Source organism: Schistocerca piceifrons, chromosome 2 (genome assembly GCF_021461385.2).
Source record: "Schistocerca piceifrons isolate TAMUIC-IGC-003096 chromosome 2, iqSchPice1.1, whole genome shotgun sequence".
Taxonomy (NCBI): domain Eukaryota; kingdom Metazoa; phylum Arthropoda; class Insecta; order Orthoptera; family Acrididae; genus Schistocerca; species Schistocerca piceifrons.
The window spans coordinates 550,624,545-551,112,131 of NC_060139.1; the positions used below are offsets into that span (position 1 = coordinate 550,624,545).

Below are 487,587 nucleotides of genomic sequence, written 5' to 3' on the forward strand. Positions count from 1 at the left end.
TACTGTATATTGCTATTTGCCAGTTCGAAATGCATTAACTGGTTTCGCAAGCAAGCGTTCGTACGTCCTCTTCTCATGACGGCTGGACAGTGGTGCGCGGCTGAGTTACCTCTTTAGTATTTGATAAAGTTCCACACATGTTATGTCGTTGATGCCCACCTCGGAGGCTCTTTCAAGCGCCACAGAAAAAATTATAAGGGTCCAGTAAATAACAGAGGTTATAAATCGGCAACTATAAACGAAACTTACCCATAAGTTAGCTTTTCACTGCACTGCTTTGCAGATGAGTTTCAACTCACTTTTCATCATTATCCCTGAAGTTTTTAACATTGTAGAATACCTTTCTGATGGGCAGTGATGCTTCGTGTAAATATTTGAAGTGAATCTGCTATTAGAATGCTGTAATAGCTCATGACGCAACAATGTTTGTTGCTCTGCGTAGCATTGTCAGTCTGACACACGTTGCTCTGTTTTTTGTGATTGTTGGTCGTTGTACGAAATAACACGAGGTCATAAAACTTTTGTAGTACTTATATATCCTTTTAAGTGTATACTGTTCAGTTCGTATCCCTGCTAATAAATACTTCAGTACTGCATCAATCAATTTTGTTTGCATATGTGCCTTACTGCGTCGTAATGCTCCTACCCACACTCGAACGTTAACAAATGAGTATTTCCTTTGTTGTGTTTTCTTCTAGTTTCTCGTGCCTGTTCGAGTGTTTTTATGGATTCATTCTCGCATTTTGAAAATGGACGACATAAAGTAATGGCTTATAAAGAATTTATGACCCTAAAATACTTGTCTGACAGCGAAGATGGCTAGATTTTGACGATTCCGATGAAGATCCTTACTATAACTGTAAATGATCTGTAATCTGCAGATGATGATAGCGAGCCTCAGGTCATTAGAGGGACCACACATAAATCAAATAATTTCTTGGAGGATGATAATGGTGAACTTGTTGCTGAAGTTCCAGTACTACTAGCTTCTGAAAAACCCACAAACATACAGGAAAAAAACGAACAATTTCGAAAAGACAAAGTTTATCATCTGTAAATGACGTTATTAGATTCAAAAGAAATACCGCACTGCCCCAAATTATGCTACACCTGTCTACGCCGTATCAGTTTGTTAAATTTTTTATTGACAAATTAAAGGCATAAACAGTAGACGAAACTAATCTTTACAGACCTCAGGAAAATCTAAACAAACCATTTAATTGCAATATTCAAGACACGCATAAATTTATAGCCATATGCGTTATTTGCTCTCTGGCTCTTCCTACTGCAATTCGGGATCTCTGTAATGATGATACTGGTGATGAACAAGTAAAACAGACGAAATAGACAATTTCTCAGAGATACTTTGAGGGTCTGATCGGCAGTTTGAATTTCAATGACAGTATGAAGCGACCAGATCATGAAAGTCAAGATTATGACAAATTGTACAGAATTAGGCCTGCAATCGATTACTTGAATAAAAAATGTCGTTTAGTTGCAGTGAGTGAGCGTTTGTCTATTGATCAACAAATTTTTGCATCCAAAACGGGGCACCACATAAAGATTTATATGAAAGACAAACCACATAAAATGTTGGGGTATATGTTTTTCGTTTTGGTGGAGAAATGGTATTTGCACACAACATTGAAATCTACAGCGGGCTAGATAATAATCCAAAATTCAGATTAGATAATGAAACAGATATTGGAGCATCTGGAAACGTTGTGACTCGCCTCGTAAGGGCAATTCCAAGGGACCAGAACTGCAAGATCTATTTTCACAGATATTATACCTCAGTAGATCTAATTGGTACCTATTCTACCTAATGATTTATTGTGTAGAAACGATGTAAAGGAATAGAATCCAAAACGGTAAATTTCAATTTGAAAAGGAGCTGAAAAAAGTTCGTGGGTTTCCAGAAGAATACATTACTACCGTTAATAAAGTGGTCCTTTCCTCCATTTTGTACAAAAACAATAGTTTTGGCTGTTTACTGTCTACCCCTGTCGGCGAGCTGCCAAAATCTGAACAGAAAAGATTTGCCAGAACGAAGAGAGAACATTGAACGGTACCATGTTCTGCTCTTGTTTCTGTTTACAACTCGCAATTGGGAAATGCAGATTTGTTAGCTAGCAAATCTGACACATGGCATGTCAAGATTAGACCCAAACGATGGTAAGTACGTTTGTTTTTCCATCTAGCTGATATAATTGTAATGAATTCGTGGATTCTCTGCTAAAGGGCACTCGCCGAAGAAAGATCAGTTTAGAATTCAGCTTGCTCAAACTGTCTGCCAGATTGGTCCTGGCGCATGCCACCTAGCACAGATCCAACACAGATCAAGAGGCTTAAATAAAGGGATCATCTTTATCTTCAAAGTATATAACATTAGATCCCTTTAATCATTAGCCCGTGTGGAATGAGAACAAGGTGCAAACGCCGTAACTGCACCATCTACACCTTTGTCATATTTGAGAAGTGCAAAGTAAACTTATGTTAAATAAAGAATAAAACTACTTTCTAGAATTCATTAGTATCTAAAGATACGTGCGAGCCATCCATTTTCGAAAGCACCATTAAATCTATCGTAACCTGTTAATTTGTTTTTATAACTATGTTTCTATACTTAACAAATGATGTAAATTTCACGCGATTTTCATCATGTATGAGTGGATATGATAACCTTCACGCAGTTATGCATAAACGTGAGGTGAAAACAAATATATCCTTTCCAGAAGTAAGAATGTATTTCGTTTTTCCCTGGCATGCTTGAACGTTTTAAAATACAAAAAAAAGTTGGTGTTCTGAAAAAGTTGGGAATGAAGGGCTAGGGGATTCGTCACATTGTCCGCTATAGCTTAGCGTAAACCGCACCACCTTATATTTACTCATTGTAAACATATTTATAGTGGCCTGTCCCAGCTGTCTCATCTTGCACACATACTTGTAGACTGACATACGGCTGCACTGCATCTCCACAGCTTCTCCCTTAATCTTTACCCGATTTCCTTGAACTAAGGTTTTTGTAACACCACAGTGTTTTTATACAGAAGGTAATTCGCTCGATACCGTAGTTCTCCATTACTACCTTCTATAGCTTCTATTAATTTAATAATGCGGAGAAAGATACAAAGACTGTTTGAAGTCAGCTGATTTTTAATTCCTTCTTTCAATACTAGATGTAATTAGAATTGTTTCTCGTATTACGAATTCGTATTTGAAGATAAGTTACTCTTGTTCTAGTATCTCTTCAATTCTTGTTTTGTGTACTGTTTAAATCAACGATTTCAGCAGTGTAGGGATAACGCATTTTTTCACTGCAACTTGCGAATGAGTTTCTCTGTAGATATAGAACAAGAGAATCAGATGATACTGTTGGTGATGTTTTATGAAGAGAAAAAATTTCATAACAGTGTTTCTTACTCGCTGAAAGAGAGACTGTTAATTAATTCTCATTATTGCAAAGTGGCGTTTCAGACTATTTCCGGAGCTTCACGGTAGTAGTAGTCGTAGCAGTATTGCCAGTCAGCAAGTGGGAGGAACGTCCAACACGCTAGGCGAGCCCAAAGCGGCTGCTGAGGAACGCAGGGAAGCTTGCTTTACTGTCTGCTGTGCCCATCGTACTCTGACACTGCGTATTAAATTTACTGGCGTAATGTGTATTCAGCCAGTACTGCGTCCACAGTATTGAGTTACTGGCTGCTGACGAGGCAAAGTTGTAGGCAAGCTCCGCACAGTCTGTAATCAAATATTGTTTTGAACTTAGCTTGTTCTGCTTTCTCAGTTGACAATAATACTACACTTGTAAGTTCAGAGTATCTATGTGTGCAAATGAATAAATATAGATTACACGTGACGTGTTCTCTCTCTCTCTCTCTCTCTCTCTCTCTCTCACTCTCACACACACACACACACACACACACACACACACACACACACACACAACAATCATATATCTATAGAAAAATTTTGCTAGATGTCTTTCGCTCGCGCGCACGCTCTTACATACAGGGTGATTCAAAAAGAATACCACAACTTTAGGAATTTAAAACTCTGCAACGACAAAAGGCAGAGCTAAGCACTATCTGTCGGCGAATTAAGGGAGCTATAAAGTTTCATTTAGTTGTACATTTGTTCGCTTGAGGCGTCGTTGACTAGGCGTCAACGTCAGTTGATGCTAAGATGGCGACCGCTCAACAGAAAGCTTTTTGTGTTATTTAATACGGCAGAAGTGAATCGACGACAGTTGTTCAGCGTGCATTTCGAACGAAGTATGGTGTTAAACCTCCTGATAGGTGGTGTATTAAACGTTGGTATAAACAGTTTACAGAGAATGGGTGTTTGTGCAAAGGGAAAAGTTCTGGACGGCCGAGAACGAGTGATGAAAATGTAGCACGCATCCAGCAAGCATTTGTTCGCAGCCCAGGAAAATCGATTCGCAGAGCTAGCAGAGAGCTGCAAATTCCACAATCAACTGTATGGAGAGTCCTACGAAAAAGGTTAGTTATGAAACCTGAACGTCAAACGTCAACTACCCGAGGCAATGGATCGGCCGCCAGGCAGCCCGTGACAGAGCACTTCACCACTGTCCTCCAAGAAGCCCTGATCTTACCCCCTGCGATTTTTTCTTATGGGGGTATGTTAAGGATATGGTGTTTCGGCCACCTCTCCCAGCCACCATTGATGATTTGAAACGAGAAATAACAGCAGCTATCCAAACTGTTACGCCTGATATGCTACAGAGAGTGTGGAACGAGTTGGAGTATCGGATTGATATTGCTCGAGTGTCTGGAGGGGGCCATATTGAACATCTCTGAACTTGTTTTTGAGTGAAAAAAAACCCTTTTTAAATACTCTTTGTAATGATGTATAACAGAAGGTTATATTATGTTTCTTTCATTAAATACACATTTTTAAAGTTGTGGTATTCTTTTTGAATCACCCTGTATCTAGAACTAGCAAAATTTTTCTCGATGGCGGAAATTGTGAGGGGCTTCTACAATGATGGCGTCCTATGATAAGCAAATCCTGACTAGGAAAACCTCTCTTATATGCACAGTTTCCTGCACAGTGAGTTTGGTCTACTTGCAAAATTTGCGACTTCATCGATTCACCATTAAATATGTCGAGTCATCTTGTTATCAATTGCTTTGTTGGATATCGCAATGCGATAATCTCTTCTACACAATCGTATACGATATGACGCAGAGGACAATGATAATACAGTTGTGCAGAAATATTTTCCTAATAGGGTATCTTCATTCTACTTTCTTACAGCTTGTGTTACGTGTGCTATGTATCATTGGGAACTTCGTCGTATAAAAAACGGTTAACGATTGACTGTTGCTTCCAGATAAGGCTGTTTATTCAGTTTTGAGAATATACACAGTTGAACCCGGATAAGGTCCCTCCTCAAAGTAAGTGGCTCCAGCACAATGTATATGATTATAGATTCTGAAAGAAACGAAGATTACCATCTATCGTATATATGACCAACTGACTACCGGGAGCTAATCCTACATTCTAGGATATAATCATTTTAGTTTGGTCAACGATAAACAAAGTTTCTGCCGTTTCTGTTACTCACTGCTTATTACCCAAGACGTAGATGCTTACAAAAATGAATTTTTAGAATGATTGCTTAAGCTCTTGAATATACACAAGCAGTTGCAGCGTGCTGAGAACTTCATCTCCAAACGTCACACAACACGTTCCTAAATTAAATTCTAAAAACCTGTCGCACTCTACGGCCAAAGAGCACAATGTAAGAACGCGACTTAACATTCTGTTTACTGCGACGCCGTAAGAGACGGAACGAAACGTCAAAGTGGACAAGAATGGAAAATTTTAAAAGCAGTCCTTTTCTTTTTTTTCAATGTATCTAATGTGACGTTTACTTAAGCAATCTAAATCACAGTAAATTTTCTGTGAACCGGAAGAAGTCAGTCTCCGTAAGGAGACAGTGTCTTTGTAACGAGATTCAGTCCAAATGTGCCTCAAGACAGGAATCAACTGACATCTTTCTAAGTTTTCCTATCCATACGTTTGATCGATTTGCTTGTTACCGTCCTGTACCTTTCCTTTAGTTGTGTGCATTCATTCTATAGCCTTAATGTCTACAATTTGTCCTGTCCACAACTCCTTCGAATACCAAGGTTACGCAATTCCCATTAATTTGTCACTTTTCTCCTCACCTACTTATTTAAATACTTATTGATTTCACACTTTATTTGTTTAATTTTTCGTTTTTACCTAGTTAAGTTTTAGTGTCAGCTGCGTTAGGGAAATAGCGTTCAGGGGCTGAAAGAAGGCCAGTGTGCACTCGGTATGTCTGCCGGGGGCAAGCCTCATCCGAAATGTGGAGGGGACCTTGCCTGCAGTTATCAAGCGTGCAGCGTGCACTTTTCTGTAACTTGCGGCCCACGTCGGTACCAATGACGTCTGTCGCTTGGGATCTCAGTTCACATGGGTCGATGGCGAACATAATGAAGACTGCTGGTCTCGCACATGGGGTGGAGAGTGGAGAGTCACAGCCAAAGGCTTCATCGACTGTGTGACAGTCTTCGCTGCGGATTTCTAGGCCTGTTTTATCGGATGGGAAATTGTAGGACTGCCCCTGATAAGTCATGGGTTCGCTACACAAAGGAAGCAGCTACTTGGGTAGTAGAGTACTTATGGAGTGCACATGGAGGTTTTTTCGGCTACGCGCTGGTTTGAGGTACTCTGAAGAACACTCGCCAGCTGACACGCAGATAGCGTAATCAGAACGCCTTTAAGGGTGAAGACATTTAGACTGTCAAAACTTTATCCGCAAACTGTTGAAGTATTCGTTACAAAGTTCAGGAATTCACTGCCCTCCAGAAAATCTGTCGCCGTCAAATTATTCTCGGGACCACTGGAACCCGAAGTAAAAAAATAGCTCAAATGGCTCTGAGCACTATGGGTCTTAACACCTGCGGTCATCAGTCCCCTAGAACTTGGAACTATCTAAACCTAACTAATCTAAGGACATCACACACATCCATGCCCGAGGCAGGATTCGAATCTGCGATCTTAGCGGTCGCGCGGTTCCAGACTGAAGCGACTAGAACCGCTCGGCTACACCGGCCGGCAAACCGAAGTAGAAAGCTCCGAAATATTTATCGAGTCATGGAATGTGTACCGGAAAGACAAACTAGGCGCTATAGGAGAGCGACTGTTCATTGCAACTGGCAAAAGCGTGCTCTCTATCGAGGTCGAACCTGAGTGGGATGTGAATTCTCTGGATACGTATAACAGGTGTAGGTGAAATCATGGTTAATTGTTCGATGTTTTTACCGGCCACCCGATACTGTCGTGACAATTTTGAGTCATTCGAAGAAAGTCACCGCTCAATAGTGCGGAAGTACCCAGCTCATGCAATACTGAATGGAGAAGAAAAAAATGGTTCAAATGGCTCTGAGCACTATGGGACTTAACAGCTGAGGTCATCAGTCCCCTAGAACTTAGAACTACTTAAACCTAACTAATCTAAGGACATCACACACATCCATGCCCGAGGCAGGATTTGAACCTGCGACCGTAGCTGTCGCGCGGTTCCAGACTGACGCGCCTAGAACCGCTCGGCCACTTCGGCCGGCGAATGGAGATTTTAATCTAGAAATTGTAGATTGGGACACCTACAATTTCACTGCAGATGGTACTGACGTGCAGTCTTGTGAAGTACTTTGAACACGATTTCCCAAAACTGTCTTGAGCTGCTAGTTCGGAAGCTCACACGCAATGGAAATGGTTCAAATGGCTCTAAGCACTATGGGACTTAACATCTGAGGTCATCAGTCCCCTAGACTTAGAGCTACTTAAATCTAACTGACCTAAGGACATAACGCACATCCATGGCCGAGGCGGGATTCGAACCTGCGACCGCAGCAGCACCGCGGTTCCGGACTAAAGCGCCTAAAACCGCTCGGTTACAGCGGCCGGCGCAATGGAAATATTTGGAAATATTTTAGACCTTGTAGCTTCAAATTAGCCTGACATTATCACCTATGTGACTATAGAGACTGGATATAGTGATCATAACATCATCGTAAAATTAATAAATCCAGCAACAAGACTGGGAATGGATTTTTGCTAGAACAGCAGAGAAACCGTCGTAATCATCCGACTTAGACAATGAATAGACATCATTACATCATTTGATAACAACATTCGGAAAATGCTGAGGAAACAAACACTGTTACACTTTCAGTTCTAAAGAGAGCGCGCAAATGACGATAGACAAAAGTTCGTAGAGATTCGAGCGTCTGTTAAAAGATCGGTGCGCAAAGAATACAACAGCTACCACCGTCATAACCTAGCCAAGAAACCGAGAAAATTCCGGTACTGTGTAAAATCACTAAGCGGGTCGACGGCTCCTATCCAGTCACGCTGACCGGTCTGGTGTGGCAATAGGTCATAGCAAAATCAAAGCTGAAGTTTTAATTTCGCTATTAAAAAGTCGTTCATGCAGGAGGACATTACAGACGTACGGTCGTTTGACCACCATTAAGACTCCTATATTGAGGACATAGTAATAGGCATCCCTGACGAAGAGAAGCAAGTGAGAGAGTTTAAAAGTAATAGTTCGCCAGGTAAATTTTGTGTAAGTTGATGCAGATCACGCTATTTCATTTTATTCATTCCTATTTTATGTATTTCTATTTTATTTAGATCACTTTATTAATTATAGCTTGTACTTGCATCTTGAGCTCTCTCTCAAATGGCTCTGAGCACTATGGGACTTAACAGCTATGGTCATCAGTCCCCTAGAACTTAGAACTACTTAAACCTAACTAACCTAAGGACAGCACACAACACCCAGCCATCACGAGGCAGAGAAAATCCCTGACCCCGCCGGGAATCGAACCCGGGAACCCGGGCGTGGGAAGCGAGAACGCTACCGCACGACCACGAGATGCGGGCATCTTGAGCTATTCAAGCGTCTATACAGTTAGATAAAACTATCAGAAGTGCTTATTCGAGCGTAGAACATAAGATAATCGAATTTACTTTTCATGCCCCTGGCATGAAGGTGTATTGCATAATAAAATACGGAGACTGGCCTTTTATCAGTGACTTTGCTGGCGTTCGAGTGCGGTACTTATATTACACACACACCACCTACTACTTTCTCTCTATATATACTGTATCTCCTTCCCCTATCTGTCTGTCCGTCTCTTCCTATCCCATAGCTCTGTCCATCACGGGATCGTTTAGTCAGCGCGAGGACGTTACAGTGGTGCTCAGCAAAATCCATTGCCAAACAAGACAAGCGTTGTGAATCACGGAGAGGTTTAGCATTGGAATTCCGAGAGATCACTTTCTGGGAAGAACTGGACAAGATATTACTTCCTCCTGCATAAATCTCGCTAAATGAGCACGCCGAGAAAACTGGAGAAATTAGAGCTAATACGGAGACTTACCAACAATCATTCTTCCCACCCTGCATATACAAGTGGAGCAGGGACAGAAGTACCCTCTGCCACTGCTTGCGGAGCATGATGTAAATGTAGATCTCCTCTTGCCCCCCTCTTTCTCTCTGTCCATCACCCGATTTCCCCTTACTATATCCGTCGCCTCCTCTCATCTCTTTCTCTTCATCTCCTTCTCTCCCCTCTCTTTATGCATCTCCTCCTCCCCATGTGTCTGCCTATGTCCTCCTCCTCCCTCTCTCTCCATCTAATAGTTCCCCCTCTGTCCATCTCCTCCTCGCCCCTCTTCCTTTTCTACCCGCCCATTACCTCTCTCAGACTTCCACCTGCCATCCACGACTACTGCTCTTCCTTCCTCTCTGTCCATATCCTCCCCTTCTCTCTCTGACAGTCTCCTCCGCGTCATTGTGACCATCACCTACTCCCCTTTCTCTGTACATCTTTTCCTCCCCTCTCTGTCCATTCCCTCCTCCCTCCATCCCTCAGATCTTCTTCTGCTCTACCTTCCTCTCTCTTTGACCATCTCCTCCTCCCCCTCCCTATGTCCATCTGCTCCTACCCCCTCTCTTTGTCTCTCTCTTCTTTCCAGTCTCATTCCATCTCATACTCTTCCTATCTGTTTCTCTATCTCCTGCTCCCACTCCCTACCTGCCCATCTCATTCTTCCACCTCTCTCATCTCCTCCTCCCACACTCTGTGTCCCTCTTCTCTTCCTGTTGTCCACCCATTTCCTACTCTCATCTCTATCTCTCCACCTCCTCCTCTCCCCTTTCTCTACCTTGTCCTGCATCCTCACTCTATCCAACTCTTCCTTCCCCTCTCTCTGTTCTGCCATGCTCATTCTCACATACCCATGGAATGCATTCTGATACCACCCTACAACGTGCCAGTCATGCAGAGCAGCCTACGTGTGAGGCATTATCAAACTTACTTTCACCTGCACCACCATTCATCTGGGAAGTATGTGGTACTTACCCTACAGTACTTCTTCGCAGACAGTAAGTAGTTCGTTTACCAAATTTGTCTGAAATCGATCCATAATTTTAGGAGGAAATGTGGAATATGCTTACACACATACATACATCCATTTTTAAACATATAGATTGATCTAATCGATCTTAGCAAGTCTAACGGACTATTTTACGATGATACTACGTCAGCTGAGTTACGTCCCTGCGAGGATGTGGCTATAACGCAGTTATTTCGTATATTAATTTCTGCTGCATCTCTTGTAATATATCTGAGGCATCAGAAAGAGAAGGAGACGCGGCCAAATGCGCCTCACGCGACGCCGGCCCGACCGCCCTGAGGTCAAGTCAAGTGCGGGCAGATTAAAAATTACCGGCGCGGCCGGCGTCAGTTATTAACGGCAGCAGCAGCAGAGCAGGCGGGCAGTGTCCGCGCCAGCCCTGCCGTGGCGGCTAATAAATTACACGGGGGCTCTCCGCTCGATGCGCGCCGCTCGCTCATCAATTTCTCTGGGAGGGCAGCCGCGCCGCCCAGCCCAGCCGTGTATCGTCCGCAGACACTTAGCGGCCGGCCGCCGCGCGCTCGCGAGGGCAACCCTCTCACCGGCGGGGTCACCGGGCGGTGCAGTGCAGTGCAGTCGTCGGCATCGGGCGTCAAATGCTCGACCACGCAGCCACTTTCGGGTTTCCTGTCGATTTTGTAAACCACTTTAGCCGAATGTCGGAATTGTTGTGGTGCAAAGCCCATCGCCAGTCCCCTGGTACATGCTAGGCCACACCGATACTGCGCTTTGTCTTTAATGATCTCCTCGCCTGCGGTTCGATAACCTTTCTTGATTCTTCGCGAGAGAAACAATCTCTTTCAGAGCAGATACTAATCTCCTCGGAGAACCACCCCCTTGAAAGGGCAAACTCGTCGTTTTGGAGTGCTGCTGATGGTGTGGAACTGATATCAGGCAGACATATGATGAATCTCTTATTTTACCCAGTTGGAGCAATAAATGTGTTACACTAATACACGTTCTGATGAAAGATTTCATAATCTAAAGGTGTTCTGCATTGCGAGAGCAAATGACTTACGTTTACTTGTGACAGAGTGGTACTGAGCTTGGTTGGAGAAGATTTCTTGACAATGTTTTTTGGCCGGCCGGTGTGGCCGAGCGGTTCTAGGCGCTTCAGTATGAAACCGTGCGACCGCTACCGTCGCAGGTTCGAATCCTGCCTCGGGCATGGATATGTGTGATGTCCTTAGGTTTAAGTAGTTCTAAGTCTATGGGATTGATGACCTCATATGTTGAGTCCCATAGTGCTCAGAGCCATTTGAACCATTTGCCAATGTTTTTTATTCCATTGCAAGGTGCGCAACATCGTCCGTTGGACTTACTCTACGAATTTAAATAAGAAATGTTACCTTTCATTGTAGTGAAGAGAAAACAGTAACTTTTCGCGTCACAGCTCCAACAAAAAGTAAACAGTTTTATGGCAGGCGTTTTATAGCCTGGGCATTGGGGTTCGTAGCTATTACGTTGATCACAGAGTTACTGTCTCAGCGGTAAGCTGACGCGGCTCATGACAGTGAAGTAAGTGGTCTGTGTATGTGTGTGTGTGTGTGTGTGTGTGTGTGTGTGTGCCATAGGTTGCATAGAATAGGCGCAGTAAGATGGGATGGCTTGCGGACGTGTCAGAATGGCAGAAAGGAGCTATCGTATTCGGACGTGCCTTTTACCATTATGTGAATGAAGTTGCCTAATTTTTTGGGTGTTATAGAGTACACTCTAAAGTGTATAGAAGAAATGATGTTCCATACGCAGCCATGTAACAAGGCGAAAGAACAGCGCTCGTGAAAAACGTCCCAACTGACTGTGAACGGAGACGATTGTGAACGTCTTACGGTTATTTTAAAACTATGCAAGGCGTTGATTGGAACGGCGGCCTAATCAAATGTTTAAACTACAGTGTGTGAAGAGTGCTGTTCAGAAGGGAGATGGTTCTGTAATGTTTTTCTGAATGCTTCCCGATCTATTGTTTCCGTGAACATAAACCGGGGTGTTTATTTCCGTATTCTCAGTCACCAGCTGTTGCCATTTCTTATACATTTTCATGAGGAATATGCTACCAAGACTCCCGTCGTTCAAGGTGACAACAGCACAGAGGTGCAGGCAAACGTCCTCGTTTCACGTATACTCCGGCTCACTATCACACCCCAACTGGCCCGGTAGATCACCCGATCTTAATCCTATAGAAAATATCTGAGTACTTTGGAAATAGCAGGTGCAATGCTGCTAACAGCTCCCTGCTAGTTTGGTAACTTTGTTCTGACCATAAATACATTGCTTCAGGTGGTTATGAGGAAACTTGTGGGCTCTCTTCCTCACCGAACTGAGGCCGTTATCAAGGCCGGAGATGGTGATATATAGTATTTGGTTTATGTTTCGTGAGGTGATCAGTTCGTTGTCCAGTGCGATTATTTAGGGGCTAGCACACGCGAAAGAAAACTGAGGCCCGTACAGGACACATGATGAAATTGAACATAAGTAAAAACTAAATGTATCAGCCAAAGGAAGGACGTTTCGTAAGAGGCAGGCGTTTCTCAATGCTCTACATCGCGGTGGACAACTGGCGGCACGCAAGCCGGATCCCGGTCGCGACTGGTTTCAATCCGGGGCGCGGAAGAAATTCGTTGGAGAGCGATCTAGTTAAGGACACCTCAGACTTGCAATACTATTAGCCATACGTCAACATTATGACCATCTGAGAGCTGGTATTGCCATATTGTCAGTACTAGAAATACTGACCAACAGTATTGATAGCGACTTAAATGTTCTCAGTATTATGAATACACATTCAGCGTGTGAGGGCAAGTATTATCGGACTGAAGATTCTTCATTCTGTTGTTCGCATTTTTTCAGGTTTTGCTTCTGTACAATACAGCCGATATAAGTCAAGTTTAAGCGACAGAGACTTTTAAACTTTTCAAAGAAAGACATGATGGCTTAATTTATTTTACGTTATAGAAACAACGCATGCCTATGCTATCAGTCTTCAAAAATATTTTTGGGCAAATATTTAAAAATGCTTTCTAATAGTGTTTGCGGATATTAACACGCTAGTGTGACCTGCCAGCGGCCAAAAATCGACATTGCTTGTCGACTGGGCCTGCCGCCTATCTCATTGCCGTATTTTGTTTTTATATTATTTTTCGCCTTAACATTAAATAAATAGTTCTTGAATGTTGTGGATGTATTAGAAGACTGAAGCTATTAAAATTGACGATATTTGATAATGAATTAGCAACAGCCAGTTTCTTTTAAAGGCGTTTATTTTTCCGTGATGACATGTCAAGATGCCTGGCATCTCTTTTTCAGCTGTTTATATTTATTTTGCGAAGCGTGAACATTGTTCCTTTACTAACGACACTGCATAATTTTACAACGGAAGTTTCTGAAACATCTGTTGCAATATATCTTAAGTAAAGGAACAAAGTTTACTACGCGAAAATAATTGGAAACATCTGAAGATGGGGTGAGCATAAAATGAATGCACTTTCAAAGACGAGTGTTTTGAGATACAGTTTGTTGGGTTAACTTATCGGAAATGGGATCCATTGATATCGTTACAGTTTTACGCGCTAGGGGCGCCGCCGTCGTGGACGAGGCGGCCCGCGAGCTTATGTACGTGAATCAGGCCCAAAGGTCGCCAAAGTTACCCATCCCTGCTCTACGCGGTCTGCTAAGATGGTCATCGGTCTCATCGGATTAGGGAAGGATGGGGAAGGAAGTCGGCCGTGCCCTTTCAAAGGAATCATCCCGGCATTTGCCTCGAGCGATTTAGGGAAATCACGGAAACCTAAATCAGAATGGCCGGACGCGTGATTTAACCGTCGTTCTCCCGAATGCGAGTTCAGTGTGCTAGCCACTGCGGTCTGCTAGGAAACTGATCCTGAATGCCAATTACGTCATCCCAGTAACACTAAGCGGCACGCAGAATGGTTGGAAGAATGGAAGACGATGGATAGCTGTCCATAATGTGAAAGAGGCTGTGTCGATGTGAGGAGAAGTAAAATGAAAATATTTTTTTGTTCCATTTACAGATTAGATTCATTTGAGATCATATGGACTCAGAACAGAATATTGTAGGATTATTGACAGTGGATCGGAGGGTTTAATGTGGAGCTGATGTCTAAACTAAAAGGCGGAAGTGCTATGAAACATGTGAACAACGTCATGAAATTTAGCAGTCATCGGCCTATATTTAGAAAAACAAATTCGAAAGAATCACTTAAATCGCTGAGATAGTCGAGCTCTACAACAACTCTGTAATGAGTGCGAGTAATAGCTTTCGCAGCTTATGCTCAAGCTGTAAAACATCTGTTTACTTTTTGTTGGCTTTGTCCCGCGTGAAGTCTTCACTGCCATGAAAGGTAACGGTTCCTGTCTTATATAAGTTTGATAAATACAACCGACGATGTTGAACGCCTTCAGCCCGTGAATTACACATCTGAAATTCTTTTTGCAATTTAGAGACCTCGGTAATCAGAATTCAGTGATGGATTTACTCTTAATAAACACCATTAGAAAATCTTCAAACGAGCTCATTAGCACTGTCTCACAAGTAAATGTAAATAATTTTCTCTCGTATTGCACGATTTCTTCTGGTTAACAAATTTTTCATGAGAGTGGCTATTAGTATAATTATTCATTGCTCCGACTGGGTAAAATAAGAGATTACACTTTTGCTTTCATAATTTTATGACGATTACATTACCAGAGTTGACTTTCTTAGAAGAATTGGCGGTAGAGGATGTCTTGTTCGTGCTTTATCACTGAAGGGTTTGACTGGAGAGTATTTCTTACTCACAAATTAACAGTCCCTCCCAAAGTGGCAATACTGTAAAGGGACTAGTCGAAAACAGTTGTAGTGCTGTAAGCTTTGTAATAGTAGGACAAGGCTTCGAGATGTGTCACTAACGGTATTGAGGAAGTAGAGAGTTTATCATCGCCAATTGCCATGGGCATAACTAAAAGTTCACCGGCACCGTCTGGCCTCCGTCAGGTTTTCTCTTTGCTGTTCACTTCGACATTCTGCAAACTGAAAAACCTCGCTCATACAAATTAAACACTTCTTTTCCTTTGTTCAAGTTTGACAGCAAACAAGGCATTGCTCCAAAACTTCCTTTGAAAGCGCAGTAAATTACTAGCGAACCAAGTAATGCATCTGAGAGAAGTGAACATCAAAGGTTGCTGCAGAACGGAGTTACACAACTTGAAAGGATTCCCAGAGGCACTCACATTCTTCACACGTGAAATTGGGACCAGCGAATTAAACTCCAAGCGAAATCGACTGTACCTCATTGCGCAAACACTAAACTTCAGATTGGATGTGTTTGACGGAATGACTCCGCTAAAATGAACCCCATGCAAAAACAGTGCAGAATTTTGTGAGCGCATGTCCTCCACAAACAGTAGAATACAGTCGCAGTAATTTTACTTCATAAAAGCATATTTTACGTTTTAAGAAAAGGAAGAAATACAGGGACGTTAATACGTTTATGTCTCTAATTGAATGCCTCGTCGATGAATGCACAGACAGGTGTCTACGTCTTTTGCGCGACACTCAGTGCTGACGCAAAGCGTCGGTTAGTTTCCCAATTTTTTAAGCGGAATTTTACGTGCCCTGTCGATAGAGGAGTCTCAAATAAATCTGTTGCTATATCTGTTTTATCGATAAATGTTAATAGGAACGGTGAAAGACGAATAATTCCCAGTAGTCCAGCAGCTTCAGCACTGCCCCGGGCTCGCGCTGACTGATACCGCCATGCAGAAGAGCTACTCAGTCGCTGCCAGGGTACTGGCTATTCTTCGTGTTCTACTGTCTTTGTTAATATAGGGTATTTCAAAAAGAATGACCTGCTTTGAAAACGTCATACATATTCATGATAACGTATTACAAACATGAGATTAATTACAAAGTACTCACAATGTCTTAAAGTTTTAGCTGTTCCATTACAAATGCTCTATGTGTCCACCAGTACCAGGACGAACACCGTCTAGACGGTAGCTAAATTCTTCGTAAACTTTACACAATGTATCTACTTCTACAGGAGTTGGGCGGCTGTTATTATCTCTTCACTTCTTCTGTGTCACAAAAAAATTGGTCAAATGGCACTGAGCACTATGGGACTTAACATTTGAGGTCATCAGTCCCCTAGAACTTAGAACTACTTAAACCTAACTAACCTAAGGACATCACACACATCCATGTCCGAGGCAGGATTCGAATCTGCGACCGTAGCGGTCGCGCGGTTCCAGACTGTAGCGCCTAGGACCTCACGTCACCCCGGCCGGCCCCAGTGTTGTCATTCAAAAGATTTAGTTTAGTTTTAGTTTTAGTTATGTCATGTTCCGTAGATCATTTTCCCGATTATTTTATCGATATGATGTGGAACAAGTCAAATTACAAGATATATATATATACACACACACACATGAATAGTGCTAATATTAATATTACTGAAATTTTCAGGTCTACACATGCAACTACATTTAGAAGTAAAATATATATTTTTTGCCATTACTGAAAGAGAAATTCGTCCATGGAGTAGAAGGAGTTGCCCAAAAGAAATGATTTTAAGCTAGATTTAAAACTTGATCTGCTACCTGCCAGACACTTTATGTTGTTGGGCAAATGATCAAAGATTTTTGTTGCTGAATAATGTACTCCTTTTTGAACAACTGACAGCTTCAATAACGGATAGAAAAGGTCATTCTCCCTCTAGTGTTGTACGTATGAACAATGGTTGGAGTTTGATATGTGGCACAGAGACAGATACACAGGCGACACGGCAAAGTGTTTTCCGCCACTCTCCCTCTCTCTCTCTCTCTCTCTCTCTCTCTCTCTCTCTCAACAGATTGCAGAATGAAGCCTTCTTATTTGCGCACTATTATAACGACGTTACCAAGTTGGTCCGAAATGCAGACACTTGTAGACAACCTGCTGAAAGAAAAACACTGTGTCAACAAAGGTGTTTGGTCACCAATCATTGGACATTAATGTGGGATGTGCCCACTCCTCGCCTTTATGACGGCTTGTACTCTGCTGGGAACACTTTCAGTTAGGTTTCTGAGGAGCCGAAAACAGAGAAGGTAGTGATACTGCACGCTAGGGTTTGGAACGATGTTTTATGAGTAGGGGAAGGGAGTCATGACTCCCATCATAGCCGTCCTCCCCCTCCCCCTATCTCCTTGATCCACACTTGAAGTATGTCGAACGTCGTTAGCCACTGTATTGTTCATTATAGGTGCCATAAAGTAGACACTGCAAGTATCACATTAAGAAGTGACAGTGACAGTGACAGTATTCCGAGCACATACATACGGGAGAGCCAGAAACAGAAACAGTGTCCCAATGCGGCGCTCACCCCAGTGTTGTCAAAATGGCTCTGAGCACTATGGGACTTAACTTCTGAGGTCATCAGCCCCCTAGAACTTAGAACTACTTAAACCTAACTAACCTAAGGACATCACTCACATCCATGCCCGAGACAGGATTCGAACCTGCGACCGTAGCGATCGCGCGGTTCCAGACTGAAGCGCCTAGAACCGCTCGGCCACACCGGCCGGCTGTATCACAAGGTCAAGGGGAGATGAACAATATTTCCTTCATATATCCTCTAAAGAAAATATCGCACAGGGTCATAACTGGCGATCTTGGACGCCAAGAAAACAGGCCATTGTCTAGGGGTCCCGCGCGCCCTGTCCAGCGTTGAGGTACCGTAGTGTGTCATTGAGAAACTGACGTACATTATTACGTCAGTGTGGAGCTCCACCGTGTTGGCAAATGAAGTCATAGGAGTCCTCCTGAAGTTATGGAGAAAGCCAGTTGTGGAGATTTTGAAGAGAGCTCATTCCAGTCACTGGGTTTTTTCAAAAAAGAAGGGACCGTACACTTTTTCATGAGAAATGACACAAAAAACGTTCACTTTAGGTATCTTTCGTGGTCAGTAAAGTCATGAGGGTTATGGAGTCCCCACATACGCACGTTATGTCACCACCATAATTTGTGTAGAAGCAGATACAGATACAGAAGTTCATGACGAATTTAGCTATCGTCTAGAAGTTATTCGTGCTGCTGCTGGTGAACATAGAGCATTTGTAACAGCATAGCTAAAACTATAAGGTTTTGTGAATATTTTTCAAACTTTCCCCCGTTTATAGTATGTTTTTATCAATAACTATGGAGTTTTGAAATCATTCCATTCTTTTTGAAACATCTTGCACATACTGATAAAACAAACAAATTGAGTAATTTGGAACCGCTCTATCGACAGAGCACGTAAAATTCTGCTTTAAAAATTCCGTTGTTCGTAACGGAAAACAAACCGACACTTTCCGTTGACAATTGGTATCGCATGAAAGGCTTTAGGAGCAATATTCTTTTGGGCCGGCTTCACCAACAAACTGCAGAAACAACACTGAAAATACCTGCTGAAACACCAGAGGAACAGTGCCTAACGACTCTTGGGAGAGACAGCCTGCACAAGTAACAGGATGGAGGAAGACATGCCTTCCAAATCAGTCAAGAAGCTTAACTGAAAGTGGAGAATAAAAATGAAACGTCTGTCTTCAAGAGATGTAAGCTGAAAGCTCATGTGATGTGAGTTGAGGGTGACATAGGCGATATTCAAAAAACTAAAATACCGCATACAATGGTCATGTTACGCGTACCTGAGCAAATAAATAAGCACCGATTTGACTGCATCTACAATGAACATTTAATAAATTGTGATAATCGCCTTGATGTCCTACGCGCGATGGGTGGTGCGTACACAAATTCTTGCATAACAGAAAAAATCTTTCAGAGGTCCTAAACACCTTACAACAAACTATGATGCTCCATCTCTAATTGTTTGCAGGTTGTGATTTTTTAATGATATCGGGATTTTATGGACACCCTTTATCACAGATCGGAAGCCTTTAACTCTCCACAGGCTGCACTGTCAAAACTGAAGTATCTAGTGTGTCGCACATGTTTCCAACATACAAATGCTGAATTGAGAGTAAGCTAAAATTCAACTACTTCTTGTTGCTAGCGACATAGTTCGTAAATAACATATGAAATTTACTGAAAGAGATTAAAGTGAAAAAAGGTAAGGCAACACAAAGTGGTGGAGACAAGATTCCATAGTAGGAGGATTTGTCATGGCATAATTCTGAAAATGTTTCTCCTATATGGTATTATCTAACCACTATGTAGCCAAGAATCTGAGTGAAAACACAGAAGGAAATCACTACAAATCCAAAACTGTTTGAAAATATGTGAACACCGTTCCATCTGACAAAAGCGAGTTGTGAGGTATTTAACATAACGCTCTGTCATTACATGAGACACAAAATTCGTTGCAAATTGAATGTATGCAAATGTCAACACCACCATCCATAAAATATAGGCTTTTAATGGGTCCTACGCGTGGAACAGGGTGTGCGCCGAACATAGGGCCGGGTTAGCTTTTGTAGTTGTGTCGCCGTGCAGGCCACGAGCGAAACTGATGTTCTGTGATCCACATGATTGCCTCTTTAACGTCAGTGATGTCGTAGGAACCATCAACTCCTCTCTCTGACTAGTTCTTTAAAAGAAATATTATTTGATCGAAAATAGCCTAAAATCGGTAACACTTTTGTTCCGGGTATCGCGACGAAAACGATAATTAAGCAAGATTCACACCGGCCGTGGGCCGTGGTTTGCCTACCATTGTGGTATATTTTTGCCATTAGAGGAACATCCACTTATTTACAAATCGTCATGAGATATCGTCTGCCTTACGTTGTAAAGCGGTTTGGCGAACATGTTCGTGGGAGTATAGTAGAGCTTTGTTCTCAGATGACTCTTCGCGTTGGCTTGACGCCTTATACCGGTCTGCTCTGCCACCCGCCAAACAATACAGTCTTGCGTATTGCATCTTTGCTATGTGTAAGGGGACGAATAGGATCCAGCCTAGCTGTAGCGTTTGCCCAGCGGCTGTTTTCATAGTTAGTTGTTTGCTTCACTTGCGGTGGTAGGTGTGGGATCCTGTCCACTCGTCTAGTACAGAGTGCCTAGGAAGCTGTTTTCTGGGATAGCTAGACAACATTCAAACAAATCTTATTAATGGAGTTTATTACCGTAAATTAAATTGACAATACTTAAGTTTGCCTTTATGCAAAGAGGTATCGCAAGCAATTGGCGTCATGCAAATAATCAATGTTTTTCGATGTATACAATTTCCATGCAAGCAGTTAATACAGATCACAAGTCACTGCTAAATCGTTTGGATAGCGGCTTGTTGTAGTGCTCGTCTTCTAGTGCAGCTCTTGCAGTGCGGCAAGGCTAGCTGGAGCGGCGCTTTTATTCTCTTCGTATAGATGCCGCTCCTGTCGTGGTGTCGTCCTAGTCAGCGTTCTATTGGCTGACGTCGTCTCACAGCCTTCTTTACTGTATCGTTCCAGGCCGACGTGCCGGCGCTTGATGTTACGCCGTAACAGTGGGACTCGGGAACTGTGCTCTCTTCAACATCTGACGTCAGTGACAGAGATTTGTTGGCAACACAGATGTAGTTATTGGCAAGGAGAAAGAAGGAGAGGTATGGAGTGCACCTTCAAAAACAGAGCGTCCACACTAGAGATGCTTTCACCTTTTCTATTAACAGTAAAAAAGTATCCAGATCACTTTTTCAGGTAGTTGCGAATGTCACAACCAACTACCAGTATTTTAAGTATGGTTGAATTAGAAACAGTATACAGACGTAGTTTCGTTACAACATTGTTAGTGCAATTTGTGTGGAAGCTCAATTCGTGCCCCCTTTGCGGTATCATTTCTTCAGTTCCCATCTACTTAATGCACTACAACTGTCACATGTAGATTTTCGTCCTCACATTTTAGCGAATAAAAATGATAACTTAGGTGAAGCCAAGTTACTAATTTAAAAAAAAATCGCACCTAATATTATTCAGTGTGAAGCAATTTTGACGGTCTATATGCTTTCCGTGCAAAAACGACCGAAATAATTTGCTGCTCTCATTCCTGAATTTATTTCGGACGCTAAGAAGAGACACTAACGTCTACGTGTAGTGATAGAGAAACCAAGTAACGGGAAGCAACCCACTCAACAGCGGCAGGGATAGTGAGACCCTGGAGTAGTAAATCACAGCTCAAGTTTCGGGACGCCCCGCAATGTTCGCTGCTCCAAACAGAAACCACCTTGATATCCTCGCCTGGCGCGGATCGCTACGAGCGGCGACGCTGTAAGCTTAATGCACTGGTAAGATACAGAGTGCTTGTTTCATCTCGCTGGGCCAGTGTGGAGATTACGGATAGTGAGCCTAAATATATCCTAAGGTGGTATCATAGCTTTTCTGCGATCCATACACCGTCATCTGAACAATAAAAAAAGTATGAGGTCGTCCATAGATGTATAAAAAGCCATTAAATTTCGATTACACGATAAAACACACAGATTTAAAGGATGCCAATACAGCTAAATACCTAAGGATAACAATTACGAACAACTGGTGTTAGAACTATCACACAGAAAACGTTGTGCAGAAGACGAACTGAAGACTGGCTACGTTTGTCCGTCCTCTTATGGAGCGTTGCTGCGCGTTATGGAATATTTACCGTGTAGGATTTACAGAGAACATCAAATAATTCATAGAAGGGCAGCTAGTTTTGTATTATCGCGGAAAATGGGCCAGAGTGTCACGGATATGAGAATTTGGGTGGCAATTTCTACAACAAACAAATTTTTCGAAGTGACGAGATCTTTTCACGAAATGTCGATCACCATCTGCTTCCGCTGAATGCAAAAATATTTTATTGAGTTCTAGTTACATAGGGAAAAATGCCCATCGCAGAAAAAAGACAAATCAGAGCTCCCACGAAAAGGTTTAAATATTCATTTTGCCCACGTATTATTCGAGAGTGGAAAGGTAGAGAAATAGTTTGAAAGGGGTTGTATAATCCGTCTGCGAAGTACTTACGTGTGAATTGCAGATTAGAGGCGTAGATACCGTGTTGCTGTATATACATTACATCGGGTGTGACACATGCGAGTCGCCACAAGATGGAAGACTAGTCATACTCCGGCGGCCATCTCCCACTGCCACTGCCACTAACTGAAATGTAAACAGTCGAAAGAGTAGTTGAAGAAATGCTGAATACTCAGCAGCTTCTTCCCTCAAAGGAGGTACTGTTGCTCGATAGATCAGAAACTTGGATATGAATTAATTGACGTTGCCTTAAGTTGGCTGCAGACACATCTACTTATTTATTTACGTTGACACTTCATACCTTGTAGATTGGCACTAAAGAATTCACCCACAGTGAAATAAAAACTCTTATTTTTTCGCATCTGTCCCCTTTAGATCATTCACACTTCTACGTTTACTGCGCAAAAGGCACCTCATCATTCGGACTGATGCACACCTGTGAGAAAGAAACCTTAAGCGAAAGCGCTCAGTTTTCAACTGTTATTTAAAACTGCTGGTCGTCTCAAATTTTTATTTTTATTTCGTGAACGTTATTACTATTGAAAACCTGTGACATCCGTACCGAAAGTTAATGACAGCCAGAATTAATTATGGCCCATACTGAAATGGCCAATTAAAAAAAATCTCATCCGACGCGCTCCCAATTTTTGTACGGTGGAAGCAGAACAGGTCTCTTGACATGATAACGAACTCTTTCTGTTGAAGCGCAAAAACCGATGAATGGTTTTAATTTAGAAAAAGCTTCACTGTAATGTCTGTAAAGAACTGTATTAGATGTTACTCTATCGTGAGGTAGGTTCGTTTCACACTTGCGCCTCCAGCCTGCTCCGACGGCATTCGATCAACTGCTGATTCCTGTGAATGAAATAGATTTAAAATTTTAGAAAATGTAATTTTCTTACTAGAGAAGTGTTATTTGCGCACGTCGCGATAAATACATATATAGACAATTATTTTCTGCAATTTAAATTCCCATCTTCAGATCATCTACATACATCAACGACTGTGCCACTCAATGTAATGCACTGTCATCTAAACATATACAGAATTCGGAGCAACTCGTTGAAGAAGACACACCATTGTAACGTCATACATCATATAGTAAAACTAAACTTTTAATGTACACTCACAGATGTTTCTGATAAAATACATTTCTGTCACAGGGTATTGATTGCTTGGTCGATATGTGTTGACAGCTGACGGTACACTGCCAAGCAATAGCTAGAGACTGTTTGACCATAGCCTGGCAGTAACGATACATGTATTTATTACGGTCTGGGCAAATACACTACTGGTCATTAAAATTGCTACACCATCAAGATATGAAGATGATAAATGGGTATTCATTGGACAAATATATTATACCAGTATCGACATGTGATTACATTTTCACGCAATTTGGGTGCGTAGATCCTGAGAAATCAGTACCCAGAACAACCACCTCTGGTCGTAATAACGGCCTTGATACGCCTGGGCATTGAGTCAAACAGACCTTGGATGGCGTGCACAGGAACAGCTGCCCATGCAGCTTCAACACGATACCACAGTTCATCAAGAGTAGTGACTGGCGTATTGTGACGAGCCAGTTGCTCGGACACCATTGACCAGACGTTTTCAATTGGTGAGAGATCTGGAGAATGTGCTGGCCAGGGGAGCAGTCGAACATTTTATGTATCCAGAAAGGCCCGCACAGGACCTGCAACATGCGGTCGTGCATTATCCTGCTGAAATGTAGGTTTTCACAGGAACAGAATGAAGGGTAGAGCCATGGGTCGTAACACATGTGATATGTAACGTCCAATGTTCAAAGTGCCGTCAATGCGAACAAGAGATGACCGAGACGTGTAACCAATGGCACCCCATACCATCACGCCTGGTGATACGCCAGTATGGCGATGACGAATACACGCTTCCAATGTACGTTCACCGCGATGTCGCCAAACACGGATGCGACCATCATGATGCTGTAAACAGAACCTGGATTCGTCCGAAAAAATTACGTTTTGCCATTCGTGCACCCAGGTTCGTCGTTGAGTACACCATCGCAGGTGCTCCTGTCTGTGATGCAGCGTCAAAGGTAACCGCAGCCATGGTCTCCGAGCTGATAGTCCATGCTGCTGCAAACGTCGTCGAACTGTTCGTGCAGATGGTTGTTGTCTTGCAAACATCCCCATCTGTTGACTCAGGGATCGAGACGTGGCTGCACGATCCGTTACAGCCAAGCGGATAAGATGCCTGTCATCTCGACTGCTAGTGATACGAGGTCGTTGGGATCCAGCACGGCATTTCGTATTACCCTCCTGAACCCACCGATTCCATATTCTGCTAACAGTCACTGGATCTCGACCAATGCGAGAAGCAATGTCGCGATACGATAAACCGCAATCGCGATAGGCTACAATCCGACCTTTATCAAAGTCGGAAACGTGATGGTACGCAGTCCTCCTCCTTACACGAGGCATCACAACAACGTTTCACCAGGCAACGCCGGTCAACTGCTGTTTGTGTATGAGAAATCGGTTGGAAACTTTCCTCATGTCAGCACGTTGTAGGTGTCGCCACCGGTGCCAACCTTGTGTGAATGCCCTGGAAAGCTAATCATTTACATATCACAGCATCTTCTTCCTGTCGGTTAAATTTCGCGCCTGTAGCACGTCATCTTCGTGGTGTAGCAATTTTAATGGCCAGTAGTGTAAAACTTCTCTAGTAAGGACGTTATATTTCTGAAATTCAGAGGTCACTTTTCTGCTGGCAATGTCAGGTAACCTTAAGACCTGACATTCTATACACACTGTCCTTCATATGCTTGCGACGTTATAAGCTAAACGAAAAAGGAAGTGAAATGAGTTTGAATGCGAATCTCCTCCAGACTAATCTTATTATCTGTCGTTTGTGTTAATCATGACATTCGAGCACAATTTCTCATCCTCAGATTGCTGTAATCATGTTTCTGTGTGTCGTCAGCGATATATTGGAAGCCTCTATCAAACAGTCTGATTGTCTTCTTGTAATCACTGTAATGTATAGCGAAACATCAGTCTCTTGTATCCAGAGATTCGGCTGTCGACATGTGCGATCGGTTTGCAGTGGTTCCAGCACCAGCGGCGAGCAAATCACCGCGACGCTACAAGTAACGAACGCGCGCTCCAGCGCCGCGTATAATAACGTGGTGCCAGGCAGCTTTTTCCGACTTAGAATAAAGTCGCCAGCACGCCTAGCGGCGGACCGCTTGTGTGTTATTCTAGTTCAATGCACAAACCCTACGATCTGGATTTTACTTCGACGACGATCACCTGATGTACTAACATTGCGTGGTTTACTGTGTCGGCAGGATTCTTTCTTACAGTTCATAATCGACTATACCTACACTTAATTTTGAGTATTGTACTTACATTTTGTGTAACCAGTGTGCTGTACTTAATAAACGATAATATACTACTACTAAACACCAACTGGTAATTTGTTCAAACATTCAAGATTTGTAGTTATCGCAAGCAGTAAGACACATGTTAACCTTGATATTAATTCTTAAGATCCCATCAGACTAAATACACTGGCAAAGAGCTTTTCTGAACAGAGATGTTTTCATAATTTTGATTACTGTAATCTTCAGCATGCTGATACCATACAATCTTTTTGATACTCCATTTTAGGGGAAAATGTATTGCTGGAAGAGATCATCCCTCATTGGACTAAAGTGGTTTAGGAAGAATATGAATCAGTCTACTGACTAATACAAGGTTAACAATATAGCATCTGCGCTATATCTGGCGTTTCTCTGGCTTTTCAGCACACCAGGTGGTGGTCGACTGTTTCTAGACCGTAATAACCTCGATCATGAGATCGCACATGTCATGTCTGTACTCCAGTTTTCACTAGGCAGGTACAGTAGAAAACTTGCCAAATTTACCCAGCTTTCTGTTGCAGACTCTGCGATTACCTGCGTGTGTGGGCCTCTGGTGACACCCACTGTGAGAACAATCCTTGGCAAATATTAAATATTGGAAATATTGTTTTAAAAAACGTCGCCAGTCGTTGTATGCAAGATGTAACAAGATTGTTGTTACACGTTTGCGTCGCATTAATATGCTCTGTAAGAACAAAAAGCCTTAGCTTTTCATGATTGTGACTTTGTCACAGGCTCACTGAATACAGTGGAAGTGCGACAAACAGACGTTATACTGAGCAGTCCCAACACTAATGGCAACCACATAACAGCAATTTTGTGACTCTTCATCAGTCAAAAATTTCGTACTGTAGTATGTCATTGTCAATGTACAACTAAAATTACTGGAGAACAAACGCGGCAGAGAACGGAGCAGTAGTAAGGGCTTGTTTGAGTGCGAAAAGTAAAGTGGACATTACTGTTGCCAACGGCAAGCACAGTGAATGAATGGAACGTGCTTGTTTCTGCATACGACATAGAGTTTTGGATGACCCTCTGCAATCCGATAGATAGAGTGCAACCATTCCTTCCAGAAACTCAATATGTTTTTGTACTTCAGAGTTCGATCATTGATAATGATACCGAACTTACGTGCCAAATTTGAACAGTTTTGTTTGGTTCTTTCGCGTGATTTTATTTTTATGACGTTCCCATTTGTATCTGTAGATTACTTGTCTCAGCGTCATCTAAGCCGCTTCGCGGATTTTTAAACGTTAATAATAATCACCCTATATATATGTGATAGAAGTACCCAGAAAGGCTGTAATGCCGAAGATTTACGGGACAGAATGCTCCATAACATACTAGGGACTGTCGATGTTCTTATGATCACACTGTAAACTCAGTTGGCTATTAAATGCTCACAACTAACGCCATCCACTCCCAGTTTTGGCTATGTCCGTGGCGGGTAGGTAGCGCACAGCTGAGAACGGGTGGCGCAGCTTCCCAGCTGGAGGGCAGCCGCTGCGCGAGGCGTCTGCTTTAAAGCAGAGTCCATCAGGCATCAGGCAGGAGGCAGGAGGATGCGGCGCGGGCGCCGTCATTAGTGGCTCACTAATGGTCTCGTCGCTGCCGAACTTCTCGCGCCGCCATTTTTGCACGAAGAATGGCCGCAGATGCACGAGGACCGCGAAAATAACTCCGGCAAGCCAACAAGATGGCTGCTTTTCTGCGCGCATAAAATTCCCCCCGCAACCTGAATAGCCCGCCAGCGTCTTCTAAACGAATTAGAAACTCGTATTTATTCAAATGACGTATCTTTGCGTGAAATCTCCACCGCTTCGAGCCGCTACATGCCTGAAGATTTTCCTCAGTATAGCATCTCTGAGGGAATAAAGTCGAGCTCATGCATTCCTTTCACGTACTGGAAAATGGAAAGTTGAACTCGGATGTGCTGATTGATTTGTCTGTTTGCATGCAATTACCGAAGAACAGAAAAGACACTTCAGCTGATCAACAGTCTCACTTTCCTGGAAGTCCTCGCCAATCAGCAACGCTATTTTCCGTATCCGTTTTTTAATTTTTAATTATGATTTCCAAAAACTTAGTTTCCGTAATAGCTACGGTTTTTTTTTCTTTTCTTTTTTGGCCCTACCCGTTTCTCGGCCCGTCCCTACACGCTGAAGTACCCGCAGCCCAATAATAAGGGCAGCATCGTGCGGTAAATACACTGTCGGAAATAATTAATAGACCATTTGAGATGTTTCCAGTTCACTGAAGATGCGTTGTTGCAACAGTGCATATGGAGTAAATGAAATGATTTCATTTACAAATCAACAGTGCAAATGGTTCCTTGGTACCAGGTATCGACACATGATGGAAAACCATTTTAAGACATGGTCTAACCTCCACGGGCAGAATTGCAGGCGAAGACTCTGGCACGCAGTTGACCATATAGATGATGAATAATGTCCTTGAATACGTTGTGGCATGCCCACTCGACCTGTTCGCGTAGCTCTGCAACAGTTGTTGGCTGACAAGTCGCACGAATCACTTCTTGACCCGTCATACCCCACACATGCTCGATTGGGCCATGGAAGTTGTTGCACGTTTTTCAGGTCACGTTGAGTTTCACAGGCGGGTATTATCCTTACTGTTGCAAGAAAGGTAAAAGAACGGGTCTAACAACATTCTCCAGGTACCGAGCGCTGGTTAGCTTACCCTCCAGTGAGAGTCGTAGCTTAGACCCGAGACCATAATGCATGGGATGGGGCCAATGTGACTTGGACGAATGCACTTTACGAGACAACGCTCACCAAAGCTACGTCGTACGCGCAAACGTCCATCACTTGCTTCCAGGCAGAATTCTCCTTCATCGCTGAAGACCACGGTGCGCCATCATATACAACCGTTCGCTCGACGAAAGACCCGTACCCAAAGACTGGAAAGTTGCACAGGTCACACCAACATTCAAGAAAGGTAGTAGGAGTAATCCACTAAATTACAGGCCCATATCGTTAACGTCGATATGCAGCAGGATTTTGGAACGTATATTGTGTTCGAACATCACGAATTACCTCGAAGAAAACGGTCTACTGCACACAGCCAACATGGGTTTAGAAAACATTTTTCCTGTCAAACACAACTAGCTCTTTATTCACATGAAGTGTTGAGTGCTATTGACAAGGGATTTCAGATCGATTCCGAATTTCTGGATTTCCGGAAGGCTTTTGACACTGTACCACACAAGCGGCTCGCAGTGAAATTGCGTGCTTATGGAATATCGTCTCAGTTATGTCACAGGATTTTCGATTTCCTGCCAGAGAGGTCACAGTTCGTAGTAACTGACGGAAAGTCATCGAGTAAAACAGAGCCGGCCGAAGTGGCCGTGCGGTTAAAGGCGCTGCAGCCTGGAACCGCAAGACCGCTACGGTCGCAGGTTCGAATCCTGCCTCGGGCATGGATGTTTGTGATGTCCTTAGGTTAGTTAGGTTTAACTAGTTCTAGGTTCTAGGGGACTAATGACCTCAGCAGTTGAGTCCCATAGTGCTCAGAGCCATTTTTGAGTGAAACAGAAGTGATTTCTGGCGTTCCCCAAGGTAGTGCTATAGGCACTTTGCCGTTCCTTATCTATATAAACGATTTGGGAGACAATATGAGCAGCCGTCTTCGGTTGTTTGCAGATGACGCTGTCGTTTATCGACTAATAAAGTCTTCAGAGAATCAAAAGAAACTGCAAAACGATTTAGAAAAGATATCTGAATGGTGCGAAAAGTGGCAGTTGACCCTAAATAACGAAAAGTGTGAGGTGATCCACATGCGTGTTAAAAGGAACTCGTTAAACTTCGGTTACACGATTAATCAGTCTTATCTAAACGCCTTAAATTCAACTAAATACCTAGGTATTACAATTACGAACAACTTAAATTGAGAGGAACACACAGAAAATGTTGTGGGGAAGGCTAACCAAAGACTGTGATTTAATGGCAGGAAACTTAGAAAATGTAACAGACCTACTAAGGAGACTGCCTACACTATGCTTGTCCGTCCTCTTTTAGAATACTGCTGCGTGATGTGGGATCCTTATCAGATAGGACTGACGAGGTACATTGAAAAAGTTTAGCAGCACGTTTTGTATTACCGCGAAATATGGGAGAGAGATACAGGATTTGGGCTAGACATCATTAAAAGAAAGGCGTTTTTCGTTGCGACGGAATCTTCTTACGAAATTCCAATCACTAACTTTCTCCTCCGAATGGAAAATATATTGTTGACACCGACATACATAGGGAGGAACGATCACCACGATAAAATAAGGGAAATCAGAGCTCGTACGGAAAGATATAGGTGTTCATTCTTTCCGCGCGGTATACGAGATTGGAATAGTAGAGAATTGTGAAGGTGGTTCGATGAACCGTCTGCCAGGCACTTAAATGTGATTTGCAGAGTATCCATGCAGATGTAGATTTTCCTACTGATTCTCTGACGGCACCAGTCGACTCTTGCACGTCGATGCCGTGGAGTGAATGCTAATAGCCGGTTCGCAACAGTTTTTGTTGACAAGTCTCGGCTCACAAGTCCTCTTAACTGTGCTTTGGTAGCTGTACAATCTGCCACTGCTGCTCTTAATATTACGATCCTGGCGGGCGCCTGCGCTGTGTGGACGTCAAGAACCGCGTCTATGGGCGCGAGAATATTCACGTGACCACTGATGCCAACATCGTTGTACAACTGACACAGCGCGTCCAACGTGTGTGGCAGTTCTCCGAAAGGACCATTCGGCCACTCGAATAGCCACAATTTGACCCTTGTCAAACTCCATCACTTGGTTGTAGGACGCACGAGTGCGTCTCCGTGGCGTGGTTTCCTGCTTGCGTTACACGTTTGCTGCATACTAAGCCTTCTGGCTGTGAGCGTTCCACGTTAAATGGTAGACACATATGGAGGCCTGGTAGCTATGCCACTACGCTATCTGTTGGCGGACGACATTGAAATCATTGTCAATACATCTACTATCCTCCAGGTGGCGTATTCAGTTATGGTTCATAATCGACGTTGTCTTTCCGGCGTACTAATTTGCACTAATTTTTTCCGGCAGTGTAGTTTCCTGCATTTGAAGAGGAACAACTGTGCAACAATTCATGCTGAACTGGCGGAAGTCTACGGCAACAACGCACAAGCTTATGAAACGGCGATTAGGCACCACAGAAACTTCCATTCCGGTGAAAGACGTCTCATTGACGAGGCACTAAGTGATATACCGTCCGCCTGTGAAGTACCGGCTGTCGCTAGAGAAGCAGGCGCCCTGGTTCTTGAAGACCGCCGTATCAAAATAGAGACGATGCTGTAAAAAATGAAAACTCAGTCATGGACCGATTTTCAACATCTTGCACGCCATTCTGAACATGACAAAGAGATCGCCCGATGGAGTCTACGACTGCTCACTCCCACTCGCAAACCCCGTCTAACTGTGTCAACAGCAGGAATGTGTCAGTTCTGTCAGGGCGATCGAAATTTTGTAACCATCTAATCACCATAGACGAGTTCTGGGTGAATCGTAATGACCACGAGATAAAGGAGCAAGGCAATCTGTGAAACTACATTGATTCGTAACAGTCAGAAAGCAGAAAACGAACAATTATCGAAGATGGTGATCCTGAGTGTTTTTAGGAATGATCATGCAGTGAGGTACGGCACACTGTTAGAGAGAAGGATTATTATTCAAGAAGTTCGCCCCCGGTAGCTGAGTGGTCAGTGTGACAGGATGTCAATCCTAAGCGCCCGGGTTCGATTCCCGGCTGGATCGTAGATTTTCTCCGCTCGGGGACTGGGTGTTGTGTTGTCTTAATCATCATCATTTCATCCCCATCGACGCGTAGGTCGCCGAAGTGGCGTCAACTCGAAAGACCTGCACCAGGCGAACGGTCTACCCGACGGGAGGCCCTAGCAACACGACATTTCATTTATTCAAGAAACACATAGTACAATGAAAATTACTTATCTTCAGTAGTTTGTAGGACTGCAGCTGCGGCTATGAACTAAATCTCGAAACATGGAATACCATGAACTGGTACAACATATTCTCAGGGACTAAGCCTGATGGGCCCTCCTCAGAGAATCAATGCAAACATAACTGGCTGAGGGCCGATTATGAAAGTGCGTCTGCCTAGGTTGAAATCTAGCTAAGAAGTGAACGAGGCACACTCCAGTTCCGTCGAGCTGCACAGCCCGCTAGAGCGCACTGTGCTCGGCAGACGACGGGCTGCCAACCTTGTGTTGGCACGGCGTTGTAGTAGTATCTGTGGCAATGATTCTACAGTATGCTCTGTTGGACAGATGGCCTTTTGGTCTGTATAGCCTGCAACAATCGCCCGAAGGGTCCAGGTCGGAGGAGGAAGCTCTATGGTCTGTGAAATGATATCGTGGCATTCCCTGAGTGATATCGTCATTCTGTATGTCACAATGGATCAACACAAGTATGCACCTATCCTTATGCATGTCCATCCCTATGTGTAGCTTGCTTTTTCTCCGCACGATGACATCTAATAGCTGGACAGTGCAAAGTATCACAAAGCTCGTATTGTACGTGCGTGTTACGACGAGCACCAGGATGAGTTCGCCGTGCTCCCACATTTCGCCAAGCCCAGCGTATTTAAACTCATGCAAGAATCAATGGGATCACCTCGGTCGAGGTCTTCGCGCCGTAGAACCTCAAACGTGAAACCTAGCACAGCTAGCCACTGATTCGAAGTCACTTTCCACAACCTCACTGACTCTCTTTATACAGGTTCGCGATATAAAAGGCTTTTGACAGGCGGTCACATAAATGTCACTAGACAGACCGTGTAGGTTATGGGTATTGTCCCATCTAGCATGAGAAGGTGACAAAAGAGTTTTTGAGTCCTATACGTAAAAAAACCAGAAAGAAGAGGAATTATGTTTGAGACTGCAGGTGACTCATTAGCCATAAATAACCAAAATTTTGGTAAGACTTAAAACACAACAGCAAACTTTTTTTAAGAAAAGATATTGCCTAAAACAGGCAACGAAAACCTAAATTCGTAATGGAAGTGTACAGACGATGACGATTGTTACCTCCGGTGAAAGCATACAGAAATGCTAAGACAGTGCCACAATTGTAATCTTGAAACATATATATACCGACTCAAATCGTGGTACTCCTGAACATGCGCACGCTACATAAGACTGGCAGGCAGAAAGCTGTCGACGCAGCGAATGGAAGTTCACATGTTTGGAAGTGCAATAAATAAGAATAAAGTAAAACATATAGTAGTAAGTAAAGGCATTGAAAATGAAAAATAGTTCTAAAATGGGTGATGGAAATGCGACAGATACATTTTAGGTATTTTATTCCTTCCTTGATTGATCTCTCTTACTTCCATCTATTTTACTTCCGACACCTATTTTGGATCTATTTTCATTTTCACTGCCTTTATTTACAACTGTATGTTTTTCTATATTCTTCTGTATTGTTATTCCAAACACGTAAATGCCGCCTAACGGTACTTCTGTCTGCTGCTTTCTGCTTGCCAGTCTTACGCATATGTTGTTATGTACTTACGACTACTACGATTTGTGCTGAAATATGCATGTTCCGAAATTATAATTTGCTTCATAGCTCCGCCAAAGGCAAGAATCGACGTCGTCTTTGCGTATCCGCTACAAATTTGGCTTTTCTTGCCAGTTCTGTGCAACATTCTTTTTAATTTTAAATTTTTTTTTACTTTTTCATTCTAGGTGCATACCAAAACTTTGGCTATTTATGGCTAAAGCGCTAACCGCAGTTCCCAAACTAATATCTCCCTTCTTTCTGGTTTTTTTATATAGTCTCTAAAAATATCACCTTCTCATCATAGCCAGTACCATGACCCTTACCTATTTCTACTTATTTTTTCCCATGTAGAAATTCTAAATATGCCTCAAAACAGAGAAACGCGTGAATAGAACTACTGCTGCCTTTTGCAACCTAGACTGCTTTTATCACGGAAAATATATCACTAAGGTTGCTGCACCATAGCCATGAAGTGGTAGGATTTATAGGTATAATTTTGCTGTCCGACAACAACTCAAATTATCCTCGACACACCCGCATCAAATACTTCACATGGCGCCGAGTGGTCGCATCCGCTGCTTAGCATGCATTTCCGGACTGACGACGAGATGATTTTTCGAGCTGAAATATTTCCTGAATAGCCTAAAAGCATCATTGTACGACCGAAGTGTCCGCCAAGTCATCCGTCATTACTACCCTTCGTACGCATAAAATTCAGGAGGTGGCATCTCATGGAATACATTTCTAGTTTTACCATTGATCTTTTGGATGATGTCCGAAAGAACAGCCACCAAACATTCATATAATTGGCAATGGATCCACCACATTCAGTGCGCATGTGCAATTACGTCCGACCTCCTGCGGGAACCTCTAAGTAGAGAGCATGGAAGACATGCATAGGGACCGCGGATAGGTGGCGTTCGGTGGAAATGTGGGTCGGACGCGAGGCGTGCCGAGGTAGTCCACGCAGTTAAACGCTATGTCCTGGGTGGCGTAGTGGCTGACGCAGCTGCCTAGTAAGCAAGAGACCCCGGGTTCGAATCCTGGTCCTGCACACATTTTCACTCCTCACCTCTGATCTCACACAATGTCGTGATGCAGGTGATATCATTAATCTCTTCCTTTTCCTTTCCTTTTTCCCCTCTCCTCCTTCAATTTATATATGTTTCACATTCCGGGTGGTGTCTGTTCTTTCGGATTCATATACTAAACCTATTACCGAAAACTAGACCTAAATCCCTACTAGTGCCTGAGAGTTTTGGCCGATGGTGGATGCACTGTGAGTTAGTAGTGGTGAAAAAATATTTCTGTGTGATATAATTAGAATTTAAATGCTTCCGAATTTTTGCTCGTAAAAGCTGGAAGAATCAGCACTGATCAACGGCATGAGGATAAGAAGACAATGGAAACTACTGCATTAAAGACACTCGATGTGTATCCACCGAACATGTTGCCAGTAAGTGAGGAAGTTTGACGGTGATCTCTCAATTGGCAAAAAATTCCGGACTGGTCCCCCATGTGGATCTCCGGAACGGTATAGCCAAGGACGAGGTAAACATGAAAAAAAAGTTGAGTGACCGCCGAAAGGTTAACATTCTACGAGACAAAGTGCAAAATGTCTCTAGTCTGAATGTGGGAAGAAAGCTATAAAATCTGAAAAGGGAAATGCAAAGGCTTTATCCGGACATAGTGGAGATCAGTGAAATAATATGGAATGAAATAAGGATTCCTGGTCAGACGAATATACGGTAATATCAACATTAACACAAAATGATATAACAGAAGTAGTACTCGTTATGAATAGGAAGAGAGGTCACAGAGTGAACTACATTGGTGAATTCAGTGACATCATTATTCTCGTCAGAATCGACAGTGATCCAACGCAGACAACTATGCTTCAAGCTTACATGCCGGCGTCACAAGTAGAGGATGACGGGAGGATATGAAAACACTCAGTATTCGAAGGGAGATGATAATCCAATAATCATGGGGAAGTCACTTCGGTATGAAATTCATAGGAAGATTAGGGAAGTTAATCCGAAATGGCTGCGGAAAAATGTGAGAATTTTGCAAGAACATATAGTCGTCGTAAGGATAGATTCAGCATAAAGAAAAGTCAGGACAGCCTTCGGAGACGTTAAGATCACTTAAACATTAAAAGTGCAGAAGTAATTCCGCTGTTAATCGTAGAGGAGAGAGTCGGTAGGTGGATAGAATACATTGAAGGGGTCTACGAGGGGGAGAAAGCATCTTCCGTCATGATAGAAGAAGAAATGGAAGTCAATTTGAAAAACTGAGGGGATCCAGTATTAAACCAGAGTTTGACAAAGCTTTGAAAGACACATTATTAAATAATATAGAAATCACATATAACATCCTTCAGAATTTCTAAAATCTTTGGGGGAAACGGCAACCAAACGACTATCTGTTGGAGTGTAGAATCGGTGAAACTGGAGGCACACCACGGGACCTTTGGAAAAAATATCAACCACACCACTTAGAAGGTAGCAATGGCCGATATGGGTGAGAATTATTGCGTAATCAGCTCAACACACCATGCATTCGAGTTGCTGGCAAAAATATTATACTGAAGAATGGATGAAAAATTGAGGATCTGTTACATGACGATTAGTTCGGTTTCGGGAAAGGTCACAGCACCAGAGAGGCTGTTCTGGCATTGTGCTTCATAATGGAAGCAAAGGAAAAATAAAGGCACGTTCATAGGATTTATCAATCTAGAAAAAGCCGTCGACAATACAAAATGTACAAAATGTTTGAAATTTTCAAAAAAGTAAGTGTGAGCTGTTGGAAAATACAAGTCAGGTTCAGGAGTGGAACTAAAATCCATGGTGCAGGAATATCAACAATAAGACTATATCATTATATCTTCGATGAAGGCGAAGAAGAATTACAAGAACGAAATGGAAGATCTACTGAGCATATAACATGCCTTGAGAGTGAACCAAAGAAAGACGAGAGTAATGTGGAGTAGCAGAAATGAGATTAATGATTAACTTCTCCAAATTTGGGCGGAAGTTCTTGAAACGAAGGAATTCTTCCACCGTGAAAACAAAATCGTATGACAGAAGGAAGGAGGTCATAAAAAGCACACTAGCTCTTGTGAAAAAAGCATTGCTGATCAATAGAAATCTACTGGTATCAAATTTTGCTTTTAACTTGAGGAAGACATTTTCGAGAATCTGTGTCTGGAGCTTTGTATGGAAGAGAATCGTGTGGGAAAACCGTAAAAGAAGCGAATCAAAGGGTTTGATATGTTGTGGGATAGAAGGATGTTCAAAAATTGGGTGGTCTGATAAGACAAGAAATGAAAACGTGCTCCGCAGAGATGGCGATAAGAGGAACATCTTGAAAACAATGACAAGGAGTAGGGACGAGATGACAGGACATGTGTTAAGACATCGAGAAATAATAGAAAGAGCTGTACAGGGTAAAAACTTAAAGGAAAGACAGAGATTGGAATATTTCCAACAAAAACTTGAGAATGATGAGTGTGAGTGCTGTTCTGAGATGGAAGATGGCACAGGAGAAATCGTGTTGGTCCGGATCAAACCAGTCAGAGGGTTCATGGCCCATAAAAATGCGAGAATCGTCGTTTGGCTACATCCGTAACACTGCCAGTTTTGCTCCATTTCGTCGCACAAGTAACGAGTTCATTGTAGTGCAGTTCAAAAAGTGAAACGTGTAATTAACATCGTTCGAGTCAGAGCTGTCCCTTCACTGTTCCTTCTGCCCCAAAGACATGTATTTGACCTTTCTGCATTCGCTTTAGAGTTTTGTCAATCAAACAACTCATTCCCTTCCAGATTTGTTTTCAGAAGAGTACCCCGACTTCAAAATTCGATAATTGCAAACCAATCTCCACCTACTGTTTGTTCACAGAAATAAAGTACTAGGAAATGAAACGTTAGAGTTTTTTTGCAGGTCATACCAGCGTATAAAGAACTGTGAGTACGTGCCGCAGCTAACAAACCTTTCTAAATCCGTCGCCAGTACAAGCGACTCGGGGAATGAAGGGCGGAAACGAATTTGTGCAGAACGTTTGGCGCAATTAATGGTATTTACCTGACAGGCGCCGGCAATTCATTTATAGGATCAAAGCCTGGCCCCGCCCAGCACTGCGTAGGATTAATCTCCCTTTCGGAAGTAATACATCTGCATCACAACTACAGGCACTGCCGGGTTTTAAAACCCCCTTTCCCGCGTCTATACTACAGGGCACGGCAGTTTATATGGCTGGGGAGGCTTTCCATTCTGCAAGTGCTACGTAACGTTCTTCCCATGTCGTACGCCGGTAGCTCGAAAGAACTACTAGTTCACATAGACTCGCAAAAGTATCATATTCTGCATATTTTGAGGCACTGTCTGTAAGTGATTACGGCTGAAGGCGGTTATAGAAAGTGAGAACTGATGCTCGTGCTTCATAGTAAAAGGAGGTTCAGTTGATGATTACTTATATGACTCTAACGTCACGTATTTCACTATGAGGTTATCAGTCGCAATGTAGAAGTTACACAACAATCGTGATTGTGAATGAATGAATTTAAAAAAGTGGTATAGTAGTTCGCGTCTCTACCCCTGCATCGCGGGGTCATGGGTTCGATTCCCAGTTGGGTCGAAGATTTCTTTGCTCAGGGACGAGGTGTCTGTGTTATCCTAATTACTTCATCTCATCTTCAACAACGCGCGTCATATAAAAAATCTTGCACAAGGCGGCCCAACAATCGTGTCCTCCAGACCAATAGTGCTATACGATAATCTAATTTCAGTGAAACACCGTATTTGCTTTCTGGTAAAGTATGTTTCCTTTCTGGATCTGCTTACAAGTACTTTTTATACTTCTGTACTGTCTCAGTACTGTACAGCAATGTCGTCTCGCACAGAAATATTAAAAGTTTTAAAAGTTATGTTGTTTCACACTATCAAAGCAGATTTCTTACTTTTAAGGTTCCATATCTCAGTGGTTAAAACGGAGCCACTTGTAAGACCACTTTGTTGTCCTCCCGCCTGTCTGTCGACTGTTAAAAAATCCCTTTTCTTAGGAACATAGGCGTAACAATCTGAAATTTGTCACATGCTAAGGTCTATAGTCCCTTGGCTACGTAATATAAAGGGCGTTCGAAAAGAAACGAGACAGAGGCATATTTACAGTAACCAGTACCTGTATGTTAAAAGTACTGACCCTGGCTGCTGAGACACTTGTCCCACTGTGATACATGGCGGTGAATGGCTGTCTCATAAAATTCCCCGGGCTGTGATGTTAACCAGTTCCGCACGTACAGCTGGTCGTCGTCGTCCACTCGAGTGCAGGAAAGGTTATGCTGACGTTCTTCTTTGACCAAGATGGCCCCTTCTGATTCACTTCCTGCACCACGGGACAACAGTGAATGCCCAGCGTTACTCGTAAGCCTTGATCACCCTTCGCCAAGCGATCAAATCAAAACGACCAGGCAATCTCACTCTCTGCTCCACGACAATGCAAAGCCCCATACGGCCAACACAGTCGCGGCACTCCTGCAGAAATTCAAATGCGAGGTTCTCGGCCACCCTACATACAGTCCGGAACTCTCTCTCCCTAATTACGCCATTTTCGGTCCCCTGAAAAGGGTCTGAGGGGCAAACGATTCATCTCGGACGACGACGTCCAGCTGTACGTGCGGAACTGGTTCTCATCGCAGCCCTGGAAATTTTATGAGACAGCCATTCACCGCCTAGTCTCACAGTGGGACAAGTATCTCAACAGCCAGGGTCAATACTTCTAGCATACAGGTACTGGTTTCCGTAATTATGCCTCCGGATCGTTTCTTTTTGAACGCCACTTGTAAATGTAAGATTCCAAGTCAGTGTAGTCAAAAGATGCGGCCATTTAAGTCATATTTTGAAACTCATAAAAACAGAGGGTTGACCTATAATCATGAAATCTGGCAAGAAACAAGATTTAAGAGTACACTTAAAGGAAAAAATCCGATAATTGTTAATTTGTAATTATATCACAACGAAAAAAAATTGTGACATTTGTTATTTGTCTGTCTGTCCGTCCGTCCTTCCGTCTGTTAAGAGCTTTTTTTCTCCTTACTTTTTAAGGTAGGATATGAGGAGTTAATAGAAAAGTTTTTATTTCATATACATTTCTACTAACTAGGATAATATTTCATACTGATATCAGTGGCAGATCGCAACAACACATTCGCAATTATCTGGTAAACGGATTGTTTTCTTTTATCTCTGCTGTCTATACATTCGCCCCCTACGGTTTTCGCTGCTAACTATCTGCATCTGCATCTACACTCCGGAAGCTACTTTTTCGTGTATGGCGAAGAGTACTTCGTGTACCACGGTTACTTCTCCAGTTCTTGTTCAAGTCGCGAATGGTTCACAGGGAGAACGAGTGTTGGTAAGCCGATATGTAACCCCAAATCTCTCTAAGTTTACCTTCTTGGTCTGATCGCGACATGTGCGTAGGGTTATTAAACTAAGCTGCGAGGAAATGCGTTGCTCTTCTTTGGATCTTCTTTATTTCCTCTAGTTGTCATTTTTGGTATGGGCCCCAGACTGACAAGCAATATTCAGTACACCCTGTGTATCCACACAGCTTCCTATCTCTACGTTATCAAACAGAGCGTGAACAATGACATGGAAACACTAAAAACACAATACAATACCATGCCTAGTAAGTCATAGCAATCCCGTTGGCATTAAAAATAGCTTCCAGTAATCTCGGAATGGATAAATACAGCTGTTGTATGGTTTTGAAGAATATCCTATACCATTCTTCTTCCAAAATAGCGGCAAGTTCAAGTAACGAGGATAGAGGTGGATAGCGATCACCCACCTTTCTCTCTATATTAGACCACAAACACTCAATATGGTTGAGAACCGGTGTGGCCGGGGAAGATGCGAAAATTCATCCTCGTGTTCACAAAGCCAGTCCTGGACGATGCGAGCTATGTGAACGGCTGCCTTGTCGTCTCGTAACACAGAATCACCATTGGCGAACAAACACTAACCCATGTGATGGACACGATCCGCGAAAATGGTCACATTACGTTTGTCAGTAATGCGACCTTGCAGAGAACCACGGAAAACATGATATGCCAGGATATGGCTGTCCACATTATCACAGAACCCCCGCCAAGTTTCGCTGTTGGTAGTAAACGGTCTGCATTGTACGCTTGAGACATCGCACGCCACAGATACTTGGCCAAAAGTTGGAAACAGTGTGAAACAAGAATCATTCGACCAAATGACATTCTTCCATTTCTCCATAATCCAGATTTTACGGCTTTAGGACCACGTTTTCTTGTTTTGGGATTGCTTCATTGATAGGTGGCTTTGGAATTGCCCCTCGCTCTGTGGTCCCCTGCTCATGGAGGTTCTTTTGTGTAGTTGTGGCGCTAAGAAGGTTCACGAGTGCAACATTCAGTTCTGCAGTGACTTTTGTAGCTGTTGTCCTTTCTTTTTCGTCTCAATTCTCTCCTTCGACAGTACGTCACGATGATGCAGTTCATATTTACGTCTTCATTGTGACTTTGCGAGTGGTATTTCCTCGCTTTCCCTGAGAGCGATGTAATTCTTCGATACGGTGCCTCTTGAATCACCAAATACTTCAGCTACCTTGGTTAAGTAAGCTCCCACCGTAGAGCACCAACGATTTGCGCACGTTAGACTTCACTTAGCTCCGACATAATGCACTCACAACTACACACAACACAGTTCTGAGCACGACTGGCACTTGCAACGTATTGAGTAAATTGTGCAAATGCCGTTCGTGGTCAGATACAACAGCGGAATCTGTAGGCGTGGCTAGCATCTGCATTATATTCAAGCATTCATTTCTCACGGTGTTTCCATATTTTTGTCCAACCCTTGTACATATTCTGCAGGGTACCATACGGTGAATGGTGGAGGGCACCTTGTACCACTACTAAACATTTCTTTTCCTGTTACACCCGCAAATGCAGCGAGGGAAAAATGACTATGTATACATGTCCGCACAAGCCCTAATTTTTCGTATCTCGTCTTCACGGTCCTTATACGAAGTGTACATTGACGGCACTGAAATCGTTCTGCAGTCAGCCCCAAGTGCAAGTTCTCTAACTTTTCTCAGCAATGTTTCGCGAAAATGTTTCCCTCCAGCTATATACATTTCGGTTCATGAAGCATCTGCATAATACTCGCAAATTGATCGAGCCGACCGGCAACAAATTTAACAGCATCTCTGAATTGTTTCGCTGTTTTCCTTTAATCCGACCTAGCGGAGATTTTTAACAAATAAAAATATATAAAAATAGTAATAATAATAATAATAATTGTTGTTTGGATAAGTAATTGAGACATTAAAGTTTGTTTCGCCTTTAAGATTGGAATTGAATTTCTTAATGTTTCATAAAATCTTATGTAGCGTTGTTCATTGAGGTCACACAATAAAGTAAAAGCAATTTACGCCGTGAATTTATCGAGCTTCGCTCGTCCGAAGATGAACGGAACGTAGCCAGGGCTCATTATATATTTTCTGTAGACGAAGTCTGATATCTGACCTCAGGTTCAATGATGACCGGCCGGTTCTAGGCGCTACAGTCCGGAACCGCGTGGCTGCTACGGTCGCAGGTTCGAATCCTGCCTCGGGCATGGATGTGTGTGATGTCCTTAGGTTAGTTAGGTTTAAGTAGTTCTAAGTTCTAGGGGACTGATGACTACAGCAGTTAAGTCCCATAGTGCTCAGAGCCATTTGAACCATTTTTTTTTTTTATGAGCGAACCACAGTCGTCCCTCGCACAAAGGCACCTGCGGGAAGAAAATGCGAGCGGGCCCTGCGGCGCCAGTACCGGAGGCCGTCTGGTCGGACGTGTGGGCTGGGCTGGCGGTCGCAGGGCCTGTTGCGGGGGCGGCGCGACTCAGCAGGTGCTCGCTGGTGCTTGTTGCGTGGCGGCCCTCTGGGGAAATGTGCGCCTGCGCGGCGCCAGATGGACGTCCTGCCTGCCGGCCGGCCAGAGGCCGCTCAAAGTTTCAGCACCGCCACACCTGCTCGGCTGCTCGCTTACTCGCGCTTATGTCTCCCGCAAAGGCTGCAAAATACGGTCGCACGCTTCCGAATAGACAACGAATTTAGATGACAGTCCAGACGCATTGCTGGGCGAAAATTTTGCAACACTGGCACTGGGGCGTAAAACGTACGCCACACACCGCAAATTGTTATGCAAATAAATATACAGTGTTTCTGGCCAGTAGAAACATGTTGCTCGCAAGAGAACATGTTCTTCGTAACTACCCTTGTTAGCTACTCTCATATTGTATGTGTCATGCATCACTGTAGAATTGGATGCCCACGTCGTCGCTACTGGTTTGATCAGAATGCCATTTTACGAAATTTTTTATTGTTGTGATCACCAGTCCGAAGACTGGCTTGATGTAGGTCTCCAAGGTACTCTATTCTGTGAGACTCTCCTCATTTCTCCATAACTACTGCAAGTGACTTCGTTTTGATTCTGCTTACTGTAGTCAAGCCTTGATCTCCCACTACAATTTTTAATCCCTCCCCCTCTTCTCTCAATTACCAGACTAATTATTCCTTTACGCCTCGTGACGTGTCCTATCAACCGACCCTTTTCTTTACTCAAATTTCTCCATAAATTCCCCCCTCCCCCCCACCCTCCCCTGCTCTAGTCACCATCTTATTACTTATCCGCTCCACCTACATTCAGCGTTCTCTTAAGCACATTTCAAAATCCGCTATCCTTATTGTGTGAACTATTTATGATCCACGTTACACTTCCGTCAAGGCTACACTACAGACAGACACTTTCAGAAAACACTTCGCTTACATTTCAATTTATACTCGATGTTAGGGCCATAAATCGGGCAGGTGGGTTTAAAAGTTAAAAAGGAAAATGGATATGCTGGAGGCAGAGATAGAGGGAATTAATGAAGCGGTGTGGCAGAAAGAACAAGCTTTCTGCTCAAGTCAGCATAGCGTTATCAGAATAAACTCGAATGGGGCTAATGAAAGAGTAGCCTAATAATGACTAAGAAAACAGCAGTATGAGTAAGCTGCCGTGAACAACTTAGTGAAAGGATTAGAGTAGCCAAGACAGGCTTTGAGCCAATACTAACCACAGCAGTACAAGTTTATACGCCAGCTAACTCTGATGACATTGAAAGGATGTATGATGAGGTAAAGAAAATTATTCAGATAGATAAGGGAGACGAAAATTTAATTGCGATCAGTAACTGGAATTTGGCAGTACGAAGAGGAAGAGAAAGCAAAATAGTAGAAGGAAATGGGTTGGGAGGAAAGGAATGAAAAACGAAGCGGTTTGATGGAATTCTGCACAGGGCAAAGTTTAATCATCGATAACATTTGGTTTAAGAAACATAAAAGAAGGTTCCATAAGTCATGAAAGAAAGTTTCATAAGTCTTGGGTAAATTGGAAGGTTTAGGATTGATTATACGATAGTAAGACAGAAATTTTCTAAACCAGATATTAAACTTGAAGACATTTCAGGGTAGATATAGATGTAGATATTGATTGGTTATGAAATCCAGATCAAAACTGAAGAAAATGTAAAATGGTCGTCAATTTAGGAGACAAGATCTGGAGAAATTGAAAGAACAAGAGGTTATTGAGAGCTTCAGAGGCAGCTTTAGGCAACGATTAACTGAAACAGGGGAAAGGATTACACTAAAAGTCAAATCAGTGAATCTGAGAGATGAATTTGGGAAAGCAGCAGATGGTCTCATAGTTAAGAAGATAATGCCTAGTAGGAAACCCTGGATTTCACGGGAGATATTGCATTTAATTGACGAAAGGAAAAAATGTAAAAATACCGAAAATGAAGAAAGCGAAAGGCAATGTAGATGTCTAAAAATGAGAGTTACTCATAGTACGAAATAGCGAAGTAGGAATATGTAGAAGACAAAAGCAAGAATATAAAAGCATGTAAAACTAGGGGAAATATAGACACCGCCTGTAGAAAAATTGGAGAAAGGAGAGGCATCTCTATGAATATCAAGAGCTAAGATGACAGGCCAGTATTAAGTTAGGAAGCGAAGGCTGAAAGATGGAAAGAGTGTCTATAAAAAGGAAGCAAACTGGAGGACAATGATATAGAAAGAGGAAGTAAGTGAATATGAGATGGGAGATACAATGCTGCGAGAGGAATGTCTCAGAGCACTGAAACTCATAAGTGGAAACAAGGCCTTTGCAATAGATGACATTCCCTCAGAATTACGGAGATCCTTGGGGAAGCGAACCAGAACAAAATAACCCCACCTTATGTGAAAGATATACGAAGGTGAAGTACTCTCAGACTTAATTAAGAATGCAATAATTTCGAGAAAGGCAGATGCTGATAGGTGGGAATACTATATAACCATCAGCTTAATAAGTCATGTTTGAAAAATATTGACACGAATCATTTACAGAAGAATGAAAAAACCAGTAGAAACAGCTCGCGGGGAAGATCAGTTTGGAGTCCAGAGAAATAGAGATACACGCAAGGCAACATTGATCCTATGTCTTATCCTAGAGGACAGGCTGAAGAAAGGCATATCAGCATTTGTACACTTTTAGGTTTGGATAAAGCTTATGACAGTGATGATTGGACTACAGTTTTTGAAATTTTAAATGTAATTTAAAATTTGGACGGAAAGAAGACTGCAGTTATGAGAGTCTAAGGACGTAAAGGGAAGGCCCCAGTTGATAAAGTATTGAGACAGAGATATAGCGTATCCCTGACGTTGTTCAGTCTGTATGAGCTATGAAGAAAACCAAGGAGAAACATGGAAAGGGGATTATAGTTCGGCAAGGATAAATAAAAACATCGAGGATCTCCGATAACATTGGAATCCTGTCAGAGACAGCAAACGACTTGGAAGAGCAGTTGAGCGGAATGAATGAGATCACAAGATGAACGTCAACAGAAGTGAAAAAAAGGCTGATGGATTATACCCGAATGAAATCAGGCGATATTGATGGAAATAGATTAGGAGATGCGACGCTAAAAGCAGTAAATGAGTTCTGCTACTTGAGCAGCCAAATAGCTGACGATGGCCGAAGGCGAGAAGATATAAAATGCAAACCGGCACTGATAAGAAAAGCACTTCTGGAAAAGAGGGGTTTTTAACATCTAATATACAAGTAAATTTAAATGTTAGAAAGTCTGTTCTGAATTATTTCTCTGGAGTGTAGCCTTTATGGCAGTGCAACGTGGACGATACGTAATTCAGTCTAAAACAGAATAGATGCTTTTGGAATGTGATGCTACAGAACAGCAGCCGTCAAACTTTTTTGCTCAGGAGACAATACTGACATTTTGGGAGTGCCCCTCGGAGCACATATGTACCAAACTTTTATTAATTGGTAACTTAAATAAATTAGTATGTTATGAGCTGCCAATAGATTATCTATACTATGGACGCGATTAGTACTGAAGTCGTTGTCATTGGGTGCACTTCGTGTCAACTGTTCTTTGTTTCAGATTTATGCCAAACTCAAATAGTTAACATCTGTGACACAATAATTTTGTGGTGAAGTGTTGTTAGTTGTATCATGTGTGCGAATGAATTTGATTAGTAGTAGTATTTGTGCTAAGGATTAGACAAAAATATGGAATCATCAAAAACAGAGCACATTGTCATGCTTTTAATACGGTTTTCACGGGAATCGTATAACATTCTTACTGCAAAATAGTGGCAAAGTCAGGTAACGACGATGGAGGTGAGTAGCGATCGTGCATCCTTCTCTGCAAAGTGAACCACAAAGGCTCAATAATACAACTATCTGGCCACTGTGGTGGCCAGCGGAGAAGCGACAATTCATCCTCGAGCTTGCAAAAAAAGTCCTGGGCGATTCGAGCTGCGTGAGTAGGGATTCTCGCGTCTTGGAACACAGCATCGCCATTAGGGAATAAATATTGTGCCATGGGGTGAAGCTAATCAGCCAAAATGGTCACATAATCCCTGACAGTAATGCGACGTTCCAGTGTAACAATGAGGCCCACGGACTACGACAATCTCGCAGCCCAAGCTATCACCGAATCCCCGCCATGATTCATTCTTCGGACGTAAATTTGACTATATTTTGAAAACAGTGTGAACCAAGAATCATCCGATCAAATTACATTCTCCCAATGCTCCATAGTCCAGGTTTTATGGCTTTAGCACAACCTTTTCTTCATACGGTCGTTTGCATCACTGATGACTGGTCTTGAAATTTCAGCTCGCCTGTTCTTACCGAGCGCCCTTCGTGTTTTTTTGGTGCTGACAAGGTTCGCGAGAACGACATTCAGTTTTCCAGTGACATTTGTAGTTTTCGGCTCTACATTTTTCGTCGCAATCCTCCTCTATAACGGTCACTCAACATATACTTTCGCCCGCGTTGTTATTTAGCGGATGATGTTTTTCTGCTTTCTACACAAAATTTATAGTGAAGTGCATGGCAGAAGGCGCTTCCCATTGTATCACTAATTATAGAACGGAAACTCTGAGCATATGGAGACCAGAACAAGATTACTTAAATGCCTCTTTGCCCGGTGTAATAAATCTAATCTTTTCTCTGCGGACCGTATGTGATACTTCTACATCTACATATATACTCTGCTAGCCACCAAGGGGTGTGTGGCGGAGGGCACTATTCGCGCCAAAGTCATATTCCCCACCCCTGTTCCAATCGCTGATCGCGCGGGGGAAAAACGACTGTCTGAACGCCTCAGTACGAGCTCCAATTTTCCTTATCTTTGAATGGTGACCATTGAGCGATTTGAAAGTTGGTGGTAATAATATATGCTCTACATCCTCGGCGAATATTGGATTTTGGAATTTAGTGAGCAGCCCCTTCCCTTTAGCGCGTCGTCTATGTGCAAGTGTGTCCCACTTCAAACTTTCTATGAGATTTGTAACGCTCTCGCGATAGCTAAATGTACGGGTCACAAATCTTGCGGCTCTTCTTTGGACCTTCTCAATCTCTTAAATCAGACCAAACTGGTACAGGTCCCATACAGACGAACAATACAGTACGAACTAAAGTATTGTAAGCAATTTCCTTTGTCGAAGGACTGCTTCGCTTCAGGATTCTACCAATAAACCACAACCTCGAGTTCGCCTTACCCGTTACTTCTGCAGTCTGATCGTTCCATTTGAGATCATTTCGAATAGTCACACCCATACACTTGACGGATGTTACCACTTTCAAAAACAGGGAATGTATTTTGCACTCGCACATTAACGGGGATTTTCACTTTGTTATACGCTGTAGGTAATACGTATTAATATTGAGAGATAACTGCCAGTCATTACACCATGCATATATTTTCTGCAAATACTCATTGATTTGTTCACAACTTTCATATGATACTACTTTCCTGTAGACTACAGCATCATCGGCAAACAGTCTAATGCCGCTGTCAATACCATCAACCAGATCGTTTATGTAAATCGTAAAATGCAGCGGACCTATTACGCTGCCCTGAGGATCACCTGATGTGACTCTTGTTTCTGTTGAAGTCTCCCCTTTCAGGACGACATACTGCTCCCTGTTTGTAACAAAACTTTGTATGCAACCGCATATATCATCGCATAGACCGTAAGCGCGCACTTTTTAAAGCAAGCGACAGTGCGGAACTGAGTCGAACGCCTTTCGAAAGTCGAGGAACATGGCATCAACCTGGGAGCAGCTATCTAGAGCCTGTTGTATATCATGCACAAAGAGGACCAGCTGTGTCTCGCATGATCGCTGTTTCCTAAAACAGTGCTGGTTTACCGGCCGCCGTGGCCGAGCTGTTCTAGGCTCTTCAGTTTGGAACCGCGCGACCGCTACGGTCGCATGTTCAAATCCTGCCTCGGGCATGGATGTGTGTGATGTCCTTAGGTTAGTTAGGTTTAAGTAGTTCTAAGTTCTAGGGGTCTGATGACCTCAGATGTTAAGTCCCATAGTGCTCAGAGCCATTTGAACCATTTGAAACGTGCTGGTTTCTACAGATGAGCTTCTCAGGGTCTAGAAAGGTCATTATGCCTGGACAAAAAATATGTGCCATGATTCTACAACAAACCTATGTCAGTGAAATTGGCCAGTAATTATGTGCACCCGATTTTCTACCCATTTTATAGATTGCTATGACCTGGGCCTCCTTCCAGTCCCGTGGAACTTTCCGCTGTTCCAGTGATCTCTGATAGATGATGGATAAGAATGGTGCTGTATTTGTAGCATAGTCAACATAAAATCTTACGGAGACACCGTCTGGGCCAGATGCCTTCCTGGCGTCTAAGGATCTTGCCGGCCGAAGTGGCCGTGCGGTTAAAGGCACTGCAGTCTGGAACCGCAAGACCGCTACGGTCGCAGGTTCGAATCCTGCCTCGGGCATGGATGTTTGTGATGTCCTTAGGTTAGTTAGGTTTAACTAGTTCTAAGTTCTAGGGGACTAATGACCTCAGCAGTTGAGTCCCATAGTGCTCAGAGCCATTTTTTTTGTCTAAGGATCTTAGCTGTTTTACAATCCCAGATACACGAAACACTATGTCAGCCATCCTTGCGTTTGTTCGATAACTGAAAGGGGGAATGGTGCTGTAGTCCTCTACCGTAAACGAGTTTTTGAAAGCTAGGTTTAGAATTTCGGCCTTCTGTTTATCATCATCCGTTACATTACCCGTACTGTCAGCAAGAGAAGGTATTGAATTATTAGTGGCGTTCATAGATTTTACGTGCGACCAAAAATTTTTGAGCTTATTTTTAGAATCTGCAGATAAAATATTGCTTTCAAATTCGTTAAAGAATCCCTCATTGTGCTTTTTACGGCTGCTTTCATTTCGCTATTTATGGGTTTGTAGTATATTTCTTGATTCCTCATTTAATATTGCTTCATGAGAATTTAGAAGTGACCTTACCATACATATGGCGTGGCCTTATCGACGTTTAAATCCAGAATTATCATACTAAAATTTTAGTGGTGAAGGCATGTGGTATATCATTACAAAGCGGATGTCAAACCAAGCGTCAGCGGAAGGGCAGTATTACCTCCAAGTCGTGTGACGCTTAAAATGTGTCTACGACAACTACAGATTTCTCCAGGAAGCAGCGTAATGAATTATTATGTCAGGTATCACGACGACAAGCAAAGTAACAAATAATAATGTTTATAAAATCAGCAGAAAGGAACATTTGCAGGATATCGTATTGTTCTCATGTACACATAAAAACACCCACACATTATATGGTGTGTATCGGAATTAACGGCTTAAACGTATATAGTTGAAAATACATGACACTAGAAACAGAAAAGTCCCAGTAAATACGAGCTCTAAACTGCATAGCTTAAGAGTTTCGAGCACTTCATCTTCGACACTTGCGAAGCAAATCGCTTCTACTGAAAGCTGTCTGCTTCCCATATTGTGAGAGGTTGTAATATGGACAAGAACAAGAAAAAATGTTCAGTAAAGGCGGACTCCAAAGGGCATACCTTAAGAGCTGTGAACACTTCTTCATCTTCGCTACTGTGAAACGGATTTCTTCTAGTGGACAAGTGCTCATAGCTGTGAAAGTATGCACTTAACCTAGATTGGCTGTAACATGTGCTACGCAACGACATCACCCCTTTTTTATTCCTCCAGTTGTGTGTGCAGTTCTAAAATGTAGTAAGTCATCAAATCATTGTAACCTAGATTGGGAGATTTCGAACAATACAACCTCCAGCTTATTATAGCGGCGTTAACGTGGAAACAGTATGTGAAGAAAATTCAGAAGCTACAACAAGCAAGCCGTTTGCAATGTTACAATTGACGAGCAACAATTAGAATAATAATTAGTCGCCATTTTGTCATCGACCACCACGACTGTTAGGAAGCGGAGACATCGCCTGTACGGTAGCTGCTTCTTCAGGAAAATTGTAGGGGCCACGCTCAGACGAGTCTTCCAGCAGCACTAGGTTTATATAGGATTATGTGTAACCATACTGAACGTCCTTCATTGGCGATCCTGTTTTCTACTCTTCTGTCACATGTTGCGATACCCTTATCGTCTCCATATTGCGTACCTGGAAATCAGACAAACGCTTTCTCTGACATTTAACGTAATTGTGGTTAAAATGCCTTGCACAAAACTCCGAAAATCGTCTTTCCATATCCATCGTCAAAAAGTTCGCTTCTTTTTGTGTAAGTACACCAAGCTGTCGCTACCTTTTCGATGTTAAAGTCCGAATTATAGCTATGACGGCAGAGTGAGTGGTAACGTTGAGTTCGAGAGGTGTGCGTACAACGTTCCGCAAGTGACCAATTTTTGTTAAACAACACAAAAACTCATGCATTAAGCTGAATATCTAATCATGAGGTGAGTCACAAAATTAAAATTGTACAGTGAGTGTATACAACAAGACCCAAAATGTACAATCATTTAAAACTATTCAAAATAGCCTCCTTTAGGAATTTCATAATAAACATATATAACGACCCCCAAAATGTACAATTATTTAAACAAGACAATTAGCATTACGTAGGAAGTTGCACAACCCTTTTGTAATTTACTAAATAATCTCTAGGCAAGAACCAAACAAGACGAAATAATGTGACGTTCATACTCCTTTGAACTAGTAACAGAACGCAACACTCTTACACAGTTTAAATATCTGGTTAATAGTTCACAGACAATGTCAGATGGCAACAAGTTAGCACTCCCTCTTCAGGCCAAAAGTAACCCATCTGGACCATCCGACCGCCGTGTCATCCTCAGCTGAGGATGCGGGTAGGAGGGGCGTGTGGTCAGCACGCCGCTCTCCCGGTCGTTATGATGGTTTTCTTTGACCGGAGCCGCTACTATTAGGTCGAGTGGCTCCTCAATTAGCATCACGAGGCCTAGTGCACCCCGAAAAATGGTAACAGTGCATGGCGGCTCGGATGGTCACCCATCCAAGTGCCGGCCACGCCCGCTTAACTTCGGTGATCTGACGGGAACCGGTGTAGCCACTGCGGCAAGGATAGGGTGACTTATTATTGAACTATATGAAATGAAATTGTCAAAACTTCTGAACGGTTTGCTTTAGGACGTTCAAACTGCACGGATGGCCACGGGGCATGATGGGAATTACTACATTCTTGCATGGTTTGGATTAGCGTCAATAAGCAAAATTTACACATTTGGGGGACCGAGAACGCTCATTTCGCGATTGAAAACTCTCTTCATCCTCAATGGCTGAATATGTGTTGTGCAATGTCCTGTTACGGAATGATCGGTTCGATATTCCTTGATGGCACAGTGACTGCCGAACGGTACGTGAAGGTTTTGGAAGATTATTTCGCCCCCATTATCCAAAGTTACCCTGATTTCGACAATATGTGGTTCATGCAAGACGGAGCGCGACCCGATCGAACCAGAAGAGTGTTTGATGTCCTCGAAGAGCACTTTGGGGACCGAATCCTCGCTCTGGGGTACATATAGATCGCCGGCCTCCGAATCTGACTTCTTTTTGCGGGGCTATATTAAAGACGGGTGTACACAAAACCCACAAAACCATTGCTGAGCTGAAAACAGCACTTCAGGAGGTCATTGACGGCATCGATGTTCCGACGCTTCAGCAAGTCATACAGAATTTCGCTATTCGTCTGCGCCACATCATCGTCAATGATGGCAGGCATATCGAACACGTCATAACCTAAATCCGGATATCTGAAGTGACATTTACACGTTGAATAAACTGTGCATACGCCGTAGTTTGTAACTAATTTAGTTTTTTTTTCATATAGTTCAATAATTGTCACCCTTTAGATGTGACAGAACCTCAGTTTAAATAAAGGAGCAAGCAAAATCTAGAGAAATCGAAATGAATCTTAGAAGTAACTGATAGTGTTGAATGTTCTTGAATCAATGCACAGTGACGGCCATCCAACAGGCCGCACAAGATAACATGAATCTCCTTAATGACAACTAAAGATAAATAGCCACAGTGTGTGGTGTAGACCTTCAACTTTTATAATTAGCCGCGCGGTTTAAGGCGCCATGCACGGACTGCGCGGCCCCTCCCGCCGGAGGTTCGTGTCCTCCCTCGGGCATGGGTGTGTGTTTGTTCTCCTTACCATGAGTTAGTTTAAGTAGTATGCAAGTCTAGGGACCGATGACCTTATCAGTTTGGTCCCTTAGGAATTCACACACACATTGTGCAATTAAAAAGTAGTGTCAGCAAACCAGCGCAGATCACCCTGCACTACCTTCCAGCAAGCTAAATATTGCATATAGATAAGAGAGTCCGTTAACGATTCCCACCTTGCGTCAGGTCGGCATATCCCGGGGCCAGCGATATATACGGGTCCTGCAACGAACGAGGCCCACGAGAAAGACAGGCCGCAGCGCGTACGTCACGAAGGTAGTCCTGAACTCGCTCGCTCGTTCAGCTCAGCAGACAAAATGCGGTTGGGCGTGTACTTAGTAAAAAGAATTGCATTTTCCACTGGAATCTGCTGTTATGAAGTCTTGCTGATTAACAGTACTACAGCAAAATTTAATTTAACATCAATACTCGATATAAATGGTATAACTGCTTGTTTATAGCATTTAGTCTCTTCTGCTTAACAGTACTCATTACATGCAGGAAGTGGTGCCGTATGCAACTGATAATCATTTCAGCATGATTTTATTTTATTGTACGCTAGTACAGCCGTAACAAATTATAAGTAGGCCCATGGATGTCCCATCATTATAGGACTAATAACAGTAAGATTCCATAATAGCGGATTCCAATAGAAGATCCAGTTTTCTTTTGTACGGACACGCCTAGTTACGAGTTAACAAATGCAGAAACGTAGTTTGTCTGCTGATTTGAACGAGCGAGCGAGCGGGTGCAGAACTACCTTAGTGACGTTCGCGCCGCGGCCTGTCTTTCTCGTAGGCCTGGGGCAGTGACGTCATACCAGTCGGCCTGTCCTCCACACTTCGTGAACGCACGGCCCCGTGCAGGACCCACGGGAAATCAATACCTAATTGAAAAGGTACCCACTAAAAGTCTTAAATTTCTCGTGTGCTGTCGAGGGTTTACATACATTTAAACAATCAGTCAAGAATTATGAAACTCGTCTGTAACAGTTAAACGCTCCCCACCGGAGACGGCTACTGGGACTCTTAAGGCCTGCAGTGTTACGTGCTGTGAGGTACACACCAAGGCCTGTCTTCCTCGTGGGCCTCGGGCACACCCAGCACCATGTGCCCATGCAGTAAAAGCTGTCTCTGTTGTGTTCGCTTGTTGGCAGCCACACGGGAACTAAAGCCTCACCGGAAGGCAGCAGCGCCGAAGCGGCCTAGGAGCGCCCTCAAGTGGTCATGTCCTCTGGCAGCACGTACTGACCGCAACAGGGCGGTTGGGCGGACGTTAAATCGTGGCAATAACCTCGGAAAAATTAAACTTTGATCATGAAACTTGGTGATTGCGTTCGTCCCCCTCTTCATATTAATTCTTCATTGGGACACATTTTTCCCGACGGCGGTGACTTTGCTTTTAGAAGTCTTCATATTAGCTGTTCAGGAAACGTAACATATGAAAAATCACCTCATTGCCACTGTGGAAGTACCTCCCACGCAATTCGAGAGAAGACACAGGTACCACTGTTGCCGTATTAGGAGGTTACGGTGGGAAGGGCAAAATTTGATTGGTCAAGGAAACAGTATGTGTATAGTTACACATGTAGATTGAGATGGCCGGCCGAAGTGGCCGTGCGGTTAAAGGCGCTGCAGTCTGGAACCGCAAGACCGCTACGGTCGCAGGTTCGAATCCTGCCTCGGGCATGGATGTTTGTGATGTCCTTAGGTTAGTTAGGTTTAACTAGTTCTAAGTTCTAGGGGACTAATGACCTCAGCAGTTGAGTCCCATAGTGCTCAGAGCCATTTGAACCAGATTGAGATGGGAGCAAAAACAGTCACTCATAATATGCTTCTGATTGGATTTGCTACATACAAATGTACTTTTTTAGCGCCACGCACTATTGCCCCCCCTCCCCCCCAAAAAAAATCCACCACCCAGCATCTCCTGGTCTGATGATGGTCGGGCCGTCGAATTTTCCGTCAGTGCTGAATCCTCATGCTTCCACAGCTTGCTTTTCTTCTTTGTCTCGGGGTGGTACTGATACTCCTAGCACTCGTCCATCGTGATTAGGGGGCTAAAGAAGACAGCTGGATTGGCCTGAGACAGCTGCAACACTTCCGCTGCTGCCTCAGTTGGGCAGACATTTTTAGAATTTGTGAGCAGTCGCTGAACGCAGCTGGAGGTGACCTTCGACATGACGGATTTTCACTTTTTCCACTATCATCTACACTGTGATTCGCTGGTCTGCGAGCACCAGAGCCTCGACTTCTCGTGTGATTTCCGGTTCTTCACAAAGGGATTGTCTGCTACTTCGTTGTTCGTTTGACCACAGTGGAAGCGTTGCACCACCTAATCAGTATTGCACCCTCTCGCTTGCGTTTTTCAGTATGGCGCAGACGTAAAAATTGCGCTTTGGTACCGGTCAGTTTGTTACCACAACCAGATTTTCTGCCTTCACGTTCGTTAGCTTCGTCAATTCACAACCACATATGACACACGGTGTCATATCAAGGTGTTTTTTTTATGCACTCATCCACCAGTTCAGCACTGATCGTTGTTCCGTTGTTCCCCTCCGTAGTAAACGAATTGCTGTTCTATGTAATGCGGCTACGTGGCTCAGTGGTAAAGTGCCATACTAAAAATCCAAAGGTCTCGGGTTTGAACAGCTGTTAATTTTAGGATTTTCATCTGTCATGTATCACTTCTTTCACCTCTGGCAATGTTTGTAGATGTGAAAAATGCCAGCTACGTCGTGATATGAATCCACATTAGACGGTAGTTTCCCGTATAACTGGTTGTGTGAGTCAGTTGAAAGGTCGGAGCAAACAACGACATACCAACACCAAAAGGATTGTGCCTAGTAAAGCACTATGGCGTTCAAAGCAATTTTCGGATTTATGGTTATCTGACATGATGGGTAGGTGCAGGAGGCGAATCATAAATTTGTTCTGTGGTCTTGTTATAAAAATATTTTATTTATTTGCCAAGATCGCTATTTTAATCCATCAGGTGATTACTAGTTTCAGCAATATAAATTGCCGAATACAGATCAACAAAAAAAGGAAAATATGCCAAGGTTACAGGCTTAACGGAATACAAAAGCACAATAGAGCATTCATAAAAACTGAATGACAATTTACATGCCTGTAAAACCTAGCCGGCCGCTATGGCCGAGCGGTTCTAGGCGCTTCAGTCCGTAACCGTGCAACCGCTACGGTCGCAGGTTCGAATCCTGCCTCGGGCATCGATGTGTGTGATGTTAGGTTAGTTAGGTTTAAGTAGTTCTAACTCTAGGGGACTAATGACCTCAGATGTTAAGTCCCATAGTGCTTAGAGCCATTTGAACCATTTGTAAAACTTAACTTAGAAAGTTGCATCAGACAATGATTTACACCACTGTGTCACAAGAAGAAATTACAGTATGCTGTAAGATAACAACTCTCATCAAATATTTTTCATATCGGCGGATATAATCCAAGACTATAATAATGAACACAGCTTCTAAAATTAAATAAAAATGTACCACGAGAAATTAGAGGCATTACAATAACACTTCAGATGTGCAACGATACTGTATGTACAACTTGGAATTTGTGTGACATAAACACAACAGATACAAGCCGCATAATGTCGTTCATGGTTTAATGCGAAGGTGGCTTCGACGGAGTAACTGACTAGTTCTGGAGTACAACGGAAATACGAAATACTGAGAGGTCCCACCAAATGACGGTCTGCAATGCATGACGTCGATTAGAAATAACTTAATAGGATCCCACATTTGTATAACATTAAAATTAACGAAGATCATTTAACAAAATATAAATCTTCGTATTGATGGCTGCTTTGCTTTACATCACTTTATGCAAGGGCAACGCCATTTTGTTTGGTTCCCCTAGAGGCATCCAACAGTATTATGTACCAGCACTGCAGACATGTAGCTGCAAAGAAACAAACACATTGAGATGACAAGCATTGCCAGTACGGAGGGCTCGAATTACAGATGACGATTTATCGCTTCGAAAAAATAAGAATGTGTAGTTAATTTTTTCATACTACGCTATTGTTAAGAGGCAGTTATCGATATTGTAAGCACCACTTATAATAGTAATAATGTAGTAGGAACAATATACAGCATAACTTTATTAAATCTCTACCCACGTAAAAAGGCTCCCTTGTAATGTCTCAGTAGCTCGTGAATTTGCTATTTCTTTCTTTGACGACCCTGCACACAAGTGGTGCTTAGAAGCTCCTGGTACCTGCTGTGCATTCTGGGTTATCATTCCAATGAGAATCGCAATAAAACGAAGAAGAAGAAGAAGGAGGAGGAGGAGGAGGAAATTTTAGAAATGTGGGTAGCTGGAGAAAGGCTTTATAAAAATAACTAGGGAGCATTTCCTTTGACTGGAGGGTGGCGCAGCTCCGTCGCGTTCCTTAATTAAAAGGCACCTGCATTCCCCTGCAGCCGCAGTCTTCTTTGCAGCCCCGCCGGTTTACGGCTGCTGACCCACTTTGTGCGAACGCAGCTCTGCCGTTGCCTCAATGAGGACACACGGGCTCCACAGCACTTATTAAAAGAAGTCGAGAACGTAACGCTTTCGATTAAATCCCCAGCAGCTCATATTCTGTCTTGAGAGCTTAAACCGACCTTACTCTCAATCCCTCATGTCCCCAAAGTCTCGATTGCCCATGAAAGGAGCGCATGTTGGAGTTTAATAACCCGTCTACGATGAGATCTTTAGAAATAGCAGACGCTCAGATTGGACAATAGTGCGAAAGGAACGATACCACCAATTAGCTTAACGATTTTATGGAAGCTGCAGAAAACTTTCATCTTAGTGACCGTAGTGGATGAACCACCGCTCTTGTGTCACTGAACCATTTCGCTTGGAATACACGCATAGTCTTTTAAACCTACTAGTCACAGTCATGAGGTACACAATATGAAATCGGAAGCCTGTTTACATAATGCGGTGGTTAACTTAGGTGGACCTTAATCGGAATGTGACTCGGAAGCAATCATTCATTGGTTAAAGGCCATTTGGGGGGGGGGGGGGACTACTACGGGGGTAGTCGCAATTCAGCCGCACGGAGAACGACGTTTGCATGACTAATATTTTCTGGTGAAAGAGGTATGTGTTGTGCATCGACCTTGGTGAAACTGAATATAAGTTTAGCCTATGTGTATTGTGTATTGAACCGGGGACGTAGAAACGACGGAGAGGCTTCGTTCCGCCGTAGCCCTCAGTGGCTCACAACCCTACAACAGGCCACAGCAGTCCACCCACCCCACCGCCGCCCCACACCGAACGCAGGGTTATTGTGCGCTTCGGCCCCCAGTGGCCCTCCCCCTGGAACGTCCCATACCAGACGAGTCTAATCCCAAATGTTTGCGTGGTAGATTAATTACGATGTACGCGTACGTGGGGACACTGTTTGCGCAGCGATCGCCGACATAGTGTAACTGAGGGGGAATAAGGGGAACCAGCCCGCGTTCGCCGAGGCAGATGGAAAACCGCCTTAAAAACCATCCACAGGCTGGCCGGCCCACCGGACCTCGACACTAATCCGGCAGGCGGATTCGAGCCGGGGACAGGCACGCCTTTCCGCTCAAGAAGCAGCGCATTAGACCGCGCGGCTAGCCGGGTGGGCTTAGCCTACGTATTCAAGTAGAAGAAACTAGGAAATGCCAGAAACAAGAGAACCTGTCCACGCATATGTCTGAAACGAAGCCTACACGATACCATAGTAGTTATGGAAGCGGCTCCGAAGTCTGCAGTTCAGAACCTACATCCATCTGGCGTTCAAATGTAGCTTCGTAAAGTAATGCTCACCTTTTTTTGATAGCAATATTTGTAGTTTTCGCGACGTCAGCTGTATAGTAAATTCACCTGCTTCAAAAGCTAAACCTAATAGAGAAATAAGTGTAAAATTGACAAACTGCCTATTGGCTTCTGTCTCGGGTTCTTCGGCCGACGTTCATCTAATGATTTTTCTGACGTTTCGCCAGCACGAGTGGCTGGCATTGTCAAAGCTTCACCCTCCATTGCCGGTGGTGAACTGGAGCCGAGCTCGCGGCCGCAGACTATATGTACCTGGCGCGCCAACGTCCGAGGGCTTCTCCGCGGTCATTTCCGGTGCGGTTCTCCTCTTCCTACCTGCGACGGTCGTTCGCTGCAGTACGGGAAGCCAGGATCCGTTTACCTTAAGGCTTTCCTCTTTCTTGTTGAAACTGTTCGCGTGTTTTTGTATTTCTGCAGCTTCTCTAAACAAGCGCGTGTGATAGTGCTTCTCTACAGCCAGAACTTCCGTGTCGGCGAATTTTATTACGTGGTCGGTCTCATTCAGTGCGTGCTCTGCCAAGGCCGATTTCTCCACCTGCCCCAACCTGCAATGTCGCTTATGCTCTTTGATCCTGGTGTTAATTGATCGTCCAGTCATTCCGACATAAACTTTTCGGCATGTGCATGGTATACGGTATATTCCCGACATTGCAAGTGGGTCTCTTTTCTCCTTCGCTGATCTAAGACACTCTTTGATCTTCCTTGTCGGTTTGAAAATCGTCTTTACGCCATGTTTGCGCAAAATACGGCCGATTCTGTCCGTCACTCTGGGAATGTATGGCAGAAAGGCCGTACCCGACATTTCTTTTTCTGGCTCCTTACTTCGCCGAGTGTTTGGCTCTGTTACACTTGTAATGTAATTTGTGGAGTACCCATTGCTCCTCAGAACAGTTTCCAGGTGTTGCATTTCTCGTTTGAGGTGTTGCGGCTCACAGATTCGTCCTGCTCTCGTTACGAGCGTACTAATCATGCCTCTTTTCTGGCTCGGTTGGTGGTCTGACAGTTTGTGCGGGTATCGGTCCGTGTGTGTCGGCTTTCGATACACGCTGTGTCCCAGGTTTTCGCCGTCCCTTGTGACCAGCACATCTAGAAATGGCAGTTTCTTGTCTTTTCCTACTTCCATGGTAAATGTTATGTTGGCATGGAGGCTGTTCAAGTGCCTTAGTAAGTCTCCGAGCTGTTCTTCACCATGGCTCCACACCACGGAAGTATCATCGACGTACCTGTACCACACCTTAGGTTTGCAAGTCGCCGAGTCCAGTGCCTGTGCTTCGAATTGTTCCATGAAGAAGTTGGCCACCACTGGACTGAGAGGACTACCCATGGCGACGCCTTCCAGCTGTTCGTAGAAATCACCATTCTACGTGAAATAGCTCGTGGTGAGACATGCATGGAAGAGCGTTTTGATGTCTTGCGGGAACATGGAACCGATGTGCTCCGGAGCGTCACTGAGTGGCACTTTCGTAAATAACGAAACAACATCAAAGCTGACCAGTATGTCGTTTGGTGCAAGTTTCAGTTCCTTCAGCTTCTGAGTCCTTAATGTATGTGGCGGTCTTCCCCACGTGTGGCTGGAGCAGAGAGGCCAAGTGTTTTGCCAGTTTATACGTTGGTGAGCCAGGAGCGCTAACGATCGGTCTCAGTGGAACGTTGTTCTTATGGATCTTGGGTAATCCATACAGCCGAGGTAGTAGGGATTCTGTGTTGCGCAGGTTTCTCTGTATGTCCCCCGGCAGAGAAGACGCCTTGATTAATCGATTCGTATTCCGAGTGATACGCTGCGTCGGATCTGCACTTAGTTTTCGGTACGTCGTCGGATCTAATAGGTCTCGGATCTCTTGCTCATAATCTTCGGTCTTCATTACGACGGTCGCATTCCCCTTATCGGCAGGCAGTACCAATATACTCTTGTCGGCTTTGAGATTCTTAATGGCTTGTACCTCTTCTTTCTTCAGGTTGCAAGCTGGTGGTTTTGCTCGGCGCAGTATCCTGGCTGTTTCAGTGCGTATTTCCTCTGCCCTTTCACAAGGAAGGGTCCGAATGGCTGCTTCGGTGTTGGCAATGATGTCCTCCATAGGTATAGTTCTCGGGACGATAGCGAAATTCCCTCCTTTATGAAGAACAGACACTTCCTCTTCGGTCAATTGTCGTTCAGTGAGGTTGACCACTGCGTGGGACATGTCAGGAATCGCCTTGTCGGTCTGCTTCCGGCATCTTTCAAACTTTTTCTTCCGCCCCTCGGTGCAGCGCTCGAGTTCGTTCTGCATGCTCCTGTGAGTGATGCTGTCGATCTTGTCCCAGTCGTCTCGATGCATTCTGCTACTTAGTTGATAGAAAATGTCCAGAAGTTCCTCATCCGTTCTTGCCAAGTCTCTCAGTGTTATATGTATTCGCTCATGAAGAAAAGCTCGTTCCATTCTGTCGTAGATACGATGTGCTTGGGCGGTGGTGAATAGGCGCTTACATCTCAAGATCTTCGGTGTAGCACATTCATCTCGGCATCGTCACAGAAAGGCGAGAGAGGACATCAGTCGCGCTTTCTTCTTCCGTCGTTGGTCAAGGCGTCGGTACAATCTGCAAATCTCCTCCCCGTAGAGGCGTAATACAAAATTGTTAAGGCTTTCGTGGCCACTTGTTGACAAACTGCCTATTGGCTTCTGTCTCGGGTTCTTCGGCCGACGTTCATCTAATGATTTTTCTGACGTTTCGCCAGCACGAGTGGCTGGCATTGTCAAAGCTTCACCCTCCATTGCCGGTGGTGAACTGGAGCCGAGCTAAAGGAGATGGGGCCCCTCCACGCCCGCACCAACGTGGTGACCAAACCAAAAGTTCTACTGTCACCTCCGTAAACATGTTAGTTGTCTAGTAAGTGGATCACAGGATGCTGGGCTGTGATGTTGTCCGTGCGTCTGGGTAAGGCTACGCATTAACACGGTCCATCAGGTGATAGATAGTGGACGAAACGCGAGTGAGGGTAGCGATTTGAAGAGCAGAGGAAAAAAAGTGCCATGGCTCGTGCCGTGGGAAAAAAAGCTCTGCGACAGTGGGATGGGTAGTAAGAGCAGTAGTGGCTTACTAGCTGCGATAGTTCATGCAAGGTTGGATTTGTTAGTATAGTTATCATGCATCATTACCATGACAAGCGATGGCGATGTGTTCCAGTTGTTGCTGCTGCTGCATTCCTGGAACAATCAAGATCGTTATACAGTAGTGGGAGATCGGCCATAGATCATCTCACTGTGTGGGGGATGTGTGGAGCTTGTTTACATGCAGTGTACGGTACGGCTTCCCTGTGTGGTGCCAGTTATTCGGCAGTGTATTCCAGCTGGATATCCAGTAATGGGTCTGATTAACGGGCTCGCCTGTGCCGTTATGTTTGCGTATGCTTGGCCATAGATGTTATATCCCTACAAGTATGTCTTTTGGTCTTTTATGTTTCCATCTATGGTTGTGGTCGTAGTTCCCCAGATTCAGAATAAACGGGTTCTGCGAATGTCTGGAGTTTCTATATAGTCTTGTGGTGAGTTTGTGGATTACCTCCGTGAGAGTCTCAAGTCGGTATTCCCGGTGAAGGTCCGCGATGCGTGTGTATCGTGGAGCATTGCTTATGATTTTGAGTACTTTGTTTTGTATGAGCTGCAGATGGCGCAGACGTGTAGGCGCAGCGTATCCCCAGACAGCAGCTGCGTACGTCATCAGGGGTCGGATAAGTGTCATGTACATGGACCTCGACACCCTTCTGTTCAGTGTGCTACGCCTGTTGAGCATAGGATAGAGCTGTTTGAGCCTCGCGCTAGCTCGGTTGGTCATGTGTTGTATGTGGTCCCCCCAGAGTAATTTCCGGTCCAGCCAGACACCGAGGTATTTGACTTTCTCACGGAAACGTATTGGGCGTGCATGTAGAGTTATTGGTCTGCAGTAGCGGTGTTTGCGCAGTTGCTTCGGTCTTCTAGTGAACAGAACGGCTTCGCACTTGTCGACGTTTACTCTAACACGCCATTTCTCCAACCAAGGCTCGGCCACTCTGAGTGCAGTCTGTAGGCGTGACGTAATGTTTGATGGTTTCCAATCTTGCGCAAGGATGGCTGTGTCATCCGCGTAGATTGCCATCATTGTGTTGTGTGTGGTTGGGAGATCGTTTATGTAGAGGTTAAACAGTAGGGGCCCTAGGATGCTTCCCTGGGGTACTCCCGCGTGTATACCGTGTTGTGTTGATTGTTTTCCCTGCACGTCAGTGTTGAAACTCCTGTCTGTGAGGTATGAGTGTCGCTGAGTTTGCGGATGAGGCCGTTGTGCCATAGACTGTCGAAAGCCTTTTCGATGTCCAGGAACACTGCCCCTGTAGCTTTGTTTATGTTGAAGCCATGTGTTATATGTTCAACGACCCGCAGGAGTTGTTGTGTTGTGGAGTGGTGATTCCTGAAGCCGAATTGCTCCGGTCTCAGGATGTCATTTGTTATGCAGTGCCTAGTGATGCGTTTGAGAATCACCTTCTCAACAATCTTACTGAGCGAACTCAGAAGGCTGATGGGTCGGTAATTTTGTGGGAGGCTGTGGTCTTTCCCCGGCTTCCTGAACATCAGGACCTTGGCCGTCTTCCAAAAGGCGGGGAAGTGTTGGTGTTTTAGTATGGCATTCGTTATGTGTGTTAGGTACTCAGTTGCTTTATCCGTGAACTCCTGGGGGACACGGTTTTGAATGCCATCATGACCAGGGGCTTTCCTAGCAGCGGAGTGCATTATAGCCCAGGAGACTTCGGCTGTGCTAGCATGTCGAATGTCGTCGTGCGATGGTTGGGCTAGAATGCGTGTAACCTCTTGGTCAGTAGCAAGTGTGAACACTGGATCTGATGGTACCAGGTTCGGTGTGAATGACGCTGCGAGTGTTCGAGCCATTAGTTCTGCTTTCTCTTCCGCTGAGTATGCAGGTCCGTCAGGCCCTTGAAGCGTTGGGGTGTATATTTCCTCCCTGGTGAAGTGTCGGGCTAGCTGCCACACGCCAGGTCGTGCGGTGTCCAGCCCTTCGAGTTTTTGATTCCACTGTTGTGTTCTATGTGTTTGTATTTTATCGTGTATGATGCCCTGTAGTCTGTGCGCTGCCATTGTCTCCTGAGGCGAATCCTCATTGAGATTAGGCCCAGGATTTCCTGGGGCAGGGCCGCACTGCGTTGTTGTGAGGTGCGATCAGGTATGGTGCCTGCCATTGCGTCCCGGACGGCGTTAGTGAGGGTTTCCACTGCCTCGTCAATTTGTCCTGTTTCGTTAATTTCGTGTATAGGTGGGATGTGGTTATCGAGCGTTTGCTTGAACAATGTCCAATTCGCACGCCCGTAGTCCAACATCTTGCGTTGTTCCGTGTGCTGCAGTGTTTCCTCAATGTATAGTATTACAGGTTAGTGGTTCGAGGGCAGATCGTTTTCAACGGCAACATTGAGTGTCGCTGTAATGCCCTTGATGAGGGCCATGTCTATCACGTCTGGCCTGTGTCCCCTCTGATAGGGAATGTGCTTCGGTTCAGTCTGCGCTAGTATAATGTAGTTTCTACCTAGCGAATGTTCGTACAGTTTTTTGCCGTTGGGATTTCGTGTGCGTGAATTCCATTCTGGGTGTTTTGCGTTCAGATCTCCAGCGACTATTACTCGCGGTGAAATGTTGAGTAATGTGCTGATATCGCGTGTTGAGATGCCTACAGGGCTGTTGTATACCGATATCAGTGTGGTGTAGGCTCCGTTGAACTTGACTCTGACGGCCGTAGCCTCAATTTTTTCCAGTTCAGGGAGCTCTATGTTTGTGTGCTCAATGTCTTTGTGTATGACGATTGCAGTTCCACCTGCCACGGCGTCGCCCGGTCGGTCGGTACGATAGACACAATAGCCAGGAAAGTTTAATTGTTTGTGCGGTTTAAGTTTAGTCTCGCTCAGTAGCGCGACAAGGATTCCCTTGCGCTCCATGAACGCGGCAAATTCTGCCCTTTTGTTGTGGATCGAGTCTGCATTCCAGAACAGGATCCGTGATAGTGTATGCGGGTCTGCGTTATGGGCCGGGTGTGGTGTATTATTCATGTAAGAGTGTGAAAGAGTGTTGTGATGGCAGTGGGTATGACAGCCCAGTATTGCCCGGGTTCGGCGCTCATGAGCTGGGTGATGAGTGTAGTGACGGCCGTCAGCACCTTGGTAAGGATTTGAACGGTCGTGTGTCGGGGGAATAGTGTTTCCAGTATTCCCCCAGGTGGTGTGCTGGTGTTGGGTGTGGCAGCCTGAGGTGCTGTTGTGGAGTTAGCGGCCGCTTGTGCGGATATTGGTGTGTTGTTAGGAGTGGCATTTGTGCTTTGTGGCAGAGGTTGTGGCGCCTGTGTTACTTCTGTGGTTAGGAGGATGGTAGTGTGAGTTACAGTCTCGGTGTCTTGTTGACTGTTTTCCTGTGTGTTGCTGTTCCGTTGTTGCCGTGTGGCCTGTTGTGGTGATTTCGTGTTCCCCGCCCTGTGTTTGCGTGTACGTCTATTCCTCCTCTGGGCTTGGGGTTCGGGGGGTTCTTGTGTGGGTGTGTTTTCCTGTATATGGTGCGTTTCTTCGCAGCACGTGATTTCCGGGAGTGGAGTCGTGTTGTTTGGGAGCATAGGTGTTGGTACCGATGCTTGCTGGGTTTCAGGTGTTGCCTGTGGTTGTTGTGTGGCTGTTGCAGCGGTTCTTTCATGTGTGTGTGTAGGGCGCTGAGGTTCCGCAGCCTGTGCCGTCCCACCAGGGCGTGCAACCGTGGCAAACGTTACACCGTTCCTTACTGGGTTCGGCGCTGGCCTTGGACGTGGTATGTCGTACAGTACCCTACTTTTGTCTTGTTTTCGCTTCAGCGCCCGTTTATATGAGTTGCACTGTCTGAAGTTTGCCGCATGGGGCCCACCGCAGTTGGCACAGCGTCGCTGGTTTGGTTGTATTTGTGTGCATGTGTTGGATCTGTGATTGCCAGCGCATCCGCGGCAGCGAGTTGCCAGGCCGCAGCGGAGGGCCGAGTGGCCGAACCGCTGGCAGTTGTTGCATTGTTGGGGGACGTTGGGTGGTTCATAGAGTTCTACACGTACGTCCATCCGCAGAAAGCTCTTTATCTGCAGGATGACGCGGGAATCAGCCGTGTCGGCTAACTCAACCATGTAGTGTGGTAACGGTGCGTGTGTACGGAACCCTGTCATCCGGGAGGCACTTTTACAGTCGGATCCCAGATAACAAAGGGCCGCATGTACTGTCTCGTTAAGGGTGCTGGGGTCCACTCCCTTGATCACGTACTGCTGGGTTCTCTCGTCCAGCGTTCTGTACGTGTAATGTTCGATCTTCCGATCTTTGAGGAAGGTCAGAAGATCTTTATATTCGTTGTCTGTGGCAACGTACAGTGAGGCCCTATCCCCCGAGTACTTTGCATGTAATGTGCTGTTTATGTGCCTCTCCGCGAATGACTATGGAGCCGAGCTCGCGGCCGCAGACTATATGTACCTGGCGCGCCAACGTCCGAGGGCTTCTCCGCGGTCATTTCCGGTTCGGCTCTCTTCTTGCTACCTGCGACGGTCGTTCGCTGCTGTACGGGAAGCCAGGATCCATTTATCTTAAGGCTTTCCTCTTTCTTGTTGAAACTGTTCGCGTGTATTTGTATTTTTACAGCTTCTCTAAACAAGCGCGTGTGATAGTGCTTCTCTACAGCCAGAACTTCTGTGTCGGCGAATTTTATTACGTGGTCGGTCTCATTCAGTGCGTGCTCTGCCACGGCCGATTTCTCCGCCTGCCCCAACCTGCAATGTCGCTTATGCTCTTTGATCCTGGTGTTAATTGATCGTCCAGTCATTCCGACATAAACTTTTCCGCATGTGCATGGTATACGGTACATTCCCGACGTTGCAAGTGGGTCTCTTTTCTCCTTCGCTGATCTAAGACACTCTTTGATCTTCCTTGTCGGTTTGAAAATCGTCTTTACGCCATGTTTGCGCAATATACGGCCGATTCTGTCCGTCACTCTGGGAAAGTATGGCAGAAAGGCCGTACCCGACATTTCTTTTTCTGGCTCCTTACTTCGCCGAGAGTTTGGCTCTGTTACACTTGTAATGTAATTTGTGGAGTACCCATTGCTCCTCAGAACAGTTTCCAGGTGTTGCATTTCTCGTTTGAGGTGTTGCGGCTCACAGATTCGTCCTGCTCTCGTTACGAGCGTACTAATCATGCCTCTTTTCTGGCTCGGGTGGTGGTTTGACAGTTTGTGTAGGTATCGGTCCGTGTGTGTCGGTTTTCGATACACGCTGTGTCCCAGGTTTTCGCCGTCCCTTCGCCGTCGCCTTCTTCATGGAACAATTCGAAGCACAGGCACTGGACTCGGCGACTTGCAAACCTAAGGTGTGGTACAGGTACGTCGATGATACTTTCGTGGTGTGGAGCCATGGTGAAGAACAGCTCGGTGACTTACTAAGGCACTTGAACAGCCTCCATGCCAACATAACATTTACCATGGAAGTAGAAAAAGACAAGAAACTGCCATTTCTAGATGTGCTGGTCACAAGGGACGGCGAAAACCTGGGACATGAAAGTTGAGTTTTGACTTAATCTACCAGCAAGTCACGATTTTTCACATTGGTTCTTTTGGAGTTCGTTGTCGGCTGTTGGGATATTTCCGCAAGCAATAACTTGTGTTTTCAAGTTGGCAAATTTTAGCCACCCACCGGTGGAGTTTAACAGTACTTGATTATTTTAATTGAAGTGACCAGCGGAATCTTCTACCTTGTAGCCATTAACATTCTGGTTACCTGCCCTGGCCGTTCACATAAATTCAGGCAGTGTATTTTCCTCATCGTGTTGTCGCTGTCCAGCACGGTGTGTAGTTTGACAGCTCAATGTACAATTGGTTGTGGACGCTAATACCTTCTACGTTGTTCCACTGGATTCCCTGTTGTGGGCTGGTCAGGTGAATCGGAGGTTAGCTTGTCGGTGGGTCTGTTGACTGTCTGTTGGTTGGGTTGTCGTCGGATCGACAATGGTTGGGCCGACTGCCTGTCTAACCTAAGCAGGCGTCAGTGTTTGAATTCCAGGCCGACCCTCGGAATTTCTGAGCACCCTTGGGTGTACTGCCTTTTCTTGTTTGTTCTTGTTGTTTGTACTTGTATGGCTTATAGCCGATTTTTAGATTTGGGTTGTTTTGTCCTTATGGCGTCAGATGATTGGGGCTTTCAGCCTGATCTAAGAACTGTTTTATGTAAAGCCTTTAGCATTTTTAAAATTAATATTATTGAGTTAAGTGTTGGGCCTTCAGCCGATTTTGAATTTAATCAGCCTAATTTAAGAACTGTTTTACATAAAGCCTTTGGTACTTTTAAAATTAATGTTATTGAGTTAAGTGTTGGGCGTTCAGTCGATTTTGAATTTAAGTTATTTGCTCTTAAAGTGTCAAATTCTTTCGGCCTTCAGCCTCATTAAGAAACTGTTTTAAGATAAGACTTTGACTTTTAAATTGCTGATTTTGGTTGAGCTTTAAGTTAATGGCTTTCAGCCGTTTTCTAAATTAAAATTGTCTTGCCCTTAGGGCATGAGATTGTACGGTGCATTAAGCCGCTAATTAAGTTCCAAAACTAAAGCCGTGTTTCTGTTTAAAAAAAAATTCTTGGCTCTTGTAATGTCTGATCAGATAAAAGGTTGTATGTTCGAGTGGTAAATGACAGCCTCTTATTTTGACCCCTTTCCACAACTTAAACTACCTGTTCTGCCCTGCGCGTTTAGCAGGGCGACTCAATACATTTTTTTAAAATATTAAAATACAAGAAAGCAAGTTCTAACACTGCTCAATTAAAGATTTGGGCCATCACACACTCTGCGTCTACATTCCATTGTTAGTTTCGATTTCAGATAGAGAGTAGACATCTTCCTCGGTCCAGTCTTGTGGATATCACTATTCACAAGATTATGCTCCCTCGTCGGTAGCCGAATTCTGTCCTCCCAGTGCGGCCGATGGGCAACGGACGCGAATAAACCGTAGTCGCTGAATGCGTTGGCGCCGTGCGCCGTGCGCCTTCAGCGAGTGAAACTGCGAGGTCGCAGGCGCACTAATTAATTTTGTAATACGCTCGCTTACGAATTGTGGCCAGTGCGAGGACTTGCTGAGCCGGAAGCCATTATCCCGGGTGATTAGTCTGTGTGCCCTGATCGTTTTATGATGGAATCCCACAAACTGGAGAACAGACCTACGGCTTAAACTTGCTAGTCAGAGTTGACACGAACGATGGAAGTTGGTTAGTCGGGGGCAATACAAAATGTAGACCTCACAACGTTTCCTACGACTCGTGACAACTTAAAAAGCTATGCTGCAGGTTAGATAACTCATACGTCGTAGGGAATATTGTGAGCTGTCACGTCTTATACATTTCAATGCAATACGACAATTTTTGTTCTTGCTCCCTGTTTACAGCTTAGATCGCAACTGAATCCGTGACTCTATACTGCCAGTGACACGCAACTATCTACTACATAATTTTATCAAAAGAATCTAACATAAATTTTTGCTTTTCTTGCTATGTTTACTGATATTGATGGAAACAGAAATCTGATTTTAACTACTCGAATTTAAAATTGTAAAAAAAAAAAATCTTCGATTGATACTAATATCCGTTACCCCTAGATCATAATTTATTCACGTTCTACAAATTCTGATTAGAGAACGATGTGAAATAAGCTAAATAAATGTATATTATGGAATCTACTGTCAATTCATAAGTGAGGTGAAACAAAATAGAAAATTATTGTTCAGGAGCACATCATATCAGTGCCTTTCTGTGTTCATTAACACCGTGAATATATATTTATATACCTGCAGAAACAAGTCTTTTTGTGTTCGAAAGATATTATAACCAAAAATGAATTCCCAAACATAAATTTAAAAAAAGGTTCTCACTCTATTTCCGTATACGTATCTCTTACAAACACAGAAACTTGTGTGATAGTGTGTCCCTTCAGTACTCTGAACCAAACATAAGACCTGCCTTGAAATGATGTCTGTCACTTTTATAGGAAATAAAATTTGTTAGACGCTTAAAGACTAGCGTATGTCAAAAAGTATCTGTTCGTTTTTCTAATTTATTACAACAAAAGTACAACATATACAACGCCATCATTTTTCAACATAATCACTCTGCTATTCAGTGCACCGTTACCTATTTTTATTTACTTATTTTTGTAATTTATTTTCTTATGCTGTTCCGCACCTCATTAGGTAATGGAAATGTCGTGTGGCTGGGGCCTCCCGTCGGGTAGACCGTTCGCCTGGTGCCAAGTCTTTCGATTTGACGCCACTTCGGCGACCTGCGCGTCGATGGGGATGAAATGACGATGATTAGGACAACACAACACCCAGTCCCTGAGCGGAGAAAATTTCCGACCCAGCCGGGAATCGAACCCGGGCCCTTAGGATTGACAGTCTGTCACGCTGACCACTCAGCTACCGGGGCGGACTACCTCATTAGGTAAAAACGGATATCTTACAAAATCGCTTTCAGGACCGAGTGGACGTATAAAGTTGAAACTCTTATCACATATTAAGGTCGATGGTCCCATGGCGGTGCAAAAATTGAACCTCGTAAGTCAAAGCAATATAAAGATACGGCCATTCCCGATTCCCGGGATGGATGACCTATCTATACTGAAGAGCCAAAGAAACTGGTACGCCTGACTACGCTTAGGGCCTCCGCGAACACCCAAAAGTGCCGCAACACGACGTGGCATGGACTCGACTAATGTCGGAAGTAGTGCTGGAAACAACTGACATCCTGAATCCATAACAGCACGAGGGGGTGGAGATCTCTTCTGAACAGCATGTTGCAATGCATTCCAGATATGCTCAGTAATGTTCGTGTCTGGGAAGTTTGGTGGCCAGCGGAAGCATTAAAACTCAGAAGAGTGTTCCTGCAGCCACTCTGTAGCAATCTGGAAGTGTGGGGTGTCGCATTGTCCTGTTGGAATTGCCCAAGTTCGTCGGTATGCAGGTAATCAGACAGAATGCTTAAGTACGTGTCACGTGTCAGAGTGCTATCTAGGCGTATGAGGGGTCCCATATTACTCCAACTGCACACGCGCCCCACACCATTACAGAGCCTCCACTAGCTTGAGCAGTCCCCTGCTAACATGCAGGGTCCATGGATTCGTGAGGTTGTCTCCATTCCATTACACGTCCATCCGCTCGATATAATTTGAAACGAAACTGTTCCGAGCAGGCAACATGTTTCCAATCATCAACAGTCCAATATCGGTGTTGGCGGGCCCATGCTCCGAAAGCCCCTATCGATGATGTTTCGTTGATTTTTTCGCACGCTGACACTTGTTGATGGCCCAGCACTGAATCTGCAGCAATTTGCGGAATGGTTTCACTTCTGTCACGTCTAACGATTCTCTTCAGTCGTAACTGATCCTGTTCTTGCAGGATGTTTTTCCGACCTCAGCGATTCCTGATACTCACGGTAGACTCGTGAAATGGTCGTACGGGAAAATCCTCATTTCGTCGCTATCTCGGAGAGGCCGCGTCCCATCGCTCTTGCACCGACTATAACACCACGTTCAAACTCACTTAAATCTTGATAACCTGCCATTGTAACAGCAGTAACCGATCTAACAACTGCACCAGACACTTGTTGTCTTATCCAGGATGAGTCAGGAGGGAAGGTACGTGTTTTGACGGATGATAGCATTACTGATTCTGAACAAAAAATTTGATGTGGACACGTGCCCTATTCCGTATGGTTTCCGAGATAGAGCTCTTTTAACGTAAATCTCTATTTCTTTTCTGTATTATTCATTGTCAGTGTTTAGAACATAACACATTAATATAGAGGAAGTTGAGACGTTCATTTTGATACAGGACGCTTGGGATCCATCAAGTCGTAAAATTACCTCAAACTGGCCTACAAGAAGTACTTTAGCTACAGCGCACGTGCGTCGCGCAAGAATTTCAATATTCCCGCGATCTCTCCGCGCAAATTGTTAGTACTAGTCAAAAAATAAATAGGACTTTTTTTGTAGCAAATTTAATTTAGTTTAATGGTGCACTGAGACACGTTTTCGTTGGAGTGTGCGGTTTTCGAGTTAGTATAGAAAAACGTACAAAAGTGATATTAAACGTGTTCAGTCTCGGAAACCATTCGCAATAGGGTATACGTCCATGTGAAGGTTTTTGTTCAGAATCACTAATACTGTCGCGTCTCAAAGCATGCACCTTTCCTCCTGATTCACCCTGTATAGGCGTTTACGTATCTCTGTATTTGAATATCCATGCCTATGCCAGTTTCTTTGACGCTTCAGTGTATGTACATAATTAAGTTTGTACTGAATCCTCGGTGCCCGAATCCTACTCGCAATTATCGGGACTTTGTGTTGAGCAGCAGCGCTTCTTTCAGCTCTTCATTGAAAGTGAACCGACGACCTGGTAAACCATCTCTGAGTGGACCAAACAATGGAATTCCGCAGGAGCACTATCAGGGCTGTACGAAGGATGCTCCGGAAGCATGAACACACATTCTGAAGAGCTAGAACACTGTGGGTGGCAATACGTGAAAGTGCACTATCAGGCAGAAAGGGAACGCGGTTTGGCAATAGATCTCGGCGTTTGTTTACAGTTGACTGATAACCATTCCTAGGTAATGTTCCAGAATTGGCCTTACTGTGTCTCTAGAAACTGTGAGTATTACTTTTCCTGCATAGCAAACTCTTGAGTTTCTTTTTACCTCAAGACCCGCGGTGTCTCCACGCCAACGCTCTGGCGTTAGTTGCCTTGTCCAAACTGACGAACCCATGTTTCGTCTCCAGAGACGATTTGTTTCAAGAACTCTTCATCTTCATTAGCATGACAGACGAGTAACTACTGACAGACCCTCACACGATTGGACTCATACTCTTCACTTATTTGTCTTATAGTACATACTTCATGAAAAATAAGTCCATTAAGGGTGACGTCATATATAGAACTACGATTACTGTGCATTTGGTTTTGTCATTTCAACAACACTCACGTGTGGGCTATTCAAAATCAAAGCACAGACTTGTTCAGTATAGCTGACCGATTCCTGATTGACGAGTAATGTCAACAAGAAATAAAATAGAAACAAAAAATATCACTGTTTCAGAATTTTCATGGTCCAAAACTGTAATCAACATTTTTTCATCTCTTTTACACACCTGTAAAGTGCACATCATCTGGCGTAATTCTCGGGACATGCGCTTGTATGCGGAACAACACAGGAGAGGGTGTAACGGCTTTTCTACGTAATTTCCTACAATAGCTCTTTATTAGATTACTAGCTGTCAAACGCTTCACAGTATGAACGCTGCGTACATTTTATTTTTACGCTCTCCTAATTATAGTATAAGTACGTACATGTAGCGTATATTGTCTATACCGTTTTAACATGTACCGCAGCTAGTGATTATGAATTGACAACAGTTTAGGCACATGAAATCTGACACAGCGTTTATTAGATGAGTATAATATACCACTTTACGTGTTGTTTCTCCGGACGTGAAATTAACGCGCTACGTTACTTTCGGTAACGTTTAAGTCCCCGTAGAATTAATAAAGCACAAATTTACATGGTTACATTAATGTATTCACTTTACACAACTTGAATATTACTGCATTTGTGTGTGAGATAACTGTGGCCTATAAATTCTACTTCACTCAAAAAGAAAGGCTGTCGCAACGCGAATATTTTGAACACACTGCCGTTTAACGCAGACTTCACTGGTTTCGTAACTGCTTAAATGCAATGAATTTTCCACTGCACTTTACTCGGTTTATTTACAGTCCGACGCAGACATTCTGGGGCACACCCTAGAACACTTACCTTTACGCATTCCACTTGAAAACTGAAAATTTAAAATCTACACTGCCCTTAAAAAAGTACTTCGTGTTGTCTGAAACGCCCGTGTTATTTATATTAGAGCAAGCAATAAGATCATCACACATGTACTACGATATGAGTACAGCTATTCATTACACAGAACGAAATACTTTTTCTCTTAAGCGTTTGCAAGTATATGGAACAAAATACAAGAGAAAGCTTTGTAGAAAGTCTTAATGAAGTTATACTGATTCGGTTATGGTTGCATTAGCTAGTTACATACTGCTAATTAAATTGTACACCTGTGAAGCAGCAAATACTGACTCTGGCTGCAACTGTCATGACAAATAAACGAAACATCTCAACCGATTTCACATCAGTTAAGTAAAACATTAATAACATGGAACTGAGACGGGACTGAATACAAGGAAGATGAGTTAGCAGTTAAAGTTTCAATACACACATAAATCTAATCGCCACCCTCGTACAATCTTTATCAAAACTACGAAAACTTCCTTGGCCTTAAATGATGTTGAATGATAAGTACAGATTCGGTTCGAATGTATTCAGACATATTGTGCACCACTGGACGATTCAGGCCTCGCTCTACACGTTTTCCTTGCATTTTACATCCGATACACGGAACGAGCATTCTAGTAAGTTGCCCATCTCAATATTCGTATAACAGAGACCATTTGATGTTCGTTCGTGCGGAATTTCTTGCATCTGCAACTGCTCTTCTGTTGCCTCTCCGGGAATCAGCCTCCCTTATGCCGTAGCTATTTCTGCACCCTTTGACTGTTTGTTCCACAATGTTCTCTGAACGTGCGTGCGGCAACTTCAGAGTGCCTTCATAACAACGGGGTTCCTAACATATGACACAACACTACGTTCAGTAACTTACAAAGTAATATCCTATGTACTGCGGGATCACAAACCTACAGTTCTTACAGTATCTTTTACGCACGTAACGCTATTATCCATGATACTAGAAGATTGAAAATGAATCTGTGTTCTTAACTTTTTTGTTGATTTCAGAAATGTTCTTTGTTCTCTACTTTCTCGTACAGTTTTTTCATATTCACTCATTCAACTTGATGAATAAATTCCCCAACTGCTGAGGCACCCTTTACTTCAAGACCCGATTTGGTATTTATAATTTATATCGAATATATTTTGTACTGAAAGCTCCGTGCCACGATTTGCTTTCTGTGCCAGCGCCAGTGTAGCAGTTGCAACTTACGTCCTCAATTATTTGCTGGCTGTATTCCAATCTTTGTCTTTCTTTACGTTTTTAATCTCTACAGCTCCCTCTAGTACCATGGAATTTATTCCCTGATGTCTTAAAAGATGTCCTTAACAGATGTCCCTTTTTCTTGTCAGTTTTTCCACATTTGCCTTTCCTCTCAGATTCTACGGAGAAACTCTTCATTACTTAGGATACCAGTCCAAAAATTTTCAAAATTCGTCTCTAGCACCACATCTCAAATTCTTCGACTATCTTCTGTTCCTGTTTTCCCACAGTACATGTTTCACTCCCATACAATGCTGTGCTCCAAACGCACATTATCACAAATTCTTTCCTCAAATTAAGGCCTATGTTTGATACTAGTAGACTTCATTCGGCCAGGAATGCCCTTTTTGGCAGTGCTAGTCTACTTGCTCCGTCCGTAATCGGTTCTTTTACTGCCTAAGTAGCAGAATTCCATAACTTCATCTACTTCGTGATCGTCAATCCTATGTTAAGTTTCTCGCTTTTCTCGTTCCTGGTACTTGTCATTAGTTTCGTCTTTCTTCGATTCACTGTCAGTCCATATTCTATACTCAGTAGACTGTTCATTCCATTCATCATATCTTGTAATTCTTGTTCACGTCCACTGAAGACAGCAATGTCATGAGCAAATCTTATCATTTTACAATGAATTTTAATTCCTTTCTTGAACCTTTATTTTATTTCCATTATTCCTTCTTCGACGTATAGACTGAAAGCGCAAGACTACACCCATGTCCTACACCCTTTTTAATCCGAGCGCTTCGATCTTGATCTTCCACTCTTATTATTCTCTCTCTCTCTCTCTCTCTCTCTCTCTCTCTCTCTCTCTCTAGCTTGCCCCTATTTTCCCCAGAATTTCGAACATCTTGCACTATTTTTCATTGTCGAACGCTTCTTCCAGATCGACAAATACTATGAACGTCTCTTTATTTTTCTTTAACCGTACTTCAGTTATCAACCGTAACGTCAGAAATGCCTCTCTGGTGCCTTTACCTTTCTAAAGCCAAATTTATTATGTAACAGATCCCCAATTTTCTTTTCCGTTCATCTGTATATTATTCTTGTCAGTAACTTGGATGGATGACCTGATAAGCTGATTGTGCGATAATTCTCGCACTTGTCGGCTCTTGCAGTCTTTAGGTTGACATTTTTTCAAAAGTGGGATGGTATTCCGCCAGACTCATACATTCGGCATAAAAGCCGAAATGGGACGAGGAGAAACACACAAAACTTTTTAGCAATGGGAGCGGTTATTCGTCATTTCAATACACAGATGTGGAGCAGCACGTTTGGAACTTAGAGAAAGCGATAACTCATTGGAGTGGTGGTCTTGCTTTGCAGGCGCGCCGTGGTGCCGGCGGGCAGCCTGCAGGGGTCGCCGCAGCCGCCGCCGCCGCAGCAGCAGCAGCCGCAGCCCTCGGGGGCGGCCCAGCCGCCGCCCCCAGCTGCTGCCGCCGCCGCTGCCGCCTCCGCCGCCCCCAACACGCCGCTCGCCGCCGCGCCCGTCGCCTCCTCCATCAGTACGCCGCAGCCTCCGGGTGAGTACTGCTTGCCGCAATGAGTTCCACCTCGTTATACGGCCACAGACGCGCCCCGGCTCCAGATGCGGCCGACGTCTCGACCAGCGCGCGCTTCCACTGATTGCTCGCGCCCCCCGATCTTATTACGCCCCTGAAAACGACCATCCTATGGCCTTTCCGGATCCGAGTTCCGCAACTGGGCTTACATCTACTTCTACACAGAGTGAGACGTTTAAAAATGTTTTTGGAAACATACGGAAAACTACAATCGTCTCGTACGGGAATATCCAATGCCACCAAACTCGAAGCCCCTATCTCACCCCCAGAGGGCAGGACAGAGTGAACTTTGAAATCATTAAAAGGAACACCCAATTTTTTTAATTGTGGATTCCGATCCTCTGAGAAAAATACGTAACTTCCGTATTTAAGAAATTCTTCTAATCCATATGTATGTGGCATACAGCAAACCAGTGCTTAACAGCATTAGTTAAAAACGGTGTTGGTTGCAATTTTATTTTTTTATTTTTCAACGACGCGTTTCGCCTTATTTGTGCATCTTCAGATTATCTTTTCTAGATGGACGCGACAGGTACCAAGATCTGCATAACGCGTACCCGTTCCCGTTTACAGGAGCGAGTAACAGAGTACGCTCTGGTGCATTATGCTTACTACCTAAGCCCCCATCTTACTCTGTTACTCGCTCCTGTGAACGGGAACGCGTTATGCAGATCTTGGTGCCCCTCGCGTCCATCTAGAAAAGATAATCTGAAGATGCCTAAATAAGGCGAAACGCGTCGTTGAAAAATAAAAAAATGAAATAGCAACCAATACTGTTTTTAACTAATTCCGTATTTAATATTGCTCTCGTTGCCTGGTAGATGGCTCTGTAATCGACAAAAATAAAAATGGGTTAAAATCGTTGAAAAATGATAATATCTCAAGAAATACACACCATTTTAGGACCCAGGAGCTGAGAAATACAGTTATTCTAAAATCATGAATGACAAAACCGTTTTTATAGGAAAAAAAACCTTTATTTTCTAGAAGATAATACGTTACCCTGTCCACATTGTTAGAATAATTTCTTCCACAGATGTCGCTGAAATGGAATGCTGTTGGAACAGTTTCTTGGCTTTTTATTAATTAACTAAAAATTACTTTTAGCTTTATGGCCACAGTCGCGCTCCACCAGTGGAACTACTTTCTTGAAGCTGTAAATGTTACTCCTATAGCGAGAGTCTGGCGACGGACTGCAACGCATGATCGCAGTCCATGCTTCATAGACGGTAATTTGGAATTGTAAAAAGACGTATAGTAGAAAATAGTAACCATCTCGAACATTTGTTTATCTTTTTGAGTGGTTTTTAACCCCTTTTGATCTTTGTCGATTACAGTGTCATCTGTCACGCAACGAAAACAATGTTAAACACAAAAATTTCGTAGGAGTCTATTTTTTCCCGGAGAATCAGAATCCGCAATAAACAATGGAGGGGTTGGGGGGGTGGTGCCTCCGCGGATGAGGTCGCTATTGCACTCTTGTGCGGTGACGCTTGACCCGGTGGTAAGCCTGGTGATGGAAAAAACTTTCACTACCAGTAAGAATTTGGCTGGCAAGGGAAGGAGAGGTGGCAGCGGTAAGTTCCCGATCACTTCGCGCCAATGTCGTAGTTTGAATAACAAACCTCTCCGCAGTGTCTCATGACGTGAAGGCTTGCGTCACTGTTGATGGAGATCCATCCGTCGAATGGGAACATAAAGCTTGGCGACCCTCTTGTTCCTATTCGCAGGGAGTACGCTATGTGCCGGCACTAGATTTCATCCTCCGCCTTCTCTTATCGCCACCACCTTACAACAAAAACATTGCACTACACTCCACCCTCATCCCCCCCCCCACACACACACACTCATATACATACAATACATACATGTAGTATTACAAATAGTGTAATGGAGCATATTGTAAATAAATGAACAAAAAAACAACAGTGGAGGTTCCTACTAATATTTCAAAGTTGACCGCCCTCCCTCATCCTGGAGGAGAAGCAGGGCGATCGAGTTTGGTGTCACTGGACGTCCCCCTTCGAGACAATTTTTATTAAAAAACATTTTTGAAATCAGATTTATAGTTTTCCAGATACTTTCAAAAACAGTTTTAAATGTCTCACCTAGTACACATGTCTACTTTGCATTTCACACGTAAGTGCTTGACAAAGGGTTCATATAACCACTGCACCATCTTTACTCGACCGTTCTACCCTCAAACAGCGCGTGGGAAATAACAAAATATTTTAGCATTCGAAGGACAAAGTTGATTATAGAAAAAGACAGTGAAAAAATCTCGCCGTAACGAAAAATGCTTTTATTTTAATGACTGACAGCCTAACTCCTGTATCATATTCATGACACTTATTTCGCGATAATAGAAAACGAGCTGGCCTTATTTTAAATTTTTTCGGTGTCCTCATTCAATACTATGTGGTAAGGATTCCATATCGCGTAGCAGTACTCCGCTAGAGGACGAACAAGCGTAGTGTAGCCACTCTCTTCAGTATATTTTTTGAAGCTTCTAAGTACTCTGATAAAAAAGGGAAGTATTTCGTTCGCCTTTCGGGCAACGTTTTCTTGATGATAGTTCCAATTTAAGACGTTCATAATTTTAATCCCTAGGTATTCTGTTGAATCAATAGCCTCTGAACTCTTATAACCAAAACGAAGTGGATTTTTAGTGTTGTCTGGACTATCCGTTGAATATTAAGTTATCTGACGACATCCTAGGAAGCTCAAGGTCGGTTCATGACAAACTATTAAATAAATATTATTGTGGAACGTTAATAATGTGTATTAAAGTTTTTATTAAGTCTTTGTTCCTCCAAGCACCGACGGAATATTCCATAAATATTATGAAATGGATTTTATTACTAACCACGTGAAGGATCTCATATTTTCAATTGTTTATGGTCAACTGCAACTTTTCGCACCATACAGACATCTTCTCTCCATTATTTTGAAATTGTTTTGATCTTCTCATGACATTATTGGACGGTAAATGACAGCACCACGTGCAACTAATCTGCGAGGTTTGCTCAGTTAGTCTTCTAATCGTTTATGCAGATAACGAAAAGCGTAAGGCGTATAAAAATTCCTCGAGGAACCCAGGGTATTACTTCTGTTTCTCTAGATGGCTTTCAGTCAGTTGTAATGAACTATGGCCTTTTGACAGGAAATCACCAATTCAGTCGCACAACTGAGACGGTCCTCTATAAGCACACAATTGGACTATCAGCTGCGTGGGAGCAACGGTGTCAAAGGTCTTCTGGAAATTTAGAAACAGGAAATCAGTTTGAGTTCCCCTATCGACAGTACTCATTACTTCATATGAGTAAAGAGCGAGTTAAAATCGCTGTCAATGTAATGGGCCTATGGTCCAAATGGCTCTGAGTACTACGGGACTTAAAATCTGAGGTCATCAGTCCCCTAGACTTAGAACTACTTAAACCTAACTAACCTAAGGACATCACACACATCCATGTCCAAGGCAGGATTCGAACCTGCGACCGTAGCAACAGCGCGATTCCGGATTGAAGCGCCTTGAACTACTCGGCCACAGAGCCCTGCTTATGGGCCTATACTTCATCGTATAACTTCTATTTCTTTCCTGTGTAATGGTGTAACCGGTGCAATTTTCAAGTTTTAAATGGCGGACCTCTTATCGAGGGAGCCGTTGTATATAGTTGTTAAAAATAGAGCTTTTCCATTGGTGTACTACGAAACTATTTTGTTATACAAATGAAAGGCTGTTTTACACTTAGCTATGTTTATTGTTTTGATTAATATGCTGTCAGTTTCGAAGTAAATCTGGCTTCATAGTCGGACACATTAGAAATCTGATGAGGTGATATACCACGCTGAAGTCCCTGAAGACGAAACCATAATTGATCAGAGATCGACAGAAAATGAATTAAAATAGATGAGTGGAAGCTAGATTTGTTAACTTTTAGTAGTTCTGACTATGAGAACACTTCCAAACTGGATAAAAGGTAAGAAAGTTACAGTGAAGGATATTTCGAGATAGAATAGCGTGACGCGAGTCCAGCAAAGATGTTTATGGAGGCCGTTCAACAGCGGTTTCTTTCGGAGCAAGAGTAAGATGCGCGCAGCTGAATTTTATATTCTAATACATATAAGTTCGCGTGAATATATTGGCATATAAACGTGGTTGCAGTGAAACATTATATCTTTGCAATTACCACCCCCTAATAACTGTTCTAGTCCGTCACCGTAGCTGAGTGGTCAGAAAGGCTGGTTGGCATGCGGGGAACACGGGTTCGATTCCAGCTACTCCTAGGTAATTTCCCATGGGGGGAGGATTGGTACAGGGCACACTCACCCCCGAGAGAAAAACTAAGGAGCAACTCGACCTATTAGAAGCACTTCTAAGGTGAAGAAATCCGATAGCGGCCGGGAGAGCGTTGTGCTCGCCACATGTCCCTCCATAACACTTCCGATGATGCCATTGGCCGAGGATGACACGACAGTCGGTCGGGCCCAACTGGCACATCAAGGGCCAGAACTCGGAACTTCACTTTTGTTAATAATCACTCTGTATGTCGTCAACTTACATACGAGTATATTCGTAGAATGTTCTGAAAATACATTCTTGTTCCTAATAAATATTAAAAGATAGTCGTAGGTTACGGAATGTTATTTATTGGTTTCTTGTTTCTGTTCGTCAGATAATGTACTGGTATGATCTTTCAAAGACTTCCAGACGGGTGTCTAATGATATTTCAGACTCCCGTGAAATGGTGACGAGTTTCCATATGTGAAACATCCATTGCACAGACTAATTATACGAGGGCTATCCACAAAGTACATTACGTTTTGGAATTAATAATAAATAAAGTATTGGAATTTTTTTTATTATATACAGATGAAAGCCACACTTAAATACTACTTTTCTACATAGTTGCCATTGAAATTAAGGCACTTATCGTAGCGATGGACGAGCTTGGAAATTCCTTCGTCGTAAAATTCGGCCGCCTGCGCCTTCAACCACGTGGTTACCTCTTTTGGGACTGAAAATGTGTGATTTTTGTGGATTTCCTGGAAAGAGGCACTACAATAAACTCTCAAAGATATTGCCAAACTCTGCACAACCTCAGAAGAGCAATACGAAACAAGCGCAGAAGAAAGTTGGGCTCAAAGGTCTTGCTGATTCACGACAACGCCCGGGTCCACACGGCAAATGCCACTCGTGAAGTTCTCGAATCTTTTAAGTGGGAGTTGTTTCCTCATCCGCCGTACACTCACGACCTGGCACCGAGCGACTTCCACTTATTCACAGCAATGAAGAAGTGGTTGGCTATGCAGCGTTGTGATGACGACGCACAGCTTCGAGAAGAGGTAACCACGTGGTTGAAGGCGCAGGCGGCCGAATTTTACGACGAAGGAATTTCCAAGCTGGTCCATCGCTACGGTAAGTGCCTTAATTTAAATGGCAACTATGTAGAAAAGTAGTATTTAAGTGTGGCTTTCATCTGTATATAATAAAAAAAATTTCCAATACTTGATTTATTTTTAATTTCAAAATGTAATGTACTTTGTGGATAGCCCTCGTATTAGGTTGACAAAAAAAAAGGCTAGCTTTAGAAAAATCGACCATTCGGGTGTACTAAAGATGTTGACGGTTATTCAAATACTTGTTTTGAAAACAGTTTATTCTCCACCACTGTCACACAATTTTGAAGCCAAATTACGGATTTCGGCAGTCACCATATGACTGGAGCAGGAGTTCGCTCTAGCCGTTTGATGTTGACAGTGGGGTTCTCTCAATGGTTTGACTTAAGTACTGGGTCCGTCTCAAGATCTGAAGAGGCCGGTGACGAGTGAGTCTGGTAATTTGTTATTCAAATTGTGTGACTGTGGCGAAAAAAAAAAAAAGAAGCGCCTGGGGTCAAGCTACACGTACGGGTCACGGATTTGTTACTCCATGGGCAAACTACGAGGATAAGTCAATTATTATCCGCAATTTAGTTATATTTTTGTTTATTTTGGTAGTACTGTCGTTTAACGTTGACGACGCATGATTTGTTTATTTGTTGTTATATCTTTGCAATTTTCAAGCTGCTAAGTTAGTTTCGTTATCGCTGCGGCGCTGTTAATCATGGCTGCTCCACGGTCTATTTGCACCAAAGAAGAGCAACGTTCAATGATCCGTTTTTTGTGGTCGGAAGGCGTATTAGGGGTCGAAATTCATCGAAGACTTTCGCTACAGTACGGGAACAGTGTTTTGTCACAACAGAATGTCTACGAATGGATTGAAAAATTCCGAAATGGTCGCACAAGTGTTACGCACGATGAAGGAGCCGGACGACCGTTTACCGCCACAAATGAGGAAACCATTGAGCGTTCACGTGAAATGATTCGCTTGGACAGAATATTAACTATTGACGAAGTGGCACATCGTCTGCAAATTATTCGCGGTTCTGCCTACGAAATCATTCACAACAGACTTGGGTTTCATAAGGTTTGTGCAAGATGGGTCCCAAAACAACTCACACAGTTGCATAAACAAACGCGCTTGGACATTTGCAAAAAACATTTGGATCGCTATGGTAACAAAGGGGACAACGTCTTAGACAGGATCATTACTGGTGACGAAAGATGGATCCATCATTACGAACCGGAGAGTAAACGGTAGAGTATGGAATGGAAACATCCAAATTCGCCGTGCAAGAAAATGTTAAAGACCCAACAGTCGGCAGGAAAACTGATGCTTACTGTTTTTTTGGGACGCACATGGTCCAGTACTGGAACATTATGGGGAAAGAGGCACAAAAATAAACAGTGTACGTTTCAGTGAGGTGCTTACTGCCAGGCTAAAGCCTGCAATTCGAAGCAAACGCCGAGGATTTCTGTCAGAAGGTGTTGTGTTGTTGCACTACAGTGCCCGTCCGCAAACCGCTGCCCACACTGCTGAAACGTTCCAGAAACTCAAATATAAAGTACTGGATCATCCTCCATAATAGTCCCGATCTTCCCCCTTCTGACTATCACTTGTTTGGTCCACTCAAACAGGCAATAAGGGGCCGTCGATTTGCTCCGGACGAAGCAGTGCAAGAAGCGGTGCATTCCTGGCTCGCAGCTCAACCGAGAACCTTCTTTTACGAGGGCATCAGGAAGCTTGTACAACGATGGACCAAGTGCTTTGAAACGCAAGGAGACTATGTCGAAAAACGATGTTCTTGTAAGTTTCCTATTTGATTACAATAAAATTTTATAACTACTTTGCGGATAATAATTGGCTTACCCTGGTACATGTTTTTTTCTTATTGCCTGGGACACATTCTGAACAAAGATTTTGAGCCCAGTAAATTCCTTGTACATGTTACTTGTCAAACGTGCTAGCAGAACCTGCCAATAACTGACTTTTGCTAAATATTTTGTGTGTCGTGTGCTACGGTATAAAATTTCTCAGCCTTATATTTCGGGGTAAAAGTTTGGTAAAAAGCGTTTTTGAAGGCAAAACTATGGGTAATGCGTGCTCCTCTATCCATGTTAGTTTTGAAAGAATGCTGTCCTCAGTTCGTGCGTGGGAGGGGAGTGAATCAACTGTTATGTTCCACATGGACATGAAGCGAGGGGTAAATGATAGCCTGCACCATTTTGCAGGCGCCCTAATTTCTCTTTTCCTGATGAGAACTATGCGAAATGTACGATGGAGGCTGTAAAACTGTTTCATAGTATGCATCAAGTACCGGTTTTCTAAATTTACGCAAAAGGGTTTCACAATAACAATTTTTCTTCCAAACATTTTCTTTTCAGTTCTCTGAACATAAGTGTTTCGCTTTCCTATGTGCTGCATCGATCCTAGTAGCTCGCTTTGCATGTTGTCAGTCCAGTTCGGTACGTACTTCAAACACTGAAATAATACCCAAGAACTCATCGCCCAAGAATTCTGTACGCTTGGCCTATGGGAAACAGCTGCCCATTCTCGGTATCTCCTCACGAATTCTGCTTCTATCAGACTTCCCATGCTGCATTCTCATGTTTAGCTTTGAAGTGTTACCCCTAGAACTTTAAGCCCTCAAGTGTCAAAATGGTCTAGCCAACATAACAGTGAAATACCTATCAATATGCACTCTTTGAGAAAAGTAAAAAATAAAACTGTCCAACATGTTACTTATTTCCAAGTCCATAATGACTTATGAGACGGTAAATATTCGTACTAATGAATCAGGAGTATAAAACCATACATGAAAGTTTCACTGACAGGTCTGAAAAATCTGCAGAAAATTGTAAGTATCAATTTATAATAGTAAACATATGTCCTCAGGAGCAAGACATATCCCAAAGAACTGTGCTTCATAATCAGTTTTAGACCTTGTATGTAATTTCACGTTTGCAGCAACTTCAGCACCAGAAAGTAGAGAGAATGTCTGTCTGAACTTACTTCATTTGCAGAGTAATAATTACAGCTATTACGAGTGTTTTAAGTTGGTTAGTACCTTCAAGTTCATTAAATGCTTCTTCAAGCACTGCCAAACACTCTACGCTAGATGACGAACCTATGCCAGACGTTTCACATACAGGGCCACTCGACACTGTATTACACAGAGTGCCATCAGTCGCTATAGTAGTGTTTCAAATGGTAGAAATAGTAGCTACATCATCTGCATCAGAGTGTCTTCCAAACTCTGAATATTCCGCGTGCTTTTCTGTAGCCTCCACTCAACAGTCCATTAGAAAATCAACCAGAACTACTACTGCCACAGACCTATGCTACCTCCCTCACGTCATTTTTATACATCTAAAAGAAATATTCGCGAATGTTAGTTCATCCCTCTAACCGTAAAAACCAATCAATAATTAGTACATAACATGACTGTTATATTTGCGTATGTGCATAAACTGTTTTTGTCATGTTGTATATTTTCAATAATCGTCCTACGTTTGCACTGTCAGTGGAAATCTCATCGGCGACTATTTTCGAGCTAATTTGTGAAACAATGTTATCTGCAATGTTCATTCCTCATTTGAAGCAGTATCTCACGCCATAAAATCACTAAAATTGGATGTAAGAAGGAACTGAATTCACGACAATCTATTTGCTTCTGTGTACGGTGCTGAAGATAACTGGCTGTAAACAGGCTTACACACGACTCGCGAATGGATTTTATATTTTATAACGAGGGAAATATTACTGTGAATTACAAATACCGTCGTTTATATTACAAGATGTCAGGAGAGTACACCACTATGCAACAGGTGCTAACTAAACAAGAAACTAGCTCTGAAAACGAGTGCGTCAAATACAATTGACAAATAGTCGCTGAAACCTCAATCCTATCAACTTCGAAACATACACTGGTATCAAAAATTAAAGCAACAAACCTCTATTTCCCCATCCTGTGTCTAATTCACGATATGCTCATACAGACTGTCAACTGATGTCCATAAGATCGCGTTCTGCACGGGAGATGGCATTCCGGTCAACGGACAACCACGCCAACAATGACATGAGGGTACCTATCAAACAGGGTAGTGTTTGCAGGAAGTCCCAACGACCACAATCTCTGTGTGCACAGTCACAGACGGTGCAGTATGGCGCAGAGAAGATGCCTGCTAGACACTCTGCAGTGGAAGGCAATAGGAAGAATGTAAGTAGAACAATCGCAAACTGATGTAACCCGATGGCTTAATGTGCATCGTTCTGTTGTTTCTCGGATGCTGCGACAGTTTATAGAAACCGAAACTGTATCTTGAAGACCAGGGCAGGGCCGAAAAACTGTGACATCAGAAAGAGAGGACTGTTATTTGCCTTGAAGGGCACGATGGTATCGCCTAATTACTGCACGGCAACTGGCATCTGACCTCGAAGCATCCCCTGGATATGTTGTATCGAGGCAAAAGGTGTACGAAAGGCTTCAGCAGAGGGCCTTTACTGTCTCACACCTGCTTTATGTCTTCACAGACGGGAACGTCTAGAGTGGAATCGTCAACATGCCACCTCGACAGTCGAACAGAGGGCCAATGTTCTTTACACAGATGAGTCACTATTTGGCCTGAAAAGTGATTCTCGAAGGATTCTCATCTGGAGAGCACGTGGAACACGATTTCGGGGCCCAAACATTGTGGAAGGAGGCCGATGTAGAGAAGGATCCCTAATGGTGTGGGCAGGAATTTTGTTGACCACTCTAACACCACTTTATGAAATTGTACGGGTCAATCGGCGAAGCTTAACTGCTGTCAGGTATCGTGATGAGATGTTTGGACCTCTTGACGGTAGTTGCGAGGTGTCGTGGGCTCAGACTTCGTCGATCTCATAGAGCAATGGTAGTTGATGTTTTCTGGGAAACGGAAGATATTGGACGCCGGACGTGGCCTGGTCGCCCTGCCGATTTGAATCCCGTAGAGCATGTCTGGGATCACTAGGGAGGGGCTGCATCACGTCAGCATCCACCAACCACTCTGCAAGAGTTGCGAGTAGCTCAGCTGGGCCCTATTGCCTCAACATGAGATTGACGACATCATTCACAGCCTGCCACGTCTTTGTCAGGCCTATATTGCTGCCAGACATGGTCACACACCATACTAAGCACATTAACCAATTATCGAAATGTGTGTATGTAAACCCGTTAAGTTGGAAAAAACGAAGAATATTTTTGTCTACCTTCATGCTTGTTGCAGTTGTTTACGTTCTGTATTCTTTACATTATTCCTACTTTACTATCACCTGTTTATAGTATTTTGTGGCAAAATAAATGCAATCTTGAAAACTTCCGTTTGTTGCTTCAATTTTTCATATCAGTGTACAAACGGCATTCATACTTATGAGAGAAACTATAGTGAATATATTAACACCAGTAAAATCGATTGTTTATAGTAAATAAAATAATAAACAACATTTAAGACCAGTGATGTATGTAGAAGCCAGCGGCCTTACTGCAGTGGTAACACCGGTTCCCTTCAGATCACCGAAGTTACACGCTGTCGGGCTGGGATAGCACTTGGATGGGTGACCATCCGGTCTGCCGAGCGCTGTTGGCAAACGGGGTGCTACTTGATTGAGAAGTAGCGGCTCCAGTCTCGTAAACTGACATATGGCCGGGAGTGCGGTTTGCTGACCACATGCCCCTCCATATCCACATCCAGTGACGCCTGTGGCCTAAGGATGTCACGGTGTGCGGTCGGTACCGTTCGGCCTTCCGAGGCCTGTTCGGACAGAGTTTAGTTTAGTTTAGTTTAGATGTATGTACAAGGTCTAACGAATCCAAGTGCAGATTTTTAAGTGGTACCTAAATATGTCTTTCCTGTGTCGAACAGTCTTCGGACAAACATGCCACGTCATTTACTACCTGATTTTTTCTGCGTGGTCGTGACTGCGCCGTCAAGTGGATTATGCCTGTCAGTAAAGATTATCCGTTATTCGCCCACGCATCCACATTTCAATACCTCATCTGCTGCCTAGAGGAAACTAAGAGTGAATGGCTTGCTCTTGGCACATGTACTTGGAGGTACTAACCAACGTAAAGCACTCTTAATAGCTATAATTATTACTCTGCAAATGAAGTAAGTTCAGACAGACATTCTCTGCACTTTTATCAAATCCAGTAATCAGAATCGAGTATGGTAATCAGAGTTAAATAAAGTGATGAGAAACATGTGTCCCACATATCGCGAGTCATGACTAGGATCAGATAGTGTTGGCTTATTAAAGGCAGAAGGCAAGCTAGACGACTTGCAACATTCCACAGTGGGAGCCAACGTGTAACATCTACATGAAGCCAGCACCAGGGAAGCTATGGGCAGAGCAGCAGGAGAGACTTTTTGTGGGACGCTGGGCCACGCATGCCACGCCAGTTGGTCTTGGTTATGTGCCTGGATGACGAGCTAAGTGAGTCGCCAGCGACAGCGGACCGATGTAGCAGGAGGATTGGGTGACGCCTGTCGTCGACTGTGGGAGCTGCAGCAGAGAAGAGTATCAAGATGGTCAGCTAGAAGGCAGCGCAGCTAGCAGTTCGCGAACAGAGCAGATGGCTGGACATGGTGATGCAGGAAGTCTTGGAGCAAGGCAGCGGGGTAGCAGGGTGGACGTGCAGTCGGGACTGGCGGTGGCTCGCCATCAACATGAGGTGTCGTTCCGCTCTGGAGCCGCGGACGGTGCTTCATTTCGTGGATCCAAGAAACGCGTCATGGTCAGGAGTTTAGTGTTGTTAGCAGCAGTATGTTTCTGGCTAGAACAGTTAAAATAAATTGTGCTCGTTGTTATTAGTGTAGTCTTTTAGATCAGACGAGTGTGTCTGGGTTGGCCAAATGAAGTTACCAAATTCTGGTACCGCACGCCGCGGAATTTGAATCCCCGCCAGACGTCATGGACTCGAAGACTCCTAGAGGTCTCTGCACCATCGCGCCATAAGCTGTGGCAGCGCGCGCCTCCTGGCCCTCATTTAGTGTGAGGGCGCCACAGTGAAACACGTGGTTCCAGCGGCCAATAGCGGCGCCCCCGATAGCGTACTTAAGCGCCTGCCTCTCGCTCGGCCAGTTCCCCCCTACCCTCCATCTCTACACCCTTCATCTCCATTCCCAAGGTGGCCTCCATCAACTCCCCCTCCCAGATAATGCTCTCTCTCCCTCCATTTATCCCTCCTAACAACTCTGATCCTCACCCCCCCCCCTCCTTACCTCCATCCTTTCCATGGGCTCCCTCTTCCCCCCCCCCTTCCATCCTGTGTTTCTCCCTGCCTAACCTCTCCGTACCTCCCTTCTCCCCCCCCCCGAGTCCTTTTGTATTCCCCTCCTCTGCCTTCCCCACTCCCTGTCGCGTCTGCCCAGCACCCCCCCCCCCCCCCCTCTTATGGGTCCTCATCCTCCATTGGCTCCTTTCCCCCTCCCCCCTTTCGCTTTTCCTCACCTTCCCCCCTTTTTTTATTTTCCTCCCACGTGCTCTCAGCTGTGGTATATCATATTTTAGCGCAGTGTTGTTTCATCTTTTCCCGTACTGCGAACAGAAACCAGTTGTCGCTGGATGTGAATTTTATTTCCTTTGCGAACAGAAACCAGACTGTCGCCGTGTTTTTTTAATCGTCTATTATTTTACCTGTCTGCTTCGTATGTATTTTTATTAGCATCATCATCCCTTTGTTCTATGTTTTAAGTTCCACGATTTTTTCGCCATGTTACCCTTTAAGTCTTCGATTTTATCGCCTGTTATTTTATTATATATTATCTTCACCTTTTTAAAACAAAGTCTGTAGGCTGAAGAGCGGCGTACTAAGCTGCTGCTGCCAGCCCGCCCCCTTGGGGGGGAATCGAAATTCAATAAAGAAAAAAAAGCTCGGCCAGTCAGTCTAATCTCGCGTACGTCTGTGGCACATTGCCTTGCGTTAGATAGCTTACTTACTTTCTCGTTCTGTGTACGAGTGGACGTGGTTTTTAGGTTTCCTTGTGACTCCGTTGTTCGATCGTGTTGTTGTTCGTTCTGTCCTTCGCTGGTCGTGTCCATCCTCTCCCGTTGTGTTGTTGCTCGCGGGCTTCTCCACGGGTCCCGCCGCGCTTTCCGTCATTTCAACCCCGCGACCGTCCCGGTCGCAGTTACAACACAAATAACAACAGTTTTCCACTACGACGAGGCCGCTGTAGGATCTAGTGTAGCGATGTTAGAAAATTTTGTTTTATTGTTGTTGTGTTCAGTATAATTTTAATCTCTCCTTGTTGCTGACCTTGTTCTCACTTATTGTGCCCAGTAGAGGGTAACTTCGGCCGGTTTATTCTATTGCTGATTTTCGCTCATTTATTAATTATTTGTTTAGTGTTAGGTAGGGTGACAGCTTTTGATAGGATATATTTTAGGCGTTCTTATTCTGGGATAAGACATTATTTTGTGTCTTCTTGTTCTCCCATTACTCTTGCTTTATTACTTTTGGTAATACTGGTGAAATCAAAAAGGGAAAGTTACTGTATCATGCGTTCTATCATGTTGGAAAGTAAGGTGTGCTTTTTGGTAAACTAGTCGCTGAATACTCTACTTTTGTTACCTTGCGTCTGCACTCGGAGCTGTTGAAATTCAGTAATCAATAAACAATCCTGGTGGCAGAACATCCGAAACTGAGCATTATAGCAGATGTTGAAAATACCGCTTCAGTTGAAAATTATTTTCACACGACCTGTTTCGGACTGTTATAAGCCCATCCTCAGATGTCATACTGGAAATAGCAAAAGACGGGAGATAATTTTCACACGCCGCAACACACATACCAAAAACAATTTTTTTAAAAACTTTTAAAAAACATTTCGAAAGCACCGGTTGGGGTAGGTGTTACGAAACCTATGTCAATGCGCAAGTAGCACCAGACAGTACTACGAACGACTGCCTGGGAAGGGAATATATTTTGCTATTTCCAGTACGACACCTGAGGATGGGCTTATAACAGTCCGAAACCGGTCGTGTGAAAATAAAGTAATTTACAAATGAAGCGGTATTTTCAACCTCTGAGTAATCAATACATTGTAATGTTGTTAAGAATTTACACAGAAACAACCCCTCCCCACACCACATTCCTCTCCCACCATTTCCTGCGCAACAACAGAATGCACGATGCTCGCGGGATCTAACCTTTATGCTCGGCCAGTTGCTAGTTTTAACGAATTGTGAGCTTTCTTTTGGCAGTTATCCTCAAAGATGCAGACATTTGTAATATTTTTCGATGATGTGTAAAGGCAAGCGGGAGTTTGATGTCGGTTATTGAAGCCTTCTTGCTTGAAAATTTCATCAACAAATGAAGTTGCAGTATTAGTTTACAAAGTAGCTGGGGGTTCTTTAGCCACCACTACGGTTTTACCAGCCTCAGGGACTGCGCTTTACGTCGAGCGCTATCCTAGAGCGGTAGCAGAGAGCTCTGTTACGCCGCACTTCCAGCTGATGTTCCCTGTACCGAGCCAGAGCAGGCAGCTCTGCGCTGTTGTGAGCCGGGCCCGGCAGCAATTAGGATCAAGTTGCCGTTCGTTGCATGCAGCCGCTGTGTCTGAGGCAACTAATGAGACGGCGCGCTCGCTATGCTTTACTCAAACTGTGTTCCTACTTGGACAGTTGCGTGCAGTACAGCAACAGCAATACGCCATGTATCGAATCGATGTAATAATTTCAACTGCACTTTCGTTGTCTCTTGGTTCTTACTTACAAAAACATTTCCGTTCATAAATGAAGGAAAACAAAATACGCTTTTGAATACGAGGATTTATCAGGCACAGAACTTCAGATAATGATGATGCAATCCAAATACGAAAGAGCCGATCAGTAAAAATAACGAAGAACAGCAATTTTATGAACATGAAGAACTCTCAAGAAAACGTGTAAGACTGGAAGAAAACAAGTCGACTACTTAACCCTAGAACACTAAAGGGGGAAGGGGGGAGGGAATTTTACATTGTTAGTAAACCATCGTAGAGTTTACTACTCCGCAAGTCATAATTTATAAATTATGCATCAGTTAATTGCCATTATTAGATCTCCAAGGGTATATTACATACCAAATTAAACACCAAATGGCCTGTTTTACACCCCAATGTAATGGCAAATTTTTCGGGAGTTTAGTAATCTAGGGTTAAGATGGCCGAAGTAAGAAAAACTTCGGAGTCTAATTGGCGCACAATTGAAGGAAAACTAGAAGCTGGAGAAGATGGAAGCGTCTAAGATGTAGTGCTTCAATGAATGCTAAAAAATTACGCTTACAAAAATGTAAAGAATGAAGGTATGTTGCAAAGAACATGCGAGGAAAGAAGTCACTGAAAAAATCTTAGGAATATACGTGACACTCTAGTTAACTTCGCGCCTGAACGAGCAACAGAAATGATTTCCATTAACTGATGATGATCGAAGTAGAGAAGATATAAAATGTAGACTGGCAATGGCAAGGAAAGCGTTTCTGAAGAAGACATATTTGTTAACATCGAGTATAGATTTAAGTGTCAGGAAGTCGTTTCTGTGAGTATTTGTATGGAGTGTGGCCATGTATGGAAGTGAAATGTGGAAGATAAATAGTTTGGACAAGAAGAGAATAGAAGCTGAAGATTAGATGGGTAGATCACATAACTAATGAGTAGGTACTGAATAGAATTAGGGAGAAGAGAAATTTGTGGCAAAACTTGACTAGAAGTAGGGATCGGTTGGTAGGACATTTTCTGAGGCATCAAGGGATCACCAATTTAGTACTGGAGGGCAACGTGGAGGGTAAAATTCGTAGACAGAGACCAAGAGATGAATACACTAAGCAGATTCAGAAGGATGTTGGTTGCAGTAGGTACTGGGAGATGAAGAAGCTTGCACAGGATAGAGTAGCATGGAGAGCTGCATCAAACCAGTCTCTGGACTGAAGACCACCACCACGACAACAACAAGACAAGGAATAGCAAAAGTATAATTTGTTACAGAGGATCTTGGAGGTAGTGAACAAAAAGATCTGAAAAGATTACCACAAAATAAGAATGGCTGTAGGACAGTATCAAGCAGTTGGAAGACCGTTGATTCAAAAACAATCATCATTTGATCTAGTCGTTTCCTCGTATATAGCTCTTCCGGGCAAATACAGCAGTTAGGGTAATAATGAACGTTACCTATGGCTTTTGCCAGTTCTTAACAATTGGAACATATTCTTCACTTAGTGCCTTATATAAAATTACTGCGTTTACAAAACAATCCACGGGTGAACTGTCGGCTGCTTTTGTCTAAAAGGTACAATATTTCAGCCATTGCTCCTGTCGATATCATCAGGATCGATCGCCGTAATGTAGTGCACTTTAGACAATAACAACAATCAGTCTTCTCGTCGATTATTTTACTATAAAATACGGCGGGAAAAATTGCAGAATCACTATGTTAGCCTCTCAAATATGTCGGTCTCCACTTTTCAACTTTGCCTTCACTCATTTGGTTCCATTCCAGTAAGTCACTGCATATACGCTCGTATGCTACATTTTGAAACCAGACGAATTGTAGCAAGAGAGCTGTCATAGCTTCCCCTGCCTCTTGTTCTTGCAATTACAAAGTCGCTTATTCATATACCAGTTGGTTATACAGATAATTAAACTGACGGTACTGTAAGTCCTGCAGTGCAGGCTTTATACACCGCAGGGCGTTGAAACATCGTAGGTATGTTGATTAATCGGCGCACTCGAGAAGTATGCTGAAAAAAAATATAGTTAAAGTGACGTACGCTTCCAGTCGACGAATTATTGTTGCGTCATCGGTATGATTAAAGTGTACATGGAAAATTATTAACTTCATTTCACAATGATTCTTCAGTTTCGTATGTTTATTCAATTTGATTTTGAGTAGTATATATTGTTACAATAATACTGAACGTATTTGTGCTTGACGCTGCCATGGTATGTACTCATGTTACTTATTATTTTTTGCGCAGAATAACGTGCGAACAAGATTTCAAAACACATTGGGCAGACGTGTCCCCTTCCCCCTTTCTCTTCCCACACCTTCAACATCCCGCTAACAAGAGGACTCTTGGATGTCACTCTAATGTACAGTACTGGGCGCTCGGAAATTATGCGGCTGCAGTGGGGCAGAACGAGTGACGAACAACTAGTGCGCGCGAAAGTTTAACAGTTGTACTTTAAAAAGGTCATAACTGCGTACTTTCAGAATTATGTCCCAAATTTTCGCACAGTTCGTTTCCTGGGGCTTGATATCTCGCAAGAGTGCTTTTTCCTCCTTGAGATATGAGGTCAAGTTGGTGATGTTTCCTTGTCAGTGGTACACGTGCGAGGCCTGGACGGGTCGCTAGTTACTGTACTGTAGTATCGACCACCTTATGCGAATTTATTTTTAATATCTTTTCTCTCTTTCTGCCTTTCGCAATCCCTCTGCAAATCCTACGATGGATATTAATTTTATTTACGACATTGTTCTGACCTTAAGTCCAACCTTAGGTACCGTAAAATAGTACTTGCTGCATTGTTGTTAGTGACTTATATGACTTATAATTGGTCGTACTGAATTATTTCCTAAAAAATAAAAAAATGATAATTTCGTGTGGCTGAATGACCGGGTGCAAATCTTTCTATTGGACCCACTTCGGTGACTTGCTTGTCGCTAACCTACCCCAGTTATCCAACCGGGAAAAGGGGACCTGCAGTTTAACGTGGAATCCGAACAACATTTCGTTTGTGGCGACTTATCGCTTCGTTGAGAAGTGAAGGCCAGGTTAAAATGCAGACTGAAAAATCCAAGGTCCCACAGGGGTTCAAGCCCGCGACCTCTTGGTTTCCAGTCAAGTGCAATTCTTTTTATGCGCATGTACTGACAATCAATAATATTGAAATGAAAAAAATTCTTCCTACATCAGGAAGTAATTAAATTAGTTTTATAAAGATAAATGGTGAATCAAATTTACTCTTGGCTTAATAAAATGTATATCTTCACACTTGACAAGAAAAGAAACTTTCGTTGTGGACATTATGGAGGAAAGAATTAACTATACCTACAGGAAAAAAGAAATTTTTCTTGTAATTAAATAAAACCAATCTTCTGTTGCTGAAAATTCATCCTCCAAATGATTGAAAGACAATCTCTCTTTTCTTTTTGAGGAAATTTGTATTTATCCATGTACTTATTTTTCCTTTGTTGCCGATTTCTATTGCAATTCATACACCAGTAACACTTACATGAAACAGCTATAACAGCGTAAGAGACTCTTCTCTAGTTTCTGCTTTCACATAGCGTCGATTTTCTATTAACTGGCGTAGCGGAGAGAACTTGCAAGGATTTCCTGATTGTGATATGAAGCATATTGTCAAATGTTTTCGAATGATTGTCATCCCGCGCAATCCAAAAATATTCCCCCTCTTCAATGTGAGACGAATATTCGGAGAATGTATAACCTCGTACCTCAGTAATGGAGGTGGCTGTATGTTTCATCATCCATAGTGTTGCAATTTGTTTAGTAATGTTTGCACGCGGTCAGGCCTCATTACTTTACGAACGTTCAGATAGCATGCGTTCGTCCTACCAGTGATTGCTAGTTTGTTGCTTAGAAAATTCTATACGTTCTGCACTGCTCCGCAAACAAACTTGTGTGCGAGCGAGTCAACGTTTCCGCATTTGTGGCAGGCAGAATTCTCCCACCAACTCCTCCCACTTCAGAACCGCCTTCTGCATCTGCTCGTCGGTTGAAAATTTAATTCCTCTCGTGTGCCTTCATGGAGATGATAATCTGAAGTTTTACGTCAGGGGCATACGGGGGTAGCTCAAAACATCCCAAATAAGTGAATCAAAGGGCAACGGGGGTTAAGGCTGTGTGAAGAGGGGCATTGTCGTGCAAGAAGCACACCCCTCTTCTCGGCATTCTCCTCATTTTGTTTTGAATGCTCTTTTTGAGTTTTTTTTAGGGTTTCTGAATATGGTTTTATTGTGGATGGTCTCCTCCTGAGGCGAAAATTCGACCAAAATACTGAGGCCACAATTTTTTTGCCCGAAATTGTTGTTTCTAATTTTTTTGTAGATGGAGAATTGGTGTGACGGCACTGTAACGATTGTCTTTTTGTCTCAGACACGTGATGGGCTGCCTACGTTACATCTCCAGTCACAACAGCGCCCAGAAAATCCTCATCTTCCAATTCAAGTCGCTCAAGAAACTCGTGAGTGATATTGATCCGATTTTTCTTGTGCTGCTAAGTCATCTGGTTTGGGCCCATCTTGTGCACCGTTTCCGTGAGTGTTTCGTATAAGAGAGCTCCGGAGAGTTGTGGAAACATCGTAGAAATTCCATCCACTGTCAATCGGCGGTCTTCACCAAAAGTTTCCTCGATTTCTTGAACTAGCTCATCAGTCATAATGAAAGACCATCCACTCCTCTATTCGTCATGAACATTTGCTGCGCCTCCACTTAACTCCCTACTCCACATAAACACACTCGTTCTGTTCGTTACACCTTCGCCGTAAACCGTTTTGATTCGCGAAAAAACTTCGGCAAGTGTTATTCCTTCCGCGAGTAGGAAGCTGATCACAGCACATGGCGTGCCCCTGCCGGGCTTTCACACCGACATCTTTCACGCAACAGAACACTACAGAGCGTGTTTACGTACTACCGTGTTCCTGCAAATGCTCGCCGTCGTTAGGGAGATCCCATTGTACCACTGAGTGTCGCCAAAACTCAACTGAAAGAAAGAACACATCCCGTTATGGTCACAGTACTCTTACTTTCTGAGAACATGCCTCGTATTCACAAAATTACCCCAGTGTGTAGCAGACTGCTATCAAAAGGCTCAAAAAAACCTCCGTAAACAGCTTTGGCAAAAACGTTCTCAAGCTATTGTGTCTTGGCGTCTTCTCGGATTTTTCAGAACAGTGAGTGTGCAACTGTTCCAAATTGAACTTTCAGCACGTCTCACAGAATTTCTTTACATATGCACGCCATAAATGACTTTTGTTAAACGAGGATCTGTGACAACGATGAATTGATGAGAAGGACGAGTGAGGGATAAGTATGACAATTTACGAAATTTAGTAGCCACAAATTTCACACAAATGTCGACGAATTTTGTCTTGCTGTCACAAATAAGCCACGTATCGAGATTCAGAGCGAAATGACGGACGCTCTAACGGTGACATTGAAATTGATTACAACCTGTGGTTTACCGCTAAACAGTCGGGGAGTATTAGCCGTTAGCCAGTGCCACGACATTTCCGGCCGTGACACCGCCGGGTATGGGGGATTTTCTGTCAGCGCGATATGCCTGTCAGAGCCATGGCTCATTACTCACTTGTGAACCGTGACATCAAATTTACGTTCGTGCTTCAGTAGGGCAAAGTGCTTATCTTCGCATCACAAACATTCTCATGGCGCCTCTCATAAAATCATGTTTACGATTTACGCGTCAGAAAATCTTACAGAATTTTCATTTTCTCCTGTTATCAACGGCCGGCCGCGGTGGCAGTGCAGTTCTAGGCACTTCAGTCCGGAACCGCAAAACTGTTACGGTCGCAGGTTCGAATCCTGCCTCGGGCATGGATGTATGTGATGTCCTTAGGTTAGTTCGGTTTAAGTAGTTCTAAGTTCTAGGGGACTGATGACCTAAGATGTTAAGTCCCATAGTGCTCAGAGCCATTTGAACCTTTTTTTTTTTTTTTTTTTTGTTATCAACGTTTTCCACAAACACAGTGAGGATGTTTTATGTACCTACAATCTATTTTAGTTCGTGTTTACGGCCGTCGCATATTCTAACTAAAGAAAGAGTGTGAAACATCCGTTGCGTTTGAATGGAGCCTGGAATTCTTTATTCGGGCAGAGTTACAGTCGCTCCGGAGCTTCACTCACGCGAGTAACTGCAAGGATATTTTTCCAGACACAGCAGGTCGATAGGACAGGGTCAATCACATCTTGCTATCCTCTCTATTTCCGTGATGCAGCAGCTCTAATGTTAGCTTGAGATTCAGACATCGCAATAACAAGGCTTCAACATTAGTCCTCTCTCTCTCAGAGTTCTCTCTCTCTATCTCTCTCTCTCTCTCTCTCTCTCTCTCTCTCTCTCTTTCTTGGCATTATATATACACAGTCCCTTTTCACACTAAGGAAAATTATGAAGATAATGGATTATTCTTTAAATAATATTTTACTGATTTTTTTTTTTTTTGTATCAAACATGCCAGGGCTAAGACAAACACAAGTGTCAGAATAAAACTAATTACGCAACGAAAGGATTTACCCCACCTTTATGGTCAGTTAAATATGCCCTTTGAATCAAATTTATTTTATTTGTGACTTGGCCTTTAACTTCTTCTGTTTTATCAATTTCCAAAAGTTACCTTTCGAATTCAGACCAGGAGAACTGCCTGATCAGTCCACTAGAAGTTCGTTTTTACTCTTCAGCATTTTTTTACAGACTTTGCTGTGTGGCAATGTGCACTATCTTCCATGAATATTGGTTTTTCTTGTTTGTCAACCAATCTCGCAGTTATAATTCCGGTGTATTGCTACTATCTCACTGTTCGTTGAATGACGTAAGAGTTTTTCCAATTCTTTACCACTAAGTACGGACCATGTCATGACTGAGGTTGGATGCCAGGTAGTCTTTATGACCAGTCATCACTGTACTTTTTTGAAGGCTTTCTTCTAGTTGACTGTGTATTGTTCACCAAAATCTGAATAGTTCTTTCGTCACTGAAGCACACCCGTACAACAAATTTTTATCATGTAAAATGAAAATGGAATACTTTTTATAAGACGATGAGGAAATATTAAACAAGAAACACTCTGATTTCCAGTCCTCCACTGCGAAGTGCCTGTACTTCGTAGCCCAGTTCAATAGTTGTTTCACCAAGATGGTGTTCAGTCTGGGATTACGAACAGATCTGCCACTTTCGTAGCCCAAGTCAGTCAGTCTTCTACGAACTGTTCTGATAGGTATGGAAGCCCCTCCAGCTCCAAGATTCTTTCTGACTGTGATATTTGTTGCCGCCCTGTCTTCCAATTCTATGCGGAACAGCCAGTTGAAAACGAGGCAGATGGAAAAAAAGTAAGTAAACTGTTTGTTTTTACGAAAGTAATCGCCATAACTGATTATACGTTTATCTCACTGTGAGACAAAACGGTCGATGCCTTCGAAGAAAAATGTTTGCGTTTGCCTGAGGAATCATGACTGTACCCAGGCGTGCAACTCATCTTCTGAAGCAAATCGACGAACACCAATGTCTTTCTTCAAGGCTCTAAAAATGCGGAAGTTGCATGAGAAGAGATCAAGACTGTATGAAGGATTTGTAATGGGTTCCCGACAATCTTGGCAACATGTGGGCGGGCGTTGGGCATTTTGTTGCCATGTTTTTTCGACTACGCTGCAGAAGTTTCATTGGCAAGCCCGTACGCATCCTCCAACAGTCCCGATCTCAAGCGATTTCCATATTTTTGGAGCCCTGAAGGAAGACATTCGTGCTCGTCGATCTGCTTCGGACGATGAGGTGCACTCCTGAGTACAATCACCGTTTCCTAGGCAACAGCAAACATTTTTCTGTGGAGATATCGACCGTCTTGTCTTACAGGGGATAAATGTATCAACTGTTTAGGCGACTACTTTGAAATAAGAAACAGTTTCCTTACTTTTTTCCCATCTGTCTCGTTTTCATATGATAGCCACTTACATCTCTTTCAAATAGCGCATCGCGCGAGGAGATAGCTGCTTCTTCTATTACACGCACCCTTTCGCTTAGTTATCAAGGATTCACTGCTACGCAACTTATTATTAATATTAGCCACTGAAATTTCAAAATTCCACTTTTTTTTGCTATTTCTCATCGTGAGAGATTGGTTTCAGTCATGAGGACTTTAATAAGTCCCTTTTTTTCTCTTGGTGGAAAGTCTTTAGTTGATCGCATGTCTGAAAATATTCCGAAATTAGGTTAGGTTTCCTAAATTATTAATTTGCCAAGAATGTCAGTAGTCCTTCTCAAAACAATTATTTAGAACCAATTTACTATTTAACTTTCAAACAGTGTAGGCGAAAATAGGAAACTGGCCTTACGCCTTTTCATCTAGAAACATGAATGACATGAAAATTTCAACAATTGCAAAAACAACCAATTGCTTTAATGAAACTTCCCTCTCTAAGAATAAAGTTGTATTGTATTGTATGTTAATCGGGGACCTAGAAACGACGGAGAGGCTATTGTGCGGTTTGGCCCCCGGTTGACCCCCCACCCCTAGGGAGCTTCTCACACCAGACGAGTGTAACTCCTCTGTTTGCGTGGTAGAGTAATCGTGTTCGCTTACGTGGAGAACTTGTTTAGGGCAGCAATCGTCGACATAGTGTAACTAAGGCGGAATAAGGGGAACAAGCCCACATTCGCCGAGACAGATGGAAGACCGCCTAAAAACCATCCACAGACTGGCCTGCTCACTGGACCTCGACACAAGTCCGCCGGCCGGATTCGTGCCGGGGACCAGGCGCTCCTTTCCACTCCGGATAGCCGTGCGTTAGACCGATCGGCTAACCGGGCTGGCAAGAATGAAGTTAGAATGAGATTTTCACTCTGCAGCGGAGTGTGCGCTGATATGAAACTTCCTGGCAGATTAAAAGCGTGTGCCGGGCCGAGACTCGAACTCGCGACCTTGCCTTTCACGGCCAAGTGCTCTACCAACTGAGCTACCCGAGCACGACTCACGACCCGTCTTCACAGCTTCAATTCTGCCAGTACCTCGTCTCCAACCTTCCAAAGGTAGGTCCCGAGTTCGAGTCTCGGTCCGGCACACAGTTTTAATCCACCAGGAAGTTTCAAGAATGAAGTTAGTCAAAAAAATCCTACTCTCTCCCTAAAAAACTTTTTCCTATTGAACTTGCGTAATTTTATATCATTTTATAACTTTTTTAAATGTACAAATTAATTTGGTCAGGTATTATGTATACGCCGTGTATCCCTTCTAAGAGTATTCAGACCGTCTTTTCTCTGATGTTCCGGCAGATATTTGCAATTTCGTTTTTGCGATGTGTAGCTGGAGTCACCCCAAACAAATAGGGCTCATCACTTCTATCACGCGACACCCAGTGTCGATGGAAAGCGTCGGTTTGTTCCCCGTTATGAATAAAATTACTTTTAAGCGGAATTGTACGTGTCCGTTCGTTAGAGTGGTCCCAAAATAGTCTGACATTCGTTGTATCGGTATCTATGAACAGAGACAGTAAATCATGAAGAATTCTCAGTACTCCAACGGCGATAGCATTGTCCTGGTCCGTTTTGACTGCTACCACAGCAGCGCTGCTCGATCGCTGCTGGAGTACCTGTTATATTTCGTGTTTTACTGTCCCTTTTGATACATATCGATAAAACGAATATCGCGCTATACTAATTTGAGACCGCTCTATCGAATGGGTGCATAAATTTCTGCTTTAAAGCTCATTTTGTTCACAAGTGGAAACAACCGACGCTTTCCCTCGACATTGGGCGTCACTTGAAAGACGTGATGAGCAGTACGTGTTCCGTCTGGCATCAGCAGCACCTCGCAAGAACTAAACTGCAAGTATCTGCCGAAAGATCAGTAAAACTGCGACCTGAAGACTCTTAGGAGGGACAACTTTGATGTACATTGTTTATTAGGTGCGAGTTCACGCAAAGCTATTAGATTTCAGTCTTTGGACTTAGCAGGCAGCTCTTATATTTTTCTCATAGGATTATTTTTTTTCTTCAGTGCTCTTTGTCCCTGATCTGATGGTGACTTTATTCTTCGACAGTACTTCCCATTTGCTAATTTTTTATCTGTATTAGTTCCTATTAAAAATGTGTTATAGAATTATATGGGCCTTTCTTGGTCCTTTTTGAGTTTTTCTACTTAGTACGTCGCAGTTTTGTGAGTGAGGTTTGTTGTTGGGAGTCTGTGCATGTGTCCACAAAATTTCTGTCGTCCAGGAGAACACCGATTCCGATCAGAAATTGTTCTGACACCCCACCTGTGAATTTTTCTCTGCAGGGTGTGTTGGCAACTGTTTGGTTGACGCAGTTAAGGATTTTCGGGTCAAGTCCCTGTTTTTCGAGGATGATAAAAAAAGGACTGGTGATCAACAGAATCATAGGCCTCCTTGAAGTCCACGAAGGAACGAGCGGGCTTTTCCTGAGCGTTTTGTGTTTTAATATTATTTTTAATTTGAATATTTGTGCTGTACAACTTCGATCAGTGTGGAAACTGGCTTAGTATTCGGCAATTTCGTGATCAGGTTGCTTTGGAGGAGGTGTGCTGACAGAATTTTGTATGTAACTTGCAGAAAGGAGATTCCTCGATTGTTATTTAAATCCGTTTTTACGTCATTTTTGTGCAGTGAGTGAATTAAGGCATATTTCCAATACTCTGCAAGTTTTTCTATCTGCCAATTTTCCATTATGATTTTTGTAAATTCTTTGAGAGAATTCGGTCCAAGATTCTGCCGTAGTTGTGTGATGGTACAATGTTCTCTTGAAGCTATGCTATTTTTGAGTTTGAAAATATGCCCGTGTATCTCTTCTGGTGGTGACTGTAGGGATTCGGTGCTGGTGCAAGTCACGATTTGCTTAGGGTATGTTGATGGGTGCCAAAGGCCTTGCTGCAGTGGTAACACCGGTTCCCGTCAGATCACCGAAGTTAAGCGCTGTCTGGCTGGGCTAGTACTTGGATGGGTGAGGCAAACTGAGGAGCTACTTGATTGAGAAGTAGCGGCTCCGGTCTCGGAAACTGACATACAGCTGGGAGAGCGGTGTGCTGCCCACATGTCCCTCCGTATTCGCATCCTGTGACGCCTGTAGGCTGAGGATGACACGGCGGCCGGTCGGTACCGTTTGCCCTTCATGGCCTGTTCTGGAGGAGTTTAGTTTTAGTTTTTAGTTTTGAGGAGTTGATAAAAATATCTTACCAGTTCCCGACAGTCTTTCTGATTGGCCCAAGGCGAGTTTTTCGTCTGATTTTCTGAGACATCAGTGTTAAGGGGTATAGCCGTGGAATATTTGTGCAAAAATCGTATAGAAATTTCGCGTGTCACAGATGCGCGAATTTTTCTTCGGTGGAGTCCAGTCGTTCACCCATACATTTCCTCTTGGTTTGCCTAATGTTTTTTGTCACTTGTTTTCTGATTTCAGAGAAGTTCTGTTTATTTTCTCGTGTTTTCTTACCGTTATACTTACAGAAATCTTCGTTACGTCTTTCTAGAGCTTTTCTACATTACTTCTGAACCCCATCACAGGCGTCTGGAGTTCATTTTCATTCTTCGGCCTTTTTTGTGATACTTGTAAATGCAATGCACTGTTATGTGCATTTCTGTCAGTACTTCGTACCTATTTTAAAGGTTTTCTGTTATGTTTCATTAGCGTGTTGTGGATTTCCATTTTAGTGCCCAAGGAATCAGTCGTTACATGTTCATTACTTTTGAATACATTATGGGAAAGGCAGTGATCAATGTCTTACAAATATTTACTATTAAAAACAGTCTTGATCACGATATATTTATCAAGGTGACCGGTTTCGACCACTACTGTGGTCATCTTCAGACCATTGAATGGGAACCTCTTTCTGTTGGAGAATCACTGTTACATGTTCAGTTGGCTCATACCGACCTCTCACGAAACTAATAGCATATCCCTAGATTCGTTTCATTTCTGTTGTTACACCTATTTGATACGAACTCCAAATGCTGGAACTACTGGTCGCTCCAGCATTTTCTATGACAGTTTTTTATAGACGCACTATACTTTCCCAGAATCTTTTCAACAGTACAAAGTCTTCATTTACATTGCTTGATACTGATATTACCTGTTCACAAAGTTTCATATCATGTCTTAGAATCACATGATTAATGAGCAAAACAAATCTCAGACGCAATTAGGCATTGAATTAAATTCATTTGCCTCAAGTGAAAATTGTACTGGACTGGGAGTCGAACCCAGATTTCCCGCTCTACTCGAGTGGTCGCTTAATCACTTCACCTATCCGGACACGTTTCCCTCGCAACCCAAATTCTCACATTGTCGCACACTGCACATGCAGTGTTCTGTCCAACGTGCCTTGACGGTAATGATAAATGGATCCACACTATGTTCAAAATCTTGCGGAATCAGGAAGTTGCGAGCGATCAGGGTAATGGCCGGTGGACGCTACATGTTTAGTGCGCGACAAGCAGAGAATTAAGGTTGGAAGGGAAGTGTGTCCAGATAGCCGAAGTGATTAAGGTGATCACTCACGTAAAGCGGGAAATCCGGTTTCGAGTCCCGGTCCGCCACAAATTTTGACATTTCGCCACCTAATTTATTTCACTGCCCAATTGAGGTCCGTACTTCTCCAAAACTCACATACAAATACATGGCCACTGTATCAAAAAATGGTGTCCGTTCTGTCGAACATGTCCGACAGAACGGACACTACAGATATAATAATTCTTAATATTACTTATTAAACAATGTGATGTGATCAAGGTGATCACACCAACCATCAAATTATGAACTGTCAACGAACTATCATCGCTTTTGGAGCCTTTATTGCATTTTTATGACAAATTTCAGGAGAAATGTATCAGTCTGAACGTAATATAGCTGAAAAGCTTTACAAAACTGGAAACTTACAGATCATGAATATTTTTATAAATATGTTATGAAAACACATCATGTTTGTGGCCTATGGTACAGGAAAATTTCCTAAGAAAAGACATGTGAGTCAACATTGTTTCCCTTAAAACATGATAACGGACCATTTCAATTATACAAGGGCTATTCGGAAAGTAAGGTCCAATCGGGCGCGAAATGGAAAACACTATGAAAATCAAATGAAGCTTTGCACAGACGTTTTGGGCTGTGTCTCTGGTATGCCTGTCGATCGCATCAAGAGGCTCTTTTCAATTGTGAACGCATTGTGAGCGAGTAAAGATGCCTAGAAAAATGGTTCAAATGGCTCTGAGCACTATGGGACTCAACATCTTAGGTCATAAGTCCCCTAGAACTTAGAACTACTTAAACCGAACTAACCTAAGGACATCACACACACCCATGCCCGAGGCAGGATTCGAACCTGCGACCGTAGCAGTCCCGCGGTTCCGGACTGCAGCGCCAGAACCGCTAGACCACCGCGGCCGGCTAGATGCCTAGAAGAACAGTGTCTCCCGCCAAGTATGAGGGCCCGCTGAGAGGTTTCGCCTCAAGGTGAGCAGCCCACATAACACAACTGCCACGCACTTCTTCGTGGAAATTCTCAGCCACACTGTGCAGGGGTAATGAAGACGCTCCTGCAGTCTTTTCGATGGGAAGTTTTCGATCACACACAAAACAGCCCTAATTCTAAGGTGCTATCATCTCTGTTCACACGAAACGCTGGACATGAAGACAACACTCGGGAACAGACAACGCGCTATAGACCAGTGTAGAGAATTATCGGAAAGCACAGGTGGATGCCTTCTATGCCGAGGGAGTCGAGAAGTTTGTATAACGCTGCGACAAATGTCTAAGTCGGAGCGGCGACTATGTAGAGAAATAGCTGTAAACTGTAGCTAATTCTGGCAACTAAAACATTTTTTTTTATTTTTATACCGGTTTCTGTATCGTCAGTGATCGGACCTTACTTTCCGAACAGCCCGCGTATGTTGCTATCTAAAACGTAAACTGCACTGTTCTATAAGCTTGTAACAGGAAACGAAGAGCACCCTGCATGCTGTCCAACAGGCGCTGATAAAAAAATATTCTACCGCGTTTTTAGTTACCAACGCCGTGTCATGAATAGACCATTATGGGCCCCAAGAGAATACATCAACTTAATGTACACAACACAGTGGGAATCAGTATCATGGGCGAATGCGGGATAAAAAGAAAAACTGCATTTGCAGCAGTAACGTGTAAAACTTCCTGGCAGATTAAAACTGTGTGCCGGACCGAGACTCGAACTCAGGACCTTTGCCTTTCTCGGGCAAGTGCTCTATCAACTGAGCTGCCCAAGCACGACTCACGCCCCGTCCTCACAGTGGCAGAGCACTTGCCCGCGAAAGGCAAAGGTCCCGAGTTCGAGTCTCGGTCCGGCACACAGTTTTAATCTGCCAGGAAGTTTCATATCAGCGCACACTCTGCTGCATAGTGAAAATCTCATTCTAGTAACGTGTAAAGGTGGGAGCTGTCATTGCTCCTTACATGCCAAGAGATCAGGGAGGGCTATGCCAGTGCAGAGAGCAATCCGCTATCTACATCTGCCTGAGACACTCTCCATCACACTATTCATATATTCCGAGTGGAAATGATTTCAGTCCACCCATAGTGCAGTATTTACGTACAGATATGGCGGTAAAGTCCATCTCTCGAGAGAGTGGAATGGGACTGAGTTCCGGTAGATTTGTAGGCCGCTCCGTCCGCACGTTATCCTCACTCCTCAATGTCTTTGCGAAGTGAAGGCTGTTATCGTCCACTAAAACTCATTTAGGTCGGATACAGTACATTCCTCTGTGAGAGACATTGCCACGTAGTTATTATATTCTTGCAGGCTTATAGTACCAGCCACAAGTCAACATCCACCATAACAGAAGTACACATGTGTGTCATGTGTTGTATGATGTTCTCCTTACTCCTTGCATCAGCTGGGTACCAGTGACTAACAGAGCCAATCACTAATAGAGCGCGGAATGTACAGTATGAGAATCAGCGGTACACACTGTAGCGCCGCGCTCGATTAGCCGAGCGGTCTAAGGCGCTGCAGTCATGGACTGTGCGGCTGGTCCCAGCGAAGGTTCTTAGGATAATTTAGGTTAAGTAGTGTGTAAGCTTAGGGACTGATGTCCTTAGCAGTTAAATCCCATAAGATTTCACATACATTTGAACATTTTTGAACACTGTAGCGCCTTCCGAGCATACCGCCCGCCACTCTGGCGGGTTCTGCGGAAAATCTGGATGCCCAAAACGCTGACAAGGAATGAGACAATTCGTTTAGAAGTAGCTGACATGTTCCTTTTTACCAGTTTCTTTACTGGTCTTATATCCTGTGGTACAGATTCCACAGCCTTCATCATATGCAATCAGTTTTTCCTCCGGTAAAAACGAAAAGTCGTATGATGTTCCATACTGATTTTTTACGCTGGTATGAGACTACCTGGTACATCAAAACTTTGAGCCGGACCGGAAATCGAGTCTAGAACCTTTTATCTTTCGCTGGCAAGTACATCGATAGCTTAGCTAATAGAGTACTTGTCAATGAAGGCAAAAGGTCACAGGTTCAAGTCCCGGTCCGGTTCACAGTTTTTTAATCGCATGATACTGTTAGATAATAGGAATAGCTTTCCTTTCTTGCGAACAATGAAACCTTTCCTTCATAAGTTGTTAATATTGCAGATGTGTATGTACGGCCTAAGTGACTGTGATGAGAACACACGGAGTTTTGGCTCATGTTCGTGCTCTCATGACAGTGAGACGGGGTAAACCCCCGGCTGCTGCCAATCGCGCCGCTGAACTTAACGTAGCTATTCGACAAACGGATTCCCATCAATAGTCTCACGTGCTCCCGCTACATGAAACGTTCCGGGGAAGTTTGAAAGTTAAGGGAGGACAGTAGCTCAAAGTTTGGTGACCTGCAACTGTGCACCAGCACCACCTAATTGAGCGCCATCGCGCCGCACTATGCAGGCATTCCTCGTGTAAATGCTACTTTTTCCCACCATGAATTTACATCTCATGTCACTAACGTGATGACGACATTTTTACCCGCAAGAAGAAGAGAAGGGGAAGCATTCAAATAAGCGGTTGGTTATGCCCTAGTTTCCCTAAACAACATAATGGGAATATCAAGGAGTTTCCTTTCCAAAGGACATAGCCAATTTCCTTACCCATTCTTCTCCAATAAAGGCACCTACTTCGTCCATAATGGCCTCGTCGACGACGGGACGTTAATTCTTATCTTCCTTCCTTCTAGGAGAACAAATCACCTTCCATTATGATTCCTACCAATTCCTCGGCAGGCCTCTTCTTTACAGCCAAGAGAACCGAACTACATAAATTTCTTCGACAGCCTACTGATGTCGCAGCCTTTAGGCCGTCTGAATCATTTTTCCGCTGTCATAACTTTTATTGTTTACCGTTAGGGAAGCCATCTGTCGGTGGCCTCTGCCATCGTGCTCGCAACATCACGAGGCGATTTGCACAGAGAGAGCGAGGGGAGAAAGGGGTCTGCAACTGCAAAGAGAGAGGGGACTTATTCCACTTCCAAGTTACCAAGTCTTAGCACAGTGCTGTTGTGCGTCACAATACGTGCGTTCTGTCACCATTATCACTGCCCATCATTACACAAGAAAAGCCACCCGCAAGATCACTAAAACTTAACGGCTGCCAGCGATTGGAGGACGTGCATTCGCAGAACAGTTCAAAACGTAACACGGAGAATAACAACACTATACAGAATAATGTAGGGATGCCATTTGTCTCATCGGACAAAATACGTATCAGACACCACCATAAAAATGCTCACTGCTCTCTTAGGAGCGCTGTAGACAGTGAAATGTGTGTGAAATCTTATGGGACTTAACTGCTAAGGTCATCAGTTCCTAAGCTTACACACTACTCAACCTAAATTATCATAAGGACAAATACACACACCCATGCCCGAGGGAGGACTCGAACCTCTGCCGGGACCAGCCGCACAGTCCATGACTGCAGTGCCTTAGACCGCTCGGCTAATCCCGCGCGGCTGTAGACAGTGAAAGGCTGGTACTTTCTTTCGTGTTAGAATTAACTGAATTTAGCCCTTTTTGTGATGGTCGAAACAAAACAGATGGGTTTACATCTAGGGAATATAGCTGGCCAAACCCTAACCACAACGCACTCTAAAATGACGGTACCTGTACTAGAAAACGGGAGGCTAATAGTGATGCATGGCTAAGTTGCATTACAGACTTATCTGTTGGTGCTGCATCTTCGGAGTCCATCAGCACATCCTCGACCTGTTAAACGTAACTACCCTTATCTGGAGTGCAGCTTCCAGTACGCTGTACTCCAACATATGAACTCTGATGATTAATTACTCTAAGGCGACTATACTCTGGGAGAGATCTGCACACCTCTTCAAAATGGTTCAAATGGCTCTGAGCACTATGGGACTAAACATCTTAGGTCATAAGTCCCCTAGAACTTAGAACTACTTAAGCCTAACTAACCTAAGGACATCACACACACACATGCCCGTGGCAGGATTCGAACCTGCGACCGTAGCAGTCGCGCGGTTCCGGACTGCGCGCCTAGAACCGCGAGACCACCGCGGCCGGCTGCACACCTGTAAATCAATAGTAAACTCTGGTAAAATCTTAATATATCGTTGGGACCCAGTGTCCTCCAGGTGTCCATTCGTTCCATGAATCGCACAAAGTTACAAGTGCGTTTATCAGAATTCACGGAGCTCTAGTGACAGTAGCTACTTCCGATTAACACGCAACACGGCACTACCGCTCCTAAGGAACAATGACTTACATACCAGTTTTGCAAGTCTAAGCTGCCACAACTCTGCACGGCATATGATTTATGATCTTTCCACGCGGGAGTTAAAACCACAGAACCAGGATGGTTTAGGATCTGCTGGCAATCAGTGACCCGTTATTCTCCAAAACACGAAAAATATCTAAAGCTGATGCTGCGGCCAAGAAGTCATCAGTGACAATATAGCCACGATACTGAAGCAGTACAGTCTGGAACCGCGCCACCGCTACGGTCGCAGGTTCGAATCCTGCCTCCGGCAGGGATGTGTGTCATGTCCTTAAGTTAGTCAGGTTTAAGTAGCTCTAAGTTCTAAGGGACTGACGACCTCAGAGGTTAAGTCCCATAGTGCTCAGAGCCATTTGAACCAAACTGAAGCAGTAGACAACAAGAGAGGACAGAGCATCCCGCCTATTGACATGAGCTGGATGGCGTATCGCACGGTATATGATTTTCCCATCATCGACCATCGTCTAGGTGTATGTATATTCTCACAAATCAAAATATACTTTGCCAACAACAGTCAGATTCACTACCTACACAAATGTGCTTGATTATTCGTTGTCAACTCAACATGAGCAAAAGAAAGCTTGCCACTCCAAAGAGGTACAGCTGACGCTCATCACGCATCCGACCTCTGGCAACACCAGCCGCGTTGTCTACCTCACTGCTAATGTTCGTGCGCTGCAGTGACGTCAGACAGTCCGCCTTAGAAATGTTAATATATCCCATATTATAATGGTTGACTCCGATGGTGCCAGAGTAGATACAAGACGCAATTTCTCGTACCTCCAAACTCGGACAATCCATAATCTTATGATAGATTATTTTTCCTTTCTCCTTCTGGGCTACCTTGGAACTGCTCCCCTAGGTCGTAGCTGAGAGGTGACCGTCCCCTCAAATTACGCCGTGTTTTTACGTTTGTCGCCGTTAATGTTGTCTTCCAGGTGCAAGAGTCTGAACTCACGCCAAGCTGACTTGAGATTTTTGTGTGCACCTACGCTCTCTTGCTCGACAATGACTTCTTGCGGCCTCCACCTTCTACCTTGAATTCATATTACCATGCTTAATCAAAATTAAAATATTTCGTGATCCATAGCTCGGAACACGCTGTAGTTTCCGCCAATACCACTTTAATAAAAGTTTACATCCATCTGTTTCCACCCGATTTCTTCTTTCGACCATTATTTTAATCTTCCAGTTTATCAACTCTGAGATAAGTGTGCGCTGTGAGATGGCACACCAATGCCACCTCTCAATGTGATCCCTCACGCCTGATGTAAGTCTTGGCAGTGAAGTGCTCTGTATCTGCCTGTTGGCTGTATGGAACCGGCGCCATAATACAGGTCAACTTCGAGACGTGACAGAATGGCGGAAAGAAGTTATCATGTTGGACCTGCCAGTAACCGCAGCCTGGATAAAGTTGTCCCTTTCGTTGGTGTATTAACGTGGACTGCCCAACGTTTCTACATGGAATTGTGTGCCATTCACAGCTATGTAGCACAGTGGAAGAATAGCCCTCGTTGGAAGTATGCAACCCGACAGAGACCAGAGAAGTGAGTCGTATTACTAGTGACAAGCAGTTTCAGACGCGACAGGAATCTCTGCTGTCAGTGAATGCACATTCATCTCAGCCGGTTTACAAGCGAATATTGCGATGGTAACTGCATGCGATGGTCTTTTGGAGTCGAGTATCTTGCAGAAGGTCATTACTCACGAGCGCACATTAATCTAAAGATCTTCAATAGTCCAAACAACAAAACAAACTGAATTCGCTTGTTATGGTATGTCGAGTGGCGATTTTCGCCTCTTTTTTTAGGTGAAGGAAGGCTTCGTGTGTACCAGGAGCCCAATGAGGCATTTAACCCGCTTTGTTGGGCTGGTGTATTTGGGGCAAGAGGTGGTTCTGTGATGTTTTTTGGTGCATTTCGTGTCTTGTTTTGGGTCCGTTCATTCAGATTACCACGAACTTCAACATGGCTGTTTATTTCAACATCCCTGATGGCAAAGTGTAGCTTTTTCTTTCATATCTTCATGATGAGTATGCCGAGTATGCTGTGGAGACCCCCATCTTCCAAGACGCCAATAGCCACTTTCACAGTGCTACACGCCAACATTCTTAATTTGACTAAAACTCGTGCACCCTATAACACCTCGACTGTGGCTCTTCGGAACAGAAGGTGAAATATAGCAATCAACATTCTGGATACTTGGTAGCTCTACGGGATCTGATCATCACTCGGTGGTTTCGGCTGTATACACTGAGGTAACAGAAGTCATGGAATACTTCCTGATATCCTGTCAGAGGCGGCCATTGTGGCCGAGCGGTTCTAGGCGCTTCAGTCCGGAAACGCGTTGCCGCTACGGTCGCAGGTTCGAATCCTGCATGGGCATGGATGTGTGTGATGTCCTTAGATCAGTTAGGTTTAAGTAGTTCTAAGTCTAGGACACTGATGACCTCAGATGTTAAGTCCCACAGTGCTCAGAGCCATTTGAACCCTTTTGAACCATATCCTGTGAGACCTCGTTTGCCCAGAATACTGCAGCAACTCGACTTGGCGTGGACTCAAGTCGTTGGAAGTGCACTGCAGAAATATTAAGCCATGCTGCCTCCATAGCCGCCCATAATTGCGAAAGAGTTGCCGGTGCAGGACTTTGTGCACGAACTGACCTCTCGATTATGTCCCACAAATGTTCGATGAGATTCATGTTGGGCGATATGGGTGGCCGAATCATTCGCTCGAACTGTCCAAAATGTTCTTTATACAAGTTGCAAAAAATTGCGGCCTGGCGACTTGGCATCGTTGTTTGGGATCATGACGTCCACGAATGGCTGCAAATGGTTTCCAAGTAGCCAAACATAAGTATTTCCGGTCAATGATCGTTTCAGTGGGAGCAGAGGACCAAGTCCATGTCATTTGAACACAGTCCACACCATTATGTAGCCACCACCAGGTTGCGCAGTGGCTTGTTGACAGCTTGGGTCCATGGCTTCGTGGGAACAGCGCCACAGTCGAACCCTGCCATCTGCTCTTACCAACTGAAATCAGGTTTCATCTGACTAGACTACGGTTTTCCAGTCGGCTAGGGTCCAATCGATATGGTCACGGGCCCAATAGAGGCGCCGAAGGTGTTGCTGTGCTGTTACTAAATGTACTCGCGTCGGTAGTCTGCTGTCATAGACCATTAACGACAGATTTCGTCGCACATTCTACTGGATATGTTCGCTGTACATTTACTTCACGTAATGTTGTTTGTCTGTTAGCTCTGAAAACCCTACGCAAATGCAGCTGCTCTAGGTCCTTAAGTGAAGGCCGTCGGTCACTGCATTGCCCATAGTGAGAAGTAATGTCTGAAATTTAATATTCTCGGCACACTCTTGACATTGAGGATCTCAAAATATAGAATTCCCTAACGATCTATCACATGGAATATCCTAAGCGTCTACCTCCAACTACCATTTTCGCGTTCAAAGCCAGTTAATTCCCATCGTGCCGCCATGAACACGTCGGAAATCTTTTGACATAGGGAACATCAAATTAAACACCTTTCAGCCGTATAATTTCGAAACTTACTACGCCATCTTCAGGCCCCCTGACCGACGTATAGGAAGATTCCAGACTCAGTTCAGGTCAAAACAGGGGCCACATTCAAAGACTGGTATCTGTAGATTTCTGCTTGATAAAGCGATCACTTCAACCATCATCTACCGACTATTTTCACATGAGTCATCTGACGAGGGGACTCTCCGTACTGTAAATCACGGATTTTGATGCGCTTCAAATATGTTGTAGAGGCACTTGCGCTGAGTACCTGGCTATCCTGTTTTTTAGCGTCGGGCCTTGGTTTTTGAGAAAATCGATTTTGAAGTTCTTTGCGCGCTTTCTATATTCGTAACATTACATATATTCCGAGCAAATCAGCATAGTGCTCCGCAAAAGTTGACGGTTACCGCGCTGGAGATACCGTGTTCGAATCTTGCTCGCGTTGTATTTTCTTTTCAATATCGACCGAATTTTTCAATTTTATTTCAAAGAATATCATCAAACAGTCTAAGGTGTGCGAAATTATAAAGATATATTAAGTTATTAATTTTTTCAAATATTCATTCCGTTTGTGGTTCGCATCATATTCTCCCAATTCATCTTCTTCGTTGAAATCTATCAATTCATCATCAATAATGGTCTGTCTTTCGGCCAAGAAATCCTGTATTGCGTTACATATCCATCGGCAATTGCAACGGAATTGGCAGAGATCACTCTAGGCGGTGTATTCGTTACGAGATTCAAATCGCGGAGTAGATTTTCGGCGTATTTAATGGCATTTGTGATTTAGCCTTTTGATTCTTGGTTCAACTCCTCTACTTGTGGATCTTCTTCTGGCTGCACTACTGCGGAAACACTTGGTTCTTCCATTTCACAGAATTTTCTAACACACGGAACTAGAGACGCTTTGCGAGCAGCTGACGCTGTAGTTAGGTGAGAAAGTAAAGGAATGCAACTCGCATCCTCATTGGCTGCAACTACGAGCTGGGGTTCCCGTCACAGCTAAGGCCCGTCTCACACGAAGCAAGATTCGCTGTAAGTTTCCTTGCTGGCTCGCGCGACGGCTACCTTGCGGGCTCCGTCGTCTGCTAGCGGGCTACCTTGCTGCGAACCTTGTAAGATTTCAAGGGTAGGTCAGGTGCTATTTTTCTTGTAAGGTTCCCTGCGTGCTACCTGCGTTGGCCAATCATGAGACGTTTCGTTTGTGACGTCAAACGCGGAAAGCTTGGGCGGGATGCCTTTGTTGATAGTCGCTTTTCTGCTGTTGTGAGGTGCGGTAGCAAGTTCTTATAATTATTAAATAATGGCACCGCAGTGGTCCAAGGAAGTTATTGATGCATTGATATGTACTTATAGGGAAGAACAGTGTCTGTACGTCGTGAAAAGCGCAAACTATTATAATAAACACTTGCGTGCAGAAGCACTCGAAGGAGTTGCAAGTGCCGTGTGTCTTGTTCGACCATATACGACGAGCAAGGAGTGATATAGCAAAATGCACAATTTACGTACTTAATTCTTCTGAATCAGAGGCGAAACTATACAAAGCAGTTCTTCAAATACCAATACATCCATTCGCATAAAATTTTCAAAGGATGTACGATACTCTATCCTACAAAATAAAGTCGTATATAACAGTCATTATTGGTATATTTATAGAGTGGAACAGTAATGAAATGGCGATACTTTTCAAACAAAAGTAGGTGTTATGCGAACGGAGAGCTTAGGCATGGAAGATTGCCGGCTCCTTTCCCAGCAAGCCGGCCGGTATGCACTCCATCTCGCAAACTTGCGGCGAACCTTGCTGCGTGTGAGACGGGCTTATCGGTATTCACGGGAGAGGGGATGATAACGGGCGGAGATCGATTTCAGGTAATACAAGAAGCGACCTTTGTACGAACATTTGGAACTCCAACTGCGAACCACAAACGGAATGAATAAATGGCTCTGAGCACTATGGGACTTAACTTCTGAGGTCATCAGTCCCCTAGAACTTAGAACTACTTAAACCTAACTAACCTAAGGACATCACACACATCCATGCCCGAAGCAGGATTTGAACCAGCGACCGTAGCGGTCGCGCGGTTCCAGACTGTAGCGCCTAGAACCGCTCGGCCACTCCGGCCGGCACGGAATGAATATTTGAACAAATTAATAACTGAATATATCTTTATAATTTCGCACATCTTACATTGTTTGTTGATATTCTTTGAAATAAAATTGAAAAATTCTGTCGATTTAAAAAAAAAGTATACGAGCAGGATTCGAACAAGGTACCTCTAGCGCGGAAGCCGTAAAGCTTTACCGCTGCGCTACGCATACTTGCTCGTTGTGCGTGTAATGTTACAGTTATACAAAGCGCGCAATGAACTTCAAAATCAATTTTCTCAAAAACTAAGGCCCGTCGCTAAAAAAAAAAAAAAACCGGATAGCCAGGTAAGTGCCTCTACAACATATTTGACTCGTATCAAAATCCGTGATTTACAGTATGGAGGTTCCCCTTGTGAGTACAAATGACAGCTCCATCAATGCACTGCGCTTTTGTACCTTGTGTACGCGATACAAACGCCAACTGTATATGTGGATATCGCTATATGAACAAACTTGTGGACTCTCGTCATCTACGCATTGAGGGCACTGCGAGAACTTGAGGCGATATTACATTGTAGTGATGTGTGCCGGGATGACAATTTTTTACTTCGTATGCTTACCATCCTGTCACTTATTATGTCGATGTATATCGACACAAACTGGAATCTTTGAAGTATCGCGTTCTCTGCGCTAAGCGGGCACGAGACACGGGGGCGACAGAAGTTCGCGCTTCGCGACGCCGTGGGTGGAGGGGCGACCGCGACGGCGTGCCTGCTGCAAATGGGGCCACTAGGCGGCAGTTAGCGGCCGGCCGACCTGGTCACGCGCCGCCACAACTTCGCCCACTACTGCAGCTTGGCGACACCGAGCGTGAGGGAGGCCGCGCCGCCAACTCAGCTGTCCCACGTCTGCATTGCTAAGCGACTGTTCCGGAACCAGGTACCGGTTAAAGGTTGCCTACCTAACGGCTACCAGAGGCAACAAAAGTTTCATTTTCAATACTTCGCGTATAGTCCGAATTTCAAAATTTAAATTGCTGCCATAGTCTTCTCATTGAAAGGTATAATCTTACGTTAAAACTGATGACACAATAAGACAAGTATCACAGGTAGAAACTGTGTGTTCGTCTCGAGGTAGCGTAACAGACTTCCTACAAATACGCGGACTTCATTCATATACTATTTAAAAATGAGAACACTTAGTAGCCACCCCCGTTAGCTGAGTGCTCAGCGCGGTGGAATGCCACGCCAAGGGCCCGGATTCCATTCCCGGCTGGGGCAGAAGATTCTCTCCGCTCAAGGAGTGGGTGTTGTGTTGTCCTCATCATCATTTCATCGCCATCTCCGACGCACAAGTCGCTCAATGTGGCGTCGAATGCAATAAGTACACTACTGGCCATTAAAATTGCTACACCAAGAAGAAATGCAGATGATAAACGGGTATTCATTGCACAAATATATTATACTAGAACTGACATGTGATTACATTTTCACGCAATTTGGCTGCATAGATCCTGAGAAATCATAACCCAGAACAACCTACTCTGGCCGTAATAACGGCTTGGATGGCGAGTACAGGTACAGCTGCCCATGCAGCTTCAACACGATACCACAGTTCATCAAGAGTAGTGACTGGCGTATTGTGACGAGCCAGTTGCTCGTCCATTGACCAGAAGTTTTCAGTTGGTGAGAGATCTGGAGAATGTACTGGCCAGGGCAGCAGTGGAACATTTTCTGTATCCAGAAAGGCCCGTACAGGACCTGCAACATGCGGTCGTGCATTATCCTGCTGAAATGTAGGGTTTGTATTTTAACTACATAAAATATTTTTTCTTCCAAAATTTGAGTGATTATCTGCATTTTTGTAACGATATTCTGTATATCAAGACTGTTTCATATTAGCCTCCAAATGAAACTTCTTTAAATTTACGAGAAAAAGTAGCACCACAGCTGTGTCTTGAGAATCGCTTTTTTGTCTCACACGACTAGTTTCAGTGTCATGTTATCGCCATCCTCAGGCTCCACCATGCCAAAACAGTATTAGATTTCCTTGCCGCATTTATTTCGGAGTGCTTGTTACTATTGTTACTAGTACATGTGGGGTAGCTATTCTCAGGAAGTGAAATGGCTCTGAACATTATGGGACTTAACATCTGAGGTCATCAGTCCCCTAGAACTTAGAACTACTTAAACCTAACTAACCTAAGGACATCGCACACATCCATGCCCGAGGCAGGATTCGAACCTGCGACCGTAGCGACAGCGCAGTTCCGGACTGTAGCGCTTAGAACTGCTCGGCCACAGTGGTCGGCCCTGAGGAAGTCCCTCGTCCATACAATAGGATGAACATCCATAAATTATTTTTAATTTTTTTTTGTGGTAAGTTTCTTAAATTTTATGAAAAGCAATACAAACACGTATTGTCAGATAGTTGGATTTTATGAGAAAGTGCGTTTTAGAGCTACAAATAAGTTTGAAAAAATGTGCGTGAAATCTTATGGGACTTAACTGCTAAGGTCATCAGCCCCTAAGCTTACTCACTCCTAAACCTAAATTATCCTAAGGACAAACACACACACTCATGCCCGAGGGAGGTCTCGAACCTCCGCCAGGACCAGCCGCACAGTCCATGACTGCAGCGCCTTAGACCGCTCGGCTAATCCCGCGCGGCTAAATAAGTTTAGATTGGAGATAAAAACTAAAAGGTAAATGGTATTCCATTGTAGTGCAACTTCGTCTATATGTAGATGTAGAAAGTAGGTGCTTTTCCGGATAAAGTTACCATCCGTTGGAAAACCCCGAGCACACACGAATTCCCTTCGAATTGTCTGTTGACCGGTCCGCTACTTGACTGCTGTGAGTCGATGAATCCCCGGGGACTGCACGTCAAGTGAACTTGGCCCCGAAGGAAAGGGCGAGTAACCGTGAGAGTTTGCAGCCTCGCCGGCGTCGCACGGCACGCGCATTATTTACGCGCTGTTTGCCGAGTCGATACGCCGTCTTTCAAAGGGCATCCTTAAACTTGCCGGCGCGCGCCCTTTGTTCTATTTTTATTGTGTGTAAACCGTGTTTAACGTCTGCTGCGCCCGCCGCTACACAGCGCGACTCCGCGTTCTGCGCGGAAATTAATGTCCCGGGACACAACTCTCAGACTCCGACGGCTTTATGGCGCTTACAAAAATTTTAGGGCCGAACTCGTAATTCGTAACACTGCAATGTTAATTTTCGCGTAATGCTGTGCAAAACGGCGCTACAGATCCACTGAAGAAGGTTGTATAAATGGATTCCAAGAACATACTTGCGGGCGCCCGTTTGAGAAGTCACACTCGGGACTGTGCCTCGTAATATTCGCAGAACCTATTGTCTCTCGGAAAATCTAGTATTCATCGTACATAATATATACAGTTACGGAGAATTTAACAGAGTGGTGATGTATTTTATGCTACAACGCAAAACGTGGTCGCTACATTTAGTATTTTAAAAAGTCGTACTCGATTCAGTATCATTGCAAGCTGCTGTACGTAAATCCTCACTAGGGGCAAATTGTTGTGTATGGGACAGTCGCTAGAGGCAGAAGACATACGGAAGGGGGGGGGGGCTCTTCAGACGTCCTTGCTTTGTAACTTTTAGTAATGCAATAGGATGCGACGCCCTAATGTGAGGTGCTACTAACAATTCCCTTTGGTGGGAAGTCGGAGCCCTGAAACGGACTCTGAAATGAAATATAATGATCGTGGGCCATTGATGGTCGAGAATCCCCACCTGGGAAGTCCTGCTGCCGAGTTTTAATTCTTTTCAGTTAAGGCCACACAATGCGTCGTACGTGTCGATGGCGATGAAATGATGATGAGGACAACACAACACCCAGCTAAAAAAATCTCCGACCCGGTCGGAAATCGAACCTGCTGCACTGCAGTCAGACCCGTTGATCGCTCAGCTAAGGATTAGGACTGAAACGACTGTGATATTTGGTTTAAGGGAACACGCAATTACACATTCTTTTTATTATCAAAATTCGATTTCGCATTGGTGCAAAATAAAAAAAGACCTACTCTAATACATACTCCGCACCAAGTTTCATACGTTTGGGAATCGTCTGTTTTTATAGAGGATATTTAAAAAATTGTGCCGCGCGGAATTAGACGAGCGGTCTCAGGCGCTGCAGTCATGGATTGTGCGGCTGGTCCCGGCGGAGGTTCGAGTCCTCCCTCGGGCATGGGTATGTGTGTTTGTCCTTAGGATAATTTAGGTTAAGTAGTGTGTAAGCTTAGGGACTGATGACCTTAGCAGTTAAGTCCCATAAATTTTCACATACATTTGAACATTTTCTTTTGCTTTGTCGTAGCTTTTCTGGAGGTGGTTCGGGTCCAAACGAGAAAAAAAGCATTCAAACATATCATAAGACAAGTGCTTTGCCTGCAAAGAATTTAAAGTACCCAGAATCGGAGAAGGGTCAAAACTAAACTTCACTAGTTGAGGGGGTGTGTGATATTCTTTCAGTAATAATAAAATCAAGTCGGCCTTATAAATATTACGTTGCACCCCGTCGGCCTCGATACAAGCCCTGATTCGATTGGGAACGGTGTCATAAAGTCGTTGTATCCTCTCCTGAGGCAACCTGGCCCACAACCCTTCGAAATGATCCTTGACATCCAGGACAAGGCACTGCAGTGGAATTGCCATGATCTGGTCCACACATGCTTCTATCGGTGACACTATGGAGATCCAGCTGAACATGGGAGGATCATAACATAACGCAAACAGTTCATAGAGACCAGTGACATGTGTAGACGAGCATTGTCCTCTTGGAATATGGCACCTCGATACTGTCAACATTAGATGTAATTACAATGGCGTTGATATAAGTCAACGGGGACAGTTGAAAATGTGTGCTCCGACCGGGACTCGAATCCGGGATCTCCTGCTTACATGGCAGACGCTCTATCCATCTGAGCCACCGAGGACGCAGAGGATAGTGCGACTGCAGGGACTTATCTCTGGTACGTCTCCCGTGAGACCCACATTCGCAACTTATCGTCCCACACTATATTCATAGTGCCCCTGCCCATAATATTACTTGCGGCTTTATCGCAGATTCCCGTAAGAGTTCGGGCACTGTTTGTGCATCCTCACAGAAGAAGATATATAACATTAGATGTGACTCATGAAGTCATATTCGATGGCTCCCCACACCATGAACCATGAAGACAGCAGTAACACCGCTGTGCCTCTCCAGTACACTGAAAGAATGGAACCTCGGACGCATGTGATCACAAGCAAGATTAGCAAAGCGAACTGCGTCCCTATCGGGTTAGAACCACATCTAAAAACAAATCAAGCGGGGAGTATTCCAACTTTACAGAGAGTTCGTACCTCGGAAACACTGGGTTCAGCGCTGTGGCTCCGAAGAAGATACGGACCTGTCGACAAATCATTGACTGTTCTCGCCCACAGATTCACCGGAAATCTGTGGTGATGGTTCTTCAAAACTGTAACATGCGGATTATTCTGCAACGTGTTTACCTTCGCAACTATCGACGCAGTTGTTTCCGGGGCAGGACTATTATCTCAAAGCGAAACATTTGCCATTCTCATTTCTATTACCCACACGTGAACTCTATGTACACAGACTTATCTGTATCGATTTACGTAGTCTGCATAAACTGCTACCTGTCTCGTTTGCAACTGATGTACAGGGTGCTCATTTTAGCTAAAGACATTGAAATATCTTGAAAACTACATATCAGATCAAAGAAAAGTTATAATTTAAATTTGTTTGTTTCGGAGGCGGACGTACAATGATACCACGCTCGACCCCCCACCCCACCATATGCGTGGGTGGCGGGGGCAACTTTGAAATCTTCAATAGGAACCCCCGTTTTTAATTGCAGATTACGATTCTACCGCAAAATCTACGTAAGTTTTGTCTGAAGCATTTTCTTCGTTTCGTCGCATACGACGCTGTGATCGGAAGAATATAAATGGGCACATAATCTTAATGCTGCTCAATGGCCCTTGAATATCCAATGGCGCATGGGACCCGACCGCTATGCTGCGAGAATAGGATAACCGAACGCTACTCTACGTTTCTAATTATCGTAAGTATTCAAACAGAGTACCGCCAACTCCAATACATTTAGCAATCCACTTTTCAAATGACCGTACACAGGACAGAAGTATATCTGCGGGGATGTCAGCATAGGCGTTTCTGATGCGGTGGACCATGTCTTCACGGCCTGTTGGCACTTGCTGGTAGCCTTATCTTATAGATATCCCCACAGAAAGAAACCCAGCGACGTGAAATCCGGTGACATAGCGGGCCAGTTAATAGAGCCACTTCTGCCAATCCACCAACGGTTTTAAACACCGTCTAATGCCTCCCGTGCTTCAGTTGTGTAACTCGCTGGGAAACCGTCATTCCAACCACATACGTTGTCAAACATCCAGGGCAACATACTGCAACAATATCGGTAGTTCCTGTTCCAAAAAAGTTTGATATTTTCGTCCCTTCAACGTGCCGACGATTAAATACAGACGAATCAGTTTGTTCCCCATGATGCTACCTCATACGGCCAAGGACGTCGATGGTCAACTTGCCGTAATCAGTGGAGATTGTCTACACCACAGTAATGCATGTTATGCCGGTTAACGCTACCACTGTTCGTGAATGTCGACTCATCGGAAAAGAGCACCTCTACAGAGAACTTTGCATTTGTTGACATGCCCATTCACAAACACTACCCGATTATGGAAATCGGCGCCGTGAAGTTCTTGATGCAGTGAAATGTGATATGGATAACATTTATGACGATGCAGTATTGTGACAATACTGCTTGTGGACATACTGGAATCGGGGTGTAATTGTCGGACACTTACCTGTGAGTTGCGGTGCACTGCCGCAAGTACAGGTACTTTATTAGCTTCTCCTGTAACACGTTTGCTTCGTTTCCGTGTTCCGATCTGTACGCTGCCATCAGACACAAAGGCTTTCACAACCTTGTAAAAGAACGAACGAGAGTGAGACTTTTCTGGAAAACGCTCGGCATACAAGGCAACAACCACCTCTACATTCCTCCTACATTCTCCGTAAATCAGAATCATTTCAATTGTTTTCTTCTGCGGTTGCAACATTCATCGTCCACTTGCACTTCTGTCCTCCAAATAATAGGTAGGTGCGCAGGCAATAAACACTGCGGAAGTATTGTAATCTTTAGAGCCGCTATCTGTTCTACGTCTGCATGATACGTGAGCTGCGGTCGCAGTGTAATGGCTGTTATGACACGTCGTAGTTCGCTGTACGGCCACGGTGGCGCATCAAGTAGTCCCTTTTTCGAAATGTCGGAGGACTTCAACGTTGCGAATTCGGTTTCCAGTTGGTAGTTATGAACTATTGGCATGACATACCCTCGCTGCATAGAGGTGGCGTCCCACTTGCCAATGGATATTCGAGGGCCATTGAGCAGCATGACGTAAATTACGATTGTGTATCCATTTCTGTTCTCCAGATTACAGCATCATCTGTGGCGAAACGAAGAAAATGCTTCAGACAAAACGTACGTAGATTTTGCCGTAGAATCGTAATCTGCAATAAAAAAAAGGGGGCTTACTTTGAAGATTTCAAAGCAGCGCTCCGCCAATCGCGCAAAGGATGGGGTGGGGGAAGGGTGGGGGGCGGGGTTCTCATGGACAAGCAGACTGGAATTACAACTTTTTTGGTCCGACGTGTCGTTGTTGTTGTTGTTGTTGTTGTTGTTGTCTTCAGTTCTCAGACTGGTTTGATGCAGCTCTCCATGCTACCCTATCCTGTGCAAGCTTCTTCATCTCCCAGTACCTACTGCAACCCACATCCTTCTGAATCTGCTTAGTGTATTCGTCTCTTGATCTCCCTCTACGATTTTTACCCTCCACGCTGCCCTCCAATGCTAAATTTGTGATCCCCTCATGCCTCAGAACATTTCCTACCAACCGGTCCCTTCTTCTTGTCAAGATGTGCCTCAAACCCCTCTTCTCCCCAATTCTATTCAATACCTCCTCATTAGTTATGTGCTCTACCCATCTAATCTTCAGCATTCTTCTGTAGCACCACATTTCGAATGCTTCTATTCTCTTCTTGTCCAAACTATTTATCGCCCATGTTTCACTTCCATGCATGGCTACACTCCATACAAATACTTTCAGAAACGACTTCCTGACACTTAAATCTGTACTCGATGTTAAAAAATTTCTCTTCTTCAGAAAGGATTTCCTTGCCATTGCCAGTCTACATTTTATATCCTCTCTACTTCGACCGTCATCAGTTAGTTTGCTCCAAAAATAGCAAGACTCCTTTACTACTTTAAGTGTCTCATTTCCTAATCTAATTCCCTCAGCATCACCCGACTTAATTCGACTCCATTCCATTATCCTCGTTTTGCTTTTGTTGATGTTCATCTTATATCCTCCTTTCAAGACACTGTCCATTCCGTTCAACTGCTCTTCCAAGTCCTTTGTTGTCCCTCACAGAATTACAATGTCATCGGCGAACATCAACATTTTTATTTCTTCTCCATAGATTTTAATCCGACGTGTAGCTTTCAAGAAATTTCAATGTCTTCAGGTAAAATAAACAGCCTGTATAATATTTTCAAAAGTAACTAGTGGCTGCGCTTTAAAAACACGTAATTAAGGCTAAAATCATAACGCAGATTATGTAATATTTTTTAAATGTTGGATCCATTACTTTAAAAATCAGTATTTTGGATCCAGAATGTGTGAACCTCCTTTCCTTTATATTGTAATGGAGCTTCGTACTCAATACATCTGCGTTAACTGCGGTCAAATATCCATCCCGTCTCGCCTGCTGCCTGGCGTTGCTGACTACTGTACGTCACATGGTTATGCAGAAATTGTGTGTGTTACATCTGCAGTTCCGTGCCTGTTAGTCTGGTTTCAGCGTTCTAGTACAACAGTATGGTGCATTTTCCGATAAAACATCATTATTTCCAACATTTACATATTTGTGGTTTTTCGTTGCAAATTGGATACGTAATTAAAGCGAGCATGCCTCGGCCGTAACTCAAAAAGTATGAGCTGCAATATTCATGCGCACCGTCGAAAGTTAAATAAATACCTGTGGCTTAACTATCTCTCTTAATTTTATGCAGATCATATGCATAGCCCTAACGACACTACGGGGGAATGCTTTCCGTCGGGTAGATCATATCAGCAACCTGCTGGAATTGAAATTTCTCACTGTAAGTTAAGCTTTACTTTTAGTCACTCAGATTATGCAATTAATAAATTCACTTTAATGTGTTTCGTACATGAAGTTTACGTCTAGGTGAAAATTACACCCACTGCAACAGCAAGCACTCCAACAGACACATGTTTTTAAAGCAACCAACACTGCGGAAAGTAGTCAAAGACGAATTTTCATTTCTTCATATTCAGAAACCTTTACCCACAAGCTAAATGGAACATGACTAATTTTGAAAGACTGACAGGACGAACTATGTGTCGTTTCCTTACTGCTGCTTTATTTTTGCGAGTACTCCTTATTTATGTGGAATTCTTTACGTAATTACTTGATAATGTTGAAGAAGTATCGACTTGAGATTTTATTGGGCTGTCAGATGCAGAGAAAACATCTTCTTGGTTCCATAGCAAAGCAAGTAGCAACAGCAAAGCGTTAAGCTCGTATATCCTAGCATCATTACAAGAAGGGTCAATAGATTCTCTCAGCTCTTCCTCCTTCCCTTGCCCACTTCCTTCAGTTCTGTTAGAATTTAAGCTGTAACGCGCTTTTCCTCATCTTGATCAGTTCGCTGTAATTATTGCCAGTACATAGACGGTGTTTTCAGAGAATTCAGTTTACTTGCCCAGTAGAATTATAAGCTTTTTATCCTAATACAAAGAGTGACTTGGTTGTTATGACATATAGTAGACTTTTAACACACAGTATGAAAAGCACACTTGAGTCGTTTTCAGGGAAAGAGCGTTCATGTTCGCAAGGAGTATTCAGAATACCTAGTAATCTCAAATACTTCTTATCTAATTTAATGGGCTGAAAGTGGTTCTCTGCCAATAATTTGGTAGATGTGATGAAATACATTCTTAGGCAGGAAATATGAAGAGACCCTTGTCACGCCAATACGATGTTCATTACTTTTCACTTACGAAACAAACGCCGAGATGATGCCATCAGTATCCATATCTATTGTGAACTGGTCATTTGGCTATAGACAGATACATGGTTTCGAACTGCAAACTTCGCTTTAATTGTAAAAGCAGAATCAATTTACAAAATGGCTCTGAGCACTATGCGACTTAACTTCTGAGGTCATCATTCGCATAGAACTTAGAACTAATTGAACCTAACTAACCTAAGAACATCACACACATCCATGCCCGAGGCAGGATTCGAACCTGCGACCATAGCGGTCGCTCGGCACCAGATTGTAGCGTCTAGAACCGCACGGCCACTCCGGCCGGCAATCAATTTACAGACATCTTTATTTATATGTTTCTCCTTTCGATGTAATCCTCGCAGTCATTCTCACTTACACACACGAATGTATAGATAGTCACAAAATTGTAACATATTCAGAAGGCAACCAAAGTGCAGTTACTGAAACCACAACATCATTCTAAAAGTTATTACTCATCTCCCAATTCATTCTGAAGTCAAATACAGGGATGGTGCAAGGAAACATTTTTTGAAAATAACTAAGTCTGTGAAACGATGGGCGGTTGATATAAGTGAATTTAATCGAAGTACACCGCTGGTGACGGATGGAAATTCTTAAAAAAGACTCAGTATCATTGGACAATACATCTGACGCTGAGTATAGCATTCCTTGTTGAGTTCCATCATTCATAAGTTGTAAGGGGCAAAACATTACACCACTTGACAAAAGACAGTTTATTGCAATCAACGAGAAAAGCATCGACCCATGCACAAATTAGTAAGGATTTCTAGTGATACTAGAGACCTACCCCGGCTTTGCACGAGTAGCAGTAAGAATGTATGGCCGGACATCTTGTCCCGTATAGAGGTTATTTTGTTTACGGATCACTGAGTTGAGCTATGATTAAAATTCAGAGAAAAACTTTATGTAACTGAATATTATCGTTTTCATATAACGTAAAACAGCTTAAGCAGCACACGGCACAGGAGTTCTGAGGATGCCTGAATGATACGTGTTGCATGTTTACCTGGTGTCTGGAGTGACATCCGCTGGCAGTGGAGGGGAGTTGCCCAATTGCAGCACCAGTTTGGCGTTAGCTGTGGCCAGTTGCCGACTACCTCATTCCAGCGCCAGTCAGAAAGTGGCTACGTTCTCTCTGTGACGTTTTCCCACATTTCCCAATGTAACAGCAGTACGAAGCAATCCCTGCCCACATAATTCGCACGCCACACAACACTGATACAGAGCAGTCTCTACTACGAAACATCGCTACAAAGAACCCCCTGCCATATAAAATTTGTAAGAAGCACCGTCCACCATGTAGCATTGGCATAAAGCACCCTTCAGCACGCAACACTGGTACGACGCATCGTTTCTTATACAACTTCCGTAGGCTGCAAAGCAAGAATAGTATGAAGCATGTCTCTGCCACGCAAGACAAGTAAGATGCAATGTCTCCCACACAACATCAGTACAAAGCACTTTCTACCACTCAACATTGGTATGGAGCACCCTCTGCCATGTAACTTTGACACGAAACACCCTCTGTCAAGTATCATTGGTATTGGTACAGAGCACCCTCTGCCACGTAACAGTGGTACGCAGCACCCTCTGCCATGTAACTTCGGTACAGAGAACCATCTGCTCGTAACATTGGTATCAACCAACCACTGCCATATAACTTCAGTACAGACCAGTCTGTGTTGTGCAACATTGGTATGGATTAGTCACTGCCCAGTAACATTGGTATGGAGCACCCTCTGCCCTGTAACATCGATATAAAGCACCCTCTACTACACAACATCGTTACAAAGCACCCTCTGGCACATTAAAACGGCACAAAGCACCCTCTACCGTGAAATATCGGCAAAATGCACCCCCTACCACACAACATTGGTAAGGAGCATTCTCTGCCATGTAATATTGGTACAGAGCTCCTCCTGCTACGTAACATTGGTATGAAGCAAACCTCTGCCACGTAACATTAGTACAGAGCACCCTCTGCCACACAACTTTGCTACACGGCACCCCTCTGCCACACAACATAGGAAGGAAGTACACTCTGCAACGCAGTATCTGTATGGAGCATCCTCTGCCGTGTAACATCGCTACCCGAGCACCGTCTGCCATGTAACATTGGTACCGAACACCTAGTACAGAGCACCGTTTGACACGTAAAGCTGGTACGGCGCACCATCAGTCATATGACAGAGGTACTGAGCGCCCTCTGCCACGCAGTAGTGCGCTGCCTTTCGTGAACGGAAGAATGCCGACACAGGAGGCTGGGAAGGCCGCGCGAGCCACTGCTATTCCGAGGAGTTGTGCCGTTCACCGCTAGATGGCAATAGCACCGTTTTCACAGTGGCGGGCGACTGTATTATTAGTTCAGCCATTTGCACGAAATACTTATCTTCTTTGTAAGGTAGTCTAGCTACTGGTGAAAACCCTATCAAAGTCCCTTGAGTCCGAATACATATACAGAAATCACAATGGGCAACTTTAATTTGCAGTATGTATGGATAGATATTTAGATATATATACAAGAAAATATAGGCAAATACCTAAATATCTCTAAGAATGATACTAGAAACCACATGAAAAACACATATAAACGCTACACAGCGTGATACTGATCAATCTTAAGCCTATGGTATAAGCCCTATATTATGACAGAAAATGCGAGTTGAATCAGTGCAATGCCGTTGCTTGCCATCACTTTTTTGTAGTACTGTATCGGTATGAGAATGTAAAATTGTTCCAATGACTTAAATATTCTTAATTTGCAAAGTGGGTCACGTAAATATCTCGGAATTAATTAGTTGCAAAAGAAAGGTAGTGTATTTCAGTACTGCTACCGTTATTTTCATTATAATATATTGTTCTTTTTAACAGAACGAATAATTCGTCAAAGCTTCAAGAGATATAACAACTAAAAGTTTTGGATACACTCTGGTAAAAGCGTCCGAGTTCCTGCAGCGCAATACTCTACAGAGCACCCTTTAACTTCCTAATAAATATATTCCGTTTAATGTATTGCCAGCTTTTGTAGAAAATGCAAGACTTATATTAAACATTCCTCGCAAGAAACGACTGGAGTTATGGTAAAACAAATTTTATCTGTTTTGTAAAATATTTGTTTCCTTGGTTGCGTTAGAAAATAAATACAGGATGGGTATTAAATTATCGTTCGTCTGTTTACATTTCCTCGTAATCACTCTATTATATCTTCTTAACTGCAAAATTAAATACATTTGAAGCAGTCGCCAGAATCCTGATTTGAGATCTGGATGTTCCGTTCTTTGAAATGATTTCATCTCGTTTTTTAGTGTAATGCAACAGTGTGGGCAAGGTAACAGTTCACTTATTTCTAGTTTGACTATAGAATACTATCAGATGTAGGATTTTACATACTCTTGTGATAAATTTAGCTAATATATTTTTGGACTTATCTGTTATTTACATGAGGACCCTCGGTTCTGAGGCAGCCAATTGGATGCCAGTTGGTGGAAGAAACTCTTATTACCAATATTTGGCCAATAAGCGGAGGTGAGGTAATGGCGAGTAGTTCCCTATTACCAGGCGGTTATCAGTTGTCTTGATCTAATTCCAACTCTCCGTAGCGTCTCGTCCAGTGAAGGCATTCAGCACTGTTGATGATGGCGATTTGTCCTTCGGATAGTGACATTGAAGGTCAGAGGCTCATTTCACGACATTCAAGAGGAAGTGATCATAACTGCATTTAGCTTTCTCTCTTCTCTTTTTGTCGTCAACAGCAGCATCACGTCACTACACGCGCTAATTACACTCATTTTCACCAAAATAGTTACCTGGAAGACGCATGACAGGTAAGTTACCAAAACGTCCAGTATGCGAGCCTATAGTTCAAAAAGGGATCGGTTGGTAGGACATGTTTTGAGGCATCAAGGGATCACAAATTTAGCATTGGAGGGCACCGTGGAGGGTAAAAATCGTAGAGGGAGACCAAGAGATGAATACACTAAGCAGATTCAGAAGGATGTAGGTTGCGGTAGGTACTGGGAGATGAAGAAGCTTGCACAGGATAGAGTAGCATGGAGAGCTGCATCAAACCAGTCTCAGGGCTGAAGACCACAACAACAACAACAACAACAACAGTTCAACGTGAGTGATACTAAATAATAAGTTTCAGCAATTGTGACTATAGAAAGTCTTTTTCAGTGATATATCCACTTTTGGCCGGGAAACTGGAATTGAGAATATTTCCTTGCGGTGTGTTTTATGATTTCAGAATAGTTTTACTTGACGATCTATAACCTGAGCATTCGCAATTGGCTATAGTCTGCAATTCGCCTTTTGTTGATCAATGAAACTCGCTTTTATCGTGGAGATGTTAATTCCTCTGGGTGCTCACAAAGACCCGCTAAAAAACAAAACTTACGCTGCCACTATTGTGATAGGTGTGGCTGTCTAAGTGTACGTAACATCTTCATGGCAGGAATGTTTGTAGTTAATAGATATCATATCATCTAACCATGAAAATAGGAATCCATATTCTTTAGAGTTCTCTTGGCAAAAATTGTTAATGTCTGTGATCCGAAACGTCAAAACAGCTAACTTTGTAATTAGTGTGGAAATTTCGGTGTCTCAGTTTGACCCAAGGGCTAAGCAGCAATCAAGGTCCTATACTTTCCAAAACAGTGCCAGTTCACCGGCGGCAATGAAACTCAGGCTTCTGAATAAAATAAGTGGACTATATTTAACGCGAACGAACACATCTGCGCAATCCTAACTGAAAACTTTATTCGATGACAGCAACATGCATGCTCGTAACATAAGACATGAAATTTGTTAATTAACTGCTTCCTAGGAAATTTGATATCAAAAATCAATGGTTCAGCATTGACGATGTGGGTGGGATCTTAAGATGTAACGAGTTCAGTTCCAATAATCAGTATTGGCACCATAAAACTTTCTCAAAAAATATTTCGTACACCAAAGATAGGCAACCCACTTTGTGTAGTCTACCCTGGGTGCAGGTGATTAAGATGGGTGACGTGTCTTCAGATGCATGAAATATTTTCTGAAACATCTTTGTAGATGACCCAAATCTCCATAGAATCCGTGCGTAGGGTTTATGTCACGTGGTCTGGTACACCGACCTGCCTGACCTATGTTTTTAACACTTTTCCAATTGGTGTTTGCAAATTCGGGTCTAGTTCCCCGATCCCTCCGCCTCCCCAAAAAACAAAAACAAAAAAAGCAACTCACTACGAGATAAAATATAAATTCACGCAGAATCATAGAAATTTCCAAATAATTTTCAATCTGTTTAGCACTGTCATAGGAGACAGAGATTGCAGAACCGAGTTACCTGATACATTTCTATATGGGTTTACACTATCACCTTGCACACTATTACATTCGATATATCTAAAACGCCTCTGGTCTTCGATACAACTGACCATATAACGCGCTACAGCGGTCTCACTGGAAGTCATTCTGCTTCACCTTTGTATAGCCAACTACACGGTAGTACGTCGCATTGTATGCTGCATTATTAGCTACTGTCACAATCCCAAATGATCATTGTTAGCAAGTCGGAAACATTCTGTATTTTGTAACATAGCTGTTTCCATTTTTTTTTTTAACTACGTGCATTTAGTAGCCAGCAATAGTGCATAGTAATTCCTTTAACTGTCAATGAGAGTTTAAACAGTCGAAACGATGTATGGTTCCATACCCAATATAGACATTCCTAATAAAATGAAAACAGCTCGATTTATCGTAGCAAGGTTCTGATACATCGATTTCCATTCTTCTACTTACACGCTGTGATGATCATACGGTACAAGTTAAAACTACGTCTCAAGTCGGCCCTGAACTCTAGATACCAGCAGTTCGCAAACAGTGCGCTACTGGCAATGGTTGCACTCAAAGGGGCATTCTGTTGGGACATCGACAGTCGCATCTTCTTGTCCTTGATAATGCAGCAACTGTTGTTTTTCTAATTTCGGACGATGTACGGAACTTTGTTTAACGACATACGAGGGCTACTTAAATGTGTTTACAATGAAATAAACACCCTTAGCTGCTTACAGGCATTGACATACGTCAACGGGGACACAGAGCCACCGAGGACACAGAGGATAGCGCGACTGCAGGGATTTATCACTGGCACGCCTCCCGCGAAATTCACATTCTCAACGTATTGTCCCGCACTACATTCGTAGTGCCCCCGCCCGTTATACTCATTAGTAGCCCGTAAGAGTTCGGGCACTGTTTGTGCATTCGCACAGAAGAAGATGGTCAAGTGGCCGGTGAGCCTCAACTATATACACTCCTGGAAATTGAAATAAGAACACCGTGAATTCATTGTCCCAGGAAGGGGAAACTTTATTGACACATTCCTGGGGTCAGATACATCACATGATCACACTGACAGAACCACAGGCACATAGACACAGGCAACAGAGCATGCACAATGTCGGCACTAGTACAGTGTATATCCACCTTTCGCAGCAATGCAGGCTGCTATTCTCCCATGGAGACGATCGTAGAGATGCTGGATGTAGTCCTGTGGAACGGCTTGCCATGCCATTTCCACCTGGCGCCTCAGTTGGACCAGCGTTCGTGCTGGACGTGCAGACCGCGTGAGACGACGCTTCATCCAGTCCCAAACATGCTCAATGGGGGACAGATCCGGAGATCTTGCTGGCCAGGGTAGTTGACTTACACCTTCTAGAGCACGTTGGGTGGCACGGGATACATGTGGACGTGCATTGTCCTGTTGGAACAGCAAGTTCCCTTGCCGGTCTAGGAATGGTAGAACGATGGGTTCGATGACGGTTTGGATGTACCGTGCACTATTCAGTGTCCCCTCGACGATCACCAGTGGTGTACGGCCAGTGTAGGAGATCGCTCCCCACACCATGATGCCGGGTGTTGGCCCTGTGTGCCTCGGTCGTATGCAGTCCTGATTGTGGCGCTCACCTGCACGGCGCCAAACACGCATACGACCATCATTGGCACCAAGGCAGAAGCGACTCTCATCGCTGAAGACGACACGTCTCCATTCGTCCCTCCATTCACGCCTGTCGCGACACCACTGGAGGCGGGCTGCACGATTTTGGGGCGTGAGCGGAAGACGGCCTAACGGTGTGCGGGACCGTAGCGCAGCTTCATGGAGACGGTTGCGAATGGTCTTCGCCGATACCCCAGGAGCAACAGTGTCCCTAATTTGCTGGGAAGTGGCGGTGCGGTCCCCTACGGCACTGCGTAGGATCCTACGGTCTTGGCGTGCATCCGTGCGTCGCTGCGGTCCGGTCCCAGGTCGACGGGCACGTGCACCTTCCGCCGACCACTGGCGACAACATCGATGTACTGTGGAGACCTCACACCCCACGTGTTGAGCAATTCGGCGGTACGTCCACCCGGCCTCCCGCATGCCCACTATACGCCCTCGCTCAAAGTCCGTCAACTGCACATACGGTTCACGTCCACGCTGTCGCGGCATGCTACCAGTGTTAAAGACTGCGATGGAGCTCCGTATGCCACGGCAAACTGGCTGACACTGACGGCGGCGGTGCACAAATGCTGCGCAGCTAGCGCCATTCGACGGCCAACACCGCGGTTCCTGGTGTGTCCGCTGTGCCGTGCGTGTGATCATTGCTTGTACAGCCCTCTCGCAGTGTCCGGAGCAAGTGTGGTGGGTCTGACACACCGGTGTCAATGTGTTCTTTTTTCCATTTCCAGGAGTGTATATACACTAAGATGGTATCTGTTCTTTCGGACATGTCCGAAAAGAACAGATACCATCTTAGTATATATATTACATGTGTTTGTTACGAGTTGTACTAAAATTTCTAGATCTACAGCTACATCTATACTTAGCGAACCACTGGAAGTGCAGGGCAGTGGGTACGTCCCACTTACTAGATATTAGGTCTTTTTTTCCGTTTCATTCGCGCATGGAACGCTGGAAAATGATTGTGTAAACGCTTCTGTGCGGGCTGTAATTAATCTAACCTTCAGAATGAAATTTTCACTCTGCAGCAGAGTGTGCGCTGATATGAGACTTCCTGGCAGATTAAAACTGTGTGCCAGACCGAGACTCGAACTCGGGACCTTCGCCTTTTGCGGGCAAGTGCTCTACGGACTGAGTTCCTCATGCACGAGTCAGGACCGGTCCTCACACCTTTAATTCCACCAGTACCTCGTCTCTTGCTAAAGCTGTGGGTTCGGGTGGTGAGTCGTGCCTGGGTAGCTCAGTCGGTAAAGCACTTGCCCGCGAAAGGCAAAGGTCCCGAGTTCGAGTCTCGGTTCGGCAAACAGTTTTAATCTGCCAGGAAGTAATCTAATCTTATCCTCACGATCCCTGTAGGAGCGATATGTAGGGGATTGTAGTATATTCCTAGAGTCATCATTTAAGGCCGTTTCCTGAAACTTTCTCAGTAGAGTTTCCGTCTATCTTCAAAAGTCTGCCAGTGCAGTTTTTTCAACATCTCTGTCATAGTCTCCCTCGGGTCAAACGAGCCTGTGATCATCCGTGCCGCCTTTCCCTGTGTGCGTTCTAAATCCCCTGCTAGTCCTATTTGGTATGGGTCCCACACACTTGAGCAGTATTCTAGGACAGGTCGCACGAGCGATTTGTAAGCAATCTCCTTTGTAGGCTGACTGCATTTCCCTAGTATTCTACCAATAAATCGAAGTGTTCTAGATGCTTTACTCACGACTGAGCCTTTGTGATCTTCCGACTTCACGCCCCTACTAAGTGTTACACCCAAGTATTCATACGAGTTTACAGATTCCAGCTCTGACTCACTAATATTATATTCATAGGATACAATTTTTTCGTTTTTTGAAATGCACACTTTTATATTTTTGAACATTTAAAAGCAACCTGCCACTCGTTCTACCACTTCGAAATCTTATCACGGTCTAACTGAATATCTGTTCAACTTCGTTCAGAATGTACTTCGTTGCAGATATTGCACCATCTGCGAAAAGTCTCACGTTACCATTAAGGTAGTGCGCAAGATCATAAATATGCAACATGAATAGCAAGGGACCCAACATACTTCCCTGCTGTGTACCCGAAGTTATTTCTACATCTGTCGATGACACTCTATCGAAGATAAGACGCTGCGTCTTCCCTACCAAGGACTCCGCAGTCTAGTCATACATTTCGTCTGACACCTCATATGATCGCACTTTTGATAATAGGCGTAGGTGTGGTATTGTGTCAAATGCTTTTCAGAAATAGAGAAATACTGCTTCTGCCTGACTGCCATTATCAGTGGCTTTCAGAATGTTATAAGAGAAAATCGCGAGCTGGGTTTCACTGATCTTTATTTTCGAAATCCGTGCTGCTTGGTGTGGAGGTGGTCCTTCTCTTCGAGATACCTCATTATGATTGAGCTGAGAATCTATTATAAGATTCGACAACAAATGCATGTCAAGAACACTGGGCGGTAGTTTTGTGGATTACTTCTGCTACCCTTCCTCTAAGCAAATGTGACCTGTGCTTTGTTCCAAATACTGGGCACAGGTTTTTTGTTCGAAGGATCTGCAACAGATTATAGTTAACACAGGCTAACTCAGCTGTGAACTGAGTATAGGAATGGACAGCTATTCCATGGGTCCCTGCGGCTTTGTTCAAATTAAAATATTTCGGTTGTTAAGCATTTCTGCTTTTGCTTTGCTGCTCTCAACTTCAGTTGTAGTCGCGTCCGTGAGTGACTGGACTCTAACATTGGTGCCACTAACAGCCTTTACATATAATCAGAATTATTTGGATTCTGTGAAACACCATTTGACAATACTCTGCTATGGTACTCATTGAAGGGAAGGCTTCAGATATTGCTCTCCTGACTGCCAAACGCATTTAATTCTACAGTCCTATGCCTTGTTTTACACCTATTATGCAACAGTCTGTTTCTTTAAAATATTGTGAAAGTACGCGAAGTAAACAACACTTCGCGTCTCAACGTCAGAGGCGCTGGTGATAATTGTTATAGTCAAGATAGCAGCAATCAGCTTCTGCGAATCTTGAACATGATACTTCCAATAAAGTCTTCCGCCCAATGTCAGTCCAAAGATTTTGAAGTGGTCGACTTCACTAACTTTTTGACCACCTTGGTACCGCAAAATTTCATTTTTACGAGAAGGTGTGTACATTGCGTATTGTTCCAATTTATTGTTCCAGTTAAGTGTTAATCTCTTCTCTGAAAGCCACATACTGGTGGTTGTGTTGGCAGAAGAGCCAACACCGTGTTACTAGTTGAGGCCGAAATGCACGCGTTTTAGCTCACGCAGGCTGGCGTGAGGAGGGAAGAACTATACTGACGTGAGATCTGGAATATGACAAGGAGTTAGAATTCAGAAAGCGGACATAATTAGTTTGATACTTAACTTTAATCCACCAATGATGAACGTCGCTCTTGACAGTACATGATTCACAATATTATCTCTTCAGAATTATAGTAACTGAATATGGCGCCTTGCTAGGTCGTAGCAAATGACGTAGCTGAAGGCTACGCTAAACTGTCGTTTCTGCAAAAGAGAGCGTCGGCTGTACAACTGGGGCGAGTGCTAAGGAGTCTCTCTAGACTAGACCCGCCGTGTGGCGGCGCTCGGTCTGCTATCACTGTTAGTGGCGACACGCGGGTCCGACGTATACTAACGGACCGCGGCCGATTTAAAGGCTACCACCTAGCAAGTGTGGTGTCTGGCGGTGACACCACACTGGTCTTACTAACTACCCTGTCAGCTACATCATTTACATTCCACGTCTTACATAATAATACAGTGAAGTGACAAAAGGCATGAGATAGTGATAAACACATATGCAGGTGGTACTAGTACTGCCTACACAAAGTACAACAGGGCAGTGCAGTGGCGGAGCTGTCATTTGTACTCAGGCGATTCATGTGAAAAGGTTTCCGACGCGATTATGGCCGCACGACGGGAATTAACTGACTCCGAGCGCAGAATGGTACTTGGAGCTAGACGCATAGGACATTCCATTTCGTAAATCGTTAGGGAATTCAATACTCCGCGATCCAGTGTCAAGAATGTGCCGAGAATACCAAATTTCAGGCATTTCCTTTCACCACAGACATCGCAGTGGCCGACGGCCTTTACTTAACGTCCGAGAACAAAGGCGTTTGTGTAGAGTTGTCATTGCTAACAGACAAGGACCACTGAGTGAAATAACCGCATAAATCAATGTGGCACATACGGTGAACATATCCGTTAGGACAGTGCGGGGGCCGGCCGCGGTGGTCTAGCGGTTCTAGGCGCTCAGTCCGGAACCGCGCGACTGCTACGGTCGCAGGTTCGAATCCTGCCTCGGGCATGGATGTGTGTGATGTCCTTAGGTTAGTTAGGTTTAAGTAGTTCTAAGTTCTAGGGGACTGATGACAACAGCTGTTAAGTCCCATCGTGCTCAGAGCCATTTGAACCATTTGACAGTGCGGGGAAATTTGGCGTTAATGTGAATGGCAGCAGACGCGAGTGCCTTTGCTAACAGCACAACATCGCCTTCAACTCCTCTCCTGGGCTCGTGCTCAACTCGAATGGACCCTAGACGACTAGAAAACCGTGACCTGGTCGGATGAGTCCTAATTTCAGTTGGTAAGAGCTGATGCTTGGGTTCGAGTGTGGCGGAGACCCCACGAAGCCATGGACCCAAGTTGTCAACAAGGCACTGTGCAAGCTGTCGATGGCTCCATTATGGTGTGACTGTGTCCTCTAGTTAAATTGACCGATCGTTGATTGAAAATGGTTATGTTGTGCTACTTTGAGACCATCTGCAGCCACTGATGGATTTCATACTACCAACAACGACTGAATTTTTTATGGATGACAATGCGCCGCATCAGGGATTGCGACTGGTTTGAAGAACATTCTGGACAATTCGAGCGAATGATCTGGCCATCTATATCGCCCGACGTGAATCCCATCGAAAGTTTATGGTACATAATCGAGAGGTCAGTTCCTGCACAAACACTTTCGCATTTATGAAAGACTATAGAGGCAGCATGGCTCAGTATTTATGTAGGGTAAGGAGTATTCCAACTGCTTTTTGAGTTCATGACACGTCACTGTGCCGGGTAAAAGGAGGTCCGACACGTTATTAGGTGGTATACCATGACTTTTCTCACCTGACTGTACCAACAGAAAAATGTTTGAGTCATCTGCATTATTCGTTAACTTTCTCTCTCCTTCAGTTAAATTTAACATTTCACTATAGACAGTAAAATGGCGTCAGTGTACTACTGGTATACACAGAAATTAGAAAACGTTCTATTGATACACATTCAACATGGGTTTATAAAACATCGTTCCTGTGAAACACAACTAGCTCTTTACTCACATGAAGTGTTGAGTGCTATTGACAACGGATTTCAGATCGATTCCGTATTTCTGGATTTCCGGAAGGCTTTTGACACTGTACCACACAAGCGGCTCGTAGTGAAATTGCTTGCTTATGGAGATTCGTCTCAGTTATGCGACTGGATTTGTGATTTCCTGTCAGAGAGGTCACAGTTCGTAGAAATTGACGGAAAGTCATCGAGTAAAACTGAAGTGATTTCTGGCGTTCCCCAAGGTAGTGTTATCGGCCCTTTCCTGTTCTTTATCTATATAAACGATCTGGAAGACAATCTGAGCAGCCGTCTTCGGTTGTTTGGAGATGACTCTATCGTTTATCGACTAATGAAGTCATCGGAAGATCAAAACAAACTGCAAAACGATATTGAAGAAATATCGGAATGGTGCGAAAAGCGGCAGTTGACCCTAAATAACGAAAAGTGTGAGGTCATCCACACGAGTCCTGAAAGGAACTCGTTAAACTTCGGTTACACGATAAATCAGTCTAATCTAAAAGCCGTAAATTCAAATAAATATCTAGTTACTACAATTACGAACAACTTAAATTGGAAGGAACACATAGAAAATGTTGTGGGGAAGGCTAGCCAAAGACTGCGTTTTATTCAAAAAATGGTTCAAATGGCTCTGAGCACTATTGGACTCAACTTCTGAGGTCATCAGAACTACTTAAACCTCACTAACCTAAGGACATCACACACATCCATGCCCGAGGCAGGATTCGAACCTGCGACCGTAGCGGTCGCGCGGTTCCAGACTGTAGCGCCTAGAACCGCTCGGCCACCGCGTCCGGCTGCGTTTTATTGGCAGGACACTTAGAAAATGAAACAGACCTACTAAGGAGACTGCCGACACCACGCTCGCCCATCCTCTTTTAGAATAGTGCTGCGCGGTGTGAGATCCTTAACAGATAGGACTGACGAGGTACATTGAAAAAGTTCAAAGAACGGCAGCACGTTTTGTATTATCGCGAAATATGAGAGAGAGTGTCACGGAAATGGTACAGGATTTGGGCTGGACATCATTAATAGAAAGGCGTTTTTCGTTGCGACGGAATCTTCTTACGAAATTCCAATTACCAACTTTCTCCTCCGAATGCGAAAATATTTTGTTGACACCGACCTACATAGGGAGGAACGATCACCACGATAAAATAAGGGGAATCAGAGCTCGCACGGAAAGCTATGGGTGTTTATTCTTTCCGTGCGTCAACGAGATTGGAATAATAGCGTATTGTGAAGGTGGTTCAATGAACCCTCTGCCAGGCACTTAAATGTGATTTGCAGAGCATCCATGTAGATGTAGATGTAGATGACTCGCTACGGAAGTAACTTTTTCAATATCTTTTACACAATGAATAAAGAATCACTTTGAGTTCATTACATCGCTGCCGTTCCACTGTATTGCAATTCAGCAGCTGCTTTACCGGCAATGCGTGGGTGGCGCGGCACGCACCTACGGTGGTTACGTTGGTCAGGCCTGCGCCATTTGGCGGGAGCGGAACAGTCGGAGTTCCGTGTGAGCGATCGGGTAAACACGACACATGTCACGCGGACCGCTGTGCATTCACTCGCCGCAGCGAATCGAAACAGCGCTTTGTACACGTTACGGCTAACTAAGCATTTATGCTAATCATCGCGCACAATGAGCTGAGGTGACATTTGATCGATACATTTAGGACGCATTCAGAAACGCTCCCACATATATTGTTGACACTAAATCGACGCGTGACAGCTTTCCTCCCCCCCCCCCTTCCTCTCCGCTGCCGTAAATCATTTTTGTGACTTTATCGTCCTGCGTCGCTATCTCCAATCTGTCAAGCGCGAAATGACATTCGTGCTTCACCTGCCGGACTGAACGTGCCAAAAACGAAAGAAAAAAAATTGCTACGATTGCAAGCTACCTGCAGTAGAGCCTTGATTTTTTTCTCTTCATTTACAAAAGCATAAAACACTCTTCAAATACCCGCAACAAATGTATCATGCGAAAATATTCATTTATATAGCTTTCCATGGAACATCAACAGATTGTTTCTGGGTGACATATCGTTTCTGGAACTCACGCCATGAGATTAACGCATTTTTCTCCGAACAGTTCGTATTAGTATGCATAAGACTGTGGTCTACGTCTTTTTTTTTTTGTAGACTAAATGTGGCCGAGTAAGTAAATATTATCTCTCTCTCTCTTTGTCTCCCTTCCCCCCCCCCCCCTCTCTCTCTCTCTCTCCCTCTCTCTCTCTCTCTCTCTCTCTCTGATCTGCCAAGCCAATATCTGATGCCCTCTGTAATTACCAAGCCAGCTGCCTTTCTCTCTTTTCCAAGTTTGTGAAATGCTGAAGTTGCACAATAATGCGTTTAACACGCTGGTGACATTTGTCTGTTCACTACATGCGTGTACACTAATGGGTAGAAAAATCGTAGCAGCGCGGAGAAATCACCGAAAAGTCGTCCTTGTATTGTTTTGCAGATGACTTTTTTTTCTTTTAGTGGCAGGGAATCGACTTGAAAATGAATCAGTAGTCATGAAATTCAGGTGGATCAAGGTGAAATAAGACGTTAGTTCTTCTTTCCACTAATCAGGCAGCAGCAACGAGCTGTTGGAATCTTGTTATTATTGTCACATCTGTGTACAGCACGTGTTCCGTGTTATATAATACACACGTGTTTATATAGAGGATAATTCAGCTGCCCCTACCGAAGTTGTTTTATGGAACCTGCAACGTTACATCTGGCCTTCGAACACCACACGCGAGGTTTTCATATTCTCTCACAAACTGTTAGTCTTTAGAAAAAAAAAAAATTAATGCGTTTAAATTTTGCACTGGGATACGTTTTCGTAGTTCCAGAGTTATTCAAAAGAAGAAAAAACGTGACCTTGAAGCGCACCTCCACTCCAACATTCAGCCCCCCCCTCCCCCCGGACCCCCAACCGGTCATGACTTCTATTATGTTGTTCATGGCACGTCCTTCTTCCATGGTACAAAAATTTGCGACTGCACGTATTATTATTTCCCACATTCGACCTTTCTTGGTCTTCATTGACTCACCTTGTTAAGCCACCGGCTTAGTCAAGCACTTAAAAATTGTAAAATCTACGTTTTTGTACACTTACCTAACAATTTTGTGAATTTCGACAGCATGACGTAAACAATTACATCATTATATTCGTCAGGCCTCCTGAATACGAAACTACTGTGTTTGTTGGGGTTAAAACTGGATCGAATTTTCAACGTAATTAGTTTTAGCGTAACGTTTAGCAAAGACGTTTTTCTTTCATTAGCCTCACTGGAACGTTTAAATTAATAATGTTAACGGAATAGTTGACTATGCTGCTGGCGTAATAGCACAATCAACAGAGTCCAGAAAAGGTGGAATTCCTGGAATAGTTCCTGCAAAAAATGGTTCAAATGGCTCTGAGCACTATGGGACTTAACTGCTGTGGTCATCAGTCCCCTAGAACTTAGAACTACTTAAACCTAACTAACCTAAGGACATCACACACATCCATGCCCGAGGCAGGATTCGAACCTGCGACCGAAGCGGTCACCCGATTCCAGACTGAAGCGCCTAGAAACGCACGGCCACTCCGACCGGCAATAGTTCCTGCAGTCGGAAACTTTTGCAGAATGGTAGAAGGGAGTGCCATGAACAGCATACTAGAAATCCTGACCGGTGAGGAATAAGTGTAGGGGCCTAGGTGCGTTTGAAGATCACCTTTGCACGTTTTTCTTGGATAATTCGAGAACTATTGCCTCTGACGGAAAATTATACGAGTTCAGAATTTAACAACATTAAATTTCCTACAAAAAAAAATCATGTTTATTTTTTACGTAAGACTAATAGTTTGCAAGCAGCAAGCGAGAGAATATGAAAATCTCGCCCGTGTTTTTTAAGCCCGGATATAACATTGCGGGTTGCATAAAAGAATATCAGTAGGAGCATCTGAGTCACCCTGTATACACAAATTAGGATATGCAGGCTTTTAACAAAGTGTCACGTATTGGTGAAAGCTAGAAGAAACGTTGCTATAATGATATTTCCAGAAACCAACACATATTGAGGTATGGGCCAGGCTGCCCTTTCACTGCCATCTGTCTGTTAGGCTCAAAACGCGGAACTACTCGTACATGTTGCTCCAACGCATCCTGACATATCCTTCAGACCTTCTTCGCAGTAAATCACCCACTCTTTCAAATACACCTGTCCGCATTTGGATAGCGTCGCATACCTTGGTCACATGCTCCTGTAATGTCTGCTCATTGTCGACGTATTGGCCGCATACCACTGCCTTTAGATGTCCCCATAACCAGAAATCCAAAGATTTCAGCTTCAGTAAACGAGGAGGCCATGGCACCGGACCTCCTAGACCAATCCAACGCCTATGAAACGTTGCGCACAATCCGTACAAAATGACAACATGGGATGGCGCCCCAGCGTTCATAAATCACAGTCGTTGTCTTTTTGCAAGAGTAGCTGTCTCCTATAGCGCTGGTAACTCATCGCGCGGAAATCAGTGATACACAGCATCTGTTAACCTGCTTGGTGAGTTGTGTGATCTTGTGAGTCTGTGCATGTGCAGCACAAAGTCAGCTGAGTGACGTAGGAGATGTCTGTACTGCTATGACTGGTGTCACCGCCACCGCCCGTATCTTGCAAATTACCATTCAGACATGCGCAGTGAACAATAAGACGACCTCTACTGCGAATACTACAAATCATTAGTCACGTCTAAAACAGCTCATGTCTCAAGAGGTGCTGGTTTCCGGACATACAGTTACAGCAACTTTCTCTCTAGTTTTGACCAATACTACTTTCAGCAGGAGTATGTGATACTCTTTTGAAACACCTTGTATGTAAAAATTAGTAATTTCGTTTTCGTCCACAACCAAGGCGTTAGTTGGCGTTGATGAAGATGTTTGGTTTCCAGGGCGCTCAACTGCGCGGTCATTAGTGCCCGTACAAAGTCCCAATTTTTTCACAGTCCTATTTTTATACAACCCAATCTAGCCACTGTCACGAATGATGATGATGATGATGATGATGATGATGATGATGATGACAACGAGAACACCCAGTCCCCGGGCTTAGTTGCCGATTTCGACACTGCCCCCAAGCTTGTTCTCACTGTTCTGTATTATAGCTTGCCCAATATGTTAATACTCATTTTTGGAGTATTCCCAAAACATATGCAGTTGTAGTCAAGCAGAGAAAGCATTAACAACTTGTACAGGAGCAGACATCTATGGTTCAACTCCTCACCATGTGATGGATAAAAATGGTTCAAATGGCTTTGAGCACTATGGGACTTAACTGCTGTGGTCATCAGTCCCCTAGAACTTAGAACTACTTAAACCTAACTAACCTAAGGACATCACAAACATCCATGCCCGAGGCAGGATTCGAACCTGCGACCGTAGCGGTCACGCGGTTCCAGACCGTAGCGCCTAGAACCGAACGGCCACTCCGGCCGGCTGTGATGAATCGAGGGATATTTAGCGCTCGGTTACTTTTTAATGTGACACGTTCGATACCAATTCAGTCGGATGTCAATATTGTTGATGGCAGTAATTGGAAGGTTTATTAGCAAATGCGGGCTCGCTAATTCGTATAGTATTTGTTGTAAAATTCTTCGGTTGCACCACACTTCAAATGATGCTTCCCGGGATTTCCAATGGCCCACGTTTCACTTTCGTATAATGCTGCGCTTAAGACGTAAACTTCTCCAAATTTTCCTCATTTTAATATCAAGATCTGATACCAACAGAGTTCTTTTATTGAAGAAAGATTTCTTCGTTTGTGCAGTCGACTTCTGTTTTCTTCATTACTTCGGCCTTCCTCTGTAATTTTACTTCCTAGATAGGTGAACTCTGTGACTGTAACCCTTACTGTATCATTTATAGTATCGATGGTAAGCTAGCCGGTATTCTCCTCTCTACTACGCTTCATATTTTAAGTATGCTATCTATTCCTATCAATAAGTCATCCTTAGATCCAGTCGTCGACTGCGAAGCTTAGCACTGGAATCTGATACCTTGAAAATATGTTCCTCTGCCGCAATATTCTGTCACTTCCTTCATTGCTTCTTCGATGTAAAATTGAGTAGCTACAGTGGTAAGCTGCAACAATACCTTACACTCTTATTAAAATGTCTTCATAATTCGTCATAGCGGATGGTAGAAAGCAGCCGCGTATAGTATTAACAAAAAATAACGTAGTCTCAGGGTGCAGTTATGGTGTTACAAGTTTTATTGCATAACCGGTTTAGAGACTTCAGGTGTCATCTTCGGATGTACCTTTGTACACATCTAATAACATCTTCTTAACATGGTCTTTTTTGATTCGCCACTCTCCCTGTCCTCAAGTTCTCTTATAGAAGAAGTAAATTATTAGCTTATCTGTCGTCTCCCTGAAACACTCTGCTTGCATGAAATCAAAACTTTTGTCAGAATAACTGCGTCAGTAAAAGAACCCTGTACTGTCAGATTGTTTTTGCGTCGTATAGTTAAGTACACGATTTATAGCAAACCTGAATTAACTTTCAGACATACAGAGTAAGTCATTTCATTCGACAACACGTCAGCTGAGCTGAAAGGCGTGATCTATAAATGGATTGAGGAAATCACACTTTTATTGAGGTTGATGTGCTATGTACTACAGTACCGCTGAAAATCCTTTTCCTAATATAAAATAAAGCGCTACAGTTTTTCATTAAGGCTACTGTTATCCCTGTTAAATTTCTCTCTCTCTCTCTCTCTCTCTCTCTCTCTCTCTCTCTCTCTCTGTCTCTCTGTCTCGGTAGAACAGGAAATGAGATTAGTGAGTTCAGTCCGGATACTGGAAAGCTCTCCATGCACTAAAAGCAGAATGGCGCCCAGGGAGAGCAATTTTAATTCGGATCCGCCTGCGTTTCGCAGTCGTCACAGAGAGAGTAGCATCGCAACGCGTCTGCTTTCGGTAGTCAGCAGATTCATTCGCTCATTAGCTGCTTGCAACAAGTTTAGGGAGTGATTTTTCGGTGGGAACACCTGGAATTCCAACTTCCCTCCCGCGAGAATGCTCCATAACCCTAAAAGTTTTGTCAGTGGTCCTCTTACTTCATGGAGTCTCTTATTTGTGACGAACTTTTTATGAAGCATTTCATTAAGCGCCATAAACTAGAGTCGTTATTTTTAGGTTTGTTGCTCAATGATGGTGTCTGCCATTTGCAGTTCCTCAGATAATCATGTTCTCCGTTATTCCTGTGTGTACCGGAATCAGTCAACCCACTCCACTCGCAGACTTTACGCTGGAGAAATGATTATCGGTATTCCTCCGTTTACACTTTCCTTTCGCTACGTTTCCTGCTGTGTCCATTAAGCAATATGTTCATAGTGAGTCACGGAAATATGGACAAATTTAAATTTTCCTCCATATTATTCTATCGCCAGAGATCATTTTTGGCGCTCTGCAGTGCCAACCGTTTTTAGTATACTGCTGTAATATCAACATGGCCAAGATGTTCAAACAATGTGCACAATATGATAAGAGGGCATTTACGAAGGGCTCTCAGCAACAGATATAATTCGCTTCTTTAAATGAAGCATTTGCTTGGGAAAGGTATTAAGTCAGAACAAATCGTTTTTGAGATTTTTTTATCGAAAAGGTAGTAAGGCATGTCGCCAGTGGCGTAGCAGAATGTTAGAGATGTGAACGGTTGCATTCTTACAAACTACGCAAGATGGCACTTGTAGTAATGTCACGTGAGCTGGCATGGATATGGGAGTAAGTCAACAAAGCACCGACTTACCTGCTTTTACTCTGTGACCATTGCTGTGTTGCTGATTCGGTAGTAACGGTGCTAGGAGCTGTTAGTACGACATTACATCTCCTAAACCTGTTCCATACAATTTGATAAGTTTTATTTTCCGTCTGCAATGAAATTTGCTTGATCACATTGAGTGGTAACACCTAGTTTTGTGTGTTGTTATAACCTAACCGATTTGTAAACTTCCTCTGTGGAGGCTACTTATAAATACGAATATAACTGCCGTAGTTTCTAAGAGAATAACGTACAGAAGCTGCACTAAGAGCATTCGTACATACCTTGTGACCGAGATTTTGGTCATAATAGAAGAGAAAGACGGTTTCACAACCAATGACTCCTGACGGAATAGCTGATATGATTAAAGGAGTAAAGAAATTGCAACTGTTCCATGTGGTAAAGGTGATGGAGGAAAATTTCTGTGAGTGTGCCTTGATATTTGATACATCATTGTACACAGCACCAGTGAGTATCAATTCTGCTTCTTGTATTACAGCTGTGAGGGATAAGCTGCCATCATAGAGAAAAAATGGGTTCAATGAAATGGAACAGTGGAGGGAGCACAAAATTTTTCAACCGGGTAAATCTGTCAAGAACATCGCTGCAGTTCGTTCTCTACCACCCGTTGGACGAAGGCCCATCAGAAGTAATGCTAAAAAACAAAGACCTCCTGGCGATGTTATACTACATTGACATCAAATATCATGCATTTTACCGCAGTCTTTGTACACCATAATTATATTTCTTATAGAGATATGACAGCTTGCTGCAAATATAATTGTAAAGCTAATTTAGAGTTCCTTTAACCATTTTGTAAATATAACTACGCATTTCGTGGTCTCAAAATCATTTTTGCTTCTCCAGTCAAATTTTCTTTTCATATCACTCCCTTCACCATGTCAATGCCTCAAATAAACGAGATCCACAGCTTACCATGTTGCGAAGTAATATTCGGCTTCAGAATCGTCAGACGAGGATTTCAGTATACCGACGATAAAGTATCACTCGAAAGCCCGCATCGTGACGGCATCTGAATTCGTCGAACGAGCTCAGGCAGTAATTTCGTAGAATCCTAAGCAGTCATTCAGATAATTGGCGAAGATTATCTGCGTAAGCGAACCAACAACGAATGAGTAGAATTACCGAGGAGGATTTTCCTTACGAACCCGATACATTGAAAGTAATACTAGTAGGATTAAGGAAGTTGGTCGCTGAAGTTTGCTGCTATGTCCATTAAAAAGCGATGGCACTAGGTGAACCAAATACCTTTCTGGCGAAGATTTCTACAGTAGTCGCCAAAACAAATTCATAACTGCTGTCTCCAATACGACCCAAACGACTTCCCCCTTGTTGCAGGAATGAAATTTCCCGCCAATCTGCAGGTGCAGGTGTATAGTGTTATATCCAGCAAGGATCATACCATGCCCCCAGGTAAAAAAAGGGTCTCAAATTCGCGTATTTCGAGTGTTGTGAAGCTTTGGATTGAAACAGTTGCTCAGGGAACTCCATATGGTTTTCAGCAAGACGATGCACCGACTTACGTGGGACATTTGGCACAAATCTGGGTGTCAGGCAATTTTGATATGTTTTGGTCCACCGAATCTTAATCCTCCAACAGTCCTGATGTAAATCCTATGGATTACAACGTATGGGGCATAGCTGCCAGGCTCTCCAACAAATCTCGACATCCCGATGTGACATTATTAAGGACCATCATTGAGACAGCTTTCTCCGACATTACATGGTGTATGCGTGCATTCCAGACCGAGATTGGAGACCATTATTCAAATTAAAGGGGGACACAACGTTTGATTTTGGTCCACGGAGGTCGCCCATGTACCATCTAAAAGGTTTTTTTTTTTTGTAATATTCGGGGAAAAAAAATTATATTCAAAAAGTATTAAGTTTGTCAGAATTTTGATAATGCACCATGTATGATAGGCAAATTAAACGTTTCTTGATTCGTAGTAGAACGAGGGCTCTCCGCGATGTGCAACGCCTCTGTTGTAGTGTAACTTACGGGAGTTTGCTTAGCATTTCTGCATGTCTCGATTGTCCACAAACCGAGCTCCGGATAATCGCACAGCTCTTCCTTAAATATTTTCCGTATTTTCCTTTAACTTCTTTATAACCTATCAGGCTCAAGAACAATAATAAATAATTAGTTGGACAGACTAATTGGAGGGGTAGATTTCCTGAAGAGCGTTCTGTTAAACTGCAGCAATACACCTAAACTTCCTCGTGACAGGTTTTACATGGCCATTCCATATTTAGTTGGCAGACATTTCTAGATAGTTGATAACTGTGGTAAATACTGATGATTGATCACTGGTCAAGTGATACTGAGTCTTTTCGTCATTATATTAAATTTATTAATGGTGACTGTCAATTACCGATCTAAAAAAGTAGTCATCGTTTGCAAATGTACCTCTGTATCATGGTAATTCTCTGCCTTTCCCTCCCCCCTCGGACCCTCCCCTTGCATACAACTTATAACTACGTCATTTCCGGACAGCTGCAGAGAGAGAAAAACTTTATCTTCCTGTTCTTTCATATTTATCTCGTACAGTGTCTTTCCAGTCTTCCTGGAGGTACGCTGGGCGCTAAGACCTACGTATTGCGTCTACTCAGCTAGGAAGCCTGTCACTCGGATACCGGATCCAACATTCTGTAACTACATTCGGAACTGTGTCGATAGCTTTTAAGAAGTCGAAAAACATACCATCAAGTTGGGCTCAGTTGTGTGCAGCCTTCTCGATCTCGAGAACGAGCAGGGCAAACTCAGTTTCACGCGATTGGTGCTTATGGAATTCTTGTTCATGCTTATAGGTTCGTAGTAATAAACTGAACATCACACTAAAAACAGCTGAAGTCAGCCTGCGTTCGCAGCCACGGACTCTCAAACACGTGAGCAGCAGGAGACCGAGGAGTAATAACCAAGAAGTCCATATGCCAGATGATCTACAGCAATCAGGTTAACCTAAGTGTAGCTCAGACAACATAGCGGTGCATACACATGAAGAGACGCTTTTCACAGCTATGCAGAGTCTTTGGACGTGACGTCTTCCTTTGTAGCACTGGCCATAACGATGTGCAGAGTATATTTATTTAATTTATTTATTAGGTTCTGTCGGATCATGGAAGCCAAGCTATTTGGTCATGGAACGAATCATAACGAAGTTTACACAATGCTGATTAAAAATTTTGCAAACGAAAGAAGTTAAAGAATTTTAAAAAAACGCCAATAATTGTAAGAGAGTACATGAATGAACAACAGATAACCGAGAAAAGTTCCCAACCACTGCAAAGAACTCCTGTACAGAATAGAAGCAGTATACCTCATGGCAACTTAGATTTGAAGACTTAGGGATAACCACTCATTTCTTTAAGCTCTGCTTGAAGCCTGTGGGAAATGCAACCCTCTGAACAGCTCCCATTTTTCCGTACAATTCCTAAAGAAAAATGAGCAAACAATTTTCCATCTAGATATAGTGATGGCGTCGTCATTTCATCGGAACTCATCATTGTCTCAATTACACTTATATGTCAAGGAGACAATACGGTGATTTAACTTTACTTTGTATTTGCTATGTATCCAGAGAAACAAGAACTACTACGATCAATAAGCACAGGGGTCTCTAACAAGGAAGTTTGGTATCACGTTGAGGCAAGGAAAGAAAGGAAAGGTTACCTCACTTAAAAAAACGTGTTAGAAAGAGATGAAGTAACTTTTGGAATGACAATCGGAAGTACACAATACCACATAAGAAGTGTGACAGAGAAGAGAAAGAGGCAAATGATTCAGTGCCTCGTATATGTGCAGGTCTGACCAAACATTTGATAACTAGAGGCACAAACAGACATACAGCAGATTAGGAAAGTCAGAGTGAGTATCGGCTTGCTGACATTGACATCTACAAACATCGCTGTTACTTAGTTTTCTCGCATACTGTTTTATTTTAAAAACGGGGAAAACTGCTGTAATAATAGTTGACGGTGCTCTGAAATAGCGTTTCATACGAGTCAGAGAATTGATAATGTTTTTTTATATCGTAGGCTATATAATGCCCTCTCCTCATGACAAATGGTTATTGGTTACGCACTAAGAAATCATCGGAAAAGAAGGAATCATTGGACCTCAACACCAGGTATACTACACACCTCGTAACACTTGGATTGTCCTCTAAATATCTACACTATGCCGAGCGAGGTGGCGCGCTAGTTAGTACACTGGACTCGCATTCGGTGGGACAACGATTCAAATCCCCCCCCCCCCCAGGCAAACCAGATTTAGGTTTTCCGCGTTTTCCCTAAATCGCTACAGGTAAATGCCAGGGCGGTTGTGCTGAAAAGCACACAGCCGATTTCTTTCACATTTCTTTCCTAATTCGAGCTTATGCTCCAACTCTAATGGCCGCCCTTTCGGCGGAACGTTAGTCCCTGATCGTCCTTCTTCCTTCCTTTTTTTAAATAATGTTGAACTAAATACTTTGAGGCTAGGCTGTGAAGAATCCATTTTATACACGATGAACCCAACCTGCAGCGACAAAATTCCGCAGGTTGTTCAGGGATGTTTACTGAGTAATTTGGTATAAGCGACCCATGGCCGCCGGTTGACTGCCATCGCGTGAAATGTTATTACGATTCATTGTTTTTTATCCCAACTGCCTTTTGTTTCTGCGAGAATACCTTCACAACAGTAAAACGAGCCTGTAATAAGCGATCTTTTTAAAAAGGAAGGATACGGTTTCGCGTAGGCGCTCTTGTACGCTGAAGTACTGTCTTGTGATTGTTATCACTGCGGGAAGAAGTCATAAAGTAGAATTGTGCCGCTCTTCCATTGGATTCAATGATTCAAATACGAAGTTCATATCGGCCAACTCTTCATCAGGAAATCCATTCATAATGCTTTGCACCTGTTAACGTAAAACTAACACACCCAGAGAAATAAACCCGAGAAAGGAGCCTGCAGTGCTGAATGCAGTCTCGAGGAGTTAGATCAAGTGGAGTAAGATAGTTTCCAAACTACACACTTAGAGCGTACCGTCGACATTTGTACCATTGTGCAGAAATTTTAAATACGACACGGATACAAAAATAAACTGGGGAAAGAAATCAAAAGAAATGCAATATTCTGAAACGAACCACCGGGGACCGCGGATTCCTTATAGCAACATATTTAGATAATATCCCTTAACTGTCTCCGAAGTTTTGTGGGTCAAGTTCGACTTTATTGCATACACACTTGCGGATCAGAATTTACCATACTATAGTTACTCAGTCTTGCAATCTGTCTTCCTCTACTTTTTTTAGCCTCTGTAGTTCCCTCTAGTACCGTGGAAGTAATTCCTTTATGTCTTAACATATGTTCTTCTATCTTGTTCCTTCTTCTTGTCAGTGTTTTCCACATACTCCTTTCCCTCTGATTCTCCGGAGACTCTCCATATTCCCTACCTTATCAGTCCACCTAATTTTCAACATTCTTCCATAGCACCACATCTCAAACGCTTCGATTCTCTTCTTTTCCGGTTTTCCCACAGTCCATGTTATAGACCGAACAGATCATTTACATACATTTTTTATGGATTATGTTCTTGAGGAAAATTATGAACTGAGCGATAGACAACTTCCTGGCAATTTAAACCTGTGTGGCGGACCGAGATTCATTCGAGACCTTAGAGGTCGAGTTCGGGTCTCGATCCGATACATAGTTTTAGCCTGCCAGGAAGTTTCATGTCAGCGTACACTCCGCTGCAGAGTAAAAATTTCATTCCGACGATGTATAACTTTGTAAATGTCCTTCAGATCTTCGTGTGAAAATCACCCTTTATGTTAGGAGGAAAATTATCAGTTAAAAGGATTTCTCTTAACTGCTAATTCTCCTGCTTCCTTCAAAATTTACAAGGGACCACTAGCTGAAACAGTAAGAAACGCTTATAATGAATCAGTGTGTGGTTTGTACGTGGTTTCTACTCCGTTCACAGTACGGCGCTTTCAGGCACTGTCCCATTCCTGTACGTCATTACATTCAGCGCCATACAGACAAAACATCGCTAACAATCTCGGAAATTTTGTCTCTAGAGGCTTGGTTCACCTTGCATATCCGAGACTACGCCATCTGTCAGTAATTCGTCTTACGCCCACGCCCAGGATTGTGTGTCTCAAATCCAGCAGATAATTACACATGTTTCAAATTGCGCAATAGTCGTTGTATCAGTCGGTAATTCGTTGGTTAGATTTGGTTTCGTAACCGTCTCTGAATTTTCATGGTGTCTCGCAGACTGCTCCTACGAGTATGTACTTGATGTGAAACAAGCTGGCGTAAAAATTCCGATGGAAGTGCGTCTTACTGCCAGTTATAATGCGCTAATACATCGCATACGTATGTTTTCCAAACGAGAGCAAGGCGCATTTTACGAAAGGCACCCGAAAACCGCAGAACAAATGCATCTTTTCTACTGGAAAGTAAGCGGAAAGAAGAAACACGTCTGGGACGGCGCGGGCATGCGCGTTCGTCATTCCTTCGCTGCCTGCGATTTTCCTTGACGCTTCCGTAAATTTACGCTCGCTGCGATATACGAACAGGCCATACGCGGAGTTATTGACGCGTCATGAATTATAGCGCCAAACAGGCCATAATTCTTTTACTGGTTAAAATGGGGGATAGAAACATAAACACAAGAGGGTTTTGTATGCGACGCGAAAGGGCAGCGGGGTCGTAAATTCGGCGTCTATCTGACGCCGGCGCCGCTTTTACTTTTAGCCATTCTAAACGCGTTAAAATAAAGTGATATACTGCCTAGTTCTGTCGGCGACTCCCCAGAACTGCAGTAGATCTGCGCGACCGATGGCCAACTTTTTCATTTTGCTTCTATCACAAATTTAAAAGGCAGTTTCAATGAAATAGCATGACTCTATCGTTAACTTTTATCCCCCTCGAATAAAATTCCTCGGTGGGAACAGTGTGTGTTATACGTATTCTTCCGTGCCACACTTCGCGTCGTTTAGAAGTGCTGTATAAGAGACAACTCAAGACTGTTGATACAACATTACCTCAGCACACCTGAAGCACTACAGACAATGTGGTCAAGTGGTGTGGCCTTCAGTCGGAAGACTGGTTTGATGCTGCTGTCTATGGTAGTCTATCCTGTGCAAGCCTCTTCATTTGCTAGTAGCTACTGCAGCCCACATCCATTGGAAGTTGCCTACTATATGCAAGCCTTGGTCGCCTTCTACGATTCTTATCCTCCACATTGGCTCCCACGACCAACCTAACAGTTCTTTGATGCCCCGAGATGTTTTCTATCTACCGATGCTTACTTTTACTCAATTTGTGCCACAAATTTATTTTTCCCCCTTTCGCTTCAGCACGTCCTGGCTAATTATTCGAAGTACCCACCCCTCTTAAGCATTCTTCTGTTGCACCGCATTTCAAAAGCTTTTCTTTTCTTGTCTGGATTGTCTATCGTCCACGTTCCACTTCCGTACAAACCTGACTCCACACAAATATGTTCACAAATGTCTTCCTAACACTTAGATTCACATTCTGCCTTAAGAAATTTCTCTTTTAAGAAGTGCTTTTCTTGCTTTTTGTCGTTTTACATTTTATGTCTCCTCTACTTCGGCCATCTTCAGTTACTTTACGGCGCAAATACCAATACACATCTACTATTTTTAGTATTTCATTTCCAAAATTAATTTCCTTAACATCGCCTGATTTTATTTGACTGCATTCCGTTTTCCTTATTATACTTGTATTAATATTCATGTTACAATCTCTTTTCAAGACGTTTGCCATTCCGTTCATGTGCTCTTCTAAGTCCGTCGCCGTCTCTGATACAATAACAATGCAACCGGCAACTTCAAACATTTTGAAAGTGACACTTTGTATGTAGATCATCCACAGTCGAAATATCCCGTCTTGAATGTAAAGGGCCTCTGCGATTGTTAACAATCTTTATTCAAAAACACGACCAGTTTCGCGAACTATATTTGCATCATCATCTGTTTATCTGTATACAAATGTATACCACAAATTATCAGAATTTTGGCAATCGCAGGTAATGTAAAATAAAAGTGCTTAGGTTTTGTCTACTTACGGTTAATCCATAGAAGCGAACTGTTTAAAAGCCGGAGAAAGCGCATTCCCCAACATTCTCATCAAGGTATTTAAAATTTCTAACTCGCAAATGTGTGAATGTCCATAAACAGAAAAAGGGGGCTAAGGCCATCCTAAAACCTAAAAAAATGGCTCGTTAAAAACTTGAAAAGCGGGAGCGTAGTGGATATTAAATTCATAATTTATAAAGATGTTCTGCAAAAGAACCGCGTTTGAAACGATGAAGGAGAAACAACTGTTAGAATAATGTCACATTTTACCACCAATATAGATAGACTAGGGATTATTAATTTGAAATCCACTACGTTCCTACTTTTCAAATTTTTATCAGGTCCATTTTTAGGTTTAGGGATGGCCTTAGTTCCCTTTTTTCTGTTTATGGACGATCGCATATTTGCGTATAGTTTGCGAAACCAGTCGTGTTTGAATAAAGATTTTTGACACTCCCAGCGGTCCTTCATATTCAACAATCAAAGATTATATTTGTTTTCTTCTAACTTTAATCCCTTTCCAAATGTCTCCACGGTTTCCCCCATTGTCTGCTCAATATACAGACTGAAAAACATCGAGAAGAGGGTACAATCCTGTCTCGCACCATTCTCAACAACGTCATCCTTTTCATATACTTAGACTTTTATCATTACTGTTTGATTTCTGTACTATTTTTAGATTTTGCCCCTGTATTTTATCCCTACAACATTCAGAATTTGAAAGAGTGCAATCGAATCAACTTTACCAAAAGCTTGGCGACAAGTGACGCACATTTAAATTGAGAACACTCGCACGTTTGTCAGTTGGTACTTGATTATTTACAAACTACTTCATCATTTATACATTTATTTTGCAGTATTAGCAATTTTGCAAAACCAGTATCTTGAAAATCAGCTATTTGGCATTCGCAGTTGTAGAAAGATCTGCTCTACACGTCTCCAAGCGTTACAGTTTTACCTCATTGCACCTGGATGAATTATAAAGCCATGTACGTACCCCGTCACCCATTTTGTCATCGACTATCTTTTCTTATCTTTTGGAAACAAGCGAAGAATCTCATTGTTACATCTGCCACCCATTTTTTAATACATGTTCCGCCAACCTTTATTTCAGTTTTAATATCTAGAGTGTGCAAAAACGTCGGGGACGGCAAATTGGTCACTTTTCAAAATGGTATCCCTACCTGACATTACGATATCCAGCGTCGAAGTTCGATAACGGTAGTGTTAATATGTCTTTGGTAGCCTGATTAGATATTCAACCTGCAACCATCACCATATCCGAATCATTCTCTAACTTTGACACCACACAGCGCCCAATTGTCTCCGGACGTAAGATCTTTGTTGAAAAATTATGACTTTGTCGTTATGTTCAATATTCTAAGTGTTGCACGTGGGCAGACCGTGCGTCCACTTTACTCCAATGGCTGAGGGATTGCATGACGGACTAGGGTACCAAACGCAGGTGAAGTGATCTCTAAGAAGGGCTCCGTATGCAGACCATTCAGAGAGATTTCAACACGGTTTAAGGGTCTTAGAGAATACTATGAAACCAGACAGATCTGTTATCGCTGCCTTGTATCTCTCAGCAATGATCACAGTATTGGTTCTCCGACGTTTCGCTCCTTTTCATGAGGGTTACCTTTCGTTAGGAGCACAATCAAGTACTTTTCGTGGACGCTCCGCAGTTCATTTAAGCGCAGATACCATCATTCCACTTTGGAACTCCATACTGTTATGGTAGGCATGAGTCTGGTCGCCTGATGGTGCGATGTTCCTGTACAGCATGCCATTTAGCTTTCATGGAACGTCAGTAGCAAACGTTCACGATACATTTACAACACAGACATTTGTAGATCAGTAACATTATTGTTTTATGAATGTTACCACCTGTTGGCGCGAAAGCCGATATCATTCCATTTTGCAACTCATATAAATTACTTTCTGTAGGTATGGCTGCAGTGAGCACCATTCCCATACACAGGTGGTCAGATTTCTTGCATGCTTATCTCTCCAAAGCACATCACACGATGTGATGGTCCCAACACTGACGCGTTTCGTAGGATATACTACAGTAGCAATTGCTAGCGGATGTGTGTTCCTTCGTTGCACAGCTTTCACTAGGTTACAGTCAGGCCGTAGCGAAATGTTGTGGCTAATTGTGTATCACTGTATGAAAAAATATGAGGAGAAACTTCACAGTTCTCAAGAGTTTTTAGACTACCTCGATTCAGTTACACTTTAGATAAAGCAAAACTGTAAACAAAATCAGTTACTGCATTTAAAGAGGATTAGTTCCACCCAGAGTGATTTTCATTGTTAATCGTAAACTTTATGTAGAGATAAAGGAGACAGTTGTGAATCAAGAACAAAAGCGAGACATCAACAGCACGAAGAGAAGGAACAGAATTTATACTGTCCTAAATCTCAGACACGGCAACAAGAAACGACTTCTCCAGTCACCACTGTGAGGAAAACACACGCATATCTACAAATATGTAGCGAGTGAAAGAAAGAGAACAGAAAATCAAAAACTGAAGGAATCAACTGCTGCTGTACGCGCTGTACTCTTCGAACCTTGAATTTCTGTCGATTTCTTCTCTATCTGTTTGGACTTTTGTCAAGGAATAAATTTGATACCTTTCATGTTTGCTGTACAAGAGTCGAGCCACACGACCTAGGAGTGAAGAAAATTCTCTCAAGTTTACAACTGCGTCCAGCAGTTTAAAGTCCACGAGAAGATATACGGCCTGACACCAGGCGAGAAAAACTCGACTGAAAGTTCGTAGAGCTTAAACCACCTGACGCAGCTGGAAGAAAGTTTCGTTTTCCCATTACTCTCTGACCTGACTCGCATTCACTACACCGTCTTCTCGTTTGGAGCTTTTACCGGAGGCATATTTGTGACCGGTGTGCACGATACGAGATATAAATAAAAAGGTGAGATCTAAAGGAAAAATCGAAAAAAATGAAGGAAGTTGCATAGCCATACATGACTAGGCAAAATATATTTAATGTCAAAGGAACATGAATTACCTATTTCAGAATATGTGCTTTGAACTAGACTATCTTATATCTAGGAATTTACAGGATAATTGATACGAAAATGGTATGTTAATATGACAGTTTGAACTAAACGATATCAGTGTGTCATCCTTCTGGTCCTCGGTACATCTTGTAGGGTGTAGTCACCACTTGCTTCCATTACTTGCCATCCACCCCATTCAGGCAGCCTAGAAGTCACGTTATGTCTCCAGTTTTTCAGGTTGTTCTTCGGTTTTCCAACACGTGAATGTACTCTTTTAGACTTCTTCCATGTCGCCTGTGGCTTCGACGATACAGGTATCTGTACCATACATGTCCCCACATGGAGGAGTTGTCCGTGGTGAGAGCAGACTAACGCACGGTTCCAGAAGAGTTTAGCCAACATGGCCTCCGTATTCTTTTACGGTGAACGGCTAAAAACAAGGGAAACTATAGCCGTTATATTTCTAGAGCACAAGCAGCTCAACTGAATGCTTGAATGATGATGATAGGCTCGTGGATATAATGTTTCAGAAGTAAAATAATCCCCAACTCCAATCTCTGGGGGGAGACTAGACAGGAGGATCTTGTCATCAGAAAAAACAGATCTGGCTATCTACGGGTCGGCGCTTTAAATGTTAGATCCATTAATCACTTAGGTAGATTAGAGAAATGCTTAGACTGACTTAGATAAAGTGGGAAATTAATAAAATTCGGTGGCGGGAAGACGAGGATTTTTGTTCAGACGACTAAAAAGTTGTCAACACTAAATTACATAGCGGTAGTAGAAGGTGTAATAACGTACTGGAAAATTGGAATGCGAGTAAACTACTATGAAAAGCATAGTGAGTGGATCATACAAAGCCACAAACCATCAGAGTGGTGCAAATAAAGATATCGAATACCCTGTCGTCGTCGTCGTCGTCGTTGTGTTTGTAGTTTTTGTGGTCTTTAGTCCGAAGGCTAGTTTGATGCAACTCTCTGAGTTTGTCGAAGAGGTGCACTACTTTTCATTCTGTTCGTCTACTGCAATCTACATCCACCTGAACTTGGTTCTGTAGTGAAGCCTTAGTCTCCACCTACAACCCCCTAGTTTCCGTCATTACTTAACTGACGATGCCTTTATGCCTCAGTATGTTTCTTGTCAACGGATCTCTTCGTTTAATCAGGTTCTTCCATAAATTTATTTTCTCCCCTATTATATTCAGTACCTCCTCATGAGTTAACGATAGGATCGGTATTGCCTCTCATGATCCTTCATTTCTCCGAATCCCAAACTGATCTTTCCGGAGATCGGATCTATTAGTCTTCCCTTTGTTTTTTAAATTATCTGAGTCAGTATTTTGCATTCATGACTCACTAAATTGATGGTTCTGCAGTATTCTCACCGGTCAGCAGCTACTTCTTTGGAATTGAAATTATTAAAGTCTGAGAATATTTATCCTTTCTTGCACACGAGACATAACAACTTTGTCGTTGCATGTCCTCCAAAAGATCTCAATAACTCTGATGTCGTTTACTCCGGCTCCCTTGTTTCGACGTAGGTCTTTCAGGGCTCTGTCAAATTTTTCTCGCAGTATCATATCTCCCGTTTCACGTTCATTTACTTCCTCTTTCCTCTCCATAATATCGTTAGGCTCTTCTTATATATTTCTTCCAGTTTTTTAGCCTTCGCCGGCCTCGGTGGCCAAGCGGTTCTAGGCGCTTCAGTCCGGAACCGCGCGACTGCTACGGTCACAGGTTCGAATCCTGCCTCGGGCATGGATGTGTATGATGTCCTTAGGTTAGTTAGGTTTAAGTAGTTCTAAGTTCTGGGGGACTGATGACCTCAGATGTTAAGTCCCATAGTGCTCAGAGCCAGTTGAACCATTTTAGCCTTCCCTTCTTCCCTTACAAGGAGTCACTGTCCCGCATACCTGGTGCATTCAAATTTTTTGAACAAATGTGCATGTTCTAAGAGTATTTCCACGAAGTGTAAAATACACGAAGACAAAAAAAATCGCTAGTGCTTGAGGCTGGTAAAAGATGGATCGAATCTCTTTTAGGTCATTATTTTTTTAGTCCCTTTCCCATTCAATTCTAATACATGTTCCATTAAAATATAAAATCCATCAATGTACGACAATTAAAGCATATCTAATTGTAATTTTTACGAGAGATGCACGTCTTCTTATTTCTGATAACATATAAGTTCTTAATTACTGATCTGTTATAAACAATAATCAACCAAGGATTTTTAATTTAAAAGCCGTACAAATTTATTTTTTCGCCAATATATATTTTACACTTTACAGAAATGATCGTAAAAAAGGCACGCTTCTTTAAGACTTTGAATCTGTCGGGAATCGAACCCAGGGCTCCTCAAAGACTAGACGAGCACTCTATCACAGAACCTCGCTGTTTATCGAATAAACGAGCTAACTTTAGCTTATCGAAGATGGTATGAAAACTTCAAAGTCGATTTTCTCTGTAATTTATGAGAGCTGGGTCGAACTGCTTTGTTGAGTTATGAACTTTACGTAGCATAATATAAAAATACAGAAATCCTATTGCTATGGGGTCTCCATGTTAGTACTGGCTTGTCCTCTGAGTACTTAGTATTCAAACAGGTGATTTTCTGTTCTTTAATTCCCTTGTAGATTCTCTCATAGGATTGGTCGATTTAGAAAAGTGTTTGACGGCATCAAATGGTGCAAGATGTTTGACAGTCTCCGGAAAACTGGTATAAATAGTAGTGGTAGTACAGTGTGTCGCGCCCCACGTAGTACTGCAAATCAACATGACATTAGACAAAACAAATCATTTCCGAACTGTGGATTACCTCGAAAAACATTCTCCCGAAAACTAGTACTACAGTGTGTCATGCCTCACAACAAAAAATGTGTAGTACTGCAAATCAGCATGACATTAGGCAAAGCATATCATTTCCGAACTGTGGGTTACCTCGAAAATGTCCAAGTGAAAGACACTTCCTGATGTGAACACAAATGAACATAAAATACCAGCACTGACGATTCTTTTACACCAATAAAACGAAACACTTAAGGTGATATAAATACGCATTTCCTAGAGGTGGACAGACAGGTTTCAATAGTCCAATAACACTTCAGATTGGCTCCACGCCATCTATATAACTGAAAGAAACGTGAAACGCCATGGTGTTCAGTCAGAGAAAAGGTAACACAGATCGAATCGTAGAAATACGAAAAATTAAGCAGAACAGTAATTTTATATATTTTGCATAATAATTCTAAGTGAATACTACTTCATACTGGCGTAGAAAGTGAGTTCTGACACAAGCTCATAAATACAGGAATCAGTTATGTTAGGAAAATTGCAAAGCTGAATCAGTCTGTACTGGTATTACAGTACATAACTGCTGTACCATTCATTATTATTACTTTGCAAAGTGATATTTAAACACAACCTATCAGATATTTTTGCAGACTGAATTAGATAAAACGTGGTAAAATGTCGCTTGCATTGCATACTCATTAACTGTGCCACCAGGACGACTTTCAATAACGCAGATTTGCAGTTAGAATCAAAAGACCCCTAGGAATAAGCAGACACCTTTAGACAAGGCACTTTGTAGAAATTCACCTTTTCTGTTAATATCGTTGAACGACGCCATGTAACCCCAAAACATATTACCACTTGTAAATTCTGATACCAGGAATACCTAAGTCACTAACCAGTTGAAGGTTAGTTGTAAAACAATAGTGCTTTCCTAGCCGTGGGCGAATAGTAAGTGCGCCCTTCCCTGTCTCGCTACGCGAAGCGGACTAACCTATGTACTCATGGAGGAACCTATAGCTCAACCTGAAACGCGAACAGCAGTATGACACGACGTATATTTAAAAATGCGGAAATTTTCGCAGGGGTCAAATGATGTATGAAATCCTCACGCAAATCTGGAATCAAAACCGAATCCTTTGGATGCTTAGTCTGACAACTACACAGCCACAAAGCTGTAGTTATCACAAGTACGTATTTATTACAGTCTTATAACTTTCGTGCATGATTGCTGAAGTTGATGTCTTAATGAATTTTACTGAACCTCGACAAAAATCCCAATTCAAATAAAATTCTAAACTTTTACATACGAATGATGCGGATGCAAGGATCGGTTATATAACGATTTGTGGATAGTCGAGAGCTCACATGATACGAGCTGTAGCTGTCACATGTGCTGTCAGGGAGGAACATAACTATCGGGACAGTTAATTTCTTCGTTGCTGAACATCGCCGATGTCTTCCCGTACATTTCTGTGAGACCCACATGCGGCTTCTGCGATACACATCAAATTACTGATTTTCCTCTTTTCATAATATTTTGGGACTAACCAGTTCTTCTGAAAATTGTCGTGGAATTACTGAATCTACATCTTACACATCTGTACTGGCCTTTCTTTACATCGTTGTTCCGTCTTTACATTGCGCGTGTTAATTTTTTCCATCAACTCCGAGGGCGCCTATCAAAATCAGTTATTGTTTCTCATAACGTTAGCATATAAAGAACAGTTAGAAATTAATTGTGTTGGGTTCTGCAGATTTTGAAGTTTTGCTCTGAAAATCTAAATTGTTCTCATTTATGTCTCATTATTTAAAACAACTGTTTTCTAATTGTTGACAACTTTTGCGTGAATATCCCGACTTATTGTTTATTTCAGCCGTTCCCATTCACGTTTCAATCTCTAGTATGTAACTAATTAGTGAAATTTTACGGTTTCAGGAAAGTCTTTAAAGTTCAGCAGCGAACTTTTTCATATGCTGAATAGTGTTTGTTATTTATTTATAAACTTGTTCAAAACGTCTGATGCTTGCGTTTAAGATCTGTTTCAGTCCATTTTTTAAAAATCAGAAAAAAGAATTAGAATCAACTTATATAAAACTTTGTGTGTCGTTTGCTGTGATCACTGCAGGGGGAATCAACATGGATCTTTTGAAGGTCAGTTGGCTCTGTTCGTCCTTAAGACCCAGGACGCAGCCACTGAACTCCGGATCGATCGATCGGAGTTTACTAGATAATTCCTAGTAGCTCTTTCTTACAGGGCACATGAGGTCAGAAATCACAGAAGGGAAGGCGTGCCGGTATGCACATTGTGACGAAGTTTTACAACCTACATAGCTGCATGAAAACAAAGATGGAGCGTACTCCTGCAATTCATATAACATGGTACACACACAAAATCCTAACAATATGGTTCCTTATAAACAAACGTAACAGCGTAAAGATTATCATTATTCAGCAAGAACTTGGTTATCTAACGAACACAACATGGACGGGTAACGCCTCACGCACGAAGATAATGTTTATTTACGTAATGTTGATATTTGCTTATAAATTTGTTCCAAGCGTCTGAGACTTGTGGTTAAGATACCTAAAATTATCACCTGTTTCATTCGTAGAGTCCCCGAAAGCAAAGTTGACCATTTTTCAGTAATGACTGAATCGTCAAACCCGACTTGTGCGTCGCACCAAAGAGAATCATGGAAGTTAACTAGGCACACAGTGAGTGAAGTGAATCATGGCTGATCAAAGAAGTTGTTCGGTTCCACCTGAATCTAAATAAAACGATAGCAGAAATATCACTCGTGAGAATCTCGCACTGCTCGTAGCGAATGAGGTCGATCGTTCTAGAGAACTCAAAAGTGAACTAACTCCCATCCAAAATCACAACTCAAGTATTTACAGAAACAGCACGTCACACTTAACGTGGCCATGGAATGCCGACCGCTCTGCTGCCCCGTCTCGTCTACACACCGGTAACCTCTGTCTCAAGTCTGTATTGCTTCCCGTCTACGTACAGAGATAGAACAAACTCGGAGGGGGCGGACTGACTGATCACCAAGATGAATTTGGCAGTGCTAGCAGGCGACTCCTCCAGTCAGAAAACAGGAAGAGCAACGCTTGGGTCCTCCACATCAAAATTTTCCACACGATTCAACGTCCAAAGTTGCAACCCGTTGTCCTTAGCACATGGGTCCACAGAAACCAGTCGCCGGCACGGGACGGCTTCGTAGATTACATTCCACCATCTTCCCAGGCTCCTAATACAAGGTTAAACCAAGAACTCCCACCTGAAGTCACCCAGTCGCATGCGCTGTAGTTACATTCGCATTTATCCAATCTAGCCGTCATCTATGTTTAGGACAGGAGGTTATAGGCACACAGTGTGCTGAATATAAAATGAAAATAAAACACGCTCAATTTTGGTTACCAGCGTTATTTTCCTTCCTGGAATGTAAAAAAAAAATGAGAAAATGCAGACAGGGAGCAGAGGCATTGTCGGCTTGATCAAACCAAGAAATTATAAGGCCACAAAATTAAAAGGGGCGTTCGAGAAGTTTCCGTTCGAAGGCCACACAGCACAGAATCGTCATGCCAGTCAGACAAAATCACTGTGTGCACTGAGGCAATCATGCCACTGACGCACTAGGTTGAAGATGCCCGTTTGGTAAAACACTGTGTCCTGCTGCGTGAAGAAGCGCGTAACTGCCTGCTCCACATACTCTTCCTACAGAAAACGTCGACCTTGCAAGGGCTTTTATAAAGGACTGAAGACGTGATAACGGCACTGTCAGGATTACGAGGATTATGTGGCAGATGCTCCAGTGTCTGCCACTTGAGTTGGCGTAGCCTCTGCGTTACGACATTTGTAATATGGGGACGTGCGTTATCATGACTCAGCAGTACCACTTTTCGCACGGAATTTGGCACACAGTTGCACAACGGTGGTTTTCGATAGGCATGCTGCCCCATACACATTCTTCATTCTCCTATGGATTTTCAGCACCCAAGAAAAGAATGTCAAAATTTTGGTCCTTTTTGGGCTCATTTTGTAATAAAGTCGCCATAGTTTACGTTTCCACATTAGTGCACGTGTGTCAGAAAGGGTCAAATGCAACAGTAGTCCCTTGCCTACATGTCGGTCGTTATATACCAGCATCGAAGTCGCGCTAAGTTCCACATACGCTGCAGCAACGCTTTCAAATAGAAACGTTTTGATTGTCCCTTTCCTCCTGGCCCACCTTGCATTATAATATATTTTGAAATAAGTATTAACTATATCGCTAGCAACGATGAAAACCCTACATATTTTATTCATACTTTCATGCTCTCACAGCACTCGCCAGGTCCATCAACATAATGAATGAGTAACTGAGATGTTCTTTCCATAATTCGTATTACTGCTTGTAAAATGAATGTCTAACTCCACATATTGCCTACAGTCAAGCTACGAATTGAATCAGCTGCGCACTTCTGTTGGTAACAAGCTGTATTTTTCCACTTTTCACCACAACGGTGAAGCAGAGAGAGAGGACGGAAGGAAGCAAGCAACCGATCTTCGCCGCAGCCATAAATGTGTAGTTTAAAGTGGGCACCGGGGCCGAAGCTGCGTCCACCCATGCTGTTTCCCCAGTTCTGGCCTGGCCTTATTAAAACGACACGGCGTAACGTATCGGACGGCTAGCAAATGTTCATGCGAAGACGTGATGGCTACAATCTTCTATGGGAACTGAAACGAAATGTGTCTCGGCTGGTTTGGAACGTGCCTAGAAAAGCGGTTAGCTTCTACCCCTGTTGTCCCCGCCGTATTACCGTCATTGGTATAAGGCTTGGAGCTTTTCCAAAACTGGGGAGAAGTTAGAAGTTTGGTAGAGAGACACCAAGAACGACGGTCTTGCTGCAGCCTCGCACACCACGCCCGTGAAGATGGGCGCCGAGCGCTGTTAACTGCCTTACATGGCCGGCACACACGCATGCACGAGTACTAGAAGATATTTGGTACGATTTGGTCAGCAATGCTTTTGCGTCGTATAATTCAGGAGAAGCAGTATTTGTTAACTTTGCCGAGTTTGTTGTTGCAGTAATTGATGACTGCAGTTAGTTGTTTGATTTGCAAGATGCACATTGCCACTTTGAACGGTCTTTGCTCTTCGAAATTCACTTTTCAACAGCACTTTCTGATACGCTTTTTGCTTGATCATTGGCAATACTCATTACGCGATCCCAAAATTGATACCAAGATTGGAGTTAAACATAGTTGTTTCTTGAACTCTGCATTCATTCTCATATTATTGAAGGTTTTCCCACTTGAATGCACATCAAGCGAAATAAGTAGCATATCTTATACACTGAAGAGCCAAATAAACTGGTACACATGCCTAATATCGTGTAGGGTCCCGCGAGCACGCAGAAATGTCGCAACACGACGTAGCATATACTCGACTAATGTTTGAAGTAGTGCTGGACGGAACTGACGCCGTGAATCCTGCAGGGCTGTCCATAAATCCGAAAGAGTACGAAAGGGTGGAGATTTCTTCTGGACAGCATGTTGCAAGGAATCCCAGATATGCTCATCTCTGGGCAGTTTGGTGGCCATAGGAAGTGTTTAAAGCCAGAGGAGTGTTCCTGGATCCACTGTGTACCAATTCTGGACGTGTGGGGTGTGGCTTTGTTCTGCTGGAATTTCCCAAGTCCGTCGGAATACACAATGGATGTGAATGGATGAAGGTGATCAGACAGGATGCTTATGTACGTGTCACCTACCGGAGTCATATCTAGACGTATCAGGAGTCCCATACCACTCCAACTGCACACGCCCAATACCATTACAGAGCCTCCACCAGTTTGAACAGTCTCCTGCTGACATGCAGAGTCCGTGGAGTCATGAGGTTGTCTCCATACCCGTACATGTCTAGCCGCTCGATACATTTTCAAACGTGACTTATCCGACCAGGCAAAATTTCTCCAGTCATCAACAGTCCAATGTTGGTGTTGACGGGCTCAGGCGAGGCATAAATCTTTGTGTCGTGCAGTCATCAAGGGTACAAGAGTGGGCCTTCGGCTCCGAAAGCCCAAACCGATGATGTTTCGTTGAATGATTCGCACGCTGATGGCCCAGCATTGAAATTTGCAGCAATTTGTGGAAGTGTTGTGTGGTGGTTGACCCGTGTATTTTATGCATGACTTAACGTTTGAAGGTGGGCCTGCCTCTGTTAAATTCAGATTTAATGAGACGTTATCCATCGCGTACTTGTTTCATTACCTTTCAAAAGTAAATTCGCATGGTTGCATAGGAAGCCTCACTCTGCTTTCTGATCACAGGGACTTTAATTTTTGCATCTCAGGGGTATACACTACTACAACCACAACCACCACCTCACACTGGTACAATGTATGTCGAAACCCACCCCTACCTTTCGCGTACGGCTATGTACTGGTACGAGCACAACTACGCCGATAACTTGTTGAAGCTGTTGTAAACAGTTGAGCATTCTCGTTTTGTAAATGGGCTTCTCTGACGACCCGCCGTGCAGCTAGCGGAGCCTTCCGACCTCTGACTGTGAGCGTGGCGCTGTGTTGCAGGCTGTGACCCGCAGCCGGCGCCGCGCCGGTCCGCGACGCCCGCCTCCTCGTGCGCCTCCACCTCCGCCTCCGCGCCCGCCTCCAGCGCCACCTCGGCCCCCGGGCCCGCCCCCGGCTGCGGCGGCGCGCCCGCGGCCACGCCGGCGGCCACCATGACCGTGTCCTCTGCCTGCGGGTCCGGCGCCTCGGCCACCGGCGAACCGCCTGCCGCCTCTGCCGCCGTCGCCGCCGCCGCCGCCGGCCGCCTCGAGCCGCCGCTTTCGCGCACCGAAATCGTCAAGCAGTGAGTACTCTCTTCTGGCAGTTGCAGCTGAGGCTCTCCCAGACTACACCAACCCCACACCGACCGTAAGCCACTCGGGTTCAATATTACACACATGGCTTACTATAATGTACTATATACAGAGAAGTTGCAGCATTAGAAAAAATTGGAGAGAAATGCTGGAAGATCTGCAGCGGATTGGCACTTGGTGCAGGGAGTGGCAACTGACTCTTAACATAGACAAATGTAATGTATTGCGAATACAAAGAAAGAAGGATCCTTTATTGTATGATTATATGATAGCGGAACAAACACTGGTAGCAGTTACTTCTGTAAAATATCTGGGAGTATGCGTACGGAACGATGTGAAGTGGAATGATCATATAAAATTAATTGTTGGTAAGGCGGGTGCCAGGTTGAGATTCATTGGGAGAGTCCTTAGAAAATGTAGTCCATCAACAAAGGAGGTGGCTTACAAAACACTCGTTCGACCTATACTTGAGTATCGCTCATCAATGTAGGATCCGTACCAGGTCGAGTTGACGGAGGAGATAGAAAAGATCCAAACAAGAGCGGCGCGTTTCGTCATAGGGTTATTTGGTAAGCGTGATAGCGTTACGGAGATGTTTAGCAAACTCAAGTGGTAGACTCTGCAAGAGAGGCGCTCTGCATCGCGTTGTAACTTGCTGTCAAGGTATCGAGAGGGTGCGTTTCTGGATGAGGTATCGAATATATTGCTTCCTCCTACTTATACCTCCCGAGGAGATCACGAATGTAAAATTAGAGAGATTCGAGCGCGCACGGAGGCTTTCCGGCAGTCGTTCTTCCCGCGAACAATTCGCGACTGGAACAGGAAAAGGATAATGACAGTGGCACGTAAAGTGTCCTCCGCCATACACCGTTGGGTGGCTTGCGAAGTATAAATGTATATGTAGATGTACTTTGTTGATAATTACTTTAGGACTCAATCTCTGGTAGGCGCACAAGGGGGCTCGGAACGAAATTACCACATGTTGCACGGGACAAGCGTGTAGTCTTTCGTTTCATTCAACTCGCTAAAAGTAGCAAACTATTCATTGTGCAAATATGGAACTGACGTCAGCGTGTTCTGTAAGTCTAGCCCTATCTTTTCATTGTAGTTTTATTTAGAACAGCAAATTTTTAAGATGATTCACAAAAAGTTTACCAGATGCTTTTCCTGCCGACGTCAGTGAAATTTCGATAAGTGAGAAACTTACTTGTATTATTGAAAATAGGTGTGCACAGTATGTGAATGATTTCCAAAGAATAAATCATATTTTCATCCGGTCCAAACCGGAAATCTGTCGGATATTTCTAACACGAGATATCTTGAGTTAAATGTGATACATAGCTCTGTACCCGCGCGCCAAGAGCATAGCGTTCGCGTTGGACTTTGTACGGGAAACAGACTACTAGATTTTTAATTAATCTGTTATTATATTTTATGATCTGCATCGTGGATATATCGTCTCTCTCTGACGACAGTGTATGGCCAAAGAAACGTTCATTGTGAGAGTTCAGGTTGTGCAGAACCACAAATAACGTGGTACTGCCTTGAAAAATACCTGCTCCCTTAAAGGTGATCATATGTCAAGTATCAAACGTTGTTTCCTGCGATATAAAAAAGAAACATGAGATATCGCAACGTAATGAATTTTAATGGTGACACAAAAGTCCGTTAACATTTGAAAATGCACTGATCCAGTGAAGAATGTACATACAGAGGTAAAACTTGATACGCATACTTGAAATGACTTGAGGTTTTCTTGAAACCGGAAACAAGTGCAAAAACCGGCCAACAGATGGCACTGGACATCAATACGTCAGTGACGCCGCATGAGAACACTCACTACTGCAGAATCTGTGCAACCGAAAATCCTGGAACTTCGTGGAAATCCCGTTCCATTACGAGACAGTCACGATGTTGTGTGGATTTACCACATCAGTCGTGATCGGATTCGTCGTCTTCGAGGAATTGCGATGTGCTACTTTACAAACTGGCTGCGAGGTATGCATCATTCCCAAGCTGGTTGATAAACACTTACTGAAAGGTACGAATTGTATGCAGGATAGCTCTCGATCCCATAATGCTACACCTTTTAAAGATCTCTTGCGCATATTGTTTGTTGAGGTTCGCGAATTGAGCAGCTACTTACGTCAAGCTTGGCCTCTCAAGTCCGCTGACCGCATCCCTGTGATTATTGATTGTGGGGTTACCTGAAATCACAAGTTTACCGTGATCGTCCGACCCCATTAGAGATGTTACAAGACAACATCGGATGTCATAGCTCCTTATATGCCGTACAGTGCTGTCCGCAACATTGTCCCTCGATTATAGGTATTGTTGATGAATGACGGTCGACATGCTGAACATTTGTTATAAAGAACATCGCCTTTGTTAAAAATCAATTGTTATGCCAGTTATTGCTTATATGAATCGCCGTCTGTTGGTCATCTTGTTCACTTTTTTGTTTAAATAAAACCCCATATCATTTTAACTATGTCTGCCAATTTTTAGCTCTTTACCTACGTTGTACCGTGAAGCATTGAATTTTCAACTGTTAACGGACACTCGGGTCCTTCGTATTTTGATAATCCATTTATGTACACTATGTTTTTCACAAGGGTGGGTTGGTTGGTTGGTTTGGGGAAGGAGACCAGACAGCGTGGTCATCGGTCTCATCGGATTAGGGAAGGATGGGGAAGGAAGTCGGCCGTGCCCTTTCAGAGGAACCATCCCAGCATTTGCCTGGACTGATTTAGGGAAATCACGGAAAACCTAAATCAGGATGGCCGGACGCGGGATTGAACCGTCGTCCTTCCGAAGGCGAGTCCAGTGTCTAACCACTGCGCCACCTAGCTCTTTTCACAAGGGTTCCCACATTCAATGAAGCTCTAGGTCCCTATTCATTCTCGTACGTTTCCTTGTCAGTTTTCTCAACAATGTTCTCCTGTATTTTCAAATCTGCATCGGTTCTGTCGCTTGCCTTTTTAACGGAGATAAGTGACCTTCCATTGCCTTTTTTGTGCTATTTTTCTCAAGTTAGACACGTGACGCGTGAGTTTTCCTCTCGACCGACCTTTTACATCAATCCCCAACCAAGAGAACGACGCCGAACGTTTGTACTCATAACATTTGACAAATTTACATCTACATCCACATCCATACTCTGCAAGCCACCTGACGGTGTGTGGCGGAGGGTACTTTGAGTACCTCTATCGGTTCTCCCTTCTATTCCAGTCTCGTATTGTTCGTGGAAAGAAGGATTGTCGGTAGGCCTCTGTGTGGGCTCTAATCTCTCCGATTTTATCCTCATGGTCTCTTCGCGAGATGTACGTAGGAGGGAGCAATATACTGCTTGACTCCTCGGCGAAACTTCAACAAAAGCCCGTACCGAGCTACTGAGCGTCTCTCCTGCAGAGTCTTCCACTGGAGTTATACAACGAACAACAGTAAACCAAAAAAGTGGTAACTACCGCAACCGTAAGAGATGAAAAACAAATTACAGCGCGGACAGAACGATCGCACTGGATATCTGGGTAAATGAATACAAAGCCTAATGCAAACGGGAAATATAGTGGTAACGGTGGAGCTTCCGGAACCGCGTCTGGTTAACAAGACTCGTGGAATTGGCTGAGAGCGTGCCGCGCCACCCACGAGAGCAGTGCCCCACTACTTCCTACATTGCTGTGAATCCTAAAGTAATTCCAAACAGAGACAAGGGAATATGGTCAGAAACAATCAGTTTCTACAACAATGCTATGCACTAGAAATTTCTTTCACTCTTTATCGCAATCCCGTTAGCACATTCACTATCTGCTTACAACGTCAAGGGTGTGACGCAGAATTCACGAATTGACGATAACCTGTGCGCGGTCAGGCTACACCATGATCATGGCCTACACGTCAGAATCGTTAAGGTTTATGGCTAGACATTCACCTGTAACACAGATGCAAACGTTGCTGCCTTATCACGCCAAAGAACTCCCTATCCACGGAAAGGACCTAGAGGGTGATGAGAAGAACGAAACATAAACTCTGGCAGCAAAACACGGAAGCACAGTTAAGTGCCAAATTGAACGTAGTTTAATAAGTAATCAATTCTTTTTCAATGCTGCTGTCTTAGCGATCACGCTGACGACAATAAGACAGTAATATCTAATTAAGTCGAGAAGAAACTTCCACAGGGCAGGTTTCAGACCCATTAGTTTACTAGTGTGACCAAAATCTTTTGTTTTCTTACGAATGGTATAGCGACTAGCAAGTCAGCGTGTGGAAGAGACGCAGCAAGCTGCACCCCTATCATTCATTAGTATCACAGCCATTCAAGCATCAGGAACTATAACTACTTATTAAATGAACTTAGACTTAGTGAAAGGTTGTGACCTGCAAATATAATTGCTTCTCTTCTCCAGCCAAGAACTTTTCTACCATCCCATCCACAGTTTGACAATAGCACCGTGTCAGTGTATTGGTAAAGTTTTACTTTGTGGACACCGCATTGTAGCCAGAGGACTGCGTATCATTTTCGCTCCAGAACATAATAATTTGTTCGTGCTATATCGTCTTCTATTTTACGCCATCAGTCTCTTGTCTGGTTTAAAGCTGTGCGCCTCCTTTTCCTATCCCGTCCTAACTTTTTTGCTAATATTTTCATCTCTACATAACCACCATTTGCAATGTCCTCTGTAATCTCATTCGAATATTCTAGCCTTTTCCCCTTATAAAGTTTCTTCATGCGCCAGTATTCCTGAATTGCGTACCACAAATCCCACCTAACCTAAATCTTACATAGATTTGCGTCTTCACCTATTCTTTACACAACTTATTCAGTTCTGCTTTATATGACCACTTAATTTTTAACATCTTCGATAGCACTTCACTTCCAATAATACGAATGATAATTGACATGATATGTTGTAACGATCTATTTCTAGTTCATCCCAATCGGGTCCCATTACGTTCAGGTCGGTACTTTGGACAGGCTTGTCCACTTTAGGAGTGCTTTTGTCCTCAAATCGTTGCCACACAAATTCTGGTTTATGACAAGGTGGACTGTCATGCTGATACAAGGATCGTTCCCGAACTGTTTCTCTACTGTAAGTAGCACAAACACTGTAAAATGTGTTCATATCCTTCCGTATTTAGCGTTATTTAAGCACATTAAGGGGACCACACCCTGCCTATCTAACCCATTTAATTTAGGCAAGTATTTGACCCATTTATGAAAAACTGATTTGTTGCACGATCTTAATATTTTTACTGTATGTTACATGATGATAATAGAGTCAACCGCACTAAAATCTACTTTATCCATTTTATAGTTTTTAAGAAATACCTTTTCAAATTTATTAACAAAAATATTAAGTTTTTTCTGGCTGTTTATGTTATACAGAGACTCTGAAAATTTCATTCATTTATCTGTGATAGTTTCTGATATAATGGGTCATATGTATTGAAAATTTTAGTTTCTGAGAAATTGACTTTAAAGAAAAAACTTCTGAAATTTGTTACTTACAGTTACTTAAAACTGTCCTGCTGCATATGCATTTAGCGCAAATTAAATCCAAAGCAACTCTAGGCCTTTTCTCCCACTGGCACTCTCACAAGTTTTCACACTCTGTGACCCACCACACTGTCTACATTGTACAAATTTAGAAATTACATCTGATAATATCTCAAATTTATAATAATGTTACTGCACCCCTTGTCGCTTAAGTAAATTCGCTGTAACTCTCTTGAAATGGTGGGAGCTTCTTTGATGATCCACTTGTTCAAGAATCACAATTAAAAACATCGTTGCCAGGCAACATAACCTCTTGTACAGAAAGCTTTCTAAGCTTGTTTCCTCTAAATTGTCGTTTCTTGAAAATGCCGTTACGTTTCGTCACCTTCAATAAACACAAAAAAGACACGTAAACAAGCACTGTAAAAGTAAGTGTAACAACTACTCGCGATCACACTTGAACAAAACTATCCGCGTGTTTGAAAACGTGTTGTTTACAAACAGCAGAAACAAGAGAATACCGAACGTTGCATTCCAAGGATAGCCAAGACACTCGGGAGTAAAAAGAAAATCGCTAACGTGCAATGTATGGGATATAAAATTTAAAATATATGCAGAAAAGTGGGTGACAGAAAAGTGGGTGTGGCACATAAACACACGTAGTATGAAAATGCTCTTTAAATGCTCGAAAAAAATGTTTTTCAGCAAAATCCATTTCAGAGTACTTAAATAAAACCATAATCTATCGAAATATGAAGAAAACCGAAAATCGATTTTTTTCGACCTGAACCACGGTATGTTCCCCTTAAGAGGATTACACCCTAACCACGAAAAACACCCCACTACCGTGACACCACTTCCTCCATACTTCGCTTTTGGCACTGCACACGATGACAGGTAACGTTCTCCATGCACTCGACAAACACAAACCCTTCCGTCGGATTGCCACAGTGTATAGCGTAATACATCACTCTATCCACTGTCCCACAGTGTCACTCTCTTCACCACCTCAAGCGTCGCTTAGCGTTCACTGCAGAAATATGTGACTTGTGCGGAGCCGCTCGACCATTTAAGTTCCCTACGCAAAGTTATTGCGCTAGCTGGATCGCCGGTAGCATTTTGCAACATATGGGTTGGTCCTTTCGCTGTCTTCGTGCACTTTTTTAACACCACCCTCCGCAATGTTTGACGGTCCCTGTTCGTCAATGGATGAGGTCTTCCATGTCTCGGTTTAGCTGGGGTTATTCCTACGCGTTTCCACTTCTCAATCACATCACCGATAATCGACTTGAGAAGCCTCAGAAGAGTAACACCTGGTGGTCAGTTTCGCATAACGTAGTAGTGTCCGGATACTTTTGATCATGTGGTGTCTGTGATGAAATCTGTCGTTGCATAAATAAGACTTGGCATCACAGTTTATACAGGAAATTCTTGTCGGTTAAGCAATGAGGACGCGATCGCCACGTGCCCGACGCCCTCGAACTGATCTGAAAGCCAGCAGACGCCTGGGCCCCGGCCGCAGTCGCGTGCTCGCAGACTTCTCGCCGCATGTAAATTCTCCCGGGCGGCCCAGCGCGACAGCTCTAGATTAAAATTTGCGTGGCAGGTTTCCACATGCATAATGCATCCAGCGAGCACCGTTCGCCGCAGAATGTCCTCCACCGCCGCCGGACGATCTCGCAGACCGAGTCGCCTATCGCAAAAGCGTGCCCTTCCGGACCCAGCTATCTGGCTCCCCACTGACGAGATATTTTACAAAGCGCTTCTGCTGGAGTCGAAATTTTAATCTATTTTTTAACTGTCCCCCTTACATGAGAATGAACAAATAAATGACTCACAGATTTCCTGTTCCATTAAAATGCATCAAGTTCGTCGCTCTACTTTAACCTTAAGAAGAAAAAGACCAATATCTGACAAAGACCTCACCTATTGCGTACAAGTATATAACGCACATCTGCAAAGCACAGACCTGATATTCAACTGAAATATAATTAACTCCACTACGAAAATTAATTTATATTAAAAATGAAGTAATTCCTCCAGCTGTATTTAAGGTGTCGATTTTATTTTGGCAACTAGTTTCAAGGTTGTAACAACGTCATCTTCAGGCCCATACACTTGTTGACGTCAACTGCGTGCGGCTGATACTAGAAGTCAGTGGTGAGATGTCGACGTGCTCCGTGTGGAAGGTGGTTAGTAACATATTTGTTTCTTTGTTTTCACTCAGCTTCAGGTCGACGTCATTATGGAAGATTTTCCAAGATGGCTCGCGCTATCCTAACTCCGTGGCACTGTATTGGTGCCACAGAGCCGACATACTCAGGGTGCCTTGATGTCGGACCTAATGCTCCACCCTTGTTAAGGACTTTCACAGTCGATATCTCAATCTGTTCTCTGAGGAGCGGGATGTCAAGTTCACGGTGGAGGTCCTGGAACCGGGCCCAAGAGGTGCACGGAGTATGGTCCGAGAGCACCGATTCTGGATTGCCTGGAGGATGCGTGGGGATGAGGGGCAGACGGTGCCCCATGTCTACCAGCAGTAAAGAAGTGCCGGCAGGATTGTTGCAGAATAAAGGTGGCGCTTGGTCCTGGCCCGTAGTTCCGTGCTGGCCAATACCAGGTAGATCTTGTGGAGAAGGCGTAGCAGCTTGATTCGCTTCCCTCGTACATGTGTGTCAAAAAGGCGTTTCTTATCTAGGATAATAGCAAGATATTTAACTCTTTGGGTCCAGTTGAGTGTTCGATTGTGCAGAACCAGGTAGGTAATCATGGAGAGCGGGGCGTCGTCGTTACTAACCACCTTGTGCACTGAGTTTAGTACAGTTTTACGCCGCCCATTGTTCAGTTAATGTCAGCTGTCGCTGGAGACAGCAGTGACTCGTCGGCTACTCGTCAAAAAAGGCTTATTATCAGGAAATTGGGCAAGCACCACTCGTGGCAGAACTGGAGGGTTGTTAACATAAATGACAAAGAGAATTAGTGACAAAACCCATCCCTGTGGAGTGCCTTCCGGAAGGTGTTTGAAACTGGAACGTTGCCCTTGTATATTCTTGTCCTGAAGAAAGCATATGATCGACTTGGTACAGTATTCAGGAAGGGCGTGAAGGTCATACAGTTTGGTGAACAGTTCGTCGCACCAGACCCGATCGTGCGCCTTCTCAATATCCAAATAAATGGCGGCGGTGTGATTAGACACATTTATGTTATAGGCGATATATTCTGAGATCTACGTTTACATCCACATCTATATACGTATTCCGCAAGCCACCGTACGATTTGTGACAGAGGATACCCCTTACCACAACTAACCGTTCCATTTCCTGTTCCACTCGCAGATACAGCGAGGAAAAAACAGCTGCCTATATGGCGCCGTATAAGCCCTAATTTCTCGTATCTTATCTTCGTGGTCCCTAAGCGAAATGTACGTTGGCGGCAGTAGAACAGTTATGCAGTAATTTTGAAATGCCGGTTCTCTAAACTTTCTCAGTAGTGTTCTTCGAAATGAATGTCTTCTTCTCTCCAGGGATTCCTATTTCAGCTACCGAAGCATATGCGTAACTCTTGCATTCTGATCGGACCTACCGGTAAGAAATCTAGCAGCTCGCCTCTGAATTGCTTCGATGTCTTCTTTCAATCAGACCTGGCGGAGATCCCAGGCACTCTAGCAGTACTCAGGAATGGGTCGTTCTCGTGGTCTACGTGCCGTTTCCTTTATAGATTAGCTACACTTTCCCTAAATGCTCCCAATAAACCGAAGTAGACCATTCGCCTTCTCTACCACAATCGTTGCATGCTCGTTCCATTTCATAACGCTTCGCAACGTTATGCCCAAATATTTAAACGACTTGACCGCGTCGAGCAGGACACTACTAATGCTGTAACCGAACATGAATTGTTTGTTTTTCCGACTTATTCGCATTAACTTACATTTTTCTACATTGAGAGCCAGCTGCAATTCATCGCGCGAACTAGAAATTTTAAATCGTTGAAATGGCTCTGAGCACTATGGGACTTAACTTCTGAGCTCATCAGTCCCCTAGAACTTAGAACAACTTACACCTAACGAACCTAACTGTAGCGCCTAGAACCGCTCGGCCACTCCGGCCGGCTAGAAATTTTATCTAGGTCATCTTGTATCAACCTACTTATCTTCGACGCCGTCTTGTACACAAAAGCATCATTAGCGAATAGCCGCAGATTGCCGCCCACTCTATCTGCCAGATGATTTATGTATATAGAAAATAGCAACGGTCCTATCACGCTTCCCTGGGGCACTCCTGTTGTTACTCCTGTCTCCGATGAACACTCACCGTTGAGGACAACATACTAGGTTTTATTACTTAAGAAGTCTTCGACCCAGTCACATAACTGGGAGCCTATTCCACATGCACATACCTTCGTTAACAGTCTGCAGTGGGGTACCGTGTCTAATGCTTTTCGGAAATCTAGAAATGTGGAATCTGCCTCCATCCATAGTTCGCAGTATATCGTGTGAGAAAAAACAGGCTGGATTTCGCACGAGCGAAACCGTGCTGATTCGTGAACATGAGATTTTCGGTCTATTGGAAATTTACCATATTTAAACCTAGAATGTGCCCTAGAATTCTGCAGCAAACCGATGTTAAGAATATTGATCTATAATTTTGCAGGTCCATTCTTTTACCCTTCTTACACACACAATATTATAGAAATGGAAGAGAATGTAGATGAAGATGAAATGGGAGATACGATACTGCGAGTTTGACAGAGCACTGAAAGACCTGAGCCGAAACAAGGCCCCGGGAGTAGACAACATTCCATTAGAACTACTGACGGCCTTGGGAGAGCCAGTCCTGACAAAACTCTACCATCTGGTGAGAAAGAGTATGAGACAGGTGAAGTACCCTCATACTTCAAGAAGAATATAATAATTCCAATCCCAAAGAAAGCAGGTGTTGACAGATGTGAAAATTACCGAACTATCAGTTTAATAAGTCACAGCTGCAAAATGCTAACACGAATTCTTTACAGACGAATGGAAAAACTGGTAGAAGCCGACATCGGGGAAGATCAGTTTGGATTTCGTAGAAATATTGGAACACGTGAGGCAATACTGACCTTACGACTTATATTAGAAGAAAGGTAAAGGAAAGGCAAACCTACGTTTCTAGCATTTGTAGACTTAGAGAAAGCTTTTGACAATGTTGAGTGGAATACTCTCTTCCAAATTCTAAAGGTGGCAGGGGTGAAATACAGGGAGCGAAAGGCTATTTACAATTTGTACAGAAAGCAGATGGCTGTTATAAGAGTCGAGGGGCATGAAAGGGAAGCAGTGGTTGTGAAGGGAGTGAGACAGGGTTGTAGCCTCTCCCCAATGTTATTCAATCTGTATATTGAGCAAGCAGTAAAGGAAACAAAAGAAAAATTCGGAGTAGGTACTAAAATCCATGGAAAAGAAATAAAAACTTTGAGGTTCGCCGATGACATTGTAATTCTGTCAGAGACAGCAAAGGACTTGGAAGAGCAGTTGAACGGAATGGACAATGTCTCGAAAGGAGGGTATAAGATGAACATCAACAAAAGCAAAACGACGATAATGGAATGTAGTCAAATTAAGTCGGGTGATGCTGAGGGAATTAGATTAGGAAATGAGACACTGAAAGTAGTAAAGGAGTTTTGCTATTTGGGGAGCAAAATAACTGATGATGGTCGAAGTAGAGAAGATATAAAATGTAGACTGGCAATGGCAAGGAAAGCATTTCTGAAGAAGAGAAATTTGTTAACATCGAGTATAGATTTAAGTGTCAGGAAGTCGTTTCTGAAAGTATTTGTATGGAGTGTAGCCATGTATGGAAGTGAAACATGGACGATAAATAGTTCGAACAGGAGGAGAATAGAAGCTTTCGAAATGTGGTGCTACAGAAGAATGCTGAAGATTAGATGGGTAGATCACATAACTAATGAGGAGGTATTGAATAGAAGTGGGGACAAGAGGAGCTTGTGGCACAACTTGACGAGAGGAAGGGACCGGCTGGTAAGACATGTTCTGAGACATCAAGGGATCACAAATTTAGCATTGGAGGGCAGCGTGGAGGGTAAAAATCGTAGTGGGAGACCAAGAGATGAATACACTAAGCAGATTCAGAAGGATGTAGGTTGCAGTAGGTACTGGGAGATGAAGAAGCTTGCACAGGATAGAATAGCATGGAGAGCTGCATCAAACCAGTCTCAGGACTTAAGGCCACAACAACAACAACACACACACGAGTCACCTGCGCTTTTTTTCAGTCGCTTTGGGCTCTGCGCTGGTCGAGAGATTTACGGTAAATGCAAATTAAGTAAGGGGCCAATTACGTAGAGCACTCTTTGCAAAACCGAACTCGGTTGTCATCCGGACCTGACAACTTATTTGTTTTCAACTCTTTAAGTTGTTTCTCTACGCCAGGGATGCTTATTACACACATCAAAAAAAGTTTTGCATCATCCCGGTTCCCAGAACATCTGAAGATATTCGTTGACTGTGGGTATTGTATCACAGACACAGTCCCTTTGACTGTTCAGAGATGTCACCAAACCCGCCCAAAGATGTAAACAATCATGCATGAGCAGCACCTATTAGACAGAGGGGGTCTGACAGTCAATCAGTTCCAGTCATTCCTCCAGGAAGAAGGTACACGGCACGTATTGTCTGTAGTTCAACCCTGCCTAGACGGTCAATACCGCGGTTCGATCGCTTCCGCATTTTTATTTTGAGCCAGGAAGGGCAGGGCTCTCAAAAAGGGAAGTATCCAGGCGTCTCGGGGTGAACCAAAGCGATGTTGTTCGGAGATGGAGGAGATACAGAGAGAGACAGGAACTGTCGATGGTATGCCTCGCTCAGGCCGCCTAAGGGCTACTACTGCTGTGGATGACCGCTACCTACGGATTATGGCTCGGAGGAACCCTGACAGTAACGCCACCATGTTGAATAATGCTTTTTGTGCAGCCACAGGACGTCGTGTTACGACTCAAACTGTGCGCAGTAGGCTGGATGACGTGCAACTTCACTCCCGACGTCCATGGCGAGGTCCAGCTTGGCAACCAAGATACCATGCAGCGCGGTACAGATGGGCCTAACAAGATGCCGAATGGACCGTTCAGGGTTGGTACCACGTTCTCTTCACTGATGAGTGTCGCATATGCCTTCACCCAGACACACGTCGGAGACGTGATTGGAGGCAACCCCGTCAGGCTGAACGCCTTACACTGTCCAGCGAGTGCAGCAAGGTGGAGGTTGCCTACTGTTTTGGGGTGGCATTATGTGCGCCGACGTGCGCCGCTAGTGGTCATGGAAGGCACCGTAACGGCTGTGCGATACGTGAATGCCATTCTCCGACCGGTAGTGCAACCATATCGGCTGCATATTGGCGAGGCATTCGTCTTCACGGACGACAATTCGCGCCTCCATCGTGCTCATCTTGTGAATGATAACGACATCGCTCGATTAGAGTAGCCACTATGTTCTTCAGGCATGAACCATATCGAACATGCCTGGGATGGATTGAAAAGGCCTGTTTATGGACGACGTGACCCACGCCGAATCGCCGTTGAGGAGTGGGACAATATTGACCAACAGTGCCTTGATGAACTTGTAGAGAGTATGCCACGACGAATACAGGCATGCATCAGTGCAAAAGTTCGTTCTACTGAGTATTAGAGGTACCGTAGTGTGCTGCAATCTGGACCACCACCTCTGAAGGTCTCGCTGTATGGTGGTACAACATGCAATGTGTGGTTTTCATGACCAATAAAGAGGGCGGAAATGATGTTTATGTTGATCTCTCTTCGAATTTTCTGTACAGGTTCCGGAACTCTCGGAACCGATGTGATGCAAAACTTTTTTTGATGTGTGTACTATGTCATCCATACGGGGCTCTGTTCGATGGTCAATTGCTATCTTCTACTACCAAACCAGATTGGTCAATGAGTAGCTGGATGGAAGCCTTAGACCCGCATAGTGATTTTGCGTCGGACCAGAATTTTTTCCAGTTCTCCGCCAGATCTTTAGCTAAGGTATGACGGTGGCAGCTGTTGTGTGCTTTGGGCACAGATATTTTCACAGACGCACGAATCTCTACTGATCTTTGCCTGTTGTCTTTTGCGCGTCCTCTTTTGAACCATGAGTCCAACAACCTTTCCTTGCTCAGCATTCTCCGAATTTCGTTATTAAACCAAGACTTTGCCAATAATTTCTAATAATGGCTATCATTCTGGAACTAAATGACTGCAGTTCATTGTCTAAGTGAGATGCTAACAACTGGTTATCTGCTGTTTCTAGCAGAAAAACTCTCCTAGCCCTCTTGACTGAATTATTAACTTTTGTTTCCATAGTCGCTATAATGACATCGTGATCACTAATCCCCGTGTCTATACTAACGTCACCGATAAGTTCCGGCCTGTTTGTAGCTACAAGATCCAAGATACTTCCACTGCGTGTGGGCTGCCGAACTAGCTGCTCAAGAAAGTTTTCGGAAAAAGTGTTCAAAAGTACTTCACAGGACTATCTGTCTGTACCCTCTGCAATGAATTTATACTGTCTGTTCTCAGTAGGTTAAAGTCACCTCCAACTAGTATTGCATGTCTGGGTATTTATGCACAACTGGCCGTAGACTTTCTTTCAAAGACTCTATAACTGTCGGTGTGGAGTCAGGTGGTCGGCAAAAAATCCAACTATTAACTTGGTTCCACCTGCACCTGTAACGCTCAATTTCAGCCTCAGAAGAGACAGTATTTTTTTTCGACTGAAATTAACACTACCCCTTCTATGGCATCTAATCTGTCTTTCCGATAAACATTTCAAGACTCGCTAAATATCCTAGAGCCTTTTAGTTCGGGTTTCAGCCAACTCTCAGTCCCAAGAATAAAGATAAAATGTTTGCAGTCTTCCTCTCTTTAATCTGAACGCGGTTTGATTTCCCTATATGCCTATCGATTGCCGAGTGTTCATGAGAGTACACCAAACTACCGCCTAGCACCTGATGTCTAGAAACCTGCTGCCAATACTGTCACAGACTCGACGAAGCCTTTGCTTGACACTCACCATCAGGCCCCAGGTCAGAGGACCCAATCGACTCTGGGTACAATGCTCCAAACTGCGAGCTCTGCTTGCGCCCCGCTTGCAAGGCCAGCAGTCTTCACCACCTCCGCCAGCCGCCTGTAAGAACAAAGGATGGTCTCAGAACCTATGCGACAAGCATCGCTGGATGAAGATGTGAGCCACAACTTGCAGACGACTGCATCCTGTACGCTCCATAGCCACAGGGAAGTCCGGCTTCACGAGTCGGATGAGGCCCCCTGGCAGACATACCGACTGCACACTGGCTTTCTTTCCAGCGCTGAACGCTACCTTCCAAAGGGGCTCCATAATGCGCCAAACACTGAAGCTCTCAATAACTAGCAAACCCCTGTCCACGTGCTCCTGCTCGGACCCTGCTGACGGAACGACCACTTGTTCACTCACAGGGCAAATAGGCGATGCCATACGGTCAGCCTTCACAATGGTCCTGTGCCTCGAGCGACGCGAACGCGTTGCCACCCACTACTCACCCTGCGGGTCCACTGCGTCGGGTGCACTAGAGTGTGCCCCGGCAGTAGAGCCCTTGGGCGAAACAAGCGACACCTGATAAGTCCCATGCAATGCTCCAGAATCTCAGCCACCGCTACACCTCGAGGCGGTAGTCTAAAGGCGACTGATCACAACCGAAACCACATTCTACTGTTAGCGAACTGCGGCCAGCATCTCCTGCGCGCGCACACATCAGCCACACATCCTACCGATCCTAGCAAGACAAATTGAAGAGTAAGCAGTTAAAGCTGGCAGAAACCTGAGTAAGCAATTGTTACCCTTCTGACACGTAACCAAGGCATGCTGATATCTCTCTGAACTATGTAGCTGACTGTTCGGAAAAAATGACAACTGACCTGCAGACTGCCTGAATTTACACCTACAGATAGCAAAAAAAAGCGAGACTAAATTTCCTAAATATCAAAAAGCACAAGCAATTAAACAAATATATACTATTAAGAAAACACAGAAAGAGGTAAATACGTAACTTGATGCCCCGAAGATATGCCCACAGGCGACAGCTGGTACCGAACTGAACGGCTAACTACGCTGATTACAGCCGTCACTAGTCTCAAAACAAACAACTGAGCAACTACTGCACTCACGACTCATTGAACATACACTCACAAAACGCGAGATTAAACTCTGAGAATCTCAGGCTGGAGGTCTACTGAATATTTTCTATTCGCAAGGGTCGTGAAATCAAGTAAATAAAGCGGCAGTAGCTCCTTCTGCAGCGGAAAACTACACTAGAAAGTCAACTCACTCAAGAGAAAAGATCGAAAAACACTCAAATTATTGCAACAAAAATATATAGCACTACTAAAAAACACTAAATAATCAGCTACTGTTCACTTCTGCACAGAAGCAAGCTAGAATAACACTAAAGTAAACGATGTAAATAAACTGTTTACAACCGATAATCTGCTGCTGCTGCTGCTGATCTCCGCTCTGCTCTGAAGCGTGAGATCCGTAGAAGTTCTAATTCAGCAGGAAGGCCGGCCGCGGTGGCCGAGCGATTCTAGGCGCTACAGTCTGGAACCGCGCGAGCGCTATGGTTGCAGGTTCGAATCCTGCCTCGGGCATGGATGTGTGTGATGTTCTTAGGTTAGTTAGGTTTAAGTAATTCTAAGTTCTAGGGGACTAATGACCTCAAAAGTTAAGTCCCATAGTGCTCAGAGCCATTTTTTTCAGTAGAAAGCTGATGTTAAAAAGCGAACTTATCCGGCCTTATCACATCGTGGTCGAGGATTATAGGTCTTATCCTGTAGAGTAGCAACCGTTCAGGAATTTTGTACATTGTCACCAAGAGATTGATTGGTCGATAACTGAAGGGCTGACTTAGATCTTTTCCAGGCTTCGGATTAGGCACTACCTCAGCGTCTTCCAGGGTTGTAGGAAGCACCCCAACGAGATGGAATTGTTATAGATTCGTGTGAGCAAAGCAGGTACCTTCCGGGGGATGTGCTTAAGTTGCTCATGAGTGACGTCATCTGGTACTGGAGCAGATTGAACACCAAGGCTGCGAATTATTCGTCGGATTTCCGCCCAAGTCGTGAAGAGTGGTTCTGCTTGCTGGACAGTCTACCTGATGATTTGTGCTCCCTTCCTTATCCCATCTGCGTCACCATCACCCTGTGGGGTGTTGACATTGGTCTGGGCTTCGTAAGTCGAAGCGAGGCGAGTGGGTCTTACACAGGTCCTTCGGGACTCTGGAGTGGTGGGTTCAGTGGACGTGGATTCCGTAGGGCGTGGACAAGACTCTACTCGTTCCAGGATTTGAGCAGAAAGATGACTTTTTGTCCTCCCACAACTCTGTTCGATGTACTAAGACACGTAGGTGAAGTTCGTGTGAGATGCGTGTCATCTCCGTCCTGTCTTCTGTGTTATGATAGCACTTCTAGCGCCGCCTGGCTCTATTCTTGCGAGTTTTCGAATCTTGGATGGATCGGGAGAGGTACTCTTGATAGCGCATGAAGTACATGGTGGTGAGTGATGCCTGTTTGTATGCTCTTCGAATTTGCCCAGTTAGTGTGTCAATGGCTTCATCAATATGGGCTGCAGACGAAACGTCTGCACTGGGTCGGGCATTCTTTTGCAGCCGCCTCTCAAACTGGTCCCAATTTGTGGACGTTTGTGATGAATGTCGCATCGTGTGCAAAGCCTCCATGATCACAATCAGGACGGGTTGGCGGTTGGAGGTCAAGTCATTGATCGTCTGCAGGTGCAAATCCAGCCTCAGATTCATCAGCATAGCCACGTCCAAAACATCTGGTCCGTGATGAGGATTCGACGGTACATATGTTCAATACTCAGACACGAACGTGATAGCATCTTTCTGCAAAAGCGTAGAGTCTCTCATCCCTCGGGTTGTTGTTGTTGTTGTAGGAGGATACAAGATGACTTGGACAGGATTTGTGATTGGTGTAAAGAATGGCAGCTAACTCTAAATATAGATAAATGTAAATTAATGCAGATGAATAGGAAAAAGAATCGCGTAATGTTGGAATACTCCATTAGTATTGTAGCGCTTGACACAGTCACGTCGATTAAATATTTGTGCGTAACATTGCAGAGCGGTATGAACTGGGACAAGCATGTAATGGCATTTGTGGGGAAGGCGGATAGTCGTCTTCGGTTCATTGGTAGAATTTTGGGAAGATGTGGTTCATCTGTAAAGGAGACCGCTTATAAAACACTAATACGACCTATTCTTGAGTACTGCTCGAGCGTTTGGGATCCCTATCAGGTCGGATTGAGGGAGGACGTAGAAGCAATTCAGAGGCGGGCTGCTAGATTTGTTACTGGTAGGTTTGATCATCACGCGAGTGTTACGGAAATGCTTCAGGAACTCGGGTGGGAGTCTCTAGGGGAAAGGAGGCGTTCTTTTCGTGGATCGCTACTGAGGAAATTTAGAGAACCAACATTAGAGGCTGACTGCAGTACAGTTTTACTGCCGCCAACTTATATTTCGCGGAAAGACCACAAAGATAAGATAAGAATGATTAGGGCTCGTACAGAGGCACATAGGCAGTCATTTTTCCCTCGTTCTGTTTGGGAGTGGAACAGGGAGAGAAGATGCTAGTTGTGGTACGAGGTACCCTCCGCCAAGCACCGTACGGTGGATTGTGGAGTATGTATGTAGATGTAGATGTAGAAGCATCGAGAGTGCGTCGAATACTAAGGAACGCCTAGCGTAGCTAAGAAACGTCAGCGAACGTCTCCAACAGAAGTTGTTCCACGTGACGTGATCTATCACCCCTAGGCGTCTGCTGTAAAACCTTTGAAACACCCTGTATAAATAGGAGGCTACAACACCTACAAGGAACACGACGGCTTTATAAGGAAATGAAATGGGAACAGCTACGAGGTGAGAGTTATATGGTGATGTGGTGGCAAACAGTGGAAAGAGAGGAAGAGCGAAGCAGGTAGCAGGTAACAGGTAGGGACGAGGGGTTTTCTGCACGAGTGACCGCTGCGCAGGGCGCCTCCATTTAACGGCGTCGCACGCGCTTCATAATGAAATAACGCGCATTAATAACTGCGGTGGAGAACGCGCTAGGCTACGTGCTCGGCTCACTAATTAAAAGAGCCCGCCATGCAAATGGCCGGACGGCGCAGCCGCCGTAATCACGGCCATAATTAAAGCGCCACCTAGCGACGTAGCCGCCGCCGCCGTCCCAGAAATTACACGCGGACAAGCAACTCGGCGTCGCCTAATACCGTGTTATGAGGCCGGAGCGACACCCGCTGCCTACCGCCGGCGCGGGATGCCCGCCGCCCGCAGCTTCGGCAGCCGGGGCAGCTACCGCGATTTTCACGCTCGGCAGAGCGTGGGCGTCGCGCGGCACAGGCGGCTGGGACATGGCGCTACCGCCATGTGGCAGCGGTCAGCTCTTGGTGGTCGTTGCGTTGCTGGCGGAGATGTTACCGGACACAACTACGGCGTGTTCCAAGCTGGCTCTGTGTCACGAAAGAGGCGCCAACCGGAAGGGAGCAAGGAAGATTAGAGAGAACCTAATAATCAAGTCCGTTTAGTGTCTACATCCATATTTGCACTCTGCAAGCAACACGGTGTATGGCGGTGGGTATCTCTTCTATCACCAATTTTTTTTCCTGCCTTCTCTGTTCCATTCATTAATGGTGTCTCCCAAAAACAACTGTCTACAACCTCCCGTATGAATAATTTCGGTGAATTTCTTGGTAGTGGTCATTTCTCGAGATGTATCTGATAGCAAATAATATAAGTGAGCTATCAAACAGGAACGAGAAAAAAGTAAGTAAACTTCTCATTATTTCAAACATAATTGCAACAACAGTTAATACATTTATACCACTGTAGACAAGGCATTGCCTTAATGAGAAAATCCTTGCGATCGCCTACGGATCCACGATCCCAGGTGTTCACCTCTTAGTGCGAAGTAAACGACGATCACGAATCTACTTTTTCGGGGCTCCAGAAATATGTACACTACTGGCCATTAAAATTGCTGCACCACGAAGTGACGTGCTTCAGACCCGAAATATAACCGACAGGAAGAAGATGCTGTGACATGCAAATCATTAGCTTTTCAGAGCATTCACACAAGGTTGGCACCGGTGGCGACACCTACAACGTGCTGACATGAGGAAAGTTTCCAACCGATTTCTCATACACAAACAGCAGTTGACCGGCGTTGCCTGGTGAAACGTTGTTGTGATGCCTCGTGTAAGGAGGAGAAATGCGTACCATCACGTTTCCGACTTTCATAAAACTCGGATTGTAGCCTATCGCGATTACGGCTTATCGTACCGCGATATTGCTGTTCGGGTTGCTCGAGATCCAATGACTGTTAGCAGAATATGGAATCGATGGGTTCAGGAGGGTAATACGGAACGCGTCCTCGTATCACTAGCAGTCGAGATGACAGGCATCTTATCCGCATGGCCGTAATGGATCGTGGTGTCACGTCCGATCCCTGAGTCAACAGATGGGGACGTTTGCAAGACAACAACCATCTGCACGAACAGTTCGACGAAGTTTGCAGCAGCATGGACTATCAGCTCGGAGACCATGGCTGCGGTTACCCTTGACGCTGCATCACAGACAGGAGGGCCTGCGTTGCTCTACTCAACGACGAACCTGGCTGCACGAATGGCAAAACGTCATTTTTCCGGATGAATCCAGCTTATGTTTACAGCACCATGATGGTCGCATCCGTGTTTGGCGACATTGCGGTGAACGCACGTTGGAAGCGTGTATTCGTCATCGCCATACTGGCATATCACCCGGCGTGATGGTATGGGATGCCATTGGTTACACGTCTCTGTCACCTCTTGTTCGCATTGACGGCACTTTGAACAGTGGACGTTACATTTCAGATGTGTTACGACCCGTGGCTCTACCCTTCATTCGGTCCCTGCGAAACCCTACATTTCAGCAGGATAATGCACCACCGCATGTTGCGGGTCCTGTACGGGCCTTTCTGGATACAGAAAATGTTCGACTGCTGCCTTTCCAGCACATTCTCCAGATCTCTCCCCAACCGAAAATTTCTTGTCAATGGTGTCCGAGCAACTGGCTCGTCACAATACGCCAGTCACTACTCTTGATGAACTGTGGTATCGTGTTGAAGCTGCATGGGCAGGTGTACCTGTATACGCTATCCCAGGCGTATCAAGGCCGTTATTACGGCCAGAGGTGGTTGTTCTGGGTACTGATTTCTCAGGATCTGTGCACCCAAGTTGCGTGAAAATGTAATCACATGTCAGTTCTAGTATAATATATTTGTCCAATGAATACCCGTTTATCATCTGCATTTCTTCTTGGTGTACCTATTTTAATGGCCAGTAGTGTAAATCGTGTGGTGAGAGATCGGGAGCGTATGGAGGTAAGCGTACGGGCTTCCCAGCGAAACTTCTGCAGCGTAGTTTAAACAACCTTGCAACATGCAAGCGCGCATTATCCCGCAACAGAATGCTGTCCGCGTACATTTCTGATCGGCGATTGGACTTGATAAAGTGCTCCAGTTTTTGCAAAGTCTTCACATACCGCTGGGCGCTAGTTATGGCACCGTGTTCCAGTCCGTGAGTAGCGAATCCTGGCAGTCAAAGAAAAAGGTCATTATGACTTTCCCGGAGCTGGATTGCAGGTTTTAGGATCCATGCATTCTTCATCGTGATACCGTTCAAGGTGCTGCAGTGATATCGACGTCCCCTCCTGGTTCTCCGTCTGGCTGTGAGCAGCCCACTGCGTACAGATTTTCCAGAACTTCAGCTGCTCTGTCATGATTCATAATGGCGTGAGCGGTACCGTGGCTGATGCCCAACATGAGGCGAATGTCTTCGACCGTCCGCCGTCGGTCTTTTCTGACGGCAGCATCCACTGCAGAAATGACGCGATGAGCCTCTCGTGGCCGACTGGTGTCTTTCAATGACACCTGACCGTCTCGAAATAGTTATTCCACGCAATCATACGTCCAAGTGACATACTGTGTTCGTCATACACAGCAGATATTCCGCCATCAATTTCACTTCCCGACAGGCCTTCCGCAGTCAGAAATCGCACTACACCTCGCTGCTCCTCTTTCTGGTCTTCATACAGACACACGACTCGCTTACCTCCCGTTGAGCACATCTATCAGACAAACAGCATGGCGGCGAACGTTCGCGCTATTCCTTCCTGATAGCCAACAGAGGGCACTTCCGTACAGACATGTAGCTGTCAGTCAGCGGTCGTGTTAGAGTATGCGATGCACAAGTGAGGAGATCGGAGTGTGCGCTCGGCCGAGGCAGCCGTCTGATGGTGTTTGTAACTCCAGCGGTCCCATCGAACACCCCGGCTACCATTGCCATGAAGGATGGAAATTCGGCGACGCTACTAAGGCTGCAGACACGTCAACTTCTGGAATGGCGCGAATGGACAACTGTGTAAAACCTCCGTTATGAATAATTTCTGCTAATTTCTTGGTGGTGGTCATTTCTCGAGATGTATCTGAGAGCAAATAATGTAAGTGGGCTGTCAAATAAGAATGAGAAAAAAGTACATAAACTTTTCATTGTTGCAAAAATACTCTACTGGCCATTAAAATTGCTACGCCACGAAGATGACGTGCTACAGACGCGAAATTTAACCGACAGAAAGAAGATGTTGTGATATGCAAATGATTAGCTTTTCAGAGCAGTCACACAAGGTTGGCGCCGGTGACGACACCTACAACGTGCTGACATGAGGAAAGTTTCCAACCGATTTCTCATACACAAACAGCAGTTGACCGGTGTTGCCTGATGAAACGTTGTGATGCCTCGTGTAAGGAGGAGAAATGCGTACCATGACGTTTCCGACTTTTATAAAAGTCGGATTGTAGCCTATTGCGATTGCGCTTTATCGTTTCGCGACATTGCTGCTCGCGTTGGTCGAGATCCAATGAGTGTTAGCAGAGGAATCGTTGGGTTCAGGAGGGTAATACGGAACGCCGTGCTGGATCCCAACGGCCTCGTATCACTAGCAGTCGAGATGACGGGCATCTTATCCGCTTGACTCTAACTGATAGTGCAGCCACATCTCGATACCTGAGTCAACAGATGGGGACGTTTGCAAGACAACAACCATCTGCACGAACAGTTCGACGACGTCGCAGCAGCATGGACTGTCAGCTCGGAGACCATGGCTGCGGTTACCCTTGACGCTGCATCACAGACATGAGCGCCTGCGATGCTCTACTCAACGACGAACCTGGCTGCACGAATGGCAAAACGTCATTTTTTCGGATTACTCCAGGTTCTGTTTACAGCATCACGATGGTCGCATCCGTGTTTGGCGACTTCGCGGTGAACGCACATTGGAAGCGTGTATTCGTCATCGCCATACTGGCGTGTCACCCGACGTGATGGTACAGAGTGCCATTGGTTACACGTCTCGGTCATCTCTTGTTCGCACTGACGGCACTTTGGACGTTACATTTCAGATGTGTTACGACCCGTGGCTCTACCCTTCATTCGATCCCTGCGAAACCCTACATTTCAGCAGGATAAATCACGACCGCATGTTGCAGGTCCTGTTCGGGCCTTTCTGGATACAGAAAATGTTCGACTGCTGCCCTGGCCAGCACATTCTCCAGATCTTTCACCAATTGAAAACGTCTGGTCCATGGTGTCCGAGCAACTGGCTCGTCATAATACGGCAGTCACTACTCTTGATGAACTGTGGTATCGTGTTGAAGCCACCTGGGAACGTGTACCTGTACACGCCATCCAAGCTCTGTTTGACTCAATGCTCAGGCGTATCAAGGCCGTTATTACGGCCAGAGGTGGTTGTTCTGGAGGGTTTGGGCCCCGGCTGCGGCTGGTAAGCCCGTTTCGTCCACATCAGTGATCGAGATCTGGAACCCGCCACAGCTCCACGGGAAGAACGTTCACACTAGGAACACACACCCCACCACCTATCAGCGTTCTACCGGCTGAAGACCACCGAAGACAGCGAATAACAAATGACGATCGAAGAAACGAGACCAACTGGTGCGTGATATGGCCACCAGACTCGATGAATGCCTGGCACCGAATCTGATTGGGAACTTCGCTATCCATCGGGCAACGAAGGGTTTCAATTTGTCCGAAACAAACGCTCCGGACGTAAGAGGAAGAATTCTCAAGACATTGCTGGTGCCACTAAGCGACAAATTCCACCACCAACCTCCAACCGATTCACCCCCTTGTAAGTGGAGGGCGCATAACGAAGTGACGCCTCAACCAAGAACGGAAGACACACAACCATCTTCCGCCTCTGGCGCAAAACGCCCGCCTAGATTTCCACCGACAAAAATTCCTCCAATAACCATACAGTACACGGACACATATGTTTCTCTAAACACCAAACTGAAGAGATATGCGGCTGAACAAATCAAGGCTAACTATAAAGGGTATCGATCAAGTTCCAGTTCGAAACGACAGCGGGCCAACGGACAGCATTCCAGTTCTTCCAGAACGCACAAATTCCGTTCTATACACACCAACATTCAAGTGAGAATATGCTCAAGGTCATCATTAAGTGTATCCCAGCCGAAATTCCGGCGAAGCAAGTTGAGATTCAGTTACGTGCTATCGGTTTTACGCAGTATTAGACGAGCGATGCTAATAAGAATACATTAATAGCTCAGTCACTCAACTGTGAGTCACTCCCTGCTGCCCCAACGAGTGACTCGATTTACAAGATACTTCATATCATGGACACAAAAGTGTAGGTGGAAACTTGCAAATCTAAGGAGGGTTCTCCACAGTGCAAACGCTGAAAGCGCTGTTTTCATACTGCAGATTACTAGTACTGTTCACTTCCTGCCAGATGCGTCACATTTGGACGCCCCCCCCCCCCCCCCCCCCCCCGCCCGCGCGATTCTGAACTGCACGGAATCTCCAGTTCAAAAACCATCTTGTGGAAACTACAGCGAAGACCACCCAGCCACGTGGAGATGTTGCAGTACGTTTCAGCAAGTTCTGCGCGCCTACACAGCACAAGTCCTAGCCGCAAGTTTACGAGAACAGCAAGTGGCGAAGGCAACACCACCACCGGCTCTAAACAGTACAAAGGGCTTCCCAGGGCTTCTGAACCGGCAGGTTCCATCGGCCTCCTCGACGAGACAGTCGGTATGGCAACGAAGACGACGACCACCAACGACAGCTCCACAAGAACAGTCCTCCTCCGACTACACAAAAATTCTGTACACTTTTTCAAGCATTTGTGACTTGCTTACTAAGTTACAACAATGAAACATCTTTGACATAATTAAGACTACTTCGAAGAATTTTTAACGAAGAACAAACCATCAGCTCCAAATTGACGGCCCTCTTCGAAGGTGCTGTGGCTCTATTTGCACCTAGCTATGGCCCATAGACCCACCATGTTAAGGGTCCTTTCACTCTGTGTATTTAATGTCACTTGAGTTTTGAATAAAAAGACTGAATTGGAAGAATTCACTTTTTCGTCATCGTGTGGATGTACTGCAGCCTCAACAGGCAATTCGTTGAAGAGGAAATTGTATTTTATTGTATTATATGGAACTGGGGAGCCAGAAACGACGGAGAGGCTTCGTCCCTGCCGTAGCTCTCAGTGGTTCACAACCCCACAACAGGCTACAGCAGTCCACTCACCCCACCGCCGCCCCACACGGAACCCAGGGTTATTATGTGGTTCGGTCCCCAGTGGACCCCCCCGTAACGTCTCACACCAGACGAGTGTAGCCCTAAACGTTTGCAGGGTAGAGTAATTACGGTGTACGCATACGTGGAGACAGTGTTTGCGCAACAATCGCCGACATAGTGTAACTGAGGCGGGATAAGGGTAACCAGCCCGCATTCGCCGAGGTAGATGGAAAACCGCCTTAAAAACCATCCACAGACTGGCCGGCACACCAGACCTCGACACTAATCCGCCAGGCGGATTCGTGCTGGGGACCGGCACGCCTTCCCGTCCGGAAAGCAGTGCATTAGACCGCACGGCTCACCGGGCGGGCCTTCTACAATATTACTTAAGAAGTCTTCAGGCCACTCAAATATCTGGGAACCTATTCCATATGCTTGTAGCTTCGCTAACGTCCTGTAGCCGGGTACGTGTCAAACGGTTTCTGGAAATCTAGAATTATGGAATTTACCTATTGCCTTTCATCCGTACTTCGCAGTACATTATTTAAGAAAAGATGGGTTTCGCACGAGTGATGTTTTCTGAAAGCATGCTGATTTATAGACATAAGCTCCTCGGTCTCAAGAAAACTTACTGTATTCGAACTGGGAATATATTCGACGATTCTACAGAAAACTGATGTTAGGAATATGGGTCTGTAATTCTGCGGAGTCGTTCTTTTACTCTTCTTATATGCAGGAGTCACCTGAGCTTTTTTTTTTTTTCAATCGCTTGGGACTTTGCGCTGGACGAGAGATGCGCAATAAATGTAAGCTAAATAAGGGGTCAATGCCGTAGAATACTGTTTGTAAAACCGAATTTGGATTCCCTACGACAGGCACAGCACTGCAGCCAGCTGTCTGTCGGTATGATGTCCCCAGTTATTCGACCCCTCTCACAGTCCGAAAGACGTATGTTAGCTTCACGTGCACGTTCTCTGGACATGCGATATCAAACTGAAAAGTTACAGTAACTTTAGACACATCCATTACGCATACCTACTCACGTCATTCTTCATCTGTAGAAATGACTTTTTCTGTACTGGAAATACTGATAATTAGCTCACATGAGTATGAAATTTTAATCAAGATATATTCCAAAAGCATGGAAATACTACGGCACTCTTTGGTAGTAATCTGTCACTGTATTCGGTAAACACACACATTTTCCACTGAGGCGGTCGATTTTGATGTAATTACTGACAACATTAAGGCACAGATAAAGGTCGGGAAACAGACGCGCACTAATACGCCGAGATAAACAGTGCCTTCGCAATGCGTGCTGCTTCCTTTTCGGGAACAAAGTACAGCGAATTTACGACCTCTGAAACTGAGACCATGAATCTTCTTGTGACACTTTAATCGATTCCATGTGACTGTGAGCCTGTGGTTCAGCTACCTAACGCGTCTGACTGGGTGTTTTTTTAAGAACTTTTGCCACAAAGGTGCATTTCTGTCGAGTTCAATTCATTATCTGAGATTTTTTAGGACGTAACTCATGACTTCAGTCTGTAATTGAAAAGTGACGCAACCTTATTTTTGTTGTTTTGAAAGTTAGACATGCCACAGACCTCGTTATAAGCTGTTTTATATTATATTAATTGATGTATTTCGAAAACGACGTAAATCTCTGTAAAAACAGCGTGAGGAAATGGTAGTTATTCTCAAGGTGACGCATCTCCTAGTTGTTTTTATTCCCAAGCAGTAATATTTCCTAAAGGCCAATAGGAAAGCTATCTTTTGGCATGTGACTATCCAGCAGTACGGGCCGCTGCGTTTCGTTGAGGTTAGGTGATTTCGTGTTATTTCTTCAAACATGTCGGAATTTCTCGATAATGTTCAACAAGTATCGCGTCGGCAGGCAATATGAACCACCGGAGTGGCAAAAAAATAAAGACAACGTGCGGAGATTTCCGAGTGACGGTCGCAAAGAGATTTCGCGTAAATATAATGATTGGCGCTACAAAGTAGCTACCTTACAAATTTCTGATAATGAAAAGTTCCATTCGTTGTTTTATGGGTTGAAATTTGAGGTAGATCAAGATCATTTCATTTCTAATGCCATAATCGTCAAGACATGTAAAAGGCGTAGAGGATAAGATCAAGAACGACGAAAGTTTTCCATGGAGTATTTTATCTGTACTGGTGAGCCGGCCGCGGTGGCCGAGCGGTTCTAGGCGCTTCAGTTCGGAACCGCGTAACTGCTATGGTCGCAGGTTCGAATTCTCCCTCGGACATGGATGTGTGTGATATCCTTAAGTTCGTTAGGTTCAAGTAGTTCTAAGTCTAGGTGACTGATGACCTCAGATGATAAGTCCCATAGTGCTCAGAGCCATTGGAACCATTTTTTTGTACCGGTGAAAAAGTGAAAATGTGTTGTTCTATACTCAATGGGACCCCTGATACGTCTAGATACGACTCTGACAGGTGACAGGTACGTAAGCATCGTGTCTGATCACCTGCATACATTCATGTTCATTGTGCATTCCGTCAGACCTGGTAAATTCCAGCGGGACAATGTGACAGCCCACACGTCCAGAATTGCTACAGAATGGCCCCAGGAACACTTTGCAGCTTTTGGTTTCCTCGTTATCAACATAGGCCTCACGGTACATTCTCGACATTGTTGTAATTCATATCTCCGATAGAAGATACTTCATATGTGGAGTCTGAAAATATAACAAAATAACGAAATAATAACACAAAATTAGCTTTTTTTACATATAGAACTTCGTTCGTTCTGTTGAGGTTAATTTATACGCAATATACACCGAAGCGCCAAAGAAACTGGTGTAGACATGCGTATTCAAATGCAGCGATATGTAAACAGGCAGAATACAGCGTTGCTGTCGGCGTCTCCTGTATAAAACAAGTGTCTGGCGTAGTCATTAGATCGGTTACTGATGCTACAATGGCAGGCTTCAAGATTAAAGTGAGTTGGAACGTGGTTTTACGGACGACGCTCGAGCGATGGGATACAACATCTCCGAGGTAGCGACGAAGTGTTGATTTTCCCGTGCGACCATTTCACGAGTGTGCCGTGATATCAGGAATCCGCAAAAACATCAAATCTCTGACATCGCTGCGGCCAGAAAAAGATCCTGCGAGAACGGGACCAACGACGAGTGAAGAGAATCGTTCAATGTGACAGAAGTGCAACCCTTCCGCAAATTGCTCCAGGTTTAAGTGATGAGCCATCAACAAATGTTAGCGTGAGAAACATCATTGATATGGGCTTTCGGAACCGAAGGCCCACTCGTGTACCCCACTCGTGTACCATTGATGACTGCACGGCTCAAAGCTTTACGCCTCGCCTGGGCCCGTCAACACCTACACTGGACTGTTGATGACAGGAAACATGCTGCCTGGTCGGACGAGTCTCGTTTCAGATTGTATCGAGCAGATGGACGTCTACTGGTTTTGTAGAAATAATCCACATATTCGTCAAATTAACTTATTTTGTGATGGCTGTAGCGCCCAAAATAAGAACTACGTTTTGTTATCGGTTCTTAGAAAGCTTTCAGGCTTGTATCATGTTACCTTACAGATTTCTTATCCATTTCGTGGACACAGGTATTTGCCAGTTGACAGGGTATTTGGAAAAGCGGAGAAGATGATAAGAAAGGCCGAACTGCTTCTTTTTCCTAAGGATTACAACATTATTTTTAATATTGGTGGTAATATTCATATTCTTGGCAACGACTGGCAAATTTTAGATTGGAAAAATGCAGTCGACTTGTGTATTAAATCAAAATTAGATTTCAAAATAACTGAAATGAAGGTCATAAGTGCTACCTCAAAATCCATCACTTTTCCACTGTATTGTTCCGACCTACTTGCTGGGTGGGAACATGGACCTTTAAATGGCCCTATCTTGTTCCTAAGCTAGCTAGACGTAAAGCGTCTTCTTGAAAAACTTCCAGTACACAATGGCCATCCTGCAATGATATTTTAGTCCGAAGTGTTACAATGTAATAGGAAATTGTGGAAATTTTTGGTGAGGACTATGGGAATAAACTGCTGAGGTCACCGGTCCCTAGGCTTACGCACTACTTAATCTAACTTAAACTAACTTACGCTAAGGACAACACACACCCAATACCCGAGGGAGAACTCGAACGTCCAATGGGTTGAGCTGCACGAACCGTGACAAGACGCCCTAGACCGCCCTGCTACCCCGCGCGGCACAATGTAATAATGAATAATGTTATTTCCATATTGTTGTTCCATGCATTAATAAAGTGATAGTAATAAAGGCTATTGTCAGTAATGGGGTTAAATGTTAGTCTGGTATTTCAATGCTTTTTTGTTTCGCTATACCAGTATTCACTAAAATATGTATGTATTAAAATGTTCGTTCTTACCCAGCATCTTACTATGCTGACATTCAGAGAGTTATTTACTTTCCTTTTATCAAGACCTTTGTTCCAAAGTGAGTTAACTCCAGGCTAGTTGTGTATTTTATCGGAATGTTTACAGCCTGGAATTTTTTATTTTTGCACGTTTATTTACAATTAAACACTGGAGCTACATACAAAATATTATATAGTTCCAATCAATCTTATGGTCGCTATTATATTTTGCCGTTTCTCCAAATTTCGAATTTCATGGAGATACGTCACTCTGGAAATACACTCTTGCATTATTGATGACGAAACCTGTTAGAGGGTGGTAGCGAATGTAAAATGTGCAAAAAAGCCTGTAATCAGTTTATTCACGGTGAAAGGGACCGCAATTTAATAGTGAACATAATGGCTTTTAAAAGCCGACTGCGATCGGTTTCATATTTAATGGTAGACATTAGTGCACCGGTCGCTGTCATATCATAGCATTAGCCCGAAATTTCGTAACGAAAGCATCACTCTCAATGTTCTCCTCTTTTGTCTGGTTAAGTAAAATCGCTAAAAAATAATTGTTTACTGGTGGGACGATGCTATAAGATGTACGTTTCTGCAAACAGTTGCAAATCAACAAGCGTTTATTTGGTACACGTACATTATGTCCACTTCGCCTGTGGCAATTGCACGTGTTAAACAAATGCTTCTCTAAAATGTCGTTTAGTACTATTGGCAGGGATTCTCATGGTGTAGACTGACCCGCCTAATTGGATAGGTTTTTTCCAGTGTGACATATGGCTCCTTCTCAATGTGTGAAAAAAATGTGCCGTAAATATGAGGAGTGTTCAGTAAATAATGCCACACATGTTTTTTTTTTTTCTGAAAGCAGGATGATTTTATCTGGGATTCCAATACACCATATTACTCCCCACTCTATTTTTCAGCATAATCTCCATTCAGTGCGACCGTCTTACGCCGCCTTATTGGGAGGGCCTGTACGCCTGCATGGTACCACTCTATAGGTCGACGTCGGAGCCAACGTCTTCCTGCATCAATAACTTCCCCATCTTCCACGTACTGCTTCCCGCGGAGAACATCCTTCATAGCGTCAGACAGATGGAAGTCGGAAGGTCCGAGATCCGAGCTCTAGGGTGGATGATGAAGTACAGTCCAATGAAGTTGTGTGAGCTCCTCTCGGGTGTGTACGCTTGTTTGTGGCTTTGTGTTGTCATGGAGAACGAGTAGTTCGTATGCATTTTTGTGGCAACGAACAGGCTGAAGTTGTTTCTTCTGTTTCCGTTGCACCATGAGGGAGGACGTCAAACAGAAAACCCCTTTCAGAGTCCCAGAAGACCGTCGCCATGATTTTACCGGCTGAAGGTACAGCTTTGTGTTTTTTCTTCGGAGGAGAGGTGGTGTGGCTCCGCACCGTGGTTTGTCGTTTTGTTTCGGGTTCGAAGTGATGAATCCATGTTTCAGCACCTGTGACGATGTTCGACAAAACATTGTCACGATTAGCTTCGTAGCGCGCAAGCAATTCCTCACAGATGGTCCATCTTGTTCTTTATGTCTTCTGTTAAGCGCTGAGGAACCGAGCGGGCACACACCTTTGAAGTCCAGTTGTGCACCGACGCATTTGATTGTGATCCATCGATCACCTCGAATAAGTCTGCCCGCAAGTTTCAACATTGCAGGAGTCACAGCGGTATACAGGCGGCCAGCACGAGGGAGCTCGGACAAGTTTGCGCGACCTTGTTGTTATGATAACAGGCGTCTCGCCCAACGGCTCGCCGTGCTTTTGTTCATCGACAGGTCTCCGTGGACATTCTGCAAGCATCCTTGAGTATCTGCGATGCTGTGGTTTTCCGCCAAAAGAAACTTATGACAGCTCTGTGCTTGGAACTCACCTCTGATACAGACGCCATTTTGAAGGCTACATGTAGAGCCGCCACCTATTGGAACTTCATGAACCTACAGGGGCTGAAGCGGGAATGTTCCACGATGTCCCAAAACAACTTCAGCATTTTTCGACGAAAATTGGGCGAGAAAAAAGTGCGTTTCATTACTTATTGAACTCCGCTCGCATATTAATCGCCTGTAACTTTTACATATGCCAGTGAGTGTTGTATTGTGTTGTTGAGGCCTAGTAGGTAATACAGGAAGCAGATAAAATGCGATGAAGGCAGACAGTCTACTGTCATGGAGAGGTTGCAGATTACACCCAGGGCGTTGGTTTACTCTCTGATAATCAGCACAGAACTCCTCCAACTCCCTTTCCTTTCCCGGTTTAGCGCCGGTGGTGAACACTTATCCTTCTATTAACAATCTCTTTCGTGTCGTGCTCCGATGTAACAGAAATGCGGCTACAGAGGTGGGCCTGTTTTCATTGATATGGTCATTACTTCACAGACGTTATCGATGCAGCTATGACATACTTAAAACAACTGTGACAATAAACAGCAACGTTATCATCTTTGGTAAGATTTAGAATATCTATTTCACCTGAACACTATCTGATGAGAGGTATCTGGACACTCATATGTAGCCGGCCGGAGTGGCCGAGCGGTTCTAGGCGCTACAGTCTGGAACCGCGCGACCGCTACGGTCGCAGGTTCGAATCCTGCCTCGGGCATGGATGTGTGTGATGTCCTTAGGTTAGTTAGGTTTAAGTAGTTCTAAGTTCTAGGGGACTGATGACCTCAGAAGTTAAGTCCCATAGTGCTGAGAGCCATTTGAACCATTTTTTAACTCCTGTGTAATGAAGTATTGCCCACTAGATGCCAAGAGAAACAGACCCGTCAGTATAAAAGGAGGCGACGATACCAGTAGGATGAGTCGTTCAGGAGAAATCAGTGGTCGAGAAGCTTCTCATAAGCGACACATTTCTGCAGTCAGCGCTAAGCGTAGCTTGAGGCGATGTAAAAAGTGACGCGACTGGCCAGTGGATGAGTGAAAACAATCAATTTGATGTGATGAACCGCGCTATATCCTATGGCAATCCGGTGGAAGGGTTTGGGTTTAGCGAATGGATGGAGAACGTTGCCTGCTAGCATGTGTAGGCTGGTGGTTCAAATGGCTCTGAGCACTGTGGGACTTAACATCTCTGGTCATCAGTCCCCTAGAACTTAGAACTACTTAAACCTAACTAATCTAAGGACATCACACACATTCACGCCCGAGGCAGGATTCGAACCTGCGACCGTAGCGGTCGTGCGGCTCCGGACTGAGCGCCTAGAACCGCTCGACCACCGCGGCCGGCAGCATGTGTAGTACCAACAGTGAAGTTATGAATAGGTGCTGTTACAGTATTGGGGTATTCTCGTGGTTGGGTCTCCTTAATCCCCTTAATAAAACGCTAAATTTGGAAGGACATGAACACATTTTACACCACTGTATACTGCTTACTATAGAGGAATGGTTTGCAGACGATTACTACATCAGCATGACAATGCACTCTGTTATAAAGCAGCATCTGTTAGACAATGGTCTGTGGACAATAACATTCCTGAAGTGGACTGACCTCCTCAGAGTCCCCACCTGAACCCAATTAAACTCCTTTGGTGTGAATTAGAATGTCGACTTCATTCCAGATCCCGGCGCCCAATGTCATTACCTTTTCTAGTTTCGGCTCTTGAGGGTAAGCAGGCTACCATTGCTTCACAGACGTTCAGAGACCTCACTAAAAGTGTCCCCAGCAGAGTCCAAGCCGTCATGAAAGCGAAAGTTGGACACACCCCAAATAAACGTCCACTAATAGATGTCCAGATTGATCCAATAGTACAAAGTGAATGCAGCTCCCTGTTGTCCCGCCAGTGAATACAGCGTTAAAATTGTGATGTTTATGTAAAATTTTGTTAAACAGAACCTCAACAGAGTTTTCATCTGAAAGGACTGAATGTCCTATCTCTTTGTGCACTTTCCACGTGTTAGTAAGACCATATCGTGCTTATTTATTGCTGCATCATGATTGTTTCCCTTCAGTATTCTGAGTCATGGCACGGTACTCCTATGTTTGAATTGTAGCCTTACGACGGCGGTACATTGTCGATCGTCAGATATTATCAAGCAGTCTTATTTTCAGCGCCAGTGGCAAATTTCCACAGCTACGACCGGTTTCTGTGTTCACCTCATCAAGAGATAGTCACTCGTATTCTGGCTACCGATCCACCTGCGTACGTTGTCTTCACTCTGAAGTAGAACGTGATGTTGCTGGTCCACTTCAAAAGTTGGCCAGCAGCCATATGACGTTCTACGTATGATTAGTGAAGTAGACATCCCAAGAAGGAACGGGAGTCAAAACGCGACTGGCTGTCTCATAATGATGTGAACATAGAAACCAGTCATATGTGTAAAAGTTATGAATTTGGACTAGAAACGAAATTATACTGTTTGCACTGCTCGTAAGTATCTTAAAAGAGTCGTCTTGCAAAACTGTCAAGATATATTGTTAAATAAATGTTACTACCGGTTCCAATCATATGTCCATCTTCATATTCACAAAATTATATACAAAAACCTATATAGCAACGTTCGTACTACGGCGTAAAATAAAATAAATACCATTACGCGTCACTAACGTCACTAGGAAAACGTGTTGTACACATTGCACCCGAACTCTAAGAACGTGTGACAAAAGTCATGGGATAGTGATATGCACGTATGCAGATGGTGGTAGCATAGCGTACACATGGTATAAAAGGCTAGTGCATTGGTAGAGTTTCGTTTGTACTCAGGTGATTCATGCGAAAAGGTTTCCGATGTGATAATGGCCGCGCTACACGCACAGGACATTCCATTTCGAAAATCGTTAGCGAATTCAGTATTCCGATATCTACAGTGTCAAGAGCGTGTCGAGAATACCACATTTCAGACATTTCCTCCCATCACGGATAATTAAGTGGACGACGGTCTTCACTTGACAGTTGTGTAGAGCTGTCAGCGCTAACGAACAAGCAACGCTGCGCGAAATAACCGCAGAAATCAATGGGGGACGAACGACGAACGTATCCGTTAGGACAGTGCGGCGAAACTTGGCGTTAATGGGTGTGGCAGCAGACAACCGACGCGAGTGCCTTTGCTAACAGCACGACATCGCTTTCAACACCTCTTGCCATGGACCCAAGTTGTCTACAACGCACTGTGAAAGCTGATGGTGGCTCCTTAATGGTGTGGGCTGTGTTTACATGGAATGGTTCAAATTCAAATGGCTCTAACCACCATGGGACTTAACATCTGAGTTCATCAGTCCCCTAGACTTAGAACTACTTAAACCTAACTAAGGACATCAAACACATCCATGCCCGAGGCAGGATTCGAACCTGCGACCGTAGCAGCAGCGATCAGCGTGGATCCGGACAGGAGCGCCTAGAACCGCTCGTCCACAGCGGCCGGCTACATGGTATGGACTGGGTCCTCTGGTTCAACTGAACAGATACCTGACTGGAAATGGCTATGTTCGGCTACTTGGAGTCCATTTGCAGCCATTCATTGACTTCATGTTCCCAAACATGTGACCATGCCAGGATTGGTCATGATTTGTTTTAAGAACATCCTCGACAATTCCGGCGAATGATTTGGCCACCAAGATCATCGAACATTTATTGGACATAATCGAGAGGTTAGTTCGTGCTCAAGATCCTGCACTGGCAATAGTTTCGTAATTGTGGACGGCTACAGAGGCAGCATGGTTAAGCATTTCTGCAGGCAACTTCCAACGACTTGTTGATTCCATGCGCCGGCCGGGGTGGCCGAGCGGTTCTAGCCGCTTCAGTCTTGAACCGCGCGACCGCTACGGTCGCAGGTTCGAATCCTGCCTCGGGTATGGATGTGTGTGACGTCCTTAGGTTAGTTAGGTTTAAGTAGTTGTAAGTTCTAGGGGAGTGATGACCTCAGAAGTTAAGTCCCATAGTGCTCAGAGCCCCGTCGAGCAGCTGCACTAGAACGGGCAAAACGAGGTTCGATACGATATTAGAAGGGATCCCTTGACTTCTGTCACCTCAGTGTATATGATCTGAAGCATTCAGAATGTTCCAAAAAGTGGTTTTAGATCCAAATTGTTTCAACTTTTTTGAAGGGGATTTCCCCTCTAGACCGCCTTGTGATCTATACCATATCTACTGAGTCGTAGTACCCAACCCTAAATAATTTAGTGCTGGTGACACCCGTGCTTAAAGGCGACATCTGACGCCTGTTGCTCTGCAGCTGAGCTAGCTCCAGCAACAGCCAGCAAAGAGCTTCTTGCTAAGAGCGGCGACTTCGGTGCCGGCAGGTTCATCAAGCGCGAGACGGCGGTGTTCTTCGGCGTGGAGGAGAGCGTGGAGGAGGAGCAGCGGCTGCGCTGGTTGGAGCGCCGGAAGCGGCTGGCGGCGCGCAAGTGGGGACAGCTGCGGCCCGAGTTCGCCGCCGCCGCTGCTTACAGCTCAAGTGCCTATGCATCGCAACAGGTGAGTGCATCCCATTCGCACCTTACTTCTTCCGGCAGATGCTCGCAACGCTTCTCTTAGGCCTCCTGCACAGCACTTCAGGGTTCTCACAAATAACGCCACTCTGTATGGCAACAGATGATTAAATATGTATTCTTAACTAACATTTTATGCTGCTTTCATAACTGTCCTCAGTTTTCTTTTTACATGTACAGTTTTCTTCGTAGTGGAATAAATTTTTCGTGAGTCAACAGTCTTCTTACTGGTTTGATGCGGCCCGCCACGAATACCTCTTCATCTCAGAGCAGCCGTTGCATCCTACGAGCTCAGTTATTTTCGTTGGATGTACTCCAATCCCAAGTTTTTACCCTCTACAGTTCCCTTTAGTACCATGGAGTTTGTCGTGTACTGCTTCATACGCAACGGAAAGGAGAGGTGGGCTATAGAGCGGTGCGCGACCTGTCATTGTGGGGAAGCTGAACAGGAGCAGAAATGATGATCGAACACGTAAATATAGTAAGAAGAAGTTTTACTTGACTTCTAGCTTTCTCCAAGCGTTGAGAAGAAAAGAACAAACAGCAATGAAGTCCAGCTGTTACAAGAAGCAAACTGAAGAGCGTCGTGCAAAGTGAGGCTCCCTGCTATTAATGCACGAGCGAACTGTCGAAGTCTGACTAAGGCTGAAGGCTGTCGAAGACTGCAACTGAAAACACCTACTCAGCTTACAAAAAAACTACTACATTCAGAAAATCATAACAGAAAAGAAACAGCTCAAATGATCAGACCAGCCCGGCAGACCACAAACATAATATGGAATATATATACATATGACCAGGCCCCATTCACCACTACTATCTCCTAACCAGTACCCCATACATCTCTGCTGAACGTATGAGATCTTCACTGATTTGCACCAGTTCACATGCACCTACCCACCCATCCTTCCCCCTACCCACACAAAACACACACACACACACACACATATGTATATATATATATATATATATATATATACATATATATATATATATATATATATATATATATATATATATATATAATCTGCAGGTTGGCAAACGCCCACAGCGTACATGTAAAACAAATGAACAACCATAAACACTAACACTTTGCCGAGTGCGAACACATAATGTAACTGCAGTTGTATTTCCAAAAGTGAGGTGAAGTGCAAATAATGCCAATGCAGCGTAAGAGAAAGTGCAAAGAGACAGAAAACTGCCAAGTGTGTATGTACAGCAGAGTTTGTTTCGACATCAATCGCCACTAAAATAGAATTAGAAAAGCAGTGGTTTGCAGAATATGTGAACAGGTGGCAGAAACACGATAAGTAAACTGCATGCCAACTTCACAAAGAAATACTGTTTTTAATCTTTAACAACGAAACTATACAAACATACAGATATATGTAATTCATATTTCCAGAATGACCACAGAAGATGCTTTGCAAATAAATGCGAAACACGTCTGATATAAAATTCTCTTTAACTGACTGCACTAAACTTAAGACGGAGAAACCAATAATAACTGAAGTACGTGAGTTATTAAATGGCTTTAAATGTGCACCTAAGAATAAGCCCACATATTGGATCTATCAAACCTCCTGCAAAATAACATGGGACCGACGCAGAAATGCATTCTCGTCGGGGTGTTGGAGCGCTTGCATACAGTTGTTCCAAACGGATGGTCACCTAAGTTGACTGTCACCTGCTGACCTGCACACTTCGAGCGTTCTCGCTGCTATCTCGTTACTACATAGTATTTGTTACACAATATGGCACCGCAGCCTGCCGCACTATAGGTGCAGGAAAGTACAGTCGGTGGCAATTCGCGAGTCCTCTCGCCTTATAGTTATGCTTTAGTGTCTCTTACACAGCATAACATACAAGCAGACGAAGTCCTACCAACATATTATCTGGAGGCATGAAGTCGAAATTCAACCATCCGAGCACTGAAAGGCTGCCCTAGATAATGTGAGAGACAATATTGCCACTGATTAATTTATCTCTTACATTTATCTGACGGGTTCCATAAACTAACAAAAAGTTAGTTTAGTGCGAACTGTACTAACACTAATGAATTACATCTCTTCATGATAATGTTACGAAAAAAGTCTCTTTTGATGAAACAAAGTATCCCAAATTGTTACACCTGAGCAGGATAAATCGAAAGGGCCTGTATTACGGGAAGTCCACAGTCTTTCTTAAGTAGCATTACAGGATGGGCTACTACAAAAAATGCAAATTTAGCAGTAGAGGTAGCTACTTAACGAAATCCAGCTAATAAATCATTCTGTGCGACAAATAAGTTAAATCCGTTGACAGAATCAGAAAAAGCAGGTATTAACAAGTGTACAATTCATGAACTTTTTCACCTTTAAATCTATAGGGTACAAAATCAAGGTGGCGACTAAACTTATGGGGGAGAAGTTGTCTTACAATTTCTATACTGACTGTCAACCTGCTGCTAGTGGCTCCTTCACAGAAGAAGTAAAAATCTTGTCTGTAGTGAGATTAGAACAGAAAACTAACATGTCTTCTCTTTGAAGGGTGAACACATTACCGCTAAGCTAGCATACAACTTCGTCAAACAGTGCTCCCTTTTTGTTCTAATAATGCGTAAGACAGCGGATTCGCAAGGTTAATGGTGAAGTAAGCTGCAGTTTCTGCTGGAACGAGCTTCCAGGATTGGAATGAGCTTCCTGGACTCAAAACCATAAATTTGTTACCGCTGTGTCATCCCTTAAGTGAGAATAACTCAGTTTATTTAAGTTGAATGACAAAAAATATCCAGTGAATTTAGCAAGATAATTCTGAACCAGACCAGGAAGTAACTCAAGAGTTATATAGTTGCCAAACGTATTCTACAGTGATACCAGTTCTCCATTAGACTAGCGACGAGTAGAATACGTTTGCTCAGATGATGTGGATCTTGAGGTGGCTGCCACTGGGGAAGTTGCCCGTTGAAGACGCGGTGTCGTCTGCAGCCACTGCACTGACTGGGAGCAGGGGAAATTACTTGGGTGGCTCTCCTCTTTCAGAAGCTGTCGTGCCTATTTTGTTTTCCTGGCTTAAACAAACTGCAAACCCAAAAACTCAGTCACCGGAAGCGATTAGTTTTTTTAGCATCACCACACCCTACTAACCTTATGAGTAAATAACATTCTTTTTAATATTATATACTTGAAAACAGTTTCCCTTATGTATGCTTTCATTGGCACCGACTTTAGCGCATGATATCACAAATGAAACGACAATATAATGCTGATTTCCACAGGTGAAGCCGGCCGTAGTGGCCGTGCGGTTCTAGGCGCTACAGTCTGGAACCGAGCGACCGCTACGGTCGCAGGTTCGAATCCTGCCTCGGGCATGGATGTGTGTGATGTCCTTAGGTTAGTTAGGTTTAATTAGTTCTCAGTTCTAGGGGACTTATGACCTAAGATGTTTAGTCCCATAGTGCTCAGAGCCATTTGAACCATCTGAACACGTGAACATCCACAAAGAAATTTCATAAGCTGCAAATAACGTAGTTTCTAATCATAAAAGCAAACTGTGCAAGGAAACCTTTCGCCATGAGAGAAAAATGTGACTCAAAATCCACGAAGAAAATTTAACCAGTGACTGACTGCAGTGAAAGTTCGATTCCTGCGTCTGATATCATGAAGGCAGAACCAGTTGTGATGAGAACGCGAAACAAGGAATAAAAACCGGCGACAGTAATGTCTCGAATATATTGTTCTTAACCAAATTGTCATTAATTCTATAAAAACCAAATGGACGAAAAGTATTGTATACTCTTAATGATTACAATATAACTGCTAGCAATGTTTTCTCAATAAAAGCAAAAGGCGCTTGATGAATGACCTTTTCAATTTTCAAGCAACTTAAGACAGAGAGGAAGCAAAGTAACAAGAAGAGTTTACCCTAGGAGAGTGTGGGACGTAATTTCTACGCACGGCCGCGTAATAGCCGTATTTTTCTTGCAGTTTATTTCCCGGTTGCTTCACACTAACTACACCTCTTATGTTAAATATTACTAAAATTGCAGCAGCATCTGGCTCAGTAGATGACGCTAATTATAATTTCATTTCCTCTTGGTGAATACTCGAAAGGCTTAATAACGCTATTAAGTGGAGTGTCTGTCACCCGATATTACTGTAATCGCAGTCGTGTCTCGAAGCGGCATGTGGTCTCACTAGGTGACGCAATTATACCATTATCCAAAAAATTTGTAGTCGAGCCCAGATCTACTGCATTCGTGTTCTTACTAACGAAATAGTTCAAATAAGGTTAACCAGTCCTGACTCAACCAGCGAGGCGAAGATGAACAAATCATCAGTTCTGTACCAACGTCATCTCTGTAGCAGTCGGATCACCTTCACAAAGGTTCCAAATTCGTATTAGTCAACCGGAAAATGCACCGCTTCCAGTCTCCAAATAACGCCCAACTAGCACTTGATGGTTTCATTGGAGTGCTAACCAAGTGAACCCTTCATAGTGCACTGTCTGACATAGTTGAAACTTCGCTCGATGAAAGAAGGGTGAAAATAAAGGAATACTATTTTGTCTTAGGTGCCAATACTCGACAACTTCCGAGAGAACTACAACGTTTTCTAGCAACTTCAACAATTAGCGTGTGAGACATTAAACGAAACGAGTCGGTAGCGAGTGGCTAAGAGCATAGTTTCTAAATTTTGCATTCCGTGGTCTAATCGACCTGAACATGCAAGCGAGGATTTGGGTGAGTGGAAGGTACAAGGCCTCCAAAAAAACTAATTTAAAACAAATATGACTAAACTTTATTTCAAATTTTATTTTCAGAACTTCACAAGTATTACAAAAATAATTGAACCTTTAATCATATACTCAAACTGAGATAGCTTGACTCAGCTATCTCGAAATCGAAAAGCATAGGAGGAAAGACGTTAATTTAAAATCTTGCATAATATTAGTTTTAACAATTTTCCCGGGTTCGATTCCTGGCGGGGTCAGGGATTTTCTCTGCCTCGTGATGACTGGGTGTTGTGTGACGTCCTTAGGTTAGTTAGGTTTAAGTATTTCTACGTTCTAGGGGACTGATGACCATAGATGTTAAGTCCTATAGTGCTCAGAGCCATTTGAACCATTTTTTTAACAGTTTTATCATAGCAGTTTCGAAGCCTCTTCAGTGTTCGCCTCCGTTCAAGGACAGAACTTTTAGGTAATAGAACTAAACTAGAGAAACGATTACGCTGTAAAAGAGTCATAAGATACAACATATTAAAGCAAACGGACATGTATGAAAAGAACCCTGACACTAAACTGATCGGCTGAAACAGTAATTACCCTAGCATAAAAGTAATTTTACATAAGGTAGTTCCTCTAATCAGAATGTGACTGACGATCAAAAAAATGGTTCAAATGGCTCTAAGCACTCTGGGACTTAACATCTGAGGTCATCAGTCCCCTAGACTTAGAACTACTAAAACCTAACTAACCTAAGGACATCACACACATCCATCCGCGGCAGGATTCGAACCTACGACCGTAGACTGACGATCAGAAAAATAGCTTAAACATTAGGGTATTCAAACCACTCTAGTTCAGTAGCAGGAAAATTAAAAGCATTTACAATCAAACTAATAAAGTAACCGGTATCCGAGCTCACAGATCTGTTTGATGAAGAACAACAATAAACGTAAAAGCTAGTAACTCTACAATAGTTTTGTAACAGAAATGTTAAAAACATTTACAATAAATTAGTAAAACTGATAGCCGATCACAAGAAACTGTTTTATAAAACACAAGTACCGTAAATCTGGTGACTGGACAGCTGTAATCCCTTCTAACGACTTGCAATAAAACTCCTTATAATATGACTGATCGTTTAAAACGAAAACAGCACAACCTTTTAAAAAATTTGAAACGAATGTATCTAGCGTAATCTGGCTCGGCTACATCATTAACCCTTAAATACACTATTACATGGCAATAGATCGAACAAATGCGCTGCTCAACCTTTTGAGTATAGCAGAGTGACTTCTCAAACAGGCTTAGATTAGCTCGTAAAACCTGTGGCCATCTTCAACGGCCAATATGCTGCAGATTGTAAATGGTGTCAAATCGCTGCACACACGATCTGGTTCGCCCTGCGGCGACCGGAACTTCATTCGCTCCAATAGACCACATTGGTATCTCCTGAGGCTGTCCGCCCCCGGTAGCTGAGTGGCGAGCGCGATAGAATGTCAATCCTACAGGCCCGGGTTCGACTCCCGGCTGGGTCGGAGATTTTTCTCCGCTCAGGGACTGGGTGTCGTGTTGTCCTAATCATTATTATTTCATCCCCACCGACGCGCAAGTGGCCGAAGTGGCGTCAAATCGAACGACTTGCACCTGGCGAACGGTCTGCCGGACGGGAGGCCCTAGTCACACGACAGTTACATTTATCTCACGAGGTATCTAATAATGGCGGAGATACGGACCTATACAGTAGTTACAAACCATTAGCCATCTGGAGATAGTAGTCAGCAGAACTTTTCTTCGCATCTGACATATTTGGGGCAACTCCAATCAAAATCCTCACCACTCAACTTTTAGACATGTGATGTCACTATGGCACCACTAAACACGCATTCACCCATATAATAGCTGCCTTAAGTGACTGGAGCATAGGCATCTGTCCCACTGGCCGCCAAGACTGCAAGATACCCCCTTACGTCGATGAGAAGGGAACATAATAGCTTCAATAGCGCCACTGCCACGCCATCTAGTGGACGCTGCAATGCAGGTTGGCCGGCGATAGTGTAGAGATGATCACAATCGATCAATCGCACTCGCGGAAGTATGAAATATCAATGGCATCAATCCTTTTTTGACAACAAGAAATGCCTTGGGATTCTTGACGAAAGAAATAAGCAGCTGAAATCCCGTTAAAATAGATTTTATCATCACAAATCTCACCTACAGTAACGTCCTACACTCCTAATGAACAGCAATTCAAAATTAAAATATAATTCAAGTATTTCATTTTTAGCTCTTTCTTTATTTCAAATAATGAATGTATTTTCCAGGATGACACACGTCATAAAAATATTCAAAGCATAAAAATTCAAAGTACCACGAGCGACGTGTGAATACATATATGCCAGTCACATTTTTTAGCGTGGATATCATTAGGAAAAGCATTCTCATTAACGATATTAAAAACCTAGCGGTCTGACGATAATTTCGTCATTAAACCAAGCATATCAAACATCTCCTCGAAAGGTGCAGCCTGCAGTTGATTACGGAATGAAGACTGTATTTTATTAATCGTATCGCTGCTAATTGCGATTTCAGTTTACTATCCGATGAGAGTAGTGCACTTCTGTAACAGATGAATGTAATTCTACAGATGTAAGTTAAAGGATATGTCAAAGGATATGTCGTAGGATTGACAGAATGACATATACTTTGGCAGAATTATTTTTAATGAACACGTCGAAATGCCAATTACATCGAACACCAGGCCATCGCATCAGGTGGGATAGCTTTGCTTCTCCCATGAGTCAATAATAAATATTATTATAACAAATTATTATAATAAATGTCTCAAAGTTGGCGTACCTGTCTGACGACAACCTGGTTTTCGTTAACTCGGAAATTATTAATTAATGAAATTTGTACTTTCCTCACGAATACTAAGTCAAGTTAAAGCCGGAGCAATATGTCTTGAGATTTTTTTGACCGACGATCGCCCTTTTTCACTTTCCCAGGTTATTTACATGTCTCTCTCTCTCTCTCTCTCTCTCTCTCTCTCTCTCTCTCTCTCTCACTCACTCACACTTGTTCCTATTCCTGACTGCCACACACTTACAGCGATCGTGCTCTCTTCCCCGTACCACTAATGCAGTCGACACGGTAAGTCAGAGAATTCACATCATTTTCAAACGTGGTGCAACTACCAATTTTATAACACGGCTACTTTTAGATATCCTTTGACAGTTCTATTGGGGAAGAAAAGTGGACCGGAACACACGTCTTAGAAAAAAAGTACAATAGACGTTTCTCTTGGCTCCCACATTCCATTTCAGTGACAACGCAGTGTTTCTCGGATTCCTCTTCAATAATTTCCGTAGTGTCTCTTTTACAATACATGGTGGGCAAAATATAAACAGATCCAGGCTGTCGTGGAATTTAGCCTTGTTAACGAACGTCATAGAAGATGCTGTAAAAAGTCAAACTTGCCCTAGTCCGCAGCTCGTGGTCTAGCGATGCCGGCACGGTAGCTCCGCGTGTTTGGGGTCAGAGGTCAGCTACCTCTGTAATAAAAAAAACTGAGTGAACGGTTCAACGAACAACCTGAACCGGTGTCATGGTACATCCGCTCCGAACAAATACAACGAACAATAGAGAACAAAATGACATCAACAAAGAACAAAAATTTTAAAAAAAGTGGCTAGCGTTGCTGCCTCTAGATCACATTCGTGACAGTGGCTAGATTGGACTGTGTAAAAATTGGGACTTGTGCGGGCGCTGATGACCGCGCAATAGAGCGCTCCACAAGTCAAACATCACCCTCGCCATCGATGCGGCGTTGTGCTAGATTTATGGGACTACTGCGTAGCAACTCTGCCTGAGGGATAGAAGCAATAGACTTTTCAGTGTAGTTTTGGTACAGTACATAAGTGACGTAAAACTTGTAGGATTATGGGTTGTATTGGTAGCACTGGTTGGGCAAGAAACGTAAATGAATATGTAAGAGATAAACTGGGAGCTAATGAAACTGCACGTCATTCAGTGTTAGTTCATTGTGGATTTTATATCCTTACAGAATATAAATTGCATTTTATAAGTAATAACAATTATTTGACGCCGTAACTTCTGCGCTTTTATCTAAGCAAAGCATTTACATTCATGCAAGTGCCAGTTAATGCACAAACATAAAAATTATGTATATAATTATTGTAATTTTTTGCTCAACAGAACATTCTTCATCATGATCAAAGACAAGATTTTTCTGTTATTATTGATAAATGCGAAAGTTGTTTATGAATAACAGAAACATGCTTTATATAAGTTCGCTGAAGTATTGAAGCGATGTTTGTTATATTTTTGTTCTGCGCTTCTTTTTTACCTTTTTATTGAGGAAATTGCGTTTTCTAGCACTGTACGACAAATTCGTATTGTTTTCTTCATAATTACAACAACATTGTTTCACGTTACAAAAAAATGGTTCAAATGGCTCTGAGCACTATGGGACTTAACTTCTGAGGTCATCAGTCGCCTAGAACTTAAAACTAGTTAAACCTAACTAACCTAAGGACATCACACACATCCATGCCCGAGGCAGGATTCGAACCCTTGACTGCAGCGCCTAAACCGCTCGGCCACTCACGTTACAAATCGGACAACTATTGAATAAAACGTGAATTAAACACTGACAGTTTCAATTTTGTTATGAACACTCTTCACTTTTAAGTAACAGGATATCCTCATTCATTTTCAAGGCGGTTCATCGCTTTCAGTTTTTAGGAGAATCTGATATGACACTGCTCACATACGTAAAGAAAGCAGTAGCTGTGTGGTAACTCTCGATAGGTATGCAACACACCTAATGTACAGGTAACATGGGTGCGACATTAATTAACAAAAGCTACTAGTAAAACTACCGTAGTCTACGTTTACTTACGATAATTTTCAATGGTCTACAGTAGTTTTACAATTCTACATCTTACTCTTTAAGTTGCCCCACAGATAACAATCACAGAGAAAGAGATTATTTCTTAAACTACTGTAATATAACTTCTCTTACAAAATATTATCGCACAGGCAAGCAACTTGTACGGTAGTGTGACAGAGGGGTTCTGACTCAAATATGCGTGAGAGTGTTGACAGCGATTGACTTAGAAACAAGGAAAACTTCTCGGAAAGCTCGGTCGACGACCGGGGATTGAGGCTATTTTCAATTTAATTCTGGGGTAACATCCACTGTCAGAGACAGAAATTCGAAATGTGTGTGTCCGTGTGTGATTTGTCGTGTGCGTGTGCACCTCTGTGTGTAACGATGTTCTTTTCAGACAAATATCCGGTAATTTCCTAGAAACGGTGCACATCGAAGTCGCGGCCTCATTGGGAATGATGTATATCGAACGCTCGACACTCTTAAGTGGGGAACACGGATACTGTTTTTCCGTGACAACTGAACGTCGCTAGAGCAAAACGTCGCGCGAGAGTAAATGTTTCAGTTTTTTATATTTTCACAACTTACGACTATCTGCTAAGTCTTTCTGCTGTGATACACTCCCAAATTTCCTAAGAGATGTGCCAAAAGTCTATGATGGGCACTGGGAAAAAGGAATGGTGTTTACACCAGACACAGTATTGTGCACGACGGCGATCTACTTGATGAGTGAAGTAAGTGATATTATTCATTTCCTTGACAAGTTCCTGTGAGTGAAAAAAGTGCTGTTACTCTCTCTTTTTTAATGACTTTCTGTTTTCAATGTGTTCTTCTTTTGTCATCTCTATTGTTACAATCTCGAGAGTAGAGCGTTCGATACGTATCGACCGTAGAGAGGCCGTGATTTCGATCTACACCGTTTCTTAGAAATTACCAAATATCCCAGTAGGCTGGGAGTGGAGCAGAGATGTTCTTGATCAGAACTATAAGAAAAGTGGCACAAACAGCCGCAAGTTTGCTCGACCCATGAGAGAGCGTCACCCTTGTGCTGAGGAACCGGAAGTAGCAGACGCTTCAGGACGGACGCAAACCACGCCGTGTTAGCCTACTTGCAAAACTCCAAGATGCTGGTTTAAGTGAACAGTCTCGGAATATATTACAACACTCTCCGTGTCAGTCGAGTAGGGATTTGAAGATAAGTTTAGACTAATTTAACAGATCGCAGAGGCCTTTAAGCAATCATTTTTCCTGTGTTCCATACGCAAATGAAAGCGTTAATAAGTGGTACAGTTGGAAGTACTCTCTTCCTTGGACTTCGCAAAGGTTTCCAGAGTATGGACGTACAGCACATGTAGATTTGGCAGAGGATTTCACTTCCGGCATTCGCCTGATAACCAGGATAACCTCCAAAAAATTTGGTCAAAACCGGGAAGTAGTTTAATTTTTTCTGGGACAATGATGCCCATCGTCCGAAACATAAATTAAAATGTTGTGTATGTTTATCTATGTACGAGCATTGTGTATTTGCGTGTATCAGTGTATTTGGATTAGCAGTGCTGGTGAAATTGTTAGTGTTTATGTGCTTGTAATATGTGTTATCGTTGTTCCACATAAATATGCACACAATCATAGCTGTGGAAATTGCGATTACATTGGATGAAATAGTGACAGAATACGTCAGTTAGTTTAAATTGTCTACATATGATTTTCTACAGCAGATAAGTCTCATAATTCACGTTAATATTAAGTTGGTGCATAAGTTCGTAGAGCTTTTCTTTTGCGTGTTAGTGCTGCAGCTGCTGTGGGTTTATTGATCGATTGTCATTTTTTATTTGGAGTTCACTGTTGTTATTTGAATTTTAATATTGTCATTTTGTCATTTGGAGGTAGTGAGTGGAGCTGTGGACGCCAGAAAATCGAGTGCCAAGTGGAGAAATGAGAACATATCCGACGTATTGTTCTGTTTGAGTTAAGCGGAGGCAGCCACAAACATTTGCTACGTGTATGAAGTTAATGCCATTGGACAGAAAATGGATTTTTCGTTTTAAGGAGGATCGTTTTGACATTAGTGATTCTCTCCGTTCAGGAAGACTTCAGGATTTGATAAAGATCGTTATACGCATTAATTCACAATGATCCAGGTCACTGTACTCGAGAACTGGCAAATGCGATGAGCTGTGATTGTTACACCATCGTGCAACGTTTGCACGCAATGGTAAAGGTTCAAAAATCAGGTGTTTGTGTGTAGCATACTATAAGCCTAATCAAAAATAAGCGGGTGGTCATATGCATCTGATGGAACAGTGACGGTGATGGTGTAGTGTACTGCGAATTGCTTCCCCAGGGTGTGACCGTCGCTGATAACATTTACTGTCGCCAACTGAGATGTCTTGCAGACGCAGTCCAAGAACAACGACCAGGATGTCTGAGTGAAGTGATGCTACTCCAAGATCACGTCCACCCACATTCCTTTAGACTGACAAAGAACACTATACAGCAGTTAGGTTGGGAAATCATCCCGCACACACACCTTGTTGACGTAATCTTGAGCCCTCAGTTTTCATTTTTTCTGCTCTCTATCGAACAGCCTTCAAGGAACTTCCTTTCCGGAGGAAGATGCGCTCCGAACATGGCTCGACGAATTCTTCGTCTCAAAACAACATGCCGCGGAATCGAAAAGTGACCACTGCTTTGGTAGGTTGTTCTAAATAGCAAAGGAGAATTTGTTATTGATGACTATTGTCTCCGTTATGTGTATGTGTTGTATTGTGTTTATTAAACTTACGAAAAAACTCTACAAAATCATGCATCTACCCAATAGCTATTGCAAACTTCCACTAAGCTTTTGGATCATTACTAACTGTTTTGCACTTCTATGCTTGTGTTCGTTATTTTGATGTACCGTAGTTGAGACAGTTTTATTTAGACAATGGCAAGATACACGATCTTGCCTCTTTTGTTGAACGCCTTCCCCCGTGCCGCACTATTTGCTCATAATCTTTGACCGTAGAAGCGTTGTCCCAGTAGGTGAAAAATACCAGCTGCTATTTCATTGTATGTGCTGTCCACAAACCTGCGTCCAACAATTAATTCCGATGTTCTGAAAAATGAAAAAAACTATCTGACAGAATCACAGTTCTGGATGTGTGCAGGAACTTTGTTGTATAGAACAGAGAGACTCACGTACTGAACATTCCGCTACGTGCACAGATACTGAAATTTTATAACTTTTATCTGCACATTTATTTCACAAAAAAGTAGAAATTACAAAATCAAGCCCTTACAATAGTTCTTCACTAACTGATACTCACGGCACTTTCTCTCGTAGCCGAAAATAATTACGTTTCATTTGTTTTATACGAAGCTGCACGAAACTAGCATTTGTAACGCAGCACTGAATTCCACGACGCGCTATATCGTACTTCTCGTATCGCTTAAACCTATACATCTTCCAGTCTGATGTGTTATGCTATTATGAATTCTACTAAAATACGCACGACACCAGTAAGTCCACTGTTTTCTTTTAGCATACGTTCTCTCTCAAGGACCTCTTTGACTTCAAGTGTGTCTCTTCCAGATTGTTCTCTGATATTAGATGTAATAAATTAATTTCCTTGAATGTGGACCATTAATGTATTGATGGGGAAATTTTACAGTTTGCCCAAAATAGAAACTTACAAATATAATGCATGAAAGTACTCGCACATAGCACCATCACGAATTCCGGAGATAGAGGTAGGGATGACGAAAGCCAGAAGAATGTTGGTAATGTGCCAGAGAGAGTAATTCACTTTTGGACAGGAGGAACACAGCTGAGATATTAAAAAAGCTTTAGTCTACTTCTGAATGAAAAGTGATTTTGGATCGGACATAGATCACTACGTAGCTTCTCACGCAGACGTATGGCAGAAATAGAGAAAGATTTAGAGTTCTACTCTGGTACAGCCAAGAAGATGGACGCATCAGATCGTGTTTTGCAGTTGTGAAATAAAGATAGATGTTTGATATGCAATGTGAGATGCTATAGAGCCCAGTGATTCCGAAACCAATGACTAACAAAAAACATGTGGAAATCATAGCTTGCCTGGCCAGCTCCACTATTTGGTTTTCCGCTCTGATCTCTGTGGACTACGTAAGAAGCATTAATTTACAACTGTAATTGAAGGTAGATAGTGCCTTCCAGCATACCCCTTCCCCTGGTGACATCGGATTGGAATTGCAGGTAGATGTGCACTCACAGCTAAAACGTAGACGTTTCCTGTTAGATGGCATATCTGATGAAATGCCGAAGCAGGAATCAGAAAATTCTCTCCTTCCGATAGCGGTAGGATGTATATTTATGTATGCAGAAGTTGATAAAATTATAAGCCAACTGTGATTATTTTCTGAAAGTTTCTTCTCTATGTAAGTCATAGCCAGTTTCAGATACTTAAGCTTATATTCAGATATCTGTTTCATATTGCTAATGTATAATGGCCAGTGACCGAAGCACTCAACAGAATTTTTCAATTGTTGTTTCTCTATCAATTTCATTTATTATCGTGTGCTCCTTACGTTGCTTCTGCGGGAACGGCAGAGACGTTTTTCGGGATAATGTAGTAGCTGCAGCGGTTTTTTCTGTTTGTGAGCTTGAAAAACACATAGACGGAGATGTTTTGCTGTTAGTTTGTCACCAGGTTATCAAATGGTTCAAATGGCTCTGAGCACTATGGGACTTAACATCTGTGGTCATCAGTCACCTTGAACTTATAACTACTTAAATCTAACCAACCTAAGGACATCACACACATCCATGCCCGAGGCAGGATTCGAACCTGCGTACGGAGCGGTCACGCGGTTCCAGACTGAAGCGCCTAGAACCGCACGGCCACACCAGCCGGCACCATGTTATCCAGGTTGCCTTCCGTCTATAAATCTCCTCCTGGTTTCATTTTGCTAACACAGTCCTAGAATTTCCTATACTTGTTTCCAATGTCACTTTGCCAGGAAGAAATAAAATGTTTGTTGAAAGTACCATTAATTACCATAACATATCTTTCATTGAGCATTCATTGCGTTATTCATTGCTTCAAGCCCACAGGTACGGAAAAACACGCACTTAGCTGGCTGATATGCAACGCAACTTTCGTAAGTAACGAGCATCTAACTGTTTACAGTGTGCCTCAGTAAATATTATCTTTCGTTCTCGCATCGAAAGTGTTAACTACAGAGAACGTTTGCGGCAAAGTCGTTAACAATCTTAGAGACGTTTCTCTGAAAGTATGTTTTGTTTATATCATTTGATATTTGTTCTCTGTGCTTCTCTCGTGTCACGTAATTTTTCAATCCGTGGGTTATCAAAAACTACGGAGTGTGTTGTCTGACAGAACGTACTAATCTTCTATACTCTGACTCAGTACTGCAATTTGAAACAATTCACACCCGCGCACACTGTGTCCAGTGTGTCACAAAATATGATTCTTGTATTTACAAGAATCACATAAAAAAACAGAAAATATTTTTAACTGAAGTTATCGTTTATCTTTAAATTAAAAGCAGTAGGGATATGACTGTTCCTAATCTAAGTATCGCTGTTTATAGGATAGTTATTCCCTTAACCCATTTTGCTGATAGGCTCATGAGGAGATGCGATGTCCAGAAGAAGACTTAACGGTGTGGTGGAGAATAAATAGCGGCTTTCGTGCAGGCGCCCCGGAGCCCAGTTACGAAATGTAAGGGAGCGCCGTTTATTTGCCCAGATGATGGCTATCTCGCACCCACGAGGCGGAAAGCTGTTGTAACTCTTTGAGATCCTACAATTTTAGGCTTTCAGCAGGGCGTACGGGAGAATAGGTGAGAATTCTGCTCAGGTTTTACGGCGCACAAAGTAGCCATTACAGGCATAATTCCCCAGTTAGCACTGCACGCTAAGGTAACACCGACCACTGCATGCAAAAGCCACGTTGAATACCACTCCGTTCGAAGAAGCAAACTTATCTCATAGAGACTTGGATTTCCCATCTTCTCGGAACTTTGAAAATTTGTTACATCAACAGACTGAACAGCGCGACACTCGGGAGAAATAAAATATAAGGGCATTTTTGTTACTTGAATCGTTCGATGATAGGAAAGCCAGACTTTTTCTTACCAGCTGTCATTGAGGTTACTGGAGGTTAAATACAAACTTTGGCTGGTTGAGAGTGTCCGGCTAAGTACGAAATCCAGTGTTTATTGCACGAGACAGCTGAAAACCTAACGCGGAAAGGGTACACCGAAGTTTGCTCTGACGAGGTTCTCGTCCAGGCCGTGAACACGCAAGGGATATCTACCGGACGCTAGTAACGGTGCCTAATGGTGTCATGCGGATGCAGAGAGCTTTCCCTACGCTTCTTCCGAATAAGATTCTATTGCTCCGGAAGGACCTTTGAAAAATATTTGACTTGTGTTCTTAAGAGCGCTGTTAAATTTAAACTGTCACGCTCTTCTGTCAAATGGTCCGATCTGAGGCCGGTTGACGCTGGTATTTACAGGCCATCCTGGCCTAATGAAGTGCAGGCTAAGCATTAGGCTCTTATTCCTGCTAATCCTCGTAGGTTGGTTTGCTTGTAGCAGTTCTTGATGAATAGGTACCTGTTGAAATGAAATAAATAACACGTATTCTTTGCTGCCAGCCCTTTGGCTGGCGAATGGTTGTTATGGTGATGGTGGTGGTGGTGGTGATGATTGGGTGATGTGACAGATGTCATGACAGGGTGATTTAGCACCCGACCTATATTCTCCGTTTCTTCTTCTTCTTTGATGACCTTGCGTGCCTCTTCGTCGTCTTGTGTGGCCTCTTCCGCGCCACTGATGGTTTCATCCGTGTCACTGATAATGAGTTCCCACTCTGCAGAAGTAATTTATAGGAGAAGAAGGCTTTCGCGCATTACAGTATATAGGGTAAGTCACTAACTATTGCCACCTAGAATAACTCCGAAAGTATGATAGTAGCTGAAAATTTTGTGGGACAAATGTTGCATGGGACAACGGGGGCCATAATATGACGTTGATTTTTTGTTGCTACGTGGGGTCGCGTCTGAGATATGAAGGTCAACTTTTTTTTTTTTAATGAGATAGTGTAGTTTGGTACTTATTTTCTGATAGCGGCCATCGAGACTAATCCAATGATGTATGACAGTAAGGTCCTTGAAGGCCAACGAAGGTCAAAAAGGTGGCATGAACGTCCACTTACAAAAGGAGTTCAAAGTGATGATCATTGGTATCAGTGCAGTGCTGCAATCTTCTTATCATGGTTCAAATGGCTCTGAGCACTATGGGACTTAACACCTGAGGTCATCAGTCCCCTAGAACATAGAACAACTTAAACCTAACTAACCTAAGGACATCACACACATCCATGCCCGAGGTAGGATTCGAACCTGTGACCGTAGCGGTCGCGCGGTTCCAGACTGAAGCGCCTAGAACCACTCGGCCACACCGGCCGGCTTCTTATCATGGATTGAGTGGTATTCCTTATCACTTCGGCACTTATCGAAGCACATGCTCTGACAATTCTCTCTCGCATATCTCCAGGTGTTGTTGGAACGTTTTTATAAACAACGTCTTTTACGAATCCCCACAAGAAAAATCCAGAGACGCCAAGTCTGGCGAACGAGCCGGCCACGACACATCTCCTCCGCGTCCAATCCAACGATTTAGGAATTGTCTCTGCAACTCATATCTAGCCATCAGCCATGGCTACAATACCGTTGGTTCTTAGGACAAGGAATCATCGTAAAGTAAATGAATCAGACTCTGTGTCCGTATGGGTTCAAAGTGCACTGAATTGTGCTAAGATTAAAGTTGCCTTCCAGCATACCCCTGGTCAGGGGTGAAAAGATAGAGGTAATGAAGAAAGGAAGGTCGTGGTTGATCGTGAGGCGTGAACGGGTAAGGACTGAGTGAATGGTGGTCGGTACCATCCTGGAGAAACGTGGCGATCATCTTCAGCGTCGTCGCCCCACACTCCCCTGCGGAGAGTCATAATGCTACGCTTAAAACAATGGACTCGCATGTGGAAATAAAAGCCATACCGCTTCAACTTGAGCTTCCTTTTTTAATGACTCCCACGTCGATTGTACTTCAATATTTCAGCCACAAAAACCACAAGTCTGAGTTCTCGTGCGTTCTCACATATTTAAGACTTCAGTCCGAAATGTATAGTTTGGGGAAGTAATAGTGTTTGCGGTGTCTTTCTGTCAATGTAGCAATTTTTCTCATGTACCCAATGACGTGGGGAATAATTTTATTTACACATGGTCTTACTAAAGGAACAGCTCCACAATCCAGATTAAACGTTGTCAAGGGTTAAACGCTTAGATCAGAAAATCAGAAAGGATGATGAACTAAAATGATGCATTGGTGTTTTACTGCCGTTTTAGCTTCCAATTCCAGCGTGAACAAATAAAACCGGCCCGGAAAGTATTTATAAGACTGATGTGTAACCGATCTTTGGCAATCAACAGGCGAACTGCCCCTCACGCAAAATACTGAAAATCGTGATTTGGATGCACCAGTCGGTTGCTGTTGTATGTCTGCGCATGCGCATCTCTCGCACGCTCTGTCCCGAGTACTTCGCTGTCTCATAACGTATGAGTGAGCGAGATAAGCAGACGTGTTTAGTGATCAGGCGAATGAACACAAATTGGCGCCTACGAGAAGACAATGATTCTTCATTTCGAATGATATGCGAAGCACAGTTCGTGGACAATGTGTGCGAAACTATTTACCCTCAGTTTAAGACCGAAAGTGTTTTGGTAAAATCTCCAGCAAAGTGTGGAATGAAAAATGTAATGTTGAAATGGCGCCAGACGGGTTCAGTGGCGACTAAAAATCGGAAGTCTTCGAGAAGAGTTAGAACACCAGAAAAAATTGCCCGAGCAAAGGAAAGCGTGGAAGAAAGTCTGACGAAATCTCAACGACGTTTATCTGTGAAAGTGGGAATTAAGAATTCAAAAAGGACGTGCGTCTGTATCCTTACAAATTTATTGTTGTGCATGAATGAAAGCGTCCAGACGAATCTCCGCCTTTGAATTTTCCCGCTGGTTTCCGACTGAAGTAGAATCCGAATATTTCGATCCTCAGTTTTCCATTTCTTCAGATGAGGTCTGGTTCAGCTTGTCAGAGCATCTGAACTCACCAAACATGCGCCATTATGCGTTAGAAAATCTCCATCAGTACTATCAAGAGCCGTAGCATAATCTCAAGGTTGGTGTTCGGTGAACAATGTCTGGTGTACGCATCGTAACATTATTCTTTCACCAAACTGTTAATGCTAATCGGTATGTCCAGAAATTGCTTAACTCATATGTGGATCAACTCATTGAAGATGAACAAAAGTATGGGTATTTTCAGCAAGTCGGAGCAGCAGCAAAAACAGCTTTGACGGCCTTGTCACGTGTGCATGAGGTGATCAGTGAGGAGGGGGCAATCGACAGAGGCAGTGCAGTCTGCTGGCAACCTAGATCGCAAAAAAATGGCTCAAATGGCTCTAAGCACTGTGGGACTTAACATATGAGGTCATCAGTCCCCTAGACTTAAAACATCTTAAACCGAACTAAGCTAAGGACAACACATACATCCATGCCCGAGGCAGGATTCGAGCCTGCGACCGTGGCAGCAGCGCGGTTCCGGATTGCAGCGCCTAGAACCGCTCGTTCACAGCATCCGGTACCTGGATTGCCTGTGATTTTTATCTGTGGGGGAAAAATTGAAGGCACAGGTGTACTCAAATGATCCTCACTTATTGGAAGAGCTACAGCAAAACACTGAAAGCGCTATTACTACTGTCCCTCATGCAGAGCTGCTATACGTTCTCACTGTTTGATAAATCGAGCACAGAGCCGCAACGATATAAAACGGTGACCGTTTCCAGCATCTTCTGTGATATTCATTAACGAAGGTCAATCACAAATCAGTCTTCTTGTAAAAATTTTACGGAACAGTTTTATTTTGCCTATTCTGTGTAAATAGAATCACTTCAGTTTTGGAGGCATTATTTCGTTGTCTGGCGCTTTATACAGAATTTCAGGAAATAATCCAGCAGGAGAAGTTGTTATCCAAACGGCAGGGAGCGGGTTGGGAAGTAGCTTTGAGCTGAACCCGGTGAAAATTAAAAAAAAAAAAAGTCAAATAATAATATTTTAACAATTTTTCAGATCCAATGTGCGACACGGATACAGTTAGAAACATAGAATAAAAAGAAACGAAAAAACTCAGTCTTTAATAACTGTAGTCCTCAGTCATTAAAAAATACGATCATTACATTTGCTATAAACTCGTTAAGAAATATTGGCAGTTAAATACATTTACTTTAGAATTTGAATGACTAATATCTATACGCATGAGGTTTGTTCCAGAATAGCTTTAAATTTATGTTACTTGTATTCTTCAAAGTAGTTCAAACGGTTCAAATGGCTCTGAGCACTATGGGACTTAACATCTATCGTCATCAGTCCCCTAGAACTTAGAACTACTTAAACCTAACTAACCTAAGGACATCACACAACACCCAGTCATCACGAGGCAGAGAAAATCCCTGACCCCGCCGGGAATCGAACCCGGTAACCCGGGCGCGTGAAGCGAGAACGCTACCGCACGACCACGAGCTGCGGACTTCAAAGTAGTACAACAAATGTTTCCATACTAAAGGTAGCCTCGAAAATTTCTTAATAAAAAGACTCTATATTTTGGATGAAGTCCCTTTCGACATAGCAAATATAGTCTTGAAGACTTTCACCAAGACAATAAACATAGAATGAAAGCCTTTCAAAACAACCTTAAGACTAGAGAATAGAACAGGCAATAAAAAAAACAAATCTCAAAAAATTATTCCAGTAACTGAAATTAATACACAACTACAATTTTCATTGAAAGAAAGCTACAGTTTTGGTCAGTCGGAAAACAGCAAAGGCTCAAATTATTAATGTAACAACTGTTTAAAAATTCGCTATACTTCGGTTAACCGTCTTTTGGACAGAATAACTTCTAATCACCGGCCAAGTTGGTACACAAACACACATGACATTAAATAATTATAGCTTACTCAGAACCAGTGAAGATGCACCCGTATATGCTAAGGCAGCTTTACTGATACACAAGACAGTATCTGTGATCAGTTGGCCAATGTGAGACTTGGAGCAGTTCTGAAATTATTTGACAAGTAGAACTCGAAATTTGTGATCTGGCCAGAAGTTTTAATACAACAAACAGTTCTAGTGACTTGGTAGTTTTATTAGCATGCACAAATATTATCATTATTATATTTTTACACTAACGTAAGCTTATTAAATTTCCTTAAATATGACATAGAGGCTTATCTCACTAGGGGTAAGATAGATACTGCCTAGAGGAAAATAAAAGATACATTTGGAGAAAAGAGAACCACTTGCTCGAATATCAAGAGCTCAGATGGAAACCCAGTTCTAAGCAAAGAAGGGAAAGCAGAAAGGTGGAAGGAGTATATAGAGGGTCTATACAAGGGCGAGGTACTTGAGGACAATATTATGGAAATGGAAGAGGATGTAGATGAAAATGATATGGGAGATACGATACTGCGTGAAGTGTTTGACAAAGCACTGAAAGACCTGAGTCGAAACAAGGCTCCGGAAGTAGACAACATTCCATTAGAGCTACTGACAGCCTTGGGAGAGCCAGCCCTGACAAAACTCTACCATCTGGTGAGAAAGATGTATGAGGCACGCGAAATACCCTCAGACTTCAAGAAGAATTGACAAAACTCTACCATCTGGTGAGAAAGATGTATGAGACAGGCGAAATACTCTCAGACTTCAAGAAGAATAAAATAATTCCAATCCCATAGGAAGCAGGTGTTGAAAGATGGAAAAATTACCGAACTATCAGTTTAATAAGTCGCAGCTGCAAAATACTAAGGCAAAATCTCTACAGGCGAATGGAAAAGCTGATAGAAGCCGACCACGGGGAAGATCAGTTTGGATTCCGTAGAAATATTGGAACACATGAGGCAATAGTGACCTTACGACTTATCTTAGAAGCTGGATTAAGAAAAGGCAAACCTACGTTTCTAGCATTTGTAGACTTAGAGAAAGCTTTTGACAATGTTGACTGGAAAACTCTCTTCCAAATTCTGAAGGTGGAAGGGGTAAAATACAGGGAGCGAAAGGCTGTTTACAATTTGTACAGAAACCAGATGGCAGTTATAAGAGCCGAGGGACATGAAAGGGAAGCAGTGGTTGGGAAGGGAGTGAGACAGGATTGTAGCCTCTCCCAAATGTTATTCAATCTGTATATTGAGGAAGCAGTAAAGGAAACAAAAGAAAAATTCGGAGTAGGATTAAAGTCCATAGAGAAGAAATAAGAACTTTGAGGTTCGCCGATGAGATTGTAATTCTGCTAGAGACAGCAAAGGACGTGGAAGAGCAGCTGAACGGAATGGACAGTGTCTTGAAAGGTGGATATAAGATGAACATCAACAAAAGCAAAACGAGGATAATGGAATGTAGTCGAATTAAGTCGGGTGATGCTGAGGGAATTAGATTAGGAAATGAGGCACTTAAAGTAGTAAAGGAGATTTGCTATTTGTGGAGTAAAATAACTGATGATGATCGAAGTAGAGAGGATACAAAATGTAGACTGGCAATGGCAAGGAAAGCGTTTCTGAAGAAGAGAAATTTGTTAACATCGAGTACAGATTTAAGTGTCAGGAAGTCATTTCTGAAAGTATTTGTATGGAGTGTAACCATGTATGTAACTGAAACATGGACGATAAATAGTTTGGACAAGAAGAGAATAGAAGCTTTCGAAGTGTGGTGCTACAGAAGAATGCTGAAAATTAGATGGGTAGATCACATAACTAATGAGGAGGTATTGAATAGAATTGGGGAGAAGAGGAGCTTGTGGCACAGCTTGACTAGAAGAAGGGATCGGTTGGTAAGACATGTTCTGAAACATCGAGGGATCATCAATTTAGTACTGGAGGGCAGCGTGGAGAGTAAAAACCGTAGAGAGAGACCAAGAGATGAATACACTAAGCAGATTCAGAAGGATGTAGGTTGCAGTAGGTACGGGGAGATGAAGAAGCTTGCACAGGATAGAGTAGCATGGAAAACTGCATCAAACCAGTCTCTGGACTGAAGGCCACAACAACAAGAATAACAAATATGGCATACGACAGTAGTGCCAAGACCCACGAATAAACATACAACAATTTTACCATACCTTCTAAGCATGAGTCAGTTGCGTTCTAATAAGAGTCGTATTTGTTGAACTTAGTACATTAGGCTAATTTGCCGCCAACGACTCAGTAGATTCCATTACACGACATATAACACAATTACAAAACCAGCTGGATCTGAAACGCAGACTCTTATAGTAATTTGCACAGCATACGACAAATAATTTAAAAAAAAGACAATTCTTTCAACAAAGGAGAGGTGAGCCAAAATACAAATAAGCTAACCGCCCTTGCAGGGCTGCAACTGAATACCGGCGAGACTGATTACTCTTGCAGGTATTTCACCAATAATAATATTAGTAATAATATCGGTGTTTATCGCCAGTACAGAACGTGTGTGGAATGAGACAAAACGGGTGTCCAGCACTCATCTAACGGACAGAGAGCACAATACTTAAAGCCCACACAAGCAGAATAGCGAAGTTGAACCAAGAAATTGCTCACCATTACAGTGCGTTACTCTTCAGTGAAGTCATTCCAGTATCGAGTTTCTTATGAAGCTCTGCCTAGCACCATTTTACAGAACAGAGAGCACAGGACAGGTCTGGCGGCTGACAACACACACTGCCCCTTCCGTCAAGGCCACAGGCCCCTCTTCCGATATCAACAAGCCACGGAAAGCCAAGGTCCCCAAACCGCAGTAGTGCTTCCGCATCCAGGCGTCTGAGCCCTATCTATAACACTCCGTCTAAAGGCCACAAATGGCCCATCGGGACCAGCCGACCGCCGTGTCATCCTCAGATGAGGATGCGGATAGGAGGGCCATGTGGTCAGCACACTGCTCTCCCGGTCGTTACGATGGTTTTCATTGACCGGAGCCGCTACTATTCAGTCAAGTAGCTCCTCAGTTGGCATCACGAGGCTGAATGCACCCCGAAAAATGGCAACAGCGCATGGCCTCCCGGATGGGCACCCATCCAAGTGCCGGCCACGCCCGACAGCGCTTAACTTCGGGATTCTGACGGGAACCGGTGTATCCACTGCGGCAAGGCCGTTGCCCATTCAGCCCTATCTATGCCATACCTTAAATACCCGTTCCTCAGCGGGCACCGCTCCCTAGGAACGCGCAATTACGTTCCGACAGAAACGGCCAATGAAGAAGGATCGATACAAGAGAACAAGTGAAACGATTACTGGTGCACGGCACATTATCTTACTTTTGTACCAAGACAGCTGGGTGTATTCCAAGTGGCTCCTGAAATGTAAAGACAAAACTTTAACTCCCTCGTCAAATTTCAAACAATGTAAGTCTAGCGATTGCAAATCGGTTGTTAGACCTGAGTTAGCTCACAAAATAGGAAGCTTTCCCGTCATCTGTGCAGCCGTGTTCTGGGCGAATTAGGAACAGTGTGCCACTTTTCTGAGTCGAAGGCTGAAGAGATGTAATTGGCAACATGATGAATTTCGGTAGTACACAGTATTAGTAGGCAATGTACCGGAAGATGCAACGTACTCGTGTGATACAGCTTCAGCAACACCTGACAGGCTTTGACAGTGGCGTCATTGTGGGTCTCCGTTCTGTAGGTTGATGGAATTGCGCAATAACCAGATCTGTGAGTTATTCGAATGTGACAGTGGTCCGATGTTGGACTGCATGGGAACGTGAGGGCAGGCATTCTCGTCGTCAAAGTTCTGGTCGACCGTATGTGACCACCACAAAGGAGGATCGTTGTACTATGTACCAAGCAAATCGTAGATAATCTGTTTACATCTGTGGTTCCCATCCCAGATCAAACAACATTCTGTGTCATCCGACACCATTGGTCGGAGGCTATAAGCAGCCGCACTAGGGAACTACCGTCCCATACGTAGCCCGACGTCAGCACAACACAAATGGCTGCGTCTGGAGTTGTCCTGTGACCGGCAAGCTTGGAGTGCCGTTGAATGGCATCGCATCGCGTTCAGCGATGAATCTCGGTTCTACACTACCCCGACTGAGCATGGCAGTGACCTTGGGAGAGGTCTAATCCTTCCCATGTTTTGGAAAGGCAAAGCGATGTTTCTCCTGGCCTCGTGAAATGATAAGCCATCAGCTATGACTTTAGCTTATGGCTGGTAGTGATTAAGGGAGCTCTAACGGCACAGTGCTACGTCACTGACATCCTCGGTCCTCCTGTGTTACCCCTCATGCGACATTATCTTGGAGCCAGTGTTCAGCAGGACAATGCTCGTCCATGCCTGTGTCTATAAACTGTCTGCGTTATACAGGGTGTTTCACTAAATGTGTTTGCCTCTGTAAGTTACGAAGTAATAGGCGACGGAAATATTTATTGCGTTAGGTCACCATAAGAAACGTTACACTGTCTGCGGAGCTATGAACATAGTTTATTGTGTTATTATCCAAAGAGTTACAGCAAAAAGATACAATTTTTTAAAATGGAACAAAGTTGTTTCTACCATGCACTGGAATAAGTAACACCACTTGTGTATACATCAATTTAAATTACATCGCTATCAGTTTTAGTTTGGGACCTACAACCCTTCAAAGTTTGAGGGGCAGATACCACACGCTGTATATAAGACAGGTCTGTGTGGTGGGTGATAGACGTTCTGGCGGTGGGAAGTTGATTTAAACGAGATATTCAAATGTTTCTCCATTTCCTGAATGCTCAATGCCATGCGCCTTCTAAAGGATCTGCGAACGAGATGTAAGATCGTCGGTGCCACGTAGCAACATGCGTCCTCGATGTGTCGTGTACCATACGTCACACATATTTGAGGCTTACGCCAGCGACTGCAACAACGGCTCGTAAGCTGACAGGAGCGTCGTGGTGACTTCTGCTAGAACAAACATCTCCGTCTCCTTACTTCTTGCAGTTCTTCGTCTGTTTCTGCCGCGCATTACCAAGTTACCTGTTTCTCAAAGTCGTTGTTCGGCACGTAAGAACGTAATAGCTGCCAGAGCTCTTCGCCTACGATATCTCACGGCGTACGCTATGGTTGCTTCAATGGCATTGTGTCGGCACTCGCCGAGCATCAGCAACATGTCAACGTACTCGTTGATCGTGTATGCCATCTTCATCCAATGTAATTAACTGTGATACATTGAGCCCCGTTCGTCTGTGTGGCTCGGACTGTCTGGTATACGGCCGTGTGCGGCGACAGTCGGTAGTCTAACAGCGCATCGAGGAAGCTTCTCGCTCCGTGACACCGGCGACGGTACAACTCGGCCGCGCCACATTTAGAAGGCGCATTGCGTTATGCGCAGCGTGTGTGGTATCTGCCCCTGACGCTTTGAAGGGTTGTAGCTCCCAAACTAAAACTGATAGGAATGTGATTTAAACTGATGTATACACAGCTGGTGTTACTGATTCTAGTGCATGACAGAAAAACTATTGTTCCATTCAAAAAATTGTATCTTTTTGCTGTAACTCTTTGGATAATAACACAATAAACTGTGATCATAGCTCCGCAGACAGTGTAACGTTTCTTATGGTGACCTACCGCAATAAATATTTCCGTCGCCTATTACTTCGTAACTTACAGAGGTAAACACATTTAGTGAAACACCTTGTATAGAGAAATTCCTGTGGCCACCAACACGCGCGGAGCTATCATCGCTAAAACGTGTTGGACCAAATCGTATTTCAGCTCCGTTCCATTGTCAGTATTCAGGATGTCAAGTTACAACAGTTGTGGGCCGTATTGCCTCACGAGAGAATACAAAGGTTTTTATGACCCTCTGAACCGAATCAGTGAAGACATCCATGCCACAGGGGTTGCAGCGTCTTACTGATAAGTGGGCTCATACTGCCAAGTTCGGCGTAAATTTGACTCAGTTTTGTAATCACTGCATCTTGCATCACACATCATCTCAACCCGTAAAGTCTTATTTCGTTTCTTCCTCCCCTTGTGGATGCTTCACTTTTTTTGCCAGGCACAGCGCACTGAGCAATTTTTACATATAATTTTCTTAACACCATCTTCAGCAGAAGTAAACTTTATTGTGTTTCTTTTCTTTACACGGACTTGTATCAATAATTATATGCACATGGGCATCGAAAGATGACAGTACAGTCAAAAGGGAAAAATCTGTTTTGTGGTTTTAATAACACAATCATTAAAATCACTGAATTATTTGGGGAATAAGGGTAAAAAGTATAGCTCCAGTGTTAAGACTATTATTTTACATTTCATATGCCCGAAAATTCTCTAGCCGAGAGTGTTCTTCTTAAAGTAATAGTTTCGTCAATCTGGTAAAGTCAGTATAGTAAGAGCTGTAAGGCTTTCTTTTTACTTCAAAAACTTTTTTTGTATGCTGGGTACATTACGTGGCGTTCGTTAAAGTTTTACCTTGTGAATTTAATGGCAAGGTATTCGTGCATCTCTGCACTATAGAATAATATGAGCTTCGTAATAGGTCCTTTAAGCTGACGTGCAAGCACACATCCGCTTATTTCTGAAAGTTCGTGTAATTCTGCTTCTTTGGTTGAGACCGAGTATTGATAGCAAACGTTAAGACGCCTTATTCAAGTTCTAATAATTTACACATACTTCTTCTTGTTACTTTTCCTTTCCCGGAAAAAATAGTTGAATCTATGTTCGAAACACTTTCGCAGGTCTTAAATTTTAACGTGTGGCTTTTCTAAGAGTTTTCTAACGAAAACTTTGTTCGGCCATTCGCAGTGTCAACGATATAATTGTACCTAAAATCCACCGTAACGTTTCTATAAGAACTGTTCGTTTCGGATTTCTATGGTCTCTGTAAGGCACTGAGCCCAAATTTCTACTGAGAATGAAACTGATAGGGCAGAAAAGTTAAAAAAACGCTCCATTCAGAACCTCTAGGAAAGTTGTATAAGTAAACCGCTTGTACAAAGTTTTTCGAAAGAAACAATTGACAACTCCCGTAACTCGTATGTAGTTCCTCGGAACAGATTCTGATCTTTCTCATGTACATGCAGATCTACAATAGTTGCAGAACCAGTCCTGCTTTCTCTGACTACATAGATAAATCTTCACTGCTATTAATTATTGTAGGTTTGGTGTTGTGTACCGTAGAGTTGTGTCTTATTAAAACGTAACACCATTGTTTGGCAGAACCCACGTAACAGATGATTATACCTAGAAATTAAGCGAAAAGCTTTTGACAGAATTAAAATCTTACTGCGGCTTCAATTGGGCCATACATATTATATCATTCGAATAACACAATTACTTTCTACGGTGTCATTATTTTCTTCCCCTCGCAGTCATTCATTCATAAACGGCTAGAGCCCTGAACAACGTCCATGACAACTAAAGCAGCCGTTCACCCAATAACAGTATCATGTTTGTACGCAGTCCACGTCAGATATATTGTGAGATTCTGCAGCAATTCCTCTGTGCTTCCGCTGCAACCAAATCGAAGCTTCCATTAGAGTCATTTGCATCCATATGACTGGATCCCTTTCCATCAGGTTCTCTCAGCATCGGATTATATATTCAGCTTAGTCTATACGAGTGGATGACAGATTTGTCAATCTCCCAATTGTAGACTATACGTAAATCACGCATATTGCTTGTTCCACGAACCAGTTGCACGAAGTGATGCTGTTTGGTGTAGCAGCAGGTTAGTAGCACTGTCTGCATCAGATCAGGGTGTCCACGTGTTTGAACATACTTTCTCTTTACTTAGTTCACCGCACATTATTACACAATACTACTTTATTTAGCAGATATTGGCGAAGTTTTACAGAAGCTCGAAATTTAGCACGAATTTCAATGTGAGATGTCTTTAACAATTTCCAGAATGAGACTCTCCCTCGAAATTTGGCAGAAGACCCAGAGAGAGTTTGGTCATATGCAAAGTACACTAATGGCAAGACGCAATCATAATACATTCACTGCGCTACAACAATGGTTATGTTATTGATGAGAGTGCCACTGAAGTTGAGTTACTAAATACGGCTTTCAGAAATTCGTTTACAAAGGAAGACGCAATAAATATTCCAGAATTCGAATCAAGAACAATTGCCAACATGAGTAACTTAGAAGTAGATATCTTCGGAGTAGAGAAGTAACTTAAGAGTTAATAAAGGCAAGGCCCCCAGTCCAGACTGAATACCAGTCAGAATACTTTCAGAGTATGATGATACAATAGCTCCACATTTAGCAATGATGTCCGACTACTCGCTAGTAGAAAGATTCGTACCCAGTGATTGGAAAGTTGCACAAGTCACATCAACACCCAAGAAAGGAAACAGGAGTGATCTTCTGAATTACAGGCCTATATCACTAATGTCCATTTGCAGTAGGATTTTGCAACATGAACTATGCTCTAACATTATGAATTATCGCGAAGAAAACGATTTATTTCAAATATCCAACGCGGGTTTAGAAAACATCCTTATCAAACACAACTAGTTCATTTTTCTCAAGATGTAATTTATTTATTTAATCCAGTCGTCTGGGATCCAACCGGCATGGTCACAAGAGCAGGAGAGGCGCTGCAGGCCACGCCGTACTGTTGGCATACGCACTCGTGCCGGTCGTCTGCTGCCATAGCCAGATTTCGCCTCACTGTCCTAACGGATACCTTCGTCGTCCCCACATTCATTTCTACGGTTATTTCACGCGTTGTTACTTATTTCTTAGCACTGACAACTCTACACATACGTCACTGCTCTCGGTCGCTAAGCGAAGGCCGTTGGCCACTACGTTGTCCGTGGTGAGTGGTAATGTCTGAAATTTGGCACTCTCGGCACACGCTTGACACTGTGGATCACCGAATATTGATTTCCATGACGATTTCCGGAGTAGAATGTCCCGTGCCCCTAGCTACAATACCGCCTTCAAACTCAGTTAATTCCCGTCGCGTGGCCATTATTAAGTCGGAAACCCTTTCGCATGAAGTATCTGTGTACAAATGACAGCTCAGCCAATGCACTGCCCTTCATATCTGGTGTACGCGGTACTACGGCCATCTTTATATGTGCATGTCGCTATCCCATGATTTTTGTCACCTCAGTGTATATTATTCGATATATTGCTTCACGTCTTAGATACAAATTAAAAAGGCATTGTCGATATAGCGAAAGGTGTCAGTTTTGAAGACAAATTTTTTGGTGTTTCCCGTGAAACAATTTGCTAAACCTGGTGGTAGTGAAAGACTAGTAGTCGTTTCGGTAGCCATATCGTAATAACTATATTCCTCTATACAAAAAAATAAGCGGTCCTCAACGTCTGCTGCGACACTCTTTTAATTTTAGAAGTGTCGTGCGTCTTCTACCGATTGGTTCGTAAAAAAAGAGGTAGTTTCATAACATCGCCCACTGAATTCACTCTCATTTAAATACACTACTGGGCATTAAAATTGCTACACCACGAAGATCACGTGCTACAGACGCGAAATTTAACAGACAGGAATAAGATGCTGTGATATGCACAAACAACAGTTGACCGGCGTTGCCTGGTGAACTGTTCTTGTGATGCCTCGTGTAAGGAGGAGAAATGCGTGCCATCACGTTTCCGACTTTGATAAAGGTCGGATTGTAGCCTATCACGATTGCAGTTTACCGTATCGCGACAATGTTGCTCGCGTTGGTCGAGATACAATGACTGTTAGCAGAATATGGAATCGGTGGGTTCAGGAGGGTAATACGGAACGCCGTGCTCAATCCCAACGGCCTCGTATCACTAGCAGTCGAGATGACAGGCATCTTATCCGCATGGCTGTAACGGATCGTGCAGCCACGTCTCGATCTCTGAGTCAACAGATGGGGACGTTTGCAAGACAACAACCATCTGCACGAACAGTTCGACGACGTTTGCAGCAGCATGGACTATCAGCTCAGAGATCAAGGCTGCTGTTACCCTTGACGCTGCATCACAGACAGGAGCGCCTGCGATGGTGTACTCAACGACGAACCTGGGTTCACGAATGGCTAAACATCACTTTCTCGGATGAATCCAGGTTCTGTTTACAGCATCATGATGGTCGCATCCGTCTTTGGCGACATCGAGGTGAACGCACATTGGAAGCGCGTATTCGTCATCGCCATACTGGCGTATCACTTGGCGTAATGGTATGGGGTGCCATTGGTTACACGTCTCGGTCACCTCTTGTTCGCATTCACGGAACTTTGAAGAGTGGTCGTTATATTTCAGATGTGTTACGACCTGTGGCTCTATCCTTCATTCGATTCCTGCGAAACCCTACATTTCAGCAGGATAATGCACGATCGCATGTTGTTTCTGGATACAGAAAATGTTCGGCTGCTGCCCTGGCCAGCACAGTCTCCAGATCTCTCACCAACTGAAAACGTCTGGTCAATGCTGGTCGAGCAACTGGCTCGTCACAATACGCCAGTCACTACTCTTGATGAACTGTGGTACCGTGTTGAAGCTGCATGGGCAGCTGTACGTGTACACGCAATCCAAGCTCTGGTTGACTCAATGCCCAGGCGTATCAAGGCCGTTATTACGGCCAGAGCTGGTTGTTCTGGGTACTGATTTCTCAGGATCTATGCACCCAAATTGCGTGAAAATTTAATTACATGTCAATTCTAGTATAATATATTTGTCCAATGAATACCCGTTTATCATCAGCGTTTCTTCCTGGTGTAGCAGTTTTAATGGCCAGTAGTGTATATTCCGCTATACAAGAAATAAGCGCTCCTCTACGTCTGTTGGGACACTCTTTTGGTTTTAGAAGTGCCGTGGTCATGTAACAGGCTCAGTGCGTCTTCTACGGACTGGTTCGTAAAAAAAAAGAGTTAGTTTGATAACATCGCCCGCTGAATTTACTCTCATTTGAGTAGGAATATTGAAAAAGATAAAAATGTTACTCAGCACAATCATTTAGTATTTCTATGGTTTTCTCACTACTCTAAAATGTTCTGCTCCAACCAAACAATTTCAGAAACGCACCTCACTTGCCCACCAATGTCTGATACGGTTAAAAAAACTTTTCGCGTCTTCGGCAAGCTGTTTCTTATGTACATCTTTCTCCGTCAGTTTTGTATAATTCTGCTTTGTAGAAATGTCTTGCGTTTTTCTGGTACATCTGCGTCAATTCTTATATAGGACGCAGATGAGAATTTAACGATCTAAACTCATACTAAATTTGGTCATATGCACAAGGAACCGTACCACGCCTGTAGACTGCTATACCATGACACTAAATGGACGTCGTGTCGTCAAAAAGTATGTTGAGGGCACACCATTAGCCGCTTCCCCAACCAATTTTTTTCCCAAGAAGCTCCTCAATTATCTTGACAAGTTTGAAGGCTTCCCGCTTTTGCCCCCCCCCCCCCCCCCTCCAAGGCAAAACCTTCGGAAGCAACAGGAGTCGACACAGCTTCTTCCAGTGCCAGACAGACACGGTAAACAATTTATCTTCGAGAATAGACATAAGAGAAATTGCGAAATGTTAATTAAGTGAAGAAAATATTGTATCTATCATCAGGTATTCCTTGATTACAAATTCACCCAGTCTTATACATTACCTAAACTCATATTTATGACAACAATGGCATCTTCGTACAATATTGACTCTACATAGTTGGAAATAGAGCTGCATCACATATATGAGGTGTGCGACAAATGCAATGAGACTGACAACATGATCGGCGATTAGACAACGCTGTGATGTTCTGCACGTATATACCGGTGTGTTCACGCCTTCCAGATGTTCATTCCGCTCCCAACAGCCATCACGTGAAATCTGAGAACGCCATGAGTGAAGACATATGTTTGTTATGTATTACGAAAATGGAATAGCGGAATTCAGAGCAACATTATGCCATCAAGTCTTGTGCTAGACTTGGGGAATCCAAGAGTGTGTCCTTGGAAAGGTTGAAGCAGGTGTGGCTCAAATCAGTTTTGGAAGTCCAAGAACACGTTGAAGATGAACCTCGTTCAGGGAGACCATAGCCCGATGAAAACGTCGAACGTGTGCTTGCTCTTGTGAAATTGTTCCTCCAGCAAACTGTCAACCATGTGTTTTACAAAGATGCCCAAAGGCTAAGGAAGAGGGTAAATCGAGTGAGACCGGACAATGTAGACAAATCACATGGCCACTTGCATCACGGAATTTTTGACCTCTACGACGGTAATGGGCACTACATATTGAACTTTGAATACCTCGAGCCCCAAGTGCTATGGCACCAAAGTATATACACTTGTTACACCCAGCTTTATTGAGTGGCCCAGAGATGTGGCTGGTCTCAATGTTTAGCTATGTTTTTCGTCATAGGGTGCCATCTCACTCCTGTCGTAAACTCAATTTTTAAGCTGAAATAAAATATATTAAACAATGCACGTTGATTTATAATTTGAACAAGTGGTCTATTTTTGTTCGATATATTCACTAAACATTTGAAATACAGTCTGAGAGGCTCTTACGTAAGGGCGGTCGTTAATGACTGATGCTACAACACTTCACTATAAAATTCACATGTCGCAATCACGGCACTCGACAGTCTGTTCACAATTCACAAAATACACTCTTGTTTGCTGTCCTAAACCACTATATTGCGCTCCACTTGATCGATTGCGAACGCCGCTACATACATACTTGTCCCCGATCGTGGCTACCAACCCACTACTTCCCCCAGATGCGCGCTACGTCCAGCTCTTAGCGTCACTCAAATCCAACTGTCCTCAAAGATGGCCGCCCTACGTACCCTCGAAACAACTACCTAACTCAATGTTTGACAAAAAGAAATACGAGTATTATAAAACCAAACACAAAAACACATATGATGCATTGAAAAACATGGAAAATTTCCAGGTAATAACAATTTAAGGTCCAATTTGCTGTATCTGTCACCGTTTTTTCACAAATAATGTTCTTGTGGCGTGATATTGCTTTTCTCTTATTTTCGATACTAAACAGAAATAAACAGATAAAATATGTACTTAATTACTCATCTACCTCTTTAAACTTTAGAACGCTGCCGTTAGTTTTGTCTCTTTAAGTTTATTTACAGTTTCTCTCAGTCGAATCCCATATTCCGACCACTCATTACAGTTGGTACAGATTCTGCTAAATCGGCTGTGACTGCTCGATGCAACTCTACTAGCCGCATCCATAGACACTTTGTTTACATTAATCGGCCAAAGCATTGCCGAGATATATATTTAAGACATCAATAACTTTGAAACTATTATATATTTTTGTGGCGCGTCTAGATAATTTAGTTTTACATATTTTTCTGTCCATGAGTGCCAACTCGCACCTCTGCGCCTCTCTTAGTTTTGTTTTTTTCCAAACCCGCGTAAACGCTAGCCGCTATCCACGGCCCCGTAGCAACCGCCACGTGCTCTGCGGCGGGAAACTGCCGCTCTTATCTCTCGCCACAACTTGTATGCTCACACCTTCCTGTTGTTCCACAGCCCCCTATTCACCTGATCAGAATCCTTGTGAATTTTTTCTTTTCCCGAAATTGATAAATGTCTTAAAAAAAAGTCGTTTTGGGACTCTGGAGATCATTTAAAAGGATGTGAATGACGTGTTAAAGACCCTACTAGTTGAAGCACTTCAGCGCCGCTTTCAAGTCTGAGAACAACGACTCCACCGATGTATAGCTACTGAAGGGAACCACTTTCAAGGGGACAATATTGTTGTTTGAAAAAAATTAAAAACTTCGTAGCAAAAAAATTAGTCTTATAACTTTTCTCACACACTATAACGAGGCAAAATGGTCCTGAGGGCTTTGGCCGCAATTAATTCCTTTCAAAGGAGTCATAAGAAAACCTATTGCCTGAGTCTAACTTCTCTCTCATCAAGGTTGATGAGAGAGATTTCTGTTTTTAACTTTCCTATTGAATGGAATATTAATTTAATATAATTAAATGCTAATTTTAAAGCCACGACTTGCTAATATCCTTCATCAAGTGAAGTGTACCCTACCTATGCTTGTCTCTTCAGACTCTCAACTGTCATAACTAATGTGTAGCATTCCTGTCTTTATCTCTGAAACTCTCCGGGTCGCCTAGAATCAGGGGTCCGTCTGTCGGTAGGTACTGAGAAAGACGTGCATTAGTACAGGCAGGGACTGGAAAAATGACATTTCTAAATCGTTACCACGCTCTCTTGCTGCACCAGATCTATTCAAAATTTTAAGCAATCGGCAAATGTCATCACAGTTTTATTCAGAAGTATGTAACTCATTTTAGAAAATTGCATTTTCATTTTTTTTTTTTTTTTTGAGGATTTTACATACGTTGGATCACAGCTGACAAATACTTGTAGCGTAATTCCTGCGACCAAAGACTATACTTGCGATTGCAATAAAGGCTAATTCCTTGCGTCGACATCATGTCAGAAAGAAAATTATTAAACGTGCTCCTCTGCCATACTTCAGACGCCGGCTTCTATCCACTACTGAGAGCGTAGGCAATACTTGTAGTATGTTTCTGCCTATTCGTGTGCATTCTAAATTTGAAGGTCTCATTAAGCTACTATCGAAGATAAGGCAGACTATTAGAAATCTTGGGGATGAAGAATCCTCCACTTCGAAGTCATTAGAGACAAACTGTACAAGGCCTATTGAAAAAAATCAACCTTTCAACCTTAGATGCCCCTGACGTAACATCTATAGAAGAAACCGCAGAAAACCTTCCTAACGATATACGGACAAGGATTTGAACTCTGCAGCCATAAAATTAACATTACCTCCAGCGCATATTCTTACATTTGTTCTGGGACTGCTTAGTTGTCGACTTAGGTCTTTGAACAAACTCATGCTCGTTTTATTTTCATTTGACTAACTAGTACCTATTTCCTAACCACGCTTCCGGAAGAGCGCTTTAACTGTACGGGAATGGACGTACGAGCACAAGTCGTAAACGCGTGGTTGACAACATATAGAAATTTGGGTCTGACCGTGGGTCGTACACGGATAGCCAACTGTTAAGGTGACTGCTGGCACAAATTTTCAGTGTCGTCATTCCATTCTACAGCTGATGGTTGTCCTTATTCGCAATTGCGAATACATTTAATGTCTAACAATAAGTCACTCGTTAATATGATGCGCATATAATTATAAGCCGAACTGGCCTTAAAAGTATGATGTTAACAAATCTCTGGCGGATCAACACTTATGCAATGTTACTCATTTATATTACCTAGAATTTCTTATGCTGCACCGTCAGTGGTAAAGGAATGTGAGAATATTAATAGTTATAAATGCTTTCACTATGATGGTCCTCCACTGAAGAAAAATTAAAATGAGTTCATGACGAGTTCGAGCAGTTCAGTTAGATATAATACGCGAAGCTGAGAACTAGATAAATTAAATATAGGTATCTAGGCGGGACGTTAGTAAATAACATTGGTTTTTGAGGTATTTAAGAGCAGTATTGAACCGAATGCTGAACAGACGCCTTGTGTAGCTTGTTGAAGGACATGGGAACACTCAATAGATACGATATTTTGAAGTGACGGGGGAAAGAAACTAGTAATATGGGAGAAAGATTTGTTTCACTCCATTTCTTCCTCGTTATAATCAAAGCTACATTCAAATTCCCGTCAAAGGCCGTCATAGCGCTATATTCTGTGCACTCTGCACTCCTAGGTGTCATCGTTCCATCGTTGTAGCTTTTGCATCGCTGATAAACGAACGTTATTTAATAAAAAGTAATGAAGCCTTCAGGCCCTGAAAAATACGAGCACTAATTCAAAACATACGTTCATGTTTCAGTTAATATTCTTCTATATTGAGACATTTGCCGCTCCGTTTAATAAGCCTTCGTAAATCCGCGGTATAAAATTCTTTGTGCTACTGCCAGACCCAGGCTGTGTCTTCTGCTGCTGTAGATACTGGAGGTGCAGAAAAATAAGGAAACACCAAACTCACAACACATTACCATGCTTAATAAGATTTACGAAAACCGTTGGCATTCAATACAGCTTTCAGCCGTCTCGTAAGGGATAAATACGGGTCCTGTATGGTCTACAAGGGAATCTTGTACCATTCTCTCCAAAGTAAACCACACAGGTTCAGTAATACTGAGATTTGTTGACTTTGGTGGCCAGGGCACATACTACCGTAAGTCTCTTATTCACAAAACTAGTCCTGGACGGTGCGAGCTGTGTGAAAGTGGGGGGGAGGGGGGGGGGGTTATGTGGAAACAGTGTGCAACAAGACTCATAAGAGCAAATTACTTTCTTCCATTGCAACATAGTCCAGGATTTATGGCTTCGGCATCACGTTTTTCTGTTATGGGAGTGCTTTTGGAATTCCGGCTCACGCTGCAATTCCCCGCTTATGGAATTCCATCCGTGTTGTTTTGGTGCTGACATGGTTCACTAGTGCAACATTCAGTTTTGGAGTGACTTTTGTGTCTGTCGTCCTTTCAGTTTTCGTCACACTCCTCTTCAATGACCGTCTGTCACGATCACTCAGTACACACTTTTGTCCGCGTTATGACTTAGCGAAAGAAGTTTTTTCGCTTTCCTTTATGCGGTATAAATCTTCGATACGGTGCCTCCCGAAATGTCAAACACTTTGGCTTCCTCGGTAATGGAAGCACCAACTACACTAGCACCGAGATTAGATTAGATTAGTTTTTCCTTCCATAGATCCGTGCTGAGGAGATCCTCGTGGATGTGGGACATGTCAGTTTTTTTTATATATTTTTTTCAAGCTGATATAACAGTACTAATAGTATGAATATATACATCATTTGTTTCTATTAAAAAATTCGTCAATGGAGTAGAAGGAGTTGGCCACTAGTAAGTCTTTCAGGCTCCTTTTAAAATGATCTCTATTTGTAACTAAATTTTTTATGTTTGCTGGCAAATGATTGAGGATGAGTGTTCCTGAGTAGTGGACCCCTTTTTGAACTAAAGTAAGTGCTTTTAAGTCCTTGTGCAGATAATTTTTGTTCCTGGTATTGTATGTATGAACTGAGCTGTTTACTGGAAAAAGATATATTATTTAGGACAAATTTCATGAAAGAGTAAATATACTGAGAGGCAGTAGTTAGTATACCCAGTTCATTGAAGAGGTTTCTACAGGACGTCCGTGAATTTACTCCACAGATAATACGTATTACACGCTTTTGGACTCTGAAAACTTTTGTTTGACTTGACGAGTTACCCCAAAATATTATACCATCTGACATTATGGAATGAAAGTAGGCAAAGTATGCAATCTTTTTCATTTTTATGTCGCCTATGTCTGCTAACACTCGAATTGCAAATACAGATTTGTTAAGGCGTTTGTGTAGTTCGGTGGTGTGCTCCTCCCAACTGAATTTATTAACAAGTTGTAATCCAAGGAATTTAAGACTGTCAACCTCTTCTGCTCTTCTTCATACTTTATGCATATGATGGGTGGAAACATCTTACAGGTTCTGAATTGCATATGGTGAGTCTTTTCGAAGTTTAATGTCAGTGAGTTGGCTTTAAACCATTTATTAATATCCATGAGAACATCATTAGCAGAGCTTTCTAGAACTACACTTGACATACTATTTATTGCAATACTTGTGTCATCTGCAAAAAAAAACGAACTCTGCTTCTGGCAGTGTAACTGATGAGAGATCATTAATCTACACAAGAAAAATCAATGGCCCTAAGATGGATCCTTGTGGGACACCACATGTAATTTGTTCCCATTCTGATGATGACTGATGACTTAATTCACTAGTCCCTTGCACTGACACCCTTCGTTTCCTGTTAGCGAGGTATGACTTGAACCATTTTGCAGCACTGCCCGTGACACCATAGAATTCTAATTTATTTAAAGGGATGTTGTGGTTCACATAATCGAATGCCTTTGACAAATCACAGAAAATACCTGCTGCTTGTACCTTGTTATTTAATGAGTTAAGTACATTTTCACTGTAGGTGTAAATAGCCTTCTCGATATCAGAACCCTTCAGAAATCCAAACTGTGTTCTTGATAATATGTTATTTGTGGTCAGATGGTTGAGAAGCTGCCTGTACATTACTTTTTCTAAAAATTTTGAGAATGCTGGCAAAAGTGAAATCGGTCTGTAATTTGATGGTATCTATTTATCCCCTTTCTTGAATAGAGGCTTAACATCTGCATATTTTAGTCAGTCAGGAAATGTCTCAGGTATAATTGACTGGTTACACAAGTAACTTAGAATTGTACTAAACTCACAAGAACATGCCTTAATCAACTGTGTTGATATTTCATCATAAGCACTAGAATGCTTTGTTTTTAAAGATTTTATTATGGAAGTTATTTCTTTTGGTGAAGTGAGTGACATATTCATGTACCTGAAGCTATTTGTATAGTTTCAGATATTCAAGGGCATTATTTACTGATCCTGACAATCCCATTCTATCAGTAACGGATATAAAGTACTTGTTAAATAGATTTGCCACACTATGCCATCAGTTACTAATGTGTCATCTACCCTTAGTGATATTTGCTCCTGTTCCTTTCTGATTCTACCAGTCTCCTCTTTCACTATATCCCATATTGTTTTTATTTTGTTCCCTGACATTGCTATCTTCTTCTCGTAGTGCATTTGTTTAGATGACTGAATTACCTTTTTTAATATTTTACAGTATTCCTTGTATTTAGCTAGATCATCAGCATTGGAGCTATCCTTGGTCGACAGATACATTTTCCTTTTTGTCTTACAGGAAATCTTTATTCCTTGTGTAATCCATGGTTTTATGATAGACTTCTGTTTAATTTGAGTAACTTTTAGAGGAAAACAGTTTTCAAACTTGGTACTGACATTGTTCATGAATGTTTTATATTTTTCATTCATGTCATGAGCACTATAAACATCTTCCCAGTTCATATCTTTGAGCAGTATTCTAAAACACTCAATTTTTTATTGATTGACTACTCTCCTGTACTCAGATTTAGCAGTCTTGATAATCTGCTTAGAATTTACATCTAAAACAAGGAGCTGCATGTCATGATCTGATAGTCCATTTATTACAGGTTTTATACGGTTTTGTTCCTTTGATTTGTCTATAAAAATGTTATCAATGGCTGTCCTTGAGGATTTAGTGATCCTAGTTGGAGAGTTTACAGTGTGTGTTACATTGAAAGACAACATTACTAACTGCAGTAAATTTTTACTGGAAGATTGCATTAGAAAATCTGTGTTAATGTCACCAGCAATCAAAATTTCTTTGTTTCTTCCTGTTAAATAACCCAAGAGAGCTTCTAGATGATTTATGAAAAGATTATAATTTCCTGCAGGTGATCGGTAAATATTTACTATTATCTAGGATCTGTTATGGAACTCTACCTCTGTTGCACATGCTTCTAGATGCTGCTCTAAACAGAATTTATTAATTTCAATGTTCTTGAATTTATGGCAGTTTTTAATAAATGTGGCAACTCCTCCTCCATCCATATCTACTCTGCAGAAGTAGGAAGCTAGCTTAAATCCTGAAATGTCTAACATATCTATTCCAGTGGTCACTTGATGTTCAGAGAGGCAGATTATGTCAATTTGGTTAGATGAATTCATTTCATCGATACAAATGAGTAGTTCATCAACTTTATTTCTGAGTCCCGGAATGTTCTGGTGTAATAAAGATAACTGATACTGCATACTAATGGGATTATAACTGCTTTGGCGAAGATGAACTGGCAGTTTCTGATTACTTTCTGTTAAACATTGTTTAAATAGACGCTGTATACTAAAATCTGACCCCTGTTCATCTGTTTTCTCAAACTGTGTGTGTCTGCCAATCTCTCTTAAAACTCGTTTTCTTTCCCCCCTTCCCTATCCTAAAAAAGGCATCCCTCTGCCACCTGTGACTACTGGTATTTTACCACATGTGACTGTGTCCCCCCTTCGAATTCACTTAGCTCCGACATAATGCACTCACAAACCAACAGATATGGACTGGAACATATTCTCTGTAAACGGAGAGGGTAGACAATTATTCTGCTGTGAATGCATTTCCATGCTGGGATCCGCTATAATGAGGAAACTGACGTCAATAGGAACTGTTCTCGATTTGAAATTACCGTATACAGACTACTTAAGTTAAATCAAGTACCACCGAAAACAGCAATGGCATGTAAGAGTTGTAGTAGGGAAGGCGAATGGTCGACTTCGGTTTACTGGGAGAATGTTAGGGAAGTGTGGTTCATCTGTAAAGGATATCGCATATAGGACGCTAGTGTGTCCATTGTTGAGTACTGTTCGAGAGTTTGGGATCCGCACCAGGTGGGATTAAAGAACGACATCGAAGCAATTCAGAGGCGGGCTGCAAGATTTGTTATAGGTAGGTTCGAACAACGTGCAAGAATTAGGGAGATGCTTCGGGAACTCAAATGTGAATCGTTGGAAGGAAAGCGACGTATTTTTCTAGGCGCAGTGTTGAGAAAATTTATTAGAGTACCGGCATTTGAAGCTGACTGCAGAACGTTTTTACTGCCGCCAAAGACCATGAAGGTAACATTAGAGATCAGGGCCCGTATGGAGGCATATAGACAGTAGTTTTTCCCTTGCCCTATTTGCTAGTGGAACACAAAATGAAATGACTAGTAGTGGTACAGGGTAATCTCCGTCAAGCACCATACTGTGGCTTGCGGAGTACTGTGTAGATGTAGACGTAGATGTGGAAATGTATGCCAATAAACTAAGTATGGATATCAAACAGCATTAGACCTCAAATTCGTACAATGCTGTGGTTTACGAGGACACATTTGGACCGATCTACGATTTCTATCTTTCGACTCCGCTTTAACCATGCCACGTTTCCTGTCCCTCTGTACAGAATCAACATTTACGATTACCCTGCATGTGAGTGTGATTTCGAGTCAGAAGCTTATGTAAGCCACATCTTGTTTTTGTGTTCCAAATTTGACATTGAACGATCTGAATTGCTGACGACTGTGATGAGTATGTGTTACCTGGCCCCTCAAGCAGTGTCTTCTCTTTGGATTTCTAAAGACATTTACCAGTATAAAGTGATTGCCAGTTTTTTAAGAGTGTAGGGAAAAATTTGTAGGACTCATATTTTCATTTATCTGCATCATTTGTCATTAAATATAAGAATTAGTGTGATTTGATAACATAAATATGTCTAGTTTACTTATCACTCTATTTGTGAAATATTTATTCTTCCAAAATACTGACGGCGTGAGCTTTCCATTCTGTAAATACTCATTCATTTATTTTCTCTGTACAGTTATGTATTCTATGTAGACGTGTGTTCTCGATGGCTTAATAGTGTACAAACTCTCAAGGCCAAATAAAACAAACGAACTACGCGGAACACTGTCCCTGCGTCGACGACACGTGGGTCTTATTGAGGACATTCAACAGTCGCCATTCGTGGTTAGGTGCAGCAACGTAACCTGCAGACTTGACTAGCACTTGCGTTTGTATTCGAACATGTATTTCTCACAGTCTTTCCATATTTTTGTCCAATTCTTGACATCGTGAGGGAAACGTTTACAGTGCGAGAGGATTACAAAGAAAATACTACCATCCAATGCTGGTATTCGCAGACGTGCAATTGAAACATGTGTTATGCACATCAACAGTCATCTCGCTTCAAAATCTACCTTCACGTCGCTCTGATTTTCCTCCTATTCGCTCCAGATAATTTTGTATATTCTTCTGTTCATTGGTGGTTTTTGAGCACTAGACTCTCACTCAGTGAGAGCAGAGTCCAAATACTCGGTTGGCCATCAAGAGGTACGTCTTCCACAGTCCCTCTAAACTGGTTAAGGCTAATTCCTGGATGGTTTATGGTTCCCTGGGAATGAAAAGAGCTGAATTGTTTTCCCGTCTTTGTACTGCCTAGGCTTTTTTATTCTATCGGGATCAAAGGAGTGAAGGGCCAGATCATGCCCCTCCAATGTTTCAAGTAATTATTCACAACATATCAAACGAATCCTCATTTATATGAGTTGCTGTCTGATACCCACAGTATTCACTATGGAATTGCGTAAAATCAAATTTCATAGGTTATTAGTTTCCTTCAAAAAACGTTTCAGCTGTACTAAGCAAATTTTTATATTTATTTCAGAGCTTACGCCAATTGTATGTGCAGTGTTTCGAAAGAAAGAAATTTATTTTGCTGGAATTAGAAGTAAGGGGTTCCCACATTCATGATCTTAGTATTAATGTAGCTTTCATAATACCATTTTTTTTTTAATTCTGTAATTTTCTGTCGGAATTTGGTGTAATTATTTATGTCGAAAAACGATTATATTGATACTGCCCTTTATATGACATTCTTAAATGGGTATATCTCTGTTTTACCAGTTTTTTCTTTTTTTTGGCTTGCTCATTTATTTAAGATTAATTTTAATATTACGTGAGTCAAAAAGAAAGAACAGATTTCAATTGTTTATCACAGACAAATTATAAAGGATAGAAACTCATTGCGTATTTCACTGGACACAGGAAGGTTCAAAGTATTGACGCAGCTGTGCTATTATTTATTTGTAGCACCAAGGTGACTGTACAACAAGAGAAATCATTTTGCATGTTGCAATTTGAGATAAGTCGATTCACTGTTCGAGTGCAACGTGCATTCCACAGTCGACCCACTGAGAAGCAGCCTCTGCACAAATAGATTAATGACTGGCATACAAATTCCTTGGAGGTCGGTTGCATATGCAAAGGAAAGAGCACTGTTCAGAGACGTATGTCTGATGAAAATGTCGAGGGTATCCGAGATGCGTTCACACAGCCCCTTCGGAAGTTCACAAGACGTGTGAACCAGGAACTTGAACTTCCTCAAACAACGGTACGGTTTCTTCTGAAACAACGCTTGCATGTGAGGCCTTACAAGCTGTAATTGCTGTAGTAACTGCGTCCCGACGATCATAGCAGAAAGTACAAATTTTGCATTTCAGTTCTCCAGGATATGGCAGAGGAAGCTTTTTCCGAACGACTCATCTTTTCGTACGAATCGAAGTTTCATCTATCGGCTAAAGTAAACCCCGATAATCTAAGGATTATGGGGTCCCAAAAATCCCGTCGTCGCCGGCGAACGTGAAAGAGACTTACCGAAACTGAATGTGTCTTGTGCTGTTTCTGCTCACAAAGTTTCAGGATATTTCTTTTTTGTGGAGGAAACTGTGACAAGAATATCATATCTGAGCCGGCCGGAGTGTCAAAGCGGTTCTAGGCGCTACAGTCTGGAACTGCGCGACCGCTACGGTCGCAGGTTCGAATCCTGCCTCGGGCATGGATGTGTGTTATGTCCTTAGGTTAGTTACGTTTAAGTAGTTCTAAGTTCTAGGGGACTAATGACCTCAGATGTTAAGTCCTATAGTGCTCAGAGCCATTTGAACCATTTGGTTCTCATGTTGAGTCTATAGTACAGTGTGTGGGCGAACATGAAACTTTGAATCTTTCTCTTTCCAGTGAAATGCACAGTGTGTTTCTGTCTTTCATATCTTGTAATAAACAGATGAAATCTCTTCTTTCTTTTTGGGTCACCCTGTATATCATATTTCGTTAGAGTAATGTGTTCTGTCATGCTACTATGATTGCCCTTCATGGACAAAATGAATCTTCAAACTTACATAAGATCACGACAAACAAAAGGGGCAGAAGATTAAAACGTTTTTACAGCTTGGCGCATTCCTTGCCGCCGAGCATTCTGTGGGAGTGCTAGTAAAGGAGGTTGCAATATCGTCTTTCACCCGTTCTGCATTTCAAAGAGCGCAATACCTCTCGCTTGTTAATCACTATTCAGAACGCTGCCTTATCATCTGCACCGGCTTCATTAAATTTAAGCATCAATTTCTCAGCGCCAATGGTTTGCATATTCATGTAACTCGGCAAATGGAAATCATATTCGAAACAATCATAGCGCGGCTAAACATGAAACGTTGTAAATACTTCTTTAAAAGTGACCGTATGCCCCATAATTTCTTAAGTAATTCTGTTTAATACAGAGATACGAAATTGCAGTTTCTGTTCTCTCAGTAAAATATGCCGCTTTTCCGACAATGAAAGCAGCATCTCCTTGTTTATTACATACTTTATCTACAATCATATGATTATTCAGTCTTGTTTCGCATACCATAAACTGGCGACTGGTTCCCATGATGTCTCCTTCCAAAGTCATTTCTGACATGTTAGTGTGATCCCTTTGTTGCTGAACACCACCATATACACCAACTTCCGGTCAGAAGTCAGGTGAATGATAAAGCAGTGCTGTTCGTTATTGTATTACCGGTACATCGCCACTGATTAAAGATTGCGCAAGACTGCCTATTCCGACGTCTGCCGTTTTCGGGACCAGTCTATACCTCTTCGATAGCTAGGCTGATACTTCATAATGCCTACCGACGTCCTTGCGTTTAATATGAGGAAACTCCAACTGTCTGTATTCATTAAAATATTGACTTAATGGTGATACATGCAGCTACTTTCCGATATGATCCGCCTCAGGACTATATGTGAGCTCTCTCAAATTTTTTATCGTCTTTCCCTCAGATATCGTATTACTTTAGTATAAGACGTATAATACTTGATGTCAGAACTGTCTGCCTCTCTGACGGTTGTAAAACGTGGATGATCGGGAGGAAAGATGAAGGCAATTCACAGACAGCTCAAGTGCAATTAAAACGGCAACCATCCGCTGTTAATAATGCTATTTATTCATGCAAATTGTATTATTATTAATAAATATCATGATTATTAATGGTTGCCTCTTGTTTTATTTCTTCTCCTTCGCAATGTTCGATCACTTAAAATCAGTATTAGAGAGGACGGTCAGAAGACTTAGATTTGTTGAAAGCATATTGCATCTCCAAAGGAAATAGCAATTAAGACGCTCTTGTGACTAATTCTGGACTAGTGTATCAGCTTTAAAAGTCCTTGTCAAGATGGCACAACAACAGGCGACGAACGCATTCGGAAACGAGCTGCTAGAATAGTAATTGGTGCTAATTACTCATTCTGTCAACACCCAAGAAACTGTTATCGCTTTCTTCTAAAGTCAGTTCCTGTTCATTAGCGTTCAGTGTTACCGTATACGTGCAAACATCTAGTGTGCATACAATGCAAGGGTAAAGGTAATATCTTTGGTGCAGTGCGACGCAGTTTTACCTCAGGTCCTCTTGCACCTTGTTTTAATGGTGCTGCGTCTCCATGATAATATGACGACTGCCTTTTCACCTTCAATTTCTCTAAGACATTCTTTAATATACACACAGAGCTCTCAAGCTTTCTTCTAGTGATTTCAGAACCATTTAGAATTCAACCGGTTTCTTCCTCAGTTTCTAGATAGGGTCGCCGCCAGTAACTAAGCAGATCTTACATATATTTACATTTGGGCACAGCATTCTATGAGCTTCTACAAAATACTGCATAAGTTGTTCCACTTTCATGTAACTACTTTTGAAATTACCTTTCCATCAATTCCTCACGTTCTCTTCAAGTAACAGAGCCGTACAGTCCGAGAAATGTTTGCTGGCTCTTATGTCTAGGCTCTTCTGTTGTTATTTTTGGGATTTTGAGTGTAGTGTTTCGTCCCATTCCATTTGGGTATGGAGCGTGAAAGAATATCTACTTGATGGCCTCTGCAAGTGCTATAATCAGTTTAATCTTGTGTACAATATGTAACTGATACATACGCGGCTGTAGATTCTTCGATTAATACTGGTAGTTGAAACATTCTAAGCATGCTATCTTGTGATAATTGGTGTCTGTCTTCCGCGATGTCATAACGTGACACAAACCGACCTACTGCCATTTTCTGTACACATTCGGCATCCCATTTAGTATGGGTCACATACACTTTCATGCCAGAACATCACTTGCAATCTACGTCCTCAATGATTTGTTCTATGTATTCTACTATATTCCCCTACAGTTTTTACCCTCTACGGCTGTCTTTAGTATCATGGTTCAATTGGCTCTGAGCACTATGGGACTTAACATCTGAGGTCATCAGTCCCCTAGAACTTAGAACTACTTAAAGCTAGCCGGCCGAAGTGGCCGAGCGGTCCTAGGCGCTTCAGTCTGGAACCGCGCGACCACAACGGTCGCAGGTTCGAATCCTGCCTCGGGCATGGATGTGTGTGATGTCCTTACGTTAGTTAGGTTTAAGTAGTTCTAAGTTCTAGGGGCTCATGACCTCAGATGTTAAGTCCCATAGTGCTCAGAGCCATTTGAACCAAGCCATTTAAAGCTAACTAACCTAAGGACATCACACACATTCATGCCCGAAGCAGGATTCGAACCTGCGACCGTAGCAGTCGCGCGGTTCCGAACTGAAGCGCCTAGAACCGCTCGGCCACCGGGGCCGGCTAGCTGTCTTTAGTATCATGGAAGTTCTTCTCTGATGTCTTCATATATGTCCTATCATCCTGTTCCTTCTTATTATCAATTATTTTCCATACCTTCCTTTTCTCACCCATTCTGCGGAGAACCTCCTCATTCCTTACCTTATCAGTTCATCTAATAGTTCACCATTCTTCTTTAGCACCACATCTCAAATGGTTCGATACTTTTCTATTTTCCCACAATCCATGATTCAATACCTTATGATGCTGTTCTCCAAACGTACGTCCTCAGAAATTTCTTTCTCAAATGAAGGCCTATGTTTGATACTAATAGACTTCTTTCGCCAGGAATGTCCCTTTTGTCTGTGCTAATTTCCTTTTTATGTCCTCCTTGCTTCGTCTGTCATGGGTTATTTTGCATTCATGGTAGTAAAATTCTTTATCTTTGTCTACTTCGTGGTCATTAGATACGATGTTAAGTTTAACTCATTGTCATTTCTGATACTTCTCATTCTTTCGTCTATCTTCGATTTACTTTCAGTGCATATTTTGAACTCAGACGGTTCATTCGACAAGATCCTATAATTCTTCTTCGCCTTCACTGCGGATAATAATGTCGTCAGCGAATCTTATCAATGATACCCATTCACCCTGAATTTTAATCCGACTCTTGAACCTCTCTTTTATTTCCGTCATTGCTTCTTCGAAGTATAGACTGAACACTAGGAGCAAAAGACTACATCCCTGTCTTACACCATTTTTAATCCGAGCACTTCGTTCTTGGTCTTCCATTCTTATTAATCCCTCTTCGTTCTTGTACACATCGTATGTTACCCGTCTTTCTCTAAAGATTTTTCTCATGTTTCACAGCATACCGAACATCTTTCAGCATTTTACATAGTGTTATGCTTTTCCCAGGTCAACAAATCCTATGAACGTGTCTTAAATTTTCTTCAGTCTAGCTTCCATTATCCAGAACGACGTCAGGACCGCCTCTTTGCTGCCTTTACCTTTCCTAAAGCCAAACTGATCGTTATCTAGCAGTTTCTTTTGTATATTGCTCTCGTCAGCAACTTGGATGCTTGAGCTGTTAAGCTGATTCTGTGGTAGTTCTCGCACTTATCAGCTCTTGCCATCTTCGGAATTGTGAGGATGTTGTTTTCCCGTAAGTCTGAAGGTACGACACCAGTCTCACAGATTCTAAACACGAACTTGAACAGCCGTTTGGTTACCGGTACCTCTTTCCCAAATGAATTTAGATATTATGATGGAATGGTATCTGTCCCTTTAGCCTCATTTGATCTTAAATCTTCCAAAGCTCTTTTTAAATTCGAACTCTAATACTCGATCCCCCTGTCTCTTCCGTACCGACTCCAGTTCCATCTGTCACGACACCACACAATTCCTTCCCCTTGTAGAGTGTACTCTCTCCAACTGTCCGCTCTCTTCTCTGCGTTTAACAAAAAATGGTTCAAATGGCTCTGAGCACTATGGGACTTAACTTCTGAGGTCATCAGTCCCCTAGAACTTAGAACTACCTGAACCTGACTAACCTAAGGACATAACACACATCCATGCCCGAGGCAGGATTCGAACCTGCGACCGTAGCGGTCGCGCGATTCCAGACTGTAGTGCCTAGAACCGCTCGGCCACCCCGGCCGGCTGCGTTTAACAGTGGAATTCCCATTGCACTCTTAATTTTGACGCCGTTGCTTTTAATTTCACCGAAAGCTGTTTTGACTTTTCTGTATGCTGAGTTTCTCCTTCCAGCCAACAAATCTTTTTCTATTTATTCGCATTTTTCTGCAGCCAATTTCCCTTGTATTCCCTACACTTCCTATTTATTTCATGTGTAAGTTACTTATATTGCTATATATTCGTGTCTTTCTCTGAACGTTTTGGTTTTTCCTTCCTCCTTCTATCAATATACATACTAGGAGCGTTCAGTAAATAATGCAACATACTTTTTCTGAAAGCACGTTTGTTTGATACGGAACTCCAATACACCATACTGTGTTCCACTCTTTCGGCTGAAAAGCTCTATTGTTCTCCGTTCAATATGACGGCCTTACGCCACCTTACTTGGAAGGCCTGTGTGCTCGTATGGTACCACTCTATTGGTCCACGTCGCAGCCAATGTCTTGCGACATCAATAATTTCCTCATCATCCACGTATTGCTTCCCGGGAAGTGAACCCCTTTATTGGGCCAAACAGATGGAAGTCGCAAGGTGTGAGATCCGTACTGTAGGGTGGAAGGCAGAAAACAGTCCAGTGAAGTTTTATGAGCTCGTCTAAGGTGCGTAAACTTATGTGAGGCCTTGCGTTGTCAAGGAAAAGGAGAAGTTTCGATAAACACGCTGAAGTCGTTTCTTCAATATCCTGAGGGTAGCACACCTGTTTAGGGCCGGCCGGCACGCGGGAGATGGGACAGGTTTGCGCGACCTTGTTGCGGTGATGGCAGACGCTTCGCCCACCGACTCACCATGTTTTTGTTCAGTGCCAAACTCCGCTGACATTCTGCAAGCGCCTGTCAATATTTGCGGTGCTCTAGTTTTCCGACAAAAGAAATTCAATGACAGCTCTGTGCTTGGGACGCAACCTCAGTTACACAGGCTACGCTATTTTCAAGGTTCAAATTGTTCAAATGGCTCTGAGCACTATGGGACTTTACACCTGAGGTCATCCCGCCCCTAGACTTAGAACTACTTAAACCTAACTAACCTTAGGACATCACACGTCCATGCCCGAGGCAGGATTCGAACCTGCGACCGTAGCAGCAGTGCAGTTCCGGACTGAAGCGCCTAGAACCGCTCGGCCATATTTTCAAGGTTGCGTAAAGCGCCACCACCTGTCGGAACTTCATGAAGCTGTAGGGGATGAAGTGCGAATATCCCACGATGTCCCACAACAAATTCTGCATTTTTTCAACCGAAACTGGCCGAGAAAAAAAATGTGTTGCTTTACTTATTGAACGCTCCTCGAACATAGAGCAGTCTTCGTTCTCGTCATACACTGTGGTTGTGGTAACTACTAACATATTGCTAATGGTAACAGACTGTTTACAATGTTAAATAGATTTTGAAGCTACAGCTCTAAAATTACAAATAAATGGCCAGTATAAAAGCATTTCGGATCTTTTTCTTATTTGCTTGTAAGTAATACACAACATATAAGCCAAATAGTATTCTTTCATCATGAGACTACACAAACCGAAATACAAAGACCCTTGCAGTACACATTTCCGTCGTTAAAGACCGAGTAAGATGACCGTACTCATAAAGTCGAGCCGTTTCGAAGAACGGAGGGACTCTACAAACATGAAACGGAGAGCAGCAGGCGGAAAAGTTAGGCCTTGTCGAGCCGGAAAGCGAGCAAGGTAAATATTGCGTCGAGCAGTCGTTGGTTTGCGTTCCCAATTGAGAGCAGCGAGCCTGCGATGCCCTGACGCCAGGCACGCGCCTATTAATTCCCCGGCTCGGCGTTCAATATTACATTCAAGCGCGCACGTGCGTTCCGCGAGGGATAAACGTGTTATTCGAGCACCATTGAATACACGACTACACAATTAGCAGAGGGCGCCGTGCGCGCCCATACATTACACTGTCCCATCCACACTCTTACCGCACTCTCCATCCCAGGCATTCAGAGCCCCCACCACCGGCCAACAGCAGGGGCGCTCAAGAGAGAGAGAGAGTGATAGCAGCGGGAACAGCAACCAGCCCCCGCCTCGTTGGCATTCAGTTTTTCTCGTTTGGCATTCACTGGTGAATTATTCAGCCAATCTCAGAGTTCATTAATGTAACTTCCCAGGCTCCTGTTGTTCTAGCACTCGCTCTCACGTTCGCTTTTTCTCTTCTTTTCCCTTACACACACACAGAGAAAGAGTGAGGACAAGTTTTTAACGTACATTCATATCTGAAGAGCAACTGCAATTTTCAGTTTATTTCCTCTTCGAATGCTGAACGTGAAGCCAAACGTACAAAGTATGTGTAAATAGTTTTGTTAGTCTTGTCATAAAACGTTGAAAACGAAAGATGCCTTTACTTTCCATCGCACTGTCAGTAAAATCCCGTGGTTGTGATACACTTGGTGGCAGTGTACATAAAGTTGTTGAAAACAGCCTCATTTTGTAACTGTAGCATATCTGGAAGTTGGTTGGAATCTATTTTGGTAGTTGTGCGTTGCGGCAGTAGGAGTTCTGTACACTACTATCCCTCACCCTCCTCCCATGATCTACTGTAAGAAATCCATGCATATTATAGAAATCTGTGTGTGTGTGTGTGTGTGTGTGTGTGTGTGTGTGTGAGGTGTTCCACATCTCCTCCTAAACCACTGGCTTCCAAACTTGCTATACACGTCCCTTTCTGTCTGGCAACATTCGATGTCGGAATAAGAAGTATCTGCTTACTACAGCTCCGGAGATATGACGTCATAAACAATGAGATGCGTGGAAAACTGCAGCACCGTGTACGATGTTCAAATTTATTGCTTCTGTGCTAGACCCTCTATTCGCAATAAATTTTGCAGATAGAACCCATATGTGAAGATAAATGCACCTACAAAATTATATCAAAAATGGTTCAAATGGCTCTGAGCACTATGGGACTTAACATCTGAGGTCATCAGTCCCCTAGAAGTTAGAACTACTTAAATCTAATTAGCCTAAGGACATCACACACGTCCATACCCGAGGCAGGATTCGAACCTGCGACCGTAGCGGTCGCGCGGTTCCAGACTGTAGCGCCTAGAACCGCTCGGCCACTCCGGCCGGTCAAAATTACATCACTGTACCTCATATAGTTCACGAGATACGACGTCATAAACACTTTGATGCCTGAAAAATGCCATATCATGCATGAAGTTTTAATATATGTATTCTTTACTGCTAAGACATTCCTCCAATTTAAGGAAGTTTCTGACGCCTGACAGCGTTTTTGACAGTTTCCACCAGCGATGCGCAAACGGCTGCAGGCGAAAACGATCATCATAATCTATAGACCTTTGAAGAGACGTTGCCACAGAGACTTCTACAAAATCGCGTTGTAGAGACGCGAAGCAGCCGTGCCCAGCGTACAGAAACTGTCGGGGATATCACGCTGGAAAAATAGCTCATTCCTTTGTTTTAGTTCGTAGCAGAAAATTGAAAAAATGAGTAACCGGGCAATGTCGGACTTGTCAGCTACTAAATAAATAAATAAACCTAGATCAAAGATTCAAATGAAATCTCCAACAATGTTCATCTCTGTTCGCTTCTGCTTGGCAGGGGAAACTCCGACAAAATCAATGGCATCCTCAAATCTTCGTGTATGCTGTCATTAATAACGGCCTTCCTACTTCCAGTGCCTCTTACATCATCTTCAGAGGCAGTCGCCGATTTTGTGTCAGCTTCTGCCTCCATTGCTCGGTGTTGTCGGACGATATCCCTGTTGACAGTCGACTCGAATAAGGCGAATCGTCAACAGGCTCCTTTCCGTCCCAACACAATATCTGTACACTTACACCAATATCCCAAACAACTCTGTTGCCTTTCTCGCAATTAGATTTTTGCATACGATCCAGTCACATTAAAGTGACCACGCCTTTGTTCGATGTCAACGTTCAATAACGCAGACGGCATGTGGCAGCACTAGTGGTGGAGGGTATATAAAGTGTGTCGGGGGAGGGGGGGGGGGGGACGTGGAAAAGAATGCAGTCGTTGTCGTAATGCGATTCATCTGACGTCCAGAAGGACTTGATCATTGGCTTTCAGGCCAAGAGTGGAAGCATTTCCGATGTGACTAAGTTTGTAAACTGTTCGCGTGCCGCCGTTGTTAAGTTATACCATACATGGCAAAATGGTGTTATACAAAACCAGCACGGAGGCAACTGTGGTATACCACAGGCTATGGATGACAGGGTGAACGGCAGCTGTGGGGATATGTACGGGCGAATAAATGTGCGCCTGTTTAGCAACCGACCGCCCAGATGAACCAAGGGACTACCGACAGTGTCTCCTCCACGACCGTTGAGCGAAAGTTCCTGCGTATGGGTCTCCACAGCATGCGCCTTGTTCGTGCACCCATGCTGACTGCTGTTTATTGGAGGCGAAGGTTGGAATTTGCACACTAATACCTCAAACAGACGTCCACTCAGTGGCCACAGCTGTCCTACTGGCCGGTGTGGCCGAGCGGTTCTAGGCGCTTCAGTCCGGAACGGCGCTGCTGCTACAGTCGCAGGTTCGAATCCTGCCTCGGGCATGGATGTGTGTGATGTCCTTAGGTTAGTTAGGTTTAAGAAGTTCTAAGTATAGGGGACTGATGACCTCAGATGTTAAGTCCCATAGTACTTAGAGCCATTTAGAGCCACAGGTGGCCTATTCATAAGAATCATGTTGTATGCTCCATCAGACAGATGGCCTTTGGCGTGTACGGTGTGAAACGTCAGAAAGTGAACAAGGAGAGTGTATTATGTTCTGGGTAATGTTCCCATGGCATTCCCTGGATGATCTCGTCATTCTGGAAGCACAGTGGATCAACACAAGTATCCATCTATCCTTGGGACCATTTCCAACCCCACAAGCAATTTGTTTTTCTCGGCGCGATGGCATCTACCAGCTGGACAATACAACTTGTCACACAGCTTGCAGTGAACTTGCTTTGTTCGAGGAGCACCAGAATGAATTTACCGAAGGCTCCTGGCCACCAAGTTCCCCCAATTCAAACCCAATGGAGACTCCGTGATCGGGCTGTTCGCGCCTCAACTGAGAAACGTAAGACAACTGACCACGGCACTGTAGTCGGCATGGATCCACATCATTGTCGCTATCTTCCTTAACCTCGTTGACTTTCCTCCTGCACGTTTTATAGCGATCTGCATCGCTAATGGTGGTTATTCAGACTTTTGGCAGATGGCCACATTAAGGTGATTAGACAGTGTATAATGTTCCCTTTGCACTATGAAACGCGTCTTCACACTCCCTACGTTCGACTTAAGATGTGGGGAACGACTTTTCATTTCTCCACCCAGGCTCATTACCGAATACAAGATTGCTTAATAAAGGAAGTTAAGGTGAAGAATAAGCTACTGTGTTCTAGGCTGAAAAATATGAGTAGAAGGTTTCCAAGTAATTAATGCTATCCGCTTATAAATCGAACTTACGGTTTACTTCTATACAATTTTGAAGTTATTAGGGTAGCAGTTTCCAAGGAAGTGCGAGGTAGTCAGGTTTGCCATTGTTATAGAAGGCGAGAAGAGAAACGGCGCGGACTCTGTGTTGCCATTGGGAGAAGCTAAAGTGACTTCTAGAACCTTCTAGAAATGTGGGGTTCAGATAAACGTCTGGCGAAACCGAAAAGTAAGACGCAATTTGAGTGGAGCCACACCACTTGGTCTCAAAGGAATGGACTCGTTCCTGTCCCTGAAGTAGGAGAGAGAAAAACAGCGTATCAGTAAAGATTCTTCTTGGATAATAAAGGCACACGGTATCCCACCTAACTCTGGCACCTCATACATTTCCGAAACGAAACACAGTGTGAAAAATGCAATTGGCAAGGACGTAATTATGTCATAGGTTCACACAATGGGTAGGAATCCGCCATCCATAAATGTAATTTAAATAAATTAAATTAAATAAATAAATAAATTAAATAAAAAAATAAAATAAATTAAATAAATAAAAAAATTAAATAAATTACAAAAAATTAAATAAATAAAAAAATAAGTAATTAAATAAATAAACTAATATTATTTTCAACACAAAGTTACTTTTTTTAACGGCACGCGTACGTTTTTCTTTGGAAATGAAAACTAGAGGTACAATTAGTGACGGCAGTCTTATTTTCACCGTTCTAAACATCATACTTTCTGCAATGTGTATACTTTAAAGGCTGGCAACAGCGGCATAGTTTCTGCCATAATGCGCAGAGCGAGGCTGGATTACGGCGTTACAGCATTGCGGCAGAAACTGTGGCAGTGTTTCCATTATTTAAAGTCTAAGTATTCCGGAACGTATAAGAGTTATAATAGTGAAGCCAAGTGTGTCATCATTAATTGTATATCTAGTTTTCATTTCAATAGAAAAAACGTACATGTGTTTTCAGCCGCGTCAATTTGAATAAAATCCTCGAGCTTTCGATGACCATCTCCGCCATCGTCGTCAGGAGTTCACTGACTGCCAGCCCCGCTACGGTTTCTGACATCATCAGCAGCCAATGAGACAGACCCAATGTGGCGCGTGCGCGTAAGTAGACCCGGGCAGCTAGCACAGCTGTTGCCCGTGGCAGCACCGGTGACGTCAGGTGGCGCCAGGGGCAGGCGCCACGTTTGAAACTGCCGCTCCCGCGTCGTGCTTCTGTCTCTGCTTTCTTTCGATGTCCAACGCCCGCCTCCATGCCCTACTGAGTGTGTACCCCTGGTCTCTGTTGAAATTTTTGTTGTTTAAACGAATATCGGCCGCTTCCTTTATAACGGAGTCGCAATATGTAGATGCATGAGCCAACACTTTTTTATTTTCGAACAGTATTTTATTTCCGGTTTCTAGGAAATGCTCCCCTATGACCAACTTGTCAAGCTTCCTTTGTTTTATATGGCGCTTGTGCTCAGTTCAACTCTCCGCAACAGTGTGAAGTTAGGACGTCTGCTGCAGAAACATGGGCTAAGACCAGTGTTCCGGCCCACCCCCAAGATACGAGATATGTTGCGCCCTGTTAAAGACGACATTGCTCTTCGAGCGTCCGGCGTGCATGGTGCACCCCGCGAATGTGGCAGCATGCATATCGAAGTCGTTTTATTCATGTATGTCGTCGCGAAGACTCCGAAGATACATGTGGTTTTTTTAAAATCCATAACTTTGTGTTGAAAGTGGCGATTCTTTACATTTATGGAGTGTGCATTCCCGCCCATTGTGTGAGCTCCTGAGATAGGTGCACCCTTGGTCAATTGTATTTTTCAGATTCTGCTTCATTTCGGAGGTATGTGAGTGGGGAAGTTAAGTGGGAGACCCTGTATAAAATTCGCGTAATAGCTGATCACAGTGGGTATACACGTTTGTTACAGTTGGCGCTAACAAAATTAGTTTAACTGCATGTGCTCTGGAAATTGATACATCTCATCCACAGGCAGAGAAAAGTTCACAAATAAAGCAATACATTGTCTGAATTGGATTATGACGAGGGCTGGCCGAGCGCAGATCATGTCGCTGGTGGCGATCGAATCTCAGGGGAGCAATAGGCTGAATTAATAGTTTGTTTCAAGTGCAATATGTCAGATAGTGTAGGAAGTGACTTTGATATTTGAACAAAATATTTATTTCAGTATTGATATAATTGCAGACATAGACGTTGATTGCTCAAATGATCAAAGTTTATACCACTCCACTGCGTCATTCCTATCCACTGTAGTGATAAGTAGGGCTGGGCTAAATGTCCTCCTTTACATATTCTCATTGTTGTTTAGATAATCGCGAGTGATCTTGTGGTTGTTACTGAGTGGGTAAATGTGATAGGATTGAAGAATACTTTGGTGACCGTTACCAGGCAGTATTTTAATATCCTTGCTCTTAGTGCATTAAGTCCCAGATGGCAAAATGTTTTGCGCAGTCGTGACTGAATTTGTGTGAATAACGCTCGTCTGGATCTTTCATCTTCCACAGGTGTCGTAAGTTCATACAGAGTATGATGGGGAAGAGATTATTTTGAATTAATGGCTCCCGTGAAAACTCCCTGAATTCTGGTGTAATGCATGTATTGCTTTCATTATGAATATAACGCATATGTTTACCATCTTAATTCGAGGACACAGGGCCTCAGCAATATAGTCTGCTTTTACCAGACGAGTTTGATATTCATTTGCTGGTCAATGATTTCATGCAAAGTCTCTGCAACGAAAATGTAGGAAAAATAAATGATGACACGAACACCCAAGTCGCGACTACGTGACGAGTACTGCAACGTACAAAAGTACTATTTGAAGCTGGTGTAAATGTTTAGATGTGACCCGATGTTACTCTGTACTTCCCAGATGAAGACATCATAATTTCTACATAAAAGTTTAGATAGTCCAACGCCTGTTTCAAAAAGTGACGAAGGAGAAATCGTTATCCTCGACTGAGGTTATTCCAAATTGTGGTGGAATGCGCTGGCCCTCAACTGCCTTCTTCACTGTAAAATGGAAAAAATACGCCATGCAGTCGCCAGATTTGCTTTTAATTGTATTTAGATTTCAGTGCAATATAGCTTCATTTTCAATGTAGCTAAAAATGAGAGAAATGAATAGTGTAAGTTATTCCGTCCAAACAGAAGAAAGTTAAACAATTACATAAACCCAGAGGCTAACATGTTTGAACAATTTCAATAATTCATTTCATTCAGTTATTTGGAGCTATGTAAGTGGTCTACTAACGCTCTGTAAGAGAATTGTCCCACTGGTAATAAAAAGCTGTAACATGTGCCCTGTCTTTTTTTTGTATGGCGATGAGTTGTTTGTTTCGCCAGTACTAGCGTCTTACAGGTGAAGGAATACCGTCCACAATTCGTAGAGCTACTGTATGTTATTTACCTGTATTCAGCTGGTCTCCTGTGCCTTCAACAAATAATCAAGTATCTTGCCATTATATGTCAAGGCATTTCTATAAGAAGCATCTAAATTACCTAAAGGATTAATAATAAGACGAATTGGAAATAAAAATAAAAGTAATCATTAGGCACAAATATTTTATTTTACGAAGTTTAGCAATAGGTAAAGAACAGAGAAGGTGTCAACACTGCTCTGTCTACAGGAACTACAATGACATTCTTCTTGAATTGTTTGGGAATTCTAAGGAAACCCTAATCACAATGGTAGGACTAGGTACGGAAGTCTCCATCGTTTTTACATGATCAACTCCTTTCCTGTTTCTAGCGTCCTTGCAGAAAGCGAGGAAATCGAAGTAGTTTGAAGGCAGAAAAGCGTTCAGGAAGCATGTAAAGGCCTACAGTGTTTTGGCTAACTAGTTGTACAAGTCTGTTCAAAATGCGTTATTAAGTGCAGTACAAGTCTTGAACGACTGGAATTCATTTCTCCGACCCATGTTTACTGATGCTCCGTATGTGCAAGTTCAAATTGTCAGTCACACATCATTTAAGCTAGTGAAAATGGCATGAAATACTGCCGCAGAACTTGTTAAGCACATAATTACGGTGCCTCCAAGCAGGCGATATACGTGAGAAGTGTTGGATTGTTGTAGCGCAACACCTTCAAAATACGCTGCGCATAAACAAAAAAGAGAAAAAAAGAAGTATCACTTTTTCTAAACGACGTAATGGTCACACACTGCGACGCATAAGTTTGAAATTTGACTCAAAGGAGTCTACATCCATCCTCTCCAATGGTGAAAATCGTGACGTCCTTCGACACACCTTAGGTGCGGTTGCCTGCCCCAGGCCGTAGAAAAGCCAAGAGGTAACGCATAGCTACACTATGTGATCAAAAGTATCCGGACCCCCTCAAAAACATACGTTTTTCATGTTAGGTGCATTGTGCTGCCACCTACTGCCAAGTACTCCTTATCAGCGATCTCAGTAGTCATTAGACATCGTGAGAGAGCAGAATGGGGCACTCCGCAGAACTCAAGAACTTCGAACGTAGTCAGGTGGTTGGGTGTAACTTGTGTCATAGATCTGTACGCGAGATTTCCACACTCCTAAACATCCCTAGGTACACTCTTTGCGATATGATAGTGAAGTGGAAACGTGAAGGGTCATGTACAGCACAAAAGCGTACAGGCCGACCTCGTCTGTTGACTGACAGAGACCGCCGACAATTAAAGAGGGTCGTAATGTGTAATACGCAGACATCTATCCAGACCATCACACAGTAATCCCAAACTACATCAGGATCCACTGAAAGTACTATGATAGTTAGGCGGGAGGTGAGAAAAATTGGATTTCATGAGTTGCTGCTCATAAGCTACACATCACGCTGGTAAATGCCAAACGACGCCTCGCTTGGTGTAAGGAACGTAAACATAGGACGATTGAACAGTGTAGAAACGTTGTGCGGAGTGACGAATCACTGTACACAATGTGGCGATCTAAGCATCTTCTTGCTTCCCCCTGTGGAAAAGCAATTCGGGGATGGTGATTTCATCTTTCAACACGATCGACCACATGTTCATAATGCATGGTCTATGGCGGAGTGGTTACACGACAATAACATCCGTGTAATGGACTGGCCTGCACAGAGTCCTGACCTGAACCCTATAGAACACGTTTGGGATGTTTTGGAACGCCGAATTTGTGCCAGGCCTGGCCGACCGACATCGATACCTCTCCTCAGTGCAGCACTCGGTGAAGAATGGGATGCCATTCCCCAAGAAACCTTCCAGCATCTGATTGAACGTATGCCTGCGAGAGTGGAAGCTGTCATCAAGGCTAAGGGTGGGCCAACACCATACTGAATTTCAGCATTACCGATGGAGGTCGAAACGAACTTGTAAGTCATTTTCAGCCAGGTGTCCGGATACTTTTGATCAAATATGTACAGTATTTAACAATCATTTTCTGAGCATTGCTGGTGAGTTAAATAAAAATTTATTTTCTACAGGGAATCATATAACTTTCTTGGCAAATGCCTTTACTAGACTGATGTTTGAAATACTCCTCTGTGATACAGACAAGAGGGAGATTTAGTCAATAACTAAATCACTGAAGACTAAGAACTCTCATGGATACGATGGAGTCCCTAACAGAATATTACACTTCCTTGACTCTTGTGCAGAAAGGAGTGCACTATTCTGCTGCATCCATTTTCAATAAGCTACCACAAGAACTCAAAAATCTTAGCAGTAGCCCAAACACTTTTAAGTTTAAACTGAAGAGTTTCCTCATGGCTCACTCCTTCTATTCTGTCGAGGAGCTCCTGGAAGAGCTGAAAAATTAAGCAAATTCCAGTGTTACATTGTTGAATTTCTTTACTTAAACTTAGGAACTGTCGCCTGAATACCTTTCTTATACTTCATTTTATCTGTTTCTACTATCGCGTTATAATTTCATGTATTGACTCGTTCCATGACCATGGAGACTTCTCCTTAATTTGGTCCCACGGAACAATAAATAAATAAATAAATAATAAATAAAGTACTGTGCTGGAGATGTTAGCCCTGTATTTAGCCATATTTGTAATTTTTCCTTTAGTAATGGTCATTTCCTGAACGATTAAAGTACTCAGTAGTACAGCCGCTTTATAAAAAGGGAGAAAGGGATAATGTAGACAATTTTAGACCTGTTACTATGCCATCGGTGTTTGCTGTAGTTATCGAAAAAGCTGTATATGTAAGGATAATTGATCATTTGATATCGCACGATTTGCTATCAAATCTACAGTTCGGCTTTAGAAGTCGTTTAACAACTGAAAATGCTATATTCTGTTTTCTTTGTGAGGTACTGGATGGGTTAAACAAAAGGTTTTGAACGCTAAGCGTATTTTTTGATTTAACTAAGGCGTTTGATTGTGATGATCACAAAATATTTCTTCAGAAGTTGGAGCATTACTGACTACGGGGAGTAGCCCACAATTGGTTCACGTCTTACTTTAGCAACAGACAGTAAAAGGTCATTATGCACAATGTTGAGAATGGTTGTGATGTGGGGTCTGAGTGGAGTACGGTGAAGTGGGGGGGGGGGGGGTGCCCCAGCGTAAGAGTGGGTGTGATGATGATGTTGGGTAGAACTGTGGTGAAATTTGATGCCAATGTGACATTATCAACCCGCCTTGCAACTCACATGAATTTCTGAGCTGTGACCATCTTTTCGCAAATGTCGACATCTTGCTGTTTGAAGGGTCGCCCAGCCCGGGGGTGACATCGCAGAACGCCACATGCAACACCCTTGCACAGGAAGGATTTGGTCATCTTCGAGCGAAATTTCAAACTTACGCGTCGCAGTGGGAGACAATTACGGTTCTAAGGCGCTGCAGTCATGGACTGTGCGGCTCATCCCGGCGGAGGTTCGAGTCCTCCCTCGGGCATGGGTGTGTGTGTTTGTCCTTAGGATAATTTAGCTTAAGTAGTGTGTAAGCTTAGGGACTGATGACCTTAGCAGTTAAGTCCCATAAGATTTCACACACATTGGAACATTTTTGAACAATGACGGTGTTTCGAATTAGTCATCCGGTTTTTCTTTGCGCAGTGTAGTGAGACCTGTATTTCAGTGTAAAACGTTCATGTACCCGTTGACGATTGCTGCGTTGTGGCGTATATTGCTTGCCGTCCTCACGAAGCGGAGCTCGTCAAGGAACACAATGCTACGACACTTTTGTAGCCGTTGGCGACATCCCATGGACAAAGCTTGATGGGCCGCACAATGTTTGGGGGGGGGGGGGGGGGCGAGGGGTTAGATAAACAAAGCAGAGGGCTTTTGTAAGTGGCAGGCAAACTCCCGTGAACGTGCAGGCTGTTGTGGACGCACACCAGTCTAGCCCGCCAGGCGAGGCTTACAGGACCGCTTTGTAAGGTGCAGCAGCATCCATGGGTGCACCACGAATGATGTAACGACGTATCCCTGGCATGCAACATAGCTGTAGCTACGCTTCCACACAAAGTGGCTACGTGGCTCCTATGCAGCCTGTTCGAAGAGGCGAACACAATGCTTTGTGGATTCCAGCAATCTTTATTAACATGTTCACGTGCATATAACTACTGGTAAACCACGTGGGCGCGAAGCCCTGACATACTGCTAGCTGATGAGCATTATAGCACCACTCTCCCCATGTACGCTCATATTATATACTATGCTCAAATAAACACCGTCTTCAGTATTTTGGCCGGCCGGTGTGGCCGTGCGGTTCTAGGCGCTTCAGTCTGAAACCGCGTGTCCGCTACGGTCGCAGGTTCGAATCCTGCCTCAGACATGGATGTGTGTGATGTCCTTAGGTTAGTTAGGTTTAATTAGTTCTAAGTTCTAGGCGACTGATGACCTCAGAAGTTAAGTCGCATAGTGCTCAGACCCATTTTTTTTCTTCAGTATTTGGGTGGTACATTTGAGCATTTGTGCAATTTGTGGGTAGCTATTGTTACTGTGGATATTTCCCTGTGCTTGTAGACATATCCATTATCTATCTTCCTGCTTATGTTTTAATGACTGAGTACTTGATTGTATAGCATCTGACGTGCGACACTCTGTAACGATATTTTATTATCTGACGTTGATTGCTCGCAGAATCGAAACCGGCTATATCATTAAATAAAGACGCGATGCAAACAAATAAAGGTTATGCAAGACAGCAGCATCAGTTTTATAAAAACTACTCTGTCACTTCGCAGTCATCTTACTTTTGTTCTTGTCACCATAGTGTTAGGTTATGTAACTACGGCCGGCCGGAGTGGCCGAGCGGTTCTATGCGCTACAGTCTGGAACCGCGCGACCGCTGCGGTCGCACGTTCGAATCCTGCCTAGGGCATGGATGTGTGTGATGTCCTTATGTTAGTTACGTCTAAGTACTTCTAAGTTCTAGAGGACTGATCACCTGAGAAGTTAAGTCCCATAGTGCTCAGAGCCATTTGAACCATATGTAACTACATTGTGGAAGGCACTCCTGACAGCAAATAAAATAAAATGGAAGGGTTACGGATTTGTGTTTGTGAACTTAGCATCTTCATTTCTTCCTGTTGTTTCTTGAAGTAGGCTGTTATTTGTTAAGTGATGGCATTTTTCGTTTACCACAAAAGTCTCCACTTGTAACACAATTAGGTGATTTCAGCCTCCTCAGCCATTATCAAATGATCAATATAAACAAATGACTATGAAGACCAGACTACATCTGTAACTGTATGCAAATGTACAGTCTTCCCGGAAATTTTTCTGAAGTTCATTTACCAGTGAACATTGCGTCCCATAGTCACTCATTTACACATACAGATGTGGACGCGGAGCGCGCAGGTAAGGTCAGCCATTCGTCCTGAAATTATCTGATCTCCGGATTTACTTCTCAGTCCTTCCTTCCTTTCTTTCCTTCTTTAGCTTCTGATATCGTTCGCAGTTTTATAAGTAATAACTTGAATTGTCGAAGGATGTCATCTACTACAGCGAAGACACTGAACTGACTATAGACACAGATCTAGCGCAAGTACTTAAGTGGAACGTTCTGACATTGTGATAGTTTTATTTACGGCGTAAGCGATGTGTTCTGCGTAAGTCATAAGAGAAAAATGTCATATGAATTGGTAGGAAATACCAAGTTTTATGATCATAACGAAATACTACTGAAATATATTATTACGAACGGATCAAAAGAAGTGGTCGGCCGCGTGCCCACTTGCCCAGACGCTGCACCAACATCCATTCGCGCTGTGAATAGGAGAGCATATGTGTGGGGTAAATTAAGCCGTCACAAATCAGTAGCAGCCCAATATCGATATCGTTGAGAAAATTCAAGTGATTGCTGTCAACTCACAGTCGTCGCCATGACAGCAGATACCATCAGACTTCTTAAGGGTCATACACGTACGAGGGCTCACTGGACTGTGACTGGACCCGTTATCTTATTACCCACTAATTCATTTCGATCAGATACCTTTGAGATGTCAGGGTGATATGAAACCCCCCATCCAGTATTATTTTTTTTTTTCTTTTTGAGTCATCAGTCTACTGACTGGTTTGATGCGGCCCGCCACTAGTTCCTCTCCTGTGCGAAGCTCTTCAACTAAGAGTGACACTTGCAACCTATGACCTCAATTATTTGCTGGATACATTCCAGTCTCTGTCTTCCTCTACAGTTTTTCCCCTCTACAGCTCCCTCTAGTACCATAGAAATCATTCCCTGATGTATTAATAGATGCCCTACCATCCTGTCCATTCTCCTTGTTAGTTGTTTTCCACATATTCCTTTCCTCTCCGATTCTGTGCAGAATCTGCTCATTCCTTATCTTATAAATCCACCTAATTTTCAACATTCGATGTAGCACAACATCTCAAATGCTTCGATTATCTTCTGTTGTGGTATTCCCACAGTCCATGTTTCACTACCATACAGTGCTATGCTCCAACAATTAGTGCATGTAAACATTGCAGCATTAATTCAAATAAGTCTTGGATATTACATCTACTTGATTACTCAGCAGTTCGCATTTATGTTTGACAGTGAGATCATAGAATCACTTCGGGACTATTTCCTGTCCGTTACACTCTCAAGTAGCACAGGGGGAAAATGAGCATTTCAATCTCTCCGAGCGAGCTCTGATTTCTCTTATTTATTAGATGATACGTTCTTCCTTTATAGGTGTGAGCCAACAAGAATTTTCTCGCTTTCAGAGGAGGAAGCTGAGGACTAAAATTTAGTGAAAAGATATCGCCGCAACGAAAAACTCCTTTGTTTTAATGATTGCCGCTCGAACTCGCATATTATATCCGTGACATTCTCTCCCTTCTTTCGCGATACTATAAAACGAGCTGCCCTTCTTTGAACTTTTTCACTGTCCTCTGTCAAACCTATCTGGTAAGGATTCCATACCCTACAGCAATACTTCAGCACAGGATGGACGTGCGTAGTGCAAGCAGTCTCGTTTGTGGATTTGTTTTCTGCCAGTTAAACGCAGCCTTTGGTTCGGCTTCCCCACAACATTGTCTATGAAATCGTTTCAATTTAAGCTGTTCCTAATTGTTATTGATAGGTATTTAGTTGAATCGACAGCCTTTAAATTTGTGAGATTTTTCGCGTAATCGAAATTTAGCGAGTTTCTTTTAGTACTCATATGGATGACCTCACACTGTGCATTATTTAGAACATTTGCCACTTTTCGTACCATAAAAGTATCTTGTCTAAATCATTTGCAACTGGCTGATGTTCTGCTGTCTTTACTAGACGGTAAACTACAGCATCATCTGCAAACATTCTACGAGAGCTGCTCAGAATGTATCTTAAATCGCTCATATAGATTAAGAACAGCAGAGAGCCTATAAAAAGTACTTGGGAAACCCTAGATATTATCTCTATTTTCCTAAGATGACTTCCTGTCATTTACGTCGTCTGACCATTGGAGGGCTTGTTACTGGAAGTTACGAAATCCAGTTGATTTTGGCCCCGCTTCACTCGACTTTATTGGTAGCACATACTGGTGTAACATGCTTAATAAGTTGTGCTGTTTCATTTGAAGGCTCTGTTGCTGTTTATCGTTACGAGTAGTAAGTTGAGGGCAGTTTACGTTTGGGGCCTGAACATGGCGCTTTTTCGCTTCGAACTGGCAGCATGTTTTGAATAAACAAAGTTTAAATTGCATAGAGTTTTTGGTTTTATGATAAATCCCTTAGAAAAATTATCACATAACAGTGCTGGTAAACCTCTGATTTTCAAACAGCTGAGTAAAACTGAACGTACTCAGACATTTCTCTCTGTACTTATTCTGATCAACAGTAAACTGACACACAATATTTTTTTAGCGCAACGGAATCTGACTTTCAATAATCCCTACAAAAGAATGGCCCTGACTAACAATAACCTATACCTTACATGAATCACTTACCTCACAAAAATCTTTGTTACTCGATCTACTGCAATACAGCGAGCGTGAATACTGCCAGCTAAATAAAGGATTCTAACTACTGAAGGCACTAACTACTGATAGGCGTAGTTGGCAAATGAAAGATTTTGATAGAGAACAATCAATGTATTTACCTTAATAGTGTTCAAAAGTCATTATATACCAGTTCATGACATCCAGTCTTACAAATTTACTCTTTCTGATGGACACACGTCCAGATCGTCCGCTCTCAAAATTCTGGCATCTCCATTCCCACATCCACCACTGCTGTCTCTCTCCCCACATCCACCACTGCTGGCGGCTCACCTACAACTGCACAACGCTACGTGCTGTTCACATCCAACTGCCCAACACTGCAATAGCAAATATTCCAACAATGCAAATCAGCCACAGACTGCACACAGCACAGTCAGTGATTTTCATACAGAGTGCTACGTGGTGCTAAACAGCCTACTTACAATTTCCATTATTCAAGCACTTCACGTCCGGCTGCTGTTCCACTGTCCTCGATGGATTATTAGAGACAATGTGATCTTCCCGCAGATCGGCTTCTATCGGCCGCACCATTATTTTACGAATAATTCGTGTTAGAATTTTACGACCAAGAATTACTAATCGGACGATATAGTAACGTTTATACGTGTCAGCAAATGCGTTCTCTGGTACTGGGAAATACGTACAAGGTGGGACAGTTTTGTCATGCTAGACCCTCCCAAGGACCTCAATAATTATGAGGGAATGTCGTTTCTACACATGCGCTCTTCCGACATAGTAACTGATTCAAAAGTTTTGGTAACTTTTTGGCAAACCGCGATCTTGTAAGCCGTATACAATCACTGCAAAAACAATCCAGATCGCGATGGTTGTTTCGTTGAAATGACCGGTTTCGACTTAGTCTTAGGCTATCTTCAAACAGCACCATCAGCTGAAGCTGACGATATCTAGAATAATCAGTAGACCTCAATCAGTTCCAGCGGCTGAGGGTTACTGATTGTTCCAGACATCGTCAACTTCAATTATTCAAAAACAGTCTTAATAGCATTTATTATTATTATACCGCCAACCGGTTTCAACCCGACGTAGGGGTTATCTCCTGGGCGTTTACACCATTGGTCGACTGCTGGTGGTGTCACTCCTGTCTACATAACGGCAGCAAACTATGTCCACATACTAATCGCTGCTACATCTCCACAACCATGTTGTCCAAAAATCGTCAACTTCAGCTGATGGTACTGTTCTGAATGTGGTGTCACCGTCAAACACCACACTTGCTAGGTGGTAGCCTTTAAATCGGCCTCGGTCCGTTAGTATACGTCGGACCCGCGTGTCGCCACTGTCAGTGATTGCAGACCGAGCGCCGCCACACGGCAGGTCTAGAGAGACTTTCCAGCACTCGCCCCAATTGTACAGCCGACTTTGCTAGCGATGGTTCACTGACAAATTACGCTCTAATTTGCCGAGACGATAGTTAGCGTAGCCTTCAGCTACGTCATTTGCTACGACCTAACAAGGCGCCATTATCATTTGCTATTTATCTTGTGATGCATGTACCGTCAGACCGATGTTCACCAATTATGGATTAAAGTTAAGTATTCCAGAAGCTACGCACCTTTTTTGGCTAGTCTCTATTCCTTTAACTGTTCCAGACCTCACGCCAGCCTGCGTGAGCTTAAACGCGTGCCTTTCGGCTTCCTCAGAGCGGCTTGGTTGTCTTGCCAAGTCACAACACTGAAGATGGTCTAGGGCTAGGCCGAAATCGGTCGTTTTAATAAAATAGCCATCGCATTCCAGACTGTTTTTTCACTGACTGATGATACTTTCAGATGTTTCCGAAACATCAGGAAGCAAATTTGTTTTTACCTTCTCGGAGCGTTTGCTCTGTCTCAGAGGGGAGACGGAATTTGAATACCTTATTCCGCCCGATGCTCGGGAAGGCTTGCAGAATGCTGTATGCTGAGGCGGTGAAGGCTGTGCGGAGGTGAGGTGAGGTGAGCCGGACGGGCGCGGCAGCCGCTCTCGAGACGCGCCGAGGGCGAAATCCGCCGCGGGCAGAGGGTGCGGGCCGCAGCGCGCCGGAGAGGTTTGCATTCCACTCGAGCGCGCTCTGCCCTGCCCTGCCCTGCCCTGCTCTGCTGTGCGCGGCTCAGCCGGGCCGCGCGCCCCACGGCGCTGCCTCAGGAGGCCCCAGGCTGGCTGCCACACACACACACACACACACACACACACACAGGCCAGCTGCAGGCAGCCAAGTGGCGGCGCTGGCGGCCGGGAGCGAACTGATAACCTGCGCAAAGAAACGTACCAAATGCCAGGCCGTGTTGCCAAGTAATGGTCCCGAATTGTTTAAGTGAAAACTCAAAGCTTTTCTAAATAAAACAAGCGTTGTGATTCTTGAGTTTCTCCCGGCGTATTTGATAATCAAAATATCCACGGGTGTCCTGCCGGTCTACAGTGTCCAACGGGCACAATATTTCGGCGATCATACACTCCTGGAAATTGAAATAAGAACACCGTGAATTCATTGTCCCAGGAAGGGGAAACTTTATTGACACATTCCTGGGGTCAGATACATCACATGATCACACTGACAGACCCACAGGCACATAGACACAGGCAACAGAGCATGCACAATGTCGGCACTAGTACAGTGTATATCCACCTTTCGCAGCAATGCAGGCTGCTATTCTCCCATGGAGACGATCGTAGAGATGCTGGATGTAGTCCTGTGGAACGGCTTGCCATGCCATTTCCACCTGGCGCCTCAGTTGGACCAGCGTTCGTGCTGGACGTGCAGACCGCGTGAGACGACGCTTCATCCAGTCCCAAACATGCTCAATGGGGGACAGATCCGGAGATCTTGCTGGCCAGCGTAGTTGACTTACACCTTCTAGAGCACGTTGGGTGGCACGGGATACATGCGGACGTGCATTGTCCTGTTGGAACAGCAAGTTCCCTTGCCGGTCTAGGAATGGTAGAACGATGGGTTCGATGACGGTTTGGATGTACCGTGCACTATTCAGTGTCCCCTCGACGATCACCAGTGATGTACGGCCAGTGTAGGAGATCGCTCCCCACACCATGATGCCGGGTGTTGGCCCTGTGTGCCTCGGTCGTATGCAGTCCTGATTGTGGCGCTCACCTGCACGGCGCCAAACACGCATACGACCATCATTGGCACCAAGGCAGAAGCGACTCTCATCGCTGAAGACGACACGTCTCCATTCGTCCCTCCATTCACGCCTGTCGCGACACCACTGGAGGCGGGCTGCACGATGTTGGGGCGTGAGCGGAAGACGGCCTAACGGTGTGCGGGACCGTAGCCCAGCTTCATGGAGACGGTTGCGAATGGTCCTCGCCGATACCCCAGGAGCAACAGTGTCCCTAATTTGCTGGGAAGTGGCGGTGCGGTCCCCTACGGCACTGCGTAGGATCCTACGGTCTTGGCGTGCATCCGTGCGTCGCTGCGGTCCGGTCCCAGGTCGACGGGCACGTGCACCTTCCGCCGACCACTGGCGACAACATCGATGTACTGTGGAGACCTCACGCCCCACGTGTTGAGCAATTCGTCGGTACGTCCACCCGGCCTCCCGCATGCCCACCATACGCCCTCGTTCAAAGTCCGTCAACTGCACATACGGTTCACGTCCACGCTGTCGCGGCATGCTACCAGTGTTAAAGACTGCGATGGAGCTCCGTATGCCACGGCAAACTGGCTGACACTGACGGCGGCGGTGCACAAATGCTGCGCAGCTAGCGCCATTCGACGGCCAACACCGCGGTTCCTGGTGTGTCCGCTGTGCCGTGCGTGTGATCATTGCTTGTACAGCCCTCTCGCAGTGTCCGGAGCAAGTATGGTGGGTCTGACACACCGGTGTCAATGTGTTCTTTTTTCCATTTCCAGGAGTGTACATGTCGCCATCATCAGGCGAACTGACGGACTGAGCTCCTGTGAACGTGCCGGCACGGAGATCCGTACGCTATGGCTGCTCAGAGGTCGCCGCCGCGACCGATCCCAGTTCCCTCTGAGCAGCCATAGCGTACGGATCTCCGTGCCGGCACGTTCACAGGAGCTCAGTCCGTCAGTCCACCTGATGATGGCGACATGTATGATCGCCGAAATATTGTGCCCGTTGGACACTGTAGATCGGCAGTACACCCTTGGATATTTTGAAAACAAACGTTATTAATATTCTACATCTTTGAAACTTCCTGGCAGATTAAAAATGTGTGCCGGACCGAGACTCGAACTCGGGACCTTTGCCTTTCGCGGGCAAGTGCTCTACCAACTGAGCTACCAAAGCACGACTCACGACCCGTCCTCACAGCTTTACTTCTGCCAGTACCTCGTCTCCTACTTTCCTACCTCCTACCTTCTGCAAGGTTCGCAGGAGAGCTTCTGTTAAGTTTGGAAGGTAGGAGACGAGGTACTGGCAGAAGTAAATCTGTGAGGACGGGGCGTGAGTCGTCCTTAGATAGCTCAGTTGGTAGAGCACTTGCCCGCGAAAGGCAAAGGTCCCGAGTTCGAGTCTCGGTCCGGCACACAGTTTTAATATGCCAGGAAGTTTCATATCAGCGCACACTCCGCTGCAGAGTGAAAATCTCATTCTGGATTCTACATCTTTATTCATCACGTCTACATTATGGTAGTCCTTATTTTTTCGAATATCGTGTTTCTTCACGCACACCCCCTAATTTTTTGTTGTTTTAAGAAGAATTTTAAGACCTAGTTTGTTGAAATTGGAAACGGGGAACCTATGCCGCAGTGGCCAAGAACTTACATCGTGTCACTAAGCGTCGGTTTATTATTGCTTATGAGTGCGCTTGACTACTAGCATATTCCAGCATGAAGTTTTCACTCTGCTCCGCAGTGTGTGGTGATACGAAAGTTCCTGCCAGATTAAAAGTGTGAGCCAGACCAGACTTGCCTTTCGCGGGCAATTGTTCTACCGGCCGACCTACCCAAGAACGACTGACGATCCGCCTTCACAGCTTCACTTCCGCCAGTATCTGATTTCCTACCTTCCAAACTTCACAGAAGCCCTCCTGCGAGCCGGCCGTTGTGGCAGAGCGGTTCTAGGCGCTTCAATCTGGCACCGCGCGACCGCTACGGTCGCAGATTCGAATCCTGCCTCGAGGACGGATGTGTGTGATGTCCTTAGGTTAGTTAGGTTTACGTAGTTCTAAGTTCTAGGGTACTAATGACGTCAGATGTTATGTCCCATAGTGATCAGAGCCATTTGAACCCTCCTGCAAAATGTGCGGGGCTATCACTCCTGGAAGAAAGGATGTTGCGGAGACATGGCTTAGCCGGAGCCTGGCAGGTGTTTGCAGAATGAAATTTTCCGTCTACAGTTGAGTAACGAGTCCATTTCGGTCTATTATTTGGACATGTTGTAGAAGTCAAGAATAGATATAGATTTCTTAAATTAGGTTCCTTTCCAGCGGGATTCAAACACTTCCTACTTTAGTGCCAAAGAGGCTAAAAAGTTCTTACGCTGACATATTATTTCATCATTTCTTCCAGAAGTGTTAGTCCCGCAAGTTTCGCAAGAGAACTTCTGTGAAATTTGGAAGGTAGGAGACGAGGCACTGGCGGAAGTAAATCTACGAGGGGTCATGAGTCGTGGTTGGATAGCTCAGTCGGTAAAGCACCTGCAGGCGAAAGACCAGCATCCCGAGTTCGAGTCTCATTCCAGCACGCAATTTTAATCTGTTAGAAGTTTCACATCACCTCACACTGCGTTGCAGAGTGAAAATTTCGTTCTGGAGTGTGATAGCGGTCAAGCCCACGCATTAATAAACCAACATGCAGTGACACGATGCAACCTTTGGTCACTGCGGCATAGGTTCCTCTTTTTCAATTTCAACAAACTAGATCCTAAAATTCTTCTTAACACTAAAGGGAAAAAACGTAGGTTGTGTGCGTGAAGAATCATGGAATTCGAAAAAATAAGCACCATCCTACTCTACATATTTATTTCTAAATATAGTCACCCTGGAGGGGAACACATTTCTCCCAACGAGACACCTATTTGTTGATATTGTCACTGTACAACGTTTGAGTTTACTGTATGAGTCACAAGCTCACCTCTGCTTGTACCGTTCTGCCATTCTTAAAAAGTTCTCGAAGGTGTTCTTTAAGTTTTGGAACCAGATAAAAATCGGATAGGACGGAGTCGGGACTGTATGGAGTATGATCGATGACAGTAATCCCAAGGCGTCGGACTGTTGCAGATGTCGCAGCGCTCGTGTGTCGTCTAGCGCTGTCAGGCTGACGGAGAGCTAGAAACTGCATTACAGCAAGCTGTTTATCACCACCGACATAGTTACGTTACACCGTCATGTTACACGGTACAATAAGGAGCCCACTAGCAGCAGAATGCTGCATATATGTAGACATTGAAAGCGACAGGTGAGTGGAAGGTAGTGGGAGACAACAAGTTTATCAAATTTAAACAAACCATTTCATTTAAACAAGCAGAAATTTTCACAATTATAAAATATAACAGTGTTTATTAATATATTTTTTACAAAAGGATACCGGTGGCAGAATTTACAAACACGAGCAATGAGCAAGAAAGCAACCCCCAACAAACTTTATTATTATTATTATTATTATTATTATTACAACTTAAGAAAGGCAACTGTGGGCAGAATTTAATAAATTAAACAGGCATCATAACAGCATCTGCCTCGAGATTACAATTATGATTTATCGAAAGCAACTGGTGGCAGAATTTAACTACATGATCTAACACGTTAAGCACCGACTGTCAGTCAGGTTAAGGGGACGTTGTATGTCCTATGCCGCCAATGTTAGATTATCGAATTTTGTGACCCATTATCTTCGGTCCTTTTTAAGACACCAACTTACAATTTTCCATAATTATAGAATGCACCTTTCTAGATACACTGAACTAGAATTATTACTAAAATTGTATTGTGGGGCATGTTATCTTTTTTTTCAAACACTCAATTTTATGACAGAATTTTGTAAGTAAATGAACGTAAAAGCAAAACAACTCAGGATATTTTAATTATTCTAGTTCCATATGTGTTAAATCTCACACTGGGCATGCTGTGAAAATTTCATGTCTCTGCCATCAGCACTTTTCTAAAAAACGGGTCATTTATTGCAAAAAATTTAGTTCACAGATACTGAGGTTTAAAACTTTTATATTACAAATTCTTATACAGACTTACATTTCTGCGTCTTTTATGCACTAGAATTGCCCTGGCCCATAGTCTGTGTCTTCTTCAGTGTCACAACAGCCCAGTGCTTGCCTCCTCCTTTTTTTTTTCTTGCTTCTTATGTTATTTGCTGGGCAGTTAACTCTGCTTCACGTACACGAAGCTCATCCTGTTACCGCAGTCCTTTAGCTGTGTTCTGACCAAATCTTACGCCCAACTTCTCTAGAACCTTAAGTCTTCTTAAGTCTTTCGTAGTTCCGACCATTAAAAGGTATTACAGCATCAGACGCTGCTAACTTTAGTCATAAGGCCAACAAATACATTTTTAGGCACACGGCACCACACAACATTATTGATGGACTTATTCACGTTCTGAGTCTTCCATTGTAAACACTTCTTTAGTAGCTCAGGATTTGCCAAGTCTCTGTAAATAAGTTTGATTGCTTCCATTGCTGCCAAAGGAAGAGAATGTTTACGTGTAAATTCATGCAGGCTGCCAAGAAAATTCAGCTTGCCTATATTTACACCAAATGTTTGGTGGAGGTGGACACAAAGCATGTCATGGCTCTTCATCGGTTGATATTCGATGAAAGAAAGTGCTCCACACAGCTCTCTTCATCTTCTCTAAATTGTCACAGTTATCTCCAATGGCCTTTCCATAATACTGCTGTAATTCATCAATTACTTTGTCCGTTAGTCTTCCAGCACATTTTATTGTCTTGCCATCAGACAGTTTTGTTGTGTTACCCAGCTTGGTTTTTAGGTCACGCAGATGTGTTCCCATCCTTTTCTTGACACGTCCTACACACTCAAGTTTTTGTATAGGAACATCATATGGCTTACTGTTTTGTACTGTAATGAAAGCCTTGTTGTCTCCATCACCTATCTAATTCACATATCTGACACTTCTCTCCTTCTGCGAACGCTGGAAAATGTTAACTGCTCCTTCTACCTCCGTTCCTCCACTTTTGCCATCATAATTTTTTATACACTGCTACTTATGAAGTAATCTGTTCTTCTTGTTCACTGTACAACCTTAGCAGTACCCTACTGAGAACTTCAAAATCCAAAATTTTTCCAGTGTCAATACTTGTTGCAGATGTAGAACTAAACCCAAGCTTCCGCCAGAATCCATACACAGCAATACTGATGTCTGAGTCACCCTCACTTTGTTCAACAGCTTCTGACGTAGCAGCAACCATTGACTCTTCAGTCACAGCATTTAAAGTGTCTCCAATTGCTGTTACATATTTCGTATACCTAGAAGGTGGTTTTGGCAAATTCAACACAGTGCAGAGAAAATTACCAGCCCTTGCACCTTTACGAATGCATCTAAGGCCAAAGAACAGTCCGACATTAGTTTCATACATTTCATCTGAACACTTTGATGAAGTACGATATGCTTTTTCGTTTTTGCACTTCTGACATTTGATACTTAATTTAAACACAACACCTATTCTAGCTCCAATATCCTCACAAAGCTTAACTTCACCACCACAGAGACAGCAAGAGACAGTTTCAGAATGACCTTGTGCGAGGATTTATAGATCAATAATGACGTTGTCATAGTATCATTACTTTTACCACTGTCCCGCGTTTCTAAAGTTACTTTCCTTTTCGATGCACCAGGGAGCATGGTCACTTCAGAAACATTATCGTGGTTTCCTTCAGTGCTAGCACATGTGTTTTCAAGTACTTCAGAATAAAATGCAGGTCTCATATATCTGTTACCAGCAAATTTGCGTTTCTTGAAGTTACTTTTACACTTAGTCATTTTATTTACGTATAAAAAGCAATAGAAGTTAGCTTACTACAAAAATAGCCGATAATCACACTACTTTAAACGAAAACTGGTATCAGAAACAAAGGACTGCTTTGTTTATTCGTAATAACAACTTCTGAGGCGTAGCATTAGGCACAAAACAAAGCAATTCACAGCTTCTAGACTGTGTAGTTCCCAACACGTGACTGCTCAACTGTGGCAGTATATACGTAGCCGCGAAATTTGACAGTCGCACGTCAACATTCAATATATTATTTGAAGGTCTCACAATTGTCTGATTTTAATGTATTATGTACCAAAATGTTCAGGAAAGTCCAAAGTACGTTATGGAGTAGAAAACAGAAAATCTTAAATTTCAACGAATTTCACGTACAGTGTCCCCTTAAATGTAACAATTTACGAAAGAAACTGGTGGCAGAATTCAAAAGAATAATCACTGCAATAAGTAAAGCAGCAACTGCCACCAGATCTGTTACCACTAAACGAGAATAAATGGCAGCAGATTTAATAAAATGCTCCAATGAATTTAAAAACACTGTCAATCTGAGAACCATAAAAACTGGCGTAGATATAATTCAGTACAGCACAGACTACTAAATTTAAATTTATATCTTATTCAGAGCGGGAAGTCCACAAAAATACCAGAGCAAATATGTTCACTAGCACCGGGTCAGTAAGCCCACTTTTTTAATAGTGAAAAACAAACAGTTCACATAAATGAGAAAAAGTACCACCACAGCTGTATGTTGAGAACGTCTTTACTGTCTCACACGACAAGTTTCAGCGGCACATTACAGCCATCTTCACGCCCCACCACTGCCAAAAGTGTGTTAGAATTCCTTGGCGCATTTATTGTGGAGTCCTTGAAACTAGTACTTGTGGGACAGCTTTCCTCAGGAGTCTCTCCTCGACACCGTGTTGTCTCCAATGCAACATGGTGTAGAGGAAAGACTCCTGAGGATAGCTGGCCCATGTGTACTAGTAACAAGAACTCCACAATAAATGCGCCAAGGAATTTGAACACTCTTTCGGCAGTGATGTGGCCTGAGGATAGCGGTAATGTGCCGTCGAAACTAGTTGCATGTGAGAATTCTAGAGATACAGCTGTGGTGGTACTTATTCTCGTATATATCATCAGCTGAAATCCATGGTCCATGCAGTAGAACGGACATCCATAAACAGTCCCCACTTTCAACAGGACAATACGAAATTCCGTCTGTAAGATGGGAGTGTCAGATAATAACGGAATCAAAGCCAAAACAGAAATTTGACTAAACGGCTGGCCAGCCTAAGTAGCGTAGCTTATGAATAACGTAAAGTTTTTAGTAGCAAGTGACCCACCTTTCCAGTACAGGCGTTACCAGATATATGCTGGCCCTAGTTCTGGGGTCCGTGAATACACAAAATTTTGTAGTTGTGGTCCTCAGTCCGAAGACTGGTTTGATGCAGCTCTCCATGCTACCCTATCCTGTCCGAGCCTCTTCCTTTCCAAATAGCTACTCTAACCTACATCTTTCTGAATCTGCTTACTGTATTCATCTCTTGGTCTCCCTCTATGATTTTTACCTCCCACACTTCCCTCCAGTGCTAAATTGGTGACTCCTTGATGTCTCAGAATGTGTCCAATTAACCGATCCCTTCTTTTGGTCAAGTTGTGCCACAAATTTCTTGATTCCCCAATTCTGTTCAGTACTTCCTCATTAGTTACGTGATCGTCCCATCTAATCTTCAGCGTTCTTCGGCAGCACCATCCTCTTTTTCTCTGAACTGTTTAACGTCCATGTTACTTCCATGTATGGCTACACTCCAGACAAATACCTTCAGAAAAGTCTTCCTAATACTTAAATGTATATTAAAATTAACTAATTTCTCTTCTTTAGAAATGCTTTTCTTGCCATTGACAGCCTAAATTTTATATCTTTTCTAATTCGCCCGTGAATTATTTTGCTGCCCAAATAACAAAACTCATCTATTACTTAGAGACCCTCGTTTCCTAGTCTGATTCCCTCAGCATCACTTGATTTAATCCAATGACATTCGATTATTCTTGTCTTGCTTTTGTCGATGCTCATCTTATATCTCCCTTTCAAGACACAGTCCATTCCGTTCAACTGCGCTTCGAAGTCCTTTGCTGTCTCTGACAGAATTACTACGTCGTCGACAAATTCCAAAGTTTTCATTTCTTCTGCCTGACCTTTAATTCCTACTCGAAATTTTTCTGTGGTTTCTTTTAATGCTTGATCAGTATTCAGATTGAATAGCATCGGGGATAGGCTAATACTCGGTTTCACTCCCTTCTAAACAGCTTCCCTTTCATGCCCCTCGATTCTTAACTGCCGTCTAGTTTCTGTACCAGTTGAAAAACCTTTCGCTCTCTATATTTTACTTCTGCTACCTGCAGAATTTCAAAGAGAGTGTTCCAGTCAATATTGTCAGAAGCTTTCTCTAAGTCTACAAATGCTATGAATGTAGATTTATCTTTCCTTAACCTATCTTCTAAGATAAGTCGTAGAGTCAGTACTGCCTCGCATGTTCCTACATTTCTTTGGAATCCAAACTGATGTTCCCAAGGTCGGCTTCTACCAGTCTTTCCATTCTTCTCTAATGAATTCGTGTTATTATTGTGCAACCATTACTTATTAAACTGATTGTTCAGTAATTTTCACAACTGTCAGAAAATTCTTTGTTCAGAATTGGAATTACTACATTCTTCTTAAAGTCTGAGGATATTTCGCCTGTCTCATACATCTTGCACACCAGATGGAAGGATTGTCTCATGGCTGGCTCTCCTACGGCTATCAGTGGTTCTGATGGAATATCGTCTACCCCGGGGCCTTGTTTCGACTTAAATATTTCGGAACCCTGTCAAATTCTTATCAAAATGAATAGACAATATTACAAGGTCCCCTTCCTGTAACACATGAGAAACAGATGAACAATCAAAATAGATGTACAACTATAAATATACAGAACAGACGACCTTGAGATAAAGGACCACTCGTCCATAGGAGGTACAGTGAAGAGCAGTAAATAATGCTTTAACTACAACTTGACAGTGGTGATTTACTACATGCGGCTTTGCCATATTCAAAAGGGCCCATGCTTATCACGAAGCAATTTTCCCTAGAGGCTCCACGGATACCGTAAGATTAATAATAAACAACTGGTAGGAAATCAGTTGAAACGTCCCCTTCGAAAAATTTACGAATTACTGTGCTGATAAACCTCTTACGTCATTTGATTTTCAAACAGCTGAGCAAAACTGAGCTTACTCAGACATTTCTCTCTTTACTTATTCTGATCAGCACTAAACTCACACACAATATTTTTAGCGGAACGCAATCTGACTTTCAATAATCCCTACAAAAGAATGGCCCTGACTAACAATAACCTATACCTTTCATGAATCACTTACCTCACAAAAATCTTCGTTACTCGAACTACTGCAATACAGCGAGCACCAATACTGCCAGCTAAATAAAGGATTCTAACTACTGAAGGCACACTGATAGGCATAGTTAGCAAATGAAAGATTTTAATAGAGAACAAAAAATGTATTTACCTTAATAGTGTTCAAAAGTCATTATATATATATATTTACTCTTTCTGATGGACACACGTCCAGATCGTCCACTCTCAGAATTCTGCCTTCTCCATTCCCACATCCACCACTGCTGGCGGCTCACCTCCAACTGCGCAACGTTACGCGCTGTTCACATCCAACTGCCCAACACTACAATAGCAAATATTCCAACAATGCAACCAGCCACAGACTGCGCACAGCACAGTCAGTGATTTTCATAGAGAGCGCTACGTGGCGTTACCAACAGCCTACTTACACAGTTAATTTCCAACATGACTTAACTAGTTCACTGATTCTGCTGTGCTTCTGACAATTTTTTGTGTAACCAGAAGGGGGAGCACACGAACTGGCAGATCACAGAACGTCATAACAGTCGTAAAACAAAACGCTAACGGTAATTTCTGAGGATCGACGTGGCAATCAACAGTAACCCCAGACTGCAAGTAATCGGGTGCTTTCGCCGTACAGCTATTGTTCAGAAACCAACAGGCCGTAATCCACAGGCAGCCCTGACGATCAATAACTGCAACTGTCTGAGATGTAGCAAACCCGCCACAGTTCACACAGGATTCCTTCAGATATTAAATATTCTCAGCGGAAGCTAAGTAAGGTTCAACCGTCACGTCGGAACGAGTTTCCCACCAGACGACATTACTGTTCAAACAGCCGCAACCGGCACATCAGAACAACGCCGACTATCGTCTGAAGCTAGCTGCTGCCCAAGCCTAAGTCGTGTGAAGTTAGCACCCCTTTTTCGAGAAATATACATTTTTTCACAGTTCTTGTTAGATGTGCCATAGTTCTAGAGTTCTTCCCAATAAATTTCAATAGTTCTGCAAAATGTAACGAAGAAAACAACAATACTCGAAAAAATTTTCGTATCGAAAACATTCTCTGACAATTTCCACAAAATGTAAATAAGTACAAGAGTTCTGAGCACAGTTCTGAACAGAGCTCCAAGAGTTCTTTCGAAAATCCAAGTAACATTTTTTTTGTGGAGCTAATAGTTTACGAGATTATTGCAATTTAAGGAGAAAATCTTTTCACTTACTGTGAAGTTGGCACCCTTTTTTTCAGAAATGTATACTTTTTTCAGATTTCTTGATAGATATGGCATAGTTCTAGAGTTCTTTGTACAAAATTTCAATAGTTCTGCAGAATTTAGCGACGAAAACAATATTCGAAAAAATTTTCGTATCGAAAACATTCTTCGTCAATTTTCGCAAATTGTAAATAAGTACAACAGTTCTGAGCACAGTTCTGAACAAAACTCCAAGAGTTCTATCGGAAACCCAAGTAACATTTCTTTGTGCAGCTAATAGTTTACGAGATAATTGCAATTTAAAGAGAAAATCTTTTCACTTACTGTGAAGTTCGCACCCTTTTTTTCAAAAATGTATACTTTTTTCAGATTTCTTGATAGATATGGCATAGTTCTAGAGTTCTTTGTACAAAATTTCAATAGTTCTGCAGAATTTAGCGACGAAAACAATATTCGAAAAAATTTTCGTATCGAAAACATTCTTCGTCAATTTTCGCAAATTGTAAATAAGTACAACAGTTCTGAGCACAGTTCTGAACAGGACTCCAAGAGTTCTATCGAAAACCCAAGTAACATTTTTTTGTGCAGCTAACATTTTACGAGATAATTGCAATTTAAGAAGAAAATCTTTTCACTTACTGTGAAGTTGGCACCCTTTTTTTCAGAAATGTATGTTTCTTTCACAGTTCTTGACAGGTATGCCATAGTTCTAGAGTTCTTTGTACAAAATTTCAATAGTTCTGCAGAATTTAGCGAAGAAAACAACAATACTCGAAAAAAAATTTCTATCGAAAACATTTTTTGTCAATTTTCGCAAAAATTAAACTTGTACAACAGTTTTGAGGACAGTTCCGGATAGAACCCCAAGAGCTCTATCGAAAATCCTAATAACATTTTTCTATGGCGATAATAGTTTGTGATAAATTGATTTAATGTGGGACACACTTTCTCTACAGAAAATATAAATATATTCGTACAACAGTTCTGATGACAGTTCTGGACACCACGTGAAGAGTTCTATCGAAATTGCTAGTAGAATTTTTTAGTGCAGGTAATAGTTTAAGAGTTAATTGCAACTTAATTAAGAACCCCATAAGAGCTCCTACTGTGAAGCTGGCACCCTTTTTTTCAGAAATATATATATTTTTCAGAGTTCTTGATAGATAAGTCATAGTTATAGAGTTCTCTGTACAAAATTTCAATAGTTATGCAGAATTTAGCGAAGAAAACAACATTGTATAACAAAGCTGATTCAGGAACCCTTTCCTTCTGATACAGTTCTTACTGTTGCCACAATAAATCACTTGTGCATAGATTCCAACTGTACTGATCATTACAAAAATACAACCATTGACCAGCGGCGCACATTTCTTGCAGCGTTGTAGAAAGCATTCGGCTTATCCGCTGTGAAAATACCACACTTAACGCTATTTTAAAATTCACGGTGGATGGCTTCCGTTTATCTACAATGTCAGCATCTATCGAATTATCTTCATGCAAACGTGATGCCTGGATCACTCACTTCCCCTTTTTAGGTACGGAGGAAACTAGAGTTCAGTCTTGTGGAAGCCAAAAAAGGAAATGTGGGCAGCCCTTCTTTTACTGATAGCAAACTCTAGAGAAATCTCCACGCTTGTCTTTCTTCATCATGCCAACAAAAGAAAAATTCTCCCTTCATAGCTCTATTATCATTCCAGTACTAGTAAACCAGTTGTCCGCTTTCACATTTCGACCTGACTGATATATAGGTTTACACAGTCACAGAACAACATCAAAATGTTTATTGCTCAGTTAGTAAATCCTTCTGGTTGCAACACAGCGTATATTTCCAAATTGTACAGGTAAAATACTTAAGAATCCACACTTAAGAATCCATACTCGTTTGTTTTGATTGATACATATTGGCAAAAACTGTACCTTCCACAGAATCCTTCCAGCTTCTTGTCTACTGTAACATTTTCTCCAAGGATGTAAGATTCGTGGTAGTTGCGTACAAACACAGTAAATATTTCCCGAATAGCTGTTAGCTTGTATAATTGTCTCCTTTCATCACGAATAGCGCGACTGTAAAATCTAAGGCTCTCCAGAATAAATTTGAAACGTTTTATGTTCATTTGGAAGGTGAAATTTTTCGATGCCATCACCATCAGTTCCACACAGATCTTCCAGGCTTTATCTGTTACTTTTGTTAACAACAATTAAAAACAAGAGACTGATGAAGGCTTTCAACTCAATATCATCTATTGATTTTACCCCTCTCTCACGCTGAAATGAGGCTTTGATGCTCTCAAAATTCTGATTGGAATACAAAACTACAATAGACAAATATCGTTATCTATGAGGTAATTACAGCATCACAAATGCTGCTTTGGCTGCACCTATTGGTACAGGTAAATTTTGAATAATATTATGCTCTTCGAACAATATGCTTTGGATTTCTTCAACATTATCTAGTACTTCCCACTTACAATAATAAAATTCCTATAAAATAACGCAACCAGGCGCAGTGTATTAATCTGAAATTTGACGTTCAGACAGCGGACACTGACTATTAAACAGTTCAAACAGAATTTAAGTGCAGTTTACATTCTGGATTAGCTTTGTACTACTTACTACGTTGATAAACAAATAAATTAATCGCTGAAATGAAATTCGAAAGGGCGCAGTGGATAAAAACGAGCAATCGGCTCATATCTCATCAAGAGAGCATTAGCGTCGATACTGAATCATACAACATTGAAAGGCACACATGAAGTGTATATTTTTAGAATCAGGAAGAACCAGATGAATTTTATTACGTAAAACAGTAATTGTTTTGAGCTCTCATGACATCCAGGACCCACTAACAGCTAAAAATATGCCCAGGACCCTCATGGATGAAAGTTACGTGGCAACATCACCAGCCGCTAGGATACATAAAAACATGTGCTGTGTGTAACGAATAAATTTGAAATTGCTGTCGTTAATATTGTTGCAAACATTTGTTCTAGTTAGAAAGGAAGTGTGGAAGTTTGATGAGTTACACTACAGCGAGAGTTAAAAGTCTTTACAATGTATAGAAATGTAAGTATATTTACTGAATATATCGTACAAACGAACTAAGTAGCATGTTTAAATCCTAATTCAATACATGACTGATAGAGGTGTTATAATGTTGAGGGGATACAGTATTAAAGTTAATAACAAGTTCGAAATTTGTAAATAAGAACCTCGTTTATTTGGTCCTCAGTAATCCGGATTTCCGGTTTATCCGGATTCATATTTTGTGTCCCTTGGTATTTTTCTCTTTTTTTCTTATAACACGAAGATGTGTAGTCGGTGAGGTACATAGGCTGCTTATCACTAGGCTGGTAATTTAGTCTAGTACTGAGTGATAAGGAACTCGGAGTGTGTGAATGACATTGTTTCTCAAGTATTGTACATTAATATAACGGTGTATTGATGCCCAACAAGTAAGTTGCATAGTAACCACGCCAACAGCACTCCACCACAGCTCATTGTACCTCTGGTGCGATTCTCGACAGGTGTGACACCATCTGGTTAGTGGCGCGTGTGAATGTATCTGCTCTCTCAGCCATCTGTTTGTTTTGCACTGACGAGCCTTCTCTCCTTGAATCATCTAAGCGTGCACATCCTACGCTTCCACCTACAGTTACTACAGTCAGTCTTAAGAAGGTGTACTGGCATTTGTAGAGTGCTGAACATTTAGACTTTTTGTATTTAGTAGAATATACATCCGGGTTTTCGATTTTCGGTTTTCCAAAATAAAAGTGAGAATTTACGATCGTCCTCATAGCTGTACTTCCAGCAATACCTCATCTCCTGCGTTCCCAATTTCGTAGAAGTTGTCCTACGAAAATTGCAGAAGCACTCTTGGACGAAAGGATATTGTGACGATATTCTTTCGTCACAGCCTGGGGTTAGAGACCCGGTCCGGCACACAGTTTTTATCTGCCAGTAAGTTTCACATCGGCGCACACCCACTGCAGAGTGAACACACAATCTATTTCATAATCTACTGGCACCATAAAAATGTTATGAGGGTTTTTAAAAGAACTCTTTCGGTGCTATCCAGAACTGTCAGCAAAAGGGTTGTGCCAATTTATTATAATGTAGACCAAGTGGGTCTCTCGAAAATGCTATTATCTCATTAACTGTTATCCCCACAAAAAATGTTATTACAGTTGTCGGTAGAACTCTTAGGGTCGTATTAAGAAATGCCATCAGATCTTTTGTACGAATTTATTACTTTTACATGACAAAAGTGAGTCCCACATTAATTATCTCATATAATGTCATCGTCACAGATAATGTTATTATAGTTTTTGGTAGAACTCTGTGGGTGATATTCAGAACTGTCATCAGAACTATTCTACGAATTTTACTATATTAGATAAAGTGAGTATCAGATTAAAACAAATATTGTATAAACTATTATCGCCACAAAAATGTTCTTATCATTTTCAATGCAACTCTTCCGGTGCTATCCAGAACTGCCAACAGAACTGTTATACAAATTTATTTTTTCCAAAATGACAAATAATTTTTTACCATACCAAAATTTTGCCGAGTTATTGTTTTCTTCCGGAAATTCTGTAGAACATTCGTGTTTTGAGCAGGGAAATCTAGAAGTATTACATATATATCAAGAACTGTGAAAAAAATTTATATTTATCGTAAAAGGGGTTCAAACTTCACGGGAAATGCTCATAAGCATTCCTTAATAAAGGCAGTTACAACGTAAACAATTATCTGCACAGAATATGTTACTAGTATTTTCGATAGAACTCTTACAATGCTATCCAGAGCTGGCATCAGAGCATACGAACAGACATAATTTTTTTTTTAGTAAGAGTGCCCCACAATTAATCAACTACCATACAAACTATTATAACCACAAAAAATGTTATGATTATCGATAGAAGTCTTGAGGTGTTAACCAGAACTGTTCATCAAAACTGTTGAACGAATTTACTTTTTCTGTGGAGAAAGTGGGTCTAACATCAAAGCAGTTACCGTATAAACTATCATCGCCACAAAAAGATATTATTAGGATTTTCGATAGAGCTCTTGGTGTTCTGTTCAGAACTGTTGTACGAATTTACTTTTTGCGAAAATTGACAAAGAATGTATTCGATAAGAAAAATTTTTCGAGTATTGTTGTTTTTCTCGCTAAATTCTGCAGGACTATTCAAATTTTGTACAAATAACTCTAGAACTATGACATTTCTATCAAGAACTCTGAAAAAATATATATTTCTGAAGAAAAGGATTCCAACTTCACAGTAAGTGAAGAGGTTCCCTCCTTAAATTGCAATTATCTCGCAACATGTTAGCTGCACAAAAAATTGTAATTAGGATATTCGATAGAACTATTGGGGTTCTGTTCACAACTGCCCTCAGAACTGTTGTCCGAATTTACTTTTTGCGAAAATTAATAACGAATGTTTGCTATTCGAATTTTTTTGAGTATTGTTGTTTTCTTCGTTAAATTCTGCAGAACTATTCAAATTTTGTACAAAGAACTCTAGAACTATGGCATACCTGTCAAGAACTGTGAAAGAAATATACATTTCTGAAAAAAAGGGTGCCAACTTCACAGTAAGTGAAAAGATTTTCTTCTTAAATTGCAATTATCTCGTAAGCTGTTAGCTGCACAAAAAAATGTTACTTGGGTTTTCGATAGAACTCTTGGAGTTCTGTTCAGAACTGTGCTCAGAACTGTTGTACTTATTTACAATTTGCGAAAATTGACGAAGAATGTTTTCGATACGAAAATTTTTTCGAATATTGTTTTCGTCGCTAAATTCTGCAGAACTATTGAAATTTTGTACAAAGAACTCTAGAACTATGCGATATCTATCAAGAACTCTGAAAAATATATATATTTCTAAAAAAAAGGGTGCCAACTTCACAGTAAGTGAAAAGATTTTCTCATTAAAATGCAATTATCTCGTAAACTATTAGCTGCACAAAAAAATGTTCCTTGGATTTTCGAAAGAACTCTTGGAGCTCTGTTCAGAACTGTGCTCAGAACTCTTGTACTTATTTACATTTTGCGGAAACTGCCAAAGAACATTTTAGATACGAAAATTTTTTCGAGTATTGTTGTTTTCGTCACTAAATTCTGCTGAACTATTGAAATTTTGTACAGAGAACTCCAGAAGTATGATTTATCTATCAAGAGCTCTGAAAAAAATATATATTTCTGAAAAAAGGGTGCCAGCTTCACAGTAGGAGCTCTTATGGAATTCTTAATTAAGTTGCAATTACCTCTTAAACTATTACCTGCACTAAAAAATTTCACTAGGATTTTCGATAGAACTCTTCACGTGGTGTCCAGAACTGTCATCAGAACTGTTGTACGAATATATTTATATTTTGCGTAAAGAAAGTGTGTCCCATATTAAATCAATTTATCTCAAACCATTATCGCCATAGAAAAATGTTGTTGGGATTTTCGACAGAGCTCTTGGGGTTCTGTTCAGAACTGTCCTCAGAACTGTTGTACAAGTTTAATTTTTGCGAAAATTGACAAAAAATGTTTTCGATACGAAAAATTTTTCGAAATTTGTTGTTTTCTTCGCTAAATTCGGCAGAACTATTGAAATTTTGTACAAAGAACTCTAGAACTATGCCATATCTATCAAGAACTCTGAAAAATATATATATTTCTGAAAAAAAGGGTGCCAACTTCACAGTAAGTGAAAAGATTTTCTCATTAAAATGCAATTATCTCGTAAACTATTAGCTGCACAAAAAAATGTTCCTTGGATTTTCGAAAGAACTCTTGGAGCTCTGTTCAGAACTGTGCTCAGAACTCTTGTACTTATTTACATTTTGCGGAAACTGCCAAAGAACATTTTCGATACGAAAATTTTTTCGAGTATTGTTGTTTTGGTCGCTAAATTCTGCAGAACTATTGAAATTTTGTACAAAGAACTCTAGAACTATGCTACATCTATCAAGAACTGTGAAAAAAATGTATATTTCTCGAAAAAGGGGTGCTAACTTCACACGACTCCAAGCCTACCACCGGCCCCGAACGCACACTTCTCGCTCGCGACTCACTGTCTGCCCATAACTGACTGAGGCCGCTGACCTTTCTTATGGTTGTGACGACGCGCTGCCAATCTATTGGTTGGACTTCATTTACCGCTGGACGACGTGTACCTTCATCTTTATTGCAGCTCTCATACGGGCACCGAATCGCCCGAAGCACCCAGGCCTGGTGCCAACGCTCAGGAGCTACTGATCCAACATATTCTAGGTGACGTAGGGCTTCTATTTTGTCCATAAGCTTGCATGTGTATTGGATGATGGTTTTCTGGATGGTTGGTTGACTAAGTTCTCCGTGTAGGTCACGATTCTTGCCCATCTGGGCGCTTCAATAATGAGTCGAAGACATCGATTTTGCCAAGTCTGGACGGTTTTCAAATTAGAGGGGCTGGTTGTCCCCTAAGTGGAACAACCATATCAAACACCTGGGAAGACTGTTGCTCTGTAAAGGCGAAGTTTCGTATTGACGTTCATCTACGAGCTGGCCAGTAGGGGATATAGTTGGCGGATGAGTTGTAAAATCTTGATCCTATTATCCTATTCATGCAGTCTGAAAAACAGCTTATTGTCGAATGTGACCCAAAGGTGCTTGAACTGATTGATCCATTGGGATTTCCTGACGGTGAAGACTCAGCCTATCTCTCAAATCTGGGCGGCGATGAGTAAACATCACCGCCGTCGCCTTGTCTGCGTTGACAGTAATTATATTTTCGGTGGCCCAATCTTTTACCATCGTGAGCTGACGTAGGCGAGCGATGACCGCGTTGACCCTACGCCTACTGGTCAGCAAGGCGGTGTCGTCCGCGAATTGGGTGAGCAGCACGTGAGGCAATAGCTGAATATCAATGGCATAGATGACAAAGAGTAGTGGAGACAACACAGAACCTCGAGGAATACCATCTGTGAGGAGTCTCGGGCTAGAGCGCTGTCCCTCGATCTTCACTGGTATACGCCTATTGTGCAAAAAGCTGTCGATATCTTGCGGCTGTAATCCTGGAGCAGTCGCAAGTTCGCCAGTTTGACTAGTAATTTGTCCATCCAGACTCGATCGTACGTCTATTCAACATCTAAAAACAAAAAAAGTTGGACACATTAAGGTTGTGTGCAATAAATTCGGAGACCCAAATGAGTTGTAATTCTGCAGACAGTGAAGGCTGAAAGGCAACTGGTCTGGACGTATAATATCGTTGTCAAGGATGGGCTGCAGAATTATTTCGAGGATATTGGAGAGGGCCGAAAGTAAATTTGTTGGACGGTAGTTTTCGGGCTTGTTAAGTCCTTCCCTGGCTTTGGTATTGGGACCATATGCGCAATCTTCCATGCAGTTAGGAAAAGTCCTTACAGCGTTCAGTTGTATAAATGTGCGTTAAGAGCACAGTTGGCTTCCTCGGAAGATGCTTAAGTTGTTGAATGGTAATTCCATCTGGGCCTGGGACTGAGTGGTTCCCAAGGCGAGTAACGATTTGTCTTGCTTCTTACAGGGCAGGAGGCCGCTGACCAGAGTGACTGTCCTTAAATCGAAGAACATGCTACCTCTTTTCTGGCTGTCGATCCGCCGCACATTCCACTGCCACAACCGGCGGTACTGCCATCCTGAGGCACCGATCGATGGAGTGAAAAAAGAAAAGAGACACTGCACGACACAGACTTGAAGAAAAAAGTTGTGTACATATATGTGGTGTTTGTTCTTTCTCTATATATTATTTAAGACGAGAAGACCAATGATCTCTTCAGTGTGGACCCACACCAGGCTCGAAATACTACGGGAATCGGCATCAGTGAAATGCCACGAGTAATGAAGGTAATGAGCTAGGGACACTACTTTAGTACTGTGTGGATAAGTTGAAAATTTGGGTCTGACGAGAGGTGTGCTGGGGTAGTACGTGCAGTTGCGATGACCACTGTGTCCAGCTGGCTTAGTGGTTAGTAGTCTTTGGCAGTGGTTAGGCGAGCAGACGTTGTTTGCGTCTCGCCTGTTGTGCTGCTGGCAAGCGAGCGCGCGTTTCCTTCCTTCCTCGTAGCGGCTTGTCTTAAGGTCCAACTTCATCGATCACCACGGCGTTTTCTTACCGCCAAGCCACAATTAAGTTAACTTTTCCGTTGGATCATGAACGACTGAAGGCGTATGAAGTAGAACGTTTCATACGGAACGAAATACGGCTCCCGCCACAAGATGTTTTCGGAATTCATTTTTCGGTCCTCAGTACCACGCACAATAAGCTGGCGAATGACGAGCTCTGCGCCGATGTTGTCCGGCCCCAAGCCAACGATCTAAAGTTGCGATATTGTGACAGACATATAGGAAACGTCGTGGATGATCACGCTGTTTTTGACCTCCGAACGTTAAGCGTTTTCGAACTCCCGGTTGAGGTACCGTCGGACTTTGTGGTAGCCGCCTTTAACCTTACGGCAAAGTCGTCAGTCACGCTGTAGAAACCTACCGTGTCCTTAATAATGTCCGTCAGATAAAAACTGAAATATGGAAACACGTGCCTTCTTACTTGTTTATTGCCGGATGCAGGACTGTCGTCATATACGATGGCCAGCGGCGCATTCGTTCAGGTTGTGGCCAGGAAAACCATGTCCGTTCTGAATGTCTCCGACGTAGATTGATTCAGACGCCGATCGAAGACGTCGCTCTTTCTGCGGCGTCGCTGTGTTGCCTCTTATCTTACGCGTCCGCGACGGGACTCCCTGCTGCGCCCACTCTGAACGTGCGTCGATTCCTTTCGCCGATACGATGAACGTTTTGCCTGTCTCTCCTACACTACGGCCAGAGGCAATACAAACGAACTATAATAGTCAGCAGGCTCACGCTGTCTGTCCCGTTGCCATGGTTGTTGATCACGGAGCCGTACCGAGCTCCGCTTTTCTGCCGCCTGTCAGATGACAGCCACCCACCATCCGATACGGAACAGCATGTTAGGAGCAATGATCGCCGAGGAACCGGAAGAGACGCTGCATCCCTTGAGATGACTGCCTCCATGCTATGTGTGCACAGGTTGACAATCCTGCTACTGAGGATGCGATGTCCTCTGAGGCCCTGGCACGTGAAGAAGCGATGTCTTTCCTCGCCTCCGTCTCCAGTGAACTACCATATCCGGACACCGACCTCCCCCTGCCTGCGTGTGATGTGGTTGTCTCCCTTTCAGTGTCTGACGCTGTCTTTGGGCGCACCTCTGATAGTGTTCCACTAAACCGATTCAGTGAGTCTGAGCGGACGACTTCGATGCTGAGGACAGACGTTCTGGAGGTTTACAGAACGATGGACCCCCTCCCCCCGTTGGTGAGATCACACTGCACTGATGTGTCCTTCCATGGCAGCCTAACAGGGAGATCCCTGTACTTCCCTCGTGTTTGAATCGCTCGTCCTCCTAGGGATGACAGCTTTCCATACTTACTGCATAGCCAATACCATTTTCGTACACTACAAACTGGCTTTACTCCATGATATGCTGTATGCTGCGGATGTTAACGTTGTCCTGCTTGAGCAGGTGCACGTTGCAACTTTCTGTGCTCTCCGTGGTTTTACAGCACATGTCTCCCATGCTTCCCCTACTAGTAGTAGGGTGGCGATCCTCCTACGTGGTAGCATCCTCGCTAATCCAGTTGCCTATCTCTTTGGTGACAGAGGCATCGCTCTCACGTTTAGTGGCGTTAGGATCATCAACGTCTATGCGTCATGTGGTTCGGGTCGCCGCCGAGAACGTTCCACCTTCTTCTCCGAGACAGTCGCGCCCCTTTTCCTCGTCCGGTAGGATTTATTGGTCGTGGGAGGCGATTTCAACTGCACCCAGGCACCCAATGACCAACTACCACGTCTCTCTCTCCGTGATCGGCGCTAGCGACAGTTCGCCAGCACCTCAGCCTTGTGGATTCTTGGGAACATGTTCGTGGTATATGCAATTGTAATCTTTCTCGGCGTATTCCATTGATGAATTCTTCTCGGGTTATCAACCGAGTGGTGGCGTCGTTTTGTCGCAACGTTTCAATGATTTTCGTACCCATCATCTTCTCCAGAAGACGATGGGTACGAAACTCATTGAAACGTTGCGACAAGATGACGCCACCACTCGACTGACAACCCGAGAAGAATTCATCAAAGTTCGTGGTGATTGTCTGGGGATTACGCATGTCAATAGCCGTTCTTCCAGCTGCCTCGATAGTGTTTACGCCTCCCACCATATTGTCAATGGGGTGCAGGATGCTGGAGTCTGGCCAGTTGCATTCTCTGACCATGACGAATATTTGTATGCCATCAATCCCTACTGCCAAAGGGTGTGACGCGGCCGTGGACCATGGAAACTGAGCACGATCCACGTTACTTCACCCGACTGCTGGCAGCTCATCAAGACCAGTGGACAACTTGTCGTCGACGGCGTGATGCATATCAGTTGGTCCAGTGGTGGTGGGTGCTCTGAGCAAAGCCTGCTCTCCGCAAGGCCTTTATTGGAAGCGAGGTCTCGGAGTGGTGGCAACGAACCCAGGAATTCTTTGCTGTATTCGCCAGAGCGCTAGGCGCTTCTTATCTTGACACTGATGTACAGTCTGCACGGTACCTTACTGCCAAAGGGAAGCAAGTATGCCGAGCACGCCTTCATGGGATTCACCTTGCAGACACATCATTGTGTGTCGCCTGTGATATTCTGGACATGAATGAGCATCGCCTGGTGTGCAGACCGGCAAGAGGTGTTTGGTTCTTGGTGCGACAGGTGATGACCCTAAACCCGTTTTACTCCTTATCAGGTACCTACTCAACTGCTCCTCTTTCCTGACGCGGGATATTTCAGGCTAACGAAGACGAACTCTGTGAAGTAGATTTGTGGACACACAGTTGCTGATGACGAGAAAATATACTTGATTTTTGGCACTTTCTTAATGAACGCCATTGTGCAGTTGTCCGCAATCTCAAATACAGACAATTGTTCTCCAGTTTCCTTTGCAGTGTCTTCCTTAAAACACCCGAGAGCTGGGGTGTTTCTGCCATGAGGAGTTGATCTCCGTCTCTTTCACACTTAGAACCGGTATATTCTCTAGTCATCGAAATGTTCTTCTCCGAAAATCTACATAATGTTAATTTAGAAAAAGGAACATACGTAAATAAACCATTCATGTTGATTGTATTGTATCTCTATCCAACGTTGCCTACGCTTTCCTTGGTTCCTGGGGGTAGGAACGGGACATGGTGGCTTTTTGTGGTGGCTTTTTGTCTTAATAAGTTGTAGGAAGTTAATAACGTTTGTTTTTCTTAAAAAGGTTTAAGAGTTTTCACATAAAAAATTCAGACACATTACTTTTCAGCACGTCCTCGTAGTTTTATCTCGAAACATGGCTGCAACGGTTGATGTGTACAGTGCGCAGAAATAACTTGGACCTTATCTGTGCAGACGGTTCGGCTGGGTAGGGGAGCGGACTGCAGTAGTCGTGGGGAAGCGATTGTGAACGGCCATCGCGTGATGGGGGAGTTGCAGTACAACGGCTGAAGCCTAAGCACAAACCTGTATCTCCAGTAACTTGCATGCTACAGGTAGCGAGTCTGTAAACGATCGCACAGACGGGTTATGCCAGTGCTAACAACAATTCGACAATTATAGATGTTCAGGTCAATAGCCTCTCACTAGAATACTGATAAAAAGTAGTCGCATAAACAAAGAATCAACCAAAGCAAAGTAAGTCCGACGTTGCGCTGCCAGAAGGAAATCCCATACCCAGAAAGTAATAAAATGTGTACCTTAGCTGATAACGTCGCTTTGCACCATACTCATGTAAAATAAAGAACATGTATCACGTGGAATTTATGCGCGAGTCCCCAGACAACATTATCTGCAACATTAGCTAAAAATAAAATTTTCTTCTTCTTCTCGAGTCATTCCGAAGTAGTGAAGCCTTGATAAGTACTTGTTACCCCTGTTCCTTTATTCTCTTCATTGTGTGACTGGAATACCTAGCGGTTGTTGCAACTCTCTCAAGCACACTTTTCAGTGAGATTTTTGCTTCTTCATTTGGCTCTTCTAACAAAAATTTAATGGCATAGCATATAATCACACTTGTCTGACCACTAAGAGCTACGGTGCACAGCAGTGCCATGCTATATAATAAACAGATAACAACGAGAATGCTCAGGTGCGTAGGTCGATATGTGACTGTCAACAACGGCAGCTGTTCATTTGGAATACTGGGATGCAGTCGCCCAACGCTCAGTAGGCGAATGATTCTTTTCTTTGCAGGTGCCACGTTATTTTCCGCGATGTCTAAATAGGCGCCTCAGCAATGACATTAGTAATATGAGTCAACTACTGTTGTTCTTGAGGTCCTCAGCCTAAAGAGTTGCTTCACTTACGAACAGACGGATGGCGTGTCGATGGGAAACTAGTTGAGCATGGATGTAGCAAAGCAAAATTCTAAGAACAAGCACTACGAACTGACCCCAAAAATCCGAACATCTGGTTCTGTACATGGATGACACCTTTGTGTTGCGAATACATGGCAGAGTCGATCTAGGTTGAAGCAATATAGCGTCTCAAGGACAAACAAGTAGCACATAAAAAGCCGACTAACACAGGGAAAGGGAGTATTCCTCCCTAAAACAAGTCTACTCCTATCAAACATAGGCCTTAGCTAGAGCAAGAAATTTCTCAGAATGTTAGTGTCGATAACAGCATCCTGTTGTAGTTGTCTTCAGTCTGAAGAATGGTTTGATGCAGCTCTTCATGCTACTCTATCCACAATATCCAATGCAAGGGAAAAAGGAAGAAAATCGAAGTATTTGAGGCATTATGTTATGGAATAATGCTGTCAGTTAAGTAGACTGATAAGAAAAATGGTCGAGGAGCATAATGTGTAGGAAATGCTAACTATAAGAAGGGAAAATATGATACTAAATGTGCTAAGGCGTCACGGAATAAACTCCATGTTATTTGAAGGGGTTGTAAAAGGCAAATATTGTAGGAAAGAACAGAGTTTGGCATATATCCAACCAATAATTCAAGACGTTAGTGTGTTACTCTGAGACGAAGATATCGGTACAACAGAGGAAATCGTAATGGACCGCATCGAACCAATTAGAAGACTTGTAGTCTAAAAAACCGGACAAGTGCGATTTGGACTCGCGCTTTGAGGACTCTATACAAACTTCATTATGTACGAGGTATGATCAAAAGATACGGTGAATAATTTTAAAAGAAGGAAAATAATCAGCTTACATGAAACATGATTTGATTTCCTTCAAAGCACTATCATTTTCTAGCAATGGACTTACCACCTATTTCAACGTTGAATCCGTGACTGTAAGCATTCCCGGAAGGCTTCTTTTGGAAGCGCATTCAGCTGCTCTGTCATAGCCCTCTCAGCGTCAGGAATGGCGTCAAAACGTTTTCCTTTAAGCACTGTTTTAATTTCTTGAAAGAGCCTGAAGTCGCAAGGTTCTAAATCTGGTAACTAAGGTGGATATGGGTAGACAGGAACGCTTTTCTCGGCCAATAGCCCGCGAATCAAAAGCAAGCTGTGGCACGGTGCAATGTCGTGATGAACAAGGAAGCCACTGGTCCATTTTCTGGTCTGTGTTGTTCGCACATCGTTTCGCAAAAGTTGCAGTATGCCCTTGTAAAACTCATCTTTTACACTTGTTCCCCTTGGAACGCATTCCTATCATTCTATGCCTTCAGTGTCGAAAAAAATACAATGAGCATGTCGAATATTCGATTTTCACAGACGTGCCTTTTTAGGGCGAGGAGATTCATCAGTTTTCCTTTGGGAAATCTGAGTTTTCGTCTCAGGGTCATATCCATAGATCCAAGTTTCATCTCCAGTTACAATTTTGACATGAGGTCCGGAAGTGAATGAAGATTCTTCGACTCCGTGCACATTGACACGCGATATTCCTTCTGTTCATCACTAAAAAGTCTCCATATAAATTTTACATTCACTCGTCTCATTTGCAAATTATTCTTGAAATGCCAGAATGAGATTTTCTCTCTGCAGTGGAGTGTGCGCTGACATGAAACTTTCCTCGCAGATTAAAACTGTGTGCCAGACCGAGACTCGAACTCGGGACCTTTGTCTTTCGCGGGCAAGTGCCCTACCAATGAGCTACCCAAGCACGACTCACGCCCAGTCCTCACAGCTTTAACTCCGCGAGTACCTCGTCTCATACTTTACAAACTTCACAGAAGCTCTTCTGCGAACCTAGCAGAACTAGCACTCCTGGAAGAAAGGATATTGCGGAGACATGTCTTAGCCAAAGCCTGGGGAATGTTTCCAGAATGAGATTTTCACTCTGCAGCGGAGTGTGCGCTGATATGAAACTTTCCTGGCAGATTAAAACTGTGTGCCGGACCAAGAGCTTCTATAAAGTTTGGAAAGTAGGAGACGAGGTACTGGCGGAAGTAAATCTGTGAGGACAGGGCGTGAGTTGTGCTTGGGTAGCTCAGTGGTAGAGCACACTCCCGCGAAAGGTAAAGGTCCATAGTTCGAGTCTCGGTCCGGCACACAGTTTTAATCTGCCAGGAAAATTTTTATTCTTGAAATGCTTTGCACGGACCCGTACGAGATGCCAAGTTCCGCGCTACCACACGTGTCACTACAACAACCATGCGCTACAGGAATCGAAATGTCACTGAATGGCAAACACATTTACCGAAGTCGAAACATCTTGTCCTTGTTGAGTTCACTCGCCTGTTGAAATTACGCCCTTTGAAGTCGAAAACGCGTGCTGCCCTTTCTTCTAAAGTTTTCCACTTCGTTTGACTCTTCCTAGCTGAGTGAGCTTGTTCTAACATTGACATTTCTGGTCACACAAGGAGCCCGCTGTTGGGCCTATCTATGTGCTACCTCTCTGCAGTTGGCGTCACTTACTCCTTGCACAGTGCACGCATCATCTGTGTTGCAGCGAACTAACACAAGTTAATTAAAACAGTACTGTAGAAGCCTTGGAAGAATTAACACAGACAGTAATAATCCCAGAGAAACAAAGTCTCCATAGACTAAAGAGAAGGCGGGTGGCAGACACGGAGAATTGTGCAGAGCTGCTCTAAATACCTTATCCGAAAATTATCTTGAATACATAACAGAGAACTGACTCGTGATGAAGACATCTTACATCTTCTGGTTACAAACAGGACGAATCTTCTCGACTCAGTTGATGTGGAGCAAGGAATCATTGATCGTAAGGCCGTTATAGTGTCATTGACTACGGATGTTAGTAGGAATGTAAAGAAAGGTAGGAAGACATTTCTGCAAAGCAAGTGCTTCAAGATTTCAGATTATCTGAGCATTCATCGTCCAATACTCATCTTTGACATTGAATATGTTGAGTGTAAATGGACAAAACTCATGAGTATTGTACAATGACCTTAGACAGGCATGTGCCTATCATTATTGAGAGAGGTGGTAACGACCAGCCGTATTTCAGAAACAAAGAGAGCTTTACTCCAAATACAAACTTACCCAAAGCTTCGTAGATAACTAAAACCGAACGAAGGCAAAATCAGCACAAGAAAATCCATCCGTAAAGCGTTCAACAAATTTGGAAGCAAAAATCTATTGTTCTCACACAAAACCGGTAAAGCGTTTTAGTCTCATATTAAATCTGTTTGTCGAATGTCCCAGGAGGAACGGTCAATATTCAGAGATGTGACAGGAACCGTCATTTGAAGCAAAAAACTTCATGTGGACATAGGCCGTATTCCGAATAGTTTCCGAGATAGATACATTTAATGTAAATTGTTGTTTATTCTCTGTATTATTCCAGCACAATGTCAGGTTGACACATCTATACATGTACAACAGTTAGTACACATTACAACACGCGTTTTACAAAGTTTCAATTGAAAAATTCGTATTTGTGTCACAGTCACCTAAGTTCCCAATAAATGCTCGAATATCCTGCCGTCAGCTTCAATGCATTAGTGCGCTTTTGGCAGAACATTGCGTGTCGCTTGTTTGAGTGCCTCTGTGCGTTCATGAATGTGGGCAGCAGCGTCCACCAGGCGACTTCATCTCACGTATTCACCTTTCTTTTGTACATCTCAGACTTCATCCAACCACAAAACCAAAAATCTAATGGCGTAAGATCTGGCGATTTTCGTGGCGAGTTAATTGTACTACTGCAACCAGTCCAGCGATCTGGGTAAGTGCGGTTGAAGTTTTCTCTCGCAGATCTGATGAAATGCGGAGGGTGTCCGTCGTGCTGGAAGTACATTGCAGTCAGTATGGCCAGAGGAACGTCCTCAACAAAAGCATTTTTCAAAAAAAAAAAAAAAAAAAAAAGTGCAAGAAATTCTGTCCTGTCGTTAGCTCTTCTAAAATCTCTTGGACCAATCAACACATTACCTATCATGCCTCACCAAACACTGATCGGAAAACGACCTTGGAAATTGTTTTCCACTGTAGTGTGTGGATTTTCTGCTATCATCGACGATTATCACGTGTTTAGTTGATTGTCGCCAATGCGGAGATTTTTGGACACGGTTTAATGTCCGCCATATACGTGTTTGTGGGAGACTGGTACGCTCAGGAAGTCGCCATGTGCTGACAGTGAGATTACGCTGCACCATTTTTAATGTGTTGCTATTTCCTCACAGGTAGTTGAACTACAGGTTCCGAAGGAAAACAGTAACCTGGAAGAATATCTGCTTCTTGCAGTGTGCTGAAAACTCTTGCAAACACTCTACGATCAGGAACTGGACGGTCGGAAAGCGTCTACCGTAATCTTCGACAGCAGCAAGAGTACTGCCATCGAAATAGCCGTAAATATACACCATATCTGCGTATTCTTCGTTAGTGTAGATATGTGTAACTTTAGCCAAAGCTTGTACCAACACAGTCAAGCGATGCTTCTCTCTGCTTCAGTCCGTCGCACTACCACACACACAACACGCCACGGACAACTCCGCGTCCAAGAGGCTAGTTTAAGACACACCCCGAACAAAGAGGCTGAAAGTAACGAGGTTTGATGGGTTAAAATAAAACGTCCAAAGAGCTTGGGTGTGTAAGACACATACGTGTGCGCCTCTAAGCCAAAAGCAAATGAACATTAAATATATCTCGGAAATCATTTGGGAGGTCATATACCATATGACTTTTTTTTCTTTTTTCGTTTTTTTGCTTCAAATTGGCGTTCCTGTCCTTTACTCGAATATTGACCGTTCCCTCTGGGACACCCTATAAAGACGAAAACCATTTACCTGGACACTCGGTGAACATGACGGCATCGAAATGATGGCAGAAATACTAATTTCTTTCTCACAAAATTGTTTCACAGAGGAAGATCGTACTGCGGTTCGTTCTTTCAATTGAACAGACGTCCATAGCTATAGGCTATACCGCTGACGTCAGTCTGTTGTAGAATTATGGAACACGTTTTATGTTCGCGTATTGTGACCTTACTGGAGACCGAATACCTCCTCTGTAGGAATAAATATAGATTCCGCATACAACGATCGTCTGATACGCAGCTCGCTGCGTTCGTCCACGAGACACTGAAGACAGTAGATACCGGCGTCCATGTTGATACTGTGTTCCTTGACTTTCGGCAGGCGTTTGACAAAGTTGCTCACTGCGCCTTGCGCCTAATGAACAAAATACGAGTGTACAGAACATCACTGCTACTTTTCGACTGTACTCAAGAGCTACTACTGAACAGGATACAGGATGTCAGTCTTAATGTTCATTCATAAAAGTATCTTCGGACGAAACCCTTGCGAGTGGTATAGAACCATTACTGTTTACAAAATACATAAATGATCTAGTCCATACTCGCGGATGACTCTGTTGTATACAGAGATGTCGCAACGCTAGAAAATTGTAGCGAAACGCAGGAAGACTGAAGAGGATCGACGTTGATGCAGAGACTGACAGTTAACATTCAACACAAAAAAAAGTAACGTACTGAGCACAAACAAGCGAATAGGCCCGGTGTTGTATGATTGCACGACTGCCGAACATGTAATGGAAGCACTGACATTGATGAAATATCTCGGAGTGGGCGTATAGATGGATTTAAAGTGGTACGACCAGCTAAAGTTCATCGTAGGAAAGCCTGATGCCAGACCGAAACTCATTGGAAGAATCCTCAGGGAGTGATCGACCCCTAAAAATCCTCGTTCTCCAGACACTTCAGTATTATTCGTCAGTATGTGATCAGTACAAGATAGGATTGGTAGAGAAAATAGAGAAGCTCCAAAGACGACCAGCGCGTTTCTTTCAGGTTCGTACAGCCAGCGCGAAATCGTTACAGAGATCTTATCCAACTGCAGTGGCCGCAGAGGGATGGGTTCTCGGCCGTTTTATTCATGCATGTGTCAACGTTGCACCCGCTGCCCAACCTCTCCCCGTGTGATCACAACAAAGGAGGGCGTGAATCAGGAGCACAGCTTTGGATCAGGTTCAAATTTTGATGAATGATTTTCAACGGTCGCTACCGGTTCCAACCTTCACAACGAGAGCAAAAATTGCACTCACGCTGCACTGAAATGTGATGCAGTCACTTTCGATAGTGATGTAGCGTCACAGTGTCCCCAGAGAAGTGATTGAAACGTCCGGGGGTGCTAGCAGTATCAGGGGTTGTCGAGAACGTCGTGCTGTTGCTCATCGCAATTCGAACTGTCGTTTTCGGCTGCGAAATGCGTGGGAGTCAACGCTCCAAAGAAAGGGGTGATTTCAATGACGCCCTTGATGCCACCCGTTGAGGCCTTTTCGTGTCGCGTCTGAGCGAGAATGTGTCAGAAATATTATCCTCGACCAAGCATGAGAAACCCGCATGATTCCAACGCTGGGCGTGGCGATTCTGACCTCCATCGCAGAGGCGTTAAAAGAAGAGGTGAAGGTGTGACGGCCTACTCGTTGTGTGACAGGTCAGCGGCGGCACTGGGCAGACTTGAGGTGAAATTGGTGCCAATGTGACATCATTAACCCAGTCTACACTCCACATAAAATTCTGAGCGCTGGCTTTTTATTTTTTATTTATTTTTTATTTTTTTTTTTCATGTGTGTCGAGACCTTGTTGTTTGAAGCGTCGCCGAGACCGAGGGTGGTGGTGTGGCACGCCACGTTAAGCACCATTATAGAGGATGATTCTAGTTACCTTTGAAAGAAATTTCAAACTTGTGCCTCGAAATGGGAGACTATTACGGGGTTTCGAAAACGTGAGCCCTTAATTGTGTTGAGCGTAGTAGATTTTCGAATTGTGAAAGGTGGCTACACTGAATCACAGCGCCAAAGATTGCGCCAAAGATTATTATTCCGCCACCTCCACTGGGGCAGTAGTAGTTCAGAGGTTGTGCAACATCTTCCATCTATACATTACACCAACCGAACAGCATCTACTGTCTCGCCCACAGAACAACAACTGCACACGACATCCTCTGAATTAGTATTGCTCTCGACATCCTCTCAACAAGCACTCCCACGGCAACCTCTGAACTACTGCTGCCCCAGTGGAGGCGGCGGAATAATAATCTTTGGCGCAATCTCTGGCGCTGTGACTCAGTGTAGCCACCTTTCAATTGGCAACATTCACTGAGGCGAGCTATATTTACGAGCTCCACATCATTACCTGCGGGTGATACCAAAATCTACCTTTTCTTTAACTCGATTCATTCCGTTGGCCGTTGCAGTTTTCTCACACTTCACTGTACGTGCAGCTCTTTCGGCACGGAAAACTTCGTGGTGCGCAGCCGCCCACTTCTGTGTGACAGATCCGGGAAGCACAGAACAGAGCAGCACTGCTGCGCTGCGAGGCGGCCGCCGCTGCTGGCTGTAGCGAGCGCGCCCTGCCGGGCGCCGGCCAGGCGGCCAGGCGGCGCACAAAGGGCCGCTTCTTGTCCCACTCCCGGTGCGGCCCAGGGCTGTGTCAACAGGGCGCCATTAGCCGCGCCCTGCAAACACCCCACACCCGAGCCGCCCACGGACCCAGCAACAACACGCGCGCACACAGACTCGCAGCTGGACACCGCCTTCCGGGCGCTGACGACGCAGCCGGAAACGTCGTTGTCATCCTCTGAACCGTCCACAAGAGACGCCTTCATCTGAAAGACGTCAAAGCGGCAGTGGAGGAGCTATCTCGTCGCTTTTGAACGGCACAGGAAATAATCGCGTATAGTCGCAACCACATTGTTATCCGTCAGCGGGAAGAAGTGATGCAGTGGTCCTTGCTTTCCTGCACCAGCTTCGTGGCATTCTCCGAGTCGTACATCTCCTGTCGGACGTGTACCTTCGGCTTCGAGATGGCGCTCTGTATGTCAGGCGACCCGCCTGATGCGCCCATATCACACAAACTCATCCCCGCGAGCCAGCGACTAGTGTCTCGCCCAGAATAAGCGACATCAGTAAGAGAGTGCTGGTGAGTGTCTGTTCATGAATGAGACATAACTTAGCCTGGGCAGTCACAATATTATGAAAAGGTTAGATTGCTATTCATCATACAGCGGATATGCTGAGTCGCAGACAGGCACAACAAAAAGACTGTCAAACAAGTATACTTTTGGCCAAAAGGCCTTCTTCCGGATTAGACCTCATACAGATACACACTCACGCAAACACAACTCACATTCACATGACCACTGTCTCTGGCTGCCTCATCAGAGTATGCTTTCGGCCAAAACGCCTTCTTACGAATTAGACCACATACAAACACATATTCACGCAAACCCGTCACACTCTCATGACCTCTGTCTCCCTGCTGTAAGGTGGCTATAATTTCGCACCTTACAAGCACTCATCCACATACTTTGCCATGATCTACAACCACATTAGGTATTATTTGATAGGTAGTACATCGTTTATATGAATATTGAAAGGAGACTGACATTGTCACGTACGACTTGTAAGTAATTGTTAGCGCTTATTACATGAAAGGTGACGGAGTGTCTTTATTACCATACTAGTAGAGGTTGGAACGACAGTGGAAATGAAACAGCAGATGGAACTCAAGCCCTGGGTAGAAGGCCCCCACAGGTGTGTTGGTCCTGCTTAAACACAGGAAATAGCAAGACAGACATCGTAGCACCTAAGCGCTGGAGCACAATAGAGTCGCCACCGGCTGGTGTTGTAGCCGGGCGGGAAGGATTATGCTTTGGAAACTACGAAAATCTTGGATGCAGCTGAGAGGAACGAGGAAGCGTCACCTCGGAAACCACGCAGGCTGGGTTATTTCCATGGATTTTTACCAAGAAGCGTACCATTGTACGAGTATAGATTTTTCCTGGCAAACTTTCCGTTCTGGACGACAAAAGACTAAAATATTGTTGGTCAGCGTTTGGAAGAATCTGTAGAGAGGGAGAATATTCCTTCGTTTCGGGAATATCATTCGTTTCCGGAATTACGATGGTGGGTAGTCAAGCATTGCTCGGAAGCCAGCGCTGGAGAAACATGGTGTTACATTGTGAACGCCTGTGTGTGACAGTCACTTGATATCAGCTTTGCTGATACAGACGGACTTGCTGTCTTTGCTCTGAGGAGAGTTTATAGTTAGAACAGTTAGGCACTGTACTGTTGCGAACCTATACGATTCTGGACTTCACCTCCGGTTTGGAAATCGTCGTTGAGTACGCAGCGTCCAGTAATTGAGAGCACTTCCTCTGCCTATACTTACGTTGAGACGTTGTCTGAACTCCGTCCTTGTGGTTGGGAGTTCGCGTTCCTCGTCTGTAAAACAAAGAGGGGAGAAGACAGTATTTAGACTATATTAGTCAGAGGACCGCCTTCTGCCGTCCGAGTAAAGGAGATCGCTTATAAAACACTAATACGACCTATTCTTGAGTACTGCTTGAGCGTTTGGAATTCCTATCAGGCCGGATTGAGGGAGGACATAAAAGCGGAAAGGCGGACTGTTAGATTTTTTACTGGTAGGGTTGATCATCACGCGAGTGTTACGGAAATCCTTCAGGAACTCGGGTGGGAGTCTCTAGAGGAAAGGAGGCGTTCTTTTCGTGAATCGCTAGTGTGGAAATTTAGAGAACCAGCATTTGAGGCTGACTGCAGTACAATTTTACTGCCGCCAACTCATATTTCGCGGAAAGACCACAAAGATAAGATAAGAGAGATTAGGGCTCGTACAGATGCATATAGTCAGTCATTTTTCCCTCGTTCTGTTCGGGAGTGGAACAGGGAGAGAAGATGCTAGTTGTGGTACGAAGTACCCTCCGCCACGCACCGTATAGTGGACTGCGGAGTATGTATATAGACGTAGATGTAGAGTATTTGAAAGAGGTTTCTTGTGGCTGGCGTTCTTCCATCGAGGCAGACGTGTACGAGAACCAGCCCGCCGACGCACCAGATGCAGTACATACGGTGATATCGCAAATTGTTTCGGCTTATTAGGGCTATAAAAGCTATAAACAGCTGTGATCACGTTTGTTTATTTCCACTGAGGTTCCACACCACCGTAGATCACCTTTGAAAGCATTGTCTTCTAGTGTTTGGTACGTAGATGATGTCAGCCATTTCGCGTTATTGATATTAGACCGCGCAGTCATAATAAGGGGCAGAGTTGGGCAATTGATTAGTAATCTTACTTAAGAAATGTAATCTTTGTAATATAACGGTTTTTTTTAATCTACAATAAATATACAAGCATGGAGAACGTTTATCATTTAGTAGGCCTAGTTGCCTTCATCATTCATTTATGTTTAGATTGTAATTTATAGAATTAAGAGATCCTAAGATCTGCTTCAGGGGGTAGTCAGACAGGGCTAAATCTTCATTTTAGCGTTTTTATTCTCCGTTGCGCATATTCAATTTACACCCGCCCCGAGTAGCATCTTGGACAGCCAGATACAGTGGTCATGTGTGTGTGTGAGTTGCATTTGCGTGAGTGTGTGTGTGTGTGTGTGTGTGTGTGTGTGTGTGTGTGTAGTCTGATTCGAAAGAATGCCTTTTGGCTGAAACTTACGTGTCTGACAGTTTTTTTGGTGTGCCTATCTGCGACTCAGCATCTCCGCTTTATGGTGAGTAGCAATCTAGCCTTTTCGCAATATTGTAATTATTCCATCCTGGACTTTCCATTGTTTGATTTAGACTGGATAGTGAGTTTCTCGTTTTCAACTCGAGCGCCTTCAGAAATGCTACAAACCTGTCAGTGTTGAGGAAAAATCTCACCACTGTTCTCGTCCGGTGCGACATTATGGTATATAGGAACATGAATACCTCCACATGCATCTCTTACAAGTTCTTACCGCAACTTACCTCACTATGAAATATTGTCATAGTTAACAGAAATTAATTTGATATATAAGTAGTATATGCTCTTTCGTACACGTCCGAAAGAAGAGGCACCACATTTATAATTAAGGCGAACGGCCAACGATCTCTTCAGTGCGGAGCACAAGAAGCTGGAACTGTTACGGGAATCGGCGAATTGCCGCAAGTAATGAGGATAATGGGCAAGGGAAACTACATTAGTATTGTGTGGATAAGTTGCAAATTTGTATCTGACGGCAGGTGTGCTAGGGGTGTCCGTGCAGTTGCGATGACTACTGTGTCTGGATGGCGTAGCGGCCAGAACATCCACCAAATAAGCAAGCGACCCGTGTTCGAATCCCTGTTCGGCAAATATTTTCAGCTTTCCCCACTAATTTAAATCTATGCCCACTCGCAGCGAATGTCTAAAATTCCTTTGTATCTTGATTCATTTGAATTGAAAACTTTTCGAGTCCCATCAAATAGGGCGCAAACTTCACCGAAGGCCGTACTGAAGAAGAAATATCACGGTCCTCTCCCCGCCCTCTCCCCCCTCTTAAAAGCACGTTTCAGTAGAAGTGTATATATTTGTTGGTACAATTTCAAAATTTCATAGCGAACTTTAGGAGAATAAAATAGCATGAAACTAAGACTCTCAAAAATGGTAAGGAATTCTATAACGAAAGTCACACTTAAAACCGGACACTTTTCAGTTTCTTGTGTGAGGGCCTACCTTTCAGATGGGTTTACGACTTCCCCGGTACTATTCTAGCCAGGTAATGTTGCACGTACCCAGTTTGACCGTGCATGCCGTCAACAACAAATTTGACACAGTTGATAACACCGCAGGCAGAACCGACAAAAACCTCAGAAAACTGACTTAGGGAAGAGAGAAGTGGGAAGACCTTCCACTGTGAGAAAGAATGACTTCCCCAGAGTATGCGGAAACGATTGAGAAACCGAATTTTTCTACTTACACGCTTACATGGCACTAAGACTGAAAACTCAGGTCTACAGAGTATATGTAAGTGAAATACTGACAATGTTCAGCGCACACGTTGGTTTATTACTGTGTAAATTAAGACTTAGTCAAAGTTTGAGAGTTTGTTACTGTCACGTCCCGGCACATGTTCACTACACCAGCTGGACTCGATGTGACCTGCGTGGCGCAATCAAGACGTTAACAACGAAGTTGGTCTAGTTTGATGTTTCCTTTTGCCGCCTTTATAGCGGAGATGATTGGGAGTAAATCTCCTTGGTTGTATAGTATCAGATTATAGAAGGTTGGTAAATGTGGAGCTGGCAGAAGTGGTTTGCTGAAATAGCAAGTTATTACGCTTTCGTTAATTAGTTCAATGTTTTAGCAAACACGTTTGTTTTCTCAGCTGTCGGACCAAAAACCCTTATCAAAAAGTCGGATGCTCTTAATAATTACGAGAAAAGATCTCCGTCACAGACGAGAGTTTGCACCGTCACTCGGTCTGCTAACTACTGGCCACTTGGCCTAACATATCGGGCTGAAATAATTATTACGAAGAGAGAGAGACACTGAAGGAGCCTAAAAAAGAGAACGAATATTAGTCATAAAACTTTAGGTCCAAATTATATCGACGAAAGAACATACAAATCTTGGGCATATCAAGAAATGGAAATTTACACCAACTGCTATGAATAAACGCAGCTTAAAATTCAATTTGCATGTTAAAAGAATAGAACCAACCAGATCAGCTACAAAGGCTTTGAAATTCAACGAGGCTAGCAGCTAAAATTTAAACAATAAAGAGGGTTGGTGCAGTAAAAGAAGGCCTGAAAGAAGCAGGATTAGCACAGCTTGATGTAATAGACATAAAATTTAAGGCGGAAAATTCAAGGCTAGACAGTTGGACTGGCAGGAAACACCAACAAGACCGGAACAGCTTGGTCTGACAAGTGGGAAAGAGCCCATTGTAAGCAAATTAAAGTAATATCGACACAAAGAGAACCTAAAACAAAACTCTGAAAATTCCTATTGTTGTACATTACGTTTTCCAGCAGCGCTCAAACTTTAGTTCAAATGTTCAAATGTGTGTGAAATCTTATGGGACTTAACTGCTAAGGTCATCAGTCCCTAAGCTTACACACTACTTAACCTAAATTATCCTAAGGACAAACACACACACACCCATGCCCGAAGGAGGACTCGAACCTCCGCCGGGACCAGCCGCAGAGTCCATGACTGCAGCGCCCTAGACCGCTCGGCTAATCCCACGCGGCAAACTTTAGTAACAATAATAAAAAATTCTACCCATTTTGTTGTTACTATTATTGGAATCGTAGAAATCTGTGGCATGTTAAAACTGTGGATGATAACAAGTAAAATGTTTGGCCAGAAAGTGAGCAGTAAGAAGTTATCCCCCACCCCCTCACACCCCCCGCAGCCGAACCCTAGATCCTTTCCTGTCTGTATATATGGGCTAATTAGAACTCCACACTAGCTCTATAAACATCATCACATCATGTATCGTATTTTGTGTACATCCAGTAAAACATAAAGATGTTTACAACGTATAAAGTCAGTGGCAGCCCATAACCAGAATTTCGCAGTTATCTCGCAAATGGCTCGTTTGATGAATCTATGTTTACTGTAAGGTTCCTGCTTCTACTTCCGTATACATTCATCAGTGTCAGTTTCTTCTATTAATAATGACACTTCTGCAAAATGTAGTTCTGCAGTACCAAAATACGCCCACAGGCACAACGGTGGGCTCTTTGATTTGCTTCGGGAGGAGATTAGAGCGGAACTATAACATATAAAATATTACTTCACTTTGTGACATATAGATATGAAGGTTTACTTAACTTTGTACAATCGATTTCAACAGGAATGTTCTGAATGTTTACAACTTTTTCTGAATATTACGTAAAGTATCACTTGATACAGATAATTCTACAAACCTCTTCACTTGAGGAAAAACTAACATACTGTCCACATTAAGTTCTGCCTAAGACATTTAATACACTAGGGGCCATACTGTCGTCTTGATGGTTGACTGAAAACGGGGGCGAGCGTTCCTCTGCTCAGCTGGAAGTAGACGAGCCGTTGTGTTGGCGTGGAGAAGCTCAACGAGGTGTAACTACGCCGGCGTTGCTCATTCGTCGGTGCGGCATGCAGCGACTGTACTCTTCTGTGGTTTCGTTGCGAGGTGCCAATTTTGCATTGGCAGCCACCCTTCGGACGACACCACAGCAGTAAAAAAATGGAACCAAACGAAAATCAATGACTCGATGGGAATGTTCGGAGTGAGCGCCTGCAGCATATGCACTAAGCCGGTCGGTGGCGTCTGCCCAACTCCTTACTGCTTTTTACTATAGCATAACGCAGGTAGAGTGCGCACCACGTAACTTAGCCCATAAGTGCACAGTTGGCGTGGAACTGCAAGGGACAACGGTGGTGGTGGAGACTCCGTGACAGCTGAAACTACTCACAAAAGTGTATCTCGCACAACTTGTAACCTACAGCTAGCGAGTCTACAAACGATCGTATTAACGTGATATTTCAGCACAATACACAATTCAACAAATATAGGCGTTCAGAGTCAATAGTTTCCCTATAGAGTACCGAAAAAGAAGTTGTTGAATAAACAAGGATCAGCTAAAGCAAAACAAGATCAATTTTTCGTTTCCAGAAAGAGACCCCTGAAAAAAAAAAAATAAGGAGAAAAAAATGTGTGTGTGTGTGTGTGTGTGTGTGTGTGTGTGTGTGTGTGTGTAAGAATGCGGTATCAAGATAGGTCAGGCACACGGCTTCATGAGGATACATTAGCCCTGGATGAAGGAGCTATCCTGACATTTGCCCGACATAATTTAGGTAAACCACCGAAAATCTCAATGAGGATATCCGGAGAGAGCAAACTCCATCCCCTCGAATATGACATCAGTGTCTTAACAACTTCACAACCTCATTACATTGTTCTCTATTGTACAATATTCTTTGATATAAACACAGCTTTACTCTTCATCGCTGCACATATAGAGGACAGACACCCTCTGTTGACTCTGGAACCGTGAACTTGCTACATTGCCCCCTGCACAAACTCCAGTCTGTTCAGAAAACTAAAATTATGTGTCAGTGCACTGACATCTTTTTCAGCAATATTAACTCAAATATAAATTTTCTTCTCCTTATTCAGCGTCTTTCCAAAGTAGTGAAGCCAGAGGAAGTACTTCCACGAGGGCGTGCCGAAATCAATGCCTTCCGTTCTCTTTCATTCACCGTACAATTACGAAGGACGGCTGAAAATTAATATCTCCGATTTTTTATCTGAATACTCTTAATGCTTTTTAAATAAAGCAAACGTTATGAACATTCTACATCTTTATTATTCATGTCTACACTTTTGCAGCCCTCTGCCCCTAGAGGGCTTCGAACTGTAGCGTGTCATGTGAGTGTGTGCAACGCAACTATGTCGGTGCGGCAGGAACAGAGTGTTATAATCGAGTTCCGAATTTGAAGAGTTCGTCCACACTTGGAGCAACCTCTCCCTCTTCAAGGCAATACCAGACCATACACGAGCACTGCGACATTTGTATCAATCCGATGCCTTAGGCTCATTGCCATCGATCACCCTCCATACAGTCCTTACTTCGCCCCATCTCATTTTCATCTGTTTGCAAAACTTAAAGAACACCATCGAGGACTTCGCTTTCACAGTGATGAAACCGTCCAAGCAGAGGTGAGTTGTGACTCTGACAATAAGGTCAGACATTTTAAAGTGATGTCATCAACAAAGCGGTCTCTCGTTCGGAGAAATGTGTTCGTCGTCAGGGTGACTGAGTTGAGGAATAAATATGTAGACATGAAAAATAAAGATGTAGAATGTTAATAACTTTTGTGTTATTTAAAAAACTTTAAGAGTGTTTACATAGAACATTTGAAGACTTTACTTTTCAGCACGCTATGGCAGCTCTGTTTCACACTCCTTCTTTATTCTCGTTATTGACGATTGGAATAGCTAGCGGTTCTTGCAGCCCCGTCAGTCACAGTTTTTAATGAGATATTTGCCTCCTCGTTTGCCTGTTACGAAAAAATTTAATGGCACAGCATATACTCAAACGTACTCGATTATAAAGAACTTACTTGGCATCTGTGGTACGCGAAAAGTGCGGTGCTGTGTTGTATACTGCATAGATAGCAACGAGAACGTTCCCAGTGCTCAGCTGTGCAGGCGACATCTAAGGTGGCCGCTCTTCAGAACGCGGAGATGAAATCGCCCATCGCTCGGCAGTATACGTTAACGGCAGAATTACACTACTTCTGTTTATGGCCAGAGACTATTAAACATTACTGGTGTACTACTCGTATCTTTGAGTAGATGCAATAGACACCGCTGATTTTGACTTACACTGCTATTCTGTATTATGACTTGTAGTATGCCGTTTCGTGGCGACGGATCATTGGAGAAGATTTATCACAAACACATCTCTCTTGTCATTCAATGTCAGTTAATGACGCATCAACGATTTAAGTCTTCGAGAGAAAGAATGAGAATCAAGGCAACAGCAGAAAATATCGCAACACAGGACTAGCGCAATGAACAAGGTGGTGGATTGCGCAGTGAAGAGATGTAGGTTCGTGTCCTGCTCGATGGTAATACTTTTTTTCCATCTTAGCGGTATTAACGCTCTCTGGGACTTTCTTGTGCATGTAATACTAGTACGTTCCTCAGTATTCGATGCTATTTATATTTCCGTATGATTACAAAACGAAGGATGAAATAAATATGTGTCTGTTTATTTCCAAATATGTGATGTTTTCCAAGTGTGTGGCTAAGCGGAAACCTAAGAGGACAGCTTAAATTGCTGCGAGTGAATAGAAGATCAATAACATGTACATACTTCCTTGTCGCTAATATTTCGCTCTTTATTTTCGGATATGTAGCGATTTCCGAAAGTGCGGTTGGGCAGGAATCCAAGCGAACAGCATTGCTGCAGGTGAAATAAGCAGCAATAAATTTCATCTTGTTCCATGTCACAAATGTTTCGCTGTTTACAAAGAAGTATATACTCTGATGAGCCAAAACATTATGACCACCTGCTTGATAGCTTGTCTGTTCGTCTCTGGAACGAAATGCATCACTGATTCTGTGTATGAGGGATCCGACAGTTTCTTGGTAGGTTTGTGGAGATATAAAGGGGCCGCTGATTTGCGTTCGCGGTGATGGCGCCCGATAGGGACCCGCATGAGTTTCATAGAATTTACATTAGGCGAATTTGGTCGCCGAGAGTTCACTACAATGCTCATCAAACCACTGTAACACGGTTCTGGCTCCGAGACTCAGACAATTACAACACTGAAAGCTGGCATGGCTGTTGCGATAAAGCATGAAGGGATGCATGTGGTTCGCAGCTGTCAGCATGTCTTCAATTACTGCCACAGGTCCCATGCAAGAGTAGGAAAATATCTCTCACAACATAATGCTGCTCTCACCAGCCTGCGTCCGTGGCGCTCTGCACGATTCGAGCCTTCGTTCACCTCGATGACGGCTATTTTGGAGACGACTATCGACCTAGTGTAGCAAAAATGTGATTCACCCGAGGAGCCGACACGTTTCCATTGATCAGCGGTCGATTGACGATGGTTCTGTGCGTACTGCAATCGTAATTGACGATATCGTTGGGTCAGCATGAGAACACGTAGGAGTGGTCTGGTGGTTTGCTGCGGAGCTCCATGTTGAACAATGTACGATGGATTGTGTACTCCGAAATGCTTGTGCATGCACCAGCGTTGTGCTCTTTCGGCAGAGATCCCACAAATCACCACCTGTCCCACTTTACACAGCAGACAAGCCTCCGAACCTGACGCTCTTGAAGGGTCGTGGATGTCCAATCATTCAGCGCCTAGGGGCATTTGACTGTCCTGCCTCTTCCTGTAGATGCTCACGACGGTAGCACATGAACATTCGACCAGTTTCGCCGTTTTCGAGATACTCGTTCATGGGATCTGCATAATAATAATCTCCCCTTTGTCAGAGTCACTTTTCTCAATGGATTTCCCACTTTGCAGCCCGTACCTCCGATATGGTGATCCCCCGTCCGTGTCTGCTTCGCTTACATACTTTTGATATCGTGTCACGTGCCTGCAACGCCCCAACGTCGCGGCGGGCAGTAGTCATAGTGTTTTGGCTTATCAGTGTAATCAGTATCGATGGCTGCTTGTTTATTTCCTAGTGTATGCAAAGATCATGAAGAGACAGGTACTTCACATGTTACAACCAGTGGCACTTCCGGCTAGCATATTTTTGCTGCTAACGTCATGTGCGTTTGGCAAGAGAATGCGCTTGTCCGCCTGTGCGGGCGCTGCAGCAGTGGTGAGTGGTGTGTTGCCTATGTCCGCAGGGGTCGGCGCCCGGTGCGCCAGACGTGCTGCCCGCCGGCCGGCCGGACGGAGGCGTAGTGCCGCGCTGGGCCGAGCCGCCGGGACGCCGGAAACAGTCGGTCGCCACCATGACCTACAGCGGACTCGCCTACGTCATCTCGGTGAGTACACCGGCGCAGCTCTAGGCAGCGCCCGCCGAGGAGCTGCTTTCGCTACCGATACCTTTTCCATTCGTTTATTTGACAGTCCTGATACTGATAATAACAATGTCTGCATGCACATACTTTCTTATAACCCGCCAGGGTAGCTGAGCGCGCTAACACGCTGCTTCCTGGACTCAGGGAGGCGCGCCGGCCCCGGATCGAATCCGCCCGGCGGATTAACGACGAGGTCCGGTGTGCCGGCCAGCCTGTATGTGGTTTTTAGGTGGTTCTCCAAATCCCGCTAGGTGAATACCGGGCTGGTCCCCATGTTCCGCCTCAGTTACAAGCGTCGCAGACATTTGAAACACGTCCGCACTATTTCACGATTTACACTAGACGCAGACAGTTGGGGTACACTGATTCCATCCTTGGGGATACGGGGTGGCGGCAGGAAGGGCATCCGGCCATCCCTAACACTACCAAATCCGTTGTAACCACGCCGACCCTGCGATCGCTGCGGGACTATGGCGTAAGCGAAAGAAGATACTTTCTTATCTAAGAAACAGAAAGTAGAAAGCTACCATAGGCTATTCGAGTAATACAAAGAGAGAAAACACATAATTTGGGTGCGGATAAATTACAGTGGGTTTGCACAGACTTCGGTTATGAACCCACTATCGTTCTTGCTTTACGTTAATGATCTATCATTTAATTTGATCCATGCGCAGAATTAGTCATGTTTGGAGATGATACGAACATTGTCCTGAAGACGAGGAACGAAACATCAGCCGAGAAAAGAGTAAGTAATGTTTTTGAAAAAAGATACTTGGCTGGTTTTCCACAAATGGACTAGCTTTAAACTTCGAAAAAACACAGCTCATACAGCTTTAGGCCAGCCGCGGTGGTCGTGCGGTTCTAGGCGCTCCAGTCCGGAACCGCGCTGCTGCTACGGTCGCAGGTTCGAATCCTGCCTCGGGCATGGATGTGTGTGATGTCCTTAGGTTAGTTAGGTTTAATTAGTTCTAAGTTCTAGGGGACTGATGACCACAGCAGTTGAGTTCCATAGTGCTCAGAGCCATTTGAACCATTTCATACAGCTTTACGTTGTCAAAAATATGCAGCCCCCCACTAACCAAATGTACCAATAAGTAGAACTAATTCTTAGGTGTGCATATTGATGCACACTTAAACTTGAGAACCTATATTGTAGACCTGTTAACATGTTTAGGTTCGGCTACTTTTGCTACAAAAAGAAGTGTCAACTTTGAGCGCATAAAACTCAGCAAGTTAACTTATTCAGCTCATTGTCATCCGCTGATGTCTTATGAGATAATAATCTGCAGTGTGAGACCTTAACTTTTCCTGGCGAATTGAATGTTCAAATAACTTACGGGTTTGCTGCCGGGTGACGTCGTCGAGCACCGCTGATATTTCGACAGGAGCACACCCTGCCATTCTCAAGGCACAACTGCAAGGAGGAAGCAATTTGCAAGGGAATTTAATACCTCGGTTCACAGAGGAGAAACAAGGAAGATACCAAACACAGAACAAGTAACCGCAGAGTCAACACACAACCAAAGATAACCAGCATCAGAAGTATCGATAGTGACTTTTAATCAACAAGTGGGTAGCACTAATTCTGTCCCTCTGTTTTTTGATGAAGGACAGTCCAGAAGGAAGACTGATGGGACATTCTGTTTATAGGAAGCCTACTCACACTGACATGTATCTGCGAGCTGATAGTTGTCACTATCCAGCTCAGCGTGAAGGAGCATTTCGTACCTTGGTTCACAGCGCCCACGTTGTCTCAGACCCTGAAACTTTGGCAGCTGAGCTATCACATCTCGAAGTCACCTCTCGTCGGAATGGTTATAGTGAGAGGCAGATCAAGGGTGCGTTGTGCTATCAGCCTTCTGTGCAGCGGGTGCGTGACGATAGCAACGAAGTGGCACCTAAGTCTACGGCCTTTTTGCCTTACGCAGGAAGTATTTCCAACAGGATTGGCCATATTTTGCGGAAATATGATGTGAAATGTGTTTTTAGACCACCTTCTAAAATTAAGGCCCTTTTGGCGTCCGTAAAAGATGATCTTGGTTTGCGTATGCCTGGTGTTTATCGTATTCCTTACAGTTGTGGCATGTCATATATTCGTCAGACAATCAGGACTGTGGAAGATCGGTGTATTGAACATAAGCGTCACACACGCTTACAACAGCCGACCAAATCCGCTATTGCAGAACATTGCCTTGTCACCGGTCATCCTATGGAATACAACAACGCGGAGATTCTGGCTTGCACGTCCAGCTATTGGGATAGTGTTATTAAGGAAGCTGTTGAAATCAAACTATCAAGCAACTTTATAAACAGAGTGGTGGATTTTGTTTAAATGCTACTTGGAATCCGGCTCTGTCTCTCATAAAAGAACAGAGGGATAGAATTAGTGCTGCCTCACCTGTTGATTAATAGTCACTATCGATATTTCTGATGTTGGTTATCTTTGGTTGTGTGTTGACTCTGCGGTTACTTGTTCTGTGTTTGGTATCTTCCTTGTTCCTCCTCTGTAAACTGAGGTAATAAATTCCCTTGCACACTGCATCCTCCTTGAAGTTGTGCCTTGAGAATGGCACGGTGTGCTCCTGTCGAAATATCGGTGGTGGTCGACGACGTCACCCGGCAACAAACCCGTAAGTTATTTGAATAATCTGCAGTAATTACTCACTTAGTCAAAAAGTATATATTCCACAAAAGAAAGTCAGTAGAATTATGTGTGCAATCCACACATGCACGCATCTCTTTAAGTAGCTGGGACTATTAACCAAATCCGTAAGTCCATTTATTCACTTATGAAATTTGTTATCAATAATTCATCTGAGTTTGATAGTAAAACGTAAACACCACTGACCAATCAGGCCTTCGGCTTCTTACAACAGCCGCGTTCAAGACAGTATGAAGAGCGATCAATGATCGTAAAACATGTGATCAGCATGTTGTCGATCCTTCCAGCCCTTATTAGCCAGAAGATGAATCCTGAAAATAGCGCTGGTGTTTACTCGACAAGCTCCTCATTTGGTCTCTCAATGCCTGAATGTACCCTGTATTAGACCTCTTACCTCAGAAAAAAATCCGAAGAGATTCTAGGAATATATGAGAGGCAGTCAAATGAAAAGCGAACACCCGCCACAACGATACCATGGAATGGTTCCATTAGGATAATTCCGTCCGGCATTTCTGGTCCTTTTGATTTTATGGCACATTGCAGTTTCTGCAAAGTGTCTTCATAGCACTTCGTATTGATTGTGGTTCTACGCTCGGGGAATTCGATAAGCATAGGAGGCATCAAATAATCGAAAATAACAGAAATAAACTTTTTTTTAAATATGTTAGTAAATTTAGAAGGTTTATAGGCAGACACTGGAACACCAAGAACAGAAGAAAGGAAAAAACGACAAGGGCCGAAGATGAAGCAGTACTGAATAATATGAAGAAACCAAGAAACAACATTAATTGAAGTTGTTACATGATTCTAGCAAGTCAACGCGAAGATTTAAAAAAATCTGCATACTATGACTAAGGCATTTCCGATAACACAAGATCAGGTTACCGTGACGATAAAGTGCCGGAAGAAGCAGGAAATAGATCAAACCTGTAGGAAGTGTGGAGATCAGAGTAGACGATATAGTATATTGCTTCTGAGAGTAAAATCTGCCCACACGGAATATTTGTAAAGAAATGAGGAGGGCAACGGGATAATCCAACAAAGTTGGAACAGATCTATCAGTTAAAGAAATACTACATATATGTTCCTCTCGTTTTTGTAGAGAAGAAAAAAATGCAAAACGTACTGGAATCACAGCATAATAATCGACAAAACAATCCATTGTAATGACCTTGTATAACAGTGATCAATAAGGCTGAGCAAGTCAAGTTCTTCATACACATCGCTGTACCTAACACACGCAAGTTTCACACCTGCGATGAGAAGACGACCCGACCAAATCAGGAACTTGCAGATGAGAGAAATTCCGTGCGGAACGCCATGGGGTGTTCCGTGAGTTACACCATAACGAGATGCGAGTACATAGGTGAGATGCAGCAGCCAGGGGCAAGGAACTTTTGGGACCACAAGCCAGAAAAATTTGTCGGAAATGATCATGAAAAATTACTGTTGAACTTTTGACTTCAAAATGATCGAATACTAGGACACAGTAGTCTACGCCAGGCGTCACAACTGTGGAGAAATAGGAAGTGTATATCATCGATAGTGTCAGCCCACGTGGTAGCAGAACTGACGAGAAGCAAACTGAAAAATTTGTCGGATGCGTGAACTTGAAAATCGAACTACAGGACTATGGTGTAAACCACTGAAAGTGCTCCCGGAAGTTCTCAGCACACTGGGAATGGTGCAAAGAGAACCACTTGAGAACCACTGGCGTTGATATAATATGCTTAGCTACTTTACTGAGACCTATACCAATTCTCCGTCGACATAACACGGAGTCCGAGACGCTTGGGAAGTGCCCGCCTAATGATACAATACGAAATTTAGCGTAGTGAACTCATTTTCTGTGTTTACTGTTATGATAATAATAACAGCTGTAACAATGACGCAGAAATCAAGACTTCCTAAAGACAGAGAGAGGCGTCACGAAAGATCTAAGAATTCTCCACGCTCAGGGTCTTTTCACATGAAAACTCTGTTCTATGAAGCAATATTACCGCGGACTGAAACTGAAAATGTGCGCAGCAGTAAACGTACCTTCTACGCTTAGGATAGGTGCAGACTGTTAAATGGCTGGCTACATCCTCAATATATACTCATGTAGCGAAGTGTTTAATAGAGTTCGCGATCTCGCAACTCATCCCAACGGTACCTAGATTATAAGTGCTGTTAACGTGTGGTGACAGAATAATACGCAAATTTCGAAGGCCTGAGAAAACGTGTCTGTGCAGAAATGCTTATTCTCACACTACGAAATTTTTCAGAAGAAAATTTGCAAAACTTTCACTGCTTTTGAAACCTAATTTTTAACTTTATTACCGCCCAAGTATCTTCTTTGTGCGTCAACTGTTGCAGAAGTTTAACAACTGATCTTAAAAGCCTGCAGTAATGCGACCACTTATTAGCTCAAAGGCGCATAATTTCATAATTTCACTTTTAATAGTGCAGCGGCAGTTTTCGTCATCGTTTGAATTAAACTTTCTCAGCTAAGCTCAGGACGCGGTTTAGCTGCCACTTCCAGCAATACTTATGCACTAAATTCTTTAAATGTGTTACCTACACCGCGTTTCAGTCAACGATCAATATTTAGAACAAAGAATACATTTCCTGAACTGTAAAGTCCAACATAGTCAACTGTAATCAAATCACAATCACTCTACACATCAGGCACTTGTTCTGCAACAAAAAAAACGTTAAATCATCAACTAGAAATGAAAGCTGAAACTCTATTCATGGGCCACGTAAAAACTATGGATCCACATAGCCTAATACATCATATTCACGCGTTCTTGAAGAATACGATTGCTAGGCGCAACTGGCGCAAATAAACAGAAAAGACCTTACGAATTAAGATCGTCAAATTTACATGACTGCGATTCAATCAGCGAAGTCACAAGTACATGGGGTTTTAAGGAAGAAGAGGAGAAGAACCAATCAACAGATGAAATAATTGTTGATTTTGCGTTGTCCCAAGCGTCCCATTATTGGAAAAGGGAGTGGGATACTGGAACGTACCTTCATTGTATTCGGTAGTAATAATAGCTATAGCCGCGAAACGTAGCTAACACTGAAGTATAACTTTAATGGCGATAACTGATACTGCAAAATTATCGTATATCCAATATTTACCTCACAATTGCACTCTCCCTCTTCGCTGCTTCATGCTGATAAATTCATAGTCCCAAGCGTAAAAAAAATAATTTATGGGAACACCAACAGATTCCCGTAAATAGGCCTCTAGAGTGACATTAAAAATGATCTACTTCTGGGATATTTATTATTTATCACTTAGTTAACTGGCTTATTTTATAAAATATTTACCTATTGTGCAACTGAGTAGCGTAAAATGTTCTAAGCAATAACAGCAACCATGTCCTATTATAAGTATTGCAGTTTTTCCCTTGTGATTAGCCCTACTAAACGTGTTTTAAATTTTTGTAATTGCACTCTGGTTGCACCAATACATTCAATTGAAGTAACAGGTTGCCTTCCCACTGAAGGCATCAATCTATCTTTTCCACATACCAATGATTAATTTAGAACACAAAATTCAGTGTTGTTAACGAAAACATTCTAAAGTACTTAAACCAAAATAACATCGAGCGCACACACACACACACACACACACACACACACACACACACACACACACACAAACTCTACTACACGTAGTTCGGTGGAGTGCGTTCAAACTCTTGACGTGGTAATTAAAAATGTTCGTTGGGCACTGATCGCAGCGTTGCTCAGTGTTAAACTCTGAGACAAAAAAAAAAAAAAAATGTGGGTGGAAATCGATAGATGTCATGTACATGTACAGACAAACAAATGTTTACAATTTCAGAAAAATTTGATGATCTATTCAAGAGAGAGAGCTTCACAAATTGAACACGTCAATAACGCCTTGGTCCACCTCTGGCCCTTATGCAAGCAGCTATTCGGCTTCGCATTAATTGATAGAGTTCTTGGATGTCCTCCAGGGGAATACTTGTATCGTGCGAAATTTTGTCAAATTGGCCCGTTAGATCGTCAAAATTTCGAGTTCGTTGGAGGGCCCTGCCCATAATGCTCCAAATGTTCTCAATTGGGGAGAGATCCGGGGACTCTGCTGGCCAAGGCAGGGTAGGCAAGCACGGAGACAGGCAGTGGACATAATATTACTGAAACGTAAGCCCAGGATGACTTGTCATAAAGGACAACAAAACGAGGCGTAGATCATCGTCGATGTACTGTTGTGCTGTAAGGCTGCCCCGGATGACAACCAAAGGCGTGCTGTTATGAACATAAATGACACCCTAGACCATCCATCAATCCTGGTTTCCGCGCCGTATGGGGATAGTCAGGTTGGTATTCCCCCGCTCCACTGCGTCTCCAGACACGCCAGCGTTGGTCATCGGGGATCACATTCAGTTCGAAGCGGAACTCATCGCTAAAGGCAATTCTAGTCCAGTCAACGAGTTTCCACGACGAAGACGTGTGCGGAGACGACCGTGACGGCAGCAGGGTAATAACCTGACTGTCGCACGCTATACGATCCGACAACCAGCGGTGATGGTCTGGGGTGCCATTTCGTTTCATAGCAGGGTCCTCTGACGATCTGATGCCCCAGTTGGACATAATTTGGCACAATCTCCCTCAGGAGGACGACGAACAACACTATCAACAACCTGAAGCCCGAATAACTGCCTGCATGAGGGCCAGAGATGGACCAACGCGTTATTGACTTGATCAGTTTCTCAAACACTCTCTCTCTCTCTTCAATAAATCATCCATTTTTTCAGAAATTGAAATTATTTGTTTCTCTGTACATGTACATCGAATCTATCTATTTCCGTCCCATTCGGATAATTCCTTCTTGGCGCATCGTTTTTTACAGAGTATGAACGAACGCTAACTGGCTTCCTTCAGTTCAGGCAACTTCTTATGTTATGGTAGCTTGTGACGTCATTCTTATGTAGTCAAGCAAACCGTACTTAAGAATTACGTTAGTCTGCGTGGCTGTCTGGCTTTCTGTTGGGCCGAGCTGGCCGAGGTAGCAGCGAGTTATGCGTTCCGTGAGCTACACCATAACGGGATGCGAGTACATAGGTGAGATGCAGCAGCTGAAGGGCTGGCAATTGCCTGGAAGGATCCTGCTGACCCAGCTGGCGATGAGCCCGTGGTCAAGATGTCTCTTTCCACTGATGAAGTATTATTTGCAAATACTGCGCAGAAAAATACTAAAACTTAATCCAATGGCCCAACACAATACACTGGTGTGCAAAAGCTAAGGATATAGCTGCATGAAACTTGGACCATGCATAGAAAAAACTGCTACAGTATTGTACAGAAGGTAAATGAAATACACAAAAAGACGAACAGTAATGAAACTTGTATTCAGTGACAATAATTACACTTAAGTCTCCGCCGTTTTTGACGGTCCACTTGACATTACGAAAGACGGCATACGATTCTCAATCGACTGTGTGATCACCACTGACAGCACTGCATGCTGGCAACAAGGTTGGTAACGAGATCTTGTGGTGGGGCTTTCCATTCCACCACTAGCACAGTTGACAACTGCTGGAGGGTCGCTGGTGAATGTTGAGGTACTGAAATACGTCTCCAAACCGCATTCTGCAAGTGCGCTACGGGATTTAAGCCGGGGCAAAGGACAGGCCAGTCCATTCGCCGAATATCCTCTCGTTGCATGAGCTTCCCCTCCTGCGCTGTTCGGCAATTTTCCAGGTGTGTTCGCACCTCTCGACACATGGCGGTACAGTTCGCACCTCTCTACACATGACGGTACGTCCATAATCGCTATTCAGACTGAATCTTCTCTCATCAGAGAAGAGAATACGACTCTACTCCTCGTTGGTCCAGTCCCTATCCTCTTGGCACCAATGCAAACGGGGCCGCCGAAGTTCTAGGGGACTGATGACCTCAGAAGTTAAGTCCCATAGTGCTCAGAGCCATTTGAACCAATTTGAGATCATTGTCTCTACAGCTTGCAAATACATAATGCATATTGAAACAAATTATTACTTATGAACTTTAAAATGATGCTGAAGGACCATTTTGAGCAATAAATGAACCAAAATAGTATCTGTGCACCCTCACTGATTTCTAGTTGACTTTGCATGCAAATCATGTTTATAATAAACTGATTAAATATTTTAGTCCTTTTATCCTCGGGCCAAACAGATTCAAACACGAAACCCACTCGAAAAATGGAAAAATATAAATTAAACAGAATGGGTTTAATATGTACATCAAAAGATTGCATTTTATAAGTAGATTACAAATTTGTTCAACGTACAGTATTTCTCAGATTATTTACCTATTATATCGAACTTTTGATTAATTACTGTTAATTATTAACATTAATTAAAACACCATCTTTTACGTGGAATAAGTTACCTGTACTGAAGTATTTTGTTCTCCTACTTCGATTGATATACGTTACTTTGTAAAGAAAGAATAAAAAATTCGTTGAAGAGTGCTCTCGAAGCAGATTTTGTAGCATTGGTTTATGAAAGCTATTTCCCAGAAAAACTGTTATATCGCTATGGGTAGAGTTATTTGTGGCATTCAGTAAATGCTACTAATGTTGGGGATAAGTTCTAAAAAAAAAAAAAAAAAAAAAAAACGAAGGCGAAAACTTGAACGACAAGTTGAGAGCTGCTAAAGTAAGTAAAAACGTTGATATGCGGGTAATTTGAAGCAGTTTTACGTAGTAGTTGAAAATGGCCTTTATGTTACATTTGATCCAACTTTCATTATGCGAAAATTTCGGTTGTGTTGATTACAGTGTGTTCCGTCTGAAACAGTCGATTGCGAACTGACAAAAAGAGTGGATTGCTCAACATAGTATCAGAACGTGCTACAAGCTTCAAGCTAGTTGTCTCTAGATAGTCTTTACGTATCACCAGAACAACTCAGCAAAGCGAGAAGCCAGGCGAAGAAACCCACACAGAAATCATTCCAGGGAGCAGTGAGTACGAAGAGATGGAAAAGTGCGAAGAGATGCCGCTGTTAGGACAGCTTAGTAATTCGATAACAATAAAGCTTTTCCGGAAATGTGACCGCTTCTTGTTGTTTGCACACTAACGGTTCTACCACTGTTGCAAGAGGCCAAAACATCGGTCTACAGAATAATATGACGATATCAGCTACTTTGAAGATAACAATACTTCGCGCATTTCCATTAACAGTTAACAGCGACGGAAGCTTCCGACCACCAGTGGTATTCATAGAACATTGTTCCTTAGCATCAGCTAGAGCTAAAAGTACTTCACTATTTAACTCTTTTATTCCAAGTTTCAACTTCCGTAGCAGTGATCGATACTACATTTTCTACAGGGCACGGAAACGAGACAGATCAACCAAATAAAAGATTGCCACGGGCGGTTCGAGGACATGTTTCCCCATAAGCGACACATCATTTGCCGACCATCAGCCCTCCCCCACCACCATCAAATTAAGTTCTTGAGTTGTCTTTCCTTGGATTATGCAAATATACCAAAATTTAGAGAGCGATGGAGAGGTTTGTTACCTCTTTTTGAGTCAATCGACTCGAGTGCCGTTGCCAGCTGCGGTTGAGCATCTAGGGCTCGAACAGCGCGACTGAGATGGTCCCACAGATTCTCGATTGGGTCAAATCCGGGGAGTTTGGTGATCAGGGGAGTAAAGTAAACTCTTGCTGATACTCTTCTAACGACGAAAGTACACTGCGAGCTGTGTGATGCGTTGCATTGTCGTGCCGAGGAAAAACAAACTGCGTGTAGGGATGGACATGGTCCCCAAGAATAGATGCACACTTCCGTTGATCCATTGCGCCTTCCACAACGACGAGATCACCTCAGACAATGCCACTAAAATATTCCCCACATTAAAACGCTCCCTCCCCCGGCCTGCAGCCTTTGCCCTTACACTTTTCACGCTGTACACACCAACGGCTATCTGTCCAATGGAGCATTAAACGTGATTCATCTCCAAAGGCCACCTGTCGCCACTCAGTGGACATCCAGTTGCGGTGCAGGCATGCAGATTCCAGCCTTCATCCCTGATGAACAGCAGTCAGCATAAGTATATGAACCGGGCGCCGGCTGCGTAGGCCCATACGTAACAACGTTCGCCGAACGGTCGTTTAGGAGACACTGTTGGCAAATCCTTTGTTCATCTGAACGATCAGTTGCTCAACAGTTGAACGTCTATCAGCCCGTACACACCTCCGCAGCCGTCGTTCACCCCTATCATCTATGATCCGTGGTACACCACCGTTGCCTCGGGTCAGTTTTGGTTAGTACCATTTTGCCATGCACGGTATACTTTAACCACAGCAGTACACGAACTGTTTACAGTCTAAGCCGTTTTGGAAATACTTCCACCCTTAGCGCGGAAGCCAGTGATCATACCCTTTTGGATGTCAGATAAATCGCTCCGTTTCCGAATTATGACGACGACTGCACTGTGTACCGAGTCTCCCTAACACGCTGTATATACCCTCCACTGCTAGTGCTGCCACCTGCCATCTGTAAGTCATTATTGCACATTGATGTCGAAAATCGATAGTGGTCGCATTAATGTGAGTGAACAGTATATTATCGCATATTTTCGCCCACCTCAGCTTTCGCTGCTAATTATGATAAAACATATTTACGAATTTTGCGCTCCTACCAGCTCGGCACCTTGTTTCGCTTGGACCTACAGGCTAGGTCAGACGGACCACGGTCTGGCGGTGCGGAATGTGGTCTCGAACCACGACGGCTAGGTCGCATCGCTTAAATGAGATTTCAGCCGCTTCTACAGTATAACAACTGACGCAGCAACAGCAGTCGCTGCAGCAAACGTTAACGCCTGCGCAGCTCGCCTTACCCAGCTACTCTCTCTCTTCGCCCTACTGGTACCTTCGCAGCTAAACGCCATACTGGCTTCGTTGTATTTCGCTCTTTTTATATTATATTTTGTAGTATTCGATTTCAAGGCAAGGGCATTTTGAAAATTTGTCACATACAGGTAACCCAAGGTATGATTTCATATAATTAAAGATCAGCTAATAACGCGTCGCCAGTAAAAGTCTTCCGGAGATGCTATGCTGAACAACACTAGAGTTAAAAGCTGCATGCCTTGCCTTAGTCGCAGCGTAGTGGTTATGTATGTGGATTATAGAGACATAGGAAGTAGCTCTTTGTCCTGCTGTAAGCTAATATTTATTTTTCAAAAAATGGTTCAAATGGCTCTGAGCACTATGGGACTTAACATCTATGGTCATCAGTCCCCTAGAACTTAGAACTACTTAAACCTAACTAACCTAAGGACATCACACACATCCATGCCCGAGGCAGGATTCGAACCTGCGACCGTAGCATGGTTCCGGCCTGAAGCGCCTAGAACCGCTCGGCCACAGCGGCCGGCTTTCAAAGGAACCATCCCGGCATTTATCTGGAGCGATTTTAGGGAAATCACAGAAAACCTAAATCAGAATGGCCGGACGCGGGATTGAACCTTCGTCCTCCCGAATGCAAATCCAGTGTGCTAGACACTGCGCCGCTTCGCTCGGTAGAAGTTTCTGTTTGAGGGCATTGCTGCAGCGTTTATATAACACATGCTACTCCGATGCAGGTATTTAAGCACCAACATGTAGACAAGGGCCGGCCGGGTTGACCGAGCGGTTCTAGGCGCTACAGTCTGGAACCGCGCGACCGCTACGGTCGCAGGTTCGAATCCTGCCTCGGGCATGGATGTGTGTGATGTCCTTAGGTTAGTTAGGTTTAAGTAGTTCTAAGTTCTAGGGGACTGATAACCTTAGAAGTTAAGTCCCATAGTGCTCAGAGCCATTTTTTATAGACAAGGGATTAGTGTAGTGCTCTCGTCTTTCCGACGTACGTGAGGAAAATGCGGAAATGTGAACTACAGTGAAGTTATTACCAAATGCATCCAAACAGTATCAACGTACTGTTAATCATTTCTTACCTGCCGAAGGACAAAAAACAATAGATGTCCATTAGAGAATGAAGAATGTATATGTGGCAGCTTGTCTGTTAGAAACCACAGTTTCGGAATGGTGCTACGAGGGGTGCTGCTGTTTCATGTCTCCATATCGATAATGTCGTAACGCAAAAGTTACGCCACCTCAAGTGAGACACACTGGAGCTCGTGCCCTGTAGTCCTGATCTCTTCCCATGCGGTTATCACGCCTTTAGTCACGTAAAAAAAGTCTTGAAGGGTAGGCCTTCGAACTGGAACTTCCTGATCGTCCCTTGTATATGTAAGAGCACGCTCTGTTAGGAATGAGTTTCTTCGATTTTGTGTCTTCTGATTAGAAAACGAAGGATGAAACTGCTGTGAGTGAAACGACTGGGAATAAAACTTGTATTCTTGTTCGTCGCAAATATTTGGCCATTTTTCCGGAATAATTCGCGATTTCCAAGGGCGTGGCTAGGCAGGAACGTACAAGGACAACTTAAATTGCTGTGTATGAAAATTTAGCTGTGGTTTCTGCGATTTCCTATGGTCGACTTGCCCATGGAAGAAGTTAGTGCTAGTGCCGTGCTCGGCTTACTCGAAATAAGCCGTACTACCAAGCCGTACCACAGGGCCACGTTCTGCTGATCAAACCTTTATCGCCTCCACCACATGCAACAATTTCGCCGGCCGATGTGGCCGAGCGGTTCTAGGCGCTTCAGTCTGGAACCGCGTGACCGCTACGGTCGCAGGTTCGAATCCTGCCTCGGGCATGGATGTGTGTGACGTCCTTAGGTTAGTTAGGTTTAAGTACTTCTAAGTCTAGCGGACTGGTGACCTCAGAAGTTAAGTCCCATAGTGCTCAGAGCCATTTGAACCATTTTTGCAACAATTTATCTTCAGGTGCATGCGTCAATACAGTGTCAGACGTCAAAGAAAAAAATGATCAACAAACATAGGCACAGAGGCAAGTGACACACTGATATTTACCAACATTTTCTGCAACTGCTCCTCCTCCCAGTATAGGACACCGGATGCTAGTTTGTAAGAAGAGGCCGGAAAATGAGTTTGAATGGTAATGAAACAGGCGGCTTTGCACGTGCGCCGGTGGGTAGCGGCAGTGTGAATGTTTCAGCAGGCGGGAGTAGCGGCGCCCGGTTTGTTTGGCCGCGCGGCGCTGGCGGCGAACAATTCAGCCGCGCGATGTGGGCGGAAGTCCTGAATAATCCACCGGCGCTGCCGCCCGGGTGGGGCTGCTCGCCTCCTGCAAGCAGCAGGAGGTGGAGGGGGCGGGGAGGGGGGGGGGGGGTTGAAGTCTCGTGAGGCCCTGCAGGGACACGAATCAACCGCTCCCGGCGTGAGGCTCCCACCAGCAAAGAGTGGCGCCACCAGCTAGCGGCAAGTTCCATGCAGAAACACAACAGCTGTTCTAGAAACACGTTCACACTAGCGTTTGGCATCCGTGTGGTGGGCATTACATCCAGTGAAAATGCCTCCTGTCGTTTTGCTCCGCAAACGCCGTTTAATTATTATTTATTTGTTTTATTAATTTATCAGGTACTGTGGAACTATGCAAGCCAAAGCCACTTAGTCATGGAACGACACAAGTACATAGTTACAGAATGTTGGTTAGAAAATTTTGAGACACAATGAATAAATCGTTAATGAAACAAAAAATGGGCGTATTTGAATAAATAACACGTTTTCAACTACTGCGAGAAAATCCTGTATAGAAAAGGAGTAGTATGCCACAAGTAAACCTTCAAACTTTGATTTCAATAGTAGTTTGTTCCTCAATATTTTCCGTTAGTGCTGGAATTCTACTGAAAATGAAACCTGTGAAGCAACGTACACCTTTCTGCATAATGCTTAGGAAAGTATTATCCGAGCGCACACCGTTTATCTGTATAGCATTCACTGAATTAAAGTTGCAGTTTCTTCTAAATGGGTCAAAACTGTCAGCAAAAAATCTCTTGATGGAATATACGCACAGGAACGGCAGGCTTCGACTTCCGAGACACTTGACGAAGAGCCTAGGTGAAATTTGCGAACTGTCACTGCAGGTCGGCCTGACCGCCCTTTTCTGGGCTAAGAATATTCTCAGTGAGTGCACAGAGTTACCCCAAAATATAACACTACACGAGATAATGGAGTGAAAGTCGCAAAGTAAACAAGTCTTCGTGTTTCATGTAACAGAAAATGAAGACCATTCCCATAGCGAAGATAGCAGCATCCGGTTCCGTACACGATCTTCAATGTGATACATCCATGAAATTTGACCATCTTAAGAGAACAAAATGTGGCTTTTACAATACTTGCGTGTCAGAAACTAAGAAATGTGTGTCGCTGCAGTTACGCGTTAATTTATTCTCTCAAAGTCACGTGTTGATGTTACTGTCTACTGCCTTTGTATTACATTCCGCGATTTTCACAATAGCGCTTGTGCATCTACAAAACAAAGGAATTCTGAGTCATCTGTCATGATTAGTGCCAGATCACTCATATATCAAAAACTTTACTGACCCCTTTCAGATTCAAATCTCTTCCCTGTTTGTTGACACCCGAAGGCAGCCTTCTGCTTCCTACTTTTCAGATACGAAGTGAACCATCCTTGAGATTTTTCCCTAAACCCATAATGTTCCAACTTGTGTAAAAGAACTGCGAAGTCCACACAGTCAAATGCTTATCAACTTATCAGTAGTCAAGTGCCATCAATTCCATACGATCATTTCATTTCATTTCACTTCAGCATAATTATTATTCCAGCCAGTGTTATTTCCCCATGAATTGTTGCAGGATTTACAGCTAGTGTAAATGAAAATGCAATCTAACATTGAGAAATTAGCGAACACTCTCTCGTAACAACCTGACCGCAACTTACGTGTGTGTGTGTGTGTGTGTGTGTGTGTGTGTGTGTGTGTGTGAATTGCCAAGGGACCAGACTGCAGAGGTTATCGGTCCATAGATTTACACACTACTTAAACTAACTTACGCTAAGGACAACACACACGTCCATTCCCGAGGAAGGACTCGAACATCCGGCGGGAGGGGCCGCGCATTCAGTGCAAGGGCGCCTCTAACCGCACGGCCTCTCCGCGCGGTGAGGTTCCGTCAACAAAGACATGTATTGTTGGTGAACGAACATAAACGTAACGAAGTTCAGGAATGCTCTTTGCATACCTCGGCGGTGACGATATGGCTAACTGTATTAATTCAGTTTTTGCTAATAACACATTTTCATTGGATTTATTTTATTTTTATCTGATAGTCCAAATGTCCACTTTTTATTGTGAACCTGTGTTTGTAGAGTTACAACAAATCACATGAAATTCTACATTTTATCTGTTGCAATGACAGTGCTGCATGTTCCGGGTTTCCCTCATCTTCTGGTATATTAGTGCCTCTTTCTTACTTACGTGTACCACGCAACAGGTATCCGTTTAGGAATGTTCAGCAAGATCGCAACTACCTGCAAATACTATTAGGGCGTCGCACTTCCAGCAATCTTAACACTGGAACCCGTACTAAAAATTATGCGTTTTGGGGAGGTCTTTAACTCGGAGCACTGCATATTTTTGTAACGTGCAAGTATAAAGACGAAAACCACAAAATACAGCACTGTCGTATCCTACCAGAAGATAGAGGGAAGACAGGGGGATTTGAGGTCAGTCTGCACAAATTACCAGTGAAGGCAAACTGACAACTTGGATCAGCGCCAAACACTGTCACAGACCACCTAAAAGAGGCGTGGATTTTGGGACTCGACAGTATGCTCGCAGCAGGACACTCATGGAATTAACACTATTTATCAGCGATCACACTAACTGCTACACTGAAGGCTAATTCTAAATATTAGAAAAAGTAAAGCAGGCAACTGGTACCACAACGTAAGTCAGTGTCTGAACCCACGGGGGCGTGTGCTAACAGACGTAGTGAACACTAGCAGCACGTTAAGTACAAGCCAGAGAGCAACACCCCAAGTGAGAAAAACAGACATGTCCGAGCTTACCGAGGCTGGCCACGGGCGACTTGGAGACAGCGCCCCAACGATCTAACTAGGAACCCCCTCTGATGACAACTACATAGGCTTTTAAAGAATCGTGGCGGTGCACTATTTCTCCTTTCCTTTAGTTGACCCTCCAGTCCACCGACACTTAACAAGCTGCGGCCAATCTCACGAGTCGCTCTGCACCTCCAGGGCTCCCATGACCAACCACTTTCTTAGATTCTTCCCCTTCTCCTACTCGATAGGTAAGGACATTTCTGGAAACTACCAAACTCCAAGTTTGGTAGCAACAGCGCTCAGCTGAAAGCTAAAAATCACTGCCACTCCTATTGTGGCCAGGAACAACAGTGTTTTATGTCATTTCGTGAATGGGGACTGCTGTGGCAGCACTCTGACCTGTGTAAACTCGCTGACGATGCAGTTCTCAGGAGCAAGTATCAAGCTTGCTGCCTCTGCTAAAAAGTGCCTTTTCGTGGCCATCTGCTACTGTGACGCTTTACAACAGCGTCTAGACGGTGGATGGAGTTACCAACCAATTCTCTGAAATGGAAATTCTCACCTGAGACAGATGCACAGAGCGTCTGCAGTTTGCAAGGCTCTAGTGATACTGTTAGCTCCGGTAACATAAACGCTACCATTTTTGTCTACTCTGCATTGTGTCTCTGATTTCCTATGTTGGAGTGCCCTTGACGGCTCCGAACAGCCTTAAGCGTAACAACGTACAAGTCATTACGTCGTCAATATATGACAGCAAGATGGCAGCTGCTCGAGTTGCTTCTGTCAGCCAACCACAGCACAGAACACATGATCTTGCGCAGCCAATCACAGCACAGAATCAGAGCGCGGGACACGTGATTTAGTCGGCCAATCGCAATATCACTTTTTCGTCGCGCGAATGCACAAACACTACGAAAGCAAGAACGCAGCACGCATGGTTAAAGTCTCAAATTAATATACGAACAGTATAATAACAATCAAAGCTATGCCTCCTCACATAATCTTGGTTGTCACAAATATTTGCTTGATTTTTGTCGAATATACCGTGAACTCCGAGGGTGTGTTGAGGTTGGGGTCTAATGGCACAGTTTAAATTGCTGTGAGTCATCGACTGTGTATTAAACGAAGTATAACTATTGATAGTTCCTGTCTATAATAATATATCATTGAAAATTATATCTGTACATAACGTCGTGGAACAATGAAAGAAACAAAGACTGTGCTGTGACCATATTGTTTACTGTACAAAATGGAATGCAGTTGATGTCTGCTTTATACAAAATGAATAAGGCAATCTTATGGTCATGGATGGTGGCGCACGATGTCTCACCACGCAACATGGATTGCGTGAAATGCCACGCCCAGGCAACATTCATGCCGAATGAGGAAAAATTCCGTTGCTGGCGCAAACGGGAAGTCCAGAGGGGTATTTGCGTAGTCAATGTACAACGAGCATTCATGCGGAGTGCGTAAGACGGTACCTGATTCGGTAACTCACAAACGACGGTCAGAAAAATATGACATCTGTGCCGTATGGATGTCCACGTGTTATCCAAAGACGCAGAGACTTACCACAATTATCGCCTTGTCTAAACGTACGGTGTGTAGTCTTCCTTCTGTCAATTAGCATGTATCGAGTGAACGATTAACAGTTCACAAGAGTTAGGGGGAGGAAAGAGAAAAGTCTTCCCTGTGCCAGTAGAAGCACGGACTATTCACGGGTCCCGGGTTCGATTCCCGTCCGAACTGGGGATTTTCTCTGACCAGGGACTGGGTGTTTGTGTTGTCCTCATCATTTAATCATAATCATCATCATCATCATCATCATCTTCATCATTCGTGATAGTGGCTAGACTCGATTGTGTAAAAATTGGGACTTTGTACGGGCGCTGATGACCGTACAGTTCAGCGCCCCACAAACCAAACATTATCATCATCAGGGACTATTCAGATCTTAATGAGATTAATCATGGCAAAGGTCCTCCATGCGACGGGATCGTGAGCTGACTGCTGGAAATCATACGACACCCCAGTTACTGAAGGTTCTCAGCATCTATGAGTGAACCATAGTGGGAACTCAGCGGCTACAACAGATCGTTCCCTTCACACAGAAAACGCAAAGCCAATATGTCGAGACATCAGAGGCACCACCCCACGATATGGGAAAAACACTAAGCATTTTATGGGTTACAGACCGGCAAATTTACAGGCCAATATTCTTAATGTCGATTTTCTGCAGAATTCTTGGGCATTTTCTGAGTTCGAAAATAATAAATTCCCTTAAGACAGGAAAGCTTCCATTTACAAATCAGTACCGCTTTAGAATGTGAAGCTCAGCTAACCTTTTTTTCGCGCGATGTCATGTGAATCATCGAAGAGGGGAAAAGACTGATTCCATATTCCCAGATATCCGCAGACCATTCGGTACAGTGCCCCCTTGCAGACTGTTAACGAAGGTCCGAGCGCACGGAAGACACTCCCAGATATGCCAGTGGCTCCAAGATTCTTGAGAACTCAGTAGATTGTCGTGAGTGTCACGTATATACGAGACAATGGTATCGTCATCAGTTACACAGGGAAATGCGACAAGACCTCTCTAGCCCTCTAAACACGTAAATGATATGGCAGATAGGGTGAGAAGCAATCTAGGACTACTTATGCCACTTTAGCGTACAGAAAAGTGTTGTCGTTGAGCGATTGTACGAGGATACAGTCTGAATTAGACGGAATATCTATTAGGTAGTAAAGGAGTTTTGCTATTTGGAGAGCAAAATAACTGATGATGGTCGAAGTAGAGAAGATATAAAATGTAGACTGTCAATGGCAAGGAAAGCGTTTCTGAATAAGAGAAATTTGTTAACATCGAGTATAGATTTAAGTGTCAGGAAGTCGTTTCTGAAAGTATTTGTATGCAGTGTAGCCATGTATGGAAGTGAAACATGGACGATAAATAGTTTGGACAAGAAGAGAATAGAAGCTTTCGAAATGTGGTGCTACAGAAGATTGCTGAAGATTAGATGGGTAGATCACATAACTAATGATGAAGTATTGAATAGAATTGGGGAGAAGAGGAGTTTGCGGCACAACTTGACAAAAAGAAGGGGCCGGTTAGTAGGACATGTTCTGAGGCATCAAGGGATCACAAATTTAGCATTGGAGGGCAGCGTGGAGGGTAAAAATCGTAGAGGGAGACCAAGAGATGAATACACTAAGCAGATTCAGGAGGATGTAGGTTACAGTAAGTACTGGGAGATGAAGAAGCTTGCACAGGGTAGGGTAGCATGGAGAGGTGCATCAAACCAGTCTCAGGACTGAAGACCGCAACAACAACAACAACAACAACATCTATTAGGTGTGATAAATGTCAGCGTGCTCTAAATGTAGAAAAACAGTCGTGTAGTGTTCGAATACAGTATTGGTGGCATGCTATTCGACGCCGTCACATCAGTTAAGTGTCTAGGCGTAAGGCTGTAGAGCGATGTGAGATGGAACAAGTAATCACGTAGATGTAGACGTAGATGTAGTGACTTCTGTTGGTAGTACCACAAAGAAGGCATATTTTTATTAACGTTTTTAATGCACTATGTGTTCTAATAATAAAAATAACTGTGAAACACGGACTAGAATATCTTCTTGGGTAAGGGTCATCGTATCAATGTCAACTAATAAATAAATAAATAAAATATGCAGTCATGATTCTCTCCAGTTCTCGAGGTTTCGTTGGTCCCGCGATCTAGTGACGTCTTATGGTATTATCTCCGAGACGGGTCATGCCGCCTTAATTCACTCTCGCGATAAGAATTGCAGTCACTATATTACATGCTATTTCGTTTTTTTGGTATTTAATTCTTGATTGTTTCATATGAATGTTGCCGTCTTGTTTTCATACTGATTAAAATCTGGTAACAGTTTTACCTGTTACCCTAATATGTGAACCTACTTGGTAATTCATTACAGTCTCTCAGAAACAAATAAAAAATTGTACTGGGTTAAGTCAAGTAATTTTCCTCACCTACCTTGGCCTCACCATTGACTGTCATCTCACCTAGATCCCTCATCTCCGCTCTATCCAATCCAAAGCCCACAGCCGCCTCAGACTCCTCAAACTCCTCTCTGGCCGGACATGGGGGTTGAACCCCTCTACCATCCTCCACACCTACAAATCCTTAATCCATCCCATCCTCTGTTATGCCAGTCCTGCTTGGATATCCACCCCCCCCCCCAAATTCTATAAGTCCCTCCAGATCCTCGAGCACCATGCGCTCCACTTCGTCTTCCGTATAAACCTCCTGTCCCCCACAGGGATCCTCTATGACCTAATTCCTTTCCCCCATCTGCTCCTATTCCTCGAACGTATCCATATATCCTACATGTCCCACCCCCTTTGATCCCCCTTATCCCCTGGTTGCTCCTCTCCTCTCCAGCCCCCCGCTCTCTGCCACGCCTTCACTGTTGTGTCCCCCCTACCTTCCATCTCTACACACTTCATCTCCTTTCCCAAGGTGGCTTCCGTCAACTCCCCCTCCTAGATGATGCCCTTTCTACCTCCTTTTATCCCTCTTATCAACTCTGATCCTCACCTCCCCCTCCTTTCCTCTGTCCTTTTCCCAGGCTCCGTCTTCCCCCCCTTCCATCCTGTTTTTTCCCCGCCTACCCTCTTTTTGCCTCCCTTCTCTCCTCCCCCCCCCCCCGAGTTTTTTCCATTCCCCTTCTCTGCCTTTCCCCACTCCCTCTCGCGCCTGCCCAGCCGCCCCCCCCCCCCCCTCTTATGCGTCCTCGTACTCTGTCGGCTCCTTGCCCCTCTCCCCCCTCTTCGTTTTTCCTCTCCTTCCCCCTTTTCTTTCCCATCGTCTGTCCAGGTTTCCCCCATCTGCCCTCGGCTGTTGTGTGTCATATTTGTGCCAACTTTTTAGTGCAGTGTTCAAGTGAGTGTTCAGTGTTGTGCGTCTTTTCCAAAGTGTTACGAACGGAAATCATACTGTCGCTGGGTGTGATTTTTATATCTCTTGCGAACAGAAATCCAGACTGTCACCGTGTTTTTTAATTGTTTTTCTATTATTTTACCTGTCTGCTTCCTGTGTATTTTATTAGCATCGCCAATCCTTTATTTTATGTTTTAAGTTCCACAATTTTCCGCCATTTCACTATTTAAGTCACTGATTTTATCGCCCACTTCTATTATTTATTATCTTCATTTTTTGAACAAAAATTCTGTAGAGAACTCAGTTAAGGAAAAAAAAGTACTTTTCTTTGGAGGACATTTACATAAAAATCAGAGTAATGTAAATATATCCATAGATACCGATACTGTATGAGAAGCCGTAAATTTGTTAAAGGTAAGAGTTTGTGCAGTGTTGGATTTAATGCTATTTCCTCCAGGATTTCACGAAATTATCAAATTTTAAGCAGAGTCATAGCTTATTATAATAGGTAGTTCGTAGATTCTTGCTTGTCTCTTACACTCGTGCCGTGCGAGTCAAATGTCACGGACTGTTCGAACAAGCTCAATGCTCTATGGAACACTGAGGGGTATCGAGAAATCTCGAGGCCATTCAAAGACGAGTACTATTTGCCCGGCCCTAGCCTGCAAGCTGTCAAGGAAATTCTTTCGCTGACTCTACGATAGTTGAAACTTTCTGGCAAATTAAAACTGTGTGCCGGACCGAGACTCCAACTCGGGACCTTTGCTTTTCGCGGGCAAAGGTCCCGAGTTCGAGTCTCGGTCTGGCACACAGTTTTGATCTGCAAGGAAGTTTCATACCACGCACACTCAGCTGCAGAGTGAAAATCTCATTCTGGAAACATCCCCCAGGCTGTGGCTAAGCCATGTCTCCGCAATATCCTTTCTTTCAGGAGTGCTAGTTCTGCAAGTTTCGCAGGAGAGTTTCTGTAAAGTTCTGGCAGAAGTAAAGCTGTGAGGACGGGGCGTGAGTCGTGCTTGGGTAGCTGAGTTGGTAAAGCACTTGCCCGCGAAAGGCAAAGGTCCCGAGTTCGAGTCTCAGTCCGGCACACAGTTTTAACCTGCCAGGAAGTTTCATATCAGCGCACACTCCGCTGCAGAGTGAAAATCTCTTTCTCTGCCATAGTTGTTATCCTCCACCAAGTCTTTCATAGCGATCTGTTTATCAGAGAAACTAAAGCCCTCCACGTTCCTACCAATAATTCGAAGTAAAGGTTCAAGCTGTATGATCATTCGACTTTATATCACCAGCTATTGTTCCTCTTGATTAGTTTACAGATATGAATGCTTCCAGTTGTGATTCGTTGGTCGCATAATGAAATGTTACTACGATTTTACATGTCAAGCAGAACACAAATTTATGCTTCCTTACGTTCACAACAGTAGGTTGCTATTTTTCCACATCATATTTTGCTGACGCCTCCCAAATATTCCCGCGCGGAAAGTACGACATGACGTTTCACTGACAATATATTTTGGACACTATTTAGTTGCAAAAGAAAAAAATTAATTTTCACCTTTAGTCACTTGCGTTTCTTCCTATCCTTTCCACATTTAAAATGCTAACCGTTTATCTGTCAGATCAAAAATAGATATTTACAAAGGTGTATTACACTAATAGATTTTCAAATGGTTCAAATGGCTCTGAGAACTATGGGACTTAACATCTGAGGTCATCAGTCCCCTAGAATTTAGAACTACATAAAACTAACTAATCTAAGGACATCACACACATCCAAGCCCAAGGCAGGATTCGAACCTGCGACAGTAGCAGTCGCGCGGTTCCGGACTGCAGCGCCTAGAAGCGCTCGGCCACCATGGCCGATTTTCGTGACAGTGTGAATTACTCAAATGCCATCCTTACAACACTTTACATTTCTCTTTACAGCATGTCTGTCATGTGACCTATAAAGTGTTTGTCATTATTGAATGTATATGGTGACTCAGATACTATGAATCGGACCAAGGCAAACTATATCCACAACAGCAATTTAGGTGCAACATGTCGTGTAATTACCCAGCGATTTTAAGTAGCGTTCTTACACTGCTGCCTGAGATCGAAAAATTTGCACGGAATTCCTATACTTACAAAAAAAAAATACAAGTGCATTACCCTGCTTGCCACGTTTGCTTACTATTTTGCTACTTCCCCTTGCTATTCAATTGTTGCCTACACGGTGTGCAGTAAACACCTGCCGCCAACCTAAGCCGCTGTACTAGTAGCAGGCGCACGTACAAGTACTCGTGTAGCTGTTGGGCAGCTGTGACTAGCAAATAGGCCACGCACATTAATCTTGCGACGTAACACGTCTGCTTCCAGCAAGTTTGATAGCCCGTGGACGCAACTTTCACGAGTTGGGCATAAATTCCGCTAGGATCGTAAGTTCGAGGAAAGTGGTGGGATTAGTAGCAAGTGACGTAGGCGGCAGTTTCTTGCCCAGAATTTCCATCGTGACTGCATCGCAAACAAGGATCTGGCAATACGGCTGGGTAGCAATACTTGCTTGCTGCCGCACGGCTTTACTCCTTACTTCACTCCTTGCAGGAGGTCGTAGAATTTAATTCTTTTCTTTGTCGTAAACGATTTTTGTTCTGCCTTGGATTGAAACCTTATCTGCTGGATCTCTTGTATGTTAAACTCGAAACTTAATTTCATTGGTACTAATGTCTCACAGCTTTTAACAAGAATCTTAAAATCGCACGTTCTGCGATTTGCCGAAATTTTCCAGCGAGCAAATTTTCAAATTTTCATTTCACCCGGAAATAACGCCACAGTTTTTTTTTTGTTTTGTTTTTTGTACAACTTTATGGCGAGAGCATTTTGAGACGATGTGCACTGCTAGGATTTAAAATAGTAACAGCAGTAATTTTACTCGTTGTGCTTATACGATTGGTGGAAGAAAACATGATTAAATTTGTGCGAGATTTGGGGGCTTAGGATGAGCGAACCTTAATACTCAAAGGTACCTTCTCTGACATCAACTCTTGTTCTAATCCGGCCAGGGTATCGAGTCGAACTAAGCTCGGATGACAGATGAGAGTACATCACTCCATGTTGCTCAGAGCCAGCGAGATATACGGACCCCAGGGCGTAGGTCGCAGCACGTGACATTACAGATCTTACCAGATGCAGGGACTGCCTCCTAAAGCCGGCCGGGGTTGTTCAAATAGTTCAAATGGCTCTGAGCACCATGGGACTTAACATCTGAGGTCATCAGTCCCCTAGATCTTAGAACTCCTTAAACCTAACTAACCTAAGGACATCACACACATATATGCCCGAGGCAGGATTCGAACCCGCGACTGTAGCGGTCGCGCGGTTCCAGACTGTAACGCCTAGAACCACTCGGCCACCCCGGCCCGCCGGCCGCAGTGGCCGAGCGCTTCTAGGCGCTTCAGTTCGGAACCGCACGACTACTACGGTTAGTTAGGTTTAAGGAGTTCTAAGTTCTAGGGGACTGATGACCTCAGATGTTAAGCCCCATAGTGCTCAGAGCCATTTGAACCAAAGCCTCCTAAAGTGAGCGAGATATTATATGAGACTACTTCAGGACTTCGTAACTGCGTGTTTAAATAGACTCATTCTCCCAGTAACATATGACAGAGTTTAGGAGTTTATTGGGCTCCTATCCATAGACAAACTGATTTCCCACCTGGCCCCGGACGTAGCCAAGCGTTCGCGATGTATGTCAGGCAAGGCAACTAGTGTGACGTCCCAAGTTCGTTGCGGAGTCCGTATTTCTCGTGGACCTCGATGTTGCTTCAAGTCTATGCCAGAGTTCATCAATCGTGGTGGCGGCGTGCTTGTCTTCCGGCAGTCCATAAAGAAATGTTTTCACTGGGTGAAGATATGGAAAATGTGCTATCCATGGCAACAGTTGAATACCCTCTATAAGTACGTAGTCAGGACAGCACTGACAACGTGCAGTCTTGCGTTATCTTGTTGAAAGCCGTATGGCGATGAGAAATGCAATCGGGTAGCGTTCGTTCTCATCGGTGTGTGCATACAGGGATACATCTACCGCTACGTCGTACGCAGAACGGGAATATATCTGAAAGCCAACGTGTTACCACCCTTGTGTCCAGTGTCGTCATTGTGTGCGCTATTGTCGCACTGCCGCGTCACCGCTTCAAGGGAAGCCGTGACACAGGTCGTCATACTGATAATCGTTAGCGCTCCAGACTTCGTCGTACAGTACGCTAAGATACCTGTCATGCTGCATACAAGCCCTTTTCGTGACTCAAGGCACGTAACGTAGCTGTACGATCTTGCACGGCCGACCGAACAATACATCTGTCCTCTCGGCCGCTAGTCGCGTGGGACCGTTCAGGTCCTGCATGACACTGAACATAAATATTCTGTCGCTGTCGAATTCTGACAAGTGCTGGTAAACGTTTCCTATTATTTCAAGAGCCACAGCACGATGTTCTCACAAACAAACAACATCCAAATTGACATTTCTTAATGATAAATCTGCGCAATGTACATGTTGTTACTTCTACCTACTTTGTGCAGCTGTGCTGAAATGACAGTTATTTGTATTGTTCCTTCCTCTCTCAAGGTGGAAACTACTTGTAGGGAAGCTACTATACAGAAAATGATAACAAAAGCTTAAAGCGCTAACACTAATGTTCGATTTTCGAGTCGGGAGAATTAGTACGAAGAAAAAAAAATCACGTGATGTATTTTTTCCTTTATATGCCTAAATGTTTAGAATTCTATAAGTATCGTTAGTTAAATGAAGTGTGGAAATGTCAAACGTTCTAAGTAGCAAAGCACACATTTGTCAGGAGATTCAAACAACTAAGGTATTTCTTTTTGTACATACGCCCTACCTTATATGTATAAAAAAAAATTAGAAGGTATTCCGATACCATACAATTATCCCTCTTACCTCATCACTGCCAAAAAATAGCGAGAAACATTAGAAAATGTTAATTTATTAAGATCGTTCTAGGTGTCATACCAGTGAACGTAACTGGTTCTGTCAATAAGAAAGTTACTGTTTCAAGTGCCGTTAATACTGGGGCACAATGTTTTTTATGATAATAGAAGTACAGAGATAGAGCAGTAACGTTTGAACTTGTGGAACTGTAGTGAACAAAAACCGTTTCTCATGCCTTTTAAATTCACAAGAAAGTAAAGAAAAAATCTTTCATTATTAACTTCTGTTTCTCGCACAACTTCATTCTTAAGATCAGATACACAAAGTTTACTGTAGAGCTTCCTGTACTGTTGAGAAAGAAATGGCTTTTCATAAATTTTTTCCAGACCGACATTCTCCTTACATTACATAGAAATTTTATTGAGACAAACAAAACTTTACAAGCACTCTGCTGACGCATTGCACTTGGAACTACAGATTGAAGTATGTATTGCTTGGCTCTAAGATGATGATGGTATTTGGGGCGCTCAGCTGCTCGGTTATCATTAATGATGATGAAATGATGAGAACAACACAAACACCCAGTCATCTGAGGCATTTGAAAATCCCTAACCCCGCTGGGAATCGAACCCGTGATCCCGTGCTTGGGAAACGAGAACGCGACCGCGAGACCACGAACTGCGGACTTGGCGCTAAGACAAAGGGACTTTGTGCATAATTTGGCATTTGGGACGTGTAGTAGAGTTCTGAAAAGACAATGACACTGAAAACACGTTTTTGTGAAAAATGGCACACAGAAGTTTTCACATGTCCTCTCTTCAAATATACGCGCACTACAAGTTATTGTTAAGTTATTGTTAAGCATATGTCGGAGAATTAACTGCTAAAGGCAGTTACATTCTCGCATAAAAGGTTATGGGTGGAATTTGGACTGAATTCCAAGAACCGATAGTTGCTTTTGAATGTTGCTCTTCCTTATCTATTTTTCCTCCTCCAGTTTCGATTAGGAAGTTGAAGGTACGAGGCAGTGGGGTGCGACGGAGTACAGTTGAAATGCACAAGTCGCAATAACAACTGTTTATTAACGATTTGAGAAACAGAACTAAATACAGTTTAGACGAATGTCCACATTACTTTGTTACAAACAGAAAAGTCAGTGCTTGAAGTTGCGTGGAATGTACCTACAACGACATAGTCCGTGATTCGTAGCAGGCGCAGAGTAGAAAGGTGCCACGGATGAACAACGACAGTATTAAGCTGGCGAGATGTGCTCTCGAAGACAACTTGTACTTCCGGGACGTGGGGCGTCGGCAGCCAATGACAGTGCGTCTCATATCTGAAGTTTAGTGAGCTTCTAAGCTTTTCTGGGGCACTGGCTAACGTGAAACCTCGTTTAAGAGTAATAGTGTGAGAAAACTTGGATACCACTTCTACGTTGCTTGCAAGGTCAAGGTCCCGGGTTCGAATACCTATGAGGTAGACAGTCTTAAACTGCCAGGAAGTTTCAGAATACCGCACACTCCGCTGAAGATGAATTCATTCTTGAAGCAATTGATTTGGCTATTGCTGAGACACTGCTCCATGATATTTTTTCTTCCAGCGGCGCATGCCCAGTAAGGTATGCAGGAGAGCTTGTGAGACGTCTGGAAAGTATGACAGAAGTACTGGCGGAATAGAAGCTGTGATGACGGTTCGTGAGTCGGTACTGATTAATTTCTTGCGAATACATGGAATCATGCCCTTACCAAGACCTGTCTTTCAACTAAACTTGTAAAACTGGAACAGTCCAGTAGTTCAAGAAAGAAGTACTTCCTCTTCGGGACCGAAATCATTTCTTCGTGTCGAATTATTTGTTTATACTGGGAACTACGGAAGTGCCACGTACATTTTAAGGCGTTGCAAGCAATTGACCAAACAGTTCACTCAAAAAATAGACCTAAGATCCTTAAAAAACATTCTACCGAAGACGGAAGTGCAAGTACTTAACAGTTTACACAGTTTATGAAGTAGGATTACTGCTGTTACTCTGATGTGATTTATTTAAGAAAACATAACAGAGAGCATCGCCCATGCATGGCAAGGTTACAGGTACGAATCCCAATCCGGCACAATGTTTTAATCTGTCAGAAAGTTTCGAAATGGCAGCAGAGTGGAAGATTCGGAGTGGAGACTTTCCTATGTATCTGCATGTTCAGTAAATATGATTATATTGGTACTTTATGCCCTTTTTTAATGAGTCGGAACTCGCATATTGAGTCATATAATCAAACTCATGTGCGCTGCATGCTATTCCGCCTCCCAGCTTTTAAGCTGTGTATATAACGATCTCTGTGTTCAATTTTAATCTTCTTTTCAGTCCTACGTAACATCTGAACAACCAGTTAACTCTCCGCTATGGTTTTTACTGAACTCATACTAACATGGCGTCATTGTAACATTTCTAAATGTTCGAGAAACAATTATTATGAAGTTTTAATTTAGTTTCTCTATTATAACATGTTGTAACCTTCCCGTATAAATAAAAAAAATAATGATGTGTACCTTCCTGAACAGAAAATAAAAATAATTGAATTTGGATAATTAAATTCTGATGTATGAAAACTGATAAATCTTAACTCATGGAAAACTGGTAAATTTTGACGTAAGCAGCGCTACGCCCAGGCTCTGTGAAATCAGTCTGAATCTGTGTGTGAGAAATAAACCGAAAAATTCTTACCTCGTGATGGTGTCGCCGGATAACGCTGTCTATATATCTGCTGGTAAATGGCGCAGCTTAGTGCAATGCTGGTCTATGTACTAATACTGGATAGCATTTGTCTGAGATCTGAATTACTAGAGAAACTGACTTTATTTAATGACACAGATGCACAGCTGGTCGTCTGATTTCTAAAAAGCACTTGACTATGATCTGACAAAAATTCTGGAATATTTTAATTTAGATAAATGACTGGATCTGGGCTGGCAATGACTTAAGGGGAAATCATACTTTTATAGTTGACTGGTAAAAACAACTATATTCTGTAATTTTTTTGCGTTATTGATAAATATCTACAATCCATTAAACGGGAAAATTGAATATATTAAAAATCTGGGTTAACTGGTGCTGACGAATCACAAAAGAAGAGATTGAAATAAATTCATATTAACATCTCAGACAAGTGACTTAACTACGCGCATGCCAATAAAAATAATAAAATTTACCTTACAATAAATGGTTGACTTAATTACACTGTTTTTTTTTTAGATTAACAATTATTCATTTGTTCATCAGCATTTCATTCCATTGTATCATTTAGCTCTGCGGCTGATCACAATTATTATTCAGTTCCGTATAATAAAATTTTACAATTTGTTCTGCACTGTGACTTTAACAACTACTAACTATAAACTCCGTTGTACCAGCGACAGACTACATCTACACTGTAGCAGCGAGCGACTGCAACTGCGGCAGAGACTGCTTTGAGCTGCGACTCTATTGCAGCTCTCTTTTAACAGGGACAAGGATATTTTATGTTTCAGGCAGCCCCTGTGAATTGTCGTTCTGAATTGTCGTTCTAGCAAGTGAGTAATACATAGTGATTACATTTGCTCCAGCCGGGTGGTGAATCCCTTACAACGTCACATAAATTACCGAATATCTTAATTTTCAGTTCCACTGTGCAGTTAAAAATATTATCATTAATTTTAAAATATATAAATGTAGGCCAGATTGGCGTCTATTTATGCAACTTCATATATGTGATGCTTCATGCATTATTTTGTGCCGTTCACAAGTACTGCTCTTAAAGACCAGAGAATGACAACAAAAAGTCATTTCTCTACGCAAACACCAGGTCTGATCGTTCAGCAGGACCACCGCTAAATTCCTGGTCATTTCTCTCCAGCTAAGCAAGCGAACGATCTCTACATCTGAACCTTTGTTTCCCATAAACGTTTTGTGTCTCATAATTGGTTCAGAGGCGTTACTGTTTTTCCGAACACTCGTGTATTAGGAAGGTACTGTGAGGCCAACTGGGGAAAATGCGAGGTCATCCACATGGGTACTAAAAGAAATCCGATAAATTTTGGGTATACGGTAAATCCCACAAATGTAAGGGCTGTCAATTCGACTAAATACTTAGGAATTACAATTAAGAGCAACTTAAATTGGAAAGACCACATAGATAATATTGTGGGGAAGGAGAAACAAAGACTGCGCTTTGTTGGGAGAACACTTAGAAGATGCGACAAACCCACTAAAGAGACAGCCTACATTATAATTGTCCGTCCTCTACTAGAATATTGCTGCGCGGTATGAGATCCTTACCAGGTAGGCTTGACTGAGGACATAGAAAAACTGCGAAGAAGGGCAGTTCGTTTCGTGTTATCGCACAATAGGGGTGAGAGTGCCACTTATATGATACGCGAGTTGGGGTGGCGGTCACTGAAACAAAGGCGGTTTTCTTTGCGGCGAAATCTATTTACGAAATTTCAATCACCAACTTTCTCTTCCGAATGCGAAAATATTTTGTTGACACTCACCTACGTAGGGAGAAATGATCATCATAATAAAATAAGAGAAATCAGAGCTCGAACGGAGAGATTTAGGTGTTCCTTTTTCCCACGCGCCATTCGACAGTGAAATGGTAGAGAAGTAGTATGAAAATGGTTCGATGAACCCTCTGCCAGGACTTAAGTGTGAACTGCAGAGTAACGATGTAGATGTAGATGTAGACTCGTAACTGCACACTGCATTCGGTACAAGCGTCATTTCACGAAGGGCAAGAGGCCGGTTCGAGTGGTGGTGCTGCATGCAACCAAGCAGCAGCTTCCGCAATCCACCCCCCAGTGACAACGTGAAGGTGGTGCGCCGCGGTTTCCGCTACGTCACACGAAACAAAGGCAGCATCTGTACAGTCGGTCCTACTCTCAGCTCGTAGCGAGTAACACAGCCTGCACCACGCACATTGTGGGAGCCGACGGGTATCAGTTGGCGAAACCTACCCACTGTCGAGTGCAGGTCCCCATAAATTTCAGAAAAATTGGATGATTTATTCAAGAGAAAGAGCTTCATAAATTGAGCTCGTCAGTAACCGTCTACCTCTGGTCGTTATGCAAGTAGTTATTCGGCTTGGCATTGAGAGAGAGAGAGAGAGAGAGAGAGAGAATTGTTGGATAACCTCCTGAGGGATATCGTTCTAAATTCTGTCCAATAGGCGCTTTAGATAGTCAAAATCCCAAGGTGGTTGGAGGATCCTGGCCATAATACTCCTAACGTTCTCAATTGGGGAGAAAACCGGCGACCATGCTGGCCAACGCAGGGTTCGGCAAGCGCGACGACGAGCAGTAGAGACCCCGCCGTGTGCGGGAGGGCTCGCCATGAGGGGCGACTAAACGGGTCACAGAATATCGTCGATGTACCGCTGTGCTGTAAGAGTGCCGCGGATGACAAGGAGAGGGGTCCTGCTGTGAAATGATGTGGCACTCCAGACAACCACTTCTGGCTGTCGTGCCGTATAACGGCAATCAGCTTGGTCTCCCACCGCTGCCTCCGGCGTCTCCAGACATGCCTTCACTGGTCACCGGCGCCTGGAATCTCACTGACTGGAGAATAACTGCCTTCTATGATGACCCCCGTTTCGAACTGGGCTCCGATGGGAAATTATGGTGATTACTTAATGTAGTTCCGGTTTCGGCTCTGATCTGGTCCGTCAAAGTAGATACTAACCTTCACAGATGTCTTCAATCTTATTTTGTCGCTTCCTCATTCAGTTCTCACCGAGCTGCAGAAGGGAGTCGACATAACACCAAGGGGCACGTATTCCGTCGCCGTTGCCCAAGACATAAACATGGCTGTTGTACACGTGCCTGTCATCTGTCACCAATTCCCACGGGGACCCGCTCACTCACTCATGTACAACAGAATCATAACAATTTTTATGGCTGCCCGGGAGTGGCAACCATAATTTGGATATGGAGTAGGACTTGACCAGGTTGTGACTAAAATCTGGTTTCAGGAAAACGATTAGTGACAAATAAGCGCCAGCTAGTATAAAACAGTTACTTAGCTTTATTGACAGCGAAGAGTGTACCGTAGATACAGTTCCAATTAGTGTCCAAAGAATATTCATGATTCGTGGCCTAAGTCGTTATACAATACTGAATCACACAGCGAGCTAGCTAACCAGACAACGAACGACGGCACTGACGACTCCAACGAGCTGTCTGCAAGACCCCCTGACTCGGGGCCAGCGCTCCTGTTATACCGTGTAGCCAGAAGGCGCTGTAAGCCCCAGCTCAGCAATGGCGCGACGTCTTCGGTCGGCGGCAACGCCATGCGCCGCCGGCGGTCACGACGGGAAACTGTGGCACACGAGGCGACGGCAGGGCGCGCGCGCTATTCGATTGGGTCCGCGGACACAACGATAATTTAACATTTGTCTGTGGAAAAAGAAAACCCATGACGACTTGATAATTCTGCGTTCAGTTTTTACACAACGTACTATCTGTAGTACGCTCGGAAGAATACAGTTACCATATGTTGTAGGTACGTACATCTATAATAAATCAAAAACACATCAGCAGAAAAACCAAAATACCATTTTCTGCACTATAAAAAATGGAAAAAAATTGACATTTCAATGTCGCTAAATGTTCTCTCCAGATTGGGGACTTTCCCAACGTCTATGGTTGCAGTACACTACCACATGCAGTCACAAAGCTACGACTTCTGTGTTCCGGTTAGCATGCAGCACAATAATGTGACAAATTAAGAGAGACGAGGATTACCTTGCTGCAATTCTAGGCTGCTAACAGTTGATTTTATCGGTCAATTTGAGGTTTGTTCGAGGAGGTTTCTCACATTCATCTAGTCATATAATGGTCCTGGGCTACACTTTGGGCGACAAACGCAAAAAAGTATCTTTCGAAACACATTTTCTTCGACTTTACTATTGCCAGTAATGCAATAGATCAGTTAACTTAAAGTATCCGATTTTCTGTAAACAAATATTTCTAGATAACAACAAAGTTGAATAAGCTTTTTTTAAAATTTTATTCCCTGTTTTTTTTTTTATTTTGAGGGATATTAAGGATATCCAGCACATTTTTTCAAATATTCTGACTTTTTGTCCTCCTCCATATTTTTTGCAATTGATTACCCTGAGTTTAAACGTGTGAGAATGTGCAAGGGCTGTTCGAAAAGGAAGGCCCAATAGGTCGCTTAATGGTAACGACAGTAAAAATCCGATGAAGCTTTGCACAAATGTTGTGGGCAGTGTCTCTAGTACACCAGTCGATCGCGTCACTTCGCTCTTTTCAGTTATGAGAACATTAAGATGCCTACATCAATAGTGCCTCCCGCCAAGTATGGGTGCCCACTGCGAGGTTTCACCTGAGTCCTTGCAACCCCACATAAGGTACCTGTCATAAATTTCCTTCTTCATGACAACTATCGGCCCCACATTGCAGGGGCAACGAGGACGCCCCTGCAGCGTTTTCCGCGGGAATTGTTTGGTCACCCGCCATACAGCCTGGATGTGGCTCCCACTGATGCTCCACGAACCGCTGTCAGTGATGAAAACATTTTGGCACGGACAACGAACTGCAGACCAGCGTAGAGAAGTGGCGGAAAGCGGAGGTGGCTACCTTCTTTGACGAGGGCGTTGGAAAATTGGTACAACGCTACGACAGATGTCTTAAGTCGGAACGGAGTCTATTTAGAGAAATACCTGGAAGGTGTAGCAAACTGTTGCAAATAAAAAAATTTTGGTTTTCACTGTGGTTTCCATTTCGCGACCTTACTTTCCGCATAGTCCTCGTAATTTCATATCGTTGAATCAAAGAGGTGGCATCCGTTTTCACATTAACAACATAAAAGACGTACTTTGCATATACACTCCTGGAAATTGAAATAAGAACACCGTGAATTCATTGTCCCAGGAAGGGGAAACTTTATTGACACATTCCTGGGGTCAGATAAATCACATGATCACACTGACAGAACCACAGGCACATAGACATAGGCAACAGAGCATGCACAATGTCGGCACTAGTACAGTGTATATCCACCTTTCGCAGCAATGCAGGCTGCTATTCTCCCATGGAGACGATCGTAGAGATGCTGGATGTAGTCCTGTGGAACGGCTTGCCATGCCATTTCCACCTGGCGCCTCAGTTGGACCAGCGTTCGTGCTGGACGTGCAGACCGCGTGAGACGACGCTTCATCCAGTCCCAAACATGCTCAATGGGGGACAGATCCGGAGATCTTGCTGGCCAGGGTAGTTGACTTACACCTTCTAGAGCACGTTGGGTGGCACGGGATACATGCGGACGTGCATTGTCCTGTTGGAACAGCAAGTTCCCTTGCCGGTCTAGGAATGGTTGAACGATGGGTTCGATGACGGTTTGGATGTACCGTGCACTATTCAGTGTCCCCTCGACGATCACCAGTGGTGTACGGCCAGTGTAGGAGATCGCTCCCCACACCATGATGCCGGGTGTTGGCCCTGTGTGCCTCGGTCGTATGCAGTCCTGATTGTGGCGCTCACCTGCACGGCACCAAACACGCATACGACCATCATTGGCACCAAGGCAGAAGCGACTCTCATCGCTGAAGACGACACGTCTCCATTCGTCCCTCCATTCACACCTGTCGCGACACCACTGGAGGCGGGCTGCACGATGTTGGGGCGTGAGCGGAAGACGGCCTAACGGTGTGCGGGACCGTAGCCCAGCTTCATGGAGACGGTTGCGAATGGTCCTCGCCGATACCCCAGGAGCAACAGTGTCCCTAATTTGCTGGGAAGTGGCGGTGCGGTCCCCTACGGCACTGCGTAGGATCCTACGGTCTTGGCGTGCATCCGTGCGTCGCTGCGGTCCGGTCCCAGGTCGACGGGCACGTGCACCTTCCGCCGACCACTGGCGACAACATCGATGTACTGTGGAGGCCTCACGCCCCACGTGTTGAGCAATTCGGCGGTACGTCCACCCGGCCTCCCGCATGCCCACTATACGCCCTCGCTCAAAGTCCGTCAACTGCACATACGGTTCACGTCCACGCTGTCGCGGCATGCTACCAGTGTTAAAGGCTGCGATGAAGCTCCGTATGCCACGGCAAACTGGCTGACACTGACGGAGGCGGTGCACAAATGCTGCGCAGCTAGCGCCATTCGACGGCCAACACCGCGGTTCCTGGTGTGTCCGCTGTGCCGTGCGTGTGATCATTGCTTGTACAGCCCTCTCGCAGTGTCCGGAGCAAGTATGGTGGGTCTGACACACCGGTGTCAATGTCTTCTTTTTTCCATTTCCAGGAGTGTACTATTGCAATATGCTTACTGCTTGAGTACAAAAGTAATCTACCATTACAATACCAAGTAGATAACTACCAAATTATTGAGAGACAGTAAATTTTGCGTTATTCTTGTCAAATTTAGTTGGCGGAAGCCTACCGTGAGGTACACTACGTATATGACATAGTAAATGGTAGGATTACTGGTAGTATTGGTAGCACTGGTATTGAGAGGAACATAAATGAATGCGTAAGAGTGTCTGGGAGCTAACGACATTTTATTTTGTTTGTTTGGTAGTTTGCTTTGTACATAATTAGAACCACACATCGTACAGTCTTAGTCCATTGTGCATTTTACTATATACTTACAAAACATAAAATGTCTTTTATAAGTAATAAAAATTAGTTGAGCGCATAACTTCTGCGCATTTATGTATCCAAAGCTATTACTTTTGGTACAAGTACAGTTTACATACACAGATGTAAAAAAATCTGTGTAATAATTGTTGTTATTGTGTACTGAATAGAACGTTCATCATCATGATGAAAGAGAAGAGTTTCCCATTATTATTGATAAGTGCGAAAATTGTTTATGAATATCAGAAACATGTTCTATCTAAGATCGACGCAGTATTGGAGCGATGTTTAATTGGATTTTGTTTCGCAGTTTTTTATTTTATCCTTTACGAGGAAATTACGTCGCCTAGCGTCGCCAATGTGATGAATCTGTATTTTTTTAAATTTTTACAACATTCTTTGTTTCACGTTATAAATCAACAATTTTCGAACAAAATCTGAATTAAACATTGACAATTTTAGTTTTACTATAGATACAGTTTATTTTTAAGTAACGGACAGGAGGATAATTATGTAGAACAAAAATGATTCGAGGATGACGCAGCTCTTTACATACCCACATTCAGTTTCTCGACCAGTGGTCGTCAAATATTTTTGATGGAGACGGGGTTGGTATGGGGTGGTGGGGTGGTGGGAATTGGAGAAAAATTCAGTTTTCACCAAACCATCGTTATGGACAGAAGCATACCACGTTCAAATTTTGAAATTACAAGTTATGAGATGTCATTCCAAATATTTTGAAGTTAAAAAAATAACATATTGGAACTACATACGTTTTTCTGAAGAACCAATTTTTAGTACCTATGGGGGTACTGTGGTCTGTGCCATCGCAACAGGGTCCCATGTTTTTTGTTCTGATTTCTGGCCACATTTTCTAGTCATTTTCACACCCTAGTGTCTGAAGCAATGCCAAGCGGCTGCTGCAGACCGTTTTCAATCGGACTTTTGTATTAGGCCAAATAGAACAGATACGGTTGAAAAAATATAACTTAATTAATTCAAAATTTTTAAAAGGGATACAATGCTGGATATAAAAGTATATTAACCGGACGCCATGTGGGCGTTAGTGCTCCACAGGAGAAACTATCAAAATGAAATAAATAACAAGCAGCTACATTTGTAGGCTTTTGGACTTTGTTGAAACACTGATACTGTAGAAAACTACTACTCTCTATGAGTGTGAGGTAATAAGGATAATATAAAAGACTTACCTTACACCAGACGCATCAAAATCAAAATATTTACTAAAAAACTGACAGAACAAACTTCCGCTATGTCTTAATGACAACAATGGCCCTGTGTATTAGGATTATTGCGACCAGTTCTCGACAGGCAGTAACACTGTTAGAGACATAAAACATGCAATGGCCACTTTTCCAAACCTGGCCACTAGACCACACTTTCCCCTACCGATATTTCTATTATTTGGTAACCTACATAATCATAATTTAGTATTTATATAAATTGATAACAGTAACTGCAAATAACAGACACGACCACAAAAGTTTACTAAAACTTTTTAATGTAATGTATCTTTTATTCATTACATTGTATTGTAACAGACTTGACTTGATTTCGTACTGCTTGGACAAACATGTACCATATTTGAAGACGGCCATCTCTATACTGCGCATTGACGAATCAACGCTACTTCCGTCTGACCTTTTACATCACAGTAGCTGGCCGGTGCTGGTTGCGCACGAATGTGGGTTGTCAGCTCTGGAAGACAAACAACAAAATATTCCCCCTCTCACTTCTACTAACCCCGCAGTGGCCCCGCTATATACCGCTCTGCCACTGTCGCAAACAATGAACTTAGCTCAATGCCGAATTCACCAACTTCAGTTAAAATTAAGCACATCTTAAAATATTACTACCCCTGTAAGTACTTTTTGTTCGTTACTGAGCAAGAAATTATTAACGTTAGTTCAAGTTTCTGGATTCAGCTGTTAGCTACTGAAAGCATATTACTATAATATACGGCTGAGTAGCCCGGGCCGTAGTAACACTTGTTTCGGGCCGTATGCGGCCCTGGGGCCGCAGTTTGACGACCATTGTTCTAGACTTTTCACCGCTTCCGGTTTCTAGGGAAACCTAAGAGTACACCGATAGCATACGCGAACAAAGCGATCGAAAGGAGGTAACGCCCGGTAGGTATACAACATACCTAACATATAGGTAATGCGGTTGCGATCTTAACTTGCCAAATTTACACTACTCGCCATTAAAATTGCTACACCAAGAAGAAATGCAGATAATAAACGGGTATACATTGGACAAATATATTATACTAGAACTGACATGTGATTGCATTTTCACGCAATTTGGGTGCATAGATCCTCAGAAATCAGTACCCAGAACAACCACCTCTGGCCGTAATAACGGCCTCGATACGCCTGGGCATTGAGTCAAACAGAGCTTGGATGGCGTGTACAGGTACAGCTGCCCATGCAGCTTCGACACGATTCCACAGTTCATCAAGAGTAGTGACTGGCGTATTGTGACGAGCCAATTGCTCGGCCACCATTGACCAGACGTTTTCAATTGGTGAGAGATCTGGAGAATGTGCTGGCCAGGGCAGCAGTCGAACATTTTCTGTATGCAGAAAGGCCCGTACAGGACTTGCAACATGTGGTCATGCATTATCCTGCTGATATGTAGGGTTTCGCAGGGATCGAATGAAGGGTAGAGCCACAGGTCGTAACACATCTGAAATGTAACGTCCCCTGTTCAAAGTGCCGTCAATGCGAACAAGAGGTGACCGAGACGTGTAACCAATGGGACCCCATACCACCACGCCGGGTGATACGCCAGTATGGCGATGATGAATACACGCTTCCAATGGGCGTTCACCGCGATATCACCAAACACGGATGCGACCATCATGATGCTGTAAACAGAACCTGGATTCATCCGAAAAAAAATGAGGTTTTGCCATTCGTGCACCCAGGTTCGTCGTTGAGTACGCCATTGCAGGCGCTCCTGTCTGTGATGCAGCGTCAAGGGTAACCACAGCCATGGTCTCCGAGCTGATAGTCCATGCTGCTGCAAATGTCGTCGAACTGTTCGTGCAGATGGTTGTTGTCTTGCAAACGTCCCCATCTGTTGACTCAGGGATCGAGACGTGACTGCACGATCCGTTACAGCCATGTGGATAAGATGCCTGTCATGTGAGGCCGTTGGGATCCAGCACGGCGTTCCGTATTACCCTCCTGAACCCACTGATTCCATATTCTGCTAACAGTCATTGGATCTCGACCAACGCGAGCAGCAATGTCGCGACACGATAAATCGCAATTGCGATAAGCTACAATCCGACCTTTATCAATGTCGGAAACGTGATGGTACGCATTTCTCCTCCTTACACGAGGCGTCACAACAACGTTTCACCAGGCAACGCCGATCAACTCCTGTTTGTGTATGAGAAATCGGTTGGAAACGTTCCTCATGTCAGCACGTTGTAGGTGTCGCCACCGGCGCCAACCTTGTGTGTATGCTCTGAAAGCTAATCATTTGCACATCACAGCATCTTCTTCTTGTCGGTTAAAATTCGCGTCTGTAGAACGTCATCTTCGTGGTGTAGCAATTTTAATGGCCAGTAGTGTACTAGGAAAACTACCGTGGTCTACGCTTGCTTATGATAGTCTATGGTAGCCTACGGTGGTTTTACAACCCTAGGTAACAGCTTTCCTGGAGCTTCAGTGTCTGGAGCCGTTTATTCTGGTGTTAAGAGACGCCTTTACTCCCGGCTGTCTTTCGACTCCCCCGGCTGGTGTGTTGCAGACGTTGACGAAGCACCGGCGGCGGCCGCCGTCGCGCAGCCGGCAGCACATGCGGAGTTACTCGCTGCCCGCCGTCGCTAACGCAGTCGTCGACACCCGCTCGCCGCCCCTGTTCGCCGACGAGGTAAGTACCTGGCCGCACAGCATCGCGCAGCCCCGCCCACAAGCAAGGTGCCTCCGGGTGACGTAACGTTAGCGACAGCCCCGGACGGTGCACAAGTCCCGCCCAATCACCCCCCTCCACACCAATCCTTATCCTAAGCTCCGCCCATGGTCTGCCGCATGTTCCAACATCAAAGTTGTTCGTATCACAGATATGCCAGTCATAACAAGGGAGAAAATCAGTAGTTAGTACGAAATACAGTTTTTCCGGAACCATTGTGAAAGGAATTAGAAATATGTTCATTGAATATGCGAGTTGAAAAATCATCAATAAGAAAGAAAAATAAAAATGGTATCTACACTGTCTTTTTTATTTCATGAGCTTTCATCTGCACTATATCAAAAAATCTGATATTTGTTAATTGCAGTGAGCGCAAATTTCCGTCACCTCGCGTAGTGTAGGAAATTCTGTTGGGAAATATTAACTGGTAGTATCGCCAAGGATGCTGTCCATTATCTCGATTGTCTAAAGTCAATGTTGTGCATAAACAAGGCAAAATCGATGTCTTGGTTTGTTTCTGATTACCTCATTAAAACTAAAGAATATAAGAGTGGGATGATGTAGAAATGCGTAATGCAAGCAGTCAGATATTTATACAGTGACATTCTTCATTAATATTTGCCTGTGTAATGGGTGAATTTTTACTTGTGAACTCTTATGACTGCTTGCTTATAGCAAACACGAGATTACTTTGCGTTCTTCTTCAGTGTTTGAGAGCTTTAGAGCTGCCTATTGTTAAACATATGTACATAATTTCGCCAGTGTCATGTTATCGTACTTTAATGTCTGTTAGATATCAGTTTTGACAGCAGTTGGCCACAACTGTCAAGATTAGGTACCTTGTGTATGATAACTTTATTGAGAGTGCATATCTACGTTTCATTTTGACGGTATTACACAAACTGCTAAGAAGTACTAACAGCACAACACTGATAGTATGAACAACCGCGGTAAAACAAACAAACGACGAAAAAAAACACGACAGCGACGAGGACAACCAAAGACCATATTGATGCGCTCTTGGTTGGTGTGGCGGACAAAAAACGACGATCAAAAACACGACAGCGACGAGTACTACCAAAGATCATGTTGATGCGCTCTTGGTTGGTGTGGTGGGGGGTAGGTGTGGAGGGGGGTAGGTGTGGAGGGGGGTAAATGGGCGGGGCTTGTGCGAATGTCCGCGGCTGTCGCTAACGTTTCCTTTCCAGGTGCAGCTATACGATTTACATCCAACTAGTCCTGATGAACCACGACATGCACAGAACATTGCTTGCAAGGAGGCACAAATTAGTACACTACTGTATCGCATGAATATCAAAGACAGTCAGCAGATTTGAAAAGAATATACACTGAGGTAACGAAAGTCATGGGAAAGCGATATGCACATATAGGCGGTTTATCGCGTACACAAGGTATAAAAGGGCAGTGCATTGGCGGAGCTGTCATTTCTACTCAGGTGATTCATGTGAAAAGGCCGCACAACAGGAATTAACAGAATTTGAACGCGGAATGGTAGTTGGAGCTAGACGCATGGAACATTCTACAGAAGGGTCCAAAAAAATTTATCCACTGTTTAAAAAATCCGTAACTGGCAAACTAATTGACGGAGTTGTCTCATCTTTGGTAGTGTAATAGTTTGTAGTTCCGGCAATCGCCACACAACCGTTGTATTGCGTTGTTTTGTTTTGTCAGATGACAGTCGCCAGATAGTGTTTTGTTCTTAGTTGCACCTATAGCTCAATTCTTTTATCTTGGCGGATCGCGCATGCCCGCCCAGACGCGGGAGATTGCTGCGTTGCCAGCTGTACGCGCCAAGAGAAGCAGCGCCATAGTATAGTTCGCAAACTTACGTTTGGGGGGGAGGGGGGAGCGCGCAGTTTATGAAGTAAAGCCACCACGGCCGCATTAACCCTTTCGCTGGTACAGAGACGTGCTCTCCGCATTCCGCGATGTGCGCGATTTTGTCATGATTGCACTGCTCGCCTGTGCAGACACATGGTGTTTTGACTGCTTTGACACACTTTATCATTCGATTTCACAAAAACTATTTCGCCCAAAAATTTGATTTTTACACATCTTCTTGACTGATACCTTCCCCCATAAATGACTTAATTTTGTTTCGATGATCAACGCAGTTATAGATGTAGTAAACCATTGCACAAAATTTTGAAGAGTTTGCAGAGGTAAAAGTCCATAGCGTATGGTCGATTTTAGTTGCCACTAGAAATTTCAAAAAATTACATTCAAACGAATATAATTCATGAAGTAAGACACTTCGATATTGTTTTTAAATAAAGAAAATATTAAGCATCGATCAAGGTTTGAACTCAGAACCTTTCGCTTAGCAGCCATACACTGTAACCATCACGCTAACGCAGCTCGTCCTTCAACATATCTACCGAAGGACTTTAAATATCACGCAAAATACCGACAAACACTGTTGGTATGATTATGAATTACTCACGTTTCGTCAAAGTACAATAGGAAATAAACAATTAAACCAATTACCGCTGTTCTTTATTGCGAAAAAACTGTTAGTGAGAATGATACAAACACCTTTCCTTGCTATCGCCTGACTTAGGAGGCTTATTGCTTGTTTGGTTTAATTAATTAATAGAATATGAAGCAATTGGTATAAATAATGCTTTTTCCAAACTTTCTATGAAAGAAAGTCTGCTATCAAGACATTGCTTTTGTTCAATTACTTTATTTATGACTGAACGTTACTAAAACTGAAGACATTCGTCCGTTCTCTGCACTGCAGTCGAGCTCTGGCAACGTCGTTCTCTGTTCATTGGCTGACTGTGTTTTGTGACGTCAGATGCGCAGAACAAACCTAAACTCGGCCGCCGTCATAAATGACGCGCATTTTAGTTACTTCCTTACATTCGATGAAAGGAAGTCAATGTTACAGTAAATCGCCACAATTGCATCTACTGGGCCGCCGAAAATCCGAACGTCCATGTAGACAAAGCCGTGAATTTGCCAGGAGTAAATGTGTGGTGTGGGTTGTCTTACCGGGGCTTGATTGGGCCATTCTTCTTTGACGGCACTGTTACCGGTGAGGTGTACCTTCAGAAGCTTCAGACATCCATTTTACCTGCCATCCGAGACTTGTATGGAGACGGAAGACTTTACTTTCAACAAGATGGTGCCCCAGCCCACTACCAAAATCGTGTTAGGGCGTATCTCGACGAAAATCTACCAGGAAGATGGATAGTCCATAGAGGTGCTATGGAGTACCCACCATGTTCCCCAGATCTAACTCCTCTGTGGAACACTGAAGGACGTCGTTTATCGACAAAAGCGACGCACATTGTATGAACTTCGAGAATCCATCGTACATTCATGTACAAATATCCAACCGAACACATTGCAGTCAGTAGTTCGTGCTGCAGTTCGGTGGCATCGTTTGTGTGTGGATGTTAATGGTGACCATTTCGAACACCTACAGTGATATCTTTAAATTGGACTTTAAGCTACACTTTCACCAAAAATGAGACAACTCCGTCAATTAGTTTGCAAGTTATGGACTTTTAAACAGTGGATACGGTTTTTTGGACCCCTCTGTATTTCGGGAATCGTTAGGGAATTCAATATTCACAGGACAGCAGTGCCAAGAGTGTGACGAGAATACCAAACTTCAGACATTACTTCTCACCAAGGATAACGCAGCGACCGTCACTTAACGAGCGAGAGCAGCAGCTTTGGCATAGAGTTGTCAGTGCTAACAAACAAGCAACACTTAGTGAAATAATCACTGAAATTCATACAGGATGTACGACGAACGTATCCGTTGTGACAGTGCTGCCAAATTTGCGGTAACGGGCAGTGGCACCAGACGACGGATACATGTGCCTTTGCCAATGGCACATTGCCTGCAGAGCCTCTCCTGTGACTATGTCGATTCAACCCTAGACGACTGAAAACCAGTGGCCTGGTCAGATGAGTCCCGATATCATTTGGTAAGAGCTTACGGTCGGGTTCAAGCGTGGCGCAAATCGAAGTCATGGACCCACGTTGTCAACAAGGCTCTGTGCAAGCTGGTGGTGGCTCCATAATGGTGTGGGCTGTGTTTACATGATGTGGACTCGATCCTCTGGTCCAACTGAACCGATACTTGACTGCAAATGGTCTTGTTCGGCTACTTGGAGACCATTTGCAGCCGTTCATGGATTTCATGTTCCCAAACAACAATGGAATTTTTATGGATGACAATGAACCATGTCGCCGGGCCACAATTGTAGAACGTTCTGAATAACACAAGCGAATGATCTGGACACCCAGTTCGCCCGACATGAACCCCGTCTAACATTACGGGACATAATTGACAGGTCAGTTCGTGCACAATATCGTGCACCGGCAACACTTTCGCAATTATGGACGGCTATCGAGGCAGCATGCCTCAGTATTTCTGCAGGGAATTTCCAGCGACTTGTCGAGTCCATGACACGTCTAGCTGCTCCACTACGCGGTGCAAAAGAAGATACTGCACGACATTAGGAGCTGTCACACGTCTTGTGTCAAATCAGTGTGCTAGTCTCCTAAAATTGAACATAAGCGAAAAATGAAAGCACATTTTCTGCGCATGATGGCAGAGCTAAGCGAAACGTGTTTACTAGACCTAAAAGATAAAGCTGACAGCAACCGAAGGTTTTCTTGAACACCACAGTTCTGTGATAGAACGGTCCGGTTGGACCTGTAAACTGATTTTATTTCCATCAGTCTTCTGACCGGTCTGATGTCTACCACTAATTCCTCTCCTGTGCCAACCTTATCATCAGTCTTGCACTTTCACCCGACGTCCTCAGTTAACTGTTTGATACATTCCTCTGTCTTCTCCTACTGTTTTTACCCCCTACAACTCTCTCTACTACCATGGAAGTTATTCCCCGATACCTTAATACATGTTCTATCATACAGTCCGTTCTTACTGGAGACGTTTTCTACCTGTTTCTCTCCTCGCCATTTCTGCGGAGAACCCTCTTACTTCTTATCCTATCAGTCAACCTAATTTTTAACATCGATCTACTGCACCAAGTCTTAAATGCTTCTGTTCTCTTCTCTCGCAGTTTCCTCATAGTTCATGATTCATTTCCAGCCAATGCTGTACCCCAAAACTACATTCTCAGAAATTGTTTCCTCAAATTAAGACCAGTTTGAAGTCAGTAGACTTCTTTTGGCCAGAAACGTCTTCTTTAACTGTACTAGTCTGTTTTTATGTCCTCCTAGCTCCCTCCGTCATGTCTCATTGCGTTTCCAAGGCAGTAGAATCTCTTGGCCTCGTCTGCCTCCAAAACTCTTGCAGCCACTTACAGTAATACCTACAATTTCATATGGACTCCAAACCTCGGTGCAGCCCAGCGCATTTTTCACATTAACAAACATTACCCCGGAACTGAAAGAAGTGATAAGTGACAGATAAAAATTCTAAAGGTCCCCGTACACGATCAAACTTGTTTGCCAAATTTGCTCTTTTCCATCCACGGACTTGTCAAAAGGCCTATGCACGTACCAGCAAAGTTTGCCAATTTAAACTCACTTCTGAAGCAGACGCTGTTCGACTAGCGAAGTGCTTTGACACTAGTAGGAATGGCTACCAATACAGGCAAAGCATTTCTTGCATTGCCTTTAGCGCTGTTCATAAAAAAGAAAAAGTAAAAAAGACGAGGGTGATCCATGATTGAAATTGGCAGAGAAATATACCCATGAAAATCTGCTAAAGGAAATAATGTATCAGATGATTATATTAAGTTTCTGCAAACGCACAGTAAAACTTTTAGTAACTCGTTGCAGTTATTTCGCTCTCACATTGACAAAGAAGTCACAAGTATAAGAAACATTTATTCTCTTCTACTTGGTCTTCTTATGACAGTCCATTAAAATATCACAACGCATGAAATAAACAACATCCACGAAAGCACCAGAGAGCTTCGTTTATCTTATTTTATTTTATTGCACACCCGCTTGTACGTTGTGTGTAGAATACTTATTTCCTTCTTCAACTCTTCCTGGGAAAGACGCAACAACTCTACCATTTTGGTAATCTCCAGCGCTGTTATGTTTTTACCATTTATCGTAGTTTCCATAGTTGTGGAAACTTACGACAGAGCGTGATATATTGTTTTAAAACTGTTTAACGCAAAACGTGGCAAAACATCAACACAAACAACGTCCACCATATTGTCAAGTCTGCTGTTGATCAAAATTTCTCTCAAACGCGTCACCACGTTCTATGTTTGACAAAAACGTCAAACAGTGCCGTAGACAGTCAAATATTTGACAAATCTAGCGAAGGTTGATAAATTCTTTCGTCGGGTTGCGAGGCCTTAGATTTCATCGGGATTTTTGTTTCACGATGGGTGAGGAACTCTACCCCAGACCTTTGCGTCCGTAATCCAGCATTTACCTACCGAGCCACCGGTAGAGTCGTGGACGGTGCTGGTTTCAGCCTACCCACCCCGTGTCTCGCGCCCTGTGCTGGACGACATACAGGCCAGCCCGCCCGTGTCCTCTCCAGGCATTTTAGGGCGGTCAGAAACGCTTGCGCGAAATGACATACTTTGTGCTGCCATCTAGACTTAACATTAATTTGTAAATACATTGTATACATGAAGGGGTTGGACAAAAATACGGAAACATCGCAATAAATGCAGACGCTAGCCATGCCTGCACGTTGCGCTGCTTTACTTGAGAACGAACCTGTGCAATGTCTCTAACACGTTGCAAGCGTCAGTTATGGTCGGAACAGTGTTCTGTGTGGTTGTGAGTGCGTTATGTCGGATCTAAGTGAATTACAATGTGGGCGAATTGTTGGTGCTCATATGGTGGGTACATCTGTAACCAAGGTAGCCTAAGTGTTTGGTGATCCAAGAGGCCCCGTATCGCATACAAAGCGGAAAAACATCATCCGCCGAGTCACGACACAGACGAAGGTATGTATTGGGTGGTTGTGACAGACGGTCGTTGAAGAGGATTGTGGCGAGAAATAAGAGGACGACAGCTGCAAAGGTCACTGCAGAACTGAATGGAGCACTCGCGAACCCTGTAAGTACCATAACAACACGACACGAAACTCAAGAAGCTGAACATTACGTGTGAGATGGAGTTCCACAGCCACCCGTGAGTGATGCAAATGCCCATAACAGGAAAACGCGGTGCCGAAGCCATAAATCCTGGACTGAGGAGCAATGGAAGAAAGTCATTTGGTCGGATGAGTCTTGTTTCACACTGTTTCCAACGTCTAGCCGCGTTTACGTTCCAAGAACGAAACATGCTGGAGGGTGGTGATTTGGGCAGCCATATCATAGTACAAAATGGTTCAAATGGCTCTGAGCACTATGGGACTTAACATCTATGGTCATCAGTCCCCTAGAACTTAGAACTACTTAAACCTAACTAACCTAAGGACATCACACAACACCCAGCCATCACGAGGCAGAGAAAATCCCTGACCCCGCCGGGAATCGAACCCGGGAACCCGGGCGTGGGAAGCGAGAACGCTACCGCACGACCACGAGATGCGGGCCATCATAGTACACATTAATTCTTTACAGACGAATGGAAAAACTGGTAGAAGCCGACCTCGGGGAAGATCAATTTGGATTCCGTAGAAATGTTGGAAAACGTGAGGCAATACTGACCCTACGACTTATCTTAGAAAGTAGGTCAAGGAAAGGCAAACCTACATTTCTATCATTTGTAGACTTAGAGAAAGCTTTTGACAATGTTGCCTGGAATACTCTCTTTCAAATTTTCAAGGTGGCAGGGGTAAAATACAAGGAGCGAAAGGCTATTTACAATTTGTACAGAAACTAGATGGCAGTTATAAGAGTCGAGGGGCCAGTGGTTGGGAACGGAGTGAGAAAGGTTGTAGCCTACCACAATGTTATTCAATCTGAACATTGCGCAAGCAGTAAAGGAAACAAAAGAAAAATTCGGAGTAGGAATTAAAATCTATGGGGAAGAAATAAAAACTTTGAGGTTCGCCAATGACATTGTAATTCTGTCAGAGACTACAAAGGACCTGGAAGAGCAGCTGAACGGAATGGACAGTGTCTTGAAAGGAGGATATAAGATGAACATCAACAAAAGCAAAACGAGAATAATCGAATGTAGTCGAATTAAATTGGGTGATGCTGAGGGTATCAGATTAGGAAATGAGACGCTTAAAGTAGTAAATGAGTTTTGCTATTTGGGGAGGAAAATAACTGATGATGGTCAAAGGAGAGAGGATATAAAATGTAGACTGGCAATGACAAGGAAAGCGTTTCTGAAGAAGAGAAATTTGTTAACATCGAGTATGGATTTAAGTGCCAGGAAGCCGTTTCTGAAAGTATTTGTATGGAGCGTGGCCATGTATGGAAGTGAAACGTGGACGATAAATAGTTTGGACAAGAAGAGAATAGAAGCTGTTGAAATGTGGTGCTGTAGAAGAATGCTGAAGATTAGATCGATAGATCACATAACTAATGAGGAGGTATTGAATAGAAATGGGGAGAAGAGAAATTTGTGGCACAACTTGACTAGAAGAAGGGATCGCTTGGTAGGACATATTCTGAGGCATCAAGGGATCACCAATTTAGTACTGGAGGGCAACGCGGAGGGTAAAAATCGTAGAGGGAGACCAAGAGATTAATACAGTAAGCAGATTCAGAAGGATGTAGGTTGCAGTAGGTACTGGGAGATGAAGAAGCTTGCACAGGATAGAGTAGCATGGAGAGCTGCATCAAACCAGTCTCAGGACTGAAGACCACAACAATAACAACTACTTAGTACAGATTTAAGTGTCAGGAAGTCTTTTCTGGAAGTATTTGTGTATGTATGGAAGTGAAACATGGACATTAAATAGTTAAGACAAGAAGAGAATATAAGATTTCGAAATGTGGCAGCGCAGAAGAATGCTGAAGATTAGATTGGTAGATCTCTCAGCTAATGAGGAGGTAAATGATAACTAACTGAAAACCTCAGCTGCCGACAGGTGTTGATGATATACCTCGATGTGGACAGCTGAAAATGTATGCCTCGACCGGGACTCGAACCCGGGACCTCCTGCTTACATGGCAGACGCTCTATCCATCTTTTTTTTTTTTTAATCTCATTTTGTTCTATTTTGTTCGTTGTATATGATCGGGGCGGACGTCTAATGACACCCGTTCAGGTTGTTCGTTGAACCATTCACTCAGTTTTTTTATTACAGAGGGTAGCTAAACCCTCTGACCGAACACGCTGAGCTACCGCGCCGGAATCTGAGCCACCGAGGACATAGACGAATAGCGCGACTGCAGGGACTTATCCCTTGCACGCTTCCCGTCTATAAGGTACAATACATATGTAGAATTGTGGACAGTTGGGAATATGAGTCTCACTGTCGTCCTACTCGATGTTCCGTCATTTTGGGTGATTGGCATTTATATTGAAGTAAAACTTCTTGGCACACTGAAAATGGGCTCCATTTCAGAACTAACTCTAAAATTTTCTGTTTCAGAGGACAATGACCTTCCACGTGTTAAACTGAACTCACAAACCACAAATGCATACTTTGGCAGTAAATAACTATTCACTTTTGCGAAAAATAAACTTGTCACATCTCGACAGCGTAGTAACACAGTACACAATCGCCTTTTTTCCTGACGGCAGCCCATTTTCAGTCAGGCACTTTTTCTTGTTTGTTTTCGGAGTGGGATACACAAGGAGATAAGAGTAGGTCCAGCCAGATCCACTGTGTTGCAAGTACTGGTGGGATGAGGCAGGGTCGTTTGTTACGCCGCGCTCATACTCTATCTGATCTACAGTAGCCGGACACCTATTAGTGAACATTAATATGGGGTGTGTCGACGCTACACCTTTACGACGGCCTGACCTCTGCTGGGGACACTTTCAGCGAAGTCTGAATGTCTGTGGAGGAATGGTAGCCCCTCAAGAGCCGAAACAAGAGAAGGTAGTGACGTTGGAATCTGAGGTCCGCAGACGTCGATATTCCAGCGCTTCCCAGAGATGTTCCATTGGGTTCAGGTCGGGACTCTGGGCAGGCCAGTCCATTTCAAGAATGTTATTACACAGCTCATTGCCTCGTAGATGCTGCTTTATGACAGCGTGCATCGACATGCTGTTACAATAATCATCTTCGAACTGTTTCTCTACTACAGCAGTACACAATATCTTCCACATTTAGCATTCTATTTAAGGTATAATAAGGAGACCACACCCTAAACATGAAAAATACCTCCATACCATACCACCAGCTCCTCCGTACTTCACTTTTGGCACTATAGCTGGTGGCAGGAATTTGCCAAGCAGGGATTTGCCCCCCATCTATTCCAATGGATTGTGACAGGGTGTCGCTGAGTCATCAGTCCAAACCATCCGTTTTATTCATCCACAGTCCAGAGGCGTCATTTCTTAATCCAACTCAAACGTCGCTTATCACTGGCTACAGACTCGCGTGGCTTATGAGGAGCGCTTGAGAATCGTACCCTAATTCTTTTAACTCCCTACGCACAGTCATTGTGCTAGCTGGGCTGTTGGTACTAACTGATTTCATGTGATTTTTTTTTTTTACCCCTAACCTCCGTAATGCTCGACTGTCCCTCTCCGTCACACATGGCGTCTGCCCAGTCTCAGTCTAACTGTGGTTGTTCCTTCTCCTTTCCATGGTTGTGGGTTGTTTGGGCTTACTGTCACCCAAATGGCAATGTGGAAAACGTTGGGGACAGTTCCAACATTTGTCTTACAACCAAGGAAAACCTCCTAAAACTGTGGTCAGGACTGCTGGTGTTTTCACTTTATTTTACCACGCGTTATCGCAGTCTCGACACGTCGGCGCTGACTGCCACCGCTCTGCACCGCCAGTGTTAACAACCCTTACTCTCAAATAATGGCTAGATGGCATCTTAAAAAGGCGTTATTGTAGCAAAAAAGGCTGGATGTAATTGACGTCTCTAAAACTGCTCAAATTTAATTGCAGAATTTAAGATATAATAAATATCGCAAGATAAATATTGTCTGATATTGAAATCTTGCAGAATGAAAATAATTTTGACAGGATTTGGTTTTGTGTAGCTCTTCACTTTTTAAAAAGCTCGCTGATTTTATTGACACTAGTTTTTTTCTCTTTCGCTATCAGAAACGATAGAAGCACACTGATGTTACAGCACTACTCAATAATGAAATAAATACGTTGCCGTGTGGCTAGAGCCTCCGTCGGGTAGACCATAAATCCGTTCAATAAATGTTACTGCGCATTATCTGTGGGGCTCTGTGGAGTTTTATCCGCAAAAACCATCCTCGCTACCCCACTGAGTTATACATGGTGGCCAAAAACAGCCTGGAAACCTTGTAAGGGTGTTGCAGGGAAGACTGTGCTGAGGAATAATTGTTAAGAAAAAAATTCGATACGTTGCACCGTTTCCGAGTCAACTAGAATTGAAGTTAGCCATTGCGAGAAAATGCAAGCGGTCCGCCACGTGCAGTTAGTGTCAGTTGTTCTCATAGTGTAGACTGTAGACGATAGCACACGACACTGCACAGCCTTTGGCTCGAGTTCGATCCTTACTACCGTCCCATGTCCAATTTTTGTATCGCTCTCTTGTTCGATTTTAGGAAACCAAACAAAAATAACGTTAGCGACACCTCTCTGGCGGGATGCTTGAATTTGCTCGCGTAAACTGCCTTGTTGGCTAACTTCAGTGCTAATTAATTCGGAAACGGCGCAACGTATCGAATTTTCTTCTTAACAGTTGCTTCTCAGCAAAACCTGCCCTGCAAAACCCTTACGAGGTTTTCAGACTGTTCCCGAGCATCCCGTATAATATAAAATTGTAATCGTAACTGCAATGCTGTACATCAACATGATGCAACAAAGGTAGCCGATATTTATGTATGAAGTAGGTACTATACAGAAATTCTTTACGTAAAGTATGTAAAAACTCACCAAAGTTTATGTGTATCAAAAATGATAGTATTCGGGCATGTACTCCAAGAAGTCGATTGTACCAGTAGAACTAGAAGGTCCAGGGATGAATGCTGGACCTGTAGCGTAAGCCTCCTTTGTACTGACTTTTTTTGCAGCACCTCCTCTGGAAGTTTGTAGATTCACAGCACCTTTTGTTCCTTTGCAAATCTTTTTACTAAAGTAGGGCCTACCACAAAAAAACTGAGAGATCTCTCACTAGCGGCCGCCGTATTGACGTTCCAAGCCGCAGAAGAAGCTAGGGAGCGAGGTGTTGAGAGCGTCTGTAAGGCACTGGTGTGTTTTTCCTACCACCACGCTGAGTCTTGTACCTTTTAGCTCTGAATATCACACTTGCACCATGCTTTTGAAGTATCCGAAGGAACTTCCAAAATCCAATCTTTGAATTCATTGTCCGAAAGCCACTGTTCTCGAAACTGTAGTTGGTACTGAGGTCCCATATTACTGATTAAAACTTTGCTAGTTTCTAAATGTCTCCAAACAAAGGAAAAGACGCCACTACCGGCACATTCAAACACAACTTATTGCACTATAAAATCATTCTTGCTTCTGGGTTCGCGTATACACACATGCATTCACAACGTAACTATAACGTATATGGTATAGGTGGGCAATGCGGCCGAAGGAAGAAATTCGTGTGAGGGAGAGCAAGATCTTTGCAATAACTGATAGCTCTCAAATGTTATTAGTATACGACAATTACACGGAAATTACGGACTACTCATGAAATGTGCCGATTTCAACAACTGCAGCTGGGTGCCATTCATACTGGTACGTTACCTCATGAACATTAACGTAACGCTATAATTTTGTCTTTATTCTCCAGAAGGTCTGATGTTGCATTACGTCACGAGGCGCTCAGCGAGCTTAAGTAAGTAAAACTTGCTCAAATCGGCACGTATAGGCCTATAATTCGGAAATCTGCCAAACCGTACAAGTATTTCGGTCCCGACGCATTCAGTGCACTTTTATATGCTGATTTTTTTGTATAAAGCGGAACGTCCCTAACGCGGAAACGGAAAGCAAATCTTAGAACATGCTTTGTAAATCATTGTATAATGCGGAAAAGAGCCTGTACAGTACTACTGTATTACAATTCATTAGTTATTCACAACTCTATATGGACGTTACTTTTAACGCCTCTGTTAGGCAGCGCAAAACCAAGAAAATAAGTCCAGCGCAGCGCGGCGCTGCTGGTGTGGACAACGAGTAAGTTACGCTCATTTGTCAGTGTCGGTACAGTGCATCAAACGAAACGTTTCGTTCGTCAGCGCTCTATTTGCCGACTTTCTCTTTTTCCTCATTATTGACGCACGCCGGCGCATACAGGAACATTGTTGCGCTTCTACCAACACACTGATGCAATGCGCGCATTGAAAGAGGTGAGTATTGTTCCGTTAACAATGGTTTTACCCGGTAAGGTCATTATTTTCTGCCAGTTTCAGTTTACGAGTAGCACTTTAATAATACTGATTATGTCAGGGCTTGAATGGAGTTCATGAACCTCTTCATTATGCAGTTTTAGCCACTCTCCGCTAATGTCATCCCTTTTTGCTCCGAAAATTTTCCTCAAAATTTTGTTTTCAAATACTGGAAACGGCTTTTCATTTTGCACAATGAGAAGTCAAGTCTCACACCCATACAGCATAACTGGTAGAATAATAGTTTTGTATATTCTAATCTTTAAATTCCTAGACAATATCCGTGATGAAAGTAATCTATTCAGTGAGAAGTAGCACGCATTTCCCGCCCGTAATTTCGTCTTCACTTCGGATTCAATCTCATTTCTCGAAGTGATGTCCACGCCTACATACTTAAATGTGTTCACATTTTCAAACTGCATGTCACCAACTCTTAACATTTCCTGATCTACTGCTGTTGGCGTTCTAGTAGTAACCAGGTATTTAGTTTTGTCTTCACTTGTCCTTAGACCTACATCTTCGCTAGCCTTGATTAACGTATTCGCATTTGCTGTTACAGACTCTTTCCTATCGTTAATGATGTTTAGATCATCTGCATACCCTAATATCTTAATATTTCCATTTAACTCCACACCCTCTGAATTATCTGCTGCCATTCGTACAATATATTCTAGGACTAACTTAAAAAGTAGCGGATACAGGGCATCTCCTTGCTTGAGTTCGTTCTTTAATACAAAGTCTTCTGACTCCAATTTCCCCACGCGTATTCTGCCTTTTGTGTTTTTCAAACTCGCTTCTATAAGTCTAACATACTTCTTTGGTATCCCATCTGTACAATTTTTATTGCAATACTGAATCATATGCTTTTGTAAAATCTATGAAAAGATTATGAACTGGTTTATTGAATTCCAATTTCTTTTCCAAAATTTGACGCAGGGTGAATATTTGGTCTATAGTTGATCTGTTCCTCCGAAAGCCAGCTTGGTAACCCCCACAATTTCATGTGCATATGGTGTAAGTCTGCTTAGCAGAATATTCGAGAGAATTTTGGAACATACTGGTAATAGCGATATCCCTCTATAATTACTACATTTTGTCGCTCTTCTTAAAAATTGGGATCAGAATCGACTCCTACCACTCTTCAGGTATCATCTCTGAGTTCCATACTTTAGTTATCACTTTGTGAACTACTTCCACCAATTTCTGTCCCCCATTTTTAACTAATTCTGCAATTATGCAGTCTGATCCTGGTGCTTTATGGTTTTTCAATTTGTTGATTGCATCTCTTATTTCCTTTAACGTTGCCTCAGGTATCTGGGGTTCTGCTGTATGTATTTTGTATGCCTGCTCATTTTCTGCTTCCTGGTGTACATTTAGTAAATGCTCAAAATACGCCCTCTGTTTACTTAATATAGCACTGGGGTCTGTCAGTATTCCTCTGGCATCCCCTCAAAATGCATTTGGCCTAGCCTTGAACCCCTTCCTATACCCATTTAAGTCTAGGTAAAGTTCCCTAATGTTTTTTGGTTTTACTGTTTGTTTCCATTTTTTAAATTTGACTGTTCAAATAATCCCTTTTCTTTGACTGTAGCCTATGACCAACTTCCCTTCTCATGTTCAAGAACTCCTCTCGTTTTCTGTCTCCCATTCTATCCCAATGAAATTGCACTTTTCTCCTTTTGTCTACCAATTTCTTGCATTCCTCATCAAACTACGGTTTCCTCCTGTTCTTCTTAATTGTACCTATTGTGACCTTTGATGCCTCTTTGATATTACTCCTCACAGTGATCCACTGTTTATTTACACCCTCATCTTGATCTTGGGAGTTTTCATCATTTAGCTTGTCAGTGTCGAACCTAACAAGTTCTGCGTTATGACACCTTGATGTTGCTGTTGGTGAACTTTGGCAACTACAAGAAAATGATCAGAATCACAGTCTGCTCCCCTGAAAGTCCTAACATTTTCTATACTAGTGTGCCATCTCCGATCTACAAGAACATGATCAATTTGGTTTCGGGTGTGTCCATCTGGAGAGGCCCAAGTTGCTTTATGAATGTCCTTCCTTTTGAAATATGTGCTCTCAACAATCATGTCTTTTGAAACAGCAAAATTAACCACCCTTGTGCCATTATCATTCAAAATGTTATGCAAACTTTCTTTCCCAACTGTAGGCTGGAATGCTTCCTCCTTCCCTATCTTTGCATTAAAATCACCTATGATTAATTTTGTATCGTATGAGGAGAACTCATCCCACAGTTGACCTAGTTCATCATAAAAGCTGTCCTTAACAACCTCTTCAGTGTACTCAGTTGGTGCGTGTATATTAATTACTACTAGTCTATTCCACCTGCCGGACAACACTATAACTGCTAGTCGGTCACTAATGAACCTTATATCTCTGATTGAGTGAAGCCCTTTTCTCTGTACTGTGAAACCTGTTCCAAAACTGTGAGCTTCCGCACCTCTATAGAAAAATGTATAGTTACCCCTCCTTATGCTACCCTCCCCCTGCCATCGAGTTTCTTGAATAGCTGTAATGTCTACATTTATCTATCTAATTCATCTAATAATGTCTGGAACGTTCCTGGACTGTTTAAACTTTCAACGTTTCATGTTCCCAACCTGAAAGTTCCTTTCGGCCTGAATCTCTTCGAAGTAGGTTCCACCCGGAGATCTGAATGGGAACCTAGTTTACCTCCGGAATATTTTACTTCAGAAGGACCCGTGCCCTTAATGTTGCTGATTCTTGATGAACAGATTTGATAGTAAGAGAAACATACACTTAAAAAACTATTAAAAGTAAATGTCACATTCAGAATCTGATGATTATATCAACGTTCTCCTAAATTACAGTGAAACTATTAATAACTTGTTTAGAGTTACATCGCCCTTACAGTGAAAAAGAAGACGTAAGACACGAAAATTTATTCTCATCTTCTTGTCCTCTAATGACAGCCCATGAAAACATCACAGTGCGGAATATATATTAACTATATACATCTTTTTATCCAGCTTCATAAAATCAAACATATCATTTGCAGGACTGTAAATATTTTTTATTATTTAAGTTCTTAAACAGCAGAAATTAATATTCCAAAATTGGGTGGTAAACACATGATTACACTTACATCCCTCATAAACATTTTACAAATACATTATGCTGCTTCCTGGCAGGTCGATAGACACACAAACATACACACCGAATTCAAGCTTTTGCAACCCACGGTTGCTTCGTCAGGAAAGAGGGGAGGAGAGGGAAAGATGAAAGGATGTGGGTTTTAAGGGAGAGGGTAAGGAGTCATTCCAATCCCGGGAGCAGAAAGACTTACCTTAGGGGGAAAAAAGGACAGGTATACACTCGCAGACACACCCATATCCAACCACACATACACAAGGCAAAGAGTTTCGGCAGAGATGTCAGTCGAGGCAGAAGTACAGTGGCAAAGATGTTGTTGAAAGACAGGTGAGGTATGAGCGGCGGCAACTTGAAATTAGCGGAGGTTGAGGCCTGGCAGATGATGAGAAGAGAGGATATACTGAAGAGCAAGTTCCCATCTCCGGAGTTCTGACAGGTTGGTATTAGTGGGAAGTATCCAGATAACCCGGATGGTGTAACACTGTGCCAAGATGTGCTGGCCGTGCACCAAGGCATGTTTAGCCACAGGGTGATCCTCATTACCAACAAACACTGTCTGCCTGTGTCCATTCCTGCGAAAGGACGGTTTGTTGCTGGTCATTCCCACATAGAAAGCTTCACAGTGTAGGCAGGTCAGTTGGTAAATCACGTGGGTGCTTTAACACGTGGCTCTGCCTTTGATCGTGTACACCTTCCGGGTTAAGGGACTGGAGTAGGTGGTGGTGGGAGGGTGCATGGGACAGGTTTTACACTGGGGACGGCTACAAGGGTAGGAGCCAGAGGGTAGGGAAGGTGGTTTGGGGATTTCATAGGGATGAACTAAGGGGTTGCGAAGGTTAGGTGGACGGCAGAAAGACACTCTTGGTGGAGTGGGGAGGATTTCATGAAGGATGGATCTCATTTCAGGGCAGGATTTGAGGAAGTCGTATCCCTGCTGGAGAGCCACATTCAGAGTCTGATCCAGCCCCGGAAAATATCCTGTCACAAGTGGGGCACTTTTGTGGTTCTTCTGTGGGAGGTTCTGGGCTTGAGGGGATGAGGAAGTGGCTCTGGTTATTTGCTTCTGTACCAGGTTGGGAGGGTAGTTGCGGGATGCGAAAGCTGTTTTCAGGTTGTTGGTGTAATGGTTCAGGAATTCCTGACTGGAGCAAATTCGTTTGCCACGAAGACCTAGGCTGTAGGGAAGGGACCGTTTGATGTGGAATGGGTGGCAGCTGTCATAATGGAAGTACTGTTGCTTGTTGGTGGGTTTGATGTGGACAGACGTGTGAAGCTGGCCATTGGATAGATGGAGGTCAACGTCAAGGAGAGTGGCATGGGATTTGGAGTAGGACCAGGTGAATCTGATGGAACCAAAGGAGTTGAGGTTGGAGAGGAAATTCTGGAGTTCTTCTTCATTGTGAGTCCAGATCATGAAGATGTCATCAATAAATCTGTACCAAACTTTCGGTTTGCAGGCCTGGGTAACCAAGAAGGCTTCCTCTAAGCGACCCATGAATAGGTTGGCGTACGAGGGGGCCATCCTGGTACCCATGGCTGTTCCCTTTAATTGTTGGTATGTCTGGCCTTCAAAAGTGAAGAAGTTGTGGGTCAGGATGAAGCTGGCTAAGGTAATGAGGAAAGAGGTTTTAGGTAGGGTGGCAGGTGATCGGCGTGATAGGAAGTGCTCCATCGCAGCGAGGCCCTGGACATGCAGAATATTTGTGTATAAGGAAGTGGCATCAATGGTTACAAGGATGGTTTCCGGGGGGTAACAGATTGGGTAAGGATTCCAGGCGTTCGAGAAAGTGGTTGGTATCTTTGATGAAGGATGGGAGACTGCATGAGATGGGTTGAAGGTGTTGATCTACGTAGGCAGAGATACGTTCTGTGGGGGCTTGGTAACCAGCTACAATGGGGCGGCCGGGATGATTTGGTTTGTGAATTTTAGGAAGAAGGTAGAAGGTAGGGGTGCGGGGTGTCAGTGGGGTCAGGAGGTTGATGGAGTCAGGTGAAAGGTTTTGTAGGGAGCCTAAGGTTCTGAGGATTCCTTGAAGCTCCACCTGGACATCAGGAATGGGATTACCTTGGCAAACTTTGTATGTGGTGTTGTCTGAAAGCTGACACAGTCCCTCAGCCACATACTCCCGACGATCAAGTACCACGGTCGTGAAACCCTTGTCCGCCGGAAGAATGACGATGGATCAGTCAGCCTTCAGATCACGGATAGCCTGGGCTTCAGCAGTGGTGATGTTGGGAGTAGGATTAAGGTTTTTTAAGAAGGATTGAGAGGCAAGGCTGGAAGTCAGAAATTCCTGGAAGGTATGGAGAGGGTGATTTTGAGGAAGAGGAGGTGGGTCCCATTGTGACAGAGGACGGAACTGTTCCAGGCAGGGTTCAATTTGGATAGTGTCTTGGGGATTTGGATCATTAGGAGTAGGATTAGGATCATTTTTCTTCGTAGCAAAGTGATATTTCCAGCAGAGAGTACGAGTGTAGGACAGTAAATCTTTGACAAGGGCTGTTTGGTTGAATCTGGGAGTGGGGCTGAAGGTGAGGCCTTTGGATAGGACAGAGGTTTCGGATTGGGAGAGAGGTTTGGAGGAAAGGTTAACTACTGAATTAGAGTGTTGTGGTTCCAGATTGTGTTGATTGGAATTTTGAGGTTTTGGAGGGAGTGGAGCTGGAACTGGGAGATTGAGTAGATGGGAGAGACTGGGTTTGTGTGCAATGAGAGGAGGTTGAGGTTTGTTGGAAAGGTTGTGAAGGGTGAGTGAGTTGCCTTTCCGGAGGTGGGAAACCAGGAGATTGGATAGTTTTTTGAGGTGGAGGGTGGCATGCTGTTCTAATTTGCGGTTGGCCTGTAGGAGGATGCTCTGAACAGCCGGTGTGGATGTGGGAGAGGAAAGATTAAGGACTTTTATTAAGGATAGGAGTTGACGGGTGTGTTCATTGGCTAAGTTGATGTGTAGGTGAAGGATTAGGTGGGTGAGGGCAATGGATTGTTCAGTTTGGAATTGGTATAGGGACTGATGGAAAGAAGGGTTGCAGCCAGAGATGGGAACTTTAAGTGTGAGGCCTTTGGGGGTAATGCCAAATGTCAGACAAGCCTGAGAAAATAAAATATGGGAGCATAACCTGGCTAGGGCGAAGGCATGTTTGCGGAGGGAATGTAAATAAAACTTAATGGGGTCGTTGCGGAGGTGTTGTGAGGGTAAAAAAACAAAGATGATGTGACTTACCAAACGAAAGTGCTGGCAGGTCGATAGACACACAAACACAAACATACACATAAAATTCAAGCTTGCCTGATGAAGCAACCATTTGTTGTGAAAGCTTGAATTTTGTGTGTATGTTTGTGTTTTTTTGTGTGTCTATCGACCTGCCAGCACTTTCGTTTGGTAAGTCACATCAAAAAACACAAACATACACATGAAATTATATATATAAATTTTTAGCAAATGTAATATTAGCCTATTTGATAAAATTAAAGCACCATTATTAGTGACCACTTTCCTGTTTTTGACTCATTATTCAGTGATGCTCACTGCCTGAAATAAAAACTGCTTTTATGTAATATATTCCTCATTTATTAAGGAAGACATGTTTAAACACTTGCTGTAATTTTTTTGCAGGTGTTCTTTGATAAGCCTCAACCAGCAGGAAGTACAGCATCTCAACCACCAAATGCACCTGACTATGCAGATGCTGGCATAGTCAGCTCATCAGAACCTCTAGGAGAGGGTGGCTTTGTTTCAAGCAGTAGGGACCAACTGGATCATCGTCAGCCACATCTTCATGAGCATTACACAACGAGAGAAAGGTGAGTTTCTACATGGTACACAGTCACAACCAATTTGTTATCATGTTAATTCTCAAATTTGTAATATCCAATTAACTGTTAATTTGTCAGTATGCATTAAGGCTGTTATTTTAATCAGTACCAAGCTTCTGTCAAAAACAGAAATAAATTTTTATTAGTTACTAAAGGATATGGACTACACACTGATATAACTTGAATGGTAAGGCTTTCCTACAATGTGTTGGTGCAAGATTTGTGTTCAAATGTTACTATTTCAGTATCTCTTAACATAAAAATATGTCATAATAATAGTAATAACAACAATAATAATACTTTTGTGGTCTCTGTGTGAAGTAGAAACTGTACAAAATAACTGTTGCCTGAATGAAGTTGTGAATTGGTGTCTGTAGAATATTTCAGTGGAAAACCAGTCTTTGGTTTTAAGATGCTACTTAGTGAGATCACTAACAGTTGGTCATAAATACTACTGTCCAAGCAAATTTTGTTAATTAAAACTGAAATACACAGTATTGTTAAATTATGTAGGGTATCGTACCCATGGAAAAAAGCTGTGCAGTGAAGTGCTTGCTTGTAAACATAAAGATAAAAAATAGTGGCCTGTATAGTAGGCACTGCATACATAAATAATTAAGACCACAAGGATAAAAATATGTAAGAAGATTTAATGGTTAATAATGACAGAAAATACTGTAGCAAGTAATTAGAAAACTGGGTAACTGACAAAAGTACATTGTCAACAGTAGTAACAAGATTTTTGTATAGTAATTACATTAGTGTACAATACAGAGACAGGTGACTACATCTAAGACTCAGTGTTTTGACTGCAGCATAGTAGCCAATATCTAAATCAGGTAAAAGTTAAAATTTAAAATAGGATACACAACTTTTGTGTATTAACCGTGATGGGGTTCATTCTCATACAATGAAAAATCCAGGTTGGAATAATGACAGTATTACGAAAAGGATAGATTGCTACTTCATCATACAGCAGAGACATTGACTCACAGACAGGCACAGCAGAAAGACTACTAAATGCATACACTTTTGTCCAGAAGGTCTTCTTCTGGAATGGACAACATACACAGACACATTCCATGCAAACACAGCTCGCACACACATGAGCACTGTCCCTGGTTGTCTGGGTCAGTCTGACACAGGCAGCCTGAGACAGTGGTCATGTGTGTGTCAGCAGCATTTGCATGAATGTGTCTGTGTATGAAGTCTATTTCAGAAGAAGGCCTTCTGACAAAAAGCTTATATGTTTAGCAATCTTTTTGCTGTGCCTGTTCGCAATTCAACATCTCCACTGGGGATTCATTCTCATTCTCTGTGTTGTTAATTTTGTTGCTTTTTAATTGAGGATTATAGCAAATAGTTTGTTTGGAGGTGAGCACTGAAGTGGTGACTAGTATAGCCTACTACAGTTGATACATTCTTTTTCTTTACTTTACAAAAATATGAGATCTATATAGTCAACATTTCGTACAAATTGAATTTGTTACTTGTTAGAAATTGTTATTTTCAGGTTCAATGATGTTTTAAGGATCGTGATGTAGCACTTTTACGTGATTGTTCCCTTATAAACCTTCCAAATTGTCAATACAAATTTTGCCATGTCTGCTAACAACATTCATTAACAGGATATTAAAATTTTCTGTCTCAGTTTTTCACAGACTCTAATATTTGCAGGGCACCAAGTTGGAGGCGTACACCTGAAAGACTGGAGTGCATAACTGAATCAGGCCCTGAAGTGGGTTGTTCAAGAATCTGGAGCAGAGTCTTGGATCGGGTATTCGATAATTCTGACAGGCGGCAATATGGCATGAGTGTCCTGGGAAGACTTTTTGGGTTTGTTTCATAATTTTTGTAACTTGGACATTATATTAAATTGAAATGAACTTACTGAGTACTAAACCTAACAATCACTTCAAGATGAAGCTTGATTATTGACAATTTCTTTACACTTACTACCAATATATCAGTAGGGATGTTTTTCTTTTAAGCAGTTACTCAACTGTAATCTTTGACTCACTGTGCTCTATACTCATGTAATGTAGATATAGAAATGTAAATGTTAAAACATTTTGAAGGATTCAGAGGTGTTAATACTACCACTTTACCTGTATAAACCAGCAGTGAAAAAATTAGTATTTTCACATTTTCAGAAGTAAGCTAGCATTAAATAATTCTGGTTGTTTTCAGATTTAGGTGAGTTGTATATTGTATCTTTGATATTTGCGAATCTTATATTACTTAGCAACAAGATCATTAGAAATGAGTTGCAAATCACTTGGCAACTGACAGAGAAAGGGATCATCCATAGTTTCACTGATGGAAAATGATTGACGTTTGCCTCAGATAACTTATTATAATACAGTAGGAGACCTAAATCTGTTGGACTGCATAGACATACAACTTGGCCCCTCTTAAACATGAGTCTAGTTACTGAACAATCCACAGTTGTTCTACTGGTTCATAGTGTCCAGGGGGGACAAAATTTCAGCAATCAGACATGTCACCATCACCAGGTGTGCTGACGTACTGACCTCCTGGGGGTGCATAACCAACTTATATCCCCCACTGTGAGCTATTCTCTATGTGATCTGTGCCCAAGGGCAAGCATTGTAACAGGTGCAAGGGTGATTGTGACAGTGTTTGTGGCCGGTAATGTGTGGCATAGTGTCCCAGTTACTGTATCATGGGTGTAGTTTTTCCATCCACCCTAATCGATTAGTCGCCCTAGCCACTGTGCATGCTGGCACCTACGCAATTGCTTCTACAGCCACATCAATGCTGCCCTTGGGCATGGACTGCATAAAAAGTGGTTCGCAGTGGGACAGTTATAAGTCAGCCATGTGTGCTCAGGGGTAGAGTATGTCAGCACAGCTGATGACAGCAACATGTCCAACTGTTGAAATATTGTGCCCCTTGGACATTATGAACTGGCAGTACAGCCATGGATTGTTTGAACAACAAATACACTGGGTAGACAGAAGAATCACGTGAGTTTAGTATCTCATATCCTGAAAATATAGACCCGCCAGATTAGCCGAGAGCGCTAATGCGCTGCTTCCTGGACTTGGGTAGGCACGCTGGCTCCGGATCGAATCCACCTGCCAGATTAATGACAAGGGCCAGTGTGCCGGCCAGCCTGGATGTGGTTTTCAGGTGGTTTTCCACATCCCCCTAGGTGAATACCGAGCTGGTCCCCACATCCCGCCTCAGGTACACGACTGACAGACATTTGACACACATCTTCACTTTTCCATGATTTACACTAGATGCAGACGGGGTACTTTGATTCCGTCCCGGGGTGTACGGGGTGGCGGCAGGAAGGGCATTTGGCCACCCCTTCAAATTAACATGCCAAATCTGATTTAACCACGCCAGCTCTGCGCACAATTTGGGACAAAGGCGCAAGCAATAGAATAGAATAAATCCTGAAGAAGATAAATTCAGATTTTGGTCCAGCAGTCCTGATTAAATTTAACTGATTTTCATTAACATCAGTACTGAACGTTGGCATAGTTTCTGTGGCTGGATCTGGACTATTCTGTTTTGCCTATTTATCAGTTTTAATTGGTTACTTTTTCTTTGATTTTCACTCTGCCAACATAGAAAAAAGTAAAAATTAGACAGAAACAATATAATTACTATTAAAAACAGTCTTGACCACAATTTATTTAACAAGGTGACCGGTTTCGACCACTACTGTGGTCATCTTCAGACCATTGAGTAGGAACCTCTTTGTTGGAGAATTCTCCAACAAAGAGGTTCCTACTCAATAGTCTGAAGATAACCACAGTAGTGGTCGAAACCGGTCACCTTGTTAAATAAATTGTGGTCAAGACTGTTTTTAATAGTAATTATTTATAAGACATTGATCACTGCTGTTCCCATAATGCATTCAAAAGAAACAATATACATTTTATTATAAATAATTAATATAAAATATAACAATGCAAAATCTAGCATTGTATTATATTATGAGAAGGATAGATTGCTACCCACCATATAGAGGAGATACTGAGTCACAGACAGACACATGTGAGCATTCAGCCAAAAGGCCTTCTTCTGAAGTAGCCAACACATCAACATGCATGCAAGCACAACTCACACACCCATGACCACAGTCTTCGGCCACTGGGGCCAGACTGCAAGCAACTGTGCTTGATGGGAGAAACAGTTTGGGTGGTGGGGGTGAGGAGAAGGGAAATAGTAAAGTGCTGCCTTTGAGTGCATTCAGGGACATGGTGGGATCAGGATAGGGCAGCTAAGTACAGTCAGAGGGTTAGAAGGAGGGGAGGGGGATTGGAAAAGGAGAGATGTTGAAGAAAGAAGAAAATACTGCGGGTGCATTGGTGGAACAGAAAGCTATGTAGTGCTGGAATGGGAGCAGGGAAAGGGATAGGTGAGTGAAGGACAGGGACTAACAAAGATTGAGGCTAGAGGGGTTACAGGTATGTAGATATATTGCAGGGAGAGTTCCCATCTACACAGTTCAGAAAAGCTGGTGTTGGTAGGAAGGATCCAAATGGTACAGGCTGTGAAGCAGCTACTGAAGTGAAGAATGTTATGTTGGGCAGTATGCTTGGCAACTGGATTGTCCAGCTGTCTCTTAGCCACAGTTTATTGGTGGCCATACATGTGGACAGACAGCTTGTTGCTTGTTGTATCAACATAGAATGCAGCTCAGTGATTGCAGCACATGACAGCTTTCACAGGTAGCCCTGCCTTTGATTGGCTAGGTGATGCTTGTGACCGGACTGGAGAAGGTAGTGGTGGGAGGATGTGTGGGACAGAGCTTGCATCTAAGTTTGTTACAGGGATATGAGCCATGAGACAAGGGTTTGGGAACATGAGTAGAGTAAGGATGGAAAAGGATATTCGTAGATTCAGTGGGTGGTTGAGTACCACTGTGAGAGGCATTGGAAGGATAGGCACAATGACAAGTAGTCGAAACCCTGGCTGAGAATGTGATTCAGTTGCTTCAGTCATGGGTGTTTCTGAGACGAAAGGGGGTGCTCCATTGTGGCCAGATGATGAGAATGTCAGTGGTGGTAGGTGACTGGAGAGACAAGCCATGAGAAATTTGTTTCTGCACAAGGTTAGAAGAGGAAATCAGCCAGCTTTTTTGAAGTGCACATATGGAAGCTCTCCTTTTGATGTATCCATCATTTCCATGACCCCCTGGCCTCAACCTTTGCCATTCCATGTCCTTCTCCCACCTATCCACTTCCCCACTCACACTGCAGCACTGCACAGCCTTCTATTCCACCAACACACCCACCAGTCTCTCTCTCTCTCTCTCTCTCTCTCTCTCTCTCTCTGTCTTCCATCTTTTCCCCTCTCCTTTGCTTCTCTCCTTTGCTCTCCCCTGCCTCCCCCCTCCCTCAAACCTCCCGACTGCACCTAGCAGCTCTACCATGTCCGCACTATATCCCTACATGCTCCCACAAGCAACACTACTCCCTCTCCCACCCCTACCTTGCTATCCCTTCTTGTCTCTGCCCCACCCTCCTCTTTACCCCCACACAAGGGCACCCATGTGATGGTCTGTGGTGGTTAGGGGCTAGAACTGGAGGTATGGAATACTTTTAGAAGATTAATGGCAACCTGTGAAGAGCCATAAAAAATGTTTCAGTTCGGACCCTGTTAAAAACCTGCATAATACCAATTTTCTAATCATTTTATTGAAAGAAAAACAAATGATAACCTTATATTTTTTTCTGTTCCCTGAGAACCAGAGGGGCCGCAGTCCATCCTTCCCCTGAGTATGGGCTCCCTTGCCCCCACGATTGAGACTGACTCTCCCCCATTAGGTGCAGTTGCTCACAGTCTGGCTTCAGTGGCCAGAGACGGTGATAACGTGTGTGAGTTTTGCTTGCATGAATGTGTGTGTGTGTGTGTTTTCTATGTTAGAAGAAGGCCTTTTGGCTGAAAGTTCACATATAACAGTCTTTTTGTTGTGCCTTTGCTCATTTAGTTGTGCTTTTACGTGACTCATCATATCCTCTATATTGTGAGTAGCAGTCTATCCTTTTCATAATATTGTCGTTAATGTAAAACTATGAGACAGGAATTCTGGCTAGTAAAAGGTTCAGGAGGTGATAGATTTTTACCACTCTCTATTGATTTAGCCTCTTGAAGCTAAGTATTGGCCATCGGTTTCATAACTTTTATATTTTTCTCAAGTGAATTTTCTTTTTGACATTGATATAAGATATTTGAGACAGTGTGATGTCTGTGAAAACAATAATAGTTTTGTAGCAGTGTGTCACACATAGTAATGTTTTAAAATCAAATAATTCTTAGCTGTTTTAAATGCACTTCCATATAAAATACCTGTAATATATCTTCTAAAAGAATATATCAAGTCTTAGTCAGTAAAACTACTTCATTTATTCCTCTTTCTCCCAAGCAGCTGTATTAACTCCTATGTTTCCCCTGTCACATGATGCTAAACACATTGCATTTTCAAAGAAGATTCTTGTAATATGTTTCACTTGGATTTAGGTGGGATCGTATACTGGTATGAAACTGGTTTGTGCAGTTTAAATGGAAACAATATTTTCTTGGCACTGTTAAGTGGAGGATGAGTTCCTGTAACGTTTTCATGTGAAATTTACAAGAAAAACTGCAGCTAATCTGAAAGTCAAAAAGAAAAAATACTATAAATTACAATTTAAATAATACACGAGAGTAATTCAAAGGCCTGACTGACAATTTTAGTGAAATTGTGACGCTAAAAGAGGATGAGGAGGAGGCAAAGGATGAGGAGGGGAAGAAGAAAAAGAATAATAATAAGAAGAAGAAAGGATAGGGTTTAACATGTCATCAATACTAGAATCATTTATCCTACACTTATAAAAAATAGGACGTGGCATTTAGTAGGACCTCTGCCGTCATACTTCCAATGTTTTTCTTGGCAATTGCTTTTAGGATTTAAATTGTTACCTACAATGTTCATCTAGAAGTTAAAAGAAATTAATGTTACCAATTCTATCCTGACACTCCTATTGGTTGGGCTAGTTGTTGGGGGTTGTTAACTTCCTGGTAGACCAAAACCAGTTTCCTCCAAGCACCAGAGAGTCAGGGCATGTCCCAACATGAACCTTTGCTTGATGGTTCAGTTCAAGCCACAATGCAGCATCTACTTGAACAGCAGTACACAATCAGTTCTGTGTGAAACACAGAAAATCAGCTGCCAAAATGTTTTCACTGACTCAAAAGGTACTTGAGAATGAATGCCTGTCAATTTGACAGTTGTTTCAGTTGGACCAGACATTTTCATAAGGCTGGGATGAGGCTGATGACAAAACTCACTCTGGATGCTCTTCAACATGAAAAGCTGAAGACAGTGTGACTCGTGTGTGAACTTCTAAATACAGATTGTAGAATGAGTGTTCATCTGATAGCTCAGACTGTGGATATACCCAAAACCTTTGTTCACAATATTGCAACCAAATAATTGCAGAAAATATGTGCAAAACTGGTTCCAAAAATTTTGACTGATTTCTGCTTGTTTGTGAAGAACTCCTAGTATTGTGTAGAAATGAGACTACTTTCTGGTAATTTTTTAATATGAGATGAAACATGGGTTATTGAATGCAATACTAAGACAAAGAGACAGAGCTCCCATTGGCATATGATACAGTCGCCATGCCCCAAGAAGGCACACATGAGAAGATCCAAAGTGAAGGCAGTGTCCCTTGTCTTTTTTTGTTGTTAGTAGTATAGCCTGGCATGAGTTCATACCTGCCAGACAGACTGCAAATGCTGTCATTTAAGTGGAAATGCTCAATAAACTGAAAATGGTGTTGTGCACCTCAGACCATACATCACCAGTTCCTGGGAGGCCCTCCAAGACAATGTGCTCAGCCACATCACCTTCTTGGTGAGGGATTAACTGGTCTAAAACAATAAAGCAATGCTGCCCCTGTCCCAACTATGCTCTAGCAGTTCCCTCTCCCTCCCCCACCTCCACCTCCACCTCTCCCCCAGCTTGAGACATTCACAAATGGGTCATGTTTTGAGGCCGTAGACAATGGGAAAGTTGTTACCAGTGCCCTAAAGGACACTCCAACCTCGGCCTCCCAGGGTATCAACACCACTTAGAAATCTTACTGGCAAACATGTATTGATGCAGGAGGGTGCTACTTTGAAGAATTTTGATGCATTGTACCAGTTTTTTTTAACCTTGTGCACCCCTGTCTTTATTTAAAGCATGAGCTATGTGTTAGTTGTGTTTGGTACAGCTGTTTTGTAATTACATGTCATGTCCACAGATCCTATCCAACAATTAGTAAAAATTCAAATATAACTAGAAGGATGTGTCAAGAGTTTATGGTGGACGGTATAAGAAGACTGTAGGGCCCTAAATGTATAATTTTGAAAATTCACTAAGTCAGAATAATAGTTACAGTAGTCACATAAATACAGTACTTGAGAATGTTCACCTAAAATATTTTTGTCATAAAAGCTCACTGCAAGCCACCAGTCATACATTCCTTCAACCTATAGTGCTAACCTGACTAAACAAAAATCAGATGTAAAGGTAACATAGAAATATGACAGTCTGGAAGGTTTACATTAATTAGGTGTTACTTCAGAGATTTTCTTTTTTTTTTTTGTGGATAGTGAAATTCATATTAAATTAAAAGAATGAAGGCCATTGGTGCTAAAAATAGTATTTGAGGATCATGTTTATATTCATATGGTGCTCTGTGTACTGTAAAGCAAGTTTCTTTGTGAATTCTGCTGAAAAATATATGTCATGCTCCATTGTTTGTAGTTCAGTAGGTTCTTATTTGGGGATAATCCTTTAAGGGGAGCCAGAATGATTCATCTACTCCATGTTAATTTTAGCAAATAGAAGGAACATTTTTTTCTAAAACCATTAAACATATTGCTCTGAAATTTGGACTACATGTTCAGTGAATATTTCTCTACAAACTTATAATGCCATGTTAAGAAATATTTATTGGTTTTTGTTTTACAATTTTTTTAAACAGATGCTTATTTTTTCTCTAAAATTTTGCACATTTTCTTCTATAACTCTTGAATTATAAAATATTTTTTTACAATTTGTTATAAAAAGGAAGGAAAAGAAGTAAACAATGTTGTGTATAAATTTTATTGATATACTGTTAGCAGGTTTTGAGAAAATGTTCCTCAAAGATGAAAATTTTATAAAGTTACAGGAAATGGCTTCCAAAGTTTTTTAATACATTCCTGCCCCATATGATGGATTATCAGCATCCTCTTCTCTTTCCAGTGTTAGTTTCCGTTTCACTGGTCTTTTCTTCGCTTTTGCTGCATGTTGTAGGCTTTTCTATCTTCTTCCTGCACCTCTTAGTCTTTCTTCATCAATTAGTCGCATTGTGGAAATGGTGTTGTGTCCTGGTTGGAAACCTAAATGTTTCTGCACATCACATTTGATAATGTTTCCTTCATTGTATGTTGCCACTGCATCATACACTCCAAAATGCAATGTTTTTATCTGTATAAACACTCTCTTGGGAATCCTAATCCAAATTAAATTATTTACACTTTCATTGGGATTTTGTGTTTTCCCATGTATACACTTTTCCAATAAACTTGGCTGTGATAAATCTCTGAATATGGGCTTAATTACATCAATTACAGCATTTGGCAAACTGTTTTTATGGGCATATTCTTTTCCTGATTGGTACTTAAACCATGAGTCATCACCTGTGGGGCACAGTGCATGTTGTGGGTACTCATTTGTAGATGCAGAATGAAAAAATTATGCCCATGCTGCTCTCCTCATATGCTTCTCATATTTTGCCAAATTGCACACCCATAATACCTCTGCAATCTATTAATTGCTTCGTCTGTCACTCTTCCTCTTCCTCCAAGGGTCTTGCCATCACTAAGCTTATGCGATCCTAATGTCTGCCTTAGTTTGCACAAGCAAGCCCCCATGCGCTTCTGCACATGTCCAATGAACTCCTGTTTTTTAATGTGAATTTCATTTCCATAAGGTTTGAGTTCCCCTACAGCTTTATATCCCTTAGAATCACCATCTCCAAGATAGTTAGTGTATTGTACGTTATACCACTCCTGTGTTCTGGAAAAAATTGCTTTTACTCCCTCTACTTCCATCGCTCCACTCGTGCCATGAAAATTTGCTTCACAACTTTTACTAAGTTCATCCTTGGTATTTCCCTTACATCTACAATGTTTTGAGAGAAGAGCAACATCAGTTACTTTGCAACTGTCTCCACTGGTAGCTGTCACAACTCCATTTAGAGATTTATGACCTCTACATTGCCATGATCCATCTAAAGCAGCAGTTAAATCTCTACAATACCCATTATCTGTCACAGCTTCTTCAATTGCTTTCTTCATTGTTGCTTGAGCAATGTCTTCAGCAGAAGATCCCACCAATTCATTATAAAATCCGAACTTGGTTGGTGATTTTGGCAAGTTCATAATTCCATATAACATTATCCCAGCAGCACTGCCCTTGCCAATGCAATGCAAGCCATACATTAGCCTAACATTTATATCATGCACCTTCTTTCCACTATTACCACTATGAGGAATACTGTTAGAATTAGAAAACAAAACTTCTACAACACATTTGTTACACTTCAATAACATTTTACATGCCAAACCAATGTATGAAGTTATTTTCAGCTCCAGTCCTGTTTCTTTGCAAACTTGGCATAATACATTATGTTTCAAAATATTAGAGAGCAAGGAAATGTTAATTATTTCATTCACATCATTACTGTCACTTTTATAGTTTTCAAATTTTTCTTTGCTGTCACATTTTCTTGTTGGAAGAAGTTCTATCATATTCATTCGGAGTAGTCGGTGAAGCAGTCTGAGCAGCATCTCCCTTCAAAGCAACAAAAGATTTCTTCTTCCAATCATTGTGCCTTTTCTTAAACACTTGATTGCTGAAGCAGGGCATATTGATATCGACAAACCAAATATGTAAAACAGGTACAAGCAAAACAACACAAAGCAAACTCCACAAGTCAACACATATGGTATAGTGCTTATGTTTACCAATATGAACAGTCACTTGTCACAGAGATAAAGCCATACAATACTGGAAAACAAAACACTGTCTAATTCCGCAAAGATACCCTGCTTGCAGCCAGTAAGCTGCGCCGTCAGAGGTGACACACCCAGTCGCTACAACCGTTTACGCGGCGCATCAATTTTGGAGCGATAAAAATACACACTTAGAATTCACTTAGAAGGGTGAAACTTGATTTGTTTTATTCAGAAAACTTCTAATAATTTTATGATGAATTTTGTCATTTTCATCGCTCCGGCTTGCCTTAATAATAAGCTCTCATCATTTAAGTGAGGGAATATTACCAGTGTGCTACTTTTGAAAAACTGATCCCCAGGACAACAAAAAACAATAGCAAAAAAGAAAATTTTGTGAAAAAATAGATAGAGAAATGCCATTGGATTATTTAAAAGATTCATATCAAGAAAATCTCCATAATATACTCATACAGTTCAGAAAATTAGTGCCAAAATTATCATCATTTCTCTTAGCTTATTTATTGCAAGCTATAGAAAGCTTATCAAATAAATACACAGTCAGTTAATTTGGAGGGCTTCGTACTTTCAGCAAATTTTTCCTCATAAAATAAATAAATATATATATATATATATTAAAAAATAAAACCACAACTGAAAGACCTTCATTTTGAGAACAAATAACTTGCCCAATACGCAAGACAGAACATGAAAGAAGACACTCATAATTACTTTTAAAAATGAAGGTTTCCTTAGTTAAGTGCAACGAGTTACCTTTTATTATTCTGGTTGCAGTTATTTCTGGAAACCTTTATTCACTACAGTCGTAGTGTTGCACATCTATGATGGATAAAATTCTTACTTTTAAAAATGTTTTCCATGATCTGAATTAGTAATTGTGTGTATTGATATTCCAGTTTTCATTTTGTTATTTAAAGTCTAATTTTATAAGCAAACTTCAAATTACTGATACTTAGAAAACACACAGTTTTCTCCTTTTTACTATACTAATATTTAGCAGTCATCATCCAGTTTTTATTAACATTACTAGATCTTTTCTTCTATCGTAGATGTACCAAACTAATTTTTGGCTTATAAACACATATCTTTGTTTCAGACAATCCATGAGACAAGCATATTCTAAAAGAATAGACTTCAAGGAACACCTGGATGACACAGAGGACCACCGTCCCTTTTTTACATACTGGGTAACAACAGTTCAGGTTCTCATTCTCATCATATCAATAGCCTGCTATGGACTGGGACCTGTTGGTATAGATCTGAATCACAGGTCAGGCCAGGTATGGTTGCAAGATCAAGTTTAAATCTGTATGCATTCAACATCCTAGATTCAAAATCTAAATTAGTTACTGCTGATTTGGAATTAAGTACTATAATTTCATCATAAATTTGTCAACAGTGGTAATTACTGTCTCTGGTAAATTAAAGAAAGACAGTAGAAATGTAGTCAGACATTGTTAAAATTTACTGCCATGCCTTCAAGACCACCATGAAACAAGTGCAACTTTGAAAAGCTATTTATGGTTCAGATACATATGTTAGGTTTGAAGGAGAGGTCTGGAAACAGAACTTCATAATTTAGCCCAGGCCTTCTCAAAGAGAAAAGCATACACGGTTAATTAATAGTGCATCCATCAATAGAAACACTGGTATGAAATAACAATAAGAAACGGATAGAGCAGCATTGCGTGGTAGACATGTTCATTGGAAAATGATTTCTAGATATTATCAGCTATTTTTATAGGTGCTTTATCGGACACAAACAAAACAAATCACACACAGTTTCACTGGTGCATAACTCTCACACATAGCCACTGTCATCTCTGGCCACTAAGGCCCAACTACAACTGAAGCCTTTGATGGGATAAATAGTACAGAAGAACTGTGAATTGGAGAGGAACAGGGATACAGGGGTAGGGGTTGGGGAAGATTCAAGTGTTGGAGGGGGGGGAGGGGAGGGGGACAAAGGGATTAGGAGAGAAGTAGAGAAGGAGAAAAGACTATGCAGATGCACTGGCCAGATAGAAATCCGTTGTAAAGTAGAAGTGGGAGAAGGGAGGGGAATAGGCAGTTGGAGGACAGGGAGTAATGAAGGGGGGTTTGGGTAATGAAGGATATATTGCAGTGATAATTCCCACCTACATTATCCAGAAAAACTCGTGTTGGTAGGAAGAATCCAAATGGCACAGGCTGTGAAGCAGTCTTAAGGTCAAGGATATCATGTTGGATGGCAGGCTCAACATCTAGATGGTCCAGGTGTCTCTTACCACAGTTTGGCATTATCATGGACAGACAGCTTGTTGGTGGTCATGCCCAGGTAGAACGCAGCACAATGATTATTGCTAAGTTGGTAGGTCACATGGCTACTTTCAAATATGGCCCTGCCTTTGATACAGTAGGAGATGGCTGTGACAGGACTGGAGTAGGTAGTAGTGGGATGATGTATGGGACTGGTCTTGCACTTAGGCCTGCTGCTGGACTGTGAGCCATGGGGTGAGGGGATGGGAGCAGAGATTAAATAGGGACAGACAAGGATATGCATAGGTTGGGGTTCACAGATTCTTTCCACCAATAGCATAACTACATGGGTGAGAACTCTTCCTCCGATACATATTTTTTCCTGTTCTCCACTGGCCTACCCCTTCCCTACTCTTGCTCCAGCCTTACATATGCCTTCTATCCTGCAAGCACATCTGCATAGTGCTTTCCCCTTCTCTGCTTCTCTACTCTCCCCTTTGCTCCTCCCCCCCACCCCCACCCTCCAAATTTAGCCTCACAATGCTGCACCTAGCAGCCTTTCTTGCCCACACAATGTTCCTGCATGCTTCCACAGCTAGCACAGCATCTTCACCCACCCCTTCCCTTGTAGCCCTCCCCCTCACATCTCACACCTCTTCTGTACTCCCACTACCAAGAATGTAGGGTACCAAGCAGTTGGAAAAAGACACAAGTTATTCCCATTTTCAAGAAAGGTCAGTAAAACAATGCACATAATTATGGGTCTTTATCAATGATTTCAATCTGTTGAATTTTGGAACATATTCTGTGCTTATACATTGTGCCATTTCTGAAGAATAAAAAAACTGCTCTACAAAACCAACTTGGGTTTTGTAAACAGAGATCTTGCAAAAACAGCTCACTCTGTTTCTCCATAAAATTCAGAGAACTATACACAGAGGCACTTAAGTTCACACCTTGTTCCTTGACATCTGGAAAGCATTTAATATATTTCTGCACTTTTGTTTAGAGAACAAAATACGAGCTTACAGTGCACCAGGCCAGATTTGTAACTTGATTCGGAGCTTTCTAAGAGATAGGACTCAGTGCATTATTCTTAATGGGATGAAATTATGGAGGTAGAAGTAGTTTCTACATTACATCAAGAGGGCTGTTTACAATATATGTAAATGATCTACCCTTTTCTTCCAGTGATCATCCAGCTGCAGTTGTCCACAGACTTCTTTTAATACTTTCCACCACTTTTTCACTTTTTGCATCGTGTGAGATCTGATAATGTCATTTTCATTACCTTGTATGCAAGTGCATGTGTTCAAGTTAATCCGGACTTTCTTTACGGTTTTATCCGCAGTTCTTATTTTAGTCATTTTATGATATTTCTCTACACTCATCTCATTACTTTTTATTATGAGCTCTAAAGCCCTTGCTATCATCCATCCTTAAAGCCTTATCATCATCATCATCACCATCACCAGTTTATGTTGGCAGCTGTGTCAAACCACTCATAGGTATAAGGGTGTGGGAATGCAGGAGATATCCTACAACAGTAATCTCACTGACAATACAAACATTATATACAAAACCTTTTCCCAGTATTATCCTCCTTGACTCTGTACTTAGCCTTAACAATATGCTACTCATCTTTGTCATCCTACTTCTCCCATACTTCACATTACGCACTATCCTAATGACCTGTTGTGCCTCATCACCATATTGTGAGAAATAATTACACAAGTTCGTAGAGACGAACATAGCACGCACTATTTACTAAAGAAAGAATTCATTATAAAGACACATTTCTTATAATAATGTCCGGAGAACAATCGCTTGACCCTAAACTTCACCTCTCATGCCTGAGAAATCTGTTCAGTGTATTGTATTTCATGTGCTCTGTGATACCACTGATATATTTAGTTAAATTCAGGTGCTTTTCCAGCTACAACCTATGTCCCTTAAACAATTGTATCAATAATATGAAAAGGAAAGTTGCTACTCACCATGTAGTGGAGATGCTGAGTCACAGATAGATATGACAAAAAAGACTGTCACAAATAAAGCTTTCGGCCAGTAAGGCCTTCATCAAAACTAGACGACAGACACCCCCCTCCACACACACACACACACACACACACACACACACACACAAGCTAGTGCAACTCACACACACGACTGCAGTCTCAGGCAACTGAAATCACACGGCAGAGTGAGTGAGTGAGTGAGTGAGTGAGTGTGTGTGTGTGTGTGTGTGTGTGTGTGTGTGTGTGTGTGAGAGAGAGTAGCAACTTTCCTTTTCATAATATTGTTACATTCCATCCTGGATTTTCCATTTTTTGGTTAAACAATTGTATGTAATTCATAATACTTGCTTTGTTGTAATCTCCTGATACTTGATACATTCTCCAATTATTCCATACACTGTTTCAGGAAGCTATATTAGGTAGATTTTCTGCTATTATACCCACTGATCTCCACCTTGCATATTTTTTGAGCCGTTTTGCCATATGATGGAAAAACATGCAACGTATGTTACTGCTGTGGCATTGATCTATTTTTACTTTGTTAATGGTGTACCAGTGTCTATAACAACTTACTAGAGAATATAATAAGCAGAAAATTATGGTTCAGAAGTTGAAAAGAAGGAAAAAACTCCACAGACAACTCAAACACTCTGTGAACATAAAACTCTGTATCTGCGTGCATAGCTTCCTGGAAGACTCTTAAACCCATAATTCATATAAAAACATATTTACAACAAACTCTGTCTTCAGCTACCTGCCATCTATTTTTGCCTAAATATCCCTGGTACCCATGGGCTGCAGCATCTTAACCAAACATTCTCCCTACACTGCCTAGCGTAATGCCCTCTTTTACAGCCTACCCAGGATATCACATTGTGTGATTCAGTGCACAGGAACACAGACATTTTTGGTATCTGAAGGGATCATTTTCGTATAATCATAACTATTTTGTTATACAGTCATAACTATTTTGTCATAATATTATATCTATCATAAATGAAGTGATTTTTGTTTGAGCTGTTAAAACTTCTACTTCTTTATCTTATTTGTTTCAGGTACTGGTAACAAGTCTGTCTCTTCAACAAGTGGATTACCAGGAACCAGCTAACTTCTGGATAGGGCCAAGAGCAGTAAGTTACAAAAGGATGGTAGAGCTAAGTCAGTTTCAGAATATGTTGCCTAAAATATTCAGGATATTGTTAATTCATTATAAAAATATAGGCACTAATGGCAAATGAAATTTTGTAAAGTTGTGCAATTTTGAATCACTGATGTGCCACAACTTTGCTATGAAATCCAGAGTTCCTGCTGCTGTGTCATGTAGAATGCAACTAAACAAATTGCAAGTACAGTACTTTACTTCACTAAATGAATATGTGCTTAGCCACACTACTACCATTTCAAAATAATAATTAATTACTGTTTGAATAACTTCAATGAAACAAATCTAGGGAATTTGGGAGTGAAATATTGGCACAGAGCCCATTTTTCAAATATATGGCTCACAAAGCTTTCTTATGACCATGGTTTCTTTTTTTTTACAGTTTTGTATTTTAAGATGGCTTAATTCATTACTTCCTATAAATATTTGTAAATTAGAGGTAATCACAAATTTCCTGTATAATGTTAAATACAAGAGCTGACAATATGTTAAGCAATATTGGCATATGTTCTGAAACCAAATTAATTCAGGACCCGTAGTAAAATGAATATATAATGACCACTTACATTTCATGAAGATGACATGCAGCAAAAGTATCTGGGACAAATAATTCATTATACACATGATCTTGTCCATAATCCACCTATGAACACAGTGCAGTTATGTTAGTTGAAATGTAGTTACCACAGCTGCAGTTTAATATTTACAGATGGGCTAATCTGGTATCTTATAAAATTAAACAGAAATGTATATCAAAACAAAACATGCATTTATGTTCAATAACTTCATTAGTAGTGGAAACTAAATATTGATAAGACCAAATAATTTAACAAAACAGAGAACCCTTTCAACAAATGTAACTGAAAGCAGTGGCTGTGTTGTGGGATTAAATGAGTGAACAAGGTTGAAGCAGCAAGATACCTTACCTGAGCTCCCCATTCACTGTGATGTGGAATTTCATTTAGCAAGAACTGAGATAAATAAAAGTTTTATTGCACAGAAGAAATCAATAAATCTGCTGAGTAATTATGTTGGTTTAATAAAATGTTATCACATCTGCAGGTATGTGAAAGTCAACAGAATTGTGCATTATTTATAACAAATCATGAGATTCATTAAATCTTAGAGGTCAAATTGCATGTACATTATCACAATAAAGTCATGACTCTAGTATTCTATAGGGTAGAAAAGTCTTTCATGAAAACTAAATACAAAATGTACAAAACTGAAACATTATGATGAGGGAAAGAAATGTAAGCAACTGAAGGAAACCCATAATGTATAGAGGGCATTCAAATGAAACGCGGTCACTAGCGTAAAGAAACAGTAATGATTTTATTAACTCAAAAATGGAGTTATACATAGTACACATACTCAAAAATAGTAGCCAAACCTGTTGGCACATTCAGTCTTTTGTTGACACCAACTGGTCGATTCCATCCTTGGAGAAGCTAGTAGGCTGCTGTCAGATCCAGGCCTGGACCCACCACACACTTCGTTGTCCTTTGTGAATTCATATCCACGAGCAGTTTGTTTTAGAGGTCCAAACACCAATGGATATTGTCCGCAGTGATTCTGCAGTTGTCCAAGACTAAAGCATTCACTTCTGCAACCATTTCCAGTGTGATGACATGATGAGTCTGTCCAGGACGAGCATCATCCTCCAGTGACTCGCGCCCCACAAGGAATCGTTTGCCCCATTCCACAAAACTGGAATGACTCAGACTGTACTCGCCATACACAGCCTTCATATGTTGACACATTTCACAGCCTCCAACTTCCTCTGCGGCCAAAACTCGAATCACTCCTCATTGTTCCTACTTACTCACCTGCTTGTTTGGTAGTGGACGATAACTTGTGTGACCACGTTCTCTTCGGCGTGAAACCACACTGGCACTATGCAACATTAAATGGTGTGCACACATCAGTCTCTCTGCCAATACTTGGCGCCACCATACATGCAGTAATGTGGTGCCACTTTACGTGTAAGGCAAAGGTAGACACTCTGACCAGGCTTCATTTGAATGAATATCATAATAAGAGAAACAAAATAACTGTTCTAATTCTATTACTATCCACTCCATTATGTTTCTATTTCAAGCCATCAATGACTTACATTCCTTCTTTTCTCTTTTCTGTGAATGTTCCTTTCAGTGGTTCCCTCTCCAGTTCATGAAGAAGGAAACTTCTATAGTGAAAAATCAAAGTTCATTATCATGCAAATACTCCAGGAGTAAAAGAGATCACTCACAAAAAGCAGAAGCTGTGAGTTATCAACAGGTGGGGTGTGGGTTGTGTCATGTGGGGTGGATAGAGGGAATAGGCAGGAATAGAGGTTCGAGGTGTGAAGCTACCAGCTCAGAGAAAGGCAGCCAGTTTGCACTCCAACACCTATCCATCACATGCCTGGCCCATACACCTGCCACCCCTCCCTCTTGGATTCCCAGCCAGTAATTTGGCTGCCTTCGTCTTAGCCTCTAGCCACCCACCCCCAGCCCCTCTTCATGCCTCCTGGTTCTCTCTCCCTATACCGTGTGTGTGTGTGTGTGTGTGTGTGTGTGTGTGTGTGTGTGTGTGTGTGTGTGTGTGTGTGTGTGTATATGTTTTTGTGTGTGTGTGTGTGTGTGTGTGTGTGTGTGTGTGTGTGTGTGTGTGTGTGTAATTTTCCTGTAACTCAAGAAAGGATTTATTCGAGAAGCTAGCAAGTTTTCTCTCTTTTTTTGTGTAACTCAATTCTTCTGCTTTTCGGTGAGTGGTCCCCTTTACTCCTAAAGTATTTACCGGTACATGCTACCAGAACTTTCCTACTATAATTAAAAGGTTCATTATAAGATTTTTATATTGTATTCACACTCTAGTTGGAATGTAAAGTCTTTGTACATTTTTCCTGCTCTTTTTTCAGAAAGTGTGAATAAAAATGTAAACAAGTAGAGATCTTTGGTTTTCTAAAAATAGAACTATGAACTATAAAGTAGAATACTCAGGACCATGAACAAAGAAAGATAAACATATCAACATTATAGTGCACCACAAGGATCATATTCATTGAGTAACTGATGTGTGGAAAAATGTAGATATGTAAATTATATTTAAAGCAGTGCAGCAGAATGACTTAAGCATTGTAAAATATTGCAATATAAAGAATTAATGCATATTGTATTAAACCCAGAAGAGGTATTCTGAGACCATGTGATGCTACTCTTCAATGTGTGAGTGCCCTGTGTACTCTTTGAAATCTTTTCCATGCCTTATGAATCAACAGTGCGGCTTTTAATACACAGGAACACAAGTAATACCCTAGCACTTTCTCATCATATACTCCCCTGCAAATGTTTCAGGCTGCAAAATAGTCTAAAATTTTCTGCACTACTTAAAAAAATACTTCATGCCTCCACTCATAATGTCACACTCAAAGAAATTGTCATTCAGTTATATTCTGCTTTACATTTGTTACAGTTTCAAATGGAATTAAGTTGTACAAAATGTACCTAAAAAACTAACATTGAGATTTAAACTCAGTTATTTTTAAAACTTGATCAGTCTAACAAAATGGTTCAAATGGCTCTGAGCACTATGGGACTTAACTTCTGAGGTCATCAGTCCCCTAGAACTTAGAACTGCTTAAACCTAACTAACCTAAGGACATCACACACATCCATGCTCGAGGCAGGATTCGAACCTGCGACCGTAGCAGTCGCGCGGTTCCAGACTGTAGCACCTAGAACCGCTCGGCCACTCTGGCAGGCTTCAGTCTAACAACTTTACTTCTTGATGTGTTGATGCTTATCATAAGATCTTCAGTTGGTGGTTTCTCAATGGCGTTTCTGATATTTTACTAGTGTGAGTTGCCTGTATTATCAAAGATTTGCACTCCATTGCTGCTTTCAGACTAAGAAGTGGGTGAATCTTTGATAATGCTAGTCATTTATACTGCTGAAACACCAGAAAAACCACTAAATGACTATCGATCAAAGATCGTGTGATGAACTGCGACAGGTAACATGTCGAGAAGTGGCAACAGAAAGCTCAGCAAGTTTATAACATAATTTCTCTTCTGCAAACTCTTTGATGGAAATCATTGTATACCCTTCTCCTCTACATCCATGAATAAATGTGCCTGCAGCCAGATGCTCCTTGACATCTGGATGATGTTATTCTGATATTGCTTGTATGTGGAAAAGAAGATATCCACAATGATTCTAAGACAGAAAGGCACTTCATGAAAAAGGATTACTATCAGCAGCACAGTTCCTATCATTGTGAAGAATATTTCATTCACAAAATAATACCACTCATCGTTATTTAAATGCTTTAACACACATGAACAAAATTATCGTTTACGAGATTCTCACTCCTCTGTAAATGAAGTAATCAACAGAAAGTTCTTTTATTCCTTTGTAAATGTCACTGTATTACCCAACAGACATTTTATAAGCTCTGGCAAGTTCTTGAATGCATGTTTACTCATGTGTTTGACACCTTTTTGTAATAATGGAACACTTTGTAGAAAATGCATCCTGTTATTATAAGCAGTAAAATAGCCGTCAAACCCTCATTTCTTTAGCTAGATTTATACAATATGTTCTAGGCCTAGCACCATAAATGATTTCTATAATTCCCTTCTGTGTTTTGAAATGTTATCTCTATAAGTCAAATTTCCCTAAAAATAATTTTCTGTAAATGATTAGTGAAGGGACTCATTCATTTTTTAATCACTTATAGCAACCTACTACAGTTGTGGCTCCATTACATCCATGGTTTGCTGTTAACAGTTTACTCATTCATTGTGTTCTATAAATCCCATTACAAAAGAGAACTTGTGGGGATAAGGGATGAATCAAAGTATGCTTTAAAAATCAGAGGCGACTGATGGAAACTAATTTTGAACAACACGAAACTTCAGCTTCTCCTAATGTATCAAATGTTCAAATAACTTACGGGACTGCAGCCAGATAACATCCCCAACAACCGGTTGTCAAGGATTTATCTACTGCATTCTAATAAGTTAGTTGAATAATTTTAAACACTGAATTCATAATAAACTATCATTAACCTCTTACTGTCTATTATTTATGATTAGACGGACTAAATTTAACATAGGAAAGGTGTGACTTTGGAAAAAATAAGATTTTCAACATCCTTAGTTATACTAATTAGCTGTTATTCATATCCTACTGCTACCTTAACATCTATATGACCATATTAAAGTTGTGTCCTGCTTGCAGCTCCACAACCAGACACTATCTTCTTAGTGGATTTCATTGTTTAAATAAATTGTAGTTAGTTTGTTATAGATTGCAATAGTTTATGGTCTGCAAGAAGCACTGAACTAAAATTTCTGTACATGGTCGTATCAAAATTTTACAACAGCCCATTTGCTTCAACCACCTGTCAATATTTTCAAATATTTCAGTAACAGCAAGAGGTCTAAAGAACTAAATTTTATTTTAATACCTGTATTACCTACTATAATGACAACATTTGCATCTCACTACATTGTAAGTGAATGATCATTAATGTATGATAGGAACAACAAGGAGCTTGATGCTGAATAGAATTTACCCCAAGACTTATTTATAAATATAATTTTGGATTGGTATTTTGTAAGTATGTTAAAATTTTACAGGCCGATTTAATCCATCTTGGAGCAAAATTCGCACCTTGCATGAGGAAAGATGCCAAGATTATCAAGGAAATTGAGAAGGGGAGGGAAAAGGAGAGAGAAACAGCCTGTTGCATTCGGAATGATGATTCTGGTTGTGTTCAGTCATCACAAGCAGACTGTTCAGTAAGTTCTCAAGAAGAATGTACAGTTAAAACAATAAATCATTTTGTTGTCTGCATTTGCCCAAAGAAAAATGTATAATGCTTGAATGTGGAGTTATCTAAGATTTATTTACCTAAAATAGTCAAAATGATTCATTCACCCAGAATGTATGCTTTTGGAGACAAATGAAATCTGAAAAGTTTTCAAGGAACTCCTCTAAGATCTCCAGACAAGAAGAAACAAAGTGAAATATTACCTAAAAATAAGTTCAATAATGATTTAACTCTCAAACACGTTTAATAATGCATGCAAAATAAACCATATTTCCAAGCTTTACTATGTGCCTTTTATGAGTGAAAACTTGAAAACTCCATCTGATGGCCCTGTTGGACCATTCAGTATAGACTGGCTGCCAAGGGCATCAGTTGGATGTGGTGTGGAGGGGGCTCATGGGGTCAGCACACTGCTCTCCTGGCCATTGCTGACTTTCCAAAGCTGAGGGCCGCTACTTCTCACTCAAGCAGCTCTTAAGTTGGTGTTCTGAAGCTGAGTGCACCTCATTCCAGGCCTTCTTACCAAGGCAAAATCCCTGGCAGTACAGGAGCTGAACTTGGATCCTCCACACAGCAGTCAACTACACTACCACTTAGCTACAAAGATGGACTTTTATGACTGGCACATCAAAATCTCCACCGAGTTCATACATGGGCAGTGCAGGCACATATTTTTTAGAATACAGTTACATATTTTATTTTATGAATATTCTTTTCTAGTTTAAATCATTTGTAATTTTCTCTTGCATATGCTGCATAGGGCTCACTTGTGTACAGTATTTAAAAGAATAATTTCTGTTGATTAATGCTGTCTGCATGAAAACATGGATATTTACCTGCCAACACAGCTCCAGACAGATTTATTTATTCCCCAAGCAATTTACCTTCTTGTCTATCATTTTATAGCTTAATGTGAAAATATGAGGAAAAAATGCATATACAGTACTCCACAGAGGGTAGGCAATTTGTAAGAAGTAACATAAAAGATCATGGGAACATCAGATAAGTAGAGATGCATACTGCAGTGCAAATTAAAAAAAATTGTGTCTGAGTGTGCACATGCTGTTAATATGTGACAATGTTGACCAAGTACACAGCCACAACAATTGGCCTCTGTGTTGCAGATATGAATGTTCATGAATGTGTAAAGGGCACTAGGATACTCTGCTGACAGGGTTGTACAATTTCAGAAATGGTTTGTGGTGCTGCTGTCTCGTCCACTATTGACCAACAGCATCTCATTATGTCGAATGGAAGTAAGATCCAGTGTGTGTGTAGTTCATTATTCTGTATAATGATGTTTTCTCTCTCTCTCTGATGAATCAGAAAACAGATGAGTGTAGGTTGGTTATACATTATCATTTGTTTATGAAAACTCCAGATCACAATTTGTGCATGAAGAATTATGTCCTAATAAATGCTACACCTTTAAGAGTTCCACATTCCACATTGTAAGAGTTTCTTTTTGCATATACCAATCTACATTATTGGGAACAACCATCAAATGAACTTGTTACTGTGAAATTAGGATGTTATAAGATTAGTTCTCAGCATACAGATGGACTTGGTCAATAAAATATTGTGGGATTCATGAATGAAAATTGTAAATGCTTACTGGTTTTCTCAGATATAACATTTTCTCAGCACCATATGAAGTACATGATTTACACTCCTGATTCAGTGGATATCAAAGCCCTGTCTTCCTTAGATACAAGAAGCCTTGATTGAATCCTCTGCTAACAGTTTCAGAACTACCATAACAAACTGTGTAATCAAATGATCATTTCCCAGCTAGAAATGAATTTGCTGATTTATTTCAGCAATTGCATGATAATAATTTCCAACTGTGAATTTTGTCCTCAGCCAGTCACCTCTGTATCATCTAGCAAAGAATTGAGTATTTTGAAAACAGTACCATTGCCTGGACACAACACCTTGATATATACTGAATTCACTTGCCACGTCCAGTTAGGCCCACCAATTTTCTTTTCATTCATTGAGTTGGCCACAGTTATCACCACTCTAATGCTCTTTGTAATTTATTTCCAGATGTCTGCACTGGATAGTATGTAATGAACTTCATTAGTTCCAATTTTCACTGAATAATTTCATCACACTTAGTCAAACTGTGACTTGTAAGTACTAGTAAATACCAGAAGAAACCATTTTTCATTGTCCTGATTTTTTACTGCTAAATGTTGCCAATTACGTGATGATCATTTGTTGTTGATAGTATTGTGTTGGGCATCTAAGTCACAGTTCACCAGTAACCATATCACTAGTGTTCACATATTCAGATAACAGATTCAGCAAACTGTGAATAAAAACTTAATGAAGAAAATACTTTATCCTGTGTTGTTGATACAAGTGGATTAGTTATCTTTTCTAATACTAAGATGTGGCAACAAAACAGCTGATTCACCTTGTTGGTTTGTAAGAATGAAAGGCATGAGGAAGAACAGCCCGTGATGCTGATAACTTGTCTTTGCAGTGAGTTTCATAACACAGAGCCATTAATCATTAGCATCAGAGTCAAAAACATTGCACACACATGTAAATTATTTTTATTAAAGTGCCCTGTTCTTTAAGAGAACTTCTGTTATGGTGTATGTTCCACTTATTAAAACACCTACTGGGTTGTCTTTGTACTAGGATTGGATCAGTATTGTTGAATGTTAGTGATGGACGTGTTGCCGTAAGCAAATTGGAGGTGCATTTGCAGAGATTGTGACATTTGTAGCAGAACCTGCAGTTTAAGATGAACTCCAAGTCATGGTGCAACTTTGATTTTTTCCACTAATAAATCATTGCGAGAAATGATAAGTGACAGAAAAAAATCCAATTATTGACTGAAGATTGAATGTTGGCTGTTTGGTTTGTAATCTGCCATTTAACCAGTGAACCACCAAGCCACATTTTCAGATTCTTACTAGCATAAAACTGAGTGTCATATCTAAAGCAAGTCTCTTAATAAAACATTCACCCTTTTATTGTACTGGGCAACAGGGTAGAAAACTGTATATTCAATTTCAGCAAAAAATGTTAAAATGTGTGTGAAATCTTATGGGACTTAACTGCTAAGGTCAACAGTCCCTAAGCTTACACACTACTTAACCTAAATTATCCTAAGGACAAACACACTCACCCGTGCCCGAGTGAGGACTCGAACCTCCGCCGGGACCAGCCGCACAGTCCATGACTGCAGCGCCTTAAACAGCTCGGCTAATCCCGCGTGGCCAATTTCAGCAATCAGATGTATGTTGTATGTAAAGTTACTATATGTGTAAGAGAGAAAGTGTTGAATTTACATGTAGCAGTTCCAGATCTCTTATAATTGATCACTTGATCATTATATTCGGTCCTTTGCCAGTTGTGAATTACTGAAATATCAGTGAAGAATGAGCACTTTACTTCCCACAAAAGTATTACATACAGAAAGAGATAAGTGAGTGAATGGTAAATAAACTGGTATCTTTTGTCAGGATTGTAGGAGTATTATGAGTTCTTAGTGTTTTAGTGTGATGGAGGTGTCTTGTTGAGAAAGTACTCTCGTTGTCTTTCTGTCATCAGCATTTCATTTGATAGTGGCAGTGATACATTTTGGAGAAATATTTAAGTAATTATACACTTCAGATACTTTCAAGAACTCACCACACAAAACCATAATTTATAACTGTATAGTTATGCCATTTTAAGGGTCTTCAGTATACATTATAAAATCTCAACTAAACTGCCTATGAATTACTTCCTCATGCAATGTTAGTGGATATTGCATTTTATTAGCCATGATTGACAAATAAAATACTTGAGACCCATTTACTAAATGTTATAAATGTGCACAGTTCATCAGTGCTTTCCAATACAGTTGGCCATCTGAATTCCTGAGAATTATGTGAGTAATAGTACGGTAATAATGACTACCACATGTTACTTAGCTTTAGTAGCGAGTTTCACATTTCAGAGAGAGTTGAAAGAACTTATTGCTTTAAACAATAAGAAAGGGCTCTTAAGTTTTCTTATTCAAGTTATGTAAACAATTAACATACAAACCTCCTGCAAAAACAGTTACAGTAATTTTAAGTGATGGTCTGTTTGTATCTCAGTCATGTATAATTATAAGAAAGTCAATTAACTCAATTAAAATTACTTAAAAGCTATTATCATCTCAGTTTAATAGTCTGTGGTTGTTTGTTGTACTTAAACTCATGATACAAAATCTTACAATGTTGTTACATTCATTCCAGTTAAATCTCGTAATTCCACTTATTTTGTTTACTTAATTTCAATGGAGAACATTTAAACTAAGAAGTAAATTTGAAATAATATACTAATATAAATTTGATTTTATGCTAAGGATTGTGATGATACTTTCTTCTGTGATTGTTTGTTCATGGTTTTGTTACTTCTTCAAATCTAATAAGCTACACTATTTTTCTTTTTCCAACCAACTGGTGCGGGGACTGAGACCTACGGTAAGTTAAGAAGCCATTAATTGGTCATCGATCTGTCATGTGCATGAGCTGTATGTATGCTTTTCACTTGTTTATCACACTTACTGCTTTAGAAAATTTAGTGCAAGTAGTTTTGATTGTTAATTTTTTGTGTATGTAATTTAATACTGTCCATGTAACACACAAAATGATGAGAGAAAAGACAATTTGGCAATATTTTGTTTCATCCCTCCTGAACTACACAAATTATAAGAGTAGTGATCACAGCTCTGTAACCAAGTTCATTCATGCCCACCAGTGGATAGATTCTCTAAACCAGAGGTAACAAGTTTAGATTTATGTACTAAAAGGAACAAGTTTTTTGAATAATGTCAAACACAAACATTATCCATTGTCAGAAAGACTTGTACTGCATTGAAACCAAAAAAGCAATTGTTTTGTATTTACTTTTGATATATTATTTCTTAATTAATGCTTCTAATACCAACCATCTTACTGTCAAATGCATTATTCTCTACTATCAGTCACTTGATATGGTTGCTGCTAAAATATGCACTCCACTGTTGTAACTCATTAATTCATTGAAAAGATCTAAGTGAAAGGGTATGTTTACTGATTGCCATTATCAAAATGTTTTATATCAACATCATGTTTTGTAGTTGTTGTTTTATATAATTTTAAACAATGGGTTTGATGACACAGAAATTGCCTTGTAACTAGGAAGGAAGAGTGGCTTTAAGTAAAGCTATAGTCACAAAAAGTTACAAGTGTAAAGTGGCTGTAGAAGCAAAATGGCAGAGGTAAAATACGGGGCTATTACAAATGATTGAAGCGATTTCATAAATTCACTGTAGCTCCATTCATTGACATATGGTCACGACACACTACAGGTACGTAGAAAAACTCATAAAGTTTTGTTCGGCTGAAGCCGCACTTCAGGTTTCTGCCGCCAGAGCGCTCGAGAGCGCAGTGAGACAAAATGGCGACAGGAGCCGAGAAAGCGTATGTCGTGCTTGAAATGCACTCACATCAGTCAGTCATAACAGTGCAACGACACTTCAGGACCAACTGCTAACTCCATTCGGCGATGGTATGCGCAGTTTAAAGCTTCTGGATGCCTCTGGAAGGGGAAATCAACGGGTCGGCCTGCAGTGAGTGAAGAAACGGTTGAACGCATGCGGGCAAGTTTCACGCGTAGCCCGCAGAAGTCAACGAATAAAGCAAGCAGGGAGCTAAACGTACCACAGCCGACGGTTTGGAAAATCTTACGGAAAAGGCTAAAGCAGAAGCCTTACCGTTTACAATTGCTACAAGCCCTGACACCCGATGACAAAGTCAAACACTTTGTATTTTCGGCGCGGTTGCAACAGCTCATGGAAGAGGATGCGTTCAGTGTGAAACTTGTTTTCAGTGATGAAGCAACATTTTTTCTCAATGGTGAAGTGAACAGACACAATGTGCGAATCTAGGCGGTAGAGAATCCTCACGCATTCGTGCAGCAAATCCGCAATTCACCCAAAGTTAACATGTTTTGTGCAATCTCACGGTTTAAAGTTTACGGCCCCTTTTTCTTCTGCGAAAGAAACGTTACAGGACACATGCATCTGGACATGCTGGAGACCGACAGCGCCGACTTCATCTTTCAGCTCGATGGTGGTCTACTGCACTTCCATCATGATGTTCGGCATTTCTTAAACAGGAGATTGGAAAACCGATGGATCGGTCATGGTGGAGATCATGATCAGCAATTCATGTCATGGCCTCCATGCTCTCCCAACTTAACCCCATGCGATTTCTTTCTGTGGGGTTATGTGAAAGATTCAGTGTTTAAACCTCCTCTACCAAGAAACGTGCCAGAACTGTGAGCTCGCATCAACGATGCTTTTGAACTCATTGATGGGGACATGCTGCGCCGAGTGTGGGAGGAACTTGGTTATCGGCTTGATGTCTGCCAAATCACTAAAGGGGCACATATCGAACATTTGTGAATGCCTAAAAAATTTTTTTGAGTTTTTGTATGTGTGTGCAAAGCATTGTGAAAATATCTCAAATAATAAAGTTGTTGTAAAGCTGTGAAATCGCTTCAATCATTTGTAATAACTCTGTATATAGAAGTGTGGATAGTAATAAAATACTTGTTGGAAAGAAGGTACATGCCATCTATGAAATAGCAGTACATTTTATTTGCCAATGATGTAATTTGCATGGGATGAAATTTATGAAGTGAAAAACAAGTCGTATTGATCTTTTAAAAGTATATCCTTTTAAATTTAATTTATGAACTTCACAGCCCATGCTATACACTTTTTTTTAAATGTTCAACCATTTATTTACCCGTCAGATTAACAACAACTTTGCAAAATGCCACTCTATAATATATAAGTATTTATAGTGCGAGGAACACTAATGCACACACAACAATACATTCAAATCATTTTCTATTGCATGATGTTAATATAGTTAATTCACTGATCTTAATACATAAACAAGTAAGAATTCACAATTCCCTTTTTATGCATGAAGTTTGCTTCTTTTTTTATTGTTCTTCCTTTTTCTTTGGAACAAGAAATAAACTGCTATTCACTCCTCTGTTTGAAAAGGTTAACTTCAGCTTCCTTAATAAACTCCTGCTGTGGTGTTGACTTACATCACAATGATTTTAAACTTTCTTGTTTACATACCCTATCTGAATTCTGTTGGTGTACTCCTTTTGTAAAAAGTGATAGGGCTAGTATAACAAATTCCTTAGAATGGATCACATTTTTAGAAGTATAATTATCTCTCAGTGCTGATACATTACAGATTGCTTGAACAGTGATAAACTTGAAGCTCACACCAAATAAGTTCAATAAATATATTCAATAAATATATTCAGCACATCCCCCCATGAACCATGGACCTTGCCGTTGGTGGGGAGGCTTGCGTGCCTCAGCGATACAGATGGCCGTACCGTAGGTGCAACTACAACGGAGGGGTATCTGTTGAGAGGCCAGACAAACATGTGGTTCCTGAAGAGGGGCAGCAGCCTTTTCAGTAGTTGCAGGGGCAACAGTCTGGATGATTGACTGATCTGGCCTTGTAACATTAACCAAAACGGACTTGCTGTGCTGGTACTGCGAACGGCTGAAAGCAAGGGGAAACTACAGCTGTAATTTTTCCCGAGGACATGCAGCTTTACTGTATGATTAAATGATGATGGCGTCCTCTTGGGTAAAATATTCCGGAGGTAAAATAGTCCCCCATTCGGATCTCCGGGCGGGGACTACTCAAGAGGACGTCGTTATCAGGAGAAAGAAAACTGGCGTTCTACGGATCGGAGCGTGGAATATCAGATCCCTTAATCGGGCAGGTAGGTTAGAAAATTTAAAAAGGGAAATGGATAGGTTAAAGTTAGATATAGTGGGAATTAGTGAAGTTCGGTGGCAGGAGGAACAAGACTTTTGGTCAGGTGATTACAGGGTTATAAATACAAAATCAAATAGGGGTAATGCAGGAGTAGGTTTAATAATGAATAAAAAAAATAGGAGTGCGGGTTAGCTACTACAAACAGCATAGTGAACGCATTATTGTGGCCAAGATAGACACAAAGCCCATGCCTACTACAGTAGTACAAGTTTATATGCCAACTAGCTCTGCAGATGATGAAGAAATAGATGAAATGTATGACGAGATAAAAGAAATTATTCAGGTAGTGAAGGGAGACGAAAATTTAATAGTCATCGGTGACTCAAATTCGTCAGTAGGAAAAGGGAGAGAAGGAAACATAGTAGGTAAATATGGATTGGGGGGAAGAAATGAAAGAGGAAGCCGCCTTGTAGAATTTTGCACAGAGCATAACTTAATCATAGCTAACACTTGGTTCAAGAATCATAAAAGAAGGTTGTATACCTGGAAGAATCCTGGAGATACTAGTAGGTATCAGATAGATTATATAATAGTAAGACAGAGATTCAGGAACCAGGTTTTAAATTGTAAGACATTTCCAGGGGCAGATGTGGATTCTGACCACAATCTATTGGTTATGAACTGCAGATTGAAACTGAAGAAACTGCAAAAAGGTGGGAATCTAAGGAGATGGAACCTGGATAAACTGAAAGAACCAGAGGTTGTAGAGAGTTTCAGGGAGAGCATAAGGGAACAATTGACAGGAATGGGGGAAAGAAATACAGTAGAAGAAGAATGGGTAGCTCTGAGAGATGAAGTAGTGAAGGCAGCAGACGATCAAGTAGGTAAAAAGGCGAGGGCTAATAGAAATCCTTGGGTAACAGAAGAAATATTGAATTTAATTGATGAAAGGAGAAAATATAAAAATGCAGTAAATGAAGCGGGCAAAAAGGAATACAAACGTCTCAAAAATGAGATAGACAGGAAGTGCAAAATGGCTAAGCAAGGATGGCTAGAGGACAAATGTAAGGATGTAGAGGCTTGTCTCACTAGGGGTAAGATAGATACTGCCTACAGGAAAATTAAAGAGACCTTTGGAGAGAAGAGAACCACTTGTATGAATATCAAGAGCTCAGATGGCAACCCAGTTCTAAGCAAAGAAGGGAAGGCAGAAAGGTGGAAGGTGTATATAGAGGGTTTATACAAGGGCGATGTACTTGAGGACAATATTATGGAAATGGAAGAGGATGTAGATGAAGATGAAATGGGAGATAAGATACTGCGTGAAGAGTTTGACAGAGCACTGAAAGACCTGAGTCGAAACAAGGCCCCGGGTGTAGACAACATTCCATTAGAACTACTGACGGCCTTGGGAGAGCCAGTCCTGACAAAACTCTACCATCTGGTGAGCAAGATGTATGAGACAGGTGAAATACCCTCAGACTTCAAGAAGAATATAATAATTCCAATCCCAAAGAAAGCTGGTGTTGACAGATGTGAAAATTACCGAACTATCAGTTTAATAAGTCACAGCTGCAAAATACTAATGCGAATTCTTTACAGACGAGTGGAAAAACTGGTAGAAACGGACCTCGGGGAAGATCAGTTTGGATTCCGTAGAAATGTTGGAACATGTGAGGCAATACTAACCTTACGACTTATCTTAGAAGAAAGATTAAGAAAAGGCAAACCTACGTTTCTAGCATTTGTAGACTTAGAGAAAGCTTTTGACAATGTTAACTGGAATACTCTCTTTCAAATTCTGAAGGTGGCAGGTATAAAATACACGGAGCGAAAGGCTATTTACAATTTGTACAGAAATCAGATGGCAGTTATAAGAGTCGAGGGGCATGAAAGGGAAGCAGTGGTTGGAAAAGGAGTGAGACAGGGTTGTAGCCTCTCCCCGATGTTATTCAATCAGTATATTGAGCAAGCAGTAAAGGAAACAAAAGAAAAATTCAGAGTAGGTATTAAAATTCATGGAGAAGAAGTAAAAACTTTGAGGTTCGCCGATGACATTGTAATTCTGTCAGAGACAGCAAAGGACTTGGAACAGCAGTTGAACGGAATGGACAGTGTCTTGAAAGGAGGATATAAGATGAACATCAACAAAAGCAAAACGAGGATAATGGAATGTAGTCAAATTAAATCGGGTGATGCTGAGGGAATTAGATTAGGAAATGAGACACTTAAAGTAGTAAAGGAGTTTTGCTATTTAGGGAGTAAAATAACTGATGATGGTCGAAGTAGAGAGGATATAAAATGTAGACTGGCAATGGCAAGGAAATCGTTTCTGAAGAAGAGAAATTTGTTAACATCGAATATAGATTTAAGTGTCAGGAAGTCGTTTCTGAAAGTATTTGTATGGAGTGTAGCCATGTATGGAAGTGAAACATGGATGATAACTAGTTTGGACAAGAAGAGAATAGAAGCTTTCGAAATGTGGTGCTACAGAAGAATGCTGAAGATAAGGTGGGTAGATCACGTAACTAATGAGGAGGTATTGAATAGGATTGGGGAGAAGAGAAGTTTGTGGCACAGTTTGACTAGAAGAAGGAATCGGTTGGTAGGACATGTTTTGAGGCATCAAGGGCTCACAAATTTAGCATTGGAGGGCAGCATGGAGGGTATAAATCGTAGAGGGAGACCAAGAGATGAATACACTAAGCAGATTCAGAAGGATGTAGGTTGCAGTAGGTACTGGGAGATGAAGAAGCTTACACAGGATAGAGTAGCATGGAGAGCTGCATCAAACCAGTCTCAGGACTGAAGACCACAACAACAACATTCAGCACATATTTATCTGATGATGTGTTGTGCATTTGAGCTGCAAAACGTATCTGTGCTAAGAGCTTGTGGGTTCTCTTGATATAGTGACTGACCACACACAGAAAACTCCAACCTATTACAATCAGGCACTTTTATAAGATTTGTTTAATTACACAAAACACAAGAAAAATACTACAGAAAATCACAACATGCACATCGTAACCCAAGTCCACAAAACTGAACCAAAGAACAAAGAGTCCCCAAAGACCATTTACTCCTTCACACTTTGTAGGTGGCAGTTACTGGCGGTCGATGGTTGCCACAGAGTCGCCCCCCCCCCCCCTCCCCGCCTCCCCACTCCTCCCCTTCCCGGGAGTTGTTGTGGGATGCTTGCTGGTTGATAGAGGCGTGTGCGAAGAGTCCATGCTGTCGGTGCTGGGTGGGCTAGCGCTGGTGTAGTCTGCCATCCAGTGGGGGGAGAGGGGGGGGGGGGTGACAAACTGGTCAACCTGCATGCGTGAACTGGACTGGCATGGAAGATGTCGGTGTTACAATACAGGCTGAGAGAGGGATGCAAATCTTGAGCATCCCATCAGTGCTGAACGTTGCAGCTATGCCAGCCATATCCACCCGTTTCTGGATGGGGACTGTGCGCAGGATGGTGATATGTGACGTCGGAGTACCTGTAGACTCGTGCAAAGTGCCTCCTATGCGGAGGGTGAAGATGGATCCCTCGTGGAGCTGCAAGGAAAGCTCGTCACGTGGGCACGTAGAGGTGTTGATTGAGATACAAATTTTGTTGACAGTGGACATAGGGGCACTATGGGAGGTGGTGGGGAAAAATAATGTAGTTCCGTAGAAACATTGGAACACACTGTGGGGGCACTGGGTGCAGTGGGGTAATGTCACATGCAACATGTGGTTGTGCCTGAGGTTGTGGATTGTCACACGCAGTGCCTGAGTGAAACGAGGGTACAGTATCATCACACGCAACAGTTGAGCTGCCCACTGGTGTAGGCTCAGTGCACATATGATCATGGTGGGGCGCAGGGGAGTGGGCAGTCTTTGTGAGATCAGAGTCATCACCTGATGGAGGAACACTCAACTCGAGAGGGTGTGGTACAGATTCCTCAATCATCCAGGCTGGTTTCATGTGTTGTAGGGAAACTGTCTACTGACGGCCACTGACAAGAAAGTCCATAGTATTGTCCGTGTGAGCTACTACTCGATGTGGGCCAGATTGAGGTGGCTGTAAAGTCAGTTTGACTGTGTCATCCCATAACATAACGAACTCGCAAGAGTTCAGTGTTGAATGCAGAAAGACCCAAGGACGGGTGTGTGCTTGTGGAGGGGGCATGCGGATTGCAGCCATGTGTGTCCGGACATGCTCAGCTGGAGCGGGGAGGTCGGACAGGTCGACGAGTGCTTCATCACTGACAAACTCTGCTGGGAGAGCTAGGGTCTCTCATACAGGAACTACACAAGTGAAGCCTGGAGATCTGTCTGTTCCTAACATAACCCAGGGAAGGGCATCAGACCACTCACCGTCGTGGCACGTGAGGGCCGCTTTCAGAGTCCTATGCCACTGCTTGACCAGTCCATTGCTCTGTGGGTCATAAACCATTTTGTGGAATCTATCCACCCCACAGAGTACACAGAGTTTGTTACACAGCAGAGATTCAAACTGCCTTCCCTGGTCGGTGGTGATGGATGTAGGGCAGCTGAATCGAGCTATCCAGGAGGATACAAATGTACATGCTACAGAACCTGCTGTGATGTCCTGCAGGGGTATTGCCTCTACCCAATGTGTAATGCAGTCGATGACAGACAGGATATACTTGAAACCATCAGACATGGGTAACTGTCCGACGAGGTCCAGATGCACATGTCGGAAGCAGACTTTTGGAATGTTGAATTAACCTAGACAGGGTTGTGTGTGCCTGCCAACTTTGCTGCACTGGCACTGTAAACAAGCATGAGCCCAAATACGACAATCCCTCTTCACACCCAGCCACACAAAGTGTTCTTTATGTAACAAGGCACGTAGTAGCCTTAGCACCAGGATGTAAAGGGTTATGTAATGTAATGAATACTTGGCGACACAGCGCAGGAGGAACAACAGGCTGGGCAGTGACCCTGGATGTAACACAGCACAGTGGCCAGTAGGTTGCAGGAGACGATCTGGAGACAAGTATCTTGAGTCCTGTCGGAGGTTGTGCAATTTGATGTCATTGTCCTGTAAGCTGGCCAATTCGTCAAAATTAATGGGGGATGAAATGGCAGTGATACATGATAGATAGTTGGGCACCACATTTTCTGAACTTTGGCTGTAACAGATGTCTGTTGTGTGTTGGCAAATTAAGTCCATCTGCCAAAACCTACCTGGGGGATGGTCAACAGCGGGGTTACGGATAGCCTCTGCGAGGATTCGATGCTCTGTGAAAATTGTTATGTTCCTTCCTTTGATGTCTGTGCAGAAATATTTTACAGCTTCATAAACTGCAAGCAAGTCTCTGTCAGATGCTGACCATAGAGATGCAGTCATCTGGCAAAGGGTAGGCGATAGTGACACCATGTGCTAACGCTGACTTAAGGTCTTCGAAAGCTCTCACCATGTTGTCAGACCACTGTACTCGGTGATTGCCCAAGGTTTGTTTCCCGGCCAATGCATCAGTCAAAGGGGCTTAAATTGCTGCCACCATCAGCAGGTTACAATGGTAGAAATTTGTAGTTCCTAAAGCCCGGTGTAATGCATGGAATGACACTGGGAGAGATAGATTGCGATAGCAGTCAACCCACTCCTGAAGGGGCATATACCTTCTGAGGAGACGGTGTACCCCAGGAAAGTGACAGCGGTGCAGCAGAGTTATGACATGTCATTATTGATCTCGACTCCGTCAATAAGACCTGTATCATGGCCAGGTGGGGTTCATGTTCTCTGTCAGAGGAGGAAAAAATGGGTATGTCGTCGAGGTCTGCGTAGCAAAATGTGCATTTAAACAGAAGTTAGTCTGTAAAAAGTTGGGTCACATTTTTGAGACTCTAAGGCATGTAACAAAATTCATAGAGGCTGAAAGGTGTGATTGGCGCTGTCTTTGGTTGTGATTGGCGCTGTCTTTGGTATGTTCCATGGGTATCTGTAAATATGCATTGCAGCAGTCCAAGACACTGAAGATACATGCTCCGCTAAGTACTTGCGCGAAGTCTTGTATATGCAGTATTGGATAATTGTGTAATATGGTCCGTGCGTTGAGGCAGCGATAGTCACCACAGAATTGCACTGTGCTATCCTTTTTGGGAACTAAATGTATGGGTGAAGACCAGTTACTGTCCGATGGACTAACAATACCTGCTCACAGAAGTTCCTCCACTGTGGCCTTAGCAAGGCATGGTTTATGTAGCAGTAGTCAACGTGCTTTATGACGTACTGGTGGCCCATCTGTTGTGACAATTTTGAGTGTCATAGCGTTCAGCTGGGCTGGCGAACTCACTTGGGGACCGTCGTGAACGAGAATCAGTAGCATGTGAGAGTCACTAACCTGATGGGCTGGGGAAGCTGACCATGTCAGCGGTGACAACTTTCAGGAGGTGCGTCTCCAGTGTCGGGGGGCAACTGCGTGAAAGTCCCATGCATTGTGTCACCGGTGTCAGAGGATGGCGACATTGACATGCATTGTACGAGGCATCGTTCCTCGGCGAGGGCTTGCGTAGCCGATGATACGGCACAGTTCAGTTCAGCGTTGCGAGTGCAGAGATCCTCGACTGCAGAGCATTTGGACTGAAGCTGGGTGATGGAAATTGCGAGGCTGTTCACCAGTGAAGAGCACTCAATGAGAGCCATGTCTAGGGTGACCAGATGCAATTGTTTAAAAAGGAGGACAAACAGATTCAAAAAGGAGGGCAAAGGAAGAAAAAAGAGGACACATCAAATGGGTCAACTGCAGATGAGGATACCACCCGTCAGCTTTGGACAAGTCACATGACTGCTGGGAATTTCTGGTAAAACTAGTAGTTTGTTACTGATGGTCAGTTGGTGGTTAACTGAGCGATATAAAATAAAATTAAAAACATTGATTGTGGTGACAGTGTGGCATCAATTGTTTTGTTATGTCAACAACACAGAATTGTTTACAAAGCGAAAAACGTAAGACCATTCACCTCCCTTCATTCATCGCACCGCTACCAACAGCTACAACTCAAGCAGCAGCTGATGACATGTAAACTGCAGTTTAACCTTGTGAATACAAGTGAATTGAATGACTATGTTGTTGTTGTGGTCTTCAGTCCTGAGACTGGTTTGATGCAGCTCTCCATGCTACTCTATCCTGTGCAAGCTTTTTCATCTCCCAGTACTTACTGCAACCTACATCCTTCTGAATCTGCTTAGTGTATTCATCTCTTGGTCTCCCCCTACGATTTTTACCCTCCACGCTGCCCTCCAATACTAAATTGGTGATCCCTTGATGCCTCAGAACATGTCCTACCAACCGATCCCTTCTTCTGGTCAAGTTGTGCCACAAACTTCTCTTCTCCCCAATCCTATTCAATACTTCCTCATTAGTTATGTGATCCACCCATCCAATCTTCAGCATTCTTCTGTAGCACCACATTTCGAAAGCTTCTATTCTCTTCTTGTCCAAACTATTTATCGTCCATGTTTCACTTCCATACATGGCTACACTCCATACGAATACTTTCAGAAATGACTTCCTGACACTTAAATCAATACTGGATGTTAACAAATTTCTCTTCTTCAGAAACGCTTTCCTCGCCATTGCCAGCCTACATTTTATATCCTCTCTACTTCGACCATCATCAGTTATTTTGCTCCCCAAATAGCAAAACTCCTTTACTACTTTAAGTGCCTCATTTCCTAATCTAATTCCCTCAGCATCACCCGACTTAATTAGACTACATTCCATTATCCTTGTTTTGCTTTTGTTGATGTTCATCTTATATCCTCCTTTCAAGACACTGTCCATTCCATTCAACTGCTCTTCCAAGTCCTTTGCTGTCTCTGACAGAATTACAATGTCATCGGCGAACCTCAAAGTTTTTATTTCTTCTCCATGAATTTTAATACCCACTCCGAATTTTTCTTTTGTTTCCTTTACTGCTTGCTCAATATACAGATTGAACAACATCGGGGACAGGCTACAACCCTGTCTTACTCCCTTCCCAACCACTGCTTCCCTTTCATGTCCCTCGACTCTTATAACTGCCATCTGGTTTCTGTACAAATTGTAAATAGCCTTTCGCTCCCTGTATTTTACCCCTGCCACCTTTAGAATTTGAAAGAGAGTATTCCAGTCAACATTGTCAAAAGCTTTCTCTAAGTCTACAAATGCTAGAAACGTAGGTTTGCCTTTCCTTAATCTTTCTTCTAAGATAAGTCGTAAGGTCAGTATTGCCTCACGTGTTCCAGTATTTCTACGGAATCCAAACTGATCTTCCCCGAGGTTGGCTTCTACTAGTTTTTCCATTCGTCTGTAAAGAATTCGTGTTAGTATTTTGCAGCTGTGACTTGTTAAGCTGATAGTTCGGTAATTTTCACATCTGTCAACACCTGCTTTCTTTGGGATTGGAATTATTATATTCTTCTTGAAGTCTGAGGGTATTTCGCCTGTTTCATACATCTTGCTCACCAGATGGTAGAGTTTTGTCAGGACTGGCTCTCCCACGGCCGTCAGTAGTTCCAATGGAATATTGTCTACTCCGGGGGCCTTGTTTCGACTCAGGTCTTTCAGTGCTCTGTCAAACTCTTCACGCAGTATCGTATCTCCCATTTCATCTTCATCTACCTCCTTTTCCATTTCCATAATATTGTCCTCAAGTACATCGCCCTTGTATAGACCCCCTATATAATCCTTCCACCTTTCTGCTTTCCCTTCTTTGCTTAGAACTGGGTTACCATCTGAGCTCTTGATATTCATACAAGTCGTTCTCTTATCTCCAAAGGTCTCTTTAATTTTCCTGTAGGCGGTATCTATCTTACCCCTAGTGAGATAGGCCTCTACATCCTTACATTTGTCCTCTAGCCATCCCTGCTTAGCCATTTTGCACTTCCTGTCGATCTCATTTTTGAGACGTTTGTATTCCTTTTTGCCTGTTTCACTTACTGCATTTTTATATTTTCTCCTTTCATCAATTAAATTCAATATTTCTTCTGTTACCCAAGGATTTCTACTAGCCCTCGTCTTTTTACCTACTTGATCCTCTGCTGCCTTCACTACTTCATCCCTCAAAGCTACCCATTCTTCTTCTACTGTATTTATTTCCCCCATTCCTGTCAATTGCTCCCTTATACTCTCCCTGAATCTCTGTACAACCTCTGGTTCTTTTAGTTTATCCAGGTCCCATCTCCTTAAATTCCCACCTTTTTGCAGTTTCTTCAGTTTTAATCTACAGGTCATAACCAATAGATTGTGATCAGAGTCCACATCTGCCCCTGGAAATGTCTTACAATTTAAAACCTGGTTCCTAAATCTCTGTCTTACCATTATATAATCTGTCTGAAACCTTTTAGTATCTCCAGGGTTCTTCCATGTATACAACCTTCTTTCATGATTCTTAAACCAAGTGTTAGTTATGATTATGTTGTGCTCTGTGCAAAATTCTACCAGGCGGCTTCCTCTTTCATTTCTGTCCCCCAATCCATATTCACCTACTATGTTTCCTTCTCTCCCTTTTCCTACACTCGAATTCCAGTCACCCATGACTATTAAATTTTCGTCTCCCTTCACTACCTGAATAATTTCTTTTATTTCATCATACATTTCTTCAATTTCTTCGTCATCTGCAGAGCTAGTTGGCATATAAACTTGTACTACTGTAGTAGGTGTGGGCTTCGTATCTATCTTGGCCACAATAATGCGTTCACTATGCTGTTTGTAGCAGCGTACCCGCATTCCTATTTTCCTATTCATTATTAAACCTACTCCTGCATTACCCCTATTTGATTTTGTGTTTATAACCCTGTAGTCACCTGACCAGAAGTCTTGTTCCTCCTGCCACCGAACTTCACTAATTCCCACTATATCTAACTTCAACCTATCCATTTCCCTTTTTAAATTTTCTAACCTACCTGCCCAATTAAGGGATCTGACATTCCACGCTCCGATCCGTAGAACGCCAGTTTTCTTTCTCCTGATAACGACATCCTCTTGAGTAGTCCCCGCCCGGAGATCCGAATGGGGGACTATTTTACCTCCGGAATATTTTACCCAAGAGGACGCCATCATCATGTAATCATACAGTAAAGCTGCATGCCCTCGGGAAAAATTACGGCTGTAGTTTCCCCTTGCTTTCAGCCGTTCACAGTACCAGCACAGCAAGGCCGTTTTGGTTATTGTTACAAGGCCAGATCAGTCAATCATCCAGACTGTTGCCCTTGCAACTACTGAAAAGGCTGCTGCCCCTCTTCAGGAACCACATGTTTGTCTGGCCTCTCAACAGATACCCCTCCGTTGTGGTTGCACCTACGGTACGGCTATCTGTATCGCTGAGGCACGCAAGCCTCCCCACCAACGGCAAGGTCCATGGTTCATGGGGGGGGTGAATGACTATAAAACAATGAAATAAAACCATGACAGTTAATCTGCCGAGTTATTTCTTATCTTTATTGGCCACTGAGATGTACGTTCCAGCTCCACATATTTTACATTCCGCTTCAAATTCATTTCTCCCTTTCTTGAAAGCCGGATATTTGCAGGAAAGGACATCAGAAAATGTACACTTTCGTTTAGGCATAGCCAAATATTTTACGTAACTCACTCGGTCAAAAATTACACTCACAAATCACTCGTGCACTACAGGAAGCCAAGACAATACAAAGCGAAGATACAAAATGAAAATTTTAAGTAATCGATATTTGCATTCACTTTTAGGTCAATCAACGATAACATTGATGATCCTGGTGCCACCTACTAACACCACCTTCGTGCGTGTTTATCACGAAGGCTGTGCCAATAGTTAAAGTATTTAAGAAAAGAACGATGAACGGGATGAATTGTAAATTTAACTGTATTACGCTCAACTTTGCGAAAAAGCCGGACACTGTAAAAATCTGCCCAGACCCTGGACCAAGAGCTAAAAAGGAGGACATGTCCAGATTAATCCAGATGTCTGGTCACCCTAGCCATATCAACATCATCAGGAAACTGAGGGGGAGGGGGGGCCAAGGAGGCGACTGAACATGAGATGAATGGACAAGGCGTGGTGCAATATTGAGGCCAATTGGAGGTCTGGAGACAGTCCAAAATGAAAAAGGATGTCTACGCCTAATATTGGGTCTTCTACATCAGCCATGTAGAAGGACCAAGTGAACTGTTTGCTAGGTATGAGTTCAATAGGTAACTCAACCAAACCGTTGACACAAAGTGGCAATTTATTTGCTGCTCGAAGAAACAGTTTGGCTGGTATTATATCCTTTACGGTAAATGTGGGAGGTATGACACTCGCGTCTGCTCTGGTATCGATGAGAAAATACCGGCTCGAACCTAAATCCAAGATGTAGAGACATACTCGTGAGCCATGGCATCTACTGTGGCCTGCATGTGGCATTTGGGAATGCGCATGCTGGGCGGCAGTTGCAAGTCGCATCCCTGTACGTGGAGTGGAACTAGCATATGTGTGAGTCAACTGTACTCACCCTGCCAGCCGAAGCGTCAGGCGAGGGGAAGGTAGGGCGGGCAGACGCTAGCCCATTTGGGGTGGGGAGAGGCTGGTGCCGGCCTGCTCACAATTCCCGGTCTCAGCCACTAGATGGCTGCTGTTCCATGTGCTGTCCGCAATGTCCATGCGCCCGGCCTCTACCACCCAACAGTGAAAGTATATTCACAGGATTATCAACCTCGGAGGTATTAGGCACTGTGCTGCACGAGAGGTGGGGGTGCCGAATAATGGCGTATGCCTAGTCTGCCAGCCGTAGTTTATCCTCGAGTGACGCTGCGGTACGTGGAAGCAAATGTAATTGTAGTTCTTGCGGCAGCTTCACCAACCACAATGCGCAGAGCGCTAAGTTTGGCAAAATCTCGATACTGACCAGTGCACGCAAGTGTTGCCACAGCTGTGAGGGGTTCTGTTGCCTAAAGCCTCGTCATAACCAATGTTGTGAATCGTATCGGCTGGTGGACGAGAAAGGATTTCGATAAGTAATGCACGGGCAGAGGCATATTTGTTGCACTAAAGTGGGTCCAGCAACAAGTCACTGATGAGATCAGGGTGGTCATGCAGGTGGTTCACTAAACACCCAAAACGAGTGCTGTCATCTGCAGTATCATGTATGTCCAACATGTTTTCCACCAAGGTAAACCATGTCTTTGGATTGTCCTGTTGTAATGGTGGCAGCTTCAGATGATGACTGGGGACCAGTGCTTGCAGGGGTGTAGTACAGGCACGAATCGTACAGGGATTCTGCATGGTGTTCACTGATGCAAACTGTGCCTCAGTGGTGGGCAATGTGTTGCATTGAACATCCATTAGATGTGCAGGCAAGACTTGACATCCTTGTAGGCAGGAAATCTATACCTGCTACACGACGAGCACAGCATGGCAATGCGGAAGGATCAACGTTGGATGCAGACAAAATCTAGAGTAGAGGCACAAAATCGCGATTTAGCACCAAGTGACAGGGCGGAACCACAGCAGGTGCGCCACCCGAGGTGTGTGTGTGGAGCAGCAGGATGGGTAGCCGTATACATGGCCCGGTGCAATTGACGAGAGTGTCCCTTCGACCGGCACGGAGGGGGGCACATTAAACGGCGGACCACTCTGAGGAGGGGGCAGTCATGCCTGTGGAGCCCAAAACTGGATGCTGCATGGTCCATGAGCATTCTGCTCAGCATAGAATCTACATCTACATCTACATCCATACTCCGCTAGCCACCTGACGGTGTGTGGTGGAGGGTACCTTGAGTACCTCTGTCGGTTCTCCATACTATTCCAGTCTCATATTGTTTGTGGAAAGAAGGATTGTCGGTATGCCTCTGTGTGGGCTCTAATCTCTCTGATTTTATCCTCATGGTCTCTTTGCGAGATATACATAGGAGGGAGCAATATACTGCTTGACTCCTCTGTGAAGGTATGTTCTCGAAACTTCAACAAAGCCCGTACCGAGCTACTGAGCGTCTCTCCTGCAGAGTCTTCCACTGGAGTTTATCTATCATCTCCGTAACGCTTTCGTGATTACTAAATGATCCTGTAATGAAGCACGCTGCTCTCCGTTGGATCTTCTCTATCTCTTCTATCAATCCTATCTGGTACGGATCCCACACTGCTGAGCAGTATCCAAGCAGTGGGTGAACAAGCGTACTGTAACCTACTTCCTTTGTTTTCGGATTGCATTTCCTTAGGATTCTTCCAATGAATCTCAGTCTGGCATCTGCTTTACCGACAATCAACTTTATATGATCATTCCATTTTAAATCTCTCCTAATGCGTACTCCCAGATAATTTATGGAATTAACTACTTCCAGTTGCTGACCTATATTGTAGCTAAATGATATGGGATCTTTCTTTCTATGTATCCGCAGCACATTACACTTGTCTACATTGAGATTCAATTGCCATTCCCTGCACCATGTGTCATTTTGCTGCAGATGCCGTAGAAGGTGTCTACACTGATGTGTACAGTGCCCGTTGTGGTGTGCCGGTGGAGGTTAGGGTCGTCTGGCTGGTCGAAGTAAACACCAGAGATACAAACATTCCCACTGTATTAGTAGCATGGGGGGTAAAGCACAGCACTTCACAGTCGAATGTCTATTCTGTGGTCGTGGCGTCCTGCACTGCCGTAAAAATGGGAGGTTGTGACATCGTCTATTGGTGTGAAACCGGTGGTACACAGTGAATGAATGCACCGTATTTTCGCGACTTGGGGTCACCAATTTGGGTTTTCTGGCTATAGCGACTGACCACGCACAGAAAACTCCAACCTATTATGATCAGGCACTTTTGTTAAGGCTCGTGTAATTACAGAAAACACAAGAAAAACACTTCAGAAAATCACGACACACACATCGTAACCCAAGTCCACAAGACCAACCCAAAGAACAACAAGTCCCCAAAGACTGTTTACTCCGCACGTCGTAGGTGGCAGCTACTGGCGGTCGATGGTCGCCACAAGTGGATGGGGAAGTCTTAAGATGCCATTCCAAATGATTTATATTCAAAATCTAAGGAGTGACTGGAATGAAACCTGACATTCAGGACCTTATGATTGGTAATCAGTGATTCTAACCATAAACCATGGTAACCTTTGCAGAGATCGTAAGATATGGAATGAGACATACTTGACTTTAACACGTTCATCCAGGAGGAAACAAATAGAAAATTGACTTCGCAAGTACCGAATGGAACTGAAAATTAAATTCACTGTATTTTATTAAGCAGTAAATAAATTGTACTGCATTTGATCATCCTAAACCATTTTTTGTACAAGATGTGATGGTCTTTAGAATTTTAAGGACTCAAGATTAGAAAGATGCAGAGTTAGAAGAAATGAAACTTGTTAGATTATAAATCAGAAAGGTAGATGTGTTTATTTAAAATTAGGGAGATTTAGCAAATCACACAAATTTAGCAGCTTTGAAAATGAAGCTTACAGGCCTACACACATAGACTGAAAGCAATATTCATTGACAGCTGCTGAAGCAAGCAGAAAAATAAATTTCTATTGGAAATTAAACAATCCAGCTATTATGTAGGGTATGAGAATTCTGCAAAAACCATTAAGAAAACACAACAAAAATTCATAACTGAACAAAACCATTAGGAATTGTCTTTGAGCGTATGATAAGATATTATAATGAAAATTTTATAAAAGACACAACTGAAGACAGTAAGCATGTGAATAAGACAAAACAGATACTTATTGCTAGATGATAATTACATTTCATTAGTTGTGATGGCAAGTGGCTGCATAACTAATTAGCAACAAAAACCACTATACAAGTATTCAAAAATTCCTGTAAGTATTTATTAAGTTTAAGAGATGACTTAGCAACACAGTTAGTAATGAAAATAACATTCTGGAAGGAATATCAGGTGGGATGTGTAATCTAATTGTGGTATGAGGAAAGGAAAGATGCCTGAAGATAATCATGTTTCAGTAGAAATGATTAAAGCTGGAGAAATAACAAGGAACTTGAAGAATGATTGTAGTATATCTGCAAAGTAAAGCAACCCTACAAATCTTGAACAATGCTGTAGTGGTCCTGCTTCACTAAAAAGGATACAGAAAATCCATAAAAAACTATAGATCTATCAAATTCCTTTTAATTATATGCAAGCTACTCAGTAAAGCAGTTACTAACTGTATGCAAAATCATTTGATTACTAACAATTCACAGGAACACACTGACTTTAAAAGTAGGTATAAATTAGCACAATGGACCACTTGCAAGTCATCAGTGAAATTGTATAGGCTGAGACAATGATGACAACCACTCAAAATATATCCATAATGAGTCGAGATATCAAGGTGTGATTTCTTTTAAGTCATTGCTGACAATGAGGGGAATTTTATGACACATTCGTGTTATTTTTAGTGTTTATAGCTGCAAAATTATATCGCTATTTTTATTGGAATTATACTTTTTTATGGCATAGGAAAGAGCCTTTGAAGAGGACTGTGGTGAGTGTGAAACTTGATCAAATAGAAACAATATAACAGAGCTTCACATCACTGTCGCATCACCAAGAGAAAATGCCCCACAAATGTCTAGCCTGCTGTATCAAGTATAACTCATTTACACTTTATGACTTTTTTATTATGTCTGGCATATCAAGTGCTCAATGTTGAAATTGAGCAGTGACACATGCCTTAATGATTACAAATGGCCAATACTGCACATTCAGTTTCATTGGAATTGTTGTATGTGACGTCGGCCAGCTATGCAAAACTCCGTTTTTTTTTCTCAGTACCCAAATATGTTTCAGCACCATTGTGCCATCATCAGTGGGCTTTCGTTTTTATTTATTCTGTAATGTGAACATTTTTATGAAATGATTATAAAATTATGTGCATTTTTAGTTCAACCAATAGGTATTTCTTTTTGTAAATACCTTTACATTTGGTATGCATGAATTTTCTGGATCACTTATGTGTTAATTACTACAGGTAGCTTGTCATCTGCAACCAAATGATGTTGATGAGGAAGTTTTTTGCTTGGAGTTAATCTGTCTTCTAGAATGTAATTTAATTTGTCATGATGTTTTGTGCCTATATTCATTTTTATTTACATTTTCATGTGGCAAGCATTTCCATTCTCTGCATCATGCTGAGGTGTTGTGATGCACACGTAACTACAACATGTATATTCACAAATAATGTAGTAAAACACTTTTCACTTCACCAAAGCACTGTGTGATTGTGGTTTGTTGTGTGTCCCAGGAGACATTCTAGAAGATAGATTAACTCCCAGCAAAAAACTTTCTCATCAACATTGGTTGCAGATGACAAGCTATTTGTAGTAATTAACACACAAGTGATCCAGAAAATTCATGCACACCAAATGTAAAGGTATTTACAAAAAGAAATGATCTATTGTTTGAACTAAAGTTGCATATAATTTTATAACTATTTAACAGAATTGTTCACATTACAGAATAAATAAAAACAAAAACTCACTGATGATGGAACAGTGGTGCCAAAACATGTTTGGGTACTGAGAAAGAATGGTGTTTTGCATAACTGGCGGACCTCACATCCTAGAATTTTAACTAAAAACACAGCCAACACAAGGAACTGCACATCAAACTGATGAAATTTCATTGGAACTTAAAGCAGTACAGCCCCATGTTATATGTAATTTCATATCTTGAGGAGTTATGTAGGAGTCTTGGTTTCATTTTTCACACTATTAGAAAAAGCCATTTTGCTTTTCCTGCATAACTAATCATTCATTTTTTCTAACTTTTCTGTTAAGGTCTAAAATTATGTATACAACATTAGTGGGACATCCTTCACATTGGTATATGGGCTGTGTCATGTCCAATAACTGTGGCAGAATATAATTAGGAACTGTAGATATATGTGGCCATTTAGAGTCCTATCAATAAAACAGGAACAAATTATGTGACTACTGAAAAGCCCATACCACACACTGACAGGCCAGGGTTGTTGTTTATCCTCAGGCAGAATCGATATTTAGCTGACCAGTAGCGCATATTGTGAAGATTGATTTGCCATGGTCTGTTAACAATACTCCATCCATATATAAAGTCTTGCATCTATTCAGTGTTTGTAGACTACATATAGAGAACAGTAACCACTTTTGAAACTCTGGCATGAAGATCAAAGTTACACCTGCATTTTTGACTGCCGTATAAATTGTTAACTGCTGAATACCTGCACAAACAGGTTGTTTAACCACTACAACTGTATAGCACAGACTGATGGGCTTCAAGTACACAGATAAATTGAGTTATTTGTTTGCTTCCATTTGGTACAGCAGAGCAGACATTGTGTCATTCTTTCTCTTGGAGGTAGGACAGTTGTTTGTGGTGCTGTTGTCTTGTTACTATTTGATCAGGCTCCACATTTGTTATGAAGCTGAAGTTGTCTTCAAAGGCTCTTTCCATGCCACAGCAAATTGTCTTTACTTCCTTCAAAGAAAATCAGTGACATTATTCACCAACTATAAAATTACTTGCATATGTGAGAAATTGCACCACATAGCCAGCTGTAACTTATCAAAAGTTATACCGCAATATATTTATTTGTTCTGTATATATTTTTGTAATGGTCTTTCTTAGCTGCCTCCCCCTGAAGAATGGAGCAATGAGTATGAATTACTACTTTGTCTGGGGTTCATAGATTTTTGTGAAAGCTATTGATTCTGCTTCAAAAAAATCTATACCAACAGTCCTTGAGAACCAAACTATGTTTTGTATTATATTAATGCCCTTAAGAGTATACATGTGAATGCTACAGCTTGTAATACAGTTCAACAGGATAATAAGATTTGCAGAATTGAAAAAAAAGTCGAGTGTGGGGATTAAATATCACCAAAACTATTATTACCTGATCTAGAGGAAGCTTTAACATCTTTAAACTAGGAAAAGAAGAAGGAATGCATGTTAATAGAATGTATTTGAACCACCTTTGTTTTGCTAATGACAATGTATAGTTGTCCTTCAGTGTTGATAAACTTTAAAGAAAGACAGAAGAACTTGATAGAGCAAGTTTGACATTAAGCCTGAAAATAAATTATAGCAAGGCTACAGTCATGTACACACTGCAAAGAGAATAGTATGAAGTAACAATGACATCACAGAGCCAGTTGAAGGGTTTTTGTATTTGGGGTGGTTGAAGACAACAACTGAATGGACTAGAAAAGAAATTAAGAGAAGAGTAAAAGTTACCTGACTTGCTTTTGGTAAACTAAACAGAATTTCAAAACTAAGCTTCCAATCTGCCAGACAAGGAAAGTTCATAGTATATTTTACCAGTATTCACTTATGAGAGTGAAACATGGACTATTAATGTGAAAACCATTCAAAGCTTTAGGGCTTCTTCAATTTACTATTGAGAGATTCACAGTGATAATTACCAAGAGACAAAATAAAACAAAAATGAACCATAGAACAAAATTAAGTTTCATCTTCTTCTTCCTGAAACATTTTTGCTTATGCAAGTCGCTTACAGCACCTCTTTGAAGCTTCTCTTTTGTTGTTGTTGTTGGTGGTTGTTGGGATGTTTAAGGGGGACTAAACAGCGAAGGTCATCAGTCCCGCTTCTCTTTTCCCCCACATTCTGTCATCCTGCATTTCCTCCCACTGAAGTCCTCTTTAGTTCACATCATCCTTCACCTTGTCTGTCAGTCTTGTTTATGGTCCTCCAACTGGACTTCGTCCAGATTCTGTCCACTACTAAGCTCTTTTTGGAGTCTTTCTTGTCAAATCATTTAAGTGTATTTCTCTCAATACAAAAGTTAGGGGATTGATCTGAAGGGTATTTCATTATGTTTCATTCCTTATCCTGTCCCTTCTCATCTTACCCAGGATCCTTTATATAAAGTGAATCTCTGTTGTTTGTATTTTGCTCAGATGTTCCATAGGTCAAAATTGTCAGATAATATAACTTGTGTATCATAATCTTTGCTTTTGCAGGTATTCTTCAATATCTAATTAATAAAATTTTGAAGAAATTTCCATCTTCTCTGAAGTTATATGAAAAGCATCTACTTCTTTCATAATTTTTCCATCACAACTTCTATCCTTCTTTTTTTTTTTTAATTTTTCCTGTTGATTTTCATCACCTCATTTTTTGCTGGTATAGCTTCATCAATTACTCTCCGTGCCAGATATTTATTTGTTCTTCCAATTTCTGCTCATTTTCTTCCCAAATCATCTCATCATCTGCATATGCTACAATTTTCATATCATCTGCTGTTGACCCTTGGCTAATTTTGTGTATGATGATGTCAGTGAATATATTATAGAGCACTTGTGTGAGCACACTTCCTTGTTGAGCCCCTCTGTCATTTCTAAACAATTCTGATTTTTTGCCATCTTTTATAGCACAATTGAGGCATTTGTTGTAAGAGTTTCTGACTCTGAGTTGCAGTCCTTTTGACAACTACAGTCTCTTCAGACCTTTCCATGTCTCTTCCATTCTAACAGAGTGAAACACCTTTTTTATGTCTATGAATGCAACTACAATGTCTCATGAATTCCCATTTCTTTCCTACAGCCTGTCTGGCTGTAAATACGACATCTAGAGTTGATCTTCTGGGTCAAAACCTTTGTTGTTCTTCTCTTTATTGTGGTTCTATGTTGTAGGTATATACCTGCAACATATTGCTTGTTCCTGGTGCCACCTATTATCACTTCAATTAACTGAGCAGCTGGCGTGCTAGTTGATTTACATTTTAAGAGTCCATTTCGATTTTCAGATATTAGGTTGTGCATCTGGAGAAAGTGTATAATTCTGCTGTATCTGATTTTTCAACTATTTTGGAAAAGACAGGAAGTATTGAGTTTGATCTGTAGTTTTGAATGTGGTGTTTGTCTCCTTTTTTAAAGATCAGTGTTACCGGACCTATTTTTAGTCTGTCTGGGAAAGTGCCTTATTCTATTATATTATTTACTGCTACAGACAGAGGTACAGAGACATTTTGTCTGCACACGTTTAATACATTAATATTGAGACCATCATGCCATGCAGAAATGGAAGATTTTAGAGAGCTAATGATGTTAATTATTTCTTTGCAGTTTGTGTGGGCTAGATGTATCCTATGCTCAGATGGATTGCCTTTAAAATTATACAGCAGGTTATTATGTTTGTCACTGATAGCTTCCTCTGCTGAAGAAAAATATTCATTGAATATATTAGCAATTTCAAGTTGATCTTTTACTACCATCCTATTGTGGTCAATATTAAAGTCCATACAGCATTTGTCTCTGCCTGTTCTAAAACTGTTCATCACTCCCCAGACACCAGTAGTAACACTGTGTGAAGCCTGAAGCTTGTTTGCAATGTAGTTGCTCCTGGTCTGTATTAATAAATCTTTATAGTATTCTTGACACGTTTTGAAGGCCTCCTGTAGCTGGAGTTTTTGTCTATTATTCAACATTGCCTTGTGGAATAATTTCAATTTTTCTCATGCTTCAATGACATCATTATTTATCCAGACACTTTTGTTTATATTTTTTAGTTTGATTAACTTTTGTGGCTCTCTCCCTCCCCCCCTCTCCCCCCCCCCTCCCCCTCTCTCTCCCCATCCAAACTGGCTTCAAAAGGCCCAGTGGTACCAACCAGCCACTGAATGTGGATATGGAGGAGCATGTGATCAGAACAGTGGGCTCCCAACTGTTGCAAGTTCTTGTGACTGGAGCTGCTACTTCTCAGTCAAGTAGTTCCTTGAGTGGCCTCATAAGGAGACACTGCATGCCAACAGTGCTTGGCAGACCTGGACGGTTACCCATCCAAGTGTTAGCCAAGCATGAAAGCATGTAACTTTGGTGATCTGACAGAAACCGGTTTTACCACTGCAGCAAGGCCATTTGGATGACATCAAGAATATTTCCTTCTGTCACTATCTAAACTTTAACTATTCTGTCACCTACATTTTCTGCATTAAGTATTTTGTTTGCCAACTCTTTAGCAACTATTATTGCAACATGCTTTCTTCTTTTGTTTGTTCCTGACTACCACATCGTATTTCCTTTACCCTGCACCTTACTACCATTCCCTTTCTTATCTCACTTTGTCCTATTCCTCTCTCTTATTACTTGGTGATTTACTAAATTCTTTCTTCCTTTTCTAGGGATACAACATAAGTACCAATTTTTATATATTTCTTTGGACAGATTTGTCTTTAATTAGGATCACATTGACCATAATACCTGACATATCTGCTCAAATTTTTTGTCACTTTCAGTATTGGTTTCGATCTGAAGCTCATTTGATAGCTGAAAGCAAAGAGGTTGTCCACTACTGACTTGTTAGCCCTATCATGGCTTCACTAGAGCCTTGTTGGCCATCATTTTTCAGGATTCCCATATGACCTTCACAGCTACCCTAATGTTCTTGGGGTGCACACAGTGACCATTGTACTCTGCCCCCACAGGCATTCCTCTAGTTCATACTGTTACCAGTCTTTCATGACATGGACAAGGGGTTGGACTTGTTGGTGACAGAACAAAATTATGTAAAAGGTGTAATTGTGACTATAATGAAAAAGAATTGGTGTGCACATGTATTCAGTCAAATGTATGTTAGATGGATCAGGTAAGGTTCAAAAACACTTAAGCTACAGCTTAATAAATTATTAGAAGTGACATCATTCAGGAGCAACATGGACTTTGATGTACTATCATGTCTAGCATGTCTGGAGGAGGACTTATCCAGGAATGGATGTCAAATGACTATTGAGAGATGATGTTCAGCATTTGTTGATTATCCTTCTTGATGCAAACACAACTCTACTGAGGTTATTAGTGCAGTAAATAATACATAATTACTTAGATTTCCTAACTGCATAGATTTTCTCCGTTTTTCATTGCATATGTTTTTTTTTCAGTCCAGCATCTTTACCATGCTGTACTATATGTCAGCGAATCTTATTTTTTGCATGTTTAAAGTATTATTGTAGTTAGGTAGGCAACAGCATCAGAATTTAGTAGTAGTAGTAGTAGTAGTAGTAGTAGCTTTATTCATCTGTAGATCTCTTTTTACAAGGACATAGGAGATGTAGAAGGAAAGAAACTTCATTGTACCAACCTATCTCGAAAACAAAGCACTGTAAGAAAAGAATGGCATATAAATACAGTATATTAAACAACCACAAGAAAGAACAAAATGTATGTTTTATTTCAAAGACATAATACTGGTTTTCAGCCATATCTTAATTTGAAAATGAAAGTTCGTAATCAGTCCCTTAATGTGTATAATGTCACTTTAGTATCATTGTATTTTTATCATTTTTCCCTATACCTTAATTTAATAATAATTTGAATTAGTTCATGTTTGCTAATGAATCAGATTTGGTTTAGCATACAGAATTTTAATAGGGGATTTAAGCAAGACCAAAACAATATAAATGATATTATTACTAGTAGCATTAGCACACTTCCAAAAGTAATTCCAAAGCTAGGCTTTTGTTAATGTTGACATCCCTGTCTGCCAATAGACCACATCCACATGGAAGAAGTGGTCTGCTGGAGATGCTGGCCCAGGAGGAAGAATTTCTGGATCCGTTTGTGGGTTAGATCCAAAGTAAGTGTTACTTTCTACTATATATTTAAAAAAACTACGATTAATGTTACAATTTTCATTTAACCATATGATTCACCAACTGCTAATATCTAAAAATTTGAAATCAATCTCCAAATAAGAAATATGTAACTCATAACAGTACCAGTAATCACAGAACCAGCTCAAAATGAAATATTAGTTATTACATTCCAAAAATTATACTCATTGGAGACTTGGACAGATCAGTGTGCCTAATGCAATATGGGAAAGGGTTAGAAACAAACAGTAAAGGCAGCAATTATTGTGAAATTTGCAAGATTATATTGGATATTAGGATATAATCATTGTCAAGTAATTGAAAAATTCCATCTGGCTCCAGCTGCCAGAGACTGTGGTCATATGGGGGTGGGGGGACAGGGGATTTGGGGGGGGGGGGGGGGCATGCTAATTTTGTCTATTTTCAACAAAGGTCTTGTTGGCTGGAAGCTCACTTTCTGACAATCTTTTTGTTGTGCCTATCTGTAACTCACCATCTTTGCTATATGGTCAGTAGCAACTATCTTTCTCAAAATATTATTAAAATACACTACAGGTGTTCAAAACAATAAACAGGTTCACAAATGCGCCAGTCGCCAAGGTGGTGAGCATAATTTCTTAGAAAGTACACTACATCAGTTATACTCTGACACTGTGTAACATCAACATGTAATTCCCACGGATTATGATGATGCATGACTTGCAAGATTCTGACACTGATCACTCAACTATCTAAATCCATTAGCACCATTCTGGAAAGAACTAAAGATCCAATATAATCATCTACTAAAATAAAACTATTTCCTCCATTTTTTTGGCCCATCATTTGACTTCCTTCCCTTTTTCTATTTTTCAGAATCCAGCAACATTCTAATTTTTTTAATCTCGAATTATAAATAATTTTACATATTTTTTGCAATATTTTACAATGTCTAAAATCTTAATCTCACAATAAACACTTCAGTAAAACTTCTCCTTGTTGGTCAGTTACTTTTCTAATTGTAAGAATAGTGAAGTGCTTAGTATACACTTATCCCTACTACAGCCTCGTGTAGCACAGAAACTCTCTCCTCCTGCCCCCAGTCCTATCCCTGCCTGTACCAATGTACATCTTCTTTGATGCAAACAAACACTTATCTATGTAATTATCCTTAATTTAACATCGACACTTCCATTTCTTTTTTTTGTTTTTTCACTTTCAACTTTCGTTTATCACATCAGAGACTTTTAATATTTAGTGTAACTACCCTTCCTGTCAGGCACTTCATTATGTCACATTGAGAATCAGCCTGTTATAACTCTACAAAACCTTGTTTTAAACATATGCAACCTCTTCCACACTGATTTAGATACAGGCACAGATTCAAGAAAGAAGAGGGTGGGAATCATGGGAGTCAACTTACAGGCTCTGTTTAAACAAGGTTTTTTTTTTTTTTTTTTTTTAACCTGTGTGCCACCTAACTGTTAATATTCTAGCGATGTAACCACTCACAGGCTGATTGTGTCTGCTGTCAACAGCAAACTCGATGAGGTTCATGAGCCCACAGTAGAACCACCAACCCACAGGAGGCTGAGAAAGAAAAGACATAAGGGGGAAGACCCTAAACTAAAAAAGAAAATAAGAAGAAAAAGACTGTCTTCCCAAATGCAAAAAGAAACTACTAAAAGAAACAACATTCCCATCTTTTTCCACTCATGTAGCCATAGTTATAGAATGGTGTTCACAATCATAGTTCCTAATGAAAACACTGTAATTGTGAATATTCACTTTGATTTTATATCACGTAAATTAAGAAGTTATCAAGACTGTAAGAGTTTGTTGCCATTATAGTTTTTAAGCTGATTGCATGGAACAGGTACTCCTCAACTTCCTGGGCTATACTTTTTTGATTTTCAATTTTTTGGGTGCTATTCTAAGGCAATATACTATTCATACACATTTGTGGCACATTAAAAGTAGGAATCACAGCAAGTTATATTAGGGGAGGGGGGTCAGAGACAGTAACAAACTGTATAAAATTCCTTCAAGTATTTTGCTCAAAATTCTGATCAAATCAGAGAGCCCAGAGTTTTTGCAATTCTCTCATAATTATCCTCTTTCCCATTTACATGGGTAATACCAAATCTAGCTTCTTTTTGAAGAGATACTTTAAGGCAAAAATGTATATCTTAAGTAAGCTACTATGCTGCATAATATATTTTATTTGTTTCCTTTCCATACATGTGTTGCCATTACTGATATGTAGTTTGTGTTAATAACACAGATGACGTTCTCATCCAGCTACTTCTTAGATTCTGCCACCTGTTTTTTATGATATGAGGGAACTGTTCTTTTCCTTCATTCTGCTTAGGATCACTTACGTTCTCAGTACTCCTGATTCACATTCATATCACAACACTTTTCATGAACCACTTGCTCATATTGAAGGTGACTGTCACAAATGTTAAAATAACTAAGAGTGGACCCCTTACATACCAGGAACTCCATCTTTACTTACTAGTGCAGTTTTGGCATGATGATTTCTTCACAAATTTCTGTGCTTTTGCTAATCTTACCAGCTGCATCAGAGCGATCAGTCTGTTAATAACATTTTTATCCCTTAGTCCACTACCTGTCCTGTATACACAGTCTTGTGCCCTTTCACCCTATTATTAATGCTAAAACAAACTCTTCAAATCTAATTTTAAATGTCAATGAAAATCTGATGACATGTGAATGATACATGTATAAACGTATGAACTATGGTTCATGTACGAATATGAAAATCCCATTCTCCCTCTGTCTACTCCACATATACCTCCATGGAAAGGTTTTCCTATCTCAGATACCTACTTTCAGTCAAGACTTAACACTCATACAAAATCAAGTTCTTTTACCACAGTTAGTGTAATTTATTTATTTATTTATTTACACGTCAAGTTCCATAGGACTAAACTCAGGAGGTCATGGAATGTGTCAGTACATGAAATTACAACATAAAAGTAATAACAGATAAAAATAAATGTTTATGAACCCAAAAAAGTCAATAAGTTTAAGTAAACGCATTCAACAATATAACAATAATCAGCTTAATTTTCAAGGAACTCCTCAACAGACTGGAAGGAGTGACCTGTGAGGAAACTCTTCAGTTTTGATTTGAAAGCGCGTGGATTACTGCTAAGATTTTCGAATTCGAATGGTAGCTTATTGAAAATGGGTGCATCAGTATGCTGCACACTTTTCTGCACAAGAGTTAAGGAAGTCCGATCCAAATGCAAGTTTGATTTCTGCCGAGTATTAACTGAGGGAAAGCTGCTTGTTCTTGGGAATAACCTAATACTGTTAACAAGAAATGACATTAAGGAATATATATATATATTGAGAGGCCAGTGTCAAAATACCCAGACTCATGAACAGGGGTTGACAAGAGGTTCGTGAACTTCCACCACATATTGCCTGAACTGTCCATTTCTGAGACAAAAATATCCTTTTATAATGGGAAGAGTTATCCCAAAATATAATACCATATGACATAAGCGAATGAAAATAAGCAAAGTAGACTAATTTTTGTTTCGAATGATGACTCACTTCAGAGATATTCGGATTTCATATATTTTCTAGTTAAAGTCTTTCAGTTTATCAGAAAATGCTTCATGTGGATAAAACATACTTTTTAATTTGCCATATCAAATTCAGATAAAATCTCAAGCTTGCATTGACAGCCTCTATAAATGATCTTATAGGTCAAGTATGACTGTTATAAAACTAAAATGCACTTGGTAATGCAAGAGAGTTGGTGCTTGACAAAAAAAGGTTGCAGAGGAATACATGTATGTGAAAAAAACAAAAAAGGAGACGGAGCTACGTTTTTTCTCTAAGTCAGTGGTTGGCAACCTCTTAGTAGAAAAGAGCCATACTGTGGCAAAATGATATAAAGGGGGCTGCATTTGTTACTAATAATTTTGTGTATGTATGACTATACCTATGGTATTAAAAATTCATAAATACAGATATTTACTTTTACATTTCAATCCTCATCTTTTATTGATGAATGGGGAAAAAACAGATAACTTAGTTGAGAACTTCAAAATAATAATACATGTGCATCAAATAAACGTTTAATGTGATTTTTGAGGCTTTATTTGATTGACTATTTGTGGAATGTTTGCTTTCATGTCTGTCAGAAGTTCACAGAATGGCATTCAAGTGCTCATCTGTGATATGATAACATTATTTATTTTTTCATAATTGAGAATTGGAAAAGTTTGATCACATAAATAAGTGCTGCAAAAAATTGTAATTAATTGGTGAGCAAACCTTTTTATTTCTTCAAAATTAGATGACAAACTGCCATAAAATTTAACAACCTCATTGATCTCATATAAAGAGTCATTAGACTGAAGCTCAGTCACATTCATTTGTAAATTACTCAGTACCACAAGAATAATGGTTTGCAAAAATATTCAGTTTACCAGGAACCTTCTAGAAGTTACAATCTCCCACTGAAATGATTCTGTAGCTGCATTAAAATGAATTTCATATTATCGCTTTTGCCAATGAACTTAAACTAACTTAAAACTAACCATAACAATCATCTGAAGATGGTGTGGTGTACAAAGTAATCTCACAGTGTTATATTGAATACCCTTAACGTCGTAGTAATGGACTGATTGAATGTGTAGGTATAAACACTGGTGAGGGCACATCCCAACGTGTCTTCTGAAATACTTAAATGGGATCACATATTTATGGGAACGGCATCCTACAACCTCCTGTTGACACCATTGGCAGCTCTGTCCCCATTTTGTAGATGATGGTACTTAGCACTACAGACTTTAGATGTAAATGTTATACTGTAACGTAAATGGTATTACTACAGTACTGTGACCAAATCCATTGCATTTAAGTCTACTTACAGGAAAACTTCCTTGGCTGGGTGTGTTGATAAAACAGAACTCAAAGCTTAAAGTGAACCAAATTCAGAACTTAAGACAAGTGGTTATGATTCTTCTAGGTTCAGCCGATCTATCCCCTTGTGAAATTCATGAAATCCTACATGTTTTTCTTGGCAGCAATTTTTGCTTGCTGCTGAACTGGTCAGGACATCCAATTACTTCACTTTTAATATCCAGTTATGAGATGATGACTCATCCATGCAGATGAGAGAAGTAATATGTGACGATACTTGTTTTTTGAAGAGGGGAGCGAGTACATTAACTATAGTCTTTCTACGATCACTTGTAGCCCATTTCTGAATTATACCATTGCTCCAAATTTCTCTTCTGTCTTATGCTGTCTTGGCAAGAATAACAAAGCACATTCATGAGTATATTTGAATACATTATAATCCAGCTGAAATTATACCATTCCATTTATATCAGAGTAAAATAGATGGTTATATTTGCATTCATGTGTATTACATGCAACTTGTTTAACCAGCACCCATAAATTGTTCAAGAAACATTGTTGTATAATAGTGCTGCTGTTGGTATGGAAACTGTAGCAGGTACCAGACTAGAAGTAATAGCTTTATTGATCATTGTAATATTTGGTGAAGACACCCTGGTGGTGTGTCCTATGTAAATAGGAAGGCTCCACTGAAAAATGTGTGGCTTACGAGGAGCTCGATCAGTGTATCATATTCTTTTTAACATCCTATGCACAGTCATTGTACTAAATGAACTGTTGATAGCACTTTGGAACTCACAAATGATTTCATGTGATTTTTCTACATCACCCTCTGCAGCACTCAATGGTTCCTGTCTGTCGGTACGTGAAGTGTGCCATGTCTTGGTTTAGCTGTGGTTCTTCCTTAGCATTTACACTTCACCATCACATCACCAAAAGTCAACTATGATAGCTTTAGAAGGTCAAAATATCACTAATGGAGTTGATACTGAGGTGGCATGTAGTGATTAGTCCATATTCAAAATCACTAAGGTCTCCTGACCACACATTCTGCTGTTACTGCTTCTCTATTGACAACAAAAACTCTCTGTCTCCTTTTATAATGGCAGGTCTCTCTCTCATGAAATCTGGTGGTCAATTTTGCACTGTGTAGTGCTTTCAGAAACTTTTCATCAGTGTATTCTAAGCACACATCTTCTGTGTCATAGAAGTAATAGTGTGACACAAAAATAGCTGTATGAGCATTATAATTCACATAAGGTTCATAGTGGAAGCCTCAAAATGAGAGCATTTGAATTCACACTGAAAAATATTAACTGAAAATAAAATATTGAAGGTGATCTAACCACTGCTCTGTAAAGAGATCACATAGATTATAGTAAGTTGGGGAATGTGTCAGGTACTTACATCTCTGGTTGTGGAGAGAGATGCAAAGGTGAATGTTAAGGATGGTTTGTAGTTCCAGAAATTTTAAGTGACAACAATGTCAATGCAGCCATTGTTTGCTCATCGTTATGCTGTTTCTACAGAGAAAAAATTTTTATACTGGTTTTTCCTTTGTCTCTATCATGGGTAGCACATAATGTTGCACATTTGTTTGAGACTAATTAATATTAGACATATAATTTCTGCAGGTGTAATGTTGTTTTATTTAAATTACTTGCATTTCCAGATTTTGTGAAGCTCCAGCATCCATTGCACCATATGAGTGGCCTGATGACATCACCAAGTGGCCCATCTGCCGGAAAACCAATTCCTTTCCACAACGGTTTCGGTACAAAGACAAAATGGCAGAGCATATGGTTTGTGAAGTTATAGGTCACCCATGCTGTATTGGTATTCATGGGACATGCCGAATAACAACAAAGGAATACTGTGATTTTGTTCGTGGTTATTTCCATGAAGAGGCCTCTCTTTGCTCTCAGGTGAAGAAATGCAATAGTTATTTTTCACTCGTGCACTTCAGTATTTTCTGCTAAATTACTATCATTGTTAAAGCTATTTTTTTGATTTGATGCTACATATTTAAAGTCACAAAAATTGTTATTACATTTGTACACAATATATATTGTATGTGAAAACTCTCCATCACATTTTTGTGTTCTGTTTAGGCATACTTCACTATAGTGTACATTCTGGCCAGTAAAAAAAAAATCTGTAGGTCTGTTGGGAACTGATCACAGCATTGAGCATTCTTATTTGCTTACATTGAGTTTTCATCACCTTTTCTTAGCTTAGTTAATTTTTTATGTCTATATGCCACAGTGGTGAGCAAATGATTTATATACAGGACTCATGTGTTCTACTTGTCAGTAAATTGAAAAATTCAGCATAGATCATGGCTTATATTCTCAGATCTTGTGCAGTCTATACATAGGTCATACACAGTATGCTCTGGACACAAGTTTTAACTTTATTTGACATAGCCCAATCGTTACATTTTGACACAGGATTCATTCCACTTAAAAAGTCATCCAGATTCTGGACTTTCAATTAGTTACTATGCCAGTGACCATTGTGAGTACCTCATTTTACGTAATACACAACAGGTTTAGGAAACAAGGTGTGGATTGCAAGGATCACTGTCAACCTACTCTGTATGTAATTGCCAATAGGCAGGTCACAGTGCCGGAAATCACTAGCAAGTTCAGTGCTAAACAAAGAAAACATAATGGGAAATTGTGTGATCAAGTAACATCCCTTCACAATGGAGTGCAGATGCCACTGTCTACATTTGTGAATGCCAATGCACAGGGTGCCTCACAATGAATACTCAAACTATGAGAATAAAGTCACTGGGCAGATGGTAAATCACAGCACATGTTGCTAAATGTCAGTGACAGGATAGAGGTGAATTAGAAAAGTCATGAAGGAATGGAGTCAGCAAGATACATTTGGATCTGGTAGTATCCACATCTGTGGAATGTTCTTGTGAAATGAAATAGATTGTTATCATAAAATCCATTGTTCATCAAAGGTAGGTATACTGGCAGCATATAAGGGCTCCTTTGGTGCATTTGGAGGCTTGTGTTTCCAATTGGACAATGAACTACGCCAGCCTTTCTGATTTGTGATGGAGCAGTGAAACATTCCTTACACCATCACTGGATAGGGCGTTGCTTTGTTGGTTTTGTGCAAAATCTCACTCACACTTGTGGCCATAATTGACACACTCTTAGTGACATGTTGCATATGAGACAAATTATGCAATTATGTCATGTCGTAACCAAAATTTACTCTGAATCTGAAGGCAGGGTCATCAGTGAAGTACAACCCTGAGCCTTAGAGGCACAATTATTGTGAACACCAGTGTACAAGTGGAACAGAACTCCTGTGCAAAGACTACTGATATTTGTACTAACACTGAATATTCCATAATATGCAAACATAAGAAACACGAGATATTTTGAGAACTTTACAGAACTGATAAACATTAAATAACAAATAGTTGCTGGTGGTTGGGTTTGAACCACCAAACTGCAGTATGCCAGCCAGCAACGCCAACTGCTAAGCCACATTTCTTGCAGCACAGTTCACACCAGTATTTCTTTGAAGACTTACGAGGAAGCATTTATTAATTGACCCAGATCATTTTTCTTCACTACTAAACTATTAAAATATGCCTAAATGAGGATTTCCAGTGTTATTTGACCCATGAGACTGGACAGAAATTGTCACTACTCTAAAACGTATGATTAATAACTCATAATTATCCAACTACATCCACAAAGACAAGTAAAAGTGCACTGCTGAGAGTCAGTACATCACACTTCAGGTTTCCAAGGAAATACAAGTAATTTTTTGCCTTTGATTATATGTTGGTGAAGTCCACCACTTGTATTAAACATCACATCCAGCTAGCTAATAGTTCTATGCTCTGCTACATGTCCTGTTTCTGCAGAGTACACGCAGGCTCACTAAACCATGACACTCACTAAGAAAACTGGAAAAGCACTATTCAGAATTCTATGGTAATGCACTGACACACACTTTTGAATTTTTGTTTGGCTTTCCATGTTGAAAAAGTATCTTGTGGATCACAAAGGATCACAGTAACTCTGTCTTCAGAAATTTTATGTGAAGAAAAGCTCTTACCCTGAAGGCCCATGACCTGCCTCCTAAATCCATGAGGCCAACTTCTCAATTTTGTGAGCTCCAGTCAGCTGCACAAAATTTTTTCATTATTTCAGCCAGGCAGCCTCAGGACCAGAATGGAAGAATGTCCATCACTCACTTTGTGCTCCCACCAATAGCACTCTACAGAGTGCTGCTGCCTATAGGGATTTCTCACAAATTAATTTACAAAAGTTGATGGGACATAATTGTCCACATTACAGAATCTCTAGTCCTTGAGCTAGCCTAGTAGCTCTGACTACAATCCAAGTAGATGTTATGCAGAAAGACTGACCCATAATCTGACCTGTGAAACCAGTCATGTGATTTACAAGCTAAGCTGCAGCCACTGTGATGCATTCTAAGTAGGCATGAGAACCAACCAGCTGTCTGTCCACATGAATGGCCACCAACAAACTGTGGCTCAAAAACAAGTGGACCACCCTGTTTCTGAACAAGCTGCCAAACATAATATCCCTCATCTCAATGACTGCTTCGCAGTCTGTGCCATATGAATCCTTCCCACCAACACCAGCTTTTCTGAATTCTGCAGTTGGGAACTTTCCCTACAATACATCCTACGTTCCCGTAACCCTCCTGGTCTCAACCTTTGTTAGTCACTGTCCTCACCCATCCAGCCACCTCCCTGTTCCCATTCCAGCACTACACAGTCATCATTTCACCTCCACACCCAGTCTTTTAATTTCTTTTCATTTCTCTCCTTTCCGCTACTTCCTCCCCTCCCCTCCCCACCTTCTCTCCTGCCCTCCATCTAAACTGCAGCACTTCACTGTCCATCACCCCCAACATACTGTCCCTCCCCCTCCCCACCCCAGCCTCCTCCTTACCCCCACCAGTCACCACTCCCATCATGCACTGGTGCTGCTGCTCGCAGTGTGGTTTCAGTTATCTGAGACTACAGACGTGTGTGCAAGTTGCGTTTGCGTGCGTGCGTGTGTGTGTGTGTGTGTGTGTGTGTGTGTGTGTGTGTGTGTGTGTGTGCGTGCACATGTGTGTATGTATGTCTATTGCTGACAAAGGCCTTAATGGCCGAAAGCTATAAGTGTGTGAATCTTTTTGTTGAGCCTATCAGCACCTCCGCTGTGTGGTGATTGGAAACTTTCCTTCTCTCATATTGTTACATTCCGTCCTGGATTTTCCATTGTTTGACCCATAATCTCCATAATAGACAAGGCCTCCAAACATCAGTTGCTGAAAAGCAGCTCAGGCACCTCAATGCCCCAATACACATCCAGGAATGATACAGAGAGTGAATAAAAATATGGAAACAGCAAAAATGCAACACATTACAATGCTTAATACGGTGTAGGCAACTCGTTGGCATTCAAAACAGCTTTAATTCATCTCAGAATAGATAAATACAGGTTTCTGTATGGTTCTCAAGGGACTCTGTTCTATTCTTCCTGCAGCATAGTGTCAAGTTTAGGTAATACTGATGGATGTGGATAGTGATCATGCACCCTTCTCTCCAACGTAGGCCACAAAGGCTCAGTAATAGTGAGATCTGGTGACTGTGGTGGCCAGGGGAAATGCAACAATCTATCTTTGTGCTGACAAAACCAATCCTGGATCATGTGAGCTGTGTGAGCACTGCTATCATCTTGGAACACAGCATTGCATGACAAACATTGTGCCAAGGGATGAGCCTGACCACAGAATGCAACAGAATGGGATGAGCCTGACCACAGAATGCAACAGAATAAACATGGCCCCATGGAGTACCATGATATGGCTGCCCAAATCATCACCAAACCCGCACCATGTTTCACTCACGGACATAAAATTGGGTGAAAATAGGAAAGAGCATGAAAAAAGATTCATCTAATTGAATTAGTTTTTCCATTGCTCCGTAGTTCAGATTTTATGGCTGCAGCACCATGTCAGCTGCAGAAAATTTGTGTCACTGGTGTGGTTTGGCAATTCCAGCTCTCCCAGCAGTTTTGTGCTTATGGAGCTCTCTTTGGTACTGACAAGATTCACAAGTGTGACATTCAGTTCTACAGTGACTTTAGCAAATGTTGTCCTCTTATTTTTCATCACAATCATCTTCATCTCTGATGATCACTCAACACACACTTTTGTCCATGTTGTAACTTAGCAGATGATGTTTCTCTGGTTTCCCTGTATGCGATATACATTTTCAATACAGTGGCACCCACCATACAAGCATTAACAATTTGTCCATGTTAGAATTAACTTAACTCTGACATAATACACTCACAGTTACACAGAACATGATTGACACTTACAACATATTGAGGACACTGGATAGGTGCCATTCATGATCAAATACAGAAGCACAACCTTCAAGCTTGGCTGGCATCTGCTTTTATGTAGAACCACACGTTTCTTGTAGTGTTTCCATATTTCCAGTACAGTAACCTTCCTAGTACAGGGTCTTAATGTGATAAATTTTAATTAACTGTAGTTGCTGAATTTTCTGTGCAGTGACAGGATTTGTGTGTGTGTGTGTGTGTGTGTGTGTGTGTGTGTGTAAATCTCTCGATTGTAACTGTTGTTTAAATGATTATTGTAGAAAACCTTTGACTGAAAATATACGAGGACAGACAAGCATATACACTCACAACTTTGGTAAAAACAAGTGATTTGTAAACAATCTGCATTTTAGACTGATTGCGCTTCCCTAGTATTCTACCAATAAACCAAGTCTACCACCTGCTTTATCCATGACAGAAACTATGTGATCATTCTATTTCACATCCCTAAAAAGTGCTGCACCCAGGTATTTGTATGAGTTGGCCAAATCCAACAGTGACTCGTTGATATTATAGCCATATGATACTGCATTTTTTCATTTTGTGAAGGTGCAGAGTTTTATATTTCTGGACATTTAAAGCATGCTGCCAATCTTCGTACCACTTTGAAATCTTATCAAGATAAGACTGGATATTTATGTAACTTCTTTCAGATAGTACCTCTCTAAACACTGAAGAGCCAAAGAAACTGCTACACTTGCTTAATATTGTGTAGGGCCCCTGTGAGCATGCAGAAGTGCTGCAACATGACATGGCATGGACTCGACTAATGTCTGAAGTAGTGCTAGAGGGAACTGACAGCATGAATCCTGCAGGGCTGTCCGTAAATCCGTAAGAGTATGAGAGGGTGGAGATCTGTTCTGAACAGCACATTGCAAGGCATCCCAGATATGCTCAACAATGTTCATGACTGGGGAGTTTGGTGGCCAGCAGAAGTGTTTAAACTCAGAAGAGTATTCCTGGAGCCACTCGTAGCAATTCTGGACATGTGGGGCATCTTATTGTCGTGCTGGAATTGCCCAAGACTGTCAGAATGCACAATGGACATGAATGGATGCAGGTGATCAGACAGGATGCTTACATATGTGTCACCTGTCAGAGTCGTATCTAGACATATCAGGGGCTCCATATCACTCCAACTACAAATGCTGCAAACCATTACAGAGCCTCCTCCAGCTTGAACAGTCCCCTGCTGACATGCAGGGGCCATGGATTCATGAGGTTGCCTCCTTACCCATATATGACCATCCGCTTGATACAATTTGAAATGAGACTCGTCCGACCAGGCAACATGTTTCCAGTCATCAACAGCCCATTGTCAGTGTTGGCAGGCCCAGGCAAGGTGTAAAGCTTTGTGTCATGCAGTCATCAAGGGTACATGAGTGGGCCTTCTGTTCTGAAAGCCGATATCGATGATGTTTCTCTGAATGGTTCACACACTGACACTTGTTGATGGCCCAGCATTGAAAGCTGCAGCAATTTGCAGAAGGATTGCACTTCTGTCATGTTGAATGATTACCTTCAGTTGGCATTGATCCCAATCTTGCAGGATCTTTTTCTGGCCACAGAGATGTCAGAGATTTAATGTTTTACAAGATTCCTGATATTCATGGTACACTCTTGAACATGATCATACGGGAAAATCCCCACTTCATCACTACCTCAGAGATGCTGTGTCACATCGCTCATGCGCCAATGTTGAAACTCACGTAAATCTTGATAACCTGCCACTGTAGCAGCAGTAACTGCTGTAACAACTGCGCCAGACACTTATTGCCTTATATAGGCATTGCCGACTGCAGTCCCGTATTCTTCCTGTTTTCATATATCTGTATTTGAATATGCACGCATATACCAGTTTATTTGGCACTTCAGTGTAGATAACTGCATCATCTGCAAAAAGTCTGATGTTATTATTAAAATTGTTTGCAGGGTCTTTTATATACAACATGAATGGCAAACACACTTCCCTGGAGCACACCTGAAGTTACTTGTACATCTGACAATGACTCTCCATCCAAGCTAACATGCTGCATCCTTCCTACCAAAAAGTCCTCAGTTCAGTCACAAGTTTCACTTGATATTTACAAGCTTCACTTGTTACTCCATATGATCATACTTTTGACAATAATCGTAGTTGTGGTACTGAGTCATATGCTTTTCGGAAATCCAAAAGCACTTCATCTACCTGAATACCTCAATCCAAAGATTTCAGTATGTCAACGGAGAAAACTGCAGGTTGGTTTCACATGATCGATATTTTCGGGTTCCATGCTGTTTGACATTGAGAAGGTCATTCTGTTCAAGATACCTCATTATGTTTCAGCTCAGAATATGTTCTAAGATTCTGCAACAAATGAATGTCAAGGATATTGGGCAGTAGTTTTGTGGATCACTTCTACTCCTCTTCTTGTAGATAGGTGTGATCTGTACTTTTGTTGTGAAGAACTGGGCAAGATTTTTTGTCCCAGGGATCTATAATAGATTATAGCTAGAAGAGGATCTAACTCAGCCGCAAATTCAGTATAGGATCTAACAGGGATTCCGTCGGGCCTTGGACTTTGTTCATTTATAACAATTTCAGCTGTTTCTCAACACGGCTGATACTAACACTTCCTTCATTCATCTTTTCAGTGGTACAAGGACTCAATTGAGGCAGTGTTCCTTGGTCTTCCTTTCTAAAGGAACATTTAAATACAGAGTTCAGCATTTCTGATATTGCTTTGCTACTCTCAGTTTCAATTCCTGTTTCATTTGCTAGGACCTGTAAACCAACTTTGGTGCCACTAACAGCCTCTACATATGACCAGAATTTATTTGGGTTTGTGAAATATCATCTAACAGTATTCTACTATGGTAGTCATTGAAGGCATCATGCACTGCTTTCTTGACAGCCAAGTGTGTTTCATTCAGCATTTGTCTACCAATGGCCATACCCTTTGTTTTACACCTATTATTCAGTAATCTCTGTTTCTTTAAAGGTGGCTGTGTATCATGGAGGTTTCCTCCCATTATGAACTGTTCTACTAGGTACATATCTATCCAGTGCATGGTCAACTATTCTTTTAAACTTGAACCATTTTTCCTCTACATGCTCCTGCCCTGAGCTGAAAGTATCGAGTTCTTCATTGATTTATGACACTACTGGTTTTTTATCTAATTTACTGAACATCTTTGTGCTTGTATTAATTGTCCCCTGTACTTTGTTAATCATTGTTGTCACAATTGTGTCATTGTCGCTGATACCGGTTTCAATGTGGACATCCTCAAAGAAGTCAGATCTATTTGTTGTCATAAGACCCAATATATTTCCGTAATGAGTGGGCTTCCGAATTATGATTACAATATGATTGGGGAACTTACATGCAATTGAGCTGTGGTGGTTTTCTTTAAAGTTTTTGGTTACATAATGAGATGAGTCTGCTGGGATCCAATTACCATTTGATGCCCACCCGCTATTCGATCTCGTCCACACACTCTCACATGCAGCTTCAGTTTCTACCTTGGTGAATTTGAGTTTCTTGTCTACTGCAACAAATACACCACCTCCGTTTACCTATTCTTTTGACACACATTTAAATTTTTCCCAAAAATCTCACTGCTATCAATTTCAGTTTTCAACCAGCTTTCTGCACCTAGTATTATGTGAGCTTCACTGCTTTTTATAAGTGCTTCAAACTGGCACCTTGTGAATACTTTGGCATTTTATCATTAGGATTTTAATACTCTTACCTGTGGGAGGCATTTATTTGGATCTTACTCTGATACTTCTGGGTTTGTTGCAGCTGAAGTTAAGAAACAGAAATAAATTGTTTATGGCCATATCTGGAGAATAATGTGATTGGAGGAACTGTTTTAAGGCCAAATTATCCTCTTTTTGCCATAGCAATGGTCAGTGTATAAGTAGAGGCAATCTTCTGGTACAATATCACTTTTTGTGCATTGACATACAAGGGCTGTTCAAAAAATAAGGTGACTTTCCAAATTGTACAGACAACGTACATTCGATTATCAATCCTTTTTTTAATTTTTTTATGTTGGTACAAATGTCCTGAACATATACTCACAGTTTCATGTGTAGAGCATACTTAGTTTGTTTATGACAGATAGAAAGTTAGATGTGTTTTAGTGTGCTCAGCAATTTTTGATTATTATAAAAATAGAGCAAAGAATTTGCATCAAATTTTGTGTGAAAAATGGAATCAACTGCTCTAAAACACTTGAAATGTTGACTGTGGCATACGATGAGTCTGCTCTAAGTAAAAAACGATGTTTACAAGTGGTACAAGCTCTTCCAAGAAGGTCGAGAAAATGGCAATGACGAACCTCACTCTGGACACACCATCACATCAACAACAGATGATAACATCAAATCTGTGAAGAAAATTGTTTTGGAAGATTGTTGACTTACTGTAAGGGAAGTTGCTGAGGATGTTGGCACATCGGTCGGCTGGTGTCATACAATTTTTTTAGATGTTTTGGGCATGAGATGTGTGTCAGCGAAGTTTGTTCCAAAACTTCTCAATATTGATCAGAAGAATCGTCGCATGAGCATCGCTCAGGAGCTCTTGAATGACATCTGTGATGGTCCTGATTTTCTCAAAAGCATTGTAACTGATGACAAAACATGGGTTTATGGTTATGATGTCAAAATGAAAGCCAAGTCATCCCAGTGGAAGCGTCCCAGAGAGCCAAGACTGAAAAACACATGTCAAAGTTTTGCTCAGTGTTTTTACCAATTACTGTGGCGTAGTGCATCATGAATTTTTGCCTCAAGGTTGTACAGTCAATAAGGAGTATTACCTTGACGTTATGCATGGTTTGCGAGAAGCAATACGCAAAAAACGTCCAGAATTGTGGAAAAACAATTCATGGCTTTCGCATCACGACAATGCACCTACTCATTCATCATTGCTTGTGAGAGATATTTTGGCAAAAAACAACACAACAATCATGCCTCAGCCACCATATTCACCGGATTTGGCCCCCTATGACTTTTTCCTGTTCCCAAAACTGAAGAGACCTATGAAAGGACAAAGATTTTCAATGACTGAGGAAGTAAAAACTGCATCACTGGGAGTACTCAAGGCTGTACCAAAAAGGGCTTATGAGTAGTGCTTTGAGGACTGGAAGAAGTGTATTATATCTGAGGGGGATTATTTTGTAAGGGATCACATGAATATTGATGAACAAATAAATATTTTTTCACAAAAATATAGTCACCTTTCTTATTGAACACACCCCTTAGGTCTTCTTCAACTTAGTATGCAAACGACCTAATACTTCAAAACTTTAGTGTACCTTGTGAGTGCCACAAACAGCCTCCATCACTTTTCCAGCTTTCAAAATTATTTTCAGTATATTTTGTGCATTTTTAATTTCACAAGCTCTCTATCTTGAATGCAGTTTTGTCTCTGACATGTAATGATGAATCCTTATTTTATGTAGTCACATAACACAAAACCGGAAGCTCTTTTGATTGTGGCATGCTTTCGTTTTCTAAATTTAATTTTCTAATTTCCGTCCAATATTTTCAAAAGCCACTAATGATACCATTATATGCTTAGCTCCTTCTCATGATGAAAATCATTCAGAATATGAGATAAGCATTTGTGTGAAGATACCTACCATCTCCACAGTCCTCTATCAAAATACCAAGAATGTTATCAGCCATTTCATTAGAAGAAACCACAGTTAAGCATTTGGAACATTCCATATGTACAATGCTCATATGATTATGTTAACATTTGTTTGTCCAGCAATAAATGGTGTTGACTGCTAATACAGAATCCTCATGAACTTATGTCATCTCAGTTCATATCTGGACTCCAGACTACATTTCAACTATAAATGTTTTATCAGACAGCGGAAAGTCCAAGATGGTATAACAACAATATTATCAAAAGGGTAAATTGCTAATCACAACAACCATGTATGTGTGAATTCTGCTTGCGTGAATGTGTGTGTTTGTGTGCTTTCTATTTCCAAAAAAGGTCGAAAACTTAAATGTTTAGTGGTCTTTTCATTGTGTCTGTCTGCAACTCAACATCTCCTCAAACGTTTCATCACATACATGAAATACATGATACAACATGCTATTCATCTTCAACTATTCCTGTTAAACATGTCAACAAAATTGTATAGCATTTTCATTAGTAGTCATGCCACTTAACAGAAATTCCTATTTTGTTCATGGAAATTGACCACACTTGTCAATCTACTGACATGCCTTTAAACTTAAGTGATATGTGACATATAGGCTCATTTAAAAAGCTGAGATTAGTTCTTGCCTGACAAAATTTGTTTCCTCTATAGAATTGTTTAATTAACAGCACACACACACTTTGGAGACTTCTATCAAGTGTAGAAGCCAGTAGCTGAAGAAATGTTGAAAATGATCAAAGGTTCAGTAGAGCAAGTAATCTATTATAGCAACAGAGGATAATAATAATCGTGATTTAATCATCAGGGAAAAGTGAAAGAATTGGCTAAGCTACATCTGGACTGTGGAACTATTTGATAGAAGACAGTGAAGAAAAGTAGTATTGGAAATTAAATAAAATTAATTGAAAATTTAAAAAGTACAAAGAAGCAAATAAGAATAGACAGCAGGACAAACAGTAGATCAGAACAGATTTTGGTTTATTCTGTCAACCTAATCTTTCCCCTCCTGTTTTCATTTGCTTTTGTATGGCCTTCACAGTGCTGCACTGATTCTCTAGTATGTGCACTAACCCTTACCCCATTGGCACCTTTGCTTCCATTGCCCATCCTTCCCTGAAGAATGTGAAACCTCTGTTGTCTTCCTCTATGACATCCTTTCTGTCTTTCTATTTTCTTCAACATATAGTAGTGTTAAAGTTGTGGCTTCATATGAGTGCAAACTACTTAAATATTTTAGTATGCAATTCCACAATTCCGTTTTTCATTTTGTGGGTATTTCCACTCTCATATTTATTGTAAGTTTTGGACATCACACATTTAAGTGTCATAAAAATGAATTTAGAATCATTTCATACAATTGGCAGTTAGTGGTAATATCAAATCAAATCACTGAAACTAAGAGGACACACAAAAAACATTGCATGGTTAGTTCTGTTCATTTCTTCATCCAAAAACATTAATGTTACAGAAAAGACAGCTTTCGAGTCTTGAAACTCGTACGTTTGAATAATTATGTGTAAATATTGCACAGAATAAAATACTTAATACACATAGCTATTATTGTTTACTCTCAGCTTAATAATCTGTATCTGCATACACATTTATACTCCGCAAACCACTGTGAAATGCATGGTAGAGGGAACGTCCCACTATACCTGTTATTAGTGCTTTTTCCTGGTCCATTCATGTATGGAATACGGGATGAATGATTGCTTAAATGCCTCTGTGCATGCTGTAATTAATATAATCTTGTCCTCATGAAACCTGTGGGAGTGATATATAGGGAGTTGTAGGTATAATCATAGTCATAATTCAAAACCAGTTCTCAAAAATTTATTAGTAGACTTTGCTTCACGAGACTGCCAATTCAGTTCTTTTTCAAAATTTCGTCAACTCTTGCCCGCAGGTCAAACAAACCCTTTACCACTCATGCCTCTGTTCTCCATATACATTCAATATCCTCTGCTAGTCCTATTTCATGTGTATGACACACACATCAGCAGTATTATAGGATGGATGATTTGTAAGCAGTCACCTTTGTAGAATGATTTCCCTAGTATTCTACTTATAAACTGAAGTTTGCTATCTGCTTTTCCAATGACTGAGCTTGTGCTTGTTCTATTTCATTTTCCTACAAAGTGTTACAATCCGGTATTTGTATGTGTTTACTAACTGCAGCTGTGTCTCGCTGATATTATTTCCATAGGATAATATGGTTTTTTCATTTTTTTTTTTTTTTTTTTTTTTTTTTTTTTTTTTTTTTTTTTTTTTTTTTTTTTTTCCATCTTGTGAAGTGCACAGTTTTACATTTCTGAACATTTAGAGCAAGTTTCCAATCTCTGCATCACTTTGAAATCTTATCAAGCTCCACCTAAATATTTATGCAGCTTCATTCAAACTGTACTTTGTTGTAGATAATTGCATCATCTGTGAAAACCATAAGCATCAACAGCAAGGGGCCCAATACACTTTCCTGGAATACACCCGAAGGTACTTAAACATCTGTCGATGACTCTATCCAAGATACCATGCTGCATCCTTACTGCCATGAAACCCTCAAACCAATCACAAAGTTTGCCTTATATCTCATACACTCATACTTTTGATAACAAGTGTAGGTATGACACAGAGTTAAATCCATTTCAAATACTGCGTCTACTTGACCGCCTTCATCCATGGTTCTCAGGATGTCATGTGAAAAAAAGTCTAAGATGGGTTTCACTTTATCAATGTTTTTGAAAATCATGCTGGTTGGCATGGAGAAGGTCATTCTGTTTGACATACCTCATTATGTTTGAGCTAAGAATATGTTCTAAGATTCTAAAACAAATTTCAAGGATAATGGATGGTAGTTTTATGGCTCACTTCCGCTACCCTTCTTGTAGGCAGGTGTAATCCATGTTTTTTTTCCAGCTACTGGGCATGGTCTTTTGTTTGAGGGATGTGTGATAGATTATACATTGGTGTCCAAAATTAAAGCAACAAACAGAAATTTTGCAAGGTTGTGTTTATTTTGCCACGAAATAGTGTAAACAGATGATAGTAAAGTAGAAACAATGTAAAGAATACAGATCATAAACAACTGCAATATGCATAACAGTAGACAAAAATGTTCATTTTTTCCAACTTAACGGATTTGCACACACATTCCAACAGCTGTTTAATGTGCTCAGTAAAGGGTGTGACCACCTCTGGCAACAATTCAGGCCTGTGTCAATGATGGGGCATGCTGTGAATGAATGATATCATCAATCTCATGTTGAGGCAATAACACCCATTCTTCCTGGACAGCTGCTTGTAAGTCTTGGAGAGTGCTTGGTGGATGCTGAAGTAATGCAGCCCATCTTCTTAGTGCACCCCAGACATGCGCTGTGTGATTCAAATTGGAAGAGCAAGCAGGCCATGCCATTCGTGCAATATATTCTGTTCCCAAGAAAATGTCAACCACTCTTGCTCTATGAGGGCGATCATTATCATCCATCAATGCAAAGTCTGGGCCCACAGCACCTCACAACATCCACATATGAGGTCCCAAGATCTCATCATGATACCTGATAGCAGTTAAACCTTGCCGATTCATCCATACATTTTCATGAAGAGGTGTTCATGTGATCAATATAATCCCTGTCCACAACATTAGGGATCCTCCTTGATATCAGTCTCTTTCCATAATGCTTGGGTTCAAAATCATGTTCCATATTCCCTCCAGATGTGAATGCACCGAGAATCACTCTCCAGCTCAAATCAAGACTCATCTGTGAAAAGAACTTTGGCTCACTGTTCGACTGCCAAGGTGGTATGTTGTCCTGTAAAGATGCATCAGAGGTACACACACAACAGGTCTCCAACAACATTGTCTTGATACGACATGTCCAGTGTATGCTGCAATGTCAGATGCCAGTTGCTGTCCAGTTCTAATGTGGTACGATCATGCCCTTACATCCAAATCACAGTGATGTCACACTTGGTCGGACCTGACTTAGTCTTTGGAGCACTGTTTTGATCTCTATAAATTGTGACATCAGAGAAACAACAGAATGATTCACATTAAGCTATCAGGCCTCATCAGTTTGCGATGTCCTGCTTCCATTCTTCTTATGGCTCTTCACCACAGAGAGTCTGGTGGGCATCTTCTTTGATCATATTGCACCATCGGTGACTGTATACAGAGTGATTGTGGATGTGAGGCTATCCAACAAACACTACCCCATTTGAAAGATGCCCTGACATCATCATTGATGTGGTTGTCCATTGAACAGAATGCCATTTTCCATGCTGAAGTTCATTGTACAGACATCTGTTGACAGTTTGTATGATTGTATGGTGAATTAGACACAAGATGAGCAAATGGCGGTTTGTTACTTTAATTTTGGATGCCAGTGTATTTAACAGTGGGACTCACTCAGCTGCAAGTCGGGAGCTGAATCTGATAGGGATCCCACTGGGTCCTGTGGGTTTGTTGAATTTTGATGTTTTCAGCTGTTTATCAATGCTCTGGGGTTTTCCTGTGTGAAGGAACACAAGAGTTAAGCTTTCTGCTTTTGCTTTGCTACTCTGAGTTTCAATTCCTTTCTTGTCCATGAGTGACTGGACATTAATATTATTGCCACTTATGGCTTTTGGATATAACCAGAATTTCTTTGGGCTTTGTGAAAGATCATTCAACGATATTTTGCAACAGCAGTGATATAGACTTCATGTGTTGCTCTCTTGACTGCCAAATGTGTTTCATTCAGCATCTCTCTATCTATAGTCCTATACTTTGTTTTATACCTATTACACACAGGATCTTCAATGATACATTTAAGAAGACTGCATTACTCAAATAGATATGTGCCAAACAGTTACTTAATTGTTTTGAATGAAGACTAATAGCTTTTATTATTCTGAAAAGTCATTTCAGAAACAATAATGGTCATTTAAAGACAAAATTATTACATTAAATGCATCACTACATTATTTTGTGCAAGTCAGTTTCATGGTTATCAACTATTTTGTGGCACCAAGCAGTCATTAATTAATAAACCTACAGCAGTATGGAACAAATGTTTCAACGGGATATTTCAGAGGAGATTATCATTACTTCATATATGGTAGGAAAAATTAAAGTCAAATGTTTATTCATTATTGCTGAAGAACTGGTATATGTAAACTTTTCCTATATAAAACAAAGGCGCTGGCAGGTCGATAGACACACAAACAAACACAAACATACACACAAAATTCAAGCTTTCGCAGCAAACTGTTGCCTCATCAGGAAAGAGGGAAGGAGAGGGAGAGACGAAAGGAAGTGGGTTTTAAGGGAGAGGGTAAGGAGTCATTCCAATCCCGGGAGCGGAAAGACTTACCTTAGGGGGAAAAAAGGACAGGTATACACTCGCACACACACACATATCCATCCACGCATACAGACACAAGCAGACATATTATACTCGTATATAATTTTTCCCATGTGGAATGTTTCCCTCCTTTGCCATGGAAAAATATGTAACATGAAATCATAGATGTGATTATGATACAAATATCAATAGTAGTGTTATTCTTCTCTTATGAGTCAGAAACATCATCACTTTAAATAACACATACCGCCCATAAACTTTTGGATTTCCACACTTAATTAAATTCATTGGAAAGTCTGAAAACCACAGAAAATTTACTAACCTCTCCAATACTCGTGAAATTCGCTCTATTCCTCTCCTTGAGTGCACAGATTGAGGAATAGAATGAAATTCAACTAATGACATGAATAAAAAATATTTGACATTTGACGGTAGTTCTATCTAGTTTTTTGAGGTCAACAGTTGGTTGTTCTTGTTCAGTTTAGGAGAAAGTGAAAGACAACGAAATTAGTGGATCTACACAGTGTACAAGAAACACATGTTATCATTTTTGACTTAGTTACTTAACAGAATTTATTCTGTTGTTTAGTTAATACAAGAGAATGTATTGCAAAGGAGAACTATGTTCATTTCCTTCATGTAACAATTTTAATAATTGTGAAAGGGAGTGCATTAAAATGTGGGTCAACCTTTTTTTTCAATATATCTTAAATTGCTTGCAAATTTAACCATAAAAAACAACAATAAATTTCATGTCTGTCCTCAGGTTTCCTGCCTTGACAATGTTTGTGGAATGATTCCTTTCTATGCACCAGAAGTTCCAGATCAGTTCTACAGGCTGTGGACTTCCCTTTTCCTACATGCAGGGTAATTCTCAACTCCTGTCTGAATAATAATGCATCTCATCATTTTTAATTTAAAATTTCTCTCAGGATTTGTTGTGATGGAGTTATTTGAAGATATATGTAATGTAGTTTTTCATGACCATTTGTTTAAAAACATAATAAATTGCAATTATGTTTTGCCAGTGCATCAAAAATATTAGTCAGACTGATAGAGTTTAAAGATCTCTAGGCATATGACCACCATTTAGAGAGTTTTTCTCTGTCTGTACATGGTCACATCACTTAAGAAATAACTGAATATATTTTGATGAGAATTTGCTTTGCTTATTTGAAGTTGATGTGCAAGGATTCACAGAGCTATTACTTCAACAAACATAATCAGTTTTTGAAAATGTAATTGGATAGATAAGAAATCTACTCAACAAGTGGTGGCAGGAGAAAACATATGTGAAGGTTAAAGAAATGTGCACACTTTCAGAGCCAGTGGCTCCTTATTCTGGCAGAAGGGTTGAAGGATAAGGAAGATGGGTGAAAGAAAATGAGTGACAAGGTTTAGGAAATGGGAAGAGTTCGGAAAAGTTGCCCAGAACCCTGGGTCAGGGGAGACTTTCCATTTGGCAAGTTGTCATATATGTATTAAATATCAAAATGAATAGCTTGCTGAAAGCTATGTATGAAAGCATATAAGCATATGCTTTCATTTCCAGGAATTTAACATTTTGGTTTGGGTTATGATGCTAGAAGGTTTTGATTAAAATTTTAATTTCATCTCATTTTTAACAACACCTTCTGTGAAAAGATCATGTCTTCTTTCAAACACCAAACTTTCCAGTGGTGTATTGGAGTTTCAATTTCAACAGTTATAGAAGGTCACTGAAGTTTGGAACTAGCTGAAACAGCATTCTAAAAATAGCAGTGGAACAGACTTCAATGTTTGATTATAAATGTCACTGTTACTAAAAACCATTTGGAAAGAAATTGTTTTACTTTGAAACTAAGAAAGTAAGAAACAAGGACAGTATATTGCTTGTTGTCAAATAAATGGGGACAGCAATCACTTTGTTTTCTGGCATTATTACTTATCAATCCAAGTGGAAGTATCACTGTGAATCAGGCTGAATAGTGACTGCAGGTGGTTACATTTTAAGAAATAAGTAGGATGATAGGGTAACATAGTGCCTTTTTGAGTTGTGAGAAAGCTGAGAGGTCTGAAGAGCTGATTCCATATGGCTGCTAAATTTATATAAAGAAAAATAATTATCTACCCCACCGTGTTTTTTGTAGTAGTTTCAGCCAGATGTTGTCTGTAGTGGCACAAGAAATAAGTTTTGATTAGTTAAAAGTTAGATTAAAAGCATGCATTAAAAATTAAATTTTAAGAATTTAGCTGGAAGCTTGTAGACCAAGCAAGAGACAAATGAGATGAAAAAGGGTTCTCTTATTTGACATTAAAATTTGATGAGGTCATGAACCCAGCATGGGGAGGGAAATTAGCATGCATGATAATTTTATAAAAAAGTTTAGGACTCAAACATCTTGATTTTTTTTGACAAACAGGGACCTGTAACTAATAACAAATCATAACAACTCATCAATTACTAAAAGAGTTATAGTAATGCAGTGGAATGACAAATCTGCAGCCATTAACACAAGTATATCAGCAAATGTCAGTGAGAGGGCTGTAATGTGCAGCTTAATTAAATGGACTATCATACAAAATGGTTGCCAGTCTAATTTCACAATGTTTAAACAATACAAGGTTCCCACTTCACAATATAAATTTCAGAGTCAGCATGCTAATTTATTTTCTGAGAAGTCTAAGTGCAACAAAACTGTATAGTGGAATGAAATACAAGCAGAAGTGCTGACTAAATGAAATGCGGATGGACACATTTTAATCCCAAATATTATGTCACCCTCAACAGGTCCACATTCCATTTATCATAATAAATTTGTAGCTATGATCAGTCTTCCCATGAATATTGATAAAGTGCAAGAACAGGAACTAACTCACACAATTCTTCACCTCAATGGCAGCATTGTGTCATCAATGTGAACAATCTGTTTGGGCCCATCCATGGTAGTATTTTCTTCTGCATTGATTACAAACATATTTTGTAATTACTTGAAAGGTTCTCAGGTGTTGCATCAGATGGTGTTGAGAAAACTGAACAATATTTGTATGAGACAGCTGCTCTTGATCTTCAGATGGATGTGGCTCCAAGAAATATTGTGCAGTTTCCACAACACCATCTGAAACACTGCCATAGAATCTTTGAAGCAGTTATTAGATTGGGAAAGCCTCAAGCAGGTTGTGTTAGGTAGTAAGATCCATTACAGAGTATGGAACTTTTACGTGAAGACTTCACTGTTGAAACTACACTGCAGGCCATCCAAATTGTAACACTTAGAAGGACCAGAGACATCACAGTTAAATTGATTTAGGACATAGCAAATTGTACAAAGATCTCATGATTGAAAATACAGCCTCATGTGAAGTGGGGAAGATGACGAAATCACTATTCACTGTTGCCACCATAGCTGGCTGCTACACACCTCAGCATTGAATCAAAGAGGCTCTGGATGTGTTTGTGGGGTATAACAGTTCATGCTGCTTCCATACATTGCCAAAGCTGATCTGCTGTAGCAGCTGGTGGTGTAACCCGAGCCAGTCATTGCACAGTCATCAACCAGACATTTTCAATAGGCAAGAGAGTGGGAGAACAGGGAAGCCGAAGCAGAAATACAATCTGGAGGGTGATGAGGTCTTGAACATTACGCACCACGTATGGTTGCACATTATCCTGCTGCAGTTTGGCTGTTGGCAAGCTCCAAGGGTATGGAAGAACAACAGTCTCCAACATTTCGGAGTTGTAACATTATTAGTGTACCAGCAGTGCATAGTAGGAGGGTGGAGGAGTGGAATCCAGTACCACCCCAAACTATAATATCAGGCGCAGTACCAGTACAGCAGTGCATAAGGTAGCAGTTCAACAGTCTCCCACTGCTATGTCTCTAGCCTCTAATCTGACCATTGTGGTGCAGCAGGCAGAATCAACATTCATTGGTAAAAATAATTTTGTTCCATTTTATTGTCCATGTCCATCATTCATCACACCACTGCCAGTGCAAACACTTTTGGCATTAACTCAGTGGTAGACACAGCAATGGGCACCTCACGGATAGTCCACTCTGCTGCAAACAGTGTCAAATGATATCCACGGACATTGCTTGTTCTGCAACAAACTGAATTTGTTGTGATATGTTTTGTGATGTTGCAGAGTGATCATCACTGCCATGTACACAATATGCCTGTCATCAGGTGTAGTGGTGCAACAAGGTGAGTGCAGTCAGCCCTGTCGATCCGTCGTTGCCTCTTGCATCCAGCGATTACAGATCTGCATCACAGTTGCTTGGTTCTATCCAATACATCACCCATTTCTCTGAAGGATAATCCACCATCCCTATAGGCAACTATTTTTCCTAGGTTGAACTCTGGAACACACTTGAAAGACTCTCATTGTCTCGTACGAGGCATATTGAAGCTGCTTATGTAAAACAACTACACAAAGGAACAATTCCAGTACATCCGTATGAACATCTGTTCCTCCATTATATAGCACTTGCAGCTGGGACTACTGGCAACTGTGATGTGTACCTACACTGAAATGCTAATCATGCATCTCTCATCACCGCAAATGCATGTTGCAAATGTTACCTGATTTTGATGCTTCCTTCATTGTGTTACATTTTTGGTGACCAGCAGTGTACTTCAGTAATCAAACCAGTTTGCAGATTATTTCTTTTATATTTGTTGTATCTGGGAGCACATCAGAGTGTGTTAACTACCTCAATTATTTAATCAAGGTAAATGCTCAGTATCTTCAAATTGTTGATGCTAGTTATAACAGGCAAGTAACAATTGCTGATGCTGAAACCTCAGTGATCTTCTCAGGGAGACATCCAAAAATTGCACATGTGAAATGAAGTTACTTCTAGACAGATGTCAGTAGCATGTCAAAAGTCCAATCCCAGGAATGAAACACAGCCTTCTGCTCTTGCTCTGGGTTTATGTACTTATTTAAAGGTTTATCCAAACTCTTTAGAACCAAGTTAGGTGAAGCTATTTGATCATGGAACAACCCGTACATTAATAAACAAAGAATTAATGAATTAATAAAAGATGTGAAAAAGAGCAAATGAATAAATAACACATTACAGAGAAAAGTCCTAACTACTGCAAGAAACTCTTATTCAGAATAGATGAAGTGTGCCATAAGGGCAGTTTCCAATTTGGATTTCAATACTTAGGGTTTGTCACTCAGTGTTTTCAGTTCTTCTGGAACCCATTGAAAATGAAACCTGTTGAGTAGTGAACACCTTTCTGTGTGAGGCTTAAGGAAATGTGATCCAAGTGCACATAATTTTTCCATTTTCATGGAATGAACATTGCAGTTTTTTCTGAATGAGTCAATACTGTCAAAAACAAATCTCTCAGTAGAATGTATGTATAAATGGCCTACAGCAAGCTCATGAACTGACATCACAGATCAGTCTGATCAGCTGTTTCTGGGATAAGGATATTCTTGGTGAATGCACAGAGTTACCCCAAACACCATATGAGATAATACAGTGAAAGTAAACATAATAGACAAGCCTTTGTTTCTCAATGTCAGTAACAGCAGACATCATTCTTGTAGTGAAGATATGAGTAGTCACATTCTGCAGAAAATGGCGAATATGATACTTCCAAGAAAGTAGTCCATCTGCCCACAGTCCTAAGAATTTAAAATGGTTGACTTCACCATTTGTTTGTTTATCTGTGGACAATAAAATATCACTTGTGCAAGAGTTCTGTTTCAGAAGCTGTGTTCTCTGTATTTTGTTGCAGTTAAGCGTTAATATGTTCTCTGAAAGCCATATGTTCATTCATTGACTACCATATTAAGTAAATTATTTAATTTTTTTATAATCCATTCCACATCTTTCACAATAACATTTGTGTCATTCACAAAGAGAACAATTTCTGTATCATATATTATGTTAGTGTCAAGAAAAGCAATGGACCTGGAATAGAGTCCTGTGGCAGTCACCCACTTTACATGGCTCCAGTCAGATTCAAACCTCTTTCCTGTTTCTGGACACTGGAGGCCGACCTTCTGTTTCCTACTTTCCAGATATGAAATAACCATTGCTGAGCTTTACCCCAGTCCCATGATGTTCCAATTTGTGCAAAGGTATTGAATACTCCACACAATAAAAGAATAAATAGTGTTTCCTGTAGATACACCGATCCTAACGTCAAACTGATTGTGTAACAGCAAATTATATAACTGAGATGTGCCTCTCCTTTTCATTGCTTTCTTAAAAACTTTCAGAAATACTAGTGTCAAAGAAATTGGTTGTTATTTGTCTATGTTATCTGTCCCACCCTTTTCTGAAGTGATTTCAGTAATGAGTATTTCAATCTACCAACAAACTGGCCACACCTGGAAGACACGTTGCCCAGGTGACTAAGTGTAGAATTAATATATGTCACACTGATCTTAATAACTGTGTTTTAAATTTCATCATACACATTTAGGTTCATACCTTAATTGCGAAACTGGAACCTTTATAGGATTGCTTTATTGTCTCTCTCTCTCTCTCTCTCTCTCTCTCTCTCTCTCTCTCTCTTTCTCTCTCTCTCTCACACACACTCTCTCTTTCTATCTTTCCAACTTTTAAGAACTCTTTTTCTCAGGAACAGGTAAATGTTTCAAGTTCAGACATATTTTACATGTTAAGAATTGTGGTCACTTGGTAATGTAAAAATTTTAAGCTTCAAAGACATTACAATCAAAAGATATGGTCATTTACACTATGTGATCAAAAGTATCCGGACACCCCCAAAAACATACACTTTTCATATTAGGTGCATTGTGCTGCTACCTTCTTCCAGGTACTCCATATCAGCGACCTCATTAGTCATTAGACAACGTCAGGAAGCAGAATGGGGTGCTCCGTGGAACTCACAGACTTTGAACATGATCAGGTGATTGGGTGTCACTTGTGTCATACATCTGTATGTGAGATTTCCACACTCCTAAACATATCTAGGTCCACTGTTTCCAATGTGATAGGGAAGTGGAAAAGTGAAGGGACACGTACAGCACTGAAGCATACAGGCCAAACTATTCTGTTGACTGACAGAGACCACCAATTGTATAATAGGCAGACTTCTATCCAGACCATCACACAGTATTTCCAAACTGTATCAGGATCCACTGCAAGTACTATGACAGTTAGGTGGGAGGTGAGAGAACTTGGATTTCATGGTCGAGCGGCTGCTCATAAGCCACACATCATGCCGCTAAATGCCAAACGACGCGCCGCTTGGCATAAGGAGCGTGAACATTGTACAACTGTACAGTGGAAAAATGTTGTGTGGTGTGACAAATCATGGTACACAATATGGCGATCCGATGGCAGGCTGTGGATATGGTGAATGCCCGGTGAACGTCATCTGCCGGATATGGTGGTGTTATGGTGTGGCCGTGTTTTTCATGGGACTTGCACCCCCTGTTGTTTTGCGTGGCAGTATCACAGCATAGACCTACACTGATGTTTTAAGCAACCTTCTTGCTTCCCATTGTTGAAGAGCAATTCAAGGATGGCAGTTGAATCTTTCAACACAATTGAGCACCTGTTCATAATGCATAAACACAACAACAACATCCCTGTAATGGACTGGCCTGCACAGAGTCCTGACCTGTATCCTATAGAACACCTTTGGGATGTTTTGGAACACCAACTTTATGCCAGCCTCATCAACTGACATCGATACCTCCTCTCAGTGCAGCACTCCATGAAGAATTTAGTGCCATTCCCCAAGAAACCTTCCAGCAGCTGATTGAACATATGCCTGCAAGAGTGGAAGCTGTCATCACGGCTAAGGGGGCGCCAACACCATATTGAATTCCAGCATTACTGATGGAGCACGCCATGAACTTGTAAGTCATTTTCAGCCAGGTGTCCGGATACTTTTGATCACTTAGTGTATGTAATGTATTTTGATACTCAAAAACTCACTCATCAAAACCTACTTCCTGTTGAGTTAGAATCATGAAATTTGAGGAAAAGGAAATTTTCACACTAAAAGTAAAGGAAAAATCTGAAATTTGTTGAGTTGTAATTATATCATACGAGAGAACATATTTTTGTCATTTTTTATCTGTCTGTTTCTTTGTCTGTCCATCTGTTAAGACCCTTTTTCTTTGGAGTAGGTTGATGCACCAAGTTAAAATTTATATCACTATAGGCCCTTGGTGGTGTAAAAGTTTTAAGCTTCCAAGTCATTGCACCCAAAAGATATGACCATTTAGGCTACATATTTTGATACTCACAAACTCACTCATTAAAACCTATAAGACTAGATGACCTGAAATCTTGAAAGTCAGCAAGAAGCAAGATTTCACAGTACAAATAAAATAAATACCTTCAACTTGTTAAATTGTAACTATATCACATAAAACATATCTTTTTCCTTCTGAACTTACATTACATTCATCATCCGTCAAAAGCGTAACAGACGAACGTTACTGCATGCAAACACAAAACGTAAGTTGTAGTCATGTTTAAGTGAGTAAACAGAAAACGTTATAATAAATCATCCTTCTCTAGATATGTAAACTCAAGTCCCCTGCTCGCTTCTTTTTGTGCACTGAAGAGTCAAAGCAACTGGTACACCTGCCTGATATCACGTAGGGCCCCCGCAAGCATGCAGAAGTGCCGCAACATGACGTGACATGGACTCAACTAATGTCTGAAGTAGTGCTGGAAGGAATTGACACCATGAATCCAGCAGGGCTATCCATAAATCTGTAAGAGCACAAGGGGGTGGAGATCTCTTCTGAACAGCACATTACAAGGCATCCCAGATGACCACAATAATGTTCATGTCTGGCGACTTTGGTGGCTAGCGGAAGTGCTTGAACTCTGAGTGTTCCTGGAGCTACTCTGTAGCAATTCTGGATGTGTGGGTGTCGCACTGCCCTGTTAGAATTGCCCCAAGTCCATCAGGATGCACAATGGGTATGAATGGATGTAGACGATCAGCCCCGATGCTTATGTATGTGTCACCTGTCAGAGTCACACCTAGATGTATCAGGGGTCCGATATCACTCGAACTGCACATGACCCATGCCATAACAAAGCCACCACCAGCTTGAAAAGTCCCCTGCTGACATGCAGTGTCCATGGATTCACAAGGTTCTGTCCTTACTCGTACACGTCCATGTGCTCTGTACAATTTGAAATGAAACTTGTTAGACCAGGCAACATGTATCCAGTCATCTAGAGTCCAATGTCAGTGTTGATGGATCCAGCCAAGGCGTAAAGCTTCATGTCGTGCAGTCATCGAGGGTACATGAGTGGGCCTTTGGCTCTGAAAGCCCATATCAATGGTATTTCATTGAATGGTTAGCTGATACTTGTTGATGGCCCAACATTGAAATCTGCAGCAATTTGCAGAATGGTTGCACTTCTGTCACATTAAATGATTCTCTTCAGTTGTCATTAGACCCGTTCTTGCAGGACCTTTTTCCGGCTGCAGCGATGTTGGAGTTTTGATGTTTTACTGGATTCCTGATATTCACAGTACACTCTCGAACTGGATGTACAGGAAAATCCCCTCTTCATCGCTACCTCAGACATGCTGTGTTCCATCATCAAAAATATGTTCTGAGGTTGTACAACAAATGGATGTCAAGGATATTGTATGGTAGTTTCGTGGATCATTTCTATTACCCTTCTCGCAGATGGATGTGACGTATACCTTCTTCAAACTATTGGGCAAGGTTTTTGTTTGAGGGCTCTGTGGTATATTATAATTAAAACAGGGGCTGACTTAGCTGCAAATTCAGTATAGAATGGATCGGGAATTCCACCAGGTCCTGGAGCCTTATTCAGTTTTAGTGATTTCAGCTGTTTCTCAATACAATTGTCATTAATGTCTGTTTCAATTATATTTTCAGTGGTACTGAATTAAATTGTGGCAGTACTCCTAGGTTTTTCTTTGTATAGGGACATTTGGAAGTGGAGTTAAGCATTTCTGCTTTTACTTTGACACATTTTGTTTTGGTTCCTGTCTCATCGCTGAGTAACTGGACTTAATTTTGGTTCCATTAACAGGCTTCACATACAACCAGGCTTCCTCAGGGTATTGAGAAACATCTTTTGACAATATTCTGCTATGGTAGTCACTGAAAGCTTCAAGCATTGCTCTCTTGACAGTCTGTGCTGCCATTGCTGCTCGGTGATAGCTTTTGGGAGCACTTCACACAGCTAGTACATACTGGTTGTGCCAACAGACAGCTAGTGGCAGGCATGTTGCCTGAGGTGTTGTCTTGTTGGAGGAGACTCATGTCATCCAAGGAGTGGAGAGTCCATACAGGCTTTAGTTTGTTGAAAAACACTCTTGTTATCTTGCCATTTAAGCCTAATTCAGAAGTGTGCCTATACCATTGTGTCACCCATAATGGGCCATGGTTGCAGTGCTGTCTGTACAGTATCATCTCAAATAATTACTTAGTCTCAGACAAACAATGGAAAATCCAAGAGGGAATATTGACAGTATTACAAAAAAGATAGATTGCTACTCACCATATAGCAGAGAAGCTGAGTCACAGACAAGTACAACAAAAAGACTACTAAACACACAAGCTTTTGGCCAGAAGGCCATCTTCCGAAGTAGGCACTACACACACACACACACAAACACATGTTCACTCAAGCACAAATCACACAGCATGACCACTGTCTCTGGTTGCTAAGGCCAGACTCAGACACTCGTGTGTGTGCGAGCTGCATTTGCACGAATGTGTGTGTGTGTGTGTGTGTGTGTGTGTGTGTGTGTGTGTGTGTGTGTGTGTTGCTGCCTGTTTTAGAAGAAGGCCTTCTGGCCAAAAGCTCATGCGTTCATTGGTATTTTTGTTGTTTCTGTCTGTGACTCAACATTTCTTGTGCATGGTGAGTAGCAATCTATCCTTATCGTAATATTGTCATAGTCACAGTCAGTGAGTCCTTAGAGCATCTGTACTGTATGTGCAACTGGAGAAGGTACACTTGTGTTCTGTATATGTCTTTTGACCCTCCGTACCATCTTCAGTATGTCAGTTGAACCAAGGGACAAGTATAGGCAGCACGAACTCCACTAGCAATGTAACTCTCCTCATATAGAATCTCTGCAAGTGATGCTTTTAAATCATCCTGTGCCATGTGGATTCCAGGAAAAACCCATGGGAGTATCTCCATTCATTCACCCCCATGCCACATGAGTGCAGTTTTCATCATTCCAGCAGGCTGTTGCTTTGCAAGCTGTGAAATGATGATGAGTTATTCTGCAAAAGTTGCATAATGATTTAAAAAGTGAAGACTCAAATTGGTGGCCCTGATTTGCTGTAGTAGTGCCAGGGCAGCCAAATATGGCAATCTGGTTTGACGCATTATGTGTCCATAGCACTTCAATCTTCTTTCTTTGATCACTGCCACACTGTCCATCGACTTGTGCAGCTCCTGCAATTCACAGTTCTTTCTTTTTTCTCCATTCATCTTCATCCTTCACTGGCCCGAAAATATGTCTGAGGATTGCATTCTCAAATCTCAGGAGTTTTCTTTCCATCTTTTGGGTGATGGTCCAGGTCTCTGCTCCATATAAGACCACAGGTTGTATTATTGTCTTGTTGACTGGTCATTGAGGCTATTGATAGAAGCCGGGACTTTAACAGCTTTCCCGGAGCAAACCTTGATCTGTTTCCTGCTTGTATTTATGCGGTAATTTCCTGGTCTATCTTGTTCCTTTCATTGAGTACAGCCGGAAGATATTTAAAGTCTTTTACCTTTCAAAGACTTTGTCCTCCACCTTCAGGGGGCTGGCATCATTTTCTCTGATAACTACAATGTATTTTGTCTTATCCATATTCAACTTCAGGCCTGCTCTCATTGCCTCTTCCATTTGAACTTAACACCCAGCCAAACAAAATGTTCAGTAATGATTCGAGTCATCGCCCATATGCCTGGGTGGCTCAGATTATATACTGTGCTGAAAATCATGTGCCCCATCAATGAAGGTATAATATGACAAAAACATTGTTGCAACATGTTACGGAGGACAGCTGCATCAATTTCCTGGATCAGTCTGAGTTCAGTCTTGAGGTACTGTACCAATTGTCTGATAATGTTCCTGTTCTTCTGCAGCTTTGCTGAGTTCAGGAGTGAGGGAGATGGTGCTGACTTGTGACAGGTAATCTGCGACAATGTTATCTGTCCCATGGAAGTGTTGGACATTTGTAGAATACGTGCAATTGAACCAAGATGGTGAAATTGTCTCAGTTTGATCATTGATGAACTTTATAAAGATTTATGTGATGGCCCTCAATATCCTCATAAAAATGGTATACAGATTGTAAACTATGGGCAGTTCATGGTTCAAAGATGGACATTTTGTTTGTGAGGCTGTAAGCTTTCTGGAGAAAAATTGTAGAGGTTGTGTATTACCTCTGCTGCCTGCTGGAGGATGGCACTTATGGCTGTGTCGCTTGCATCCATTTTAATTGCAAGCTGCACTCTGGTACCAGGTTTGCCAGAGCAACTGCGTCTCTCAGGCACTCCTTTGCATGAGCAAATGCTGTTTGCATTGCCATTGTTCATAGTAGTTTACACTTGTCTTGTATGTGAGGGCCCATGAGGACATGTGATGCTTGAACTTGTGCAGCATGTAGGAAATATTTATAAAAATTAAGTATTCTCAAGAATTGTTGAAGGTCATGATATGGGCGAGGAGGCAGCAGCTGTCGAACCAGTTGAGTGCAGTCCACGTTGAATGTATGTCTGAGAAACATGACCCTGTTTGTACATAATTGTGACTTGTCTTCATTTAAGATCACACCTGCGTCACAGAGCCCATTAAGACTCTGTTTGAGGCGAACTTCATGGCTCTGATGGTAATGGCAAAAAATTAGAATGTTGTCTAAATATGCTTAGCAGCAGTCTAGTTTAAACAATCCCCCATCGATGAACCACTGCTGGGTCCACACTGCATTTTTGAGGGCATACTTCATCCCCAGATACTCGAAGAAGCCGAATGACATAATGTTGGCCATTTTACCAATATCATCTAAATGCATATGAATCTGGTAGTATGCCTCTGCACAATCAAATATGGAAAGAACAGTTGCCCCCGCAAGCGTATGGGTAAAGCACTGTACATCTTCTGGTATCCGGTCGTGAAAGCCTTCATACTATGATCAAAGCACTGTATGTTTGGTACATGGTAACTGTCATAAATTATGCATCAGTTAAGTGTTCTGTAGTCTCCACATAATCACATAGAACCATCATTCTTAGCTACTAATTTCATGAGAGATGCTCACGCACTGTCTGATGGCTGTATGATGCCCACATGCAACATGTCATTTACAGCCATCTCACCTTCCAAGCAGGAGGATTGGAATGATATGGCATGCTTTGTGCTAGACAGGGGCCCCATTGTCCTTTCTATGTAGTGCATCATACCATTTTTAACCAGGCAGTGATAAAGTAGAACTTGAGGCAGATCACTGATGGTGTCAGGGAGTTTTAGGGAAGACGCAAGAGGTACCCTGAGGTGTGCTTTACTATGAGAGAGTTGTTTATGTAGCAGCTCATGCAGCATGGCTATCTTTGTATGTGGTGAAAGGGTGTTGGTGTCCATTGAGGGCATGGCTACATCATTTGTGGCTACCACAGCACGTGTTTGTTGTCATTGGAATAGATCAGGCTGCACGGTATCCTTTGCATACTGTGAAGGGGTGTTGTTGCCTGTCGGGGACATGGCTGCGATATTCACAGCCACTGCTATATGTGTTAGGTGTCATAGCTTTTGCATTTGTGCAGTAGTGGGGTTAAGCTGTCAGTTTTTATGCTGGCAGCCCCGAGCAGGTGTGAATATTGTCTCATGACTGGTGGCAGATTTGAGGCAAAGAGCACAGGATGAACAGTTGGGTCATGTGGTTGAATAGAGTGGCCCAATGGAGGTCAAGCGAGAGACAGAACTATCTGCTACATTGGTGACATAGAGCATCCAAGGATAATGTAACATGGTCATGAGTTATACAGCACGTTCTGCTTTGCCATGCACATGGATGCTGATCTCATTTGTCGCACCGAGTTGTAAACCCAGAGCCTCATAGCAAGGTTTAGGTATGTGTCATGATACTGTACATGCTTCCAAGCCTGTGCTGATCAGGGAATATGTACTAGTGGATGCATTCCAGATGTACACACGCCCTCCAGTGTGTGTTATCGTTGTGGATGAGAGTTGACTTGTCAGTTATGGCCAGCTTGGTGCACCTATATCAGTCTGTGCTTGAAGTTTGGGTGCAAGCAGTTGAGAGCAGTATGGCTGAAATGTACATCGTACCTGCAGTGAGGAGGCAGCAGGTTGGCAGAATCAGCTGGCCTGGTGGGGCCATGAAGTGCGCACTCCAGGTGCCAGTGCTCGGGCCAGGGGGTTGCGATGTCAGCTTCCCTCATTGTCAGATAACATTGCTTCACTCTATGTGCTGGCCAGTCAGATGGGAAGAGGGATAGGCTCACCTGTGCTGATTCACTACCTATATTGCGTGACTGTAAAGTATCTGTCTGCCGGAGCCAATTTCCTGTCCAGCATATCTTTTTGTGTGTGATCATTATCATCCGCATTTGCTAAGGGGGCTTCACAATCCATAGTGTCCAGAGGGCAAGGTCTGGCATCAGGATGGGATCCACTAATGACCATAAGGCAGTGCCACAGTTGAGAGGGTGTGCCATCCAGTAAATGTTCCTGGTATATCACTTGCCGCACCCGTTGCTCCGGTGAGCGAGAAATACATTGCAAGAGTGGTGCCTTCGATGTGTTGAATTTATTACTGGTAGGAAGGGTGAGTATTAGGTCAATGATCAACTCTGTGTGCTCAGCGAGATGGCATATTAGCATCACAAATTTAAAGTTATCATCGGCAATTCCTAACGTCACAAATATGCACTCTGTCATTAAAAATCATAATGTCACTTTGTCAGGCCTGACTAGAGGGATTTTAGGTTATGTTACTAATCATCATTGTGCAGTGTAGTCCACTGGTTGCTGCCCTGTGAGGGCTGGATAATATGGCACTACCATGGCTTTTGCCTGTAGACACGACATAGTTTTTCAATGAAACATGGCATTACCTTTGCCCTAGGTTGTGTTGCGGAATGGTCACATGAAAAGTTTGTTATCACAGAGCATAAGAGATGCAGTAGGGGTGTACATTACTGTAGATTTAGGATTGGCAGTTGGGATATTATTTGTCCTTTGCAAACACTAAATTTGTAGTCTCACAGCACATGTCGTCGGTGTTGCACAATTGTTATTAGTACGGAGTGGTTTTACCAGAAGTCTGTATATGTGACGGAGCAGGTGCAGAAGATGTGGAAGGTGTAAAATCATTCCATACACTTATAGGTTGTGATGGATCACTAAAAGTCTTTGTATTATGTTCAGAGCTCCAGTTACCTGTTGAAAGTATCCATTGTTGCATCACAGTCACTGTATTCTGCACAGTAATGTCAGCACCCACATCCTATTCTAATTTGCAATTTGCATACTGTTTGTTGTTCTGAGTACTGTGGATACTGAGCAGGATTAATATGTGATACAATCAGAATCATCGAACCTTGTTAAACACTTGGTGGGCACCAAGTTATGTCTGCTGGTCCCTCCATGGTGTAGACTTGCATAGACAAAGAATCTCAATACATGTAATTTATTTTACACAGCATTATACACAAACATCTTGCTACTGCAATCTCTTGACCTGAACTAACTATTTTGGGTGCAAACACTTCACTCTGTGCTGTCATCACTGATCAGTGACAATCTTCGGGGCACTGTCTTCACAGCCTTATACTTTGTTTTGCACCTATTATCAGGGTGTATACAACCCGGAATATCTGGGAAAAGCCCGGGAATTTTTTCATCTGGGGAAAGCCAAGAAAAACCTGGGAATTTTTCAGAATTCTGGGAATTTTTCATTGTTTTTTCAGTTAAATTTTTGTAATTTTGACTGGTAAGAATTGATTCTGTAGCAAAAAATGTTACTGTATCCTGCTACTGGAGAATAATACTGCAACAATAAAATATAAATTAGAGGAAAAAATAAAACTTTAGCTGGAAAGGAAATTCACCATTTACAACAACAAAAGACTGTGCATGCACAAATGTCTGCAAGCAGCATAAATATGTCAAAGGCCGTAGGGCGAAGGCTATGTAATACTTCATAACAATAATCAGCTTTCTATAAGTGTGATGTCACAATTGTTTACATAGGTTCGTTTGACCAGTTGCCAGGGGGCTCAAGCGCAAAGCGGAGTTGACTTGCGTATGAGCAGTATGAGGCCTAGGAGAAAGTCAGGCCATGGTGCATACATCACGAAGGTAGGCCTGTGCTCACTCGCTCGCTCAACTCATCAGACAAAATGCGTTTCTACACCTGTTAACTCGTGACAAGGTGTGTACGTACAAATGAGAATTGCTTCTTCTACTGGAATCCGTTATTATGGAGTCTTACTGTTATTAGTCCTACAATGATCAGAAGTCTACAGGTCTACTTATAATTTGTTGCAGCTTTACTAGGTTACAGTAAAATTAGAATCATGCCAAAATAATTATCAGTTGCTTAAGGCACCACTTCTTGTATGAAATGAGGACTGTTAAGTGGAAGAGCTGGGCGAGCAAGTTGTGAGGTAATGGGCGAGTTGTGGCGCTCTGAATTCCAAGTTCGGAGTTGGTGTGGCCATGCTGGGGTCTCTCGGCGGTTCACAGCTCATCGGCAGCCGTGTGGCGCCAAATATTAGCCGGGGTCCAGGCAGGGAATTTCTTGGTGATTTTGTGTTGATGAAAGAGACTTGTATGGGGAGAGTGCCAAAGAGGGTGGACTTTGTGAAACCATCATGGGAGACATTTCACAGTTCATATAGAAATTAATAGTAGCCAGATGAATCATGATACCTCTAAAAGAAAAATCTGCCTTACCATTATTTGCATGATGATTCTGATGGTGTAAGCAGATTTTCAATATCTCTATTAATTTAAAGTTTAGTATCTGACAGTAAATTATACAAGTAACACCCAGCAACGAATGTCCAAAATCTAAATACTTCATCTGATTTCATTGATCAAAGTGTCTTTAGAATGCTATTAGTGAAACCTAAGTTAGTATGAATTACAGGCATGTAACTTGAATAGTACATGAGTTATTGGAGGTCGAAGTGGCTGATTACTATCGATCGCATCAGTCCATAAGTACTCCACAGTTACACGAGAAAATGGTAGCAGCATGCTTATAAATATATTTATTCATCTATGTCATCGTTTGTATCTGATATATACTATTCATGAAGAAATTGGTCAAATATTTACTGTGTTTTAGAAAGCACAGAGACATTAGGCCACTGGCCTACCTTTTGTTGCTATTTCTTTGATATATGTTTATTTAATTTGTTTATGTATTTAATAATGTGTGTTAGAGTATGTTTATGGTCCAGCCGTAGAAATATTTGTTTAATTTCAAGCTATTTAAATGTAAATCCAGTATTTAGAATGTGTTTCAAAATGTTTGTGAGTGTGCGTTGGCTTGGAGACATGGCAGGAGCACTATTGCCAGTCACAGTGCTCATTACTAAGGGAAGCATCTACCAAAGCGAATGGAGGGGCAGTTGTGAACAGTGTGGCACGATGGACGGTCACACAGGTTATGAGGGAGTGCTGGATGTGGAGACGCGATGGGGACACACAGTCGCGGGAGAGACTTGGAGAGTGTGGAGCGGTTTGCATGTGGTCACAGGAGATAGAATTATTTTGGAGTGCTGACTTGTGTTCTTGTGTGATTTCCGTGGCTTCTGCAGTGAAGACATAGTATGCGTTTAGAAGTGAATATTTTGTGAGCTATGTTGTTGTTCATAACTAATTACAAGAAGTAGGAATCTATTGTTTCCCTGTTATTAAACTTATATTTTGTTTAATTGCTGGACCATCGACACCAGTAAGTGTTTTGCAGAAATATACCACATTCTCAAAAGTACTTCTACTATCATACTTACCATTTAAAGTCGTTAAAAATAGTTCCTGCACATTTTATTTAATTGCAATATTTTGGTTATAAGTTTCTATGTTACATTCGCATTGCTGAGTGATAGGAACCGTTGACCATTCGATTCGTATGTATATTCATATTGTATACTGTAGACTCAGCAGTACTTGAGTTGTAATGTGGCAACTATGTATCCCAGCCCCTAGACAATGAAACCAGTCAAAACTTTTAATATTTCAACTCTGAGTCTGTGGGTGCATATTTGAGGGCCACCACACCTCATCATTTCATTATATTTTTGAAAGCCCGCAGAGTTCTGGCCTACCTTCGTGACGTACGTGCCACGGCCTGTCTTTCTCATGGGCCTTGGAGCTGTTCCTTCTCCCCCTTCCTGCTACTTGAAATGTGGCTGTTGGCTGTATCGGCAGCAGCAGCAAGCAGCCAGATTATAATGAGAAAAATTTTTCTCGTGCACCCTAGCTGCCAGATTTGCGCGTGTGCAGAGTTGTCTGAGTTGTGGGGAGGGAGTTAGTCTCCACCTGATCCCTGTTTGCGCTAAGTGATTCCACTGTTTCCTCTTCCTTTATAGCTCCTACGTTAAATGAAAACAAAACAGATTTCTGCAGCTGCGAGCTATCAACTGAATTATAATACATTCACATAATTACGGAGGGCAAAAATATATTATTAGTTTCAGTTTTCTGATTTTATTTTATTTCCAAGTTATTAGCAGTCAAGTATTAATCAGCTTGCAGAACAATGAAGCTATTTTTGTCAGTTTGCTAAAGAAATATGGGTTTATTAATCTTTCCCCTGAGGCAATCAATTTATTTGAAATGAAGTGCTTCATTCCACGGTATCGACTAGTTCCAACTGTTCGCTGAATTTCAAGTGCATGTTTTCATCTTCTGCCATGTATGGCATTATGCCATAATACAGAACCAATATGAGATAGTACAGTACTGGTACTCCAAGAAATTACACCCCAAAAACCACACTGAAAAGCTTAATGTCAGATGGGACCTACTTCATTGTGAATTTGGAAAAAACCAATGTGTACTTCAACAAAATTCCAATGCTTGTGGCGTATCCTCTGATGTCCCATTTCTTTTAAGGCGTAATGTAAGCTCTCTTAATGCTTTATACATACAAACATGCAGACTTCCTACACCACTGCAGCTGCGCACATGCAATAATACTTGTTTTCTGGTGCTCTCTGGCAACTGCCAAGTCAAACCTATTTCTAACAGTCTCGAAATAGTATTGCGAATGGTGATTCAAAAAGCATTATTTTCAAAGTAAATTTCTTTTTACGAAGATGAATTATGTTACGTGTGATAAAGTGGGATGAATTTCTTAAATCACAGAGCATTTAATAACTGAACACTTTGAGAACCAGCCACTTACAAGAATTTTGAGCCCAGAAGACCAAACATTTATGTCATTATTTTAAATTTACTGGCACATTTGTGTGATCTCTCTTAAAGTATAACACACGCAAAAAAAGTTCAATATTACATGTGAAAGCTTAGCTGCTCTTATAGCTTATTAATCTATGAAACCAATATTACATGTGAAAGCTTAGCATTTCTTGTATCTATACTATTTATATTATTGTAAACCATTAACTTTTCCTCTTTGTGTATTCACACTACATAACAGTGATTTTGCTATTGGCTGACTATAAGACAGGTCCTATGCTCTGAATATCTGCTGTCACCGGCTGGCGAGATCACGTGGCATGAGATATGACTGGCTTACAAAAGGACATCACAATCTCTATTTCATTGCTCTGGAAACTAACGTGCTGTGTTTGGTGCAATTTGAATTTATACTTTCATAATACAAAAATATGCAGTGTATATGTTGCTGCACATCAAAAGTCTTTCCAAAACTTCTCTCTCTCTTCTTTTCCCTCAAAAGCCTTTTCAAAACTTCTCTCCCCTGTTTTTTCTTTTTTTTCTGGGAAGTTCTATGCCAGTGTATAAAATGTTAACCACTCAAAGGATTGATAAGTTTTACAGTTCCAAAGGAAAAATCTATGGGAAACCTACTGTCACTTAGCACGGAAAAAGTGAATTTTCACCTGGGAGAAAGTATAGTTTTTAAACAGCATGTTGTTGTTGTTGTTGTTGTTGTTGTTATGGTCTTCAGCCCTGAGACTGGTTTGATGCAGATCTCCATGCTACTCTATCCTGTGCATGTTTCTTCATCTCCCAGTACCTACTGCAACCTACATCCTTCTGAATCTGTTTACTGTATTCATCTCTTGGTCTCCCTCTACGATTTTGACCCTCCACGCTGCCCTCCAATACTAAATTGGTGACCCCTTGATGCCTCAGAACATGTCCTACCAACCAATCCCTTCTTCTAGTCAAGTTGTGCCACAAACTTCTCTTCTCCCCAATCCTATCCAATACCTCCTCATTAGTTATGTGATCTACCCATCTAATCTTCAGCATTCTTCTGTAGCACCACATTTCGAAAACTTCTATTCTCTTCTTGTCCAAACTAGTTATTGTCCATGTTTCACTTCCATACATGGCTACACTCCATACAAATACTTTCAGAAATGACTTCCTGACATTTAAATCTATACTCGATTTCTCTTCTTCAGAAACGCTTTCCTTGCCATTGCCAGTCTACATTTCATTTCCTCTTTACTTCGACCATCATCAGTTATTTTGCTCCCCAAATAGCAAAACTCCTTTACTACTTTAAGTGTCTCATTTCCTAATGTAATTCCCTCAGCATCACCCGACTTAATTCGACTACATTCCGTTATCCTCGTTTTGCTTTTGTTGATGTTCATCTTATATCCTCCCTTCAAGACACCATCCATTCCGTTCAACTGCTCTTCCAAGTCCTTTGCTGTCTTTAAACAGCATATCCGGGAAAAATTTGGGAATTTGTTTCCTTGTCCGCATAAACACCCTAATTATGTTGGGTTTGGGTTGTTTGGGGGAGGAGACCAGACAGTGAGGTCATCAGTCTCTTCAGATTAGGGGAGGATGGGGAAGGAAGTTGGCCATGCCCTTTCAAAGGAACCATCCCGGCATTTGCCTGGAGTGATTTAGGGAAATCATGAAAAACCTGAATCAGGATGGTTGGACGTGGGATCGAACTGTCATCCTCCCGAATGCCAGTGCAGTGTGCTAGCCACTGTGCCATCTCGCTCGGTTGCACCTATAATGTCTCTTTTCTTAGAAGTTTCTGTAAAATGACTGTATACATTGGAAGGTCCCTTCTGTCTTGAACTGTTCTACTGGGTACATATATCCTGTGCATCGTCAGCTATATTGTTTTAAACTTGAGCCATAATTCCTCTACATCCTCCAGTGGTGTGCAAAAAATTTCAAGTTCTTCATTGAGGTATGACAGCACTGTTCCTTTACCCAGTTTATTCAACATGTAAACCTTTCTACTTGTTTTAGTTGCCCCTTTTTACCATGACAATCACTGTTTCTACAACTAGTCCATGGTCACTGATACAAGTTTTGATGTGGGTGTCCTTAGCAGTCATATCTGTCTATTGCCATTAGATCTGTTTAGCAGTCAGATCTGTTTATTGCCGTTAGATCTAAACTATTCCCATAATTGGTGGTGTTCTGAACCATCTGTTCTAGGTAGTTTTCAGGGAAGGCATTTCGAAATGTTTCGCAGGATGACTTGTCAAGCACACGAATAAAAATCTGTAATTATTCCAATTGATTGTTGGATGGTTAAAGTCTCATACAGTGAAGAAAATTTAAAAGCCAAGATTGTATTCAATATATTTATTTGTAATGACCAGTTTCAACAGTTAAATCTGTCATCTTCTTACCTTTCAAAAACATATTGTTATTTCTTCTGTTCCATTATGACTGCATCACATGTGCCATACCATCATAATTCAACAAGTTTTTTGAAGATCAGAAGATAACCGTCTTATGTGTTGAAATTGGTTGTCATGAATAAATAGTACTGGACGTGATCTTAGCTTTTCTTCAAAGCAATTACAGATCACTCCTTCTTATCTTTAATTATGAAGAATTTGAATCTCCTCTCATAATTACAGTATGGTTGGGGTACTTATGTGCTAGTGAACTAAAGTTTTCTCTAAAGTTTTCATGTATATTGGGAGGTGAGTATGGTGGTCGATAGAAGGTTCCAGTTATAATTTTATGCCCACCCCTGATACTAAGCATTGTCCCAATAATTTGGCATACAGTGTCAATTTCTGTCTTGGTACATTTGTGTTTCTTGTGTATTGAGACACCACACTGATTTACCATTAACCTAACCTGTTGATATACAGTTAAATTTCCCCCAAAAATTTCACTGCTGTCAAGTTCAAGTTTTTACCAGCTTTCTATACCTAGTATCATGTGACCTTCATTGCTTTTTGGGACACTTCAAACTCAGGTGCTGACTTTTGAATGCTTCAACAGATAACAATTAGAATTTTAATGCTGGGTGTATCAAAAATAATCATCCGATTTGCTATGTCTATATTTCTGAAACTAATAAACATACCGGTATACAATGAATTTTGTTTTTTGATGAACGGAAAACGCAAAAAGCTTTTTCTTCATACCTTTTCATAAGTGTTCAATAGCCCCCTTCCCCCCCCCCCCCCCCCCCCCTCCCCCGCCGCCTGAGATGCATGGTATATGTCAATGCTGTATTCAAACTGTTCCCACACTGCAGCAAGCATGTTCTGAGTTCCAGCTTCTACAGCTGCTGTTATGCAATGTCTCAGCTCATTCATTGTTGCTGGTATTGGAGGCACATGAACAGTCTCTTATAAGCCCCCCAAAAGATATAATCACATACAGTCACATCCGGTGACCTTGGAGGCCAGTAATGTAAGGCTGAATCATTTGGTCTAAGGTGACCAACCCATCGTTCAGTAATCCTTTGATTTAAAAATTCCTGCTTCCAGATGCCATTGTGGCAGTGCCCCATCCTGTTGACAAAAGAAGTCATTCAAATCAGTCTCGAATTGTGGGAAAGAAAGCTCTCAACCATATCGAGATATGTGCTTCCTTTAGCAGTGTTATTGGCAAAGAAAAATGAACCATAGATCTTTCCCCATGAAACTAAATGAAACACATTAAATTTTGGAGAGTTCCTCTCATGTTGTACAACTTCGTGTGGTTGTTCTGTACCCCATTTTCTCACATTATGATTGTTTACCTTTCCATTTAAATGGAATATTGACTCGTCACTAAACTTCACATAGAGCTTGCAGTAGCTGAATTTTATATGGTTTCATGTATAAATGTGGAAGCAACACACGCCAGATGGACATTGGGGGCATGTTGAGCTGTCAAGCTCCATGATGAACAGATTTCTGCAGACTCCTTGTGAAACTATGGCAGATGAGTTTGACGTCTGTGCCAGACACTCGGGGATGGCCTGGTGATTTGCCTTTACACAAACAACCTGTTTCTCAGAATTGTTCATGCAATCATCTAATGCTCTGTGCTGTAGAGGATCCACACCATACCTAGTGTAAAAGTCACGCTTAACAGTTGTTACTGACTTGCACTCCACAAAATGTAGAACACAAAATGCTTTCTGTTGTCCCAACACAATTTTTACTAGATCTGAAGAGGATGCACACTGCTGCTACCTAGCAGGAACTGTGCAAAACTTGAGAGTTTGCTCTTTCTAACAGTATGTTGTTCATGCACATATCTCAAATAACATAATAATTACGATTTTTTTAAATCGGGTGATTCTTATTGATGTACCTTGTATTATTATTTCTTTGGATCTTACACTGATACTTCCAGGTCTCCTATAGCTATTGTTATCTGGACTAGATGGAGGGTTGACTAATGTAAAAAGACCTTGTGTGCACCCTACACACAATCAGCTACCTGTGTAACAGCCTCTGATGTGCAGTGCACACCTCCCATTTAGGGGGTCTTCCGTATCTCAGCCCTGTATCACAAGCCTAGGAAATCACAGTCCAGCTTGGCACAGAACCTTCTCAGTCTCTGGTTTGCACCTTCCACTTCACTCAAAATCAAGTGCCATGATGTATTCTGGGTACTGCAGATTGTGAGCTCCATTGAAACTCTGTGAGCAAGGCTGGTATTGTCAACCTTCTGTCATTCAGTGGAATGATCTGAGTATGATATCGAGTCCAGACAACAGGCATTGTTAACCCCAACATGTGCCACGGTCTGCAGTTTGTTGAACCCTGTTCCTTCAGTGGTTGTTGGGGTAGCCTCTTCAACATATTGAGTGAGGCATCCAGGCATACACACTCAGTGCACATGGTGTTACTTCCCATTTCTTACTGCCTCTTCCCTAAGGGGTACCATTATTTGCCATGTGTTCAAACTGTTGATGGTTAGTGGATCGTTATGCTTTTCTGCTTACCTCCCTTGACATAGGACTAATCACACATTGACATACCATTCACAGTCAAGTGGATGAGTAGTGATAGATTCTGTATTCCTGCAGAAGAATCTGTATCTGCAGGAGATTATAGTACTTGAAGTATTGTTGCTATCTCTGGTAAATGACTCTTGGGTGCCCTTCCAACACACCCGTTTGCAACAACTCCTATTTGCTTGAGCAGCAGTGTCCATTATTATGTATGTTACTTTTAGCAAATGTTACATTAATAATAAATGAATCTGCATGTCCAACAGTTTCATAACCATGACCTAAATTTATACTATTTTCTTGAATATGGAGTAACATTTTTAGCATTCCCAAAATGTTCAAAAACTAATTCATTTATTCCTGCACTACATTAATTTTGATTGTATTTTCTCTTGTTACATTATAGTGACAGGTATTTCTTTCTCTTTCTGTACAGAGTACTACACCTTGCAATAACCCTTGTGATTCAGTATTTTCTGATGAGAGATTTGGAGAAACTCACAGGCCCCCTACGAATAGCTATCATATACTTGGGTTCAGGCATGGCTGGAAACCTGGCAAGTGCCATTTTTGTACCCTACCGAGCAGAGGTAAGTTCAGTATATTGTAAAAATTAGTAATTACGTTTGTTTGTGTGGCCATCTTCCACAGCAGCTGTTAACATCTATTATTATAGGTTATCTGTCTTCAGCTGACAGCAATGTAATTAAAAAGAATTACACCAGATGCATTTCACTTTTATTTATTTCTGTAAATTGGATAAATATGTTTGTAGATTTATTCTTTGATTCTTTTAGGTTAAAAATAGCATTTTCTTTATGAAGTTAATCTGTAAGCTACTTACGGTGTTTCTTTACACAGTCTGCACCTTCCCCTCTTGTTAGCAGTGGCTGATGTCGACAGGCTTCATTTCACATCTGCAGGTTTTGGCATTTTGCATGATTTCCTGCACTGCAGTATTTATAATTGACTTTAACTGTTTTTGATTCATCACTGCTGCAGTGTTTAGGCCTATTTGTTTGTTTCTGTTCATGTTGTGAGTGTTGCCAACCTATGAAATGATTTTGTGTGTGTGTGTGTGTGTGTGTGTGTGTGTGTGTGTGTGTGTGTGTGAGGGAGAGAGAGAGAGAGATTTAGTGAAAATGTCTTGTATGTGGATAGAGACGTGAGAGTTGTTGGGTAAGATTATATTATATTATATTAGATTTACTATCATTCCAATTGATCCGTAGTGAGGAGGTCTTCCAGGATGTAGAACATGTCAGAAAAACAACAATACATGACAAATATTTACAACTCAAGCAAATAAGCTAATGTCCCATTCCACAGGTCCCAAGTGGCATGGTCATCATTTTTTAATGTACGCTATATGAAAGAATCATTTTACAAATACTAATGCACTGAATTTAAAATAAAAAAGTTTCTTTTTAATTTATTTATAAGGTAGTAAATGTGTAATACAACTAATAAATACTTATTTACAATGAACACATTACTGCACTGAACTGGTGCAGAAGTTAGATTGTACTTAGACACACACACACACACACACACACACACACACACACACACACACACACACTTATTTACAATGTACACATTACTGCACTGAAATTGTGCAGAAGTTATATTGTATATATATAGAAATCAGTTGATTCTACTGAGAAATTCATCAACAGAGTAGAAGGAGTTGGCCACCAATAAATCCTTTAGGCACCAATAAATCCTTTAGGATAAATGGATAAAAGGTGCTTGTGGCTATATTTGTACTTTAAATGTTATATTAAGTGGTCAATCAGTTTAAGAGTGTGTGGTTAACCAAGTTGATCTGATCTTTTATGAGTTGTTTCTTATCTGTTATGGTTTTTTAGATGTGGTAGTTTTCTTGTAATGTGAGGAGGTGTTTTTTGTTGTTGTTTATGATTTCCATATTTGTGTCTCTGGTTGTAATTTTATGTTGGTATTGGTGTAAGTGTTCTGCAAAAGTTGAATGATTTGTCCTATACTTCCATGCTCTTACATGTTCTTTGTATCTGGTGTCAAATGTCCTGCTGCTTTGACCTATCTATCTTCCATCACACGTATTGCATTTCAGTTGGTATATTCCTGATTTCTGATACAGACCAGTTTTTCCTATTGTTTTTGCAAAGTATTTCTGAATTGAGTTGTTGGTTTGGTGTGTTATTTTTATGCCTTGTTTTTTGAAAATATTGGATATTCTGTTTGTGTATTTGTGGTTGTATGTCATTGTGTACCATCTTTTACTTTCTGTTTCTTTCACACATTGTGCTGTTTCTATTCTTGTATTTGTTTATTTCCTTGTGTGTGATTTTGTCCTTGTGTTGGTGGCAGTTGGGTGTTTGTTCTTTTCTGTTTCTTGATTTTATTGTTCAGGTTTGTTACTAAGTTCTCTTTGTATACATTGTTTGTGGCTATTTGTATAGCAAACATACCAAACATATTTATGAACCATGTAGAACAGATTATATTTAACTAAATAGTGCCAGAAGGTACAACATCCTATACTGGATTAGATATATGGATGATATCTTGTGCCTGATAGATGAACTAAACAATAAAATTGACCAGTTACACACAGACATAAATTCTGTTCACGATAAGATACATTTTACAATAGAGAAAGAGCAAAATAGACAGTTAAATTTCTTGGATATCACCATAAAGATTCAAAACAAACAACACACATTTGCCATATACTGAAAACTGACAACAACAGACATAATTATACATGAGACATCACAACACCCCAATTCTCAAAAGCAGGCATCACTTAGATACATGCTGCACAGTTTAAACGCAATACCATTAGATACAGACAATTAGAAAAAAGAAATGAATACTATAATAAAAATAGCCACAAACAATGAATACAAAGAGAACTTAGTAACAAAGTTGAACAATAAAATCAAGAAATAGAAAAGAACAAACACCCAACTGTCACCAACACAAGCACAAAATCACACACAAGGAAATACACAAATACAAGAACAGAAACAGCACAATGTGTGAAAGAAACAGATGGTAAAAGATGGTACGCAATGACTTACAACCACAAATACACACACAGAATATCCAATACTTCCAAAAAACAAGGTATTTACCACTACCTCCCAAAACTATCCCATAATCACTGTCCAGGCCATCCCTCTCATCCTTGCCCCCCCTCCCTTTGCAGTAAAATGATGGTTTCTTCAAGTTTCACTGTACATGTAAATTGTGGATTCCTGTGTCTTTATCATTAACCATCCCCTTCATAATCAACATTTTCACATTCAGTTTCTGTAACATCTTCTCTTTCATCTATATCTGAATTATCAATAACCCTTGCAGTCTCCTGTGTAAGAGGTTTCTTAATTGTTTCCAGTTCAATTTTACATCTCTGCAGACACACAAATACATTTTTATTTTATTTTATTTATTTATTTTTTTTTCCTTTTTCCAGGAAAGTAAACATGGTACCTCCATGTAGCACCCCATACCAAACAACACCAAATCATCGAAATGACCTTCTTTCTTAAGAAATATGTCAATTGGAGTTTTATTTTCATTTTTGTGGGACCAGTTCAACTCGGAATGTACATTGCAGCCAAAACTGTCTCACCCTTCAATGCTTTTAGTAGTTATTCAGCAGAGCTGAGCAGAGCCAAGAATATGCCATTTTGCGAACTATTCTATTTTTCCTCTCAGCAACTCCATTCTGCTGAGGAGTATATGCCACAGTAATTGAATATTTCAATCAAATTGATTCAGCAGACTTGTGTACATCTTTATTATGAAACAACTTACCATTGTCTGTATGTAATACTTTCACAGAAACTTCAGATTGAGACTTAATCATTTTAATAAACAGTAATGACTTTCCTTTAATTTCATCTTTATCTTCTCAAAAGATACATTACCCTGAAACTGGAAAAATCATCCATAAAAACAACAAAACATGAGTGAATCATTTTCTTCCATCCATCCACAAACTTCTGCATAAACTCCTCGTTTAGTGTGCACTCTCTCACCATTCGCCAGCTGATGATGTTTACCACAGGTGCACTCCTCACAAGAGCTGACATCAGTTGTCTCTATATCACAATCCTTAAAAAGTGGTGCACATAGAAATTATTTTAATGATCCATTTTTTCATGCCATGTCTGTAAAGTATCATCAGTTTTAGCAATAACATAAGACTTTTCTTGGTGAACTACTTTCACAGCCAAACAATAAAGCTCATTTTGCCACTGGATTTGAAAAATACCCACAATTTGCCATCATTTTCAATTATTTGATTTATTTCTTTCTGTGGAGCTTTCTTAACATAAAACAAGTTACAAGACCACTTAGGCAAAATCAAAGTCTTCAAAATATTGCTCTGTTAATTGAAAACATGTAAATCCATTTGACCTGCACCAAATACCTTAATTTTTAAATCATTTTAGGATTTCAAATGGTTCATATATAGTGTACTAGTCACACTGATTTGTTATGTGAAGTGTTTCACCACTGTCAATGTACCACTCATCACAGTCCAGTTTGTTTGAATCTACAGAAAAATTGTCATTCTCACCATTAAAACTTCCTTTTCAATTTTTGAAGTTTCTGTCTGGTTATGACTTCTTGAACTTCCCACTGATGTTATGCTAGTTGATAACATAATATAGTCCTTTCTTTTGTCTATGCTAGTAGTTTCACTTGATGATGGCCCTTTTTCACAAATTAAAAAAATCAAAACTACTTAAAAGTTTTGATGAGTGACCTACTTTGCACATGAAAATCATTTTCTATCTTCATCCCATTTATAATAATAAATTTTTGATATAATAGCTCTAGATGAGGTTTGACTGCACCTAACCTTCATTTTCAATGTAGTTTCTGTAGCAACACTTTCATCATCATGAGCTGTTATTCTCAGTTCATAATGTAAACACTATTTTTGTAACTTATTCCATGTTTCCTCTTCAGGAAATAAATTGTGCCATGTATTATGCAGACAGTTTAATGTGACAGCCTTAGGTGAGTGTGTTCTGACCTATAGATGAGTAAGATACTGATAGAGGTCAGGCCAGAAGTACAACATTCACGGCACTGCCAACCTCAGCAAACTATTGCACTGTAGCCATTATCAAATGCTTTGTGTACTCCACTTTGCTCTGTGCTGTGTGTTGCTCACTTTCTTTTCTTATTTTGAAATGAGTGAAGAGACCATTCCTGTTATGCCATGGGCTTTGATTACAAACACTGCAACACAAGAAGGGATTGGCAGTCACTGTGACCATTACATCACTTCTGTTGTCACAGGATCACAGAACATGGAAGTAAGCTCCCAGCCCTGCAAGGGGGAGGTGGGGCTGGTTGGCTAGTTCCCCACAAAGATCATGTAACTTACCAAACCAAAAGCGTTGGTATGTTGATAGACACACAAACAAACACAGACACGCGTGCACATGCACACACACACACACACACACACACACACACACACACACACAAAATTCAAGCTTTTGCAACACACGGTTGCTTCATCAGGAAAGAGGGAAGGAGAGGGAAAGACGAAAGGATGTGGGTTTTAAGGGAGAAGGTAAGGAGTCATTCCAATCCCGGGAGTGGAAAGACTTACCTTAGGAGGAAAATGGAACAGGTGTACACTCGCACGCGCGCGCCCACACACACACACACACACACACACACACACATATCCATCCACACATATATTTAGACACAAGTAGATCTGTTGGAGCACTGCTGCATGTCTGCTTGTGTCTATATATGTGCAGATGGATATGTGTGTGTGTGTGTGTGTGTATGTGCGAGTGTATACCTGTTCTTTTTTCCCCCTAAGGTAAGTCTTTCCGCTCCCGGGATTGGAATGACTCCTTACCCTCTCCCCTAAAATCCACATCCTGTCGTCTTTCCCTCTCCTTCCCTCTTTCCTGATGAAGCAACCATGTGTTGCGAAAGCTTGAATTTTGTGTGTGTGTTTGTGTTTGTTTGTGTGTCTATCAACATACCAACATTTTCGTTTGGTAAGTAACATCATCTTTGTTTTTAGATATATTTTTCCCACGTGGAATGTTTCCCTCTATTATATTATGGCAGTAATAATGGCATATATTTAGTCCCATTATTACTTATTTCTTATTGTAAGTAGTAGTCCATAATATGCATTAGGCTTATATTCTCAACCGTGCTCTGTGATCTGGGAGCTGAGCTTGGGATCTGTTGCAGCACTGCTGCTGTGCTTATGAGTTGGACTGAGGCATGCCAACTGCCGTGTTGCACGTGCTCTCCAGACTGAGTTCAGGCTGCTTGATGTCAGTGTGCTGTGCGCAATACAATGGTGCTTGGGCTCACAGTCAGCAAAATTTGGGAGGCTCTACAAATTGTGTTTATATTTGTATATAAGCCACAAGGTTCGCACTACCTATTATAAGTGTTATCTGACAGATATCAGTGGCATTTGTGTTGTGTGGAGAAGAAGGCCGATGATGAGAAGTTTAATGGCCTTGATACAGAAATGTCAAATGGCGAAAGCAGTGTCAAAAGATGTGTGACTGCTGACTGTGGTTCTGCAAGAACATGATCTGTCAATTTTAGTGCAGATGGGGGTAAACTTACATTTACAGCGATAGGAGTAAATTTCCACTTACAGAGACACCAGGTGTAAAAATACATTTTTCAGATACTTAGAATCCACTTGGTATTTTCGCATTATTTTATGTTGACAATGATGACCAATGAGAGCAACAAAATATGTGCTGAACCATTTGTAAGTTCCCATGCAGACACACACAAACAATGATTGCATGTGCACAAATGGGTACCAACAAACAATGAAGAATTTTATTCTTTGTTCACAATGTTATTCCTACAAGGTGTTGTTCAGAAACCTGAATGTATTACTCAAGGAAAGAAATTCTTGAAACACAGATTTTACAAAAAGTAGTGTACCATATTATGCATGAACTCCTTCAATAAAATACTTCATTCGACTCTCAAAATGAATCACAATTAATTTGTTTATTTTCAAAATCACACTGCTGCTGAAAAAACTTTTAGTTGTTGGCAACTGATAATCACAACAGTCACTTGACTGGAGCAAAGTGTGGCAGAACTGGTCAGATTATGTTGCCCCACAAGAAAGTGCTGCAAAACACAGGAATAATTACACAGGTGAGAACAGACAGCTGTGTGCCCAAATGCCTGCACAGCAGTGCAACAGCAGCAGGTAATAGTATGACGATGGCCACTACTTGGCAGAACATCCTGTCAGGAGGTTAATGTGTTTTGAGCTATATACTACTCTCGGTTCACTCACTGCATATAGTGCTGGGAACTGGAGCTGGTGTTATGAATTTCATTTTCATTGTTGTGCCCAGTTCTAGTAGTAGTAAGTTTCAGCTTGGATGAATGAAAGACAAATTATTTAAAACTGAGATGACTAAACTAACAGTTGTCATATATATAATAAAAAAATTATTTTTAGTAATTAAAAGGAGCTTCTTTCTGTTTTGTTTTCAGGTGGGTCCTGCTGGTGCACAATTTGGACTTCTTGCGTGCCTCATTGTAGAGGTGCTTAATGTGTGGCAGATGTTACGCCATCCAGATCATGCTCTTTTGAAGCTGCTTTGTATCACATTGGTACTTTTTGTTTTTGGCCTGCTTCCTTGGGTCGACAACTATGCACACTTGTTTGGGTTCATATTCGGCTTTCTCTTGTCATATGCATTGCTACCGTTTGTTTCATTTGGGGAGTATGATCGTCATAAGAAAGTAGCCCTCATCTGGGTCTGCCTGCTTTCAGCAGCCTTCTTGTTTGCAGCTCTTATTGTGCTGTTTTATATTGTCCCTGTTTATGACTGTGAAGTATGTACTTATTTCAACTGCCTCCCAATCACTCGGGACTTCTGCTCCAGCCAGAACATCAACTTCAAACGTGAAGAACCTGTGGTATGACAAATGTGGCAACGGTTGGGAGGAACCGTTATTTTCATCAGGCTCCTGTCAGCTGGGTTACAAATGCTTTCTTGTGGGAAGTACACAGATTTCCAAACAAATGTGGACAGTTGGAAACGAGACTACAAAAACAGTCAGATGAGCTCCTGTACTGACGCTTTTATGCCATCTGAGACTGACTGCCACATGAATACTGTTTTACTTGGACTAAATTCCTACAAAATGATAACTGCAGTTTTCCTTCCAACTATGTTTCACAAGAATTACAGCCTGTTTTTTCAAAAGTGTATGTTATGAGTGCTGATCTTTGCCTTTGAGTGATTGTTTTATACTACCATCGTTGCCGGATTTATAATGTGCCAGATGTTTAACTCTGAAGCTTTAATGCTTTCTGAAAATACTGTTCATTACATATAATAGAAGTGTTTAGTGTGGAACTCAAAATACATGAAGACAATATACTAATAAAAAACTGTAACGACAGACTTCTGCATCTGTGGCTTAAAAAACTGATAAGATGCACTTGTTCTCTGTTATGAAGTCTGTCAGTGTTAATAGGAACATGTCAGAGAAATAAAACTTCACATTGTGTTTCTAATACCAGTGGGGGTAAGAGTGGTACAAACTGTTTTTAGGAAAGAGAATGTGCCAACTTTCAAACTGAAATGATGTAAGAGATAACCTGTGAGATTTGTTAAGTGAAGAAAACTTTTGTAAACTGTAATAATTGTTTCAGCTGCTTTATATTTATGATTATCTTTCTATCAACACTATTTTATTTAAACCTAGGGATGAGACAGAGATAAATGTACAGAAAATAATACTGGTGAAACATGTGTCAAAACTTTGCATTCCACTGTGAGAATTCTTGTTTTATTACCCATATTTATCCAGTATATAGCCATTTTACTCATTAAGTGTACATTGAACATATTCATTTTAATAGAATGCCTCATCCCTGGGAAGACGAGCTATTTTTTATATTTTTGGGGCATTAATCAAAAATATTTTTTTTGGTGATTTTTCATTTACAAATTAATGCCACATCATAAATTAAATTATATTTGTTATTTTTGTGAGTTAATGATAATATTTGCTCTGAAATCTCTACAAGCAGGATATAATTAAAATCTCTTTTTGTTTGAGTCTCAAAAGTCATCACTCTCACCAGTATCCACCCCATAGTGAACGATTTCACATGTTAAGGCTCTAGGATGTGACAGAAGGCAGGACTGTGGAATGACTCCTTTTATATGTAACGAAAAAATCGCAAAAATGATTGCAACATTGTTTTACAATGTCTTCAGTCTTTTATAAAAAAATCTACAAAAGTGATATAAAAAATAAAGCTACACACAAGTGTCTGTATAGAAACTGAAAATATATAGAAAGACTCATCATGTACAGTTTGTGATATTTTTTCCATCATATATAAATAAATATAAATATATATATATATTATAAACAAATCATCCAAAATGCTTTTTTGAGCATGTGATAAACAATTTTTTAATCACTCCATCACACTGCAAGACTTCATGTTGAAATGAAATGGTATGATATGAAAGTGATGTAAGTTGGTCATTGGCATGTTGAGGAATCTGTGTATGAGTCAGCTCAGCATTATACAGCATGGGGTATGTGTCTTCCGTTAGTATGTAAAAAATCTTTTTGAATGGCTTTTTTATAATAATGGAAGATGAATGTGTGCTTTTACTCACAAATTCCATTAATTACACATCACATATTCTATTTACCCATCATTCTCAGTTTTGTTTGATGAGACTGAAGTGTGCACTTGCCTTCTGTACTAATGGCAACAAAAGTAAGAGTAATAATAATAACAATAATAATTATAATTATGATAATTACAACAATAGTAATAATGTTTATTTAGTTTAAAACTTGTTGAAGAAAACTGTGCTGTTTTTTGGGACTTCCTCGCAAGCCTCCAAATAAGAACATGCTTGATGCTCTCCTGAAAAATTTATTTGTCAGCCTTAAAGTTTAAAGTTTCTTTTCCCTAGGGAAACAAGTTTTGAAACATTAATTCATATATGTAATGTCATTACATCTTAAAATCATTTATTTCTTTTAATTAATCTTTTCTTTTGTTACATGTTTGAAAATTGTATACATACATAAAACATTGCAATGGAACTGGAAAAACCTTCATACTAAAATGTGTTTTCATATTGAGCTGTATGTTTCGATATGCAATATTTGAGCCTGCAGGTTGAAGCTTAGTTGGTATTTCTACATCTACATTTTCATTGTGTAATGTTCAGTTTCACATTACCAACAATCCTATTTCTAATCAATACCCATAGAACATGATTTATGTGATTATCGCATGTCTCGAACCAGTCTTAGGACTAGAGACCACAACAGTTATTTAACTGTTTTCATTTTTTATTATTTATTTATTTATTTATTTATTAATGAGACATTGTTTTATCATATGTCCGCAAGATCTCAGTTTCAGGAACTTAAGTTTCCATGCACAATCTGTTTAAATTTATTTATAGAGGCTTAATATTTTAAGGCCAAATGACCTTTCACTAGTCTGTGCCCATGTACTAAATGCATATTTGTGGATGGTCTGTTGTATAGTAAAAATTTATGCTTGATCTGAATTTTAAGTGATCATCAGTACCATACATTAACCTCTGAATATGGATTTTGTCATACTACATGGCAATTATACATTATTGTGTCAGTGTTACTCAAACAATGAAGTACTTTCAGGTTTAATGGAGCATTTTCTTCCCATCAGAATTGAGTATTTTCTTTCATTGAAATGGCTGCATCTCTTGAAAGTAATTGAGATGGTGAATGCCTGCTTGTCTTCTCTCATTCTTATTCTTAATATCTGATGAATGATTACAGTGTTAGGAAGAATCCAAACATACTTACATAAGTAATGAAGGTTTTCCCAAAGCCACAATTCTGTATAAAGGTAATGATGTATACTAAAGGATGACATTCAGCTGTCGATTATCTGTGGATCTTATATATTCTCTGTATCTGTGTCAGAAATATTATTATTATTGTTATATTAATTAATTTTCTGAAGCTTTTTTGAAACTGATAGCAAACACCATACAAATCTCTTGACCTTAAGCCTTGTGTTGTGAAAATTTCACACATGCCCCTTGCTGTAGATCAATGAAATTAACAGTACTCCTCAAGAAATCTCAGGGGATGTCTGCATAGTAAAATTCATATACAAAATTATCCATGATGTTGTACAACTTACGGATGGTGTTCAGATTTTATTTGTATACAACCATGCAAAGTTACCCTGGAACAGTTCAGTCTGATGTTATTTTGCCATTTAAGACAGTAAGTTTTGTTTCTACTTCAAAGTTAATTTTTCATTCAGGTCAGATTTTAATTTGGATTTGACTTTGCTAAATATATAACACTCCTGAGATTTCCCATATGTATTGAAACAGTAAGAACATTTAAATAGTATTCTAATCTTAAAATATGTAATGTGTTTGTGCAACATACTTATCAGATGATATTTCTGTACAATAACATTTACATGTGACCAAATATATTTTGAAACTGAAGTAACCTTGAAATATGTTTCCATAATTATTAACATGAACACCTGGAAATGGCTGTACTTCCTGAAACTATGAAGTGCAGGTTTTCAATTTCCAAAAACAAATGCTTTTAGCTTTTTCTTTTTAATAATGTGATTCATCATGTGAAAAAAATTACTTAATTTTAATTTGTCTCATATTCCACATATGTATGGGAATATGTCACATTAATTTATTGGGATTGAGTAGAATCAGAGCTGGTCACTGAAAGTATGTTTAGAAATATGAGCATGTTTCAGGTCATCATTAAGACTGATGAGAATATTTGGCAATTCTGCAGTTAAACAACAAAATGTAATATGCTTTATGTTCTCCATTATTGTTCATAATATGAAATGAACATGAGAAGAACTTTTATTATACTGGACGTTTATGTGTAATTGTGATTTTTTCCCTCCCCAACCTAGATTTTTATATGAGAAGATAAACAGATGGGGTAATTTTTGTGTAAGAATAAAGTAAATCATTAATATAGCAAACTGGATTGTGTATTTCTGTCCAGATTTTACATTATTAGTCAGGTGCTATGCAGACATACATAATGTCACCTCACACTATTAATTATCATAATTTTTTAGCTCTGTGTGCAGGAGTCTTACACTGGTGAGACAGTTACATTTATACTTTGTTTCCTCATTTCTTCCTCTCACATGGGCCACTCTGAAATTCTCATTGTAGTCACATTTATGAATCCTAACACAATTTGCGCTCTGCAACCCCAATTTCTGTGCACACTCTTCATATTTACATGGACCAGTCACATTAATGCGACTATCACCTCTTTCAACATCAACATGCAATAATAACTCAGACAGCAGCACTTTGAGGAAGGTATGTTAATTGTGTTGGGGGGATGCAGAAAACAATAGTCTTTATTGTAATATGAAAAGAGTGATTTATCAGACACTCAGAGGGCAGGATCATTTGCTTTCCATTTGTTTTCAGGCCAAGACTGGAAGCATTTCCAAAATGGCTAAGTCTGTCACATGCTGTCATGATTAAAGTATACCGCATATGGCAAAATGCTGCTATCCAAATCCTGCACTAAGGCAACTGTGGTGCATCATTGGCTGTAGATGACAGGCACGAATGATGGCTGTGGAGATGTGTATGGGCAAATAGACATGCAAAATGTTTGAGCAACCAACCACCCAGATGAATGAAGGGGTTCCCAACAGTGTCTCCTCAATGACTGTTCAGTGAACATTGCTGTGTATGGGCCTCTGGAGCAGGCAGCACCCATGCTGACTGCTATCTAGTAGTGACAAAGGTTTGAATTTGCACACCAGTATCACAACAGGATGTCACTGACTGGTGATAGGTGGCCTTTTCAGATAATCATGTTTTATGCTCGATCGCACCAATGACCATTGGTGTGTACTGACATGCAACAATCGTTGGAAGGGTCCATGCTGGAGGAGGTAGTGTTATGACCTGGGGTATGTTTTCATGACATTCCCTGGGTGATCTCATCATTCTGAAAGGCACAATGCATTGGTATAAGTATACATCTATCCTTGGTACCATTTTAACCCCTGCATACAGTTTATTTTTTCCTCAGCACAGTGGCATCTACCAGCAGGACAGTGCAAGGTGTTACACAGCTCACAGTGTATGTGAGTGGTTCAAAGACCACCAGGATGAGTTTACCATATTCGACTGGCTACCAGATTCCCTGAATTTATACCCAATCAAGAATCTATGGGGCCACTTCGATTGGCATGTCCATGCCATGTATCCTCAACAAGAAATCTAGTGCAGATGACCATGACATTAGAATCATACTGGCTTCAAATCCCTGTTGAAAACTTCCAGAACCTCACTGTCTCTTCCTGCACATCCCCATTGCAAAAGGTGCTTCTGGCAAGTGGTCACATTAATGTATAACAAATTTTCAACATTATCACTCAGAATATTCACTGTTACAAATATTATGCATTGCACTTTATTTAAGTGCCACTTTTATGCTTTATCTTCTGCAGACATGACATGATTTTGTTCAATACTTCTGTAATTTCAGTGAATTTTTGGCTTTCCCTCAGTTTGCCTTTTAATGGCTGTCACTGTAGTATTTGCTTGAAACAATAGACATAAATGAAAGTACGTTAATTTGAAGAGTTCATTGCTAGGTAATTTTCATGCTGAAATCCCACTACATGACCAATTCATTTTCAGATTTGTAAACATTTTATGAACAGTTTATTTTCAGATAATAATTAGGAAGTATTTAATTTAAGAGAATAGTTTTTCTCATAACTTATTAACAGTAAATGGTCATCCACCTCTCTAATTTATTTTACAACTAGTCATCACATTTTATTACTGCTTTCCCACCAGCTGCCTTCTCATCTAAACTAATGTTACCTACATCACACACTTGTTGTACAGTATTATCTCTCTGTGTTCTGCAAAGTCCAAGTAATATTAAACTTCTTTTGACTTTTAAGGACCTGAGTCTTAAAACAGTTCAGCTGGAATATTACTTTGAACTAGATATTGTTTTACAGTTACAATTCTTTAGCAAAATCATCCATCACAATCCACTGACTCCATACCCAACACATCCTTAGCCACTGACATATTTACTATACAGTTTTCTTTTGTTGGGCCTAATTACCTTAGCTGTTATTACAGGGCCTTACTCACAAGGGTAGCAGCACTGAGTGAGCAGCAGCTAATTACTGGAATGTGAAACTAATAAATTCAAACTTAATACTCTCTGTGTTCACTTTTCATTTGAGGAAGTGGTTATCTATAAAATAACTCTGCAATTACAGGATATATACCATATTCAAACACAAGAAGGTCTGCTGACAAATTTAGTTGCCTTCGGGCAGACTAGTGCAAGTTAATAAAAATTTTTGAAGTAAAAAGGAAAGTTTATTGTGTTGATGGCTGTGAGATCACAAAGAGTAGATTCAGCCACATGATTGGAAAAGTTGCTTTTCATCAGTCAGGGTATATACCCTCTGGGAGAACTGCGAAGTCCAGGAAAATCCCGAGAATTTTTTCAGCTAAGAGAAAACTGGGAAAAACCCAGGAAATTTTTAGAATTCTGGGAATTTTTCATTGTTTTATTTTTCAGTTAAATTTTTGTAGTTTGGACTGGTAAGAACTGATATTCTAACAAAGAATTTTACTTTAGCCCACTACTGTAAAATAATACTCCATTAATAAAACATAAACAAGGAAAAAAATACAGCTTAATATACAAAGGAAATGTGCCATTTACAGCAACAAAACACAGTGCACACACAAACGTCTGCCAACAGCAAAATGTGTTAAAGGCTATACAATACTTTATAACAACAAACTGCTTCCAATGGGCATAACATCACAACAGTTTATATTAGGTTTGTTTGAGCAATTGCCAGCGGGCTTATGCGCATGTGCGATTGAGTCACCTATGAGCAGTACCTTCTCCCGCTTCTGGCTACTTGAAGCATGGCTGTTAGCTGTATCAGCAGTATCAACAAGCAGCCAGATGCTACCCGGAAAACTTTTTCTGGCGGGCCCATGCTGCCTGATTTGCGCATGTACAGAGCAGTCTGGGTTGTAGTGGGTTGAGGTGTAGTCTCCATGTGAACTGTGTTTATGTTTAGTGATTTTGCTGTCTCCTCTTGGTTTACAGTTCTCATGTCAAATGGTTATTAGTTTCACTTTTCTGATTTTATTTTATTTCCAGGTCTTAGGCAGTCATGCATTAATTGCCTTGCAGAAAAATGAATTTATTTTTGTTGATTTGCTAAAAAAATTTGAGTTTAATTATGCTTTCCCACAGAGGCAGTCAATTTATTAGAAACACTATTGCTAGTGTCAACTGTTCACAGAACT

General features: G+C 42.3%; 1 protein-coding gene and 2 pseudogenes across 1 annotated transcript; 2 read left to right on the forward strand and 1 right to left on the reverse strand.

The window, feature by feature from the left end:
• The first annotated feature begins 86,871 nt into the window (after positions 1–86,871).
• On the forward strand, positions 86,872–86,989 carry LOC124778971 (annotated as a pseudogene).
• Positions 86,990–190,170: 103,181 nt separating this feature from the next.
• Positions 190,171–484,129, forward strand: LOC124775577 (inactive rhomboid protein 1). The gene is made up of 15 exons (XM_047250407.1): positions 190,171–190,345; positions 201,415–201,656; positions 312,359–312,499; positions 352,401–352,523; positions 372,705–372,892; positions 374,582–374,740; positions 385,041–385,224; positions 389,256–389,330; positions 394,989–395,150; positions 399,634–399,654; positions 425,421–425,506; positions 432,082–432,334; positions 448,589–448,689; positions 472,614–472,767; positions 479,705–484,129. Exons 1-15 carry the CDS (start codon positions 190,171–190,173, stop codon positions 480,137–480,139), a joined length of 2,499 nt encoding a protein of 832 aa, XP_047106363.1. The 3' UTR covers positions 480,140–484,129.
• On the reverse strand, positions 225,402–225,519 carry LOC124778401 (annotated as a pseudogene).
• Positions 484,130–487,587: the final 3,458 nt, after the last annotated feature.

What these genes read in the sequence shown, in the direction of transcription:
- LOC124775577 (XM_047250407.1), top strand. Translation starts at nt 190,171, where the DNA reads ATGTTGCAGTACGTTTCAGCAAGTTCTGCGCGCCTACACAGCACAAGT. An exon ending in CCTCCTCGACGAGACAGTCG is followed by an intron (nt 190,346 to 201,414) that starts GTATGGCAACGA and finishes GTTGCTCTGCAG; the next exon opens with CTGAGCTAGCTCCAGCAACA. An exon ending in TGAATCACAGGTCAGGCCAG is followed by an intron (nt 385,225 to 389,255) that starts GTATGGTTGCAA and finishes TATTTGTTTCAG; the next exon opens with GTACTGGTAACAAGTCTGTC.